The sequence below is a fragment of the Lutra lutra genome, chromosome 7 (genome assembly GCF_902655055.1).
Source record: "Lutra lutra chromosome 7, mLutLut1.2, whole genome shotgun sequence".
Classification (NCBI taxonomy): domain Eukaryota; kingdom Metazoa; phylum Chordata; class Mammalia; order Carnivora; family Mustelidae; genus Lutra; species Lutra lutra.
This window is the reverse complement of record NC_062284.1, coordinates 32574864-33151579: the sequence shown is the minus strand read 5'-3', so window position 1 is coordinate 33151579 and position 576716 is coordinate 32574864. Positions and strand designations below refer to the sequence as shown.

Sequence of the window (576716 nt, the reverse complement as noted above, 5' to 3'; positions counted from 1 at the left end):
TCAAGTAAGTAAATAAAAATCTTTTAAAAAAAGAAAAGAAAAACATGAAAGCAGCAACAAAGTGGGGTGCCTCTTGGCTGTCACTGGCCTCAAGAGAGGCCAGATTCCTATGTGAGGCAACTGCTTGTGACTGTCCATATTAAATTACGGGGTGACCAAGAAGCTGACCTTGAAGCATTTGCCAATCTCAAGTGATTGTTTCTTGAATATAGAAGCATTGTACCATATTTTACAGTTAGATCTAGGATGTTGGTTGGGATTGGGGTTGACAGGTACGAATAAAATGTTCCCCCTTCAAAAATAATAGAAAGAACATAAACAGAAGGAAAGGAGAGGAAAAGAAAGATGTTCCCAGAAGCATTTTCACGGAACAGCTCATTTTCCGAGATAAATTACTGACATTAACCAGGAGATATTGTGAGCTCTTCCCATTTGCATGGTAGTAGTATGCATGGGGAAACACAGTGTATAGTAAAGCCTTGCAAATATATTTGGTGTTTATTATGTAAATCGGAGTTTAGTTTTTAGCTCAGATAATCATCTCCATCAATGTCTGGAGAGATGTTCTAAAGTCATGTAGAATGCAAGACAATTCTTCATTGTGAGATGGGTTGAGGCACTGCAAAATATCTAGCATCCTGGCTCTTCCCAGGCTCCCCAATGCTGGCAGCACCCCTGTCAAGACTGTGGCGTCCAGAAATACCCATCCCCCAGCACTTTAATCCCCTGGGACTTTCCAACCTTCATGATAAAATGATCTGAAAGAATGCAATAGCCAAATGCACTAGGGTGGGTGAGGACAGGGCATGGGATGGCTTCAGGACCCCTCCGTTCTTTCCAGGAGCATTTTTTTTTTTTTTTCATTGAAATATTCACATACCATAAAATTCACCCTTTGAAAGTGGTTTCTTGTATATCCACAAAGTTGTGCAACTCTCACCACTAACTCCAAAACATCTTTATCAGCCCAAAGAGAAGCCTTAGTACCCATTAGCAGCTCCTCCCCTATTCCCCTCCCCCCACGCCCTGGCAAGCACCAATCCAAGGTCCACCTCTGTGGACCCGCCCACTGTGGACATTCCATACAAATGGAATCACAGAACACAGTGGCCTTTTGGGTCTGGCTTTTTCACTTAAAACAGTGTTTTCAAGATTCACCCACACTGTAGCATGGATTGGTACCTCATTCCGTTGAAAGACTGAATACTATTTCATTATATGGATAGACCACCATTCATGGGTGATTCATCCATTGATAGACAGTTGAATGAGGGCTAACTTTTGACTATTACAAATTGTGGTTCTATGAACATTTGTGTATAACTTTTTGTGTGGTCATACATTTTCAATTTTCTTGGATACATACCAAGTTGTTGTTGGGTCATATGGTAATTCTACACTTAAATTTTTGAGGACCTGCCTTTTTTTTTTTAAGCGATTACACTATTTTAAAATCCCACCAGCAAAGTATGAGGATTCCAATTTCTCCACATCCTCACCAACAGTTGTTCCTGACAGTCTTTTGGATAACAGCCAACCTGATAGGTGTGAGGTAACGTGCCATTGGGGGTTTTGTTTACATTTCCCCAATGACCAATGATGTAACGATCTTTCCAGGGGCTTTGTGGCTATTTGTAGATGTCCTTCAAGAAACATCTGTTCAAGTCTTTTGCTCATTTTTAACTGCGTCACTTGTCCTCTTGTTGAATTGTAAGAGTTCTTTATATATTACTGATACAAGTCTCTTATCAGATGTATGATTTGCAAATTTTTCTCCCATACTGTGAGTTGCCTTTGCACTTTCCTGATGATGCCTTTGGAAATACTGAAGTTTTTAATTTTGATGAAATGCAATGTACTTCTCTTTCTTTAGTTGCATGTGGCATGAACCAGCTGTCCAGCAGCCCCAGCAGCCCCACCTCCCTGTGCAAAGCCAGGGAATGGAGGCTGCTGGGATTTGAATGGGGGGCCTCACCCTTCCCATTTCAAAGCCTCTTGCTGGGATTCCATAAACAGGGTTTAATTCTCCAGATTAAAAAAACCCTCTATCGGGCGCCTGGGTGGCTCAGTGGGTTAAGCCGATGCCTTCGGTTCAGGTCATGATCTCAGGGTCCTGGGATCGAGTCCCGCATCGGGTTCTCTGCTCAGCAGAGATCCTGCTTCCCTCTCTCTCTCTCTCTGTGTGCCTCTCCATCTACTTGTGATCTCTCTCTGTCAAATAAATAAATAAAATCTTTAAAAAAAAAAAAACCCTCTATCTCTGCTTCAATAAACTGTCCCCCAGAACGGGCAGCACCAACCCTACTAGTCATCCAAACCTTAAGAGGCAATGACCCTTCTGGCCCTTTCTTGAAGAGTAAACAAGCTGAGGGTGTGAGGGTCCTGAACCCTGACTGGGCACCACATGGGGCCAGGGACACCAGAGGGGCAAGCTGGACAGTGAAGAAGGCCAAGGTCACCCCTTTGCAGAGGGAAGTCACCCCAAGCTGTGTTCTCCATGAGCCTCAGCTGGGAACCCGTCCCTTTACTACCTCAGGCCACGCCCGGGTTTCCAGCAAAGGGCCGGGCTAAAATGTAAATATGCCCGAAGGTTGGGGACACGTTCCTGGATGGCTGATGCTGAACTATGCGGGGGAAATTGAGGAAATCCTGCAGCTGGGGAAATCAAGGCCCGGTGACAGCAAGACACTCACAGTGAGTCCCTAGCTGGGGAGGAACCACACTCTCCTGCTCCCCTCGCTGACCTCCACTGAGTATGTTGGCTGGAATGAGGTTCATGGGTCTCCAGCAACAGGCAAGGGCCCATGGGACGTGAGCGGCTTGCTTGGAGATCAGGCACAGGGAGGTCCATGTCCCAGCAGGTGAGCCCCCTCACAGAGCACAGCAGGAGGGCCAGAGCAGCACCAGGACATGACCCCTTGGCAGGCAGGCGCCTCGCCTCTTTGGGACAACCCCACGATCTGGTTGTCTTAATAACAGTAACAGCGGCCATTCCCTGGTGCTTCCTTGAGCGCCAGGTACCGAGCTAAGAAATGTACATGCACATCGCATGGATCCTCCAGACAGCCCCATGAGACAGTAAGTGTTTTCCACAAGGACACGTAAAGGTTAAGTGACTTGCCCATGATCATGAACCGTTAAGAGCTGAACAGGCTTTCAAACCCAAGCATGCCAACGCCGAAGTCAGGGCTCATAATGGCCATACTTCCCGGGAAATTTCAGCTCTCCTGAAGGTCCTTGCCGGAGTGGCTGGGTGGACTGCTCCCCTTAGCCAGCTTCATCAGGCTGAGCTTGGCTCTGGAGCAGTCAGATCCCTAGTCTGTTCCCCCAGGGGAGACCTGGGCTCTCTGCCGGTGTCACAGCGCCCCCTGCTGCTCACTCCCACACTCTTCGCCAAGATCTCTTTACTGCCCAAGGGATGCCTGTTAGAAGCTCTGGGGTTCCCCAGACGGGAGCCCCACTCCCTCACTAACATCCTATGCTCTTAAAGGTCCTCCTGGGGCCTGGAGCAAAGCTGAGAGAAAATATGCATGTTTGTTTCTGGGTGCTGAGGTCGGGCTGGGGGCCCCAATTTCCTCTAGTTTGCCAGCCTCCCGTCACGAAGCAGGCAAGAGGAACCTGCACACACTGGAGGCCAGTGACCCCACCCCAGCTCTTCACATCCCTGCAGACGTGTGTAAACCGATCTCGGTTCCCTCAACTGCCAGCGGATGACCAAAGTGCCTACTTCCCTGCTGGGGTACAGCTGGGGTCCAGCACCCCATACTGAGCTCCTCCCGTTCCTGAGCCTCAGCCTCCTCATCTCCTGAGGTTTCTTGGCCACCTGGCCTTCACCTGTATTACCCCACTCAACCATCACAGTAATGCATGAGGTGGAATAAGGAAATCGAGGCTCAGAGGAGTCATGCAAGTTGCCCAAAGTCACATAGCCGGCAATATATGGAACCAGGATTCCAAACCAAGTAGCCTGGCTCCACCTGCCGGGCTCATAGCCACCATGTCACGCTGTCTTCCAGTGGAAGGATACCTTATACACTATGAAATGTGCAGACTTGGCATGGGGCTGGGGAGATCCAGAGGAGGAAGAAATTAGAAGAATTCGTAATTAGAAGAACAATGCCACAGTGGGAAGACTCCTGGGCTTGCATCCATCTTGGCAGACTTCCTGGAGGAGGTGGGGGCTGAGCTAAATCTCTCGGTGTTACAGGGTCCAGTGGTCAAGATGACTGGTGGAAAAGGGCCTGGCTGCCCTCCATTTGCCCGTGTGGAAAGGGGGAGGTTCCCAACTTCACAGGAACTTCGAGACAACAGGCACGAAGGGACTGTCACACTAATGAACACATTTTCTGGGTGTCTCTATGGGCCAGGCTCAGTGCTAAGTGCTTCGTGTGGGTTATCTTTTTTAATCCCCCAAGAGCCCTGTGGGATAGGAACCATTAATACGGCCCCTTTACACTTGAAGAAACTGGGCTTTCCAAGACTTTGAGTGGCTTTCCCGAGTCCTCACAACAACCAAGAGAAGGCAGGGTTTGAACCCAGGTAGCCTGACTCCGTGCCCTGTGCTACCCACCCAAGTCATGGAGCTACACTTTCCCCAGGAAGAAAGCCCCTGGCCTCAATCTTCACTCTCCTGCCATCTCCGTGTGGACAGCCTTTCTAGGTGTTCCTCCTCGAAAATTTGCTTTCAGCTGAAGCAAATCAAGAAGAAGAAAAAAGCCTCCCTTTCTTTCTGTGTCCCAGCATCCAGAAGGTGTCCAACGGAGGGTGATCTCAGAAGCAATGGTTCTTGCTTGGGGAAAGACAGATTATCTGTGTCTCTGGCGCCCCCTGCTGCCCCAACGGAGAATTTCATGGGACTGCACGCGGCGTGGGGGATCACCCCAGTGCAGCCAGGCAAAGGCGGTCAGGAGCAGGGCTTCCCAAGCCATCTGTGAAGAAGGACCAGGCTGTTATTGTTTCTTTTTCTTTTTGTTTCCTAACTTCCAGTCTGTCGCAGCGAAGACTTTTTGTAAGATGTAATACAAATGGAATTAGGGGTAAAAGTGAAACGAAATGAAATGCTTAAATATTACATGCAGCCATGTCAAATTGCTATAAAGGCTTCTCAGTGTGACTCTCAGTTCTCAGTAAGAATTTCCTGAGCCTGTCTTCAGGTGACAATGGGCTGTGAGCCAGCATGGACCAGGGATCTGTCTGAGTAGCACTGGTCCAAAGGGTCACTGAGCAAAAGGCCGGGCAGAGATGGATGGCTTGCTAAGAGGAACCCATCCCCTGAGGCACCGCCTCAGCAGACAGCAAGGATTCCTGTGCCCTTCTGAGTCTCGGGGCCGCTGCTAAGTCGGGGGACAGCTGTGCACCTGCAGCTAGGAAAGAAGGAGTAGCTTCGGTCTGAGACAGTCCCAAGGACAGTGTCGCAAAGAGGGTGCCCAGAAGCCAGGCCCTGGGCTCTGCCCTCCCCACCTGTAAGCAGGAAGGTGAGGCTGTCTGAGCCAATGACGTCTCTGGAAACAACTCTATCCTCTAACAAGCTGGGAGGTTGGGGGATGGAGGTCTGAACCTGATGTGAGACCAGGATGGTGGATGCCTATTTTCTCGTTCTCATCACCTCCCCTCGCTGAGCTTCCTCTTCCACAAATATTAAAAATGAGGGACTCGGATTATCTCTGAGGTCCCTTCTACATCTTGTCCTGGAAGATCTGCCTGTCCTTGGCGGGGGCATTGGGGGGAGCACCGCAAGGCTAAGGCACAGCCAGGAGGAGAAACTGGAGTGGAATGGAAACGCGCTGGTTGTGCACTGCAGACTGTCCCCAAGGCTTCTTGAGGACAAGGAGGGTCCAGGGCCAGGGAGACCAGACCGGGCTTCTGGGAGGGGTGCGCACAGGGTGACCTTGGAGGGCAAAGGTGTGGCAGATCTGCTGGGCAGAGGCATTTGCTGAAACTGAAGAAGCACTGGAAGGAGGCGAAAACAGCTCTTTCCGTGTTAGCTAGCGGCCGGCCACACACAGCCACACTCATCTTGTCCCCTCCCCCGCCAGTCTCAGCTACCCGCCCCCCCAACCACCCCGCCTCTAAGCAAAGTAAACCCAAGCGCTTGAAAGAGAAAGAGCAAACAGCTGCGGACCAAAGAGCCAGCTTCCCACCCATTCCCAGCCAAGGTGAACAGGCTGCGAGTTTGTTGACAGAGAAAAAAAGTCATCAATTTTTCATGACCCAGTGAAGGCAGCAGAATGTCTCGGGATGTCAACAGTTTCCAGGCAACAAAGATGAACCAAATACACAGGCCCCTCACCTAAAAAGATGTTTCCGTTACAAGCATCAGCTTGGATGGAGAGCAGGGGGAAGACGAGAGCCAGAGGCAGGTGAGATCACTCAGCAGCCACAGGGCCGGATCCAGACGCTGGGGGTTTGTGGCCATCTACGGTGACCTTGTTAGCAGAGCTTGTCAGACTATGACTCAAACTGAGCCTGCCTTTTGGAAGCATTCAGACACAAGACGTCAGAGCAAGACCCAAGAGATCAGTTGGCGTGGCTTATTCATCCCTTCATTCAAAACAAACATTTTTGAGCATTCCTAGGGCCTGGCACTCAGGCCTGAAGCCCAGTCTAGCTGCAGAGATGCGTCCATAGACCACCTCTCTTCACCTTACCAATAAGAAAACCAAGAGCCAGAGAGAAGAAATGACTGTCCCAAGATCACGCAACCACGTGGAGGCTGAGCTGTCCTTGAACCCGAAGTTGAAGGTGCTCTGTAGCCGTGCCCTGGTCCCCAGGGTGCTCGGGACTGGACTCTTGGCAGGGGGCCCACCAAGTGGCCGGCCCAGACCAAGTCTTGTCCAGAATCAACACGGGGAACTTTCAAGAGACCTTGAGCAGAAGCGTTCGGATAGTGAAGCTAAAAACTAAAAGGAGAACATTGGAATCTCTTGTGGTGGGGATATTATTGTGATTTTTAACTCTCAAGGTGGTTCTAACCAAAACAGGAAGGGTGGCCCTTTCCGGAGCGCTTTGTCAGGACTGCAGGCTCCCAGGATGTCTCCCTGTGTTTGCGCTGACATTTCCCAGTGAATGTCAATGAAGACTCAAGAATAAGTCAACACAGGTCCTCACAATAAATGCCAAAGCTTGTTAGCAGAGTAAACCGTCTGCTTAGCCTGTCTTAAAAGAATCTTTGCTGAGTAAACAGAAGGAAGGCTTCACTTGAGAGTAAACAGAGCAAGGAGCTGGGCGCGCCCGGAGGGCTGGTAGGTGAGTCTGCCAGCAGAGGCTGTAGAGACATCTTCGAGGGGGGCCATGAGGTCAGAGGGCTTATCTCATGTTCGAGCAGAACAGACCTCTCTCCCCATGAGGATCCCACCTCTCTCAGGAAGGAGGCAGAAACCAAGACAGAAAGGAGAACTTAGAGATGCACCTCATTTGCTCAGAGGTTCCAGGAACTCATGTCTTGACCCTCACAGGACCATTTTTATTTTTAAATACAATTACAATGAAATGTAGCCCTCCTGATGGTTCATCAGATGGCAGTGGGAAAAATGTCTTTGGTCCAGATAGGCCACCAGCTTTCTGTCTCTGTCAACGCTGATTCAGTATTATCCTTGGTGATAGTAGATGAGGAAATGAACCTTAGTAGCTGCTGATCTTTTGCCCACAACTTACACTTCCTTCATGGCCTTATTTACATGAGCGTCTCATTTTCCCAAGTAAAGACACATTACGGTCTGAAATCTTTGACCCGTAAACTTGTTAGTCTCAAAAACCCAAGTGCAACCACTGACTTAAAAGCATCTCAAGTATCTTTTCACCAGAAAAAAAAAAAAACCTCAAATATTCCACTTCTTATTTAATTTATGGATTCCTTGCCTCTTTCTCGAAAAAATATGGGAGTATAGATTGGAGTACCAATATGCAGCAAAATCATTAAAAGAGGCGCACACATACACAAATGTTTTAATTAGTACCAAGAAAACAAGGAGGAAACATTCATTACCCATCTTGGGTCCATTTAACTGCTGAGAATAGGCATTGAGCCTGGCACTGTTTGTCAGTAGCTAAAGCTGAGAGGCAAGCCTGGTAAATCACAGAACTCTTGCTGTGATAAAAGAGGCCTGGCTAGCAATTCCTCAGAGGATACAAACTTTCTCTTGGCCCTAAATTTTAGAAGAATTTTCACTTGAGACCTTGTAACAACAAAACAAAACAAAACGGCCTCCGCAAGTTTTATGGCAAAAGCAGAAGTGGTTTTCATGTGGCTGTTTCTTCCAACAACCTTGGAGGACAGCCAAGGGCACGCCAGATAGCACAGCAGCTCAGTAACGTGCTTTTCTGTTTTTCGACAAGAAATGAACTTGAGCATGTAAAAAGGAAAAGTCAAACGTTCTAAGTAAGTTACTCAGGAGGCATGACCATAATAGATAAATTTAACTTGGTTTCCTCTTGGCAGAGTCACTGGTGGGCATACAAACATGCCTCTCCTTCCTGAAGTGTGGACTGACTTATTCACTCCTGGGCCAACAGCCCACCTGCCCAGCCTGCCTGACTCACACACCCCACCCAGCCCAAGTATGCTCTGGTAAGAAAAGGTCGCCTTAGCTAAGTAGCCATTCCTGCGATTGGCCACAGTGGGGCAGCACTGAGCCAGCATCCGGAAAACAAACCCCCCAAAATTCGCTTTGTAATAAGCAAAGCCATCCCGCATATAAGCAAGTCTACCAATCCACTAAATCCATTCATCCTGAAAATCCCACATTTGGCTGTTTCCATAAATATTTAAAGGTGGAAAAATAAAATAGCCCCTCCAAGAGCAGAAATGTTTTCTGTGATTCTCTTTTCCCTATGATTATAGGGAAGTTCACTGTGCTGAAGAGCCTCTCCTTGAACAACAACAAACTGACTGTTCTTCCTGAGGAGTTATGCCATCTGAAAAAATTAGAGATGCTAAGCCTGAACAACAACCACTTGAGAGAGCTACCATCTACCTTTGGGCAACTGGCAGCCCTCAAGACCCTGAGCCTCTCTGGGAACCAGCTTCAAGCACTACCACCACAACTCTGTAGCCTCCGGCACTTGGATGTGGTGGATCTCTCCAAGAATCAGATTCGGAGCATACCTGACATAGTGGGGGAGCTGCAGGTCATCGAACTCAATCTCAACCAGAACCAGATATCACAGATCTCAGTAAAGATCTCTTGCTGTCCTCGCCTTAAAGTTCTTCGCCTGGAAGAGAACTGTCTTGAGCTCAGCATGCTTCCACAGAGCATTCTCAGTGATTCCCAGATCTGTCTGCTTGCTGTGGAAGGCAACCTTTTTGAAATAAAGAAACTTCGAGAACTGGAAGGATATGATAAGTACATGGAGAGGTTCACGGCCACTAAGAAGAAATTTGCATGATGTTCTCCAGGAGCTCGAGAAACTTACAGGACACTGACATGGAATCTCTTACAATCTGGCTGAATCAGAGGCTCCTGTCGTCAAGGATTATCTGCAGTATGGAGATGATGCTCCCGCAGATAATATTTCAGTGATCTTTTTCCTTTCCAGGGCTCGTCTTAAGCAAGCTAAAAAATCAAGGGACAGTGAGAGTCCTCCATTTTGAGTCATGGATAGGATAAAGGACAGTGTTGATCATCAAAACCATCATTAGTCTGGCTTTAAGAAAATTAGTAGCTCATTACTATTTACACAATGAAGGATGCTGCTTGGTAACAGAACCACTCCATATCACAGCTTGAAATTTCATGTTTAGTTTCAGTGTATGAGCGCTTTCATAAAGTCAGTTGCCATTCCACCTGTGTTAACATTTCATATTTTTATGAAATTTAAATAATTTGTGAGAGGCTACCATGGTTAATCTAAGGGCTTATGATTTTATTTCAGTCCATCAGTTCAATTGCAGTGTTTATACTTGGAAGTTAGAATGTACATAAATATGTTACTGTCTTGATTAAAAGTGTACTGTGTCAGAGAAAGCACCAACACAACACTAAGAGATGTTCCCCAAGGCTGCAGTAGCAAATTTTTTACTATTGCATGTGCCTTATTGGTAGGGGGCTCTGAAGAGCTAAAATCATATATGCAAAACTTGTAAGATACAAACGGTTGTCATAATCAAGATTTTCCTGAAGCTTTGTTAGAAATAATCTTATTTCTGATAATCCTTTTCCCTTTTTGTATTTATAATTCTAATCAAATTACCTATCAAAACTACTGCTACAATATTTTAAAATAACCTATGTTTATAAAGTTTATTCTCTGGATGCAAGAATACACTAAATAAAGAATTTTTAATGAAAAAAAAAATTCTGCAAGAACTTGATGAGGTCGGTGTCATCATTATCCCTATCTTGTAGGTGAAGAAACTGAGACACCCAGAGTTTAGACAACTAGCCTAAAGTCACACAGTGGGATTTGAGTTAATCCAGGCAATGTGACAGAGAGCATTTAACCTACCTCCTTAAAAACCTGTGATATCTCAGTCCGCACTCCTCCCTGAATCAGATATTGTATTCCCTATCCCAGCCTCAGGCTAATAGCCAGCAAAATTTTTCCTTACTTTCTTTATTTTGAGGTAAAACTGTCTCCCAGTTGGTCAGAGTTCTTGCCTCCAAAGCTACATAAAATAAGTTGTTTTTCTTCCTTTTTATTAAAGATGTATTAATTTATTTGGTTGACAGAGAGCACAAATAGGAAGAGCAGCAGGCAGAGGGAGAGGGAGAAGTAGGCTCCCCACTGAGCAGGGAGCCTGATGCAAGGCTTTGGTCCCAGGAACCTGAGCTAAAGGCAGATGCTTAACCCACTGAGATACCCAAGTGCCCCAAGTTCAGTTTTTCTTCTATATTGAAGACACTTCACTTTTAAAAAAATTAACGATAGTGTTAACTATTGCTCCCCAACCGCTATCCTCTCCCCCCAAAAAATCAGCCCTGTGCCTGGAACAAGTCATTATTCCCAGTTTACAAATGTGCCCCATCCCATTCCTGCTGGTTAACAGCACATGCTGGCATCTCCTGATGCAGAGGTTTAACAATAGATTCGTTACTTTAATTGGCTAACCAGTGCCCGAGAGGAAAATGCCATTACCAAACCAGACTTAAAAGCTATTAAAAGTAATACATGGCTGTGGTTTTTAAAAATCCAAGCAATATGGAATGGATAAACTGAAATGGAAAATCTCACTCCCATCCTTTCCAACCCTTCTCAGAAGTAATCTCTTACCTTTTACTTATTTTTTGTTTTTTGGGTTTTTTTTTTCCTTTAACCCTTCCAGAATTTCCTTTACACATACAAACAGATGCATGTGAATCTTTTAGGGTCGTATTACATATACTGGTCTTCAGCGGGCTTGTTTCACTTAACAAGGTCTTCTAGATACCGTTCAATAGCAGCACTCCTGTAAACAGTCACATGAAAGCCTCCTCTCAGGCACTTTTCTTCTCTTACAAAAATGCTTCATTGAAATTATACATGTATTTTTTGGATGGATTTCTGCAAGAGAAATTCCTGGATGAAAGAGCACCTTTAATTCTGAGAGATGGAACCCAATCACGCTCCTTAGAAAGTTGTAGTAAATTACACCCCAATCAACAGTCCATTTTCCGAGCGTGGTCAATGTGGCTTATTATCCAACTGGATATTTGGAGACAGTTATTAATTCATTCTTTCAGACCATGTTTATCATGTACCTTGTACTTGTCGGGCACAGCATGAGCAGCTGGGTTTGCCCTAAACCAGGAGTTTCCAGTGCTAACCCGTAGACTCTTCCTGGGACTGGTGAAAATGCAGCCGCCTCCCGCCTCCCCTCCCCCAGCTTTGGTTCCTCAGCCTGGGCAGCGTGCAGGGGCCCAGGAAACTGGGTAGTTGTTGCTATTTGTTTCATTCGGATGCTTTGCTTTGGTTTGGTCTGGTTTTAACAGCTGCCCAGGTGCCTCAGCTGGATGATGAGAGGCCAAAAGCAGAACAAATCACTTCTTTTTCTGGGCGAAAACGCTTTCCGGAAAGGAAGGTGCTGGGAAGAGGCAGCACCTACTTCCCTAAAGTAAAACAGGGAACTAGTTGGAGTGATATTAACTATCAATACCCAACCGCCCCTTCCCTCGAAAACCAGCTCTGGGGCAGGAATGGGTCATTGTTCCCAGTTTACAAATATGTCCCATCCCATTCCTGCTGATTAGCGAAAGTGCTGGAATTCACAGCAGAGTAGTAGTAGTTTCACAACTAGTTACTAGTTACTTTAGTTCACTAACCAGCGCCCCAGCCTGCAAAACCTCCACCTAAAACAAACTTAAAAGCTCTTGCCAGCGCCGGGGATATTAATGAGCATGCGCAAAATGCTCCGCGGACCCGCGCGCGCCCCTAGTGGTCAATGGGCCTCGGTGCAATTGAGAAGTTCGGCTTCCCTCGGCCACCCGAGGCTTTGAGCCCCGCCTCTCGTCCCGCCCTCCCAGCACGGACTTTGATTGGCGAGCAGCGGGCTATAAAAGCTCGAGCGCGGGGCCCCCGACTCAGGCACCAGTGCGGGTTGAGGACCTAGCTTCTGTGGCGCGTGAAGCCGGGGTGGGCAGAAGACTCTTCATCCCGCCGCCGGCCCTCCGTCTCCAAGCTCGTGCATCTTCTCCATCATCCTAGACGAAGTGGACGTGACAGGGGAGGTGACAGATAGGTCACTGTGTCTGGAAGGCAATTTGCGGGGCTCCGGAGCGCCACACCTTTGCCTCTGTTGCCTCACGGGCTGAGAATTCCTGGTTCAGCACTGAAACCTTGCTGGGGCCTCACCTGGGGATATCTCCAGACGCTCTTGCCTTCGGTTTACGGAGCCGGATCCCCCGGGTTCTCACCTGAGGGCCTGGCCGCCCACACCTGTACCTGGCAACCTGGAAGGTGCGTACTAAGTGGGGACCGAAGGAAAGGAGGGAGGAAGGGAGGAAGCTTGCCGTGGGGGGCAGGCCTGGTTTTGTGCTCCTGTACCGGCTGCTACAATAAGAACATTCACTGGTCCAGAGACTTGGGTTCCAGTTTTGGCTGTCCCATTCCCTGCTGCTGAGCAAGATCCTCCTCCCCTCTGGGCCCCGAATTCCTCGTGTGTAAAAGGAGAAAGTTGGACAATGTGATGAATGCATATTGAACACCAACAATGACCCAGACACTGTGATAAGTAACAAGGATACAGGTGAGCAACGCAGGCAGCCCAATCCCCAAGCTTACTGTACGGAGGAGGAAGATACTGACCAAACTGCCACAAACGCATAATTACACGTCTACTGGAAGAAGCGGTAAGACAGGCAACTTGCAGCAGAGGATTTAATATAGCCTGGGGTGGCCTTCCTAAGGCCTGGAGCACTAGAATTAACTGGGGTAGATGGTCAGTGGCCTGGCTCGAGAGTGGAGAATAGCAAGTGCAAAGATATGGAAGGTGAACACACTTTTTTTTTTTTTCATTGTATTTGGATGTCCCAATAACCCTCAAAGTATACAAGCCAGAAGGGTGGAAGCTGTGGTGAGTTAAACTGGGTAGAAGTTGGAGGGTTCTTTGGAAGCCCATAACTCCTTGAGCGATCCTGTGAAAATACACGATGGCCCTGACCCCTTGTCCTTCTATAAGTGTTCGGGAGGATTGTTTGTTTTGTTTTGTTTTAAAGATTTTATTTATTTATTTGACACAGAGAGATCACAAGTAGGCAGAGAAGCAGGCAGAGAGAGGGAGAAGCAGGCTCCCTGCCGAGCAGAGAGCCTGAGGGGCTCAATCCCAGGACCCTGAGATCATGACCTGAGCCAAAGGCAGAGGCTTAACCCACTGAGCCACCCAGACACCCCAGTTCAGGGAGGATTGTTGAATCAGACCTGAACAGCTCAGGTTTCATGATGCAGGCTGTGGGGTGTCTGCAGTCTGACTCTGAGGGGCCTCTCCTGGCTGCTTCAGAAGAACCAAAAATACCAATGCTCTCTTGAAAGTGGCCCGTCTTTACCTTTAGCAGAATTATCCAGGCTTGTTTGCAAAGATAAGTTGGAGAAGAGGCTTGTACACAGTGACAGGAAAAAAATCAAAGGCCCATCACCGTACCTTACAAAAGCGCACGTGGGGAAGGGACACCATGTCGTGGTAGAACTAGTGGAGACAACGGAGGTGGCAGACCCCGCTTTGCCTGCCATTAGCTGTGCGAACCTGGCAGGCACTCAGACTCTCTGAGCACCAGTCTGCTGTGTGACCAGGGTGAATTCACTGCTTCTGACATGGTCAAGTTCAAAATGGGAAAACCTGTGAAAGTTATTTCTAAACTCTAAAGCATTATGCGACCAAGCTCATAAACACCTCGTTCACTTCGTTCTCTCAGAATTTTACTGTATATGCTCCTTCAAATTATGAGGAGAAAGGATTTGACATATTTTATTTGAATTTGTAGCAATATACCAAGTTGTTTTGTTGCATAAATATTTTGAATTCTTTCATTTTAATTAGATTGTTTCTCTTTTCCAAAAGGTGGTTTTAGAATTTCATGTGTGGTTTGCTCATCATTTTTAGAAGAAAGCGGGGAGAAAAAAAGGAGTAAAACAGTTGACAGGAGCTTTGAATTTTTTTTTATCCCATTGTGCAACACATTCAGTGACAATATGGATTTTTTTTTTTTAAATTGTTGTTCTTAGATTGTTTGTCAGTGAGCAAGTCTGTTCCTAAAATTCTCCCCGACACCTAATCCTGGCTCCTTGCTGATGCAAGATTATAAAAGGGGTGAGTGAGCCAGCCTTGGACCTGGGTATGCTTTCAGTGGCCACAGGAGAGAGTTGAACAGAATCTTGGGAAGAATGGAACTTTTTAAACAAAGTATAGTGTATGTTTGGTGAATAATCAGTAGCATGAAACCAGTCATGAGAAACCAAAGCTGCTGGCTGATTGCAGAGGACTGACGGTGGAGGGGGAGTGTCTGAAGAGCACAAGGCTTAGGCTGGCTGGCCCTAGGGATTCTGAGAACCAGGGATGCCAGCTGTGTTCTTTGTACCTTACACAGAAGGGAAATAGCATCTGCATACCAGTGAGCATTGATGGGCCAGTCCATTCCCCAATATAAACTAGGCATTATTCCCATTTTGCAAAGAAGAAATTAAGGGTCAGGAGAACTAAAAAGGCAGTGGAACTGGGCAGACTTTTTAACTAAGTATCAGATGAATAGAAGGTTGGCATTTCTGCATGTGTTGGTGGGTCTCCTACTTTATCAGATCATTCTTTGGAAAGGTTCTTAGCTCTATTTAGGGTTTTACTACACTAAAAGATTTCTTTTCAAAAGCTGGGCCCTCCGATGAGGCCATGTTTGCACTGGAGTCTTGCTATAGCGCACATTTGTCATTGTATATAGTTTGGGTAACTGAACTTGGTATTTGTGTCCCAATCTACCACTTAATTTATAGCTGTTCTAGATTCTGTTTTCCTTTATCTTCCTGTTAAGTGTTCTCTTTAATCCATTCAAGGTATTTCCTTGGCTAAGGGAAGTGTCCATATTCCCTCCTCACACTTAAGTGCTCACAGAACATACAGAATTTCAGAAGTCTCCAGAACCCAATGAGGCAGGCCCTATCATTATAGATGAGTAAACTGAGGCAGGAGGGGAAAAGGAGCAGGGATATGGGGAAAGATGCTACGAGCAGGCTTTGCAGAGCATCATCTGAATCCTTCTACCCATTTACTAGTCTTTACCTCATGTTAACCTCTGAGCTCCCATTGACCCACCTGTGACATGGGTCTTACCCTGGGCTTGTTATGCAGAATGACGGGACATGCTGGAGATCAGCACAGCACTGGCTGTTAGCTGATGAAGATGAGGAGGAAAAACACTTAAATGTGTGTGTAGATCAATCTTTGGGTAAGCTCTTCACCCATGGGGCTTGAACTCATGACCCCAAGACCAAAGAGTTTCATGCTCTACCAAAGCAGCCAGGCGCCCCACAATCACTTATGACCCATTTCTCATGTGCACAAAATTTTAATGACCGTAACCTCTAAGTACTACTATTCACAATGCACTTCCTCTTTAAGATCTTAAAATAACCATCCCTTACCTTACTTAATCCTTTTTGAGCTTTAAGAAAAGGGCAGTGTGCTGTATGCAGTTTACCAGGACTTGTTCTTAATCTAACCTTAAGAATTCCTCTATGTCCACAGCTCATTTTCATTGCTGATCATTGAGGGTCATTTTATTTTCTAGCTGATGGACTTGAGGTTTTTGCTGTCTCCTAAGTACTGCTTTAAACATTCCCAAAGATGCATCCTGATGTCCTTATGTAGTTTCTCTTGGGTAATAACGCACAGCAGAATTGTGGGGTTGTGTTCAATTCTGTGAAGTACACTAGCCACTTACCCATCTGGTTCTAAACACTAATGGTTTTGGACAGTGGACAGTTGGGGCAATGACATCCTGCTTTTCACCAACTCTTGATCTCTAATAGAGACAGAGGAAAGGGCAAGATGTTCAGGTGCCTGGCACCTAATAGGTGCTCTGAAGACAAAGTAACCACGTTCTATAAATCCAAATCTTCAGGTCCCCTGGCATTTTGAAGTGAACCAGTCTCCACACCAGTGCTCAGCCATCCCCTTCCCCAAAGGTTACTTTGTTAGTGTCAAACACAGATTTGAATTTTGGTTTTAACCTCTTTGTGTAAATGGGGACTCAACCTTGAATTTTCTTTTTTTGAGAAAGAGAGTGAGAAATCAGAGTAGGAGGGAGAAGCAGATTTCCCACTGAGCAGGAAACCCGATGCAGGGCTCAACCCCAGGACCCTGAGATCATGACCTGAGCCCAAGGCAGAAGCTTAACTGACTGAGCCACCTAGGCGCCCCAACAAACCTGAATTCTCACCACTCCTTCAGTATTGCTGAATTATAAGCCCAGGGATATAGCAGTACTCTACCTCTGATGACTCGGCACAGCTCAAAAAATTTGTAGCCAGGATTTTACTTGGGATTTTTTTTTCTTTTTAAAGATTTATTTGACAAAGAGAGAGAGGCTGCACAAGCAGGAGGAGTGGGAGAGGAAGAAGCAGGCTCCCTGTTGAGCAGGGAGCCTGATGTGGGACTCAATCCCAGGACCCTGGATTATGACCTGAGCCGAAGGCAGATGCTTAACCAACTGAGCCACCCAGGTGCCCCTTACTTGGGATTTTTAAGAGGCCTTGATTATACCAGACCCACCAACTCTTACTCCTGTCAAGGAGACAAACCCTGTGGTCATGAACTCACACAGGTGACTCCGACAAGGCATCTGCTCTGATCCCACCTCTCCATGCAGTTCCACACGCAACATTAGGTATTCTTGGCACAGCATCTGGCTGCTGCATTATTTCTCACCAGGAGTTGGTGGTGGCAGGGGGCAAAAACCCAGCTCTGGGGTCATACCAGAAGAGGCCGGCAGCCAGTGCTGCAAAGAGGAGATCGTCTGTACATTGCATATCCCCAAACAATGGGCAAAACCAACAGCAACCAAGAGTTCAGCTTTTTATTGAGCAGCTTACACGAGCAGTTTAGTCAAAAAGACCAAAACCCATGTCATCATCAGATTCCTCAGATTCTTCTTTCTTTGCTTCCACTTTCTTCTCCTCAGCTAAAAAACAGAAAGTCAACACCTGCTGAGTATTTTAAACTCCAAAGAGCTCCAGGCCCCTCAACTTACCTGGTCAAAAATGTCCTAGCCTTGGTTCCAACCATGCCCCTGCTGTAGGGTTTCTATACATCATCTACTCTTAGCAAATTAAGTATTATAGGCATCACTGCCCTTCATCTCCACTCCTCCCTCCAATTTTTTTTTAAAGATTTTATTTATTTATTTAATGACAGACAAAGATCACAAGTAGGCAGAGATGCAGGCAGAGAGAGAGAGGAGGAAGAAGTCTCCCTACTGAGCAGAGAGCCCCATGAGGGGCTCGATCCCAGGACCCTGAGGTCATGACCTGAGCTGAAGGCAGAGGCTTTAACCTACTGAGCCACCCAGATGCCCCTCCTCCCTCCAATTTAAAAAAAAAAAAAAATTGCCTACCTGGGGCAGCAGTGGTGGAAGGAGCAGGACCTCCTGCTGGCCCAGCACCAGCTGCTGGGGCGGGTCCACCAGCTCCTACGTTGCAGATGAGGTTCCCAATGTTGACGTTGGCCAGGGCCTGCAACACACATGCATATGCCTATCACACTCATTCTGGCCTTTTGTTACAGCACTCCCCCCACACACACCTCCAAAGGTACCCCCCCCCTTGAAGAGACAACAACCAATTCCCAACACTATATTGTTCTTCCTTCTCTGGAGTCTCCCAGTGACATCTGGCTGCTACTTAGATTCCCCAAGACTCCCCAAGACTTAGACTAGTTTATGACCACATAGCTGTATTAAAAATTAGTCACACACAAAAAACTAATCAAGCTTTAAATCTTACGATTGTATTGCCATATTTAAGTAGCAAGACAGAATAACTAACTAAATTCCTTCCTTTTATAGGTGAGAAAACTGGCCCCAAAATGCTGGTGTAAGTTGTTGGCAAAAAAACTCATGCCTCCTTAAACACTCAAACCAGGATTCTTTCCACGGTTCCAGATCTCCTCTTAACAGTGAATTCAATTTTTCAGACTGCTAAGTCCAGGGACTTTATTAAAGAAGAGGACCTTTACTAAAGGCACAGTGTTTTCAATCATTCAAAACTCTCCGGACACAACGTGAAGAGATGAAGCTAATAGCCTCTTGCCAGAGATTAAGTAACATAAAATAGGAAAGATAGCCAGTGCCAAGTTCCTTGGGTAGGAATCTTGTCTTCTTTAGTCTTTTTATATCCCCCAAAATAGTAAATGGCCAACGAAAGGTCACTACATCCAATTTCCATGAAACCAGACGATCATGCAGGAATAATGTGCTTGGAACAGCATGGGCGATATTATCCCCTGGGTGGCCATTTTAAGGAGTCATTTGATGTGCACGTGTGTATACCATATATACATTTATGAATGTCATGGTTTCAGAACAGAAGCAAAGAGAAACCAGAATGAAATCAAGAAGTAAAGGACAAACTTTAATTAGGCTCTAGATAAGGAACTATGAGGAAATATCACTTAAAGATCCAGTGGAATATGGCACTTTCCAGCCTTTTTAGTGTTACACAGATACCTGACTTAATCAGTAATGCCCCCAGATTTGCTTCTCCACATCACTTGGCTGCCCTCACCTTACCTTTGCAAACAAGCCGGGCCAGAAGGGCTCAACATTCACACCCGCTGCTTTAAGGAGGGCATTGATCTTATCCTCCTAAAAAAACAGCAAACCAAAGTGTAGTTTTCGTAAACGTCTCCAAAACACTGCAAACGAAAGTCACTGAAAACGTGTGTCCAAAACCGTGTTTAACCGTTTCACAGATTCTACCTATATTTCATGTGCGCTTATTTAAAACTGACCCTTTCTTACGCTCTTACCATCACCAAGAGCAAACGGAACGCACCCGGCTCCCGTGTGCCCGGCCCCTCGCAAGGCGGAGCATCACTGCCATTTCGCAGGCGGGGACTTGCCCAAGCCAAGCCGCTATATTAAGTTGCGAGTCAGGGGCGGAGGTAGAGCAAGCTAACCTGCTCTCCACATCCCGCAGCCTGGCCCAACAAGGCCTAGTAAGAGGAGCGCAGGAATTCAAGGCCACCAAACAGGGAGTGTCCCGGGTGCGGTTAGGATCCCCACACGCCGCGGAAGTTTCGCTGAAGCAAAACCCAAAGCCGCCGCGCGCAGCCGGGCTGTACTCCAGTCCCCCAGGAAGCTGGAGCACGTGGGCCCGCCGGCCGCTGGGCCCCTCTCCCCCGCCTCCGCCGGGGATGTTGCTGGCGCGGGTCTGGCCCGCACTCACCGTGACCGTCACCTCATCGTCGTGCAAGATGAGGGCCGAGTAGATGCAGGCGAGCTCCGAGACCGAGGCCATGGTGCTGGCGAGTGCTGAGCGGACGTTGCCGGCGCGGTGCTAGTCGCCGGGAGAAGTGAGGGCCTCACCCCAACACGGCCTTAGCTTGCTCGGAAGGACCGAGCATCTTAGCGGCAGCTGAGGAAAAGGACATTCTGCGCTTGCGCAGCCTTTTTTTTTTTTTTTCTTTTTTTTAAAGATTTTTATTTATTTGACAGGGATCACAAGTAGGCGGAGAGGCAGGCAGAGAGAGAGGGCCGGGAAGCAGGCTCCCCGCTGAGCAGAGAGCGCGACGAGGGTCTCGATACCGGGACCTCGAGATCATGGCCCGAGCAGGAAATGCTTTAACCCACCGAGCCAACCAGGTGCTGCCAATGCGCCTCTTATATGGATCACGGGCCAATCGGTGCCTGGGCCTGGCGGAAGAGGCGGGGCGAGAACAGCCCGCCCGGAGCACTGTTGGTGCCCGAGCATAAAGCGCGACTCGTTCGTTAGCGAGTTCAAAAAATTGGTGGTTCCTGAAACTGTAAATTCTTTGGGTTCGGCTAAAACTCAGGGCTCGTGAACAGTAAAAATACGTTTAGGAAAAAGATATCTAGGTAAATGGATTTCACCCCCCTCTACCGTGTGACACTATTTGGACATGTAATGACGTCGCCAGCCTCCTAGAGCTGTGCCTACCTGGAGCGCAGGAGCTAAACGTCAGCTTGGAGGCTTCTGGTGCGTAGCGCGGCGTCTCCGGTGGATTAAGCGGTGGGGGAGGAAACGAGAAGCTTGCCGCGCGACGGTAGCAGTGCCGTTGGAGCGCCCACTGTGTCCCGGGCGCTGAGTCACACTACAAGGATTCGTTTAATCCTCACACAGCAGAAGGGGTAAGCACTGTTACTCCACGTATAAAAGATCTATTGGGAATGGAGGGGAACTTTCCAAATCCGTTTCAGTTGTTGTAACTAAGGCACTCCGTGTTTGGGTGGAAGTGTCCTGAAACTGCCCTTAAGATGTTCAAGACTTTGTGAAGCAACTGCTGTCTAGGGGCTGCATTGCCATTTTGTATCTTTTGAAGCTTAATAAAAATTGGTATTGGATTCATATTGAGAGTTGGGCTTTTTTTTTTTTTTTTTTTTTTTTTGAGGTATAATTGACATGACATTTTTGTTCCTGGTGTATAGCATAATGATTCGATATTTGTGTATATCGCAAAACGTACATCAACCATTTTTTCTTTTCTTTTTTAAAAGACTCTACTTATTTATTTGACAGAGATCACAAGTAGGCAGAGAGGCAGGCAGAGAGAGAGGAGGAAGCAGGCTCCCCGCCAAGCAGAGAGCCCAATGCTGCGCTTGATCCCAGGACGCTGGGATCATGACCTGAGCCAAACGCAGAGGCTTAACCCACTGAGCCACCCAGGCGCCCCACATCAACCATTTTTAAGGTCTACTCTCAGCAACTTTTAAATATGAAACACAGTATTATTAACTATAGTCACCATGTTGTACATAACATCCAGTGACTTATAACTGCAGGTTTGTAACTTTTGAGCCCCCTCACCCTCCCACCCCTCCCTCTGGCAACCACCAGTCTGTTCTCCGCATCTATGAGTTTGGTTTATTTATTTTTGTTGTTTGGATTCCACCTGTAAGTGAGATCATACAGTATTTGTCTTTCTTTGACTTGTTTTGCTTAGTATAATGCCCTCACGGTCCATCCATGTTGTCTCATATGGCAAAGTGTTATATTTTTTTACACCTGAATAATATTCCTGTGTGTGTGTGTGTGTGTGTGTGTGTGTGTGTCACATTTTCTTCATTCAATCACTGATGGACACTTCGGTTGTTTCCGTGTCCTGGCCATTGTAAATAATGCTGCAGTGAACATGGGAATGAATATATCTTTTCAAATTAGTGTTTTCTTCTGATAAATACCTGCGGGTGGAATGGCTTGATCATATGGTAGTTCTCTTTTTAATCTGGGGGGGGGGGACCTCTGTACTATTTTCCACAGCGTTTGCATCAATTTATATTCCTACCAGTAGTAGACAGATGTTTCTTTTCTTCACATCCTTGCCCCTACATGTTATTCTTGTCTTCTTGATGACAGCTATTCTAACAGGTGTGAAGCAGTATCTCCCTGTGGTCTTCATTTGATTTCCCTGATGGTTAGTAATGTTGAGCATCTTTTTCATGGGTCTGTTGGCCATCTGTATGTCTTTGGAAAAATGTCTATTCAGATCTTTTGCCCATTTTTATTTTATTTTTTTTTTAAGATTTTATTTATTTATTTGAGAGAGAGGCAGAGAGAGCATGAGCAAGGAGAAGATCAGAGAGAGAAGCAGACTCCCCGTGGAGCTGGGAGCCCCATGCGGGACTCAATCCCAGGACTCCGGGATCATGACCTGAGCCGAAGGCAGTTGTCCAACCAACTGAGCCACCCAGGCGTCCCTCTTTTGCCCATTTTTAATGGAATTTTTGTTGATACTGAGTTGTAGGAGCTCTTTATTCATTTTGGATATGAACCCCTTTCAGATATATGATTTACAAAAAATTTCTCCTATTCAGTAGGTTGCCTTTTCATTTTGTTGATGATTTCCTTTGCTGTGCAAAAGTTTTCAGTTTGATATAGTCCCACTTGCTTACTTTTGTTTTTGTTGCCTTTACCTTTGGAGTCAGATCAAAAAATCTTTGCCAAGACCACTGTCAAGGAGCTTACCACCTTTGTTTTCTTCTAGGAGTTTTATGATCCAGGTCTTACATTCAAGTCTTTATTCCATTTTGAATTAATTTTTGTGAATGGTGTAAGATGGTGGTCCATTTTCATTCTTTTGTGTGTTGCTGTCCAGTTTTCCCAGCACCATTCATAGAGGAGACTGTCCTTTCCTGATTATATATTCTTTTTTTTTTTTTTAAGATTTTATTTATTTATTTGACAGACAGAGATCATAAGTAGGCAGAGAAGCAGGCAGAGAGAGAGAGGGAAGCAGGCTCCCCGCTGAGCAGAGAGCCCGATGTGGGGCTCGATCCCAGGACTCTGGGACCATGACCTGAGCCGAAGGCAGAGGCTTCAACCCACTGAGCCACCCAGGCGCCCCTTGATTATATATTCTTGATTCTTATGTCATAAATTAATTGACCATATATGAATCGGTTTATGTCTGTGTCATTGTTGTGTCTGTGTGTGTGTGTGTTTAAGATTTATTTCAGAGATAGAGGGAGACAAGCAGACTCCCCACTGAGTGGGGAGCCTGACACAGGGCTCAGTCCCAGGACCCTAAAATCATGACCTGAGCTGAAGCCAAGAGTCAGATGCTTAACTGACTGCACCACCCAGGCACCCCTTAATATCCCAAACTTCTAAACAATTTTTTTAAACTATCAAGCTTTCTAAAAATAAAACTTGTTTTGAGTTTTCATCCAACTCCAGAAGCAATTATAGTGGAATTTGGGTGGAAAAAGGTAAAGCTACTGAAAAATTTGAACATTTCCAAAGCCAAAATGAATCCATCTAAAACATAGTCATCCCCTTTCCCTGCCCCCAGTGTACTTCAAAATAAAACAAAGCAAAAAACTGATCTGGCAAATATGATACATCAACACAAAACAAAATATTGCCTGTCTTAAACTATACTAATAAGAAATCTTTGTAAATCAGTGTTTTGTCCCCCAAATTGTTTTCTAACTGTAGTAGCAAAACCTGAACCTTAGAGTATAAGAAAGGTAAATTATAAGTTCTTTTCATTTATAAATGTAAACACAAAAATCTAAAATGTGAATGTCAGTTACATCAGTAAAACTGGCAAAACTAAAAGATCAATAAAATGAATGCAGTACTGTATATCAAAATATGGTATACCATGACTAAGGATAGTTCAGTGTAACATCTATTAAAAGTAATCCATTAATAAAGAGGAAAACTAGATGAAATTCTTATAGATTCAGAAAAACGACTTGATAAAATTAAATAACCATTAACATAGACTCTTAGAAAATTGGAAGAAAAGATAACTTTCATATCCTGATAAGATATCTCCTAAAAATCTACAGCAAACACCATACATACCGGTGAAACTTAAAACCTACTCTTTAAAATCAGGAACAAACAGGGCGCCTGGGTGGCTCAGTGGGTTAAGCCGCTGCCTTCGGCTCAGGTCATGATCTCGGGGTCCTGGGATCGAGTCCCGCATCGGGCTCTCTGCTCAGCAAGAAGCCTGCTTCTCTCTCTGCCTGCCTCTCCGTCTGCTTGTGATCTCTCTCTGTCAAATAAATTAAAAAAAAAAAAAAAAAAAAAAGAGGCCAGAGGGTCTTTAAAATCAGGAACAAACAAAGATATGTCCTTTCCCTGCTTTACTTCAGTTACTATTTTACAGTTTAGCCATCTCCATAAGACAAAAAGAAAAGGTATTAAATTGGAAAGTTGTGAACTCCACTATTCATAAATAATATGATTATCTATTTACCCAGAAGTTCCAAGAGAATCCATAGGCAAACAAATCAACCTAGATTCAAGATTAATACACAAAAGCCAGCAGCATTTCTGTGTTCAGCAAAAGTCAGTTATAAAATGTAGTATTAAAAATTATACTTCATACAATAGCAACAAAAATCATATAGTTTCTAGGAGTAAATCTAACAGTTTATGCATGATCATTATTTTTAAAATTATAAAATTTTAAGGAACAACATCAGAGGCAATTTAAATAGAATGATATACCATATTCACAGATGAAAGGATCTTAAAATGGGTAATTCTCTTCAAATTATGTCATTTCAGCCAATATTCCATTAGGGTTTTTGATGAAATTTGACCAGTTGTCCTTAAAATTTTCATGGAAGGATCAAGGACCAGTAAAAATGAAGACAGTGCTTTATTTATTTATTTATTTAAAGATTTTTATTATTTGTATTTATTTGTCGGAGAGAGAGAGACCACACAAGCAGGCAGAGTCAGAGGCAGAAGCAGAGAGAGAAGCAGGCTCCCTGCATGGAGCCCCATGCAAGACTCGATCCCAAGACCCTGGGATCATGACCTGAGCCAAAGGCAGCAGCTTAACCAACTGAGCCACCCAGGCATCCCTATTTATTGATTTTTTAAGATTTTACTAATTTATTTGACAGAGAGCTAAGCAGGGGGAGTGGCAGACAAAGGGAGAGGGAGAGGCAGGCCGCTCCCAGCTGAGCATCAGGCTTGAACCCAGGTGGTCCATTTTCCTGGTCCCATTCTCTGGGATCATGACCTGAGCAGAAGGCAAATGCTTAACCAGCTGAGCCATCCAGGCGCCCCGAAGATGGTGTTTTAAAGTAATAATAGAGGTTCACCTTAAATGTCAGTTCCATGGAGGGCATACACTTTGGTTTGCCCCTGCATTAATTGTGCCTAAAACAGTGCCTGGCACATAGGGGGCACTCAAATAAATACATGCTGAATGAATTAAAGATGTGTCATTGACATGCAAGTAGATAAACAGACCAAGAAAACAGAGAACCTAGAAATCCACTGTCATACATACAGGAACTTAGTAAGTCAGATGTATGACTTTATAAATGGGGAAGTAGAGTGGTTGGTTAGGGGAAGAGTGCCTTTTCAAAAAAACCCACAAAACTACTGGGACAATTGATTTTCTATCCTTCTGGAAATGTGGAAAGAATGGTTTTAACTCCTTCCTCATCATATATAATGTGGAAAGGAAAACTAAAAATTTTAGAGGATTATTATTATTAAGAGTATGCGAAAAAATTTCTTAAGGCACAAAACAAAGGAAAAGATTCATAGGTTTGATTATATTAAAATTGAAAACTACAAGCAAAAAAAACCATAAACAACATCTGAGAAACTCTGACAGCCCGGAGCCTAAGAAAACACAATGACTAAATGTGATACGGTTTCCTAGATGGGATCCTGGGAAGGACAAAAGACATTAGTTCAAAACTCAGGAATTCCAAATAAAACATGGACTCTAGTTAATAACAATATATTAATATTGGTTTATTAATTGTAACATATTGATATGTTAATAATGGGGAAACTGGCTCTGAATATGAGGGAACTCTCTATCCTCACAATTTTTTGGTAAAGCTAAAATAATTCTAAAAATTAAGTTTATTTTAAAAACACTATAACCAAAGCTAAAAAAAAAAAATGTCAGATTGGGAAAAGACATGAGGTCCAAAGTACCCAAAAGCTATGTAAAGTCCCACAAACCCATGAGAGAGACACAGCTGTCCTGTTTTGCAGAACATCAAAATTATCAAGTAAGGGGCACCTGGCTGGCTTAGTCCATAGAAAATGTGACATTTGATCTTGGGGTCCTGAGTTTAAGCCCCATAGTGGGCATAAAACTTATTTAAAAAAACAAAATTATCAACTAAAAGTAACTAGGGCTAAGAAATTTTTACTTAAACTGTAAAAATGAGACCCAGTCATTAGCAAAGTGGTTAAAAATTTGGATGTCAGGCTCAGACTTGGGCTTCAATGTCAGCTGTACCACTTGTGGTTTTGGGGGGCCTTGAGCAAGTCATCAGTCCTCTCATCTGTTTCTTCACCTGTAAATTGTAGCTAACACCTGGACAGGTGTCAGACACCGAGCATCCAGTTAACCACAGCTGTTCCTCATGAATGTTCAGAACTCTCTAAGCAAAACGTCAGTCGCCCGTTCATTTCCCTTTGTTATGTGTGGTTCATGGGCTCAGTGGATTCAACATCATACTTTTACTTTGGACGAATTCTCCTACCCTTCATTCCCCTGTCATAGTACAGTTGTCCTTTTAAGGTGTATTTTCAACAGACTAAGCAACGTGATATTTAAAACATTAAGAAACGGAGAGATTAAATCTAGTAACATCTACTGACATAGGATTAAACTTCAGTGGTCTGGAGCATTTTAGAAACACAACTGTGGGGCGCCTGGGTGGCTCAGTGGGTTAAGCCGCTGCCTTCGGCCCAGGTCATGATCTCAGGGTCCTGGGATCGAGTCCCGCATCGGGCTCTCTGCTCGGCAGGGAGCCTGCTTCCCTCTCTCTCTCTCTCTCTGCCTGCCTCTCTGTCTACTTGTGATCTCTCTCTGTCAAATAAATAAATAAAATCTTTAAAAGAAACACAACTGTGACATTGCTTACTACTATACTATTAGTGACAAGTGGATTTTGTGGACAAGTGTCACACCTTCACTGTTAATATAACAGATTACCATTTAGTTAAAAAAAAAATCAGCCACCAAAGAAACTCTAATTTAATCAGAGAAAAAGTTGTGTCTCCCCAGGTAAAAATGTCTGTTTCGCCATGTTTTCCGGTAGTACTTTTTCTAATTTATGTTTTTACCCGAACCATGTTTTTTGATTAAATGTCTAGAAGAGCATACTTAATACATACATATAACCATTGTTACACAAAAAAAGACATCATCAATTTAATGTCAAATTACTTTATTTTGGGGTGCCTGGGTGACTCAGTCGTTAAGCGTCTGCCTACAGCTCAGGGCATGATCCCAGGGTCCTGGGATCGACCCCCGCATCGGGCTCCCTGTGCATGGTGGGGTGGGGGGGGTGGGGTCCCTGCCCAGCGGGGAGCCTGCTTCTCCCTTTCCCACTCCCCCTGCTTGTGTTCCTCTCTTGCTCTTTCTTTGTCAAATAAATAAATAAAATCTTTTTAAAAAATTACTTTCTATTTTCTACTGCTTTTTTTTTACAATTGCAAAAATTCTACTTTTCATTTCTTCCTATTGAAATGGGTTTGACATAATATTTTATAAATTTACAGTGTGCAACACCTTATAGTATAGGATTTGATGCATTTGTGTATCATAATATGATTATCACTGTAGCAGTTAATTAGCATCTCTCACATTACATAATTATCCTTTCTTTATAGTACTTACAATAATTAAGTTCTAGTTTCTTAGTAAGTTTGATGTTTGTAATACAGTATTATTGTCTGTAGTCCGTGTACTGTGCATTAGATCTCTAGGACTTACTTATTACTTGTTTTAAGTTTGTACCATTAGGGGCGCCTGGGTGGCTCAGTGGGTTAACCCTCTGCCTTCGGCTCAGGTCATGATCTCAGGGTCCTGGGATCGAGCCCCGCATCGGGCTCTCTGCTCAGTGGGGAGCCTGCTTCCCCCTCTCTCTCTGCCTGCCTGTGATCTCTCTCCCTGTCAAATAAATAAATAAGATCTTAAAAAAAAAGTTTGTACCCTTAAAAACATCTGCCTTGTCTCCCCACCCCCTGCCCATTGATAACCACCATTTTATTCTCTGTTTTTACAGTTTGGCTTTTTAAAATTCCACTTATGTAAATGATGTCATATAGTACTTGTCTTTGTCGGGCTTACCTCACTTAGTATTCTGTGTTCAGGGTCTCTCCACGTTGTGACAAATGGCAGGACATCCTCCTTTCTCACAGCTGAATAACACTCCTGTGTGTACGTGCACGCGCGCCACATTTTTTTATCCTTTCATCTAGTGACGGTTGTTTCTGTATCTCAGCTGTTGTAAGTAGTGCTGAGTGAACATGGAAGTGCTGGTATCTTTTCAAGATAGTGTTTTGACTTTCTTCAAGTAAATACCCAGAAGTAGAATCATGTTGTAGTTCTAATTTTAATTTTTTGAGGCACCTGTGTACACTGTTTTCCTCAATGGCTGTGCCAGTTTACATTCCCAGCAACAGTGCCCGAGGGTTTACTCTCTCCACATTCACTGCCAACACTTGTTACTCTTGTCTTCTTGATGATAGGCGTTCTAACACCTGTGGTTTCCTTTGCATTTCCCTGATGATGTGCAATGTTGAGCATCTTTTCACGTCCCTGATGGCCTTCTGGATGTCCTCTTTGGAAAAATGTCTGTTTAGTTCTTCTCCCCATTTTTTTTTAAAGATTTTATTTATTTATTTGACAGAGAGAGATCACAAGCAGGCAGAGAGGCAGGCAGAGAGAGAGGAGGAAGCAGGCTCCCTGCCGAGCAGAGAGCCCGATGCGGGGCTCGATCCCAGGACCCTGGGATCATGACCTGAGCCGAAGGCAGAGGCCTTAACCCACTGAGCCACCCAGGTGCCCCTCTTCTCCCCATTTTTAAATCAGATTGCTTCTTTCTTACTGAGTTGTATGAATTCTTTTTATATTTTGAATATTAACCCCTTATCTAACATATGGTTTGCAAAAACTCTCCCATTTTGTAGGTTGCCTTTCAATTTTGTTAATTCTTTTGTACAAAAGCTTTTAAGTTTGATGTAATCCCTTCTGTTGATTTTTACCTTTGCTGTTTGATGTCATATCCCAAAATCATTGCCAAAACCAGTCTCAGGGAGCTTCTTCCCTGTGTTTTCTTCTAGGAGTCGTATAGTATGAGTCCGTGTGTTTAAGTGTGTAATCCATTTCACGTGAATGTTTGTGAGTGGTGTAAGATGTCCAGTTTCAGTGTTCTGCGTGTGTTCATTCAGTTTTCTCAACATAATTTGTTGAAGTCTGTCTTTTTCCCCTTCGGTGCTGTTGGCCCCCTTGTCGAATATAGTTTAATGTATAAGCAGAGGTTAATGTTGGGCTGTCTGTTCTGTTCTGTTTGTCAGTGTTTCTGTTTCCTTGCCAGCACCGTACTGTTTTTAATGCTACAGCTTCGTGGTATAATTTGAAGTCAGGAAAACCTGTAGTTTTGTTCTTTTTCCTCAGGATTGCTTTAGCTCTTTGGAGTCCTTTGTGGTTCCATACAGACTTTACAGTTTTTCTGTTTCTGCAAAGAATGCCATTACTCTTTGATGGGCATTGTGTTGACTCTGTAGATTGCTTTGAGTAGTATATACATTTTAACAATATTAACTCTTTGAATCCATGAACACAGGCTGTCTTTCCCTTTGTGTGTTTTTCTATTTTTTTCAGCAGTCTTGTAGATTTTGCTGTACAAGACTTTCACCCCCGGAGTGCCTGGGAGGCTCAGTCAGTTGGGCATCTGTCTTTGGCTCAGGTCATGATCTCAGGGTCCTGGGATCGAGCCTCGTGTCAGGCTCCCTGCTCAGCGGGGAGTCTGCTTGTCCATCTACCCAGCTCCCCCCCCTCCCACTTGTGCTCTCTCTCTCTCTCTCCAATAAATAGATAAAACCTTAAAAAAAAAAAACTTCCTACATTAAATTTATTCCTATTTTGTTTTTTGATGCTACTATGACTGACAAAGCCTTCTTTTTTGTGTGGGTGTGACCATTATTATCTTTTTCTTAGACTTGACAATCCTTTCATTGAAACATAGTTGACATACAATGTTTTGTTAGCTTCAAGTGTTTGTTAGTTTCAGTGTTTGTTAGTTTCAAGCAGATTGATTCCACAGTTCTGCATCTTACTCTTTGCTCACCATGATAAGTGGAGTCACTGTCACTACACAACTTTATTATGACATCACTGACTATATTCTCTACGCTGTACTCTCATCTCTGTGACTTACTTATTTCACAACTGGAAGTTTATACCTCCAGTCCCCTTTATTGTGCCCATCCCTCCACCCATCTCCCTTCTGGCAACCGCTAGTTTGTTCTCTGTACTTGAGTCTGTTTTTAGATTCCACATGTAAGTGAAATCATAGGTATTTGTCTTTCTCTAACTTATTTCACTTAGCATTATACACTCTCAGTCCATCCGGGTTGTTGCAAATGGCAAGATCTAGTTCTTTTTTATAGCCAAGTAACATTTCCTCTGTGTGTGTGTGTGTGTGTGTGTGTGTGTGTGTGTGCGTGCGCATGCGCACCACATCTTTATTCATCCACTGATGGACACTTGGGTGGCTTCCGTATCTTGGCTATTGTACACGATGCTGTAGTGAACATACAAGGGAATATGTCTTTTCAAATTAGTGTTCGTTTGGGGGGTGGTAATATCCAGTAGTGGAATTACTTGATCATATGGTAGTCCTATTTTTAATTTTTTGAGGGACCTCCATACTGTTTTCCACAGTGGCTGCACCAGTTTGCATTCCCACCAGGAGTGCATGAGGGTTCTCTTTCCCCCACATCCTCACCAAAACTTGTTATTTCTTGTCTTTTTGATACTAGGCATTCCGACAGGTGTAAGGCGATACATCATTGTGGTTTTGATTTGCATTTCTCTGATGATGAGTGATGTCAAGCATCTTTTCATGTGTCTGTTGGCGATCTGTATGTGTTCTTTGGAAAAATGTCTACTCAGGTCCTCTGCTTATCTTTAAATCAGATTATTTGTATCTTTTTTGGTGTTGAGCTGCATGAGTTTTATACATACTTTGGATATGAACCCCTTATTGGATATATCATTTGTAAATATCTTCTCCCATTCACTGGGTTGCCTTTTTGTTTTGCTGATGTTTTCTTTTGCTGGGCAAGAGCTTTTTATTTTAGATTTTATTTATTTGTTTGACAGAAGGAGAGTGCACAAGCAGGGGGAGCAGCAGAGAGAGAGGGAGAAGCAGCCTCCCGACTGAGCAGGGAGCCCAACGTGGGGCTCAATCCCAGGACCCTGGGATCATGACCTGAGCCAAAGGCAGATGCTTAATAACTGAGCCACCCAGGCACTCCAAAAGCTTTTTATTTTAATGTGGTCCCAGTAGTTTACTTCTGTTTTTGTTTCCTTTGCCTGAGTAGACAGATCCATATATATGTTGCTAAGGACAAATTCCGTGAGATTAATGCTTATGTTTTCTTTTAGATTTTTATGGTTTTAGGTCTCTCATTTAGGTCTTTAATCCATTCTGAGTTTATTTGTGTGTATGGTGTAAGGAAGTGGTCCAGTTTCATTTTTTTTGCATGTAGCTGTCCAGTTTTCCCAATACCCATTTATCAAAAAATTGTCTTGGAGGTGGGGCAAAAAAAAAAAAATTGTCTTTTCCTCATTGTATATTCTCACTTCCTTTGTCGTAGATTGATTGACCACCTAAGTGTGGCTTTATTTCTGGGCTCCCTGTCGTGTTCCACTGTTCTATGCGTCTACTCTTGTACCAGTACTTAATTACCATAGCTTTGTAGTAAGTCTTAAAATCTGAAATTGTGATACCTCTGGCTTTGTTCTTCTTTCTCAAGATTGCTTTGGCTGTTTGAGGTCTTTTGTGATTTCATAGAAATTTTAGGATTACTCATTTCAGTTCTGGGGAAAATGCTGTTGGTATTTTGATAGGGATTACATTGAATCTACAGTTTGCTTTGGGTAGTATGGACATTTTAACAATATTTATTCTTCTAATTTAAGAGCATGGTATATCTTCTCGTTTGTGTCATCATCAATTTCTTTCCTCAGTGCTTTTATAGTTTTCAGAGGACAAGTTCTTCACCTCTTTGGTTAAGTTTATTCCTAGTAATTTGTTGTTTAAAGCCATTGTTCCCTTATGGATTTTCTGTCTGGATGATCTAGCTATTGATGTAAGTGGGGTGCAAAATCCCCTACTATTATCGTACTACTGTTAATTTCTCCCCTTATATCTATTAATATTTGCTTTTATGTATTTAGGTTTTGCATGTTGGGTGCATAGATATTTACAATTGTCATACCCTTTTGTAGGATTGATCCCTTTATCATTTTGTAGTGTTCTTTTTGTCCTTTGCTACATTGTGTTAAAATCCATTTTGTCTAGGGGCACCTGGATTGTGCAGTCAGTTGAGTGTGAGACTCAGATTCCGCTCAGGTTGTGATCTCAGGTTCATGAATGAGCCCCATGTTGGGCTCTACATGGAGTCTGCTTGAGGTTCCCTCTCCCTCTGCCCCTCCCCACACACATGTGCATGCACTCTCCCTCTCTTTCTCTCTCTCAAATAAGTAAATCTTGAAAAAAATAATAGTGAAATTTGTTTTGTCTTGTATGACTATGGCTTTTTTTTTTCCTTTTAGCTTCCATTTGCATGGTATATGCTTTTCCATCCCTTCACTTTCAGTCTGTACATGTCTTTTAGTCTGAAGTGAGCCTCTTGTAAGCAGCACATAAATGGGTCTTGTTTCTTTTTTTAACCCACTGAGTTACTCTGTGTATTTAGATTAGAGCATTTTGTCCATTTACATTTAAAATAATTGTTGATAGGTATGTACCTATTGCCATTTTGTTCATTATTTTCTGGTTGTTTTGTGGCTTTTCTCTGCTTTTTTCTACGTCTTTTCCTCTTTTCCCTTGTGGTCTGATGGTTTTGTTTGTTGTTATGCTTGGAATCTTTTCTCTTTTTATTTTTGTGCATCTGTTACAGGTTTTTTGTTTTTTTAAGATTTTATTTATTTATTTGAGAAAGAGAGAGGACAAGTAAGAAAGCACAAGCAAGGGGAGCAACAGAGGGAGGGAGAAGTAGGCCGCCTTACTGAGCAGGGAGCCAGACCCGGGACTCCATCGCAGGACCCCCCTGGGACTATGACCTGAGCTGAAAGCAGCTGTTTAACTGACTGAGCCACACAGGGCACCCCTCTGTTACAGGTTTTTGATTTGTGATTACCATTGGGTTCATGTACAACATCTTATGTATATGGTAGTCTATATTAAGGTGATGGTCTGTTAAGTTTGAACACATTCTAAAACCTCTAAATTTTTACTCCCCTCTCCATGTTTTATGTATATGATGGCATATTTTACATTCTTTTGTATATGCTTTGCTTAGTTTTGTGGAGATAATTGTGTTTTAACTTCCATATTGGCTTTATAAGTGATTAACATACTACCTTTATTGTATTTTTTTTCTTTTAAAGATTTTATTTATTTGAAAAGAGAGACACAGCAAGAGAGGGAACACAAGCAGGGCGAGTGGGAAAGGGAGAAGCAGGCTTCCCTCTGAGCAGGGAGCCCGATGTAGGGCTCGATCCAAGGACTCTGGGATCATGACCTGAGCCAGAGGCAGAGGTTTAACGACTGAGCCACCCAGGTGCCCCATAGGTTTCTTTTTATCTGTGAAGTTTTTACCTTTCATTATTTTCTTCTAGTTATGGCCTTTTTTTTTTTTTTTCAATTAAAGAAAACCCTTTATAATTTCTTACAAGGCCAGTTTAACTTTTGTTTGTTTGGGAAACTTTATCTCTCCTTCATTTCTGAGTGATAACCTTGCTGGCTAAATTATTCTTGGTGTAAGTATTTCCCTTTTAGACCTTTGAATATATCATGCCATGTTCTTCTGGCTTGTGTAGTTTCTATTGAAAAATCAGCTGATAGCTTTATGAAGTTTTCCCTTGTATCTTGTTTTGTTTTGTTTTGCTGCTTTTAAAATTGTGTCTTTATCATTACTTTTTGCCATTTTAATTCTTATGTGTTTTGGTCTGGACCTCCGTGGGTTCACCTTGTTAGGCGCTGTCTTGGCTTCCTGGACTCGGATGTTTGTTTCCTTCTCCAGAGTGGGGAAATTCTCAGCTCTTATTTCTTCAAATGATTTTCTGCCCTCTCTCTCTCTCCCCTTCCGGCACTCTATAATGTGAAATGTTGTCATACTTGATGATGCCTTTTCTCGGGTCCATTGAGCATCTTTATGACCATTAATTTAAATTTTTTATCAAGCATATTATCTGTTTCATTTAGCTCTTTTACTGTGATTTTGTCTTGTTCTTTGATTTGGGACATATTCCTTTGTCTCCTCATTTTGTCTGTTTTTATGTATTAGGTAGATCACTGTATCTCCTGGTCTTGAAAATAGTGGCCTTGTGTAGAAGAGGTCCTGTGGTGCCCTATAGTGCGTTTCTCCTCATGGTCACCAGAACCAGGTGCTCCAGAGGTGTCCCCTTTGTGGGCTGTGTGTACCCTCTTGTGGCTGAGTCATGATTGCCTTCAGCCCCACTGGATGCACTTACCTGCCTTGCCTGCTGTGGCATCCTGGGAGTTGAGAGGCCTCTGCAGCAGCAGTGGCTTTCACTAGTGGACGGGGCTGTGGAAGGTCTGTTCTCTCAGTCTTCAGGTCATTTTTGGAGTTAGTCATATAGATGTAGCTGTTGTCTCAGTGTGTCCATGGGACAAGGTAAGCTCAGGATTCTCCTTCTTTGCCATCTTCCAAAAATCCCCTCAGAAAAAGTTTGTTTCTTTTTCAGGTGTTTCAAACCTAGTGTATAGAAATGCAACTGATGTCAGTGTGTTGGTTTTGTATCCTGCAGCTTTACTGAAATCATTGGCTAGCTCCAACAGTTTCTTGGTTGAGCCTTGGGATTTTCAATGTACAGAATCCTATCATCTGAAAATAGTGACAGTTTTACTTCATCCTTCTCAATTTGGATGGATTTTAGTTCTTTGTCTTGCCTAATCCATCAGGCAAGGACTTCCAGTACTATGTTGAATCAGAGTGCTGAGAGTAGAAATGCTAGTCTTATTCTTGATCTTGGAGGGAAGGCTTTCATTTTTTTTTTTTTCCTCCACTGAGTATGATGTTACTTGCGGGTTTGTTGTATTTGGCCTTTTTATGTTCCATTTATATCCCATTTATAAGGGTTTTTACCATGAAAGTATGTTGTATTTTGTCAGTTGCTTTTTTATGTCTATAAAAATTGATCATGTGATTTTTTTTGATCATGTGATTTTTATCTTTCATTGTATTAATGTGATATATTACGTTTATTGATTCACTTATGTTGAACCATCCTTGCTTCCCAGAGATAAATCCCACTTGGTCATGGTGTTTAATTCTTTTTACGTGTTCTTGAATTCAGTTTGCTAATATTTTGTTTAGGATTTCTGCATTTATATTAATCAGGGATACTGATCTAGTTTTCTTGTGGTTCCTCATCTCTCTTTGGTATTTGGCCTTATCGAATGAGTTTGGAACTATCCCTACCTCAATTTTTTGCAAGAGTTTGAGAAGACTGCTGTTAATTCTTCTTTGAAGGTTTGGTAGAATTTGCCTGTGAAGACATCTGGTCCTGGGGTTTTCTGTGTTGGGAGGGTTTTGATTACTGATTCAATCCCTTTATTCATTATTTATCCTTTCAGATATTCCATTTCTTCCTGACTTAGCTTAGTGAATTGTGTGTTTCTAGAAATTTATTCATTTCTTCCAGGTTGTCTAATTTGTTGACATACAATTGTTCATAGTATTCTCTTATGGTCCTATGTATTTCTCTAGTATCAATTGTACTGTGTCCTTTGTCATTTATTTGAGTCTTTCTTTTTTCCTTAGTCTGGCTAAAGATTTTGTTTACCATTTCAAAGGACCAACCTTTAGTTTTATTGATCCTTTGCATTTTTCTGGTCCCTATTTCATTTATTTCTACTCTGATCTTTATTAATTTCCTTCCTTTTGCTAATTTTGGGCTTGTTTTCCCTATTCTTTGATGGAAAGGTAATTTGCGATTTTTCTAATTCCTTAACATGTGTTTATTGCTATAAACTTTCCTCTCAGAACTGCTTTTACTGCATCCTGCAAGATTTGATATGCTGTGTTTCCATTTGCATTTGTTTCAAGATAAATTTTTTATTTCCCTTTTCTTCTTTGACACATTTGTTTTTCAAAATTATGGTGTGTAGTTTCCACATGTTCGTAAATTTTCCAGTGTCCCTCTTAATGATTCCTACTTTCATACCTTTATGGTCAGAAAAGATAGTTGATGTGGTTTCAGTCTTCATAAGTTTGCTGAAATTTGTTTTATGCCTTATCAGTCATCTGTCCTGGAAAATTTTTCGTGTGCACTGAAGAAGAATGTGTATTTTGCCTCTGTTACATAGAATGCTCTAATAGGTCTGTTAAGTTCTTTGGTTCTATAGTTCAATTTAGTTTGTTGACTTTCTGCCTGGATGATTTATTGCTGACAGTGGGGTACTGAAGTCCCCACTATTACTGTATTGCTGTCTGTTTCTCCCTTTAGATCTGTATTTGCTTAATAAATTTTAGTGATCCAATGTTGGATGCATATATGTTTATTATTGTTATATCTTCCTGATGTATTGACTGTTTTATTATTATTTAATGACCTTCTTTGTCTCTTTGTTTTTAGGCTTGACCTCTATTTTGTCTGATGTAAGTAAAGCTATGCCTGCTTTCATTTGGTTTCCACTTGCCTGGAACATTCTCTTAATTCCTTCACCTTGAGCCTGTGCGTATCTTAAAAAGTTGAGATGAGTTTCTTATAGGCTGCATATGGTTGGGTCTTGTTTTTATCCATAAAGCTACACTGTGCCTTTTGATTAATGAATTCAGTCCATTTATATTGAGTGATTATTGATTTGTATTTTTTTGTATTGAATTTGTATTTTGTATTTATATTTTGGACATAATAGTACTGCCTCTTATATTTAGTCTTCTGGTTGTTTCTTTTTCCCTATGTTTCTGTCTGCCTTTATAACATGGTGGTTTTCCATGATTTGCTCAGTCTCCCCTTTTTTATGTTTTGTGACTTTTTTCTAGACTTTTGCTTTGTGATTGCCATGTGACTTACATAAAACATCTAAAGAGTCCTTTTTATTCTGATAGCACTTTCTCTTCACCCTTTTACTCCTCCCCTTTTATATTTCTGATGTCAGAGTTTACCTTTCTTTGCAGTGAATTCATTGAGGAATTACAGTGGTGATAGGTTTTTTGTTGCTCTTTTTCTTAAGTTTTTATAATTAAGTGGTTAACACATCATTTTAATATAATTTTTTAAATGTTTTTCACCTTTGTCTGTAATAGGTTATTTCATGTGCTTTTATGTCACTAATTAGCATCTTTCCATTTCAGCTTGGAGAACTCCTTTTAGTACTTCTTGCAAGGCAGGTCTAGTAGTGAGCTCCCTCAGTTTTAGTAGGGAAAGCCTTTATTTCTCCTTCATACCTGGAGCATATCTTTTTCAGATAAAGTATTCTGGGTTACCAGTTTTTATTTTTCAGCACCTTGAATGGGCCATTCCACTTCCTCCTGGTGTAATAGAATTTGAGAAACCCATCAATAAGCTAATGGAGATTCCTTTGTAGGTTACATTCTTTGTTCCCTGGGTACCTTTTTAAATTTTTTTTTAAAAGATTTTATTTATTTATTTGAGAGAGAGAGAGAGATCACAAGTAGGCAGAGAGGCAGGCAGAGAGAGAGAGGAGGAAGCAGGTTCCCCGCAAAGCAGAAAGCCCTGATGCAGGACTCAATCCCAGGACCCTGAGATCATGACCCGAGCCGAAGGCAGAGGCTTAACCCACTGAGCCACCCAGGCGCCCTCTGGGTACCTTTTTTTAAAAACAGATTCATTATAATGTGTCTCGAAGATCATTTTTTTGCATTGAGATAATAGTGTTCTGTTCTGTTAGCTTAGACTTCTCCAGTTCCTTCCCCAGGCAGGTTGGGAAGTTTTGTTCTCTTTCTCTAAATATACTCTTTTCCCCTTCTCCTTCTGGTAGACTATTCTGTTTTTCTCATCATACATGATAGCTCTTGCAGGGTTTCTTTTTTTTTTTTTTTTTTTTTTTTTTTTTTTTAATCTTAGTTCTTCTCTCCTGGATCATTTCTAAATTTCCTATCCTCTAAGTCATTAATTCCTTCTTCAATCTGATCTGCCCTATTTCCTAAGCTCTCTAATGCATTTCTTCATCTCATTCACTGAATTTGTCAGTTCCAGAATTTGGTTATTTTTTAAAATTTCAAACTCCTTGGTTAAAGAAAAAAAAAAAAAAAACCTCCTGTTCAATCATTTTATTCCTAAATTGAATCACATGTGTTTTCTTATAAGCTCATCAGATTCTTTATAATCACTATTTTGAATTATCAGTTAAATCACAGTAGTTTACACCTTCGGTTCAACTGGGGAATGTTTGGTGATTCCATATCACTGTAGATTTTATAGTGCCCTCGCACTGAAAAAGCACACTGTTCTCAGTTGTCTACTTTGGTATAGTTCAACAGAGTGGCCATTGCAGACCTTTCTTTTGTTTCCCAGAAGGTGGTACAATAGCTCAGGTTTTGGCTTCTCCCCACTTGAGCTGGTTCTGGAGCAGCACTCAGGGCTGCCTATTAAAAAAGCCAATCCAGAAGCTGGCAACAGAGGTAGGGGGTGAGGGGAGGTGTAGGCTTAGCACCATGCTTTGGAGTTGCCTACAGGCTGGTAGGCGGAAGAACCTGGAAGAGGGTACTCCCAGAGGCCCTTGTGCGGACCTCCTACTGAAATCCTAAAGCAGACAGCAGGGAATGTTCCTTCAGTGCCCTCTGATAATTTTGTCTGTGTATCCCCCTTTCCTCTCCCACTCCCCCAGTCAAGGAGGTCCCTCCTCAGAGCTGCGTTGCTGAGGAGAAATGGGTCCCTGGGCAGAAGTACCCAGTTTTGAAACTGTTCCTTTAAAACAGGTAGCCCCAATATGAGAGAGCAAGTGAGCTCAATGCAAAGCATGACGCTAGGTGCTAGGAGTATGTGTTAAATGACTGTCACACAGCTTTGTATTTCTTAGTGTTTATTTCAGTTCTTTTTGCATATCTAAAGGTCAAAAAGTAGAAATATACATACAAAATTCAGAACAAGTTCCTAAAATGGCTTAGGTATTGGCCCATTCCTGAGCACCCTTATTTTGAAAGTTTGAATTGTCAAATATGTCTAAAGTGCATTCTTGCAAGCTATTCTGTAGCAGCATTTGTTTTGTTTATAAAACCTTAAGATGTATTCAGACAAGAGCAGGAAAAGTCACCAAAAAAGTGTGATTTACATACATTTTTCCTTAATCACCCAGGACAAAACACTTGTGTGAATTAGTTATTAAGTATACAAGAAATATACAAAACAATAGCATTATAAAAAAGTTCATATGGCAGGGCATAGAATAGAAACAGTGTGCTGAAGCCTAGGTATCTTTGGGACCATAGGGGGAATCTCTGATCTGCACCAGTGTATGATGTATCTGAGGTCTGTGACACTCAACAAAGCTGCGAGGTGACTTCGAAGACTCCTGGCATGGCTTTGGAGAAATCACCAACACAAAGGAAAATGCTCTTTTGTTACTGAGACTGTCAGGTCATGGTTTCTTGCGCCTAAAATATGAAAACCAACATTCAGTATTGACTTTTGCAATCAGTGACACATTCATAGCAATTTGATCTCCTAGAAAAGGCTTTACAAGAACTCAGGTTTTATCGTGGGAAATTTCAATCCTGAGAAAGCAAGTAACGGTTATAAAATATGTGTATCCACTATTAAATTTAAAAAGCAGGATCCCTACCTGCCTCCTACTGCAGAAACTTTGCAACTTGCCTAAGGAATATATGTGTTAAAAATGGACACAAAGACTTGTATAGGTAAACATTTGACGGGGCGTTTTAATATGAAAAAAGAATCAACCAGACTCTTGGGTACGTGCTTAATAGAAGGAAAAGTGAGATTCCTTCCCCTACCATAAATTCCACCATTCTGTTTTATTTTAGTGAACATTTAGCACTATAACGAGACCAAGAGGCAAGTTTGGAGAAATGAATTACACAAAGAGCTGTCTTCCCTGACTAAAGCCTTCGGCCTCCCTACTTACAAGTGATCTCAGTCCGCCTCTGAGAGCTTTAGGAGCCTAGCCAAGTATGAATAAGCCTGAGCAATCCTCCTTTACCTCTAGTTACTGCTCTTACCAAGCCTTCTGACAATCTCAGCCCCACTGCTGCAGTCTGCTAGAGGGCCCAGCTGTTCCAAGGGGTAAACAAAAACCATGTATGTCCTCTTAAAAGTGGATAGTAGGGAGACAGGGTGATAGTGGAAATACTGGAGGAGGGAGCATACACATAGGCCCGGTTAGTCGGGACTCACTTGGGTTGTGCATGATGCTGATATCCAGGTCCCAGCTGAGATCCGGCTCTCATCTCCACAGCCACAGAACACTGGTAAGAAAATTACAGAAGAGGCAAAGATCAGCTCCACTCTCTATAGTCTGTAAATATAGGTAAGAAAATTATAGAAGAGGCAAAGATCAGCTCCACTCTCTATAGTCTGTAAATATAGGTAAGAAAATTATAGAAGAGGCAAAGATCAGCTCCACTCTCTATAGTCTGTAAATATAGGTGTGCTCAGATGGGTTCAACCACGGTGGAATCCCATATTGCTTTCCAGTGCAGCAGACACCTATGTTAAAATACCAGATATGTGCAGTTTGACATAGGCCATAAAGATGGTGAGCTGGAAGGGTCTCTAGAAATCACGCAGGTAATTTCCTTGAGAAGGTTAGTGGCCAGGACCAGAGCATGGCCTCATAACACCACCTACCCTTCCTACGCTGGTTCTTTCTAGAAGAACCTCCCTTTAGGAGTAACAGTGAGTAACAGTTCCACAGGGAACTTGTGCTTCAGTGAAGATCCCCACCAATCGGATGTGAATTGTTGTTCTACAGTGATGCCCTCTGACTTGATTCTCAGGCCCTGTCCCTCTATACTGACCAGGGACCTTGAACCAGAGAGTTCCTGTATGAGCAGACCTAAACAAACAGGAGAACCGTGGCAGGTTTGCGGAGAACAGGCCTACAGGCTGCACTGGCAATGTGAGATCTGCTTCCGAGAGCAGGAAAGCTGGAGCCAGGAGGGTTAAAATAGGTTGCCCCTAACTTTTATGAAGCAGACAGATATTTAATTTTCACCCCTACCCTTGTTTCTACATCAGTCCATTCAGACTCTGTACCATCTGGTGGGGCAGGTGCTGCTGTGGAAGATCTTCGTTTTCGACTGTGGAAAAAGGGGAAACACGATGCAACAATTATTTTTGCATCTAAGAATAGGAAAAAATACTAGAAATAGGACATCACTACATTCCTTCAGTTAATTAATGCTACATCTTATAGGATAATGTGTTCTGCAAGCAGCAGCAGCTAAGAAATCTGTAGCCCTGTGAAGAGATGCATCTGATGATCACTCACCCAGTTGGCGATTCTTGTTTTAGAGTCTCAATATCCGTAAACTGAACAGATTGTCCACCGCCTCTTGTTTTATAAACATCACCCTGAAGCAGACAGGAAAGGTCAGCATTATACTTTGATATAACTGAATGATACACATGTAATTCAAGCTGAACTTAAGATTCTCCATGAAACAGTAAAGAAAGTCCTATTCACAAGTGCTTCAGACTGTGCTATGAAAGTATTTCAGAAATTATCTCCAGTAAACAAAAGAAGTCCAGTGCAATATAATCAGTAACATTCTTAAATTGCAAAAAATAGATATTCCTTTTCATTCAATCTATAATTTAAAAACAACACCAAGGATCAAGAACTCTACCAGAAATTTCTAAATGTTCTAAGGCATTATACTTTCCTCTGGATATACCACCCCACTCACTTTACAGTCTTATTTGTAACTCTGGTTATAATTAAGAAGCATCCTCTAAATTTTTTTCTAGTTGGCTTTTACTTCCGTGATTATTCACTGACTCTCTGATCAAAGGATATTTTTTCTAGAGGCTAGGGAAGGGAAAGGGATCGGGGTAGCTCAGTGATAAGAAATGTTGACAGGTCACATTTTAACGTGGGCTTTTTATCGGGAACTGACAAATGGTAGGTCTTTCTTTGGGTCTACTTCTAAAGTAGTGGTTGAAACTAGCTCTACAAGGACATAATAGATCTGGAGTTCCTCGAACAGAATCCCAGGGACCTGAGCCTCGTTCACTAGAGAGCAGATGATTTAGTCCGAGTTCAGCAGATTTACAGCCTCAGCAGTTCCTTTAGTTTTCTAACGAACAAACAAAAAGGTTGTATCAATACCCATTTATCTTTGTTGACACTGCCTGTGTGTCATCAGAGGAACAGAAGAGTAAGTGGTTTTTTGCAAAGTTGACTTTCTGTATGTTTTTCGTCCTGTGTCAATTTGTTTTTACCTTGATTAGTTTAGTTTCAATCTCCCCATCGGAGGCTAGTTCCTGGTGGGTCAGCATGTACTTCTCACACTTAGCTAGTGCCTTTTCATTTGCAACAGATACTGTGATGGCATGAGGGACATGTGGCTGCATGACTGTCTCAGTTTGCACGTTAGAGGCAGGCTTATGATCTACCCATCTGTCTCCTGCAGAGCGAGATCGTCTGTGGCGGAGACGAATTGGTGGTGCGTTCTGATCAGGTTGAAAGAGGAATCAAGAAACAAGCATAACCCAGAATTAATTTAAGGGTATTATTAGAAGTGCAGCAGGTTTGGCTACATTAGTTGATGACAGTATCAAAACAAATGCACAAACCTTTTCAAAAGCTAAATATGTTATTCAGATAATTTAAATGTTCTCTTTGTATTTAACCACACAACCAACAAACATCTTTTAATACCACTTGTCTAGTATACATTCTACCAGGGAGCTCCCCTTTCAACAAAACAATATAAGAAAAAGTTCTGGCTATGCTGCAAGCTTTCCCACATAGGTGGTATTCGAGACAATTCACTTTACATTCTCTATCAAAACCATTATTTATGCCTCCTATTGTAAGATAACCTGTTAGGTCCACAGCTATGTTAAAAACTTCAAATGAGGTCAATAAAAGCCCTAAACTTGCCACAGGCCTCTAAACAAAAGAGAAAACACTCCGTATACAAAGACAATAAATAAGTAAAAACTAATGGACTTCATGGTACAAAATGTTAAAGAACATAAGGTATAATAAGAAACCTAGGTATAAAATGATTAAGAGACTATAAATGAAGTACTTCTGACTACTTTGAGATCTTAAAATCTCAAGTAGAACTTCTTGACAAGTTCAAACACAATAATGGCTAAAACATACCAACATTTTTTTTCTCCAATATTTCATAAAGATTCCAAGAACCAAACTAAAAATATAGTATCAAATCAGTCTGTATCAATCATACAGTTAAAAACTAGTTGCTTCCAGTCAACTATCATGTAAATCTGGGAAAGTTAAATTTAGCACGTTCAGTCTAAGAAAAAGCATTTCACAATACAGGACATAGTTCCAAAGACAGCTCACTGGTTCAGACGTCTCCTATTTGTGTAACTGAAAGCAAATTAAACAGTCTGTCATGTGCCAAATCCTTCCAACCTGGTCACAGACAAAGATCCTAACTTTAGGATGCCTGTCTGGAGAACTGAAGCATTTCCCCTATGTAATCACAAGCAACAGCTGCTGGTCCTAAGTCATTGCTACTATAGAACCTGGGCAATAGAGTTGGCCACAAAAGATGCCCACACTGCCAGCAACCCAGGAAATTCTCCCTTCTTAAAAAGTGACCTGATGTTGAATAAGAAAGTCAGGCTCTCATGACCTACCATTTAGCAAAGGTGATATTTTCCTGAACACATTTAGCAATAAATACATTATGAAACTGGCTTCAGAAAGATAATTGTTACAATCTGCTATCATTTACGGACTCAGAGATATTTTCATCTTCTTCACTGAAGTATAAATTCAGCCCACCTGACATAATTTTTGGCCAAAAAACTTGGATAAATAGATACTAGCCTAAACTTTGCTGCACTTCTAAAGAGATTTGATTTCAAGTGAGTAGTTGGATCACTAGTAAATCCTTTTAAATATCCGAGAGCCGAATTAGTTAACCAAGCATAAGCAAGCCTTGAATAGTGTTCACTCTCTAAACTTTCATGAAAAATAAAGGGGATTTATTAGAGTTGATCAGAAAGACCGGTCACCATAATTTGCTCCCTAAAAAGGTTTCAGGCAAAATTTGCAAAGTAGAGAACGTAGGCTTTAGAATCATCTGTTGTTGGTAAATACTTTGCAGTTCATCACTGTCCCTTAATAAGCAGAAGTGCAGGCCATCTAAATGAAACTTATCTGTACCCTAAATTATACAAGAAAACTAAAGCAAAATACTATTAGATTAATTTGTTAAAAGACAAATTCTAAAAGAGCTATAGTAAGATTTTACTAAATATAAATCCACATTAACTTGGTCCATTTATTTATAGTCAAAGGAAAAACTTTTTACCTTAATCCTTAGGAAGAAAATTTAAACACAAATTTCTTTAAACACCCTTGACTGAGGCCAAGCCCTTATAAGAGGTAAAGCTCTTGAGATTAAAAGCAATTTACTGGACATGCAAACCTTCAGTAGTTATAAAACAACAGGCCTGGAGTATTGCAAAACAGTCAATGTCATGAAAATCAAAAAACGTTTGTGGCAGGGGGACTATTTTATATTAAGAGATTGAAGACACAGAATAACCACATGCAGGGCATTCACTTTGTTAGGATCACAGATTAAAAATAGAGGCTATTAATGTTAACTTTTTTAGGTTTGATAAAAACTGTTTATACAGGACAGTGTCCTTAGTAGGATTAAAAGTCACAAAGTGTAGGGACTTCCTTTCAGAAGTTCAAAGAAAAAATGACATATCTATATAAATGACAAGTGGTAAGTCTAGGTAAGGGGAAAGAAGGATACTGTACCATTCTTTCAACTTTTGAGTTTGAAACTATTCAAAAAGTTTGAGAGAACAATTTAAATAAGTTCAGAAGCAGCAAAAAAAAAAAAAAAAAAAAAAAAAACCTGAGGAAGGAAAACAAAAAAAAATGGAAAATGTGCTCTGAGACACTGGAAAATGTGCTCTGAGACACAGTTCGCTGATTTTGTGGCTGCCCACCAGCTTATGCAAATGAAAAGCCCAGATTACTCTGGGGCACACCCCACTGACTTGTGTTCACTGGCGATCCCGATTGGCCAGGTGTTATGGCTTTTTCAGATGAAGAGCTAGGCCTCAATCTCAGGGTGATTGTCAAAGTAAATAACAGAAAAATCAGCCCTTGTTTATATTTGGAGCTTGCCCATCTTTCCATTGAACTTTCTGAATGAATCAAGTCACAAAACCCCCCAGCAAACCGCGATTCGCTACGGCCACCAGGCTTTAGGATAACACCGGCACTGACCCTGCAGCAGTGGTCCTCTTCTAGCTCTACCTCATTTCTGAATGTGGGAACCACCTCCCTGCCTTCCGTCCAGTACATCCCTCGCCTTCTGTCTGACACGACACAAGTTTTACTTTGTCCTGGCTCCTGCTGCCTACGCCTTGCAATAGAGGTGACATGGACAGGTGTGTTGTACGGAGGAATTTTCTGCTCCCATTCCGAAATACAGGAAGCTACAGAAATGCTGCTGCAAGAATTAGAGCGCCTATGTAGCTGTGGCTGGCTCAGGAGCTGCTGGCCGGTGGGAAGCTGAGCAATATAGTTACTAGAAAGCTAAAAAAATGGAAGAGAAATTAATGAGCAAGACTGAAACACCAAGAGAAACAATTCACTGCTTTTCTATCATTTCAGCCTATGTTAGAATCATTTTTACTGAGTTACTCCATGTTTTATTCTGAATTTGCAATAAATTTGTTTATGCTAAATTTAGAAATATTACATAGAGAAGTTAGAGAAATACAATAATATCAAACAACAAATGGAGCATCCTAGAAAGTTACCTAATCTGAACACATTTTCTCTAGTGCAAGTGACTACCCCACCACGAAAAACTTACAGGAAATGGTGACGGAGAGACCGCTCTTTGAGTGACTTTTTCCCGGTCCCGCTCCCGGGAGGGTCTCTCTGGCTTTTCGGCTTTGGGTTCAGTAACAATAGCCTTCAGTTGTTTCAGTTTTTCATCTTTGACCCAGAGTTTATTTTGCATCTCCAGCTGCTTGGCTGCCACCCGGCGCTCCTAGGTTAGCAAGAGGGACACACGTCTAACTCAGTCACGCCAAAGGAGCATCCTGGACCACCCAGCCACCTCGTTTCCTAAGAATGGCGGCCCTCCCGGAGTCCAGCACCCCTCTTCATGCCAGCTCACTGGTTAGCCGTTTTAAGGGCAGAGAAAGGAGACAGAATGGACTGAATGGTGGCTCCTGCTGCCACCACCACTGAAGCCCTAAGCCTGGGAACATGGATTCGGAACACCTCAGGTGGAAGCCCGCCACCATCCCGGAGGTAAGCACCACAGGAGCGACACTCACACATTCTTTCTCCCACTTCATGGTTGTTTCTGTCACCATGCCTTGTAGCCTGGCTTCCAGTCTGCGCTTGTCAGAAAACTGCCGCTGAAGTTTCTGGTTCTGAGTCTCGAGTTCCTGTTGCAGAGTACGTTTGTCTTCCTCATAGATCGTAGTTGTCTTCTCCAGAATCTCAATCTGGGAAGGCAGACCACTCTGTTCAGGATCCGGCTTATAAGCACCGCACACTGCTCTGGCGGTTTGCTCATGCAGGCATAGTTGTGGAAAGAAAAATCATGGAGAAAGCAGTTCCCTCTTCTACGTTATCTGAATTCCAACCTCCATGCCTAGAAGTGAGAACTTCTAAACAAGGGCCTCACAGAAAAAGACAAAGCTTTAACTGATTTCAGGTAAAAATGATTTTCCCCTAAAATTCACCTGAATTTTGTTTTTTAGGCTGCTTTCAGAAGAGAGAACACTGTATTGGTTGCAATAAGCTTCTGTCTAGAAGGAATGGATACCCTTTAAAGATCTAGAGAGAACAAACCTATTGTCCTAAGTCAAAAAGCAAGCATTAACCAGAGCTAAACTTACGAAAGCCCTCTAAAAACTCACTTGTTTGGCCCAAGAACATTCTCTCCAACGGCTAAAGTCTAACTCAGAAAATTAAAGAGTACATTACCCCTCTAAAGCTCTTCGCTCACATCCCCTCTCTTCCAGGGTGAGGTGCAGATTAGTAGGGAGCCAGGTGCTGCCTCTCCCCAAGTAAGCAGTGGTGAAAGGCCCGGAGGGCGAGCAGCTAGGTCAGAGAGCAGTGCTTAACCAGCCAGCACGTACATCCACTAAATCATGCCCAAACAAACCTTATACTCTAAAGTTTTGTTTTTCTTCTCCAGTCGTTCTATTTCCAATTTCTGTCCTGAGATCACCTTTTCTTTTTCATTTAGTTTTCCTTGAATGCAGTTTTCTTTATTTACAACAGCACTGTCGAACTCTTGCAACAACGCTTTAAACGTCATAGCTGAAACAAAAGCATGCAGGCCATGTTTACTCCAATTCCAAAATAACCAGTGAAATCAACTTTTATTAACCAGTATGTAGCTATTCAGCAAATCATGACAGCCTGGAGCAGAAAACAAGTCAAGAAGGAAATCAAGAGTTTGGTTTCTAAATCTATGAGAGATATTCCTAGAAAAGCTGATTTTGACTGAAAAACACAGAGTCTTGTTCGGCACTACAGCATTGCCTTGTCAGCCCTTACAGGTAAGTAATTTGGTTCAAAACAACTGCAAAAACAGAAACAACAGTAGATTTAAGATCAGGGGGATCCAACCTGAAATCCCTGCAACATCAACTACGAGTTATGTGACTTAGTTTTTCTGAGCACATTTCTTCCTTTTTTTTTTTTTTTTCCAATTTACTTGACAGGCAGAGATCACAAGCAGGCAGAGAGGCAGGCAGAGAGAGAGGGGGGAAGCAGGCTTCCTGTGGAGCAAAGAGCCTGACACGGGCGATCCCAGGACCCTGGGATCATGACCTGAGCCGAAGGCAGAGGCTTTAACCCACTGAACCACCCAGGCGCCCCACATTTCTTCCTTTCAAAACAGGAATACAGATTCCACTTACCTCACACCTTTCCTCTAAAGATCCAAATGAATTAATGATAATAAAAATCGTAGACCTACTCACTGAGCATTTCTAAGTACCAGGCTGTTCACTGTTCTACATGATTCTCACATATCTCATTGCCACAACACCCTCTGAGGTAAGAACAGTTAAAATCCTCATTTTGCAGATAGGGAGACCAAGAAATGGAAGAGGAAGTCATTTGCCCAAAGACATTATTAAGATGTAATATTTATGAAGTGCCTTGCAAGTAACTAGTAGGAACTAAAAGCAACGTAGCTATTATTCCTTTGTGTCTTTTTCTGTAGATTGAAAAAAGGGAGAGAATACACACCTACCTGTTTCTTCTGTTTTACAAGCTGTGGGAAAGTTCCTGGTCAGTCTAATTTAACAATGCCTTGAGCACTACAAAGTGCAGAAACAGATGACCCTTCCTTAAGATCTGCCCCACCAAAGAACTCAAATTTGTTAAAATTTCTGGAGTTGAAATGATCGCAGACCGCTTCTGGCCCTTACATTGTTTGTGAAACTCATCGATCATCATCTGCCGTAGGTGATGTCGCTTCTCTAATGCCTCGATCAGCCTGGGAAGAGTCTGCTCATCATTGATATCCAAAAGTTCACAGGACGGCAGAGGTGAAAAACTCTGTAAAACCACTTCTGTAACGAGTGGTTCTGCGTTGAATTATAAAAAAAATATATTATTAAAAACAAGAAGTTACACAGGAGAGAAAGCTTATTTAAACAAGTTGAACACCTGTGATTAGAACCCCCAGTCCAGTGTGCTTTGCGTTGTCACAATCATACTTCCTTAAAAATGAGTTATAAAAAAGAAAAAGCGGGGAAAATAAGTTATAGTATGTAACAAAAGAAAATTCATTTATACTTTGGCTCTTTTTTCTTTTCTTTGCACTTGGTTCTTTAGAGAAAGGGAAGTAAGTAGTTCTCTACTGTGAAATCAACCTTAAGGAGAGAGAGACTGAGAGACATCAGCATGTGCATGATGTGACACACATCATACCATCTCCAACTGGACCTCCCCGAGCCTGGTTTCTGTATCTCCTTCCAGGTGTCAAACCACATATTGCCTTGTCCACTGGTCTTGCCACTTCAACTTCTTGAGTCACTTCTGCAAATCTCATGACTTGCTAAGATACAAAACACATTGGAGGGGGTTTTTGGTTTTATAAATCAGCATATTCAAGTCCTTCAGAAATTACTCAATGAAACAATAATAAATTGGTCATTAGTTCACTTCTATAACTAATGGTTCTGTATCAGTTTTAAAAATATTTAAAATATCATTCTTCACATCCAAATTGTTGTTTTCTCCATAGAAATGCAGAGACTTTATAAGATAAATAGATCAAAATTACCAAGCTCTCTTCATAATCTTCAGCCTTTGGATTCACACACACGATCATGCGTACTTTACCTTCCCCATCAAAGTAGTTCTTGAACAGATGGGTTAACTTTGAATCTCGGTATGGAACCATCTGTAAATACATTCAAACCCAAATATATAAGGCACAAGAACGCACACAAACAAAGCTCTGCAAATGATGGCCGGCTGTCGCTTACTTTGTTCGTTCCGTACATTTGGTTCTCTCTCAGGACTTCCATACACGTTCTTAGCGTCATTAACGACTGATTAATGTTACCTGACAGGAAAATATAGACAGAAGACATTTGAAAACAATATAGTAGCTACAATGTGGTCTGTCTGCCTATAAAATCCCCACTTCATAGAAATACTATATGGAAATTACAACTAATGGGTTTTAATGGCCCAATCTAAGGAATTGTCCCCACATGGCCTTGCTGTATTTCAGGAGTATTTTAATAGCAGTGTTTCAGGAGGGGGTTAACACCACCCTTCAAGGATTCTATCAAAAGGACTGTCCGTGAAGTGCAACATTATATACTTTATGGCCCATAAAGTTTCTTCCAAATCTTAAATTCTGTGAAAGAGTATATTAAATGCAGCTGTTTAATATCCTCATATTAAAATATTATCTCAAAAGCATTCAGGCTTCATCAGCACTGAAGTCCCACCCCACCCCTGCCCCAGGTACCCAGAGGGGCTCCTGTCTCCAACAGTCATGTGTGTTAGGACCAACTCTGTCCCCTCCACATCCAAACAAGGATTTCAGTTTTGGGTTTTGGTTTTGGTTTTTTTTTTTTAAGATTTTAGTATATCTGGGACGCCTGGGTGGCTCAGTGGGTTAAGCCTCTGCCTTTGGCTCAGGTTGTGATCTCAGGGTCCTGGGATTGAGCCCCATATTGGGCTCTCTGCTCAGCAGGGAGCCTACTTCCTCCTCTCTCTTTGCCTACTTGTGATCTCTCTGAATGAATGAATGAATGAATGAATGAATAAGATTTTAGTATATCTAAGTAATCTCTACACCCAATGTGGGGCTCAAACTCACAACCCTGAGGTCAAGAGTCACATGCTCTACTGAGCCAGCCAGGTGTCCCCAAAAAAGGATTACTAAGGTGACACAGCTGTTACTTCTGACCACTCCTGTTTGGATTTCTGAGTCAAGGCAAGTCTGACCGATTCATCAAGCCTCCAGTGAGGCAGGAGAGCTCACTTGCAGAGACCCCCAAATAACATCGGCTAACTCCCACTGTGTTCTCATCCTTGGTCACTTCTCAAAACACAGAGCTCATCTGTGCCTCCATAATGTCCCATGATGCAGGATTCTTCTTCCTTGACCCCAACTCCCAATGTCCTTTCTGTTTCCACTGTGCTCTCTGGAGCCCAAATTCCTGTTACCAGACTTCCCTACGTCCTCACACTCTCACAGAGAGCTCCACCCATCTCTCTCTAATTACCATGATTTCTTAACCTGAGGTCCATATTGTCCATGGGTACATTTCAGGAAGTCTGTATACTTGGATGGGAAATAAATTATACCTTTAGTTTTTCCAGACTTCTGAAATAGCACGTCTTTTCAATTATGAATGTAGGCCAAAACGTAATATTAGTGGTATCTGTGATTTTTGTCAGCACAAATCATAGGTAATTTTATAGCACCTTATAGTTTATTGCTGATCAAGATATTTATGTTCAATTTTCTTGTAGAATTTTACAGATGTTATTTATTGAATAACAAAGTATTCCTTTATTTCTGATTAGTAGTTTCTTGATAAATATGTATGGATCATTTGGAATTTCTTTTTCTCAGTTTATTGAGAATATAATTTTTTCTTCCTTTTTAAAAATATGGTAACGAACAATGGTTTAATTTCCAATGTTAAACCAATTCTAAAATCCTAGCTTAAACATATTTCATTGTGATTATTAACTTTTTCATATACTGTCAAATTTGGGATTTTATTCTTTGTGTTCCTAAGAGAGGTCTAGTTGTAATTTTTGTTTCCTGGTAGTATCCTACTTTGGTTTTGTTGTTAAGAAAGAATAGCCCAATAAAAACAAGATTGGATTAAAAAAAAAAAAAAAAAAAAAAAAAAAGATATTTATGTTCATCACTACTTTGAAATTACATAGTTATAAGACTTACTGATACATCTTTAAGGCATTGATAAAGAAACATGTAAACTATTATAATGACAAATGCCTTAAGAATACTTTTAGTGGGGGACGCCCAGGTGATTCAGTCAGTCAGCCATCAGACTGATTTATTTATTTTAGAGAGAGCCCAGGTTGGGTGAGGGGCAAAGGGAGAGGGAAGAGAATCTCAAGCAGACTCCCTGCTGAGTGTGGAACCTGACGTGAGACTCGATCTCAGGACCAGGAGATCATGACCTGAGCTGAAACCAAGAGTCAACACTCAACCAACTGAACCACCTAGGTACCCCAGGCATCCACCTCTTGATAGCAGCTCAGGTCTTGATCTCAGGGTTGAGTTCAAGCCCTGCCTTGGGCTCCACGCTGGGCATGAAGCTTATTTTAAAAAGGGAAGGGGTGGGTTGTACCTGGGTGGCTCAGTCAGTTAAGCATCTGCCTTTAGCTCACGTCATGATCTCTGGGTCCTAGGATCGAGCTTCACATCAGGCTCCCTGCTCAGTGGAAGTCTGCTTCTACTTCTCCCTCTGCCCCTCCCTCTGTTCGTGCTCTCTTTCTCCCTCAAATAAATAACTAAAAACTTCTAAAAAACATTTCCATCTAATCAGTTAACTTTGTAATCCTACATACCTTATGTCATTCACTCAGGGATATTCTGTGAAGTGTCCATGGGCTTTACACTGCAGTCAAGGTGCAAAGCCCCACAGGATTATCCTCTGTCAGAAGGATAGTGCTTTCCCCTGCAGCCCAAGCAAAAGTTGCTTGTTTTCTGAAACCTGACATTTATAAGGATGGTGAGCAGAGGAGGCCAGCAACACTCTCCTAGTCCCTTGCTGCTGCCCTTCCATGTTCCCCAACTCGCCTGCCCCTGGGTCATTCTGGTGTCTGTGAGGACTGCTCCAACATGTGCCAAAGGACTCCCGCTCCCTCAGCTCCAGTCAGTCTGTCTTCACCATGGGAGCCGCACAGCTGTGTCCACACCCCGAACCTTTATCACTCAGAACTGTACCTCCTCTAGAATTCTGTGTCCCAGCCACGGTCTCCTCTTCTTCCCATGCTCATGCCCTCATTTTTATCTCAGCTGTTCCCCCATCTGTATCAACACTGCTAGTCCTTTCTGGTTTTCTCCCAAAGCATCAGAACCCTCAAGTTTCTACTTTCTTCCACTGAGATAAGCCTTCTTCCAGCAAGGTGAATCCTTCCTCTTGTGATCTGGAGCCCAGATTCTCTATCTTAAATACACATATATAGTGTGGAGGTTTTGTCATCTCACGTGGCTACCACTTTCTTTCTCCTTCCCAGGCTCTTTTGATCTGTCACCTCAAGCATCTGTTCCTCAAGGCTCTGCCTCAGCCTGTTCCCATGTGTCCTCCATGAATAATCTCATCTCCCCTGCTGCTTCCATAATATTGGCAAAACCTAAACCCATATGCCTCCAGTCAAATCTCTCTCCTTCCAAATTCGTGTACATCCAGTGACTAGGCAGTTCCCCTGGACTAAGCTGAACACATCCAACACAGACTCTTCAACGGCCCACACCTGCACCTCAGACTGCTTTCTCCTCAGCTACGATCTTGGACCTGCCCTCCCCCTCTTGCTTCCTCTCCACATGCAGGTCGACTTCCCAACTAGCTCTCCCTTTTCTCCCACCCTTGCCTCCAGGGCACATGATTGCTCCTCTGACCTACTGCAAAAGGCTCCCAGCTGCTTTTCCCATCTCTAGACCTGCCTCAGTACCTTAATTCTCTATATGGGAAAACATTCTTTCTGAAAGACTAATTCTTCATTTCCTTTCAAAGGAGGCTGCATAATAGTAAAAAGACAAAAGCGTTGAAAATCCAGCCAACCTGGGTTTAAAATCAGGCTCGAGTCTTGGGAAGATTACCTAACTTCTCCCAACCCATTTCCTCATCTGAAAATGGGTATGACACAATCCTGAAAGGTCAAAATCAAGAAATCGAGCCCATGCATAGTAAATACTGTGATACTTACTAGTCCTTTAATTGGCAACCACCATTATTCCTTTAGAACAAAAATTCAGACTTTTTAATATGATAGACAAGAGTCCTCATGGCCTTGCCTTGCCACCTCAGTTGTCATGGGTCACCAGCCTATACCCTCCCACTTCAGTGACCTTGACCCTGCCATATTCTCTCAGTTTACAAGTGGCTGTCTCCTCTGTCAAGTATGACTTTAACCCTGTCTTCCATATAGCTCACTCAACTGAAGTGTCAACTACATTAATTTCCTCCTAAACTTTCCCTCACATGCACCCCCAGACTAAATGAATGTTCAAGTACTGGCACACAGTACGCACTCCATACATGCTACTAGGTAAACCGTAACATGAACAGCTACACTCATGAAAGATTAAAAAAAACAAAAAAATACAGTATTCCTTCCAATTTGCTTTTGTGTTCAAAGATTTTTTTTCCCACTTCCAGAAGCCAATTTTCACCAGTATGAATGTTGGAATACCTGTTAAATCACTTAAATTTAAGGATCTGGTGCTTTACTGGCAATAGATACAATATGAATATAACTTGCTTTATATTTATTTTAATCACTTACCCCCCCCCGTTCTTCAAGCAGCCAGTGTATTATAACATATAGAATATACATATTATATGTTTTATATATATATATATATATATAAAACATATGTAACACACTGATACCAAACCAACATTACTAAAGAAACAGCAATGACCACTAAACTTAGCCTCCAAATTATCAAAATTGAAGACAATTATGCTTAAACCACCTATCAATAAGCAGATGACAGACTTGGCATTGCAAGTTTTTGGAAGTTGTAGCAATAAACCAGTACTATGCTGTGCTCACCAGCTTCACGTAATCTGTTCCCTTCTGCTTTTGTCCGGTTCGTTCTTTCACTTCCAGCAAGATCTACCAGGGACAACTGGCTTATAGTGATTTGTTCCTTTTCCTGAAGAGAAGATCGTAATTCCAATAACATGAGGTACAACTGGTTTACAGTGTTCTTCAAATATATTCCAGTCAACAAATTATTAAGTCTTATAAATATCACATTTGCACAGTACAAAACGGTAGGGCTAGATGATAGAGGTTTTGGTGGAAGAGTCTGCTAAGAGCATAAGCTTAGTTATATTCATGGTAGTCTCGATGACTTACCTGTTGTCTGGTCTTCCACATTATACTCTAAGCCCCATGAAAGAAAGGATCAATGTTCTCATCTCTAGCAACCTGCACAGCGCCTGAGTGCAGGATCTCAATCCATGTCTGCTAAGTAGTGACTCTAGAACAGGCCTATCCTAAAATTTTCTATAACCGATACTTAACAATTTTATAATTGAAAAATTTCATAATACTCTAATTGTATAAAAAATGAAGAGGTACATAACTGATTTGTAATATTAGATGTGTTCAAAGGACAGCAAATATATATGGAGGCTTGACTTAAAAGCGTTTTCTAGCTAGTATGCGTACCTACTCTATATAAAGTCAGGCACTGGCCTAAGAATTCTACATGCATTGCCTGCTTTAATCCTCACAGAGGATTATCAAGAGTTTATAACAGGTCAGACAGCCAGCAAATTAATAGGACTCAGAATTCGAATCCTGGTGGTCTCCAGTATGCTGCCATACCATCTCCTCATGCCATGCGGAAACCTTCATGATGAGGTTCAAATGGAATTACACTTTAATAGCTCAAAGTTATTAAATGATTCCTATTCAGGCTCAAATGCTTTTACTAATTTAAGCCTTGTAGTGTGACAGGCCTAGCAGTAAAGGTGATCAGCTGATGGGAGGTCTACTTGGCCTATCAGCTGAGAGAAGAACAATTTAGAATTGTCATCTCCTAAACTGCATCTACCCTGGAAAGTTAACCGCTGACATTTGAAAGCCATTAACTGAATTCCCACATACAAAATGAGTCTTCAGAGATAAAATAATGACCCATACATACTCATCTTATCTCCTCTATTACAGAGATTTATAAAGATTTGTAAACCTTTTTTACAGCACCATTCCATGTTCTCAGATTCAACAGCCAGCTTCCCAAAACTACACTCTTTAATGGAATAATTTTTAAATGTCATCACCCACATTTAATAATTCTAGAATGGTCTTCACTGCAGTCAAGCTTCCCTGATTTAACTCTAGTTCTAAAAACTAAGGGTTCAGTTAAAACAAGAAAAACTCGGGACGCCTGGGTGGCTCAGTTGGTTAAGCAGCTGCCTTCGGCTCAGGTCATGATCCCAGTGTCCTGGGATCGAGTCCCGCATCGGGCTCCTTGCTCAGCAGGGAGCCTGCTTCTCCCTCTGCCTCTGCCTGCCATTCTGTCTGCCTGTGCTCGCTCTCTCTCCCTCTCTCTCTGACAAATAAATAAAATCTTTAAAAAAAAAAAAAAAAACAAGAAAAACTCCACACAGTACAAGTTTACCTGTAAGACATTGTCTCCATCCGCATCCAGGGGAGCCTGAACTAATTTAATGTTGAACACACTATGGGAACGGCTGGACTCACGATTCAAATGTGTGTTAGCAATACGTCTCTTTTTCTGGCCTGTGATGACAGAGACATCATTGATCAAATCTGAACTCAGTCATTACAGTATACATGCTTTCTACTAAATAGTACTGCCATCAAATTATAGTAGCAACTCTTGGGATTTTATGTATTGTTTCAGATTTTCCTAACTTTAGCTTGGATTCTAACCTCTCCAGAAAACTTCAAAAGCCTCCTCGGTAGATTTCACTTCTACTTCTGTACATCCTGCAACATACATGTTATGGTTCTTATCTTCACGAAGCAATTTAGACTGTGGTGGTCTGTGAGAAAGAAAAAGACATCAGTCTCCTAAATAATGAGATCCTAATATCTCAGCTTAAAGACTAGGACTAAACTGCTGGACCACAGACATCGAATCTTACAATGGGAATAGGCCTAGGCAAGAGCTCCAAAAAAAAAAAAACCCAGGGAACTCAGGTAAGCATAAGGGTACACAGTCAGCGTTAGTTACATAACAGGGTCATAGGAACCTATGTTGTTCTAGAAGCTAATTTGTTCTAATAAAGCACACAAAACACTTACGAAACAAGTAGAGAACAAAACAGTATTATGTATAGCAACATCACATGCACAGGTTAAGCAACAAAGTCTAGCATTTCCCTAATTTTAAAAGTTCAACAGAGAGCTGGTTCTCACATCAGAGTCGGCAAAAGACAAATTCAGAAAGAGTTTGGTATATACCAGGAGTGGCAATCTTTTCAAAGTGGCTGGTCAAGTGTTGATCTGCACAGTAGGATAAGAATGGAAAGGGTGCCACTTGTTCAGCCTGTCTTGTCAGCGGTGGGGGTGGAAATGTGTGCCAGCCACCATCATTCAGTACAGGGCAGATCCCCAAGCAGCAGGCAGGGGCTCAGAGGTAGCAGCCCGCCCAGGGCCAACAAAAAACCACCTACATGCAAACATGCCACAGATGCCAACCGCTAGTATAACTGCACCCTTTCTCCTTAAGAAAAGAGTCAACGTCATCACATACACAAAATCTGTGTTCCTCATGGGCGTGCTGCAACTGTTCCACCTACCAAAGGAATAAGGTGAAAGTTACTGTTTCTACAGCAGCCAGGCTCAGTCCACAGTAGTGACAGTCACAATGAGTCAGTGCTTAAAAACCCTCTACTTATAGTATTTCTTCATTGTACTTAAAAAACTTAAAAAAAAAAAAAGGTTAAAAACTACCCTAACCAATTAAATCTGAATTCGATGCCAAATACGCACCCCATGAGTTCATTCAAGGAGTTACCAGAAAGGTTACAAGGCATTGTATCAGTCTTCCTTTTTATCAGTCTTCCTTTTGTAAAACTAAAACCAAGATAGACTTCTTTGAAAATAATCTCTTTTAGAACCAAATAGAAACGTGGCACATGCGCAAAAAAGTGAAATGGATTGGTAGCAACGAATGACATCACAAAAGTTGAGGAAAATGGGTACACACAACAGACACTCTGAAACAAATGGGAAAGGAAGTAATCTATAAATTGCTTAATGTAATTTATTAAACCTGTTCTCAGTCTAATGGTTTTCTAAATATCCAGCTGTTTCTCCAATAATGTTCAGTTAATCTTCATATCATTTATGTTCTGAGAGGCCCTAACAAAGACAGCGTTGAAGATAAGCATTTGGCTTAAGAACAAAACCATCAACTCAAGAACAAGATACTAATACTACATGAGACTCCAGAGTCCGCTCTGGCACAAACATGGATTGTGAGGCCAGGCTATTCTTCAGTCTGAGCCAGCCAAGACCCAAGGAAATCTAAGGAGTTGTCTTTTAACTCTGGTGGAATGATGTTACAGATGTCCCTTCACGTTAATCAGTGATGAAAGATCTGTAGCAGTTGTACAGACAACAGCTTTGCGCTCCACTCTGTAGAGATCACCAACCGCAGATGGTTAACATGGCTACAAACTCCCAACACAAAGCTATAGGTTCTTGAAAGGTAACCCCAGGGAACCCACGTGCATAGGACACTTCCTTACACAATTATAGTGTTTCTCAAAATACAGCCCCAAAGCCAAGAGTTCTCAAAAGTAATGTCTAAGATGAGGATTCAGGACTCTCTTCTCCTTAGATGCCTTAACCCACTGATTCCTTAATACAGCTGTATATCTGGTTAAGAATAAAACTATGCATCGAACACCAACTGCATGATATATTATGCACATTAATATGTGCATGAAATATATGCACATTATATTTCATTGGGAAAACAAAAGCATTATCACCATTTATCACTGAGAAAACTAAGGCTCCCTGAGGTAAAGTGGCTTCCCAAGGTTAAGCAGCTGACATGGGACTCTCTTTGCTACTTACTTAGGCTTTATGGGATCAAACGGCACCTCTTCCAATAGATCGTAAATGTAATTATTATATATTTCAATATACGAGACAAATACACCATAGACACTATCTTCATCAACCTCTTCTGCTTTGCAGAATTCTTGTACATTTATCATATCTGCAAACTCTGGGTCTACTTGTCGTCTGAAAAAAGAAAAAAAGCCAAAAAGTCTGTTCTGACAGAGTCAGCATCAGAAGTAAATGATCCCAAGGGGAATCTAAAGATTTACGTTAAATGACCTGTCACTGCATGCAATCTATTCATACTCGTGGTCAGCCAACAGTACCTGCCGTGTCCTCACTCTCCCACCCGAAGTGGCACCTTCTCTAAGTAGTATTTCAAGGACTTTGTGCTCAAAACCAAACAGAACTGAGCAAATAAATTTAATGAAGAACATTCCTCAACTTTGATCTCACTACAGTCAACTGTCAGACCAACTCCCCTTCATGTTAGTCATTCCCTGTGCCTGAGAAAGCCACCAGGCAGGGTTCCCCTTAGGCTAGTGTCGCACTGAATGTGACTACTTACTTGCTAGAGGGAGTCTTTGGATTGGGCATGGCTTCTCTCTTCTGCCGTTCTAACAAGGCATCAACTTCACACTGTATATCCATGCTATTCCTGTCATTAGATTTAAAAACCTGAAGTGGAGATAAAAATCAGACCGTGATTTTTTAAGAATTTAATTTAAATAGTTTTTTTAAACATATTTAAGACGTAAGAAACATTTTTATTACTTTTAAGACATACTGAAGACATAAGAATATTTATGACATAAGACATATTTAAGACATAAGAAACATTTATTACTTAAGGTTTCAAAATGTATCCAGTGTATTAGTTTTCCTTTAACACTACTGTAACCACCGGTCTATTGGTCCCTATGCCCTCAAGTGAAATAGTCACAACTCAAAAAAAAAAAATTACACTTACGTATCGTTTAGCTTGAAATGACCCTATACTGTTAAAGATCATGTCCAAACAACGAGGAAGCAGACCTCCTTCCCCTGGAGAACCAGTCATTGTGTGAGTTTTTCCGCTTCCTGTCACACCATACGTGAAAAGGAGACCTACAATGCAGCAAGTCAACATGGAGTTATATGTTGAAAGTCACACTGGGTTATATTTTGAAAGTCCTCCACTTTTAATATTTCTTCATTGTATTAAGAAACACTTAAAATTAACCAGCTCAAAAAGCAGTCTCTAGGGGCACCTGGGTGACTCAGTTGGTAAAGCTTCCAAGTTTTGATCTCAGCTCAGGTCTTCATCTCAGGGTGGTGAGTTCAAGCCCCTTGCTGGGCTCCATGCCCAGGATGGAGCCTACTTAAATAAAAATAAAGTATATTTTTTAAAGATTTTATTTATTTATTTGACAAACAGAGATCACAAATAGGCAGAGAGGCAGGCAGAGAGAGAGAAAGAGAGGGAAACAGGCTCCCTGCTGAGCAGAGAGCCTGATATGGGGCTCAATCCCAGGACCCTGAGATCATGACCTAAGCCGAAGGCAGAGGCTTAACCCACTGAGCCACCCAGGGGCCCCAAAAATAACATATTTTAAAAAGCAGGTTTTATACCACCCTAACAGATTAAATCTGAATTCAAGGCCAAACATAACCAAATATATAAGTATCAAAAAAGTTTTTTCAGAAGGGGACAAAAAAGAAAATGTAACAAAAGCTCCAATAATCATACCATTTTTGCCATGAATGAGGTCCTCTACCAAGGGGTTAGCCACAACATCAAAGAGTTCCTTCTGGGTGGTATGAATGCCAAATACTTGTTTAAATGAATATTGAGTCTGGGAAGAAGGAAAAAATAAAAAGCATATGAATGGAATTTCACTCTAAGCTAGAAATACATCCGTTTAAATATATTCAGATGTTTCTTAGTGAACATTTAAGATCTAGACACCCCCCCCCAAAAATTAAGTCTTTAAACTTGGAACCCTTAAAGTCATGACATAACTCAAGTTATAACCCTTACACAGAGAATGTAGAAGTCTTAATTAAGTCCACTAATGCTTCACAGACCAAGGATGATTTTGGACAACAAAGATCAAAATCATCATGACTCAGTCACAGACTTGTGAAAATCATCAAGCATTACCCCATACACTAATTTACCACTTGCTCTTTTAAAAGGCCATAGCAGCATAAAATCAAGTGATTTGGTGTACCATCTTAAAATCAGAAATGAACTGTAAATATAATCTCATCTGAGTTTTTCTATGAAATAAATTGTGACCTTTAAAAAAATCAGTACTTCAATTATCTATATGATTATTATAACACTATATTACCAAAAATATTACCAAAAATATTACCAAACTCCTACTTGGAAAATTTGATTGGGGACTGAGATATATATGAATATATTTCCATGTAAACTAAATTGTCCTATTTGTCCAGAGGCTGGAGTTCTATTATTTCTGTTTTGTTATTTTTAGTTTTTCTGTATTGCAGACACTGCAATTATTTCTGTAACCTTCCTGAATTTCGCAGTTTTTATTTCACGAATGTCAGTACTAAGTTGTTACGTGAGCATTCACTAGAATTTATTATGGATTATAGCTTTTGTCAAGCAGTACCCTCTTTCCTGTTTTATACCCTTGTCCTTAAATTCAACCTGTACAGGTATCACTATCATGACCCTTATATTTTTAAAATTAACAGTTTTGTCCCCCCCAAAAGGGGACATGTATAGATTAGTACTCAAACTTACACTAATACAACATGTGCCAAGCACTGCCTTAGCCTAGCAGTGGATCATTTCACTCTTACCTTTGATTACATACTATTAATTATTATACTCATTTTATAACTTGTTAAAGATCACACACCTACTTGAGCTAGAGTAACTCTTACTTCATGGAAGGTACTACCCCAACCGTATAAACCAGCTATAGAGTTCACAAGAAGAATGAAGAATCTTAGGGCGGAAAGGATACACATAAAATAGTGCTGACAGATCAGTCAGATGACCTCCAAGTTCTTTGTGAACAAATCCCTTCTTACCTGTAAAGAAAACCAAGGCCCAGAGGAGGAACTTCCCCAATCCTCTGGTGCTGACTGGTATCCCAGCCATTTCTAGGCCAGCAGTGCCTTCTGTGACAAGGCAGTTGAGAACTGCTAATCCCCGCCAAGCTTTCTGTCTACTTATACATAGGAAATTAATCTAATAGAGAAATGAAGTTCTTCACAGTAAGGCAGTTCTCAATTATTTGACATCTTTGAAGGCCCACTCCCCCATGAAACCTTCCAAGACTATGCATTCATGCTTCATCCATATTCATTGAAAGGGGAACAGGAGAGATAAGGTGCATATCCCCATGAAGCTTAATTATAGCAGGGGAAAGAGACAATAAAAAAATCTCTTGCTGTGCTAAGTGCTATCAAGGAAGCACTGAAAGGGCAGACCGGGATAGAAGCAGGGAAGGGTGCCACTTCTGTTACGGTAGTCTGGACACTCTCTCTGAGGAGGTGACGTTTAAGCTAAAATCCACAGATGAGGAGCCATCTGTGCTAAGAGCCAGGAGGAAGAAAAGTCCACACTGGGAGAACCGCCCTGAGGCACGATCCTGAGGCTTATCCAAGCAACTCAAAGAACTAGATGGCAATAGATGACCATGGACAAATAGACAAATTAAGCAAGATTCTGCCCGTTTAAAGACTTTATGCCTTGAAAATTTTTAAACAGGAAAAGGGTCAAATCAGATTTACACTTTAAAGATCTCTCTGGGGTGCCTGGGTGGCTCAATGGGTTAAAGCATCTACCTTTGGCTCAGGTCATGATCCCAGGGTCCTGGGATCGAGCCCCACATCGGGCTCTCTGCTCAGGAGGGAGCCTGCTTCCCCCTCTCTCTATGCCTCCCTCTCTGCCTACTTGTGATCTCTGTCTGTCAAATAAATAAATAAAATCTTAAAAGATCTCTCTGGTAGCTCTGTGGAAAATGGGAAGTAAGATTCAGAGCGGAAGCAAGCAGTCCAGTTAGATTTCAAGTATGGTCAACAAACCAGTGCCCCTCTGAGAACTGTTTGTTTCCTGTCTAGCAGGAGAGAATTAGAGAAATCCGGAGAAAGTTTAGAAACTTGTGTAGCCATTTGACATGGCTGCCGCATCCCAGTATGACATCACTAGGCTCATCTCACTGAACAGATTATCAGATCACTTCTCTGTGGTCTAATTCAGATGGCAAAGCTGCAGCACGAAATTATCGGTCACGATGCACTGAAAATTTTAAAAAGCTGTTCTTCACTACAGATCATTTGAGAAGCTCTAGTCTTGGTAATTAATAGCAAGGCTAAGATGGGTGGGGCCAGAAGAGATAGAAACAAAAGGACAGTTTCATGTTGGAGCAGAACTGATAGAATGTACTGAATGGCAGACAAGCAGGGACACATGGTGCTACCATTTATTGAGAGAAGCCAAGGGAGGAAATGATTTAGAGGGGGGAAGAATCAAGAGTTCTTTTGGGCACGTAGGATTTGAGATGCCTATATGACATCCAGTGCATGTTCAAGTTTAGAAGTGAGTAAAGGGTTAGGCTGACAACAAAACCCCAACAAATCCAGAATTATCGTATAACCAACATTTAAAGCCGTGGAAAAGTGTAAAGAGAGCCCTGGGTATAGCCCACCCAGTACTGAGAAGTTGGAAAAGGAAGAGGAGCCCACAAAGGGTGGCCTGTGAGAACCAAGAACATGAAGACTTGGACAGGAAATAGGAGAGGGCTTCAGGAAGGACGGTCCTGCTGACAAACAGATTATGAGGACAAGAAATGTCCATCCAATCTGAGCAGTCCAGAGCCCACTGGTAGGCTTCTGACAAGCTCGCAAGAGCAGGGTGCACAAGAGTGAAAGGCTGCGTGAAAGTAGAGACAAGAAGAATCATTGCTTCCTCCTGCATTCCCATAGTCCATCTCTTTCAGCTCAGCGGTCTGTCTTCCATCTGTGCCCTCAACTCAGCTGTAAAGGCAAGGATTGTGCCTTACTCATTTTTTAAAATCTCCTTCTGCCCTGCAGCTTTCGTGTAATGTTTGTTGAACTGAACTGAACTCACTTTGCTCAAGATTTTACTAAAAATAACACTTCCGGGGCACCTGGGTGGCTCAGGGGGTTAAAGCCTCTGCCTTCGGCTCAGGTCATGATCCCAGGGTCCTGGGATTGAGCCCCGCATCGGGCTCTCTGCTCGGCAGGGAGCCTGCTTCCTCCTCTCTCTCTGCCTGCCTCTCTGCCTACTTGTGATCTCTGCCAAATAAATTCTAAAAATCTTCAAATAAATAAATTAAAAAATATAAAGATAACACTTCAAATACACAATGCCTATTGCTATTTTAAACTGCACATTAAATTGTATCTATGTGTATGTGTCTGTGTGTATAGTCACCCAGCACAATCATTCATTAAATAATCCCTAATCTAAAATAAATAATCTAGTATAAGAAATTAATTCATAAAAGCAATCCTCTAAACTCAAGTATACCAAACGTAGGCCTAGTCACACTTTATATATGGTGGTTATAGGGAAGTAAACAAGTTTTTCAAAAAAGTGGAAATGTCAATTGTGTTATATGTAAAAAATGTTAAAGCCCTTCAGGAGAGAACATCTCAAGTAAAAACAGCTTGGTTCCAGTGGGAATTACCTCCTTATAGTCTCCATTTCGGTTGAGTCTGTAACCCTCAGGAGTATGAAGCTGAACAGTTGTGTTATTGATCACTTCTACGCAGCACTCTTGATCAGGAAGGCTCAGTGGGCGCACCCTACAGTACACCTGAAATTACAGGAATGGACTTCCAGAACAAAGGTTGACTACTTTTCATTTAAGCTTCCCATTCATTCATCCAACACTTGGTCTCAACATAAGAGATTTATATGAACTTAGTGCTATGAAAACAAAACTTGCTTCCAGAAAGTGTCAGATGTAAACAGATATAACAGTTACAAGGGACTTTAAATACACATACAATTAAAACAAATTTGGATAACAAAGCATCAAATCACACAGCTTCTCTTCACTATTATATTGGCACCAACTGAATAAAGCCATATACAACCACTAATACAAAAATCTCTAAAATTAACAGCATCATAAAATGAGAATTATTTGAAAAGCTGTCAGAATTCTTTGAAATTCGATGTCAAATAAAATTTGACAGCTTAACACTTAATATACAAATAAATGTATACATATATACCAATAAGAATATACAAATATACAAATAAATAACCACAACATCCAAAAGACAGCTTCTTAATCAGTGATAGGGTTAAGGGAAAACTGTTCAGCTGTATGTGCAAAGTATCTAGTTCCCTTAACTTAGAACAAGAAACACATTCCAGTGCCAGTGGAGAGAAAAATACCCCAGAGCAAACCAACCTTCTTTCATTTGCCATCTGCCTCTAAAACCAAGTTCCTAAGCCTGAAACTTGAGAAATACATACAATTATGATTAATTACTGGACTGAATTAACCTGTTCTACACCAACATCTTTATGAAGCACGTCATCAGTTACTGTTTAACAGCCCTGAAGTTGGGAGAGGATGCTCATCCAAGCAGAAAGTTCCCTGCCTTCTGAGAAAGCAGGAAGAATTCTCCCAGACAGGTGAAGAATATTTTTCATTATCTAACTTTACAGATTATAATTAGTTACAGGAGTTATACAGTTGACAACCAAAGACTTCATTTTACTGGACTAATGAACCCACATAGAAACAAAAATGTTAAAGCTGGAACCAGCCTTACCTAAATTTTTCACTAAATGTTGTCTATTTCACTAAATGTTCTCTGACTATGCTTCTACATCTCCATCCCTTCCAAAGTATACACAGAAGACAGAAAAGGACTGAAGAAAACACACACACACACACAAATTTAAAGGGAGACCTTACCCCAACTGGGTCTTTAAGACTTGTTTGGGATCCTTTCTTCACTAGAAGTTTCCTGGGTGTCTTAGTCCTCCTGGTCATAGGTTAAAAAACATTAAGTTCAAAATAACATACAATAACCTCACCTATAATTCATACAGAGACAACCTTCCTAGGATTTATAAAGGTCTCCCTTAGCAGTTCTAAAACATTACACCCCAAATAACATAATAAGCCACATTAGAACAAAGTCTGCGGCACACAGTGCAAAAGTAAGCAAGACTGGGTTCAGGAGATGGTGTCAGTACTAGATAATAGTTCTATATTTAAAATAGCTTGCATTTTTTCTGGAAGGACTATACAGAAAGTAAAGCACTAGAAGTTTGAAAAATTTACAGATAATTGACCACCCTTATCTTGAAAGCACTTACATATGGCACAAACACACACACTGCTCCAACAGCCATTGCCAAGGCGGACTGACAAGGATTAACTTCACCAAATGACAAAAAAGCAGGTGGGGAAAATCCCACTTGATGCTTTCATCAAGATCTGTCTATGCTTTTAAGGAACAATTGTTTATTGAGTTCTCCGAGTTTATCATCCTTCGTCCCCAAACAAAATTTAGTCTCCAACCTGCAATTTCTTGCTCTCTTGGAATCAAAAGAAAAAGATATTTTGACTTCACCAATTTCACCAAAGCATGCGGCTTACCTCCAAGGCAACCCCCACATTTATCTATAGTGAAGATGAACATTTAACAATAAAATTAAGTGTAATTATTGGCATGGGCTTAAGATTATTAAAATATTTTCACAACACGGCCCGAAATGAAACAAGAAAATTAGTGTTTTTAGTACAAAATATCATGGTGGCTTTCCTTAAGCTTATATATATATATATATTTTTTTTTTAATTTATTTATTTTTTTTTAAGATAAAAGATTTTGACTTTGGCCCCTTCAGAAAACCAGCTGCCTTTGGCAAAGTATTGTTTTACGCAGGAGCCGTTCGGACCCAGCGCAGCGCGGACGCCAGGTCTGGGGCGGGAATGCCGGCTTGAGCGCTCGGGGGCGGGCCGGGACTGTTAGCCTGCCCGGACTCCCGCCCCAGTACCCGATCTCGGCCTCCAGGCCGCGGGGCTGGGCTCGGAAGGGCACCCTGCGCTCGCGGGGGGCCAGGGCCCTCCAGGGCGGAGGCCGCCCGGCGCCCGCAGCACCAGGGCACAGCCCACGGGGCGACCCCCTCCCGCACCACCCGCGGCAGAGTGCAACCTGGAAACGCCGGTGGCCGGGCGGGAAAGGGCCACTTCGTTAAGGGCTGGCGGCGACGGCGTCGGAGCCAGGCGAGTGGAACCCGGGTTGACTGCAGCCCACCAGGCCCCAGGCTCCCCGTTCCCCGCGACGTGGGCCGGCCTCTTCTGCCCTCTGGAGGCCCGGGGCGGGACGCCGGACTCCGGCGTGAGGGGAGGTGGGGACGTGGAGGACGCGTCGCGGACCGGTCCCCGCCAGTCGGGCTCCCCTCAGCGGCCCACGCGGGGGCTCCCTCTTTGGGGGCCGCGGCCTGGACAGCACAGGACTCGGTGCAGACGGAGGAGAGGCCGGCCCCCGCCCCGCGGCCCGGTACTCACGCTGGCTTCATGGCAGCGGGCTCCGTGCTGCCGGGACGCGCGCGCGGGGCGCCGGGCTCGATCCGGCGGGCTGGTGAGGGCGGCGGGCCACAGGGACGCGCCTCGGGAAGCAGTACTCGGCGACTAAGGCGCGGCGCTCCAGAAAGCCGGCAAACTTCGCGGCGAGCCCAGGTGAGCTCGCGCCCGGCGCATTTTAAACGGGCCAATCAGCGCCCGCCCGCGGGAAAAAGGGCGGGGCCTCAGAGGAAGTGACGGCTCTGCCGGAAACGGTGCTGGTCTCCTAGGCGACCGCCTGGAGCGCGCAGCGTCCAGGATGCCGGGCTGCAGGCTGAAACCGGGACCTCAGACGTAATAAAATCCAACCCGTTCCACTTTCCCAGGAGGAAACTGAGGGTTTCTTTTCCTACAGCACAAGAAGGCCAATGGAAGGACAAGTCCAGGGTCGACGCCGAGGTCAAAGGTGTTCCCGGACGGGAGTGTCGTATTGTCCTGTGCCCTGCATCTCTCCCTCCCTCCTTGGCTTCCACATCACCACATCATATTGGATTTCGTTCTCTCCTTCACCCTTCCTGGGTTCTCCCTCTCAGGTTCCTCCAGCTCTTTCGTACATATACACTGTGTTATGAAATTCTTAACAATGTTTGATCCTAGGGGCTGTTCAAAAGAAAACAGCAGGCCCAAAATGGAGTCCCTCATGCTAGGTCGAGTCACCAAACTGGGCCCTGCTCTCTAACCTAGGTGCAGTTTCTACCTACCCGCAAAACGTAGTCTGAACCGGTCAGTCAGGAACTTTCCCCGCTCAGCGGGGGTGACGTCATCTCCATCTCCCCTCTCCCCCTATCGCCCCCCACCACCACCAAAAGCAGATGAGATGATCCTTGAAGACCCCCTGACCTTCTCCCTGATGGAAGGTGACCTGGCCTGAAACAATTCTCTCTCTCCTTTCAGTAATGATTTCCTTTTCCCACCCTCCTTCCTACAAAAACTTTTAATTCTGTACAGCTCCGGGGAGCATCTCTCTGTTTGCTAGACGGGATGCTGCCGTTCACTTTAAAAACCCAAGCTGATCTTTTAAATTACTCAGTTGAATTTCTGTTTGACAGCATACAGAATGAATAACGTTTGGTCCTTGCCAAGACCAAAGTCCAGAACCACCCTTTAATCTGATGAACAGATTCTATCCCACATCAATGTTTGCCCCTAAACGCACGGCAATCAAATATGCCTCTAATCTGTGCTCTCAGGGGGCTCCACTCCCCTCTGCTCAACCAAGCACCAGTTAAATGGACACAATTTCATATCCCTGGCCTATTTTGTTCTACATAAAGGTGTTTTTTCCTAATGACTTTATTGCTTTGTTTTTTATATATGAGTCTTTGAGCCATCAGAACTGTTATTAAATGGCAGTTGGGATTTGTGTTATTTAGGACTTAGGCGTGGCTGGCTACTTCCCTCTTAGTTACCCTGCAGTCTGGCTTGGCCTCAGTCTCTCCATTAGAACTCTTCTCACTAAGACCATCACCTCCTTGATGCTAAACCAAATTGACCCTCCGCACCCCTATCTTACTGGACCTCTGGACAGCACTAAAAATATTTCTTCTTCCTCTTTTCCTATGCCTTTTTTTTTTTCCCTTCTAGTCTCAAAGCCCCTCTTTCTCAGAATTCATTTATGAAATGTATTATTCATTTTTGGCGTTTCTTGTTTTGCTTCTTGTCCCTTCAATGTTGTAGCTTAGGGTTTTGACTTGGTTGCTAGCTGAGGCTTCTCCTCGGGCACTCCCAGTCACTCCCGTGGCTTCACATACCATTCGAATTTGTTCTTCTCAGCTGCAGACCCAGCTGCCATCTGGATTCTCCACTTCATTGTCCCACAGGCCCTCATACCTACCCAATCTCTTCCCCTGAACCTGCAACCCCTCAGTGGATGGAATCAACACCATCTACCCAGTCACCCAAGCCGGGGTCCCTGGTACCATCTTTGACTTTTGCCTCTCCTTCCGTTCCAACATCCACTCACCCCATCTTGACAGCTCTGCCTATTAAATAGCCTTCGAACCTCTCCATCCACTTCTATCCGTCCCCTTGGCTCCTACCATGTCTTGTCTGGATGACTGCAACAGTAACTGAAAAGGCTTCTCTGCGGCTACCCTCCCAGTCCGCTTGTAAACCACAGATCTGGTCACATCACCCTCCTACCTGTAACACCGCAGTAGCTCCCCAGGGCTGGGCAACCCCCAAGGGGCCCCGATGCTCTTCCTCTCCAAGCACATCACTTATCATTGCCCCCTGCCACCACCCCCAGGCACGTGGCCCTTCAGTGCCCCCGACTCATGTAGCTGTCCTGCTTTCCTCCGACACTGCCTTCTTACTCTCAGTTCTCAGCAGATCCTCGTCAATGACCTGGCACTGGATGCTGGACCTCTACTGTATACCCACCAGTCCCCTGCACCCTGCACCCTGCCAACACCTGTTGCTTTGCTTCAGAGCTCCCATCCCAGTTTGGTCACTGTTCCTTATGGCATCCTCTACCGGCTTATCCCCAAAGCCCCGCTAGGTGGCGCTATTGCACCCCAGCGCCCAGCAATGGAGGCCCTCTTGTAAATGTTTGGAAGAAATGGATGAATCCATCCCAGGTGAGGACCCAGTTACATGGAGCCCCCTCCCCAGCTTTTATTCTGGCCAGTTTCTCCGTCCTCACCTCTATCCATACTAAAGCTTATTTTCTTAAAAAAAAAAAAAAAAGTAAAAACAAAAACAAAAAACTAGGCATCTCACACCTAACACATTCTTATCCCTACCCCAAAGTGTTCCCCATAGCCAGTAAAAGATTTGCTCTTTTCCCTAGAATTAGAGATCCATACCAGGGATAACGATAGTAGACAGGGAGGTAGCAGAACAGGGAGGCTTCTACTAAAGTCAGGTTATGGAGTATAATTTATGTCCAGTAAAATCTACTCTTTTCGGTTGCACTGTGTATGTTATGTATTTGACAAACAGCACCCTATACCCATCACCACTGTCAGATGTATAATACTTCCAGTACCCCACAACTTTCTTTGTGCTGCCCCTTTGTGGCCAATCACCTTCCTCTACCCCCAGCCCTTGGCAACCACTTTTCTGACTTCCTCCTTAGAGTTTCCTCTTCCGCAGAAGGCCTCCTCTCTAGCTGGGCAAAATGCTTTTGAGATTCACGCATGCATCGCACGTATCGGTAACATGTTCCCTTTTTACTGCTGAGTAGTAATCCCTTGTATGGACGCATGACAGTTTATCCATCCACCAGCTGATGGACAATTAAGTTCTTCCCCCTCTTTGGCAATTATGGCCTAATTATCTATGTAACGGTCTTTAAGTAGGTAGGGATTTTCATTTATTTGGTGGGATTGCTGGTTTCATCATAAGTGTAAGTTTGACTTTATAAGAAACTGACAGACTGGTAGAGTCCTATGCAAATCACAGGGGAGAGGCTGACACTTCAGCCGATGGGAACCGTAATTAACTCAAATACCCAGCTACGCGCATCCAGCCCTGGGAACCGTATAACCACTAGTGACCAGAAACTGCCAAAGCCTAGAGTGTTTGAGAGAAGGTGGTACAACGAAGACAGGACGCCTGTGGCACTTCCAACACACAACTCTGGGCACTCTCTTTGGGGCCCAGTTGTTCACTCCCATCAGCTGTAGCAACAGCATCTCCCATCCAGTGGCCCCGGGACTCTTCCCAGGCCATTTGAAAATGAATGACTGGATGTTAATGTTTTATAGACTCAAAAGACGATAAAATCAGCAAGCTTGGGGGTGGAGGCTTGTAAAATTGATACAAAAAGAAACAAATGATCTAAACCATATTTCAAATGAATAACATACACATAAATGGGCCATAACTAACCCAAGTGATTTAGACTATTGAGACCATATGCCCTCAGGCTCAAGACAAAAAGAGCCTAAAACATATATCGAATTCTAATTAGTAAGCTTTTTTGCAGACATGGGTTGGTAATTCTGAAATGACATTCTGTACATTCAAAGATTGAGCAAATAATACATTGCGGATAATGGGAGCCATGTTTCTCACTGCTGGAGAAGAGAGTTATATAAATTGCAAAAGGGGGAAGGATGAAAAGTACCTGAGAAGTCTCTTTTCCTTTTTTTTAAGATTTTATTTTTAAGTAATCTCTACCCCCAACATGGGGCTCGAACCTACAACCCCGACATCAAGAACTGTGCTCTACCCACTGAGCCAGCCAGACGCCCCAATACCTGGGAATTCTTCATACTATTTGGGAACATTTTTCCAAATGTGAACCAAAGAAATGGTTGGAATAGACCAGTGTTTCTTAAACTCCCTTATATTAAAAATCACCTGGGGCTTTTGGTTAAAATTTAAAACTCCAGGACTGCTTTTCCCTCCCAAGGTTTTCTGCATCTGTCCATTCGGGCCTGAAAATGTTCATTTTACAACATCAAACACATTTTCGAGAGGCTGGATTAAATTATCTATATTTAAATTATCCATTGTTCCATGCTCTACAGGAGGCCAGAATTAAGCCAATTCTAGAAATCTGTTGCCCCAAGTGAAGAGAATGGGTGTGGCAACTCTCTCTTTGTCTAAAATCCACATATTATAGAGTCGAAGGATTCATACAAATACCAAGAAGCCAGAGGAAAACCCCTTGCACAATCTCCTGGGGAGAACATCCAGGAGAAATTCCAGAATTCTTCAAAAGTCAAGTGATCCATACATTTTCTAATACGTTTCAGGGATGAGTGGCTTGATTTCCATCCTTCCAACAGGACAAGTGCCTCCTGGTCTTGGGGCCTTTGCACATAATCCACATCAACCCAAAACACCGGCCCCACAACATGCTGGCAAAGTGGGCCCTTTTTTACCCATAAAAGCTCTCCTCAGATGTCAGCTTCTCTGAGTGGCCATCCAATCTCCCCTGCCCTGTGCCTCCCACCTCCATTTCTCCACCAGGCTTATTTTCTTTAGCGTACTCACCACTATCTGAACTCATCCCTTTTCCCACTGACCATCAGCACATTTCCTCCACACAAGTGAGCAAGTGAGGTGGGTTTTCCTCACGTCTCTTATCCCCAGCCCCTAAAACATTGAGATATATATATATATATATATATATATATATATATATATATATGTCAGGCACAAAAGAAATATCCATAGAATGATTTAACAACACACATGTGTGTAGCAATCTCTTTTTTTTTTTTTTAAAGATTTTATTTATTTATTTGACAGAGAGAGATCACAAGTAGACGGAGAGGCAGGCAGAGAGAGAGAGGGAAACAGGCTTCTTGCTGAGCAGAGAGCCCGATGTGGGACTCGATCCCAGGACCCTGAGATCATGACCTGAGCCGAAGGCAGCGGCCTAACCCACTGAGCCACCCAGGCGCCCCTGTAGCAATCTCTTTCTTACAACGAACACGTTTGCTGTGAGATAGGTGAAATGTAACAAAATCAAGGGGGAAATAGACCTTTATGGTAACAAATTTTATTTTCTTTCTCCCACACAGTTTAAGAAAACTAGACATTGCTGTAAGTTGGAAGAACATCTGAGTTTAGAAATGGGTCTTAGCCTTTTCGTCCATGATGGATTTGTTGGCTAGAAAATCAGAGGCTGGCATTCAACTAATAAGTTATAAAGTGTCATCATACAGTGTTAATAGGTGTTTCATATAGTGCCGTGGCCAAAACAAATTTGGGACACAATAGAGCCACAGGAAGGGTTTATCCAGCACATGTGACCATTCCGTTCTCCTTGGCCTTGCCTTCCTTAGAACTTCTCACGTGAGCTGGGTTCCACAACAAGCACTTTGAGAAAGACTGCAGCAGACCAGATATTCGGACCACTTTGTACTCAAATGATTTCTAAAACCTCCCACTTCTCATTCTAATCCACAGTGACAAATTCGCTTCTCTCTAAAAACTAACAATGGGAAGTGAAAGTCTTAAGATGAGCAGAGGAAGGTGAAGTTGACTACGTGGCCTCATTCACACACATTCAGGTTTTATCGCAACTGTGGCCTCTGGGAAATTTTGGGGTAGCGTTTCTCAAGCAGGGGGAGGAAGAAGAGGGACATCCCACTGGGAGTCTGTCACCCCTTTTGAGGCAGTGCCATGGCGAGCTGTTGCCACCAATGAAATGTGGTGGTGTATCTCAGGGGCGAATTGAGACACTCAAAAAACTCAAAAAAGCGCCACTGAGAGGCGCTACATGAAAAGACACCTTCCCAGTGAGGGCTTCAGCTCACCCAACGCCAGCCTTTTTGACTTTCTGGGATGGCTTAAGCAAAACTCTAGCCCTAGTACTCTTAATACCTAAGGATAATTAATATATGTGAACACAGTTCCCACATCTAGAAGCTTCCAAATCAGTATATTGGAAACTGTTCTCAAATTTTAACTTGTAACACTGTCCAAAATTATACCATGGGACTAAGTTTACCAAACATCTAAAAACATTATGAATCACGGCTCCTATTTTGTGGATCTAACATTTCTTTTTCCATTGTGAAGTGTGGTGGAAAAGCCACTTAACCAAAAATTAAATAATTTAAACATCCTTCAAATGAATCACCTGTTGTCTTTCAAACAAAGAACATTATTTTACGTTCTTTAAATAAGAGATATTAAAAAGCTTCATGTCTTTGGCATTACTAGAATAGGGTATTTAAACTTTGCACTTCTCAGCATAAAATCGCAGTCACAGCAAGTTGAAATGGGAGCCCACAGACCCTGCTGGGGTAAAATTCCACTAACTAATGTTGCCAAAAACTAAATTTTGTCATGAAGCTGGCAATTAATGTACCAAAAACTTACCAGCCCATATAATGCTATCAGTCTACCTTCCCCAGAGGAAATAAACAGATAATAAAACTGATGAAATATTTCTTGACCACTCTCATCCAATATAAATTTCTACTTGTCCTTAGAGGATTGGACAATGAACTATTCACAAGGCCGTTTGAGTTTCTGGGCCTGTTAACCATAGAGGAGTATTCTAAGATAGGGGGGTGTTCCTAAGTCAGCAAAGAAGATCCTGCTTTGTGATGGACAGCCCCTTAAGTCATTAGCAAGTGCAGACCAGGGTTTGATGGGCCTCTGTTAAAAACTGGTTTGCATCAGCATTTCTGTACTCTCCAAAAACACCATGAAATACTAAAATTTAACTCCCGATGCAAAAGATGAGAAATTGCTCAGTCTCATGCAGAGTAGAAAGCAAGGGGCTACATCCTAAAGTGGTAGGTCATTGAAAATTCGGTCAATCACAGCAAGCTGATAGGCCCAGTGCCTTCTGGAATTCATGAGGAAATCATCTCTTCAAGTTTGGCCTGGGCCCCTTCTGCATTAGAATCACCTGGGTACTTGCTCAGATTCAGGGCAAATCTCCTCTAAAAGACCTACATTTTATACACAAATGCAGAATCTCCTGACTTTGCCTGGAAATCTGCATTTGTCACAAACCTGCCAAGTGTTTCTGATTCACGGTAAAGCTTGAGAATCACTACAGTTGACCAACCCTTTAACAAGGTCTTAGCATCCCCTGCACATGAACTCTAACATCTGCAACATGCTTAAAAAGTTGATGTGACATCAAATGTACAACATCCCCAAATATCGTGATGCCATTGGTTTAAAAGGTGACAGATGAACCCAGCCAACTGGGCTTAAGTCAGCCAACTCCTGCACACAACACATTTGACCCATACCACACAATACAGTGCAGCATCAAACTGGCAACAAAAAAAAAACAGAAAAAAAAAAAAAAACACAACATGGACACCCAGCCATGTGGGTGTTCCCATGACATAGGAATTGGCACTATAAGGCAGAACGGACTTATGGGGAAAAGGACTCTTTTCTATTCATTCCCTTCACTAGGTGGGGAAAGGAAGAAGACCCTTCCCCAAATTAGGTCTCTCCCTTCTGGAATGCTTCGCCTGTCTCCAGAGCTCCCACAGACGCAACTTCCTCTGACTCCGGTTCCTTACACTGATCTTTCTGGCTCATTCTCCCACTGTGGAGCTCTTGGGAGAGGCTGTGCTATGTGGAACTCATCAAATAAAGCCAGTTCCATTTGCAAAGGGTAATACTACAAGGGTCGTGAAGCTTCATTCAAGTGTTTAACAGTCGAACTACAAGGGCAGCACGTTTCATCCAACTGTTTAAATAGGATTGAAAAACCCATTTTAAATAAATTTAAAACTTAATGAAATATTAAGAATCTGCCCAAACAAGGACTTACTTGAACCCTTCTTCCCCTTTTAAAATAATATAAAATCAGTGCACATCTAGAGAAATGTCCCAAGTTCAATATCTTATTGACAAGAACCCACTCAAAAATGCCAAGACATTAGCCACTGTAGCTATTTCAGACCCCTGAAAACTGGTTCCCTGTGGCTGGCTTAGGGGCTAGGATGGGGTAGCTTAAGGCTGACATCTGGCACGAAAAGTTTACGGTCTGAATCATGTTTCTTTTTTATGTAATTCTGGTTTGGGAATCCAATACAGAGCAGCTGAGAAATAAATTATGTTGCTGAGGCTGAAGACGAGGCACAGAAGGATGGCTCCAGCTATCTGAGGGAAATACAGGGGCCTGGCGTGTGCCAGGAGCCATTCCTTCCTCAGAGTCTTGTCCAGAAGGATGGCTTCCATCTGCATGTGAGTGGCCAGGATCACACACACGGAACAGCTGGTGACTGTGACCTATGGCAAACACAGAAAAGGCCACCAAGATCAGCAATGAAAAAGGAATGGCCTGTTGATTCTATACTGTGACCTGTAGGCTCAACACATTATCCTGGGTGAAGGAAGCCAGGCACAAGAGACCATGTACTGTCGGATTCCATCTATATCAAATATCCAGAAAAGGCAAATGTATAGACACGAGGTAGATTCGTGGTTGCTTCAGACCGGAGGTAGGAATTGGGACTAACAGGACACAGGTAGGTGTGAGGGATCTTACTGAGGCGAAGGTCATGTTCTAAAACTCATGTTTGTGGATGGTTGTACAATTAGGTAAGTCTGCTAAAAGTATCACGGAATTGTATACTTGAAATTAGGGAATTCTTTGGTATGGAAAGTATGCCTCAATACATTTATTTTTAAAATGCAGTGTGAGGAAAAATAAAGGCCACTGAGCAAAGCAAGTCCATGTTTCAAACACCTTATCCACCAGTCCTGTGTTTCACAGGAAGAGGTCTGGCCTCACATTCTGCCAAAGTTCACCTCTGCAGGACCAGCACTTCTCAGCTCCGATTCTGACTTCAGTGCCAAAGGAGAGGCCAACCAGACTTACAAGGTGGGTCCCCTACAGCCGGTTAATTCCACACATGACAGGGGGTTCTTCCTCCCCATGACCTGCAGGACCCTGGCTGGCCGGCAGAGGGGGTAGGGATGGGGGTGGGCAGGGACACACTGAGTTGGTACTGGTGAGAAAAGGAGTCCACTGCCCAGGGCCCAACGACTGTGTGTGGGACAACCCTCCGAAACCAGAAGATGAGAAGACAGCACGTGTCATGGACTGACTTGCATCTCCCTCTCCCCAGTTCTGAAGGTCAAGGTCCCAACCTCAGGTATCTCAGAATGTGGCCGTATTTGGGGATAGGATCTTTTAAGAGACAATTACATTAAAATGAGGTCACTAGATTGGATCCACAGCGATCTTCGAAGAAGAGGAGGTGGGGGCCTGGGCAGGCACATACACAGAGGAAAGACCATGTGAGGCAAGACCGAGAAGAAGGTCATCTGCAAGCCCGGGAGAGAAGCCTCGGGGGAGCCCAACCCCACCCCAACCTTGGTCTCAGCCTCCCGGCCAAATCGTGAGAAAATGCATTTCTGTGGTATGAGCCCCAAGGTCTGTGACTCTTTGTTATGGCCATCCTAGCACCCAGATACAACACAAGAGTTCAAAAAGGATTCTTTCAGTAAAAAGAGAGAGAGAGAGAGAGAGATGTCATACCCCCAGGTCTTACCCCAGAGTAAGTATTCAATAACTGTGTCCTGAGAAGGGAGCGGCCTGGGCACCTGCAGTCCGGAGCAGAAGCAGAGTCAGGAATGGGAGTGTGGGAGCAAGAGCCCTCTCCGGTGGGTGGCCTGTGAGCCCCTTAAGGCAGGAGCTGCTGGCCCCTTGGGCTGCATCCCCTGGGGAAGAAGGTGTGTCCGGTGAGCTGCCCCTGCCTTGCTTAGGCTATACTAAGGGGCTGGTAGGATTGCCAAATGCATTTGGGATGCAGCAAAGTGCTTCTTGTCCCGCAGAGAGCCCTGCTCTCCAAGGATACACATCCAAGCAATGAAAGGTGACAACTGAGCTCCCAGAGGCACAGACCTGTCTCCGCCAGAGCAGGAGATCCAAAGACAGAAAACGCCATGGGCACAGGAAGTATCTGAGGTGTGACTGTGGCAAGAAAAGTGATCTCAGCCCTCCGGCCCACCAGGAATGTGCAAGACCTTTCTCTGAGCTGGCCCTTACCAGTCAGCACCTTGGCCCACACAGGAGAGGGAGGCCCACGTCTGGCAGACTCCATGAGTGCAAGACAGAGAACTTTCCAAACCCCTTGTTGGTGATCTGTCATTAACAATTGTCTGGCAAACGATCCTTCATAGGGGTGTCTTTCTGCTCTGCACCCCAAGGCCCAAGAGGATAGGACTAAAGGTGAATGAATGAAACATTATTAAGAAACCAGGGCATTGGCAAAAAAAGGCCAAGGACAACCTTGCCCGCAGCCCCCAGACTTCAGATACAACCCCTGCTTCATCTAGGTGGGGCTGGGAGGTAGACATGGCTCCTGCAGGCAGGTTCCAGTCCCCTGGCCCTGTCTCTCTCCTTTTTGGGGGGAACCTGCCCTCCCAGCCTTACGATCTTTGCAATGCCTCCTGGTAGGAGAGAGTAAGTCAAAGAGATGAAGGTCTTCTCAGAATCAATGAAGCAAATGTGGCCATGTCTCAGGTGGGAGGAGATGGAAAATCACTGGGCAAAATGTGCTTGGGGAGAACCAAGGTCCCTGCCCACCATTCAAAGACAGGGACTGACCCTTGGATGCCCATGACAGATTATCTAAGGAACACTGGTCCCCAGGACCCATCAACCTCACCAGAAGTGGCACTCAAGGGTGCCTCGTCCAGCCAGTGCCCACCCCGCTTCCCTAGACAGGGAGGGAAGGCCCCTCCCCCACCACATTAGTTCTCTCACTGTAGTGAGCTCAGGTTCCCCTGGAGAGTCCCACAGCCTGACACAGTGCTGGGCCCCCAGCCCCAAGCTTCTGGTGTTGGATGTCTGGGCGGGGACCTGAGAATTTGCATGTTCCCAGATGATGCAGAAAATGACAGTCGGGGGGCCATACCTGAGAACCACTGCTCTACCGGGCCTCCTGGCCCCACTGCGCCCACCCGAACGAGACAGACACTCTCCCCTCCTTAGCACGGTTCCCGCCATCTGGTTGCCTCAGAGCCAACTGCACTGTCTGTCCCGTTCTTCTCCAGGGCTGCCCTCAGAGTCTGTTCAACAATGTGATTTCATGTTCTGGGTAAGGATGGCACTCCTGGGGCCCCACAGCCCATAGGAGTGGCTCAGAATCCTAGACCCACCTGCTCTACCCCACCCTCCCCTGCCATCTGCTGGCTGCATAAAACCCAGCCTCAGGCCTCCAGTTCGGCTCCCCTGGTCTGCTCCTAAACAAGCTCCTGAGGAATGCTGCTCTCCCTGCCCCTGCTTCCCCTTCACACCGCACACACTGGCCTGTCTCTGGGTTGGAGGACCCCAGGTCACAGCCCCCCCCCCAACACACACACACTCACTGATGTAGTCGAAGTGACCGGGTGCCAGGCGCTCTGGCAAGTGGGAGGAGTAGAAGAAAGAGGCCAGGAGGGTCACGGCCCTGTGCGTCTGGTGGCTCAAGATGGCTTTGTTCTGCGCCCCTCCCCAGGCAGCAGGAACAGCTTCGGGCAGTTAAGGAAGCAGGAGGTCTTGTGGGAGGCCCTCTCCCTTCTCATGGGCTCAAGGCATTTCTGTGCACATTGTGTGGATGCTACAGGCCAAGGCCCTCATGCCTCAGGTCTGTGGCTTGGAAAGGGAAGTCTCGGGGACTGGGGGAGCAGAATTCCCATCCCGACTGTGATCATCCGAGACCCAGGGCAACTGTATTTTAATCCTCCAAATGCTCATAAAGACTTTTGGGTTATTTAGGTACAAACAAAAAGGAAAGAAATGAAGGAAAAGAAAAACCCTAGCAGACCTATTGCTACTCTACTGTCTGGGGTTAAAGGTAAGTATAGTAAAAAGTGGTCTATTCACCCTTGAACTCACCTCCCACCAGCGCGTCGCCTGCTTTCATGTTCCTAATTACGGCTTTAAGACCCAGAAATCCCTGGAAGGCCTTCTGAGTCATCAAAATGTACTAATTACGGCCATGATGCTGTGTAAGAGTTAAGCATCGTTTTTGTATTATCTTTGTGAAGAGCGACAGCAGCGGCCACTAACCTGGGGCACGGGGCCAGCCCCTTTCTTGCGTGATTTCATCAGCCCCACCTCAACAATTACCATGAGGTGGACTCTAGCTTCCCATTTTGCAGATGAGGAAGCCAGGCCAGAGGGTGATGTGCAAACCGCGAATGAGCAGGGACGTCAGGATCCGGATCCAGGCAGGATGATTCCAGAACCTGTGTCCTCATCACTGTGATTCAGGATGAGAACTCCCCGCCCCACTGCCCACAGTCTGCCGGAGCCGGGCACCAGGAGCACACCGTGTCCATAACGTGGACCTCTGTGGTGTGATTTGGTGGGGTGTGGGACCGGCGTGTTCTCTGCTCTGGTTTCCTGTACGTGTTCTCTGTCCTCCGGGAGGGATCAGGGGAATCTCCCCTGGGCCCACACAGGTGGAGCCTGCTCTGACCCTCCCTGTTCTGTCCCTGCTTCATGCATCAAACCTCAGGCTGCCCTGGGAAAGGAAATCCACTCACTGGGTGCAGGCCATGTTTCAGGCACTGCTGAGCCCTTCAGATCTGCGGATTAAATGAACCCTCTCCACCCCGCTGTGCAAGAGGGGATGTTGGCCTCATTTATAAATGAGGAAACCGAGGCCCAGAGAGGTTATGTGGATTGCCTAAGGTCACACAGCCAGTGAGGAGTGGGACTCAGATTTGAAATCAGGTCCGTCTAATTTGAGAGTGTCTGGACTCTCCCCACTTCTTGTGTCCCTGCCACACCCTCTTCCTGTTCTCTTACCTGTTCTCTGTCTAATCCCCATCTATCCTTAAGACCCCCATTCGTACTTTTTCCTTTGCTACTAGTATGTTAATTGATGATAATACATAATGGGTTTATTGGACACTTGTGACTGGCTAGCATTTTATATGTTCTCTCAAGAAATCGTTCCCACAGGCTGATGGACCGAGGTGTTACTACCATGCGTATTTTACAGCTGTAAGAAATTGAGGCACAGAGACGGTACATAACTTGTCAAAGTCCTACAGTGAGTAGATATTAGAGATCTGCCTCCAGAGCCAGCTCTCCTGGTCCCTCCACTAAACCCCAGGCTGCCTCCCCTTTGCAGCCCTCCATGATTACTTCTGAGCCCTGAGTCAGTGCTGGCCACTGATGCATCGCCTGTGGTCTGTCACAACGTCTATGTTCCTTCTGTCTCCTAACTACTCTGTACCCACTAGTAAAGAAGTTCTCGACTCCCGTGTGCCTTGCAGTGACTAGCATGGCGCTCTGACCCCCAGGAGCTCAGGAAATGGCAGGGTCCCAGCAATGCCAACAGGCAGGGAAAAGACGGAGCCTGGCTCTTACCCTGTAGAAGATGGGAAGGTAGCCCCAGGTGTAGGGATAAGCAAAGGTGAGGACACGAAGCATCTTACAGAGCCCGGGCTTCTGGATTTCAAGAAACCTAGATCGGGAAAGGAAAAGGGGGAAGAAACGGGAATGAAAATAGCTTCAGTAAATGACACACACGCATGCACATTATGCATAACTGAGGGCAAATCATCAACAGAAAGAAGGCAGGTATCTTGGGCAACCTTCCTCCTGAGGCCAGCAGCTTCTCCAATGACCTCGTCTACTTCTCCTGCCACGATGGCTGCATGTGGAAAGGCCTCAGGGGAAACCATCTCCTGGGGCTGTGTCATGAGAAGCAATGGTGTCCAAAGAAGCCAGGAAGGAGGTACTGGGCTAGGAAGGCCCTTCAAGAGGCAAGTTATCTAAATGCCAAAGAGTCTTTTCGAAGTCCAATAACAACAGGACAGGGAGACATGTGGGGTGTGGGCGGCCCCCAGGCACAGGCCCCTGGGGCGAGCACATCTGGGAAAGACGAGATGTCTAACTATTCAGAGCTGCCCAGGTGACCTCTGTGCAGAAGCCCTTACTTCAGGGAAGTATTGAATGACTTGGAGATGTTCTGGAATCCTTAGTGCCACACCCAGGGACACTGGCCTAGGGAAACTGAGTAAATGTGGCCTTTCTTCCTCCATGTCATCAACCCCCCTCCAGTCCAAAGATGAAGCAAACCTTAAAATGAGTGGTGCTGACTGTGGTAGAGAGGGCCAGGCCTCCCAGATGGAGGCTGACAGGGCCTCAGCTGGCTTGGGCCCAGCCGGGGTAGGGCTGGCAGCCCAGGGTGAGGGGAGTGGGGCAGCCCAGATGGCAGGCTGGATACCAGGAGGACAGGAGAGGAGCAGGGAGATCTCCGCATAGCCCTGCACTGGGCTCAGGTTAAGGGTGCTCAGGCCCCAGGACATGAGACAGGGCAGGTCCCTGCTTCAATACCACAGTGTAGCTGGGTCCTCTCTCTGTGCCCACAGGGGTCCCCACAAAGGTGGTGTACAGAGTCAGGGTGCCAAGACTGGTGGGATGGCTGCCCTGGGGCAGTGAGTCAGACAAGGGAGGCCCTTTCTGACAGTCCTGCCCCTCAGCACACTCTCTAGCGTGGATGGAATCTGTGTCCCACCACCGCTCCACACCCCTGTTCTCCAGACACCCTGTCCCAGCCCACAGCCTGCCCTTTTCCCCACCAAACAGGCTCCACCCAGCCCAGGCCCTTGGTCCCTGGCCAGGTCACTCCTGTCCCCACTGCCAGTGTAGTCACCTGACTACAAAGCCCTCTGCTCCCCATGTCCTTTGGTGTGGGGCAGTGCAGACTCCCACATCCGCCCCCTGAGCCATCAGGAGACGCTCATGTGCCCCAGGCTGATATGTTTGTCCAGCCCTCGGGGAAGCCAAGCCTGAGGATCCCTGCTCCAGAGTAAGAGGCAGCTGCCGTGGGCCCCGGGGAAGCCCCACAGACTCCAGGGATAAGCTCCAACTTTCAAGCATATGTGTGTGTGTCTCTCCTTTCCTGACCCCGTCCTAAGTCAGAGAAACACACACAGGAATGGGGTAGAGAAGCAAGAGAAGCTGAAGAAAAAGGAGGAAGAGAAATAAGGGACCTCAATTTATCACCCTCCCAAAGGAGACCCCCCAGCCTTGGAGTAAACCACCAGCCCTGGGAGAGATGAGGCCACACCAGGCCTTGATGCACAGGCAGTGTCTGACCTGGACAGCCCGGGTTTGAGCCCTGTCTCAGTCCTCCGTGATCATGCGACCCCCAGCAGGTTAGGTAACCTCTGTGCACCCCAAAGTCCTCACATGTAACACAGGGACCACAACTGTCCCGCCTCATGGGCTTGTTGTAAGGATCTGATAATCCATACTTGCAAGGAGGTGCTCACGTCACAGAGGAACGCTCCATAAATGGCAGCTTTTAATAAAAGGTGTGTAATGGGATTCATTCTCTCCCCATTCCCACCTTAGAGCTCTGCTGTGCCAGGGAACAGGAACAGGAGGGAACAGACTGGTTCTGGGAGACTTGCCTAAAGTCAGATGCGCTGATAAGAGACAGAGCTAGGATTTACACCCAGCATGGTCTGGTTTCCAAGTTTCACACTCCCACCCCTCCTGCAGGCAGAGCCAGCCTCGGACCACTACCCAGCCTTCATCCTTGCCCATACCCGTGCTGCCCCAGGGAGCAAATGGGACATGCTCCCGTTGCCCCCCACAGCCAGAGTCTGTCTCAACAGCCTTCACAGCCTACCCTGGCCAACCCACTCCAACCACAATCCCGCTCCCCCCTTTCCCAGGCACGGTCACCGTCTATCCTTTCTGGGTTCTAAGAGGCTCACCACGAAAGCACACTCTTTCTGTGACCACTTACACAGGAAAAAAGCTGGCGAGGGCTGGCGAGGGCCATCCCCCAAACCATGGATTTCCTGTGGCTTGAGACAACATTTCTCCCGGCCTGGTAAAGTGCTTCCCCAGGGGCAAACAAACCAGCTTCTCCATCTGCAGAGCCGAGTCTACAGGGGGAAAAAAAAAAAAAGGAGAAAAAGCAGAACAGAAAAGAGACAGCAAGAGAGAGTAAAAGGCAGAAGGGCCCGGCGGCCACAGAGGAGCCTCCCACTACCAAGGTGCAATCCACAGTTAGCCACAGGGTGTCGCCCCAGCCAGAGATTCCGGGAAGGAGAGGCAGGAGCCACAGAATCCTCCAAAGAAAGCACTGATTGCCCCCCTCCCCTCCAGTCTCCAAAGCCCCGCCTGGTAAGCCCGTCGGTGCACAGCCCAGTGGAGATTCCAGTTTACAGGAAGTCAGGCCTCATCTGCCGAGAGCCAGGTTGGCAGGAAGCACTGGATTTTGGCAGAAGCCTTCACCATCCACCAGGAGAGGGTCTGTTCTAGAAGCTGATAAATCTTGTTGCAACAAAGCTGGCAGGAGGTGCAAGCAAATTCTGGAACCAGTGCTTGACCAGTGGGCCTTTGGAAACATTCTATTGCAGAGGGGGGTGTGTGTGTGCACGTGTGTGTGGTGCGTTTATGGCTGTTTTATTGTGTGGGTGACATCGCAGGAACACAGACATTTCCACGTGCTGGCCCCTGGGTCTAGTAGCAGGTTGTCATCTGGCTGAGCCCTCAGAACCCCTGACCACCTGTGAGCCTCCTGCCTCCAGCTCTGACCTCCGAAGCCCCTCCCTGGTCTGCCGGGGGCCACAGCTCCACCCACTGCCCAGGCATGGCTCACATGGCACAGCCCACTTTCCACCAGGGATGAAAAGTCACCTCTCTCCCTCACAGCACTGATCACAGGGCATTTCACTGGGCAACTATTTGTCAAAACAAAACAACCTCTGGACACCTTGGATGAGTGAATAAAGAGCCTACAGGGACTTGTGATGAACAGCAAACTCTGGGTGACTGACGTCCCTAAGGAAGTGAGAATGCCTTGCTGGGCTTCTGGGTGTCCAGCAGGATGAGCAGGCCAGGTCTCTGTCACCCCATCTTGCTCTGAGAGCTACAGAGAGGTCATGCGTTCCCTCATCTCCCTTCTCAAATGCTACAGAAGCAGCAGGCGGGTTTCTGGAACATTCATTTGAACTAGATTCAAGGGAGTCCATAGTGCTCTATGTGGAGACTGACCTCAAGGACAGGTAGTATAATGGAAAGAATGCCACTTAGACCGTGATATTCTAGTAAGCAAGTGAATAACTAAAACCCACCCAGGACGTCTGTGGTCTGCTTCTTGCTCAGGGAAGGAGATGGCGGTTCTCTGGCACTCCTGGCCACACCATGGACTGATGGAGTCCGGGGCGGAGGGAGGGTGGGCTTAGGGGAGGAGGAAGATGAGGAGAGAAATCTTGTAAAAGACTCTGAAGCCCTAGCATGATAAGACACCCAGAGACATCTCAGATGTCCTTGTTTAAGGTGAAGCCAGAAGTCCATGAAATCCGGGACCCCATGGGGCCCTGGCCCTTCTCTCCACCTGCTTCTCCTCAAGTGAATAGGCGCTGAGTCTGTCTTGGTCCAGGAGCCAGCTTTCTCGCTCCTCCAACACTGTAGACGAAAAAGGGAATGAAAACAGAAAGGGAAGAGGACCAGGCGAGAAGGGACACCAAAGCGCCCTCTGATGGGACATCCCACTCTGCCTCTCGCTTCCTTCCTCATCATCTGTTCCAGCACAGGCCTCCACGCCAGCAGCCACGGACACACCTGGAAGCACCTCGTGGCATGGCCCTCCTGCAGAGATCACTGTCCTTTGCCAGCACAGGACCAGGCCACGGCAGGGCACACGAGGCACATAAAATCCCAGCCACTGTCAGAGACCCTCTCTAGCCACTCTTCTCCTTCCAGCTGTGCAGCTCCAGCAACTCTGAAGCCCCCTACCACCGCCCAGGGCCATCTTCTCTGGCCCCCTCTCCCTGTGCAGGCTGTGTGTTCTGTCCCAATGGCCCTTCCCTCCTCTCCAGCTCGGGTGTTCAACCTCCCTCAATATTCTGTCCCAGTACTGCTCTGCAGAACTTTGTGTATCAAAGCAGGTGTCATTTTGTATTATCATTATTTGCATATATTACATTCTGTACCACTATACTCTATATGCCATTTAGTTTGGCCCTTAGAGAAAATGATGACTCCATCTGGGCTTTTGGGGGTGTGCAGTTGGCTTTAACTACCACACTGGGTGCTCTCTCATGACAAGGGCTGTGCCTCACTCCTCCTGCTATTCCCAGGTCTTAATATGATGCCTGGAGTATGGTAGGCATTTAAGGAATGTTGAGTGAGTGGTTGGTTAGTTGGTTGGCTGGCTGGTTGTTTGGTTGGTTGGATGGATGGATGGATGGATGGATGGGTGGATGGGTGGATGGATGGATGGATGGATGGATGGATGGATGGATGGAGTGGGTGGGTGGTTGAGTAGATGGATGGATGAGTGGATAGGGAGGTGGATGAATGGATGGATGGCAGGGTTGGGTGGGTAGATGGTGGATAGATGGCTGGTTGGGTAGAAAGATGGGTGAATGGGTGGGTAGGTGGATGGATAGGTGGTGGTTAGGAAGGGGGATGGTGAACAAGAAGGTGGGTGGATGAATGGTTGGATAATAGAATAGCAACAGATGTGTCCCATAAGTAAACCGAAATAATCCATTTCATTGACAAGGGAGAACCCTCCAAACACAGGCATCAAGAGATTCCTGGCCAGCCTACTCTGCCAAATAAATGTGTCCAAAGGTAACAGGCATGCCACATCCAGAAGACCTATTTTTTATTAACAACGAGGATGGACTTCTGGTCAGAAGAAATCCATCCACCCAGGTGGCTTATAGATGATTCAGGAAGCTTTAAGGGGAAAACAATAATAATAATAATAAGGCAGCTAAGCTAACTTGCACTGGGGATTCCTAGGAAAACAGTCCTGGATTATGAACCCTGGGACTATTTCTTCAACACTCATGGAGCCTTCCATGCCCCCTCAACCCACAGTGCTCACCTCTCTCCAATCCCAAATTCCAAAGAGCTCAGCTACACAGCCAACAGGAGCTAACCAGACAGGATCATGACTCCACCAGGGACCAGAGCTAGGTGTGTCCACACATCTGGGCCCCACACCTCCAGGTCATGCTTCATCTCTCCTGGGCTGTTGCTGACATCCAGGTTACTTTTCTATGTGTGTCATGCCTTGTCTCACCCCAGGCAGGGCCCAATCCCCTCCTCCCCATCACCCGTGCACCCGTTGAAGCTCCAGCCTGGCACAGAGGCTGCACTCCAGAAAAAGTTTCTAATCGATAGGCGTCCTTGAGGAAGTGGGGAGAAGGCAAGAGTAACCCGGTCCAGAGGGGCAGACCCCTTGTCCTCACAGCTGTAGGGGGGCTCTGCATTTCCAGGGACAAAGAAGAGAGTTCAGCTCCCACTCCCTCCCCAGGCTTGTTTTCGTGGGAGAATAAACCTTCATGTTGACCCTGGGTCTAGAAATGAGATGCCCTCCATGCAAAGCAACTCCATGCTCCCAACCGGTCTCAAGACAGGCAAGTGGAGACCAGCTGGGTCAAGTGTTCTTGATGCTCTTTAAGAATCTCTATTCTTGGGGCGCCTGGGTGGCTCAGTGGGTTAAGCCGCTGCCTTCGGCTCAGGTCATGATCCCAGGTCCTGGGTTTGAGCCCCACATCGGGCTTTCTGCTCAGCGGGGAGCCTGCTTCCTCCTCTCTCTCTGCCTGCCTCTCTGCTTACTTGTGATTTCTCTCTGTCAAATAAATAAATAAATAAATAAATAAAAAAGAATCTCTATTCTTCCATTTTTTTTACAGAAAACCAGCTTGTCCAGTTTGTGAAACCTGCCTGCCTTCAGTCTCAAGACACCCAAGTGTCACCGGAGGAAAGGGAGAGCCACAGTCATTGCAGACAAGGTACAGAAGCTTTCCTCCCCCTCCTTTTCCTCCTGGGGCAGGGGGACAGTGGTTCAATGGGGAGCCTCCGCCCGGCTCCCTGGAACCGAGAATGGGGTTAGAGGATTGGGTGCAACCTGTCAGCCTCCCATGAACCCTTTCCTAAGCCACCCCCGAGAGCCCCCAGCCCGGGCAGCACCCAGCATCCCGGCCCCATCCAGACAGGACTGTCCCCCCAACACTACCATTGGAAGAGGTTCCCTAAATCATTTAGGGAAGCAGAAATGTGGGCAGCTGGCTTTTACAAAGCTTAGTAAACTAGAGTCATTAGCCCCCAAGCAACGTCTCTGGTATTCACACTCCAATGAGCTTTCTTGAGTGGAAGGAGAAACCAGAGGGAATGAGAGCCAGCCATGTGCATGAGCCTCACAGCCACGGGGCTTTCCCGGGGACACGATGGACACCTGAATGTCATCAGCCAGCGAGTGCATGCGTCTAGACATGGGCCCGCTCAGTCACCGCCAGCAGACTGCCCACTGATGGGGCGCCGCCTCTAGGCCAGGCGTGTGGGGCACGTTCTCTGCAACCCTTACATCCGTCTCACAAGGTAGGTAGGTGTGTGGGCCCCATTTTACAGATGAGCAAACTGAGGTCCAAGAAAGCTAAACAAGTGACCCACCCTGCAACTGGTTCAGCTTCATCATTCATAGTGCCCAGGTCAGAAGGAAAGTATGGGACCTCTTGTTCAAAAATCATTATGCATTTCAAGACAGTGACAGCAGAGCGTTAAGCCAAGTGTGGAGTCCCCTCAGACGCCCTGGATGGCTGCCTGGAAAGCAGGGCTGGAGCCGAGCCCCAGGTTTCTGAGCGTCCCTTCCCTGGAGCATCCCCCACCGCCCGTCCGAGGCCCAGCGGCCGGGTACCTGGAGTAGCAGGAGAGGCCGGTGCGGAGGACGGTGTTCAGCACGGCCAAGGGCACATAGTAGTCATGGAAGGTGGTGCACACCATCACGTCTGGGAGGGAATAGGCCGAGTACGTGATGGCTGAGCCTGGGCAGCGAGGCCGCAGCATGGCTTCCTCTGGGAAGCCTGACCCCAGCCTGTGGCTGAGCCCAGCCACCACACCTGGTTTGTGCCTTGTCCCCCTACCCCCCAACACACTCCCTCTCTTCTCTGCCTACCCCAACCCTCCCCTCAGAATGAGCCCAGCATCGCCCCAGGGCTTTACACTGGGTAACTCACATAATCCTGACAATCACCCCCTACCATAAACCCTGCCCTTGTCCTCATTTACAGAGGACGGCGCAAGGGCACAGAGAGGGTTAGCAACCCACCTGGGGGGGCACGCAGCTAGAAAGCGGCAAAGCCAAGCTTCCACCTGAGGCAGTTCAGGGACAGTCCCCTCTCTGATCCCCAAGCTCTGGTCCATGATGACCCCTGAGGGTGCCCAGCTTTTCTGAGTGCGCCCATGACACAGGGCGCCCCTCGTGGAAAGATGGACGTTGCAGGGAGCGAGGGGCCTGGCCAAGGCGAGGAGGCATATGGTATCAGTGGGCTGGGGACAGGCCAGCTGAGAGGCGAGTGTGAAAGGCTAGCCTTTGGCATTTCATTGCTTTAGGTTTGGGAATCTGGGACAGGAGGGTTCCCAAAGGGCCCTTGGGAGACCTGTCTGCCGCAGCTTTCCTTTGAAAGAAGGGACATCACCGTCCTTTTCAAAGGGACCACGTGTGTCCAGGGACCTGGCCCAGAAGGCCTCCCCAGCTACCCTCACCAGGTCTCCTCTGGGAAAGACAGCCCTAGGCCTGTCTGCCCAGGGCCTCGTGGGTCCAACCTATGGTCACCTGTTATTCCAAAGACCCAGAGAACACCGGAATCCTAGCTCAGGGCTGACCGGGGCCTCGACCGCACCAAGTTCAAGCTCTCCCTCTGAACCCATTTGACAGATGGGGTCGGGTCCCAGCCAGGTGGTGTTCCCCAGGTGACAAAGGCAGAAAGAGCAGGGAATCAGCAGGCTGCCTGTGGGACATCCACTGGGAAGTGCCTCCTGGGGGATAGACTCTTCCCCAGACTGATCTGGAGTGGGAGAGTCTCCTCTGGCCAAGGATGCATTCGCTCTGTGTATGCTGATGGGGGCTGAGCAGCATGCCAAGCTCCGCAGGCAACACAGGAGCAGAGGAGCCTCAGACCCTGCCCAAAATAGCAGTGGGAAGCCAAATGACTTCTAGTAAGAAATAGACATTTGGTCTTTTCCACTGTTCCAGGCACAGAGCGCGAAAACCCGTGGAACTTCCGAAGCCAGGAGACCAAGGAAGTTGTCTTTAGTTATGTTAATGAGGTGACTTGGAAAGTACCTGAAACTTGAGACCTGGTTGTCAAGAGAACCAACCCTGTTACTTGAGGGTTGGAACTTCCAGCCCCACAGCCCTGACCTCTGGGAGGGGAAGGCGGATGGCCAACGATTTCATCAATCCTGACGAATGAAGTCTCCATAAAAACCCAAACGGAAGGGGGCGCCTGGTGGCTCAGTGGGTTAAAGCCTCTGCCTTCGGCTCAGGTCATGATCCCAGGGTCCTGGGATGGAGCCTCACATCCAGCCTCACATCAGGCTCTCTGCTCAGCGGGGAGCCTGCTTCCTCCTCTCTCCCTCTGCCTACTTCTCTGACTACTTGTGATCTCCGTATGTCAAATAAATAAAAAAAAATCTTAAAAAAAAAACAAACAGAGGTTCAGAGAGTTTCCGGTTTGGTGACCATGTGGTGATTCAGGGAGGGGGGAGTGCTCAGAAGACACCCTTGCTGGAGCCCTTCCCCACACCCTGCCCTGCGCATCTCTTCCAGCTGGCTGTTCCTGACTTCGATCCCTTGTAATCAGCTGGTAATCGAGTGTGTAAAATGTTTCTCTGAGCTCTGGGAGCCAGGGTCATGGAGCCTTGGGTGTATATTCAGTCTGTAACAACCTGGATTTGTGTCTGGCATTGGCGGGGTCGGGGGCAGTCTTGGGGGATCGAATTCTTCACCTGTGGAAACGGATGCGGTCACCAGGAGGACAGTGTCAGAAATGAGCGGAATTGTAGGACACCTAGCTGCTGTCGGAGAAATGCTTGAGGTGGTGTGGGGACCCGCCCCACACACCCCTCCACACACATTGTACTGATGCTCAGATCCCTTTAGAGGGCATTCCGGGGTGCAGGAAAAGAGGCAGCTTTGGATTCCAGACTAAGGAAAGTAAACATCCTCTTGAGGCCATAGGCAGTCATGCAAGGTTTCTGAGTGAGGGATTAAGACAGCCAAACCTAGCAAAAATGCATAGGATGGCCTAGAGGGAGGAATAGCTGGAAAGCAGGGAGGAAGCAGAAGCAAACACCACCCCCAGGGGACTGCAGGTTTCCACAGGATAGAAGCGAGAAGAGGAAGGAGAGGTGGCTGTGGACAAAGGGGCAGGGAGTCTGAGGTGGAAGCCAGAGGTCCCAGTCTAGGGGCTCGGAAGAAGCCACGGGTGGGGGCCCAGTGTTGAAGGGCCTGCAGGGACGGAAAGGGGAAATTCCCAGGTAAGACCTATGGGACTGTACCAGACCCCGAGAAAATAACAAATCCAGAAAGCCAGTGATAGGAAGTGAGACGGTTCAGGGTGGTGGCTGACCCCAGTGGCTATGGTTTGAACCCGGGCTCTGCCATTTACACGCCACGTGACCTGATCACTTCCCTTCATGGTGCCTCATTATTCTCACCTGTAGTGCGGGTATCATGAGAGCCGCCATCCCAGGGACTGATGTCAAGGTCAAGAACACAGTTGTGGTAATGGATCCCCTCGGAGGCTAAGAGCCAGGCACTGTGCTGTGCACCTCACCTGCAACACTCAGCTCATCTTCGTGTCCGAAGAGGATACAATGCCGAGTTTGTAGATGAGAGGACTGGGGTTTAGTGAGGCTAAGAAACTCACCCAAGACTGAGGGGCTGGAGGCAGCTGGGCCACAAACAGGCATTGCAGGATGCCATCCCCCCCCCCCACCCCATGATGTTTCTTGGATGCCGTCTAGTGGGGGTTCCCAAATGCCTGCTCTTAGCATGAGTCTGGGCAGGTGATCAAGGGCTCTGGAAGCCTCTGGACTAAGGAGTTTGAACTTCATCTGGGGTAACTGAGTCTTAAGTGGGAGGGGAGTCATAGTCAGAAGGTTTAGAGAACCCTGGGTGGGGGAGGGGAGTGGGCAGGAGTCGGGGAGGGGCAGGAGACAGAGAAGAGGCTGTGGTCAGGTGTAGGGGAGAGGTGGGAAGGTCGAAGCAAAGCCTAGGTCTGGGAGCCATCCGAGAAATATGGGGAAGAGACTCACCTGAACTAACAAATGGACAGGATGGCAGGGGCATGGGAGGGAGGGGAACCTGAGGGTCATTTACAGATTCTGACTTGAGAGACCAGGTCAGGGTGGAACCAGGAGCCAGGTGAGGCACCGCGGGAGGGGGAGTGGATGTGTGTGCTGGGGGTGGTGGGGAGAGATAAGAGGGACAGTCTCAGTCACAGGTCTGGACCCAGCGTGGAGCCTGGGTTAGTGGTAGACTAGGATGGGCTTGGGAGAGCCTGGTCCAGAGGTGTTGGGGCATGGTGTGCAGTCACCCTGATGCCAGCCTGCACGACAACAGAGGCCTGAGGCCAGATTCTGAGCTTGCCTGCTGCCAGACGACCAGCAGAGCGGGGAGCCGGCAGAAGAGAAGGAGAACGTGCCCACTAGGCAGGAGGAGAAGCAGGAGTGATGTGATGGCGACCAGAGAAAGGGAGGTGGTTCGGGGAGCACGGAGGGGTGGGAGGTGACACGGTAAGCCTGTGTGTGTGTGTGTGTGTGTGTGTGTGTGTGTGTGTGTGTGTGTGTGCGTGCACATGTGTGCATATCTGTGTGTGCACGTGTGTGTGTGTGTGTGTGCGTTGTGAAGGGAGGGAGGGAGGAAACAGGATGGAGACGTGATCCACACGGACACCCTCTTGGACAAGGGAAGACAAGGCCTTTGCTTTCGGACCTAAACAGGAGCAGGAGCAGGAGGGAGAAGAGACCAGAGCAGGGATACTTGGGGACAGAAGGATGCCACCAGATGGGGAGAGAAGCAGAGCCAGAAGGAAGGGGCCCCATAGTCGTCAGAAAAACATGGGGAGGCTCAAGGGTCAACACCCAACCTCACCTGTTTTGGGTTCACCCCTCGGTTCCCGTGGCACTTTGAGCACAAGGCTAACTCACCGAAACCTCTCGACAAGCTGGGTTCATGATGCCCCCTTCTCTGCCAGGCAGGAGAGAGACCCGCCCTGACGTGCAAGCTGCTCCCCCGGCCTATGACGGCAAATGGTTAAGGTTTTGGAGATCCCACAAAGTGACTGTTAAACCCCGCCAGCACAGCTCTGGACAAGTTTCCCACAAAACACTCGTCAGGAACCTGGAGGAGGCACAGACATTCCCGTGACTCTTCTGCAAGCCCATCGAGGCCTTCTGGTGGGCTCCGCTCAGGACTCCGCCTGCCACCCAGGAGGAAACTGTGCCATTGGGAGCTGCGGGAAACACTCAGAGCAGAGAAACCTGCACACCCACCTCAGGCCACCCTCACATTTAGCACCCCCTTCTGCCAAAAGAAGCCGGAGCCTGAGGCTCAGGCTCACACCCTAACTCAGCTCTGCCCAACCCCCCCACCCCCGCCAAGCTTGCTCTGCGGGGGGCCACCCCGGAGCCTGTGGGTGGCTCGCTGCCTCCCATGCCCGCAACACGCACCTAGCGAGAAAGCGATCTCAGCACGAGGTCGACGCGGGGCCTGAATCGCTTGCCCAACACGGCCAATTCTCACGAGCTTTCTGCCCAAATCCATGTCAATTTGGGCAGAAAGCTCGTGAGAATTGTCCAGAAAGCCCTGGCGAACTCGATTCCGGCAGCGGGGATCTCAGTAGGAGTCGCCTGGGCCCAGCCTGGGGTCCCAAGTGATGTCGCCCGAAGCCCACAGGAAAGCCCTCGAAACACTGGTTGCTCACACGGCCCCTGTCTCCTCTGAACGCTGGCCAACCCCGCCCTCTACTCAGCCCCCCAGGGAGCCTGCTTGAGCAGGGACAGGTAGGTCCTCCCATGCCCCTAGGCCTGCACCCTAACCCTGGGTTGAGTTTTCATACTTCCATCCATAGAGTCTTGGCCCTGAAGCCCCCCAGATTGAGAACCCCGAGCCATACCCCAGGGGACTGCCTGCCCCCCAAGAGGAAACCGTGCCATTCGGAGCTGTGCCAAACCCACAGAATGGGAGAAACTCCTTAACCCCCTGAGGCCACCATCAACACTGGCGGCCCACCTGCACAAACCCAGAACCTGAAGCCCTATCTGACTTTTGCCCTCCCCTCAGCCCCCTGTGATCTCCCTCAGCACCCGCAGATCTTTCCTGTACTCCCAGACTCTCCTGGGACTCTTCCTGGGGCATATTCTGGGAACAAAGTTCATGTCAGGGCCCCAGAAACCTCTGACACTGGTTATAACAAGACTCTGGGATGTTAATGGAGTCCCAAGCCATGGGCCATCTCAGAGTTTGTCTGCAAAGACATGGTTGGTGGGAAACCCATGTGCTGACAGAGGGTGGAGGAAGATGGAAAACACTAGGCTTCTCCATCATGACGGCACAAGTGGCCTAGGCCAGGCCTGTGCCAGTGCCACAGAGGGTCCAGGAAGCCAGGTGCTCCATAACATTGCTGAGGGCTGAATCACACTCGTCCTGAAGCCCACGCATGCCACATCCTCCGCTAACTCAGGAGAAGCCCAAATGTGCTCATGGTCTTGGCCTGAACAAGATGAGCACCTGTGTGGTATAGAACCCGCAAGATATACCCACCAGGCAGTGGGGACTGACTCAGCCAAACAATACCTACGTGGGATTCAACCACAGACAAACGTGTTGTGGGAAGCTCGAGGCTGACAGAGAAATGGGGTGGGGGAGGGAACTCCTGAGGCCTTCATTGTTGGCCAGTCTCACTATCACCTTTTTGTCCTTTCATGGGCAGGGCCCAGGGTCAGGCAGTGTCTTCCCAGTCTGCCACTGGAAAAGAAGAGCCCCCTCTGCCATCATCCATCGTGTGGCAGATCTGGGGTGGGGGAACTACCACCCATGGGCCAAATGGACCTCCCCCCATATTCTCCCAATCCAGTGTGTCTGGAACATTAGTTATGGATGTTCTGTGGCTGCTCTCAAGCCACAAGGCAAGAGTGGAGTCATTGCCGGAGACACCACATGGACTGCAATGCCTCACAGAAGATCTTCACAGAAGACTTTCCAGAAAAGTCTGTGTCAGTCCCCAGTCTCAGAGATCCTCAGATCATGTCCCTTCTATGAGTAGAACGTAGCACCTTCTGGGTCAAATCTAATGTCTTTACCCCCAGAGGCAAGGACTTCCATCCTTTTAGCCAGAACGCCATCTCCTTCCTCCTCTATGAACACCTTGAATGGCACGTCTAAAGGTCTGCAGCCCAACGGGAATTCACTGTTGTTTCCGTGGTAGTGATGCTCAGAAACGGAGGTGTATGTGTGGACGTGTGAGGGTGAGCGTGCGTTTCCTCTTTGGTAGCCACAGTGTGCAAGGAGAATACAATACAGTAGCGTGCTTTCTGTCCCACAGGAGTGGCCACACCATGTGTTTGCAGAGTGATCTCAGAAGGTGATCTTCAGAAGTGAAGTGATCTTCAGAAGGAAGCCACCTTCATAGAACAAACTTCATCTGGGAGGACTCCCAAGTCCCTTGTCCTGGACACTAGGCTCCACCGAGGCTGGGGGCACACAGAGGGACAGAGACTCCTCCTGTCCATCAGGGTTTTGGGGGACGCCTGCTGTTCCAGGACCAAAGATCCCAAAACCATTCATCTGCCTGTCATCCAGCCAGGCATCTGTGAGAGAGATCGACTCCACGCAGAAAGGACAGACCGAGAGACAACAAATGACAGTCTTGTGTGACAAGTGCCACGACAGGGGACACTCAGGATGATTGGGGTGCTAGGGAGACCAGGAATCCTCCAGGATCACCTCTGAATGCGGACCAACTCTCTCTTCTACACAGTCCTCTGTGCAGCCCACCTCGGCCCCAGCAGATGGGCCTACCTGCCCCTAGGCCCTAACCCTAAGCCTGGGTTTGGTTCTCGGCCATCCTGATAGGGGACCCCTGTACCACACCCCAAGAGTTCACCTGCCACCCAGGAGGAAAACATGCCCTTTGGAGCTGCAGAGAACCCTCAGAGCAGGAGAAACCTGCATGTACCCCAGAGGCCACCCCCATACTCAGAGGCCCCCTGGGCCACAAACCCAGATTTGATGCCCGCTTTGAACCATGCCCTCTAACCAGATCCCCAGCGATCCCGCCTCAGCGCCGGCAAATAGGGCCTGCTATGCACCAAGGCCCGAACCCTAACTCTAGTTTGGGTTGTCAGTCTTCCGTCCCCAGAGGCCTGGCCCCTCAATCCCTCCAGATTAGGGACCAATGAGCCATACCACAGGACTCTGCCTGTCACCCAGAAGGAAACCATGCTGTTGGGAGCTGAGGGAAACACTCAGAGTGGGAGAAATCTGCTCGCCCACCTCAGGCCACCCTCACCTTTGGTGCCCCCTTTTGCCAAAAAATCCGGAGCCTGAGGCTCAGGCTCACACCCTAACTTAACTTTGCCCCTGGGGAACTTGCCTTTGAGGGGGGCTCTGGGACCCACGTGGCCCCAGTTCGTGGTCTCCAATGGAGGCAACATGCACCTAACAAGAAAGTACTCAGCACAGGGCCACGCGCAGCCCAAATCCTCACCCAATTCCCGCCCATTGTCAGGAGCTTTCTGCCCAAATCAATGTCAATTTGTGAGAATCAGCCGGAAAGCCCCAGCGAACTCGCTTCCGGCTGTCCAGAACTTCAGGGGAGCCCCCTGTGCCTGGCCCATGGTCTCAAGTGGTCGCCGCACGAACCCTGTGAGGAGGTGCTCTAAAAGCCACACGCACACGTGGCCAAACACTTCGTCTACTCAACCCCTTGGAGTGCCCGTCTCAGCGCTGGCAGATCAGGCCTGATATGCCCCTATGCCCTATCCAAACCCTAGGCTGGGTATTCAGGCTTCCGTCCCCAGGGGCCTGTCCCCCAGGGTCCCAGACCAACACCTCAGGTGTCCACCTGCCACCCAGATGGAAACTGCCATTTGCAGCTGCACAGAACTCTGAGACCCGGAGAAACCTGCATGCCTCCCCGAAGCCACCCTAACCTTTGGCGGCCCCCCTGGTCACAATCCCAGAGGCTGACATGCCCCATGATGCCTGTCCTCAACTCTGCCCCCTGGGGATCCCGCCTAAGCGCAGGCAGATTGGTCCTGCCATGCCCCTAGTCCCTAACCCTAATTCTACGTTGGGTTTTCAGGCTTCTGCCCCAAGAGGCCCGGCCCCCAAGCCCTCCAGACTGGGGACCCCTGAGCCACAACCTAGGACTCCGTCTGCCACCCAGGAGGATACTGTGCCGTTTGGAGCTGCACAGACCCTCAGAGAGGGAGAAACCAGCATATATCCTCCCCCACCCCCGAGGTCACCCCCCACTACGGCGCCCCACTGGGCCACAGACACGGAGCCCTAGCCCCTCCCTCAACTCTGGCCCTGGAAAGCTCCCCTCAGCGGTGGGCCTCAGGGGAGTGGAATCCTGCTCGGGTTCCCACATGGCCACAACACGCACGTAGAGAGGAAGTGCTCTGAACAGCAGGCTCGAGCGCGGCCCGCATCACCGCACAACGCCGGCCAATTCTCATGAGCTTTCTACCTAAAGCAATATCAATTTGGGCAAAATGCTCATAAGATTTGGCCAAAAACCTCTGGCAGAACTTGCTTCCAGCTGCCAGGCCTTCAGGGAAGCCACCTGGGCCTGGCCCGAGGTCCCAAGTGGTCGCGGCCCGAACCCTGCGAGAAAGCGCTCTAGAAGCCAGGAGCATGGGTGGCCAAACCCTCCCTCTACTCAGCCCCCTGGGGTTTCGTTTTCAGCGCTGGCAGATCGGGCCTGCCATGACCCTAGACCCTTTCCTGAACCCTAGGTTGGGTTTTCAGGCTTCTGTCCCCAGGGGCCTGTCCCCCAAGCCCTCCAGATTTGGGACCCCAGAGCCATACCCCAGGAGTCCGCTTGCCATCCAGATGGAAACTGTGCCGTTTGGAGCTGTGAAGAACCCTTCAGAGAGGGCGAAACCTGCATGACCCCCGAGAACACCCCCAACTCTGCAGCCCCCTGGCTACAAACCCGAAGCCTGACACGCCAACTGACCCCGCCCTCAACTCAGCACCCCAGGGAACCCGTCTCAGCAAAGCTCTGGGATCCCCTCCTTCTTCCAAAATTACACTGGCGCAAGTCGTTCGTGAGAAAGGCAAAAGGCTGCCTCCTGAATGCTCAACGCCTCCTCTCCTCTTCTGTCCTATTTCTCTCCATTTCCCTTTGTACCTGGGCAAACTGTAAGGAACATGTGAATGGAACGTGTACGTGCTCTGAGATCTGAATCTTTCACGGCAGCTTTCTGAGGACTCCTTATGCAACAAGAAACTAGCATATCCTACCACAGAATGTTTGAAAACGATCATCTGCAGAACAGGAGAGCGAAAATCACTCCATTTTTACCTCACTCTTCATGAAGCAGAACATGGTCTTCTTTCCTTCATTGACTTTAATTCCAATTCGTTTCCATGCAGTAGTAATCCCTTTGCTTCAGGGGTAGGATTTCATGATTCCTCACCTGCGTAGAACAGCCAGAGCTCATCACAACAGCCTCCCTAATAGCCATTACCCATTGAACCCTTCCCCCACACCCCTGCCCTCTAGCAACCTCAGTGTGTGCTCTAAGATGGAGTCTGTTTCCTCCTTGGCCTTTTCTTCCCTCGCTATGTTCATCTGTTTTCTTTCTGAAAGTTTCATAGGAGTCAAGTCATAGGGTATTGATCTTGTCCTACTGATTTTGCTGAGCTTAATCTACTCTAGATTCATCCACATCCTTGTAGATAGTAAGATTTAATTCTTTTTGACGCTGGGTCCTATTCCATTGTGTATAGATATAGATATGGATATAGGTATATGCCTCCCACATCTTCTCTCTCCTTTCTTCAGTGAATGGACATTGGGACTCCCTCCATAGTTTCGCTGTTGTTGGTAACGCTGCTATAAACATCACTGTGCTTGTGCCCCATTGAATGTGCATTTTTGTGTCCTTTGGGTAAATACCTAGGAGTGCATTTGCTGGATCCGAGGGTTGTTCAGTTTTTAGCTTTTGGAGGAACCACCATATTCTTTTTTCTTTTTTTTTTAACCACCATACTCTTTTCCAGAGTCACTGCAACAGCCCGCATGCCCAGCGACAGTGCAGCTGGGCTCTGCTTTAAGCAGAACATTTCCTGCCAGCAATTTCCTAAGGAGGAAACGGGAAACCTGTGACCTGTGGGATAACCTGACTCCCCCAGCATCAGGCAGGAAATTCACCCCAGGGTTCCTGACGCCAAGCCCTTTGAAGCCACCAGCATGCCTCTATCCAGGAGAATTCCCAAACACTCTCCTTCTGACTTCACCACCCATGAAACTGGGTGTCTCCGGGCCAAGTTCCCGGATGTTTGCCACACACACCTAGCCAGAAAGCGCTCTCAACAGCGGGTGCCAATGTGGCCTGAATCACACTGCACAACGCCGGCCAATTCTCACGAGCTTTGTGCCCCAGTCAATATGGATTTGGGCAGAAAGCTCATGAGAATTGGCGAGAAACCCCAAGCGAACTCCCTTACGGTTTCGTGGGCCTTCAGAGGAGCCGCCTGGGCCTGGCCCAAGATCCTGAGCAGTCATGGCCCAACCCTGCGAGAAAGCACTCTAAAAGCCAGGCACACGCGTGGCCAAATCCTCCCTCCCCTCAGCCCCCTGGGGTGCCGGTCTCAGGGCGGGCAGATCGGCCCTGCCATGCCCCTAGGCCCTGAGCCGAACCCTAGGTTGGGTTCTCAGGCTTCTGTCCACAGAGGCCAGTCCCCCAAGCCCTCCAGACTGGGGACCCCTGAGCCATACCACAGGACTCCGCCTGCCACCCAGGAGGAAACCGAGCCGTTGGGAACTGTGGTAAACAGAGCAGGAGAAAGCTCCTTGCCCACCTCAGGCCACCCTCACCTTCGGCACCCCATTCTGCCAAAAGTAGCCAGAGCCTGAGGCTCAGGCTCACACCCTAACTCAACTCTTGTCTCCAGGAGCTCGCCTCTGTGGGGGGCCTCCGGGAGCGGCGTGGGCTGGTGTGCAGTCTCCCATGCCCGCAACTCGCACCTAGGGAAAGCGCTCTCAGCACAGGGCCGGGGCACGGCTGGAATAGCCACTCAATGTCGGCCAGTTCTCACAAGCTTTCTGCCCAAATCCATGTCGATTTGGGTGGAAAGCTCGTGAGAATTGGCCGGAAAGCCCCCAGCGAACTCGCTTCTGGCAGTGGGGGGCTTCGGGGGAGCCTTCTGTCCCTGCCCCGGGTCCCGCGTGGTGTCGCCCAAAGCCTACGGTAAAGCGCTCTAAAGGGTGGGCACACACGCGGCCCTGGTCTTCTCTGAATGCCAGCCACACCTGCCCTCCACTCAGCCCCCACCCCCCCTTTCCCCGTAGGCCACCTCAGCCCCGGCAGGTGGGGCCTGGCATGCCCCAGGCCCAAACCCTAACCCTGGGTTGGGTTCTTAAGCTTCTATCCCCAGAGGCCTGGCCCTCAAGTCCTCCAGATTGGGAACCCCTGAGCCATACTGCAGGACTCCTCCTGCCACCCAGGAGGAAACCGTGCCGTTGGCAGCTTCGGGAAACACTCAGAGCGGGAGAAACCTGCTCGCCCACCTCAGGCCACGCTCAGGCCCATGGGCAGCCCGCTTCTCTGACACTTACCCACAAAGACACGCGCGCACCGCTGCCTCCAGGGAAAACGCTTCAAGGAGCCACGTGTGTGTGCCTTGTTGCCTCCCCAGTCACGATGATCTTTCACTCATTCCACAGGGATTTACTCTGCCGGATGCTCTGCTAGGCGCCGAATATGTAGCAGTCTACCAAGCAGAATAAGACTGCCCTCAGAGAGCTCACATGCTAATGGGGGTGGCCGAAATTAAAAACATGAACAGGTGACTTCTGCATGGCATGGCAGGTGTGATATGTGTTGTGGGAAACAGCAAAGCTGGTAAGATGGATGAGGTGTGGTGGGAATGGGCAGGAGGTGACATGGTTTTGGAATATTGGTGAGATTCAGAGCCAATGGCCAAGAAAGAATTCTGGAGACATCATCTTTGGTGCAAAAAAGTTGACTTTGTTAAAGCACAGGGACAGGACCCCTGGGCAGAAAGAGGAGAATCAGGTGATTCCAAATAGCTTTCTGGGTGCTGCCTCGCTGGTCACCCCTCAGGGGGTGACACCCCTCACCCCCACCTGCTGTAAGAGGTGGGAGAGCAGTCAAGGCAGCAAAGGGCTGGTCATCACCCACCCATGCAGGTCTTCATGAAGGTCACCAGGGCACCTCCCTGACCGAGGCCCCCGACAGGTGGGTCCAGCATGGATTTGGGAATGTTCAGCTCATTTATTCTGGTGATGACCAAACTCTGGGGATAACGACAGGCAGGTCTATGTCCAGAAAGTTCTCTGGCTGCCAGGCTCAGGGCATCTGCTCTCCATCGTCACTCGGACTCTCTACCGGGTGATCTCAGTTATCCCCTTCTGCACAAGCTACTCAGAACCCCTCTCCAGCTTCCCTGTCTCCATGGCGCCAAGCAGTCAACACCCTCATCCCCTCTGTGTCTTCCAACCTCTGCCCCTAATGTCTGAGTGAGATGGGATCTCTTGGACCAACCTGTGTTTTTGCCGAATCCCGTTGTTTCATCCTCCCCCCACCAATACAGTATGACAGGACAAAGGTACCTGCCCAAGTCCTAACACAGAAAATGTCCTTTGTGCTCAATGCACCCCCCGAACCCCTGGTAACCTGGCCCTGGAGGCAATCGCCTCTAAAATACAGAAAAACCAAATTCCTGGTAATTGCTCCATCACATAAGCTCTTCTTTGATGCTCTGTTAGGAAAACGCGGCTTGCATCACACACCGGGTGACTTTGCCGGGATTCATCACTAAAAAAGATTTTCAATCCTCTGCCTGATGTTGAGAGCACTGAAGACTTTTCTTTTCCTTTTCTGTAATTTCAAAGAAGACATTTCCCAATCTCTCACACTAGAGACGGAAACAGTCCGCGGAGCAAAGCTTTTCTCATGGAGTAACACCTACCCCTTGCGGCCTTTCTGGTGATTGCACGTAGATGGCGCTATACCTCTACTACTCTGACTAACGCTACTGTCACTGTCCTCAGGGATCTTCTATCCCCAAGAGAACTTGAGAAGCCCTCTAACTCCATTTCCTGTCTTCAAACAGGTGAGGTTTCTTAGCTCCACTATTTCTTTATTGTACCAGCCCAGAGAGGTTAAGAGGCTTCTCCGAGGTCACACAGGGAATACGTGGAGTATCTTACCTCAGGCTCCTGCAATCCTCTGACTGCTTTTTAGGAAGAGGAAATCCTTCTTCAAACTAAATTCTACCAATTATAAAAAACACAAATGCGAAGGTGTTCTGGGTAGAGTGTAAGCCCCTTTGCTCAGCGCACCTTGAAAACCGTGGTCCCACACCAGGGGCTGCTCCCCCAGTGAATCGATGTGGAAACATCGTTGGAATCAAGGGAGGATCCCTAGGAAAATACCCTTCCATTCTGAGGTAGTTTATCTGACCAGTTTTCTGTTCTGGCCAGACAAGTCCCTTTTATTAAAACACATTCTCTTCTTATCTCGATTATTAGCAACTCTTCATTTTTACATCTCTCTTCCCAAGAGAATATCTAAGTCGATTGGTTTGCAATTTCAAGTAAATGTTTTAAACCTCCAGTGATGGAAACAAGGGCAGCATTAGCCTTGGGTAAGGGGGTGACAGCAGCAGGAAGGAAGAGCGTCCCCCGCTCCAGGCTGTGGCCCGGGAGCAGCTGGGTCTGAGGTGGTGAGAGGATTCTAGCAGAGGAAGGAGCAGAGAGTCAGAGAAAGGAACAGCAAACTGTGGGGAGGTGGGGGAAGCTTTTAGTTACGCAGTCAGTCAGCCGTTGAACGATCAGGCTGATTCCACACCTCAAACCCTTAAACTAGATCGACGAGATCTCTGACCTCATAAAGTTTACATTCTAGCTGGAGAAGACAGACACTAACAACAAAACACACAGATGAGTAGGATAGTTTCTGATCGTGGTTCTGGAATGTGGGGAGCAACGTTAGAGAGTCTGGCCTGAGGAGAGGCACTGAGCCACGTCTTCAAGTGTGAGAGAGAGTGAGCTAGCTGGAGGAAGAGGGAAAACAGGCATGTCCGTCAAAGGGTATACACTTCCAGTTATAAGAGGAGTATGTCCTGGGGATGGAAGGCACAGCATGGTGTCTATAGTGACAAGGACCACTCTATATACTTGGAAGATGCTAAGAGATCTCAAATGTTCTCATGTGAGGCAGTAGCTAACGCTTCTGTGGTAATCATTCCACAATACCTATGTGTATCAAATCAAATCGGCACATTGTACACTTACACAATATTATAGGTCGGTTGTACCTTAATGAAGCTGGAAAATTTTAATAATAAGTAAATAAATAAGTCACCAAAATAGCACCATAATTTTCTTTTCTTTTTTTTTTTTTTTTTAAGCCAGGCACTCAACTCAGTTAGAAAGCCAAGGGCCCTGCTGCCTTTCCCTCCTTCCAGGAGGGGGCGCTGATGTTTGTACTAGCCAAACCCATCCACAGCCAGCAACACCTGGAATTTTCCACTGTGGCATCACCCTCTTCAACTTAGCTCTTCAAAAACTACATAGCAAGATCAAAATGGTCAGTGAAGACAGATTTAGGGCAGAGGTGGTGGAAGAAAAGGGAGAAAAAGAGAAGATTTAGACCAGAGAGTATGTCCAAAATCATCGACCACCTTTTTTTTTTTGTTTCAGTTATTCATGTTGAAAATATACGTATGTGTTTTTAAAAAAATGTTTTATTATATAAAACTTCAATCACAAGCAAAATCATAGAGATAATCGTTCAGTGAAATACCATGGACCCATCTCCCACATCGACAACCACCAACTTTAGTCTTTCTGTCTTCATATACCTCCTTCATCCCCTCACTTATTTATTAAACAAAATTTTTGTGCTGTCATTTTATTTTATTTTATTTTTTTTTAAAGATTATTATTTATTTATTTGACAGACAGAGATCACAAGTAGGCAGAGAGGCAGGCAGAGACAGAGAGAGGAGGAAGCAGGCTTCCTGTGGAGCAGAGAGCCAGATGTGGGTCTCGATCCCAGGACCCTGGGATCATGACCTGAGCCGAAGGCAGAGGCTTTAACCCACTGAGCCACCCAGGCGCCCCATTGTGCTGTCATTTTAAAAAAGTGAATCCAAGACATTGAATCACTTCACCAGTAAATACTTTAGGATATGTCTCTAACGGACCAGGATTCTTTTTCATTACGCAGAGCACAATGCCATTGTTATAACAAGCTAAATTTAATACAATTCCTTAACATGTTTGTTTTTTAATATTCTATTTTTGAAATAAGTTCAGACTTCCAGAAAAGTTATTTTATTTGTTTTTTTTTTAACTTTTTAAAGAAGGTTTTATTTATTTATTTGAGAGGGAGGAAGCACAAGCAGGGGGACAGCAGCTAGCAGAGGGAGAGGGAGAAGCAGACTCCCCACTGAGCAGGGACCCTGACTCAGGACTCCATCCCAGGACGCTGGGGATCATGACCTGAGTCAGAGGCAGACACTTAACTGACTGAACTACCCAGGTGACCCCGGAAAATTACTTTAAATTTCAATGTCCTTAGTCAAGAATCTCACCTTAAACTCGTATCTGAGAATAAAATGATAGATCACAGCCCTAATTAGAAATTACCTTTTGGTAGGGTGCCTGGGTGGCTCAGTGGGTTAAGCATCTGCCTTCCGCTCAGGTCATGATCTCAGGGTCCTGGGATCGAGTCCTGCATAGGGCTCTCTGCTCTCTGCTCAGCAGGGAACCTGCTTCCTCCTCTCTCTGTCTGCCTTTCTGCCTACTTGTGATCTTTCTCTCTGTGTCAAGTAAATAAATAAAATCTTAAAAAATTTTTTTAAATTAAAAAAAAGAAATTACCTTTTGGAAACAGACTGTCAAATAAATAAATACAGATGCTGAAGAAACAGTATGACAACATAAAAGATCAGTAAAATAATGCTAATTTCTATTCTGCAGTATGTTACACTAAAGGTAATAATAAATGTAAATAGGTTAAATTTGTTATCGACCAGAGTGCCCCTGACTTAGCAGAACCACTTTGCTTTTGCATACAAGTGTCAGAGTGTCTGCAGTACATTGCCCCTTACTCTTTCATCATGACATTTTCCATATGACCCCTTCCAGTGGCAGAAGAATAGCCGTCTTGGAAATGTGCCGTAATTTATCGCATTAAAATATATACTTAGCTATTCTGAACGCATGCTGACTGAAAGCAACATCTTGATCTATCAGTGTGGTGTCTGTGTAAAAAAATCCTACTAAAAAGCAGGTCTTTCAGACCCCTTGGAAGGTAACTGGGGAGCCAGAACAGCATATGCAAAGTCCCTGTTCTTGTGGGAGTGTATTGTGACTTTGCACACCGGCTGACAGGATGGGCCCCCTCCCATACCATTCCATCTTAGGGAGAACTGCTTGGAGCCTATGCATTTTCTTTTTTTTTTAAGATTTTATTTATTTATTTGACAGAGAGAGATCACAAGTAAGCAGAGAGGCAGGCAGAGAGAGAGAAGGAAGCAGCCTCCCCGCCGAGCAAAGAGCCCGACTCGGGGCCCGATCCCAGGATCCAGAGATCATGACCCGAGCCGAAAGGCAGAGGCTCAACCCACTGAGCCACCCAGGGGCCCCGAGCCTATGCATTTTCTAAAATGTTTTAAAGAATACATCCCTCATTTCTGTGGGGAGGCACTGGGTATCTGTTACCTCAGTTGAACATTTTCACCAAATTAATAAATATAGCTAATAAGTAAGGTCAGAAAATACAGTTACGTCAATATCAAAAGTCAGGAAGGCAAATGTGCCAGTTTTACATTTGAATACTGATCATCTAAACAGTTCTTTCTGGGCAAATTCTAGAAGACTGTGGAGCTGTCACAACGTTGTCTGGGATCTCAAGATTAAACCACAACTGACATAGGCAGAGACGGCATCTTTGTGCCAATATAGCAAATCTCAGCCTACCTTCGTCACAGGATGGCCTGGTTCTCGCCACACACACACTCACACCTTCATACATGCACACTACAAGTCCTCCCCACCCAGTCATTTTATTAAAAACTTTAAAAAAAAAGATTTTATTTACTTATTTGACAGAGAGACACACAGAGAGAAGGAACACAAACAGGGGGAGTAGGAGAGGGAGAATCAGGCTTCCCACCAAGCAGGGAGCCTGATGCTCCCAGGGATCCCTAGTCATTCCTGGTGCAGCCCCAGAGCCATCCCATTAAAAGCAAACACAGAAAACCAAGATGTTTTCTGGAAAATAATCCAGGCTATAAATTTTATTGCAGTTTGAATCTAACAATCTGCATCTCCTAGAAAAGCTAAGAAGAGAAATGTAGTTCAAAATGGCTTTCCATCCAAAATATCTTCTGTTTTCTTTCAACTTACCTGGAGACAGAATGTGTCTGGAGGAGATTTTCTTTACTAAATGTATGAAGGTGGTTTTTGTCAATATGATATCCTCATTTTTGTTCCCTTACCTTTGGGCAGATGCATTCTCCTAAAATAACCACTTTACCTGCCTGGGTTTGAGTCCCAGATCTGTCACCTACTAACTCTGTGTCACTAAACCTCTCTGTCATTCTTGTTTGTAAAGGGAGGATAATAGGGATAATGCCTGTTTGATGCTGGTGGTATGAAGATTAAATGAGTTCTCACAGACCAGCATCCAGAACCATGGCTGCTACATAACAATTTCTTTCTTTTTTTTTTTTTTAAAGATTTTATGTATTTATTTGACAGACAGAGATCACAAGTAGGCAGAGAGGCAGGTGGAGAGAGAGGAAGGGGAGTAGGCTCCCCACTAAGCAGAGAGCCCGATGCAGGGCTCGATCCCAGGACCCTGGGATCATGACCTGAGCCGAAGGCAGAGGCTTTAACCCACTGAGCCACCTAGACGGCCCATACATAACAATTTCTTAATAAATATTTGCCATTGTTATTATTATTACTATAGGTCATATTTACTTCAAATTAGCCAGCCTCTTTCAAAAACATGAAAAAGCCTTATCTTGATTACAGTTATAATACATGTCCATTATTAAACATCCAAACAACATAGAAAAATATAAAGGAGAAAAGAAGAGTAAAATTCGCCTTCGGAGAAACCTCTGTCAACACTTTGAGCATCCTTCCAGAGAGTTCCAGTGTCTGCATACCGAAGATAGTATTACATGCCTGATGGCCAGAGGCTCCCTGTGGACATTTGTCTTGGGCAGTGCTTCCGGCATCTGTGAAAACAGACTTGGTGAACTGTGTCCAAGAGGGCAGGAAATAACACAGCTTAGACCAGTGGTTCTCAATCAAGAACAATTCTGCCCCTCGGGGGACATTTTTGGCAATGTTGGGAGACGTTTTTGGTTGTCACCACTGGGGACAGATCCCTGGCATCTAGCAGGGAGAAGTCGGGGATGTTGCTAAACATCCTACAAAGCACAGGACAGCCCCCACAACAGAGAATATTCTGGCTCAAAATGTCAATAGGGCCCAAGTTGAAAAACCCTGCCTGAGGTTGTTTCATTTCTAAGAGATGATAAATATTAGAACCAAGAGGGTCGGTCAGCTAGAATACACTGGCCTGGTTATCCCTGTTGTTAAACTTCCAAAACACTTCTGTACTGGTTTTCAAAGAGCTCCCCGCAACCGGGGTTCCCCCTGCCAGGACCCTTCCCCAGCCTCCAGCGCAGGCCTCAGCACAGCGTAGAAGGGTCTAGAGCTGGTGCAGGGAAGGGGCGCCTCCAAGACCAGGCTTCCCCCAACTGCAACCGCTCTGATGAGGCAGGACTCAGGCCTGCCTCGCTCTTCTGTTCGAGATTCTAGCCCTCCCCTCGGTTAATGAGGGAACGAAATCGAAACTTCTCATTTTCACATAGAAATGCTTAACGATTTCTTCACAAATATTTCCTATTTTTTAAAAAGATTTTATTTATTTACTTAACACACAAAGAGAGAGAGAGATCACAAGTAGGCAGAGAGGCAGGCAGACAGAGAGGGAGAAGCAGGCTCCCCACTGAGCAGACAGCCCGATGCAGGGCTCGATCCCAGGACCCTGAGATCATGACCCGAGCCAAAGGCAGAGGCTTAACCCACTGAGCCACCCAGGTGCCCTAATATTTCCTATTTTTATGGTTAATAGTAGTAGTAGTGGGATGCCTGAGTGGCTCAGTCGTTAAGCCTCTGCCTTCAGCTCAGGTCATGATCCCAAGGTCCTGGGATTGAGCCGTGCATCAGGCTCCCTGCTCAGCGGAAAGCCTTCTTCCTCTCTCACTCCCCCTGCTTGTGTTCCCTCTCTTGCTGTGTGTCTGTCAAATAAATAAAATAAATCTTTTTAAAAAAATAGTAGTAGTAGTAATATTTATTTCAAATTAGCCATTCTCTTTTTTAAATGAAAAAAAGCTTTGGGGGCGCGTGGGTGGCTCAGTGGGTTAAAGCCTCTGCCTTCAGCTCAGGTCATGATCCCAGGGTCCTGGGATCGAGCCCCCCCATCTGGCTCTCTACTCAGCGGGGAGCCTGCTTCCTCCTCTCTCTCTCTCTCTGCCTGCCTCTCTGCCTACTTGTGATCACTGTCTGTCAAATAAATAAATTAAATCTTTAAAAAAAAAAGCTTTATTTTATCCTGCTTACAATTATAATACGTGTTGACTATTAAACATCCAAACACAATAGCAACATTTCTGTTTGTGGTGACTACTTCTGCTTGTCTTATCTTTATACTAGACACGGGAGAAGCCCACCTCTGGGGGCACGGGGGTGGGGGACAAAGTCAAACAGATATCCTTCATGCCAGTCACCTAGGACAAAGGAGGAAGGGGGTCAGTCCCAGTGTGGGGCTGCAGATCAGATGCCGGTGTCTGAGACAGACTGCCTTTTGTCTGCTCCCCTCTCTGACGGAAGGAGGAGCCTCTCCAGCTCAGCTCAGACCTTTAAAATGATTCTGGAGGAAGGACTTCACAAGCCAAGGGCTGGGAAAACTATGCCAGGGAAGATCTGATTATTTCTAAATGTTATCTTGAAAAGAAAAGAAAGAGGCTTTGTTGAGAAACTCTGCTGCTGGTATCTGCCTCTGGGAGTCCTGAACCTTCCACTTACCGTTCTAGAGAAAGAAACTATTGATGAACTGAGGTCCTACCAAGGAGAAAGGAGTCCCGTGATCTTTGGCCAGCAGTTCCCTTTGCTGAGATGCATGAAATCAAGCATGCTGTTTTGTAGCCGGCTTTCCAGTTGAAACACTGTGGGCGTGTTTCCCTGTAAATGAATATAGAAAGGAGACCATTTGCAATGACTGCCTAGCATTCCGCTGTCGGGATGGAGCTTCCGGGGTGTAGCCCGTTGTCTACAGATGGGTGTTTTACTAAAATTGCTGCAGGGACCAGCCCTATAATTAAATCTTTGTGAGATTTTCCATGGGATAGTTTCATGGAAGAGGAACTGGTATCCTGAGGTCCAGAGCCCACACACACATCACTGGCTATCTCTTCTCCCAGATCTCAAAGATCCATGGGTGGGGAATAAAGAGACTTTTTAAGAAACCCCAGAAAATATGTCACCAGGACCAAATGCCACAAATAAGGCTTGCCCCAAACGGGAAGCCCGAGGCTCCTGAACTGTGGTGTTGAGTCCAGCCAACCCGACCTCATCCCAGAACCATTCCTCCTCACTCTGACAACACCAAGGGCAATTCTCTAGGCCTGGGACCCAGTGACACAGGATATGACAGGCCCCTGACAGTCTGGGGCAAGGGGCTTTACTGGCCGAAGGAAAGTCAGACCTACAGCCTTTTCCCTCCATCCCCCACTGCCTGCCCTACCTGCCCCAGACCTCCAGGGAGTCAGGGAAGTTGCTGACCCGTCCTCTGGGGGAATAATTGTATTAGTGATAAGGTGGCCTCTGGTGGCTTCGTCAGCAGATTCAAGGCTTTGGGCTGGGTAATCCTCTGGCGTCTGCCCCAGCAGCTGGTATCACAAATCGGGAGAGAGCCACTACCCCCAGCTCTGCTGGGCTGTCTGTCATCCGGCACCATCCAGGCTCTGGCTGGGCCTAACTTGCCCAAGAACAGAGGGTCAGGATGACAGAGGACCCGGGCTGAAATCAACATAATAAAGTCCAAACTGCATACAAACAGGGATGTCAAACAACACTAGTGTTTTTATTCTGATGGATTTATTTTTCGCCATTCTAAGTAACACATACCCACTACTGATTGTCAGGAAAATAAAAACAAGTTAAAAATGGGCTACTGTGGGGCTCCTGGGTGGCTCAGTTGTTAAGCATCTGCCTTCAGCTCAGGTCATGTTCTCAGGGTCCTGGGATCGAGCCCCACATCGGGCTCCCTGCTCAGTGGGAGCCTGCTTCCTCCTCTCCCACTCTCCTTGCTGTGTTCTCTCTCTCACTGTCTCTCTGTCAAATAAATAAATAAAATCTTTAAAAAAAATAAAATAAAAGGGCTACCATATATTAAGTGCCTTCTCATCTACATGCTCTGAACCCAGTCCCTGGAACCTTCCATTGGCTGAGGAGAGGAAGGTGACCTGGGCTGAGATCCAACCCTGAGGACAAGATCCGGCCCTGGGCCCTGGAATTTCTGCCCACCCCCTTTCTGCTGCTAAAGCCAAAGAAATGGCCAGCCTTGTGTGGAAAGTGCCCAGCGGGGAAGCAGGAGCTTGGGAACCAGACACCAGGTTGAAACTCCTGGCTCCACCCCCAGGCTCCTCTCCCCTCTCTGCCGCTGCGTGACCAGAAGCTATTTGCCTCACCTCTCGGAGACTCCCGTTTCCTCATCTGTGGGTTGAGGTTTGCTGTGAGGTTTGGGTATCATGTCGGGAGCGTTTGCGTAAGCACTCTTCTTGCTTGCTTTGTCCTTCCGACTCTTGGCAATGCAAAGGCATCCGAGGACACTTGACCTGCACGATGGCGCCATCCTCGAATCCTCCCCTTCCCTTTCTCCCAGGACCCACGCTGCCCTGATTTTCCCAGCGGCTGTTCCTTGGCCCAGACCTCCAGGTTCAAGGCCCTCAGCTCAGCCTTGGGCACCTTCCTCCCTGATGCCCCTGTATGCTCAGAGCTGCCCCTCGATCCAGGGGCTTCAGTGACCATCTCCGTGGACAAGGTGGGGACAGGCTGGTTGAGGCGTGTGGAGTTGGTCTCCACACCTGAACTCTGGGTGGGTCTGTGGGGAGAAGCTCCAGCCCAGACCCAGGAAGGTGTGAAGGGGTCATGGAAGCCAGGCGTGTGTGCGAGATCGCCCAAGGAGAGGTGTAAAAGTCCTCTGGGGCCTGCTCTGGGGCACCTTGAGGTGATGACCATTCAGAGTGGGGACAAAGAAGGTGAAGACATGCTCCAGAAGTGAGAGAGAAAAGCTTTGGGAAGGAGGCACCCGTCCATCAAGTTCAAGGGATATGCCTGTGGCTGCGGAGGTGAGGGGGAGCTAGAAACTGTGCAGAGGAGGACCCTGAGGGCTGCCTGTCAGGAGGGGTGCAGGTGAGCACAGAGGCAGGGGAGGTCAGGTGTGGGACCTCCACCTGGTGGCCTCGATCTTCTGAGGCCCCAGAAAGCTGATTACCCCACAAAGTCCCTCGAGCTGACTTCCCAAATCCCCAGTAGTGCTTCTCTGTCACAGTGAGGGTTAACCCCACTTACAAAAAGGCCCTGCCCCTCCCCCTCTGTCCCCTTCACTCCATGATCCTTCCAGAAACTTCTCACTGTTCCCCTCCCCCTTGGGCTCTAAGCCTGGGCCAAGCGCTGCCCCTCACCCCCAGAAGTGAGCAGGTCTGCTGAGGGTAGGTGGTGCCCTCCAGACCAACCCCCCGCCCCGGGGCTGCTCTGTCCTGGGGGGAGAGGGGTGGGGGTGACCACGGGGGTAGGGACAGAGAAGCAGGGAAGGGAAAGGCAAATTTCCTGAGGCTTGCTCTGTGACCTTCTCAGAGAAATCATCATCATAACAGCCCCTATCGTGTATTATGCTCTTACTGAGTACTGGACTCTGAAACTTTCGATACCCCTTTTCACAGACATGGAAGCTGAAGCTCAGAAAGGCTCAATCACTTGCTCAGGGCTGGGCCGTGTGACTGGCCTGTAGTGGGAGCAGGGATTGAAATTTGGCGCTGTCTGGGCTCTCTCCACGCTCCATCTTGGATTGGTCCAAGGAGGCCCAGGCTCCTCCTTTGGCCTCCTCATCTCACAATCACACTGGGCTTGAGCTGGGAAGATGGGGTTTGGGGACAGCCGAGAGGTCAGTCTGCCTGGGAAGGTGAGGCAGGGCCGGGGAAAGGAGGGGAGGCCACCCAATTGCCTGGAGCCAGGCTCAGAGGCTGTGTTCTCATGCCCTCCCCTGTCCTGTGGGCCCCACTCCCCAGGAAACTACAGCTTCTTCCGCTCCTCATAGACCTGAAGGAGACTCTCCATCTTGGGCCCCAGGCCCTCCTGCCTCCAGGCCAGCCCCAGACCCTACAGGAGACCCTTTCTCAGTGTGATGGGAGCCACCTCCATGCTGGATATGTGGGGAGCCCCTTCCAGGATCTGAGGGTCCTGGGCCCTAAGTGGTTCCTTATCAAGGGCTCAGGTGGGAACCTAAGGGTGGAAAGCTGAAGCCACAGAGAACACTGAGCCTCACACGCACCGACTTGACACACAGCTCCCAGACACACACTTGCTCCCAGACACATGCCAAGGAGCTCCAAAAGACTTAAAGTCCTGGGGAACCCGGAGTCCACACCTCCCTTCAAGATTTGGCATTGGAGGGCCAGTAGGCTGAGAGCACAGAGCAGAGGGGACCGGGGACACTGGGCAGCTCGGGGGTGGTGGTGAGGGGGAGCAGCGGGACCAACGGGCCCCGGGGGCACCTTGGTAACACTGCAGGTGTGGCTGGTTGATCCCCTGTGGAGACAGTAAAGATTAAGAGGATCATAAGCTGCGTCCAGCACTGCCCTGGGAGAAATCTCCTAGAGCCAGAGCCGCTGCTGTGAGGGGAAGTTGGGGCAGCTCTCAGTTCGGACAGACGGAGAGACAGGAGACAGGGAGACAGACAGGAGAGGCTTGGGAGGGAGGGAGACCACCAGGGCCATGGAGGGGGAGAAGGAGAAGTAGGAGACAGAAGCATCAAGAGAGGGACAGAGGTCCAAAGAGAAAGGCTGAGGCTGGGCCCACGCGGGAGGCCTCCCTCCGGAAGGAAGGTGAAAGCTGCCCTGGGACGCGCTAGCTCTGGGCCCACTGCCCTAGCACGAGCTCCGGCATGGCTGCGGCTGGGCCAGCCACTGTGGCTGCTACCAGGAAGGAGTCTCCGGGCAGATGGGGCCTGGGAGACCAGCCAGCAGGTAGGGCTTTCCTGGAGGTAGGGTCTGGGCCCTCGGGGAGTGCAGTGTGGACCCAAGTTTGGCAGGGACCGTTTAAGGAGCTCCGAGGGCTGTGGCCAAGAGTGAGGGACCAGGCCAGCATACTCAGAATCCTAGAAACGCAGGGGTCAGCAGAGCCAGGATGGGACAGCTGAATTGATGGGAAAAGAAAGAGAGAAGCATTCTTCCTGGTCTGGCCTCAGAGCTCCCCAGGGGTGTGTGGTCCTGGAGGTTTCTGTGGGATGAGGAGCCTGAGGTCACCTGCAGCCAGGAAGGGGGCATGGGAGAGCAGGCAGGCGTAGAGAGTGGACCTGGGTTGCAAAGTGGAGGGAGGGCAGAAGCTGACTGGGGGAGGGTGGCAGGGTGGGGTGTCTGGATGAGAGGCCAGGGTGTGTGTACTGTATGTGGGGATTGGGAAAGGGACTGGGTGGGGGGAAGGGCTCGCTGCAAAGGGGGAGTGACCCAGCCCGGCACCTGCCCCTTAGGCGTGGGCCCGTCGCTGCAGTGTCGTGTGTGTGGAGACAGCAGCAGCGGGAAGCACTACGGCATCTACGCCTGCAACGGTTGCAGCGGCTTCTTCAAGCGGAGTGTGCGGCGGAGGCTCATCTACCGGTGGGGGGAGGGCAGGATCCCCGCCCGCAATGGCCCCGCCCCCCCCCCCCCCCGGCCCCCGCGGGACCCCGGGAGGGGTGCAGGATGCTCAGGGAAGAAGGGGTTGGGCCAAACATGTCCAAACCCCACGGTCCTGGGCCTGGATGGGTGGGACGCTGACAACAGGGTGGGCACCCTTCTGCCGGCAGGTGCCAGGTGGGGGCAGGGATGTGCCCGGTGGACAAGGCCCACAGGAACCAGTGCCAGGCCTGCCGGCTGAAGAAGTGCTTGCAGGAGGGCATGAACCAGGACGGTGAGTCGGGGCCCCCGACCCAGAGAGGAGTGACCGAAGAGACAGGGGTCCAAGACCGAGGAGGGGTGGTCCTGACCGTTCCTGCCTCCCCAGCTGTGCAGAATGAACGCCAGCCACGAAGCACGGCCCAGGTCCGCCTGGCCGGCATGGAGTCAGACGCGGAGCCCCGGCTGGAGCCCCTGGTGCCCCTCCTGGCCCCGGCAGGGCCCAGCCCGCGGGACCCCACGCCTGTTTCTGCAGCCAGAGCCCTGGGCCCTGGGGCCCTCACCCCGCCCGGGCACCACCACTTCTTGACCAGCCTTATCACAGCTGAAACATGTGCTAAGCTGGAGCCAGAGGACGGTAAGTAGGAGGGCAACTGGGGCCCTGAGCAGCCCCTGTCCCTGCCACAGACTAGGGGTTGATGTCCTCATCCCCTTCTCCAACAGCCGATGAGAATATTGATGTCACCAGCAATGATCCCGAGTTTCCCTCGTCCCCATACTCCTCCTCATCACCCTGTGGCCTGGACAGCATCCATGAGACATCGGCTCGCCTTCTCTTTATGGCTGTCAAGTGGGCCAAGAACCTGCCTGTGTTCTCCAACCTGCCCTTCCGCGATCAGGTATGTGTGTATTGGGGGATGCACTTGATTCAGCTGGGTTGGGAGTGCATACACCCCCATGCAGGCGATGATAGGAGGTGTCCGGAGCTCGGGGCTGGCGACAGTTGGGAGGCGCATGTCTCTGAGTCAGTGTTGGTCAGGGATCCATGTCTCAGGGATGTGACCACTGGGGGCGCGCCCATCTCTGGGCAGAGGGGAGATTGGTCTCTTGGGGATGATGTTGGCTAGGGCCACACAGGGATTTGAAGGTAGTGCCTGTGACCCCCTGGGTCTTCTCTCCTCCTGGAGTACCTCTGCTCCAGGTGTGACAGGGCAGTCTGCACTCCCTCAGTTGTGCACATGGGAGACTCTGGTGCTCTCTAGGAGCTCAGATGACTGTGACTTCAGGGCTCGAGTTCCCACCTAGCCTCTTCACCTGTAGGACTTCCCTCTGAGCTTATCTGTCATGATAAACCCAGGAAGAGAGGCGCACGGACGGTCTCAACCCTTGGCCAGTGCCTTGGATAGAGCAGCTCAGAGGTCAGGCTGAGTCTCCTGAGCACGCTCAGCTTCGGACGCCCGTGGGGACTGTCCCTGTGGCTGCCGAACTTCCACGGCTCTAGGCTTTCCTAAACGTTCCAGTTGAGGCTCGGGAGGGAATGCATAGAGTGTCTTGGAGCCTAGGCATTTGGACCAGATCATACCAAATCTCAGAGCCCCGGGGCCCCTGGGTCAATGTCAGACGGAGGTCAGGAGATGGTCTGGGCATCCAGGACCAGCCCTTCCTTTCCTAGGGCCCCGGAGAAGGTAGTGGAGGCTCAGCCTGAGCCACAGATGTTGCATCTCAGCCATCATGCTCACTCTTTCTTTGAGCACAGGTGATTCTGCTGGAGGAGGCATGGAGTGAACTTTTCCTTCTCGGGGCCATACAATGGTCTCTGCCTCTGGACAGCTGCCCTCTGCTGGCGCCGCCTCAGGCCCCCACTGCCGGCAGCTCACAGGGCCGGTTGGCACTGGTCGGCGCCGAGAGTCGCATCCTGCTGGAGACAATCTCAAGGTTCCGAGCGCTGGCGGTGGACCCCACAGAGTTCGCCTGCATGAAGGCCCTGGTCCTCTTCAAACCAGGTTGCTGAGTCTTTGCCCAAGCCTTACGGAAATGTGGTTGGGGGTTAAAGAATGGGAATTCCAGTGATTTCCTTCTGCCTCTCCTTCTGCCTCTACTACCCCACATAGGCCCGGGGCATGCAGACTTCTTCCTTGGGGAGCAGGAGGAGCGAGGTGCAGGGCTGGCCTCACCCCTCCTGAGGGCGCTGGCTGACTGCGATGGGGGCGGGCAGGGCGCGCTGGGAGAAGAGCTCACTGCCCGTGCATCTCTCCAGAAACTCGGGGCCTGAAGGATCCTGAGCACGTGGAGGCCTTGCAGGACCAGTCCCAAGTGATGCTGAGCCAGCACAGCAAGGCGCACCACCCCAGCCAGCCCGTGAGGTGACCTGAGCACGAGCCTTCCTGTCCGTCTGTCCCTTCGCCTCTTTACCCTCCCCTAACCCCCACCTCTTTGACACTGTCTCTGGTGTCACTGATTAGATGGCCCGAAGGTCTGACTTCAACCAAGCATGAATCCAGCATCCCCTGTGTGCCAGGTTCCAGGAGTAGGTTCCAGGAGTGGGGACCAAAATGAGCAGAAGACAAAGTTGCTGCCTCCCCTGGATGCCCAGCACGGTGACCCCACTCCAGCTGAGGACCACCCCATCAGATAGTGAGGGCTCAGACACCTATGTCTCTATGTATTTCTACAGATACCTAGGACAGGAGGCCAGTCTGGAAGGTGTAACAGATTGCTGCCAGTGAGAAAGTGGGAGACTAAGCTAGGACAGTGTTCGTGGGCCGGCCTGTCCAGGACTTTGAATGCCAGCTGAAGGCCATATGTGATTTGGTAGGCAGAGGGGAGCCACTGTGGGTTTTTGAGCAGGAGGGTGTTGTACAGAGAGCCGGAGTGAGTCCAGAGTACACGATCAGGGAGGGAAGCACACACTGCCACCCTCCAGGGGAGTCCCTGGGGTCCTGCTCTCTGGGAGTGGCTATAGGGAATGGAAGGGAGAGGACAGTTGCAGGGGCCTCCAGGAGTTAGAATGCGTCTGACTTGGCCCTTGGATGGATGTAAGGAGCAAAAGAGGATGTGCTATTTGGGAGAAGCGGGAGTCAAGAAATAAAAAGGAAAGTCAGGAGGAAGATGTGGTTTTGAGGGAACATGATCAGGTCTGTTGGAGCTGCAGGGGAGCATCTCCTAGGGGTGCACTTGCCTAAGCCACACGCATGGATGAGAGCCCGCCCATGGCTGGGTTTGGGGGCGGTAGCCACAGAGAGGTTGAGAGCGTGGCCTGTGGTTACTCACTAAATTTAATTTCACACTCACTAGGGGATGAATTCCTGCAGTTTGAAAAACAGTTTCTCTACTTGACTTTCTAGTTACTTCTTTCTGAAACTCCTCTAGCTCAGAAAAACAAGCAGGAAGGAACAAGTGAGAGGTGCACAACTTCTCTGTCCCACCCACTTGGCACTTGCAAAAGAAATAAAGCCCTTGGGTTGGAAAAAAAAAAAAAAAAGTCCTGCAAATAACTGGGAGATGAGGGAAGGCCTCCCACACACCTCCACGGTGGTAGTTGAGTGTGGAGCTGGCCCACTTTGAAGTGGCCTCCTTGAAGTTGAGCACTGACCTCTGCTGATCCCTCCCATCTCTCTTTTGGGGTTTCACCTACTTTCTCTGCACTGGGGACCCTTGATTAGCAAATGGTTTGATTGATTGATTGATTGATTGATTAATTCATTCATTCATTCACTCATTTGGCTCCACACCTAGTGTGGATTGCAAGGTGGGGCTTGAACTCATGACCTTGAGATCAAGACCTGAGCTGAGATCAAGAGTCGACTTGAGCCCTTTTTAAAAAATTTTTTTTATATCTCTCTCATCCACAAAAATTACACTTCCACTTCAGAACACTTTCACTAATGGCTACTCTAGGGGGCTCACGGAGCAGAATTTAGATTCTTATTCAATTATACATCTCATAATTATCCTAATAATCATATATATGATTAGCACATTTTATATAACATTAATATAACTTATAATCTTTGCACATAATAAACAGTATTTATTTTCTATTTTTATCCCACTGACTACATGATTTATGCTCAGAAGCTGGTAATAAAACTGATGGTAGACGCCTGGGTGGCTCAGTGGTTTAAGCCTCTGCCTTCGGCTCAGGTCATGATCTCAGGGTCCTGAGATGGAGCCCCACATCGGGCTCTCTGCTCAGCAGGGAGCCTGCTTCTCTGCCTACCTCTCTGCCTGCCTCTCTGCCTACTTGTGATGTCATTCTCTGTCAAATAAATTAAAACAAAACAAAACAAAACAAAACAAAACATACACACAAAACTGATGGTGTCCTCTCTCCTGTTCAGGTTTGGGAAGTTGCTCCTGCTTCTCCCGTCTTTGAGGTTTATCACTTCTGAACGAGTTGAGCTCCTCTTTTTCCGCAAGACCATAGGGAATACTCCAATGGAAAAGCTCCTTTGTGATATGTTCAAAAACTGAGGGAGGTGGCTGTAAAATGGGTGCAACTACTCTGGAAAACAGCCTACTGAAGCCACTCATTCACCTGTCCTGTGACCCAGCAATTCCCCCTGTAGGTATGTGTACCAAGCAGAAATGTCCACCAAAAGATATGATTAAAAATGTTCACAGCAGGGGGTGCCTGGGTGGCTCAGTCGTTAAGCATCTGCCTTCGGCTCAGGTCATGATCCCGGGGTCCTGGGATTGAGCCCTGCTTCGGGCTCCCTGCTCAGTGGGGAGCCTGCTTCTCCCTCTCCCACTCCTTCTGCTTGTGTTCCCTTTCTCACTGTGTCTCTATCAAGTAAATAAATAAAATCTTAAAAAAAAATTCACAGCAGCTTTATTCAGAAGAGCCCCTAACTATACATGGGCGGTAGGATGAATTAATAAGTTGTGGTAGATTCATTTAATGGAAAGCAGCAATCAAGAATGAATGGCCAATACATGTGACAACGTGGATGAATGTCACAGACATAAAGGTGGAATGAAAGAACTTTGCCAAGCACAGCTTCTGCTTATACAAAATTCGTGGACAGGCCAGACAAACCAGGTGGCAGAAGCTGGAATCGTGTTTGCCTCCGGGGTTGGGAGGTGGGGTGGTTGGGAAGGGGCCCAGAGGAGCCCTCTGGTGGCTAGAAATGTTCTTGATGTTAACCTAGGTGGTGGTTTCAAATTTACTCATTCCTAAAAATTGAGCCGCGCACTCTCTGTGAGCTGGGAGAATTCATACATTTTACTGTATTATACTCAATAAAGTTGTGCATTTTACTGTATTATACTCAATAAAGTGGGGAAAAAATAAAACCAAAAAACAAATGTGTTAAAGGCTCTCCATTGAGGGGCGCCTGGATTAAATCCTCTGCCTTCAGCTCAGGTCATGATCCCAGGGTGCTGGGATCGAGCCCCACATCGGGCTCTCTGCTCAGTGGGGAGCCTGCTTCCTCCTCTCTCTCTCTGCCTACCTCTCTGCCTACTTGTGATCTCTGTCTGTCAAATAAATAAATAAAATCTTTAAAAAAAAAAAAAAAAGGCTCTCCATTGAAAGACACTGAAGGAATGAGCACGGGCTCTTGTGTTCTACCTGGTTTCCATGTCATGGCAAAGTCCAGGGGCAACGAGTCAAGCCCAGCTTCAAAATCTCCCACAGGAGTCAAAACCCGCCTCTCTCCAGACGGGGTCCGGCCCCCTGGAAAACCCACAGGCTGTCTCAGTGTTTCCCTTCCTGTCCTTCCTTACCCTTCTATAAACACATCCAACTCAATGCCAGGCAGCTACAGGCACTTTTCTTAGAAGGGGAATCTCTATTACTTCTTAAGTCCTTATGGAGAGAATCTCAGACAAACCTCCTCCTTTGCAAAGGCAGACCCAAAAGACCTAGGAGATAATAGTAAAGCAAGAAAGTGAACGTGTGTGGGACCTGAGGATAACCCAGGCAGTGAATGGAGTGCTGAATGGGTATTGTTATTCAATACTTGGATTAGCTCTGGGACTGGACCAGTCACCCCCAATGATAAGTGAAAAAAACTGAGGCTTGGAGAGAACCTGAACCCTGGTGTGACTCTACTTAACTCCCCCTAACTCTGGCACTGCCATCCCCCACCCCGCAGAGTCCCCCGCCCCTGGAATGGCTGAACGATTCTGTTGCATTTCCTGTCCTCCAAGAAGAAATGCTTGAAATCAAAAGTAGAAGGTCATGTGAGGAATCTGAAATCCTAGGGGTGTCTTGCCCTTTGGCCTATGTATGAATTCTCCCAGCTCACAGAGATATCGGGCCTTGATGGAAGGATGTGGTTCAGGACACTCTGCTCTAGAAATGACACTAGCTGGGTTGGTGCCTGAGGAGGAAAGAGTATGGCAAGTATGGTCCAGCTTGAGCCCTTTCCACTTGAGCACTTAAACTATTCTTTATCTTCTTTATATACAGATATAGGTATATAGATACAGATAGAGCGGGGATGGGTGGCAGAGGAAGAGGGAGAGAGAGGGAGAATCCTAAGCAGTCTCCATGCCCAGCAGAGAGCCTGATGCAGGGCTCGATCCCATGACCTTGAGACCACGACTGGAGCCAAAATCAAGAGTCGGACCCCCAACCGACTGTGTCACCCAGGTGCCCCATATTCTTGATCTTCTAAAAGCACTAGATTTGCCCGTTATTCGAGCCATCTAATGTCTATAATGCCATTATACTATCCAGTTCCCTATCAAGAGTTTTCATCCATAAGGTTGAAAGGCCTGCATATAGAAAGCCTGAGCAAAGGCACTGTAGCAAGAAAGAAGGCTGCAATAGGGCCAGATAGGCCCTGGACATCTATCTCCTCTATAGTCATGCATCTCAGGACACAGGTGTGCAGAGTGGCCCACTGAAGTTCATGTGCTGGTACTGGTCTGGGATGTGTGAGCACAGCAATTCTGTACCAGGGGAGATTGTTTAGGATCTCCAGGAGAAAGTCTTGGAGAAATAGACAAGGTACACAGGCAAGATGGCACATTTCTGGCCTGGATTAGCTGCTGTCAACCAGGCATCGATACCACCCCCTTCTAAGGTCTTGTCCTCACTGCAGAGATGCCGGGAACTACATTTCCTGTGATCCTCTTCCCCCTGTGGCTCCTTCATGGAAGGCAGGCACTCACACTCGAGCCTTGGAAGGTCAACGAGGAAGTCATTGCTGTCTGGAGGCAGTTGCAATCAGCTGTGTGGGAAGGTAGAGATTTCAGGCAGCCTTCTTTGAATTGCAGTAGCTTCCAGAAAGCTCTTTGGATCTTTTGGCTTAGTTCTCTGTTGGCTTTCTCGACCTTCTGTGGGAGCTTCCCGGATCTGGGTTTCTCCAGTTCTTCCAGTGTGTATTATTAATCCCCTACTTCCTGTATTATGTCCTCCTCACCTGAAATACACTGAGTGGCTCTTGTTTTCCTAATATGATACAGAGTCAGTTGATCTCAGGATTTATTCAATATTTTGCTGTAAATTGGTCCCGTTGACATTTAAATGGGTAACATTGCATTTGGGGTTGTTGCTAGGAGAGGGGATACTGTGAAAGTTTTTTTGCCCTTAAAGCCAGAAATGTCTTTGCTTATAAAGCACACAGAGACAGTCTCTGTGGACCTATCTGGGCCTTTCTTTTCAACTGCAATTTTCAGATTTGTGAGACAGTCGTCCTCTTCCACCCTAAGGGACTATTTGATGGTAGGAAATGCAGACAAAGACCCAAAGATGCCAAGAAGCATTGGGAAGGTTTGTTGATTTGGTTACCACAGGCATTTCTGTGTTTTACTTGGCCAATTTAGGAAACCTGAAGAAATAATTCACTACCCTTATCGCTTTGACATTAATTTAATGCAAAAATGTAAACAATGCAAAAAAAAAAAATGGGAAGATGATCTCGGGATTTTAAAAACTGAGTAACTTTCCATTTCACCTGAGACCTAGTTTGGCATTTGGGAACCTCCGATCTCATTCAACCTTCTCATTCAATATTTAAGCAAGGGCACCTTTCATTAGGTGCTGGAGATCTAAGAGTCAGCAAGATAGCGCATTTCTTGCCTCAGAAAGCTTTTATCAAACAGTTGTTATTTATGTGACACAGAGAGTGTGAGTGAGTGCACAATCCTATGGGGGGGGAGCAGCAGAGGGAGAGGGAGAAGCAGGTTTCCTGCTGAGCAGGGAGCTCAGACATGGGGCTCAATCTCAGGACCCTCTGATCATGACCTGAGCCAGAGGCAGATGCTCAACAGAGTCACCCAGATGCCCCCCAAACAGTTTTTTGATGCCATGAATACTGGGCACTGTTGAGAACACATCTAATCCAGCTGAAGGGGGAAGAGGAAATAACTGCCTTTTATGCTGAGACCCAAGAGTCAGTGGGAGTTATACAGAGAAGTAAACCTGAGGAAGAGAGCTCATTTCCAGATGGGAAAACTAACACCCAGAAATGGCTATTGACTTTCCCAAAGTCAATCAGCATAGTGGCAGAAAGAAAATGACAACCTAGGGATGAATTAATTCCTGGGCCTCTACTAGCACATGTTGCTACTTCTTCAGTCTCTTTGGTGAGGATCCTAACCGTAGACTTACTGTCTTCACTGTCCACCTAGCTCTAGGCTGATTAAAGAAAGTCTTAACACCTGGCAGTTAGCATCTATTACATAAAACGAGTATCTCGAATCTCACTTTCACTTGAATTCAGCTGAGTTCCCATAATTACTGCTTCTGCACTTTGTAAACTTTGGGGCTCAGCCCTTTCCTTAAAAGAAAAATCAGCTTAACAAAAATCACTGCTATTCCTTGGAGTGGGATTGGAGTGAGTTGGGGTGGGAGCCAGGATGGTCAGAAAACAAACCACACATATTGCTGCTTCTGGAAGCTTTGTTCTTTAATGAGCCATGGAGTGATTTGTTCATCAAGCTGCTTTTGTGTAGCTGTACAGTGCATATTCGGAGTGACACAAACTGCACTTTCTACAGATGATGTTTTGCTCCCCCCGCTCCAACAACAACAGAAAACAAAAACAAAAACAAAAAAACAACAACCAAAAAACCAACCCAAAAGGAAATTACAAAGTGCCTGTTGATTGCATCAGGAATGTAATCAGTTCTGTGGGTGAGATAAATCATTCTTTTTATAGAATTATTCTGTTAAACAGTAAAATGATATTATATTTCACAGGATATGTCCTTTTACAATACATAGTCTTTTAAAAATTTACACTCAGCATACTTATAAATTACTTTGAATCTATTAAAATAATACAATACTAATTTGTAATCCACACATTTCCTCTAGTAAATGCAATTACTTGGTTCAAAAGGTGCCAACTTTTATATGACCTAAGAGGGTTGATAATAGGTATTAATTATAAATGAATAGCAAGGGGATAGGTGCCTTCGTGTGGCTTTTTTGAAAACACTTTTAACCAAGAGACCGATAAGACCTAATAGATCCACCTCCACAATCATTATTTTGCTGTTACCTTTTAACACCAAATCAAATGTGGGAGTGGTTCCAGAAAAAAAGTGGTAAAAATTATATGAGGGGCACAGAAAGACTGAGGACTCCCTCAAATGCCAAGGACTTACTACCAAGGCCGGCATTGTGTTACTGGGGGGACAGTGCTGGGGAACTGTCACAAAATTATGGATAGACATAATGCATTTGTCAACACAGAACGATGCATGCCCATTGCCTAGCTCCCCCACCAAGGAGGAAAAAAGAGGAGAGGACGATGAGGAAAACCATCTGAACTATGTTTCTTTTTAAAATTAAAACTCTCTTAGCTTTGAACACATCCTGAGAATTTCTTCTCTAGCTCACCAAAGTGCTTGTGAAAGGTACACATTCGTTAGTTATAGTTTAAAAATACAAAAACAAAAAAACCCAACATGGCCCAGAGTCACTGAAGTGGGCCTGCAGAACCTTGCTGGGCTTCCTCTTTTCAGCATGCTTCTGGGACCCCCTCTTCTCTCCTCTGTCTTTGACAGTGAAAACCACCCTCTGTCAAGAACACAGAAGTCTCCACTAACCTCCCAGCAGCAGAGTAAGAGCTGCAGCTGGTTTCCAAAGTGTGAGAAGGTAGGGGCTCTGGTATCCCATTCCCTGACTTCAGGTCCCTCTGTCTCTTCAAGGCCCGTACTGAGAACTCTGTATCTCCCCTTTGTGTTTCTAGAAGCCCAGAGTAGCAAAGGAATTAAAATGGCAGGAAGTGCGTTACAAACTAAGTACGTCACCTCCCTGATCCTTGCTGTTTAAACAAATTTGCTTCACTTATGATACACAATGTAACCTTAAAATGATACTTCTCTGCTTCTATTTCATTTTCCATGATAAGGGATAGCTGGCTTTAATGTGGAGAAGTGCAAATCCAGGCTTTGTTTGGGGTGGAATGTGTGATACGAACAGAATACCTCCGTATTTTGGAGTATGGGCTCCAAATGTGGGGCTGCCCCATTGCTGCCACACAGGGATTTTTGTCTGTAGCATGTGAGATCAAAGAAAAGCAAAGCAGAAGCAATGGGCAGCGCAGCTGCGATGTATATGAAGGTTACACATCTTCATTGTAAATGATTATAATACATCATCACTTTGTGGTGACATAACTTTAACCACAGAGAGGACCAGTTAAGACCATATGGAAGAAGATACAGCACTTGGTTCTGACAGTTTTTAGGAGTTATGGCTTCATCTCTTTGTTAGGCCAACAGTATTTGTTATCCTATGAGAAGCAAAGCTTTCTTTCCTTCAAAGGGAGGGTCCCACACTTGCTCTTCATTCTTAGGATTGTGCGGATCTCTCCCCGCCCCCACAACCCTCCATTCTGGCACTTTGTTAAATGACTAGAAATCCACAAATCTAGCAACCAAAAAACAAGTATTTTTTATTTAATTTTATCCAAATTCAGGTTTCAGGTCCCTGAGAAATATAAAGTCTCTTAACATCCATTGCCTAGTTCTTATAAAGTGGCCTATAGGAGTAATTTTTTTTTTCCAACTGCCAAAAACTTATTTTGCAAACAAACAAAGAAAATCTGCAAAAATTTAGAAGGGAGAACATATGCCAAGATGTGTTCTCTAAGCCGTTCCTTGGAGCCAAAGGAAACTATCCAACAAGGGTCATCTCTTTCTCATATGGTATTTAATCAATGTTCTGGAGCAAGTAAAGAGTAGTAGTCCATGCCCAGCAGGACACTACTCCCCCAGGAATACTGAAACAGCCTGCGTAGCCTGGCTTGGGGCCCTGGGGCCCCAGAAGTCCCACTGGGACCTGACCATGCTGAGGGGTTGGGCTTTCCTCTAAGAGATTCTCCAAAGTTCGATTTTTAAAAGGCTTTAACATTTATTATTCCTCAGCATGAATAAGGTGGCAGATGTTTGCGGGATATAAAATCTAACACTTACTCACAACCATCATCATTCTGGAGATTTAAAAAGATTCCTTTCCCTAGCTCATTTCTGAAACCAAACCAGGGAGAGGTAAGACTCCTGCTACCTTTAGCTGCCACTCAGAATGATGTTCTAAGCCTGACCTCTGGGGCTTGACAATAACCACTGAGGCAGTGACATGAGGTTCAGTGTTGTGTAACAGGAGAGAATCTGCCCTAACAAAGTCTTAACATTTCCACAACTTCAAATCGAAGTATGAAAAGAAAGAATAACCAAAATTCAGGTTACAGATGGTAAAGGCTCTTTTTCAGAACAGTGCACGTGGTAGTTAGACAAGATGCGTTTAGTAACTTTAAAAATAAACATTTTCACATACTTATCTCAAGAAAGAGTATCATGTTTCATCTTCCATATATTATAAATAGCAAAAACAGATTTCTAATCCCACAAATGCTAAGAAGCTTAAAATGCTATTATAGCTCAGGTGTAGGGAGACACCCAGTGGTGAAAAAGATGGTCTGGTTTTTCCCTCAACCCTGGGATAGTGGCTCTCACCCCTACCCAATGGCCCTTAATCTGTGGGAAGAAATTCCACCAGGAGGAGGGAAGCATAAGGTTAAAAAGAAATATGCATACTATACATATATATTTACAGTAAACTTCAGTAACCAGAATATTAACAAAAATAGCTTCAAGTAGTCCTTGATTTATTTTTTCATCTATTTAATACTGATGGTCTGAGGAAAAGAAGGTAATCGTTAGATGGTTATATTGAAAACTTTTTTATTTTTTTTGGCAGCTTTCTGTTAACACTTATTCATGCAGTGTTGTGTATGAATGTTTTAGGAGAAGTGATTAGACGGTCACATTACTTGTCTGAGTTTGTGGTGGAAATCCACCAGCAGATGAACAGGTTCGTACGTGATCTTCAGCTTATTAATCTATACAAAGAGGAAAGCCTGGGTGGATTAGGATGAGACCCTCTTATTTAGGGATCACCACGTCTCTGAGATACTTTAAAAAAATTAGAGGAACCTAATCCTAGGACCAGGAAGTCTGAGTACAGTAGGAAAACTGAAACTTCAGCCCATGCAATATATTTGGCAGAAACTAACCAGGAGTGAAACCGGCATTATTATGACACTGAACATCATCAAAAAACAAAACATGTACTCTCTTCTTCATCATGTAACCAGATGTCTGAGACATGCTCTGATGGCTTCATGGAAACAATTACATTTTTACTTTCCCCAGAATATAACATGGAGTATTTCTCAAAAATCTTAAAATAGAGGGCTTAAGCTTTTTGTTTATAAATCCTTGGAAAAAAATTATATTCTACCCCAGCTCCTAACTATCCCAAAATAAACCCAAAGGCTTTTGCTTTCACGGTTAAGAAAGATTTATATGTTTTCTTCAAATGTCAAAAATCAGTGGTTCCCTCAGGCCCACCATGTTCCCCCCAGTTCAACACCCACCTCTGGGAAGGAAAAGAGGATGGAGGAGAGGCAACTAGGAAGATCTCCACAACTGACCCAAATCCCCAGGCCCCCGGTGGCTCTGTTTAGTGAACTCCCCAGTCAAATACAGCAGCCAAGGCACAGCTGGCACCATCCCCAGCAGGCTTCACAGAGGCCTTTCTGTTTCTGCAGGAGGCCCAGGAAATTAGCACACAAGTTCTTGGTTGTATGCTTGGGCAAGAGGCAGGACCACAATTAGGTTGGACTATTGTGGACGAGGGGATGAGAAGAGGCCCCAAAGCTGAGATGTGTTTACCACTCTGTAGCCATGAAGGGACACACAGCTGCCAGTTCAGACCATAAACTCATTATTTCCAAAGAGAGCTAGCTGTTGGGTGGAGCTGGAGTCTGGGTCCACAGCTTTCCTGCGGCCAGTCACAACTGTCCCCTCTGGGGTCTCTTTGGTTTTCTGAGGTGAGTTTTTCACATTCTTTAATTTCTGTTTGCCCTTTTCAGGGTTGAAGGTTCCTCTGCTGATGAACTGAGGCCTGTCTTCCAGGGATTTGGTCTGACCGAATGGCCCTTCCACTCCCAGGGCCTCGCCAGCTGAGGCAGCTCGGTAGAAAGGAGATTTAGAATAAATCTGAAATCGTTTTCTGGTCCCATGAGATGATGCAGTGTTAGATGAACATAAAGTAGAGAATGAAGAGTCTACTGAATCCAAAGAGTCTTGCTGCCTTTTTAGCTGCTTTCGTAACTTGCTTGAAGGTTCAGATTTGCCAGCTGCCTTCAGGGAGCTAAGGACCAAGCTTCTCTCTAATTCAAAAGAAGAGATCAAAGCTCTAAGTGACAATTTCCTCTAAAGCAAATCATCCCATAATAATAGGTTTCACCATTCCCGTGTGATGGGTGGGCTGAGGTCTGAAGCGTCCAGGCTGACCTACTCTGTTCACAGCCATAACCTGAGAAGTTTCCCATTTCTAAACATATCATTTAAGAACCCCAAGAAGTCTGGAGTTCGACTACGCCATTAGGAAAGGCCAACAACTGTCACTATCATTTAAAATACTGCCAGGAAGTCATCCATTTCCTCCAGGTTGCTTAATTTGTTGGCATGTGGTTGCTGGTAATAATTTCTAATAAACGTTTCTATTTCCTTGGTGTTAGTCGTGATCTCTCCCCTTTCATTCATGATTTTATTAATGTGGGAGACTCAGCCATCAGAAAGGATGAATACCCACCATTTGCATCAACATGGATGGAACCGGAGGGGATTATGCTAAGTGAAATAAGTCAAGCAGAGAAAGACAATTACCGTATGGTTTCACTCATATGTGGAACATAAGGAATAGCATGGAGGACATTAGGAGAAGGAAGAGAAAAATGAAGGGGAGGAAATCAGAGGGGGAGATGAACCATGAGAGACTATGGACTCTGGGGGAAAAAACGAAGGGTTTCAGAGGGGAGGCGGGGTGGGGGATGGTTTAGCGCAGTGATGGGTATTAAGTAGGGCATGTATTGCATGGAGCACTGGGTGTTGTATGCAAACAATGAATCATGGAACACTATATCAAAAACTAATGATGGGGACGCCTGGGTGGCTCAGTTGGTTAAGCCGCTGCCTTCGGCTCAGGTCATGATCCCGGGGTTCTGGGATCAAGTCCCACATCCGGCTCCTTGCTTGGCGGGGAGCCTGCTTCTCTTGCTGCCTCTGCCTGCCTCTCTGCCTGCTTGTGTGTGCGCTCTCTCTCTCTCTCTGGCAAATAAATATAAAAACAAAACAAAACAAAAACAAAACAAAAAACCAACGATGGTAACTAATACAACATAATAAAATTAAAAAATAAAATACTGCCAGTATATGTAGTAATTCTATGTCTCCCTGAGACATGCCACGTAGTTAAATACCTCTTTTGGTATAAGCCCATCTCTCAGCAGGGCCCAACTCCTATCAATCACCCTTAGAACATGGATCATGGATCAGTAAGACAACATGTGTTGTAATTGTTGGGTTTTCTCTGTGGTAAACAGAGAAGAAAACATTAAGTTGACAAAAAACTGCATTACATTAAATGTTGGGTCTGATGAACAATATATAATGGAAGCTTCACAAAGATCAGTATATTTGAATTCCTTAGGACTTTGTCACCTTCTCCCATAAGGTCAGGCATTCTTGAAAGGAATTTTGTTTTAGCCTGGGAATCCTTATTCCTCCCTTGCAAAACAAATCTGGATTCTTTGGTCTAATATGTTCATTTACCTGATTTCTCAGAGATGGCACCTTCAGACTCAATATTCAAATTTTCTGAGCTATCAGCAGTCCCAATGGAGGCCTCAGACTCAAGGGTTTCATCATCAGAAGCACGGGGTTCCAGTACAAGCATCTCAAATGTTAGCTCCTCCCTGTAAGATATAATCAAGAAATCCACCAGTGTTTGATAAGAGGAGGAAGGAAGACAACAGGAAAAAAAGACTTACGATGAAAGAAATTCAAGTAGCAAAACAGTCACATTTCCTACTGTTCCCATCCAAAATGGTGATAAAGACCCGTAAGCCACAGTAATGATGGAGGATACAAACATAGTCTAGGACCTATAACAGAGCAAAGAGTGAGTGGGGGGAAAAGATGCTGCAGCTGTAAGATATTTTGGTAAAATGAACTCTGTGCTGATAACCAGGAAATCAGGGTTCTAAACTCACTCTACACTCATATGAATGCACTGGCAAAGTACTTTCCTCTCCCTGGACCTCAGCCCCCTCATCCACAAAACAAAGAGATGACATGAGATAATCTCTGAAATTCCTTCTAGCTCTTTAACTGTTTTCCATCAACTGGCACTAACGATGAAGTAAAACATCATTGGTCTTTTCTGTCCTTTGCCTCTTATGCCACCTCCACTCAAGCATTCTCTACTCCTCTTCATCAGGCATCCAACCTACCTTTCAGTTGTGCCCCTTGTTCCCTCAAGTCTTGGACTTGGTTCCTAATCTTGCTTTCTCGCTACTACTTGATGTCACCTGATCTGTCAATAAACATCTTCGTAAAAGCTCACCTCAGTACTCTCACACTAAAGTGTCCTTGTGTCTGCTACTTCTAACAATCTTTCCTTCACATTACGTGGGCAATTTCTCCAATGTGCAGATCTTAGAGTTTGTCACTACCTGGAAATATACTAGCTCTGAGTCCCAAACTTCCACAATTTCCTTATCCTTCCAATTCTTACTCCCTTTCTCATCAAATCTCCTTTCTTTCAGAGCCTTCTTAGCTCTGCTTCCACTCTACCTAGCTCAAACTATATTCTCCAGTGACATTTTCATCAAAGCTGAGTGAGGTCTTCTTTTCAAATTAGATAGCTAGCCCCTGGTCAAGGTGCACAACCTCTGCCTTATCGTGTCCTGTACAGCTGAGTCCCAGCTGCTTTTTTTTAGCTTACCAAAATTCTAGAGTCACTCCTGACAGGCAAAACCTATTTTAACAGACTCAGATGTCTCCTAATGGATCAATCTCTTAGACCTGAGATCCTGGAACTCAGAAACAAAAATCCCCTTAAAACTTTCGAGCCTTTTTTGTCAACAAGAACCGATACACAGTACCCTCAAAAAGAACCATAGCATGTCTGTACTATCCCCAAGATGTAGTGTTATTGTTACTTAACCTTGCTCTAGTGATGGTAGAGGGCAGAGAGTTGACTATCTGCCTCTCTCCTAAATTGCCACCAATTTCCCCACCTAGTATCCCAGCACGCACTAGAATTGCTGCCTTACCCTGACCATCCAGTTGGTGGCCCCATGGCTATACTGATCTTCAGATAATAACCTTTAGTTCTCTTTTTTGTTTTGTTTTTAAGATTTCATTTATTTATTTGTCAGACAGAGAAAGCAAACACAAGGAGGGAGAGCATCTGGCATAGGGAGAAGCAGGCTCCCCACCCAGCAAGGAGCCCTATACAGGACTCAAGCTGAAGTCAGACACTTAACTGACTGAGCCACCAAGGTGTCCCACTTTAGGGAGTTCTGAATGACGCCCATTCTTGAAAGGCACTTTTGTCTTAGCCTAGGAATCCTTACTCCTCCTTTTAAAGACCAACCTGTTCAATGAGGCTGATCTCAGACCTGTTCAGAAACCTGGCTAAGACTGACACACCTTATCACAGTCACCAGCACTGTCACTCAAGAAGCTTCAGGTACACCCTGCTCATGGAGCTTCCCTCACTGAGGTGACAACTCTTCACGCTCTTACCTGAGTCCAGGCAACATGTCTTTTTCATCTTTGCATCTCCTGTATTACCGGATACAGTGCTTGGTACATAGGGGAGATTTAATAAAAAAGGAAAAACCAAGAGAGCACAGAATGCAGAAAATGAGAACAGGTAACGACTGGTGGCTCCCTTTCCTCCTGGAAACTTACTTCTCTTTCTGTAGGTTCTCAATCTGCTCAGTCAGTACCCTCTCCTCTTGCTGCATGGCTGCTTGCTGTTGTTCTGTGATGTCAGTCTCCACTGTGGCTTCACTAGTCAAGGTCTCTTCTGGGACATCAGACATGGAGGGCAACCGGACCACAACAGGAGAGGATGGACTTGGATAGTTTCCTCGACGAAGTCGCCCCTTTCCCTGCAAAGAAAAATATGTGTTAGCAGTAAATTGAGTGACTACATTAGGTGTATGCAGCCTGTTCAGAAGAGCAAGTGTACTTCCATCAAACCAGGTAAATGGTAGGAATAAATGGAAACATTCTGCAAGCCCTCAGATATTTAGAAGATACTGTCCATCAAACAAATTTAGATTAAGTATTTCTTGCAGGAGAACTAGAAAATGGATACTTTGGTAGGTGGCACTGTGGGAACACATTATGCCCTGAGAGGAGAGATTCTTCACTTAATATAAGCTTTGTCCACTCCAAACAAGTATCCATACCTGGCTATTTGAATTTAGTTAAAATTAAATAAATGTAAATTTTAGTGCTGTATTCATACTAGTCACATTTCAAGTGCTCAATTGTCACGGGAGGCTAGTGGCTACCATACTGTATAGTGCAAGATACAGAACATTTCCATCCACAAAGGTCTGAAAGACAATGCTGCTCTGTAACTTTAACCTTGGAATGCACAATCTCTCTAGGAAGGCTAAAGAAACATGTCCTGAAAAGTCAGTTTCATTTAAAAAAAAAAAGTCATTTATATATTACGGGATGCTTGTGAGAGAGATTCTCTGACAGCAGCTCAAGAAATTCCCTTTTTGAGATTAGGGCGGGGGGGGGGGGGAATCTCATTGCTTTTAATTTAGTTACCTTGTATATGACTTTAGCTTCTGATAATAGCAGACTAGGTATTTCAGATTAAACCTCCTTCTGAGAGCACCTGGACCAAACATAAAAAACCCCAAATAGGGGCGCCTGGGTGGTTTAGTGGGTTAAGCCTCTGCCTTCAGCTCAGGTCATCATCTCAGGGTCCTGGGATTGAGCCCTGCATCAGGCTCTCTGCTTGGCAGGGAGCCTGCTTCCCTCTCTCTTTCTGCCTGCTGCTCTGCCTACTTGTGATCTCTCTTTCTCTGTCAAATAAATAAATAAATAAAATCTTAAAAAACCAAAACCAAAACCAAAATATTCTTGAAGGCACCAGAGAGCTAGTTAACAAAAGCAAACAAAAGAGAGGCTAGTTCGGCATTCAGGGCTAATCTAAATTTAAGAAGATGTAGCTGAGAATCTGAGCAGAGTTTCTGACAGACTACAGCAGGGGTTAGCAAACTATGGCTTTGGGCCATATCTGGCCTTGTGCCTGATTTTGAAAATAAATCTTTACAGAAATACATTCATGCTCATTAATTCACACATTGTCTAGCTCTTCCGAAAAACAGCTGCAGCACTGATTGTTGCATCAAAGACCGTATGGTTACACAAAGCCTAAAATATTTACTCTCTGGTCCTTTATAGAAAAAAGTTTGCCAATCCTGGGGGAGAAATAAAAACGAGTCCAGATGCACAAAGGGTAGGACTGTTGCCTGGTAAAACTCCATGCCTGACACCTGAGATTCCCTAGGTTTGCATCCTAAACAAGGTAAGCTGAAATAAAAGTCTTTGTGGACACTGTAGCCTAGCTTCAAGTCATTTGAATGGTTCTGAAAATTTAAGTCCTAAAACCGGATTAAAGTAACCCCAGATGGCAAGGTGGGGGGCGGGGGGGGGGGGCCTAAGAACCTGACAAAAAAAAAAAAAAGAAAACACACTTTGGAGGAAAATCATGTCCTCTCAGTCCTCAAAATACTTCTACAAATAGTTTTTCAAATACTATGTATGACACATAATCAAAGGTAACTAAGCACAAAAGGAGACAAGACAATGTAAATGAAAACTAGTGAAAACAACAAAACCCAGAAACTTTCAATGACTCCAGATACTGTGGCTATCAGACAGACTTAAAATAACCATGCTGAAGGAGATAGAAAGACAGAGTTGAAATGGTAGACTGGAAGTTAAGGCAGAAGAAAACAAAGAATCAAGCAGAAAATAATTTTCTTCCTGAAAAAATTAGGAAAAGAAGGTAAAAAGTTAGAAAGGACAAAATAAAAAGATCAACCATACGTAGAAAGAATACCAGAAGAGGAGAGAGATCCTATAGAATACTAAAGAGATAATGACAGAGCATTTTTCAAAACCAATTAAATATATCAACCTACTGACTGAAGAAAGCATTCAAACTCTAAGGAAGATAACAGAAAGAAGTCCACACATAGAAACAACTGCTAAAATAACAGTGCACGAGATAATCTTAAGATTTATTTATGACAGACTGAGAAAGTAAGAGCATGAGCTGTGGGGAGGAGCAAAGGGAGACAGACAAGCGACTCTGTCTGTGATGAGCATGGAGTCTGAGATAGGGCTTGACCCTGAGATCATGAAATCCAGAGTCAGGATGCCTAACCAAGCCACCCAGGCACTCCAAGGTAAGAGATAATCTTAAAAGTAGTCAGAAAAAAAGTATACCTGCAACAAGGATACAAAATTAATATTCAAAAATATTCAGTTAAAATTCTAGATACTAATAATGAAGTAGCAGAAAGAGAAATTAAGAACACAATTCCATTTTCAATAGCACCTAAAAGAATAAACTACCTGTGAATAAACTTAACCAAAGAGGTGAAAGACCTGTACTCCAAAAACTACATAATACTGATGAAAGAAACTGAAGATGACACAAACAACTGGAAAATATATTCATGCTCATGGATTGGAAGAATTAATATTGCTAAATGTCCATATTACCCAAAGCAATCTACAGATTCAATGCAATCTCTCTCAAAATAGCAACAGCATTTTTCAAATAACTAAAACAAATACTAAAATTTGGGAATCATTAAAGACCCTGAATAGCCAAAGCTATCTTGAGAAAGAAGAACAAAATTGGAGGTATCAGAATTCCAGATTTCAAGATACTACAAAGCTGTAGTAATAAAAAACAGTATGGTACTTGTACAAAAACAGACACAAAGATCAATGGAACATAACAGAGTCCAGAAATAGACCCATGCTTATATGGTCAATTAATTTACAACAAAGGAAGCAAAAATATATGACAGGGGAAAGACTGTCTCTTCAGCAAATGGTGCTGGGGTAACTAGACAGTTATATGCAAAAGAATGACCTGACCACTTTCTCACATCAGACACAAAAAATTAACTCAAAATGTATTAAAGACCTAAATGTGAGATCTGAAACCATAAAAACTCCTAGAACAGAACACAGATAATAATTTCTCTGACACTGGCCATGGCAACATTTTCCTAGATATATCTCCTAAGGTAAGGAAAACAAAAGCAAAAATAAATAAATACTAGGACTACATCAAAATAAAAAGCCTCTGTATAGTAAAGGAAACCAGCAACAATACAAAAAAGGCAATCTACTGACTGTGAGAAGATATTTTCAAATCATCTATCCAACAATAAGGGGTTAATATGCAAAGTATATAAGGAGCTTATACAACTCAAAACCAAAAAAACCACAAACACCCCAATTAAAAAATGGACAGAGGACCTGAATGGACATTTTTCTAAAGAAGATCTACAGATGGCCTACAGACACGTGAAAAAATACTCAAGATCACGCATCATCAGGAAAATGCAAATCGAAACCACAATGAGATATTTTGCTTCTGTCAGAATGGTTAGAATCAAAAAGACAAGAAATAACAAGTATTGGCAAGGCTATGGAGAAAAAGGAACCTTCTTACACCAATGGTGGGAATGCAGACTGGTCCAGCCACTTTGGAAAACAGTATGGAGGCTCCTCAAAAACATAAAAGTAGGACAACCATATGATCCAGTCATTCCTCTACTGGATATTCATTCAAAGAAAATGAAAACACTAATTTGAAAAGATATATGCAACCTCATGTTAATTGCAACATTAATTCACAAATTACGTAGGCAGCCCAAGTGTCCACTGATTGATAAATGGATAAAAAAGTAATGGAATATATTCAGTCATAAAAAAAAGGATGAGATCTTGCCATTTGTGACAACATGGATGGAACCAGAAGGTATCCTGCTAAGTGAAGAAGTCAGATAAAGACAAATTCATGATTTCACTTATATGTGGAATCTAAAAAATAAAGCAAATGAATCAACAAAAAGAATCAGATCTTTTATTTTTTTATTTTTTTTTAAAGATTTTATTTATTTATTTGACAGAGAGAAATCACAAGTAAGCAGAGAGGCAGGCAGAGAGAGAGGAGGAAGCAGGCTCCCTGCTGAGCAGAAAGCCCGATGTGGGGCTCGAACCCAGACCCTGGGATCATGACCTGAGCCGAAGGCAGCGGCTTAACCCACTGAGCCACCCAGGCGCCCCAGAATCAGATCTTTTCAATGTAGAGAACAGGGCACCTGGGTGGCTCAGTGGGTTGGGCCGCTGCCTTCGGCTCGGGTCATGATCTCAGGGTCCTGGGATCGAGTCCCGCATCGGGCTCTCTGCTTGGCAGAGAACCTGCTTCCTCCTCTCTCTCTCTCTGCCTGCCTCTCTGCCTACTTGTGATCTCTCTCTGTGAAATAAATAAATAAAATCTTTAAAAAAAAAAATAAATAAAGTGTTAAATGTAGAGAACAAACCAATGGTTGCCAGAGGGAAGGGGGCAAAGGGATGAGTTAAGGGAAGTAGGAGATCCAGGCTTCCAGTTATGGCATGTATAAGTCACAGGGCTGGAAAGTACAGCACAGGGTACCTAGTCAGCGGCACTGTAACTACCCGCAATAGCACTGCATAACATATATTTGTTGAATTACTATGTTGTACACATGAAACTAATGTAATATTGTGTGTGTTAACTATACTCAAAAAAAAATGTTAACTGAGTTATGAAATGGAAAACTATATATACACATGCAACAAAAATAAACTATTTGGTTCAAAGATTACTTTTTCCACAGAATAATGGAAAGCAAAATATAATAGATGCTATTTTTATAGTGGTGCAAGGAAAGAAACTGCCAATCTAGAATTTTACACCAAGCAAAACTACCTTCAAGAATGAAGCTGAAATAAAGATACTTTTACACAGACTAAGATACAATTACAAATACAATCACCAATACAATTGCACTAAGGGACATAAAAAATGAAGAGAAGTCAGGGTGATAAATGAAGAACAAGGAAAAGAAATATATGAGTAATTTTGAATGAATACTGACCCACATAAAAACATAAGAATAATGTGCGGATTTAAAGTATACAGATAATTAAAAATAACAAGAGCAACTACATCATATATAATATATAATATAATAACAGCTGAAGCATATGTAAGTCCTTATATCATCGAAGATAAAAGTACAAATTAATAGACTTTGATAGTCATAGATTTATGTTGTAATCTTTAGGTTAACTATTTAAAAAAGAGTAAAAAAGTATAAAACTTGCAACTAACAAAAGAAAAAATGGAATAAAAAGTAATCAAAAGAAAAAGGCAAAACAAAACACAACAAAAACAAAAACAAACCCCAAAAAGGTAATAAAGAAAAGGAACATGTTATCAGGTAGGAATAATAAAACACACAAAATAAAATAGTAGATTTAAATCCCAATATATTAGGGATTACATTAAATGTAAATAGATTAAATGCACTTGTTAAAATCTGAAGACTGTCAGAGTGTCTTAATAAAGAAAACCCAAGTATATGAAATTTATTAGGGGCACATATAAAACCTTAGAATTTCAAAAGCTGAAAGTAAAAAGATGGGAATAAAAGACCCAGCATGTTTAATCAAAAGAAAACTGGTATAGCTAAATAAGTTCCAGGCAAAGTAAATTTTAACGTAAGAAGTGTTAATTTGTGATGAAGAGGGATATTTCACAATGACAAAAGCTCAAATTATGAAGAAGGTAGGTTTCCAAATTTGGAAGGACCTAAGAAATGGCTTCTGAAAGTTTAAAGTAACATATTGACAGAAATACTCAAAGAAACAGACAATGCTATAACTACCACAGAAAAAAATAAATGTGTATACACAAACCAGTAAAGCAACTTGATATACATTAAGTGACATAATAGACATATAAAAACTCAGTATCTAACAACTTCAGAATATATTTTTTAAAGATTTTATTTATTTGACAGACAGAGATCACAAGTAGGTGGGGGGGGGGGAAGCAGGCTCCCTGCTGAGCAGAGAGCCCGATGTGGGGTCTTGATCCCAAGACCCTGGGACCATGACCTAAACCGATGGCAGAGGCTTTAACCCACGGAGCCACCCAGGTGCCCAGAATATTCTTTATTTTAAAACATATACAGTACGCAGGGCCTTTGGCTCAGGTCATGATCTCATGATCTCATGATCTCAGGGTCCTGGGATCGAGCCCTGCATCTGGCTCTCTGCTCAGCAGGGAGCCTGCTTCCCTTCCTCTTTCTCTGTCTACTTGTGATCTCAGTCTGTCAAATAAATAAATAAAAATCTTTAAAACATATACAGTAAGAAAATAAATTTCCAAGGGGTTAAAAAAATTTACCTGACCTTTAAAGTAACTTAAAATAAGTTTCCTGGTAGTGTCATCACAAAGAGAAAACTAAAAATTCCTATACATTCAAAAATTAAGAAATAGACTTTAAAATATCCATGGACAGGGACGCCTGGGTGGCTCAGTTGGTTAAGCCACTGCCTTTGGCTCAGGTCATGATCCCAGGGTCCTGGGATTGAGTCCCAGATTGAGTCCCGCATCCGGCTCCTTACTCGGCAGGAGCCTGCTTCTCTCTCTGCCACTGCCTGCCACTTTGCCTGCTTATGCATGCACACGCGCTCTCACTTGCTCTCTCTCTCTGACAAATAAATAAATAAAATCTTAAAAAATAATAAAATATCCATGGACAAAGACGAAATCACAATGGAAATTAGAAATTATTTTGAACAACAGTATCAAAATATATGATACACTTTAACACTGCCTACCCTAAAGTTACAGCCCTACATGCATACATTAGAAAAGAAGAAAGGCTAAAAATTAAAGAGATAAGCACCAATTTCAGGAAACTAGGTAAAGAGTAACAAAGTAGACCAAAGGAGAAAAAAGTAAACAAAGATAAGAGTAAGTGAACATTAGAAAAAAAGAGGATCAAAGCCAATATGTAACTTTTTAAAAAGACTAATAAAAAGTTTAAAACCCTGGCAAGACTATGAAGAAAAATTAAGAATTCAGATAACCAAAGGCAGGAATGAAAAGAGGGACACTACTATAAATCTTGTAGATAAAAAAGTTAAGAAGCGGGACGCCTGGGTGGCTCAGTTGGTTAAGCAGCTGCCTTCGGCTCAGGTCATGATCCCAGCGTCCTGGGATCGAGTCCCACATCGGGCTCCTTGCTCATCAGGGAGCCTGCTTCTCCCTCTGCCTCTGCCTTCCATTCTGTCTGCCTATGCTTGCTCTCTCTCCCTCTCTCTCTCTGACAAATAAATAAATAAAATCTTTAAAAAAAAAAAAAAGTTAAGAAGCTACTATGAACAACTTTATGTCAGTAAATCTGAAAGTTTATATGAATTGGAGAATTTCTATAAAAATCCAAGTAATTAATACTGTCAAAGAATAAATTTAAAAATGTGAAAAATCTTATAAATTCAATCTATAATTTAAAACTTTTCCAGAAAGAAAACTACAGGCCCAGATGATTTTACTAGCAAACAAGAAGACAAATTCTTCCACAAAAGTTTTTTTTTTAAAAAGAATGCTTACCCAACTCATTTTCAGAGGCCAGCATTCCCTTGATATCAAGACATAACAAGGATATTAAAAGCACTATTATAATTTTAGTCATTACCACAGGTGTAAAAATCCTAAAAACATACTATAAACCTATTCAAGCAATATATAAGAAGGATATTACTGTAAGACTAGTTGATTTATTGCGGTAATATGTAAATTATGGTTTAACATTAGAAATGCACTGTGTGGTGTGTGTCAATAAAATACATACAGTAACAGCAATTTATACAATTCAACATAATAATCTAGTAACAACTCTTAAAAAAAAACAGGAATAAAAGGGAACCCCACTTAGAAGCATCTACAAAAATTCTATAGCAAACATCACTAACTTTGTGGTAGAAGACTGAAGCTTGCCCACTGAGACTGGAAACATGCCAAGAATGATCCCTATCAGCACTTCCTTTCTATAGGATACTGGAGGTTCTAGCTGATGTAGAAAGAGAAATAAAAAGCAAAAAGACTGTAAAAGACAAAGGAAGCTATCATTATTCATGAAAACATATTGCCTGTAGAGGTAGAAAATCTAAAGAAAGTGAGTTGAAAAAGGTCCGACAAGGAGAAAAAATGTGTAACGTCACTACAAACAAAACTTTAAAACGTTTTTGAGAGGAACTGGTCTAGATGGAGAGAGAAATCATGTTCATGGATGGGAACGATATTGTAACATGTCAATTCTCCCTAAAGCAATCTATTAGTTCAAAGGAATCTCAATAAAAATCCCCAGAGACTTTTTGTGAAGCCGATTCATAAAGAGCCAAGAATAATCAAACACGATTGAAGAAGAGGGTAGGATGATTTGTTCCAGCAGATTATTTTTAGAATGTTGTATTAATTAAAAAACCTGGTATTGGTACAAAGTCAAAACAGCATAGAAACAGATCAATGCACATATAGACTCTTGATTTATAATAAAAGGGGAACTTCATGACACTATGGAAAGAATTTTTTAGTTATATTATTATTTTATTTTTATATTTTTAAAGGTTTTATTTATTTATTTGAGAGAGAGAGAGAGAGAGATCACAAGTGGCCAGAGAGGCAGGCAGAGAGAGAGGGGGAAGCAGGCTCCCTGCTGAGCAAGGACCCCGATGCGGGGCTCGATCCTAGGACCCTGGGATCATGACCTAAGCCGAAGGCAGAAGCTTACCCCATTGAGCCACCCAGGCGCCCCTATTATTATTATTTTAGAGCAAGATAGCAAGCAAGCGGGGGTGGGGAGGCAGTTTGAGGGTGAGAGAGGGAGATAATCTTAAGCAGCCTCCTGACAAGGTGCAGAGCCCAATGTGGGGCTAGATCTGACGACCCTGTGCTGAAATCAAGGAGTCAGATGGTTAATTGACTGAGCCACCCAGGCACTCCAAGAGTATTTTTTAAATAAATGGTTCTGGAAAAACTGGATATCCATGTGAAAATATAAAGATTACTGCCTAAAAGGTGAGGGAAGCATTCAAGAGTAAAGGGAAGAGACTACACACCTGACAGCCAAAAGCAATGCATGGTCCTTGACGGACATTGGTTTAAAGAAAATCGCTATAGAGGACACTTGCTGAAACTTTAATATAGACTGTGTATTATATAACAGTCTTGTGTCAATGTCACACTTCCTGATCGTCAACTACACTGGGTGTGGTTAAATAAAATGCCTTTGATCTTATGATATACATGCTGAGGTATTTAGGGGTAAACTGTCATAAACTCTGAAGTGGTTCAGAAAAAAAAAAGCGAGAGAAAGGCAAACATGACAAAATATTAACATTTGTTGTATCTAGGTGAAGGTACATGGGTACTCATTGTATTAGTCTTGCAACTTTTCTAAATGTTTTAGTTGTTAAAAATAATAAACTGTGGGCGCCTGGGTGGCTCGGTGGGTTAAAGCCTCTGCCTTTGGCTCAGGTCATGATCCCAGGGTCCTGGGATCGAGCCCCGCATCGGGCTCTCTGCTCTCTGCTCAGCAGGGAGCCTGTTTCCCCCTTTCTCTCTGCCTGCCTCTCTGCCTACTTGTGATCTCTATCAAATGAATAAATAAAATCTTTAAAAAAATAATAATAATAAACTGGAGGGGCACCTGGGTGGCTCAGTCAGTTAAGCGTCTGCCTTCAGCTCAGGACGTGATCTCCAGGTCCTGGGATTGAGCCCTGCTTTGAGCTCCCTGCTCAGTAGGGAGTCTGCTTCTCACTCTCCCCGTGCCCCTCCCCCTGCTTGTGTTCTCTCTTTCTCAAATAAATAAAATCTTAAAAAACAAAAAAAACCAAAGATCACTGCCTTCATTTTATCACATACAAAAACTGTCTCCAGGTGTACTGGATACCTAAATATCAAAGACAAAGCAATAAAGCTTTTAAAAGATAATAAAGATGATCTTTATAACCTTGGGTAGTAAAAAAAATTCTTATACATGACCCTAAAAATAAAGAGTGATAAATTAGACTATATTAAAATTAAGAACCTCTGCTAATCAAAAGATACCTTTAAAACAGGGTGATGGGTATTGAGGAAGGCACATGTTGTGTTGAGCACTGGGTGTTATAAATAACTAATGAATCACTGAACACTACATCAAAAACTAATGACATACAGTGGCTAACTGAACATAAAAAAAGATACATTTAAGAGTGGAAGAAAAAAATCTGAAACAGGAGTAACCAGAATTCATAAGAACTTCAAATCAAACAAAAACAGGCAACCCAATTAGAAAAATGGGCCAGGGATGTGAACAGGTCCTTCACAAAAGAGGACAGCCAAACGGCCAATACACTTATGGAATAAGCACATTAGAGTCACAGCATAAAAATGCAAAGTAAACCACTCTGACACACCCATTAAAATGGCTAAAATGAAGGAATCTGGCAACATATGTAGTGGAGTAGAACAACTGGGAACCCTCCCTCATACACTGCTAGTATGTACAACCATGTTGGAAAAAAGTTCACTATTATGTAACTAACGTTGATGATATATGTATCTATGACCCAGTAATTCCACTCCTATGTATTGTCAACAAAAATATGTGCATGTGTCCATCAAAAATCCATGTATCAGAATGTTCACAGAAGCATTATTAATAATTCCCCAAAACATAAGCCAAAAGTCCTTCAACACTAGAATGGATACATTGTGGTATATGTGTATACTGCGATACTACGTTAATGACAATGAGCTACAACTAACCACAAGAATATGGATAAGTCTTACACACGTAACACTGAGTAAATTAAGTCAAATAGAAAACAAGTTACATGATTATTCCATTTTTAAAGTCCCAAAACAGGTAAAACAAAACTCTAGTGTTCAGAGATACATACATACATACATACAACAAATAAAACAGACTAAGTGATTAACATAAAACTCAGGTTATTGCTTATGCTGGGAGGGAAAAGGGATTGTGTTTGGAAAGAGAAAGAGGAGAGCCTCTGGGGGTGCTAGCAATGTTCTATTTCTTGACCCAAGGGTGGTATTTAGATAGTTCCTTTATAATTCATTAAGATATGTATGTATGCTGCTGTGCTTTTTCTATATGTACTTCACAGTAAAAAAGATATTTTAAGAGTTCCTTTCCAAAGTTAGCTATTTATGCCAGTATGCCGATATCTTTCGAACAGCATGGAAAAATAAACTGACAGATTTCTGAGTTGATTTTGGGAAGAAAGAAGGAAGATATGCTATCTCAGAAACAGAAACCTGAAAGGTTTCACCTGAAAAAGGTTTCACCTGAAAAAAAAAAAAAAAGAAAAGGCTTCACCTGAAAAAGGTGGAAGTGGAGGGCAGCTCCAAGGGCATTCAGGCTAACCCTTCCAAATTCATGCATTCTAAAACACACAGCAGGATGAAAATCAAGAGAATTACAAGATTGCTATTCCACTTTCAGTTCTGAGTTCAGAAAGCAGACGATATATTAAGAAAAAGGCCTTTGAAATAGAAGATCAGTCTGCAAAAGATGCCTCAGAAGAAGATGGCACTGTGGAACTGAGGAAGGGAACAGGATTTGGAGTTAGTATCAACACAGAATGTCCATTATGACGGATCACAATCACATAAATTTCAGGACATCTTGATATTGACTATTTTAATGAAGCCAAATAAATGACTAAAACATTATGTAATATATGTAATATAAAAACCTCAGGGAGCTGGAAAAATCTGAACTGATTCCACTACACACTAACCAGTATTCAATAGAAGAGTTGCCTTTGTTCAGCATTCATAATCATCATCTAGCCAACTAAGTAGTTCAGCATGGGTTAGCTCGGAATTATGTAAGAGAGTGAAGAAAATCAAACAGGCTATTCAGGCCCGAGTTCTAATCAGCATTAAACAAAGATGAGGGAAAAGGTGAACCCCCTACATCTCAGTTCTCTTACAAGGTCGAAGGAAGTACTTTTTAAAGTTGATTACATAGAGCTTTTAGATACATGGAAATGGAAAATTGCTAATGTTGTGTTAAAAACTGGACATAAATTTGTATATTGTAGGGTTTTTTTTTTAAATCTGCAAACACACCAAATTATTAACACTAGTTTGAGTGGAATAATATCCTTTATTCTCTACGCTTCTCTGTACTTTCAAGCTTCCCCAAAGTCAGCATGACTTTTTTTTTTTAATGTAACTTTTTCTTTTCCAGACCAATGTTCATTTACATATTCTCTTTTAGTGGTTTTATCCATAATTGGTTTTCTATGCAAAAGTCAACAGAGTGAAAAGGGCAAATATTTTCTTGGCATTATAATAAAAATACATTTGACCTCATGGACTCTCTGAAGAGTCAAGAGTTAACATGTTGAGCAGTGGTTGGTGAATCCTTTGTTCATTTTCACTAGGTAGGAGGTCTCTCCCTACTTATTTAAAGGAGTTTCTCCTATTAATTTAGGGAAAATTAGACCTTGTGATACGAGTTGTAGATATTTTCATAGGATGTAACATTTTCCTTTTGCCTTGCTTATGGTCATTTCTATCATACAGTAATACTTTGTATCTATGGTGATGAACTTACCAACTTTTCTTTTTAATGGTTTTGTATAATAGAAAAACCTTCTCTACTCCATGATTACAGTATATTTTTCTATTATAATAGGGATTTTATTGGTTTGGATTGATCACACACTTTATGAATGATTTATACCTAATTCTTCAGGCAAATACCAAATATAAAGTCAAATTCTAGTCCTTTCTGAGAATATAATTCAATGATTTTCCAGCTTAAACTTCAGAGATAAATTATTCCTAAAATCAAGATATCAACTCTAATTATCTGCAAATGTTGGTAAGTGCAGACATGAAGTCTGACTAATCCAGGTTTCAATATCATACATAATATTCAGATTTCCAATCCAAGTTACTAGGAAAAGCTGGACTATGACTACCAAAGATGTCACAGATAACACACAATTCTCATAGATCAGGGAGCAGTTTAAGACATTATGGAGAGTTGGCGCCTGGGTGGCTCAGAGGGTTAAGCCTCTGCCTTCGGCTCAGGTCATGATCTCAGGGTCTTGGGATCGAGCCCACATCGGGCTCTCTGCTCAGCAGGGAGCCTGCTTCCTCCTCTCTCTCTGCCTGTCTCTCTGCCTACTTGTGATCTCTGTCTGTCAAATAAATAAATAAAATCTTTAAAAAAAAAAAGACATTATGGAGAGTTAACTATCTTCAATTTTTTAAAAAAACATATATTTTATTTTTTCCCCAAGTTTTTATTCATATCCCAATTAACATACAGTGTAATATAGTTTCAGGTGTAGAATTTAGTGATTCATCTCTTACATTCAAACACCTGGTGCTCATGACAAGTACCCTCCTTAACACCCATCACCTATTCAGTCCCCCCCGCCCCTCCCTGCCACCTCCTCTCCAGTATGTATCAATTGTGTTATAGAGTCTGTTTCTTGGTTTGTTTGCCTCTCTCACCCCTAAGATCATTTGCTTTGTTTCTTAAAATCCACATATGAGTGAAATCATATGGTACTTGTCTTTCTCTGACTTATTTTACTTAGCATAATACTCTCTAGCTCCACCTATGTATTGCAAATAGCAAGACTGCATTCTTTTTTATGGCGGAGTAATATTCCATTGTGTGTGTATATGACACACCACATGCTTTTTTTTTTTTTTTTTTTTAAAGATTTTATTTATTTATTTGACAGAGAGATCACAAGCAGGCAGAGAGGCAGGCAGAGAGAGAGGAGGAAGCAGGCTCCCTGATGAGCAGAGAGCCCGATGCGGGGCTCGATCCCAGGACTCTGAGATCATGACCTGAGCTGAAGGCAGCGGCTTAACCCACTGAGCCACCCAGGCGCCCCCTTTTTTTTTTTTTTTTTAAAGACTTCATTTATTTATTTGACAGACAGAAATCACAAGTAGGCAGAGAGGCAGGCAGAGAGAGAGGGAGAAGCAGGCTCCCTGCTGAGCAGAGAGCCCGATGCGGGGCTCGATCCCAGGACCCTGGGATCATGACCTGAGCTGAAGGCAGAGGCTTTAACCCACTCAGCCACCCAGGTGCCCCACACCACATGCTCTTTATCCATTCATTAGCTGATAAACATTTGGGCTCTTTCAGTAATTTGGCTATCGTAGATAATGCTGCTATAAATATCAAGGTGTATGTGTCCCTTTGAATTAATATTTTTGTATCCTTTGGGTAAATACTTAGTACTACAATTATTGGATCATTGGGTACCCCTATTCTCGACTTTTTGAGGAACCTCCATATTGTTTCCCAGAATGGCTACACCAGTTTGCACTCCCACCAACAGTATAAAACACTAATGAAAGAAACTGAAGGTGACACATAGAAATGGAAAAACATTTGATGTGCGTGGATTCTAAGAATATTGTTAAAATGTTTATATTACCCAAAGCAATCTACACATTTAATTCAATCCCTACCAAAATACCAACAGAATTTTTCACAGAGCTAGAACAAACAGTCCTAAAATTTGTACAGAACCACAAAGGACCCCAAATAGCCAAAGCAATCTTGAAAAAGAAAAGCAAAGCTGGAGGCATCACAATTCCAGACTTCAAGTCATATTACAAAGCTGCAGTGACCAAGACAATATGGTACTGGTACAAAACAGACACATAGATCAACAGAATAGAACAGAAAATCCAGAAATGAACCCACACCTATATGGTCTACTAATATTTGACAAAGCAGGAAAAAATATCTGATGGAAAAGAGAGTGTTTCCTCAACAAATGGTGTTGGGAAAACTGGACAGAAACATACAAAAGAATGAAAATGAAACTAGACTACTTTCTTACACCATATGCAAAAATAAATTCAAAATGGGTAAAAGACCTAGATGACACAGGCAGCAACCTCTTTAACATCAGCCATAGCAACTTCTTACTAGACATGTCTCCTGAGGCAAGGGAAACAAAAGCAAAAATGAACTACTGGACTTCATCAAAATAAAATGCTTTTGTATAGCGAAGGAAACAATCAACAAAACTAAAAGGCAACCCATGGAATGGGAGAAGATATCTGCAAATGACTATCTGATAAAGGGTTAATAACCAAAATGTACGAGGAACTTTTTCTAAAAAACTCAACACCCAAAACCCAAATAATCTTGTTAAAAAATGGGCAGGAGACATAGACATTTTCCCAAAGAAGACATACAGATGGCTAACAGACACATGAAAAGATGCTTAACATCACTCATCATCAGGGAAACGCAAATCAAAACCACAATGATATATCACCTCACACCTTTCAGAACGCTAGAACTAACAACACAGGAAACAACAGGTGTTGGCAAGGTTGTGGAGAAAGGGAAACCCTCTTACACGATATATTTTTTATTTTTGAAGTATAACTGACATACAATTTTGTATTAGTTTCAAGTGTATTGAAAGTGTATCAAGTGTATTGATTCAATAATCTATGCATTACTCAATGTTCACCATGACTCGTTTGTACAGAAAAATCAAAGTAGCACTTGATTTCACACTTTCAAAATGGAAATGGGATTCCCCTCTTCTTTTCATACATCTGCTGTGTTTGTGTTCTTAGTGGTCTTTATGTGGATGTATGTTTTTCACATCAGTTGGGTAAATGCACCGAGGGCACAGATGCTATAGCATATGGTGACACTATGCTTAGCTTCAAAAGAATCTGGAAAGATGTCTTCTTAAGAGGTTGTACCATTTGTAATCTCATCAGTAATGAATGAGATTTTTTGTCCCACATCCTCAACAGCAACTGGTATTGTCAGTTTTGGTATTTAGCCTTCTAATGGATGGAGAGAGTATGTCCCTGGTGTTTGACTTTGCTTTTCCTTAATGCACAGTGCATATCATTTTCCACTAATTCCTCAAATTGAGCAATTTACACATGCTTATTTCCCATTTATGTATATTATTTGGTAAGGTATCTACTCATATTGCTCTATTTATCTTAATTTGGAGAGCTTGTTTTCTTATTGTGGAATTTTCCTAGTTATTTGAATATTTTGCATGCAAATCCTTCTTCAGATTCGTGTTTTGAAAATACACAGCCCTAGTCAGACGCTTGGCTTCTTAAAAATGTAATTTTCACCAAACTCACAGAAACAGAGTAGACTGATTGATGGTTGCGGGGGCTGGGGTGGGGATATAGGGGAAATGGATGATAGTGGTCAAAGGGTAAAAATTTCCAGTTATAAGATGAATAAATTATGGGGATATAATGTACAACATGCTGACTATAGTTACTATATCGTATATTTGAAAGTTGCTAAGGGAGTAGATATTAAATGTTCTCACCATCAAAAAAGTAAAAGTAACTATGTAGGGTGATGGATGTGCTAACTAATTGTATTGTGGTAATCGTTTTGTGATATATACATATATCATCAGCGCATCACATTGTAATCTTAAATTTATACAATGTTATATGTCAATTATAGCTCAATAAAGCTGGGGGAATAAAAGGAAAAAAAAAAACAAGACACATGTTTTTTAGAGCTTTAAAATAAGTCACATATACAGGACAGTGATAAAAAAAAAAATTCTTCCAGATTAAACAGGAAGTGTAATACAGGGATCACTGATCTGGTAAGTGGTATCAATTTAATCACACTTAGTCCCAGTTTCTCTGTTTTCCAAAAGATAGTAGTTTCTTGGTTAGTAGACAGTTCAAGCTATTTACCTTTTGCTCCTCCTTTCTCTTTTGTTTCCTTTTTTTCCCCTAAAGACTGATCCTTTATTGCCACTTTTCATAGCTTGGTTTCAACTTGTGTAGAAAAAGGTTTTAGTTGACCACCTTGCTGATTTCCTCTTGGGCTCTTCCATAACTGCCCTTTCAGCTAACCTAAGCTTCCTCTTGGATATTTTGGCACTGTGCCGGTGAAGACAGGGATGCTTGAGTGACTGCAGGATGCAGGGCAATGAGAGCTCTGAAAAGCTAGAATGCCTGGACTATATACTTCTAATACTTTCATTTTGTATTTTTAGTTTTTTTTTTTTTTAACATTTTATTTATTTATTTGTCAGAGAGAGAGAGAGAGAGGGAGAACGCAAGCAGGCAGAGCAGCAGGCAGAGGCAGAGAGAGAAGCAGGCTCCCCGCTGAGCAAGGAACCCACCCCCCACTCCCCCACCGATGCGGGACTCAGACCCAGGATCCCGGGAAAAAATAGGGACGCCTGAGTGGCTCAGTTGGTTGAGCTGCTGCCTTTGGCTAGGGTCATTCCCTAGCCAAAGGCAGCAGCTCAACCAACTGAGCCACTCAGGCGTCCCTATTTTTTAGTGTTTGATTCACCTGGATCTTAATTCTTGTTTTTTCTCTACATGGCTATCCATTTTTCCTTCACCATTTATTGGATAATATACTTTTAAATGCCACTCACTTAAATGTTTTATAATCCTTTCTTTTTCTTTTAAAGGATTTTCCAAATTTTCATTTTCTTCATAATGAATTCTAGTATCAACTTGCCAAGAGTCCCCCCATGTGTTACTTTGCTATTTTTTTTTAAGATTTTATTTATTTATTTGACAGACAGAGACCACAAGTAAGCAGAGTGGCAGTCAGAGAGAGAGAGAGGAGGAAGCAGGTTCCCTGCTGAGCAGAGAGCCCGATGCGGGGCTCGATCCCAGGACCCTGAGATCATGACCTGAGCGGAAGGCAGAGGCTTTAACCCACTGAGCCACCCAGGCGCCCCTTATTTTGCTATTTTTACTGAGATCACATTTGTAGGTAAAGGGCTACAAAACTTTCCTTGACATTGGGGGAAAATGGCAGCAGAGTAGAAGGACCCTAGGCTTGCTTCATCCCACAAATACAACTAGACAACTACCAAATCATCCTAAATACCCCAGAAGATGACCTAAAGACTGCAAGAACAAATTTCACAGGAAGAGAAGAGGCCACACTGCAGGAGTTAGGAAGTGTGGGAAACACAGCTAGGGAGAGAAGCAGATTGTGGCTACCACAGTGGGGAGGATCGGAGGTCGTGAAGAAGGCTGAGACAGACTAACACACAAGAGAGTGCATAGAAAAAGAAGGCCTAGAAAGAGAAAGCACTGAGTTCTGAGAGTTCACACTTGCCTGTGGAACAGCACTGGGGGTATACGTGGAGGAAAGGCAGGGCAAACAGCCCATGAACACGAAGTGGGGAGAGCAATCTGAAGAGTGCCTAGGGTATACAGTGGGGAGGTTAGTTGTTCATTTCTGATCATGTCTTACAGGAGCAATGATCTCACAGAGACTCCTCTAGGAACAAAGGGACTGGCAGATGACATTTGCCTCCTCTACCCCTCAGCATAAGCATAGGGCAACTTGCAGGAACCAGCACGGCACGGACACTTGCTATCTAACTTGTTTACACCAAATTCCCTCTACCCTGTCCCCGCATTCCATGCTCTAGAGGGACTACCCTTCCTAGTCACATCTGCCTCAGTCCCAGCACAGCAGGCCTCTTCCCCCAGAACATTGACCCAAACCCCTAAAAATACTGCATCTCCTGACCCGGGAGTTTTGCAACACTTTGGTTCCAGTGGTGGTGGCTACACATCTCATTTCATAAGCAGACCAGAACACACCTAGTTAAAACATACCATATTCAGGTCATGGACCACATAAGAAGAGTACATGCAGCAAACACTGGTGATGCTCCTGGAGGTACCAGGTCCTGGGGAACACAGTACACTATACTGCAGGGCACTAAAGGACCTCTTCCTTATAAAGCCATTACCCACCCTTAAGACTAGGAGATATAGCTGATCTTCCTAATGCACGGAAACAGCCACAGAAACTTAGACAAATGAGAAGACAGAAGAATTTGTCCAAACGAAAAAACAGGACAAGGCCACTGCCAGAGATCTAAGTGAAGCAGATGTAAGTAACATGCTTGATGGAGAATTTATTTTTATTTTTTTTAGGTAGGCTCCACACTGGGCTCAAACACCGACACAGGGCTTGAGCTCACAACTGTGAGATCAAGAGAAGGGTTCTTAACTTGCTGACCTACCCAGGTACCCCTTGGGAGAATTTAAAGCAATGATCATAAGGACACTCACCGGACTTGAGAAAAGAATGGAGAACATCAGTGAGACCATTAACCCAGAGATAAGGAACAATATACAGAGATATAGGGCTCAAGAAGTGAAATGAGAAATACACTTGTTGGAGTGAACAGAAGACTGGAAGAAGCAGAGAAACAAATTAATGACCCAGAAAAAGAGAGTAATGTAAAGCAATCAAGCTGATCAAAAGAGGAAAAAAAATTACACAGAAGAATAGACTTATGGAAATCAGCGACTCTATCAAATGTAATAATTTCAGGAGTCCCAGAAAAAGAGAGAGAAAAGGGGGTGCACAATTTATTTGAAGAAATAACAGCTGAAAAGTTCACTAATTTGGGGGAGAAAACTGATATACAGATCCAGGAGGCACAGAGAACCCCCTACAAAATCAATTAAAGCAGATCTACACCAAGATATATTGTAATTAAAATGGCAAAATATAATGATAAAGAAAAAATATAAAAGAAGTAGCAAGACAAAAGAGCTAGTCACATTCAAAGGAAACCCTTCTAAGGCTATTATTGACTTTTTCACCAGAAACTCCAAGCCAGAAAGGAGTGGCATAATATATTCAAAGTGCTGAATGGGAAAAACCTGCAGCCAAGAATACTTTATCCAGCAAGGCTGTCATTGAGAATAGAAGGAGAAATAAAGAGTTTCCCAGACAAACAAAAACTAAAGGAGTTCATGGCCACTAAACCAGCCCCACAAGAAATATTAAAGGGGATGCTGTGAGTGGAAAGGAAAGACAAAAAAGACAGTATGAAGGCAAGAAACACAAAAGTAGTAAAAATGAACATTTCTTTAAAAAAATCAGTCAAGGATCTCATAAAACAAAAGGATGTAAAATATGACACCATATGCCTAAAACATGGAGAAGAGTAAAGAATGGGTTCAAACTTTAACAACCATCAACTTATATGCAGAAGAGGTTATATACAAACCGAACAGTAATGACAAATCAAAAACAACTAATAAACATGCAAAGAATAAAGAGAAATAAATCCAAATATATTACTAAAAATCAGCAAATCATGAGAAAGAGAGAGACAGACAGACAGACACAAGGATCAGAAGACTAAGGAAAGACTTCAGAAATAACCACTAAACAATTAATAAGATGACAATATATACACACCTATTAATAATTACTTTGAATGTAAATGGACTAAATGCTCCATTCAAAAGACATAGGGTGAGGGAATGTACAAAAAACCACAAAGCTCATCTCTATACTGCCTACAAGAAACTCATTCTAGACCTAAAGATACAAGCAGATTGAAAGTGAGGGGATGGAGAAACATCTATTGTGCAAATGGATGTCAAAAGTAGCAGCAATACTTATAACAGGCAAACAGACTTTAAAACAAAGACAGTAACAAGAGACAAAGAAGGACACTATATAATAATAAAGGGGACAATCCAAAGAGAAGATAAAACAACTGTAAATATTTATGCACCAAACAGAGGAGCACCCAAATACATAAAGCAGAGAATAATAAACCTAAAGGAATTTTTTTGATTTATTTTATAAACATAAAGGAATTAATAGATACTAATACAGTAATAGTAGGGGACTTTAACACCCCACTTACATCAATGGACAGATCACCTAAAATAGAAAAACAAGGAAATAAAGGCTTTGAATGACACACCAGAACAAATGGATTTAACATATATTCAGAATACTCCATTCAAAAACAGAAGAATATACATTCTTTTTAAGTACACATGGTACATTCTTCAGAATAGATTACATATTAGCCACACAAAACAAGCCTCATCAAGTGTACTTACTGTGATTAGCACTAGTTTAAATGGAAGTGCTGAAATGTTATATCATACACCTGAAACTAATATCGCACCATCCTGTTAGCTAACAGGATTAATTTAAATAAAAACCTAAAAAAAAAAAATCCTCAACAAATTAAGAAAGACTTAAGTCATACCATGCATCTTTTCTGAACACAAATAAAACTGAAATTAATCATAAGAAAAAACCTGGGAAGACCAACTATGTGGAGGTTAAATAACATACTACTAAACAATGAATTGGTCCACAAGGAAATAAAAGAAAATTAGAATAAAAAATAAATTAAAAAGTACATGGCAACAGATGGAAGTGAAAACAAAATAGTTCAAAACCTTTGGGATAAAAAAAATAAAATGTCTGGAGATGGGGGAAAAATAAAGAAAACCTTTGGGATGCATCAAAAGTGGTTTTTTTTTTTTTTTAAAGATTTTATTTATTTATTTGACAGACAGAGATCACAAGTAGGCAGAGAGGCAGGCAGAGAGAGAGAGGAAGGGAAACAGGCTCCCTGCTGAGCAGAGAGCCCGATGCGGGGTTTGATCCCAGGACCTGAGACCATGACCTGAGCCGAAGGCAGAGGCTTAACCCACTGAGCCACCCGGGCGCCCCACCAAAAGTGGTTTTAAGGGGGACATTTTATTTTTATTTATTTATTTATTTTTAAAGATTTTATTTATTTATTTGTCATAGAGAGAGAAGCGAGAGTGAGCACAGGCAGACAGAGTGGCAGGCAGAGGCAGAGGGAGAAGCAGGCTCGCTGCCAAGCAAGGAGCCCGATGTGGGACTCGATCCCAGGACGCTGGGATCATGACCTGAGCCGAAGGCAGCTGCTCAACCAACTGAGCCACCCAGGGGTCCCAAGGGGGACATTTTATAGCAAAACAGGCCTATCTCAAGAAGCAAGAAAAAGAAAAATCTCAAACAACCTAACCTATACCTAAAGGAACTAGAAAAAGAACAAACAAAACCTAAAATAAGCAACAGGAAGGAAATAATAAAGATTAGAGCAGAAATAACTGATAAAGAAACTAAAAAAATAGGATGGATGAAACCAGGAGTTGGTTCTTTGGGGAAAAAAAAAAATCAATAAACCTGATAAAACTCTAGCTAGACTTACCAAGAAAAAAAAAGAGAAAGGACTCAAATAAATAAATCACAAATGAGAGAGGAGAAATAACAACCAACACCAGAGAAATACAAAGGATTGTAAGAAAAAATTATGAAAAACTATATGCCAACAAATTGGGCAACCTAAAAGAAATGGATAAGTTCCTAGAAACACGTAACCTACAAAAACTGAAACAGCAAGAAACAGAAAATTTGAACACACCAATTACCAGCAAAGAAACCGAATCAGTAATACAAAAAAAAACTCTTGACAAAGCAAGTCTGGGACCAGATGGCTTCACAGAATTCACAGGCAAATTCTACCAAACATTTAAATAATAGTTCGTATCTATTCTTCTCAAACCATTCCAAAAAACAGAAAAGGGAAAGAAAAATTCTAAATTTATTCTATGAGACCAGCATTACCCTGATACCAAAACCAGATAAAGACACCACTAAAAAAAAAAGAACTACAGGCCAATTTCTCTGATGAACACAGATGCAAAAATCCTCAACAAGATACTGGCAAACAAAATCCAACAATACATCAAGAAAATCACTCACCACAATCACATGGGATTTATTCCTGGGTTCCAAGGGTGGTTCAATATTCACAAATCAATCAATATGACAAATCATATCACTGAGAGAAGGATAAGAACTGTATGACCATTTCAATAGATGCAGAAAGAGCATCTGACAAAGTACAACATCCACTAATGAGAAAAACCCTCAACAAAGTAGGTTTAGTGGGTATAAACCTCAACTCAAGAAAGGCCATATATGAAAAACCCACAGCTAACATTATACTTAATGGGGAAAAACGGAGAGCATTTCCCCTATGATCAGAAACAAGGGAAGGATGTCCACTGTTCACCACTTTTATTCAAAAAAAGTAATGGAAGTCCTAGCTAGCCACAGCAATCAGACAACAAAAATATATAAAAGGTATCCAAATTGGTAAAGAAGAAGTAACTGTCACTATTTGCAGATGACATAATACTAAATAAAGAAAACCCTAAATATGCCACCAAAAAACTGCTAGAACTGATAAAGTCAAGTAAAGTCACAGGATACAAAAATCAATGTACAGAAATCTGTTGCATTTCCATAAACCAATAATAGAGCAGAAAGAGACATTAAGAAAACAATCCCATTAACAACTGCACCAAAAATAGTAAGATACCTAAGAATAAACCTAACCAAAGATGTAAAAGATCCTGTACTATGAAAATTATAAAACACTGATGAAAGAAATGGAAAGATATTCCATGCTCATGGATTTTAAGAATATTGTTAAAATGTCTACAATACCCAAAGCAACCTACACATTTAATGCAATCCCTACCAAAATACCAACAGCATTTTTCACAGAACTACAACAAACAATCCTACAATTTGTATGGAAGCAAAAAGACTCTGAATAGCCAAAGCAATCCTGAAAAAGAAAAGAAAAGCAGAAGGCATCACAAGTCTGATTTCAAGTCATAGTACAGAGCTATAGTAATCAAAAAGTATGTTACTATTACAAAAACAGACACATAAATCAATAGAACAGAACAGAAAATCCAGAAAAAAGCCATAATTATATGGTCAATTAATGTTCAATGAAATAGGAAATAATATAAAGTGGGAAAAAGATAGTCTCTTCAACAAATGGTGTTGGGAAAACTAGGCAGCAACATGCAAAATAATGAAACTGGACCACTTTCCTACACCATACACAAAAATAAATTCAAAATGGTCTGAAAACCTAAATGTGAGACCTGAAACCATAAAAATCCTGGAAGAGAGCACGGACAATAAACCTCTCTGACATTAGCCATAGTAACTTCTTTCTGGGTATGTCTCCTGTGGCAAGGGAAACAAAAGCAAATATAAACTATTGGAACTTCATCAAAATAAAAAGCTTCTGCATGGTGGAGTAAACAATAAAACTAAAAGGCAACCTATGAAATGGGAGGAAATACTTGCAAATGATATATGTGATAAAGGGTTAGTATCCAATATATATATATATATATATATATATATCCTACACAAATAAAAAAAAGAACTTAGTACAACTCAACACCTAAAAAACAAAGAATCCAATTAAGAAATGGGAAGAAGACATGAAGAGACATTTCTTCAAAGAAGAACTAGATGGCCAACAGACTAATGAGAAGATGCTCATCATCACTTATCATCAGGGAAATGGAAATCAAAACTACAAATGAGATATCACCTCAAACCTGTCAGTATAGCTAAACTCAAAAACACAAGAAACAATGGGTGCTAGCAAGGATTGGAGTGGTCCAGTGTTGGTGGGATTACAAACTGGTGCAGTACAGCCACTGCGGAAAATAGTATGGAGGTTCTTTAAGAACTTACAAATAGAACTCCCCTATGATCCAGCAACTGCATTACTGGGTATTTACCCAAAGAATACAGAAATACGAATTCAAAGGGAAACATGGGTCCCTATGTTTATAGCAGCGTTATTTATAATAGCCCAGATATGGAAGCAGTCCAAGTATCCACTGACTGATGAACAGATAAGGAAGATGTGGTATATAAATACAATGGACTATTTAGCCATAAAAAAGAATGAAGTCTAGCCATTTGCAACGACTCGGATGGAGCTAGAGAATATAATGCTACGTGAAATAAGTCAGAGAAAGACAAATACCAACTGATCTCATTTGTATGTGGAATTTAAGAAACAAAATAAACTAGCAAAGGGGAAACAAGAAACACATACACACACTCTCTCTCCAAGAAACAGACTCTTAACTGTAGAGAACAAACTGATGGTTAGTTACCAGAGGGGAGGTGGGGAGAATGGGTGAAATAGGCGATGGGGGTTAAGGAGTGCACTTATCATGATAAGCACTGGATGATTAAAATAAAAACTTAAAAAAGATAAGACTCCTCCTTTGTTTATGAAAATTTGATCTTTGGTCAATGTTACAGCTGCGGGATCCCTGTAAACCTGATAAAGGTAGCACAAAAACGATGTTATTAAATACAGTGCCTCTGGCAAAAATTACCTTGATTGGTAAATTACATCTAAAGAAGCAATGAGTAGTGGCCTTGTTCTCCTTTTTTCTCCCCACGTTCTGGAGGCCGCTGTGTTTTTATCAGCCTCCGACCCGCAGTCGGCCTGAGACCGAGCACCATGCCTTCAATTAAGTTGCAGAGTTCCGATGGAGAGATATTTGAAGTTGATGTTGAAATCGCCAAACAGTCTGTGACTATCAAGACCATGTTGGAAGATTTGGGAATGGACGATGAAGGAGATGATGATCCAGTTCCTCTACCAAATGTTAATGCAGCAATATTAAAAAAGGTCATTCAGTGGTGCACCCACCACAAGGATGACCCCCCTCCTCCTGAGGATGATGAGAACAAAGAAAAGCGGACAGATGATATCCCTGTTTGGGACCAAGAATTCCTGAAAGTTGACCAAGGAACACTGTTTGAACTTATTCTGGCTGCGAACTACTTAGACATCAAAGGTTTGCTTGATGTAACATGCAAGACTGTTGCCAATATGATCAAGGGGAAAACTCCTGAGGAGATCCGCAAGACCTTCAATATCAAAAATGACTTTACTGAAGAAGAGGAAGCCCAGGTACGCAAAGAGAACCAGTGGTGTGAAGAGAAGTGAAATGTTATGCCTGACACTGTAACACTGTAAGGACTGTTCCAAATACTAGTTGCACTGCTCTGTTTATAATTGTTAATATTAGACAAACAGTAGACAAATGGCAGCAGCAAATCAGTTGTTTAAGTAGAATATTGTCCTCCTCGCATGTGTAGTTTGAGTACAGATTCCAAACTTATGGCTGAGTTTCTTCTAGTACGATCAAAAGTTTTTTTTCTTTGCTCTAAATAAACCTGAATTGTGAGTTCTCTGTAGAAGGTGGCATTTTGGGCTTTCCCTCTCTTTGTAAAGCGATTTCTGCCTAGTTTATTGTCTAGTTAACTTTAGTTTAATGACCTTTTAAAAGTTGGCATTGTAAATAAAACAAGTTGAAAAAAAGTTTTCTGAAATAGAATTAACAACGTATTATCTTTATTCATGAGTTGGAAACTGGAAAAAGGCTACTTGAGGTAAATGTTTTGAGTGGGATTATTAGGGTGTTTTCCAGCTTCCTGGAGTCAAGGAGTACCACTGGTATTGATTAGCCTGTATGTAGCAGGGCTCCCTTAATTGGATCTAAGGACTTGTTTTTGCATTTTTAATTCTCAGCTTTGAATATGTTGGTTAGAAACCGAGTTACTACTAAATTTGTGGTTCGGGGGGAAATGTAACTAGCCAGTCTGTCAGCTTTTCGATTAAAAAAGACAAATAACCCCCCCCAAAAAAAAAAAAAAAGAAGCAATGATTAATAAATTATAAATATCTGGTCAAAAGCCATATATCTGGACTTCCCTGAGTGTGCAGTCTGTTATAATTTAGACACATTCCTTACAGGGACCTTGGAAACCACGTCTATGGAATTCTATAAAAGACACTGATTCCCATGGAGGCATGAAACTTCTAAGGAAGAATGGATCTGCATTCACAAAATCTGGATCTCTTTTTTTGCGCCTGAGCTGCAACTTGGGAGGCTAAAGATAACTAAGTCCTTGATGGTTGTATGGCAGGATGGACTGCTACAAGGACTCTGGCAGAAGAGGAAGACCTTAAGCTGTCTGCTGGCATGCTGTGCTTACTGTCTGACATCATTTTAAGTGATTCTGATCCCAAGTGCAGCCCATGGTAGCCTTATAAGTCTGAATTTAAGTCTAAGAAGATGCCCCTTTCTCACGCTGTTGGGTATTAGAACAATAACAGAACTGGAATAGAATAGGTAGAACTGACACCCCTATAAAATTCAGTCTTCCTTTCCAAATGCAATTGTTAAAGCCCGCTTTTGTCATTCTTGGGTTTTAAGGCTTTCTTTTTATCTTCCATATTTCTTCTTCCATGTTTCTTTGTTAACTATATTTCTTGGTATTTTATGTTGGTTTTATGAACCCTGTATATACTATATTTTTTCCCACACATACATTACAAAAATAAAGTTTAATTTATAAATTATGCACATGGGTATGTAAACACAAATACAAATGGGCATTTTTTTCCCATTATATTACCCAAATGGTTGTATATATTGAAGTTATTAACTATTAAATGTACCCAGACACCCTACTGAATTCTCTTAAAATCTATAAATTTTTTAGTTTTTTTGAGTCTTAAATAAAATCAGAATAGAAATAGTGATAATTTTAACAAGTTTTGTAACTCTGATTCTTTTTTATCATCTAATTGCATTAGCTGGTACCTCTAATCAATGTCAAATAACATACCTCCAATCAATGTCAAGTAACAGTGGGGATAATGGACATCCTTGCCTTTTCCTGATTTTAATCAGAATGCTTCCAGTGTTTCTCCATTAAGTAATATACTGGCTTTGGAGTTGAGACAGATATATTTTACCATGCTAAGGAATTACAGGTATACCCCTATTTTAATAAGAATTAAAAAAAATAATACCTATATAATTATATCAAATGCCTTTTAAATATCTATGAGGATCAATTAACATGATGAATTATGTTAACAGTTACTCCAATATAGAATCACCCTTTTGGGGCGCCCAGGTGGCTCAGTGGGTTAAAGCCTCTGCCTTCAGTTCGGGTCATGATCTCAGGGTCCTGGGATCGAGCCCCACATCAGGCTCTCTGCTCAGCCGGGAGCCTGCTTCCCTCTCTCTCTCTGCCTGCCTCTCTGCCTACTTGTGATCTCTCTCTGTCAAATAAATAAAATCTTAAAAAAAAAAATAGCATCCCCCTTTCATTCCCAGGTTATATCCCACTTGCTCAAGGTTTATGTTTATGGGTTACTGAATTATGTTTGCTACTATTTCAACTTGTAATTAACTTGTAATAGATGAGACAGTTCTAAATGTATATATCAAGTATTTTACTGATACATATATACATACACATATACATATAAATCAATGTGTCAAGTGCTGTTCTTATGAACTTTATGAACATTAACTCACTTAACTCTGAGTTTGGTACTATTAACCCCAATTTATAGATGAGAAAACTGAAGCATGGAGATTAAATGACTTGCCCATTACAAAATAGCTAGTAAACTGGCACTGGGATTTACATACAAAAGTCTAGTCCAGAGCCCATTATATACTCTGTTGCCTTTAAATTTTTTTGTGTGCAAAAGATTAGCTAGATTAGCTAATGATCTGTCAGAGAATCAACTTTATTGTTTCACCATTTTTTGTTGTTTCTAATGTACTTCCTGCTATTACTTTCATCAATTTCTTCTTTCTCCTTTCCTCAGGTTTATTTTGTTGTTCTATTTCTAACTTGATTTAGATGTTTATTTTTTCTTGTTAAGTTTCAAAGGCAAAAAAATTTCCTTTGAGCACTGCTTTAACTACATATCCCAGGAACTCAAGATAGTGTTTTTATAGTGATTTTTAAATTACTCAATAATTTCCTCTTTGCTTTTGAGGTTTTTCTTGTGGCCTGATGTTTTCCCACAGATTATTTTATTTAAAAATTTTTATGGAAATATTTTATACTTAAAGATAATACAAAATTTACAAGTACAGTTTCAAAGATAATGAAACAAATACCTGTGTGGCCACTACCCAGATACTGAAATGTTGTGGCCTCATTTTGAGAATATTTCATGGGCAGATAAAAAAGTGTACATTTTCTCTTTGCAGGTATATAATTATACCTATCGTAGTCCCCCCTTCTCTGTGGGGGATACATTCCAATGTTACCAGTGGAGGCCTGAAACCAAGGTAATACTGAACTTTCTCTATATTTTTTCCCATACACAATTACAATAATGAAGTTTAATTAATAAATTAGGTACAATAAGTAATCAAAAACAATTATAACAATATGCTGTAATAAAATTGTGTGAATGTGGTCTTTCTCTCAAAATATCTTATTATACTGTACTTATCCTTTTTCTTGTGATGACAGGAGACGATAAAATGTCTACATGATTGAGATAAAGTGAGATGAATGATGTAAGCCCTGTAGCATTAGGCTACTACCACCTTCCGATGCATGTGAGAAGGAAAACACCTGCTTCTGGACCATAGTTGACCATGGGTAACAACCAAAGAAAACGCAAACCATAGATAAGCATGAACTATTGCATATACACATCAGACCAGTCATTAATTATGTTATTTGAACACATTCACTTCAAACAATCTTTTCTTGGTACCAATTATTCCCTAAAAAGGAGGATACTCTGTGGCTAAAAATAAAATTTCCATTCCACCCCAATAGATTGCCCTGAAATCTTAGGGTACTCTTTAATAACACTTACTGAGAAACGTGAATGGGATCCAGGAGGAAATTTTAAGATAATGGTTGAAAAATAAAACTAACATTACCTCTCATTCCCACAAATATGAAAGTAAGATATAAAGCACCAAAACTTATGTTAAGTACTAAACTATCTACAGTATGAGACCATGTGAGTCCTAGCTTACCCACATGGCCCCACAGTGCTAATGTCTCAGTATGCTACAGAACAAAGCCTATTTTGGTTTTAACTTAAGGCTTCCCTTCTGTGTAATTACATATCCAATTTCTAGCAATTCTAGTTAGTTTTCTCCAGAATTAAACCATGTATGTTTTGTACCAACATGTGTTTCATCTGGTTAGTTCAGACTCCTCAAGATCTAGCTCATGTGTCACCTCTTCTACAGGCCTTCCCAGACGCCAAGGTAGAATTAAGTACTTCTTCCTGAGTATTCTTACCATGCAGTACACAGTACTATCTGATCCCTCCTTCCCTTCCTTTTAGAACATTCTAATACCCACAAATTTAGTCATCTAATCATATAAATTTGCCATATTTTATCTGAGAAAAGTCTTTATGATTCTACTATCTACTTTTTCTAAGAATGATATTCTAAAACAAAGATCCTTAATTATCTTATTTGGGTCAGAATTCTGTGACTCTGTATTAGGCTTCTCTATTCCGTGAGACCAGTCTGTAAAAACGTTTCTTACTGTAACAAAAATATTGGGAACCAAATGCTTTATTATGGAGGATCTAAATGAAGATACCCTCTTTGAGGTAATCTTCAGTTGGGCGCAGCATTTCCATTTTCTCCTAAGGCTTGAAGAGAAAAGTGTTAAAATGAATAAGGCTTATGAGAGAGTTTTGATTTCTTCTGAAAATGCTTTAAGGATAACGATGAAGGAAGGATGTGAGAAGGAATGGCAAGGCACAATTGATGGGACACAAAGAAATTCAATACTATGAGTCAAAGTAAGCCCAAAGGGTTAAAGACAGAAGAAGATAAGAGATATATGCGGTGGCTATAAAGGACTGGATTGCATCGCCCTTAAAAAACCTGATGGCTAGGTAGGGAAAAACATGTACTACCCTCACCAGGGAGTCATGATACCTTATGAAGTAATACTTTATGAAGATCCAAGAAAAGTACTACATTGCTCATCGGTTGAATACATAAGGAGAAGAAAATATGCATCACCTAGACAGGACTGTATATAACTAGCAAAAACAAAAATTTCAGATTCCTCACAAAGCAATTTTACCCAGAATAGTACTTTGGGCCAAGATGGAAGATCACTATTGTGTCTTTTGTTAAGTCACAAAAATAGGAAGCAAGGAATTGGATTATCAGACCTCTTCCTGAAGAGCCTACTTTCCTGGTAAGGACAGGTCCTACATCCAAGGCTTTCTAGAATACGGGTTGTTTTACATGATGTTATAATTAGGTTACCAGGCTTCATTAAAAAAAATTCTAATGCTTGTAATTATGACTCATCAAATAATGAGAATTAGTAAGTACTAATCATTCAGCTCACTTTATCACAATACACAACAGTATGTGTTTGTGTGTATTTATGTCTTGCACATGAAAAGGAGTTATCCACATCAAATATACAATGCAGTGAACCAGTAGTATCATAGTACTGTAGAGTAGTGGTTCCCCAAATGTAGCAGACTATGGATTCCTGACATAGGTTATATCATATCTCCAAGCCCATTTAAAAAGAGTCTGCAAAGGGACACCTGGGTGGCTCCGTTGGTCATGTGTCTGCCTTCAGCCCTGGTAATGATTCTATGGACCAAGGATCGGGTCCTGCATCGGGCTCCTTGCTCTGCAGGGAGCTTGCTTCTAAGCCTGCCGCTTCTCCTGCTCACACTCTCTCTTTCTCTCTCTGATAAATAAATAAAATCTTAAAAAAAAAAAGGGGAGGGGATTCTGCAATGTCAAAATCATGATATCTCCTAGCAGCAAAAATTACACAGGAAGCCAAGAGCAATCATTTTTTCTAGTATTCTATATTTCTTATTCTCTAAACACACAACCTTCCAAGATCACTCTACCATTTGTAAACTCTTCACCTTCTCATCTCTGACATATAATCTTATCATCCCCAAACCACAGTAGTCCTTAATATTTTCTTACTTCCTACATTCTGCCTTTTTTTCTTTAAACCTAACTGTTAGGTTTCCTGAAAAGGGTAATGTTCCTTTCCCAGATATTACTGTACTTCTTCCATTCCTATGTAATTCTATCTACAAGAATTCTCTACTAATTTTTCTTTTTATTTGTCCCCATCTGAGAGAATAAGACCAAGGCTTTGAAAGAGGTGTTTCTTTTACAAATACACACAGAACACAAATACGGTTTCCCTTTTGTTTACTCTCCCCCAAAAAAGGTCCTGTGCCTAATTCTCCTTGCCACTGGCCTTGCACACATACTGCATGCAGATGTAAGTAACACTTCTTGCATACTATAATGACCTCTGGAAAGGGGTTAGGGAGAAATAGAAAGAGCAGGGTTCTTCAACAGAGATAACACTACACGTTCTCACCACAAGAAAAAACAATTATAACTCCGTGTGGCGATGTTACCTAAACTTAACTGTGGTAGCCATTTTGCAATATAAACATAAAGCAAACCACTATGTTGTATGCTTAAAGTTAACATAACATTAGATGTCAATTGTATCTTAAAAAAAAAAAAAAAGATAACTACAAAAATACCTGCTAGTGGGGTACCTGGGTGGTTCAGTGGGTTAAAGCCGCTGCCTTCGGCTCAGGTCATGATCCCAGGGTCCTGGGATAGAGCCCCGCAGCAGGCTCTCTGCTCAGCGGGGAGCCTGCTTCCCCTCCCCCCCACCCCCACCACCCCCGCTCTCTCTGCTTCCTTCTCTGTCTACTTGTGATCTCTGTCAAATAAATAAATAAAATCTTAAAAAAAAACCATGCTAGCTAGTACCAGAAATAAGAATGTTTCTGTAATGAGAAAATCATCACTCCCTGAACCTGATTCTTATGTCAAGTTACCTGAATGTCAATGGTAGACTTAGATACCATACATTAACATAAGGAAATGATGAAACCATTTGCTAGAGTCAAGTAAATCCACAATTCTAATACTACTCTTTCCTTCAGAGCTATTTAGAGGGTTTTTTTTTGGGGGGGGGGGGAGTTGTAGATTTTCTTCCCACTTTCTTGATGGTGTCCTTTATTATTTATTTATTTTTGCAGGCTATTTTTTTATGTTCAGTAGCCGACATATAGTGCATCATTAGCTACATCAAAAACTAATGATAAGCTGCCACTTTTCAACTGATTCTTGGTTTTCCAATTATTAATACTTACCATTTGGAGGGACATTTCTAGCATCTTTTTAGTAGTCAATTGCAAAGCTTAACCGCACAGATCTACTTATCCACGTTAATACAGAATTAAAAGTATGCTCATTTCTAACAGAGGTATGCAAATAAGTTCTTTAGTAAGCCTACAATATGCAAAATTCACAAGCATTGCTACTTTAAGCCCAGCAGTAAAATCTTGAAAAGAGAGCAATTTATAAATTCCAAACTAAGTAAATAAAGTAACAACTGATTCTGTTTAAAAAATTAGAATGTTTTTTTTTTTAAAGATTTTTATTTATTTATTTGACAGAGAGAGATCACAAGTAGATGGAGAGGCAGGCAGAGAGAGAGAGAGGGAAGCAGGATCTCTGCCGAGCAGAGAACCCGATGAGGAACTCGATCCCAGGACCCTGAGATCATGACCTGAGCCGAAGGCAGCGGCTTAACCCACTGAGCCACCCAGGCACCCAGAATGTTGTTTTTTTTTTTAAATGCCTTTCTTAGAAAGCTTGTTCAACTAGGTATATTACGAAGAAAAGCATTACATGGTCAAAGTTTTGGAAGTTATGGAAACCTCTGTGTATAACATTTTTCAAGAGAATAATTTGTGAAGGTTTTACAGATTACTAAAATTTATTTCAAATGATATTCTTCATATTATATTAGCTTAAGTAGTTCTAAATCAACATTTATGCCTTGAATTATACCATAAATAAATTAAAAAAAACATTTGTTACAGGAAAGACATAACTGGATGAGACAATGAGCATATCATATTCCGAAATCCTAGTCTGGGAGTATCCTAGTCAAAGATTATGCTCCATAAACCTAATGACCTTCTTTCTGCATGGTGGCAGAACAGATATTTTCAAAATTCATTTCAAAATCAATTGATCAGGATTCAACCTACTTCAGTGATTTATGAGTCAAGAGCCTCCTACCTAATATATGACTGCCAGTCTGGCCTATCTCAAATCCATTCTTCTTCAGAATGCTACCAGTCATCTTCTAAAAGACACACTGATGGTAACACTCCCCTACTTAAAAATCTTTCCATAGCTCCCAAATTTTCTTTCAAAGCAGCAAATTCAAAATTCTTAATGTTGCACTTTTGGTTCCCATCTACTTTTCCAAATTATTCTGCTGCTTTCACACTACCTGTTGTCCCAGTGCTAGCTACAGAAGGTAGTTACTATTCACAGATTGTTATTTCATGTTTCCTTCCCTCTGGAAGTCTCTTTCCCCTCTTTCTTTTCTCCATTTGTTAGATTACGACTCATCTTTCAACCAAACCAAAGACTATTCACATTGGCAATAATACAACATACTTTTCATATATGCATTTAACTGTACATTTCAGAAAAGTCAATACTATAATTATGGAATAGAATTATGAATACATGAACACTATTGACTTTGATTAGTCTTTTTGTAGTGGATATGCTATAAACTCACTGCTATCTCTCATAGATTAATTCTTTTAATTCTTAGAGTCAATTTCATAGATGCTTACTAAATACTAAATATGTGCTAGACACAGTCTTGTTCTTAAGACTGATTTACAGGGGCGCCTGGGTGGCTCAGTGGGTTAAGCCTCTGCCTTCGGCTCGGGTCATGATCCCGGGGTCCTGGGATCGAGCCCCACATCAGGCTCTCTGCTTGGTGGGGAGCCTACTTCCCCCACCCCACCGACCTCTCTCTCTCTGCCTGCCTCTCTGCCTACTTGTGATCTCTGTCTGTCAAATAAATAAAATCTTAAAAAAAAAAAACAAACTGAGCTTACAGCCTTTACTACAGCTAAATGCAAAAGCAACAGTACGTTAAGTGGGATTTTTCCTCCTGTTCCAAAATTGTGGCTAAGGCCAAAAGCCGAGGATAATTAAGTACCCCTTCTTTTAGCTTAAGAAGCCAAATGTAGTTGGTACCAACTTATTCTCTCAGGATTTAGTGAGAAGTACTAGCTTACTGAACCAGCTCCTATCATAACAATGATCATAACACTTTCCCCTCAATGTGAATACAATGTGAATCTAAAAAGGTTAAAAAGAAAGTGGAGGTTACTGGACTTTAAGGGGAACAAAGAGTTTGTGAAATCCTATGAAAATATGATATTCCCTATTGTCATTCCTGAATCCAGAGAATCAAAGTGTGAGATTATCTAAAAGAAAGACAGACCCATTTTTCATTTCCTATTTGGTTATCTGTATAGGCAAAGGAATTACTGATTTGCCCCTCTTATATATAAGGGAAAAGAGAAAGAGGGAGAAAGTATGGTAGGGATGTGTCAGGTAGAGACATAGGCAAGACTATGTCCTGGTTCCTGGGGCCTTGTTCCAAGAGGTATGAAAAATGTAACCTTTCCCCCAATGTGCCTACAGGCCCTACTGGGAGGTAGGTTTCATTGTAAAGTCTTGAGGCAAAAAAAAAGACATACACATCAGAGTCCCATGGTGTGAATGCCATCAACAGGTTTAGTCCATAGATGTAATCAAATCTTCCAAGGGATTGCCAATGCCTATAAAAATGGGACAGGACTGACCTCGCTTTTAGCAGGGTAAATGGAAGCTACCACTCACCTACATTTAGACTACTGACAATGAGCTAGAACAGCAGTGTTGAACAACCAAGAAAGAGGACTGCCACCTCAACAATGGGATAGCATGTAGAATTCTGCCTCCACTATTACTCCTCCTAGTTTCAACACCAGGAAGAAAAACAACAAGAAAAGGGGAGGGCAGACGTGTGTGATAAAAAGAGTCCACTCACTCACCCATAAGTTTTCAGCCCCAGATTAAGGTCTATACTGTCCTAGGAAAAACTGGTAAGAGTACTGAATCAACTCTGTGACTCAAGTTATAATACAAAGACAACTAATTCTTAAATACTGGCATGAAACTGGAGTGTTTATACACTGCATAATAGTGACAAGATGCTGCAAAGGCGATTGACATCCAATGAGAAAGGGGAGTCAGACATGGTAGAATCGGCAGGCAGTTACTAGGTAAAAAGCAAAACTGGCCAGTGTTTATATCCCAGCAAAATGAGATCCTTAATGAACTGGTTACCAACAGATGGATAGCCTCTGAAATTAGTTTCCATATATACTGGTGTTCTTAAATCTGGGTATGAGCTCTATTATACTATGAAATATAAGTCTAGAACCAGTCTTATTAATTTTCCACTACCATTTGCTATTCTTTCAGTAATTCTAACAGTAAGCAGGTAAGAGCCATACTTCTATGTTTGTTTGGGAACTCACCATCAAAGTCACAGATAGGAATGGACAAATAAGCATTACTAACGATGGAGGATGCTACAAGTAGCAATAGGCATTTCAAGTAATAAAGAGAAGGAGACGGATAAGAATAAAGTTCCTGAGCAGAAATTAATTTGATATCTCAATGCTTTCAATGTTCACCTTTTAATGATCCAACCAAAGAAGAAATCCACAAAGTGGCTTATCTGACAAAGAGCAAAAACTAGTATATTGTAAATGGACACTGTTCAACTGCATGATACAGAGGAAGACAAGTGAAGATTCTAAAGAAAGAGAGTAGGAGAAAAACAAGTGAAGGCCGGTCAGGAAGTGGGACCTAACGGGGGCTGTACATGGAGGGTGGACAGGCATGGATGATAGACAGAGCAGAACAACTCCTAGATGGATGAGAGACAATAATGTAAAGCGTCTGTGACACATTGCAATATTAATACATACCGAGACTGAACTGCGGGTAATGCTCATAAATCTAACTGCAATTAGTACAGGTTTCTGGATTAGGAAGGACATGAAAAGGAAAGCAGAAGGTTAGAATGTACATGTCATTGCCCCATTAAAAGAGAAGGTTTAATCTTTCAGATGACCAAATATATCCACTTTCTGAAGCACCAGTTTAAAAATTTAAAAAAAAAAAAAAAAAAAAAAAAAAGCACCGTATGTCTAGCTGCTTTGAAAAGTAGCATTAGAGTAAAAGGCCTCTTCCCTTTCTTCTTCTAAATTGGGCCTCATAGAACTGAGCTCCTGAAAATTCAGACTACCAGACAGGGTTTCACTTTTAAATGGGGTCTCTGTTTTCATTTTCTAAGGAAAAGATTTTCAAATAATGTCCTACAATTAACTTCATTTAATACCTTTACTGCCTGAAAAACTCAATGTTTATGCTTGTTTTTAAAGAAGACCCTTCACTAATTTAATCAACTGACATATTTGTTAGGATTTATTCTGTGCCAGGCAGTTTAAGTACTAAACAAAGAAACAGAGTATTTTAATCTAAGTATAAATCATGATGATATGGATGAAGCATCGCTGGGTCCCTGCAAAAGCATGCACATGATGACAGGGAAGATTTACTGGGGATCGGACTGGGTCTTCATTACCACAGTTTTGTTTTACAGTTGAGGGGAGGGAAAGCAAATGATTAAACTTTAAGGCAGCAGTTTTCCAGTTATCCAGGCCCTACTGATGGTTGGTCATTAAGAACTGAAGTTGTCTATATATGGGTCACTGGTTACAAAGGAAGATGTTAAATGGGAAAGTGGGCAAATGGAGAAAATAAATGATCATTTTTGCAAGGTTTTCCCCAAAACCTAACAATCTAACAATAAACCCTTAAAAATGTTTATGTGATAACAATCTACTCATAGATGGAATTCCATTTCCTTATGAATCACATTTTTGGATATGATTAAGTTCTTTACATCACAGAAGTACTGGCAGGAACATCAAAGGTGAAATGGTTGAGGGTGGGAACAGATGGTGGAAGGAAGTAGAGGAAAAGTCAGGATAGGTTAAATTTTCACAGGAAGGACAGAAAAAGAAAACGGGACAGATTATTAAACCACAACATTTTATCCAAATACTTGATTTTAAAAATTCTACACATTTAACTGCATATATTCTGTATATATACAAGGACTAAAAGATCAAACATAAGGCATCCATAGTACCTTGGAATAGAGTGTTTCTTTTTACTGTTCCATGTGAAAAAGATCTGGAGAATAACCTCTCTTTACACCATAAATGCACACTTAAAATCCTCAGGAAGACTCCCACTTTCCCCTGAATTCCACATCTTACATCTTACCATTGATCTACGAATCAGTGACAGCCTGGTCTTTGCCTTATTCTCAGCAAATTCCAGGCTACTGATGTCTTTGAGACGGGCCTTGTATTTATTCATCTGTTCTACAACAATCAGCTCCACACAGCTGGAATAGGAGGAAAAAGAAAAAAACTGTTAAGAGCTGAAGCAAGTCAAATAAAGTATAGCCCTCCCAGACTGCTTTTCAGTTAAATGTGGCAGACGTTTGGAGGATGAAAGAAAAATCAACATTCCTTATTTTATGAGCTCTAATACAAGGTTTATATAATGGTGGTTCACAACTTTGGCTGCACTTCAGTATCCATCTGAGAAGCAATTATGAGTTGCAATGTCCAGGCTACACCCCAGATCAATTAAATTAGACTCTCTAGGAATAGGACACAAAGACTGGGATTTTTTAAAGCTCCTTTTGCAGCCAAGGTTGAGAATCATTACTCTAAAAGGAAAGCAGAGGCCCACAAAAAAAAAAAAAAAAAAAAAAAAAAAAAAAAAACTAAAGTGAAATACAGAAATACTGAAGTACTAAGGCCAAAGGGATTCAGAGCCAGTTAGACTAAATTATAGGAAGAGACAAAGTATATGTAATTTGGTAAAATGGAATTTGAAAATATTTTTAGAGACTATAAGCATTCCTAAAGAAAAGCTAAATTTAAAAAGACCCTTCAAACCAAATGATGTCCAGCTGAAGAGAATTTAAAGCAATTTTTCATCCTCAGCATAAGAAAACCCAACAGTGCCTAGTAACCTTCTTAAAAACATCTGAACTTATGAAATCATTCACTATGTTTGATATCTGGATAAAGTGGCTACACTGACTCAGAAGTCCCTGGGGTCTTGTGGAGGTAAGAGTAACTGGCCTTACGTGGTAGTCTTACTGATGTCCTGCACGCTTTGTAGTGGGTCAATGGTATCAGGGCATCGAAGAATGCAGGGGGCAAATACAATGGCCAAAGCATTAGCAGACATTCGATTAGTTTCTTCCTGTAGAGCAATCCTAAGGAATTAAAAAAATCACGAAAGTGGGGATTAAAAGAGAAAGCAGTAAGGATGTAGGCAAAGGACATGACAGAAAGAAGATGTACGACATCTGCCGCAGAGTACTGGAAAGATATTCATATCAGCTGAAAGGAGACATTTGTAGACTTTCCCAAAGCTGTTCTTTGCCTCTGGAAAATGCAATATAGGCCAGCAGAAAAATCCCAAGGGAAAAATCCCAAGGAAAATTTCTGACCCACTGCCATACACCTGAGGAACGTATCTGAAGAATCCAGAGTAGAGACTATAAGGCATTCTCAGACAGTCATATCAGATATTCACCTAACATTTATGTAATATTTACCAGAGATTTATCTAATCAAAATAAGGATGGCTCTCTTCCCAACCACTGCAGATATTTATACTCAGAGTAGAGAGATCATCCTGAAGTCTCTTTGGTCAGTTAATTCTCTAAACCCCACCTCCTATGAATTACGTTATATCAAGACATATACCTCTTTTCTAATTTCTAGTTCAAGAATGAGAACAGGCTAGGCTACACAGTGTCACCATGAGGTTGAAGTTGTGACATGGCTCAAATAGGGCAGAGAAGTCCCTGACCAACAGTCCAACTCAGCTGAGGATTTCTGCTCCAAGGAATTGTAAGCTGTAAGCACTTGTTTGAGGCATTAACTTTATAAACAGGAAAAGAAGATCTGTCAGTTTTCCAAATGAGGGGCTTCTTCACTTACTGGAAAGAATCCAAGAAAAACAATTATACATTCCCTTGCTCCTTGAAATTACCTGACTAGATGAAAGATGAGGCGTTCCAGTGTATTTAGATGAGTTCGGGAGAGCTGGTCAATCACAGAGTATACACCACGGATTGTTTCTTTCCTCTCCTGAAGGCCTAAAAAGATTAAGGACAGCCAGTAAGATTGAATATCCCTTCCCTTATGCTACATCTTCCTCCTGAACAGATTAGGTAGCAGGGAAGCCTGATTCTAAATTTTAAAGTTTTAGGAGAGGCAGGTGTACGTGTATGGCAGGAAAAGAGCAGCTCCGTTACCACTAATCTTCCTTTGCTTGAGTTCTATATTCATTAAGCAGTCTCATGAGTTTTAATCTATATCCCAGTAATCCTTATTACAGCAAAGGGAAAGAGATGTTCTAGTTCTTTTAGACATTTTGTGGCAGACTGATTCCCTAATAATTAATTGCCAGGCAATTTATAAATTGTTCTTATGGGAATTTGGGAAGTCATGCCTCAGGGCCTAAACACTTTGAGGCAGGCCTCCAGCAACATTCTACATATCTGCAGCACTGAAAAACTAAACTCCATCACCTGGTAGGGTTGGCATAAAATAGCAGACTTCTTGCCTAGATTCGCAATGTAAGTGAACATAAGCCAGCCCTTTTTAGTTGAAACCTCTTTGTGAGAAGCAATGAAGTGACTTACTCAGAAAACTTTTAGAGAGACTGGCATTTTAATGAATCTCTCAAAACTCAGTATTTGACTAGATGAGAATACACCATAAGTTCTGTATTGACTGTCAAAAGCTTACTTTTGAACCAAATGGACTAAACCATTAGAGAATGGCTAAATAATTTATAATAAAGACAGCGTTCCTTTCCCAAGTGTAGGCCTTCCCTCGAATCCAGGAGGCCTGTGCTTACCCATAGCTCGAAGAAATTCCTCATAGAGCTCAAAGGTCATGAGTGGATTGGGCAAATCACGAAGCCATTGTTTGAATACACTTGCAATGACATGTATGTTATAGTCATCCAGGTTTACACTCTCAGCATCTATTTAGAGACATGAGTTAAACAACAAAGCCCAAACATACAAAGAGTTTCAAATAATTCACTTTCAAAACTATCAGCACCAAAAGAAGCCTTCATGTTCTTAATCAAACTAGTATCTTCTACGATCTAATTCCATGCTTTGTAACAGCACCTCTAACTGTGGTCAAGGAACAGGTTTTTGTTTTCCAAATCTCTTGTAGACTGACAGGTATGTAAAATAAAAAATCACATGCATTCATGTTAAATAACTGTTAAATACCACTATAAATGTTCCTAAAGGCTTGCTCTTAGTTTCTGTACTTACACTGTGGATTGATCTGTGAGCCACGCTTTGAGTAGCAATGTTTTGGACAGCAGCTGGGAAAAAGGCCCAGAAGACATTTTCTAAAAGTAACGCCAATTTTAAGTCATTTTTAAAGGTGAAAGGACAGTAATAAGTGAACATAGGAAATGTAATGAACATACTTTTACTCTCTTACTCTGTTTTCACTTATAAACTCCCCAAGGTTATACAAAAGAAATGATTGGGAGGATACAGGATGAATGATTTTTTACTTGTGCTGAGTACAAGATGCAAGAGAGACGAGTTGTTGTCAACTGCCTTTAACCTAGAGTAGATGGAATCTCTGGTAGGCAGGATGTCCTGCTTGAGTTTTACCAGGCATTTTGTGTTGTTATTTTCATACTGACTAATCTCTCCCTGGTTTGTTCATTAAAAAACAAAAGAAAACGGGTGCCTGGGTGGCTCAGTTTAAAGCCTCTGCCTTCGGCTTAGGTCGTGATCCCAGGGTCCTGGGATTGAGCCCGCATCCCATCGGGCTTTCTGCTCAGCAGGGAGCCTGTTTCCTCCTCTCTCTCTGCCTGCCTCTTTGCTTACTTGTGATCTCTCTCTGCCAAATAAATAAATAAAATCTTTAAAAAAAAAAACAAACAAAACAAAAAACTATAAGGAAAAAGCACGTGGGTAGCTTTTGGAGACACAGAGACCAACTTTGTATCTAAGTGTGATTCAAAACAATCTATTCCAGGGTGCCGGTGGCTCAATAGGTTAAGCGTCTGCCTTTGGCTCAGGTCATGATCCCAGAGTTCTATTCAGCAGGGAGTCTGCTTCTCCCTCTGCCCCTCCCCTGCTCCCTCTTGCTCTCTCGCTCTCAAAGAAATAAAATCTTAAAAAAAAACAAACCAAAAAACACAACAACAAAATCTATTCCTTCCTTATAGTAATAAAGAGTAGAAGTTGACAATGACACCATAGTCCCAACTCCTGCATATACATTCGAGGGCTGAGGCTATAGCTCTACACAGGTAAATGTTCAATCCACTAACTAACAGTTTAAATAACTATGTCATGAATGCAGGAAGGTGAGAACATGCATCAGAAAGACACTTGAAGTCAGAGTAATAAAGATTAATAGGCAAGAGTTTAGATTATGAATTCAGAACATCTGGGGTTAAATCCCAGCTTCATCACTTATTGGTGGTGAGTCTTCGGGCAAGAAACTCTGTAAGCCTCAGTTTCTTTCTCTGTAAACAGGGATAATAATCCCTAATTCACAGGACTGTTGTGAAGATTAGCATAAAAATATCAGTACATTACATTATCATCAACAGATCATTTAATTTCCCTGAAGCTAAAATTTCTCCTTTTTAAATTACAGATACCATGATCTTACCAAATTGTTAAGAATTTAAATGAGAGCTATGTCAAGTACCTAATAGTGCCTTGTACAAATGATACACTCAATATATATTTGCCAAATTAACCACACAAAAACAAAGACTTTTAGAAAGCCACAAAATGATTAATAAGCACCACAGAAAAGATGGCATTCTTCCGGATGCAAAAAAATAACATGTAATGAAAACTTGAAAAGCATGATAAGATTTAAATAAAAGCATTTGGTCTTGATTTGAAGAGCGCCATCTTACCTGTATCTAGACCTTGTCGAAGCTCCTTGATTTTATTAGTTGAACCAGACTTTCGATAAATCCCTTCTGTGTACAGTCCATGCATTTCAATGTAGTTTATGAGCTTTTCCACCACTAAAGGAACAGTTCGTTCTTCACTGGTCAAACGGGACAATTCAACCCCGAATTGTCGAGATGACAGCTCTGGATCATACTAAATGGAAGATAAATTTTTGTTTCCAAATACATTCAAACATCTTTAAATGTGTTTAACCAGTTATTTATGAGGAACTACTTTTTATTTCCCTGAAGTTTCATGAGCATCGTTTTAAGAGTTGGAGCTAAAGGGAATTATGGTTAATACTGACAATATATATCAAGTCAAAGGTTAGCTTCAATCCTTTCCCATCAGGAATCCACTCAAAATATAATGGGATAGAGAATGAAGGCAGTGGCAAAGGCTACTGTTTCCCTTCCTCTTAAAAAGCTCTTCATGTAAAGTTGGGATTTGGACAAGGGAGAAAGGGGATAGACTGTGTATGCTAAACATGCTAAACATACTGCTAGAAAGTCTGGTTTGATATGAATTAGAACTGTAAGTAATTTCTGATGCTTAAGAAGGCTTCAATGTTCATGTAAACTTTAGGGACATTTAACTGAACAACGATATCATAGCTAAAGGCAGAGGCACACAGATTGGCCCACAATTCGTGTTCGAGCCTTTTCTTATTTACTTCAATAATGTATCTGATATCATACATAACCTTACTAATTATAGCTTATGCAACTGCTAAAGACTTATCCTGAAGATTATTTGAAGTAATTCACAAAAAAGAAAAACGCCAGGTATTACCTCTGAGACTGAAACCTTCTTTGTAAATCTTTTTTGTCTCTTCCTTCTCCTGCATCATTCTCCTTCTCTACACAACACACATTCTCTCCTTTAGTCCTCAATCAATCAGTGCCAAGTTCTTGTGGTCAGTCAGCACACCCTATTTTTTCTTTTCTATTCTATTGCCACCACCCTATTTCAAACTTATATGACCACCCACTTGGACGATTTCCAACAGCTTCTTGGTGAATTTCCCCACATCCATTTTCTCCCCTTTTAATATACTGCATAGTATATATAATCTAGTTTCCTAAAAACTAGTGATTAACTAGTATATATCAAAATAAGGTGTAAATATTCTTGAGTCTAACATTCAAGATATTGCTTGAATTGATCCTAATCTCCCCTTCCAGTCTTATGTTAGTACATTTGTCATTTATGTGCTACGTAACAGGAAAACAAAATCAAGTAAGAGAAGATAGTCTTCACCTTAAGACTAGTGTTAAGTCTAGTAGTGTTAATGCATGGTGATAATAGTAACAACAGATTTATTAGGTAATATGGAACCATGGAAGTAAAACAACTGGATTGGGAAGGACTGGGCTGGCTAACTACTGATGACCTTGAGAAGACCTGATGCCTGCCTAACCTAACTGTTAGAAAGCAAACAGTACATAAGAAGAAAGGGCAAGAACTTTTTGGGCACAGAAAACACAGAACAAAGTTGGGCAAAACAAACTATAAGTAATCTGATATGGCTGAACTAAAAATAAGAAAACACTAGACAGAGAGATTACAAAAGGCTTCAAGTACTAAGGCACAGACTTTGGGTCTTGCCCTGACAGCTAAAGAAAGGCAGCAGGGACTTTCAAGTAGGGAAGACATAAGTTTTTTTTTTTTTTTAAAGATTTTATTTATTTATTTGACAGAGAGAGATCACAAGCAGGCAGAGAGGCAGGCAGAGAGAGAGGAGGAAGCAGGCTCCCTGCTGAGCAGAGAGCCCGACGGGGGGCTTGATCCCAGGACCCTGAGATCATGACCTGAGCCGAAGGCAGCGGCTTAACCCACTGAGCCACCCAGGCGCCCCGCATAAGTTTTATATTATTTTGCAATTTCACCTATATATACTCTGCATTCCAGAGCTTAATTCTTAAGAGAATGAATAGCATATCTACTTTGAAGCATGTTAAGTTATCTTAATATAAAGCAGTATCTCTGAAAAGCTTCTCCAGGTCTGAAGTAGAAGAGAAAGGACACTTAGATATTTAGAGGATGCAAATTAAAGGTTTGTCTTGTCACTATATTAGGTTATTTATATAATTTCGTATTTGGAATAGAATTATCATTTTTCTACCTCACAGCGTTCTTATAAAGATTAAGTAACAGATGAAGACACATAGTACAGTATCTGATATATGGCAAATGTCAAATAAACTGTTAAAGAAATACCGCTCGCTGTAATGATTAAAACAAACTTCAAACTTCTTGCTATTACTGTGACATAAACATGCATACATATACACATACATAATCTATTTATTTAAATGTTATGGCTATCCCCAGAGAATTAGGGATGTCAATTAAGACCTGTGAAAGCAAAAAGAACCCAAAATACTAGAGGGTATTAAAAATTTTTTTAAATCATTTGATTTGAAACCAACTAATTTAAGGCAAACATTAAAAAATTCTATTTCTTAAAATTAAGAGAAATTAATTTCACTATTTTCAACTGAAAAAAAATTTAATTGAGTCTTCTTTGTAAAAACAATATACGTGGGGCGCTTGGGTGGCTCAAGTCAGTTAAGCAGCTGACTTTGGCTCAGGTCATGATCCCAGAGTCCTGGGATCGAGCTCCATGTTGGGCTCCCTGCTCAGTGGAAAGCCTGCTTCTCCCTTTACTTCCGCCCACTGCTCTGCCTACTTGTGCTCTCTCCCTATTTCTCTGTCAAATAAATAAATAAATCTTTAAAAAAAAAAAAACCACAAAAAAGCCCAACATATGTTTTTAAAGTTATTTTCCCTCCAAACTACCTTATATATTTTAAATAAAAATTCATTGAAGTATGACATACAAACTGTAAGTGTACAGCTTGATAGACTTTGACAAAGTTGATGTACACTTGTTATCAGGACCCAAGTTAGGAAACAGAATACAACCAGCAGTATGAAATTCTCAAAACCATCCCAGCCACTATGTATTTTCACAAATAACCAGCATATGTACTCCTATCAGTAGAAATTAGTTTTACCTACTTTTGAACATTATATTAATGGTATCATATAATATGTATACCATGAGTTACCTTCATCCATTCTTGAACTTTATATAAATAAAATAATACGGTATATGCTCTTTAATTTCTGGCTTCAACATCATGTCTGTGAGTAAAAATAGTTAAAGCTCATATAGTATTCCATTATATAAACAGTTGACCCTTGAACGAGGGTTGAACCATACATGTCCAATTATATGTAGATTTTTTTCAGTAAATACAGTATGGGGCATCTGGGTACCTCAAACTGGTTATGCTTCTGCCTTTTGCTGGTCATGATCTCAGTGTCCTGGGATGGAGCCCCACGTCAGGCTCCCTGCTCAGCGGGAGTCTGATTGTCCCTCTCCTTCTGCTCTTCCCCATCCTACTTGAACTCCCTCCCTCTCAAGTAAATAAATATAAGTTTTAAAAACAAATAAATACAGCCCTGCAAATGTATTTTCTTTCCTTATAACTCTTTTTTATATTTTCTTTGCTCTAACTTACTTTATGGTGAGAATACAGTATATAATACATATAACTTACAAAATAGGTGTTAATCAACAATAGTAGGCTATATAAGTAATTAAGTTTTGGGGGAGTCAAAAGTTATAGACAGATTTTCCACTGTGTGGGGCATGTCATTCAAGAGTCAACTATATACCATAATTTTTTTATACCATAATTTACTTATACATTCTACTGCTGATGGACATTTAGTTTTCTTCTGGTTTGGGGATAGGTTGGTATTGATATGAACGCTCTTTTGTCTTTTGGCACAAACATCTATGTATATTTGTTGGGTATGTATCTGGGAGTGGTACTCCTGAGCCATCAGAAATCCTTACGTTCAGATTTGATAAGGCCTGCCAAGTAACTTCAAGATTACTTATGCCAACTTATACTCTTGCCAGTAATGTATTAAAGTCCAAGCTGCTCTACAACCTTGTTAGGACCTTTTTCATTTTAGCCGTTCAAGTGGGTATATATCTCACTATAGTTTCAATTTGTATATCCCTGATGATTAAAACCTTTTCATGTTTATTGGTCTTTTGTCAAGTGCTTGCTTAAGCCATGTGCTCATTTTTCTACACAGCTAACTACCTTTTTTTATTGATTTTTAGGTGCGTTTTAGGTACTGTAGATCCAAGATGGATGTATGAATTGCAAATGCATTCTCCCATTCTGTGGTAGATTATTTTTTGTTGGTTTGTTTGAATGAGTGAGTTTTGAATTTTATCTAGTGTTTTTCCTCTTTAATATTTCTTATTTGTCCAATGTGAATTCTTATCACTTCATGTTTTTTTTCAGGGAGAACATTTTTCTTATTAATCTTAATTATAGTACAGTTAACATACATTGCTACATTACTTTTAGGTGTACAGTATAGTGATTCAACAATTCTATACATTACTTAATGCTCATCATGGTAAGTGTACACTTAAACCTCTTCACCTATCTCACCATACCCCAACCAAGCTCCCCTCTGGTAGCCATCAGTTTGTTCTGTATATTTAAGAGTCTGTTTTTTGGTTTGTCTATTTTTTTCTTTCCTTGTTTTGTTTCTGAAATTCTACATCATATGGTACTTGTCTTTTTCTTACTTCAGTTAGGATTATACCTTCTAGACCCACCCATTCTTGTTGCAAATGGCAAGATTTCATTTTTTATGGCTGAGTAATATTCCATTGTGTATATATACCACATCTTCTTTATCTGTTCATCTATCAATGGGCACTTGGGTAGCTTCCATAATTTGGCTATTGTAAATAATACTGCAATAAACACAGGGGTGCATATATCTTTTTGAATTAATGTTTTAATATTCATAGGGAATATAAAGTAGGGGAATTACAGGATCATGCGATAATTTTATTTTTAGCTTTTTGAGGAAACACTATACTGTTTTCCAAGGTGGCTGCACCACTTTGCATTCCCACCAACACTGCACAAGGGTTCCTTCTTATCCATATCCTTGGCAACACTCGTTATTTCTTGTGTTTTTTTCAGTTTTAGCCATTCTGATGGGAATGAGGTGGTATCTCACGTGCTTTTGATTTGCATTTCCCATGTCACATCAGAAGGTTGCGTAATTTGCATTTCCCTAATGGTGAGTGATGTTGAGCATCTTTTCCTATGTCTGATGGCCATCTGCATGTATTGTTTGGAAAAATGCCCTTCATTTTTTTGTCTGATTGCTGTGACAAGGAATTCCAATATCATGTCAAATACAAGTGGTGAATGTGGACATTCTTGTCTTGTTCCTGACCTTAGAGGAAAAGCTCTCAGTTTTCCCCCATTAAGTATAGGTTAAATGTGGGTTTTTCATATATGGCCTTTATTACATTGAGGTATGTGCCCTCTAAACCTACTTTATTGAAGGTTTTTATCATGATTGTCAAATTTCTTCTGCATCTATTGCAATGATCATATGGTTTTTATACTTTCTTTTACAGATGTGATATATCAAATTGATTTGCAAATACTGAGCCACCCCTGTATCCCAGGAATAAGTCCAACTTGATCGTGGTGAATGACTTTTTTAATGCATTGTTGAATTCACCTTGCTAATATTTTGTTGAGGATGTTTGCATCTATATATACCAGGGATATTTATTTGCCTATAGTTCTCTTTTTCTGTACTATCTTTACCTGGTTTTGATATCAGGGTAATGCTGGCCTCACAGAATGAATATGAAAGCTTTCCTGTTTGTTGTTTAGAATAGTTTAAGAAGAATAGGTATTAATTATTCTTTAGATGTTTAGTATATTTCACCTGTGAGGCTGTCTGGTCCTGGACTTCTTTTTGTTTGTTTTTGATTACTGATTCAATTTCATTGCTAACAATTGGTCTGTTCAAATTTTCTATTTCTTCCTGATTCAGTTTTGGGAGGCTATATTTCTAGGAATATATTCATTTCTCTAGGTTGCCCAATTTGTTGGCATACAATTTTTCACAATGTTCTCTTATAATCCTTTATATTTCTATGCTGTCAGTGGTTATTTCTGCTTTTATTTCCAATTGAGTCCTTTTTTACATTTTATGAGTCTGGTTAAAGGTTTATCAATTTTGTTGATCTTTTCAAGGAACCAGCTCCTGGCTTCATTGATCTATTCTATTGGTGGGTTTTTTTGTTTTGTTTTGTTTTTTAGTTTCTATTCATTTATTTCTGCTCTAATCTTTCTTTCTTCCTTTCTTTCTACTAGTTTGGGGTTTTGTTTGTTCTTTTTTAGTTCTTTTAGGTATAAGGGTAGGTTGTTTATCTGACATGTTTCTTGCTTCTTGCCTATATTGCTCTAAACTTTCTTCTCAGAACAATTTTGCTGCATCCTAGAGATTTTGGACTGTTTGGTTTTTCATTTTCATTTATCTCCATGTAATTTTTTAAATCAATCTCTTTGATTTCTTGGTTGACCCATTCATCATCTTTAGTACCAGGTTATTTAACCTCCATGTATTTGTGTTCTTTCCAGATTTTTTCTTGTTGATTGCTAGTTTCATATTATTGTGGTCAGAAAAGATACATAGTAGGACTTCAATCTTTGTGAATTTGTTGAGACTTATTTTGTGGTCTAATATGTGATCTATTCTGCAGAATGTTCCATGTGCACTTGAAAGGAATATGTATTTTGCTGTTTTAGGGATAGAATATTCTGAATATATCTTTTACATCCATCTGGTCCAATGTGTCATTCAAAGTCACTGTTTTCTCGTTGATTTTCTGTGTGTATGATCTATCCATTAATGTAATGGGGTATTAAAGTCCCTTACTATTATTGTATTACTACTGATTATGTTTGTTACTAGGTGCTTTGTATATTGGGGGTGCTCCCATGTTGGGTGCATAAATATTTGCAATTGTTACATCTTCTTGTTGGATTGTTCCCTTTATGATTATATAGTCTTCTTGTCTCTTAACAGTCTTTTTAAAAATATTTTTTAAAAGTTTTAATTAATTTTTTTAGTAATCTCTACACCCAACATGGGGGTTGAACTCATGACCTGAGATTAGGAGTTGCATGCTTCTCCAACTAAGTCAGCCAGATGCCCCTAACAGTCTGTTTTAAAATCTTTTTTGTCCAATGTAAGTATTGCTACCCTCGCTTTCTTTTCACTTCGATTTGCATGGTAAATGCTGTTCTATCCTTCCACTTTCAATCTGCAAGTGTCTTTAAGTTGGAAATGAGTCTATTGTAGGGAGCATACACATGGGACTTGTTTGTTGTTGTTGTTTTAATCATTCCAACACTCCATGCTTTTTGATTGGAGCATTTAGTCCACTTGCATTCTAAGTAAATACTGATAGGTAATGTATTTACTGTCATCTTGTTAATTGTTTCATGGTAGCTTTTATAGTTCTTTTCTGTTCCTTTCTTCTCTTGCTCTCCTCTCATGGTTTGCTAGCTTTTTTTTAGTGATATACTTATATTTGTTTTTCTTTACTTTTTGTATATCTGTTACCAGTTTGTAATTTGTGGTTACTATTAGGTTTATATATAACATCTTATGCACTCAGCAGTCTATATTAAGTTGGTGGTCACTGAAATTTGACCTCATTCTTTACTCCTCACCACTCCTCATGTTTTAGGTATATGGTATTACATTTTATATCTTTTGTTAGTCCCCTGGCTGATTTTTATAGGTACACTTATTTTTACTGCTTTTATGCTTATTTTTCTTACTACTCCTACTTATGGTTGATCTTTCCTTTCCACTCAGAGTCCCCTTTAACATTTCTTGTAGGGCTAGCGTAGTGGTGATAAATTCTTTTAATTAGGGAATTTTTTATCTCTCCTTCTGATTCATAGCCCTGCTGGATATAGTATTCTTTTTTTTTTTTTTAAAGATTTTATTTATTTATTTGACAGACAGAGATCACAAGTAAGCAGAGAGGCAGGCAGAGAGAGAGGAAGGGAAGCAGCCTCCCTGCTGAGCAGAGAGCCTGAAGTGGGGCTCGACCCCAGGACCCTGGGATCATGACCTGAGCCGAAGGCAGAGGCTCCAACCCACTGAGCCACCCAAGCACCCCTACAAATATTATTTACTCTTTGCATTTCTCTTCACTCTTTTCTACATTTCTGTTTCCGTCCAAGATAATGCCCCTTCTGCCTGGAGTACTTCCTTTAGTATGGCTTTTAGTGCAGGTCAGCTGGTGACAAATTTTGCATCTCTGTTTGGAAATGTCTTCACATCATTTTCACTTTTGAAGGCTATTGTCACTGGGTACAGAATTCTGAGCTTTATTTTCTTAAAACACTTAAAATATACCAGGCCACTATCTTTTGGCTTCCATCACTTCTGTCAAGAAGTCAGTTGTCAGTCTTTGTCACTGCTCCTTTAGCACTGTTTCTTCCCCCCTTTGACTATTTTTAAGAAGTTTCTTTTTCTTTCATTTGGAGCATTGTTTATCTGGTGTGGCTTTCTTTGTATATAGCCCATTTTAGGTTAAAAATGGTTCATGAACCTATGACTTGATGTGTTGGCCCTTATCTCTTAAAATGCTGCTTTTCCCTCATTGTCCTTCCTTTCTTCTTAAACTTCTATTACACACATTTAAGAACCTTTCATCCTTTCCTGTATGTCATGTTTATTTCTGTATTTCCCCATTTTTTTTTTTTTTTTTTTTTGCTCTCTGTGTTGGATATTTCTACTAACTTATCTTTCAGTTTACCAATCTTCTCTTCTCCTATGACCAATATGCTGTTAAGCCCATTTTTTGAACTTATAATTCCAACTGCATTTTTTATTTCTAGAATCTCCATTTGCCTCAGTTTTAAATGTGTATTTTCCATTTTTTGATAAAAAAGACATTTTCTTTTTATCTATTATTTCAACATATTAGTTAAAAATATTTTAAGTACATGACTGATAATTCAGCAACTGGGTCATCTAGGAGTCTATTGATATTGTCTATTTGTTCTTTTCTCAGTCTCATTTCTTAATATCTGAAATTATATATAAACAAATTATAAAACTTTGGATGATGTTTTCTCTCTTAGGAGAGGATTCACCCGATCCTCTCTTAGTAGCCAAATTAAGGAATGAATTGTTTTAATCTAATCATGGACTGCCTCAAAGCTAGTTTTCAGGTTTTATAAAGTCCTGCCTATCAATAATTCACTCCCTTTCCTAGAGTATAGATCTTAAGAGGTCTCATTGAGAGTGTAGGGTATTCATTAGGGTCCCTGTTTAAAGGTGGATCATTACAACTCCAATTTTTCTTTCCTTGGTAATGTGAAACTACAGAAAAATCTAATCTTTTTTTCCTATTTAGCTTCTTAGCATTTTACCCCATGCAGCTTAAGAACTCAGAAAATGTCTTGAGAGAATGCCCTCTAAATTTCAGGGTTATGTCTGGATCATGATCCCTCAAGTCCTGGCAATCCCAAACTCCAACTTTTGTCTCCATAGCTCTATGAGATTCCTGAAAGTTTTGCTGACTTCTTTAATTCTTGAATGTGGCCCTCTACCCAGAACCTTGGTTTCTTGTCCTACAGCAAATATTGACAAATTCCCACTAGGACAAAAAAAACATCTCACAGACATAGATTCACCACTCTGCAATTATCTTCTCTCCTAGATCTACACCCCAAGAGCCCAATCTGCCTGGGCAGCTCTCTGATATGCAGCAACATTTTCTTCAGATGTTCTCAGCATAGATATTAGTCTCTCACAAGCTATTCTAACTTAGCTGGAAGCAAACATCCCACCTTCATTGTATTTTAAGCCTTGAATAAAATTTCTCGATGTACCTTGTCATAATTTGTCTACTAATTTGGAACAGATACAAATTCTGTACATGGACTATAAACAACACACACACATTTATATTATAGTTCAGATTTGCATAACATTGTCATAACTGTCAGTATATGACTAATAAGTAAAAAAATATGATTATATATCAATATAAGCCTGAAATCTTTCGAAAATCATTGCTTCCTTGAACATAAAGTATTAGAGTACATGTTTAGTATCTTTTAGATCTCTGTCTGTGTATCCAAGTAGAAATATGTAAAAACACCAATGGGCTGGTGGATTTTGCTATCCATGTTAAACTCTTTAGTTACAGCCTACCACTTTCAAAACAATTCCTAGGAAGACTTATGAGTATTTAATGAAGTAGGAAATCTTTAAAAGCAGTGTTTTAATAAACTGTCAGCAGTGAAACCAGTTTAGTAGCTCTCCCAAGTAGTAAAGGTAAATATAGTTCCAGAAAAATCAACTCAATTATACAAATATATATATATATATATATATATATATATATATATATATATGCATGCTGGATCATGATATAAACTATTTCTGTAATTTGTGGTCAAAAAAATTTGAAAATCACTACTCTACAAAACCATCAATGAGGACTTGATTTCTTTCACAAGGCAGAAAAGATCAACAGATCTGTTATTTATTACTAATAGGTGATAATTTCTTACCTTTTTAGAGCACTTGGCTGTGGTTTTCAGACAGCATTTCTTATGGCAAGCATATTTGCATACTGAAAAACATGGTAAGAATGCAGCACTTTAGGAAGTCTGTACATGAAAGACAAGAACTTAGAAAGTTTACAACTTTATTTTGGACATAAATTTTTTTAAACATCTGATACTACTGTAATATATACATACTTGGTAGGGCATTAGAATAAAAAAGGACTTAACCCATTTTATTTAGAAAAATGAAGTTGAAAAACATGCCTAAAATTTCTAACTACTGTCTATGAAAAAAATTTGAATCTTTCAAGACTGCCTGCTCTTCCCCTTGCTCCCACTATATTCCTACAGAATACTTTCTTTCTGGCTTGACTTACAAATTAGTCTTTATGCTCCCCTAATGTGCCTGTTCTACAATCTGTTAATGTGCAAGAAATACCTATTAAGAATTATTCCAATGGGTAAGAAAGGCATTACTGCCAAAGACCCTTACTGAAATGAAAACAAGGTACACATTAAAATAGAAGAGCTCTAAGAAACCAGAACATAAACACTATCAGTTGTGACTAGGAAGACAAAATAAAGAAAATGTTCAGAAGAAAAATTATTCCTTGGAGCAGCAGAGAACATGGTGGCTAGGCAGTTGATAGGTGGGAAGAAGCAGTGAGAGGAGAATACTGAAATATATTTGAACTAAGTCATTTTGCTATACCAGCTCTAGCTCCTGGATATCAACACCTTAATATCCTTCTTGAGCTTCTAAAGTATAACTCGGGTTTTCAAGGCTGAGAGGAAGGGCCTTATCATTCTGCTGATGAAATCACCAGTATAATCACAAAGAAAGTTAGTTAATTCTATTACAAAATCAAACCAAGTCCACCCAAGTCATAAAAAAACAGATTTTTTACATCTTCAGTTTCAAAACACAGAGAAAGTTATGCCAAACCTACAAGATTCAAACTAACATTGAACAGTCAAGTTAATGGCAAACTACTTCCTATTTTGCTCTCACTATAATTTGTTAGACTACTGGTAATAAAACAAAAAAAGAAACCATTGTTGAATGATAGAACAAGTAAACATATCTAGCAATAGTGGTGATTTCACTATGGCAAACATGACATTCATTCTTGTCCTACTGGGCAAACCCTTCCTAATACTTCATTCATTCAATTCTGTCCCACTAGTAAGGAAAACCTCACAGAATTACTGAAAGCACCAGAGTAGATGTATGGCATAGTAGAAGCTAAAGGTCCTCTGTAAGCCGGAACCAAGGTGACCTAAAAAAAAAGTCTCAACTCACATTCTAGGACTTATACATTCTAATGAAAAGATTATAATAGAAAAAAGTATCCTTTTGGTTATAATTTAATAATTTTTTCATTAATTCATCCACTCATCTACCCAGTAAAAACTTATCAAAACTTGTAATACCAAAACTGTTCTAGGCACTGGTGATAGAGAAGAAACAATTATTCAGCTTCCTGACCTTATACAGTATACATTCTAGTGGACAGACTGACAACAAGAAAACAAACAAATACTTAATATAGTTTTGGGTAGTGATAGTGCTATGAAGACTATTAAGTTGAGTAAGGGGACAGAGAATTAGGGGACCAAATGGCATTTTAGATAGGAGAGTAAGGAAAGAGTTCTCTAAGAGGTAACATTTGAGAGGAGACATAGATTAACTAAATAGTCAAACTAATATCTGGGAGAAGGGCATTTCTGATAAAGTAAGCTGCAAGCACAATGATCAAATACCACCAAAATACCTGATTTGGCTACAGAGAGTAGGTGAAAGAATACAGTGAGAGGAGGCTAAAGAATCAGGAAGTGTAATTACTCCTTTATGTTAAAAAAGATATGAGCAAACTTAGAAAATAAAAATGTCAAGTGGTTAAAACAACTCCTCAAAGATCACTCATACTGGCTAATAAATACAGTAACAGTATGGTGAGAGGGTAGGTGTCTTCCCTCAGAGCGGCTCTTCCTCTGGCTTCAGAGAAGCTCAAATTGAGTCCTCAGGTTATCAGATGTGGATAAAAAGCTTCTAGAAGAGTTGCTTAGCTGTAAGTCCAGAGAGCAGAGACAGGATCCTTCTTAGTCACAAGCTTAAAGTGGGACCCTTGGGAACCTGGGGAAGTCAGTTCAGGTCTCTGGACTTTATTTTGTGCTTCAAAAAATGGATATATGGGGATCTCACAAACTTCATGGGTTCGGCCAGATGTGACAAGATTTTATAGCAAAAAGAAGGCTCATGGTGAAATGTCTGCAATTGCTACAATGAATTCCTTAAAAAAAAAAAAAAATCACTCATACTTACATTTGCAAACAGAGGCTCGGTCCATTATCCATATCAAAGAAGAACAGTATTCACAATATGTAGGGATGCTATACTGGGTAGCCTTAAAGATGTGACCATTGTGCTCTTCCACCTGAATGAAAAAATATAGCTATTTATGTTAAAGCCAACAGAGTAAATGCTGTCCTTAACGTGGCCAGCCAATGGGAAATCCTTCAATCCCTTGTTAAGTCTTCAATGGACACTTATTCCAGGAATAAACATGATCTTCTAAGAAAATAAATAAAAGCAATACATTTGGTCCCTGCTTTCAAAAAGCTAAAATCTTGTAGAGAAACAAGAACAACATATATAAACATAAGAGAGCAGCCTTATGTGACTCTGAATCAGCATGTAAAATAATAAAAGAAATGGTCCTCAAATAACTTCAGTTTATATGAGTCATATCTATTGATATATACTGTATTAGAAATAAAAACTGAAATTAATTTTAAGTATTTATCCAATTCATTTCACATTAACATTAAACACATTACATGATAACATAAGTAACATTTTCATGAAAAAAAAAAACTATATGTTTAAATCAAAGTGGTGACGGTATTTATTTATACTTCTGTCATCTCTTTTATGTCTGGCTCAATGAAAGAAACCTAGATTCTCATAGCCACTTCTGCATTCAATCTGTTGGCACTATGTAATTTAGTTTGAAATACATGAAGAAAATCTACCTTCAGACAGACATAAAATTGGAAAATGGACAATTTAATAATAATTTAATAATATAACATCAAAACTCTACAAATGCTAACTTTAAGGTTAACTGAAATATAGAATATAGCATCTAAAACCACACCAAGGAACTCTTCATAAAGTAAATTTAAATATAAAATATACTTAAATATAAAATATAAAATCCATTGTTCTCCCAGCTTTATTAAAATGTACAACTTTTTTTTTTAAGATTTTATTTATTTGCCAGAAAGAGAGAGAGAGCACACACAAGCAGGCAGAGAGGCAGGCAGAGGCAGCGAGAGAAGCAGGTTCCCTGCTGAGCGAGGAGCCTGATGTGGACTAGATTCCAGGACCCTGGGATCATGACCTGAGCCTAAGGCAGTGGCTTAACCAACTGAGCCACCCAGGTGTCCCAAAATGTACAACTTTTACGTTGAAGTAGCATTAAAAAAATAAAGATAAGCTACAGACTCAGAGAATATCTTTACAAATTGTTTCTCTGATAAAGGACTTCTACCTAGAATATATAAAGAAGTGTTGTAACTCATTAACAAGAAGATAAACTGATTTAAAAATGGACAAAACAGAGGCACCCGGGTGGCTCGGTAGGTTAAGTGGCTGCCTTCACCTCAGATCATGATCTCAGGGTCCTAGAACTGAATCCCGCATTGACCTCCTTCTGCCCCTCCTCCTGCTTGTGGTCTCTCTTTTTCTCTCTCTCAAATAAACAAAAAAATCTTTTTTTAAAAAATGGACAAAATAGCTAACAGTTTATCAAAGAAGTATAAATGGCCAACAAACACACAAAAAGATGCTCAAAATTATTAGTCATCTGAGAAATGCATGATGAGATAATACTGCATGCCCACTAGAATGTGTATAATGAAAAAGACAACAACATCTATTGGTAAGAATGTGGAGAGACTAGACCCCTCAGATACTGCAGATGGAATTGTAAAATGGTGCACTCACTTGGAAAACAAGTAGTTTCCGAAAATGTTAAACACAGAGTTATCATATGACCAGGAGTTCCACTCTTAGGTTTATAACTAAGAGAACTAACTGAAAACATACATCTATACAAAATCCTGTACAAGAATGTTTACAGCAGCATTATTCATAATTGTCAAAAAATAGAAATGACCCTAATACCCCAACAAATGATAAAAGGATAAATAAAATGTGGTATATCCATACAATGGGATAGTATTTAAGTGCTAAAAAAAAAACCAAACTACTGACACACACACAACATGGATGAGCCTCAAAAAAATTATACTAAGAAGCCATTAGCAAAAGACTACACATTCTATGATTCCATTGATAGGATTCCATTCTACATTAAAACTATAGAAACAGGTAGTACATTAGCATTTGCCTAGAACTGGGTGTGGATGGTAAAGGGCAATGACTGCAAACTGGTACCAAAAAATCCTTTTATAATGATGCAAATGTTCTAAAATTGGAATTGGATGATGGTTATGACTGTATAAACTTACTAAAAATCATTGAATTGTATACTCAGAAGGGATAAATTACCCTTGAACATTTACCTTGTAATGTAATGTAATGTAAATGTAAGTATACATTTACCTTGAACTGTTTAAAGAAACCTTTTCATCTATCCTGTACTTCAAATGGACATTTTACCTATACATGATTTTATGGTGTTAGGCATTGATGATCTGGAAAATACTGGTTCACTGAGTTATGGAACTGTTTTAAATGTTGACACACTTCATTATATGCTATCAAAAGGTCACATTCTTCCATATTACCACCAATCTCATCAGAAAATTCTTTACTGGGGGGCGCCTGAGTGGCTCAGTTGGTTAAGTGGCTGCCTTCGGCTCAGGTCATGATCCCAGGGTCCTGGGATCGAGCCCTGCATTGGGCTCTCTGCTCAGCAGGGAACCCGCTTCCCTCTCTCTCTGCCTGCCTCTCTATTTGTAATCTCTGTCTGTTAAATAAATAAATAAAATCTTAAAAAAAAAAAAAAGAAAATTCTTTACTGGAAAATTGTTACATTCACAAGTTTTTACAATTCTGATTTTTGCTTGCAAGCTTAAACTTTACCACTGTTAACAAATACTGTTAGGTATTTTCCTTGAAGTGACAAGTCACTTAATTCACTTTCAAAAACATTTGCCAAGTACCAAAGTCTGAATGAGTATAGCCTTTTCAATAAAGTAAAAGTGATATTCTATGAAAAAAGTTGCTAGACACACAGATTGATATAAAAATTTGTACACAAATGTTCATAGCAGCATTACTCCAAATAGTCAAAAAGTGGAAAAACCCCAAAGTCCATAAACTAACCAATGGGTAAATAAAATGAAGTATATCTATACAGTGGAATAGTACTTGGTTATAAAAAGGAATGAAATTCTACATATGCTACAACATGAGTGAATCCTGAGAACAGTATGCTAAGTGAAAGAAGACACATACAAAGGCCAATATTTTATTATTTTTTTTTAACCAATATGAAATGTCCATAAAAGGCAAATCCATTGAGACAGAAAGTGATTGGTGGTTTTCAGGATTGGAGGAAAAGAGAATGGGAATGACGCTTAATGAATACGGACTTTCTTCTGCAGGTGATGAACATGTTCTAGAATTATATAGTGGTGGTAGTTGCCCAATATAGTCAATATACTAAAACCCACCCAAGTATATACTTAAAATGGTTGAAATGATGAATTTTAGGTCATATGAATTTTGTCACAGTTTTTAAAAATTTTAGAAGTTTTAAACTAGATCAGTTTACAGTTCCATTGTACAAGTGTGTTTTTGTTTTGTTTTTTCTTCTTTAGAAAACCATTACATACAGCTATACCATACTTCCCATTCCCATATGGAGAAACTACCTTGATTTGTTCAACTCAGTGAAAAAGGAAAATAATGTCATTATTACTATGAAAATAGCCTTAATTTTGCAAAATTCTTGAAAGTATCCCAGAAACTCCTGCATATCACCTTGAAAACTACTAGACTGAATAGTTTATATAAGTACAGAAAAAGCAGAGAAGGATATATACCATACTGTCAACTACAATAATTATCTCTGCTGAGATAAAACACCCAGTAATAAATACAGCATGAAATAATGTATGAAAAGCTTTAAAGCCCTTTTAATGGACACAAAAATAGACTTGCACAGATGAAAAGATACAAGATCATAAAGAAGTCAGTTCTCTTTATGTTAATTTATAAATATAAGGTAATCTAAGTACTACTAGATTTCTTCTCATCAAACCAGACAACTGAATTCAAAGTTAATATGGAAAAACAAGTAAAAAATAGCTAGAAAAGATCTGAAAAGAATATTAGTGGAGGCTGGGGGAGGGCACTTGAGTGGCTTGGTTGGTTAAGCATCTGCCTTTGGCTCAGGTCATGGTCTTTGGTTCCTGGGATGGAGCCCTGCATGGGACTCCCTGCTCAGGGGAGAGTCTGCTTCTCCCTCTCCTGCTACCCCTCCCCGCTTGAGAGAGAGAAAATCTTTTAAAAAAGGGGACTGGGGAGAAAACTAGGGAGGACCTAGCCAGATAATAAAAGCTCAATAGTTAAAGTAGTGTGGAACTGGCTCATGAATACTCACATCAATCAACGGAATACGATAAAAAGATCCAAGATAAAGGAGACATCAGAATGCAAAAAGGGTGACATCTCAAAGTAGATAGGTACAGCTGGACTTCTAAATAAATGCTGATGGGTTTGGTAAGAGGTAAAATTAGATTTGTAATTCATATAATACATTAGGATTAACTCCATAAAGATCAGAATTTAAATGTAAAAAATGTGACCATTAAAGTATTGGAAGAAAAAACTGAAAATGTCTTTATAACTTTTAGATGAGGGGAAAGAAAATTTTGAGTCTATGACTCAAAATTCAGAGGCTATGAAAGAAAAGATCGGTTAAGTCTAAATTCATAAAAGAAAAAATTTTCTATATAGCAAATAATATTAAAAGGTAGCATCGGGAGACAACTGACAAACTGGGGAAACATTTACAACTCCTATCACAGACAAAAAGTAATCTCCCTCATACATGAAGTCCCCAGAAATTGAGAAAGACCAAACCCCAACGAAAAACAAGCGATGCACATAAATATATATGCTACAAGAAAAGAAAATGTAAATGGTACTGAAGCATAACTCAAACTCAAGGATAATAAGAGAAAAGCAAACTACAACTACAGGGAGATACTGTAAGGGCCTATTTAGCCAGAGCGGCCCCACCTCGGTTGAACAGCCATTTTGTTGTTCATGCAGTAAAACTTAAATTGATCCTGCCCTCCCCCGCACCCACCCAAGGGGAACTTACTTAAAAGCAAGTCGGGGAAACCAGTCCCAGGTAACAAAGCCCAAATACAAGGGTGGGTCAGGTCAGGTAGAGATGACAGCCCGAATGCGGGGATGAGTCGGGTCAGGTGGAGACATCCAATCAGCAAAGTGCGCATACTGTCTCCCTAGCTACCAAGGAGTGTGGGCCCTGCCTTTTGGGCACCAATTCTCACCAAGGTGATAGGCTAGTTCAAATGTCTACTATAGGGTAAATTGTAATTCAATTGGTCACTTATGTGTGACATAGCATGACTGTGCAGCTTTCTCTGTGTGCTACAATCTCATTCGCCACCTGTGTGTGGCCAGGCCCAACCACATGGCCTTTGCTCTATAAAACTTAGTCTGTGAGGCAGGGAGGGGTCGCCCTCTCTGTAAGGGGCAGCCCCGACCAGTCTGTTTGACAGTCAGTTTGATTCTTGATGCTTGGCGTGAAATAAAGCTTTGCTTGACCTTCGCTTTGTATCAGTCTCACTCCTTTGACCATGGACCCATTACTGGGGGACCCAACATTGGGCACCCAACAATACAATATTTCTCATCTATCAAACTGGCAAATCTAAAAGTCTAACAACCCACTTTCATAGCTGAAACTGAGAAATGCAATTCCTCATTCAGGTAGTAAAGGCAGGACCCTCTATTATCTATGACCAGAATTCCAATCCTAGGATTCCCTGACCATTCTCTCTCATACACACGAGTTATTCTTCATGCCACTATTGTTTGTAATGGAAGAGAAACAACCCAGGGTCCAGAAAGGAGTAGCAGACAGATTTCTAGGCACAACTATCACATTAGTTTTCAATTGTTGTTGTAACAATTTACCATGCACTTGGCAGTTTAAAACAACACCATTCATAACCTCCCAGTTTTGGAGGCTAGAAGTCAGACACAACTCTCACCAAGCTAAAATCGGTATTGTCAGGGCTATGTGCCTTTCAGGAAGCTATGGAGAATACTCTATTTCATTCATATTGTTGACAAAATTCAGTTCCATGCAGTTGCAAAATGGAAGTCCCGTTTCCTTGCTGGCTGTTAGCTGGCTGTTGCTGTTCTCAGCCTCTAATAGGCCATTCACATTCCATTGCTAACAGTTCCCTTTTCTCCAACTTCAAAGCTACCAACAGCGGACTGCATCCTTCTCATCCTTCTCATCCTTCTCATGCTTCTACTTTCCCTGACTTCTTCTACCTGTGTCTACTGCATCTTTCTTCAACTACATCTCTCTGACTCTTCTGAATTCGTCCTCTGATTTTATTAGGCTCATCTGCACAATCCAGGATAAACTTATGTTAAAAACAGTGAGGTGATTAACAATCTTAATTCCAGCTGCAGTGCCTAGATTAGTGTTTGGTTGGATAACTAGGGACAAGAACCTTAAGCAGGACTTCTTAAAGATTGTCTACTAGAGACACAGAGTGATTTCCTAAATATATTGCTCAATGATAAAAACAACAAACAAAAGAGTATTATATTATTATATAATACGCTAAATATTGTGTGAGAAAGAATAGAAAATATGCATACTCCTTATTTCTTATACTGAATAAAGAAACATTGGGAAGACAAATAAGAAACAAACAACAATATGTATCTGTAGAGGACAAAGAGGAGAAAAGGCCCATTAGACTTCTTATATACTTTTCAAAAGATGTTTTAATAATATAAATGTATTATCTATTAGAAAAAAACTCTTCAAAAAGAAATTACTTATATCAGTATAGACTCACAGATTTTTATTTTATTCAATGAATTATAACCTTTTCCTGTCCTTTATTTCGAAGCTCCAACTGTCACAAATTTGTTCAGTGAGAGTCTCTTGCGGCTATAAATTAGAAAGAAAAACTAATCTTTATGGCAAAAATTCAACTAATGAATGAATATAGGATGAATGATGGAATTTTAAAAAACACTATTTGACAACCATCACAGTAATAACTGATTTACTCAAGAATCATCAAGGGATATTAAAACTAGTGGGTGAGAGTTTGAAGGAATATAAGAATATTTGCACAGTCTTGAGTATCTTCCCACAAGATACTCATCAATTACAAAGAAAAATAACAGTAAATTAGCAGGTTTTTTGGTTTTTTTTTTTGAAACACCTTTATGGACATCAAATGTAATGGGACAGATAAATATCACATCTCCTGGTATCAAACACTGAAAAAACACATCTCTTCTGTGGTATTCCATGCCCAAAATGCATAACCTGAATCTAATCATGAATAAATATAGGACAAACTCAAACTGAGGAACAATTTCGAATAACTGGTACATGTTCCTCAACAATGTCAATGCAATGAAACCTAAGACTGAGGAATTGTTCTAGATTAAAATAGCTTAAGAAGGCATGACAACTGAATACAAAAAAGAATATTGGGACAATTGGTGAAATCTGAATAAATCTGAGTGAAGACACATAGGGTTCTTTTACTTCTCCTGCAAATTTTCTGTAACTATAATTATGTCAGAATGAAATGCGGGTGGGGTAGATGAGAAGGATGGGAGGGGTACTGGAGAGAAGGGAGAGGAATGGGAAAGAAATGAAAATGAAACAAGAAGAACTGGTCTAGGTCAGTGAGAAGACAAGCAGAGAATAGTGAGAAATAATGCTGGACAAGAGCACAGGGGAGACCATGCAGCACTTTCCAATCACTCATGCATGCATTCATTCATTCAATTAAATATTTATAGAACTAGAGTATTATTGTTAGGAACTAGAGTAAGTACTTGCTTGTAGAAAAGAATGCTAACAATATCCATTAGATAGAATTTATTTTAATATAGAGTTGCAAAGCTCTAGCTAGTCACATGCCTGTCTATCTAAAGTTTACATGTTGCAGCTTCTTTCGCATCTATGAACAGCCACATGAGTGGTTCTGGACAATGAAACGTGAATATAAGTGGTGTGTGCCATTTGTAGCTCATGCCTAGAGTTATGGGCTCTGTTGCCTTTTCCCTATCCCTGCTGGCTGAGATGCAGACCAAGAGATTGAGACCTGGGGGGCTTGGGTGGCTCAGTGGGTTGAGCCTCTGCCTTCAGCTCAGGTCATGATCTCAGGGTCCTTGGATCGGGCCCCGCATCAGGCTCTCTGCTTGGCAGAGAGCCTGCTTCCTCCTCTCTCTCTGCCTACTTGTGATCTCTGTCAAATAAATAAATAAATAAAATCTTTAAAAAAAAAAGATTAGTGTTGAAAATACATAAAGAACTTACTAAAACTGAACACCTGAAAAACAAATAATCCGGTTAAAAAATGGGTAGAAGATATAAATAGATATTTTTCCAAAGAAGACATGTAGATGGCTAACAGACACATGAAAAGGCGCTCATCATCACTGATTATCAGAGAAATAGAAATCAAAGCTACAAGGAGATATTACCTCACACTGTTAAGAATGGCTAAAATGAACAATGCAGGAAATAAGAGGTGCTGGCAAGAATGCACAGAGAGGGGAACCCTCTTATACTGTTGGTGGCAATGGAAACTGGTGCAATCACTCTGGAAAACAGTATGGAGGTTTCTCAAAAAGTTAAAAACAGAGCTACCCAGTGATCCAGCAATTGCACTATACAAAAATAATAATCCATAAGGATACATGCACACCGATGTTATAGGAATCAACCAACAGCCAAATTATGGAAAGAGCCCAAATGTCCATCCATTGATGAACAGGTAAAGAAGATGCAGTTTTTACTCAGCCATAAAAAAGAATGAAATGTTGCCATTTGCAACAATATGGACAGAGCTAGAGGGTATTATGCCAAGCAAAGTAGGTCAGTCAGAGGAAGACAAATATCATATGATTTCACCCACATGCTGAATTTAAGATAAAACAAATGAGCAAAGGAAAAACAAAGAGTAAGAGGAAAACCAAGAAAAAGACTCCTAACTATAGAGAACAAACTGGTAGTTACTGGAGGAGAGGGTGGTGGCAGTTGGACTAAATAGGTGATGGGGATTAAAAAGTGCATTGTGATGAGCACATGGTATTGTATGGGTGTTGAACCACTATACTGTACACCTGAAATTAATGTAATACTGTATGTTAACTAATTGGAATTAAAATATAAACTTAAGTACACAAAAAGAAAAGCCTTCAAGACTTTTTAGAGCCATGTGTCTATGGGGGTATACATGTACATGTATTTGATAAAAGTAATTTAAGAGATTTGATGTATACATAGATCAATGAATAAAAATAGGAAAGTCAAAGTTAAATCCAAATACATGTGGAATCAAGTATATTATAAAAGCAGTATTTCAGTGAAAAAGAAATGTATCCATCAACAGTGTTCAGACAACAGACATGCTTTTAAAAATAAATCAGACTTTGATCCTTTTCTTACTTGAGACTAAAATAGATTCCAGATGATTACTATTTTTAAAGGAAACAAATCAAACAATAAATGTAAGAGTAAAAGACATGGAAAAAGTACAAGTATTGTAATAATAATATAATTATTTGTCTAAGAAAGATAAAAACCTCAAACATAAAAAAAGCAACTGACAAATTTACATTTCTATAGAATGTCAACTATAAACAAAATAAAAAAACAATTCCACTCAGAATATCCTAAAAAAGGAAGGAGAATATATATACACTTAAACGCTTATAAAGGCACCAGTTATTTCTGGAATTAAAAAAAAAAAACTGGTTGCAGTGGTTATCTCTAGGAAGAAGGGCTGGGAAAAGAGGTTTACTTTATAATGAATATCATTATGTTTATATGAATTCCTGAATTAAAAATAAAAACTAGTTAAAAATTTAAGAGATTATGCTGACAAAAGAGAACAGGACCAAGAATAGTATTGATGAATACTAGCAACATCGCCTGTTATTAAAATATACTGTAGGGGTGCCTGGGTGGCTCAGTGGGTTAAAGCCTCTGCCTTCGGCTCAGGTCATGATCCCAGGGTCCTGGGATAGAGCCCCACATCAGGTTCTCTGCTCAGCAGGGAGCCTGCTTCCCCTTCTCTCTCTGCCTGCCTCTCTGCCTACTTGTGACCTCTGTCAGGTAGGTAAATAAAATCTTTAAAAAAAAAAAAATGTGTATATATATATATATATATATATATATATATATATGCGCGCCTGGGTGGCTCAGTGGGTTAAGCCTCTGCCTCAGCTCAGGTCATCTCAGGGTCCTGGGATCGAGCCCCTCTTCGGGCTCTCTGCTCAGTAGGGAGCCTGCTTTGCCCCGCTTTCTCTGCCTGCCTCTCTGCCTATTTGTGATCTCTCTTGGTCAAATAAAGCTGAATCAGGAAGAAATTGACAACTGGAATAGACCAATATCTAGTAACAAGATTGAAGCAGCGATCAAAAACCTCCCAAAAAACAAGAGCCCAGGACCTGATGGATTCCCTAGGGAATTCCACGAAACTTTCAAAGAAGAAACAATACCTATTCTCCTGAAGCTGTTTCAAAAATTGAATCATAAAGAAAACTTCCAGACTCTTTTTATGAAGCCAGCATTACCCTGATCCCCAAACCAGGCAAAGACCCCACCAAAAAGCAGAACTTCAGACCACTATCCCTGATGAATCTGGATGCTAAGATTCTCAACAAGATCCTATGCTAATAGGATCCAAGAGTACATTAAAAAGATTATCCACCATGACCAGGTGAGATTTATCCATGGGATGCAAGGGTGGTTCAACATTTGCAAATCAATCAATGTGATAGAACAAATCAATAAGAGAAGAGAGAACCACATGGTCCTCTCAATTAATGCAGAAAAAGCATTTGACAAGATACAGCATCTGTTCCTGATTAAAACAATTAATATATAGGGATAGAGGGGACATTCCTCAACTTTATAAAATCTATCTATGAAAAACCCACAGTGGTTATCATCCTCAATGAGGAAAAGCTGACAGCCTTCCCTTTGAAATCAGGAGTATGACAAAGATGTCCACTCCCACCACTGTTGTTCAACATAGTACTAGAAGTCCTAGCAACAGTAATCAGACAACAAAAAGAAATAAAATGTATTCAAATTGGCAATGAAGACATCAAACTCTCTCTCTTTGCAGATGACATGATACTTTACATGGAAAATCCAAAAGAGTCCACCCCCAAACTACTAGAACTCATACAGCAATTCAGTAAGGTGGTAGGATACAAAATCAATGTACAGAAATCAGTTGCTTTCTTATACACTAACAATGAAAATATAGAAAAGGGAAATGAGAGAATCGATTCCATTTACTATAGCACCAAGAACGGTAAGATACCTGGGAATAAACCTAACCAAAGAGGTAAAGGATCTGTACTCGAACTACAAAACACTCATGAAAGAAATTGAAGAAGACACAAAAGGATGGAAAAGCATTCCATGCTCATGGATTGGAAGAATAAACATTGTTAAAATATCTATACTGCCTAGAGCAATCTATACTTTCAATGCCATCCTGACCAAAATTCCACCGGCATTTTTAAAAGAACTGGAACAAACAATCCTAAAACTTGTTTGGAACCAGAAGAGACCCCAAATTGCTAAGGAAATTTTGAAAAACAAAAAACAAAAAACAAAACCAAAAAAACCCAAAACTGGGGGCATCACGTTGCCTGATTTCAAGCTTTACTACAAAGTTGTGATCACCAAGACAGCATGGTACTGGCACAAAACCAGACACATAGACCAGGGGAACAGTGTAGAGAGCCCAGATAAGGACCCTCAACTCTGTAGTCAAATAATCTTTGACAAAGCAGGAAAAAATATACAGTGGGAAAAAGTCTCTTCAATAAATGGTGCTGGGAAAATTGGACAGCTATGTGTAGAAGAATGAAACTCAACCATTCTCTTATACCATACACAAAGATAAACTCGAAATGGATAAAAGACCTCAACATAAGGCAGGAAATCTATCAAAATCCTAGAGGAGAACATAGGCAGTAACCTTTCTGACATCGGCCACAGCAACTTCTTTCAAGATGTATCTCCAGAAGCAAAGGAAACAAAAGCAAAAATGAACTTTTGGGACTTTATCAAGATCAAAAGCTTCTGCACAGCAAAGGAAACAGTCAACAAAACAAAGAGGCAACCCCAGAATGGGAGAAGATATTCACAAATGACACTACAAAGGGCTGATATCCAAGATCTATAAAGAACTCCACAACTCAGTACACACAAAACAGATAATCATGTCAAAAAATGGGCAGAAGATACAACAGATACTTCTCCAAAGAAGACATACAAATGGCTAACAGACCCATGAAAAAATGTTCATCACCATTAGCAATCAGGGAGATTCAAATAAAAACCACATTGAGGGGTGCCTGGGTGGCTCAATGAGTTAAAGCCTCTGTCTTTGGCTCAGGTCATGATCTCAGAGTCCTGAAATCAAGCCCCACATCAGGCTCTCTGCTCAGCAGGGAGCCTGCTTCCCCCTCTTTCTCTGCCTGCCTCTCTGCCTACTTGTGATCTCTGTCAAATAAATAAATAAAATCTTAAAAAAACAACAACACATTGAGATACCACCTTACACCAGTTAAAATGGCCAAAATTAACAAGACCATAAACAACATGTGTTGGAGAGGATGTGGAGAAAGGGGAACCCTCTTACACTGTTGGTGGGAATGCAAGTTGGTGCAGCCACTTTGGAAAACAGTATGGAGATTCCTTAAGAAATTGAAAACAGAGCTACCCTCTGACCCTGCAATTGTACTACTGGGTATTTACCCCAAAGATAAAGATGTAGTGAAAAGAAGGGCCATCTGTACCCCCATGTTCATAGCAGCAATGGCCACAGTTGCCAAATTGTGGAAAGAATCAAGATGCCCTTCAACGGATGAATGGATAAAGAAGATATGGTCCATATATACAATGCAGTATTATGCCTCCATCAAAAAGGATGAATACCCAACTTTTTTATCAACATGGACGGGACTAAAAGAGATCATGCTGAGTGAAATAAGTCAAGCAGAGAGATTCAATTATTATATGGTTTCCTTACTTGTGGAGCATAAGGAATAACATGGAGGACACTGGGAGATGGAGAGGAGAAGTGAGTTGGGGGAAATCGGAGGGGAAGACAAACCATGAGAGACTGTGGACTCTGAGAAACAAACTAAGCGTTCTGGAGGGGAGAGGGGTGGGGGTTGGGTGAGCCTGGTGGTGGGTTATTATGGAGGCACATATTGCATGGAGCACTAGGTGTGGTACATAAACAAGGAATTTTAGAACACTGAAAAGAAACAAAATAAAATAAAGTAAAATAAAATGAAATGAAAAAAAAATCAGGAGGATATAATGTAGAATATGGTGGCTATAGTTAATAATACCATATCACATATTTGAAAGTTGCTAAGAGAGTAGATCTTAAAAGTCCTTATCAGAAGAAAATAATTTTTTATAACTATCTATAGTGATAGATGTTAAATGAACTTATTGTGATCATTTCACAACATATACAAATACTAAATGATCATGCTGTATACCTGAAAGTAATGTTTCATGTCAATTATGCCTCAAATTTAAAAAAGTTAAATAGGGGCGCCTGGGTGGCTCAGTCAGTTAAGCATCTGATTCTTGGTTTTGGCTCAGATCATGACCTCAGGGTCATGAGATAAAGCCCCACATCAGGTTCTGTGTTAAATGCAGAGTCTGCTTGAGATTCTGTCTCTCCTTTCCCTCAGGCCCTCCCCCATCTCTCACAACGGCGCATGCATGCGGTCTCTCTCTCTCTCTCTCAAATAAATAAATACATCTTTAAAAGAAAAGGTTATATAAAGTGCCTGGTAGTGGAGTGTTAGTAGTCCTTTTTGTCTTAACAAATTAATCAAATAACCAACTAACTAAATTAAAAAAATCAACTCACAGTTCATGCCAGTTTCATAATATGGCCTTGTTCTGTGATGCCTCAATTGTTCGCAGATACTAACATTTTACCTCACAGATATTCCTCTATTCAAAAGATTGTAAATCACACACATGCACATTATTTTCTTTTCTTGGAACTCTAATATTAAAGCTGTTTTTATTTAAAGTTGTTTTATTCTGAATGGATCAACAAGTACAAAACAGCTCTTACATTTTTTCCCCAAATGCTTCACTTGCACCTTTGGCAAGAGGGTTTCACCTCCTATCACCAGCCCAGCCCTCTGACGCTGTGTTTTACAGTATCTCCCCTTCTAAGTTGTTTGGGATACACAATGTCCACTACTGCCACTGAAGTTCTTATTCCAAACCACAATATCCATTCACCTAATATTAGAAATGTTTGATTTGCTATTTGAGAGTTGTCGGATCTCTACAATAAAAATACAGCATTGCTTTAAAAATTATCTTTAGGGACGCCTGGGTGGCTCAGTTGGTTAAGCAGCTGCCTTCGGCTCAGGTCATGATCCCAGCGTCCTGGGATCGAGTCCCGCATTGGGCTCCTTGCTCAGCAGGGAGCCTGCTTCTCCCTCTGCCTCTGCCTGCCATTCTGTCTGCCTGCACTCGCTCTCTCTCCCTCTCTCTCTGACAAATAAATAAAATCTTTAAAAAAAAAAAGTACAAAACAGAATCAACAAAAGATAAGTTTTTCCTTACCTTTGGATTCTGTCTAGTTCCTGTTTATAGAAAATAATCATTGATACTAGTTTTATGTGTCTGAGATATTTTGTGTGTATGAGTACAGATATAAAAATGTTTATTTTTTAAAAATTTACAAATAGTAGCTTTCTATATAGTGATTAGCTCCTTAACAAAACATCTTGGAGAATGGCTTCTTTTACTTTAGTGTTAAAAGCAGCATCCTATTTCATGAGTGTAATCTAGTTTATTTAACCATTTCCTTGTAAATTTAGGTTGTTTTCAGTGTCTCGCCATTACAAACTCCTCTTCAATTAAAAAGCCTTGTACATTGCAGCATGAACACGTGTGATACATCTACTGGAAAAATTCCTAGATGTAGAATTGCTAGGTCAACATTTTTTGGTTTTGTTTTTAAATATTTCTAAAACTTAAAAATGCATGATTGTTAAAGTGCCTTCTCCAAGAAGATTATACAAATAAGCCAATTCACAATATTGAGAAAAATCTATATTTATATATCCTTCTAAATTAGGTAACTAATTCATTTTAGGTTTTGCCCATTGATGAGCAAAATAGGAAATCACTGTTCTTTCATTTTAATTTGGCTAACAAGTATAAACATTTATTTGTATATTTCCTAACATTTCTATGATTTATCTAGTCCCTGAAATAAAATAGCTGTTGAATAAATGAATTGTCCTTACTGTCCTTTTATAAATGTCAGATGCTTTGCTCATTCTTATCTTGAGGTATTGTTCTTTTCTGCACAGATATGAAAAAGACTATTCTTGCAAGGCTTAAAGTGTATAAAGTGCCCAAACACTACCTGTTAATAACAGGCCCTCTAACTTCTCTACCCTTTCCTTAGTATATATATCATCTCATTTAACCGTCATAAAAATCCTCAGTGGTGGGTGGTATTATTCCTATTTTATACATGAGTACACTGAAACTCAGAGACTAAGCTGTCTTCGGTTACTCAATTGGAAAATCCTACTTCAGAGAACAAAAGTAAACAAGGCTAAGGGCTTAGACACAGTTGCACTGTGCTATACTGCATTTCACAGATAGAGGGTGTGTGGCAACTCTGAAATGACCAAGTCTGTCAGCACCATTTTTCCAACAGCATTTGCTCACTTTGTGTCTCTGTGTCATATTTCAGTAACTCTCACAATATTTCAAGGTTTTAATTATTACTATACTTCTTAGGGTGATCTGTAATTAGTGATCTCTGATGTTACTATTTTAATTGTTTTGGCGCATCACAAACTGCACCCATCTAAGAGAGCAAAGGCAATCAATAAATGGGTATGTCCTGACTACTCCACTGACCAGTCAGTCTCCTATTTCTCTCTCACTCCTCAGGCCTCCCTGTTTCCCGAGATATAGTAATATGGAAACTGGCTAATTAATAGCCCTAAGCGTTCACATGAAAGAAAGACTCACATGCCTCTAACTTCATTTTTTTTTTTTAACATGTCTCTTGCTTTAAATCAAAAGCCAGAAATGATTAAGTTTGGTCAGGAAGGCATGTCAAAAGCTGAGAGAGGCTAAAAGCTAGGCCTTCTGCACCAAACAGTTAGCTAAGCTGTGAATGCAAAGGAAAAATTCTTGAAGGAAACTAAAAGCACTATTCCAGTGAACAAGTAGATGATAAGACAGCGATACAGCTTTATTGCTGTTACGGAGAAAGTTTCAGTGGTCTGGACAGAAGATCAGACCAGTCATAACATTCCCTTAAGCCAAAACCTAATCCAGAATATGGCCCTAACTCTCTTCAATTTTATGAAGGCCGCGAGAGGTGAGGAAACTGCAGAAGAAAAGTTTGACACTAGGAGAGGTTGGTTCATGAAGTTTAAGGAAAGAAGCCATCTCCATAACATAAAGGAGCAACGTAAAGCAGAAAAGGCTGATGTAGAAGGAAGATCATGTGCTTCTAGACTGACCACAGGTAAGTAAAAGTGCAGTTAAGTAAAATGGTGGAGAAGGGCGACTACGTATATATACTCTTTCCCCTTGGCTAGATACTATCTGTCTAAGCTACTCCTCCTTTGTCAAGAATGAGAAAAAATGTATTTTCTTTTGTAAAGCTTCATTTTCCCTTTCCATAATTCAACAGACTTTGTACTATTTTCTTCTAATGACTTTTTAAAATGTCTGCCTTCACTGGTAAATTATGAGCTTCTCTAGGGAGTAAGTCATCTTCGTAATTAGAGATTATTGTAAAATACACAATAAAGATACATAATACAACAGATAAGAACATGGTATAATATTCTAGAATGTCTTTTGAATTAGAAGTAGTTATATTTGGGGGCGCCTGGGTGGCTCAGTGCGTTAAAGCCTCTGCCTTCGGCTCAGGTCATGATCCCAGAGTCCTGGGATCAAGCCCCACATCGGGCTCTCTGCTCTGCAGGAAGCCTGCTTCCTCCTCTCTCTCTCTGCCTGCCTCTCTGCCTACTTGTGATCTCTGTCAAATAAATAAATAAAATCTTTAAAAAAAAAAAGAAGTAGTGGGGCGCCTGGGTGGCTCAGTGGGTTAAGCCTCTGCCTTCGGCTCAGGTCACGATCTCAGCGTCCTGGGATCGAGCCCCACATCGGACTCTCTGCTCAGCGGGGAGCCTGCTTCTCCCTCTCCCTCTGCCTGCCTCTCTGCTTACCTGTGATCTCTCTGTCAAATAAATAAATAAAATCTTAAAAAAAAAAAAAAGTAGTTATATTTGTAAAATCTTAGCCTTAATTTTTTTTTTTAAAGAAAGGAGGGAAAGTTAAAAAGCTCCTATGTCTGAAAAGAGATATTTGTACCTTTAATGAGTAAACATTTTCATGTCTCTACCATTTTAGGAAGCCACCACTGATAACAAGTGACAGAATTCAAGATATTTCTGCCATTGCAAATTTCTGTAAAGACATAAATGATAACCCCTTGGGCATCTGATAAATATTCCTTAAATATATCCACAGAAATATTTTAAAATATACTTCACACTGCTAAAAATTACTTCACGCTAACATAAGAAATGGATTATAACTTACTAAATCAGTTTCTTTTTTCCTTCTTTTCTTTCTTTCTGTTTTTGGTACCTGATGGGAGAGAAATACAGAAACTGTGATATAGCAAAGACAAACATACTTTCTTACTTCTTTGTGAATGCTTAGATTTTTGCTCAACAGGTAATAGTATAAACTGTTTTTTATTGTTCAGAAGAAAATGTCAGTGCTGGCAAGCAAATGTAAGAACATTTTTGAATTCAGTGAAACATAGTACTCATAAAAGTGATAGAATAAAAGGATACTTTAGGGATTCTTATCTTTTTAAAACATCATTTCTGTTCAGAAGCCGTTCCATATTAATTTAAATGATTATTTTATTTTAGTCATTAACTGAATGATTACTAACTTTTAAGACTGGACTTTCCATATTTTAGCTCTAAAATACTCGCCATCCCAGAGCTAAATATACAAAGGTATCACATGGGACACAGAAGGCTCTTTTATACATGACATTTCCTAATAACCACAGTATAGAACAATCCAAACCTAACCTTTAAGATTATAAACAAAGGCAATATATGCCTTCTAAAAAATCTTCTGTATAACCTAGATCTAGAACAGAAGAACTTTCGAGAATTAATTTATATCTATTTCAAATGTGAGTTAAAATGGCTTATAAATTTAAACACATATAAATTAAAATAACTGAAAATAAAACAGGACCCAATCAATAAAAAGGATTAATAGTATTCCTGATACCTAATAATTAGATACCTAATTATTTCAACTGGAGTACTGAAAGGAAACATATAACACAGAACTGTGTCTTCTGTAATATGGATTTCATAATAGTTATTTAATAGGGCTGAAGCAAGAATTAACTAAAATATGCAACACCTAGTATAATTTCTGGTACTCAATAAGTAAATATTATTACTGTTATACAGATTTCCAAAAACACACATTTTCCTAAAACCTAATTCAAGAGGAAATATAATTTGTGTTTCCTTACAAAAAGGCCATCAAAAGATAAAATGAATTACATCTTTTTTTTTTTTTTAAGATTTTATTCATTTATTTGACAGATAGAGATCACAAGTAGGCAGAGAGGCAGGCAGCGGGGGAAACAGGCTCCCAGCTGAGCAGAGAGCCCAAAGTGGGGCTTGATCCCAGGACTCTGGGATCATGACCTGAGCTGAAGGCAGAGGCTTTAACCCACTGAGCCACCCCCAGGAGCCCAATGAATTACATCTTTAACCACAGTTTTTCAAAAGGAAATTCATGTAGTGACCTCTATCAAAGTGGAGGATATAACGCTGAGGACACAATGTTATATTTTAACTCAGCAAAGAATATATTAATTGCAGAAGGTTTAGATAATATGGTCTGATAAACTTTTAAGAAAGACTCTTAAAATGAATTCTTAACTGAATCCTTTTAAAAATCAAACATATCATATTTACCTTTGTGGGTATACAATCCAAAGTTTTGAATTCATTCATATATTCGTCCAAAAACACTTTAAAAGTGTTGACCCAAACTCTGACTGGAGATTCACTCCAATCACGCTGCTCAAGCCTCATGGTCTTTTCCAGAATCTGTTCGAATAGTGCGTAGAGGTCTTTATATCGTATGCTTTTCCCATCATCTACCTAATAAGCAATAAGAGAAGACATGTAAGGTATAAAGAATTTCTCTAAACACAGAGGATTGATTCAACTTGTACTGTGTAGTGTTAAGAACAAAGATTAGGATCCTTTCTAATGGGCGAGCCCATGAGGTCACACTGTATCTGTAAATGGTCACATTGTATCTGTAAATGCCCTCTCTACTGTGGAATGAATGTCTGCAGAATAAAAACTATTAAATTTTAGCAAAATACCTAAGAGTTTAAACAATGTAACAACTTCAGAAAATCCTGGGAACTTCTCCACAAGCCTGGCTTTTAAACTATATTTAGCTATAAAGATTATTTGCATCCCACTTAATTACCTATCACCTCAGAAATGAAACTTTAGATAGTTCCACTCTAAAATTGAAAGAATAAATATTTGAATTCTTGCCTAATAATACATTAGGTAACCATTATTTTATTTTTCCAAAGAAGAATGACATGTTCTGAATAACACTGTACTACTTATAAAGGACTACATGAGATTAATTTTAACTTATTTAAATAAGGTCTGGAATTTTTGTGAGAGAAAAAAGGGGGGGGGTTTAACATGACCCAAAAGTGTTATATATGTTTAGAATTTGTTTCTCCTTCACTTCCTCAAATAAGTTGAACATTTTTGATTTAGGTAGGGTTAGAAAACCACTATTAAGCTCTATTTCATAATTTTGGCTCTTCTTATGTCATTTAAGCGTACTGGAGCACCCAACAACCTGAAGTCCCTAATCTAGGAAATACAGGTATGAAGCAGAGAAAGACATGAACATAATAAGCAGTTGCACAGTATTAGAAAAATACGGCCGACATTATCTCTATGCAAAATTAGTCATTTGCTATATAGTCTGATCACTACTCTTATTAGGGTCTTGAAATTCCTATTCTCTCAGACTGCATGGTTTATGTTTTAAAAAAAACAAAAATTCTTATACTGAGAAAGAAAAAGTAGAGGATACACAATAAAGTTCTCCTGATTTCTCTTTCCACAATGAATTATAGACTGAACAAAGAAAAACGAATACAAATTATTTTATAGAGTATGAAAATTCATAGATTCTAGAGAGCAAAGCATTAATTATTATCTACTTTAGCATGAAAATAAACTTTCTAAAACATGACCAATGTCATATAAAATTGTAAGGTAAATCTGAAAGTGAAATAAACTGATATATAAATCAGTGAACATAAACTGCTCTAATTCCACTGGGGAAAAATGTACAATTCCACACATATGAAAATTAGAAGCTAAAGTCAGAGCTAAAAGGATTATGAGAAGTCAAAATAGTAGAAAGCCATAGAATCACTTTTATAATATGTGAATTTATCACCTTATAAGAAGATTCAACATCGTTAAGAGAGGGAAAAAAAAACTACTCAAGGAAACTGAAGGAAGGTATTAATCTGAGACTAGTCAGTATGCTTTTCCCTACCTTTTCCTAAAACAAAAGAAGGAATTTGAGAAATTTCTCATTGAACACAGCCTCCATACTATCTTCTACAGCACAGCCAAATTTTTCATATGTTAATTAGTGAATATCTTCTAACGCATTCCAACTTACCGCCAAGGCAGACGAATAAAAGCTGAAGATATTCTGCCGAAATTCTTTCAAGGCTTTTTTAAATACAACATCCACTAATGTGTCTTTCTTGCTGTCTTCATTATCTAGATCATTCATCTGGGGGCCACAAAAAGAGTTTTTGTACACAATTAAAAAGAGGTGAATACAACAGTGATACTGATTGGTTCTTCAACAATGATGGTCCTGATGGTCCTGAAAGTGCAAGCCCCTGTTATTACGGGACTGAGGTAAAAGCTCGACTAGAGAGTCAACATTTTATTACTACCAGATGATTTCTAAGGTCCTTCTAACACTGGATTATTCTATCATTCTGTTACCAGAGCAAAAACTCCCAAGTATGCAATGACAAGCCTCACCTTAGCACATGGAATATAATGTGACAATTATGGTAACATGCAAGTCAACAGTAAAGAGTAAAACCTTAACTCCTGCCCTCCCAGACCGAGTAATGCATATCCTATTAGTTACACCTTTTCCATGAAGAACAGACCATCAAACTTACTGAAGCATATGTAAACTTGATCTATAGGGGCCATATTCTGATAAAAACAAGTATTCCATAGTCAAAGCCACTTATGGGTCTAACTCAGCATGCAGAGTGTACCTTTTTCAGAAGAAATTCATCCATACTTTTTAAATCACTGACACTTGCTATGATCTGGACAGAGTCATTTTGCCAGTGCATAGACTCCAAAGCCACATTGCTGATCTTCACACTTCGCTTCCGCTTTGCCTTTGGAGAAGGTTCTTTGTTCTCTTTAAACTCCTTCCGGCAACTACCAGGCAATTCTGGGCTCAAAGGAGGTGTCGGATGATACTGAACTAATTCTGTAATTCAAGATAAAGTATCCAAAGAAAAATTTTTAGTGAAAATATTGAAATCTCCACATTCTTCTTTTTAAGTTTAAGTTCCTTTATTAAGTCACTGAAGGAAAAATATGTAACCAAAAAGCAAAGTAACACTAATGTTTGTGGTCAGGCAGTTAAACAATAAATATAGACCGCACAGTTGTACAGAAAATGTATTTTTAAATTACCACTTTTCAATGGAAAATGCTATTATGTCTTCTGCGGGGCTAAGGTCTGATACTGAAAAACTGGGTGGAGCTATCTTAAAGAACTGAAGCCTGCATCTCAAATACCTCAGTCCCAAAGGAAAAAAAGGAAGAATATACGTAACCACCCTAGCACATTAAATGCTGACCATTAAGCCAGTCATAGCTTTACTATATTTGTTTGAAAGAATATTCAACTATATATGAATCCAGCAAACCAGTGAAATTTGATAATTATTATTTCATTACTAGGGTCTAAAGCCATAAATCCTTCAGTGATATTATCTATAGTTATCGTGGCAACCTGTCTAGGGAGCTAGGAAAGTCAACCAGCTCACTTATGGTTCTCTTTGGTATTTAGGATTTTCTTATACATCTCCCAATAACTGTCCGAATTTCTCAAAGCATTCCTGGAATGCATTACATCTTTGTGTGTAACACTGGAAAGCACAACAAATCATCTCTGTTTACAACAGGGAAATAGATGCATGTAAGTCCATCACAATCTAGAACTACATTGGGCTTGCCAAAGCCCTACCTGGGGCTTGATAAACATGTTGGCCTCTTCTCACTTCACATAGCTATTTGTTTCCCCACATGTATTCACCTGTCTAATGCTATGTCCTCATTCCTTCTAAAAGCTAATTCTGATAATGAAGAAGAAAAGCAGCCTCCTACATGCTAAATGCTACCTCAGGCAGAAAGAAGACAAGCCCAATCTCAGAGGTTGCACCAGAATAAAAATTATAAAGATACAAAATATACATATGTGCAAGTTAGTATCAATTGATTTTAATTCCATTATATAACAAAGGCATAGAAGTATCTAATAATTTAATTTAGCAAAGTAAATATCATTGTTATAATAAAATAATGGTTACTAAAGAAATTATAACACAGTTTCAGTATTAAAAACAAGGGATAACAATAAATTACTACCCAAAGATGAATAAGAAGCTACAATCTCTCTCTCTCTCTTTCTCTCTATATATATATCTCCTTATGAAGCAACACACAATGAAGTCTACTAATAATACGAGCTTCAACTAAAGAGCTTCATGCTTCCTTCTTAAAAATAACCATGGAGAATAGAACTGTGAAAAATGAAAAATTTAGAATGATTACTATAAACCAGATTAGATATAGGAAATTGATCCTCTTAGTAATGCAATGGTAAGGATTTCCCAAATTTCCAAACTGAACTTGTAGTATTCACTTAATTTACTATTGATTTTTAACCCTATCAGTTTGCCAACTCATAGATGCAAAGCCACAAAAGACACAAAAACAGGGCTCTAACTATAGGTCTACCATTTTTTTCTCTGACACATGGGTGCCTCTGCTTTGGCTCATTCATTCCTATGTGAAACTTGTTAATCTTATTCTCCTTGCCCCTTTGTGTTATCCTAGGTATGAGAAGTTTTGTTTATTTATTGTAACTGGACCTGTTCTATCTTTCCTTTAGAGATAACTTTCTTCCTAGATCTACTTTTTATCTTATTCACCTACCCACTGGTATTTCGCCCACTCATTACCACACACCCACCTCTGGTATTTATCCACCCCATTACTGTTGAAGATAGCTGGCATCTTTGCATAACGATTAAAAACTCTCATACATGCTTGTGCAAAGGGTTGAGGAAAATGGCATAATCACCTAATGCTGGAATTACTGGAATCCTTAGAGCATTAGTAATTCTAGCATTGAGAAAGGCCAGTTTTCTCAATAGATGAACTACTGGGTATGTTCAAGTGCGTTATGATTGATGCCCCCCAAATTAAAATGACAGCTACAATTATAAAGTCAGTATAGTATAGCAAATACTTGATACATAGTAGGTACTTAAAATATAGCACAGTGGTTAAGAATGTGGCCTCTGGAGCTAGGTTACCTAACTTCACATCTCAGCTCTGCCAACTACTGTGTGTAAGGAGATAACTTCTCTATGCTTCAGCTTTCTCATCTATAAACTGGGAATAATAATCATACCAACCCCCCAAAATTGTAATGAAAAATTAATACATACAACATGCTTAGTACAGAGTCTTGCACATGCTAAGCACTTAGCTGCTATTATCTTAATTTTTACTAATAATACATATTTGTTAAGTGAATGAATGACAGCTAAATTTTTACACATTAGAAAACTGAGACTAACTGAAGATTCACTATCATTCTTTAAGTTGTTGCTTCACCATTTTGCACCACACTTCCTTGGAACTTCTACAAAATGTAATTTTATAATTATCTTTTATTTAAGGAGAGATTTTACAACTCTGGTTCTATTTCATTACACTACCTGGCCAACAGGATTGCCACTGCAAACACTAGAGGAATAAGAAAGAGTGAACAGAAAGAGTGAACAAATTATAAAGACAATCTCCATTCTTTGTCCATTTTTACCATCTGGAAACTGATGAGATAGAATCGTATCTGAGCCAGCAAGGAATCCCAAAACCTCTGACTGGGTGGCAGCTTTCACTCGGGTAGTCTTCTTCTCCCCTTGTTTCCCTTTGGCCCAGAATCTCATCTTAGCTCTCTGAGGTCTATTTTTAAAAATAAAGGTAAAAATGGAAATTAGTATGTTGCAGTGACAATATTTGTACATCACTTTGAGCTATATAAAGACCTTTCATATGTGTTACTTCATTTAACCTTCACACTTAAGTTTATCATATTTAATCTTCAAATTCACGTTTAAATTTCAATCTGGAAGGGAGACGGTTTTCTCATCTTGAATACAAGAAATAGTAAGTCCCAGAGATGGTAAATAATTCCCCAAAATAAAATGGCTAAAAACCAGTGAAACTAGAATTCCAACTCAGGTTTTCTGATTCCTAAACTGCTATCTTTTCACTCTTGCCCTCTTTCCAGCTTGGACTTTGCATATAAACAAGTTAATAACAAAGAAAATACTTTTTAAAACATCACTGATAGCCTATCACTCTAATACATATTTGTTTACCTTTTGGGGGAGGAGTAATTTCCTTCCATTCTTTATCCTTAAGTGTGCCCATTCTTATATCACTGTAATCACGATGAAGATATAATTTTAAATCTTCCCACTTACAATTCTAACGGTTTTAATTTGACTATTTTATATTTAGAGGTTATCAATATTATTTATTAACAAAGGCCACCATTTATTTGAGTCGTTATTTTGCTCCAGACACAAGGGCTTACATTGGCTTACCTTAATTTATTTATAAAAACAAGTTTACTTTCAAACTACTATAACCATTATATACCTGGAAGCTTAAACATTAGGTAACTTTCCCAAAATTACAGAGTGAGTGACAAAGCTGAAAATGCCTAACTACTTTGCTATACGGCCTCATTTTTAGTGTTTATATACTCTGTCCCAATAAATAAACCAAAAAACCACCTTAAGATAATAATGACAGTTCACATAACTGACCATATATCATGTATCCTAACCCTATACTAGGAGCTTATTTGTCCATTTGTTTTTTTCTTTGTATATGCACTCAGTCAAATCAAAGAAAACATGAGCATCTACCAGGAGCCAGGCACTATCCCTTTATACCTTATTTTCATGCCTACTATGGTAAATAGCTTTTATTATTCTTATTTTTACACATGAGCAAACTGAAGCTTGGATGGCTGATAAAGCTGGAAGGTAAAATCAGGTCTGATTTTGAAACCCACATCCTTTTTTCCGTCATTCTTTTTAAGCCTATTACTTACACTTACACAGTATAAAGAAAAGTTATTCTACAAGGGTTACTACAAATGACAGCATCCTTCTGCCATTCTCATTCCTTTTCTTTTTTTTTTTTTAAGATTTTGTTTATTTATTTGACAGAGAGACACAGCGAGAGAGGGAGAGAACACAAGCAGGGGAGAGTGGGAGAGGGAGAAGCAGGCTTCCTGCTGAGCAGGGAGCCCAACGTGATCCCAGGACCCTGGGATCACAACCTGAGCCAAAGGCAGACACTTAACCACTGAGCCACCCAGACGCCCGTCATTCCTTTTCTGCTCCCTGGAGGCAAGCCTGTTGCATTGATTTAACTGACTTTTAAATATTTACCATACTTACATTGCTGTCATACTTGCAAATACAAGTAATGATTAAGCATGTTCCAAGACTTCTGTTCTCCACCCTCCAAAAAAATGGGTGTACCCCCAAAAGAATCAAATGGTAATTTGAGTTATCTCAATATATAGTATTTTCTTACAGTTACAGTCACTATTTTTATTATGCAAATAATAATCACAACTGAGGCATGCAGTTCCCTGCATCATGTGTTTTTTTCTAGAGTTAATAAGTGTTTTGCTTTACATTTGCTCATTTATCTACATACAATTCACCTTGAAATGTTTCCCTACTTGTGTGCATCTCCTTTCAACATGTTCAAACAAAATAGGGACTCCATTTCTTTAACAAATCTCTCCCAGAGCTTTCCAGCCTGCTCCAACAGGCATGGTTTCCCTCAGTGCTGGTTATACAACCATCACTTGAAAAGCTACTTTCCATCATCATGGGAATTCCTTTTGTCTCTATTGTTTTATAATAAAATGTCTTTTAGTATGGGTCTGTCTCCATCCATTATATTGGGCAATCATTGGGCCCTTTGAATCTGGAAACTCATGTCCTTCAGTTCTATAAAACTTATTTGAATTACCTTATTAATGATCTGTCCTCCTTGTTTTCTCTGTTCTTTCTGGATCTCCTGAACTGCTACTCTTATCTTTTTGTATTTAAATTCCAGTTAACATACAGTGTAATACTAGTTTCAGGTGTACAATATGGTGATTCAACACTTCCATACAACACCTGTTGCTCATCACAAGTGCACGCCTTCATCCCCATCACCTATTTCAACCATCCCCTACCCACCTCCCCTCTGGGACCCAACAGTTTTCTATAATTAAGAGTCTGTTTCTTAATTTGTCTCCCTTCCTCTCTTTCTCCCCTTTGCTCATTTGTTTTCTTTCTTAAATTCAATATATGAGTCACATTTGTCTTTCTTGGACTCATTTTGCTTATTAGCACAGTATCTACTAGCTCCATCCACGTCATTGCAAATGGCAGGATTTCATTCTTTTTTGATGGCTGAGTAATATTCCACTATAAACACACACACATACATACACATCACATCTTCTTTATCCATTTGTCAGTCTATGGACACTTAGGCTGTTTCCATAATTTGGCTATTGTAGATAATGCTGCTGTAAACATCAGGGTGTATGTATCCCTTCAAATCAATATTTTAGTAACCTTTGGGTAAATACCCAGTAGTGCAAAGCTGGGTTGTAGGGTAGTTCTATTTTTAACTTTTTTGATACTGTTTTCCAGAGTAGTTCCACCAGTCTCCATTTTCACTAGCAGTGTAAGAGGGTTCCCCCTTCTCTACATTCTCGGCAATACCTGTTGCTTCCTATGTTGTTGATTTTAGCCTTTCTGACAGGTGTTAAGATATCTCACTGTAGCTTGATTTATATTTCCCTGTGATGAGTGATGTTGAGTATCTTTTCATGTATCTGTTGGCCATCTGTATGTCTTCTTTGGAAAAATGTCTATTCATGTCTCCTGCCCATTTTTCAACTGGATTATTCATTTTTTGAGTGTTGAGTTTTATAAGTTCTTTATATATTTTAGATACTAACTCTTCATCAGATATGTAATTTTCAAGTACCTTATCTCAGAGAGAACTAACAAATTCAGTGAAGTCAAGGGATATAAGATGTATAGAAATCTGTTGCATTTCTATATACCAGTAATGAAGCAGCAGAAAGAGAAATTAAGGAATCAATCCCATTTCCAGTTGCACCTAAAACAATAAGCTACCTAGGAATAAACTTAATCAAAGAGGTGAAAGATCTCTATTCTGAAACTATAAAAAGAACTTATGAAAAAAAAACTGAAGATGACACAAAGACATTCCATGCTCATGGATGGGAAGATCAAATATTATTAAATGTCTATACTACCTAAATCAATTTTCGTATCTTTTCTTGTCTCTTCCATCTCTTTATCTTTTTGCTCAACCTTCTAAGGTATGTCCTCAACTTTCTTTTCAATTATTCTAGTTGTTTCTTCATGCTATCATACTTTTAATTAAGACCCTTTAATTAAGATTCTTTTTTATAATGAATGTTTTTCTTTCATGCAGTTATATTTATTTATGCAGAAGGTCTGTTGATTAGTTTCACTTGTCTGTCTGGAAGTTTTCTTTCCCCTGCATAGTTCATTTCTTCCAAATTGTAATATATCCATTAGTTTTAGTTTCTTTTGTAAGGTGTTTCTTCAAATGTGGTAAAAAGTAGGGTTAAAAAACAAAACAAAACACTGTTTGGAAATTCAAGTATGCATTGGTGGAGCTTCCAAACTCGTTTTCCTTGTATGATTTTCTGGCTAGTCCATTTTGTAGGGAGAACCCTTGATACAAATATCTCTAGGTCTTCCCTTGGGGGTTGTACAAAGTCCCAAAGACTTTTTGAACCAACTGCCTAGGGAAACATGAAATGTGGAAACTGAGTGGAAGAAAAAATTAGGGAAATCTTAACATTCAGTATGTAAACATTAATTAAATCTCCTTATTTCAAATATGTACCCAAATCCTCGAATGTATCAGAGAACCTCCAAGAACCGAGATCTTCTATTTTATCCTTTTCAGAGAATAAATCTCTAGGTTTCTGCTAGGATTGGGGAAGATCAGTCAGCCAGATGTTTCTTACTCAGGTTTACCCAGTTGGTTTAGGATTCAGCTTTCTTCTACCTATTAAGACATTTAAAATTTGTCTATTTACTTTTTGGAGTCCACAGTTTTATTACAGTTGTCTCCAATTGTCTGTTTGTTGTTTGCTCTACATAAGTTTTGTCATTTTAGCAATTCTGGAGGAAGAAGTAGAAATTAAATTCATATATTTAATCTGCTATCTCCAGACATTTATCTTTTGTGCTATGGTGTATCTTTCTCCCAAAAGTTGATCTCTAGCATAATCTGGCCTGGATTTGCATTATCATGGATTATGCCTCTACAGACATTGAGGAAATGGCCTTTAATAGGTCCAGAAAGATTTCAGCTTCATCTTCAAGTGTTCAGTGAGGGTTCAACTGCCTTATATAACACAATAACAGACAGAGATATTTACCTGACAAATAATAACTCCATATAGTCTCTTAAAGGGAACAGTATTATTTCCTGAAAGTCTTTTTTCCAGTTCCATTTGTAAAACATTTAACTCAGAACAGAATACAAATCCAAAGCTGGGAAATATTTTCACTCTCATTTGATTCAATCTCCATTCTCTTACAACAAAAAACCACAAGTGATACAATGATTTAAAGACTTTACCCAAATCACACTGCTAAATACATAGAAAGATAAAGCTCATCATGTAAATCTGAATTATCATGTGCCTGTCATATAGTAGGTACTTAATATTTGTTGAAAAATGAATTTCAAATGATACCTTATATCCGAATCTGAAGCTTTCTGCCTCACTGCCAATTTTGTAATCTCTCCTTGAGACATAGTCTTATGAAGCTTTGCTTCTTCATCAACTGAAGAAAATCGCTGTGACGTCTGTAATAATTACATATATGAAAGACTTTAAAGCCAAGTAACCATATAATACTCTAATTAAAACTCAAGTTACAGAATGAAAATTACATCTATTAAAAATACATAAAACTACGTTCATATTGTTCAGCCACAATAAAATAAAAGAACCTACTAAAAATTTTATTAACTTCCTAGAATAACCTGATATAAAGAGAACTTGGGTCAATGAAATGCTGAACAGGACCTACCAGAGTTCACGTTTTCTTACAACTTAACAATATCAAGTGGAAAGGTAAGAAAAAAGGTCAAAGCCAACTAAACATACAGACAAAAGATCCAGAATCTGATAAATCTAGAATATGAAGTATAGTCTTTCATGCGTCCTTTTATGTGTCCCTACAGGTAGTAATTACTTTTATGATCTAACTTGCTACTATAGACTTTTATTATACCTAGTCAAGGATTTAAGAAAGGAAAAAAAAAAACACAAAGGATCAAACATTATCATCACTAATAGTCTAAACTATAAACAACTTACATGGCTTTATCAAACTGGGAACTGAATTTCAATGGGCAATTCTTGTTCCATTTATTTACAATGTGCCCCTTTAAGGAAAATCCCATTCAGAAGAGAAAATTTCTTGTTACCTATTCAAATCCTTTCCTAGTATTTCATCTTTCTATAATTATAGTATCTTTTCTTTAGCCTTTTAATCTGCTGCAACAGGGACCAGTTTTATCCTCATGCCTGAAACAACCAAAACCAAAACCAAAACAGAAACCCGGACAAAATAGTAAGAACTAACAGTTATCAAGATGATGGACAATTATTCTCAGGAGATGGGAAACAAAAGAAGTGAGTCCTTCATCTGCCCCAGCTTAGTACCTTGAGACAGTTTCCAAACTGTGACACAGAGAGAGGGCTCCAGGAGAACCCTGGCAGACTCTCTGAGCTGAACACATCAAGTTGAAAGTCCAGAGAGACTAGAGACTGAGAGAGAGAGAGAGAGAGAGAGAACAGAAGAGGAAAGAGATACACAAATAAAAAGCTGTGGAGATCTTCAGAGGGTATTTAGCTGAGTACTAATCAACACTTCTATGTCAGAAAACTACCCAACACCAGGCAAAGGACCACCTGAAAGGATTAAAGGTAACAGTGCCCAGCACTTACCAAAAACCAGTAACGGTGCCTGTGCCCAAGTCAGAACATATAACTTTATGATTCCCAGGGTACTGGGCGAAGTATATAGCAGGATCTTGCCTCAGTAGTCAAGAATAAGTGATAGTAAAAAATAAGCCCTAGGTGAAAAACTGCTCTGTTTGGACCTAACAAATCTTAAGTTTAATTCAATAAAAACTGTATATAAAGTATAAAAAATGATTTTATTTACATATAAATATTAAAATGATTACTACAGACTGATTAACAGATCTCTTCCCATTGTTTCTTTCTTTCTCCCCACCCTACCCTCCCACCTTTCTTCTTCTTCGGTGGTGAGAGCACCTGAAATCTACTCTCTTAGAAAATTTCCAGCATTCAATACAATGAGACTAACAAATCCTTAGGAGCAAACTCCTTCCATAATCAAGCTCTGAAATATTACTGGAACGTAACAGTCTCAAGAATATTAATCAGATACAAATGTATCCACAGTACCCAACAAGACAAAATCTACAATGTCAGGCATCCAATAATAAATAAGGAGGCATGCAAAGAAATAACAATATATTACTGACAAGGAGGAGAAAAAGTCAATCCATCTATAGTGACTCAAAACTGACACAAATATTGAGCACTAGGAGATCAGAGAACTAACTAAAGGGAAAGAACTTAAAATTGCATGTGATTCAAGGTGACATATTTTTAAAGGCACTGCTTCTGAGGAAAATGAAGGTAAAAAGGAATGAAGGGGTGCCTTTTACAGATTGAGTAGTGAAGAAAAGAAGCAGAAGAGGAATATTTAGAATCTAACAAGGCAAAACAGAAGCAAAAAATGGAGGACACAACATTGCCTCCAACACACATGCACACATATAACTAACAGACTCCAAACAGGATGCCTGCAAAAAACCTTTTCATTTTTACACTGACAAAAGAGGAAGCTCTTGAAATCAAGTTACTTATAAACTATCCCAAATGCACAACATGAATAAAGACAAAATCTACACAAGCTGCAATAAGAAAACAAAGAAAATTAGAACCAAAACAACTTAGATGATAACCCATCTCCCACCAAACATACAGAAACCAAGCATGAAGCAGGAAACTGTAAAGTAAAAATGAATTAAATAACCTCATATACATGAAACACCACAATGAATCAAAAATTCAAAAATTAAAAATAGAAATGAGCTCCCCCCACCTCAATAAAAACCAGGAAGCAATGAAGGGAGTTGAATGAACTCACGAAAGAAATAAAAAAATAGTGAAGAATAACTTAGAAGATGCCCAAGGGAGAAAAAATGCAAATGCAGATTTAAAAGGCAGAAAGATAATAAACAAATAAAGATAATAAAGAATAGAAAGTATAAAGAAATGAGTAAAAAAGAATCAGAAAGAACATGGTTGAGATGGAAGACAGAAAAAGAAGAAAAAAACTTATTTACAATTGGATTCCCTAAACAAGAAAAACAAAATAATGGGACACAGTATTTAAAACTGCAATCTATGAAAGTGTTTCAAACATAAGGCAAAACCAGAATTTATATATATGAGAATATGCAAAAGAATATGTAAAATTATATGTGCTGACAAATTATAAATAAAAGCCTAAAAAAAGAAGGGAGAGGGAAAGTAAAGACAAGAATAATTCATCAATAGTTGTGTCAAAATAGGTGAGAATTTAAAAATATTATTATAAATGACTAACTTGAGAATAATTGGTTAAATTAAAATACAGTAAATTAAGGCATTTTTAAAAGTCATCTACAAACCAACAGAAAAAGAAACCCCCATATCAAAAGAAATTTTAAAAAGTGAAACAGCAAAAAAGTAACATAAACATAGCAAATTTAACATAACACAAAATAATAACATAAGATTACTAAGAAAGATAATTGAGACTGCATCTATCAGTTATATAAATAAATAGGAATAGGTTTAACTCATCTATAAGGCATCTGTAAGGCAAAAAATTTGGCTCACAAAGTAGGAACCAACTATACTGCATACAAACACACATCTAAAACAAAAGGATCCAGAAAGGCTAAAAAAAAAAAAAAAAAAAGGACGAGAAAAAGTATTCCAGGCAAATGGAAATAATTGAGAAAGCAGAGACTGTGATATTACGATTTAAGTAGAATTCAAGCAAAAGCACTTAATGTAACAAAGCCACAATTCAGAAAGAAGAGGAAACTATAAAACATTCTCTATACAATACTGATCAAATGGTACAAAAAATAGTAAGGATACAGAAGACAACATAATCAGTAAGGAAGAGATTATGGTTATATACTGAAATTTTACATTCTGAATACTTAAAAAATGCACATGGTACTTTTTCAGAAACTGACCACATATTATTAACAAAGAAAATGATGAGGAAATTTGATCATTATAAATCATTATAAATACTCTTTCATCATAACACAGTTAAACCAGAAATTTTAAAAAGTTAAAAAATAAAAATGTCCTTCCTCTGAAAACAAAAAGATTTTTATTGAACAAGGTTTGGGCAAAAAATAATATAAACTGAAATTACCGATTTTCTCAAAAAATAATTAAAAACTTAATACACATTGGAATAAACAAGATACAACTAAAGTATAGGTCAGTAGAAAATTCAGCCTTAAAAACCTGTATCAACAAAAATAACTTAAATAAATGAATTAAATTCCCCCACTTAAAAGGTAGAAAAATAAGAAATTTAGAAATAAGAATTTAGAAAAATAAGAAATTAAAAATAAGGAAATTTTTTAAAAATAAGGAAATAAATAACAAAGGTAAAAGCAGAATTCAGTGGAGAATGGGGGTAGGGGAAACTAGGGATAATAAATAAATCAAAATCCTATTATTTTGGAAAAAAGTAAAAACAGAGACAAGTGATTAGCTAACCTAAAGAAAAAAAGGAAAAAAACACAAATTTACAAAATATGAAATGACAGAAGGGAAATAACCACTGAAACAGAATTTTTAAAGAACATAAGACTAATTTCCAGACTTCAAATAAATCTGAAATTTAGATGAAATTAATAATTCCATAAGAAAAAACTATCTACCAAAATTGGCTCTATTAGATAGAAAGCTTACAAGACTAATTTCTCTATAAGAAATACAGTTAATTATCAAGGAATTATGCCACCAAAAAAGTCCCAGATGGTTTCACGGGGAAATTCTACCAAAGCTTTAAGTGCAGAGAGTTGTGATGCTATAAACCAACCCTAACCTTTGGGGAACAATAAAACACATATAAATATCAAGTGTAGGGACACCTGGGTGGCTCTGTCAGTTAAGCACCTGACTTCAGCTCAGGTCATAATCTCAGAGTTCCGGTTCAAGCCCTATGTTGAACTCCCCGCTCAGCAGAGTCTGCTTGTCTCTCTCCTTCTGCCTCTCCCCCTGCTTGTGCTCTCTCTCCCTCTCTCAAATAAATAAATAAAATCTTTTTAAAAGAAATTAATTAATAATAAATAAATAGATAGATAAATACTAAGTGTATGCAACAGTATAGCTGCTACATTGGGACTACCAATCCAAACCTTTTATGTCATAAACTCTGTTCAATATCAACCAGATTTCCAATTTGCAAGAACCATCTCAAAATTACCGGTACAGGTTCTAAAATTCTATAAACATCCTCTTCTGGCTTCCCCTTCCTGAGAAATTCCTAAAACCGAGTCAAAGTAGATTTTCCTTTACTTTATGTAAAACAAGCTAAAAAACTTAAGTCTTGCTCAATGAACAGGTTTTTCTGGCAGTTTTTTGTGGAGTGAGCAGTGGAGAGAAGGAAAATTCAACACTGATAAGGATTGGAGAATATTTCAGATAATAACAAACACAAACAGGAACATAAGAAGTGACAGCAGTTTGGGAATAAAATGAGAAATTTTTCATACTGGAGATAAAGAAGACAAATTTTGGAGAGCTACTTGGGAGTCATGCCCATGGAGATGATTGTCCAGGGATAAAAGAGGAAACTATAATGTTACCTATACCAGTTCTACTAATAAGGAAAAGAAATGATGTGACTAACTCACTTACCATCCAAAATACTGAGAGACTAAAAAACTATATGAAAACCACCTTAAAAGTATTACGTGGCAGAACATGTCATTATTCTTGAGTAAAAGCGAACAGAGTGGATGGAGGAACTGAGTGAGAGCAGCATTTGGAGACTGAAGTTATTCAAATGGCAGAATTAAAGGCAGAAAGTTAAAACAAAACACCAAAGTCATAAGGAAGGAAGCTACTACTCTTGTCTCTACTCCTCCTATCAGGTAACAACCAATTAATGACTGATGAATCCAGGAAGTAATGCTTAGGGAATCCTCTTCAGGTAATTCATATAGGACTGTCTTTATCCCATTAGATCAGTTATTTCACAAATGGAAAGGTCAGATGGCTTCTTCCAAAACTGAGTAACACTCTTTTTAGCAAATGTCAGAGTGACAGGATCACTTTGTCCAGAAAAAAACAGAAACAAAAATAAAAACAAACACACACACACACACACACACACACACACACAAAACTAAGTTTTTAAAAATCCATGTGCCTAGAAAATCAAGTGCATTTAAAATTCTAGAGATATTTGGATTTTTTGACAATTCAGTAAATCCCATTTACAATCAATCAGTCTTTATCTTTACAATATCAGAGAACATTAGAACATGGCAAATTTTCAAGATAAACAAATAGAAACACTTTAAACTGTTCCTACCCTTTCCACCCCCATCCCCAATAAGTATCTATCAGCATATTCTAGAAAGCAAAGCTTCTTCATGCAAGTGTCCACCAGAAACAAACACCACCACCTGTTCCTAAAATAGCTAGTGACGAAACAGAAGGACAGCAAGAGAGCTGGAGAAGAGACTATATTCACTGTGCAGGGAGGCAGAGTGCTCTACAACTACGGGCATGCGGTGACCGTCAAGCAGGTGAACAGAATCATAGGCAGAGGCTACCAGCTAGAACCCTTAAAGGGGCAGAATGCTCCAAGCAGAAAGCCCAACTTCCGGTTCATCTCATTAAGAGTTTTCACAGTGAGGAAGAATTCTACCACCAAAAGGACTAAGGTTTGTAACAAAGAAAACTCTCAGGAACAAAACAGCAATTATAAATGTTAAGTTCTTCCATGAATGAAAAATCTATGTATACTTTAGAGAATAATTTAAGTATGCTCCCTATCTACACTAAAAAAGCAATACTTTTCATTAAATTAGTTGTTCCATAATATAATTTCATCTTTAACTACTAATCCTATGGTAGAATATGTTTCATTATTTATAACTCAAAAACAGGGCACTTCCAAAATGGAGTTATTTTAACCTACACTGAAAAGAGGGCTTTGGTTCTAATTACATATCTTAATGGATATACAGATTATTTCCAATCTTTACAGTCCTAAGTTTAGCTCAAATAACTCATTTATCTAATTAGAGAATCTGTCATACATTTTCTGTTTTTATTTTTTCTTTTTCTTAGAATATCAATATTATCATTTAAAAACGGTATTTTTAACAGAAGATAAAGACAATAAAGATATTCTAGAAATTGGCAGAAAATTTAATTCTTTGGTCCTATTTAAACTGTTTAACAAACAGTTTAAAACAGTTCAAAGATAATATGCTTAATGACAAAAGAAGACAAACAGAGAACTTTCCTACCATAATGAACAGATACTAAAGAAGAACGTTAGAAATCCAACTTCAGGATATGAATGGAAATAAAATGCATATATCACTCTACTTGATCAATGATAATGTTTGTATATGTAGTATAAATTAGACATACAGAGTCCTTATATTGTGTATTTTTCAGGACAATTCCAAAAATCAAACATTTTATATCCATAAATACATTCACACTTGCCAAACTATATATTCCTAATTTTGGTTGCAATATAATCATAAAGTTATATTCTTAGTCAAATATTATGACTAAGTGCAGCTTTATTCAAATATAACTCCAATGTTGTAATTTTTGATCAATATAAATTCATAATACATACAGCCTTCTACCTGGGTAGGTTGGTCCAAGAAAACATTTTTGGCATGGCTCATTAAAATTTTTTTAAATTCATGTTTATTTTCTAGTACTAAAAATGGGGGAGACAAAGCAAGCTTAAAGGCAAAAACAAAAAAACAAAAAAAGGAAAAGATATTACCATTTCAGTTAAAAGCAACTAGATTATTTAACATGTAGCCTATTCACTAGGCAAAGGATCAATGAGCAAACTATGGCCAAAATATCAAATACAGCCCGCTGCCTGTTTCTGTAAATAGTTTTATTGGAACAAAGCCTTCCCCATTTGTTTTCTTATGTCTATGGCTGTTTTCGCTCTAAAGTGGCAAGTTAAATAGTTGCAACAGAAACTAAAGGACCCACAAAATCTAAAACATTTACTATCTGGTCCTTTACAGAAAAAAGTGTGAGGGCCCCTACTCTAGACCTTTTAAGATAGAACAGAAAATCTCTACCTTAGTGCTAAATTAAATAACCTTAATTTTCCCTAATTTATGATTTGACATACACTGTTAAAGTGCCCTTTATCTGAGTCCTAATAAATTAAAGTTTAGCTTTGTTGCTGTGTTCACTGAGGTTTCCCATGTACAAACCACTATACGAGGAAGAAGCTGTGAAGGTTAGCTTTAGATTAGCAAAGGCTATTCACTATTCCCATCAGATTTGTTTGGTGGCTATTTTTCTTATATTGCTGTTAAAATTACCATTTCGGAGTCACTGTGAGAGGCCTGACCCAGGCTGGGTGCAAGCCCTAGCTCAGAGTGAGAAGCTTGGTCAAGGGAGAGAAGGGGCTCAATAATGTCATCGTAATCATCTTCCTCTGTATCCCCCTCCCCATCGGCAAAAGTACCTCTAGTCAAGAAATCGGAGCGCGTCCGCGCCATTCGAGCTTTCTTTTTATGGGCCGGTCTGGCAACCTGCTTGACCAAATGATAAAACAAATAACATAACAATGTTTTGTTTTGGTTTTTTGGGAGATGATGCCAATGAAAGACAGAGAGGTCATGAATTTCTTGAAACATCCCTCCACCCCGCTTGCAGTGTCCTTTCTACAAGAAGTGACAGAGATAACCAAAAGCAATCTATATACATTACTCTGGACAAAGGACAAAAATGGAAGCCAAATCTACACTGTTCTCTATAGCCAAGGAAATCAGCTTTCACTGCCGTGATGTGTCACCAAAGCCACTTGCATAAATTGCCTTCTTTTTGTAAGCAACATCTATTTTGTAAACATAATCTGGGATTTTAGTCAACATTCCTTCCCTGAAGTACACCTCCCTAAGTTTATAACAGACTTAACTCATGGCTTCTTTCGAATAAACACTTGGGAGTAACTGCATAAATGAGGTGTTTTACCTAGAATAATAATTTCCAAAACAGGTGCATCTATTTTGCATAAAAGATAGATAAAGTTAAATACTTACCTCTCCTTTGCCCGGCCCAGTTAACTTCACAGGTTTCCAATTTGGTTCATCTTGTTTACGGAGTTGAGGATTTCCACTGTTTAAGGCTTCCTTGTTGACACTAAGGATAATAAATAACAGGATTATAATTCAATTCTTAGCAGACATCCCATGGCAGCAGTCTTAAAGTACAACATGAAATATAGCCTAGCAAGACAAATCAAAGAATTCTAGCAAATTACATTAAATACTTCCAGACTTTATTCAATTCCCAAAACAACATATCCGTTTTTTTCTGCTTACCTTATTAATAGTATTATCAAGAACTGACATATGTGACTGGATTACTAGAGGCCTGTTCCTGATAATCACTGGGTATATTCCACTATGACCTATGTTTAAGACTAGTAGCAGCAGAATTAGCTCAGGAAAACAAATGGATTTGATGATAAGGGAAAACGTCACATCCCCAAATCTTATAGTCTTAGAAGGGACCTTTTATTCTAATCATTATAAAATACCTGATAAGTAGCTATCAAGTGATATAGGTCCCATTACTTTGTTTTATACTGAGATGGTTCCATTTGGCTAGCAAATCTTCCGACACCTCTCTTCAGCTTTCATCTACTATATTAGTTTTAAAACTTTGTTATACAGAACAAAATCAAAACTAGCAAGATAACAAATTGTTATCAAGTTAAAGGAGGTATGCCATACAGAGATATTACCTAGTGGAAACTTAATTTTGCTTGAATAACCACACAATGTGACTATTTTATCATTAAATTCTATGTAGAAATGGATATCTGATGAAAATGTGAATCGAAACCAAAACTTTCATGGTCCCAATTACCTATGTTAACTCAGTTGCATAAGTTTTAAAATTTATCAAAAACATACTGCTAATCTCTCCTTAGCAGAACTATAAGCTCACTAAGAATCATACCTTACCTTTTAGCATACTGCTGGGTTTAAAGTAGACACTAACTTGTTATACAAGTTAGCAGACTAATGGCTCTGTCATTCAAAATCTTCCACTTAATTTTTACAAATGAAGACCTAGGGGCTGTAAGAGGTTATCCTGTCCTTCGCTCTATGCAACGACTCCTAAAACAAACCTAAATAGATGGCGGTCTTTGCTAGCTAACGTCTTCTCAGAGATCTCCCTTTTTGACCAACGTATGATTAAGCCTAGCAATCCCAGGCTATCCTAAAAGATTCCCTTTTATTAAAATCTCTTACCCAGCTGAGCCTATCTGCTTTATTCTAAAGAGAAGGAAATAACAGGACCTTTGATGGTACCTGACAACCCTCGCCAAATTTTAAACTCACAGCATTTTCTTTAGATTTCTCCATGATTTCTTTTTTGTTCTCCTTCATTAAACAGATGAAGACCACTATACACTTATCTGTGGCATAGAAAGAACACTAACACTAACATTACTTCCTAATCATGAAACTCAACAGTGATTCCTAATCATGAAACTCAAGTTCTATTCCCTGCAATTTCTCAGTATGCGACCTTGAACAAGTCATTTCACCTCTGCAGGCTTCAGTGATCTCATCTATAATATGTGCGAACTGGAAAAAATAACTGAGAAACACCAACATTTACGATTCTATAAAATGCAACAAGAAGATTTTAAGTATGAATGTTACATAAGCTTTGACATAAACAACCTAATATATAATAATTTTGAAGATAAGTAGATCTTAATGGGGTAAAAGCAAACTAGATCAAGTAGCCCTAAGACTGTTTATCTTGGAAAATGATAAAAGACTTTTTTTTTTGTTTTGTTTTGTTTTTTTAAAGATTTTTTATTTATTTATTTGACAGAGAGAGATCACAAGTAGATGGAGAGGCAGGCAGAGAGAGAGAGAGGGAAGCAGGATCTCTGCCGAGCAGAGAACCCGATGCGGGACTCGATCCCAGGACCCTGAGATCATGACCTGAGCCGAAGGCAGTGGCTTAACCCACTGAGCCACCCAGGCGCCCAGAAAATGATAAAAGACGTTTGCAAGAATTCACAAAAATATTAATGTTTTTGAAATCTGTAAGTACGCCTTCTATAGAACACATTCATGGATCCAACAGCTACACATATACATACAACACAAACACACACCTCCCATCACTAAACTTCATCAGAATCATAGGAAATAATACTTTTAACACTCTGATGGGCTTATATATGCTACATAAGGTCTTTGAACTTTGGGGCAATCTCTAGGTTAATGGCAAGCATAGGACCTCAAGCTGTCATTTAGTCCAACTGCATCTCATAATACCATACAAAAACCCTGATGGAAAATATCAATGATCTCTTGCTTGTATTTAAAAGGGTCTATAAACTCTGTACATAATTTTAAAGACTGAAAGATTAAAAGCTCAAACTATAAGAGAGAAAAGGTTATTTTCCACAGTAAATGTGATATTTAATTTTTTATCCCTAAGATATATACCCTCCTTTTACTTAAACATTGACATTTTCCCATAAGAACTGAGAGAATCCACTGTATACAAAGACTTAATACAAATTTCATCATCTTTGCTTTTATGTTCCGCCTAAAAAGTGCTTTTCTCATGGTGACCACTGGTTAAGAAAACTTAAAAGTATAAAGAACTTCCACTTATATAAGCCATCTGTTTAAGTAGTTAAACTCTTAGAAAGTAGAATGGCAGTTGCTAGGAGCTTCGAGTAAGGAGAACGGAGTATAACTGTTTGATGGGTAATAAGAGTTTCTTTTGCAATATGAAAAAGTTCTAGAGATCCACTGCACAACAATATGCATATAGTTAACACTACTGTCTTGTACAATTAAGAACGGTTAAGATGGTAAATTAAATTTTTTGTGTTTTTTTACCACACAAAAATAGTATGAAATACTTAAGACCATAAATAGGCTAAATGCCGGGACAAAGTACATTAACTTTAAAGCCTGATACTAGTAAGATTTGACTTGCCACACCCCAGAGATCTAGAGCAACCAGCATTTGCTAAATGCCTACTGTGTTTACAGGCACTGTACTGCCCTTCACAAATGCTTTCTCACTTAATGAGGAGGAACCAAAAACTCTATCTGTGCTTATTAGTCAAAGATTTCTATGGTATAATTATATCCAATTTCAGGTAGCTGCTAGAGTCAACGATTAGGGAATTTTTTTTTTTTAAACACAGAGAAAATGGCTAATTTCAGTAGCACCCATACAAATAGTTGAAGTAGATTAAGGAGCCTTAATAAAATTCTCCAAAAAGTTTCCCATTTATATACATAAAATAAATAAGCATTTCACTTACAGGGAAATACTCATATTGTCCTTTGGTGTGAAGAAAATAACCCTAGTATTTCCATCTCTGGAGGAGTCATCAGATTTGTGGCTATAAGACTGAGTAGGTCTGTGGTGTTCTCTTTTTGAAATACGATTATTAGAGAGTTTACTGGCTACATTCAGTTGGGTGCACATTCTGTCTGTCTTGGATAATTCCTTGGTAGTAGCAGACTGGCATGGGCCTCCTTTCTTTTCAAAGAACAAGGTGACAGGTCGGTCCTTCTGGGGTGGGTGAGCAGAAGGACTATCTTTTGGAAGAAGAGCTGCATCTTTTACTGTTACTGATGGAGGCCCTACTACATTGGGCTCTTCCTTATTTAGGGTATTCAGAATAAGGAGGGAGGACGGCCTCTCTGCTCTTTGCTCTGATGGATGGAAAGATGGTGTCAGGAAGGACTCCCCAGTTCTTGGCTTTTCAATTGTCTTGAAGGCTTTACGCTCCTTCTCTAAAATGCCTGTCTGCTGACGAATCTGTTGCATCATCTCTCTTTCATTCTGCTGCTGCAACTGCTTTTGCCTTTCTTCCTTCTCAATGTTTAGCTTTTCTAACTTCTTCAGCACAGTATTAGAAGAATCTGTATTCAAAGATGTAACAACTTGATTTTCTCCTGGAAAGTGGTACTTTCTGGCTTCCCTGTTGATATCCGAAGTGAGAGCTGAAAGTGTTTCTTCAGTTTCTAATAGCTTGTTTCTCTGGATACTTGTATCTAGTTGGGAACTTGTTCTCAGTGGGTCTTGTTGAGGGATATAAAAAAACGTAGGCAAACTATTTGAAATAAAGGGGTCTCTCAGCTGTGGCTTACAGGTAATAGATTCAGAACTACAAACCAGTTTTTCCTTCATAGTCCCATTCTTCAAATAGACTGAGTCAGAGGATGCCCCCTTTTCAATCAAAGAATAGTTAGTCTCACCTGAGGCACTGACGGCATTGTTCTGCGAATCAAATTTTGGACTGCTAGATATTTTAGGTGACTGAAGCTGCAAGTCTCCTTCATCTAAAGTTATGGATTCCGGTTTGCTCTTCTGGCTTTCCTCACAACTCAGAAGTTCCAAGCTTCCTTGAGAGCTTTCACTGTCAGGTGTACCATGTAAAGACTGAAGGGCTTCTGGCATCAGTTCTGTAGACCATCTACGTTCCTCAGAGGGAGATACGCCACCAAGAGAACGAACTTTCAACAATTCTAAACTAAATATAGCCTGCTCTAGTTCTCTCATTCTCCGACTTTCTCTTTTGGCCCGACCTACTTTTTTTTGGTGGAGATCCTCCAAGGACTTAGGTCTCTCTCTGACAATCACTTCTTCCTGCAAGTCTGCACCACTGTGGCTTCTGGCTCTCTCCTGTCGCTTGTTTGGGGACTCTTTCAAGCAGTCTGTTGAACTTTCCTGGCTAATTCGATTACTCTCTATCACAGACTTACATTCCTCTATAGCTTTAACTCTGTTATCAAAGGAACAATCCTCCCATTCTGAAGGGTCTGAACCCTGGATTTCCAGAGCTCCAGAAGGCTCAGTATTTGCCAATCCAAGTTCTAGTTTTGTTTCTTTCAGTCTTTGTTCTTTTAAAATTTTAAACCTATAGAAAAACAGGGAAAAATGGGTTAGAGGTTATCTTCTACTTACTACTGGAGAAAATACATTTTACTGAGAATTTAAGAAATATATGGAAAGTTCCAGATTTTTCTTCTTAAGCTAACTTGGATGCACATTTCATAATTCCATTTCTATGAGTGAGATGATATTTTATTAAGATTATTAATTAATTAAAATTATTAAGTGCATTATTTCTAATACAACATTCTAGTCAAAACATAAATTAACACAGAAGTAAAGCTCTCATTAAAAAATATCTTTAAGATAAACCTTAAAATGAAATTAAAGTTTCTAAAGGTAAAAACAACTGAATATTGCCAATTTTTAAATATTCAACTGAATGTAAAAGTTAACTCTTAGCAGTTATAACCATAGACCATGTAGGTTTTCAATCCAATTTAATTCAATAAACATCTACTTGGCTTCTATTACAGACCACACAATGTGGGTTAAAACTGCTAGGAGTATAACAGCCTACTAGAGAAGACAAAATTATACATTACCAATTCTAATACAAGTTAGGCAAGTGTTGGAGCAGAGATATAAAATACTTCAAAAGAAAGAAGGAGTAACTATCATAGCAACAAAGATTACCTTTGTCTTGCTCTCAATCCTCTACAAATTGATTGCAAAAGGATGATTTTGTTTCTTTGTTCTTGATACCTCTTACTTTCCCTGTAGCCTTTCCATCTTGCCTGAATGCAGACAGCAGCCATATGTCTCCGTCTATAATATTCCTTCCATCTCTGCTGGATGATGATAGTTGCAGTCCGGAGCTCCAAATACCTCTGCCTCTCTAAGTGAGCACGCCAGGAGGCCTGGAGCAGAGTGGCTGCACTAGCCATAACTAAAACATCCTTTTGCACAGCTACATTTCTGACTTGCTTCTGATTTAGGTAATTCCTCCAGAATCGCTGCGGGGAAAACAATAAAAACTGCTGTCTTATCTTATGCCATATTTTCACAGAAAAAAAAAATATTACATCACAATTAAAGGTTAAGTGGCTAGAGTTAAGTGGCACATAATTAAAGTGGGGGGAAAAAAGTTTTCCTTTTCCAGATATGCCTGGCTAAAACAACTCTTCTAGAAAATACAACCTCAATGAAGTTAATTACAGAATTTAAAATAATTTAAAAATTTTTGATGCTTTAAAAAATTACATTATCTTCTCATGCTACAGTTTGCCAATATTAATGGATTTAAGGTCAACATGCACATGATTCAAAGATTAAGATTCTAAAGATTTTCTTACATAAAAAAGGCCTATGGAGGAGAACAGTTATATAAATCAATGAGAGAGAAAATAAGATAGAAAAATACGAAATAAGATACCTATCTTCCAAGATGAGTACAGAGCAACAACAATGTATATGTAACTCTCATATTCTCAGGAAACTATCAAACAAAAATAACTATGTCATCAAAAATTAAGGCATATAACTTCTTTGTCCCAACCATACCTTGGTTATCTTATATAAGATATTATAGCTATAAATTCAATTTAAACTCAACTTTATCAGTATTTATCAATAGTCTATTATTATATACCTATTATTATAATACGTAATCTGTTGGGTGAAATGAACATTTCAAAAATGAACAGGAGTGGTGCCTGAGTGGCTCTGTAGGTTAAGCATCAAACTCTTGGTTTCAGTTCAGGTCATGATTTCATGGTCATGTGATCAAGCACTGTGTCAGGCTCTGCACTCAGCAGGGAGTCTGCTTGAGATTCTCTTTCTACCCTCTCCCTCTGCCCCTCCCCTTGTGCAATCTCTCTCTCTCAAATACATAAATAAACATGAATGTTTAAAAAAGATGAATAGGACACATTCTCATCTCTGAAGTTTATATTCTTATTCAAATGTTTCACAGTAAAATTCTGATTACTAAAATAAAGGCCACATTAACTAGCAAATCTCATGGGAGGAATCCTTTGCTTCCAACCTGGATAATGATGGATGCCTGTCTCAGATGGAGAAAATGCTGCCTACACAGCAGAACCCTGAACCATCGCTGCAATAATACGATCCTGCGGAGCACCTCTTGGTGAAGCAGATCTTGTAGGTGCTGTCGTTCCTGTTCCTTTAGGAACACCTACCAAAAAGAAGAAAGATGAGGAATACAGCTTAAGAAGAAATGAGAAATTTATTGCATGAATCATCCTTTCTGTGGTAAGCTTCTTTAGAGAAGAATACAATGGTAGACATGAAAAGCAGTACTAATAAACATTTCTATCCATTTATCTAAAGAAGTCATTCTCAAATTAAAATAGAGACATTAAAATAGAGAAGGGAAAGTGGAAAAATGGACATGATTATAAAATTCCCAGTCTTAGAGATTGTGATATATTATTCCCTTGGGAAATTCACTGCCCTCATGAGACAATGTACCACTGATAACGTCATTTTTCCTATTTTCAAGGATATTAGTTAGGGTGGGGGGAGAAAAGTTGAGAAACACAGATCTTGAAGTTTGATGATAATATGAATAAATCAATAACAATAGTCTTTTTGAAACCCAGTATGCATCAAAAGTTTCTTGCTACCCAAGGCTATTAACCAGTTTATTTACTCTTTCATTCCATTAATAAATCTTTGGGGTATAGGATAAAGCAAATATAACTTAGACATAGACCCTCTGGAAATACGATTTGCACTTTACCCTTAAAAGCAGGTGGACAGAAACAACTGTATATATTTAAGGTATACAGTGGGTTATTTTGATCCACTGTAATTATCACAAACTAATTAACATACCCATCACCTTCCATGTCTGTCAAAAATTTTAAACTATTTTAAAAAAGAAGAGATAGGTATTAGATACACAAAAAGGAAAACCATAAACTGTAAGGGCAAAAGACAGAGGTTTCTACCTGAGCAAAACAAGGAGCCGGAAATAACAAATGTACATGTTCAGGGCAGCATATACAGGGTTCATAAAGAAGATAGTAAATGGTATGAAGTCATGATATGGAGGTTCCTGAAGAGAGAGATGTTTGAATTTAATGGGGAGGTTATCATGGGATTAGTATTAACCAGGAAGCCAACATAAGAGAAAGAGGTATATTAAGATTATGATTTTGATACTATGGATAGAATGAGGTAAATGGAATGACAAAGACTGAAATTGGATGAGGGATCTGTTTACTGTAAGAGAAATATAAGTGAGAGCTAAGGAACAAACTAAAATGCAAGTAGTAGAAATGAAGAAAAAGGGAGAGATACTCTGAGAATCATTTGTGAGGAAAAAAAGAAAAAGAACTTTGTAAAAGGATTAAAGTGAAGGCTAAGCCAAATCTCATAACCTAGAAGAAGGATGACAGAGATAAAAGGCAGTTGATAAATTAATGACAGTGGGAAAATCTGGATAAGGTCACTGAGCAAGTTGAGTTGAAGATTTCAGTAGAATACCTGCCTCTGTATAAACTTTAAAATTTAGCAGGCAGGGTGGAGGTCGTGTTTTTGCCTCTGCACAACACAAACCTCATAAGTTCCAGCTTCATAAAGCTGCTGCCCACCAATATGAAATAGCCTGGTTCTTTCCTTGGTCTCTCCCTGCCTTACACTTGGGACAGGGGGAGGGCAGCTACAACAGCAGAGACCCCAAGGAAGTTGCAAACTAACAGTGGAATCTAAAAAACATATCAAACACATAGAAGTGGTTAGTAGAGGTGATTGCCAGGGGCTGGGGTGGGAGATGGGTGAAATAGGGAGAGGCTGGTAAAATGGCTACAAACTTTCCATTTTAACTGAGGTCTGAGGATATAATGCATAACATGGTGACTATAGTTGATGATACTGTATTGTATAATTGAAGTCTGCTAATAAAGTAAAAACAAGCGTTCTCCTACCAAAAAAAAAAAAAAAAAAAAAAAAGAATACCTGGGAGGAGATTGTTTTTAGGCAGTTAAAACTATGGGCAGAACTGGAGCACTGGCCAGAAGCTCTTTGGTTGATATGAACGATACTAAGTAAAAATCTTGGTCTAATCAATTTCCCATAATGATATCTGGTACACTAACTTTTTCATAAATATTCTCATGGGGAAAGATTGCCATTATTATTTTAATATAAAAATGTACTCAAATTTGAAAAGGACTGTATATATTATATTTACCATGGATTTTCCAACTTGGTAATTATCTGAATTAAGATTTATTTTCCTGAAGAAATCCTGAATGTTAAATTTGGATGGAATAATATTTCGGGGAAGAAGTACATGGAAGTGGCTCACAAAATCCTGAAAAATGAAAAGAAAAATGTTGTAAAATCACAAGAAAATTATATGTAAACATGGTCCTAAAGCAGCTAATTGCCCTTTTATTGATCCTTTACTCATCTTTTAACAGACTAAAACCAAGAAATTACTTCTTAATTTAAAAAATTACAGTTAATTTGTAAAATGGTGGGGGGGGTGGAGAGAAGATAGTGAATTCTACATATTTTGTTATCAAAGGGGAACTGAAGAAGAAAAAAGCAGAAAACTAATGGTCCCTTTTGAGAAAGCTAAATTAATGACCAAAGAAAAAGTTATTTAATAACTGAATTTTTAGCAGAAAAATATGCAAAGGTGTCAGAGTATAACTGAGAACGAAGCTTTCCCTCCCAGAAGCAGCAAAGAACCTGCTCAGCTGCTGAAAATCTTCACCATAATTTCTATATACAACAGCTGATGAGAATAACTGTAAGCCCTGTTGGCAGCTTACCATGAGAAAATTTTGCTGAGGTAACTTTGCAGAAAACTAAATGGAATCTTTTGAATTAGTTCTGATTGAACTATTTCAATTACTGGAGTAATCAGTAGGAAGAACTACTGTGTTATGAGTAAACTGAGTACTGGCAAAATTCAGATAAAATGAGAATAGCCAGGAACTGGATTTTATCACAACACAAGTTTAATAAGATTGCTGCCATTCAATGGAAGTGAGTACTCTCTATCCCTCTTCAATTCTTTATACAAAAGATGGGATGCAAATGAAGAAATAGGAGAAATAAACAAGTAAGTCCCAAATAAAAAATAAGCAAGACACAGGAATAACTTACTTAAGTGTATATAATTTAAATATCACTATAAAAACATAACCTGGAAAGCATATTTGCAGCTGTATCCGGATTGGCGAATTCGAACGGTCTCTAGCATTCCAGTGTACCGAAGCTGTCGAAGCACCAAGGCATCATTGAATCTTAATGGCAGCTAAAACAAAGCAAATGGAAAAAAGATTAACCCAGACGAAGAGAGCTCCAAATTAATGTTTCTCTCATAAGTATGGTTAACTTGCATAAAATTCTTTTTTATGATGGAATTTCATAACATATTTGCTTCTCAGATTTTTAGGAAACACTAAATCAAGCCCATATAAATACCAAAAAGACAGTTAAGTACAGAAATTAGAAGGGCACCTACAGAAAATACAGAACACTGTTTTCATTTAAAAGATTATAGATAGGGGCGCCTGGGTGGCTCAGTGGGTTAAGCCGCTGCCTTCGGCTCAGGTCATGATCTCAGGGTCCTGGGATCGAGCCCCGCATCGGGCTCTCTGCTCAGCAGGGAGCCTGCTTCCTCCTCTCTCTCTGCCTGCCTCTCTGCCTGCTTATGATCTCTGTCTGTCAAATAAATAAATAAATAAAATCTTAAAAAAAAAAAAAGATTATAGATAGCTCTTTCCTCTACTTACTCTCCTTAAAAAATGTAAAACCTGGTTTGAAGTAAGTGGAGCTAGAAGCTCTGATTTACAGGACATTTTTACCTTTTCAGCATTAGAGCGAATGCATTTTACAAAATAGGGTTCTGCTTGACCAAGTGTCTCCATCAGCTTACTTAAGGAGGCCTGCAATACAGAGCAATGTATTAAGCATTTTCTCCCATTTCAAACTGGCAGGAAATAGTTTACAAATACAAACAATAATGTTGGCAATCTATGCTGAAACAATGGTATACACAGAAAGAGCTTTCTTTCTCAAGAGAATTGTGTATACACCCATACTGATTAAATTAAGGAGAAGGATGGTAGTTTAATCATAGAGCTGATATTTTGGCAACAGTATAAACTGCAGATATATTACAGAATAACATAAGTCTGGAATAAATTTTTCACTTTTCTTCACATTTCATGAAACCATTTATTCAAATTCATGTGTTCCTAAAACAACTTTGAAAATCTCCAGTAGGGTATCCACTAGCTAGTAGTCCCCCACTTTCAGTGTTCATGCTAGTGATGTCCCCTCTTTCATTCCTGATACTGATAATTTGTACTTTACCTCTTTTTTTTCCTGATTAATCTAGCTAGAGGTTTATAACTTTTTTTTATCTTATCAAAGAACCAACTTTTTGGTTTTATATTTTTCTCTATTATTTTTGTTTTCAATTTCACTGATTTCTGTTTTTTATCTTTATCATTTCATTCCATCTCCTTGCTTTGGAATTAGTTATATGTTTTTCTTTTGCTAGTTTCCTAAGAGAGAAGCTTATGTTATTGATTTGAGATCTTTTTCCTTTCATTAAAAGCATTTAATGTTATCAATGAACCTTGGAGCACTGCTTTAGCTACACTGCACAAACTTTGATATTTCACTTTCATTTAAAATATTTTAAAAATCTCTTTGACTCATGTATTATTTAGATGTCTGCCTTTTATTTTCCAAATATCTGGGGATTATTATCTTTCCTTTATTGATTTCTGGTTTAAATCCACGTTATGGTCAGATAACATTTTTTTTTTTTAATTTTTTTATTTTTTTCAGCAACATATTTTGTTTTTTAGTATTCTATTTATCTATTGGCTTCTCTGTTATATTTCTTTGTAATATTTTTTAGTGGCTGCTCTACGGATTATAGTATGGAAACTTAACTTGTCACAGTCTACTCATAGTATTTCATGACTTCAAGTAAAACTTAGAAGGCTTATAACCATATAGATTTCTATTATTACTGTCATATATATTATAGCAACATATACTTTTTTTTTTTACTTTTAAGTGCTCTTTTTTTCTCAGAAATGTTTATTGTAGTATAAAATACATAAAATAAAATGCTTAAATCACAAGTATACGGTTTGACAGATTTTCACAAAAGGAACACATTCTTGTATCCAAAGCCCAACTCAATAAACAAAATATTACCAGAACCTTTGAAGCCCCTCTTTACCCTATCCCATTGAATTTAGCAAGTCGCTATCCCTAAGTTACCTACCTCCACACCTGAACCAAGGGTAACCATTACCCTGACTTCTAAGATGGTAAGTTAGTTTTGCCTGTTCTATGACCTCACATAAAACCCAAGACACACTATGTTCTAGTTTGTATTTGTTGCATATAATTATATTTTGCACATTTTCAGTGCTATATAGTAGTGATCCTTTATATGACTATGCCACAACTAAATAACTCACTGAAGATGGAAATTTATTTGTTCCAATTTGGGCTATTATGAATAAAGTTGCTATGGGCATTCTTCTACATATCCTTCAACTATTTTCCAAATACCTGCATCAGTTTATATTTCAATAGCAGTGTATAAAAGTTCTGGTTGCTCCACATCCCTGCGAACACTTTGTATAATCAGTCTTTTCTTATTCCAGCCATGCAAGCTAATGTGTATTAATTTGCATTTCTCTGATGACTAATAATGTTGGGCAGGTATTTAATAGGCTCATTGGCTTTGTGGATTACAACTTTTGAGATCAGACAAGTTTTGGCTATTTAAGACTTTTGCCCATTTCAATTAGGGTATCTGTCTTTTTAAAAAATTGATTTGTGGTTCTTCATATATTCCATATACAAGGTCTTTTTAAGTTGTATTGCTAGTATATTTTCATACCTTGCAGCTTGCCTTTTCATTCTCTTAATAGTGAGATTTTGTTTTTAACAATTTTATTGAAATATAATTTAAATAATATAAAAACATACCCATTATAGTATATATAGCAATGATCTTTAGTAAGCTGATATAACTGTACAAACATCACTACAAGAGAGATGTAAAAATCTTCCATCGGCCCAAAAATTTCCCTCCTGCCCAATGCAACTAATAACTGCTCCTGCTCACAGCCCTAGGAAACCACCAATCAGCCTCCTGCTGCTATAAATGAACTATCTTTGCCTTATAATAAGAGGAAAAGATATCTAAAAAGGATTATTTTATCTTTGAAAAAATAATCCTTTTTAGATATCTTTTCCTCTTATTATAAGGCTAATATATAAGTATTATAGAAAACTTAAGACATAGATATATTTTCAAAGAATAAAAGTCAGCTTGACAATTATATAATTGTTATTTGATTTATTATGATCACATTTATTGCCAAATGCCCAGTCACAATAAAAGGAAATGGATTTCTATGTATATAAAACTAAAATAAAACCAGAAAATATCAGCAATCCCAATTAGTTAAATATAAATGGGAGTAGCATGAAGTTTAAAATGTATATAGAAAAAAGATACACATTATGTTAACAGTGACTGTATCTGGGCAGTAGGGCTTAAAGGCAGGTTTTATTTATAGTATCAGTTTTCTGCTGCCTGTCTCCTCACACTGAAAACAATGAAGTACTCTCTGGGATATCCACCACCCACATATAAAGGGATGAAAAAGAGAGACAGCTGACTTTTCCACCCCTGTTACTTCTCTCCAAAATGACCACTATAATATGGCTTTTAAGTCATATGTATCATCTTCCATTCAGGTATCTTGAAGATGATCTTGACTTTTCAATGTCATTCTGAATGAAATAGAGTCCTCTAAAGAAAGCCCTTTTTTTAATAAAAAGGTAAAATAAGAAATAACCTGAAACTGGGCACTGATACTGGGAGGCTTTTTCTTCTTGTGCAAATGAAGAAGAGACTTGGTGATGCGATCCTGTAGCGTCAGTCTTGTCAGGTGCTTTAAAGAATTTACTTCTAGCAAGTGCTAAAAAGAAGCGAGAAAAATCATATTCCTCACATAAATTAATCAAAGAACAGGAAAAACAAAGTTATAATCCAGTTTTCATTATCACCTATGTATAATGACTATGGTGAATATGAGAGATTGGATATTTAACATCCATCCATCTTCCTCCTGTTTTCCTGCAGAAGCTTTCCAACTAAAAAGAAAACTGCATTTCTCAAATTCTCTTGCATCTGGGCTCCAGATGCAATTTAAGCTTATCATTTAAAATCCCACATGTGAAACTAGAAAGATATAACTGAACCAGACTTTGATTACGAGCTTCTGTTTCTTCTGACAAGCAGGTACATCAAAGTACTTTAGCTTTTTTGTGATCCCAAAGTCCAGGTACTACCTTTATGAGTTGAGAGGCAGAGTACAGAGAATTTGTGTTGTCACTGAAACTCTGGGTAAATGCACCTTAGCCCTGGAGCCAATAGTTGTAGCTGCTCCTTTCTGATTCCTGGATCATACTACAGGTAGTGTGTGTCTGGAAGCAGCAGCTAGAATGGCAGTTTCCTACTTTCCTAGCTGATTACAGCAGGAGTCAGTTCTGCACTACACTTAGAAACTCCAAGACTTCTAATGATTTTGTAAGTGCCTCTTTGAATTAAGTCCTTTTCTACTTAAAAATATCCACAGTTGGGGTGCCTCAGTGGCTCAGTGGGTTAAGCCTCTGCCTTCGGCTCGGGTCATGATCCAGTGTCCTGGGATCGAGCCCCACATTGGGCTCTCTGCTTGGCGGGGAGCCTGCTTCCCCTTCTCTCTCTGCCTGCCTCTCTGCCTACTTGGATCTCTCTTTCTGTGTCAAATAAATAAATAAAATCTTAAAAAAAAAATCCACAGTAACTATTATTATCTGTAACTGAATCCTGATTCACAGAGACAATAAATTAAATTCAATCCAAAGGCTATGCACATAAACCAGAAATATACAGAGAAAAACAAAACATCAACCCTATCAACCATAATCCCGATACACTAATTACTAATCTTTCAATAATAAGATAGGAGTTATACATAAAGCAACTAAAGAATATAAAATAGGATATTAATGAAGTATTTGAGAGCTTTTGTAGCCATTCACAATTTTTAAAATCGTACCATAATTATGGCAGTGAGTCTGGCCATGGAAAGAATGTATCTGTACATATGTACAACTATATAAGGTTATTCAAAAAGTACTAAAAATTTTATTGTATGAGAAGCACAGAACTTAGTTAAAAACATGACAAAAAAGTCTAAAAATATTAATTTTGACAATATAAACACTTAAAGATATAAACCTTCAAGTGGCAACAAGTATAACACATATTTTAACAAATGCAACTAAATAAAATTTTTCCAACAATGACAAATACTTATTATCTATACATAAGAACTATAAAAATTCCTTTAAAAACTCATCCCACAATTATAAATGAACAAAAGACCTGAAACAGCTGATTCTCAAATAAAGCACAAATGACAAATAACATAATGACAATCATTCAACCTGACTTATAATAAAAAAAAAGAACATTTCTTTTGAAGAGATTTTCTGGGACACCTGGGTGGCTCAGTCAGTTAAACATCTGCTTTCAGCTCAGATTCTGATCTCAGAGAGATCAAGGCCTGCCATTGGGGCTCCCTGCTCTGTGGAGAATCTGTGCTTCTCCCTCTCTCCTCACCCCTACCCCCAGCTTATTCTTGCTTTCTCACTTTCAAATAAATAAAACCTTTAAAAAAAATAGATTTTCTGAAAAAAAGAATAGAATTTCTGCATATCAGATTGGCAACATAACAAAGACTAACAAAACCTAGTATTTGCAAAATTGTGAACAAATAAACATAATTATGCACTGTTCTTAGCAATGCAAATCAGTATAACTTTCCCGATAAACAATTTCACTTATAGGTATTTATTTAAGGAGATTATCAAAGAAGATCTGAAAATTATTTCTGACAGTGTGCTTCAAAAAACAGTGAAAAACAAGAGATATACAATTATATAGAATTATTTTCATAAAGTCTGCTTTAGCCATACAACTAAATACTACACAGTTCATAAACATACTGTAACCTGAATTTACTGACACGGAAAAATATTTGCAACTACTCTGACAAAATATAATCAGGAACAAGACAAGGATATCCACTGCTTTCCTCTTGTCATTTTTATTCAACATAGTACTGGAAGTCCTAGCCCCAGCAGTCAGACAACAAAAACAAAAATGTAAGAGGCAGCCATGTTGGTAAAGAGGAAGTTAAACTGATACTGTTAGCGAATGACATAATATTATACATAAGAAACTCTAAAGACTGACACAAAACTATTAGAAATAATAAGTGAATGCAGTGGTTACAGAATACAAAATTAATATCAAAAATCTGTTGTTTCTATACACTAATAATGAATAGCAGAAAGAGAAATTAAGAAAACAGTTCCATTTGCAACTGCACCAAATAGATTAAAATACCTTTGAATAAACTTAATCAAGAAGGTTAAAGGCCTGTACCATGAAAACTAAAATACACTGATGAAAGAAATTAAAGATGACAAATAAATGGAAACAAATTCCATGCTCAAGAACTGGAAGAGTTAATATTTGTTAGAATGCCCATACTACCCAAAGCAATCTATAGATTCAATGCAATCCCTATCAAAATACCAAAAGCATTTTTCACATAAGTAGAAAAATAATCTTACAATTGGTAAGGAACCACAAAAGACCCTGAATAGCCAAAGCAACCTGAAAAATGAAGAACAAAACTGGAGGTATCAAAATCCCAAATTTCAAGATATACTACCAAGCTGTATTAATCAAAACTATGGTACTGGCACCAAAACAGACATAAAGTCAATGAAACAGAATACAGAGCCCAGAAATAAACCCACACTTACATGATCAATCTGTGACAAAGAAGACAAGAATATACAATGCGGAAAGACCTCTTCAATAAAAGGTATTGGGAAAATTGAACAGCTACATGCAGAAGAATGAAACTGGACCACTTTCTCACACCATACTCAAAAGTAAACTCAAATTTGGATTAAAGACCTAAATGTGAGACCCAAAACCATAAAAACCCTAGAAAAAAAACATAAGCAGTAATCCCTCTGAACACCAGCCTTAGCAACATTTTTCTAGGTATGTCTCCTTAGGTAAGGGAAACTAAAGCAAAAATAAATACTAGAACTACATCAAAATAAAAAGGCTTTGCACAGTAAAGGAAACCATCAACCAAATGAAAAGGCAACAAAATAAATGGGAGAAGATATCTGCAAATGATATAACCAAGAAGGGGTTAATAAAAATGAAGCAAGTAAGAAATGGGCAGAGAACCAAAGAGACATTTTCCAAAGAAGACATATAGATGGTCAATAGACACAGGAAGAATGCTCAAAAGCACTCATTATCAAGGAAATACAAATCAAAGCCACAGTGAGATAGCACCTTATACCTATCAGAATGGCTAGCATCAGAAAGACAAGAAATAACAAGTGTTAGTGAGTATGTGGAGAAAAGGAAACCCTCATGCACTATTGGTGGAACCTAAATTGGTACAGCCACTATGAAAAATAGTATGCAGGTTCCTCAAAAAATTAAAAATAGAAATACCGTATGATTCAATAATTCCACTACTCAGTATTTACCCAAAGAAAACGAAAACACTAATTCAGACATATACACACCCCTACGTTTATTGCAACATTATTTACAACAGCCAAGATATGGAAGCAATCCAACAGATACTCAACAAATGAATGGATGAAGAAGAGGTAAGGTATATGTATTCAAACACACACATATACACAATAGGGCTATTACTCAGCCATAAAAAAGAATGAGATCTAGGCATCTGTGACAACATGGATAGATCAAGAGGGTATTATGCTAAGTGAAGTAAGACAGAAAAGACAAATACCATATGATTTCACTTATATGTGAAATCCAGAAAACAAAATGAATGAACAGACTCATACAGAAAAAAAAAAAAGTGATTGTTTCCAGAGGGAAGGGGTGAAATAGAGGGGATTAAGAAATACAAACTTCTAGTTATAAAATAAAAAAGTGACATAGATGAAAAGTACAGCATAGGGAATATAGTCAGTAACATTATAATAACGTTGTTGGTGACAGGTGGTGAGCACTGAGTAACGAAGAGAATCAATGAATCAACATGTTGTAAACTGAAACTAGTACAACACTGTATATAAATTATACGTCAATAAAAATAAATAGAGAAATAGAAGAGATTCCTGTGACTGATAACTGAATAGAATTTTTTATTTCAGATGTAGCCAACATGAATATTTTTAAACCATATGAAGTTTAAAGAGAAGTTATTCATTTGAGGAGAGTAAAAAGAATGGTAGAAATAGCTAGACCCAGTGGTGGCATTCAAAATACTAAAAGGCCAATTTCAGAAAGAGCCCAAATGTCCATCAACTGATGAATGGATAAAGAAAATGCGATATATATATATATATATATATATATATATATATATAGTGTGTGTGTGTGTGTGTGTGTGTGTGTGTATACACACACGCCACCGGATCATGACCCAAGCCAAAGTCAGATGCCTAACCCACTGAGACACCCAGGCACCCCAGAATTTTTGGCTTTTAATGGGAATGAGAAAGAATGACAAAGAACTTTTAGGAAAACACTAACATGATTCAGCATTTTTTAAAATATATATATATACACACACACAATGATATTACTCAGCCATCAAAAAGATTAAAATCTTGCCATATGCAACAACATGGATAGAGCTAGAATGAAATAAGTCAGAGAAAGACAAATACCATACAATTTCACTCATGTGTAATTTAAGAAACAAAACAGTGTAGGGGAAGAAGAAAAAGGAGGGGGGAGGCAAACCATAAGAGACTATTAACTATAGAGAACAAACTGAGGATTGATGGAGGGAGGTGAGTGGGGGATAGGTATTAAGGAGGGCACTTGTGATGAGCGCTGGGTGTTCTATATAAGTGATGAATCCCTAATTTCTACCCCTGAAACCAATATTACACTGCATGTTAACTAACTAGAATTTAAATAAAAACTTGAAACAAAAACAAAAGACTAAAGAGACAGTGAAGGAAAAAGAGACACAAATGAAAAGATAAGATGTTTGATGATAAAGCGGTATCCTTTTTCTTTACATAAAATCTTTTCATGACAAGAGTATAATTATAAACCACGTAACATAAATTTTCTTTGTGCTTCATGGTTTAAAACAGTATCTGCTGGGCACCTGGGTGGCTCAGTTGGTTAAGCGTCTACCTTCAGCTCAGGTCATGGTCCTGGGTCCTGGGATCGAGTCCTGCATTAGGCTACTGATTTTCCCTCTGACCCTCCCCCCTCTCATGCTCTCTTTCATTCTCTCTCTCAAATAAATAAATAAAAATCTTAAAAAAAAAAAAATCTACCACTACCAGAAACCACATAAGCAGTGTATTACATTTTCTTTGGAAACCTAAGAGGCTTTAAGTAGAAGAAATAATAACCTCATATTTTTTTGTTTGTTTTTTAAACTAGAGAATCATGAGAATAAACAGTTCTTTCTCAGTTTTGTTTTTAAATTTCAGAATTTATCAAAAAAGGTGACAAGTGACAGATTGCCTTCTTTGGGATGGTACAAGAGAAAGAAAGAGATTTTTCTTCCTTTAGTAAACTTAATACTTTTGCAGTGCCATCCAAAAATCTACTATGTAGCTTATGGTAGGAAAATTAAAGCCATGGGCCAAATCTTATCCACTGTTTTTATATGGTTGAAAAAAACACTAAAATAATATTTAATGACATGTGATAAATTATGTGAAATTCAAATTTCAATGTCCAAAAATAAAGATTTACTGGAATATAGTCACATTTACTCAGCTACATATTGTTTATAGCTGCATTTGTGCTACAATAGCACAGTTAAGTAGTTAACAAAGACTAGAGTTCTGTGAGCTTATCTGGACCTTTACAGAAAAACTTGGCTGACTAGTGCTAAAGGATAATAAGTTAGATAAGTACTAATTAGAAATTATTTAAAATCAGGTAAAATTCAAAATTTGACCTTAACCTGGCTTAAGGATACAAGAAAAGGTGTAAAGTTACTCAACAAAAATTAATATTTATAATTCAGATGCTTTCAAACACTAGAATATGAGATATATCATAAATATTTACCTGAACCACTAAACCTAGCCATTCCCTAACATCCAGTGTTATTTCTAAAATGGATCTAACTAATTACACAAAATTAATCCCTATCTTGGGTACAAATAAGGTATTGCTTATGTTTGATAAAGACTGTTTGCAGGAGGAATAAAAAATTAAATAGGGTGTAAGGCACAAAGAGAAAAAAGTTTTTCATAATACTCACCTTTGGAAGGCCAGGCCTGGACTTGAAATTTTTGCTTCTCCTATACAGACAAATCATTACATTTGAAAAATAAGAAACTATTAGAAAAAATGACTGTACATATGAATAATTTCCAGTCTCTACTAAAATAATATATTATATATTCATTTCCAAGATATAGATCTTTTATATGAACACACTGACTGATTCAACTAAGCAGCACCTTTGGTAATGAAAAATAAGCAAGGAAAAGAGAATAAGAAAAGAAATGCCTGCTCTGTGATACTGGTATAAACAGATTTAAGCCTGATAATCAGTAATGTAATGTTGTACATTCAAAACTAAAATTCTGTCTTCTTTTGGACATTAATAAAGTTCCATTTTCTTATATCTACAGAAGCAAAGTCTCTATAGATTTTTTTTTGTTTATTTTTTGAAGTCTATAGTTTATTTTTTGAAGAATATATGTATTATTTTTTTATTTGACAGACAGAGATCACAAGTAGGCAGAGGCAGGTAGAGAGAGAGAGGAGGAAGCAGGCTCCCCCTGCTGAGCAGAGAGCCCGATGTGGGGCTCCATCCCAGGACCTTGGGATCATGACTAGAGCTGAAGGCAGAGGCTTTAACCCACTGAGCCACCCAGGAGCCCCCATTTTAAGACTTTAAATAGATGCCTAATTTCATGGATTTTTACAATATACTTATTAAAAAAAACTTATGACTTTCCCCTTTTAGAAATCAAAAATTCTTGGAACGCCTCAGTGGCTCAGCTGGTTAAGTGTCTGCCTTCGGCTCCGGTCATGATTCCAAGGTCCTGGGATCAGGCCCACATCGGGCTCCCTGCTCAGCAGGGAATCTGCTTGCTTCTCTCTCTGCCTGCCACTCCCACTGCTTGCGCAATCTCTCTCTAACAAATAAGTAAAATCTTTTTTAAAAAATTAAAAATTCTTTTTCCTTGTTTATAATTCAATATTATATTTACATCAAGTTTTTTTTTTTAACAGATAAAGAAAAGAAAAGAAATAATGCCCAAGGCTTATGAACATTAACTGGGGAGTCAGAAAGGCCTGAGCTTGAATCTAAACTCTACCTAAATCTAAATCCCACTTGGGTAGAATTTTTAGCTTCTCTAAGTCTCAGTTTCATCAATGTGATAATGGAAAATAATGTAGAATGTAATAATGTAAAATGAGGATGATAATACCACCAACCTCTTAAAATTGTTGTGAGGATTAAATGAGTTAATTTACAGGTCTGTAGTATAGCAAGACTTAAACTGATAGCACTGATAAGCATTAACTTAGGGATTAAAGAATCCAATTTAGTCATACATCTAGCTAGCTAGTGGCCCAAAAAGAGTGTCTGAAATATGTGGATACAGGGAGCTAATAATTTTTTACTGGTCCACCCTGCATAGTTATATTTATGTCTTCAAACCAGTCCTATACTCAGGTAATGAGGAATGGCAGGCTGGATAAAGGTAATGTATCACTATACATGCTCCCAGTCACCATTTTTTTTCATGGTTCTTTCTAGTTTATTGTTTGGTAGAAAGACAGGCTCTTGAATATTACATAAACATCTCACAAAGTGCTTCTTCTAAGTTACAAAAAGTCAAAGCCAATTTGATGGGGCCCTAAATCTGACATTCAAGTCACCATAATAGAAACAGGGGCTGTTGTACCTAACATTCTGGAAGGCCCAGTCACCATTTTATATGTGAATTTACTGCCCAGTTTCTTAGAACTGTCCAAATTAAAGGACATTTGTGGTTCAAGACTGGGAATCCTAAAAGGAGCTAAAAGTTTTTTTCTCTATTTGGAGGTAGAGTCTGTCAAAGAATAATAATCGTCTCTAGGAATATATCCAACCATGATTTTCCTAGTGAGATGAAAACAAACAAACCACCCACCAGCTTCTTAATGCATGAAATTCACGGCTTTAAATACAACTTCTGATCCATTTGTTTTGCTCAAAATTCTACTCATGAAAATGATTCACCATTATCCCTCTTATTTTTCAGCCAGAAATTATAAACTAATCATAAAAAGCAATCCACATTTCTGATCAATACTAACATGAGAATTCCATGGGCTCTCTCCAAGAGTTTGCTGCTAGCTGAATTAGCAAATATCCCATCCTTATCAAGCAAAGAGGTGCTACTCGATAGTCTGCTCTGACGAATCCCAGTTCTGCCATTCCATGCAATATCAAAAGTATCTCTGTAAAAATCAAATAAGTACAATTTGCTTTAGTTAACTGAGACATATCTAACATTCTCCAAATTGCTTAAATAAGTAAAACCTGAAACTTTAAACAACTAAAGACAAAATTTAGGAAAAAGCTAAACCAGCATAAAATTATATTACAACAGAGATTACCAATCAATTTGAACTAACCTTTTCTATGGATTCAGGTACTTCAAATACAAATGTATACGTAGATGAGCATATAATATAGCTAGTATCTTTGAATCTATTAAATTATTTACAATCAGTAAGTAATATAAGGTATTATACATAATGTGATGTTTTTGTCTTTGTTAGATTTTAGAACTTCCAAAAACTACTGAAGGAATCTAAAATCCTAATAGGCTGCTCCATTCTATGGAATATTTAATTTCTTTCTGGGAGGTCACACACTCACTCACTAGTATCTACCAAGGTTACTAAGCATCTTCTATGGGCTGAGCACTATTCTAGCTGCTGGAGATAGAGTGAACAAAACAGATAAAATTATCAGTGATTAAAATATGAAGAATTAATAGGGGCTTTCCAGGTAAAATAGCAAATTGGCCACATATTTGGATTCCTCCAGAAACCTGTGAACATTTAATAAAATAATTTTTAAGGGAATAAACACCTAATAATAAAATATATATATAATAAGGGACAACAGTAACAGAGTTTTGAAATATGGAAAGCAAATATGGAAAGCAACCTTTTTTTTTTTTTTTTTCTTAAGATTTCGTCAGAGAGAGAGCTCAAGTAGAGGGAGAAGCAGGCTTCCAACAAAGCAAGGAGCCCAATTTAGGACTCAATCCCAGCACCATGGGATCATGACCTGAGGGGAAGGCAGACCCTTCACCAACTGAGCCACCCAGAGGTTCCTATAGAAAGCAATCTTAAACTGGCTGTGGAAGAAGACTGAGAAGCCCCCATATTTACAAAACTCCCAAAGACTCCAGGGCTGCTGGCACCAGGTACCTGTGGAAGTGGTGGAAATATGGGTTAAGAACAAGAGCACTAGTTGAAAGTCAGTTTAAAAGCAGTTAGAACTCCATGCAGCCTGATAACCATTCCTCCTTTATCTAAGCAAGAGGATGAAAGAGAAAGTCCAAGGGCTACAGAACACCAGGCACAACTGGGGTAATTATACTTTACAAAAGTCAAAAAAATACTGAAGATAGGGACTCCTGGATGGCTTAGTTGGTTAAGTGTCTGCCTTTGGCTCAGATCATGATCCCAGGGTTCTGGGATCGAGTCCCACATCAGGCTCCCTGCTCAGTGGGGAGTCTGCTTCTGCCTCTTTCTGCTGCTCCCCCTGCTTGTGCTCTGTTTCTGTCTCTCTTTCTCTGACAAATAAATAAATAAAATCTTTTAAAAAAGAAAATACTGAAAATAGATTGCCAGTCCTCTTACCCTACTAGCTCCAGAATGGGGGCAGCTGGGACTATCTGCTCCAACAAGAAAATTAAAATAAACTTTTGTGTGGAATCTGACCAGTCTAAGAGGAAAGACCCAAAGATATACTGGTATGTTCCAGACATTAGACATTAGACACCCAATTAGTCAGATTCCAATTAGTTTAGTGTTTCTGTATGAATATGAACAGTTGACCACGGTTCACTAGACATCAGAGGAAAGCCCCTAGCATGAAACAGAGACAAAAACAATCATAACATAAACAACTTGAAGTATAAAAAGATTTTTTAAAGCTATCAGTAATAATTCTAGAGAAGAAAAAAAATATTACATCTATATATTATGAAAAATTTAAAAATTGAGAAAACAGAGAAATGAAAATCTCCAAAAAATTAAAAATGTAACACCAATGAAAATGCAGAATATATCCCCTCATTCAAAAATATTTATTGAGCACCAACTAGTACCAATTTTTTTCTAGCATCTTCAAATTACTTAAATTCAAATAAAAGAAAAAAACCAACAAACACATAAGAAATAATTGTATGTCGAATAATAGGTGCTAAGGAGCAATTTTAAACACAGAAGAAGAATAATGCCAGGATGCTAGACTTTAATAGGGAAGTCAGGAGAGGCCCCATGGTAAGACTCCATTTAAACAGAGATGCAAAGGAGATAAAAAAGCAAATCAAGCAGTTATCTGGAAAAAGAGCACTCTACTCAGAGAGGAGAGCAAACACACAGTTTAGGAGGCAGGAATCTTGTTGATGAATGAGATATATTAAATAAATCAGTTGGGACTCCTGGGTGGCTCAGTTGGTCAAGCATCTGCTTTCAGCTCAGGTCATGATCCTGGAGTCCTGGGATGGAGTCCCACATCATGCTCCCTACTCAGCAGGGAGTCTGCTTCTTGCTCTGCCTGCTGTTCTTTCTCTTTGACAAATAAATAATAAATCAGGAGGGCTGGAATGGGGTAAACAGAGGAAAAATGGTAGACCAAGTCAGAGACAGAGGAGGAAGTCATGTTACTTACCTACGCCCTCTAGGAAATGATAGAATTTTTTGCCTTTTTTTTTTTTTAAACATTTTATTTATTTATTTGAGAGAGAGAGAGCATGAGCAGCTGGGGGTAGGGGGGAGAGAAGGAGAGGGAGGAGCAGACTCCCTACTGAGCAAGGTGCCAACACACCTGACACAGGGCTCCATCCCAGGATCCCCGGATCATGACCCAAGCCAAAGTCAGATGCCTAACCCACTGAGACACCCAGGCACCCCAGAATTTTTGGCTTTTAATGGGAATGAGAAAGAATGACAAAGAACTTTTAGGAAAACACTAACATGATTCAGCATTTTTTAAAAGATTTTATTTGACAGAGAATGAGAGATCACAAGTAGGCAGAGAGGCAGGCAGAGGGGAAGGGGAAAGCAGGCCACCCGCTGAGCAGAGAGCCTGATGCGGTGCTACATCCCAGGACCCTGAGATCATGACCTGAGCTGAAGGCAGAGGCTTAATCCACTGAGCCACCCAGGTGCCCCTGATTCAGCTTTTTTATATTGAAATATATTTTATATTATACATATTTATGCATTCATTTTATTAAAATAATGATCTGGTTGCTATATTGAATTCTGTTTGAGGGGCCAAGGATAAAAGCAGGTAGAGTATTTTAGGAGGCTATTACAGTAATTCATACCACGGCAATAGCACTGGAAGGAATTCGCAACAGTGAGATTGGGGCACCTGGGTGGCTCAGTTGGTTAAGTGACGGCCTTTGGCTCAGGTCATGATCCCAGGGTCCAGGGATCAAGTCCCATATCGGGCTTTCTGCTCATCAGGGAGTCTGCTTCTCCCTCTGACCTTCTCCATCTCATGCTCTCTCCTTCATTCTCTCTCTCAAATACAAAAGTAAATAAAATCTTTACAAAAACAAAACAAAACAAACAAACAAACAAAAAACAGTGAGATTCTTGGTATCATTTTACAGTACAGCCAATGTAACCTGCTGATGGACCAAATGGGGAATGTATGAGAAAGCAGAAATTAAGGATGACTTCAAGATTTTTCACTAATAACAGATTTAGAGATTTAGGAGAGATTATTTCTTATAAATCAAAACAAAACAAGATGAAAAGTCATAATAAAATAGACACAAGGCCCAACAAAAGAGTTTCTAGACAGATCCTATAAAACTCTGGTACTTAAGTATAGAGAACAGATGTCACAAACAAAGGCTCAAGAATCAGAAAAAGGACATCTATTTAAAAAAAAAACACATTATGCTTAATGATTAAAAAAAAAATCTGCAAGATTTCCCACTAATATCAGGAATAAGACAAGGACGTGACCTCTGGCCACTCTTATTCAACACTACCAAAAAAATTTTTTTTTAATTTTCTTTTATTTTCTCAGTGTCCCAAGATTCATTGTTTATCACCATACCCAGTGCTCCATGCAATACGTGCCTTCCTTAATATCCACCACAAGGCTCATCCATCCCCCCACCCAAACCCTCAGTTTGTTTCTCAGAGTCCACAGTCTCTCATGCTTCGTCTTCCCCTCCAATTTCCCCCAATTCACTTTTCCTTTCCTTCTCATAATGTCCTTCATGTTATTACTTATGCTCCACAAGTAAGTGAAACCATATGATAGTTGACTTTCTCTGCTTGACTTTTTCATTCAGCATTATCTCCTCCAGTACCGTCCATGTTGATACAAAAGTTGGGTATTCATCCTTTCTGATGGAGGCATAATACTCCATTGTATATATGGACCATATCTTCTTTATCCATTCATCTGTTGAAGGGCACCTTGGCTCTTTCCACAATTTGGCGATTGTGGCCGTTGCTACAATGAACACTGGGGTACATATGGCCCTTCTTTTCACTACATCTATATCTTTGGGGTAAATACCCAGTAACACTACTGAAATTTTGAATCAGGACAGTAAGTAAGAAAAAAAAAAAAAGATATCCAAATTGGAAAAAAAGTAAATGTATATTTATTCATATATGACATGATCTTACATATGGAATACTTGAAGGAATCCACTAAGCAACTATCAAAACTAATAGATTAACCTAAGCAAGGTTTAAAAATTCAATTATATTTCTATATTTTGGGAATGAACAATAGATTATAAAAGCAAAAAACTCACAAAACAGCATGAAAATAATGTAATACTTAGGAGTAAATTTAACAAAAGAAGTGTAAGACTTATACACTAAAAGATGTTGTTAAAAGAATAAAATCTCAAATAAGTGAAAAGATATTCTGATAGTACTTTTCAAATTAATCTATAGATTCAACACAACTCTAGTAAAAACCCCAGCTGCCTTTTTGCAGAAAATAACAAGATAATCCTTAAGTGCAAAAGGAAATGCAAAGAACCCAGAACAGCCAAAACAATGTTGAAAAGAACAAAGCTAGAAGAATTACAGTTCCTGATTTGTACATCTATTAAAAAGCTACAGTACTTAAGACAATATGGTACTGGCATAAGGGTAAAGTTGAGAATCCAGAAACTTCTATTTAGGGTCAACTGAGTTCTGATAAGGCATCAAGATTATTTAACAGGAAAAGGGAGTATCTTCAACAAATGGTGCTGAGGTGATTGGATATCCACATGCAAAAGAAGAAAGTTGGAGCTCTCTCAACATATACAAAATCAACTCAAAATCAATCACAGATCTAAATTTAAAACTAAAGCTAGAGGGACGCCTGGGTGGCTCAGTTGGTTGGACGACTGCCTTCGGCTCAGGTCATGATCCCGGAATCCCGGGATCGAGTCCCACATCAGGCTCCCAGCTCCATGGGGAGTCTGCTTCTCCCTCTGACCTTCTCCTAGCTCATGCTCTCTCTCACTGTCTCTCTCTCAAATAAATAAATGAAATCTTTAAAAAAAAAAAAAAAACCTAAAGCTATAAAACTCTTAGAAGATGAAACCATAAGCAGTAAACCTTTGTGATTTGGCCTAATGATTTCTTAAATATAACGAAAGTATAACAAAAAGAAAAATAAGTAAGTTAGACTTCTTTAAAATTAAAAATTTTACACTTCAAGCTACACCATAAGAAAAGCGAAAGGACAGGGGCGCCTGGGTGGCTCAGTGGGTTAAAGCCTCTGCCTTCAGCTCGGGTCATGATCCCAAGGTCCTGGGATCAAGCCCCACATCAGGCTCTCTGCTCAGCAGGGAGCCTGCTTTCTCCTCCTCTCTCTCTTCTCTCTGCCTGCCTCTCTGCCTACTTGTGATCTTGTTCTGTCAAATAAATAAATAAAATTTAAAAAAAAAAGTGAAAGGACAATTAATAGACTAAAAGAAAGTATTTTCAAGTCCTGTATCTGATAAGGGATCTAGATCTAGAATATATAAATAACTCTTTCACCTCAATAATATACTAAAAAAGTAGATTACTCAGAAATAAAATGAAATCAACTATGGATACATTTAATAACCTAACAAATTAAGCACCATGTTCAGTGAAGAGAACTAATCTCAAACTTATGAAGGAGATTAGGACACATCACCCCAAATTACACTACTTTCACATAAGGGAACTAAGAAGAATCAAAGGATACATGAAGAGTCAGTTCTCTCCCTAACCCCTTAACCCCTTAACCCCTTAACCCCCTAAGAACGGAGATAAATTTCCCTTTGTGAAAGTGTTCCCCTCTCCCCCATTAGGAAGCAGAGAGCAACTTTTTAGTCATCTGAGATAAGAGAGCAGGAACTGAGATGAGTTTACTTACATAAACCTTACTAAAAAAAACCTCATCTTTCATCAGTTCCCCCACATATTCCCTAGTTACTTCCCCAAATTTTACCATCCCTTAAAGCCCAAACCCTCTTTCTTTTATGAAAAGGGTATATAAGCCCCCAGGTGTTAGACCACTTTGGAGTTTCACTTCTTTTCTCTGAATACTCATGCACATAAAATATTAATAAAAATTATATGCTTTTTCTCCTGTTAATCTGTCTTTTGTAAGTTTAATTCACAGGCCCCCAGCTACTAAACATAAGAAAAGATTTTTCTCCCTAACAGTTTCATCCTACATGATTATATTTATATAACATTATCAAAATAATAAAACTAGAAAAATGATGAACACACTAGTGGTTGCTACAGGATAGCACAGGGACACAGGTAAATATAAACAGGCATCATGAATGAATTTTTGTGATGATGAGAGAGTTCTGTATCTTGATTGTGGCATTAGTTACACAAATATATACATGGGGATACAACTGCAAAAATCTATTATAAAAACACACCTACAGATTTCTAAAAATGGTGAAAACTGTAGTCTACTTAATATTAATGTGCCAATGTAAATTTCCTGGTTTTGATAATGTACTATCATTACTATGTGAGATGTCACTTAGGGAAGCTAAGTGAAGAGAAGGTCCACGGGACTCTATGAATTTTCTCCTTTGTACTACTTTTGAAATGTCCTGCTTTTGAAAAATGGAGAGTAACCCTAAAATATTTTCCCATTAGTTCTTTTTAAAGCATTTTTTTTTTAAAGATTTTATTTATTTATTTGACAGAGAGAGATCACAAGCAGGCAGAGAGGCAGGCAGAGAGAGAGGAGGAAGCAGGTTCTCTGCTGAGCAGAGAGCCCGATGCGGGGCTCGATCCCAGGACCCTGAGATCATGACCTGAGCCGAAGGCAGCGGCTTAACCCGCTGAGCCACCCAGGCGCCCCCCATTAGTTCTTTTTAAACTATGCTTTTCGGATAGCCAAGACAGTATCTTTAAAATTTTATATTAACTTTACCTAACTACATTCTCCATACTCCCCCACCCCCAGAAACCCCCAGTTTGTTTGGTGAGATTAAGTCTCTTATGGTTTGGCTCCCTCCTGATCCCATCTTGTTTCATTTCTTCCTTCCCTAACCCCCAAACCCCCTGCCCTGACTCTCAAATTCCTCATATCAGAGAGAACATATAATAATTGTCTTTTTCTGATTAACTTATTTCGCTTAGCATAATACCCTCTAGTTCCATCCACATTGTCGCAAATGGCAAGAGTTCATTTCTTTTGATGGCTGCATAGTATTCCATTGTGTATATATACCACATCTTCTTTATCCATTCATCTGTTGGTGGACATCTAGGTTCTTTCCATAGTTTGGCTATTGTGGACATTGCTGTTATAAACATTCGGGTGCACGTGCCCCTTCAGATCACTACATTTATATCTTTTGGGTCAATACCCAGTAGTGTGATTGCTGGGTTGTAGGGTAGCTCTATTTTCAACTTTCTGAGGAACCTCCATGCTGTTTTCCAGAGTGTTTGCACCAGCTTGCATTCCCACCAACAGTGTAGAAGAGTTCCCCATCTCTCCGCATCCTCTCCAACATCTGTCATTTCCTGACTTGTTAATTTTAGCCATTCTGACTGGTTTGAGGTGGTGTCTCATTGTAGGTTTGATCTGTGCTTCCCTGATGCTGAGTGATGTGGAGCACTTTTTCATGTGTCTGTTGGCCATCTGGATGTCTTCTTTGCAGAAATGTCTGTTTATGTCTTCTGCCCATTTCTTGATTGGATCATTTGTTCCTTGGGTGTTGAGTTTAAGGAGTTCTTTATAAATCTTGGATATCAGCCCTTTGTCTGTAGTGTCATTTGCGACTATCTTCTCCCATTCTATCAGTTGTCTTTTGGTTCTGTTGACTGTTTCCTTTGCTGTGCAAAAGCTTTTGATCTTGATGAAATCCCAATAGTTCATTTTTGTCCTTGCTTCCCTTGCCTTTGGCGATGTTTCTAGCTGCGGCTGAGGTCAAAGAGGTTGTGTCACAGCCCCTTTGTAAAATAGTTTGGCAATTTCTCAAAATGTTAAACAAAACACAGAGATTTAGCCCAGAAATTTCATTCCTAAGTATATACTCACCAGAATGGAAAACATATATCCATACAAACACTTGTACATGAATGTTCAGGGCAGCATTATTCTTAATAGCCAAAAGGGGGAAACCTGAGTGTTTGTCAACTGATAAATGTATAAACAAAATAACCACACAATGGAATGTTCTTCTCCTATAAAAAGGAATGAAATACTTGTACATGCTACAATGTGGATTATACTTGAAAATATCATGCTTAACGAAAAAAGTATCACACAAAAGGCCACATATTTTAAGATTCTATTTATGCTAAATTTCCAGAACAGGCATATCTGTAGAGACCAAAAGTATATTAGTATTTCTCTAAAATTGGCAAGAATATGAGGAATGGAGAGAAACTACTGAGTAGGAAGTTTCTTTCTGCAGTGATTAAAATGTTCTAACTTAGATTTGGGAATGATTATCCAACTCTTGAATACACCAAACATCACTCAACTATATATTTTAACTGACTGAAACTTTGTGGTATGTAAATTATATCTCAATAAAGCAATGTAAAACAAGGACTCAGAAATCAGCAAGTTAGAACTAAAATGCAATGTAGCAATTCTTCAAAATTCTGAAGAAAAATTATTTCTGACCAAGAGTTTTATACACAGGCAAATTACCAATCAAGTGTGAGGTTAGAATAAAAGCATGTTTAGTTATGAAGGAACCAAAATATTTTCCTCTCAGCTATCTGTTTAAAATCAGAAGAAATTCAGCCAAATGACAAATTCAGTTTGGGGCTGAAATGGTGATAAATATTAGAAAATTTTAGAGGAAAATCTGGCTAAAGGATTTGGGGCTAGGGAAGAATTTTTAAAAACAAGCTGTAATATGGACAAGTCAGAGACAAAAAATATATTTAACTAATTAAATTTAAGAATTTTTGTTCTCCACGATGCACCATTAAATAAAGTGAAAGATAAGCTACAAACTGAGAGAATACATTTGAAACATACAACTGAAATGGGACCAGTACACAAAACTTATAAAGAATACTTTTTAAAGAAAAGATGTGGGCAAACAAACAGCATTTCAAAATACAGAAATGTCCATAAAATATATAAAAATTGTTCAACATCATTAATAAGCATGGTAAAGCAAATTATAAGATACCATTTCATAACCATCAGATTATCAAAAGTTAAGAAGTCTGACAATCAGTTGTGCTGGCAAGGAATAAAGCAAAGGGAACTTTCGGCTGTCACTATTAGTGTACATTAGTACAACTACCTTGGAAAACAACTGGGGATTATCCTACGAAACTAACATGCACATATCCTACTGAACTAACAGTCCTACTACTAAGTACATATCCCAGAGATGAAATAATAGGTGAACCAGAAGACTGGTATGAGCATGTTTAAAGAAGCACCATTTGTAATTGTGAAAGAACCACCCACATAGCCACTGAGGGACAAATCTATTATGGTACACTAATGCCATGTAATTATCTTATTGTGATTAACACACACATAATGGGGCTCCTGGGTGGTTCAGTTGGTTAAGTGTCTGACTTAGGCTTAGGTCATGATCTCGGGGTCCTGGGATCAAGCCCTGGGTCTGCTCCAGGTTTCATGGGGAGTCTGCTTGTCCCTCTTGCCCTTCCTCTTTCCCCCGCTAGTACTCCTTCTCTCTCTCTCAAAAAAATAAATCTTAAAAAAAAAAAAAAAACACAACCTAAAACTTACCATTTTTCTTTTTATTGAGAAATAATTGACACATAACATTTTATTAGTTTCAGGTATACAAAAGAACGACTATTTATATATACTGCAAAATGATCAACAGAATAAATGTAGTTACTATCTATCACCAAACACAGTTACAAATTTTTGTTCTGTGATGAGAACTTTTAAGATCTACTCCCTTAGCAACTTTCAAATATATAATATTGTATTAGTAACAATGGTAATTATACATTACTTCCCCAGGACTCATTTATTTTAGAACTGGGAATTTGTATCTTTTAACCACCTTCACCCATTTTGCCCATACCCTACCCTAGTCTTGGGCACCACCAATCCGTTCTCTGTCCATTTTATTATTTTTAATATACACCCAGTATACTGGCGTTGAGTACATTCACTGCTCTGCAACCATCACCATTATCCATCTCCAGTGTTAGCCAAAATGAAACTTTGTATTTATTAAACAGTAACTCCTCATTCCCCCATTGCACATAATATTATACAGCAACTAAAAAGAATAAACTACATGCAACAAGATGGATGAATCTTAGATGAATATTGTTGAAGGGGGAAAAAAGTCATAGAAGACAGCAGACTACATACCGATATTTCTATAAAACTCAAGAACTGGAAAAGCCAATTTACTGCTTAGAAAAAAGATACATTTACTGCAAAAGTTTAAGTGCACAGTAATGATAAACATAAAATTCTGGGTAGCAGTTACCTAAGGGTAGAGGGGAGGGAGAAATCAGAAAGTAATATAAAGGTCGTTGCAATAATACTAAAATCTTCTGGTGCTAAACTTCGATAGTAGGTTCATTTTGTTGGTATGCTTCCTAATGTTCATTTGTCTTTTGCATATTCTCTTATATCAAATGCTACATTAATGCATAAAGACTGAATAGGAGCTTCCTGCTAAACATGTTTATCAAGCTTATTATGTGCTATTTCAGATCCTCTCAATCTTACCTCTTACTATAGCTAATGCTCCTGCAAACAGTTGACTAGTTACACACATTTAGTCCAGTTTCAGTGATACTACTTATAAAAGCATCAAGAAACAAAAACTAGGCTTGATTTTCTTCATATTTTTTAGCCCACAAAAGTATTAATGAAAATTCTAATTATTTCTTTTATAATTCCTTGAAAACATAAACCAAACATACTTACTGTTGGTTTTTTTCATTTAGAGTATTCATGCCCTGGAGATCAGAAAGAGGTGTTCTGGGATTTTTCCGGGTTATACCTAACAAATAAAAAGCAGACATTTTCAAATCAATGTTAAAAGAAACTAAACATGAAACAATTTTTCTAAGGACAAATAAAATTAATGTACTTCAATGGTAAATATTTGCTAAACATGTCAGAAATGTCTAAATAACAATATAAACCAAGTCCCGTGACTGTTACTTACAAATCTGACTTAGCCAACAATGAACAAAATTAGGGAATTAAATAATAAATCTTATTTCTTCTCTCATTTAAACATTATCAGAAAATGAAAGGTAACTGGGTTGAAGGTCTAGAAATGTATAAGCTCATTATTTTAATATTTAAAAAATTCCTAATGATTCCTTTGTATCATTTTTCAGCAATAAGTATACTGCTAACAAGAACTATAGATTTCAGAGGCCAATTAATCTTACATATAGACACTGAGAATCAAAAATAACAAATTATTTCCTTATTAAGGATTACCAATATTTTTAAGTTATAATTCACTTTAAATCATATGATAAACATAAGGCCATGAATTTTCATAACATCACATACACACAGACATTTAATATAGGTAAGACACACTGGACAGCGAGTCAAAAAATCTATTCAAGATAATAATCCTGTACGTAGAAAATCCTAAGAAACCCACAAAAAACTATTAGGACTAATAAAAGAATTCAGCACAATTATAAGACAGATCAATATTTAAAAATCAATTATATTTCTATCAATAGTAATAAATAATCATAAAATTAGAAACAATTCCATTACTAATAACATCAAAATAACACAAAAAGAATAAACTTTAAAAAGTATAAAGTGTCTACACTGAAAACTACAAAATATCATTAAAAGAAACCTAAATAAATGGAATGCCATCCATAATCATGGATTGGAAAACTTAATTACTGTTATGTTGGTGATGCCCCCTAAATTTATCTACAGATCTATGCAATCTCTATTAAAATTCCAGCATCATTTTTTTTTTACACAAATGATCCTAAAATTAATATGGAAATGCAAAGGACCCAGAATAGTCAGAACAATGTTATAAAAGAAGAACATGGTTACAGGACTCACACTTCCAAATCCGAAACTTAGTAAGATAGAATAATTGAGACAATACGGTACTGACTTAAAGAAAAACAATGGAAAGGAACTGAGGATACAGAATAGACGTTTACATTTATGATCTAATGAATTCTGACAAAGGTGTCAAGACAGTTCAATGGGAAAAGAATAATCTTTTCAAAAATGGGTGCTAGGAAAACTAAATATCCTCATGTAAAAGAATGAAGTTGGACCAAAAATCAAAGTAAGTGCTGAAAGTATAAAACCCTTCAAAGAAAATATGGGTGTAAATCTTACTGACATTGAATTAGGCAGTAAAATTACTTAGGTATGTCACCAAAAGCAAAGCAACCAAAGAAAAAAATGGATAAACTAGACATCATCAAAATTTAAAACTACTGTGCTTCAAAGGATGACAGATCAAGAAAGCAAAAAGATAAATCACAAAACGATAGAAAGTGTTTATAAATCAAATATCTGATAAGGAACTTGAATCCAAAAAATAAAAAGAACTCTAACAAGTAAATAATAAAAAGACAACCTGATTTTAAAATGAACATAAGGTATGAACAGATATTTTTCCAAAGAAGACTCGGCAAAGGGCAAATAAGTTCATGAAATGATGCTCAACATCACTAGTCATCAGAGAAATGAAAATCAAAGCTACAATGAGATACCACTTCATACCCACCAGGATGACTATAATCAAAAAGACAGATAATAACTGTCGCCAAGGACATGAAAAAATTGGAACCTTTTGTACACTGCTGAAATGTGAAATGATACAGTCACTTTGGAAAGCACTCTAGCAGTTCATCAAAGAAGGAAACATAACATTACCATATGACCCAGCAATTCTACCCCTAATTAAATTCCCAGGAGAATGTCCAGTAAACTGTTACTAAAATATATCTTGTGATCAACAAATTCAGTTAGAACTTTTCTTTTTTTTTAAGATTTTGTTTATTTTGACAGAGATCACAAGTAGGCAGAGAGGCAGGCAGAGAGAGGGGGGAAGCAGGCTCTCCACTGAGCAGAGAGCCTGATGCGGGGCTCAATCCCAGGACTTGAGATCATGACCTGAGCCGAAGGCAGAGGCTTATTAACCCACTGAGCCACCCAGGTGCCCCAACTTTATTTTCTTTTTTTTAATTTTTTTATTTTTTTTATTTTTTTTATTTTATTTATTTATTTATTTGAGAGAGAGAGAAAGTATGAGAAGGGGGAGGGTCAGAGGGAGAAGCAGACTCCCTGCCAAGCAGGGAGCCCGATGCGGGACTCGATCCCAGGACTCCAGGATCATGACCTGAGCCGAAGGCAGTCGCTTAACCAACTGAGCCACCCAGGCGCTCCAACTTTATTTTCTTATATACTGAATTCATTGTTGTTGTTTTATTTAATCAGCTCCTTAGTTATGGGCACCAATTATCCCTATGACAAATTATCATTATCTATCCTCCATATCTATTCTTTTCTTCCATGTACTGAAACGTAATCATCCCAGGACTTTCTTCAATATTACTAGTTCAATTTTCAGCTATTTTCCACTATTTTTTGAGCTCATACAGATGTAGCTTTATGCCTCTGAATGCTTCAGTAGTTCAATACCTCTTTTCAATATCCTTCTGGTACTTTATAGTCTTAAATTTGTACTGCTGCTCTATTCACTGCACATTCTTAAATTCTTCTATACTGTAAAGTACTCACAGGAAATTTTCTTCTCTTTCTTGGAGTATCTTCCCTGCAAACACAACAGGGTGCTTCTTTGAGGGTAATTCTTTTATGAATATTATTTGACTTTCTTATTTCCCTCTGTGTGATGATTTTCAACATCAATTATTAAATACTTTAAACATTAAGAGGGCATTAGGAATAATATACTGAACATTCGTTACTGATTATTCAGAAAATGAAGACCTGTGCACCTCTCTCCTGATCCCATTCCAACAGCTTCAGATCCTATCATCCCCCACTTTAGGATTTGCATAAAAAAATGACTGTTTTTAAAATAGTTACTATAATGTTCAATGACTTAAAGTAGAAGATGGTCTTATGCCATCTTCTGTTATACAGACAGCAAAATTCAAGGGAAAACTGGGAACTGTAAAAAGGAACCAAATGAATATTCTGGTACTAAAAACAAAAAATTCACTCTATGGGTTTAAAAGAAGACTTTAAACAGCACAATGAACTTGAAATCAATAAATAAAAATTATCTAATGTGAAGAATAAAGAACAAAAATAAAAGAAAAATGAGCACTGGATGAGGAATCTCTGAGACAACATCAAATATTCTAAAAACATGTAACTGACATCCAGAAAGAAAAGAAATTGCAGCAGAAAAAATTTTGAAACAATGTTAGCCAAAAATTTCCTAGATCTGATGAAAAACAATTGAAGCACAGGTCCAAGAGGCACAGCAAATCCCAAAGAGGCTAAATACAAATCATATCTAGGAAATAATAAATTACTAAAAACCAAAAAAACAAAGAGAAAATGCCCAGCAGCCAGAGGAAAAAAAGGTACATTGGATATGGGAGAATTATAATAGGATGACATCTGAGTTTATCAAAAACAAATAATGTCAAAAGAAAATGAAGTATCTTGGGGCGCCTGGGTGGCTCAGTGGTTAAGGCCTCTGCCTTCGGCTTGGGTCATGATCCCGGGGTCCTGGGATCGAGCCCCACGGGGGTCCTGGGATCCAGCCCCACGTCGGGCTCTCTGCTCAGCAGGGAGCCTGCTTTCCTCCTCTCTCTCTGCCTGCCTCTCAGCCTACTTGTGATCTCTGTCTGTCAGATAAATAAATTAAATCTTTAAAAAATAAAAATAAAAAAAATAATAATTAAAAAAAAGAAAATGAAGTATCTTTAAAGTACCAAAGTTTGATAGTTTCTAATGCCATTAAAACATGTCTACTTTATGACACAGTAACCAACCATAAGTTTTACCTGAGGAATGAAAATGTATGTACACAAAATGACTTGAACAAGAATGTGTATAGCAGGGCTCCTCCCAAGAGCTCAAAACAGTATATAACCCTTATATCCATCAGGAAACAAATGGATAAACACAAAATTGTATATATAATTTTATATATAATAACCCAGCAACAAATTGTATATGAAACAACACAAATGAATGTGTTTATCATTATATTGCATAAGAGAATCAGAACACAAAAGAATACATACTGTATGATTCCATTTCTGTAAAATTTTTAGAAAAGGCAAAAGTAATTTATAGTAACAGAAATCTTAAGAGTAGCCTAAAGGAGATGGGAAAATGTACCAGAGAGCAGAAATAAAATTTTCTGATACAACTTTATTCAACATTTTATTTTGAATCTGTATTCACAGGATTTAGGTTTTTCTCTTATAAACATCTTACAATTGAGCTTTCTTTTTCTTAATTGGATAACCTGTTTTTTAACTGTTTAGGTTGGTTCATTTTAATTTATTGATACAGTTGTTTCTGTTTTTTTCTGACTTTTTCTTTTATGCCTTGAATCTCCCTAATTATTACATGCTTCTATCCAGACTTCTACTGAATTATTTTCTTTATATTCTGGTTTTGCTTGTTTTGAAAGTTATACTCTCTCCTTTGATTATCCTTGAATTTTTAGCATATCCAAGAATCCTAAACCGAATTCTCTCTTCCCTTTCACTAAAGAGTACAAGAACCTTTCAGTGATTTGATTCTAGTTATCCCATCTCAGAGGTCATTACCCAATACCTATTTCACCTTGTTTTCTTCCCATTAATCAAGCAAATTAAACTTTACTAATAAGTTTTGCAAGGTAACTGTTTATTTAGATTTACACACATATTTATCATTTCTTTATCAGATCTCAAAACTTTCCTGTGAGTTCAGGTTTTGTTGTTCTCACCTAAATCTTTTAATAAAGTTCTATCAGTGTAAATCTGTTCAGATTATTACCTAACTTTATTGCTATTATTCACCTTTGCCTCGTATACCTTTGTAGATCCTTTTATTTTCATCATTTTAAGAATCTTGTAGATATGGGATGCCTGGGTGGCTCAGTCAGTTAAGCATCTACCTTCAGCTCAAGTCCTGATCCCAGGGTCCTGGGATCAAGCCCCACTTCTCCCTCTCTTCCCCGCTCATGTTCTCTCTATCTCTCTCTCTCAATAAATAAAGTCTTTAAAAAAAAAAGAATCTTGTAGATATTATTTAATTGAACTTCTTAAAAAATTCATTTTGAGAATGTAATTGATGAGGTTAATCTATTTTTATTAATTTTAAATAACAGTACTTGTTTCATTGAAAGTAATATTTTAACAACTGATCTATAAAACTATTTGGGTGAACATATGTTTTCATTTCTCTCAGGTAAATATCTGGGATTAGTATTAATGGAATACGAGGAAAGGATATGCTCACATTTATAAAAAAAAGCTGACAAACTGTTTCCCAAAATAATTGTACTATTTTACACTGCAGTAGAGTATAAAAGAATTCCAGTTGCTCCACATCCTCATCATCAGTTAATATTATCAATATTTTTAAGTATTGTCAACTTCTTAAAATTTAGCAATGATACAGGCTTTTAATGTGACCTTATTGTGATTATAATTTGCATTTCCCTAGTGACTAATGAAACTGATCATCTTTCATGAATCTATGGATCATTAGTATATATACTTCTTGAAGCATATGTTTAGGGGCACATGGGTGGCTTAGTCATTAAGTGTCTGCCTTCGGCTCAGCACATGATCCCAGGGTCCTGGGATCGAGCCCCACATCGGGTTCCCTGCACGGCAGGAAGCCTGTTTCTCCTTCTCCCCTTACTTGTGTTCCCTCTCTCGCTGTGTGTCTCTCTCTGCCAAATAAATAAATAAAATATTTTTTTTTCTTTTAAGATTTTATTTATTTATTCAACAGACAGAGATCACAAGTAGGCAGAGAGGCAAGCAGAGAGAGGGAGAAGCAGGCTCCCCGCTGAACAGAGAGCCCGATGTGGGGCTCGATCCCAGGACCCTGAGATCATGACCAGAGCTGAAGGCAGAGGCTTAACCCTCTGAGCCACCCAGGCGCCCCATAAATAAATAAAATCTTTAAAAAAAAAATGAACCACATATTTTAATCTTTAGGCTATTTTTTTTAAGATCTTATTTGAGAGAGAGAGAGTGAGAAAGAGCATGAGAGGGGAGAAAGTCAGAGGAAGAAGCAGACTCCCCATGGAGCTGAGAACCTGATGTGGGACTCCATCCTGGGGCTATGGGATCATGACCTCAGCCAAAGGCAGTGGCTTAACAACTTAGCCACCCAGGCACCCTCTTTAAGCTATTTTTAACTGAACTGCTTATCTTATTAACTATAGGAGTTCTTAAAATATTGTTTTCAAGTCCATTATCAGTTACCGGTATCACACAAGTTTTGTTACCTAGGGTGTGGTATGCTTTTAGTTTTCTTAGCAAGATGTTTTTTAAAGTAGAAATTTTCAATTTTGGTGAACTCCACTTATCCTTTTGTTTTTAAACAGTTCATGCTATTACGTCCCATCTAAGAAATCTTTGCCTGTCCCAAGATTACAAAGATTTTCTCTCAGGTTTTCTTCTACAAATTAAATAGTTTTATTTTTTTTTTATTTTTTAAGTTTTACTTTTTAGGAAGAGCTATTTGATCCACTTCGAGTCCAATCTTATGGATAAAATAAGGTCAAAGTCCTCTTCTTATATAAGGCTACCTAGCTGTTCCAATGTCATTTGTTTAAAAGACTATACTTGGGACGCCTGGGTGGCTCAGTTGGTTAAGCCGCTGCCTTCGGCTCAGGTCATGATCCCAGCGTCCTGGGATCGAGTCGCGCAACGGGACTTGTTCTGTGGGGAGCCTGCTTCTCCCTCTGCCTCTGTCTCTGCCTGCCACTCTGTCTGCCTGTGCTCACTCGTGCGCTCTCTCTCTCTCTGACAAATAAATAAAATCTTTAAAGAAAAAAAAATAAATAAAATAAAAGAAAAGACTATACTCAACCCCAATAGATTATCTCAGCACCTTTGTGGAAAATCAATTGACCAATAAGTACAGATCTTTTCCTGGATTTTTATTTGATTCTATTGCTCTCTTGATCTTTATACTAAGAACAATGTCATGATTTATTTTAGTCTTGAAATCATATAAGCTCTCTTTGTTCTTTTTCAAAATTGTTTTATCCTATTCTGTATTTCTATGTAAATCTTAGTTATTAGCTTGTGAATTTCTACCAAAAAAATCTCCTCATTTATTTAGGTATTCTTCAATTCCTCCTAGTTGTATACAGGTCTAACACGTATTTCATTAAAGTTATCCCTATGTGAGGCATGTAGGTGGCTAGGTCAATTAAGCATATGACTTCTGATTTCGGCTCAGGTCATGATCTCAGGGTTGTGAGATGGAGCCTCCCATCAGACTCTGTGCTGGGCATCGAGCCTGCTTAAGATTCTCTCTCTCTCCCTCTGCCCCCTGCCAAAATTAATAAATAAAATAAAATAAAAATTATCCCTAAGTATTTCCTGTTACAGTATGTTATATTATTACCCACCACATATTAAAGCACTTCAAAACCTAGCACTTAAATATGACAGTTCTCATAATCACAGAGTTTCTACAGAAACAGGTTTCAACTGCTTAGCTGGGTGGTTGAGAAAGGGTCTATCATGAGGTTATAGTCAACCTGTTGGCCAAGGCTGTGGTCATCTCAAGACTAGAATGGAACTGAAGGGTTTGCTTTCGAGGTCACTCACATGGTTAGTGGCAAGAATCAGTTCCTAACTGCTGACTACAGGCTTCAGAGGAATTCTCAGCAGGGCTACTCAAATGGCAGCTTACTTTTCCCAGAAACAGTGATCCAAGAGAGAACTAGCAAGTGAGAAATTATCTAAGATGGAAACTGCAGACTTTCATAACTTAATTTTGGAATTGACAAACTATCACTTCTGCCATGAGAATACCAGAATATGAGGATAACTGGAGAGTATCTAGGAAGCTGACTGCCAAAGATGTATAAATGAAATTCACAAATTTCATTTTCCACATGTTCACGGCTAAAATAACTTAATTTTGTAAATTTACCTGGTATCCTGGGAGATTACTTTCTAGATCAAATAGCATATTTTAAACTCCTTAGCACTTTCTATACAGTTGATCACAATGTCTACATCTTCCTTTTCAATCTATGCACCTTGTATTTCTTTTTGTTGCCTTATAGCACTGTGTCTGACTTTTATTATTATTTTTTTAAAGATTTTTTTTTATTTATTTGACAGACAGAGATGACAAGTAGGCATAGAGGCAGGCAGAGAGGGGGAGGCAGATTCCCTGATGAGCAGAGAGCCCGATGCGGGGCTCGATCCCAGAACCCTGGGATCACGACCTGAGCCGAAGGCAGAGGCTTTAACCCACTGAACCACCCAGGCGCCCCTGTGTCTGACTTTTAGTACAGTGTTAAATCTGAGCAGCAAAAGCAGGTATCTTTGCCTTTTCTCAATGTCAGGGAGTATTCAATTTTTGATCATTAAGTATGAAGTCTGCTGTAGGATTTTTATGCATATTCTCTATAAACAAGGAGGCTGCCTATTCCTAGGATCCTGTAAGTTTTTAAATAGGAATGACTGAAGAATTATGATAAAATCTTTTTATCAAACTACTGAGATATCATAAGCTTTTTCTTTTTTTCTAGATGGATAATAAAATGAATTACAGGGATGCCTGGGTGGCTCAGTAGGTTAAGAGTCTGCCTTCGGCTCAGATCATGATCTCAAGGTCCTGGGATGGAGTCCCACATCAGACTCCCTGCTCAGCAGGGAGCCTGCTTCTCCCTCTACCTGCTGCTCCCTCTGTTTGTGCTCTCTCTATGACAAATAAATAAATAAAATCTTTAAAACAAACATATAGTGGGTTATATTGATTGATTTTCTATTATCAAACAAACCTTTCATTCCTGGAATAAATTCCACTGGTTTTCATGTATTCTCCTTTAATATATTGGTGAATTTAGTTAGCCCTTATTTTGTTAAGGCTTTTTACATCTGTTACTGTGAGGTATGTTGGTCTGTAGTTTTAATGTTTTTGTCTGGTTTTGGTATTAGATTAATAATACTGGCCTCGTGATATGATTTGCATAGGGTTCCTTGCTCCTATATTTTCTGGAGAGAAACTGAAGAGAACTGGTATTATTCTTTCCTTAAATGTCTCTTAAATAAAATTTACCATTGAAGCTATCTGGGCCTGGACTTTTTGGGTTTAGGGGAAGATTTTACTTATGAATCCATCATTGTTATTAGGTATAGGAGTGATCAAATTTTCTATTTTTCCTTGGGTCAATTTAGATCGGCATTCAAGGAATTTGTCCATTTCATCTAAGTTGTTGAATTTATTGACACAAATGTTCATAATCTCTCCTCAATCTTTTGATGGTCTATACCATATGTAACTGTCCACTTGCTCATTCCCGATAACAGGATTTGTGTCTTCTCTCATATTTTGTTTTTAAAGATTTTATTTATTTGACAGACAGAGATCACAAGTAGGCAGAGAGGCAGGCAGAGAGAGAGAGGAGGAAGCAGGATGTCCGCTGAGCAGAGAGCCTGACGGGAGGCTTGATCCCAGGACCCTGGGATCATGACCTGAGCCAAAGGCAGAGGCTTTAACCCACTGAGCCACCCAGGCGCCTCTTCTCTCATATTTCTTGATCACAATGGCTAGAACTGCAGTACCTAATACAGCAGCCACTGGCGACACATGGCTTTCGAATTTTATTTGACTGAACCAGATCAAAATTTGTTTTCAAATTTTCAATAAATTTCAGGTGCTTAATAGCCGTATGTGGTTAATGGCTGCAGTTTTACAGAGTGTAGCTGGAGAACATTTTCATCTTCACAGAAAGTTCTCTTAAACAGAACTGGAGCTTTATCAATTTTATTGCTCTTTTTGAAAAATCAGCTTTTGGTTTTCACTGATTTTCTCTACTGTTGGCCTGCTTTATATTCACAGATTGTAGCTCTTCACTTCTCTCTACTTATTTCGGGTGTAAAGTGCTCTTGCATCTTCATTAGGTAAAAGCATTGATTCTGACTTTTTCTAATATAAAGAATTAAAAGCTATCAATTTTCTTATAAGCACTTCTTTAGCTGCATTATGTAAGTTATGTTATTTCCATTCTCATTCAGATCAAAATAGCTTCAAGTTGCCCATATGAATTCTTTAACTCATGAATTACTTAAACATGGGGTTTACTTTCAAAATATTTTGAATATTTCTCAGGGAGCACCTAGCTGGCTCAGCAGAAGAGCAAGTGACCCTTTATCACAGGGTTGTAAATTCAAGGCCCACGTTGAGTGTAGAGATTACTTCAAAAAAGAAAAATTGGAGGACTTCTCAGATATCTTTCTGTTACTGATTTCTATTTTTAAGTTCCATTTGGGTCAGACTTAAATTCCATTTGGAATTCCACAATGGAATTCTATTAATTGCATTTGGTCAGATTAAATTTTCAATCATTTGTGGGACCATACTGAGGCCTGAGGTCAGGGATATTAAGGCAAACATTGTCAGCAAGGTGAGAGTATTAAGTTTTATCAAGCCCACAATGCTTCTCTGTCAACTGCTAATCCTTCATCATCTTCATAAACATGTTCTGAGTATAGACTGATCAAAAGTATGGGTCAAATTCAAGTGAGATTCTTCTCTTCTACCCTTTCTCTCTCTTTCTCCTACCATCTTACTCCTTTATCATACCAGGGCTCTTGACCTTTGCAGAAGTGTGGCTGAAGGTCATCCTTCCAAGAACCCCAGTTTCTCCCCTCTCCTCTAATTTCCTCCCCTCTCCTCTAATTTCCTCCCGACCAAATCTCAGAGATTAGTCACTAGAGAGAGAAGGTGGGAGCAAAAGAAATGAAAAGGAAGAACCACAATACCTTTTATGTCTTAACTGTGAAGACCGCACACTGTTACTTCTGCCATATTCCATTTATTAGAAGTGAGTCATTAAGTAGAGCACATGCCTTTTGAAAGGAGGAGTATCAAAGAATTTGTGGATACATTTTATACCACCAGAATATGTCATAGTTTTTACTTTAAATAGTCATACATCTTTTTAAAAGAAATTAAGACAAGGAAAGGAAATATGTATAGTCATTTATTTGTAGACAGATTTATTATTTCTGTTTCTCTATTTCTTCCAATAATTAATGAGTCAGCAAACTAAGTCCCTGGGCCAAATCAAACCTACTGCCTGTTTTTGCATGACCTGATGCTAAGAATGGCTTTTACATTTCTTAAATGGTTGAGGGAAAAAAAAAAATCAATGGAAAAATATTTTTGTGACATGCGAAAATCATATGAAATTTAAATTTCAGTGTCCATTACAAAGTTTTATTGAAACACAGCCATGCTTATTTATTTACGTATTCCCTAGGCTCCTTTCACAGTAGAATGGAGATGTTTCAACAGAGACCATAAGACCCACAAAGCCTAAAATATTTACTACCTGGCCTTTTGCAGAAAAGTGTACCAGTACTTATTATTCATCCAAGTTACCATCTGATGGTAATTTTAGCCTTTAGTTTAAAGAACTTCTACTATCAAGGTGCCTGGGTGGCTCATCAGTTAAGCATTCGAATCTTGATTTCGGCTCAGGTCATGATCTCAGGGTCATGTGATGGATGGGCTCAGTGCTAAGTGTGGAGCCTGCTTAAGAGTCACTCTTTCTTGGGTGCCTGGGTGGCTCAGTGGGTTAAGCCTCTGCCTTCGGCTCAGGTCATGATCCCAGGGTGCTGGGATCAAGCCTCGGGCTCTCTGCTCAGCAGGGAGCCTGCTTCCCTCTCTCTCTCTGCCGGACTCTCTGCCTACTTGTGATCTCTGTCAAATAAATAAATAAAATCTTAAAAAAAAAAAAAGAGTCACTCTTTCTCTCTCTCCCTCTGCCCCTCCTCCCACTGCTCAAACACCCTTCTCCCTCTCTAAAAAAAAATTAAATAAAAAAAACAAAGTTGAACTTTCTGATTAAAAAACAAAATTTCCATTATCATTTCTTATAGAATATAAATTATGGTGACAAATTCTCTCAGATTCCTTTCATCTGAGAACATCTTTATTTCAGGTTCATTTTTAAAGAATATTTTTGCTAATAGTTAGACATTGTAGCAACACTAAATTCTGTTACATTTTTCTGGAAACTGTTGATTTTTCTTCTAACAGGTAATTAACTTGTCTGGACCCAAACTAAAAATACAGAAATTTTGCCTGAAAATTGAGTTTTGTTGCGGGGATTGGGGAGGGCAGTGTTTTGTTTGTTTTTGGGGGGGAGATTTTAATTATGATTTTTGGATATTTTTCCATCTCTACAGCTTTAATAAGTCAGGTGTTAATCGAATCATTATTCCCCTGTATTGAATGTGCCATATTTTCTTTTGGCTGCTTTCAAGATTTTCTCTTTCTCTTTGACATTTGGCAAACAATGTGCCTGATAATGGTTTTCTTTTTTATTTATTCTACTTGGAAGTCACAAATCTTCTTGGATCTCTAAGTCAGTTTTGTTTTTTTTTAAATCAAACATGAAATGTTTTTGGCCACTATTTCTTCAAGTATTTCTCTGCCTCTTTCTCTCTCCCCTCTATTTATGGGACAAGATAGCAAGACTTCAGTATTTCTCCCACAGGAGCTATGGAGATACAAAAGGCCCTCTGTCAAAAAAGGAGCAAACTTGCAAATCTCACCTAATGCAGTTTTATCTTTCAAAGGTCATCTCCTATTTGGTTTGCACTGCTTTGTTTACCAGCTTCCCTGAGTACTCACAGCTGTTAGCCAGGTATGGTTGGCAGAATTTATACTCTAACTTTGTGTTTTAGCCCTTTGGCAGCTTACTCAGTTCCAGAATTTTCCTCCTAAATTCCAAGTTGTTTTGCCAATCCTCAACTTTTGTTCTCTGATACCTCAAGTCAGTATGGTTGTGGTCAGTTGTCTCTGGGGCCATGGGAGTTGGGGAGCACCTTGTTTAAAAAGCCACAGATTCACAATTCTTTCCTACTGCTTTACTTACTTCAAAGAATAAACTCTCCTCTGGTTTCTGCTTCTTTTTGGTCTTTTAGTGGGGTTTTTGTTGTTGTTGTTGTTTTGTCTTTTTCCAGTGCTTTCAAATCATTTTGTTATTTTTAAATTTTTTCCAGGTTTTATCATTGTTACCTGTGGAAGGGTTCATTCACCTTGCCAATTATCCATTACCTAAAGCTGGTAGTTCCCTGTATTTTTTAAAAACAGTCTCCTAGACCTGAATTTGTAATTTTATATATTATAAAATTTTAATTACTGGTAGTACTATATAGGAAATGTAATAAACTACCTAAAATAATGGAAAAGCTCCAACTTCCATAAATTTGCATGTAAATGTAGATAAATATATCATTTCCTCATGCAGGGGCGCCTGGGTGGCTCAGTCCTTAAGCATCTGCCTTCAGCTCAGGTCAAGAGCCAATTTGGGATAGAGTCCCCCACTGGGTTCCCTGCTCAGTGGGAAGCCTGCTTTTCCCTCTCCCACTCCCCTTGCTGTGTTCCCTCTCTTGCTGTCTTTCTCTCTGTCAAATAAATAAATAAAAGCTTTAAAAAAAAAATTCCTCATGCAGCCTATGCTGTACATGGTGCCCTCCTATTCTGAACCCATATCTACTAAGCTGGGATGGACTGAGGGTCATGAAAATCAGCAAAACAAATAAACTACCTGCCACGATTTAAAAGTAAAAAACAATTAATTTAAACTCCCCCAAAAGATCTGTAGGCTCTTTTAAATAATGTCCCATGGATTAAAAGATTTAGAAGAGGAAGATAGGTAACTGAAATGAAGACTTACTGTATACTTTTTAGAAACAGCAATAATTAATAGTAACACGATGTTCTTTTTAAAATGAAATACTTACCATTGTTCTTTCTAAAATAAGAAAACATTTTAAATAGTATTTTTCAAAATGCATTACACATTTTCTTATACAACAGTGAAAGCAGAACTGAAGAACCCACAACATTGCTTTTAGAAATTCTACTTACATTCTCCTTTCACTGATAATTGGATCCTAAAATTTCATGGAATTTCAATCACAAAACTGTGAAATTAACAAAGTAAATCTATGGTGATTTGTAAAAAGCTCAGAATAGGTAAGTAATTTAAGTCCATTATTTGCTGAGTTGGGCTTTGAGTATTTTAAAAGCCCTCTTCATCCTCACTATAGCGATTGCCAAGAAACTGTAATCCCACAACAGGCAAAAGAACCCATTTTCATTCAGAATGAGTATAACAAATAGAAAGGAGGAAATGGAGACCAAGGGCATCTTTTCACACTAATTTTATAAAAAAAAAATTTAAAAATTAAAAAAGAATATCCATCGTGATTCTCATTCTTTCTTAAGCCAAAACATTAATGTGATGGCTTTGCTCTAAACCAGAGACAGAAAGGTCTGATAGAACTGCAATCAAATGAAGTGGATTAAACAATGATACACAAAAGCAACACTGCTGATGTTCAAATTCAAGCATAAACAAGCATAAAATCAGCCAAAATTAGAAAGGGGCAGAGGAAACTTTTGGCAGTGTCAGATATGGTAATTAACTAGACTGTGCTAATGATTTCACAAGTGCATATATATGTTAAAACTTATCAAACTCTATGCTTTTGCATGCGATTTTACCTCAATTAGATTTCAATAAAGCTTTTTTAAAAAATTAGCAGGAAAAAAATCATTACTCGATTTGTAACCATCACTCAGCTACTTTAAAGACAAAACCAGAAACCAATTCAGACTCTAAAACCAAGTATAATTAACAACTCAAGGATCACAGGCAAAAAAATAGTCATCCAAGTTCAAAGAAGAGGTATATCAACTTTTTCAAAAGAAAGAAGAAATAAAGTCTCAATCAATGGAAATATCCTGAGACTTGTCAAAGGATTATGGAGGTCACATTGTCAAGGCAATTTATGTCCCACCCTGGTGCAGAATGCTCTTGGTTTCCATTTCCAAACAGATACGTGATGACACAGAGTTTATGAGGATTTGCAGCCTTACTGTACTTCTCTTCCTTGCACCTCTGCAGAATCTCTAAGCTCCTCTGGTGGACTGGGTGCTGGAGAAAGCTAAAACTATCCATACTTTTCAAAATTGCACATGGCGCTGTATCATCATGCCCTTAGGAAGCAAAAGAAAAACAAAAAAATGGAGAAAAGAAAAAAGATATTATATAAGCCCAAACCAATAGAGAATCAAGGACAATGCTGCCAACTATCTTAAGAATATATTTTTAAAAATGTATCAAGTAATATGCATTAAATGTGAATAAATCTTCTAAATTGATTTGAGGAAATCAGACAAAAATAAAAGGAAAATATAAAGGTCTTTTTTAGGTATTCAAAGTATTCCTTTCAGTACTGAAAGTGTTGTGAATTAATATCATACTAAAAATTTCTAATTTAAAAAATTAGGGAAATTTCAAAACAATTTGTTATGTTTATTTTTTTAAACAGGCCCATTTTTATCAGGTCTGAAATATAATTAGCATATAGTTGGCAACAATGCAAGGAACAATGATGGAACCCCAAAGAAAAATACACCCGAAACAATTTACCAAAAGTTAAATAATTCTTTCACAAATCTTGCAATTAACCACACTTGTAGGAATTCCAACAAGTGTGTCAATGTTTAAAGAGCAGGAAGAAAAGCACCATAGAGCAGGGAAACCCAGCAGCACTTTGGTATTTATAAATCTGAAAAGAGAGTTGGAAAATGTACCTCACCACCACTTAGTCAAGTGAGACAAAATCAACTATTTGCGGGAAAGGGAAGAGAGTATGTTCAAGGAAGGACCAAAGCCCCAGATTAGTGCTATTGAAACAGTGAGTCACTCTAACAATAAAGGAGGCTGGGGGGAGGTCAGTACCATTAATATTAGTAATAGATGGATTAAAAGAAAATAGACATCTCCAGGTTTTTTGTGGGTGGGGGGGAAGGTGTTGAGTATCATTTACTCAAAGAACATCGCTAGAGTTAGGACGTTTAATTCAAATTTGTGTAGGTGTTCCTTTAAAAAACAAAAGGGAACAGTTTAACAATAGAGACAAAGTGAGCAACACAATGCATCAAGTTTCATTAGTGCATATTTACTGTATAATTAGGAATGAGATACTATCTATGAATAGTTCTCAATGCAGAATCATTTAAAAAGTTAAATAGAGGCAGAGTAGTTCAAAGAGGTTTGCAAAGCAGGGTTTAGTCTAACTAAAATTCCTTGAACTAGATTACTGGATCCAGAGAACAAGCATCCACATTTTAGCTAAGGAGATGGAATCTTGCATCAGATAATAAGATATTTATAAATAGCAGATTTTTAAAAATAAAGTATATTTGAAAATTATTTTCATATCCAATATTGAAAAACTAATAAACTAAAACTAATAAAACACTATTCTCATTCATCCAATGTGGAGAGCACATAGCTGCAAATGTCCGGTATTTCAAAAAGAGACAAATATCAAGTTATCCATCATTTCTTAGTTGAAGAACATCTCAGTAAAAATATTCTATGCCCATTATCAATGATCCACTCCACCATCTTTGATGGGCTGCTTGAAGAAAGAATGCTTAGTTAGGCTCAGACTAGCCTATACTTGTTAGTTGGTGGTGCCAGGAGGTAGGTATCAGTTGAGGGGGACCATCTGAGGAAAAAAAAAAATGCCTGGAAAGTTCTATTTATACTCTAACCAAACTGTAATTTTAAAAAGTTATCACAAGACTTTCAGGCATCTTGATAATCTGCCAGTCAGAAATAATTTTAAGGAGATTATGGAATTAAAGTGTTCTATGTAAAAGTTTAGGATATTAAATATACTAAATTAGTAAGTAGTTTGAAGAAATCGCTTGACATTACTACAGCCACTGCACTCTTTTGTCTAATAAACTGTGGCAATGACATCTGGATATGGGTAATTTTGTATTTGTGACTATTTTAGGACTTACCATCATACCTATCTTTTTTTTAACGTCTTTCATTCTGCTTTCTACACCTTCTTTTAACTCTCTACTATTTTAGACTATAATACTATTTCCAAACCCGAAACTGATCTTCCTCTCATTTGCTGTTAACAATGCCCTGTTAAGGTGGTTAAGTTTCCTAGGATGGTTTGTAAGTACAGATTCAGGAAGAGTTATTGTCTAAGGAGTCTCATAACTCCTAAAACACTTTCATTTAGTGTTGGTTTATGCTAGTTCCTGGTATAGTTTGTTAATTCCTTACCTTGAGATTATGTACCAAAAATACAAGATAAATTCAGACCCCATATCAATGCATGGTAAAGATATGGGGCACTGATTTTTTTTTTTTTTTAAGTAGTTTAAGAACAATCTAAGGCCTAAGGTTAGATTGCTAAGGTCCTTTTATTTCTCTGCTCAAGGCTAATGGACAGAATTTTTCAATCTTTTCAGTGACAGAAAAGTCTAAGCTCCCTGAAGGTACTACACCACATAATGGAACTCAATCCTAGTTATTCATTCAAACCTGAAGCCATGTCTCTGATCCTAAAGTAGATGCTGTAATGCCAGCTTCCAGGCCACACAGCCATTAAAGGTGTATCTCACACATTGCAAACCACCACAATCTCAAGTAAAAATTTGATAAGCTTAAAAAGTATTTATATCTATGTAATCCTCAATCAAGATACAGAACATTTTCATTATCTCAGCAAGTTATTTCAACCCCTTCCTATCAATACCACCCATGACTTTGCAGAAGCTATCATAACTATATTATTTCGCCTGTTCTTAAACTAAATGAAAGCATACACTATGTACCTTTTCATGCCTGGCTTTTTTGCCCAGTATATTTTGTGACTCACTATGATACTCATGAGAATCAGTAATCTGTTCTTTTTTACTCAGAATAATGTTACATGGTAGGAATGTATCACAACATGGTTATCTTTTCTTCCATTGATAGATTTTTGGGTGTTTCTAACTGGGGACTATTAAGAATAAAGATACTATGAACATTCTTGTGTTTTGTGTAGAATAGTTCCATTGAAATATAAACCACATACTATACAATTCACTTATTTAAAGTGTACAATTCAATGGTTTTTAGTATAACTCCTGAAGCTATTGAACTATCACAATGAATTTTAGAATACCTTCAACATACTAAAAAGAAACCTTTTTTTTTTTTTTTAAAGATTTTATGTATTTATTTGACAGACAGAGATAACAAGTAGACAGAGAGGCAGGCAGAGAGAGAGGAGGAAGCAGGCTCCCGCTGAGCAGAGAGCCCAATGTGGGGCTCGATCCCAGGACCCTGAGATCATGGCCTGAGCCGAAGGCAGAGGCTTTAATCCACTGAGCCACCCAGGCGCCCTAAAAAGAAACCTTTTTAATTATCCTTCCCCTCATCATTTCCCAGCTTGCCTACTCCAGCCCTAGGCAAACACTAATCTACATTCTACCTCTACAGATTTGCCTATTCTAGACATTTCACATAAATGCAATCATACATTTGTGATTTGTGATACATGCAACAGGTGGCCTGTGTTGTTGAGTTTCCATATATGTCTTATTACATATTATTTTTATTCCTCTATTTAATACTGTCTTCTTTTATATTAAACAGATGTTTTCTAGTATATTCTTATTTTTTGTCATTTATATTACCATATTATTTTTTAGTTATTTTCTTTGTAAATACCAAGAGAATTATAATTAACATAACAATCAAGTCTGGATTTAAATTGCTTAAGTCCAACGGTATATAAAAATGTTTCTCTTCATTGGGGAGGGTATGTGCTATGGTCAGTGCTGTGAAGTGTGTAAACCTGGTGATTCACAGACCTGTACCCCTGGGGCTAATAATACATTACATGTTAATAAAAAAAATGTTTCTCTTCTATAGTTCCATTCTCTTCCTCCTCCTTTATACTGTTACTGTCATACAAATTACACCCTTAAAATGTCATGCCCATCAACAAAGATTTATAATTATTGCTTTGTACAGTTGTCTTTTAAATCAGATTAGAGAAAAAAGTTATAAAATGTAAAAAAAATATATTCATACTATATTTTATACTTCACTCTATAGTTGCCTTTAATGGTGCTTCAAGTGCTTTCGAGTTACTATTTAATTTCCTTTCATTTCAGCCAGAACTCACTGAAGTATTTCTTGTGGGGCAGATCTGATAATACTAGCTCAGGATTTGTTTATCCACAAATGTCTTAATTTCACGGTCACTTTGAAGGGTAGTTTTACTGAATACGGAATTAATTAATTATTTAAATTCAATTAATTAACATACAGTATATTATTAGTTTCAGAGGCAGAATTCAGTGATTCATCAGTCTTCCATAATACCCAGTGATCATTACATCACGTGCCTTCTTTAATGTCCATCACCCAGTTTCCCCATCACCCCACCTTCCTCCCTTCTTCAACCTCAGTTTGTTCCCTATGATCTCTTCTGGTTTGTCTCCCTGTCTGATTTTGTCTTGTTTTATTTTTCCCTCCCTTCCCCTATGATCCTGTTTTGTTTCTTAAATTCCACATTATCAGCGAGATAATATGATAATTGTCTTTCTCTGATTGACTTATTTTGCTTAGCATAATACCCTCTAGTTCCATCCACATCATTGCAAATGGCAAGATTTCATTATTTTGATGGTTGAATAGTATTCCATTGTGTATATATACCACATCTTCTTCAACCATTCATCTGTTGACGGACATCTGGGTTCTTTCCACTACTGTGGACATTGCTGCTAAAAACATCAGGGTGCAGGTGCCCCTTCAGATCACTGCATTTTTTATCTTTGGGGTAAAGTACCTAGTAATGCAACTGCTGGGTTGTAGGAGGCTCTATTTTCTTTCTTTCTTTTTTTTTTTAATTTAAGATTTTGTTTATTTGACAGAGAGAGAGAGACAGTGAGAGAGGGAACACAAGCAGGGGGAGTGGGAGAGGGAGAAGCAGGCTTCCTGCTAAGGAGGGAGCCCAATGCAGGGCTCAATCCCAGGACCCTGGGATTATGACCTGAGTTGAAGGCAGATGCTTAACGACTGAGCCACCCAGGCACCACTCTATTTTCAACTTTTTTGAGAGACCTCCATATTGTTTTCCAGAGCAGGTACACCAGCTTGCATTCCCACCAACAGTGTAGGACGGTTCCCCTTTCTCCATGTCCTCACCAACATCTTGTCATTTCCTGACTTGTTAATTTCAGCCATTCTGACTGGTATAAGGTAGATAGCAATCTCACTGTGGTTTTGATTTGTGAATACAGAATTCTTGACTCTCTTTTTTCTTTCAGCACTCTGAATATGTCCAGTATTGCCCTCTGGCCTCAATGGTTCCTGATGATGAATCAACTGTCAATCTTGCTAAGGACCCTTTGTACATGAATTACTTCTCTCCTGATGCTTTCAATATTTTCTATCTCAGGACAATCTAATTATGATGTATCTAAGTTTGGATCCTTTGTGGGTTGTTGATCTTCTTGGGTATATAGTCTTTTCAGAAAATTTGAAGAGATTTTGGCCATTATTTCTTGAAACATTCTTACTACCCCTTTCTCTGTCCTTCTAAACTGCCAGATGCCAGGGTACTTTATTGTGTCCCACAGGTCTAAAAGCTCTGTTCATTCCTATTCATTCTTCTTTCTTTTTTTCTGTTCCTTAGAACAGATAATCTCAACTGATCTATGGTCAAGTTCACTGATTCTGGCCTCGCCTATTCAAATCTGTTGCTGAACTCTTCTAGTGAATTTCTCACCCACATATAAATTAATATTTTATATTTAGTGAGACACTTTTCTCATACTTGCCTTTAGTTCTTCAAATATGGCTGCCTTTGAACATATTTAAAATAGCTTAAAGACTTTTATAAGTTCAAGGTCTGGCTTTCCTCAGCAATAGTTTCTATTGATTCCTTTTTTCACACACACAGGTCATTTTCTTTTCTTTTCTTTGTATGTGTGTGTGTGTGTGTGTTTCAGAATTTTGTGTAGAACACCAGATATTTCAAATAATATAACATGGCAACTCTAGAAATCAGAGTCTCCCTTCTTCCCAGGATTTGCTGTTTCACATAATTGTTGCTACTATCCTGAACTAATTCTGCAAAGTCTGTTTGCTGACCAAACAAATCATTACTATTACTCACTCTAAGTCCCAGCAGGGCCAATATGTAGCTTCACGCACACTGCCTACTTAAATAATTCCACTAAGAACACTGCATGGTTTTCTGATCACCATAATACACATTATGCAATTATAACAAATCAATTCTTGAAAAGAATAAACTGAATTTTTATTTAAAAGTCTTAAATTGGTGGCGCCTGGGTGGCTCAGGGGGTTAAAGCCTCTGCCTTCAGCTCAGGTCATGATCCCAGAGTCCTGGGATCGAGCCCCGCATCAGGCTCTCTGCTCAGCAGGGAGCCTGCTTCCCTCTCTCTCTCTGCCTGCCTCTCTGCCTACCTGTGATCTCTGCTTGTCAAATAAATAAATAAAATCTTAAAAAAAAAAAGTCTTAAATTGTGTTCCTTAATCTGGAAGTCTATGGAAATAACAGTCAAAAAGTAGATTTTAATTTGATATTATTTGTGCTTGGATGGCTTGATGAAGAAAAAGAATGTCAGGGAATTCCATAAGAAAATCCAAGATTTTTTAGTTTAGTATCAGGATATTTATTAGCAATTTAGCTAAGAGACACTAAAATTTTTTGTAAATATACTCTCAAAGGAAGTGAAGATATATTGTGCATCTGTAGTCAACATCTTCTTTCTTCCCTAAAAGATTATCTTTGAACTCTTAGTCTCATTCAAAATCTGAACTTGACTACCTTCCACTTCTACTTAAATAATTCTTCTACTTAAATTCCACTTCTGCTTAAATAATCTCTAATTCCAATATTTCATTTTCACTATGTCTCCATACTATTCATGGTCATTTTAAAAGTTCTGAAACTATTATTTATCCATTTTCACAATTATTCTGTTAGTTTTTGTTTTGTAATGCTATAATGTTCTAAAATTTTATGGCACCCTTTTATCCTAAATCCATGCAGAAGGAGCAAAAATGCTAAATACTGGCACTGATAGTAATATACTGCAATATAATTATTTCCTGTAACAAATCTGCTCAATCAAAATACAAATGAACTATGACTTTTCTTTTTCTTGATAAAAAGTGAAATTTAAAAAGTTTATCCAATGAGACTTCTGGGTTGTTGGTAATATTCTACATCTTAATCTAGGTGATAGTTTCAGGGTGTGTTCACTTTGTGATAATTAACTGAGTTACACATTTTTGGGGGCACAGTTTTCTTCTATATGCAAGTTATAGCCTTAAATAAAAGAGTATTCAAAAAGTTTATTATGTGGATGCTCTGTGCTGGCCAGAAAGAAAAATTAGACTACAAAAGAAGAAGAATCTAGACATGATCAAAGTAGAAATAATACACTATCATTTTGTTGATCATTAATAACATTTTGTATCTTTGTACCAAAGGATAATAATAAACATACAACCAGCTTTCACAAATAAGATTTTAAATACCAAAAGAACACAAAAACAATGTGATTAATCTTTTTAGAAAGCAATATTTTCAATAGTAAATACAAGAAAAGTTTCTTCTCATAGTCAGTTATATCTTAGTAGAATACACCAATTTTTATAATTTTTAAAACTGGTAAATCCACTATGATAAATAATAATGTATCTTAAATTAAAAGAAAAAAACTTTTCCTTAGAGCTTTTTACAAAGAAAGCCTCTTAGAGATTATTTTCTAAAAGGTAAAGTAGGTTTAAGATATTCCTTTTATTTTCCAAAAAAACTGTATTTCTCCCTATTTACAAAGGCCAGTTTGTACATATTATATAATCTGAAATACAGAAACTAAGTTCAATCAGCTTTTCCCTCTCATTTCAGAAATACAATCTCCCAAATATAAGTATTCATTTGGAATATGCAAAAGCTGAACTTAAAAGTTTTACTGCTAGTGCACATGCTGAAAATCCATATAAGTAAATCTGGGAGTCCTGAAAGTACAGATGGGTCCTAGTGCGCTTCTACTGAAGCTTTTCTGGACAGAACACTTTATTTTAAATGGCTACATATATATTAGTAAATCCTCACTATGCAGCAATGGTCTATCTAAGGCTAGAGCTACAGTAAGCAAAGTGTGATTTTTTTTTCTTTTTTTCTTTTTCTTTTTTTTACACTGTGATTTTCATTAGGTAACAAATGCTTATGAAGATAAGATGCCTTCATGCAGATTGTGAACTATGGTATTTCATGATTTAAGGGGAAGAGACACAGAAAAAGTATCCTGCTCCACTCATTTCTAAATTTCAAAGTAAAATCCAATGAACTGAGTTAAGGGTAGGAAGAAAAGAAAATTAACATTCATAAACAGATTCATCTATTATTACCTGGCTTTACCCCCACAATTCTGAAGACAGTGTTTTGGGGGAAAAAAAAAAACTGCTAATAGTCACAAAATCACAAAAATTTCTTCTCTTCAAAAAGAGAAGAAATGACACTTGACTGACTTCTGAAGTAAGGCTATCTCCTGCCCCCTACCTCCATCCAATTTTTTTATCTCCTGATTTATGCTTCCACATTAAATTGTTTCATCTGCATAAAAACTATTGCATAAGAAAGGGACGCCTGGGTGGCTCAGTTGGTTAAGCAGCTGCCTTCGGCTCAGGTCATGATCCCAGCGTCCTGGGATCGAGTCCCGCATCGGGCTCCTTGCTCGTCAGGGAGCCTGCTTCTCCCTCTGCCTCTGCCTGCCATTCTGTCTGCCTGTGCTCGCTCTCTCTCCCTCTCTCTCTGACAAATAAATAAATAAAAAATCTTTTAAAAAAAAACTATTGCATAAGAAAATAAAGGTTATCAGTATTTAATTCTATATAAGTAAATGGTAAAGTATCATTTCATTTTTTTGTTTAAAAATTTACCAATGTCTTACTAAAAGTACCTATTGAATATCAGGTGCTTTACATACATTACTCCTCTCAGTATTTATTAATAAAAATATACCAACACATATATATAAACAAACACCATGTATTCACTTAAGTACCAAGTACACTGGAACTAATCAGATCTGAAAATGATGTTAGGATATGGTTAAGAAAACAAAATTATTATGTCTCTACTCCTTAAGAGAGGTAAAAAATTAAAAGATAAGTATGGTAGAATACTAATATCTACTGCTTACCAGTTTTTGTCTGAATGTGTCTTTTCCCAGCTTCCCTGAAAGCAACCATGGCTCTGAAAAAAGCTCTGAGAACTGCCCATCGGAAAACAGCTACGGGATCAATTCCAATCATCCCAGAGATAAATGCATTCTTGCTACTTCTTAGAAGAGCTACAATGTCAGGGCGCATATGATCTGTATTTTTTTCCCGGAAATCCTACACAAAAAAAGTATCAGTGTTATTTTTGAAAAAATTATTAAACCAAGAAGATAATAGGTGACATGTCTGAAAAGTGGTTTACTAAAGACTATAGAAGTGATTTCTGTTCTAGGTAGCTAATTGGACCAAACACCTTTGATAAAGTCCCAGGCAATCCTAAAACTACTGAATTCTATAATACATTTAGATGACAGTAAATATTCTACAATTTTATTGTAGCTTGTTAAGTAGAGAGCCTCTCTGAAGGGGTATCACATAAAATTACCAGACAGCTGAATAAAAGAAAGGAGCCAGACATGAGAAGACAAGGAACAGTGTTCCAAACAAAGAGAATACAACACCTATTATGTATAGGTGGTAGGACAAGTTAGTAGACAAACAGTAAGATCAGGAGCTGGAATATTCTGGGCAAGGGTGAGAGTGGTGGAAGATTTGGCAAATAAATAGGTATTGCAAGCCTGAGTTAGGAGTTTGTAGATTTTATTCAAATATAAAAGAAAGCCAATGGAGCTAAATGATATTTTATAAATATCACTGGATGCTGCAGAGGGAATGAATTTATACAAGGAATGGAAAACAGGAGACCAGCTATTGAAATAATCCAAACAAAAGGTGATGGTGACTTAAGACTACATTGGTGGTAACAGCATAAAGGGAAAATAGTTACTATATTTGGGATATGTTTTGGAAGTAAGGCAAAGAATTAGCTGGTGTATTATAGCATGGTGAAAGAATGAGGGAATAAGGTTAACACCTATATTTTGGGTTTTAGGAACTAGGTGGAGGTACCATATTGATATGGAGAAGTCTAGAGAAAAGAGAAGATTTAGGGATAGGAAATGAAATCAAAAGATCAGTTTTGTGCAAGTGAAGTTTGAGATGGTGAGGATAACGATAGCGGCAAGTAACATTTATTGAAAGGTAATATGTGTGTGGCACTCTTCTGAGCACTTTACATGTGTTTTCTCATTTAAGCTTATTTCATCCACCTATCAATTGCTTGAGATAGATATTATTATTACTCCTATTTTATACATGAAGAAACTCAGTCATGGAGAAGTTAACTATCCTGGCCCCTATAACACAGTAAGTAGAATAGGGATTCAAAGACAGCCACTCATTATCACTATACCGTATCTGCATACAGACATCAAGAAAGCAGATGAATATATATGCCTAGGAGGCCTACAGAGACTGCAGAAAATATACATATTACCTAAGGACTGTAAATAGACAGTACACACCACTTGCCGATAGGGGATGGAGGGGATTTAACAGAAGAAAATGGGTTAAAATATCCCACAGAAAGACAAGGAGAATAAAAAGTTTACACTCAGTGGAAGAATGTTCCAGACTGATATGTATAGAGTAGGCATTTGGCTGTAATCGCACCCAGATAAGAGGATTAAAAGTTGGTAAGTACATCACTCAGAGTTGGTGCAACTTGACATAACAGCTCTTTAACTCAGAATTCTATGAGGAGCATGTCTAGTATGATGTTTTCCAGAAGGCAGTTTGGACTTCTTTAGGGGTTTCCTTTCCTAGTCTTTGTTCTCCTAAGAAGAGGAGAAAAGGAGAAACAGGCCAGGAATCTTGGTCCTTGGCTTGTCCCTTAACACCCTTTGAGCAAAAGTATATATTATAAAAGTTAGTAAAACTGATAAAAATTTTCAAATCCAAATCACCACCACCACCATCACTGGCTAATACTTACCAAGGGCAAATAAGACGTCAGGCACTAAGTTAAGCACTATACATAACTTATTCAATTCTAACAATTACTTAATAAGGTAGAATAATTACAAACCATAATTTACTGATAAGTAAACAGAAAGATAATTGCCAAAGGTCAAACATAGTAAGTACTACAGGAACTGAAAATTGTCTGTTTTATACCAAAGACCATTCCATCCTATTAATAACTATACTGTACAAAGTAAAATTCTAGAATTTTTTCCCATGATGGGTGTCAAATGTTGATGGAAACCTTTATTTTCCAAACGTAATGGTCTCATCTGTCTTTATAGTTCCAGACTTCTAAGTGTATTTCATAAACTAATCATATCATTCTTCTTGGAAATTTTCTCTTGGTTTCTATTAACAATACATTTTGTGATTTACTACTTACCATATTTGATATTCTTGGGGTTTGGTCTTTTGTACTCTTGGAAAAATTTTCACTCAATCATCTTACATCAGGTGATCTCAACCGTAGTAATGGCTTTAAACACTATCTATATGACGAGGCCCAATCTGTATTTCCAACTCAGATCTTTGTTGTTATGTCCGAGACCCATTTCTACACCTTAAAGGTATCTCAAACTTAAAAGCAAATGCATAAGACTAGTATTACTTCAATGTTTGGAAGCATTTGCCAGGGAAACCATACAGGCCTGGAATTTCCTCTATGGGGAAGTTTAAACTGCTGATTCAAATTATATGACAGAAATAGGCGTCTCAGCTTTTCCTGTATTTCTGGTGTCAGTTTTGATGTGTGATTTTCATGGAATTCTCCATTTTATCTATGATGTCAAATTTATTGGCAAATATGTTGAGACCCTTCTTAACATCTGTTGAGTATATAGTTAAGTCCTCTTTTTCTTTTCTGGCATCTATTTTTAAAATCTTTTTTTCTATTATAGATTATTTCTATTACTTTTTTTCATTTTATTTTATTCTATTATCTTTTATCATTTTCTGTTACCTTTTCAAGGAATAAATATTTGGCTTTGTTAACTTCTCTACTGCATGTCTGTTTTCTATTGCATTAATTTCTAGTCTTCCCTTTATTATTTCCCTCTAATTTGAAGGGGGGGTTAATCTGCTGTTCTTTTTTCAGTCTCTTGAAATGGAAGCTTAGATAATTACTTTCAACCATTCTTCCTAATGCATGCATTTAAAATTATAAATCATTGCTTTAAATGCATCCTACCAATTGCTACAGATTCTGCAAATTTTAGTATGTTGCATTTTTATTAATGCTCACTTTTAAATCAGCACTATAGGAGCACATAGATGACTCAAATGGTTAAGTGTCTGCCTTCAGCTCAGGTCATGAGATCAAGCCCCATGTAGGGCTCCTGCCCAGTGGGGAGCCTGCTTCTCTGCTCTTCCCTGCTGGTGTTCACTCTTGCTATCTCTCTGTCTGTCTGTCTATCTGTCCCTCTCTCTCTCTCAAATAAATAAATAAATATAATCTTTAAATATAAATAAATAAATAATAAAATTAGCATTGTGATTGTGATTTCTTTTTTGACTCATGGGTTACATAGAAGACTTGTGTTTAAACATTCAAAGACTGTCTAGCTATCCTTATGATATGCCAAGTAGGTCAGTTTTTAATAATGCTATTCAATTTTTTAGTTTTTACTCATTTTGCATCTTATTCTGTTAGCTACTAAAGAGATATATATTAAAATCTACAATTAGATGGATTTTTCCAGTTCTTCTTTTATTCTCCCTTTGGTTTTTGTATAATGAATCCAAACAGTAAGTACATACAACTTTTGATGTTGTGTCTTCCTATCAAACAGGTTCCTTTTATTTTTATGAAATGTGCATCTTTAACTTTATTAATACTTCTTGCTGTAAAATCTACCTTGTCTGCTAATAATTTCTTTTACTTAGGGTTTGGGTGATATAATTTTTTTCATCCTTTTACTTTCTATATATACTTTTTCTCTCTATATATTTTTTCCATTCTTTTACTTTCAACCTTTCTAAGGATGATTAATCACAGGCACAAGTGTATATACTGTATGATTCCATTTACCTGAAATGTAATAACAAGTAAAACAGGATAAAAAATGAGGGTAGTGGTTACCTCTGTGTCAGGGAGAATGAGCTAGGAAGGGGCATGACAAATCTGTACACTTAGGATTTATGCACCTCATTGTATGACTTCATAGCTCAAGTTTTCTTGTTTTTGTTTTAAACTACATTTTCAGGGGCGCCTGGGTGGCTCAGTGGGTTAGGCCGCTGCCTTCGGCTCAGGTCATGATCTCAGGGTCCTGGGATCGAGCCCCGCATCGGGCTCTCTGCTCGGCGGGGAGCCTGCTTCCTCCTCTCTCTGCCTGCCTCTCTGCCTGCTTCTGATCTCTCTCTGTGTCAAATAAATAAATAAAATCTTTAAAAATAAATAAATAAAAAATAAATAAACTACATTTTCAAAATATTTTTTAAAAAAATTGAGATATAACTAACATGTAATGTATAAGGTGTATAATGTGCTGATTTGATACATTTATATACTGCAATAGAACTACCACTATAGTATTAGCTAACACCTCCATCAGGTCATATAACTATCATTCCTTTTCTGTGGTAAGAACACCTAAAATCTGTTCTCTTAAGAACTCTGAAGACAATGCTATTATCACAATGTTGTTTTAATCGCAATGCTGTGCATTAGATCTCCAGAATTTACTCATCTTCTAACTGCAAGTTTGTATCCTTTGCCCAACATTTCCTCAATTCTCCCATCCCACAGCCCCTGGGAACTATCATTCCACTCTGTTATTCTTAATGTTTGTTCTAAAATCTGTTCCTTTCTGTCTCTTCCATCTCAGAAATAACACCTCAAATTCACCCATCAGCTATAGCCAGAAGTCACTTAGCTAGGATACATCAATCAGCCTCTACCAATTATACCTCCAAAATATATCTCATAATCATCTACATCTCCTCTATCTATACCGCCACCCGTGGTTCAGTTTACCTTAACATTTCACCTCAACTATTTTAAAAAGCTCCTAATTTATCTGCCAGCTTCTACTCTCATCCTCTGCTGTTCCTTCTCCTCAAAGCAATCAAAGCAATCTCTTAAAAACACAAATCACAGCCTGTTTAAAATCTTTTCGTGGTTCCCCATAATAATTTCAATAAAAACCAGACTCCTTTAACTTGGTCTAAAAGCCATGAAGAATTAATTTGCTATTCATTCTCTAAATTTGTTTCATGCCACTACTTCCCTTGCTCACCATAATCTAGTAACACTGGCCTGTTTTCAATTATTTTAACATACTTATTCTCTATCTCATGGCCTGGAATATTCATCATCCCAGCTCCTCACCAAGGTAACACTTGCTTCAGGTTAACCCTCAAAACTTAAGTTCTCAGAGAGGTATTCATGGATCTCCAAATTCTAATTCCACTATTTCACTACTTTCTTTCCTAGGACTTGTTCATTTATTTGTGGCAATATCCCATTTATCTATATTACACACACACACACACACATATGTATATACGGAGCCAAGAACATGTCTTCCTGGTTCATCACTACATCGTCCCAAACACCAAGCACAGGGTCTGACACATAGTCTGTATTTAACATACAGACTAAGTCAATCAGTGACAAATGAAAGAGTGCTTTTAATTGTGACTTTCACCTCAATACCCAAGAGAAAATATATTGCTCTACTACTCTCCATACCATCACTGCCTTGCCTGGGAAACTACCAAATGACAATCTTAAATATCAAGTGGTTGAAGGGTAACCGGCTCACTAATTACAAAAAAGAAATGGCCACAATTCTGAAGATTCTCCTCCACAAGAGTTAAAAGCTTCAATATATTCATTAGGAGTGCAAGCTCACAAATACCTAATGGTGCATAAAGACATGAAGCCTCTGTTAAGTCTCATGGATGAGAAGTGAAAAAGTAAACTACATAATGAAATACTTGGTTCAAGATATATTATCTCTATTCTTCAGATTAAAAAAAAAGAAGAAGAAACGATTAGAAGGGACTGGGACTGATCCTGAGCTTATCTGTAGGAGGAAACCAACACCAGTCTTATGTGAATAAGACTGTAATATGTTGCAAGGTAGAATCTGAATGTTAGCAGTACCTTTATAAAATGTCTCCGTCTCCAACTGTTACTGATCAAGAGCCTCCATAAACTGCACAGAAGGCACTGTGACTGGGACGATGATATAGTAGAGAACACTTTCACCCCTAAGGCACATCAATGAGAAATTTACTGACCTTGACCCCATACTTCACTTTCCCAGCGTAATGCTTTATGATGAAAGCAGGCTCCATCACGGCTGGAAACTCAATGTAAGAATTCTCTTCATGCTGATGCTTAAATTTATCTAGCAATGTTTGATTTGTGGCCTGTGGAAAGCTGCATTAAAAACAAAAAGCAAAACACTAAAGAAAAATGCAGTTGTTAATACAGTCTCTTTTTTTAATACATTATAATTACACTGCCATCTAACACATTTATAGCAAATTACAATGAGTTTTCACTTATACCATCTAATCTGATTCTCTTAACAAGCTGAAAAGGGAGTGTAAGAAGGACTGGTGTTCTACAGATGAGGGATCAAAAGTCCCAATTTGCCCAAACTCACACTCTCCGAGCAGCAGAACTATGAAAGGAACTCGGGTCTGCAGGTATTTAGCTCAGATCGCACCCTGTGGCACTTCTGTAAAACCAACAGGATAATAAAACTCAAGTGATACTTTGTTTGGGGCCAAGAACTTCCAAACAGAAAATGCTCTCTCAATTTGGACAGGTCTTAAATCCATAGTCATTTTCTGTTTTCCTGTTTCTTCAAACATAAATTAAGTAGCAATTTTCTCACCTGTACCAGTAACTACATAATTTTATATCTATTATTATTTCAAATATGTCTCAATGGTTTATACCCATTGATGAGTATTTCATATCTAGAGATAACTCAAATGATCCTATTAAGAAATAATTACATGATAGCAAATACAGGAATATAAAAGTTTAGGGGCCACCTGGATGGCTCAATTGGGTTAAGCATCTGCCTTCCGCTCAGGTCATGATCCCAGGGGCCTGGGATCGAGACCCTCCTTGGGCTCCCTGTTCAATGTGGAGCCTGCTTCACCCTCTCCTCCCCATTCATGCTCTCTGTCACTATCTCTGTCTCCCTCACTCAAATAAATAAATAAAATCTTTAAAAAATCCAACTCTTGGCTTCAGCTCGGGTCATGATCTCAGGGTTCTGGGATTGAGCCTCACGTCAGCTCTGCGCTCAGTGCAGTCTGCTTGTCCCTCTGTCTCTTCTCCTCCTCCTCCTCTCTCTCAATCTCTCTAATAATAAATAAATATTTTTGTAAAGAAAAGTTCCAAAAAGAAAAAAACCACTAGTGGTTGGGAATAATGGAAAGATTCAAAGAAGGGGGCGCCTGGGTGGCTCAGTGGGTTAGGCCGCTGCCTTCGGCTCAGGTCATGATCCCAGGTCCTGGGTTCGAGCCCCACATCGGGCTTTCTGCTCAGCAGGGAGCCTGCTTCCTCCTCTCTCTCTGCCTGCCTCTCTGCCTACCTGTGATTTCTCTCTGTCAAATAAATAAATAAAATCTTAAAAAAAAAAAGATTCAAAGAAGATATAGGAGGCAATTATGAACTAAATGTTAAAGGCTGGGTAGGAGTTTCAAATAGAGGAAATATCACTGATGGAAAAAGGAGAAAGCAAGTATCTTTTAGAAAATAGTTTCACTTAATCAGAGTTGAAATAATGAGAAATAATGTGACATGAGGTTGCAAAGATGCTGAATACAAAATCTGATGTGTAGAAATGATTCCAAAATCACAACGAAAATAATTGTGTTTTATGTATTAGGATCAGGAAGGAGAATGGCCTTTGGTGTCAGAGAGTCATAGTTCAGATTACCAGTTCTATATGTGACCTACAGCAAGCTTTAAGAACTAGTTTTCCATAAATGAGTACAATGAGGTATTGCAGTGTTAACAGAATTAAATAACACTAGTAAAAACATCTAACACTAGCTGGCATCCTTATAGGGAGGACATAAATGTTACCTACTTTATAACATTGCCAATATTGCCATCTTCCTATTCAACTTCCTATTCAACTAGGTCTGCTTTTGCATTCAAATACTATCCCTTCCTCAAAACATCATCACCATCCAGCTCTCTCTGTCCATTCCAGAACTCTAAAGCCATTCTAGAATGGACTGTTAACTCTTGCAATTTGAAACAAAGAGTACAGCAACAGCCTCCACAGTAGTCTCAGTACTCTAATCTTACCTTGTTTTAAGTCACCAAATCAAAATATCAAAATTTTCCTATAATACTGCTTTAATCATGTGCCTCCCCTACTCAGGAAAATTTATGGTTCACCAAGGCAAAGTGACCAAATCCAAGCTCCTAAGCCTAGACCCAATTCAACCTCTGCAAACTTATGCCTTACCACTTCACAGCAGGACACTTTTCTTCAGGAAGGATACTCATTTCATTGTCTCTAAGTAATCTTCTGAGTAAATGAAGAGCTTGTGATTTATTTTTCTCTTACTTTCAAATGGAGAAAAGAGATTTTCAAAGGAAGACATATATGAGAACAGTTTTTATTCCAAACAAGGGAAGATGGAAAGAAAAGCTCTCCATATGTCCTATATTCAACAAACACTTGTGGATACACACTACAATATCAAGCATAAGAGCTTGGAACAGAGAAATTATTGTGCACTTCAAAGCTCTTCCATCTAGTGTTCCCCAAAGGGTATCTGCCAGGATAGTCTTAGTGTTTCCATGCTTCTTTCTGTGTTTCTTTAGCTTTCAAAAATACCAATACCTAGGGGCGCCTGGGTGGCTCAGTGGGTTAAGCTTCTGCCTTCGGCTCAGGTCATGATCCCAGGGTCCTGGGATGGAGCCCCACGTTGGGCTCTCTGCTCAGCAGGGAGCTTGCTTCCCCCTCTCTCTCTGCCTGCCTCTCTGCCTACTTGTGATTTCTGTCAAATTAAAAAAAAAAAAACTTATAAAAAAAAATACCAGTACCTAGACCCCATTCCTGTGATTCTACTGAAGTGATGCTAGGGTGATGATCAGGACTATCTCCACATTACTCAGGTATTTCTTAGGACCAGACAAGACTAACAAAATGCTGTCCTAAATGAATGCTCTGGTCTTAATTTCATTTTGTTAAAAGAAGACTGGGGTAGATGTCTGAGATTCTGCATTTCTAAGAAGCTTCAAGGTGCTGCCAGCACTCACATTAAGAGATCATACTTTGAATACTGAAGGAAAGACTGGTAACACTCCTAACATCCTGCTCATACCTAACTTTGCTTATTCTACTCCTTCCTAAATTTCATGCTACATCCTTTACAATCAAGCTTAAATAACTTGCCCAAGGTCAAACTTGCCCAAAGCCAAGAGATAACAGAGACAAGATTAAGCAAGACTTCTGATCTCAAACCCATGCACCTAAAGCACGGAATGACATAGGAATCCTGCTAAGGATATATTTCACGTTATATATTCCCTATAGAAAAAAAACAGTTGTTAGAGGAAAACTAGTCTAAGTGGTTCCCAAAATAGCTCTTCCTAAATGTGACTAATTTATTTTCTGTCCAACTTTGGCAGAGAGAAAACATTTCATGCCTTTGTATCTTCTGGGATGTTAAAGCATAGAGCAAAGTGGTCCATTTACCAGAGGAGGTAAAAACAACAGGACTGACACATAAAGTGAAGAAAATAATAATAGAATTTATAAAAAGTCTTCATATAGAATATAGAAGAATATATAGAATATATAAGACTGAATATAGAAGCATAATTGAAGGGACAATTAAGAAGTTACTCAGTCCAGGAGTACCTGGGTGTCTCAGACAGTTAAGTGTCTGCCTGGTACTCAGGTTGTGATCCCAGAGTCCTGGGATCAAGCCCCACATAGGGCTCCCTGTTCACCAGGGAGTCTGCATCTCCCTTTCCCTCTGTCGCTCCCCACCACTCATGCTTGCGCTCTCTCTCAAATAAATAAATAAATAAATAAAATCTTTTAAAAAATGGTTATTCAGTTTAGTCTCCTACCAACAATACCCTGACAAATGATGCAAAAGAATTACTATAATAGGAATTTTTTTTAAATTCTAACTCTGCCATTTATTATCTTTATAATATTGATACATTGCTTAACCTCCCCACACCTGGGCTTCCTCATCTATATTTTTTTTTATTTTCTACTTTTTTATAAACATATAATGTATTTTTATCCCCAGGGGTACAGGTCTGTGAATCACCAGGTTTACACACCTCCTAGCACTCACCATAGCACATACCCTCCCCAATGTCCATAACCCCACCACCCTCTCCCGAACCCCCTCCCCCCAGCAATCCTCAGTTTGTTTGTAAGATTAAGAGTCTCTTATGGTTTGTCTCCCTCCCAATCCCATCTTGTTTCATTTATTCCTTTCCTACCCCCTAAGCCCCCCATGTTGCCTCTCTACTTCCTCATATCAGGGAGATCATATGATAATTGTCTCCCTGATTGACTTATTTAGCTCAGCATAATACCCTCTAGTTCCATCAATGTTGTCGCAAATGGCAAGATTTCATTTCTTTTGATGGCTGCATAGTATTCTATTGTGTGTGTATGTGTGTGTGTGTGTGTGTGTGTGTGTGTGTGTGTATACCACATCTTCTTTATCCATTCTTCTGTTGATGGACATCTAGGTTCTTTCCATAGTTTGGCTATTGTGGACATTGCTGCTATAAATATTCGGGTGCACGTGCCCCTTTGGATCACTACGTTTGTATCTTTAGGGTAAATATTCAGTAGTGCAATTGCTGGGTCATAGGGTAGCGCTATTTTCAACTTTTTGAGGAACCTCCATGCTGTTTTCCAGAGTGGTTGCACCAGCTTGCATTCCCACCAACAGTGTAGGAGGGTTTATAATAGGAAATTTTATTACCTTATAAAATAGCTGCTAATCAGCTCTAATGATTAGAAAGTTCTTTCTTACACTGAGCCCAAAATCTGTCTCACTGTAATTTCTGGCCACATGGCTTCCCCACAAGAACTTCTGGGTAATGACAAAGTTGATATTCTCTTATTGGGCAATATTTATTATGTGAGGTAGCAAATGACCAACGAAATACAGTCTTTGTATAGTAAGATGTGAATTCAAAATATTTTACATAAGGAATGACAGGCCAGATAAGAACCCTTTCCTCTATTCATGTTTTAATTATATACTTAACTATCTCAATTGTTGCTCACAACCACCTTAAGATATATAGCAAACAGAATTATCATTTCTCATAATCATTTCCTTTTTACATGCAAAAAACTAAGAACAAAGAATATTCAGAGATTGGCTAAAGGTAGTTAATAGGGATGGAATGCAACCCTGAACTTCTGACTCCATAGCCTATTACAGAGAAACATTATAGGACAATACTTCAAGCACAAGCTAATTAGTCAGAAATGCCTGGAGTATCTGAATCTCAAATCCATCACTTATTACCTATATGATCTTTATTTAAACTTGCTTAAACTTTGTTCTTTTTGTTATCATAAAATACATGATACATGTTGGAGAAGCCTACCTTCTCCAACTTCTCCAACATGACCCTAAACCATCAAAGAAACAGAACTACTCAATATTTTGACACCAACCATAATAGTTCTCAACACTGAGTATCAAAATCATCTACGAAGCTTTCCAAAATAAAATACACCAGACTTAAGCTATGTAACTAGTTAAGAGCCACTAACCTTACTATTTTATAAAGGATAATACATGTTTTGGGGCATACAGAGCAATATAAAAAAACTTTTACACAACTTAGTACATAAAATATTTTTGTGTTAATTGCACTTTAATTCATTTAGATTAATGGAAATAGACTGGTGATAGAGTCAGTAGATGTAACTGTTAGCATTCTCCTTTTCAATATATTTTGCATTCTACCATATTATTTTATATTTTTAGGTAGCAATTTCTATATGCCTATGGCATATTAATAGGGTGACACACAACTTACCATACAAACCAGAATATCTGGGAATAAAAGTAGGTACCGTTAATAACTAAACTGGACAACAGACACAAACTTTAGACTGTCCCATTCAAAACTGGTGATGTATGGTCATCCCACCTATGATAGCGAATCCCCAGTACTTTCTATCTTACTTCAATGCATATAATATTTATAGTTAAAAATCAAACAATCTAATTCAGTTACTTAGTATTTTACTAAAGAGTGACAGAAAACTCACTCTCCATCACTTCAGTTTCTCCAGTTCTAGACTTGCCATCTTCTAGGATAATTTAACTATAAATAGTACTTTACAGAGCACTAGAAACACTGTAGAGGATGCTCTATGACGTCTCATTTCTAAAGCTTATATACATGTTTGGTATACTACACAGTGCTAACAAAGGATGTCAAATACTTGGCATATGTTGCTACTTTCCACCTGCACATCTGTGGCAGACATCACTAATCTAACATGATACTCTTTTCTGCTAAACATGAAAACTACAAACACATCTCATATAAAACTCAATTCAAAAAGAGAGGAACATGCAACAATAAAAAAATATGCCAACAAATTTAACATCAAAGTAACTCTGTAGAAGAATCTGGAAAAACTCAAGTAAAAATTCAATATTAAGGTTCACCCAATTTTCCTAGAAACATATACACACAATAAAATACACACAAGGGAAACTTTGACTCCTTATTTGAGTATGTAAGAAGAAAATTAAAAGGACATGAAAAGCCCAAATGAAAAGAACCACACTTTTGACTGAAAGGTACTTGCTGAAAGAATCATACTCACTTGCTTTCTTCATCCAAAAGATGGAGCAGACCTGTTGGCTTCTTGCTAATAAGATTTATACAACAGGTATTATCAATATAATCTATATTGTGCCAGCTGATACCTTCAGTTCTATACTCCTCCTAGGAAATAAATTCACAATTTATACATCGTGCAGAAAATAATAGGTATATGATAATAAAGACTGAAAAGCTTTTGCCAGGCTTAAAAGAACAAAACTTTTCCCCTTTAGGTCATTAATCTACACAATGGAAGAATGCATAATTTCGGTTATATAAAACCTTAATACAGTATACGTCTATTTTCATCAAAAAGTACATACAATCAAATTTTTTTGTTACCATGCTATTTGTATGCCACCCAGGTGAAAATTGAGAGCTGGATTTGTTTTAGCCACACTATCTGAGGAACTGCACTAAAGAAAAATATAAAATGAAGAAGCCTAACTTCTCCAACATGACCCTAAACCATCAAAAAGGACTGAGTATTTGTTGGATTATCAATAACGAATTTAATGAAACAGTATCTGGGAAAAGTAAAAGCCATCATCTCCAGTGATCACTGAAATTGGAATATGGAATTCATACATACTGCGTTTGATAAAATAAAACCCTGGGGGGGGGGGAACCCTTAAAATATGTTTTAAAAAAAAGTTTCAAATCCAAGATTTTAAAAAATGAAAGCTAAGGCATTGAACAACTATTCAACAACTATTAAGCCCCTATTACAGTTGTTTATTTTTCTGTGTACTGAGAAATAATCTTATATTTATCCTGGTGATGCTTTTAAACTGTTTTTCAAAACAAGGCCCCTGACAATCTCAAAAAGATGTTTCTACATTGCCAGAATATTTATAGGCACCAAGTAAATACCCCAGTCGGCTGATGTCTTTAGAATGCACTGATAATTTTCATGCACTTCTCTACAAATATGGTGGTTTTGCAAATTAGTGATTTTGTGATTTTTATCATTCTTTGGGTATTATTATTATTATTACTATCATTCTGTAAATAAGACTGGTGCAATATAAACTGTAGTTACTCTAACCGGGAAAAGTGCTCACTTCAGGAGCACATATATTAAAACTGGAAGATTAATTAACATGGCACCTGTGCAAGGATGACATGCAAATTTAGGAAAGGTAAATGATTAATTCTTTCCTTTTAATTAGTAAATTCACAAGAAAATAATTGCTATATAAAGGTCACCCCGTGCAGTAGTAAGAATGTTTTTTTGTCCTGTTTCTTTTTTTTTAAATTTTTTTATTTTATTATTATTTTTTTTTACTAACATATAATGTATTATTTGCCTCAGGGGTACAGGTCTGTGAATCGTCATGTCCTGTTTCTTCTATCTGTAGCATGGTTAACAAGCATATGGATTCTTATAGATGTTAATACAACAGTCCAAAATCCTTCCCTCATTTCCTCTTCTCAATTACAATTCACACACCCTTGCCAAGGTTAACTATTATCCTAACGTCTAATAACACCAGTGAGACTCATCTGTTTATAAATCTAATATAAACAGAGCCATACAACATATGTTCTTTTCTGCCTTTTTTTTAACTCAACATTAGTTTCAGAGACATATGCAGGTTATAGAATGCATCTAAAGTTCATCTATCTTTTTAATCCTTTATTTAAATTCAATTTAGCTCATATGTAGTGTAGTAATACTCTAGAGGTGGAATTCAGTGATTCATCAGTTGCATAGAACACCCAGTGCTCATTACACCCAGTGCCCTCCCTAATGCCCGTGACCCAGTTGCCCCATCCCTGCACTCCCCTCCCCTCCAGCAAACCTCAGTTTGTTTCCTAAAATTAAGCATCTCCTATGGTGTGCCTCCCTCTCATTTTCAACTTCCTCCATTTTTCCTTGCTTACCCTTATGTTCTTCAGTTTTGTTTCTTAAATTCTACATGTAAGTGAAATCACACGGCATTTGTCTTTCTCTGACCCACTTACTTTGCTTAGCATCCCTTTTAATTGTTGTAGGGCAGGGGTTGTAGAACATCATATTCACTCATTTATGCTTTATCTACGACTGCTTTCTCAATGTAATAGCAGCATTGAAACTATATTGCCCAAAAGTCTTAAAAGACTTCTTTGTCTGGTCCTTTACAGAAAAAGTATGCCAAATCTATGAAAGAGCATTAGATCTCAAACTTCAACAGACTCACAAAATCTGTTCAACAGATTCAACAGAATCACATAAAGGACTTAATAAAACACAGACCACTGGGCCCCAGGCCCAGAATTTCTGATTAAGTAGGTACAGAGTGGGGCCCAATATTTGCATTTCTAACAAGTTCCTAGGTGATGCTACCAACAGGAACAGGAGAACAGTATTTTGAAAACCCATGCTGTGCATTTAGATGCAAATTATTCAACCACTACACTATTACAGGATGGTTATTTCTAATTTTTAGCCATTAAAAATGCCACTATTTACATTTGAGCACACAACTTTTAGTCTGCTTTTATATGCATTTTGAAAGTGAAAACACAGGCTTGTAAACTACACACGTATAACCTCAGCAGATACTGCCAAGCAGCTTGCTAAACATAGACCAATTTATGCAACCACCACCCGTGTATGGGACTTTCCCATGAACGGTATCTCTAATATTTGTATTATCAATTTTTTTCATTTTGTCACTCTCATGAATGCGTAGGAATATCTTACTGTGGTTTTAATTTTAATTCTCTGATGACTCCTAAGTGAAAAATTTTTTCCTGTGTTTACCATCCATCTGGATGTCCTCACATGTCTATGTTCATAATAAAAACTCTGAGGAAAAATCCCTGCCTTCGTCACAGGAGGAAAGCATTCAGTCTATTTCCATTAAGCATGATATTTTATAGATTTTCATAAATGCCCTTTAGCAGGAAGTTCCCTTCTATACCTAGTTTGCTGATGATTTTTTTAACATGAATGGTTATGTAGTTTTATCAAATGCTTCTACTGAAGCATAGCATTCCATACTATGCAATCACCATAAGTTTTTTCCCCGTTTTGTTAATAGATTAATTAAATCAATTGATAATTAAATGTTAACACACACCAGAAAAAAACTCCACTTGGTTCTGATATATTATCGTTTTACATATCTTGCTAGATTTAGTTTGCTAATATTTATTTAAAAATTTTTAAATCTATGCTTATGAGTAAATTGACTTTAATTTCCACTTCTAATAATATTCTTAAACAGATTTGGGTATCAGTGTTATCTTAGCCCCCTAAAATGCATTATGAATTGTCCCCTTTTGTTCTATTCCACATTAAGAATATATGTCAAACTGATACTAATTCTTTCAATGTTGGCAGATTCACCAATGGAGCCATCTTGGCTTACAACATACTTTATGAAAAGGCTTTTAATTACACATTCAATATTTTTAATAGTTATAGGAATCAGATTTTGGAATGTCAGGTTTTTTTTTTCATATCATTTCATAAGTGTACTTATGAACATAAAGCTGTTAAGTGAATACTATTATCTTTTTAATAGGATCCACAATGATGTCCTCTGTATAACTGTAATTGATTACTTACATCGCTTTCTTTGTTGCTCACTTGGGTGAATTTCTTGAGAGGTCTTATTAGTCATTTCAAAGCATTACTTTAGCTTTGTTAATCTTCTTCATGGCATATTTGTTTTTACTCGTACTTAATTTCCTCTCTTATCTTCATTATTTCCTTCTTTATACTTTCCTTTGGCTTAGTTTGCAGATCTTTTTCCAATTTGTTCAGCTGGATATTTATATATATCACTGCTACTCTTCAATTTTAAAATCTTCTAATGGCTATAAAATATTCCTCTTAATACACCTATGGTTACATCCCACAAGTTTTAAGATGCAACATGTTCATTCAGTTCAGTGTATTTTCTTCAACCTCTAGACTACGTAGAAGTGTATTAATTAATTTTTACCCATAAAGGTTCTTTCCAGTTATCTTTTGACCATTGGTTTCAGGCATAATTTCTTTATGGTATTTAAGTATGTGTCGTTTCAATCCTTGAAATTTGACCCTTGTGTTATGGTCCAGTATACACACAAATCTCATACATTTTGTAAATTTGCAGTTATCTATGTATGTCAAATAAGTATTTGCTGTCTTTTAGGGATACCTGGGTAGTTCAGTCAGTTAAGGGTCTGTCATTGGCTCAGATCATGATCCCAGGGTCCTGGGATCAAGTCCTGCATCAGGCTCCTTGATCAGCAGGGAGCCTGTTTCTCCTTCTGCCTGCTGCTCCCCCTGTTTGTGTGCTTTCTCTCTCTCTGACAAATAAATAAAATCTTTTAAAAAATAAAATAGGGACACCTGAGTGGCTCAGTGGGTTGAGCTTCTGCCTTCAGCTCAGGTCATGGTCTCAGGGTCCTGGGATCAAGCCCCGCATTGGGCTCTCTGCTCAGCGGGGAGCCTGCTTCCCCCTCCCCTGCCTGCCTCTCTGCCTACTTGTGATCTCTCTCTCTCTCTCTCTGCCAAATAAATAAATAAATAAATAATCTTTTAAAGAAATAAATAAAAATCTTTTATATCCACCCACCAAAAAAATTCTTCTATATCCTTATTTGATACAAGTTTGGGCCTAAGGAAACTGGCATTCTAACCTAAAGGTAGGCAGGACTGGGCACCCACAAAAGCACATTCTATATCATCTGGGTGCTTTAAATTATCTATACCAGGACCGACTTTTTCTTTTGTCTGCTTATTCTGTTAGCTAGTCAGCAAGATTTGTTAAAATATTCCACTATAATTACATGTTTCTTTTTAGTTTTATTTATTTTTGTTTTATATACTTTGAGTCTGTCATCAGGAACCTATAAATTTAGAATTGCATACTTCCTGGTGAATTGACACTTTCATATTACCGAATATTCTTTTTGATCTCTGGCAATGCTATTAATGATATTAATATAGCTATACCAGCTCTTTCTTGGTTCAGGTTTACTAAAGCTTCTTCCATCCTTTTATTTGTAACTTTTTTATATGCTTATATTTAAAGTATCTTTTCTTTTGATGGACATTGCTGCTATAAACATTCAGGTGCACATGCACCTTCAGATGACTACATTTGTATCTTTAGGGTAAATACCCAGTAGTGAGATTGCCTAGGGTAGCTCTATTTTCGACTTTCTGAGGAACCTCCATGCTGTTTTCCAGTGGCTACACAGCTTGCATTCCCACCAATAGTGTAGGAGGGTGTGGCATATATATATGTGTGTATATATATATACATATACACACAATGGAATACTATGCAGCCATCAAAAGAAATGAAATCTTGCCATTTGCAATGACAGGGATGGAACTAAAGGGAATTTTGCTGAGCAAAATAAGTTAATCAGAGAAAGACAATTATCATATGATCTCTCTGATATGAAGAATTTGAGAGGCAGGGCAGGGGTCTGTGGCGGGTAGGGAAGGAAAAAATGAAAAGATGGATCAGGAGGGAGACAAACCACAAGAGACTCTTAATCTCAGGAAACAAACTGAGGGTTGTTGCTGGGGGGTAGGGGAAAAAAAGTATCTTTCTTATAAGTAGTAATTTACTTTTGTTTTATATCCAGCCTAACAATATTTCACTTCTACTTGGAGTAATGAGTCCATATATATTTAACACAATCACTGATATTTTGTGGGATTAAATCAACAATCTTTACTATTTACTATTTGTCCTGCTTTCCTGATACACTTTTATGCTTCTTTCTTGGTTTCTTTTGAACTACTGGAGTTTTTACTTTACTTATTCCCCGTACTAACTTGACAATTTTTATATTCATTTACTATTTGGTGGTTATCTTAAAATCACAACATGTATCTTTACTTATCAATATCTAACAGAAAAAACATCTTCTAGAACTTAACCTTTAATACAAAGATCTTAGAGTATCTTAAATTCCATGTACTATCTTCCTGACTTAAATGCTACTGAACATTCATTTTAGTTCTACATAAACATTAAACCACAAAAGATATTTTTATCTTTGCCTAATTTAGTTAATACTCATTTAGATTCACCACAACCAATGCTCCCTTTTTTTTTTTCTTTAAAATGTTCACTGCTCTTTATTCCTTCCTACATCTCTGAGCTGCTGTAGGGATAATTTAGCTACTGCCCAATAACATACTTCAGTTTTAAGGAAAATATTCAATTGCCTTCTGTCATTCACTGCTTCCCCTAAAAGCCCGAGTTCCAGTCTTACGGTTGCTTCCTTCCTTAAGGGTACTGCTTCCTACTGCCCATCTCCAACCCCCAGATGCTTCTGAGATTTTTTCACTGTCTTTGGTTTACTATATGACTATCTTTGTATTTCAGATGCTTTGAATTCACACAGCCTCTCAAATGTAGGATCTTTTTCTTTTGTGTGTTAATAAGTTTTGGAAAAATTCTCAACCATTATCTTTTCAAATATAGTATCTACCCTATTCTCTCTTTTCTCACATACATCTTTCCAGAATTTCTCTTACACATATGTTAGACATTTTCACTATGCTCCATATGTCTCTTATACTATTTGTATTTTCCTTTTTTCATCAGGCTGGTATTTTCTTGTGGCCTATCTTTCAAATCACTAATCCTCTCTTAAGCTCTATCTAAATGTTTAAAACTATCATTGTGTTCTTAATTTCACTCTACCTTTTAGTTCTAGATTTTCTTAAGCTTGGAATTTCTTTGTAATTCTTTAATAAAAATATTACTTTCAAAAAATTTCTTCAAACCACTAATATTTTAAAGTTCATTTCTGTTAACATCATTTCCTGGATCTCCTATAGTACAGTCCTATTGTCTCACTTCTCTTGGTTTTTATTCATGTTGTTTTCTCTCCATGTTTGTCTTTAAAAAAAAAAAAATTCTCAGTTAAAAAACTGAATGCTGGGGATGCTTGGGCGGCTCAGTCAGTTAAGCATCTGCCTTTGGCTCAGGTCATGATCTCAGGGTCCTGGAATCAAGGCCTGCATCAGGCTCTGCTCAGTGGGGAGCCTGCTTCTCCCTCTGCCTGCTGCTCCCCTACTTGTGCTCTGACAAATAAATAAAATCTTTAAAAAGAAAGAAAGAAACTGAATGCTAGATCCTGTATATGAAAAATCATACAGATAATTTTAGCACTAGGATGATCTCTTCCTCCACTGGACAGTGAATTTGTTCTTGGCAGGTAGCTAAGAACATCAGGAATTCTACACTCTTTTTTTTTTTTTTTTTTTTTTTTTTTTTTAGATTTTTTTATTTATTTATTTGACAGAGAGAAATCACAAGTAGGCAGAGAGGCAGGCAGAGAGAGAGGAGGAAGCAGGCTCCCTGCTGAGCAGAAAGCCCGACGTGGGGCTCGAACCCAGGACCTGGGATCATGACCTGAGCCGAAGGCAGCGGCTTAACCCACTGAGCCACCCAGGCGCCCCAGGAATTCTACACTCTTTTAACCCCATTGGAAATGAGGAGATTTTAAACTGGGCTTCAGTTCCTAAGATGCCTGATCTATTTCTGGTTTATCTTTATTTCTAAGATGTAACCCTTTAAGGTCACAAGCAGAAAGCCTATAGGAATTATCAGCGGGTTCTTCCTTGCTCTTGAATCTGGAAAACCCTCTTCATTCTCTCAGATTCACACGCCTGGCTCTTTCAGAATCAGTACCTCTCTATCAGAACAGAGAAATGTCTTTAGCAACAAAGCAGTCCAAAAATGCTGGGCTCCTCTCCCTGCGTTTCCTTCTTGCAGATATAAGGCCTGCAGAATTTCACTTATTTAGATGTACCTTCAAATATATTTTGTTCATTCTTTTTAGGTGTTCTACAATGTAATTTGGTCAAAATTTCCTAGTCTGACATGTCCCCAAGTGACAGAAACAAATAAACAAACAAAAAAAAAAAAAACCAGACAAAACAAAACAAAAAAACAAAAAACAAAAAAAAACCCTCACTAGATAATAAACATCTCAGATAAGATCCCTTTACTCTAAATTTTCTGTCTTCAAGGCCTAGCACAGTGTGTGACACATGACTGTTATTCAATTTAGTGATAAGCCAATGACTTGAAGGATAATTCTGAGCAAGTAAAGGAAAAAAGACAGCAGTATTATAAATAACAACAGTTATTTAAATCAAGTCACAGAAACTTCTTCCGGTCTGTCTCTTATTCCACATTATCTTTACATATACCTGTGATTCAGGACTCAGAATCACACACTCACACTACTTCAACTGTCTTATGTATTATGTCCTTCTCTCCAGGTATTTTACCCTCTCTTCAGTCCACCTTCCACAGTTCAAATACCCTGCTAAATATATTTCAAATTACTCTTCATTTTCTAAAAGAAATATTCCAATCTCCTCTGCATGACATATAATGCCCACAACTATATGACCCAAGGATATTTCATAAACTTATTTCCCTCCTTGTCTCCATTCTTATATCATGTATTTTAGCTATGCTATTTTCAGTTCCTCAAAAGTACCATGCTGTTTTATGCCTCACAATTTTAAGGATATTGTTACTTTTGTTTAAAAGATTTTCTCCCCATTGACAATCTGTTAAACTCAATCTTCTATTCAAAACTATATTCCAGAATCACACCCGGGAAATCTTGGTAGACTTGTAGGAAGTTCTAATCAACTTCATCCTTTATATCACTACTTTAACCTTCTATGGCACTTATCATCCTGCAGGGCAACTGATGGGGACATTTCTGGACAAAATTTACTTTAGTATTCAAAATTTTCAATTTGAGAAACAAGGCAGAGAATCATGGGAGAAAGGAAAAAATAAAATGGGACAAAACCAGAGAGGGAGACAAACCATAAGAGACTCTTAATCTCAGGAAACAAACTGAGGGTTGCGAGAGTGGAAGGGGTGTGGGAGGGATGGGGTAGCTGGGTAATGGACATTGGGGAGGATATGTGCTATGGTGAGTGCTGTGAATTGCATAAGACTGATGAATCACACACTGGTACCCCTGAAACAAATAATATATTATGTTAATTTTTAAAAATAATAAAAATAAAAATTTTTTTCAAGATGTTTCCTCCAAAGCATATTTGATAACTTTCTATTTCTACCTTCTTTTTTAAAAAGTTTTATCTACTTAAATGATTTTGTATTCAGTTGAATTTAACAAATACTCATTGTAAACCCATCTCATTCTAGGTACCACTGATATACAAATAAAGAAAACAGTTAATATTTAAACTGCCTTAAATCTCTTATTCCCAGCAAATCAATTTTAAGTGAAAAAACATAAGGGAGAGAAAGGAAGAATTAAATAGATGAGATGGCAAAGAGGTGTAAGATCTCCAAACTTTCTATAAATTATAGCAAAAGCATACCCACTACATTAAATTACAGAAGAGAATACTGAAACTTGAAAGGAAAAACAAGGTGTATCTTAGAATCTAAGTCTTCTGATCCATAATTCCAACACACTGCCCAAAATTATGATATTCAGGGTAGCAAATAAAGATCACCCAACCCCCAAGTAGTTCTGAACAGGTTTTCCATAAACTGCAAGGTTTTATTTTTTATACATGTTTTAGGCAAAGTATCTCTTATGGCTTCTCAATGTCTAATCAACACTTCTAGAAAAGGTAAAAATAATTTCAGAAATAGAGAATACCTTTTCTTTGTAAAACACAGCACACAGTCAACAAAATGCATTTCTCCAATCCTCCAGTACATATATTTATATCCATTTGCAAGAGATAAAAAAAAATACCAGTTTAGCATGGTCTAGCTAAAAGAACACCAGAATGAGTCAAGTAGACGAAACCCAGACCAGCTTTTGGGTAAAAGCAAAAATTATGGAGCCAGAGTGTTAAGGTCTGAATACTGACTTTAGGTATCATCTGTAAAACTAGAACAAAAATAGCACCTGCCTAATTAAAAGTAAGTACTACATAAATGTTAGCTAATATTATAACAAATAGTATTGCCTATCTTTTAATAGCTCCATCAGAGGGTCTAGCTAAAAAGTTATGTGTTAAACATTTTAAGCATTATCAAGATGGCCAAAACTAGTGCTGCCTGTGCTACTGTTAACCAGTCCTCATAACCCTTTAAGCGAAACTGATGTACTTAGAGGTAGGACAGAGGGCAACAAGCCCCAGTGATAAGAAAGATTTTTTTGTTTGTTTTGTAGACCTGTTTTGATCCTCCTGTTCATTGCATTTCTTCATTTCCCTTGAGAGAAATGTTTATATCTTCCTATACAAACTGAAATTGTGCGCTACAATCTCAACTTGTTACTAACTTGAAACTTGGCTTGGAGGAGGAGCCCATGTTTTCACTGACCCTGCATTTACCGTAAGCATTCTCATGGAAACTGATGCCTCACTCTTTCGACTCTAAATCAATCTGAGCTTCTCCCAAGAAATATCTAGTTACCATTTTGGTCTCTCCACACCAACCTATTCCCCTATATCTGTACTCTAAACTGATTCAAGATTCTACCTTAAAAACTCCTCTACCCCACAGATACAGAAGACACCAAAGCAATTAACTGGATTAAGAGACCAAAACAATCAAACAAGCATATTTAGCATTATACACAGTGACCAAAAACATGGTAGCAATTAAAAATCACCAACAGAAACCCAAACCAAGCTCATGCATTTTTTCATTCAAAGGTGGACTCAAGCAAGCACGTATTTTTGAATCTACCTGAAGTCTAGGGGGGGGAAAAAAAGGAAACCCCATATCGTACGGCTCAAAAACTATGCTCTGATTTTTCATTTGCTAACATGGACATGAAGACTCTAGTATCTTCACGGAAGTGTAAGATTTAAAATGACTCAAAATTTATATATGTATATATGTGTGTGAAGATAAGTGGGTGAAACAAGGCAGGGGGGAAGCATATATGCATTTAAGTACTCACTTGCTCCAATTTAAAAATATGCTGATTGAAGTAGTGTTGTAAACGTTCATTAGCAAAATTAATACAGAACTGTTCAAAGCTGTTATTTTCATAATCTTCAAACCCAAAAATATCAAGAACACCAATGGACAAAGTCTGTAAAACAGGAAAAAATTTATGATGGTTAAAAAATGATCCTCAAATTTATTTCACAAATAATATCCACAATATAGGTAACAAAATGCTCAAAGTTCTTCTACGACAGTGGACAGGAAATTTTGGGGAGCCAGTGTTCAACCAAAATATTCCACAAAATAAAAACCATTTTAGTTTTATGTTCACCTTTTTCTTTTTATCCCAATTATAAAAACACATCCAAAATTTTAACACATGTAATACACTATTTACAAAAATGTTCAAAGCAGAGGTAGTGGCCTGTTATCTCAATCTCAGAAATCCCTAAATTCCAAGAGACAAAGAAATAGAATCACCTTATGGGGAAGTAAAAAATAACCTAAAGCTAGGTTTTTCTAGGGTATTCCAGGTTATGCAAAGAACACCATGCAAGTTTTCCTATTTTCACTTCTATACCCCAGAAGAATTCTGCTTTACAAACCAAGCTAAACTAGTATGTTTAATCACCCTTGTGCAAGCCAAGTATGAAACCAGATATCAGAATATGTGGGTTTCTCCAATTTTTAAAACAATCTTTTTAACGATTTATTTATTTTCAAGAAAGAGAGAGTGGGGGAGGGGCAGAGGGATTAATCCTCAAGCAGACTCCCTGCTGAGTGTGGAGCCTGACTCAGGGCTTCATCCCAAATCATGAGATCATGACCAGAGCTAAAACCAAGAGTAAGATGCTCAAATGACTGAGCCACCAGGTGCCCCAATTTTTTTTTTTTTTGCCATTTTATTTTATTTATTTTTTTAATCATTTTTTTTTAATTTATTTTCAGCATAACAGTATTCATTGTTTTTGTACCACACCCAGTGCTCCATGCAATCCGTGCCCTCTCTAATACCCACCACCTGGTTCCCCCAACCTTCCACCCCCCCACCTCTTAAAACCCTTCAGATTGTTTTTCAGAGTCCATAGTCTCTCATTGTTCACCTCCCCTTCCAATTTCCCTCAACTCCCTTCTCCTAACTCCCCATGTCCTCCATGCTATTTGTTATGCTCCACAAATAAGTGAAACCATATGATAATCGACTCTCTCTGCTTGACTTATTTCACTCAGCATAATCTCTTCCAGTCCCATCCATGTTGCTACAAAAGTTGGGTATTCATCTTTTCTGATGGAGCCACCAGGTGCCCTAATTTTTATTTTTTATTTTTTTTTAATTGTACAAATAGTTCTAAAAAATTATAAAAAACAACAATCCCTTCTTCTTTGTCAGTTTCTGCTCCCTAAAGCCAACACTCAAATCTTTTATCTATTTGGTATAAAACAATACAATATAGCATACAAATGCTTGTTCTTCTATGTCTTGATATTTTGCCTCTACAAACTATATTCTAACTTCTTACTATAGATAATAAGGATTCAGCTCTAATATCACCAAGCCAGCATTCTTCTCACCACTTCACCTCATTCTTAAAATAGTTACATGACAATTTTAGTTAAATGAAAACAATCTTTCTCCACTATTACTAAGAGAGATACTGGGCAATCTAATATAATGAGTAATAAATACTAGGAGTTTTTTTTTTTTTTTTAAGATTTCTTTATTTGAGAGAGAGAGGGAGAGCACAAGCAGGAAGGAGGTGGAAGGAGAGGGGCAGAGGGAGAGAGAAAGAATCCTCAAGCAGAGGGACTGTGGACCATGGAGCCTCAAACAGGGCTCAATCCCAGGACCCCAAGACCAAGACCCAAGCTGAAACCAAGAGTCGGCTGCCCAACTGACTAAGCCAACCAGGTGCCCCAAGAGAAGATATTTTTTTAACGTCTCCATTAACAGTGTTTTCTTTGGGACACCTGGGTGGCTCAGTCAGTTAAGCCTCTGACTCAGGATTTTGGCTCAGATCATGATCTCATGGATAACAGGATCTAGCCCCATGTGGGGGCTCTGCACTCAGCTGGGAGTCTGCTTGAGACTCTCTCCCTCTGTCCCTCCCCCTGCTTGCACCTGCACTCTTTCTCTCTCTCAAATAAATAAATCTTTAAAAATAAAAAAAGAGCATTTCCTTTAATTGATTCTGCTAATTCTAAGCCCTTATGAAAACAGTACAAGTAATGACCTTCAAAAATAAGTCCATTTGGTAAATTAGATTTCTATTACAATTTTCTAACTGTAGGCTTAATCAAACCATAAAAAAATAATATTAGAACCATTTTACATCTAAGACAGGAGGATTAAGTAATAAAGATGACATATTTTAATCACCCTAAAGATGCAGACTATTCCATAAAAAGTTGCTGGGAGGGGCGCCTGGGTGGCTCAGTGGGTTAAGCCGCTGCCTTCGGCTCAGGTCATGATCTCAGGGTCCTGGGATCGAGCCCCGCATCGGGCTCTCTGCTCAGCAGGGAGCCTGCTTCCTCCTCTCTCTCTGCCTGCCTCTCTGCCTGCTTGTGATCTCTCTGTCAAATAAATAAATAAAATCTTTAAAAAAAAAAAAAGTTGCTGGGAAAAATGGATTTGAAATTATTTAATTATCTAAAATCTGTCTTATTAAGAAATAAATTCCAGAGGCGCCTGGCTGGCACAATAAGTGGAGCATGTGACTCTTGATCTCAGAGTTGTGAATTCAAGCCCCACACTGAATGTAAGAGATTACTTAAAAACAAAATCTTAAATAAATAAATAAATTCTAATGGGGGGAAAAAACCCAAATAGAAAAAAATAAATTCTAAAAGTATGGGAATAAATGTTTTTACAATCTTGGGCTGAAAGAGGGTTCCCAACATAAGAAAAACAAATAAAACCCGAGAAAATAAAGGAAGAAACAAACAGAGGGTTTTAGAAGGGAGGGGTGGTGGGGGGATGGGTGAGTCTGGTGATGGGTATCAAGGAGGGCACAGATTGCAGTGAGTACTGCAGTTATGCTATACGCAAACAATGAATCATGGAACACTGTATCAAAAACTAATGATATACTGTATGGTGATTAACATAACACAATATCAAAAAAAGGAAAAGGAAGGGAAAGAATGGCAGAATTAACCGCACAAAAATTTAAAACATAAGGGCCCTAAAACACAACATAAACAAATCTTAAAAGTCAAGAGAAAATACATGCAATATTTATCAAACTATGAATCTCTGCAATAACCACAGAACTCCAAGAAAGAAGTAACAAAAAGACAAAATAAACAACATAAAAATAGCAGAATATATAATGAAATGATGAAAAAACATGGGAAATATTTGACTTTTATCTATCACTGAAAAAAAGGACAATAAAACGCGATAGTCCTCTTACTCAGATTAGTAGATGAAAAGACTGATAATATCCAATGTGAGTAAAGGTGTAAGGAAATAGGCATTTTCATACACTACCAGTGGAAGTGCAGTCTTTTCTGAAAAGCAATTTAGCAGTAGCTAACAAAATTCTAAAATGTATATATTCTTAAATCCAGCAATTCATTTTGAGGATTTTATCCTAAAGAAATGTACACAAAGAATATTTGTTACATCATCATTTATAACAATAAAACAAATGTAATATATTTTTATGGGGAAATTTATGGTATACAGGCATACTATATACTACAAAGTTATTAAAAATAATGAGGTCCAGACCTATTTCAAGACATATCAGGCAAAAAAAAAAAAAAAAAAGATAAAGGTAGAAACAATACAGATAACATAATTCTATTTTTAATTTTAAAAGCAATTCTGTATATGTACACCCATAGAAATGTACATAAGAAAAAGGTCTAGAAAGACATATAGGACAACAGTTTCCCTAAATATCAGGGTAATAACATACATAAGAAGGGAAACATCCGGGAATACAGATAAAAGTAATTCTTACTTATTACTCTACATAATTCTGTGTTTTTAAATATCATGTATTAATTATTTTATTTAAAAAATTTCCAGGAAAACTATATAATAATCCAACATATGTCTACCTTTGTATTTTGCTCCAAATCTTTACTATTCAGAAGTGCATGATTAATCCGAAAAACTATCCAGTCAAACAGGGCACTATATAAAGATTTAGCCATGGAATTCCTCACTGTCACAGCCTGAAAAAAAAAAGAAAAGGGTTGGAGAACAAATGAAAATGGCACTAACCCAAGATACTATAACAAAGTGTATTTTGCTTTCAACCAATAAAGAGAGCTTACTATCCTGAATTAGAAATTTAATTTTCTCTCAATTTAAATAGCCTATAACTGAAGTTTTCCATACACCCATAATCATTAATCTAGTCTCAACTCTAATCTAGGCTAAAAGTAAGGAAAACAAAATATAGGTCACTCAGTTCAAAACAGTATCTGAAAATTAGGGTATACATTTTACCTAGTAAAGAAGGTGTAATAGGAGATTTACAAACAAATCAAACTTGCCAGCGAAAGTGGGGAAGACTATTCTAGGCAGAGGAATAAATCTGTTGGCAAACAGGAATCAGTTATCTGTGGAATCCTAGCTCGACTCTTAAAAAATAATCATAATACCACCACAGTTACATTCTGGTTGTCTCAAGCTTGTCATCCACCATAACTTCAAGGATTTCTCCATCCCCAGATAGAGTAATAATTCTTTCATTATGGAGTAATAAAATTTCTTTTTTCACCTCACTTCAAGCATTTCCCAGTTTATGGAAACTCTCTATACTATCTGCTTAAAATTTCTATAAATCTGAAATTGTTCTAAAAAATAAAATTTATTAGTTAAAAAAAAAAATCAACATTTAGAAAGTACTACAACCGAAAAAAGGAGGGGGACATATTTTAGAGAATTGAGCCCTACCACTTAGAGAATACGAGTCCTAATGACTTATATATTTACTGTCGAGGGATTTATTTTGAAGCTTTATATTCAGGTACATATTTATATATCTGTCCTAAAGATTAGAGGAAATAGAGAATAATGATTAAAAGCTAGGTTGTCTTCCAATCCTAGTTCTTCTACTTATTCTAGGTATTGTAATCTTGGCCCAAGATACTTAAACTCTTAAGCTACAGCTTTACATTTGTAAAATGTAGATAATACTAGAATCTACCACACGAATGATGAATTTCTGAATTCCAGTGAATAAAAACACAAAAGCTCCAAGTTTCTAAACCAAAAAATAACTACCTAAACCATTACCTACACAGGAAAGAGAAGATGCTATCAAATTCTCTATCTTCAGCACCAGAAACTTGAATTGGAAAATGTTCACAAATTCTGAGAGAAAAAGGAATGTAACCCTAGAATTCTGTATTTAGGCAAGTAATCAACAAAGTATCTTTAAAACTCAAAAAATCAATCATATGAATACAAACTGGTCTAGCTCAGCAAAAGTAAAAGATTTTAAAACTAAATACACAAGCATAAGACAAAGAAAACACAGAAAAAGAAATCATAGTAGCATAAAAAATACAAATGGGCTGAATTTTTTAGTCAAAAGACAGATCTTCATATTAAATTAAAAACTATGAGCCACCTATCTGGTTTACATTAACACTATTTTCATAAAGTACCAGTCAGACAGAATCCAGATATACCAAAATATGCCAATATAATACTCATTTACTTCGTTAACTCCCAATATTATATTTTGGCCTCTTTTCTCTGAAATGTGGTCCTATCACAGCTTAATCTCAGTAAACCCAAATACCAATTAACATTTTCCCACCCAAACAAGATCTCACTGTTTCCTATCTCAATGAATGGTATCAATACTCTTAAAGTTGTAGGAGTCAGAAAATTAGGATTTATCCTTAGTATTTCCTTCTTTCTTCTTGCTTCCCAGTAAGCAAACCATTGCCAGATTCTGTTGATTTTACCATCTAAATGTCTCTCTCTTTTTTTTTAAAGATTTTATTTATTTATTTGACAGAGAGAGATCACGTAGGCAGAGAGGCAGGCAGAGAGAGAGGGGTAAGCAGGCTCCCTGCCGAGCAGAGAGCCTGACACAGGGCTCGATCCCAGGACCCTAAGATCATGACCTGAGCTGAAGGCAGAGGCTTAACCCAATGAGCCACCCAGGCACCCCTAAATGTCTCTCTTTTTAAATACACCCATTTCTCCCTATCAATTTGTCACTATTCTAGACAAAGCAGCCAACCTCCCTCTATTCAGGAGTACTGCCATGGCCTCTAAACTCATCTTTCCACATTCACACTTGTCCTCTATGTTAGAAGCCTAAGAATGGTCACCAAGATTCCCATTCCTTGGTATATATGTTCTGTATAACCCCCCATTAAGTGTGGGCAGGACTATAAATATGATGAATTTCATTCCAGTAACTTCTTATCTTACATGACAAAGGGATTTAAAAGATGTAATTATGGCCCAAAATCAGCTGATTTTTTTTAATTCACCAGAGGAAAATTATCCTGGGCTGACTTAATCAGAGAAATCTCTTAAAAGAGACTGAGCCTTTCCATCAGAGAGTCCCTTGCTGGCCTTTGAAGACGCAAACTGCCATGTTGTGTACTAGACCACAAGCAGACTCTGCTGAGCATGGGCCTTGACAGTCAACAAGAAACTAGGGCTGTCAATCCTATAACTGCAAGGAACTGAATCCTATCAACAACCTGTGAACAAGGAAGAGGATGCTTAGTATCAGATGAGATCAAAGCCTCTTCAGACATCTTGACTTCAGCCTGGTGAAAACCCTGAGCAGAGGACCCAATAAATCTTTGCCCAGACTGATCCATGGAAAGTGTCAGAAAATATTAAGTCACTATGTTTGTTACACATTATAGAAAACCAATACACTCTCCTCTGATTCTTTACACTGATGTGAGAGTGATCTCTTAAAAATAAAAATATAAGACACCTTTTCTGCTTAAAACTTTTTAAGACTCTTCCATTGCTCTTCAGAAAATATTAAAATCCTTAAGGACTGCTCCTTATATTACCTCTAATGCCTAGAACATTTCTGAACACAAAGAAGATTTTCAAATATTTACTACACGAAATAAATAAATACACCAAACAGATGTAAACAAAAATAAATGAGGATCTATAAAAATCATCACAGCAAGTTGAATTTAAAGTTAAAAATGTAAATAAACATAAGGAATTTTTTCTAAAGATTTTATTTATTTGACAGAGAGAGATCACAAGTAGGCAGAGCAGCAAGCAGAGAGAGAGGGGGAAAGCAGGCTCCCTGTGAGCAGAGAGCCTGATGACCCTGAGATCATGACCTAAGCCAAAGGCAGAGGCTTAACCCACTCAGCCACTTACATGCCCTAGGAATTTTTTTGTTTTTTTTTTAAGAGAGAGCGGAAGAGGGAAGGGGCAAAGGGAGAGAATCTCAAGCAGGCTCCACGTTGCCCAGCACAGAGCCTGACACGGGCCTTGATCTCACAATTCTGAGATCATGACCTGAGCCAAAACCAAGAGTCGGATACTTAACCGACTGTGCCACCCAGGCACCCCAGGTATTTTATATTTTATAATATTTTAATATTTTCAATATTTGATATTGAAAAAAGTTATGAGGGCGCCTGGGTGGCTGGGTGGGTTATAGCCTCTGCCTTTGGCCCGGGTCACGGTCCCAGGGTCTGGGATCAAGGCCCACGTCGGGCTCTCTGCTCAGCAGGGAACCTGCTTACCCCCCTCTCTCTGCCTGCCTCTCTGCCTACCTGTGATCTCTGTCTGTCAAATAAATAAATAAAGTCTTTTTAAAAAAAAGTTATGAAAGAAAATATAAAAGTACTGAAAATTTATGTAAAAGAAGGGCAAAACTTTTTAAAAGGTTTGGCTTTTTCTGTTGTTTAGAAAGGAGCGCTCAAATTTGGAGATTATGTCATAAGACTCGGGACATAATGAAGAAATGTAGACTTGATGGCAGTAAGAAGCCAAAAAATAGGATAAATGGATCAGTGTCAACCTAAAAAGCATTCTCTACAGTTCTACACTTTCCCCACCCCTGTTTCTTCTAATCTCACATTCCTGTCCTATTTTTGCAATAACTGTCATAGTTTGATTTCTCATCACTGTCATTAAATTACACTTCAGAACAGTAGGCTTTTCAATAATTTTCCCATTCATATACACCTGAGTAGTATATAATAATAATAATGTCAATGACAGCAATAAATCTCACCTGGAAGCCTCAGTATACAGATGATACTTAAAGCAATGGGACTATGTGAGATAATCTAGCAATCTAGCTAAGGAATACAGAGAAGAAAAGACAAAGACTATGTACCAGAGAACTACATTTTTTAGAGGTCAGGTGGAAAAGAAAGGGCAAACAGAAAGAATTACAAATGAGTATCTAACAATGAGAAAGCGATCCAGATGAGTATGACATTCTGGAATGTAAGAAATTGCCTGAAGAAGAAATAATCAACTCGATCAAACACTGCTCATTTGTAAATCCATCTACTACCTGTTCACCCCATATTAATAATATAAAACAATAATGAACAGATTAAGATCTCAGAAGAAAAATGCATGCCCATTCCTTAAAATCATATTCAACTTTAAGTTTTCAAGTTGATGGAAAATTCATAACTGAATTTCAAGGACCCAGAAAATATTTCAATCAACACTCTGTTGTTGTTATTTTCATTCTGTTAAAAGAGCACAAATTCAAACTTCTAAAACTGTTCAGAGTACTCTGATCTCAAGAAAATCTATTCATACCTCTGCCAGCTTATATGGCAAGATAAGCTTTTCTCCCACTGTCACAGTCTTCCTTGTAACTAATGCTTCAAATAGCATCTCTTCTTTAACCTAAACAACAGAAAAAAAAAATTCAGTATATAAGATTTAGGACAATGAGATGAATTATTTATTGACAATCCAAGTAAAGAAAAAATGTCTAATGAGTTTAGTAAATATATAATAGAAAAAACAAAGACAATACATTTAATCACTTAAATACTGGTCAAGGTGAAAGTCAAACATTCCACTCACCCTATTTCCCACCACCCCCGCCAAAAAAAGAGAGGGTACATAAGACAGACGGGTCTTTTTAAAGTTTTCTTTCTGATCATAATGGAGAAACATGTTTCTTTGTGCGAAATACAGAAAATATAGAATAGTGCAAAAAAACATTTTAAGATGATCAACCATATTCCCACAACTAGCAAAGATTAAAAAGTGACAATACTTCATTCCAGGAACATTACCATGAGTATTTATTTATGTTTCAGATGTTTTATATTTATTTACACATGTTAATTTTAAAATAAAGATGATGCTTCCTTTGTTCTCATTCCCTCTAGAGGTAAATACCATGATGAATTTGATATGTTATCATCTCAGTTTGGGTTTTTATACATATCTTATATATATATATATATATATATATATATATACACACATACATACATATATTAGATATATTTGTAAACACTACATTATACTGTATTATACAGTATACTGCATTATATATATACATATATACATATACATATATATACTGCATTGTAATGTATACATTATACATTATACTGCCAAGTGTATTTAACTTTTATCTGTATGGAATCATATTGCCCATATGTTTTTGAGATTTAACTACATTGATAATTTAGATCAAGCTTATTTTAACTACTATATAACTTCCCAGTATATAAATTACGGCAGTGTGTAATCTATTCTTCTATGTGTAGGCATTTACACCATTTGCCATTGTGCACTATTAGGAAATAAACTGAATATTCTTGCATATGAGTTCAAGAATTTCTCTGAAGTACAAATCTAAAAGTGGAATTACTAGGTTATAGCATATACACTGTCATCTTTAAAGGATATTGCCAAACTACTAAACATAGTTCTCACCAATCTGCTCTCTGATCAGCCCTGAGCATTCCTATTTCTTCAAACCTTGAATATACTTGTTATTATCACACTACTGACTTTTGCCATGCTGAGGGTCATGAAATGGTAAAACAAGGGCATTTTATAAAAGCATCCAAACAAATAAAGATATAACACTGATAAAATTTTAAGTAGATAATATGATATGAAGTATATCAAGCAAAAAAGATTCAATTATAAAGGAGAAATTGAGTTATAAAACAACAGTGAAACATTACCATCACCAGCAATTCATGACAGATCAATCATTTTTAAAAATACAGTGATACCGAAATATACCTTCTCATTCACTACTACATGAGTAGCATTCACTACTCAATCTTCAAATTCAAAACAAATTGGAAAAAATTTGAGGAACGTTACCTTTACAAACTGCGGTAAAACTAAAAATAAATAGCCAAAGTTTAAATTTAAGACCTCAAGCTTTTGCTATATTTTAAAATATTTGGGGGCGCCTGGGTGGCTCACTGGGGTAAAGCCTCTGCCTTTGGCTCAGGTCATGATTCCAGGGTCCTGGGATCGAACCCTGCATCGGGCTCCCTGCTTGGCAGAGAGCCTGCTTCCCTTCCTCTCTCTCTGCCTGCCTCTCTGCCTACTTGTGATCTCTCTCTGTCAAATAAATAGATAAAATCTTAAAAATAAATATATAAATAAATAAATAAATAAATATTTTGAAAAACAAAATTAAATACCAGATTACACAAATATGACAAAACCAAGAAAACTAAGAAAAAACTTACGTGATTAAAAAAAACACTGTTATATTGTTGAGGTTAAGCAATTATTATTAAAAGTGAGTATTTAAAAATAAATGATCTATGCAGTAGACTCAAGACATTTTTTAAAAGGAATAAACAAATACAAGCTGGCAACAACGTGGAGCAAAAGTCACTTCCATACACTTGTATAAACTGGTACAACCACTAGAGAGAGTAATCCGTCAATATCAGTATATTTATGTCTGTGTGTATACCAACCCAAACCTATACTCCTTGGACTATACTCTAGAATAATTTTCACACATGTCCACAAAGAGATATGTACAAAAATGCCTATCATAGTACTACCAATAAATGAGAAATTACAAATGACCTCAATCCCCACTAAGAAAGATAAATTATGTTTTACTCATATAATGAAATTTTAGAAACAACTAAAAAGAATCATGTAGAATATTTAAATCAGTATTGAAAAATCTCAAAAACACAGTACAGAATGAAAAAGTCAAGTTTAGAATGATACAGTAAAACATTTATGAAACAAGTGTGAAAATATATAGAAAGCTATATATTCTTATATAAGCATCTACCTATTTTGAAAATAGAAAAACAAGAATGAGAATGATAAACACCAAATTCATAACAATGTTTACTTCTAGGGTAGCAGAGTACAAAGTGAGCTACAATTACATGCAATATTTTATTACATGAGTGGAGTTGTGAGTACACAGGTGTTTATTGTATTGTTTTCTATATATACTGTATACTGAGAATAATTCATAATTTAACAGAAAAATGAAGAAGGAAATACGTTAAAACAAAAATTAAGACATATTAAGTAAAATGGTAGAACTAATAAATCTAAAAGCCAATTACTTGAATATAAAAAATGAAAGACAATTCTCACTAAATCACAAAAATTAAGAAACACAAACATTAATACAAAGTCAACACCATAGAGAAAAAGATTTTAAATGTTAACACAGTATTTACAAAGAATGCCAAAAAATAAATTGTAAACATTTAATCACATAATTTCCTAGATAAACACAAATCATCAAAATGAACACAAGCCAGACTTGAATCCTTTTTTTTTTTAAGATTTTATTTATTTATTTGACAGAGAGAGACAATGAGAGAGAAACACAAGCAGTGGGGAGCTGGAAAGGGAGAAGCAGGCAGGGATCCCGACACGGAGCTCTATCCCAGGATGCTGGGATCATGACCTGAGCCATGGGCAGACATCTAATGACTCAGCCACCCAGGCGCCCCCAGACTTGAAAATCCAAAAAAAATTAGTTAATACAAAACAAACTTCTGGAAAGACATCAAATATAGTTGATCATAGGGTTGATCTCTCTCAAATCTTTAAGGAACATACTATTCTTTGCTAATGATTCTTCTCTAAATGGCAGAAAAAAATTTGAAAGGATAAAAAACTACCCAACTCCTTTTAAAGAACTGGCTTAATGCTGGCACTAAAACCTAATAATAATCATACACAGATCTACATACAAAACATACTAATCTTGCTTATCTTTGATAAACATCCTGAAGAAAATATTACTGAATTCATGATATTTAATCAACTACCTCTATAATTTCCCAATGTCCTTATTTGTACATATATGACTTTTAAAATAAAAAAAATAAGCTTTATTAACACAAAGTAACGAGGAATGAGTTCAATATCTAAGTCTACAATGTTTCTCATACTCATTTAATTGAGAAAATGATATATGTGTTAAAAACCCATTCTTTATATTGTTTCAACAGATGTTAAAATATATTCAAAATATATAAATCTGTTAAAAACTGAATGATGGTTCAGTTTTTGATAATGATGGTTCTAATAGTTCTAATATACTCCAAAACATGCAACAAAAATATGCTCCACAATTACCCACAATTAATGTACTGGAGCTTGTTCATCTTTCAATAATTTCACAAGTATATATCTCAAATAGAATTCAGTAAACAGAATACTCAAAATATTCACTGCTGCCTGAGGTAACTACAAAATTATAAAAATAATTGGAAAAATAAAATAATTTCAGAAACATTTGTTCTTAAAAACTAAATCTATATTTATCATTGAACTGAATCACTTTGAGAAGGAGAGGAATTAAATCTTAACTAAAGAGTTTACATTTTAGTTAAACCAGTTATTGCTTATATCTTTGAATTCCATCTCAACAAAAGCCTTAAGGTTGCAATTATTATTACCAATTTTAATCAATGACAGGAAATCATTTTTTTAAATTTTTTACTTAAATTCAATTAACATACAATGTATTATTAGTTTCAAAGGTAGAGGTCAGTGATTCATGAGTCTTCTATAATACCCAGTGTTCATTACATCACATGTCCTCCTAAATGTCCATCACCCAGCTACCCTATTCCCCCACCACCCCCTAGAAACCCTGAGTTTGTTTAGGAAATCATTTTAAAAAATAATTTCTGAGAACTAAATACAAGCAGGATACTATTGTATAGGTCCTATCAGTTACTTGTCTAGCTCCTCAACTTTGAAGATAACTTCTTCCTACGTATTATCAAACCTCCATTCCTACTAGTGCAGACTAAACATAACAAGAAGGAACTTAAGAGGTGCCTGGCTAGCTCAATTAGTGAAGCATCCGACTCTTGATTTCAGCTCAGGTCATGATCTCAGGGTTGTGGAATCAAGCCCCACAATGGGCTTCTTGCTCAGCAGGGAATTTGCTTAAGATTCTCTCTCCCTCTGCCCCACCCCCCCACTCATGTGTTCTCTTTCTCTCAAATAAACAAAATGGTTGATTTTTTTTTTAAAGATTTTATTTATTAGACACACAGAGAGAGATCACAAGTAGGCAGAGAGGCAGGCATAGAGAGAGGGGGAAGCAGAGAGCCCGATGCGGAGCTGGATCCCAGGACCCTGAGATCATGACCCGAGCCGAAGGCAGAGGCCCAACCCACTGAACCACCCAGGCGCCCCGGTTTTGTTTTGTTTGTTTGTTTGTTTTAAGAAGGAAGTTAAGAAGCTTAGGTTCAAAAGTAAGATTTGGTATCAAATCTTATTGTTGATATAGTCAAACTTTGACACTGGTAAGCCCATTTCTCAGAACAGGATTTCTCCTTTTTCATCAATACTTGGCTCCTTTTAGAATTACCTGAATTGCTCTTACCAGCTCTAACCAAAGAAGGAATACTGCACCAAGACCAGAAGCCTTGGTACCTGATGAATGCCTGAACTTGTAAGTAAAACCACTAGCTACAAGGCACTATTATTACCACAATACCAAGTGTTTTTGTTGACTAAAATATCACCTAAAATGCCTGACTGAAATACCAACTGTTCCCTGATCCTCATGACCTTCAAAATTACCACCTTCAGATACCACATTCCATCCACATCCTGGTAGAACTTCTTCCCAGCAAGTGAGTCTAGTTTCAATTTAACGTATCCCCTTCTCCTGCCCTGTCTGCCAGACTAACTCATTTCATTAAAGTTAATAAGCAACACCCAGGCATATGCAAAATAATAAGCTCTGTAAGGTTAGATAAATAAAAAAGAAGCATCTATTGCTCTCAAAGAGCACTGTCGCCTTATAAAGGACACAAACTAGTAAACAATTAACTTTGTGCTACAAAATCAAAATTAAATTATGCTAAGTAGACACAAATGTTCTACCCTGATGGGAGTCGGTTTAGATCATTTAATAAGGTTAAACCCTATTAAAGTGGCAAATGAATCAAGATTTGAAAGATAAGTAATACTTTATGGAAAAAAAGCAGGCTACTCATAACTGCAAATAAAATGGAAACAACCAAGATGTCTTTCAATAGGCGAATGAATAAACAAACTATGGTACAGCCACACAATGTCATACTACCCAGCAATAAAGAGAAATGAGCTATCAAGCCACAAAAAGATATGACTGAATCATATATATAATGCATCTAACATACAAAATATGTTTTAATCAACTATTTATGTTATCAATAAGGCGGCTGGTCAACAGTAGCCTATTAAGCTTTTGGGGAGTCAAAAGTTACACCCAGATTTTTGACTGCCCAGGGAGATTGGTACTCCTAGCCCCTGCACTGTTCAAGGGTCAACTGAATACTAAAATTGAATAATTAAGTAAATGAACAGAAAAAAGGAGGTAAAGAGCTAAAGAAAGAGATAGCTTCCTCACTGTTAAAAAGGGAGTTTATAGATAAGGAGAGAAGGCTAGAATGATACATGTGATAATGTATTAGTTAGGAACATCAATAGGACCTCATGTTTATCTTTATATAGCTATAGATGCATATATAAAAACATATGTAGTAAGTGAATATACACAGGTTAGTAAACACACATATATTTTCTTGCTCTGTGAGAGGAGAAGGCCTATCAAAAATGATGCCCCTTTCGAGATGAATCCGACAAGTGAGCTGGGAAAACATTGGAAATCATCACTCCCAGAAGAAAGAATAAGGTAATAAAGATCTTGATTATAGGAAGAAGCATGGGAGGAGATGAAGACCCCGGCTCTTACTTCGACAGGAAGAAACAAGCTAGTACCTTTTTCTCTCCACTCATCCAGATACCCCATCTTCAGATAAATAATCTAACCAAAATCTTAGTATGAGAAGAAATCTCAAATACAGAAGGAGAAAAACTATTAATGTCTTAGACTATCAGTCTAGAGTGAAAAACTGATCCTATCCAGCAAATTGAGGGATTGTGGATATCCAGGCCAAACGGAGGCAGGCAAGAAAAACCAAGCCTTCCAAAGATTCTGGCACAATCGACAGCAAAAATTCCATCTTTTGGAGAAGCACTATTAATAAAAAGCCTTAGCCCATTTACACCTAGTTAAATAATGACACAAAATTAAAAGTGAGAAGTTACCCAGTATTTGAGAAATGACAAGTGAAAATATAATCACTTACTTCTAATAATTCTGAGACAATGGGCAGAACTTCAGGATTACAGATATCTATGGAGTCATCCCGGTATGTCTTCTTTTTATAACAGATATTACCCAAATGTAGTATTGCTGAGAGAAGAGAGAAAATCCTGTGAAAATAAAACCATAAATTATAGCTCATTTATGTGCAGTCTCCAAACTTATTTCACTGCAAAATTCTAATCAAGCAAATTAACCAGTACAAACATATTTAATCTTCATAAAAATAAAAAATATGCTTTTCATTTTTTAAAAAAAGTAAAAATAAAAAATATGGGAATAATAACTATAATAACTAAATTTCATGTGTACTATGTCAGGCACTGTGCAAAGTGCTTTACAGAACCTTACTTTCAGTACTGTACCACTGGACATAGTTGTTTGAAGAGGATTTGCTATTGCCTGAATCTGTACAGTGTTTGAAAGTCCATACATTTCTAAATGCTTTTCATCCTGCCTGGAATGCCCTTTCCCTACATTGTCTATTTCAGATCTACTGAATCAGAATCTTTAAAGGAAAGGCCTTGGAATCTGTATTTTCTTAACCAAGTAGCCAAGATCATTTTTTACGATTAGTTATATTTAAGAATTGGTTTCCTACATCATACTACAGTGCCCTTGATAAATGCTTTGAAAATAAACAGTATGAGGCCACTGGGGTAAATTACCTAATTTTCAGGCCCCTCCCATAAAACATCTACAACTGGACCCTCCCTTCCACTCTTCCCTTCTGTCTTAGAGGAACACATGACCTTCTTCCCGTCAAACTAAACCCCTTCTTGTGCTTTGCATCCCATGAACTCCAGTTTACTCAGGAACTTTATTATGCCTATTTCTTATCTCCTACCTGATCTAGAAGAACTTTCTATCAAAATGATATCTTCATTTTCTCTTAAACAACCCATCCTAGATTCCACGTCTTCTCCTTACCTTCACAAACAAGCTTATTAAACTGTTAACTTATACTCCTTTTCTTCACTTTGTCATTCCCTATTTACTATCATATCCTGACATCTGACCCCATTAAAATATCTCAGAGAAGTTACCAAGGACCACCAGATAAGAAAAGTGTATTATAAAGAGAAATGAGCTATCAAGCCACAAAAAGACATGACTGAATCATATATATAATGCATCTAACATACAAAATATGTTTTAATCAACTATTTATGTTTTGATTATCGGTCAACAGCAGCCTATTAAGTTTTGGGGGAGTCAAAAGTTACACCCAGATTTTTGACTGCCCAGAGGGGTTGGTACTCCTAACTTACCTGACCTCTCCAAAGCATTTAATATAGCTGAACACTCCATCTAAAAGCCCTCTGGGAAACACACACACAAACACACAAACACACACACACACACACACACACACACACACACACACACACACACATGCATCTTTGTGTCTTGTCCAACTATTTCCTTATGATAAACCTGTTCTACCTATAAAATTTTAATTATGTGTTTTCTGAAAATTAGGAAGTGTTCTAAATAAAATAAGGACATTGCTTTAGGAACTAAACAGCCATACTTTCAAAGGTCCTGAATCAATATCTAATTAATCAATCTAATTTTTCAAATAATTTAAAATTTTAATTGTTTGAATCATTAACATGACTCAAACAAAATACAAGTCAATTTTAAAGGAATAATCCATAAAAGTACTCTGGGTAAATTAGAGAGGAAACAGAGTATCAATTGAATCATTACAAAGACTAATGAAAACCAAAGGATATAAAAATGCAAATTCCTGGGCCACTTATTAAACACCATATTTAGTAGGAGTTTATATGGTTGTTAATTATATCCTTTCAGAATCTGGGGTTCAACAAATCAGTACGTTAATGTTTTCTCAAACACAAATATGTGATACTTAGTCTCCAACAATAATAAATGTTAAATAAACATCTAATATACTGTAATAACTCAATACAAAAAAGTTACAAATATGAATAAAAATCCCTATTCACAAAACGTGTAAAATCTTGCATTAAGAAATAAAAACAGTAACAAAAAATCCCTATACTATAAGGCAGGGTACCCTAAAATACTTAAGGTAGACACAATGCACACTTAAGAAAAATTTCATTGGGGCGCCTGGGTGGCTCAGTGGGTTAAGCCGCTGCCTTCGGCTCAGGTCCTGGGATCGAGTCCCGCATCAGGCTCTCTGCTCAGCAAGAAGCCTGCTTCCCTCTCTCTCTCTCTGCCTGCCTCTCTGTCTACTTGTGATCTCTCTCTATCAAATAAATAAATAAAATCTTTAAAAAAAAAAAAAAAAGAAAAATTTCATTAAAAAGGTAGGACATGGGGCCCATGGCTGGCTCAGTAGGAAAAGTGTAAGATTCCTGATTTCGGGGTCACGAGTTCAAACCCCACATTAGGTGTAGAAATTACTTAAATAAATAAATAAGCTTTAAAAAATAAAAAGGGAGGACATGAACAGTACTCAAAGCAAACAGGTTTCCATTCACATACCAAATTTTAGGATGCCTGCAAAGTGTGTTTAGAAGAATTCTGGGTTAGATCTGAGTGCAGTCAAAAAGACTGTTGTGATTTATTAGCACAGTCAATCATGGTCAAAGGAGAGGGGAATAGCAGTATATATGTTATGTTATCAAAAAAAACTGGCATTATTTCAATGAGTAAAAAAGAGATAAAGATGAGTCCTTCAAGGAATGGGGAAAATACTGGACATTCAGAATGCAATATGATGTTTTAGAGGATCCTATCGGTCTAGCTAAAACACAAAACTTGTGTTAGGGAATATCTGATAATATCTAAAAAATACAGAAAGGTCAAATTACAGGCCAGGTTACCAAATATATTACATATATTTTCCAGTGGTTTCCAATATGGGATACACTGGTATCAGAAAGTATAAAGGACACACAAACCCTTGGATGTATGAGAAATACATTTTATTTCCAACTTATTTTATCTAAAAAAATGAAATTATGTTTCACTATTATTTAATATATAGACAATCAGGTGTGTCACATGAGGTATAGGAGGTATGTTGAAGAAAGAATATAAGTAATGTAGCATGGAAGAACTATAGAGTTACTCTCATTTACTCAGTAACTTTTAGTGAATTGAAGTTTATGTGACCAATTAAATGGGCTTGCATATTTACATTTGGTATTAACTTTTCTTTTTTTCTTTTTAAAGATTTTATTTATTTGTCAGAGAGAGAGAGAGCATGCACACACGCCCAAGCAGGGGAAAATGCAGGAAGAAGAAGCAGGCTCCCCACTGAGCAAGGAGCCTGATGTAGAACTCAATCCCAGGACCCTGAAATCATGACCTGAGCCTAAGGCAGTGCTTAACTTAACCAACTGAGCCACCCAGGCCTCCCTTAATTTATCTTTCAAAAAAAGTTTGGTAGGGGCGCCTGGGTGGCTCAATGGGTTAAGCCTCTGCCTTCAGCTCAGGTCATGGTCTCAGGGTCCTGGGATGGATCCCCGCATGGGGCTCTCTGCTCACCAGGGAGCCTGCTCCTGTTCTCACCAGGAGCCCCCTACTCCCGCCCCCGCCTGCAGCTCTGCCTACTTGTGATCTCTCTCTCTGCCAAATAAATTAAAAAAAAAAAGTTTGGCAAATAATCTGAATTCTAGATTCATAGTAATCACAAACAAGAAAATAGCACAGCTGTTATTCTACTTTTAGTATGACATTAAAAGTTGACAATATAATCAGATCTGAAATAACTAATTCCCTTCCCCCAAAAATAGTTCTGTTACTATTTTTTTCTGGTGACAGTCAAGGTTATTTGTGTCTTTAATTTTATTAATTTTTTATTATGTTATGTTATGTTAGTAACCATACAGTACTTCATTAGTTTTTGATATACTGTTCCATGATTGTTTGCATATAACACCCAGTGCTCACTGCAATACATGTGCTCTTTCATACCAATCATCAGGCTTTAATTTTAAACAGCTTGTTTTATTTTAAATATAATTTGCTTCATTTTTATCTCAACCTTTTTACATTTCTATTTTGTTTATAATGAAATATGTTTAGCATCCTAAGAGACTCCTCAGGAAACAAACTGAGGATTGCTGGAGGGGAGGAGGTGGGAGGGATGGGGTGGCTGGATGATGGACATTGGGAAGGGTATGTGCTATGGTGAATGCTGTAAATTGTGTAAGCCTGGTGATTCACAGACCTATACCCCTGGGGCAAATAATACATTATATGTTAATAAAAAATAAGAATAAATTAATTAAAATATATATATGTTTAGCATAGTAATACAGACATTAATTTAGAGAGGGAAAATTATATTTTACTGATAGGTATGCATGCCTTAATAAGATTAGAGATCAATGATACAGAAAATAAGAAGCTATAAAAATAGTGTCATAAAGCAAGTTTCTAAGCAAAGTCTATGGACAGATTTCAGGAGCACCATGAACTCCTGCAACTATATGCAAACATTTATGGACACACAGTTTACAGGAAGAAGAGCTCCAACTTTCAAGAGATTCTCAAAGAATTTATAATTAAAAAAGCAATTCAAAGCAAGTCTTTTAGAAAAATAAATTTTCAAATCCATGCTTAACAAGGAAGAAGTAGGTATTAGACTTGGAATATTTGTTAGAAAATTCTTTCAAAGCACCAAGGAAGAGGAACTTGTGAAACACACATTGTGATTTTGTTCTCTACCAAAGGTATAAGAATACAGTAAACAAACTCACTGTCTTCGTGTCTTGGGAAGAAATCCTACCATTTCCATGGCCAGTTGTAAGCGTTCAAAATCATGCCTCAAATCTTCCCCCTCCACCGAGAAGCAATCCTGCTTATTTAAGAAAAACAGGGAAGAAATCAATTATTACCTATTGAAAAGTAAGGTAAGCCACTCAGAAATATAGTAATTCTAGGTAAATATACCTGCGAATAAAAATTAGAGCTGGTGAAATATTTGGAGAATTCTTGTTACAGGTATGCAAACTAAACACATACCTACCAAAATACCAGTAAGTTACTTTTTTCTCCCTTTCACAATCACCAAGGCAAGGATCACAAAGTAACTTAAGATAAAGAGCTAACAATATTATAAAATATTCTGATACCAACTTTGACTTCGAGTGGTGCTCAAGAGTTCTAAAGATCCAAAGCACTTAAGAGAGCTCAATTTCACAAACAAATGTTATTATTCAACAAATATTTAATAAATGCCTACACTTATTATGCAAGGCACTAGATGCTGAGATACAAAAATAAATTTTAGAAGAGGCAATAATTTAGTTGAGAAATGGAGCCTAGATATATATAATATAAACATGTTTATCTCAATATTAGATATAATAAAAATAGTTCCTAATGAAATTATATAAACAACATGATTATCAGTAAAAGAAAGTATATGTGAAAATTAAAAATCTGCAAAAAACACACATTAGTTGGTAAAGATAGCTATGAACTACCAAATAAAATATTTTTAGAGTAACCTTTGCATTTCAGCTCCCAAAAAAGTCAAACACATATATAATCTTTATCTTTAAAATAATAAGTTTTTAAAGCCTTTTACTATATGTTCTCACAATCCCTTATAGGTACATTTTCAAAAACCTCCTCACATGTATAATTTTTTTAATGTCTGACTGTGGAATGTTGCATCAAGTACTCAATAAATGCATTACCTGTTATCTGTTTTATTCATTGCTGATCTCCAGCATCAAATCAGTGCCAAGAAGACAGTAATATATAATCACTGAATTACTGAATAAGTACTGAATTAAACGAAACATTCCTTTTTGAGAAAGTACTCATTTTTTTTTAAACTATCAAGTATCTAGCATGTAAACCTGCTTTTGACCCTGTAAGAATGAGTTAATGAGTAATGCAGATATATAAGCATAAAATCAGATATTAAACCCAAGGAGATAATAATGTGTATGTATATATAATTATATATTCATTCAGTAGAAAAGAAAACAGGCTCAGAGGTTAAATAATTCACCTAAATGACAGGGGTGGCAAAATGAAAATCTTTCCAGTTCTAAATCCTCTATCCTCTGTCAGGCAACACCAGTTGCTTGAGTTTATTTAATAGGATAACCCTTAACAGGAATTAAATCAATATACAACAGGCAACAAGGAGTCCCTTGTTAAAAGCAATTTTCTCATCACAGTTCTCCTTGGAATCATCTATACAATTCCATTATATATATGATAATATAGGACAAATTACAGAACAGTACCTAACAATCCTCTCTTCTTATAATGCTAAGCCACACAAGTTCTCATCACTCAGAGGGGAAAAAAAGTTTAGTTTGCCCCCAAATATACTCTGAGGAGCTAAGAGGAAAAAACAAACCAAAAGATCCTCAGATTAACTGCTTGCTTTCATTAACTTGTGAGAAAAGGCAACAGAAATTATCCGAAGTTCAAACAATAACAGATTGAAAACACAGTAAATGAGAGGCTAATGAAAGATACAAAGGAAATAAAGGACTATGGCTACAAAATTCTTTAAGGAAAAGATGGATAATGTTGATATCGATGGTGGCAGCAGCTCTGGGAACATGTACTATATACTTTACTAAATACTAAATACTCTATCAAGCTATTTAGATGCATTGTCTAACGAAATTCTCACAAAAGTTAAAGACCATTTTTATCTCATCAAATAGATGGTGGAAACAAAAGAATTACATGACCTGCTCAGGTTCTCAAAAACTAGTAAGTGGATCAGCCAGTATTCAAGTCAGGTCTGTCTGCTTCAGACCCCAAACTCTGAAGCATAACTGAGACTGTCTAAATAACAGCAGATCAGTTCATAATGCCATGACAAGTTCTGTACAGGCAATCAAGTCTTACATTTGCCATATGAGTTTTATCAGTCTCCTACCTACTTCCCAATGAGACTCCGTCACTCGATGTTAACAGGTGAAAGATGGAAGCTTCTCAAGAACAGCAAAACAGTGTAAATTTTTCCTACTAAAATGTATCAAATCTATAAATTTAAATCTCTAAAATTTTCCAAAATGTTAAATCTGAAACCATAAATTACTTGATATATAATGAAAAGGCAATGCAATTAAACCTTGTATGAAGGAAAAAATTTAAGTCCATAATTTCTGATCCTTCTCAACTCTGAAACAGTCTAGTGTTGTAATTAGTGGAGTATGTAATCACACACAGTGAAAATTAAAGTCACAGTTATTTAAACCAAGAACTAAAACATGTTTCCAGAAGGAATAATTAATAAATTAGTTCATTAGTTAATTTATAGATAGAGATGAATGCATGTTTTAAGCCTTTACATCTGACCTCACTACAAAGGGAAGAAAAAACATTTTTTGTGTCCTTTGATTATAAACTTGTCCTTATAAAATATAAAAAGAAAGCTAAATTTACCTGTTCATTTTATATTACATCATATATGCCCTTAAATCACTCAATTAAAACATAAAATAATCTTATTTATAGGAATTTAAATTCTTAATTTTTGGAAAATTATATAAAGACTAGAGCCTCTATTGCCACTAAAAAACTTTCAAAATGTACATGCATTCATCATGTGAAAAGACTGTTACTGTTAACTGACACAAAAACAGGAAGGCTATACCTTTTTTTATGAATTTATTTTTTTATTTGACACACAGAGAGAGATAGTGAGAGAGAGAGCACAATCAGGGAAGAGGGAGAAGCAGGCTCCCTGCTGAGCAAGGAGCCCCAAATGGGGCTCAATCCCAGGATCATATCCTGAGCCAAAGGCAGCTGCTTAAATGACTGAGCCACCCACGTGCCTCAAGGCTATACCTTTTTAAGATAAACATTACATACTACTTGTAACATGTGAGTAATAAAATCACTGAAAAAAAAATACACCTCAAAAAAAAACCTGTAGTTCATAAGAATCCATCAGGAATGCAATCAATTTATTGTCAAAATAAATATAGACTAAACGTTAGCAACAACAGAACAAATTAAAAAAAAAAACAAATTTTTAAAAAAGTGAACTGACTGGTTTTTAAACCACAAACCATACATATACAAAGTCAGTTTAAAGAAATTAAACATTATTTTCTCTTCTTTCCTAGATTCTTTGTATTTCAGCTGATTTTCTTTCTAAGTCATGAAATAAGTACAAATGAGCAAGGTGAGTGAGGGTCCTTTAACAGGAACACAGAATATTTAGGTACTTGTACTGACCGGCTCAGAGTCATAGCAATAATCATCCCAGTTCTGTCTGAGGGGTTTCTTTGTTATCTGAAAGTAAGGCAGATTAGTTAGGTAGAAGTAATGGTTATCATTCTTCTCTAATCATCTCTTAGATGTAGTAGAGCAGCACTGTGCTGCTACCCAAAGAGAGTTATTTTGTACAGCAGCATAAAACAAGAAACAACTAGGTAAACATTCAGATTCTGGGAGATCATATATTATTACAACCAATCCATATTTCCTGTTTTTCAGTGATTCTGAGATTTGTATTAACTGCTCAGTCTCATATTCTATTAATACTGACTACTTTATGGCAACAATATGCATGGTATGGCCACTGATAACAAAAAAAATATCTGGAAGAAGAGTAATAAGCTCGGGACTATCAGCTCATTTATGAGCAATTATTAGTTTTTAAAAAGGAAATATTTAATCATCCAAATATCTCCAAAGCATTTAACAGGGAAAAGAAAAATCTCAGAAGCTAAATCAATGATTTTTTTAAATATACATAATTTTATACAGTAGAAATGCCTAGTATTTTATCAAGAAGTGATATTTTAAATAATTTTAAAATTGATATATAAATACAAAATTTTATTAGTTCATATAAATATGTAGTTTTGAAATTAAGAAATACCAATTACATAGCATCCTCTATCTTGGGAAAACTCTAAGATGCTACTTTCATAATCTTAAATACATACTATAGCCTTTGAACCATCATCAAAATGTCAATTTCCTTACAAAACCGTCATAAGAATTTTTTAAGTTACCATAAAGGCATTTATCTCCATGGATATTACATCTTGCCTCAAAAAAAAAAAAAAAAAAAGACAGTCTGTTATTTAAGTGATCTACTGTCACATCAATTCCATTAATATTGGTTCTAGAATTTTTATTAATGAGAAATAGTAAAATTGGAGAAACCATTGTAATGAAAAACTGCAATTACCCCTTATTATGGAAATTTAGGAGTGAATTTTAGGAGTTTCACAGAAAGATATGATGAATTTCATTTGAACAGGATCATTTGCTAAATTATAAAAACAATCATACTCTAAGTTAGTATCACAATATCATGCAAAGAGGTATATGTATTAGACTTCAAAACATATAAAAGAGGTTTCAAGTAATCCCATGCAAAGGGAAAACATTAATTATTAGTAACACTGAACATGCTCTTGTCTTTAAAAGGTAAACCACTTTGGAAAGACCAATTCATTTTTCTAACAAGCAGGTACATATATAAACAGTTTTTCTCTGAAAGAGTCTCACAAAAAGCAAAGGGTACACATATAACTAAACCCTTCCAACTCTTATGGTTAATAATAATTTTTAAATTTGAGAAGCACATCACATAAATTTTTAGACTGCCTCTATGAAAATGCTAGTTAATATCCATTACTGGGTTTGGAGAACAAAGTATTACGAAAAAAACTTTTCTCAAGAAGTAAAATTTAATAATGCCCTACATTTCAAAACACATTTCATGAACTCTCACCTGATTGAGATAATGATATTCTTCTGGTTGTTTAAGATGGAATGCTAATCTTTCTTCTTCACTTGCTCCTGCCAGGAGGTAATAAAACACATGATAGTTCCTGTTGGAAACAAAGAGTATGGCTTTATAATGAACACGATCTACGGTTATCATTTAACAGAAAAAAGAACAAACATTAACTAGTAAAATGTTTCAATTTTGTTTCATTTTTCAATAAAAAAGTGGTAGTAAGTTCAATATTTTAGGTACTATAAAGTAAAATGATGTTTTGGATGCTAAATTCAAAAGAGAGGGGTGAAGGCTGCTATATGGCAAAGACCTCTGAAAATTCTCTCCTCCATAAGACAAATTAGAAAACAGCAAACTTGTCAGAAACAACTTTTGTCAGAACTCTGAAAATTAACCAAAAGCTTATAGCAATCCAAGGAGTGTTTACATAAGAAAAACAGTTCAATCTCAGTTAAAAATGCAATCTTTGTTGCCTTTTAACTTGCCCCAATCCATCTTCCGTTCACCAAATCCAGGATGGCCTTCAAAACCAATAGGTTACAATCATGATGAACACCAAAAGCCTGGCAGCCATCACAAGAGGGCAGAAGAGGGTTGGAGCTGGTTCAGAACGTCATTCCCTGAGAAACATCACTTGAACTATGTGGTGGGTCCCTGGAAGACGCCATGTTTAAAACTGTCTTTAATGACCTGACTCAGAGTTAAGCCAGTGTGAAAACCTTTTCCCCAGGGGAAGGTATGGAAAATTATTGGCAATTTTTTAATATGTCAGCTACATGAACCAATGGATAAGTGCTGGGGAAACAGTAGGCTAATCAAAAAATTTAAAGGGAAATGTGATCTCCACACAGGGTTTTAAAAGCTCCCAATACATTCCTGGGAATCTAGAAGGCCATGTGGATGCATAAGGCTGTGCATGTGCCCAGGGCTTCACACCTTCAGAGAAGGTACTGAACTCTCATCTCTGGCTGATCTTGAAGTAACCATCCTTGAGGAAGCCCAGGCATTACGTAGTACACAAGATTTTTTTTTTAAAGATTTTATTTATTTATTTGACAAAGAGAGATCACAAGTAGGCAGAGAGGCAGGCAGAGTGTGGGGGAAGCAGGTTCCCCGCTGAGCAGAAAGCTCGATGTAGGGCTCGATCACAGGACCCCGGGATCATGACCCGAGCCAAAGGCAGAGGCTTTAACCCACTGAGCCACCCAGGCGCCCCAGTACACAAAATTTTTAATCAACTGTTTTAAGTATGTTCAAAGAACTAAAGGAAACCACGTTTAAACAACTAAAGTATGAGAATGATGTCTCATCAAAGAGACTATCGATAAACATATAGAACTTATTTAAAAATAATTAAAGAGGAATTAGACAGTTGAAATATATAATAACTAAAATGAAAAACTATCTAGAGGCACTCAGTGACAGATATGAGTGGGCAGAAGGCATCACGGAACCTGAAGACAGCTCTTAAAACAAGTCTGAAGAGAAAGAAAAATGAGGGCACCTAGGTGGTTCAGTGGGTTAAGCCTCTGCCTTCAGCTCAGGTCATAGTCTCAGGGTCCTGGGATCGAGTCCCCTGTTGGGCTCTCTGCTCAGCAGGGAGCCTGCTCCCCCTCTCTCTCTGCCTGCCTCTCTGCTTACCTGTGGTCTGTCAAATAAATAAAATCTTTAAAAAAAAAAAAAGAGAGAGAGAGAAAGAAAGAAAAATGAATGAAGAAAATTGAACAGGCCTCAGGTATCTGTGGCACAAAAGGAGTCCCTAAAGGAGAGGAAAGGAGCAAAAAGAATATCTGAAAAAATAATGACCCAAAACTCCCCAAATCTGACAAAAAAACAACCTGCACATTCAAGAAACTCAACAAACTCCAAGTGAGAAAAACAAAGAGATCCAAGCTTAGAAGACATGCCTTATCAAGGATTCCTAATACAAGATTATCAGCTGGAATTTGAGAAACAAAACAGAGGATCACAGGAGAAAGGAGGGAAAATGAAACAAGATGAAACCAGAAGGGAAACAAACCACAAGAGACTCTTAATCTCAGGAAAAAAACTGAGGGTTGCTGGAGGGGAGGGTATGGGAGGGATAGGGTGGCTGGGTGAGGGACACTGAGGAGGGTATGTGCTATGGTGAGTGCTGTGAATTATGTAAGACTGATGACTCACAGAGCTGTACCCCTGAAACAAACAATACATTATATGTTAATTTTTTTAAAACTGCACTGTGATTTAAAAAAAAATTATACACCCAGCAAAGTCATCCTTCAAAAATAAAGGAGAAATTAGGATAGTCCCAGATAAACAAAAATTAAGAGACTTCACAGCTAGCAGATGGGCCCCACAAGAAAGGCTAAAGGCACTTTTTCTAGCTGAAAACAAAGGAAACTAGACAATTTTCAGTTAAACATGGAAAAATAAACAGCACTAGTACAGATAACTATGTGGCTAAATATATAAGATAATATAAACTCATTTTTTTTGTCTTTAACTTTTTTCTGTCTTATTAGATTTCAAAGACACCAACAAAAAACAATAACGACTAATCTGTATTGATGGGCCTACTGTTAGAAAGATGTAATTTATATGATTTTAATACTACAAAAGAAGAGTAAAGGAACAGAACTACATAGGAGCAAAGTTACTTGTATTATTACCAAAATTAAGTTATTAATCCAAACAAGACTGCTAAAATATTAACTGTGATTGCCAAGGCAACAATTAAGGAAATAACTCAAGAAATATTTAATTAAAGAAATGCCAATGGTACACCAGAAAACATCTATTTATACAAAACAAGGCAGTAATAGAATAGAGGGACTAAAACATCATTAAAAAATACATAAAACAAATAGCAAGATAACATTCATAAATCCTATCTTAGCAATTACATGAAGTATAAATGAGTCCCAAGGTAAGTAACTGGCAGAACGAATTAAGAAAATCCAACTACATGCTATCTACAGTAGACACACTATAGATTCAAAGATACAAATAGGTTGAAACTAAAAGGATGGAAAAAATACCATGCAGACAATAACCAAAAGAAAACTAAAGTGTCTATACTAACATCAAACAAAATAGACAAAAATTGTTGCTAGATGCAAAGGATATTTTATAATGACAAAAGGGCCAATTCAGAAAGATAAAACAATTCTAAATGTAAATGCATATAAAAACAGAGTCCCAAAATACATAAAACAAAAACTGAAAGAATTGAAAAAAAATAAAAAAACAATTCAACAATAGTACTGAGATATTTCAACACTTACTTTCAATAATGAAAAGAACCGTAACAAGATAAAAGATCAATAAGGAAAAAGAGAACTTGAAAAATACTAAAAACCAACTGCACCTAAAACACATCTATAGAATACTCCATCCAACAGCAGGATACATATTTTCTCAACACTGGAGAATGGAACAATCTCCGGATTAAAAAATGTTAAACTCTATGACAAGTCTCAATGTAAGGCAACTGAAATCATACAAACTATATTCTCTGATGATCTTACAATGAAATCAGAAGTCAGTAACAGAAATTTCCAAAATGCACAAATACATGGAAATTCAAAAACACACTCCTAAATAAAAATGGGTTCTAAGAAGAAATCACAAAGGAAATAAGAAAATAGATACATAAAAGCCAAACCACAACTTGCCAAAATATGGGAACCATTAAAGAGTTAAAACAGGTCTTTAGAGCTGCAACCCCATAGTAAAACAGAAGGAACTCGTAGCTAACCATTCACCTTAAGAAACTAAAAAATTTTTTTAAATTTTAAAAAAGAGCAAACTAAACCCAAAGCAAACAGAAGTGATAAGCATGAGAAGAGAAATAAAATAGGGAACAGTTAAGAAAATACAGAAAAATCAACCAAAACTTGGTCCTTTTAAAAGATCAACAAAATTAACACATTCTTATCTAAACTGACAAAAAAGGTGGGGGAGATTGCTATGGTCTGAATTTGTAACCCTCAAAGTCCTATGTTGAAATCCTAACCCCAAAAGGTAATGATATTAGGAGGTGGGGCCTTTGGAGGTTGATTAGATCATGACAGTAGAGTCCTCATGAAGGGGATTAGTGATTTTATAAAAGAGATTCCACAGAGTTCCCTAACCCATTCCACCATATGAGGACCAAGCAAGAAGGTATGAGTTATGAACCAGGAAGAGCTCTAATCAGAATGCAACCATACTGGCACCTTGAACTTGGACTTCCCAACCTCCAGAACTGTGAGAAATAAATTTCTGTTGTTTTTAAAACTACCTAGACTGAGGTATTTTGTTACAGCAGCCCAAAGATAGGAATAGACCTTAAATTCAGGAACAAAAGAGGGAACATTGTTACCTGTCAGAAATAAAAATTGTATTAAGAGAATACTATAAACAATTTTTTCCCCAACAAATTAGATGACCTAGATGAAAAAATTCCCAGAATGATAAAAACTACCAAACCTGGCTAAAGAAGAAACAGAAAATCTATAGAGACATATAATAACTAAAGTGTTTGGATCAGTAATCAAAATTCGCCACAAATAAAAACCCAGAATAAGATGGCTTCACTAGCAAATTCTAGCAAACATTTAAAAAAGAATTAACCCAATCCTTCCCAAACTTTTCCATCTCATTCTATGAACCAGTATTATCCTAATACCAAGACCAAACAAAGACATCAGGAGGGAAAAACAAAATAAAACACCTTGTAGCAATATCCCTTATGACTACAGACACAAAAAATCCTCAACAAAATGCGAGCACCCCACATTCAGCAACACACCATTAAATATTACACATCCATTCAGAAAGAATCCAGCAAAACAATCAGTTTTTAAGTTCTGAATCTTCACCTCCCGTGATTCTTTGAAACCATGCTATATCCCGACCACTCCATTAAAATGTGTTGGAAGAAGTTACTAACAACCTTCTAATAGCAGTATCTGTTAACTCTACAAAACTTTATGAAGTTATTTCCTTTCTAAAACAATCTTACCTTCATTAAAAAAAGAAAAACCACCTCTAATTTAGATTTCCTCATCTGCTAGCCACAAAAAAAAAAAAAAAAAAAAAAAAAAGAACAGGAAAGTCTTGAGTTCTAGTCCTAACCTGGTCGTATTCATTAGATAATGTTAGCTATCAATTATTGAATATAATTATGTATAAGGGCCACAATAAGCACTTTATAAATGTTATTTCATTTATTTCTCTAGACAACTCTAAGACAGTTTTCTATCTGTAAAATGGGAATAAATATCAAAGAAGCAGAAAAGTTAAATGAGATGCCAAAGCCATATTCAAGATTTGAATGTAGGTCTCTTTAACTTCAAACTCTGGCTCTTAATTTTTCTCATTGCAGCATGAAGGAAATCATTTATCTCTCTGACACTTGGGGGTTTTTCCCCCTGACATTAGGTTTCTTAATCTGTAGGAAGTTACATATATAATCTCTGAAGTCCTGTATACCTCATTATAATTATAATGAAAGTAAGTGCTTTATTAAAAATTTTCTCAAATTAGAAACAGAATAATAAGGCATGGGAAAAAGTCTGAAGACACAATGCTCACGAAAAGCAGTCAGATAAAGACCTGAATCACGTTTTCTGTTCCGACAGTTTGCCTAGAATTTAGAAAGGTTAACAGTTCCACATGCAGGCATGCCTCAGAGATCTTGTGGGTTCAGTTCCAGACTACTACAATAAAGCAATCTCAAAGTAACATGAGGCAAATAATTTTCTCGGTTTCCCAGTGCAGGTAAGTTACGTCTACACTACATTTTAGTCTCTTACGTGTGCAATAGCATTATGTCTAAAAAACAACGTACACATCTTAATTTAAAAAGCACAGTACTAAAAAAAAAAAAAAAAAAAAGGGCGCCTGGGTGGCTCAGTGGGTTAAGCCGCTGCCTTCGGCTCAGGTCATGATCTCAGGGTCCTGGGATCGAGTCCCACATCGGGCTCTCTGCTCAGCAAGAGGCCTGCTTCCCTCTCTCTCTGCCTGCCTCTCCGTCTACTTGTGATCTCTCTCTGTCAAATAAATAAATAAAATCTTGAAAAAAAAAAGAAAAAGCACAGTACTGCTAAAAAATACTAACCATCATCTGAGCTTTCAGCCAGTTATAATCACGGACCACAGATCACAATAACAAATATAATAATAATATAAAAGTTTGAAATATTGCAAGAATTACCAAAATATGACAGACAGATACAAAGTGATCAAAGACTGTTGGAAAATGTGCCAAAGACTTGCTCTACACAAACCAATTTGTTAAAAAAACGCAGTATCTGTGCAGTGCAATAAAACAAGGTATGTTTGTACTTATTAAAAAAACCTTCTAGCAGCCTCTGAAAAAGTACAATGTTCTGCTCATGACAGAAATAGCAATTATATGGAAAGCAATGCATAGTGTTAAGCTGAATTAAAGGTCATAATATACAAACATCCTAAAAGATGATCTGATTAATACAAATGTTAACTTGATCTAATAATAGTAAGAAAAATATGTACCGTTCATTATGCTCTTGATAAACGAGTCTGGACTTCTCCAGTAGATATTTTTCAACATAGGCACTAGAAGAAAAATAAAATTGGTCGATATAAATAATAAAGCTTAAGGTAGATAAATATTTTTCCGGAGAAGACGCAAAAGTATAAAGAATACCACCCAGATCATTTTAGTACACTTACAATTACAATTATGTAATATAATTTATAATTATAAATGCTGTTAGTGTTATCTATGTTAAATTTATACACTCGTCTTTTTTGGGGGGGCTTTCAAAATAAATTCAGAAGTTCAAAACATGGCACATAAGACCCATCCATGGCATAGGCTTTACTTTCTTTCCAGGCTTATATGCCACTACACATTTTTTCAGATATTATACTTCAGCCAGGTGACTAAATAAGGCTCAAACACATACTTCCTTAACATATTTATGCTACAGCCACATTCTAGAATCTATTCATTTATTATTTACTGATTTATTCAATAACTTTTCATTAATTGGGCACTGTGCTAAGCACTGTCCAAATATGGAAATAAGTGATACACTATTCTCAAGGGGCTTACAGACTAGTAAAGGAAATATGTAAACAAGGGGCTATCATACTGAGCTGATATAGGATTTATTATAGAACAATAATCAAAAATTATGGCTATATCAAGAGAAACAGGTAAGATTCAATCCAAGAAGGAAAACATTATATAAGGAACAATTCCCAGAAAGGGGAGTACACAGCACATAGTAAACATTCACAAAATCTATTTGGTGACTGACTGAGTAAATGACTTTGAAATCTGAAAGACTGACCAGAAGAAGACCAGGAGAACTGCTTTATGCAAAGGCATAAAAGAAAGAGGGTATTTAACCTCAGGGAAGATAATTACTCAACATGGCTAGAGAATGAGATAGACAAGTGCACTAGATGAAGAAGGACCAATATACTATGTGCCAGAAGAATGGATTTTATACTGAAAGTAATGAGGAACTAAAATATATTTCTGTTATGTCATTCTCTTTATCCAGCCTTTACCTCTTCAAGTCTCCAATACCTCTTACCCAAATTGAATCAATCCAAATTGAATCAACTCCAAAAAGGGGGATCTTACAGTCTGAAATTTAAAAGCTTTACACTACTAAAACCAAATAACACAGCACAAACCTCTGTGGAGTCAAAATCTGACTTTTGAGCTTTTATTCCCATCAGTTCCCTCCTATTGCATGCTCAGTATTTCAGTCACTTGCAAATACAGGTATTCCCTCAAGCATGCCATTCACTCCTAGCTGCATTGTCCGTGCTTTTCCTTCCACTTCTAATTCTACAGGCTATACTCTCTATCCAACAGGCTCCATTCATAAAATGAACCTCAAATATGCCTTTTTTGCAAACTCATTACTACTACTACTACTATCACCAGTAATTAAAATGCATCGCTTCCTCCGAGTTACCACCATCACCTCTAGTCTAGACTACTCAAACAGGTTCTTATCTGTCTAAAATGGGAGACATAAACTAATATGTTAAATTCTTTTGAGTATAGTTGACACATGTCACATTAGTTTCAGGTGTTCAGGTATATAACACAATGATTCAACAAGTTTACACATTATACTATGCTCACCATACCCTAGTAAAATATCATTGACTATATTCCTTACGTGGTGCCTTTTAATCCCATGACTTACTTATCCCGTAACTGGCAGCCTGTATATCATACTCCCCTTCACTCATTTTGCCCATTCCACCACCTTCCTTCCCTCTGGAACCATCATATTTGTTCTATGTATTTATAGGTCTAATTCTGCTTTTTGTTTATTCATTTGTATTTTAGATTCCACATAGTACATTAAATTCTTATACCCACCCTGCATAGCAAATATTACAGCCTATTTCACAAGTGTAGAAACTGATACTCATAGATATTAAGATCATGCAGCTAGTAAACAGCAGAACTATGATTTGAAGCCAGGTCTATTTTAACTACAAAGGCTCCCTCTTTCAACTATATCAACATACTCCTAGACATTTCTCCTTCCTCCTCTCTAATCCTTGAGTTATACTGCTATGAGAGTTATTTACCCTAAAATAAGATCTACTCATGTTATTCCTCTACTTTCACTTGCTACTCATACTAAAGTACATAAGGGTAAACTGGTATTATGTCTACCTGGGATAGTCTCTTTTTATTTATTTTTTTTTAAAAAGATTTTATTTATTTATTTGACAGAGAGACAGAGAGAGAGGTAACACAGGCAGGGGGGAGTGAGAGAAGGAGCAGCAGGCCTCCCACAGACCAGGGAGCCTGATGTGGGGCTAGATCCCAGGACCCTGGGGTCATGACCTGAGCCAAAGGCAGACACTTAACCACTGAGCCACCCAGGCGCCCCAGTTTCTTTTTAATGCATCAGCATAGAAAAAGAAAAAACAGGGGCGCCTGGGTGGCTCAGTGGGTTAAGCCGCTGCCTTCAGCTTGGGTCATGATCTCAGGGTCCTGGGATCGAGCCCCGCATCAGGCTCTCTGCTCGGCAGGGAGCCTGCTTCCTCCTCTCTCTCTCCCTGCCTCTCTGCCTGCTTGTGATCTCTCTGTCAAATAAATAAATAAAATCTTAAAAAAAAAAAAAAAGAAAGAAAGAAAAAACAGATAAAGCAAATATGGCAAAATGTGATAATTGATGAATCTAAATGGGCATTCCTTCTATTCTCTTTACTTCTGTGTCTGACTATTTTTATAATAAAATCTTTAAAATCTGTCCCCAATAAAAAGGATAAATTAGATACATTAGAGGTTTATTCACAATCTGAAATCAACTGAACACTATGTCCATAATCTGAAGCCACTGAACCTACCTCCTCTCAAGTACACCAAGCTCTTATGATTCCACTCATCTGCTAATGCCAATCCCTCAAATGATAATGTGATTTCCCACTTTTTCTGCTTAGCAATTTTTCAAGACCCAAGATAAAAATCATATACTGTTTCCTGTGAACTTCTCCAAACACATGCTTCTATCACTATACTTATCTCATTTACTATAATCCTCTCATGTAAACATATCTTCCCCAAAAGACTATGAGAACTTTAATGGCAGAGAACATGTGTACATTTTTTTGTCCTCAACACTTAGCACAGTGCCTGGTACTCCATAAATGTTTGCCTAATAAATGATAAAAAGATGAAAATGTTTAATATATATTTGCTAAGAGTTAAAAAATTCAATATGAAAATTTTTTCAGTATGTATATGTTGACTTACTAATCAAGATGAAGATTTCTTAAAAAAAAAAGATTTCTGCTCATCACTGTTGTAAGAGAACCTTTAACCTTTTCAGATAAACGCTTAACATCTAAGAGCAAGAATTTCATTCATAAAATGGGAAAATAAATATCTGCTATTCCTAACTCATGAAACTGTCTTAAGAATCAGTGAATATATGTAATGATACTTTGTAAGTTACAAAGCAACATATACAACTGAACCTATTATCAACATTTCTTGTATCACAATCAAATACTAGAAAAGTACAACTTGACAATGTGGCTGCATCCCATTTTTATTAGTAAAAGTTCCCGTTATACTTTTGGAAACATGGTTTTCAAATCAGAAAGGAAATGAGTTATAAAACTCGCCACTAAAGTACTTATCCTTCTTGTTTTGTTTTTCGGGGGGTTGGGGGGCGGGTAGAATACATATAGCTTTGGTCAAAATTTTTAAATTAAAAGCAGAAGTGAAAAGCATAATTAAAATGGCATAAAAAAGAAAAATACTAACCAATCTCACTTATTGATATGGATGCAAAAATCATAAATAAAAGCTAGGAAACAGAATAGAACAACCAATTTATATGTGCGTGCATAAATATATGTACATATATGTATGTGTGTGTGTAAATTGTATCTTTGTATGACCAAGTCAGATTGCTTTCCAAGGAACAAAATGATTCAGTTTTAGGAAAATAATAACATTAACAGATCTCAGAATGAAGATCATGCTGATCGTCGCAGATGCTCAAAATGCATTTGATAAAATGCAATACCATTCTGTTACTCAAAAAACCACTCACAGAAAATTTAAATCAATGTCTAACTCATTAATGTGATAAAAAGCCCTAAAATCAGTATTTTACTTTGTGGGGAAAAGTAGTCATTCACATAAAGGTCGGAAACAATATTATTTGGAATCAGACGAGAAAGAAAATAAAGACATAAGAACAGAAAAAAATATCTATTTTTGCAAATATACCAAGAAAAGGTCAAAGAAACAGTAGTAAAACTAATGCAAACAATAAAACAATTCAGTAAGAATAACAAGATACAGCTTAATATAAAAATTAATAACTTTCATATATGTAAACAACTAGAAGATATAATGCTAGAGAAAATCACATTTTTAGTAACAGTAAAACACTGAAATAAGATGCTTGGGAATAAATTCAGTAAGAAATACAAAAAATTTAAAAGCATTTCTAAATAGCACAAAGATGTCAATTATCCCCAAATTAATATATACATTTAACATCAGCCCAATAAAATCAAGCCATGAAAGGCATGGAGGAAACTTTAATACATGGTGCTAAGGCAAAGAATCCAAACTGTAAAGACTATATATTATATGGTTCCAACTACAGGACATTCCGGAAAAGGCAAAACTGGGGTACTATAAAAAGGTAAGTAGTTGCCAAGGGTTACTGGGTAAGAAGGGATGAAAAGGCAACCACAGAGGATTTCAGAGCAGTAAAACTACTCTACATGATACTGTAATGGTAAATACATGTCTTTATACAATTGTCAAAGCCCAAAGAACATACCACACATATGGAACACAACAATGCAAGATGTTATTAATAGGGGAGACTGGGGGTTAGGGTGAAGAAGTATATGGGAACTCACTGTACTTTCTGCCCATTTTTGTTGTGACACTAAAACTGTTTTAAAAATAAAGTCTATTAGATATTTAAAAGTTAGAAAGAATATTGCTGGAAAAAACAGAAGTACTCTATTTACAGACTGTTTAAGAAACATTATTGTAACAAAATTAAATTTCTTGAATAGAACAGCATCATGTAGGAAAACATGGCTCTGATTCCTGTGGGGAGTCAAATTATATGCCCAACTTATACTCAGAAACAATTTTAAAAAATGAATGTATACATAATACAGAGGAAAAAAGCAAATGCAGCAGATTGTTAACAATTAGCAAATCTAAGTTACAGATAATATGTGTTACACTATTCTTTGAACTTTTCTCAGGCTTCAACTTTCCAAAAAAAAAAAGAAAAAAAGAAAAAAAATTTAGAGGAAAAAAATTGAATGCAGACACCAATGTCAGTCTTCTCATTAAACAGCAAACGAACAATCAATGGATTATGAAGAGAAAATGGTGAAAATATAAACATACTCCAAAGCCTGCTACTGCTACTTACCCAAGTACGGTGCCAGTTTCTTGGTAATTTACTTGAATAAATTTGCCAAAACGACTTGAATTATTATTATGAGCTGTCTTTGCATTTCCAAAGGCCTGTCAAAATAAACAGTTCTCATTAATTTCATTTTTAAAAATGGAAAAACTTGCTTAGGTTGGCTCAAATGTAATTCTCTTTAACTTGAGACTCATATGGTTCAGGAAAAGTAAAAGAGAACAACTAATAGTTGAAATAAAACCAAGCAGAAAGTACTTTATGCTTTTCATTAAAATAAATCTTTATTTTAAAAACTTAACACTCCTTAAAATTAATTTAACTTTTCCCTTTGAGAGCCAAAACTTTCTTAATATATTTCTGTATTTTTAAAATCTTAAAATTAAATAAATAGGAGCTAGAAACAGAAAAATTACATCATAATAATTGCAATTTTAAATAGTATAAATGAAATAAAATCTCACTACAGTGTAATATATCACTTTATCACACCAACTTAAAACAAAGCTACAGTATATTTTAAAAAGAATTAAAATATATAAGCTGCCTAAATTGTAACCAAAGTATACACAATGCAATAAATATTACCCAGCAATAAAGATAAACTGGTACATACATCAATATTGATGAATATCAAAACATTATGACATGTGGAAGAAACCAGACTCAGGAGTACATACTGTACTATGAAATTCTAGAAAAGACAAAACAACAGTAACAGAAAGAAGATCAGAGTTGTCTGGGAATGGGATGGAGTTGGGAAATGTGTAAAAGAGGCACAAGGAGTAATAAAAATATTCTATAGCTTCACCATATGATGGTGGCTATAAAAGTGTATATACATTTATCAAAAATCATTGAACTATAAATCTTAAATGGCTATATTTTATTTTAAGTTATATATCCCAATAAAGTTTCTTAAAATTTAAATTTTAAAAAATCATCCCCTGTTGAACTACATATGCAATAATCTTAATGAATTTCCAAGATAAAATGTTAAATGAGAGAAACTAATCTCAAAACTTAACTTACTATATATGATTCCACTTCTGTGACATTTTGAAAAAACAAAAAACAAAAAACAAAAAAACCACAATGGAAAACAGACCAGCAGTTCCCACGACTTAGTATGGGAGAGAAGTAAGAGGAAATGAAGAATAGTGTGAAGGAGTTTCAAATGAAGTAGTGGAACTTTTCTGTATTTAGACTGTAGAGAGATGGTTACCCAAATTAATGTTTTAAAATTCACAAATTTTACTGAAATTTTAATTCTACTTAAATTTAATTCTTTTAAGAACTTAAATAGCTCCTTTAAAAAAGTAAATCATTAAAAAATTAAGGCCAAAAAAAGACAATTTCTGGTATATAAATCTGAAAATTTTCATCATAAGCCAGCCCACACTAAAAGGAACATTGAAGAAAGTCCTTCATGCAGAAGGAAAATATCATACTCAAATATGGATCAGCGTACAGAATGGAGAACAGCAAAAATGGCAACTACAAAAGTAAATATATAAAGTATTTATTACTTAAATCTCTTGAATAGATCATTGAAATTGAGGTCAGAGAAAATGATAAAGATCTCTGAAAATCCTCTCTTCTTTGTAAGAGAAATAAGACAAAAAAACTATCTAAATAGACTTTTTGACAACTCTAGAAATTTATTAAAAGCTTACAATCCTTTGTAGAGGAACAATTAATAAAGGAAAACGGCTGAAGCTCAGTAAGAAAAACAGGCGTTGAGGCATTTTAACTTATCCAATTACCTAGGGAGATCCCTCTCCCCAGCTCCATGCTGAAGAGAAATGTAATCTGTAATTATACTCTTTTTAAAAGGCAGCCTAGAAGCAAATGAAGGAACAGAACAGGATTACAGCCTAAGCCTGGTCTCACAGGTAACTGTCAGAATTTGAGTTATATGGCATTTTCCTGGAAAACCTCACTCAAAGGATTATCTTTACCTGACTGGACTTGAAGCTCATTCAAAAGAGACAATCTTTTCACCATGTATGTTTGTTAAAAACAATCAGAGGCAATTGTTTAAATACTGAAACTGTCTAAGGTAACAATAGGATAATGAGGCAAAAAATGAGGCAACCAAATAACATAAAAGAAAAAGTTAGTGAATGACTTATACAAAAGGGACATTTAAAGATCTGAAATCGGGGAGCGCCTGGGTGGCTCAGTGGGTTAAAGCCTCTGCCTTCGGCACAGGTCATGATTCCAGGGTCCTGGGATCGAGCCCCGCATCAGGCTCTCTGCTCAGCAGGGAGCCTACTTCCTCTCCCTCTGTCTGCCTCTCTGCCTATTTGTGATCTCTCTCTGTCAAATAAATAAATAAAATCTTTAAAAAAAAAAACATATAAAAAAAAAGGTCAATTTTCTAAAAAAAAAAAAAAAAAAAAAGATCTGAAATCGGAACGCTTGGGTGGCTTAGTCAGTTAAGCATCAGGATCCTGGGATCCAGCCCCCTGTCACTCTCCCTGCTCAGCAAGGAGTGTGCTTCTCCCTCTGGCTTGTGCTCTCTCTCTCTCTCAAATAAATAAATAAATAAATTCTTTAAAAAATAAAGAAAGAAAGAAATGAAATATTCCAGGGAATGTAAAAAGCGTTGTACCTGTGCAGGACTGTGCACATGCCCAGAAATATACACATGCTCAGTAAAGAGCTGAGATCTCTGGTTGATATTTAAGTTCTATGTAAACAGGAAGCAAAAGGTAAGGCAGATTTGACAACTACCTGGTTAAATGTTGACAAGCATCCAAGAAGCACACAGAACTTCACAGAAAAAACCGAGAGCCTAATTGCTTCACGACGTTTAAAAAAATCCTTGTCCAATTATCTGACCACTAAGCTAAACGAAGAAAGAATGTAAAGGCCGCACAGGAAAAAGAACAGAATTCACAAACTTATTCCAGAGAAGTCATGGGACAACCAAATCCTGGGAGGAGGGAAAAATCTCATTCTCAGAACTGCCACACTGTACTAATAAAAATGCCCACTTTTCACCAAAACAATGTAAGACATGCAAAGAGGAGAAAAAGTATGGACCAGGAAAATTTTCTAAATAGCAATAAGCAGCGGGCGCCTGGGTGGCTCAGTGGGTTAAGCCTCTGCCTTCGGCTCGGGTCATGATCTCAGGGTCCTGGAATCGAGTTCCGAATCGGGCTCTCTGCTTGGCAGGGAGCCTGCTTCCTCCTCTCTCTCTCTCTCTCTCTGCCTGCCTCTCTGCCCACCTGTGATCTCTCTCTGCCAAATTGATAATTTTTTTTTAAAAAAAGCAATAAACAGAACCTTCCCTGACAAAGCCCAGATGTTAGACCTACAAAACCAATACTTTGCATCAGCTATTTTAAATATTTTCAAACAACTAAAGGAAAGTATGAAAATATACCTTAACAATAGAGAATATCAGTGAAGGGGTAGAAATTATAAAAATTCCATTATTGAAAAATATATTAATTAAAATGAAAAATTCATTGGAGGGGCTTAGCAAGTAGATATAGTGGAAAACATAAACTGAATATTTCAACAATGAAAGGCCCAATACTTCCCAAATTTCATGAAAAACAATAATCTACATATCCACCAACATTCACAAACTCCAAGCATCAAAAACTAAAAAAAGATCTGCACCTAGACAAATAATGATCAAATGCTAAAAGACAAAGAATAGTTCTTATATAATCACAGGGTCCTGGGATGGAGCCCTGCATCAGGATCTCTCCTCAGCAATGTGCTCTCCCTCTCCATCTACCTCTCACCTCACTTGTGCTCTCTCTCTCAAAAAAATAAAAATCGTAAAAAAAAAAAAAAAAAAGAATAGTTCTTATAAGCAGTAAAAGAGATGCAACACATACCATATAAAAGTTCCTCAATAAGCATAACACCTAATTTCTCCAACTAAAACATTAAGAATTAGAAACAGTAGAGTTATATATTCAAATCACTGAGAAAAGCCTGTCAACCAAGAATTCTGTGTCCAGTAAAACTATTTTTTTAAATTAAAGGAGAAAATAAGAAAATAAGACATTTAAATGAATAAAAATTGAAAGAATACATTCAGCAGATAGGCCTTACAAAAAACACTAAATGAAGTAATTCAAGCTGAAAACACACATGATAATGAAGCAAAGCTATATGAAGAGATAAAGACCACAAGCAAAGGTAAATGTAATGTAAATACAAAACAGTATAAATATTTTGTAACCTTTTTCCTCCTACCTGACCTGAAAGACAATTCCATAAAACAATAAAAAGAAACCTATGTGTATGGATATAACACTGTAGAAAAATAATTTGAAAATAATTTATATGAAAATAAAAGCACAAAGGAGGGGGAAAGGAACAGAGCTATATAGAAGAAAGTTTCTGCATATTATTGAAATTAAGTTGGTAGTAATCCAATGTTATTCCAATGTTAATTGGAATGCTCAGGAATACCACTAAAAAAATAACCAAAAAACCTAAAAAGAGAGACAACAAAACTAAAATGGCATGCTAGAAAACATCTCCTTGACATAATAGAAAGTAGTAATGGAAGAGTACAGGATATAAAAAAACAAATGGCAGGGCACCTGGGTAGCCCAGTTGGTTGAGCATCTGACTGTTGATTTCGGCTCAAGTCATAACCTCAGGGTTGTGAGATCAAGCCCCACATCAGGCTCCATGCTGGGGGAAAGCCTGCATAAGATTCCCTCTCCCCCAAAACTGACAGCTTTTCTGCTAAAGTCAGGAACACAGCAGGGATGTCCATTATCACCACTGCTATTCTACATAGTACTAGAAGTCCTAGCCTCAGCAGACAACAAAAAGAAATTAAAGGCATCCAAATTGAAAAAGAAGAAGTCAACTATCACTCTATGCAGATGATATGATACTATATGGAAAATCCAAAGACTCCACTCCAAATCTGCTAGAACTTGTACAGGAATTCAGTAAAGTGTCAGGATATAAAATCAATGTACAGAAATCAATTGCATTTCTTTACACCAACAACAAGACAGAGAAATTAAGGAGACAATCCCATTTACAATTGCACCCAAAACCATAAGATACCTAGGAATACACCTAACCAAAGAGGCAAAGAATCTATACTCAGTAAACTATAAAGTACTCATGAAAGAAATTGAGGAAGATACAAAGAAATGGAAAAATGTTCCATGCTCATGGATTGGAAGAACAAATATTGTGAAAATGTCTATACTACCTAAAGCAATCTACACATTTCATGCAATCCCTACCAAAATCCCATCCATTTTTTTCAAAGAAATGGAACAAATAATCCTAAAATTTAGATGGAACCAGAAAAGACCTCAAATAGCCAGTGAAATATTGAAGAAGAAAGCCAAAGTTGGTGGCATCACAATTCCAGACTTCAAGCTCTATTACAAAGCTATAATCATCAAGACAGTATGGTACTGGCACAAAAACAGACACATAGATCAATGGAACAGAATAGAGAGCCCAGAAATAGACCCTCAACTCTATGGTCAACTAATCTTCGACAAAGCAGGAAAGAATATCCAATGGAAAAAAGACAGTCTCTTCAACAAATAGTGTTGGGAAAATTGGACAGCCACATGCAAAAGAATGAAACTGGACCATTTCCTTACACCACACATGAAAATAAGACTCAAAATGGATGAAAGATCTCAATGAGAGAAAAGAATCCATCAAAAATCCTTGAGGAACACACAGGCAGCAACCTCTTCAACCTCAGCCATAGCAACTTCTTCCTAAGAACATCGCCAAAGGCAAGGGAAGCAAGGGCAAAAATGAACTATTGGGACTTCATCAAGATCAAAAGCTTTTGCCCAACAAAGGAAACAGTTAACAAAACCAAAAGACAACTGACAGAATGGAAGAAGATATGCAAATGACATATCAGATAAAGGACTAGTATCCAAAATCTATAAAGAGCTTATCAAACTCAACACCCAAAGAACAAATTATCCAATCAAGAAATGGGCAGAGGACACCAACAGACATTTCTGCAAAGAAGACATCCCAATGGCCAACAGACACATGAAAAAGTGCTCCACATCACTCGGCATCAGGGAAATACAAATCAAAACCACAATGAGATACCACCTCGCACCAGTTAGAATGGCTAAAATTAACAAGTCAGGAAATGACAGATGCTGGCGAGGATGTGGAGAAAGGGGAACACTCCTACACTGTTGGTGGGAATGCAAGCTGGTGCAACCACTCTGGAAAACAGCATGCAGGTTCCTCAAGAAGTTGAAAATAGAGCTACCTTACGACCCAGCAATTGCACTACTGGGTATTTACCCTAAAGATATAAACGTAGTGATCCAAAGGGGCACGTGCACCCGAATGTTTATAGCAGCAATGTCCACAATAGCTAAACTGTGGAAAGAACCTAGCTGTCCATCAACAGATGAATGGATAAAGAAGACGTGGTATATATATATACAAAGGAATACTATGCAGCCATCAAAAGAAATGAAATCTTGCCATTTGCGATGACGTGGATGGAACTAGAGGGTATTATGCTGAGCGAAATAAGTCAGTTGGAGAAAGACAACTATCATATGATCTCTCTGATATGAGGAAGTAGAGAGGCAATGTGGGGGGTAGGAAAAGAATAAATGAAACAAGATGGAATTGGGAGGGAGACAAACCATAAGAGACTCTTAATCTCACAAAACAAACTGAGGGTTGCCAGGGGGAGGGGGCTCGGGAGAGGGTGGTAGGGAGGGTTATGGACATTGGGGAGGGTATGTGCTATGGTCAATGCTGTGAAGTGTGTAAACCTGGCGATTCACAGACCTGTACCCCTGGGGCTAATAATACATTATATGTTTATAAAAAAATTTTTTAAATTATAAAAATAAAAAGGGAATGGTCCTCAATCTAACAAAGATCATCTACACAAAATCAACGGCTATCATCATACTTAATGTTTAAAGCTGAATTCTTTCCCCCAAGAAAAAAATGTTGCTTTCACCACTTATATTCATATTGGCATAATCAGTGAAATCTGAAGGAAAAAAGAAATCCCAATTAGAAAAAAAGAAACAAAACTGTCTTTTTAACCACAAATATGATTTCCCATGTGGAAAATCCAAAGAAAACTTTAAAAAAGTCAGAATATTTGTATCTAGCCAGTTTGTATCATACAAGATCAAAGTGCCAATATCACCTATATCTCTATGTATTAGGAACTAACAACTGAAACCTTTTAAATACCACTTATAAAAGCATCCAAAAATACTGACAAATGTAACTTACTATATATGTTAAAGTCCTCTACATTAAAACAACAAAATACTACTGAGAGAAACTAGAGATGATCTTCATAAGTGAGAAAATAAAACTTGTTCATGAGTCACATGACTTACTATTGTTAGCATATATCAGCTCTCTCCAAATTAAACTACAGATTTAACACTATGCCAATCAAAGTCCCAAAAAAAACTTTACGAGGCAACTAACAATTTAGTTCTAAAATTCATATGGAAATGCAAAAGACAGAATATCCAAACAACTAAGCAAAAGAAGGATTAATAAAACTAATTTCAAAAATTATTATAAAGTTACATAATGAAAGTAGCATAGCACTGTCATAAAGACAAATGAATAAGTAGAACAGAATAGAGAATGCAGAAATAAGCCCACATATATATGGACAATTTTTTGACAAAGATACAAAGGCACTAAGGTAAAGAAAAAAATAGTACTTCAACAAAAAATAGTCTTCAGGGGCGCCTGGGTGGCTCAGTGGGTTGGGCCTCTGCCTTCGGCTCAGGTCATGATCTCGGGGTCCTGGGATTGAGCCCCGCATTGGGCTTTCTGCTCAGTGGGGAGCCTGCTTCCTCCTCTCTCTCTCTCTCTCTCTCTGCCTACTTGTGATCTCTATCTGTCAAATAAATAGATAAAATCTTTAAAAAAAATAGTCTTGAGACAAGTAGATATTCATAGGAAAACACTGGATTTATATCTTACACTATATACAAAATAAATTCAAAATGGATCACAGACCTGAATGCAAAACCTGAAATCATAAAACTAAAAAAAAAACATCTTTGCAACCATGGATTAGTCAAAGTTTTCTTAAATATGACACCAAAAGCACAATCCGTAAGAGAAAAAATAAATGGCTAAGTTAGACTTCATCAAAATTTAAAATTCTGCTCTTCAAAAGATACTACTAAAAGAGGGTTAAATCTGAGTGACATTTCACCAAGGAGGTGAAAGATCTGTACAATGAAAACTATAAGACACTCATGACAAAAACTGAAGAAGACACAAAAAATTAGAAAGATATTATGTGCTCATGGATTGGAAGAATTCACATTGTTAAAATGTCCAAACTACCCCAAAGCAATCTACATATTCACTGCAATTCCTATCAAAATCCTAATGGCACTGTTCACTGAAGTAGAAAAGACAATCCTAAAATTTGTATACAACCACAGACGACCCCAAATAACCAAGGTAATCCTGAAAAAGAACAAAGCTAGAGGTATTACACTTTGATTTCAAACTTTATTAAAAGCTATAATAATGAAAACAGCAGAGTACTGTCAAAAAATCCAAACATATATAGATTAAAAAACTGAATAGAGAGCCCAGAAAAAAAAAAAAAAAAAAAAAAAGTCCAGGACCAGAAGGATCAACGAGTGAATTCTATCAAATATTTTAAAAAGAGTTAATACCTATCCTCATCAAAGCTTCCAAATACATTCATGAGGCCAGGATCACGCCATGCCTAACCCAAAAGAAGACATCACCCACACCCAAAAAAAACTACAGGCCAATATCCCTGATGAACATAGAGGCAAACACCATCAACAAAATATGACCAAACCACATACAACAATACATTAAAAAGATCATTCACCATGACCAAGTGAGACTGTCTCCAGGGTTGTAAGAATGATTCAGTATTCACAAACTGATGTGATAACACCACATCAACAAAACCAAGGATCATAATCATTATGATCATCTCAATAGGTGCAGAAAAACCATCTGACAAATTCAAATTCCACTGATGATACAAACTCCCAAAAAAAGTGGGGCTAGAGGGCACATACCTCTACATAATAAACACAATATATAAAAAAACCCACAGCTAACATCACACTCAATGGTGAAAAACTGAGAGCTTTTCCTCTAAGATTAGGAATAAGACAAATATGTACAGTCTTGCTACACAGTATTAAAAGTCCCAGCCACAGCAATCAGACAAGAAAAAGAAGAGGCATCCACATTGGTAAAGAAGTTAAACCATCACTATTTGCAAATGACATGATACCATACACAAAAATCTTAAAGACGCCACCAAAAAGCAACCTTCAGTAAAGCTGAAGGATACAAAATTAACACCCAGAAATCAGTAGCATTTCTATACACTAATAACAAAGCAGCAGATAGAGAAATTAAGAAAATACCATTTACTACTGCACCAAAAAGAAGAAAGGACCCAAGAATAAACTTCACCAAAAAAGTCAAAGATCTGTACTCCAAAACCATAAAACACTGATGAAAGAAATTGAAGATGACACAAGCAAATGGAAAAATAATCCAGGCTCACGGATTGGAAGAATTAATATTATTACAATATCTATATTATCCAAAGCAATCTACAGATTCAATGCAATACCTATCAAAATACCAAAAGCATTTTTTAAAAAAAACCAAGACAAATAACAGGAAAATTGTTATGGAAGCAAAAGAATCCTGGAGTAACAAAAACAATCTTGACAAAACCAAAGCTGGAGGTATCACAATTTCACATTTCAACATATACCTCACCAAGCTGTAGTAATCAAAACAGGATGGCACCAACACAAAAACAGACATGTAAATCAATGGCACAGAACAGAGAGCCCAGAAATAAACCCACACTTATACGTCAATTAATCAATGACGAAGCAAAAATATATAACATGAGACAGTCTCATCAATAATGGTGCTAGGAAAACTGGACAACTACATGCAAAAGAATGTAACTGACCTCTCTGTAACACAAAAATAAACTCAAATTGGATTAAAACACAAATATGAGACCTGAAACCATAAAATCCTAGAATAGAACACAAATAGTAATTTCTCTGACACAGGCCAAAGCAACATTTTTCTAGGTATGTCTCATAAGGCAAGGGAAACAAAAACAAGCTACTGGAACCACACCAAAACAAAACAAAACAAAAACAACAAAAACTTTCACACAGTGAAAGAAACCATCAAACAAAAAGACAACCTACTGGGAGGGGGAAAATATTTGCAAATGATAATCTAACAAGGAGTTCATATCTAAAATATATTTTTAAAAAAACAAACTTCAGAGCGCCTCGGTGGCTCAGTTGGTTAAGCAATAGCCTTCAGCTCAGGTCATGATCTCAGGGTCCTGGGATCGAGTCCCACGTTGGGCTCCCTGCTCAGCGGGAAGCCTGTTTCTCCCTCTTCCACTCTCCCTGCTTGTGTTCTCTCTCTCACTGTCTCTGTCAAATAAATTAAAAAAAAAAAACAACTTTAAAAAATAAAAAATACTCTGCCTGCCTCTCTGCCTACTTGTGATCTCTCTCTCTTTGTCAAATAAATAAATAAAATCTTTAAAAAAAAAAGACTTTAAAAATAAAAATAAAAAATAAAATATATAAAAAACTTGAACTCCATCAAAAAAATAATCCAACTAAATTGGACAGAGGACCTGATTGGATAAAGATGGCCAACAGACATATGTAAAGATGATCTGTATCACTCATTATCAGGGAAATGCAAATCAAAACCACAATCAGATAATAACTTACACCTGCTAGAATGGCCATTATCAAAAACATTAGAAATAACAAGCGTTGGTGAGAATGTGGAGGAAAAGGAACCCTTGTACTATTGGCGGAAATTTAAATTGATACAGCCACTATGAAAAATAGTATGCAGGTTCCTCAAAATATTAAAAATAGAAATGCCATACGATTCAATAATTCCACTACTTGGTATTTGTCCAAAAAAAATAAAAAATAAAAACACTAATTCAAAGAGATATATGCACTCCTTTGTTTACTGTAACATTCTTTTTAATAGCCAAGATATGAAAAAACCTAAGTGTTCATCAACAGATGAATGGATAAGTAAGAGGTGGTGTGTATATATACAAACGGATACTACACAGCCATAAAAGAAGAAGATCATGTCATTTAAGACAACATGGATGGACCCAGAGGATATTACACTAAGTGAAATAAGTCAGACTGAGAAAGAAAAATACATATGATTTCACTCATAAGAATCTAGGGGGGAAAAAAGAAGAAACGAAAAGCAGAACCAAACCTATAACCAGACAACAAACTGATAGTTGCCAGAGAGGTAGGGGTGGAAGGTTGGGCCTAATGGGTGAAGCAAGTGAGAGATACAGGCTTCCACTTACAGAATGAACAAACTATGGTAATAAAAGGAACATAAGGAATATAGTTAATGACTCTCTGCCTGCCTCTCTGCCTACTTGTGATCTCTGTCTGTCAAATAAATAAATAAAATCTTAAAAAAAAAAAAGTGGGGGGGGGCGCCTGGGTGGCTCAGTGGTTTAAGGCCTCTGCCTTCGGCTCAGGTCATGATCCCAGGGTCCTCGGATGGAGCCCCGCATCGGGCTCTCTGCTCAGCGGAGAGCCTGCTTCCTCCTCTCTCTCTGCCTGCCTCTCTGCCTACTTGTGATCTCTCTCTGTCAAATAAATAAATAAAATCTTTAAATAAATAAATAAATAAATAAATAAAAGGAATATAGTTAATGATATTGCAATAACAATGTATCAGGATAGATGGTAGATACACTTATGGTAAACACAGCACAATATTGTAAACATTTGGAATCACTAAGTTGTACACCTGAAACTAAAATAACATATTGTCAACTATATTTAAAAAAAAAAGAGGTAGTTAAATCTGGGAGAAAATGTAGGCAAACACATATGTGATAAAGGACTTGTTACCCACTACACAAAAAACTTTCAAAACATTGAAAGAAAACCCAGTAAAAAATTGGGAGAATAAATTTTGACAAACATTTCACCAAACAAAATACATAGAGGCCAAATAAACACACGAAAATATGCTTAGAGCATTAGTCATTATAAAATGCAAAGTAATACCAATGGCATTTTCCAAAATGCTGGAACAAAAAATCCTAAAATTTGTATGGAACCAGAAAAGACCCCAAATTGCCAAGGAAATGTTAAAAAAGAAAAACAAAGCTGGGGGCATCAAGTTGCAGGATTTCAAGCTATATTACAAACCTGTGATCACCAAGACAGCATGGTACTGGCACAATGGAATAGAATAGAGAGCCCAGATATGGGCCCTCAACTCTATGGTCAACTAATCTTCAACAAAGCAGGAAAGAAATATCCAATGGAAGAAAGACGTCTCTTCAATAAATCGTGCTGGGAAAAATGGACAGCTACATACAGAAGAATGAAACTGGACCATTCTCTTTTACTACACACAAGATAAACTCTAAATGGATGAATGACCTCAATGTGAGACAGGAACCATCAAAATCCTAAAGGAGAACATAGGCAGTAACCTCTTTGACTTCGACCACAGAAACTTTTTTCAAGACACGTCTCCAGAGGCAAGGGAAACAAAAGCGAAAATGAACTTTTGGACTTCATCAAGATAAAAAACTTCTGCACAGCAAAGGAAACAGTCAACAAAACAAAGAGGCAACCCCGAAAGGGAGAAGATATTCGCAAATGACCACACAGACAAAGGGCTGATATCTAAGATCTATAAAGAACTTCTTGGGGCACCTGGGTGGCTCAATGGGTTAAGCCTCTGCCTTTGGCTCAGGTCATGATCTCAGGGTCCTCGGATCGAACCCTGCATCAGGCTCTCTGCTCAGTGGGGAGCCTGCTTCCCCCTCTCTGCCTGCCTCTCTGCCTACTCATGATCTCTGTCAAATAAATAAATAAAATCTTTAGAAAAAAAAAACCTTCCCCAACTCAACACCCAAAAAACAGATAATCAAGTCAAAAAATGGGTAGAAGACATGAGCAGACACTTCTCCAAAGAAAACATACAAATGGCTAACAAACACATGAAAAAGTGCTCTACATCACTCGGCATCAGGGAAATTCAAATCAAAACCACACTGAGATACCACCTTACACCAGTTAGAATGGCAAAACTGACACGGCAACAAACAACAAATGCTGGAGAAGTCGTAGAGAAAGGGGATCCCTCTTACACTGTTGGTGGGAATGCAAATTGGAGTAGCCATTTTAGAAAACAGTGTGGAGGTTCCTCAAAAAGTTAAAAATAGAGCTACCCTATGACCCAGCAATTGCACTACTGGGTATTTACCCCAAAGATACAGATGTAGTTAAAAGAACAGCCATATGCACCCCAGTGTTCATAGCAGCAATGTCCACAATAGCCAAAATGTGGAAAGAGCCAAGAAGCCCTTCAACAAATGAATGGATGAAGAAAATGTGGTTCATATACACAATATTACTCAGCCATCAGAAAGGATGAATACCCAATTTTTGCATCAACTTGGATGGGACTGGAGGACATTATGCTAAGTGAAATAATTCAAACAGAGAAAGCCAATTATCAAATGGTTTCACTTGTTTGTGGAACATAAGGAATAGCATGGAGGACATGAGGAGTAGGGAAAAATAAAGAGGGAGAAATTGGAAGGGGAGACAAACCATGAGAGACTATGGACCCCAGGAAACAAACGAAGAGTTTTAGAAGGGAGTGGGGGTGGGGGTAATGGCTGAGCATGGTGATCGGTATTAAGGAGGGCACAGATTGCATGGAGCACTGGGTGTTATACACAAAGAATGAATCATGGAACACTACATCAAAAACTAACTATGTACCATCGTAACACAATAATAAATAAATAAATAAATAAATAAATAAATAAATCTTCAATGAGATATCACTATATATGTATGTGAATGACTAAAATTTAAAGGAATGACTCTATCAAGGGTTAGCAAGGATGTGAAGTAACTAGAACTGACACACATTGCTGGGTGAGAATATAAAATGGTAGATACAATCACTCTGGAAAAGTTTGGCAGTTTCTTAAAAAGTTAAGCATTAACCTATCATATGAAGTAGTCATTCCACTCCTAGGTATTTACCCAAAAGAAAGTGTATGTCCACACAAAGACATAGAGTTTTATGTTTAACAGCCAAAAACTAGCAACAATCTAAATATCCATTAGCAGGTGATAAATGGATAAACGAAGTGTGGTATACCCAGACAGTGGAATTCTACCTTAGCAAAAGGAATAAATTACTGACACATACAACACGGATGAATCCTGAAATAATTATACCAAGAGAAGTCAAACCTAAAGGAGTACAAAATATATGATTCCATTTATATAAAAATTAGTTTGTAGAAAATACAAACTAATCTATCATGACAAAGTAAGTGGTTTCTTGGGGCACCTGGGTGGTTCAGTCGATTAAGCGGCTGACTTCAGCTCAGGTCATGATTCCAGGGTCCTGGGACCGAGCCCCATGTCTGGCTCCCTGCTCAGCGGGGAGCCTGCTTCTCCCTCTCCCTCTGCCTGCTGCTCTGCCTACTTGTGCTGTCTGTCAAATAAGTAAATAATATCTTAAAAAAAAAAAAAAAGGTAAGTGGTTTCTCGTAGATGACTGAGCTGGTAAAGGTAAGAGAATTACAAAGAGATATGAGGAAACTTTAGGGATAATGGGTATATTCAGTATCTTGATTGTAGTGGTGATGGTTTAATTAGTATACATACATGTCAAATTTTATCAAATTGTACATTTTCAATATGTGCGGTTTAGTGTATCTCAATTAAGCCTTACAAAATCCCTTTTAAAAAATAATCTGAGGCACGTGGGTGGCTCAGTTGGGTAAGCATCTGACTTCAGCTCAGGTCATGATCTCGGGGTCCTGGTATTGAACCCCACTTTAGGCTCCCCGCTTGCCCCTCTCCCTCTGCCTCTCCTCCCATTCACACATGCACTCTCTCCTATAAAATCTTTTTTAAAAATGTAGTATTACCTTTTCCTTTCATCTCTAAAACAAAAATGGTATTTCTTACCCCATATGCACATATGCACAGCCATATGCACCCCAGTGTTCATAGCAGCAATGTCCACAATAGCCAAAATGTGGTAATATTACATCTAAAACATTATAGAACTAAATTTTTTCCCATATTCTTTACATTTTCAAACTGAACCCTTAGAATTCGATATTAGGCACAGATGTTAAAGTTACAAGGATACAAATACACTGATAAGAGTATTTTTCCCAACCACCTAATTCCACAACCCAATTACAGACATAAGTCCTGCCCCTGTTATTTCCCTTTACAGGAGGATACCTATGACTCCAATCATCTCCTTCTTCATCACTATGACCCAAAAACACCTTTGAAAACAATACTGCCACTGTCGCACCCTTTAAACTTCCACACTGCCTTTTTTGCTTTCCATCTCCCATTTTTCCTTGGTAACTAAAAATTATATCTATACTTCTAGTTTCATTTTTTCATATCTACCAAATTTTTATTTATTTTTGAAAGATAAACATGTCAGAGTGTATAAGTTTATATCTTATAAACATGTAAGAGTAAGAAAAGTATTTCTACACACTTACCTCAAGCACTGGTCCAGCTCCAAGAATAATTTGTTCCACTCCACTGGCAAATCCCTTCTGACTGAGAGCAGTAAGGTGGTGAATAAGAAAGTTTGTGCTTTGAGTCTTTCCAGAACCACTCTCTCCTGAAATCACGATGCACTGATTCTTTTTGCGCTGAAGCATGGCATGATAAGCTACATCAGCCACAGCATAAATATGGGGCTCCAGTTTTCCCAATTGGTGGTTATCATACATTTTGACATATTTGGGATTATAAATAGGAAGAAACTTGAATGGGTTAATAACTATTAGAATACTGCCAACATAGGTGTAAATTTTTTCATGCTTAAAGCGATTTCGTAGGTTTTCTAAAAGAGTTTTCTCATTCAAATCAGGTAAGCTACATAAATCATCAAAGTCTTTCTGTTGAGGCTGTGGAAGAAAACCCCGTTCCATCATCCTGCGGCGTTCTTCTGTCACCCGTAGCCATGACTGCAGACTACCATAATGGATTGATCCATCAAGGTTTTTTTCTCTCAGAAGAAAGCGATAGTCCTCTCCACTCAGGCGATTTTCCAGAGCCATCCGAGGCCACAACATCATTCGCTGAACTGGACAGTCTGTTGGATTGAGTATCCATTCTTCTCCACCAAATTCCTTTACTTCTGCAAGAACATAACATTTTGTTTTGTCAAGATGAAGTCTGTTTATAAGAGAGTCGATCACCTCAGCAGCTGTGGAATTTTTTCTAGCAGGAATTGGACAGTAGATAGTCCCTTCTGAAATTGTCCCAGGATATATACGTAATGTATGTTCATTATCCTCAAAGCGTCGTCTTCCTCCATCATTTATATTCATATTGGACTCTGTCCCATCAGCATGGATAGTATGTGTTCAAGACCGTGCAAACCATTTTCGTGGCAAAAGAACTGGAACATAAAAAGTGTGAAACATTTAGAAATCATATTACACAATCTTCACTTTCTGATGCTCAGGAAAGGCTTAAATCATTTCATTACATCATTTAGAACATAAAACCCTAACTCTTAGTCTAGAAACAGTCTTGAAAACAGTCTCATCAAGACCACATAATATTACATTTTATCATCCAAATCTGGACACTTTCTAAAATAGCAACTTGCCAAAGATTTTTTTTCCAAGTTTTATTATACTAATAATTTAAAATCCAGAGTACCAATAAAAAATTATTTTATCCTCTACTATCTCAAATGTTTCTAAAGTACCTGAGATTGGAGTCAAGTTCTTTCTTTATATTTGAAGGAACCTCAACAAAGCTGAATTAAAATGGACAGAAAAATCAGGCAAATATAATCACCCGGCACCCAAAGTTCTTGCGGATAAAGCAAAAACAAGAAAGAATGCCACCAATGAAGCCAAATTTTTGTGAAATTAAAACAGTAAGAAGATGAAATTAACAACACAGGAAACAACAGGTGTTGGCAAGGATGCAGAGAAAGAGGAACCCTATTACACTATTGGTGGGAATGAAAACTGGAGTAGCCACTCTGGAAAAAACAGTATGGAAGTTTCTCAAAAAGTTAAATGGGGAGCCTGCTTCCCCCTCTCTCTCTGCCTACCTTTCTGCCTATTTGTGATCTCTCTCTGTCAAATAAATAAATAAAACCTTTTAAAATTTAAAAAAAAAATAGAACTACCCTATGATCCAGCACTACTAGATATTTACCCAAGGATACAAAAATACTAATCAAGGGGATATGTGCACCCCAATATTTACAGCAGCATTATCAACAAAAGCCAAATTATGTAAAGAGCCCAAATATCCACCAACTGATGAATGGATAAAAAAGGTGGACATTAATATTCCATTATATATATATATTTATATATATATATATATTATATATATATATATAACCGAATATTACTCGGCCATAAAAAAGAATGAAATCTTGGGGCACCTGAGTGGCTCAATAGGTTAAGTGTCCAACTCCTGATTCTGGCTCTGGTCATGATCCCAGGATCCTGAGATCCAGCCCCAAATCTGGCTCCCTGCTCAGCAGGAAGTCTACTTAAGATTCTCTCTATGTCTCTCTGCTCCTCCCCCCACTCATGCATGCTCTCTAAAATAAATAAATCTTTAAGGAAAAAAAAAAGAAATGAAATCTTGCCATTTACAACAACATGAACAGAGCTAGAAAGTAATTTTTTTAAAAGATTTTTTAATTTGTTTGACACAGAGAGAGACAGCAAGAGAAGGAACACAAGCAGGGGGAGTGGGAGAAGGAGAAGCAGGCTTCCCACCAAGCAGGGAACCCAATGCAGAGCTTGATCCCCAGACCCTGGGATCATGACCTGAGCCAAAGGCAGAAGCTTAACAACTGAGCCACGGAGGCACCCCAGAGCCAGGAGTATTATGCTAAGTGAAAGAAGCTAGTCAGAGAAAAACAAATACCATGATTTCACTCATGTGGAATTTAAGAAACTGAAAACAAATGAACATGGAGGCGGGAAAGAGAGGCAAACCAAGAAATACACTCTTTTTTTTTTTTTTTTAAAGATTTTATTTATTTATTTGACAGAGAGAGATCACAAGCAGGCAGAGAGGCAGGCAGAGAGAGAGGAGGAAGCAGGCTCCCTGCCGAGCAGAGAGCCCGATGCGGGGCTCGATCCCAGGACCCTGAGATCATGACCTGAGCCGAAGGCAGCGGCTTAACCCACTGAGCCACCCAGGCGCCCAAGAAATACACTCTTAACTGTAGAGAACAAAATGATGGTTACCAGGGGTGGGGGTGGGGGGGATGGGTTATGCAGTTGATAGGAATTAAGGAGCACACTTGTGATGAACACTGGGTGTGGTATATAAGTGCTGAATCACTAAAATCTACACCTGAAACAAATGTTGCACTGTATGTTAACTATAGTTTTAAATAAAAACTTAAAAAAAAATAAGAAGATCAAATAAACAGAAAAACTAAACTAGATAAAATTATAACACCCTGATATGAGGAAGTTGAGAGGCAACATAGGGGATTTGGAGGGTAGGAAAAGAATAAATGAAACAAGATGGGATCGGGAGGGAGACAAACCATAAGAGACTCTTAATCTCACAAAACAAACTGAGGGTTGCCGGGAGGAGGGGGGTAGGGAGAGGGTGGTTATGTGATGGACATTGGGGAGGGTATGTGCTATGGTGAGTGCTGTGCAGTGTGTAAACCTGGCGATTCACAGACCTGCACTCCTGGGGCTAATAATATATTATATATTAATTAAAAAATTTAAAAATTTAAAAATATATATAAATGGCCAATAAACATATGAAAAAACTGTTAAAAAATTATAACTAAGAGAATAGTAAGAGAAACCTATTTTATGGATAATATTTTCAAGGACTTTTGGGCTCTGACTCTCCACCACCCCTAAGTGGTGAAGTAAGGCAGTCAACAATAAGATCCTGCCACTAGCTTGCCAAACAAAGCTGATAAAATTATACAACAAAATACTACTATAAATTTTATTCAACCTTCCCTTTCCTTCAAGGCTAATTTTTTATCTGACCTTATTTCATTCCTTACAAATATTCTGCATATTCTTCCAATCTTCTCAAACCCCACATACGTAACAACCCGAGAATGATTTCAACTCTGATAACTCGCTGAGAAAATAGTGTCTTTTCCAATTCAAAACTTATTTCTATTTGCATCTCATCTCTGCTTTCCTATTCCAGTTTACATAAAAAATATATTCCACATCTTTTCAGGGCTAATAAAACCTATTTCTTATCATCTCCATCAGTAACTTGCCCCAACAAAAAATCATCCTCATGTGTTATCACTCTTTTCCTTTTTAATTTATTTCACCTTTTGACATATTAAAGATGCCATGTTATTTTCTAAAAGTAACTGCAGTTACTTCTCTCTCATATTACTGCATATTACTGTACCCTCAAATGAAGAAACTTTGTTTACCTTTTTCCTAGATGATCTTTCAAACACAGAATATTACAGAATATATAAAAAGCAGTCACACACATGAAAAAATGCTCAACATCACTTGACATCAAGGAAATACAAATCAAAACCACAATGAGATACCATCTCACACCAATCACAATCAGAATGACTAAAATTAACACTCAGGAAAAATTGTTGGCGAGCATGCGGAAAAAGGAGAGCCCTCATACACTACAGGTGGGAATGCAAACTGGTATAGCCACTCTGGAAAACAGTATGGAGGTTCCTCAAGAAGTTAAAAATAGAGCTATTCTACAATCCAGCAATTGCACTACTAGGTATTTATCCAAAGTATACAAATATAGTGATTTGAAGGGACACATGCACCCCAATGTTTATAGCAGCAATGTCCACTATAGCTAAAATATGGAAGGGCCCCGATATCCATCAACAGATGAATGAATAAAGGAGATGCGTTATCTTCCAATGTGGTGTGTACACACACACACACACACACACACACACACACACACACGGTCCTGGGATGGGGCTGAGTCAGGCTCCCTGCTCAGTGGGGAGTCTACTTGACCTTCTCCCCCAACCCCTCCTCCTGCTTATACCCTCTCTCTCAAATAAATAAAATCTTCTTTTTAAGATTTTATTTACTTATTTGACAGAAAGAGAGTGAGCACAAGCAGGAGGAGTGGCCTGCAGGAGGCAAGCTTACCACTGAACAAGGAGCCCAATGTGGGACTTGAGATCCCAGGACTCGGAGATCATGATCTGAGCTAAAGGCAGCCACTTAACCAAGTGAACCACCCAGGCATCCCTCAAATAAATAAAATCTTAAAAAAAAAAAAAAAAAAAAAAAAAACACTGAAACCTTACCATGGAACTAGAGGGCATTATGCTATGTGAAATAAGACGGAGAAAGACAAATACCATATGATTTCACTCATATGTAGAATTTTAAGAAACAAAAGAGATAAAAAAAGGGGAAGGGAAAGAAAAATAAGATGAAAACTGAGAAAGAGGCAAACCATAGGAGATGCTGAACTCTGGGAAACAAACTGAGGTTTGCTGGAGGGGAGGTGGGTAGAAGGGATGGAGTAATTGGGTGATGAGCATTAAGGAGGGCACTTGAGGGGCGCCTGGGTGGCTCAGTGGTTAAAGCCTCTGCCTTCGGCTTGGGTCATGATCCCAGGGTCCTGGGATAGAGCCTCGCATCGGCAGGGAGCCTGCCTCCTCCTCCTCTCTCTCTCTGCCTGCCTCTCTGCCTACTTGTGATCTGTCTGTCAAATAAATAAAAATCTTTAAAAAAAAAAAAAAAGGGAGGGCACTTGATGTAATAAGCACTGGGTGTTCTAGGCAACTAATGAAACACTAAATTCTACCTCTGAAACTAATTTTTTTAAAAAAGCAGTCAACTATCCACCACCCAATTCAACAAGTTTGAAAACTGCTGTTATTACTCCAGATCAGTTTATAAACAAAGTACCAGAGATATAGTTAAGAGATTACCACTATCCTGAGCTTGATATTATTCCCAAACACATTTCTCTATTTTTACTACATATGTGGATCTCCACAAATTATAGACAATACTGTTTCACTTTTTTAAGTTTAAAAAAAAGGTGTCATATCATACTTATTAGTCTGCATCTCAAGTTGTCTTTTGTTTATAAATGCTGATGCACATAAAAGTTCACTAAATGCCAAATAATATGCCATTGTATGTAGGTTCCTTAATTGTAACAAAGGTAACACAGAGTGGGGGTGATGGGATGTTGATAATGGAGGAGGCTATGCCTATGTGGGGGCAGGCAGAAGGTCTGGATCTTCTGCTCAAATTTGCTGTGACCCTAACCTAAAACTGCTTTAAAAAATTTAAGTTTTTTTTTTTTTAATACCACTGTATGACCATACCACAATTTATCAATCTACTGTCCCTCCAGCAAACTCTTAGAATGTTCCCAGTATTACACATTAAAACAATCCTGCAGTTTTCACATGTCTCTTCCCAAGCCTTCGTTGGGCTATATACCTAAGAGTGAAATTATCAATATTAACAAAATACTCTCCAAAATAGTTGTACTGACTATGTGACAGCCAGCGTAGAAAGTGCTCATGTTTCTCTGCCTCCTTACCAATAAAAGTTGGTATCGTCAAACTTTAGTTTCTGCCAGCATAAGTGCCAAAAGGTATCTCATTACTTTAATTTGCATTTCCCTGATTACTAGTGTGACAAGTGCAACAATTATCCTATCATTTGTCATTTGCACTATGTCGCTTATTCATTTCTGGGCTTTTTTATTTTTTTAAGATTTTATTTATTAATTTGACACAGAGAGATCACAAGTAGGCAGAGAGAGAGGGGGAAGCAGGCTCCCCGCTGAGAAGAGAGCCCTATGCAGGGCTCAATCCCAGGACCCTGAGATCATGACCCAAGCCAAAGGCAGAGGCTTAACCCACTAAGCCACCCAGACGCCCCTTCATTTCTGGTTTTTGAGTTACCTTTTCTTTATCAGTTTGAATGAGTTTTTCATATACCCTGGATATTAATCAGTTTTCAGTTAAATGCATGACAAATATCTCCTACTGATCAGTGCCTTAGCTTTCTATTTTGTTTACAATACCTTTTGTTGCAGGGAACTTTTTATTTTTAACAAATTTATCAATCCTTTACACGTTAAGATTTTTTAGTAAATTATAGTAATAATAACTACAGTTAGCTCTATGTATCTATTTGTACTAGTCATTTTTCTAAGCATTTCACATGTTTAATTTCTTGTAATTCCTCTCTGAGGGCTGTTTTGTTGTTCTGAGAGAGCACGTGCACACAAGAGAGAGAACACAAGTGAGTGGGGTGGGAGGCAGAGAGAGAGAGAGAATTCCAAGAAAGTTCCAAGCCCAGTGCAGAGCCCAACCGGGGGACTTGATTCCACAACCCAAGATCATGACCTGAGTCAAAATCAAGAGTTGGACACCTAACCAACTAAGCCACCCAGGCATTCCTCTGAGGGCTCTTTTTTTTTTTTTAAATCATCATCATCATCCTCAATTACAAATGAGAAAACATAGAAAGATTACATAATTTGCCCGAAGTCATAGCCAAAATCTAAAGCAGGCAGTCTGGATCCAATGCCCACATAGCACTATCTCTTGGTATAGTTTTTAAAAATCCCTCTTCATTCTGAGGACATAAAGTTATCTGCCTGTTATTTTCTTCTAAAAGGCCTAAATTGTTCTTTTCTCATGTACATATTTAATCCATATAGAATTTATTTTCATAGGGTTCTTAATTGTTTTCATGCCAATTCAGATTAACAATTTTATCAGCACCATAATCAAGAGTCCAATCTTTCCCCTCTGATTTATAATGCCACCTTCGTCACGTGGCAAATTCCATATAAATATCTATGTGTTCTGGGTTCCCTATTCTCTTTTACTACTCTATTCGCCCATCCCTGAACCTATCTTAATTACTATAGCTCCATAAGTTTTGGTTTTTTGTTTTTGTTTTTTAATATTTTATTTATTTACTGGACAGAGAGACATCACGAGTAGACAGAGAGGCAGGCAGAGAGAGAGGGAAGCAGGCTCCCCACTGAGCAGAGAGCCCGATGCGGGACTCGATCCCAGGACCCCGAGACCATGACTCAAGCCAAAGGCAGCGGCTTAACCCACTGAGCCACCCAGGCGCCCCCATAAGTTTTTTTTTTTTAAGGTTTTATTTATTTATTTGAGAGAGGGAGAGTGAGAGAGAACATGAGCAAAGCAGAGGAAGAGGGAGAAGCAGACTCCTCACTGAGCAGGGAGCCCCGAGCAGGGCTCAATTCCAGGACCCCAGGACCATGACCCAAGCCAAAGGCAGCTGCTTAACGGACTGAGCTACACAGGCACCCCATAATAAATTCTGATATCTGGAGGGCATATCACTTCAACTTGTTCTTCTTTAATGTTACTTTGACTTTTTACCATAAGAATTTTAAGATCAGCACGTCCACTACCATGAAAAAACCTTCTTACATTTTGATAGACACTACACTAATTTCATAGATTGATACTGGAAAACAGACATCCTGGGGTGCCTAGGTGGCTCAGTGGGTTAAAGCCTCTGCCTTCGGCTCAGGTCATGATCTCGGGGTCCCGGGATCGAGCCCTGCATCGGGCTCTCTGCTCTGCGGGGAGCCTGCTTCCCTCTCTCTCTGCCTGCCTCTCTGCCTACTTGTGATCTCTGTCAAATAAATAAATAAAATCTTTCAAAAAAAAAAAAAAAAAAACAGACATCCTATTGATCTCCCATTTATCAACATCATGCTGTTGTTTTAAATTACACTAGCTTTCACTTATAAAGTTTCTGTCATTTTCATATCTACCTGATCTTTTTTCTACTTTAAATGCCATAACTGTTTTAATTTAAGGGATATTATTCATCTCCTTAAAACTACTAAATATAAAATTTGGTATTTTCAGATTAGTATTTTAATGTCATCCAGAGCAAGCTGCTCTTCAGATTTTATTTCATATCTTCAGCATTAGATGGCTTAATTTGTTTTAAAATATGGATTTACAGGTGTACTTTCTGGAAAATGGAAATTTTATTTTTCATACAAACATTTACTGAGAACCTACTATTTACTTTTTTTTAACATAACCACAATACCATTAATCACACCTTTAAAAATTAACAATTTTTAGTATTACTGGTCAGGAGTCAATATCCCCAGTTATCTCACAGAATTTTTCATACAGTTGGTCTGCTCAAATCACGAGATCTGTCCTGCACTAACATTAAGAATATGCTCTGAAATGGCAGGTTCCTAGCTGAAAAGCTATTTGTGTTCCTCTGAATCCCTAGGTATAAGAGGATAGCAGGGGTCACCAGCAAAGCTACTACTTACACCCAAGCAGGATAGGCCCTGCATTATTCCAGTAGATACACTGCATAATTATAGTCTGATTTCTAAAGATGTACAATAGGGCAGGCCCTAGAACTAAACTCAGAAATATCTTTTTTAACAGAAGAGCCCTATCCATCCTAGCCCATGGTTTCCAACAATGAGCCCAATTCCAACAACACCTCCCCATTACATCAAAGAAACCCAAACCTCAGCTGCTTTACCTTCAGGGTCCCAGCCACAACTGTACTAACTACTTTGTGTTCTACTGCTTTTCTGAAACATAGAAAAGCTTATCGTTTTTGTGCCCCATTTATGTCAATTTGGTTTTCTCTTTTTACATTATCAGTCATTGCTTTGTGTTTGGGAAAGGGGTTGCCTCAAGATATCACAAATAATCTTGACGGCAAACCATTAGTGTTTATTAAAATCATCTGTGCAATGTTTTAAAACTACACATATTCTAAGTCCAATAATGGTTCTGAGGTTGGGAAATCTATGCAGTTCTGTTGCTGCTTGTCCAAAAAATAGTATTTGAGAATCAACGGTTTATCTTTCCACTTTTCACTCCTTTACCACTCTTCCCACACAGCAAGCTCTGCCAATAGTCTCTGAAAATGTCACCCATTACCATAAAGTTGCCAAATCCAAGGCCTCTTCTGAATCCTGATCTTACACGCCACACTATAGCATTTGACCTAGAAAGCCATTTTATCATTCTTGAAACTGCCCTCACATGACAATTATTTTTATTGTAATCTTCCTGATAGGCTCACTGCTTTTCTGACTCACTCTCAGAGCTCCTTTTCCACACCTCATTTTCAAACCAAAAAAAAAAAAAAAAAAAATTTCCCAGTTTCTGGTCTCAACCCAGTGCTCTTCTACATGGATGACTTTACCTAATCCTCTATCTGTAATTTATATCATTACCTATTATCTGTGGAAGCTTCTGCACTACAATTACAGAAACCACATGGCGCACAAGCCAAAATATTTACTAGGTTGCCCTTAAAAGAAAAGGTTGGGGCGCTTGGGTGGCTCAGTGGGTTTAAGCCTCTGCCTTCAGCTCGGGTTATGATCTCAGGGTCCTGGATCAAGTCCGCATCGGGTTCTCTGCTGAGCAGGGAGCCTGCTTCCTCCTCTCTCTCTGCCTGCCTCTCTGCCTACTTGTGATCTATCTGTCAAATAAATAATAAATCCTTATTTTAAAAAAAGGTTGCTGACCCCTATTCTAGGGTAACCACTAAAAAAAAATAGAAGAAAGGGACGCCTGGGTGGCTCAGTTGGTTAAGCAACTGCCCTGGGATCAAGTCCCACATCGGGCTCCTTGCTCAGCGGGGAGCCTGCTTCTCCCTCAGCCTCTGCCTGCCATTCTGTCTGCCTTGCTCATTCTCTCTCTCTCTGACAAATAAATAAAATCTTAAAAAAAAAAAAAATAGAAGAAAGTATAACTCTGCAATTAACAGTGTGAAAAAGATGGAATGATTAAAAAATAATCAATTCAAAAGAAGGCAAGAAAGGAGGGGGAGTCCTAGAGAGAGAACAGATGGAACAAATGGACAGCATACATCAGTAACTATATTAAATGTAAATGCTCCAGTTGAAAGACAAAGATTGCCTACAGATTTTTAAAATCCCACTATATGCTGTATTCAACAGACATATATCTATAATATGAGGATACAAGATCTGAAAGTATAAAAAAAATTATGTATACCATGTAAATGCTGACAAAAAAAAAAAGTTGGTATAAACAAAATCACACCAAGCAAAACTAAAAAAGAAAGTTGAATTAAATATCTTAAATATCTCTTAGGTGCCTTTTAACCCTTTAATACTGTAATTCTAGGTTTCCACCTGAGACAAAAGTCTCTAGATATTATTGGTGACTCTCAAAGTAGGAAGTAAGTAAGAGGTTAAGGAAAGAGTGGCATAAGATAGAATGGCAAGAGAACTAGTGGACAATGGTCAAATCTGCTATGAAGAAAAAAAAAAAAGGAGAAGTATGAGTGAGAGGCACCTGGGTGGTTCAGTCAGTTAAGTGTCTGACTCTTGATTTTGGCTCAGGTCATGATCTCAGGGTCATGAGATCAAGGCCTGCATCAGGCTCCAACCAAGTTCATCAGAGTCTGCAAGTCCCTCCCTGGAGCTCTGTTCTTACCCCTACTTGCTCTCCCTCTCTTTTTCCCTCCTCCCTCTCTCTTTCTCAAATAAATAAAATCTTCAAAAAAAAAAAAAAGTATGAGTGAATCATTTATTAGTTAGAGGGCTTGGGAGCACATCTTTATAGCTATTAATAGAATATAAATACAAATATTTACAAATAGCTATAAATTTTCAAGTAGAAAAGCAGACGTTGAAACTAAAGAAAATGGAAAGTCTATCTGATGAGCAAATGTTCTTTGGTAAGCAAGACTAAATGAGATTTAGGTCAAAGGTGGATAGGTGCCTCTCTCAGAAAGTAAAAAACACTATTTCTATCTCTTCAAGAATTAAAAAAAAAAAAAAAAAAGGTTGAGAAACAGATTTCAGGTAAGATGTGACAAAAGTGTACCTTAGCTGATCTCCATCACTAGATAGTATACAGAAGCCCAATTTTACCTATAGTAGGTCAATGCCAAGTAAAAGTAAAATTGGGTGCTCAGAGAAAATACATTTTGTAGTATTTCAACTAAAGAAAAGGTGTGGAAGAAATTATAACACACGATAACACAGGTACATGGACAGCTAACCAGTTTAGCCTGGCCCTTTTTTCTAGTGAAAGTACAATACTGAGTTTGCCTTTGAAGAACTACCTCCCTTGTCCTCTGACACAGTTAGGGGGGAAGGGTAGTATTAGTTGTGACCCAGGCCCAGCTCATCAGTTTATTCCATTTCCCCTGGCAACAGCAGTTGCTCACTGAAATTCCATCCTGGCCTTTTTCTTCAACTATTAGGAACGAAGCATTTTCTTTTCTACTGGGCTGGTTACCTGGAAAGATGTAAATCTAGAACCTTTCACAACCATCTTTCCTGAATGCAAAGAAGCCTCTGTGCAGTAAAAGAAAATGAACGAATACATAGAGCAGAGCCTCATTAACACTGCTTGGGCTCCTGAATCTAGCTGTGCCTCAAATAAACTCCACCACTAAACTTCCTTGTTAAGTGTAACAATCAATTCTTTATATCCTGAGCAACTCTGAGTTGGGTTTCTGTTCTCTCCAATCAAAGGAACCCACTACAATAGGTAGCATTTCAGTGCAATACCCTTTGACAATACAGTTATCCCCAGTTATTCAAATTCCTGATATCTAAAAATTTCACAGTCTAAACTCAGGAATCAAACATACTTAAATAAACTTTCAGATACTTTCTAATCGATCATGCTATTTGCTTTCCAAACTTGGGGAACCAAAGAGATTCAAACAGAGCAGAACCCTCAACAACCAATTTCACTATCCAAACTGAAGACTGGATAAAACAGATTTGGAATGTGAAGGATACCTGTATTGCCAGGCATGCAGTAATATGGTAAGGGATGTACAATATATTGTCAAATGAAAAAAACTTAAAATAGGGCGACTGGGAGGCTCCGTCGGCGGAGCATCTGGAGCATCGGGCTCCCTGCTCATTGGGGAGTCTGCTTCTCCCTTTTCCTCTGTTTCTCCCCCCTGCTTGTGCTGTCAAATAAATAAAACCTTTAAAAAAAAAAACAAAGAAGAAAAAAACTTAAAATACAAAATTGTATACAAAGGCATACATACGTAAAAAGGACAAAAATATTAGACTTTTGTCTAATCTTCAAAATTTCCATTTATAGTTTTCATCAAAATAATTTTGATGAGCATTACCTCCTTTGAGCTGAATAGGAAATCTGAGACAGGGAACAAACTAATACCTTTCAAATTAGCAAATTAAGGCTAACAGCAAAAGAAGTCTATGAAAATTTACCTTATGATAAAGATGGCATCCAGCAGATAAAAAGATTATGGATAAATGGCTGATTGGGAGAATAAAATAATTTAAACAATCCATATAAAGAATTAAGTCCCTAACTGGCACTTATATAGCAATTACACATTGCTGTATCTGTTATAAAGAAAATTAATACTTTTTTTTCCCTATCCCAAAGTAGTTATTTCAAAAGTATATGCTAACAGAGGGAAACAATGCGGTGAGACAGTTGCTATGGTTGGTGGGGTGTGGTTCAGAATAGGCCAGCTTATGCTGTTATTCACTGGCCTGAGTTAGAAGAGACTAATTATAGAGGGAAACTGTGGTGAAGAAAGAAAACAGAGTTAGGGAATACAGAGCTTACTTTAAATTAGAAGTTCAGTTAAAAAGATTTTAAAAAAAAAAACTAAAGATTTTTTAATGCCATATTTTACATCTGTGTGCTAATCAAATTTAATTTTCAAAAAATGTTTATGATTGCTTTTACTTCTTTACCAAGTTCTCAAGACAATTTCCAAGAAGAAAAAAAGAAGTATCCTTTCTCTTTACACTCACTTTATCAAAGGGATCTACTGATGAACATTGGTAATCATATATTATCATTCAGTAACAAGAAAGTAAAAGAACAAAAGGCAAATTCATGTCTAAAACATAAAAATCTAGTTTCACAGTAGAGAAAATAATTCAAAAAAAAAATCTCACCAGAACATATGAAAGGAAAACATTCTACTATCAAGGCAGGGTCCATTTGAGAAAACAATACTGATTTGTATAGAGCTGTAAATGTCATAAGAGCTATTAAACATTTTGAACTTATTATATAAAAATCATTGAGAAAATGGTGTTCAAGAGCTAATATTCATATTTCTTCATTTTTTAGTACTTACAATTAAATTTACAAATAAATATATAACATTTAGATACATAAATATTTTTATTTTTAAACTTGACAAACTATGTATTTTACAATAACTTTTTTTTTTCCAGGAGTCTCCAAATACTCTTTTTACAAACCCATTTCCTCCACTTCCTGGGCACACAGCTAGACTATATTTCTGAACCTTCCTTGCAGTTAATTATACGGGACCATGCAACTGAATCTTTGGGCAGTGGTATATGGGCAGGGGTGACGTACATCCCTTCAGGAGAACCAATAAAATCCCCTTAAAAGGATGGGGGACCTGCCTTTCCTTGTCTGCTAGGAAATGGAGAGGATCTAGGGAAAAGTTCTAAGATTCTATGGGATACAAAGCCACTAGATGGAAGAATCCTGAGTCTCAAATGACCACACTGAGAAGAGTGCCCATATTCACCCCAACCCCCTACTTTGGACTTTGATATAAATAAGAAAATTTTATTGTGTAGAGTCACTGATATTTGCGGGTCGTTTAGTAATAGCAGTTAGCTTACCCTAATGCATTATTAAAAAATTTTTCCAATCTCAGCATAAGGAAATTCTTCAATATCCAATCCAACAATAAGTACTACTGGTCTGCCTTTAAAATATATCCTGAATCAGGGCACCTGGGTGGCTAGATGGTTAAGCGTCTGCCTTTGGCTCAGGTCAGGATCCCAGGATCCTAGGATCAACCACCTGTGTTTGGCAGGGAGAGGGGGGAGGTTTTTGCTCTGCTCAGTGGGGAGCCTGCTTCTCCTTCCTCTGCCTGACTCTAATAAATAAATAAAATCTTAAAAAATAAAAATAAAATAAAATGTATCCTGAATCTAACCACTTTTTTGCTATTCCCATCTCTACCACCTAGTTCAAGCCCAAATTCATTCTCTCATCTAAATCAGTGAGAGAGTACGATATGCCTGTATGGAACACTGCTCCACTACAGTCTATTTTACACCCAACAGGGGGAGTCAACCCTTTTTAAAGATAGATCATGTCACTCTCTTATCAAAACCTTTAATGGTTCTCCATAACACAATTAAATAAAATTGCAACCTCTTACTGTGGTCTAACTTCATCTTACCCTCACTCCACTCCACTGCAGCCTCACTGCTCTCTTTCTGAATTTAAGCTTATTCCTGCTTTCAGACCTTTACATTTCCTTCCTGCATCATCTACTTGGACCTTCTCTGATTCACTGAGGTCTCTGCTCAAATGCCAACTCCTCAGAGAGGATTTTCTTTACTACCCTATCTAAAATAATCCTCTTTCCCCACGCTATTGTCCTTATCCTGATTTATTTTTAATCAGAGAACTTGATATACTACCTAGAATTATATTACTATTTATTTGGGGTTTTTGCCTATTGGAAGACTTCCCCACTAAAAGTAAAAGATTTGTCTTTTCCATCATAGGTATCCACAGCTCAAAAATATATTTGTTGAAGAAATAAACATTTGTATTAATCCATTTATTTTAGGAATCATTTTTGTTGCTTAAGGCAGTCATTTTATTAATAGCTTTTTTCCTCTTTTTCCAACTTTCTCACCTATTTTCATCTGAACACACTTTATCTGACTTCCTGTAAGGGCTGTTTTCAACAGTAATTTGACAACGTCTGGCTTTAAAAATGAGCAAGTAGGGGCACCTGGCTGGCTCAGCTGATAGAGCATGTGACTCTTGACCTTGGGGTGTAAGTTCAAGCACCATGTTGGGTGTACAGATTATTTAAAAATAAAATCTCTTAAAAAATTAATTAATGAATGAAAATGAGCAAGTAATCAAATTTCTTTCCTAAACAATTAATGAATTTTGCTGCTATAGTAAGTGTGCCTAGCAATATATATGGAAAATGGCTCTTAAGAAAAGAGGATATCCAAATGGCCAATAAGGATATGAAAAATAATTCAACATCTGTGGTGGATTAGACTATTGTTCAAAAATATTCACTATTCACTACCTATCCTTAAGTCCAGTGGAGTACACCTCCTCATCCCTTGAACTGGACTAAGCTCATGACTTAATTTGGAAAGTTGGAGGTCAACAGATATGATATAAACAAGGGCTCAAAGTATACTTGCCCAGTTAGCTAGGTTTTCAATCTTACATTTGTGCCACCGCTATGAGAACATGCATTATCTAGCCTACTAGTCCCAGTAGGAAGATGAGATACACAAAGCAGAGCTTTGCCAGCAGACCCACAAAATCATGACCAACTAATAAATACTTACTGTTGTACACCACTGGCAATTTCCAAGTTGTTTGCTTAGCAGTGTTAGTTGACAAATACAATTTCATTATACACCTGAGAAATGAGAATCAAAATCACAATGGGAAACTATCAAACCTCCACCAAAATGGCCTATGTCCACTAAAAGATATGTATGAGAATGTTCACTGCCACTTCATTCACAAAATAATAGCCAAAAAATAAAAACAGTTAAAACTGCATCAACAATAAAACTAGTAAGTGGAATACAATACAGCATTAAAAAAGAACAAATTGCTGATACACACAACAACATAAAACTTACAGACATAATGCTGAGTGAAAAAAGCCAAATATAGAGAGATATAAACTAAGCTATCCAACTTACATGACATTTACAAACAAAATAAATATGGTTATAAACTTCATAAGCATGGTTCCCTTTAGGAGAGGGAAGCAGAGCACAAAAGGAAGCGTTATGGAGTTTTATAAACAGTCTTTTATCTTAATCTGAGTGGTGGATAAGCAGGTATATACATAATTTTTAAACTGTGAAAACTGAAAACTCGGGGTGCGTGGGTGACTCAGTGGGTTAAGCTTCTGCCTTCGGCTCAGGTCATGATTCTCAGAGTCCTGGGATCGAGCCCCACATCAGGATCCTTGCTCAGGGGGAGCCTGCTTCCCCCTGTCCCTCTGCCTGCCTCTCTGCCCACTTGTGATCTCTCTCTCTCTATGTCAAATAACTAAAATCTTTTAAAAAAAACAAAACTGAAAACTCGTTCATTTTACTGTTTCCACAATTTAAAAAAAAAGGAAAAACTTTAGCATGACTAATAAGATTGGTTATTTGAAGCTAAAGTGGTATTCCAAGTAATTAATATTATCAGGGGCGCCTGGGTGGCTCAGTCATTAAGCATCTGCCTTCAACTCAGGTCATGATCGCAGGGTCCTGGGATGGAGCCCCACATCAGGCTCCCTGCTCAGCAGAAAAGACTGCTTCTCCCTCTCTCACTCCCCCTGCTTGCATTCCCTCTCTCGTTGTGTCTCTGTCAAATAGATAAAATCTTTTTTTTAAGATGTTATTAATTTATTTGACAGAGAGGGAGAGATCACAAGCAGGCAGAGAGGGGAAAGCAGGCTCCCCGCTGAGCGGAGAGCCTAATGTGGGCCTCGATCTTAGGACCCTGAGATCATGACCTGAGCGGAAGGCAGAGGCTTAACCTATTGAGCCACCCAGGCGCCCCAATAAATAAAATCTTAAAAAAAAAATTGATGATCAGTCCAATATAGCAATTATTACTGAATAACTTAAGAATGTCTCAAAATTACACTTTACTAAAATCACAAATAACTGGGTAAAGTATAAAAATTAGCATGTAGTTTAAATGTTAATCCAAAGATTTATTCTTTAATTACATTAACAGTTTCAAAATACACTGAACTTATGCCATTCTACTGTAACACCAAGTGGAGACTAGACTATGACCAAAACATGAATCTTAATTTAACATTTCTCCCTCTACAAGACAGATCTCTAGTGTTTGTAAATAAGATTTTTTCTTAATATATCAATACAAAATGGATGGCATAATTATGACATTTCTGTGCTTTTTATCCACTTAAATTAATAAAATTCCAAATGCATCAAAATGTTTACTCATTCTAATAAAAATCTTTCAAGACTACAAAAAAATTTTTTTATATTGTTTTACTCAGCAAATTTTTTACTCTGTAGAAAACCTCATAAGTTTATTCATAATTACTATACAATGCAAAATTTGACAGAATATAAATCCTACAATTCTTTAGAATTCTTAATGAAAACATAAAAATTCTATTTGTAATTAGAAAAAAGTTCTACATGATTTTTTCTCGATCATTTATCCTGAGATTTCATTTTACTAGCTAAATGATATTTGTCTACAAGACTATCAAATTACCTTTCCACAGTCCTTCTAAGAAGAAAACTGTACTTCAAACAGCTTTTTCCCTAGGCTCCCAATCTCTAAATAATTAATGTATTCAGTGAACATGCATTTAATGGCTCCTATAAAGCTCCAGAATGTGCTACATCTCAGCAGCACTTCACTTCTTTGAATGTCTACAACATTTTCATTCACAGCTTTAAGAAAAATCATTCCTTTTTATGGAGAACATATAAGACACTGTGTTGTATATGTGGCATGCATTACCTCGTTTAATAAGAAATGTATTCTATTAGCATCTTTTACAGATGAAGAAGTGAACTCCACAAAAGTTATATGATGTTCCCAATATGATATAACTAGTATGTGGATGATCTGGGGTTAGAAACCAAGTCCCAATTTCTTAACCAATATGCTACACTTAGTACAAATAAGAAACATGATGACAATAACAATAGCAAAACACTCTTTTAACACTATGTATTTATATCATTTAATCCTCATAACAATCCTAATCAAATGTGATTATCCTCATTTTACAAATCAAGAAACTGGACCACATGGAGATTGGAGACTGCCCACTTGTGTCAGGTTACAGGCCAGTGGCAGAGCCAAGATTTGGACCCCAGTGGTCTAGCCTTAGGATTTTGGTTCCTAAACATTATGCTACTTTGCCTTTCACAAACTGCTTCATGGTATAGTTGATACGGTATATGTCCTATTTCCTCTATGAAATCATAAGCTTTTTTTTTTAAGATTTTATTTATTTGACAGAGAGAGAGATCAGAAGTAGAGAGAGAGAGAGAGGAGAAAGCAGGCTCCCTGCCTAGCAGAGAGCCCGATGTGGGACTCGATCCCAGGACCCTGAGATCATGACCTGAGCTGAAGGCTGAGGCTTAACCCACTGAGCCACCCAGGCAGCCCCATAAGCTTTTATATAAAGCATCAAATCCTCTGACCCGGGGTGCCTGGGTGGCTCAGTGGGTTAAGCCGCTGCCTTCGGCTCAGGTCATGATCTCAGGGTCCTGGGATCGAGGCCCGCATCGGGCTCTCTGCTCAGCAGGGAGCCTGCTTCCCTCTCTCTCTCTCTCTGCCTGCCTCTCCATCTACTTGTGATCTCTCTCTGTCAAATAAATAAAAGTCTTTAAAAAAAAAAAAAAATCCTCTGACCCCACTACAGTTCAACATTAGGTTTTCCTTAGCAAAAAGACTGGTAAATAATAGAAACTAGGAGGTACACTGGAGTCCAAAGGAAAGCTTCTTTGCAACAGTGATGTCTGAGCTCAGCCTAACCACTTAATTCCAAAACTATATATTAATTGCTTAGTCCATATTTGTCAGTCTCCCCTACTTGTCTATATGCTTGTTGAAGCAGAGTGTTTTTGTTTTTATTTTTGTTTTTGTTTTACAGGTCAGGGAGGGACAGAGGGAGAGGGAGAGAGAGAATTTAAACCAGGCTCCCCGCCCAGCATGGAGTCTAATGTGGGGCTCTATCTCACAAACCTGAGACATGACCTGAGCCAAAATCAAAAGTCAGACGCTTAACTGACTAAGCCACCCAGATGCCCCTGAAGCACAGTATTTGTCTTTATACCTGCTACACAACGTTTGGTACCTAGCAGAACTCAAAAAATATTGAATAAATATGTGAAACCCCACTACAAAGGGCTTTACCTCACAACAGCCACTACCAACAGAATCAGTAATATAAAAAAGATTCATAAGCAATTATATAATTTGTGATAAACCACTTATCAGGCTTTTGAAGTGGAAAAGAGAGAAGGGAATAATACTGATAAGACAGTAGAAACAGAGAAGACAATAGGAATACGTATTATTTTACACCTAGCAGCAAATATAAGAACAAAGCAGAGAGACCTTAATTTACACATACATAAATTTTTATTCCTTCATTTCTTTCAAGACAACCTTCTTTTGGACACTCTTCCTTTAACTTTCAATAAGAATCTGAGACAGGGAGTTCACCTATGGAATGAATCACTTACAAACTTCATAAATGTCCACATATTTTTCAGGTCTTATTGACAGACAGATATGCTCAGTGACTATAAAATATAAGATATACATCAAAATGCTGAGATTCAGTATCACTTGCCCCATTCTTAAGCCTGAGCAACAAGAACTCAGCACTTACTTAGAAGCATGGCCTAGGAGTATCTTTCAACTCTCCTTGTTTATTTCTGGCACCCATTTCCATAATATGACATCTTTCAGGTGTTTAATGGCTTTTCAGATAGGCATACTCTTAATCACTTGAACAGTTTTACAGGTATACTTTAAACTCAGATTTGAATCCTCCATTTGAATGATTCTGAAGGACTTTCAGAATCACGTAGGCAGGAGATCCTTCTAACAGATCATCTCTTCTTGCCCACTTTGGGAGATGTCCCACAGACTTTAGCCTTTGTCCCTACTACATTTTTTATTTGTCCTGTTTTTCTACTCTTCAGCAATAATCCCAATGTACCCTTTATTACTACTGCTCAATTTCTCCATTCCAGATAATTTAACCAATGTTCCAAAACTCTTACAATTAAGCATTCTGAGGACAAAACAAAACACCAAGGAAACAAATGAACAAAATAATTTTGGATAGCCATAGGTCTTTTTCTAGAAAGAGCCAGATAATAATTATTTTAGGCTTCGCAGTTCCCATAAAGCCTCTGTCACATGTTCAGGGTTTCTATTTGTTTTGTTTTACTCTTTTAAATGTTTAAAAATGTAAAAACCATTTTTAGTACTCAGAACAAAAACAGGCCACCTGCCAGATTTGGCCTGTGGACAGCATTTGTCTATCATTATACTAGAGGACTTACATATGCTATTTTAGTTATCAGTAGCACACAGTGAAACCTCAGGGAGGTGGTCAGAAAGCTGTATGAGCCAACTATATTAACTATGTGAGAAATACTCTAGGCTAAGAGGAACAGAAAATGCAAAATGCTTAAATCAGAAATAAATCTGGCATGGTTGAGGAACAGAAAGGTTAGAGTGGCTCAAACAAAGTATTCCAAGAGGAAAATGATGAGAGAGATGAGATCAGAGGTAGAAAGGGGTTGGATGTTGGATGGTACCCGGGACTTTATTCTAAATGTAACAGACAATCTCTGAATATTGTTTTATTTTGTTGTATATATGGATGGTACCCGGGACTTTATTCTAAATGTAACAGACAATCTCTGAATATTGTTTTATTTTGTTGTATATATACGAGGAATATTACTGATTTGTTTTTAAAAGGTTACTCCAATTGCTTTAAAGAGAATGGATTAGAGGAGGGAGGGAAGAAGGAGAAGCAGGAAGACCAGTCAGAAGACTGTTATGGCAGTCCACGCGAAAGATAACGGTAGTTGAATAGAGTAGTAACAGTGGGGAAAGAAACAAGTGGACAGATTGGGTATGAATTCTGCACTCACTGTTGGATTAGTTGTGGGAACAAAAACAACACATAGGTTTATTTGACTGAAAGCAACTAGTTAAATAGTGGTTCTATTTACTAAAAGGAGGAATTAGAGAAAAACAGGTTTGTTCATGTCCATTTGTTGGTGGTGGTTTTGTTGTTGTTTGGGGGGGAATGTGACTTAGTATGTCTTTGGCCATGTTAAATCTAGAATGTTTACAGGATATGCAAGTGAAAATATTGTGGATATACTAAATATACAAGTCCAGAAAACAAATGAGGAAAGGGCCAGAGATAAGGCACATCTGGTAACCATCAGCATATAAATGGCATTTTAGGCAATCAGACTAGATGAACTCACATACAAAGAGACTGTAGGTAGAGAAAAAGAACTTGACCAAGCTGTATGGGTCACCATTGTTTAGGAGGCCAGCAGATAAAGAATGGGAGTCAAGAGTAGTAGAGCAGCTAATGACTTAAAAAACACACAGTAAAAACAGCAGTAGTACTAGTAATAATAGTAATAATGGTTAATCCTTAGAATACTTCATATGTGCCAAACTATTCATTCAAGTCATTCAATCTTAGAATAATTTTGTGGAGCTAAGCAGCACTATTTTCACTACTTTCTAACAGAAAAACTTAAGAACAGAGGATAAACACCCTGCTTTAGATAGCACATCTTAGCTAAGGAAAACCACCAGTCAAGTGAAAGCTCATGAAAGAAAAGTATTTCAAGAAGCAGCAAATGAAGTCAGACAAGGATAGAGAAATTTCCCAGGATTTGAAACCATGGAAAACATTTGTGACCATTCTGTATTTGATTTTTCTTTATAACTTGTTAAGTCTGGGCATGTACCCCAATCTCTTCACGGGGTTAGTGTGAGAGATAAATAAGTTATTACTGAATATTCCATTACCTACCTATTAACAGACATCTCATCTTTCTTATTATAAATCATTCATGGTTAATAGCCTATTTTTATAGTATCATTCTCTAATAATATGAATATTTAAGACACTGTGGAGATAGAGCAAACCATTTGTTCCCAGAAGTTAAAGCCACTACTAACCACCCAGTAAGAGTGACCTTCCACTAAATTTGTATTTACCTCTAAAGAGGTACCTATGTCAAGATCAACAATTTGCCACATTTGTCTCAGATACTTAAAAATTATTCCAAGTGGCTCTTATAACCAGGATGAATCAGAAAGTGTACCTACCTCAACCAACTACCACTGCAATAAGGGTCCATGGAATGTGAAAAAAAAATCATAGCCAAGTAAAGCATTTTGGCTACAGCCATTAGATTTAAGTGTACCCCCACTCTAGTAAATTTATTCTATAGAGCCAATATATCACTATTTTCATACCTCAAGGGAATCTAAAGTATCAATGACAGTCTCATAAAAATATAAAAAAAAATTAGGAAGAGCCACAGAAACCATGTGTTTGATTGAAACAAATACACGAACTAGGGCTGGGATTAGCTGTTTAGCAATAGTTCACCAAGGCACTGATTTTAGAGCAAAAGTTCCATAGGGAGCTAAAACAAACAAACAAACAACAACAACAAAGCAGCACTGATATACAATATGCTTCCTCAATTTGGAGAACTTTTACTGATGGAATAGAGGTGCTACTAACAGAATGTAACCAACAGGAAATACCAACGATGACAAGTAATACGTAAATTTGGTACCACAGTTTGCTGAAATTAAAAGGCTCTCCAAAAAGTTATGAAAAACGATAGCCAAAAGCAAAGTAGCTGTGTGACCCAGAACAAGTTATTTAACTTGCATTACTATTCACTGGCATTTAATCGTAGTCTGTCCAGGTCTCTGCAATTTTTTTCTATAAAAGGCCAGACAATAAATATGTTAAACTCTGCAAGTTTTATCGTTTCTTTGCCAACTACTCAACTCTGCCCTTGTAGCACAAGAACAACTACAAACAAACTTTCCCTTACATCACTTGGCCTTTACTCATAAAAGCTGAAATCCAAAATTAACAATGAAAATTTACATATGACCTAACATTCCTGCACTATAATACAAAATTGAGAGGTGCCTGGGTGGCTCAGTTGTTGAGCATCTGCCTTCTGCTCAGGTCATGATCCTGGGGTCCTGGGATTGATCCCCATCCCCATATCCAGCTCCCTGCTTGGCAGGAAGCCTGCTTCTCCCTCCCCCACTCCCCCTGCTTGTGTTCCCTCTACCACTGTGTCTCTCTGTCAAATAGATAAATGAAATCTTTAAAAAATGATAATAAAAGAAAAAGATAAAAATTGAGCATGCTCCATATAGTTTATATCATCTTCACTACAAATGAGAAGGAAAGCAAAGTGTAAGGCACATAGACATACCAACAAATCTGTTAATGCTATTAAGTAATTAATAGAATACCACCTTTTCAAATCTGTACAAATGAAGAAAATATAGTTAACAATTTTTTAATTCAAATTTCAAAACTTCTTCTTCTAAACCTTTAAGAACAAACAGCCTTGGCATAAATTAACATTGGACATAGATCTTTATCTGTAAATATTTCCACATCAATAAAAAATTTTAAATTGCTCAACTGTGATTGGGCAAGGAACAAGCACTATTTGATGATTTCTATTTATCAATAACTCTATCCTTACAATGATTTCAGTATTTCCATTGTACCCTACTCTTTCTCTACTTAGCTGACTCCTAGCTACCCCCCCCCAAAAAACACCCATAAAAAACCCTGATAGATACTCTAATAGTGATGTTATAATACAACATTCAACGGCATCCATTATCTCCAAATATGTGAAGAACTGATCTGAGATATGCTATCGTGACATGAATAAACAATGTACCAATCCATCAAAACTATCCTATGCTTGTCTTTTCTCTTATACTCTTCCACCCTGGCTTTCTCTAGACAAGATTTAGCTTCTATTCTGTTCTGCTGTTTGGATTTACACTATTATTATGGACTGAACTGTATTACCCCAAAATTCATGTGTTGAAGCTATAACCCCCAATGTGGCTATATTTGGAGACAGGATGTTTAAAGAGGGTTAAATGAGATCATCAGACCCTAATCCAGTAAAACTGGTGTCCTTATTGGGTCAAAAAAAAAAAAAAAAAGGAAGAGACACCAGAGATGCACATGCACAGAGAAAGGGCCATGTAAGGAAAAGGTGGCCATCTGCAAGCCTAGGAGAGACAGACCTCAGGAGAAACCAAACCTGCAAACACCTTGACCTTGGACTTTCAACTTCAAAAGCTATGAGAAAATAAATTTCTGTTACTTAAGCCACTTAGTCTATGGTATTTTTTAAAAATATTTTATTTATTTATTTGACAGACAGAGATCATAAGTAGGCAGACAGGCAGGCAGAGAGAGAGAGGAAGGCAAGCAGACTTGATCCCACGACCCTGGGATCATGACCTGAGCCAAAGGCAGAGGCTTTAACCCACTGAGCCACCCAGGTGCCCCAGTCTATGGTATTTTGTTATGACAGCCCTATCAAGCTAACACAGCTATTCAGCAGTATCTGGTACACAATTACTAATACACCTTAACTTGATACTATATTATAATGAACTCTACAGGATACAAACTCTAGTTTTCTGCCATTGCCTGAGAAATACAATGCCCTCCCTCTGTGCCTCATATATGTATGGTTTTCTTTTTCTATCAGAGCTTGAAATATTATACTCAAGTTCCTTTCTCTTCTACCCCTCAACTGTGATCGTTTCTGATTTCTACTCTTAGTTATTTAGGAAAGTCAGACATCTGCTTTCCAACACACTATCAAATATGTAATCTGACATATTTGCCACTTGCCACTCTGACACCTTCCCCTCCCCACCTCCAATCCAGCCCTTTACCATCTGCTTCATATATACTTCTCAGCCTTGGAACTACTAACACTAGGCATTCAGAAGCATCACCAACCAATGAGAGCACTTCTGGTCCATGAACAAAACAACAGCATGCTGCTTTCTATTATTTATCTTATTGCTCATACCAGTAGGCTATCTTTTATAGCTACTCCCTGAGTTGGGAAAATTCAATGTTTGACTCCATGTAGCTACCAAAGTGAAAAACTTTGCTCTTCAAATACTACCTAAAAAGATTCCAGCTTTGTGGATTTCCATCAATAAAACGTATGCTAAGAGTTGACTTTTCTACTTACATTAATAGGTCTGTGCTCATTTATCCAGTTATCCAGTCTCCCTTCTCTGACCAACAATGTGCATTTCTACAAAGCAACATCAATCCCAAAATATGAGTATGTTCAGAGAATAGAGTATCCCTTACCAACTTACTGAAGAATAAAGCCTAAAATTTTGTTCTCATTAGAATAGTACACTGAACAACTAAGTTAATGCTTCAAAATACTCATCAAATATGGCCTTACTGCCTCAGTAAGAAGCAACACATTATGGAAAAATGTATCACTTTTATTCCTTCAAGACCTTGATTTTTATCAACACAATACTGCCAGACCACTTACAAAAAAGTTTAATCTTGAAAGTTTTCTTGGATTTTGGTCCTTTTAAAAAGGTGGCTTCATTCACTATGTGTCAAAAACTGTATTGTGCCAATGACTTTAAGTGGAATTCTTAACAATCTTATCTCTACGTTGTCACACTGTGAGATAACAATGCTAAATTAATAATTTATGAAGAATAAGTATTCACGATAAGAAGCTATTAGTTTTATGTCAAAGTGCAAGTTCACCATTATTTTACTGCACAGCAATTTCAATTTATAAATTACTTATTGATATACCAGTAAAATCGCAGCTATTATGAATTTTTGAGAAGTCATTCTAGAAATCCAACTTTTCCAATGCACTGGAAGTTCAGCTCTTTAAGGATTAGAAGTTGTTTTCAAATACTCTGGATGAAATTATTTCCACAAGATATTTCTTTTTTTTTTTTTAAGATTTTATTAATTTACTTGACAAAGATCACAAGTAGGCAGAGAGGCAGGCAGAGAGAGAAGAAGGGAAGCAGGCTCCTTGCTAAGCAGAGAGCCCGATGTGGGGCTCAATCCCAGGACCCTGGGATCATGACCTGAGCTGAGGGCAAAGGCTTTAACCTTACTGAGCCACCCGGGTGCCCCTCCACAAGATATTTCTAACTTTATTTCTTTTTAAGCAGAGTATATACTAAATATAACTTACATATTTCTGAAGAATCTGGAAATCTCGTAGTGAATGTCAATTTTTACATGATAGTCGTATTCATAGAAACTACAGATATACATAAGCATGGTTCTCCGTCCCTATCTCAGTATCCTCAAATTGGCTTACTTTTAGTTCATAGAAAAGCTTTCCATGCTGTCAGCCTAACAACCTACAAATGTCCCTCTGTTCTCATTGCTGCCTAATCCATGTGACCTTAGAAACCAAATACTTATCTGAATTGTCTAAAATAAGTCTAACCTCTAAATGAAAGTCTAAGGGATTCTCATACAAGTACAGAAATGTTAACCATACATTTTCATAAAATCTCCATTAATCATCTAGAGACTTTTTTCCCTTTTTTGCAACATAACTTTATGGAGAAAATATGGGATTTATAGTCACACAGGGGTTCAGATCCTACTTTTAGCATTTATTAACTGTATAGTCCTGGGTAAATAATAAACCACATTCCCTAAAAGTTTGTATACTTGTTAAAAGAAATCACCATCATCATCACCTCACAGTTGCTATGAAGATAAATGTGATACTGAATATTAAAAAACAGTGACTTTTACAAAGTAGGTGCACAATTAAAAGGTCTACTTTCAACTTTGATTCACTTGTTAATGTGGAAAAATTTGCTCAATTTTAGCACCATTTATATAGCCAACAAAAATTCCATTTCTTTTTCAACATTTCTAAGTTCTCTAGTATCCAAATATGGTGTCAGTTTCTCTCACCAAATAGCTTTTGAGTATTTTATGCCTTTCCTGTCCTCTGTAACTGAGACTTCTCCTGCATGGCCCAAGCAGCTGAAATCCTTAAGACTGTACTGGGAACAATGGAGGGGAGGGGGACTGTATTGGGAGCATGGGAAAGAATGTGCAATCCTAAGTGCTCACACTCTAGATGATGAATAAATTTTCCAAAGTCAAAGTCTCTGTCTGCTACTTACTAGTAACTACTATGTTACTAGTAACATAACTTAGGGGCAAGCTAGTCTATCTCTCTGAGACTTAATTTCTTCATAATGAAAAATAATATCCAAAAATATGGTCAATTATTTGAAAGAAAAGAGATTTTAAAAACTAAATAAATTAGAAAAAATACATATTCTTAAAAGTATCAAAAAGCTGACAAGATAGCAGGGAATCATAAGCCAAAACATAAGAAAGGGCAGGGAATTCAGAGAGGAAAACAGAGTGCTGAAGCCAAGTTTGCCCCTAACCAAAGCCAAACTTGGGCTTTGATTATTCCAGTCTCATAAAGATAGAAGCCAAGCCAAGGGCCCACCCTAGGTAGGTAAGTCTGATAGGAGACCCTATACCATACAACTGGAACCCATATAAAATTAACCAAAGAAAAGCTCTTCCATTCTAACCCATGCCCTAAGAACTATAATGAAAGTTGCTTTGGCACTGAACTGTAAAGGAAAAGGAGAAAGGAGAGTTCCTATCAAATTAAAACTTCTTCAGTACAGGGACAGCTATAAGTACTTTAGGATCTGGTAGTCAGAGATCTCTGCTGCAACCATTCAACTCTTTGTTGTAGCTGGAACAGCCACAGTCTATAAACAAATGAGCATGCTGCATTCCAATAAAACTTTATTTATGGACACTGAAAGTTAAGTTTCATATAATTTTTACATGTCACGAAATATTTTTTTCTAATCATCTAAAATCTAAAAACCATTCTTAGCTTGCAACCTTACAAAACCAGGTAGCACAGAGCAGTTTGCCTTAAGTTGTAATAGTAAGACACACCACCACTTAAGCTACCACTATCCTACATACACAGATTTGTGACCCTAATTCACATCACCTGGATGGCAACACAAAACAAAACAGGTCAGGCACCTGGCTCAGTCCATTAAGCGTCTGCCTTCAGAAGGTCATGATTTCAGGGTCCTGGGAATGAGTCCCACATCAGACTCTCTGCTCAGTGGATAAACTGCTTCTCCCTCTCATTCTCTGTGCTCTCCCTCTCTCCGTCTCAAATAAATAAATAAAATCTTTACAAAAAACAGAAACAGGTTACAGGCATTTAGGACATGCCTGTGCAAATGTCACAAATAATGTCTCAAGGAAATTCATTATTTAGACGAAGCACAAAGAAAACAAAACATCATGAATGAGAGCAAGTAAATAAAGGTTAGAAACAGATCTACAAAAATGTCAGATATTGGAAATGTTCATACACAAAACATAAAATAGCTGGCTTACTAATATTTAAAGCAAAAAAGGAAACTGAAAATATTAGAATGGAACAAGAACCATAAAAATGACTTGGAAGATAGGGAAAACAACTTCTAAAATTGTGAAAAACAACAATTAAAACTAAAATAAAATGGAACAGTGAAGAAATTACCCATAATGAAACAGGAAAAACATAAGAAAAACAAGTGAAGAAACACATAAAAAGAGAAAAATTAATAGACATATAAATTGGAGATCCAGAAAAGAAAGAGTACTGAAATCATAACACCGTGTTCTTTGAAAGCAACCAAAAATCAGTAATAAAATGATGACTAGGAGTTAACAAATGGTATCTTTAACACCAACATACATCCCATCCCACATACCCCTACACAAGGTAATGTTCACACTCTTCCCCACCTTCTCTCCCCATTGAACTTGGATGGACCATTTTTAACTGTCTCCACCAACAAAGTGCAGTAAAGTGAGGCTGTATGACTTCTAAAGTTAGGTCATAAACAGTAACATGGCTTCCACCTAGCACTTTCTTCCTCAGGAATTCCAATGGTCATAACAGAACAACACTTTAAAAGCTCCACGGAGGGGCGCCTGGGTGGCTCAGTTGTTAAGCATCTGCCTTCAGCTCAGGTCATGATCCCAGGGTCCTGGAATGGAGCCCCGCATCGGGTTCCCCACTCAGCAGGAAGCCTGCTTCTCCCTCTCCCATCCTCCTGCTTGTGTTCCCTCTCTTGCTGTGTCTCTCTCTCTGTCAAATAAATAAAGTCTTTAAAAAATAAAAATGAGGGACGCCTGGGTGGCTCAGTTGTTTAAGCAGCTGCCTTCAGCTCAGGTCATGATCCCAGCTTCCTGGGATCGAGTCCCGCATCGGGCTCCTTGTTCTGTGGGGAGCCTGCTTCTCCCTCTGCCTCTGCCTGCCACTCTGTCTGCCTGTGCTCGCTCTCTCTCTCTCTCTGACAAATAAATAAATTTAAAAAAAAAATCTAAAAATAAATAAATAAATAAAATAAAAAATAAAAATGAGATATAAATAAATAAATAAATAACGAAAGCTCCATGGAGAGCACCTGAGTGGCTCAGTCGGGGGTTAAACATCTGCTTTCAGCTCAGGTCATGATCCCAGGGTCCTGGGATCAAGGTCCACATCAAGCTCCCTGCTTCTCCCCCTCCCTCTGCTGCTCCTCCTGCTCATACTCACACACATGCTCTCTCTCTCTCTCAATAAATAAATAAAACCGTATTAAAAAAAAAAAGGGTCCAAGGAAAAATCCACATGGAAAGGAACTGAGACAGAATTGACAAGCTGAAATGCTCCTGAATTCCTGACCCACAAAAACTGTAAATGATAATAAGCCACTACATTTTGGGCTTAATTTGTCATGTCACAAAAGATAACTAACTGCTTCTCCCCCTGCTTGTGCTCAAATAAATAAATAAATAAATAAAATCTTTTTTAAAAATAAAAATAAATAAAATACAGTCCTAAATAATCCATGTGACAAATAAGTAAATAGAAAATATTTTCAACTAGACTATACAAAAATACTTGTGAGATGCAGCTAAAGCAATACTTGACAGGGAAACTTATAACTCTAAATAGGTATAACAGAAAAAACAAATATCAGGGAATCATCTATTCAAGAAGATAGGAAAAGAATAGCAAAATAAGCCCAGGACAAGTAAAAGGAAGTAACAGAAATGAGAAATAAAAGAAAATGTATATTAGAAAGGTCCAGGGTGCCTGGGTGGCTCAGTTGGTTAAATGTCTGCTCAGGTCATGATCTCAAGCTCCTGGGATGGAGCCCCACATCAGGCTCCCTGATTAAATGGGTCTACTTCTCTTTCTCCCTCTGCCCCTGTCCCTCCCCCCTCCCCAACCTGCTGATGCTTTCTCCCTCTCAAATAGGTAAAATCTTTAAGAAAAGAGAGAAAGGCCCAACAAAGCCAGAAGTTGGCCCCCTAAAAAATAATAAACTGGCAAACTTATGGCAAGAATGATGAGGAAAAGAAAAAACGAAAGGGATCAGGAATGACAAGGGGGCAAAAACTACTACAAATGCTGCACATGTTATAATACTAAGTAAATTTGGGGGTGCCTGGGTGGCTCAGTGGGTTAAGCCACTGCCTTCGGCTCAGGTCACGATCTCAGGGTCCTGGGATCGAGTCCCGCATCGGGCTCTCTGCTCAGCAGGGAGCCTGCTTCCCTCTCTCTCTGCCTGCCTCTCTGTCTACTTGTGATCTCTCTCTGTCAAATAAATAAATAAAATCTTTAAAAAAAAAAAATACTAAGTAAATTTTTTAATAAAGATGAAACTGAAAAAAAATCCTAAAAATATATGTAACTTAGCAAAACTTTCTCAAGACACAGAAAACTTAAGTGGCCCCATTAAAATAAAATACAATGACTCTAATATAAAAAAATCTTCCCATAAAGAAAAGTCTAGAGCCATATTGCTTTACAAGTTCTCCCAAACACTCAAGGAATAAATTCAATCTTAAATAAATTCTTCCCAATTCTTTTTATGAAGCTGGCATAACTCTCAAATCAAAAATTCTGGCAAGGACCAGATTAGAAAGAGAAATCATAAGCCAATCTTAGCCCTGAACTTGTATGCAAAAATTCCAAACAAATATTAGCAAACAAAAACCAGGATTATAAGTATAATATACTATAACAAAGTGAAGCATATCCCAGGAAAGCAAAGATAAAACCAATATTACTATCAGATGGCCAATTAATATAATCAACCATATTTTAAGAAATCCCTAAAAATTCAGTATTTAGTCATGTCTCAAAAGGAGTCTTCACAAACTAGGAATTGAAAAGAACGTCCTCAATTTGATAAAAAGGTACCTACAAAAACCTACAGCATAGTTAATGGGGAAAGCCTAAACACTTTTTCTTTGGTATCAGGAACAAGATAAAGATGACCCCTATATACTTCTATCAATATTATACCAGTGATCCTAAGCGCATAGGAAGCCAAGAAAAAAATAAATAAACGGCATAAGGATTAGAACAAGAAATAAAACTGTTTTTATTTGCATATGACATAATTGTGTATATGGAAAATTTGAAAGAATCTATAAACTCTTGTTAATTTATAATTTGCTACAAATTGAGGATGTAAACAGACATTTTTCCAAAGAAGACATACAGATGGCCAACAGACACATGAAGAGGTGCTCAAATCACTAATCATCAGGGAAATGCAAATTAAAACTACAATGAGGTACCATGTTGTACTTGTCAGAATGACCAGAATCAAAAAGACAAGAAATAACTGTTGGAGAGGATACAGAGAAAAAGGAATCCTCACACCCTCTGTGGGAATGCAAACTGGTTCAGCCACTGTGGAAAACAGTATGGAGGTTTCTCAAAAAATTAAAAATTGGGGGCGGCTGGGTGGCTCAGTGGGTTAAGCCTCTGCCTTTGGCTCAGGTCATGATCTCAGGGTCCTGGGATCGAGCCCTGCATCAGACTCTCTGCTCAGTGGGGAGCCGCTTCCCCTCTCTCTCTGCCTGTCTCTGCCTATATGTGACCTCTGTCAAATAAATAAATAAATCTTTTAAAAAAATTAAAATTGAAATACCATATAATCCAGTAATTCTACTACTTGGTATTTACCAGAAAGAAAGAAAACAAAACCCTAATTTGAAAAGATATATGCAACCCAATGTTTAGGGCATCACTGTTTACAAGTGGCCAGGATATGGAAAAAACCTAAGTGTCCATCAATAAATGAATGAATAAAGAAGATGTGGTATATATGTGTGTGTATATACCTGTGTGTATACATATATATGTACATACATATAATGGAATATTACTCAGCCATAAAAAAGAATGAGAGCTTGCCATTTGCAATAACATGGATGGGCTTAGAGAGTATTATGCAAGTGTAATAAATCAGACAGAGAAAGACAAATATATCATATCACTTTTATGTGGAATGTAAAAAAAAAAAAATGGACAAACAAAAAAGGCAGAAACAGACCATAAATACAGAGAACTGGTGGTTGCCAGAGGGAGGAGGTTTAGGGGTTGGGCAAAATGAATGAAGGGAGTGGGAGGTACAGTCTTCTAGTTATTGGAATGAATAAGGCACTGGGAGGAAAGGTATGGCAAGGGAATAAAAAGAAAAAAAAGAAACAGATATAAATTGATATTAGTTTCATATATCTATATGCAAGCAACAATTAGAAAATAATCTTTAAAGATATCACTACTTAAAATTGCATCAGAAAATATGAAGTGCTCAAGAATCTAACAAATAATGGACAAAGCATCTACTGAAAAAATGAGACTTAGTTATGAATCATTACCAAAATGGGAAGATATCCATGTTCATAGACTATAAGACTCAATGTTGGAAAAATAACAGTTCTCCCCCAAATTAATCTACAGAATCAATTAAGTCTCACTAAAAATCCCAAATGTTGTTTTTACACTGGATTATTTAGTGAGTATGTCTGTGTGCAGAATATGACACAGTGATTCTAAAATATATATGAAAGTGCAATGGGCCAAAAACAGCCGAGACTCTCTTGATGAACAAGCACAATGTGGGAAAACTTGCCTCACCAGATATCAAAACCTATAAAGCTAGAAGTAGTTAAGAGTGTGTTACACATTCAGGAATAGACCAATACAGCAGAGGGCCAAGTCCAGAAACACACCTACATAAAGATGGATACTTAATATATGTCAGATGTGGCACTGAGATCAGCTTAGAAAAGATAAACTTTTCAAAATCAATGTTAGGATAATCAAGTATCCATTTGGGGTGGGAATAAAATGAAACTAGACCTCCCATTATACACAAAATCTATTCCAGATAAAGAGCAAATTTTTGAAAAGTTAAAACTTAAAAGCTCTTAGATAATAATGAAGGAACATCTACTGTAATGTAGCCTAGGAAAGGGTTTCTTTAAAAGGGTTCAAAAGCACTAGCCAAAGTTGATAAATGCAACTACATTAAAACTGAAAAATTTCTGTTGATCAACAGGCACCACAGAGAGTAAAATAACAAGCCAAAAAACATAAGATACTTGTAAAAGGTATAACTGAAGGACCGCATCCAAAACAACTACAGAATTACTAAAAATCAGTAAGAAAAAGCTGAAACCATCTAAAAGAAAAATATTGGGCAAACAGGCACATCATATGAAGAAACTATGAAAGATGTACAACTTCATTAGCAATCATAGAAATTCAAGTTAAAATCAAGAGATACACCCTTCAGATTGGCAATACCAAGCATTAAGAATGTAGAGCAATGGAGTGGTACTTGGCTGACTCAGTCAGTGGAGCCTGCCACTCTTGATCTTGGGGTTGTGGATTCAAGACCCCTGCTGGGTGGGTACAGAGATTACTTAAAAATAAAATCTTAAAAAAAAAAAAGAATGTAAAGCAATGGGAACTCAAATACTGTGTTATTGAAGTATAAACTAACATAATAATTCTGAAAAACACTTTGCCATTATCAAAGTTGGACATACACATACCTCACAACCTGACAAATCCATTCCTACAAATTCTAGAGAAACATCTGCACACTTGGAAATATGAAACAGAAGACCACTCACCACCAAATTGTATAATAGCAAGGAAATGAAATAAACTTAAATGTCCATTAAAACTAGAATAAAAAAAAAATAGAATGAATAAATAGTAGTGTAATCGTAAAACAAAATACTTGACCACAGTGAAATCTAATGAACTATGGCTAATTACAACAACCTACAACAAATTTCACAAACGCTGAACTAAACATTTCATTTCATTTTATTTTATTTTATTTTATTTACTGAGACAGCAGGGGTAGGGAGCAGAGGGAGAAGGAGAGAGAACCTTAAGCAGGCTCCATGCCCAGCACAGAGCACAACACCATGCTGCATCTCATGACTCACGTCCTCAGCAGAAATCAAGAGTTGGATGCTTAACTTAACCAACTGAGCCACTCAGATCACCCTGAACTCAATTTTTTCGATCACATAATATACTATATGAAGTTCAGAAACAAGAAAAACTTATTGTTTATGAATAGGTAACCTGAGATTCAAAATTATGAACCAAAGCACGAAAATGATAGTCAAAAAATTAGGGTACAGGGGCACCTCATTGGCTCAGTCATTTAAGTGTCTGCCTTCAGCTCTGGTCATGATCCCAGGCTTCCTGCTCAGCAGGGAGTCTGCTTCTCCCTCTCCCTTTGCCCCTCCCCCACTTAATCTCTCTGGTTCTCTCCCTGGTTCTCTCTCCAAAAAATAAACAAAATCTTTTAAAAAATAAGTTAGGGTATTAACTACTTCCACAAAGGGGGATGTATATCAACAAGAGCAAGGGAAGAGAGAGGTATGGGGGAGGCAATCCTGTTTTGTTGGTCTGAATGATAACAACACAAATATTGACTTCACAATTTTCTTTAAACTGCAAGTTTTATTCTATTTTCCTGTATATATGAATAAAGAGGAAAAGTAACTGCATACAACTGCTATGGTAATTTAATACAATAAAGCAACTTATGTAAGTATGGTACCTAGTTTGCATTAAAAAAAAAAACTACTACAATTACGTAATTTTTGTATCCTCCAAAGTTGCTTACGGTAGATACTCAAATATATTGTCCAGTAAATGAAACAAATTCAAATGGTAAATACATTTACCATGGTGAACACTGCCTAATGGGTCATGTACAGAACATACTATGGAGTCCCAACGTTGTACACCTGAAACTAATACAACATTGTAGGTCAACTACACTTCAATTAAAGAAAACCCAATAAGTGAAAAAATTACTTAGAATCACTGGAGTAAAAGGCAATTTAATGAATGGCTAGGCTGCCTAACTTCCAATTTCTACTTCACAAGCCCCAGAGCTTGAATTCCTGCTATCCTAAGAGGTACCCTTCGCTCTACCTTTGATATTCCCAATCTCTTAGTCTCTATACTCATAGTATACACCTTACTACACATCAGACTATCAGCAACTGTCACTGAACGCTTGGAATCTAAAATCTGAGAGGTTTAAGGCAAGAAAGAGGAACAGGAAAAGCTAAAATTAGGGAGAGGGAAATTGTGGGGGAAAAAAACAGTGGGGAGAGAACTTGAGTTATCCTTACATGAAAACACCCAGAACATCAGTTCTTTAGTTCTAATGCTTTAAGAAGCCAAGAAGCAGAGGTAGAAAAAAAAAAGTAAATCATCTATTGTCTGACACAGGTTTCATACAACAATTAAACAAGAATTACACTGATACCAGTTACCTAATATTTAGGGGCAAGAAAGTGTATCTATGTCCCAAGATATATCTACTTCTGAAAGTCTCTTAACAAATAAATAAATAAATAAAGCTCCCTAAAAATATAGGCTCTCCGGAAGAAACCAATTCCTTCTCAATTACTTGAGGGAAGAAACTTTATTTTTTAATGAATTTATTCCATATGTATTACTTATTAATCCAAAAGATTAAACACATATCAGATCTAGACTCATTCATAAAATCACTACATCAGCACAACAGAATATTATGAATCCATGAGAAAGATCTGAATGCGCCACTATGGAGTGCTCTCCAAAATATATTAAGTGGAGGGAAAAAAAAGAGGTACAGAACAGTGTATGTAGCTAGATACACACACACACACACACACACCCCTACCTTTGTCATACGAAGGGTGAATACATACACACATCTTACTTTTGAAAGAAAAAAAAATTCTGGAATGACAATCAAAAACTCACAAAAAATGGTTACCTCTATGGAGAGCAAAAACTAAGAGTTTTAATGTAAGAGATTAAAACAACTTTTAAAAAAAAAGACTGAGGAGCGCCTGGGTGGCTCAGTGGGTTAAAGCCTCTGCCTTCGGCTCAGGTCATGATCCCAGAGTCCTGGGATCGAGCCCCGCATAGGGCTCTCTGCTCCACAGGGAGCCTGCTTCCTCCCCTCTCTTTCTCTGCCAGCCTCGCTGCCTACCTGTGATCTCTGTCAAAAAAAAAAAAAAAAATCTTAAAAAATTATCAATATGGGGGTGCCTGGGTGGCTCAGCTGGTTAAGCAACTGCCTTTGGCTCAGGTCATGGTCCCGGAGTCCTGGGATCGAGTCCCAATTAGGTTCCCAGCTCCATAGGGAGTCTGCTTCTCCCTCTGACCTCCCCTCTCATGCTCTCTCACTCTGTCTCTCTCTCTCTCTCTTAAATAAATAAAATCTTTAAAAAAAATTATCAATATGACCTCATGCTTTTTTTTCTCCTCCAGACAAGACCCAGAAGCAATGATAGTCCCATCATCCTCCGCTATAAGGAGACAGAGCTCCTTAGAGAAATCGCTGATTGCAGTCTAAAACAGGAAAGTCCATGGTGAGCCAAGACATCTTGGAAAAAAGTAAGGACTCACTCAAAGACTAATAATGCATTTATGCAAAAAGAACTGATGGGGGCACCTGGGTGACTCAGCAGGCTAAGCATCTGACTCTTGATTCCAGCTCAGGTCATGATCTGTGTTGTAAGATCACTGGAGTCAGGCTCCACGGCTCAGCATGGAGTCTGCTTGAGATTCTCTCTTTCCCTCTCCTTCTGCCCCTCCCCCTGCTCATGCTCTCTTGCACATGCATGCACACACAATTTCTCTTTAAAATAAATACATAAAATCTTAAAAAAAAAAAAAAAGGAAGAAGAATGGAGGAGTATGCTTGGAGGGGCTCCCAATGTCCTTATTTGAGACGATTTCATCATCGAAAAAACAATGTAACTCACTATAACACAACAAATAAAAACCAGAGAGAATATAAAACCATTCACTGTCACCATTGTAGATAACCATTAGGCCAAGGGCTCACTCTGAAAATTAGATGAGAAAGAATTAAGCATTTATTTACTCCGCCCTTTAGGAGGAACTAGAGTTTACTCCCAGCTGATGGAAGATTCTAAAGTTTTGTTAACTGAAGAATGATAGCTAATAAGTGTAAAAGAATTACAGAATTAGAAAAATCACCAATTCTCAACCTTCAATTCAGTAATTAATTTGCCTAAGGCTCAATAAAGGATGCTAAAATTATTAGATAAAACATACTTTAAGAATGGAATTTTATATGGTACCAAAGTATTACGTCCACAGATTATTGTATTTGATGATCATAGCAGGAAAAATACATTTCTACAATCAATGGAGGGACAGCAAACACCAACCTTAAATTTCATAAAATTTTTATCACTAATGGTGATAGTATGTACCTCCCATAATATGTAACATGAAATATAACATCACCTATGATGCATTCTTGCCAAAACTTTTTTAACAAGCATCTAATCAACCCTTTAAAATATAACTTCCAGTTTATAAGATACACAATGAGCAAAGGAACAAGTAAAACAAGAGCACAAAGAAACAGATAACTGTAGAAAACAAGCCATTCTACAAAGAAATGATCTGATCTTCTCAAAGAAATACCAGTAACATAAGAAAGAAGAGGAGAGAAAGGAGCTTTTCTAGATTAAAAGAGACTTAAAAGATAATCAACTGCAATGCAAAAATCTTGACTGAATTCTGGTTTGAAAAAATCATTTTATGGAACAAATGGATAAATCTAATAGACTGAATCTTAAATGCTATTAGGAAATTACTCAGGGCACCTAGGTGGCTCAGTGGGTCAAGCCTCTGCCTTCGGCTCAGGTCATGATCCCGGGGTCCTGGGATCGAGCCCCACATGGGGCTCTCTCTCTCTCTCTGCTCAGCAGGGAGCCTGCTTCCCTTCCTCTCTCTCTGCCTGCCTCTCCGCCTGCTTGGATCTCTCTCTCTGTCAAATAAATAAATAAAAATCTTAAAAAAAAAAAAAAAGGAAATTACTGTTATTTTTCTTAAATGTTGGTAATGGTGACTGTGGAAAATACCTATTTTCTTCTTTTTTTTTTTTTAAGCTTTATTTACTTAAATAATCTCTATACCCAAGGTTGGGCTCATGACCCTGAGGATCAAGAATCTCTAGCTCTTCTGAATGAACCAGACAGGTACCCCAAAAATATCTATTTTCTTAGAAGATAAATACTGAAGTATTTTGAGGTAAACATCATAATATTTACAGCTTTCAAAGGTTAAGTAAAAGTATACAAGTACACAAACATATGAAAAGCAAATATGGATGGCTATTGGTAACTTGAATCTAGGTGGCAGACCTATCAATGACCTTTGTTCTAATTGTTCAACTTTTCAATATTTTTCTAAGTTTTTTTATAAAAAAAAAAAGAGGGGAGGGGCAGGGAAGAGAACTAAAAGAAGACAAAGTTGCAAAAGCAAGTAAGGAAAAAGTACAATCTAAAAGTCATTTATAGGGGCGCCTGGGTGGCTCAGCGGGTTAAAGCCTCTGCCTTCGGCTCAGGTCATGATCTCAGGGTCCTGGGATGGAGCCCCACGTCGGGCTCTCTGCTCAGCAGGGAGCCTGCTTCCCTTCCTCTCTCTGCCTGCCTGTGATCTCTGTCAAATAAATAAATAAAATCTTTAAAAAATAAAAAAAATAAAAGTCATTTATAAACACATATCTAGGGGCGCCTGGGTGGCTCAGTGGGTTAAAGCCTCTGCCTTCAGCTCAGGTCATGATCCCAGAGTCCTGGGACAGAGCCCCGTATCGCCTGCTTCCCCCACCCCCTCTCTCTCTGCCTGCCTCTCTGCATACTTGTGATCTCTGTCTGTCAAATAAATAAAATAAAAAAAAAAAACCACACATATCTACACAGTCACCTGAAGAACTTTCTCTGTTACATTTTAAAAAGAAAAAAATTCAGAGATTACTCATCCCACTATCATCTAATCAATGTAAGTAAACAGATTTCAAACAAATACTTACACACTACAAACAGCAATAGTACTACAATCTGTCAATGATTTAAGGAATGTTTGTCATTGGCAAACAGAACGCTTTCTTATGATACCTCACAGTGAATCAAAATACATTCTAACACATCTATTAATCAAGAAAAGCATTTCTTTGAAATTTCTTTACTTCAAAAGTATGATCACACTTGAAAGACAGCTAGCCAACTATCTTTCTAAGATTTACTTCTATTAGCACCTAACTTTGATTAGCCATGTATTTATTCTTAACGTCCCACAATGAAATTCTTTAAATTTCTGATCTCCTATTTAAATATAAACATGGGGGGGGGGACTTGTTGAATATCAACTAAGTGCCTACTCTTTTAAATAAAGTGTTTAATGATAACCTTGTCTCAGGTAAATATTTCTAATTTGAGAAATGAACATTCTTGAAGCTCAGAAACGTTAAGTGACTTGCCTATAAATGACAGCTTATTAAGTGAGGAGGCTGGAAACTGAACTGAGGTCACTGGAAACCCAGGTTTGAAAGTCCATATTCTTTCCATTTAACTGGCCTTAATGGATTTAATATTTACAGACAGAAAAGCCCATCTAAGGAAAAAGTATGTTTAAAAAAAAACTTTCATATTCAAAAAAACTACATAATGATAAAGAAAAATCAAAACTGAGAAAAAGAAAAAATACACTCTAAAATTATTGCTGGTTGTAAAAAAGAACCAATTCGTAGCAAGCCAGCTGTCTATGACATAGGACAGCTAGTACTTTCCTAACTGTACATGTAAAATTACACTCCAGTTGCCCGTTGGATGACCCCTCTGCCAAAATATGCTAGCAACATAATTCACATTAAAACTCAGAGGCCAAACACCATTTGGAAAGAGCTTTACGTGTTTACACATCTCCAGCAAGTTCACCATTCAAAATTAATAGGCAATTTTCAACAAATATTCTTTGATCTATGATATCCTTTTTTGACACTCTAAAATATTAAACTTATAAACAAGAAAATAAAAAAAAATAAATAAATAAATAAACAAGAAAATCTACCTAAATACAAACATCCCACAACTGAATATTAGAATATTAATACAATGCAATTTTAAATTTGTCTGTTACATATTGGTATGCAAAACTGAACTACAACATAACTTATGTTTGTTCTTTCTATAGGATCAAAATCCCAGTATCTTTGTCTCCTTTATTTTTAAAGATCCACACAAAATACATAGAAAAATCTGTACATTGAAGAGTTTTTCCTATTTAAAATTAAATCCCTCTTTGAACTGGATAAGTAACTAGAAGAGCGCATGAGGTGGCTTATGGAGTCGAGATATTCTGCATCTTACTATGAGTGTTGATTACACTGATGTGTTTACTTGGTGAAAATTCATTTAGGATCTGTGTACTTTTCTGTATACTTTGTAATTTATAAAAAGCTTATTTAAATTCCCAATCTAAAAACCTTTCTTCCTATATTATAGGGATATCAAAGAAGCTAAAGCCTAGTGAAGAAAATAGACAAGTAATTAGGAATTTCACTAGGGAGCTATGACAGAAGCAAATACTACGTAGGAGCACCCAGGAGTGGCATCTAACTCAACCTAGAGGTTAAAAAAAAAAAAAAGCTTCCTGAAGATATAACTGACCTGCGTTCTCAATGGGAGAAGGGAAAGACAAGAAAGGAACAGAGATGCTAAGACCAGAGAAAAAGTGCCTTATCTGAGCAGAAACCCCAGTTCAATAAGGGTGAATCAAAGAATTTAAGGAAGAAAGCAAGGAAGGAAAGCCCAGAGAAGTAACAGGTCATGAAGAATCTCACATACAGGCCATGCTACAGTTAAGCTTTATCCTGAAAGCAGTGAGAGAGCACTAAAGATCTTTCAATAGGAAAGGACGTGATCAGATTTGCTTGTGTACTACAAACGTCATTTATAGTGTGTGCCATACTTGCAATCCCATCTTGTGAGAGATTAGCCTACACACTGCCCCATGCTTTTCACCATTATGATCCTGCCCCACACCCACAGGCACAAATAAACACAGGCCAACACTAAATGGCCCGGAGTGATCACATGACCCAGGTATACAGACTTGTAGCAGCCCATGAGAAAAAGACCTGAGCCAAAGAGACTGTTTCTTAGAAATTCAAACCAGAAGATTCCAGGGAGAAGGAAGAAGTCAGTAAACAGGAGCTCAAGTTAAAACGAGAGCATCCAGGAGGCAAAATGTTGGCACAAGAGTGACAGAGTAGTTATAAGGAAGCAGAAGTTAGGAATAAATGGAAGTTGGGAGATAGCAAAGGAAAAACTGGAGTAGAGAGAAAAAGTAAACCAAAGAGAAATAGTAAAAGTAGTTAAGACAAGTTAACCAAAGAGCTCTAGAGTGAAATCTGTCTTTTCCTGCTTCTAGCTTTATTTATTAAACTCCTATTCTTCTTGAGACCAAGTTGTTTAGCTTTTCCTAGGTTCCTTTATGCATGTTTCCTTTCAAAAAGCACTCTACTACTTACTGTAACTTGAGTCTCCTCTTTGCAAATGAAACAGCCTAACGAAAAGAGCATTTTAGAACACCTAATCTGGCAGCAGTGCAGAGAATGAATGGGAGGCAAAACAAGAGACAGAAAAGAGAAAGCAACAAGACCACTTAGAAAGCATTACAGGAGCAGCACAACAGACATCTGGGGTTAAGATAAAATAGAAACAGGGCACCTGAGTGGCTCAGTCAGTTAAGCATCTGCCTTTAGCTTAGGTCATGATCCCAGAGTCCTGGGATAGAGTCCCACTTAGCGCTCTCCACTCAGCAGGGTGTCTGCTTCTCTCTCTGACCCTCCCCCATCTTGTGCTCGCTCACGCGCGTGCACTCTCTCTCTGTCTCTCACTTGCTTTCTCTCAAATAAATAATAAAATCTTTTAAAAAATAAAGTAGAAACAACCAAAATAGCAATAAGAAATTATCTGAAATATCATGAGGGAGAATGTGCAGGATTTAATGATACTGGTAGTAAGATACAGAGTGGAGGATGATTCACAGGTTCCTGAAGACTTCTGGAGATGAAGATCATCTGGAGATGAAGATCATCATCAAGATAGGAAATCAAAAACAAAATTTTTTGTCGCAGTTTGTCTCCCTCTTTTTGGAAGAAAGAGAAGCAGAGAAAGAGTTTTATTTTAGGGGCACCTGAAAGGCTCAGTGGGTTAAAGCCTCTGCCTTCCAGTCAGGTCATGATCTCAGGGTCCTGGGATCCAGCCCCGCACTGGGCTCACTGCTCAGCAGGGAACCTGCTTCCCTTCCTCTCTCTCTCTGCCTGCCTCTCTGCCTACTTGTGATCTCTGTCAAATAAATAAAATCTTAAAAAAAAAAAAAAAGTTTTATTTTGTACAAGGCTGAAGTGCTTGTGAAATGTGAATCCAAGTGGAGATGTCCATTAGCAGTAATCACAGAGGTCTAGAATTAAAGAGAGGGATCTATGTACACAGCAACTCTAGATTTATGAATACATAAAGTCGATGTTAGATTTTAAAACATGACCCAAAATTCCCTAATATTTATTTCAAACTAAGTTAATAGAACGTGAAAAATCATGCAAACTAAGAAAATTAGTATTTGGGGCAACCATAGTTTCAAACATCCTGCACTTCTCCACAAATGAACACTGAACCAACTTCTACAAGAGCAAAACCCAAATGATTAGAAAAGATGGGTTTATGGTACTAATTTCTACTGAGGTTTTACTTTTTTTTTTTAAAGAAAATCTAAGTTAAAAAAAAAAATCTAAGTTTATTCCACTTCCCTCACAAACTATCCACCACTGATGTTAACTAAGGGAAAAAACTTAATCACATATTAGACTGTGTACTTCACTATTGATACTTACAGTAAAATTTTTAAAATAATTTAATCACTTAATTTACTAGCTTTAGACATTCAACTCTACCCTCGCTGTAAATGTTGGATCTCTGTCCTATAATCTTTTCTACTCTCATTTATACATTTTGCCCCAAAAATCTACTACAACCCAGAGGTTGATAATAAACTTAAGCCACAAATCCAGCTGCCTCTTGAACATCAAGATGTGACAGAAGTGTAATCACCCAAATGCAACTTGTCACAAATTAAATTCTTCTTTCTTGACAAAAATAAAAATAAAAAATCCCATTCCTCCTTCGTATCAATTCCCACTTCAGTGAAAGGTACAAGCTTGAAACCTAAATCTTGTATGAACCTTCTCCCTAATCTCAAATCCAATGAAATCACCAAGTCCTGTCTACTTCCAATACCCAAATACAGACCCGCTACCATCATTTGCCTGATATTCCTGCCTTTAGTCTTAGACTACTCTTTAATCCACTCTACCCACTGCAGCCACAGTGACCTTTTAAAAATGACAATCTGATCATTTCAGTGCCATAGTTTATATCCTTCAACAACTTATTTGATAAATATTATAATCACCATTAAAGCTAGTCACTCCACGGAAGCTCAGAAATTCAATGAGAACTTCAGTTATATCCTTTTTTGTAAAATCAATAAAAAGAGTCACTAGGGGGGCACCTGGGTGGCTCAGTGGGTTAGCCTCTGCCTTCAGCTCAGGTCATGATCTCAGGGTCCTGGGATGGAGCCCCGAATCGGGCTCTCTGCTCAGCGGGGAGCCTGCTTCTCCCCCTCTCTCTCTGCCTGCCTCTCTGCCTACTTGTGTTCTCTCTCTCTCTGTGAAATAAATAAATAAAATATTTTTAAAAAAAAAGAGTCACTAGGAAATTTGAAATCCTGATAATTACTTAGGACATAAACAGCTAATACATTTCAAAGAAAAGCACGTAGTGTTGGTTGTAAAAGCAAAGACTAAAAATAATCTCAACATCATAAAAGCAATACTATCCAGCCCATAAATGAGGCATTTCCATATGTACTGTTGTTATATGATTTCTAGGATCTACTATGAGGTAGGGGGTGAAGGGGCGAAAGCTGTAAAGTGTACAGGAAGCTACAGAGTGTAAAGTATTTGTGGTGCTTTTTAAGAGTATAATTTAATAATATAAATCTGAGAATGTATAGGCTTGTGTATGCCAAAAACATCACAGGAGGAACCCACATAAAGATGGAATAAAAGTTGCCTCTAAAGAGTGAAAATGGGTGATTGGAGAATACAGGGGGAAGAAAAACTCTTTACTGCATATTCTTTTGAATTTCTTGACTTTTACACTATGTCTAATTATTACCTATAATTTCAGTATGATGTTCTCCCTCCTCAGCTTCACACACAAATAAAAATTTTAAAAGTTCTAACTACAAAAACCTCACTATACTTCATCCCTATACCAACGTTTAAAATTAGATACTGGTCATTTAGTGTAACACTACATTTCCTTCTTGACAACTCAGAAGTTCAACTTCCACAAACAAAATTTTATCCACTATTTCACTATTGCTGAGAAGGCTGCTGGTAATGACATCAGTCAACACTGCATGGTAACTGTACTTGCTTCAAGGAGCAGAAATGTATTATTAAATTGACATCAAAATCTTCAAAGATCAAGAAAAACCACAAAACTTTTTTTCTAGAAAATTCAAAACAACACATTAAAAAAAGAATCCCCCGGTATCATTCAAAAACAAAGGAAAAATGCGTAAAAATCTACAGGAAGGTGAAGCGAATGATATTACATGGAGACACTGTCACATCCCTTAGTGTAATGTGACTTAATCCTTATAGAGGTCCCTTAAAGTCACACGTTCCACAGAAGACACGAGATGAGAAGCAGGCTGTGTGACCTATCAACACACACACCCTCTGCTCTGGGCTTCCACACTCTTCCCAGTCCCTCCCTTCTCAGCCACCAGATTAAACCCTCCAAACATGGGTGTCAGTTGGTCCCCTTAAACCCCACGGGCGAGGGGGGGCGGGGAGACACTAGATTAAGCAAACATCCCTCCAGGATTTAATGGAAAACCCTTTCAACCAAAGAAAAGAGAAAGATAACAAGGTCTGCCGGAGAGAAGGGCTGGGGAAAGGCTACTGTCTGATGATGTCTAAGAGGCGCTGAACAGATCCCCTGGGAGGTGAGAGCATCACCAGACTACCCCAAAGCCGAGGTGGTGGGTAGGGCTGATGGAGAGGGAGCTGGGAGGGAAGGGGTCAGCAGGAACGGGGTGGCTGCGATGGACGGGCCGTGGAGCTGGGGGGTCGCTATCGGTTAGGGGGCGGCCGTGACTGGGTTTCGGAGGATCGGTGACCAGATCAGCTTACGGGAGGCCGTAACAGTGTCTGAAGGCTCCATTAAGAGTCCTAAGAGAGTCCGAGGGGGCTTCTAATGGGCTGTGTTGGGGTGGGGGCCCCAGAACGGCCGGGGCTGGCGGGCCGGGATGGTGTCCGGCCAATGGAAGATACGCTGGGTGGGGTCTACAAGGGACCCGGCGCCGCGATCGCGTGTCTGGGAGGCTCCCGGGCAGACCCGCTCGCGGGCGTCTCCGCTGGGGCGGGGCGGCCCCGCAAGGAGCCAAAGAGCGAGACCGAGACGTGGGCCGGGCCGGGCGGCAGGGCCGCTCGGCGGCTTGGGCGGGTCTTACCTCGGGCTCCGCCGCGGTGGCCACCACAGCCCCCTCCTCTTCGCCAGAAGCCACTTCCCACCCGCGGCCCCAGGGTCAGGCCGCCGGAGACAGCAGAGGCTAAGGCCACCGAGGGTCGGACGGTTCCGGGAGGGTGGGCCCAGCAGCCTCAGGGTCCGAGAGAGCGGCCCCCGCGCATCCCCCGCCCTGTCAGAGAGACTCCGCCCGGCCGGGGCAGGCACATACCCCGCCGCACCCCGCCCAGAGAGCACGCGTCGGACCGCCGCCTCAGCCGCTGCCGCTGTCTCTGCGGGTGCCGCGGGTACCTCCGCAGCCTCCTCTCACAATCCTTGCGGTACTCTGAGCAGCCACCGCCAACCGCCGCCGCGTCCCTCGTCTGCTCAGGCCCGCGCGCCCCCGACCCCGCGCACGCGGCCCCGCCCCGCGCGACTCCCCGGCTGCAGACGAGCAGGAGCGCGCGCACTTACCCACGCCCCCTACCGCCCGCCAGAGCCGGCCAGCTTGCCGGCCTGGCCCCCGCACGTGACGCCCCCAGAGAGTACCTCAGGCGCCTGCGCGGGCACGCCCCATTCGTCCGCCCCAGGCGGCCCCGCCCAGACTTTTCTTCCTCACCTTACGGCAGAGCTCGGAACCGTGCCTCAGATTCTCACTCTAGTAGAGAGGAAATGTCGCAAGGTTGGGCGTAAAAAACTCTGGGTTTGCGACCGTAGCTTTCCGCTTTCCGGCCAACACAGAGGTGCCTGAAGGCTGGTTGGGGTGGTGAGGCCCGAGGCAGGTAAGAAGTCGCCTCCCCCACTTTGGTTGGTCGGGCGGTCTGTTCCCGGCAGGAGCCGCTTTTCAGCCCTCGCAGATTTGGCATATCCTTGCCCCCTCTCCAGTTCTGGTGCTGGATTCTCAGCGCCGCCCCTCTTAGCCCCCGCCCCTTCCACGCACACGCCCTCTCCCCCGCATTTCCCCGCCCCCGACCTCAGTTTCCTAGTCTGACTTTCCATTCATTTTTCAGGCTTTTCACGGAGTGCTTTCTCGTGCTTCAGACTCTAGGAAGTCAGAAGTAAATGAAACAGTCTTAGCTTTCTCAAGTGTGGTGTTATGTGGGAGACGTTGAGAGAATCCGCAGTAATAAAGTAAAACTATGGGGGCGCCTGGATGGCTCAGTCCTTAAGCGTCTGCCTTCCGCTGAGGTCATGATTCCAGGGTTCTGGGATCGAGTCCTGCCTCGGGCTCCTTGCTCCCGGCGGGGAGCCTGCTTCTGTCTCTGCCTCTGCCTGCCACACTGCCTACTTGCGCGCACGCTCTCCCTCTCTCTCTGACAAATAAATAAAATCTTTTTTTTTTTTTAATGTATGACAGAAAAAAAGCAGAGAACCCTCTGAGCATGGAAGAGGAGCCCCTGATTGTGTGGAAGGAGTGGGGGAAACTCTTTCCAAGGTGACTTTTGAGTCACTCCTAAGTTGTGTTAAAAGACTAGTGAGTGCGGGGTGCCTGGGTGGCTCAGTGGGTTAAAGCCTCTGCCTTCGGCTCAGGTCATGATCTCAGGGTCCTGGGATCGAGCCCCACATCGGGCTCTCTGCTCAGCGGGAGCCTGCTTCCTCCTCTCTCTCTGCCTGCTTCTCTGCCTACTTGTGATCCCTGTCAAATGAATAAATAAAATCTTAAAAAAAAAAAAAAAAAAGACTAGTGAGTGTGGCTGGCCAAGAAATAGGAGATAGAAGCAGAGAGAACGATGGGTGCAGAAACAGGACAGTATTGATTGTAAGAGTAAAACGTTGGAGGAGTAGAGTTGGTGGAGGCCATAGGCGTAGATTACCCTTTAAAAAAGCATCGTTGTAAAGGGTGAAGAGAGATGAGGGGCGAGAATATGGGCAGAAAGAATCTTTTTTTTAAAGATGGGAGACTTAGGCGTAAAAGTGTACCATGGAACCCACAAGTGGACAATTCATGGATGAAGGTGGCTGATTTATAGCATCAAGGACACTAGTGGAACTCAACCTTATGTGCACGTTAGAATAACCTGAGAAGCTTTTTTGTGTGTTTTGTTGGGGGGGGGGGCGTTGGTGGTGGTGGTTTTTTGTTGTTTTTTTTTAATAAAACCAATGCTCCTGTTCTAACAAACTCTGGGGTTAGGGGCTCAGGCATCAGTATTTCTTAAAGGCTCCTGAAGTGCATTGAGGGTTGAGAGGAAAAGAAAGGATGGAAAGTTAGGAAGGGAAGGAAGTTGATGTCATTGGCTCTGTAACATTAAGATGGAAGTCATTGGATGAGAGAGTTGGGGATGGAATGCAAAGCTTGAGCACAGTGATGGCAGTTTTGGATAAATACTCTGGGTGATGGGAAAAGCGTCATTTCTGCCTTTCCCTTCAGCACAGTTCCATCCCTCAATCTTATGAAGTCCACCTTAAGGCTCTCTTCCCTTTCCCTACCATCCAGCAGCATCTATCAGCTGGGGATCCAACCTTAGAGCTCAATCAAGGGCATCTTCATTTCTGTCCCCAAAAAGAGCTAAGTCAACTTGAGATTCGAAGATTAACTTTACTCCCCTAGAGATTACTGCAGTGTGTTGCCAATTTAGAATCTGTCTTCTGTTATTCAGCAATCATTTAAGTTAGAGAGATATAAAGACAGTTAAAATATAACCCTATTTAGATCTCATAGTATTAGTGAAAACAAACCTTTTAAAAGAACAATTCACTTGGCAGGCAGAGAGGTCTCTATAAGGCAAAGCCAAAGCAGTGCATGGCTACTGTCTATTAACTAGGGCTAATCCAAAAACTTGTCTATCTGCCTGCAGATAAGACAGCATTACTGTTGTCTGGTATGACTAGGAATTAATATGAAGGGTAGGGGTGGGGCAGAGATAAAGATGATAAAGTGGGTGTGAACAGATGATGAGGAGCCTTGAATTCCAGGCTAAAGTATTTAGATTATCTACTATAAGCAATTAATAGATATAAAAAACAAAGATAAAAATAAACTAACCTTTTTTTTTTAAGATTTTATTTATTTATTTGACAGAGAGAAATCACAAGTAGGCAGAGAGGCAGGCAGAGAGAGAGGAGGAAGCAGGCTCCCCGCTGAGCAGAAAGCCCGATGTGGGGCTTGAACCCAGGACCTGGGATCATGACCTGAGCCGAAGGCAGCGGCTTAACCCACTGAGCCACCCAGGCGCCCCTAAAATAACCTTTTTTTACACCATGGACTTCTTTGGCAGCCTGGCCTGTGGCCCCTATCTCAGAATGTTTTTAAATGTGAAAATAAAATAATAGAAACAAAATCAATTTTATTGAAAATTTTAAAAATATTTAAAAAACAGGTGTTTGATGTGGTCATATGTGTGTTTCTTTATGCTTTAAATAACATCTGGCAGCAAGTAATTTCAAAATAGTGATGAGTATAAATTGTATTTTGAAATACTTCTGAAATTTTGAAATATTTTGGAAAACTTCAGTGTGATATGAAAATATATTTCTGTTGGTGAAAAGATATAGGGACTGCTAATACTACTGTGGATTATCCTATACTTATTGAAGATAATGTTAAATTTCAGTTAGATATTATCAAAAATCAAGATGCAGTTTTTTTCCCAGTCCAAGTTCATGGAACCTTTAATTCTTACTGCATCCTGGCCCATGGAGCATAGATTTATAAAAAGCTGACCATAATAGTTTTAAGCAAGAACATGACAGATCAGATCTGTTTCAGAAGGTACTGGCATAGTGTTCATTTCCCAGCCTCTCTCTGGTAGTAGGGAACTGGCTGTTTTCTTTTCCTCTTGTACCTAAGGGCAGCAACCAGTACTAATTCACTATTGCCTAATAATTTGGGCCTATAGGAATACTGAGCTTGTACTTATATATGCAGGAGCAGTACTAGGAAATAAATTGGGAAAGATACATTGGGGTTCTTTTTGTGGAAATCATTGAATGCCAGGGTATAATTAGTACTAAATTTGGTAGATAATGAAGAGATTTTAAATTTTTTTGAGTAGAATAATTAATTAGAGTTCTGTTTAAAAAACTAATCTAGGGCACCTGGGTGGCTCAGTGGGTTAAGCCACTGCCTCCGGCTCAGGTCATGATCTCAGGGTCCTGGGATCGAGTCCCGCATAGGGCTCTCTGCTCAGCGGGGAGCCTGCTTACCCCTCTCTCTCTGCCTCCTTCTCTGCCTACTTGTGATCTCTCTCTCTCTGTGTCAAATAAATAAATAAATAAATATCTTAAAAAAAAGAAGAAGACAGGAATGAAGAGTCTGGAGCAGTAAATAATTTTTTTTTAAATTTAACTAAATTTTACTATAATGTGATCTCTAAAGGGTCTGCTATGTTATTTTTGTTTCCCCAGTGTGACTTGTCTAGTCTAAAGGCATATAAATTGGACTAAATCACATACCTTTCAATAGAGATGCCCATTTTTTTGTATTATAAGTGATAATGTTAGTACTTCTGATGGGTAATGGCTTTTACAATATATATAGATTCCCAGGTGTTGCTAAGGCCTTCCTTGATTAAATTCCATCTACACCTGTAAGTCCTATATTTCTGACTTTTTAAGGTCAAGATTGCTCTCTCTTTGTCAATCTCTTAAACCTCTTAGATGAGTAGAATGCATTAGCAAACAAAAAGGAAGTCCTCAAAGCCCAGATAACCCATCTCTTTAGAAACTGATCAATAATAAAAAAAAAGAAAGAAAGAAACTGATCAATACCAGACTATGCAAAACTTACAAATTCCAGCTAGTCCCCAACTTGTATGTTTTTTTAAACATATTCAAAAAAAGTAATTATGGGGTCCAAGTATTACTAATCCAAATAAGTAATGTAAAATTAACTTTCTGAATCAGTTTCTCTGAGAGACTACCTTCTTCAGCATGACTAGTCTATATTGATCTTGTACATCTAACTATTGGAGACCATTTGAGTATTGATACGGTTCAATACAGACTGAGAATCAAGTTCATATAGAGGTTGAGGTTCATCTGTTTTCTCCTTTTTAGGGGAATGGGGAACAGGTCTATCTGCAGCAAGAATACGTGAAACTTACAAAGCTTTTTAAGAATCTTCATTACTTACAAAAGATCTCTGAAATTTCTTTTCTCTGGCTTCCAGTTAAATGGCTACCCCTTCCACACCTTCATCTGTTAGAAAAGCACTAAAACACAGTCTTGAAACTGAAAAAAAAATGTTCCAATTACAATTAGTATTTTTGAGCATCTAGATTATAGGTTTAAAAACTTGAGGCCTTCTGGGGTGCCTGGGTGGCTCAGTCAGTTAAGCGTCTGCCTTTGGCTCAGGTCATGATTCCAGGGTCCTGGGATTGAGCCCCACCCACATCGTGCTCCCTGCTCAGGGGGAGAGTCTGTTTCTCCCTCTCCTCCCCACTTGTGCTCTCTCCCACTATCTCTGTTACTATCGCTGTCTCTTTCTCTCTCTCAAATAAATGAATAAAATCTTAAAAAAAAAAAACTTGAGGGGCGCCTGGGTGGCTCAGTGGGTTAAGGCCTCTGCCTTCGGCTCAGGTCATGATCCCAGGGTCTTGGGATCGAGCCCATCGGGCTCTCTGCTTGGCGGGGAGCCTGCTTCCTCCTCTCTCTCTGTCTGCCTCTCTGCCTACTTGTGATCTCTGTCTGTCGAATAAATAAATAAAAATCTAAAAAAAAAAAAAAAAAAAAAAAACCTTGAGGCTCTCCTTCCCTTATGGCCAACGAATAAATACTCAGAGTACTGTAGAGGGTTCAATTCCTTCAAAACAAAAGCTTGGGATTTTTGGCCTTAGTTGGCTTTAATATTCTCACTACTATTTGTTGTAGCAACTTGGAATTTTACATTAGCAGCTAAAATAAATAGTTGCTAGAAATATTTAGCCCTGCTTAATAATATATAAGTCAAGCTTGGTCAGATAACTCACAAATATTTGTGTTAATTAACATTTAAAGACAAATTGCTACAACAGAAAATTCCTTGTGTATAATTGGGACACTTCAGATCTTGTTTTCCTATGAGCACAATACAGTAAAACATATATTCATTATTTCTTTCATTAATTTATTAAATATTCATTGAGCCCCTACTATGTGCCAACCACATTTTTGAAATCCATTAAGTAGGAGTTTGTAATAACAATTTACCTCTTAACTATTTATGAAATAAATATTTACCAGGCTTTGAAATCTATAGGAAAAATAAGATTAAAAGATGATGGGTTTTCATACTCTTTAAAACTATGTTTGGATCTATCTACTGTGTGCTGAACACAGTGGTTATTTAAGAAATCAGTCAGATTACAACTTTAGCTTGATCACACCTTATGAGCTTTAATGTGTTGATGCATATGATAAAATCTGTCCACTCCTTTATAAAATAGTATCTTACTCAGACCTCTCATTGAACCTATTGGCCTTCCTGCACACTGTCTTAACAACCCCAGGTATTTTAAATTTTGCAGTTGTATAAAGTCATTTCTCAGAAAATTCTCAGCAAAGCACAGTTTAAGAAAAGGCTGGTGTTGGGGCGCCTGGGTGGCTCAGTGGGTTGAGCCACTGCCTTCGGCTCAGGTCATGATCTCGGAGTCCTGGGATCGAGTCCCACATCCGGCTCTCTGCTCAGCGGGGAGCCTGCTTCCTCCTGTCTCTCTGCCTGCCTCTCTGCCTGCTTGTGATCTCTCTCTGTCAAATAAATAAATAAAATCTTTAAAAAAAAAAAAAAAAGAAAGAAAAGGCTGGTGTTTACATCAGGTTTAGAGGAAGGAAAAAAATGTGGTACAATTATAAATGGAACCTTTGAGTTAGAAATGAGACTGAGAATAAAATTCTTTTCATAGTCAACGACACCTTAGCCCTTGATAGCCATATGTAGTAACAGAGCAGTAAATAGAGAACCTTAGTTCTAGAAGAAATCCTAAAAAGTCACCTAGTTTATCTCCCTGGCCCAAGGCAGGACCAAATGGGATTTATGGTAGTAGAGTTAATAGGCACAATCATCATACCAAGTAGTTTTTCTACTTTGAGATCTGAATTCCTCTACTTATAAAATACTGACGTCAGAGGAATATTGTTCAAATTTGTAAGCAATTTATGAAATTAAGAGATCTTCCTATGTTTATAACAATTTTGTTTTTAGGAGTTTTTCAAAATGTATTTTACTTCGGTATTTTGTTCAGGAAAAACATTTATTAAAATTTCTCCAGTTTGTCAATCACTAAAGAAAACAAGGATGAGTAAAATCTAATAATCTCTGCCTTCAAGAGGGATATATAAATCTTGATGGTAATTTTGACATTCCACTTTATACAAATCTTTGGATGGTTTAAGCTAGCTTTAAAAGGAAATGTTTAATGGGGAAATTGAAACCAAAAAAAAAAAAAAAAAAATTGAACTTCCTTCCTGAAAATATTTCTGCTTATGCTGCCATGAAAAGCACATTTGGTCTTGGGATTTTATTCTTTTTGTGAAATCGCAAATGGAATCATATATTAGAAGTTGAACATAATCCAATTTTGGTAAACAGATTAATTTTACATCTTTGTGTTTGAAGGTTTGTAGAAGAGAGATTAGACTTCCTCTGTTTTTTTCCCAGAGGACAGAAGTGAGACCAGTGAGCTGAAGAAACAGACATATTTTAGGTCAGTGTAAGAGTGGGAGGTGGTACATCTTTTTTCTTCCTGAATGGAAATAGCTGTATTTACTGGTTATGTGCTCACTATAAAAAGAAAGGGTAAAAAAATAAAGCAGACAGTATCAAAAGGTAGAAGGAAAAAAGCTAAGTACTAATAATTCTCTTTTTAAAATGATATTTAAACTTTGGCTATCATTCTTGATTATTCTTGTGTATATTTTATACAAATTTTTTTTAAATATTTTATTTATTTGACAGAGATCATGAGTAGGCAGAGAGGAGGGGGGAAGCAGGCTCCCTGCCGAGCAGAGAGCCTGACATGGAGCTCGATCCCAGGACCCTGATATTATGACCCAGGCGAAAGGCAGAGGCTTAACCCATTGAGCCACCCAGGTGCCCCTATTTTGTAGAAATTTTGTATAAACTTCCTTTTCATAGCATATCATGAATATCTATGTCAATAAATTTGTATCTACAATTTTGTTTTTCAATGGCTGAAATATTTCCTTGTATAAAGCCTGTTATTTAAATTTACCAGTCTTCTTTTGAACTTTCAGATTCTTTTAGTTTTTCTCTTATAAACATTGCTGTGATGAACATTCTTGTTAAATTTTTGCACACATCCTTAATGTTTCCCTTAAGATAAATTTCTGAAAGTGTAATAGTTGCATGTAGACATTTCTTAAGAATTAAAATATAACGGCAAACTACCCTTCAAAAAGCTTGCATTTGTTTATATTCCGATAAACAAGGAGAATGCCTGTTTTCCCATGGTCTCTCAGCATTGCGACTTACCAGTTTTCCCTCATCGTTGCTGATTTGATAGCTAAAGATGAAATCTTGCTTTAACTTGACTTCTTTTGATTACTAGTGAAGTGTTGAGTTTCTTTACGTGTGTTTATTGGCCAGTCACATAAGTGTATTAAGCTCTATTTTCTTCCAATATTTTTGTTTCCTTTCTTAACATTTAAATTTTACTCCATCTAAAATATAATTTAATAAAAGGTATGAGGTAGAGATCTAACTTCTTTTTTTATCGAATGTTTAACAGTTTGTTCAGTGCCATTTGTTAAATAGCTCAGCAAGCATATCCCAAACTTCACTGCACAGACAATAAGGTATTGATAGATATTCTGTTTTAAAAAAAAAAAAAAGTGTCTCATGGTCAAGTGAGTTTGGGGGAAGAAAAAAAAGACCAAGAAAAGTTACCTTTCTTTATTGCAGAACTTCTTCTAGCCTCTAATATGCTTATGTGCCTTATGAATCTCCAGTAAGGAGTTTTAGGATGCAGCATTTCCCTATCTTATTTAACTATATAATATTATTTCTTTTCTTTCGAAAAATACCTATGAAATCTGTGAAACTGTGCTGCCTAAAACAGTAGCAAGGAGCCACATGTAGATATTTAAATTTAAGTTTAAGTTAATTAAAATTAAATATTCAGTTCATACTAGCCACATTTCAAGTGCTTAGTAGCTACATGTGGCAAGTGACTACTATTTTGGACATTACCAATAAGGAACATTTCCATAATCACCAAAAGTACTATTAGACAGCACTCCTTTGGAACACAGTTCATTGAAACTGACTCCCAACCTAGTGTTTTTTTCTACTGAGCCAGCAGTTTCTTCCCTTAATTATATCAGCAGGTAATCAGGTTGGTAACTGTTGAATTATAAATTTTCCCTTTTAAGGTTGTTCTTATTAGCTTTTATGTAATTACCTTATTTTTCATAATAAATATTCAAGTAATATGCTTGGGTTTAAGGATTTTAAGATTAATATGAAAAAGTAGGCTCCTTTTAAAAAAAATTAAGCCTTTGTTTATAACTGTTCTATGCTCTGGTTTCAATATTAGCTTCATTTAGCTACAGAAGTTGGAAGATACAATAAACTGTAATTGCAGGGGTTGTATATACTGACAACATATTAACGTCATTGCTTCACTCAGGTGGAGAGAACAATTTTCTCTGGAGTTAGCATTCACTCATCTTTTTTTTTTTTTTAAGATTTTATTTATTTGACAGAGATCACAAGTAAGCAGAGAGGCAGGCAGAGAGAGAGGGAGGGAAGCAGGCTCCCTGCTGAGCAGAGAGCCCGATGCGGGACTCGATCCCAGGACCCTGAGATCATGACCTGAGCCGAAGGCAGCGGCTTAACCCACTGAGCCACCCAGGCGCCCCAGCATTCACTCATCTTATGCCAAAGGTAAAGCACAGAGCACGGAGTCATGTCCTAGCTAGGTCTGTCCTTTATGACTTTGTGGTTTTATAAAAAAAGACAAACATGCTTTATTTTCAAGAAGTTTCTGGGGCGCCTGGGTGGTTCAGTCTGTTAAGCATCTGCCTTCAGCTCAGATCATGATCCCAGGGTCCTGGGATGGAGCCCTGTGTCAGGCTCCCTGCTCCCCAGGGAGCATTCTTCGCCCTTTCCCTCTGCCTGTCACTCCCCTTGCTTGTTCTCTCTCTCTCTCTATCCCTCTTTTTCTCTCTTTCTCTCAAATAAATAGATAAAATATTAAAAAAAAAAAAAAAGAAATTCCCAAGTCCCATTATTACCACCTGAAATATAGGGAGCAAGGAAGAAAACTTTCTGAGAGCCTGCTGTATGTCAGATGAGCTGAGTTGGTTTTTTGGTTTTGTTTTGTTTTGGGGTTTTGGTTTTTTTTTAAGATTTTATTCATTTATTTGTCAGAGAAAGAGGGGACAAGCAGGGGGAGCCGCAGGCAGAGGGAGAAGCAGGCTCCCCACTGAACAGGAAGCCCAATGTGAGGCTCAATCCCAGGACCCTGCTATCATGACCTAAGCCAAAGGCAGACATCTCACTGACTGAGCCACCCAGCCATCCCCATGCCGAATATTTTTACTCATATTTTATTTTGTGTAACAACCCTGTGAGGCAGGTGTTTTTATTACCTCATTTTACAGATGAGGAGAATGAGGCCCAGAAAAAGAATAAATAACTTGCCCGGAGTCACATAGATAGGCAAGTGGCAAAGTCAGAGCCTGGACCCAAAGCCTCCTAACTCCAAAACATAGAACTATAATATGATTTATGGGACTTTACAAATAGAATTGGGAGATTACTGCCTCTTTAGTTCACTCCCCAATCTTCCTTACCATCCACCAAGACCAAGTACATAGGTCTTATTTCTGAAGGAATTTACTATTAATTAACAGAGGAGAACAGAAAAAACACAAAACCAAAGCAAAAATGGGGTTGTGAAAGGCAATACAAACATCTTAAGAGGCCTTATTTATCTTGTTTTCCTTAATCCATATGTTCTGACTCCTTTCTTTGAAATACTTCAGTCCTCTGGCAAACATTTATTGTACCTCAGATACACCAACCACAGTGCTCACTATATAGAAAGGAAATATCCCTAGGATGGTTCTAGATGGCTCTTGGTTCTTTTGGTAGGTCCCTTTCTGTCTCCCTTTCCCTACCCCATTAATAACGGGATCATCATCCTTTCAGTCACCCCAACTAAAACCTACAGACCATTTCCCAATTCTTCTCTCTTATCCACTATTCTCTGATCACTTACTGAGTCTCTGTCTACAGTACCTTTTCCTCCTTGCCTCCCCATTTCTACTACCATTTCCCCTGATTTAGGTCATTTCCTCCTATATCTTCACTTTCACTCTCAATAAAATTCTACTTGATCTCTTTTTCCATATTCTTTTTTTTTTTTAAGATTTATTTATTTATTTGACAGAGATCACAAGTAGGCAGGGAGGCAGGCAGAGAGAGGAGGAAGCAGACTCTCTGCGGAGCGGAGAACCGATTCGGGGCTCGATCCCAGGACCCTGAGATCATGACCCGAGCTGAAGGCAGAGGCGTTAACCCACTGAGCCACCCAGGAGCCCGTCTTTTTCCATATTCTCTCCCTACCAATTAATCCTGTATACTACAGCTGAATTAGTAAACTTAATAAAGCACCAGCCTTGCCATAATGGCTTCCCATTTCCTCCAGTATAAATTTCAAACTCTTTCACCTGGACTTCAGTCCATTACCATTTAGCTTTTGATAATCTTCATCTACCCTCACCTGCACCCTGACTCTAACTTCATTCCAGCCAGACTGGACCACTCTTCTTAAGGCACTTCCCTTGTGTCTCTTACCTTCCTAATGCCCTCCTCCATACATCCAACTCTACCTGCCTTTCAAGAGCCCACTTTTACATCACTTTCTCCGTGAAATTGTTCCTGATCTCAGCTCTCCTTCCCTTTCACCCTCTTAGCCAGGGGTCATTGTTCCCTATTCTGAATTCCCATACATTTTATTTCTGCCCCTTGTGGGTTTCTTATCTCATTGACTATAAGCTACCTTGTACATCTTGGTATCTCCCACAATAGCTAATATTGGGTATTCAGGAGTGCCTGGGTGGCTCAGTCAGTTAAACGTCTGCCTTCGATTCAGTCACAATCCCAGAGTCCTGAGATCAAGTCCCACATCAGGTTCCTTGCACAGCAGGGAAGGGGGGGGTCTGCTTCTCCCTCTTCCTCTCCCCCTGCTCATGATCTCTCACATGCTCTCTCTCTCGCAAATAATCTTAAAAAAAAAAATCGGGTTCTCAGTAGGTGTTTATTGACTAAAAGAATTGTATATTTATGATGTCTTCATTATGTATGTAGTATATATATAATATATACATAAATATATGTATATTTATGATGTCTTCATTATAACCACAGTATAACTTCACTGAGCTTAAGCTCAGTGAGGGTAAGAATTATGACTATTTCATTCCCATTCTGTGTTTCCAGCCCCTAGCACAGAGGAAACACTCAATAAACATTTATTGAATGAAATACAGTTACCTGTTGTTGGGATATAAATTTCTCCATGACACAATGGATGTCTGGAAATACTACTTTATGTTACATTTTTTAAAAAATCTTAGTTATCAGTGTTTCTTCATTTTATATTGACAAATACTCTGTGAGAAAGGTCATGTATTATTCTCACTTTACAGAAGAGGATATTGAGGCTTAAAGAAATTAAGTAGTTTATTTATGATCACACGGCCAATGAGTGACAGAACTGAGTCTAAAATTTAAGTCTTCAGATGTGAAGTTTAGAGTTTTTCTTTGCTAATGATGGTTTGGCCAAAGGCTAGTTTGGTTCCATTTGCTTTAGGATTGTTGTGGTTAAACTATTGCAGTCATGCAGTCCTTCCATCCAGTGGGATAGAGCAGATCCTTGATTGACCCATTGTCTGTCTTTTGGGTATTTTCAAAATCAAAACACTAAAACTTTTTTTGAAAGAAATCTTGGCCTTTTTGGTCACTCCCTCCAAGATGAGATGCCTGTCTTTTCAGGTCTCCTTGTAGATTTCTGTCCCTAGTTGGTTTGGCTATTAAGATATGGGTTTGAGTTCAGCTGATAGCATAGAGAGTAGGTCTCCGATATTTGCCAGACAGTACAATATGGCATTTACCACCCCATGAAAGCATGGGGGGGGCAGATTGAGGGAAACTTGATTGATGCACAAGAAGTCATTCCCTTTTCATATTCATTTACTCTTAAGTCAGATCAGCAGCAAGCTGAGTATCTAGCCTCCATAGACTTGCTTTTTACTAGAATGCTGTTTATTCATTTGCCATCAGGCTGGATATGAAGGATTCTTTTAAGAAACAATCCTCTGAAATGACTTCATCTATTATAAAAAATATCGTGGCATATTATTCATTATGATACACTGTGTCTTTTATGAAAATTTCTTGAACAAAAACTGTCTAAGCTTAATACAAGGAATGCTTTTACCTCTTCTGACCAGTTGCTTTGTTTTTACCTTATGGACATTGTGAATGTTTAACTTAATGCTCTCTGGTTAGCTGCCAAAAAGCTTACAGCCAGATTTGTGGCCCACCCATAGCAAATGTGCTCTATGCCTCGTTAACTTTGTTCCTGGCTCTAGTTTGTGTCTCTGCTGAAGTTATTCTCTCTTCCTAAGAAAATTTTAATTCATGCCATCTTATTTTGTATATCTGTATTAAGACATATATTTTTTTCCTCATAAACAGCTTTATATTGTTTCTGAAATAGTTCAATTATGATATACTCTATGCACCTAAAACCATCTTTGGTGCTTCTTAGTTACCTCACGTACTTTAGGCTTTTTCTCTTGAGGGGTATGTTTATTTTTCTGTGTAGGTTTTTGCGGGGTTTTAATTACAGGGAAATGGTTGTGCCACAAAATTTTATTATTTTAGTAGTGTGATCAAGTGGTAGAAACTTGGTCTAACGGCCAGAATTGATTAAATTGATTATTCTAGCCCAGCCTTTCACAGAGATGGTTACATTTTCTTACAGTATGCTTTGTTTTTTACTCTCTTTCTTCATGTGACCGTTGATTGCTTTGTGATTTGTAGTGATGTTGTAATGCTGCCAGGTCATGAATAGCAGTTAGCTCTCTTTTGCTCAGATATTATGTTACCCTCCACTCTGATCAGACTTCCTGTCTTTGTTAGCACCTTACCTTGGGTGATCATGACTATATTAATCTTAAAACTCATATAATTTGTCCTGCTCTACTCTAAATTAGTCATGCTTCTGTTTGGACAAGATAAGAGGAATAGATGTTTGTTTCCAAACCTCATTTGCTTTCATTGGTATGGAGTGCTATCTAGATTTTCTAATCACCTTACTAATAGCAATTAATGATATAAATACTGTTGGTACAACATTTTATATTCTTTCCATACCTTTGAGTAAAACTGTGTGGCCTCTTCTACAATTCACTGAGGGATGTAAAGCAGATCTATATCCTTTTCACAGACAACAAAAGCAAGGACAAAAGCATATAAAGTTTGTGATAGGACTGGGGCTAGATCCGGGTCTCTTGATTCCTGTGCCTAACTACCTTTCAGTTTACAAAAAAATTCTAACTTATATATATTTTTTAAAGATTTATTTATTTATTTATTTGAGAGAGAGAGAGAGCACAAGCAGGAGGAGAGGCAGAGTGAGAAGGAGGAGCAGACTCCCTGCTGAGCTGGGAGCCCAACTTGGGGCTCAGTCCCAGGACCTAGAATCATGACCCAAGCCCAGAGCAGATGCTTAACCACCTGAGCCACGCCGGTGCCCCCTAGCTTATATTATAAAATTACATAGTCTTTATCTTACCACTTGAGGTTAAAGATGGGAAGTGAACTAGGACATATTATATCACTCATGCTCGCAACTCAGGCAGAACCAGGAATGGTTTTCATTTGTGTTACCCTCACAATTTTCTGTTCTTGAAATTTTAGTTCCTTTTAACTACAACTCTAATCACTGTCACTTTCCATTATGGAATGAGGAAGCAATATTTTTATCTTTTCTCTTTAAAATTCATGTTGAAATGAAAACTGTTTCCTTTGTTAATGAGCAACATTTTTCTTTAGACTCTTTGAAAATTCACTTTAATATAAAAATAATTTGCCATTATTATCATGCATAAAGGGACAAATAAGTATATGGTTAATGCTAGGAAGTTTCATAAATATTTGTTATAATTTTAACAAAACTCTGCCTCTAAAGAGGAAATTAAAAATTCATGCTTATTGGGGCACCTGGGTGGCTCAGTCATTGGGCAGCTGGGCGAAGACCCAGACCCTTAGGCTTGGGTCATGATCCCAGGGTCCTGGGATCGAGGCCTGCATCAGCCTCCCTGCTCAGCAGGAAGCCTGCTTCTCCCTCTCCCTGCTTGTGTTCCTCTCTTGCTGTGTCTCTCTCTGTCAAATAAATAAATAAAATCTTTTTTTTTTAATCATGTTTATTGTTCAGCATGAAAAATTTCCAAAGTTTTCATTCTAACTAATTGTTAACATATAGCACGTAAGTTAGGGTCTCTTAAATGTTTACTCTTAGTCAGGCATTGTTGCTGAACACTTTGCAATTATATTTAATCTTTACCAAAACCCTGTAAGAGTAGCTCCTATTTATGACCCTCATTTTACACCCAGGTATCATATTCAACAGTAAATATTATCTTCTGCCTCTCCTTCAGCTTCTGGAATTTCTCATCAACCCTGGTCAGTACAAGATGGACCCTGTAGTCTTGAGTTACATGGACAGTCTACTGCGGCAATCAGATGTCTCACTATTGGATCCTCCAAGCTGGCTCAATGACCATATCATTGGATTTGCCTTTGAGTACTTTGCCAACAGTCAGTTTCATGACTGTTCTGACCGTGTCTGCTTCATCAGCCCCGAAGTTACCCAGTTCATCAAGTGCACTAGCAACCAAGCAGAGATTGCCATGTTCCTTGAACCCCTGGACCTCCCCAACAAAAGAGTTTTATTTTTAGCCATCAATGATAATTCCAACGAGGCAGCTGGGGGAACCCATTGGAGTTTGTTGGTTTTTGTCCAAGATAAAAATAGCTTTTTTCACTATGATTCTCATAGCAGAAGTAACTCAGTCCATGCAAAGCAGGTAGCAGAGAAACTGGAAGCTTTCTTGGGCAGAAAAGGAGACAAACTGGCCTTTGTGGAAGAAAAAGCCCCTGCTCAACAAAACAGCTATGACTGTGGGATGTATGTGATTTGTAACACTGAGGCCTTGTGTCAAAACTTCTTTAGGCAACAGCCAGAATCACTATTGCAGCTACTCACTCCTACATACATCACAAAGAAAAGAGGAGAATGGAAAGATCTCATTGCCAGACTTGCCAAAAATTAGCTATCAAAGTATATCTGTGACTTTTGAAGTCTTTTCTCTCTGCCCATCCCCATTTATTGGATGGCTGCAGTCTCAGTGCCTGAAGGAAGATGCCCAGTGGAGGGAAGTTTAATGTTCTTATTTTTCCCTGGAAGAATGTCCTCCTCTGCATTATCCAGATGGAAAGTTTCACTTTAACCCTAACTTGAGAGCAGTGTGCTCTGTGAAAATGTCTTGAAGTTATGTATCAAAACCTTCAAACCACGCTATCTTAACATTTATTAATTCCCTTTTTGTCTCCCTTATCCACATTGGCTTATTCCTAAGGAAAAGCAGTGATCTTTAAAGAAATCAAGTATATGTGAAATCTAAAGGAATGCAAGAAGAACATTCTAGAAGAATCAAGCTTCGGGTAGAAGCAGGTCAAGATCTAACCTAATTCAAGATCTAAATATTGGATCTGTGGTATCTCTTCTATTCGCCATGTGAGGCTTTTCTGGCTATCTTTGTAACCTTTGCAGATATTTGATAAAGATGATGTTAGCCCATCTTCCCCCATCTGATTCCTGGACTGCTTTAAGAGAGGGGGAATCTTGAGTAACTTCATTAAAATATATGGCTGCTGGACCTTTTAGTTTGCTCATTGGATGGGTTGACGTGCTGCTCTGCATCGATAACAGCTTTTCTACACTTTGTCTGTTAGCCATGCATACACTCCTTCCTTAACATCCAAAGTTCTGTGGCTTTAAAACTCATAGCTGATAACTTCCTAAGGTTACCTGTTATTTCTAATAAGTATTGCTGCTTTCTGATAGTCAATTTTTCCTTTCCTCTCTATCTGTAATCTGGCAGAATTGGTTTGTTATGTCATGGTGATATCAGGGGTATTATTGTATCTAAAACTTGCAGACTTAAAGTTGGTTTGTTTTTGCAATTATAAAGCAGAAAAAGTGACCTTTCTCAACCCTTCCACTTAATTCAAAACGGAAACGATGTTATTTTTAAAATATGGAACCAAGAATAAAAAATGCTATCCCTCCTAAATCATTGATGTGTTTTTTCTGAGTTTCAAGTAATTAACATCCAGATGATACGTACACAGATTAATGTACACACATTAATTCTACTCCTAACAAGAATTAGATTGCGGTGCATATGAGGCTTGAAAACCAAAGATTAGTTTCAGCTGTGAATTTATTTCACCTCCCTCCCCCAGCCTACCTTTGCCCCCAGCCCTCATGGCCCAAAATAACCTCACCACTCAGTAACCGCAAAGGCAATAACTCAGTTCCTTTTAGTCAGGGAAAACACAGTGTAAGTAATACAGATTACATAGCAAGCTGAGTGAACGTGAATTGAAACTGAAAGTCTGAGAAAGCTACAAAAAAAATGTCCATTTCAAGTCAGTGTGTTTTGGATAAAAAAGAGACCTAATAAAAATGGGAGCAGGAAAATAAAAGATCAGAAACTGGCAATCAGCCATAGAGGTGAAATAGGGAGGGAAGGACAGCAAGAGGAGTGACATAGATGGCTGAGGCCGTAGTGTGAATAAAGATAAGGCAATATCATTTCAGTAACTGTTGGCTTAGGTATCTAGACTATGAAAGACTCAGAGTCTCTCTGGGAAAAGTTGTTCTGATAACACAGAGTATGTCTTTAAATGTCAGATTGTCTTCCTCTTACAAGTCAATACATATGAGAGCAATCTTTCCTGACTCCCTAAAAGTCATCCCAGAAATAAATTATTTTTTTGAACTAAACTAGTAGTCTTTAAAAAAAAAAAAAAGATAAAATCTGAGGTCCTCTTTTCTGAATACATAACATGGTTGGACTGTGCCGCAGGTTAGTCTTCTATAAAACTTTTGAGTATGCCATTTGTAAGTGTTAGCATTATAAATAACAGAAGATTTTAAGAGTTTACTTGTAGTATGTCCCTAGGTACTCTAATAGCCATAGGTTATGCCCTTGCTAGACCATATACTTTTGATGCTTTGTGATACAAGATTGGAAAAAGCTCTTTTGTGGTACTGTGTTTCCTTTTCTCTTAGAGTCATAAGAATCCAGTCTGCAAAACTCAGTTTCAGAATATTCAAAAGGCAAGCAGGTTTTTTTTTTTTAGATTTTTTTTTTAAATTTATTTATTTGATAGAGACCACAAGTAGTCAGGCAGAGAGAGAGGAGGAAGCAGGTTCCCCGCTGAGCAGAGAGCCCCATGCAGGGCTCGATTCCAGGACCCTGAGACCATGACCCGAGCCGAAGGCAGAGGCTTTAACCCACTGAGCCACCCAGGCACCCTGGCAAGCAGGTTTTTTAGAATTGGAGTGAGCAATTACTATACTGAACCTCCCTGGTTTCAAATACCCTGAAGTATTGCTCCATACTATATTCAGACTTATCCAACCTGTGTCTCATGGAATCTGGAAAAGTCGCCATTTGTAAACCCAGCTATCAATAGTGGTCAAAAATAAAAATAAGTCCGAGGGGGCTTGCTCTTTTTTTTGTAAATTTGAGTATAACTGACAATGTTACATTAGTTTTAGATACACTGTGAGCTTTCTGTTTAATACTGTTCAAATCATAAATATTTCTCCCCTTTGGCTAGATAGCTATTAAAGTTTATATTCCCTAGTCCTAATTGGATCCAAATAATTTAAAAATCACAAGTGGATTATATTTCTGATACATACCTTATTATTTTTTACTATAATTTTTACTATTTCCTTATTGACCATATGTTTTATTTAATATATATTTCATTGAAACGACAAAGTAGAATTTCTTTTTTTTTTAAAGATTTTATTTATTTATTTGACAGAGATCACAAGTAGGCAGAGAGGCAGGCAGAGAGAGAGGGAAGCAGGCTCCCCGCAGAGCAGAGAGCCTGATGCGGGGCTCGATCCCAGGACCCTGAGATCATGACCTGAGCCGAAGGCAGAGGCTTTAACCCACTGAGCCACCCAGCCGCCCCCAAAGTAGAATTTCTCAGTCGTGTGGTTGTTTAAGTTTTTTCTTCCATCACTTAAAACAGAAAAGGGGAAAATAAAGAAATTTACATGTCGTGCTTGTGAGAAGGAGCATGAATATGTTCATCAAATTCAGGCCCTAGCTGTTGTAAGTGTGCAGCCCTAGGCAGGTCTAAGATTGAGTAGCCTCATCTGCAAAATCAAAGGAGTAGTCTGTTTAAGCAGGTACTATAAGGATTAAATATCATATGTAAAGCATACACTAAAACCTATTCCCATTCTGTCTCACTACCCAGTTCCATTTTAAATCTAGCAACAAGTCTGAAAACTTAGTTCTTTTTTTTTTAAGATTTATTTATTTATTTGACAGAGACCACAAGTAGGCAGAGGCAGACAGAGAGAGAGAGGGGTGAAGGAGGCTTTCCACGGAGCAGAGAGCCCAATGTGGGGCTTGATCCCAGGACTCTGGGATCATGACCTGAGCCGAAGGCAGAGGCTTTAACCCACTGAGCCACCCAGGTGCCCCTGAAAACTTAGTTCTATATTGCAACTAAATAGCTGTGTAAAAAATGTTGTGATATTATGTACAAAAGAGAAAACTATTCAAGGATTGCAAATGGCAACACTAATCTTTGTATCACTTTATAATGTGCAAGTTACTTTATATATGTTACTACATATTATATTTATATAACCTCATGTAATTATGTGTTGCCAGCTATCATTATTCTCTTCATAGATAAGAAACCAACTCAGAAGTTCAGTCACATGATCGAGAGTGACAGAGCCAAGACTCACACTCAGGGCCTCCATCTCCCTCCTCACACTCTCTACTTATTCCTTTCTCCCTCTGCCAGAAATGGTGGCCAGAACTCCTTGCTTGAATAGTTTCAATAATCTCACCTCACTTTATAAATTTCATAAATTCAGCCAGCATACCACAGAAAGCAACAGTGAGAAATTCTCATCTCAATTAACTACTAGGTAGCAGAACCTCTAGAATAACGGGCTTCGTTTTATGTATTAGGTCATTTTTGGATCAGCTCCCGACATTGATCTACTGATCTAATGTATTTTAAAAGCCCTACATTGTACTTCCTTTCGGATTCCTCGTATATGAAAGATGGAAGCTGAACAAGAGCAGTAGCCTGGGGAATCTCATAAAAGAGAGGACTTAAAGGAATTTCATTTCATGTAAATGAAATCAAGCACAGAAGAAGCACTTGGTACAAAAGCAGGGAAAAACGAGACAAAATCCTCTATGGAAGGATCAGGTGCTAAATGCTTGTAAAGGAAGTTTTCTTAGGCAGGGAGAAACGATCGTGTCAGATTGTCAGAAGAAATGGTAGCCAACTTCGATATCAGTAGTAGGGAGGAGTTACCAGTAACCTGGACAAAATTAATCTTAGCTCCTGCAGTTTGTGTTGAAAGACAAAAGAAGAATTACTTCACGGCTCTTTCCCCTCTGTGTCCCCAAATGAAGCATCCTGTATTTGGAAGAAAGCCCTTTCCCCATGAAGCAAGCTGGATCAAGGTTTTCTGCAGTGGGTTGTGCTTTGCTAGCTGGCTCATACACCCGCTCTCCAGTGCGACTACCTCAGTCTTCATTCCTCAAACCTGCTAAGCCCTTACCTCCTCCTGCGCTCTGCGACTTCAGAGAGAAAATAGGAAGTGCTGTGAACTCCTTCGGCTTTCCTGACACCAAATCTACAAACCTACCTGTACCTATGGCTTTTTAAAAAAAAAAAATTTTTTTTAAGATTTTACTTATTTATTTGACAGAGAGAGATCACAAGCAGGCAGAGAGGCAGGCAGAGAGAGAGGAAGGGAAGCAGGCTTCCCGCTGAGCAGAGAGCCCGATGTGGTCTTCGATCCCAGGACCCTGAGATCATGCCCTGAGCTGAAGGCAGGGGCTTTAGCCCACTAAGCCACCTAGGCGCCCCCCCATAGCCTTTTTTTGAGCATTTTTCACTCCTACTGCAATGACCATCACAGCGAAAGGCTAATCCCTTAACCTATGCGAACAGCACACACAAATACATACACACACACCATCATTATCATTATCATCCTCCACTTTCTCTGCTGGCTCCTTTCCATCAGCATCTAAATGTACAAATGTATTAAATCTCTCCATCTTTAAAAATAAATAGAAGCATGATCTCATTCATGTCTTCCTCTAGATACTGACCTTTTGCCTTCCTCCTCTTTAACAGCCAAATCTAAAGTGTCACAATTTCTCACCTCCCTCCCACTTCTCAACCCACTTTAATCTAGATTCTGTTCCCACCACTGTACAAAAAATGCTCAATAAGATTGCTTATGGTTCTTATTTTACTACTCTTCCTAGCAAAGTTAAACCTTCCTTTTCAAATCATTCTTCCTTTAATTGATGTCATACCTAATTTTCCTAGTACTCTGACCACTCTTTCTTATTACCAAGTTTCTTCTCAACTTGATAGAGATTCTCAAGGTCTTGTCCCAAAAGCCCTCTACTCATTCTGTACATACTTCCTAGGCTCTCCCAGCCAAGCCCCAGGTCAGTGATAAATTTAGGCAGGGCATTTCTGACCTGTACTTCTCTCCTGAACTCTTCTAAAATTCTACCTGTATATCCTTTTACTGGACAACTTTCCTTGTCTATTTCATAAGCAACTCAAACCCAACAAATCCTAAAGCTCAACTCATCTTCCCCCATCATCAAACCGTCGTTATCAGCATACCCTACCTCAAGAAATGACACCACTGCCCACCAAGTTCTAGCTAGAAATCTAGGAATCATCCTTGACTTGTCTCTTTCTCACACATTCCATATCTATCAATCTCCTAATCATGTTTATTGCACATCTTAAATATCCTTTAAATTTGTGTATTTCTGTCATCAATGCCACCACCATAGTCCAAACATCCAGACTCATCTGGACTGCCCCAATAGCTTCTAGGGTAGTCTTCCAGTATTCATACATACTCTCCATCCCTTAGTCCATTTTATGTCCTGCCAGTATCTTAAAGCTCAGCATAATCTGGCTCCTTCCTGCTTTTTCTACATCTTTATAAGCTAGACCACCCTTACCCTAGTTTACTGTGCTCCAACTCTGCAGAATTTCTTGTAGTTCCTCCAACATAACCCATTCTTTTCTTCCCTTAAAGCCTTCCCACCTAATGATCTCTCCCCCTCTAATTCCCCCATGCTCTTCATCAGGGAAACTTCTATATCATCTCTTCTTCAGGGAAATCTTCCCTGATGCACCAGACTAATTTGCTTTCAGTGTGCCCAAATCATGTATAATTTTGGTATTAAATCGCTCTTCCACTAAACTGTAAATGATCTGGAGGCTAGGGACCATGTCTGATTTGTTCATCATTGAATCCCTGCTGCTTAATATAGTGCCTGGCACATAGACACTGGTTGTTATTTGTTGAATGAAAAGATGCAAAGACAGAAGCAGTTTATCAGAAAGAGCCCATCATCGTGCCATGACATTGCAGCAAGAATCAAAATGCTATGTTATCAGGGTGCCTGGGTGGCTCAGTGGGTTAAAGCCTCAGCCTTTGGCTCAGGTTATGATCCCGGAATCCTGGGATCCAGCCCCCGCATCGGGCTCTCTGCTCAGTGGGAACCTGCTTCCCCCGCCCCCTCTGCCTGCCTCTCTGCCTACTTGTGATCTCTCTCTGTCAAATAAATAATAAAATATTTTTTAAAAAATGCCTTGTTATCAGCATAACATTTCATGCTTGCATAAGAGCAAGCATGGGGGAAGGGAGGTTGATGAACTTAAGCAACCTGACAGAAAATAAGAAGCTCACAAAACATGTAACTCTAATGTGGCCATCTCTTCAGTTTATCTGCTGACTTGAGATTTTCACATTTTACATAGCTGTAATCCCTGTGTAAGCACTTATTTCCTTTTTTTTTTTTTTTCCCGTTAGTAAACTCTACATCCAACATTGGGCTTAAACTCACGACCCCAAGAACAAAAGTTGCATGCCCTACCAGCTGAGCCAGCCAGGCGCCCTTTGTGTAAGCAGTTTTAATTCTGCTTTTTCGCAAATTTCCACCCTAAATCATTTTCTATTTGTTATATTTAAAGGCAACACAGGATTACCTCAAGTTAATAGGTCATGATTTTCTTAGCCATTTCCCCACTGCTAGGCTTTTTGGTTAGTTCTGATGTTGCTATGAATAGCAGTGCCACAAACACTATTCATAAATAACTTCTTCATTTCAGATTATCTCCTTGAGGAATATAAGAGTGGAATTAGGACATCAAAGCATATGAGCAGTTTCTATCCCTTCATGTAGATAGCCAGAGAGTTCTCAAAAGAATCAACATATAGTACCATGAAAAATATATAATACATTATATGTTAATAAAAAATAATTTAAAAATATATAATATATATAGTTATTATTATTATTATTTATTATATTATGTAATATATTACATATTATAATGTATGTTTTTACATATATTTTATATTTTATATTTTTATTTTTTGTTATTTTTATTATTTATTATATTATGTAATATATTACATATTATATTTTTACATTTATTTTATATTTATAATTTATATAAATTATAATTATAATATAATTTATATATTATATAATTGTTTTATATATATATATGTATATATATATATATGTGTGTGTGTGTGTATATATATATAATATAGAAGCATCTGTGTTGCTCAGTAATGCATCCAACTTGGTTTTGGCCCAGGTCCTGATCTTAGGGTTGTCATGAGATTGAGCCCTGAGTGATTTTCTCTCTCTTGAGATTCCCTCCACTCTTCCCCTGCTTGTGCTCTTTTTCTCTCTAAAATAAGTAAATAAAATCTTTAAGTATATATATATGCTATGTATTGTATGTATTATATACAATATATAATACAAAACCTAAATCTAATTCCACGTAGCCCTACCAACATTGGGTTTTATACTTGTTAAAATTTATTTCATGAAGTTTTAAAGATAAGAACTTTTATTGAGCTCTTTCTATGTGCAAGGGACTTAAAAGGATTTGATACGATTTTTCCATTTAATAATCACCATAAAACTGTACAGTAGATACTATCTCCATTTTAGAAATAAGAAAACTAAAGTTAAGTACTTAGTAAGGTTTAAATGTAGATGTACTGATTCCAGAACTGTACTCTTAACCACCATAATGTTTGTTAGTGATAGTGGTTTTTCCTGTTTTCTTTTCCTTTTTTCTTTTTTAAGATTTTATTTATTCATTTGACAGACAGAGATCACAAGTAGGCAGAGAGGCAGGCAGAGAGAGAGGAAGGGAAGCAGGCTCCCCACTGAGCAGAGAGCCCAACTCGGGGCTCGATCCCAGGACCCTGAGATCATTACCTGAGCCAAAGGCAGAGGCTTAGCCCCCTGAGCCACTGAGGTACCCCTCTGTTTTATTTTCTCAAAAGGAATAACCTCTCTGATTTCAGGAGTATGGCATAATATACTTCTAGAAAGCTTGTTGTTTGTTGAGGTAAATATCTACATGGACCTTTTGGTTGAGAAGTTAACTCCCTGGTTTGGCTTGAGTGGGTCAGGGGGATACAAAGAAAGATCAGTTACTCCAAACAATAAAATGAATCAAATTTTCATTGGATGCCCTAGAAAAAGAGAATGAGGCCAAAGTAAGAAAGAAGTGGAGGGAGAATTGATGAGAAGAATTGAGACAGGATGCACACCAGAAACAGCAGGAGGCAGGGACCTGCTGAAGATGGCCAGTGAGAAGTTTCCCAAGATGGTAGAGAGTGGCTTTCCATTTCTGTGAGCAGTCCTGTATACACTGACTTTGAAGTTGTTTTCTGCTTTGTGCTGTAGCCTTCCATTAACTCTAAACCTTGTGTGCAATTTGGATACACCCAACAATCTTGGTGGTGGGTCATTTGAAGGAATGAAGGAAGAGGACAGGCACATCACGGACAAGAGGGCAATAGCCAAAGGACAAGCAGGCTGCATCATGGTCTGACCCAGGAGACAGAGAATCAACCTGGAAACGCTTGGGAATTGAAGTCTCAGGACTTTCCACAGTAGGTGGAAATGGGGCTGGGGCCATTTTTATATTGAGAGAATGACCCTTAAACATTAGATTATTTGGAGTTGCCAGGTTGGAAACTTTGGAGTTGCAGTCAAGTGAAAAAATACTTTTGCTGAGACAGAGAAAAAAAAAATATATATATATATATATATATGCACACACATATATGTGTGTGTATATATATATATGATTTATTAGCAGCATTTGTCAGTCCTTGATATATGGTAATTAGCTTCCTGATCTTTCATATCTTTCATTAACAGTGTCCCACAGGGCTCAGACCTCCATCCTCTCCTCTGTGGACAGGTTCAGTCCCTTAGTGATATCTCAACCAGTTTCATGCTTCTAGATACCATACCTATGTCAACAGTTCCCAGATTTATAATTCCCAGACTTCCCTTTGGAACTCCAAACCCATATAGCGTATTGCCCATTTAACATTCCCTACCTGGATGTTTAAAGCTCATCTGAAACTTAGCATATTCCTTCCTCAAACTGCACCATTCATGGCTTTCTCCATCTCAGTTGATGGCAACTCTATCCATCCTTTCAACCTAAAACAGAGAGTCATCCTTTATGACTGTCTGTTATACTCCATCTCTAGTTTGACAGGAAAGTCTCTTGTTTTTACCTTCACAATATATCCAGAATCTGCCTGTTCCCACCATCTCTACTTCTACCACTCTGGTAAGAGGCACCATCATCTCTCACCTGGATTGCCACAAAAATCTTAGACTGATGCCCCTGCTTCCACCTTTCCCCACCCCAGAAGCCAAGGGTGATCCTCTTAAAAGCCGTATAGTAAAGCTCATTACTCCTCTGCTTCCCATTTCATTCACAGTAAAATCCTTCGTTCTTCCAGTGGTCTTCTGTGATCTCCCTGTCCCCTGCCACCCTGCCACCCTGCCCTGTCCTACCATTACCTCTTTGACCTCACTTCCTCATCCTGCCCCCTTGTTATCTCTCTTCAGCTCCACCTGTTCAGCTGTTACTGAACAAAGCCAGGCACCTTAGAACTCTTGCATTGGCTGTTCTGCCTGAAATGCCCCACAAAGTGTATTCTCTCACTTCTTTTACATCTTTGCTTAAATATCAACTTTTCAGTCAGATCTTCCCTTAACCATCATCCTCTTTTATTTTTTTAATCCCAGTATAGTTAAGGTACAGTGTTGTATGTTTCAGGTATGCAATATAGTGTTTCAACAATTCTGTACACTACTCAGTGCTCATCAGGATAAGTGTAGTCTTAACCCCAACACCTATTTCACACATTCCCCTATCCACTTCCCCTCTGGTGACCATCTGTTCTCTAGAGTTTAGAGTCTGTTTTTGTTTTTGGTTTGTCTCCTTTTTTCTTTGTTCATTTGTTTCTTAAATTCCACGTATGAATGACACCATATGGTGTTTGTCTTTCTCTGATTTCACTTAGCATCATACCCTCTAGATTCATCTATGTTGTTGCAAATGGTAAGATTTCATTCTTTTTTATGGCTGAGTAATATCCCACAAATATATGGAATCTTATGAATCTTATATATAATGGTGTGTATATATATATATATATATATATATACACACACATATATATAGTGGTATATATATGTATATAATACACACACCATCTCTTCTTTATCCTATTCATCTATGGATGGACACTTGGGCTGCTTCCACAACTTGGCTATTGTAAATAGTGCTGCTATAAACGTAGGGGTACATACATCTTTTCAAAGTAGTGTTTTCATATTCTTTGGGTAAATACCCAGTAGTGGAATTACTGGATCATATGGTAATTCCTTTTAATTGTTTGAGGAAACTCCATACTATTTTCTACAGTGGCTGTACCAGTCTGCATTCCCACCAGCAGTGCATGACCATCATCCTCTTTTAATTGCAGGATCTCAACAGCATTTCCGATCCCAATTCTCTTGCTTTACACTTTTTCCTTTAGCACTTAATCACCTTGTAGCATACTATGTAATTTATTGTTATAATTAACTATTATAGTTTATTATCTTTGTTGCTTATTGTCTTATCTTCCTTCACTCACCACTACAATATACAAACTCCATGAAGCTAAAGATCTCTTTGTACCTTGTTCACTAATATATCCCAGGCATTCAGCATCATGCCTAAGTCATTCAATGCTTAACTCACTCAATAAAAATTATCTGAGTGAAAATACAAATGAAAATCTGTCATCCCCCGCAACAAAATGAGAATCTAAGTTCACAATTTCATACAACACACACTTTTTCCTTTAGACCAGGGACCAGCAAACTTTTTCTTAGACATTAGTAAATATTACCGGCTTATAGTTCATTTGGTCTCTGTTGTAACTACACAACCTCCACCTTGGGAGCTCTAGGGTGGCCAGAGACTGTATATAAACAAATGGGCATGACTGTATTCCAGTAAAACTATTTACAAAAATAAGCAGCCAACCAGTGGGCTGTACTTCACTGATTCCTCCTTTAGACAAAGATATATCTCAGTAAACCATAACTCTTCATTGGCAGGCTACGCTCTACCCATCGACTTTATTAATGGCCAAAAACAAAATTTTGGAAAAGTGAATGCAAACCTAGCGAAAATACAGATGAGTAGCTTCTCTGCCTGCAGACAGATTGGGCATTCCTTACGCAAAATGGCTGTTGAGCAATATAGGATTTGGGGGCGGGAGGTGGGGAGAAAAATCTTGGTATCAGCCACTTTCGGGCTAATGAGTGTAGAACACATTATCTGTAGCTTTGGAGTATCCTCTAGAGGCTTCTAATATGCAAAATGATCTACTTCTGAGACCTCTTTTCTCCAGGCCATTAAGGTCTTTGGCACTGATGATGAATTTCCTGTGGCAAAGAAACCACTTTTATTTTTGTCATCTACTGACACAATGGTTGTGAAACTACCTACCAGTATTCTGAGGCCCAAGCCCTAATCTGCCATCTAAACCAGTGATTCCCAATCAGGGGCAGTTTTGCCTCACAGGGGACATTTGGAAACATCTGAAGATGTCTTTGGTTGTCACACAAAGGGGCAGGGGCTGTTAACTGGCTTGAGGTGGGCAGAGGCCGAGGAGGTGGCTAAGGATCCTACAAGGCACAGAATAACCCTATAACAAAGAACTCAGCGGCCCAAAATATTAGTAGTGCTGAAGTTGAGAAACCATGATCTAGACTATTCTGCCAGACTTATAATTTGCTCTGTACTTCACTGCCAAGCCAGTATTCCTAAACCACCAGATTTATCTAAACCTTACTCCCAAGCTTCAGTAGCTCCAGTAGCTTCTCATTGCCTGAAAGTTCAGATCTTTCCTTCTCGCCCAGACATTTAAATCCCTCTTGCCCACTTATGTGTTCCTTCCCCAGCAGGAGCTCTACTCCTCACAAGCTTTCGTCTTCACCAGCCTCCACACTGTCATCCTTTTACCGATGTTATCCCTCCCTCACACATGTACCTTGCGAGGATCCTCCCCACGTCTCTTCTCTGATCCAAAACTTACTCATTCTTTGAAGCCCACACATGCTGCACGCCCCTCTGCCAATGAGTCGGTCTCTTTTTGTAGCACTCCCTTCTGGACTTCTCATGGGTTCACACGTCTTACACTGTCATATAGCTCTTCCCTCCATCTTCTTTCCTCAGTGAACTCGCTGAAGGGCGCCATATTGCATTTCCGGCCTTTCAGTCTCAGTTTGCACAGCATAAGGTGTGAAAACTATATTGTTGTATTGAGAGATTTTTGTATTGAGAGTCAAATGAGACGAGTATAAAGAGCACCTTGTACAGGGCCTGGTACCTAGTTAAGTGCTCAGAAAATTATCGTATCATAGTATCTATAGAAGATTACAATCGGGAGCCCTCAGAATGTGCTTAATAAATCTTTTAATAGTAGTTACGTACTGGAGAGAGCATGCATTCAGACTAGACTGGTCTTTGGAACTAACAGCAGAGAAAAACTTGCATCAGAAATTCTACACCAATTAACATGCCTTCATGCTAGAGCGAATCCAGGAGCAGTGGGTGTCACATTTTCTCAAAGTGGTGCCTAAGCCAACCTTTCTGCCTTTAACAAGTTAATGAATAGCTTATGAGTAACACTTTGCCCACTCTGGCCCAATTTAGAAGGCTGCCGATAGGATGGGATGTCAGTACGGCACCCTCGGCTTTGCTGGGGTCCCAGCTGCATCCTCCCTAAGTGATTCTGCTCTCAGCAGCTGGAGGCTCCAGTATCACTAACGAAGTGGGCACCAGCGTGATGAGGCTGCAGAGAGGTCCTGGCCTTTCCCCAAGTGGAAGAGAGGCTTGTCTCAGATCCTGTGAGAGAAGGGAGTGGGGCCTGGTATTCCGAGCAGCCCAGGTTTGGCTTTGGGCCAGGCACTGAGTGGCAAACAAGAAGGAACACATTCCGGGAAGGCAAGGAGCCCTGCCAACGCAAAGGCGGCCCGGCAAGCTGGGCCTGCTGGGCGCCAGGTGCTCCTTGGCTCTGTGGAGGTCAGGCACGTGGGGAAATGCACTCGGGTTTCTCTGGATTATCATTTCAGAGGCTTATATAGCTCCCTCCCTCTCACTTTCGGTGGACAAAGCAGCATTAAACCTCTAAACCTCTGTCCTCTGGTCTAGCCCCTCATCTCTGAATAAAGGTAGGAGAGGAAGCAATGTTGTGGCCTCCTAAGATCACACTTCGCTGGAGCCGGGTGTCTATAATTCTGTGCCCTGAGTAAGAGAAGGTGCTGTCTACAGCAAGGGCAGGCCAAGGGGAAAACTGGGATTTCTATGCTCTTGTTGGAAGAAAAGCTGATCTCACCACCCTCCTCCTCCTGCACCCACCCCCACACGTAAACAAAACATGCTGGTTCTTCACACCTGCCAGTTCTGCCTCCTTACTGGCCTGACCTTCAGGTCCCAAGAGCCCTCGGGATGGTGTTTTTCCTTCTGCTTGCCACCAACCGCGCCCCCCACCATGAAAGAAGAGGGAAAGGAAAAGGGAAAGAACGGAAGGAAACCATGGAGAAATGGCCACGGGAGCTTGCCAGAACTTCCCTTCTGCTGCTGGATAGGCAATGCACTGGACTTGGACTAGGCCTGGCTTGTTTTCACCCCACAAGTGGGCAGCAGGGGCCCTTCTTTGACCAAGGGGAATGAAGTCTCGTCCTCGCTGCGGCTCCAGCTACTGCTGGACTTTGCTGCCACCTAGTGGCCAAATGGCATCTCTTCCCCCTCAAAGAGACCAGCCTGGAGATCTGGCTTCAGTCCCCACCTAAGGCAAACTTAAGAGCCTTCTCTGCAAAGCTTCTCTACCCTAGGAGGCCCTGCTTCTGCAGCCCAGCGAGAGGAGCAGCCCAGGTTCATGACCTCACCCAGCTCAACAGGCGTCCCAATGCCATGGCCACCAGGTAGGAGGGCCAAGGCTGGCTGGGTGGGGGCCAGGGATGGCAGCAGTCTTTTACTCACAGAGCCCCCTGTGGGGTATGGTTCTGCCACAGCTCCCCTCATTTCTGAATGCCCTTTTCAGCAGAGCTCCTGCTCCTCTCATGATTCTGCCTTGTCTGGCTACACCCATGTTGTTAAACCCAGGCTCCTGCAATGTATATATCTATATATCCGTATATCTGTATCTATATATCTCCCATTTCTTCAAATTTAAGGCAGTTGTTTCTTCCTTATGAAGTTAGCTCATTTCAACTTTAAATTTATAAAGATTATATGCCCTCTCTGTGATGCTGCTGCTATAAGCCAGTCCCTGAGAATAATGGAAAGGAGGTATAGTCTGTAGATCATCCGCCATATTTTCCTGCAGCTTACATTCACCTGTTTACTTCCTCTAGCAAAAGAAAGCATTTGGTTTCAGCAACCACTGAGCCTACAGACCAAACTTTCAGATCTGAGCAGCAGTACCCAGGGATTATATAAAATCCAAACTCCCTTTTCCTGCCTACCTCTCCAGCCTCTTTGTGTGTGTGTGTTAAAATACACATAAAATTTGCCATCTTCATCATTTTTAAGTGTATAGTCCCATAGTGTCAAGTATATTCCCATTATTCCGCAACCATCATCACTGTCTCCAGACTCTGTCTTGTAAAACTGAAACTCCATGCCCATTAAACAATAACTCTCACTTCCCTTCCCCCCAGCCTCTGGCAACCACCATTCTGCTTTCTGTCTCTATGAATGTGACCATTCTAGGGACCTCATGTAAGTGGACTCATACTGTGTTTGTCTTTTTTTTTTCTCCTAAAGATTTATTTAGTTATTTGAGAGAGAGAGCAGGGAGAGGACAGAGAGAGAGGGAGAAGCAGACTCCCCGCTGAGCACAAAGCCCAATGAGGGGCTCGATCCCATGAGAACATGACCTGAGCTGAAATCAAAGAGTCAGTGGCCCAGCTGACTGAGCCACCCAGGCGCCCCCGTGTTTGTTTTTTTGTGGCTGGCTTATTTCACTTGGCAAAATGTCCTTAAAGTTCATCCATGTTACAGCATGTGTCAGAATTTTCCTCCTTTTTAAGGATGAATAACATTCCATGGTATGCATATACCACACTTTGTTTATCCGTTTTTTGGTTACTAGACACCTGACCTGGGTTGCTTCCACCTTTTGGCTATTTGAGTAATGCTGCTCTGACCATGGGTGTGCTGAGAGAGAACTCTTCAAAACCTGGCTTTCAGCTCTTTTGAGGAGACAGCCAGAAGTGGTAGTACTGGACCATATGGCAATTGCCTTTAGTTTTTTGAAAACCTCCCATACCGTTTTGCACAGTGGCGGCGCCATTTTACCTTCCCACCTGCAGTGCATAAGTCCATTTTCCCCACATCCTCACCAACACTTGTGTTCTGCTGGAGAGTAGCCGTCCTAATGCGTGTGAAGTGGTGCCTAACTGTGGTTCTGAATTCCCAGGGCCTAGTGGTGTTGAGCATCTTTTCATGTGCCCGTTGGCCATTTGTGTCTCTTCTTCAGAGAAACGTCCTTTCGGGTTCCTTACACAATTTTTAATTGGTTTTGTGTGTTGTTGGTGTTGACCTCTCCAACGTCTTTCCACATCACTCTCCCACCTGATCAGTTTCCTCAAGTCCTGCTGAGTCTCTCTGTGCAGAAGAGACAAATGCATTCTCTCCTAGGTTTTGCAGTTACTGATCCATTGGCCATGAAATGCCAATGAACGGAACCAAAGAATGGACCCATGGCTGGGTCCTCATACCTTAACACCAATCTCGGTGTCACTTCAAAGAGCCTTTCCTGCCCATCCACCTACAGCCAACTCCCCATTTACTCTCATATCACCATTTCTCCCCTTCATGGAACCGAAGCACAATCTGCATTTCCCTTGCTTGTTTACATGTTTACTCAGAACTTAGTTTACATGGAGCAAAAGTGCCGTGGGGACACAGAGACGGCCTGACATGCTCACTGCTCTATCCCCAGTGCCTGGCATAGTACCTGGCTTGTGGTCTAGGCTCAGTATTTGCTGAATGAATCACTACTAGAAGGGGCATCCTAGGGAAAAAGAAAGGTAATGTGGCCCAAATTGGAACTTAACCTCCCCACTCTAGGCTCGATGTCATACAAAAGGACACAGGGATTTTATACAAAAGGACATAGGGATTTTCTGGCTTGGGGTTCAGGGTTCCAGACTTGAATTCCTGAGTCAGAAACACAGTACCATTTGAATAGGGACATTGCTTTGGAGCTGCCCAAGAGAAATAGGGAAGCCTTCTCGGTGTCCACCCAGCAGAGGCAGAAGGCCACAGAGGTTTACCGTGGCCTCTCTTCCCCTTCCCAATACACCAGAAGCGTGAGGCAGCTTGGCTACAGCCTAATGAGGTTTGCAGAGCACCCGAGATGCTGGGGCTGACTTGGGCTCCATCAGTCTCCTTTGTGCCAAGTTATGTCAGCATGAGTACCTTCCGTGTGTGGTCAAAAGATAAAAATGAACTTTCCATACCACAGGACACTAGAAAAATCAAAGTTTGTATTTGAAAATATTTTCAGTGGCTAATGCCATGCTGGAACAACCCAAGGATAGTTGAACCAATCTCTCGGGGAATCAGAGGAATGTCAGCCTCCACAAGCAGGTCTGTATAGTTTACAAATGCGCACAGGAGAAAGGACACTGGCCCCAGAGGACCAGGCTGAGGAAGAAAAGGGAGAAATGGACAGAGGGCCCTCCAGAGCGATAGGCACACTCCTACCACTGAAACCCCTGGACCCAAGGTGACCTCCAGAGCCGCCTACCCTGCAGCATGGCTCTTGCCCTTTCTGAGCCTGGGGCGTGGCCAGAGACCAGACTCACCAGCATGTGCGCACAGCTGCCCATGACGTGGCACCTCTGGTGGCCTCTCATGAGCCTGGGGCTCAAGCTAGCAGGGCTCAGAGAATGGACTGATTCTCCCTACCCTCCAGCAAGGACCAAGGCAGGGAGACACTGGGGCAAGTAGGGTTATTTCCCTGAAAACATGATATAAAGGTGATAAACGGGGCTCGTTCCAACAAAAGGGTGGGTTTTTCTCCAGAGTGGTGCTGTGGGGAGAAAGGAATATGAGTTTACCTGCCACCTACAGCTGTGCTACAAACCACCCCTCCAGGCAGGCTCTAAGCTTAATCCTAGAACCCGCAGCGGCGGGAGGTTAGAGAGACCACTAGTCTGCACTTAGGGACCTGTCCCCTACAGACACCATCCCTCACATCCTCATTTGGGTTTGTCATAAGCAAGATAGTCACAGTTCCACGATAACTAAATTCCCCTTGGATTTCTCCCTGATTAACCTCTCAGGTGTTTGAAGAAGGAAAAGCAGTGACTGTTTCTGACACACTCACCCCAACACCAGCGACTTTGCCTGATACTTCTGACCTCCTCACTAAGGCCCTTCTGGAACCCCTAAAGGCACTGTTTTAGCATGTTGGAGTCCCAGGGAGAGCTGGCAGAGTTCTGAGGCACAGCAGAGCTGTTTAGAACAGAGGAGGCCTTGGCAGAGATGGAGGACTCTCTAAGGCAAAGCTACCACTGTGTCCACTCTTCCTATCCCCTACCTCTCTTGTCCCCAGAGGTATCAGAGAGAACCCCTTGACCTGGTCCCTGCACTGTACCAGACCCACCTTGGACACCCCCACCTTATTCATGGAGGGCGGGACCTTCCCCCATAGCCTGCAACTCACTGATTACAGGTGACATGAGGGAGCTCTGTGACAGCCCGATACCATCGTGCCCAGGTGCCCAGCCACGCTTCCCCGATGGCTGCTGTTGGTCATGGCCCCTCAGGCAGTCAGGCAGGGAGTACAAAGCTCAAATCAAAGTCCCTGACCTTCTCCTCCCCCCATACCCAGTGGGGGTCACTCCCCATCGTCTACTTCCCACCTGGGACACCTCAGACTGTTGGAACACACAGGGGAAGATGAAGTACCAGGTCTGTGACCACAGTGATCAAGGCCTGTTCCACCTGTCTCACTAGGAAGTGGCAGCGAAGGACCCAGAATGCTGGACCTCTGCCCTCCTTCACAGCCCCTGCCACCATCCTCTGCTGCAAATACTGTCCTCTGGATTCAGCCAATCCTCCTCATAAGGGCCCAGAACAGAGTCTCAGCATAGGGCGTGAATATTTCCCTCTGGCTGGAATCCTAGCTACACACCCTCCTCTTCTCCTTCATAGCTCCCCCCTCACTTTCCCAGGCTGCCCTTGGCCTCAGGGGCCGAAGCGAGAGCATGGTATGTTGGGAGAGAGCGGAGCCCCGCTGGTGGTTTGGGTTTGGGCCTCTGTCCCACTCCTGCAGTGAGCCGCGTGACCGTGCACAGCTGCATTCCAGGTACCAAAACTTGGCCTTTTGTCCCCTGGGTGTCTCCTAGTGCTCTTGCCTCTGTGCCAGACTGTTTCCGAGGAACAAGTTAATTTTCTTTTTCCAAGTGCTTGCTGAAGCTTAGTATACAGAATTTCTTGGCCGGTCCCAAGAATCTGGCTTTGTGTCTGAGTCCCCAAATTGTAGGAGCTTGGTCAACAGGAGGGCTAAGAGCTGGGGGAGGAGGAAGGATCTGGAGTATTCTCCTTCCTACTCAGTCTCAGCACAGCAGCATCAACCACAGGAGTCACTGGTGGAACCTTAGCACCCAGAGCGTTCTTCTTGGAGAAGCCGGGGTGGCCGTTACCTGCACACGAGAGATTCCCAGATCAGAGAAGGGGCTTACAAGGCAGACAGACAGGTCAGTAGAGCCTTTCTCTGCCTCCCCTCGCTACCCCCCCGCCCTGCCACCAAGAGCTGGTCAAGCTGGTCAGGGTGGGATCTATGTACCCTGCATGCTCTGTCCAACCTTGCTTGGCAGATTGAGCTGTCAAGCCAGCTCAAGGGCAAGGCCAAGTCCAGCCAGGATAACACGCAACCTGGCTGTAGGTATTGGCTCCTGTCCTTTACCTTCAGTCCCCGAGGCATTGGGAAGAGACAGGACATCACCTGTGCCCAGGGACCGGGCCATCCCAATTCAGGGAGCATAACTGCTGTTCCAGCCGGGAGATGCGGAATGCCAGATAGGATGAGGACATGACCAAGAAGCAGATCCTGGAGAAAGAGAGATAAGGATATCTTACCTGGAAAAAGGACATTTTTAGAGACTCACCAAAAACAGGAATGGGAACAAAGCTACTTCCCGCAACTGAAAGAATTAAAGAACTCTTTGCCTCTTGGCTATGTTCAGGCCTGGACATCTTTGTGTCTAGGGGCCATGTGGGGGTCTGAGACTCATCCCCATGGAGGTGTCCTCAAAGCCCAGCAGGAATTCTGGGTCCTTAAACTGAGCCCACCTTCCCTCTGACCAGCCACCTTGGTCCTGTGCCTCCTCTTCAAGGCTACCAAGATTATCCCCTAAGGTGGTAGGCCCACTCTCCCAGCAAATGCTGAGGCTGACCATTGGAACTCAGCCAGCAGAAGCAGAGGAAGGTCATGAGGTAAGATGAGGGGACACCAGGAGCTGGCTGTTCACTAAACACCCCACCGTGCTCATCCCTCTGCTGGTCCTTAGGCAGAATTACAGACAAGTCTGGGGTTCCAGAAACTGCTCTAAAGGTGGGTGGCAGGAAGGCCATGGCTCTCCCCTAGTCTATCCGATGGCCCTCTCCAATTTTGTTAGTTGTCCCCCTCCCCAGTCCTGTGCACGTTTTCCTTTTTTCAACAGCTTCTTATCCTGCCCCTCCCTACTGCACAGCCTTACCCCTAAATTACAGGGGTGCATGAATAAAGACGGGAGACACTTAGTCTTGCTGCAGAAGAGCCTGCCAGGTAACCTCCAGACACCACCCAGGAGCTTTCAGTTGACTTAGGACCTTCCCCTCCCTCTGGACGGTGACCTCCCCACACACAGAGGCCCCTACTCCAAACAGCCAGCCACCCAGGTGAGTTTAACCACCCCCATCCCCAATGTAGTCACCTACAGTACAAAGATGACCTTGAGGAGCTGGTAATCCCAGATCCTCAGCTTCCCATCGCTCCTGGGCTCCTCCTCCAGCTTCTCCTCCTCACAGACGTCATTCTCTGTGATAGGAGAGCAATAGGCATCTTTGTGAGGCAGGAGGCAGGAGCCTAGCCCAGCAAGCCCACCTCCCCCCACTCTCTGAAGCTGCTCAGGCTTGTGGCTTGGCCTTCCCTTATGGATTTGGATTAAATAAGAAACAGCTCTCAGAAGCCTTGCTGGCTGTGATTTTTCCTCTTTGGAGTAGTAGGGGCAGGGAAAGCCTGGTCTGTGTAAGCAGTTGTCATAGACAAGCACGCTGAGCTCACCAGACCCAGGAGGCTTCCTGGGAAAGAAGCTGTCCGTGGAGTCCATGGATGCCCGAGGGATACAAGGGATGTTGTCTGGGAGGGACAGGGACCTGGAGGCAGGGCACACTTTTCTCCACTTCATCTCAGGGATGAGGACTTCCTGCGGAGAAGGCAGATGAAACTCTCTATGACCCTTGGGATGTCACGTGTCCTAAGGGGCCCACACTAGGTTTATAAAAAATTTTCCAGATATTGGGGCACCTGGGTGGCTCAGTGGGTTGAAGCCTCTGCCTTCGGCTCAGGTCATGATCCCAGGGTCCTGGAATCGAGCCCCACATCGGGCTCTCTGCTCAGCGGGGAACCTGCTTCCCCACCCCCCCTCCCTGCCTCTCTGCCTACTTGTGATCTCTGTCTGTCAAATAAATAAAAATAAAATCTTAAAAAAAATTTTTCCCCAGATATTACCAATTTGGATACCTAGTAAGCGTGAAGGCAGGTACCCAGAAGGAGGGAAACCATTGCCATAGCAACCTCGTGTCTCTCTTATCAGTTCCCTTGCTGGGACCAGCCATTCTTCCAGGGAACAATGTCTTTGAAGACTGCTGGTACAGCGGGATCTAAGACGTGAGCTAACCCAGGTACGTGCTCAGATCTGTGGAGCCCAAGAAAGCTTGGCACACTGTATCTTAAATGGGATAAGTCCTCCTAATCTGGACTCAAACCCTAAGTACATCACTGACCTTAGCAGGAGTACCTAGGGTCCCCATCAACAAAAATGGGAACAGCACCTTCTATCGCCATCATAGTATTGTGCATACTGTATGCTTGGCTAAATGCTTAATGGTTAGTGAAGAAGACTTCAAACACCCTGGGGTCATTTCCATCTCCATCACTGTTGCAGAAACTCAGCGCTGCCTACCCAGAACTGGGACCTCCGTTGGGATTGCTGGGACCTCGGCAAATCTCAAATGAGTCTGAGTTCTCCAGTGATAGCCTTTGGAGTTCTTCCCTGAGGACCTCTCTATCCCCTGGAAGGCCCTCCTGTCCCTGCTAAACAAAAGAGGATAGGTCACCGGCTCTGCGCTGTCCGGCTGTGGGCTCTGCCCTGCGCAGTGTTCTGGGGGCTAGGCATCTCTTCCGCTCAGGTAGTCAGCAGATCTGCCCAGGACCTAGTGGCTGCTCATGGCGTGGAGTGCGTCAGGTCTAGGGGACCCCCTGGCATAGCACGGCCACTGGCTCTTGAGCCTGGAGCCCCAGTTCTGCATTGTGGGCCGCTACCCAGGAGGCCCTGAAGCCTCAGAGCCATAGACCCCCTCATGCCAGCAGCTTTTGCTTCCAACCTCAGGTCTCACCAGGGACTCGCACTCAGGTTCCTCTGGAAATTCTCTTACACTCAGGCTCTTCTTGCTGGAAGGCTAAGGAAGAAAGGGAGCTGGGATCACTTTTCCATCAGGAACAGCCATGATCAGGAGTGAGGAGGTGTTAGCACTCTCCAAGAGAGCTTTACCTCCAAATAAGCCACCTTGGGTTGGACGAAGCCTAGCTCCCAGAACTTGCAGAAGTCCCAGAGTTAATGCTGGAGCAGAGGGCAAATCCAAGGAAACATACTTCCCCATGCTGCTGCCCCTCCCCACTTCTTCACCGCGGGCCAAAGAGAGCTGCCGGCCTACTAGGAAGCAGCCACGTGCTTCTGTTCACACGCTGCAGGAGCACAATGAGGGAGTACACATGGGGACACACAGCGGCCGCTGGCCTCCAAGAGACATGCTCATAATCATAGAGGCACAGTCCAACAACAAGCTCAGATACACTAGGCCTGAGCCCGTTACTCGCCTCTCCCTGTCCTTGGCGCCTGTGCTGGAGAGACGGGCCAACCACCCCTAACAGCCTTGTCCCAGGACCTCAGCCTAGGCCTGAGCAGCCTCCCTGGCCCAACTCCTGCCCCAGAACTCCATACCTGGAGGTGTGTGCAGACCCTTCTCAGCATGTCATATACACTGTCCCGGGAAAGCAGTGACACAAAGACGTACTGGGACAGAGAAATAAAACAGAAAATGGTGGGGTAAGAACAGACCAGAGAAAGTGCCAGAGTCAGGATCCTGGGGATGGGACAGGAGACTAACCAGGGATGGCTGGCCCAGGGATTCACTGACCTTCTGGCTGGTGTTGGTGGTGATGGCCAGGCCATTAGGAAGAAGCCGCGCCATCTTGTGTTTTTTGATCATTTGGACAGACACCACGGGAATGACCACCTGAGTAAGGAGAGGCATGCTTCTCTCAGGACTCACCCCCAAGGACATGGTCCCTTTGCTTCCTGAACAGAGCCCCAGCCAAGCATGGACACCATGGAAAAGCCTTGCCTTATGTGGGAGAATATGTGAGCCTTCCACTCTCTGACGCAGGCTCCCCTTCCGTTGGTCCCGCCACCCTGCGCCAGCCTTGGCAGCACACACCGCTCAGGGCTCTCACCCTATTATCCAGGATGGATAATCCAAGGATGGTGGCGCTGGTGAATGCCATACTCCGTAATGGAGTTCCCTGACCTACCACCTGGCCACAATTATGGCTCCCCAAAGTGTGACATCCCGCTCTGATCCTGAAGGCATTGCAGGGGCACTCATAGACCAAATGAATTGGCTGTGAACTGTTCTAGGCTCTGTGGAGTCTAGACTGGGGCCCTGCATTGGAAGGAGTCCAGATGGGGGGCCTCACAGTGAGGGGCTTCAGCAGGTGCCCACTGGTTAGGGGACCTGTCTCTTCCCAGTTGGGGCCTCACAGGCCCATTATTACTACCTTTATATCCTTGCCAAAGAGGCTGGCATGGAAGCAGAGCCAGTTGGGGGAGATGTAGAGCCGGCCCTGGAGAAGAAGGTCTCTCTGGAGGGCGCAGGAACACACTGGAAAGTCGCAGGAAAGAAGATTGCCATGAGCAAACCAACCCCGAAGGCCCAGGGCCTGCGTCCTCACACTCGGGAGTCCAGAGCCCAGCGTCAGGGACTGCCTGCCTCAGAATCCCCCTTCCCGACCCCAGGCCCCAAACACCCATTCCACCAGCACCCCGAGTCCTTCTCCAGAGTCCTGACTGCCCCACCTGAGCCCATCAAACTACTAGAGCTTTCCTCCTCCTCCACTCATGCTTCAAAGGGTTCCTTAAGCCTGGATTCTCACTCCCTCAGGCAGAACTCCTTGCCCTGCCCTGGAGAGAGGGCCTTGTTGTGCAAATGCTCCCCCTTGCTTACTGAGAGGTCTGAGCAGGAAAGAACAACCATTGCTAAGAGCAGAACAGAAATAAAATTTGGAAGCCCTGACATGGCCTCAAGAAAACTTTTATAGATTCCATTTCATATCCCCGATCTGCCCACTCTTCTCAGACTTTTGAAGAAAGCGGGCCCAACCACATCCAAAGGGCAGCCAGTTCCCATATCAAAATTGTGCCTTGGAGGCTCTGGAGGAGAGGACCTGGGCCTCAGGCCCTCTAGGCACCTGTCCAGCCACACCTAAGAGATAGCTCACCTTTGAGAACCACCTCCTCCAAGGGGATGTCCTTAAACAGCTTGTGGTATTGTTGGTTGTATTTACTCAGTAGTGTCTGCAAACATACAAGCTGGGGCTGAGAAGTCCTGGGGAGATCAGCCACCAAGGGGGCCCTGCACCAGCTACCAGGAAATAATGCCATTGGGGGGGTGGGTAGGGGCCCCGGGGAGTTAGCACAAAGCAGTCGGTAAAGAGCCAGCAGGGCTGAAAGGCTGAGTTCCAAGTACAGCTTGTCTCTCAGTGACATGGCAACAGAAGGTCCTGCTGGGCAGCCTATGACCTGAGGGTGACGCACCACCCCCACCCGGGAGGGGACACTCACTCAGGTTTCCCTTGGTGACTGGCCGTGGCGGCCAAGGAGCCAACAGCCCCGATTCCGGCAGCCCAGAACCCCTCCCTCGGTGGGCAGTGAAGAGGCGGCCTCCACACACTTACCCCTTCTCGGCCACACTTCTTTATCTCTTCACCCTTCAAGCCCTCTGGCCAGTGCAGACTGCAAAGGAGACATTCCATTCCAGGGACAGGGAACCCTCGAGTCCTGCCCATACATCCGCGGTGCCAGGTCTGCCCTGGCTTTAGGCCAGAAGCGTGGGCGAGAGGCTGAAGACTGAGGCCTTTCTCTGGGAGCCACAGCAAGGTGATAGGCGACAGGGAGTGCGGAGCTCAGCCCTGGGGAAGGGCACTCCTGCCTCCAGCTCCCAGAGATGCTTAGTGGCTGCCCACCCCTGGGTATCAAAAACCCTCTCCCTCTTCTCTGGCCAAAGGATAGGCAGAGGAGTAGACCCGAGGTTAGGTGAGTGGGAGACCAGGGATGGGGACCAGTTTGGGGAGCGGGTGAGGTGGAGATGTCAGACTCACGGCTCCGGGGCCTGGCCGTGGGCCATGATCCCGGCAGGATTGCCCTCCTTGCAGCCTTCTCCCTGCAGCCTGGAGCTCAGCAGACTCACCTGACCCTACCAAGGCTGAGGGAGAGGGGGTAGTGCTGGAACGGCCAGGTTGGCCTGAGGACAGGTGGGCAGGGAGGAGGCTGGTAACCTGAGAAGCCTAGACTCTGCTGGGTCCCCAGTGCTGGGACAGGCCCCGGCCGGGAGGAAGAGGCAAGGGGCAGACTATGCCCAGCCTTACACCTGATGTAAGGGTCCCCTTTCTGCCCCTTCTTTAACCCCTTTGCCCCTTCTTTTATTTAAGTCGTTATTTAAATGCCAGCTAGTTAACATACAGTGCAATATCGTTTCGGGCGTACAATATAGTGATTCAACACTTCCATACGTCACCCTCATCACCAGTGCCCTCCTTCATCCCCACTACCTGCGTCACCCAACCCCCCACCCACCTCCCCGCTGGTGACCATCCGCGTGTTCTCTAGAGTTCAGAGTCTGTTTCTTGGTTCATCCCTTTCTCCTTTTCTCCAGTTTGCTTGTTTGACTTGTTTCTTAAATTTCACCTATGAGTGAAGTCATACGGTATCTATCTTTCTCGGACTTAATTTCACTTAGCTTAATACTCACTAGCTCCAGCCAGGTCATTGCAAATGGCAAGATGTCACTCTTTTTTATTTGCCCCTTTCTTTAAGGTCCTCCTGAGGGCTTCCCACCCCCAATCCATAGGCCTATCTTACTGGGAGGGGCCTCACCTGGAGTCCAAGGGTGCCTGAACCCTGGCTAGTTTCTCTGAGCAGGACACGGGGCTCTTCAGAGAAGCCGTCTTTCCATGCATCTGTTGGTCACTGAGCAGAAACAGGCCCACATCAGGAAGAGCGGCTCTGGGGGAACACCTTTCCCTACCAGCTTCCCCAGGCCCAGGCCAGCTCCTCTCCCCACACCCCAGACCAGCTCTACTATTCAGGCTGAGGCTGAAGACATCACCACCCAGAGGCTGCAAGTCAGGCAGGAGTTCTCTGGTTCCAGACAGAGGGGGCAATCTCATGCCGTCTTTTCTGGAAGCCTGCAGGCCAGTCTATGCCCAGACTGGAAGGGAAATCAGACTACCTTAGTAGGGCACCAAGCAGGTAGGCCCGCCCCACACTTGAGAAAGCACAGTGGGAAGGAGGACTCAAAGACTTGCTCCCGGATGACAGTGTAAGATTCTGAGGTGCCTGGGCAGCATTCCCATAAGCCATCGGGATCTGAGAAAGGATGCTGAGCACAGGAGGCTGAAGCAGAGCTGAGGAGCTGGGGCACAGATGGCAGGGATGGGGGGCAGTGGGGGCTCCAGTCAACCCATAGGTAACCCATAGGTAACCCATGGGCTCGGAGGGGTGGGGCGGCACTGCACCAGGAGATGGCCTGGTGGCCTTCGGACAGTCAGGGTACCTTGGCCTCACAGCCAAACCATCTCAAAAATGTCCTAGGGAGAGGGCCCTGGAGGGAGGAGAGGCCATCCCCCTGGGCAGGTGGGGCTCCCCAGTGGCATTTGAGTTCATGCCTCCCCTAAACAGCTCCAAAGCATAGGGAACCCCCTTCCTGCCCCTGTCAGGGAAGACACAGGCTCAGAATCGATAAAGCCTGAGGAGTCCACCCGAAAAAGTGTGGACCCAGAAGCTGACAGGAAGAGAGGCTGGCCAAGAAGCAGGGCCAGGGCCGGGCACCACAGGGGTCACAAATAGTCTACAAGGTCCTGGGCCAATGAGGAGCTGGAAACTGAGGCCTGCAAACACCTGCCCGTAGTCCCTCTCAGCTCTGTCACCGGGGCAAGTCAAAGATGTCTTCTTTGAGAACAGAGTAGCCCACTCAGCCAAGATCTGCCAAGATCCTCAGAGATGATTTAGTCGGACCCCTACCACGCTGCTACGCAGTAGGAAACTGAGTCCCACCAAGGGAGCAGCTGGACCCAGTATCACACGGTGAAGAGCCAGGTGACCTCATGCCACAAAATCAGCCCATCCGCAGCCCTGTGGCCCCGTGACCTCTGCCCTTGCCTTTATGGAGAATTTCGGTGCACCCATCAACATAGGTTTCCTGAATCTTGCAAAGTGACAAGTTTTGCTAGTGATTTTGACCCTTTTGACCCCCAAAGGTAATTTCTAGATTTGTTTAGTTCCATCATTCGCATTTTAAGCAGATTTTCCCTTCTCCTTGATTTCTACTATGCTCATAATAGAAAATATGAAAGAGATAAAACCTATAAATATGATGATCAAAATCCCCCAGAAGGAAAAAAATTCTTCAAAACTCATCCAAAGGGACGCATGGGTGGCTCAGTTGGTTAAGCCGTTGCCTTCGGCTCAGGTCATGATCCCAGGGTCCTGGGATCGAGTCCCACATCGTGCTCCTTGCTCGGCAGGGAGCCTGCTTCTCTCTCTCTCTCTCTCTCTCTCTCTGCCTGCCTCTCTGTCTGCCTGGGCTCATACGCTCTCTCTCTCTCTCTCTCTGACAAATAAATAAATAAAATCTTAAAAAAAAACCCAACTCATCCAAAGAAAAGGTTTAGGCATAAATATAGAATTTACATGAATGGAATCATGGATTATAATTCACAGGTCTTACTTTGGTTGCTTAACATGATCTCATGAGGAATTCCCGTGTCCCTGTCAATGGCTGAGACAGATTCTCAGAAGTGTGATTTGTGGGTGGAGAATGCATACTTCTCAGGCCCTTTAGACCCTCGCCCAAAGTGCTTCCAGATGCTCTACTTGCAACCACGGCCATCAGCACTATGTGAAGGCCCGTTCCCAACACACCCATGCCCAACCCTGGCTATTCTGTTTTTCTCACTTTTGCAAATTTGGTACATGGAAACATGCTATTTTCATTTCCATTTCTGCTTACAGAGGGGCTAAGTGAGTTTCCCACGTAGACATATGAACTCCTGGAACCCCACCTGTGAATTGTCTATGAGCATCTCCACATTTGTCTTACTGATTTGTATTAAATGTTTTTTCGAGAACATTAGTCCTTAGTTGATCATGTTTGCAAACATCCCCCCAGTGTGTCATTTGCCTTTTAAGTTTTGTCTGAGGTTTTGTTCCTTTTTTGTGTGGTAGATTCCCTCCACGTCTTCCATCTCTCAGTTCCTCACTTGGCTCACGTGCTTTGGTGGGAGAAGCACCTCGGGGTGCCCCGAGGCAGAGCGTGTACAAGTCAAACCACTGAGCCCTTGGAGAGCTCAGACTCTGCAGCCTGTGAGCTTTCCTGGGCCACCAGGAAGGAGAAGGAGGTGGGCCTGCTCGAAGGGACATGCCCTGACCTGGAGGACCAGGGATAGAGCGAAACCCCAAGCAGGACCTTGGCCATGGTCTCAGAGGCTGGGAGACTGTCACTCGGGCACTGGAAAGGGTGACTGGAGGTGTCAGAGCTGCAGGAGCTCGGAGAGCAGACCAAGAGAGTCAAAGACGGGCTCCCAGAGAAAAGGAAGCCGAACCTTACCGTCTGGGTGGAACCATCACCCTGTATAAGTTCCCATAATCTAACTTGGTGTTCATAATCATGCATGCGCAGGGATTCTAAACTGAACTCATCTGTAGGTCCGGTGTGACTTTCTCAGGGAGGGGAGCTGGCCCTCCGCCCTCCCCCAGCCTAGAGAGAAGCTGCCCGCGACAGGCATCCCAATCCAGGCCTCCCTCTTGGTACTTGTCACACTGGGTCGGCACTGGAACGCTCATCCCCTGGGGCTTCGGCCTAGTGGGGACCCTCTGTCTCCCCCACTGAAGGCCCTGAGCTGGGGGCAATGACAACATGTGACAGGCACACATGACACATTGGAGGAATGACTGTGTGGGGACAGGAAGCAAGGCTGGAGGAGGGACAGACCATGAGAAAAACAAAAGGCCGTGTACATTCCCCACAGCATCTCCAGGAAGAGAAAAATGGGGTAAAATGCAGTCACTGGGAGCAAATGACTTTCAAATATCTTTAAACTTAAAAGCAACTCCTTTACGCGTGACGAACAGGATGGTTACGAGCCATTCCGACCTGTCCATCTGTGAAGGCCAGTCCCTCTGGGACGGCCTCATAATGCTCCTGACACAGCCTGCCTGGGGCCCAAATGTACCGCTTTCAAAATGATTGAGTCAAACTTTCTACCAATTAGCTTCTCCCCTACAGTGTTTAGATGAGTAAAAAATAAAGACATGAGAGCAAAGTCAGATGCCCAGGTAGGTCTGGGCGAGAGGGGTCAGCACAGAACCAGTCAGGTGAGGAGCCCCCAAGGATCCACTGAGCCCTGCCGCTGAAGAGACTTCACGAGCAGGAAGTTGGGAGAATGAGGGGACCAGCCTGGGTCCCCCCACTGTGCTGGCAGCCACCTTGACATTCCCACGCAGGCCTCGTCAAGCCAGTTACTCTGTGTGTTGTGAACGACACCCCTGGGCCATCCAGTCCCACCCCACCTCCACACGTGCTCTGTGGGGTAAGATCAGAATTCCTCAAATCCATGTCTGTTTTTTTAATCAAAGCCACTCCCCCAATATCATTATGTACATTAAGTAATTAAGTAATGTCCAACACTTTGGACATTAGAGGGGGTAGAAAAAGATGGGGGAGGCCCCGATGGGGCCCTTTCACCCAGGGCAGGGTGCCTCTCCAGAGGACGGAACAGGTACTTGGCCTGCCCGCAAGCCTTCCTTCGTTCCCTCCACAAATACTCACTGAGCTTATCCCACCAGGAGCCCCAGCGTGGGGCTTGCCATGGGGCTGCTGAAAGGGCAGGGATGGGCAGCTAGCAGATTCGGGGAGATGTCAGAAGAGGAGCCAGGCCAGTCAAGAAAGGGGGGGGGCACAGAGAGAGCAGGAGAGGGAGAGACAATGAGGAGGGACTCCAGAGGAGCCAGAATCGAGCTGCGTCCTGCAGAACTCGTGGACCAGGCTTCACGGGACACCTGCCATGAGCACTCCGGTCTCAAAGTTTCCCCAGGCTCAAGCTACTCCCACCACGTGGGTACTCCCAAACTGAAATCTCTAACCTCGACGCCCTCTCTCCTCCTGAGCTTCAGCCTGCCATTGGGATTCGGCCACCAAGACACGCTTGCTGTCATCCCCCCAGATCTGCTTCCTTCTGAGCACCTGACATCCCTGAGAGGCTCCTCCTGCCACAGTGGCCCAAGCCAGAATCGGAAGCTGTCTTCTCCCCAGCCCCACCACCAATCAATCCCCAAGAACCCAGGACACCATCTCCACTCCAACTGCGCCGGCCAGCCTCATCACCACCATCCCTTCCCCCAACGCTGGTGACAAGCTTGCTCTCCTGCCTGGCCCTGTCCTGCTTCTGCCGGCCAGCAGAGCCACCTGGGGCCCAGATCTGACCCAGCCCCTCTGCTGCTGACATTCCTTCTTGAGGTCCCCCTCGCCTCCTCGGCAGGCCTTCCTAAGCTTCCTGCTTCCCTTCCCAGGCTCCCCCACAAGGCTCCCCTGTGCCCCAGCTTCCTTGCGCCCTCCCCAGCAGTGCATACCCCAAACCCAGAATTCCTCTCCACGCTCATCTGCCTGGGGAATTCCGCTCATCTTTCGAGCCCCAGTTCAAATGGCACCTCTTCTGGCACCTCTTCTGTGAAGCCTTTCCTGGTTTCCCCCAGGACGGAGCTGGTCAGTCCCTCCTCTGTGGTCCCTTGTGACCTCCATCCTGCTGTCGTTCCAGCACCCACCACACCAGACTGTAAGCACACTCTGTTTACACATCTGTCTGCCCCCACTCCACTCTGAGCTCCCCCAGGGGTGTGTTTCATACATCCTTGTATCCCTAGTACACAGTGGGCATGCAGTGTTTGCTACTGTGAGGGAAGGAGACAGAGAAAGAGAGATGGTGACACTCCCAGAGGGAGGAGTGGAGGGAAAAGCACAGAAATAGAGCCCATGGGGGTCCCCTGCAGACGGATGGAACCTCGCCATGGAGCAGGCATCAGGACTGGCCCAGCACCACCAGGTACCCAGTCCATGCTGGCTGACTGATCAGAAGGGGAGCTCGGGGGGAGGCAGAAGACATAAGAAAAAGAAGAAAGTGGCTCAGACAGGATGGGATGCAGTATTTGGGGAAAACACAGGCCGGACCCTCCCGCCTCCATTGCACTGTCCACTCAATGGCATGCCCCTGGGCCACCCTGTGCCCAGGCACAGTCCAGCTTACCCACCCAGCTCGCCCACACTCAAACCTCCGTAGCCCTGGGGCAAACCTCCCCCCCCTCAATCCCAGGCTCCCATAAGCCTCTGGCCGGAGCCGTACCCTGGCCACACTGAAGCAGAAAGCCAGGCCTAGCAGCAGCCTGAACCAGCCGTGCCTTCAGGGTCCCCTGGGGCAACTTGGACGCACCTCCCAAGTTCAATTTTCCTGGACATTCGAGATACTAGAGTCAAGGCCGGGCCCAGTGACACTTTCTCACCTTCAGCTAGGTAATAAAATATTTTCAACTTCTTAGTAAAGAGTAATTTTCACACAGAAGAGTACACATAAAACAAGTGTACAGGGGCACCTGGGTGGCTCAGTGGGGTAAGGCCTCTGCCTTCGGCTCAGGTCTTGGTCCCGGGGTCCTGGGATGGAGCTCCCCATCGGGCTCTCTGCTCAGCAGGGAGCCTGCTTCCTCCTCTCTCTCTGCCTGCTTCTCTGCCTACTTGTGATCTCTGTCTGTCAAATGGATAAATAAAATCTTAAAAAAAAAAAAAAAAACACAAAAAAAACAAGTATAAGATCCAGTGCATTTCACAAATAGAACTACACTTTGGAAACCACCCTCAGAGGCCCCCCTGCTCCTTCCAGTCTCAAGGCATCCCCCCAGACCCCACAAGGATGACCGTCATCCAGGCTTCCGTGGGCTTCCTATGAATGGAATCGTCGCACACGTACTCTTCTCTGTGGCTGTGTAGCTGTAAACTATGCCTTTTCACTAGTGTTTTGTATCACATTACATGGACTTACTGCAACTGATTTATTCATTTGACTCTAGATGGGCATCTGGGCAGTTTTCCAGTTTTTGCCTGTTGCGAAAGTGTGGCCAAGAACATTCCAGTACCTGTCGTGTGGACACAAGTATTCCTTCCTGTAGGGTAAACACTTAGGATTGGAATTGGTGGGTCATAAGATAGGCCCATGTTCAGTTCCAGGCTTTTCAAGGCCCTCAGGTGATCTGAAACATGCAAACCAGTGTATAGAAACCACTGGATGAATCTTGCCCCCACGTCTCTCCTTTCTTTGCAGCTCAGAAGGAGAAGGATGCGTCCTGGAATTCAGAGTGAGTCCCCCTGCCTGGGCTCTGGATCTGGGGCCCTGCCCCTCTGGACTTCCAGGAACGCCCTCAGCAAGACAGGAATCACATGTCCACAGAGATTTCCTTCCTCCGTTAAGGTCACACAACACATTTACTAGGTCAAGCCAAAGAAGCAGGAGCACCTTTCCGTGCGGCACAGCCTGGCTCTGGGTCCTTCCCGAGAGCCTGCCTACGTCTTTCCAGGGTCACAGGCCTGACACACAGCCCAGACACTGGTTAACAAGACCTCTGCCAAAGGGAAACTGGAATAAGGTGGATAGAGTCGGGCTTATCATCAGTACTCTAAAACCTGGAGAGAAAAAGCCATCTTCTTTTGCAAAAACAATCCTAATATTTCCTACACAGAAGCTGCACCTCATTTTATTTTCTAAGCTGATACTCCTTATCTAGGACAGCTGCTTTGCTGTTTCTGCTGACCAGAAAAGGGGAGAGAAGCCCACGGCTGAACCCCATCCTGAGTGTGAAGGGGTGGGGCTTGGGGCACTGAGGCGGGGTGCACATGCTGGGTCCCCATCCAGCTGTCCAGCTCAGCAGCCCTGGCAAAGCACTCAGGAGGGGCAGGCGTTCGACACAGGTATGAACCCTACTTCCCAGGAGCAGGTCTGAGAACACCTCGGCCAGGGATGTACTTAGTTCCCTCTGATGACCTGGGGCAGCTTTGAGATGAATGGGAAGGTGGAAGGCCAGGTGCCCTACTTCCCAAGTCATCACAGTCTGGACCAAATGACCATGGCTGCCACCAGGAGAAGCACAGGTGTTCCAGACCCACACAAAGCCATCTGCGAGCTGACCAGCAGCTTCTTTGGAGGAAGAGATGACCTTGGCCCAACCGACTCCATTTCTAATGAATCCTCACTGGGGCCTAAGAGACGGGAGGTGCACAGCCGCAGCGCTCACAGCCAGACCAGAGTCCCCCACCAGCTTTGGCCAAAGCCCACAAAGCAGAGGAACACCTGTGATGTCATTGCGGCCACTCACGTGGGGCAGGTGCTTCTGCAGACATGTCACAGGTGGGGAACAGAGGCTCGGCGGGCTCCAGTGAAGTCCCCACACACAGTTGTTGGCAGGGCCGGAACCCTCGGAGGCCTGACACCCAGGCCTGAGTTCCACCACACCCCCAGCGAGCCTTCAGGGTCAGGTGGGGGAAGGACTCAGAAGGTTCAAACCAGGTCAAGCCCTGCGAGTGGAGGGAGCCCCTGGGGAGAAGGGTGGGGAACAGGTGTGGCTCATGACCTCCAGCCCGGAGGCCAGCTCCAGCGTCCATCTGTCTGTCTGGTTATACAGATGAGGAGGCAGCCCAAACAGGTAAGGCATGAGCTCCCGACCACTCAACTGGGGAGGAGTGGAGCTGAATTCAAACTCCAGTCCGGCCGAAATCCTGCACTCTGTCTCCTCCAGCATGCTGCGCAGAGGGCTGGGGCCGGGTGTTCTGCCTTCTCCTGTAGCGCTCCCAGTAGACAGGGATTAGGGGACACCAAAGGAGGTCTCTTGGGCTGCGATGGCTATGCAGGGGCCTGTCTGGAATGTGGGGTTCCCTAGATCAGACCCCTTCCCACCCCCTTATCCCTCAGCAAGACTTTATCTTCTTTGCTCAAAGAAGCAAACAAACTGGGAGAGCTAGTTGTTCGGGAGGAGATGTGAGCCGGCTTAGCCCTCTGGGGGTGGCTGCATCCAGCCTGAACAAGGACCCCTTTGAGCTCTGCTGCCAACAAGAACTCCTACCTACAGGGACGTCAGAGACTCCAGGGCCTTTCACCCAGTGGGAGGTGGGCGGGCCAAGGGCAAGGCTGGCTCCATCTCCCACTCTTGGCAGCCAAGAGGCTGCCCACTGCCCAGGTCTCTCTGTGGAGCCCAGAACTGGTCAGCCAAGCCCTTAGCTGGTTGGTTGAATGGCTTCACTCTGGTTAAAGGACCCCAGTTGCCCTCTTCCCTGCTTTTGGACCCACGTACCCTGCCCCTGCCCTCCAGATCTGGGCTCTCGGGACACACTAGAAAGGCCTAGGTCCTCACAGGGATGGAATTCAGGATCAGCGTGCTCAGGCTGACTCCTCTCAGACATTCAGGTGTTCGAGAGGCTTGCTAATGGGCTGCCCTCCCAGCTCTGCCTGGGTCCTGCTTAGCTACCATGCTCCTGCCCACGATGGAGACCCTCCCAGTCTTATCCCCCAACACCTCCGCTCCCCAAAGCCTGGTAAGCCGGAGGCTCCGGGGAGAGCTCACCCCTCTCACCTTGCCTCCACATACGGTCTGCTCAGATATCTTCATTGCTGTACCTCTCATTTAAGTGGCTGTCCCCCACTAAGATCGGCTTCCTTATTCATCTCTTACCCCCGGCCCCCGCACTCAGCTTCAGGCATCCAGTAAGTGCTCAATAACTGCGTACCGAAGAAACAAACACTGCCCACAGAGAAGCTCCTCTGTGTAGTGTGTTCGGCTGCACTGGGACTTTGGGACACAAACAGCAGACCTAGAGCGAGAGCAGTCACTCCGGTTTGCTTCTCGCTGCCCTCATCTCCTCCTCCTCCTCCTCGCCTCCTCCTGGGTGGCCCCCAGTCACCTTCCTCAGGGTCTGCTCCCCTGTAAAATGGGGGGAAATCCCCACTCTGACCTGCAGAGCTTCAGGGCTGCTGTGGGGGTCCGAGAGGTCATGGCCTAGCCCCAGGGAGGGGGCCGGTTCTCACAGCCTTGCCCACTGAGCCTCACCCCTGCTCCCACCCCGCCCCTTGACACTGAGCCCTCCGCATCCCATCATGCCCCTGGAGGGATGCCTAGAAGTGCAGCCGCCCATGGGAAGCGGAGACAGGGGCACCGCCAGGCCCCAAACTGCACCCGCAGAGCTCCACACAGGCCCTGCGTGACTGACTCTTTCTCCTGGGACTGCAGCCAGGGAGCCTCTGCGGGGAGACCCCTCTTTGCACCTGGGCCCCACCCAGTGCCTGCCTCCTGCAGCTCAGGCCCAGCTGCCCCACAGTATCCCTCCACCAGCCAGCAGGGGCTGTCCCCTTGCTGGCCAGAGCTCAAAAGCCTGCGGAGCAAGAACAGTCACCAGGGAGACAGATGGGACAAACAGCCGAAACAGGGAAACTGCTGGGCATGTTCAGGATTTCTCATGAAGCCCAGGCCACCCCGAGGAGCAGGCGGTTGGTCCTGCAGAGAGTGACCTGCCTGTCGCCGACCTCATCCCACATTCCCCCTGCTGTAGCAGCATCTGTCTGAGCTAGCACCCCTGGACCTGGTCACAGACCACTTTTTCTTGGCCAGCCACTTCAGGCCTGGCTGTCTCCAGACAAGAAGCTGGTCATTCAGGTCAAAAAACAGACTTGCATTCATTAAAAAACAGAGCACTCCTGTGCTCCTGGGGGCTGCCCTCTGTTGAGCCTGCTGAGGGAGGGCCCACAGGCCAACCCCAGTGCTCAGATGCCTCCCCATCCCCAGTCAAGGCTGCCAGGAGGTGTGGCTACTCTAGGGACAAGACAGCTCTGTCCATCCGTGGACACCATCCAATGCACCCTGATTCCAACTAGCCCCTGACACCCACCTCAGAATCACACCAGCGTTGTGGACCCTCCAGGATCTTCTCAGGGCACAGGGCAGGTTGGAAGGTGTCTTGGGGTCCTGAAAGAGCCTGGATGTGGTGGCTGGGAGACACAGAGGGAGGCCTGGAAGTACCTCTCACTGCAGAGGACCTTGGAGAAGCCACTTCTCTCTGGGCCTCACTTACTCTCTGCAAAGGGGTGAGAAAGCCTCAGCCCAGGAAGGAAAGCAAGGGCTGTGTGAGGGAAAAACAAAGCAGAGCTAGGAACTGGGTGAACTACAAATGGCCACTGACCCTCCTGTGGTCAGGAGAATCCCTATCCCAGGAGAGGCTGGCAGGGCCACAGACCTCAAAGGGCTGCCAGCCTCTCTGCCTCCCTCCTACAAACACCAATTGAATGTCTGCTGTTTGCTCAGCTCTGTGTAAGTGCTGTGTATACCAAGAAGGATAAGGCGAACTACTATCCCCAAAACGCCTGGTAGGGAGAGGCAGACATGAAACAAATATTTATATAAATCAATACATAATTATAACCGTGTCAGCTATGCTATGAAAGAAGAGCCCAGCGTCCTAGTTGGACCTCTGTCAGGGAGTCCTGACTCAGCTGTGGAAAGCAGGGAGGCTTTCCTTAAGAAGCAGTGGCATTTTGAGTTGATAGCCAGTGGATGTTAATCAGATGGGGGAGGGTATTTGCAGAGAGTTAGAGAGGGGTTCTTGTAGAGGGTTTATGATGGATGTGCAAAGGCCCTGAGGCCGGAGTATGTGGCATGTATGAGGAACATAAACAGAGCCTTTGTCTGGAGGGTGGAAGTAGTGAAGTGGGGAGCAATGAGGCTGGAGGGGTTGGTAGGGCTAGATCATGCAGGGCTTTGTACACTCCAGTAAGGGTTTCTGTCATTTTCTTAGAAGTGATGGGGAATCTATAAAGGGATTTAAACAGGGAAATCCACTACTAAATTTGTATCTTAAGGAGATCACTCTGACACATTGATTTGCTTGAAAGTCATCTAAAGGAGGTGGGGAAGGGGGAGCAGAGATAAGTATCAATGAAATAGGGACAATCTTCTATTGATGGTTATTATAGATGGGTGATGGATGCCTGGATATCCACCCTACAACTCTCTTTTTGTATATGTTTAAAATTTTTCCATGGAGAGAGATCAGTTAGGAGACTATATTCCAATGGAGAGATGATGTCTCACACTTGGTGGCAGTGGTGATGGAGGACCAGTGATGGGTTTAGGATATATATTTCCAAATAAAATCAACATGACTTGTTAATCCGTTGGATGTGGAGTATCAGGGGGAAAATATCAAATATGACTAGATTTCTGGCTTAAGCAAGTAGGATACTGCTCTGTTTCACTGAGATGAAACAGGGAAAAATATATTGGGTAAAGAGCATATTTGAGGGGCGCCTGGGTGGCTCAGTGGGTTAAGCCGCTGCCTTCGGCTCGGGTCATGATCTCGGGGTCCTGGGATCGAGTCCCGCGTCGGGCTCTCTGCTCAGCGGGAGGCCTGCTTCCCTCTCTCTCTCTACCTGCCTCTCTGTCTACTTGTGATCTCTCTCTGTCAGATAAATAAATAAAATCTTTAAAAAAAAAAAAGAGCATATTTGAAGGAAAAATCACGAGTTCAGTCTTGAAGTTGTGTGGGAAATTATTAAGTGGAGATGTCAAGCTATATAGGAATAAGGAGCTCAGAAGAAAGGTCCAGGCCAAAGGGATAAATTTCTGAGTTACTGGCCCATGAATGAGTACAGGAGCTAGGAAAGTGGATACATAAAGAAGAGAAGCTATCAACAAAGGTGCCAAAACCAATTCAATGGGAGAAAGATTAGTCTTTTCAATAAATGGTGCTGGGACTAGATATTCACATGCAAAAGCTTTACGTTGGAGCCCCATCTCACACCATGTATAAAAAAAAGCTCAGGGCGTCTGGGTGGTTCAGACAGTTGGATGTCTGTCTTCGGCTCAGGTCATGATCCCAGGGTCCTGGGATTGAGCCCCGCATCGGGCTCCCCGATCAGCGGGAAGCCTGCTTCTCCCTCTCCTGCTCCCCCTGCTTGTGTTCCCTCCACAAAAATGTCAGAAAACTTTTAGAAGAAAACAGGTGGGAGCGCCTGGGTGGCTCAGTGAGTTAAGCCTCTGTCTTTGGCTCAGATCGTGATCTCAGGGTCCTGGGATCGAGATCCCTGCATCGGGCTCTCTGCTCAGCAGGGAGCCAGCTCCCCCCACTCCCCCCTGCCTGACTCTGCCTACTTGTGATCTCTGTCTGTCAAATAAATAAATAAAATCTTAGGGAAAAAAAAGAAAACAGGTGTAAATCTTTGTGACCTTTGATTAGGCAACAGTCTCTTAAGATATGATACCGAAAGCACAGGAAACAAAAGAAAAGATAAACCGTGCCTTATCAAAATTGGAAAGGTTTGTGCTGATGATATCACCAAGAAAGTGAAGACAAACCACAGAATGGGAGAAAATATTTGCAAATCATATATCTGATATGAGACTAATATCCAAAATACATAAAGAACTCCTACAACCTTGAAAATATTATACCAAGTGAAATAAGCCAGTCCCAAAAGATAAATACTGTATCATTCCACTTATATGAAATATCTAGGGTATCAAATTCAAAGAAACAGAAAGTGGAAAGGTGGTTGCCAGGGGCTGGAGGGAGGAGAAGATGGAGAGGTGTTTAATGGGTACTTCAGTTTTGCAAGATGACAAAGTTCTGGAGATGGTTTGCACAACAACATGCATATGTTTAACACTACCAAAGGATGCAAATGCACTTAGAAATAGTTAAGATGATAAACTTTATGTTATGTGTTTTTCTTGACCACAATTAAAATAAGTTTTTTTTAAAGAACTCTTTTTTTTTTTTTTTTTAAGATTTATTTAGGGACACCTGGATGGCACAATTGGTGGAGCATCTGCCTTTGGCTCAGGTCATAATCCCTGGGTCCTGGATCAAGTCCCCCATTGGGCTCCTTTCTCAGGAGGGAACCTGCTTCTCCTTCTGCCTGCTGCTCCCCCTGCTTGTGCTCTCTTTCTCTCTGACAAATAAATAAATAAAATCTTACAAAAATATTTTTAAAAATAAAAAATAAAAATAAAAAAGATGTATTTATTTATTAAAGAGAGAGAAAGAGAGCATACTTGCAGGAGGTGGGGAGAGGGGCATAGGGAGAGGGAGAGAGAAATCCAAGCAGGCTTCCTGCTGAGAGCAAAATCCCACCCAGGGCTCCAACTCACAACTCAATCTCATGACCCTGAGATCAGCACTGGAGCCAAAACCAAGAGTGTCCACCCAGGCACCCATAAGAAGAAATGGATCTTACAAATGAATGATAAAGACAAGTAATCCTACTAAAAATGGGTACATGTTTGAATAAACATTCTTCCAAAGGCAATGTCAAATGAGCAATTAGTACATGAAAAGATGCTCAACATCATTAGCCATCGAGGAAATGCAAATCAAAACCACAATTAGATATCCTTTCACACCCACTGGGGGACCATGATCAGTATTAGGTGTTGGTGAGGATGCAGAGAAATTGAATGCTTGCACATTGCTGGTGGAATATGAAATGGTACAACTGCTTTGTAAAAGTCTGCTGGTCCGTCAGATGGTTAAACAGAGTCCCTTCAGGACCCAACAGCTGCTCTCCTCAGTATGCACCCCAAGAGAACGGAATACATGTCCACACAAAGTCTTTTTCAAGAATGCTCACAGCATTATGATAATGAGCCCCCAAAATGGAAACATCAACAGCCCCCAACATACCCATCAACTGATGAGCAGAGAAACTGTGGTACATCCACACCGTGGAATATTACTGAGCCCTGAAAAGGAGTGAAGCGTTCATACAAGCTACAATATGAAAGAACATTATGCTAAGTGAAAGAAGCCAGTTACGAGAGACCACAAACCTACCATTCCCTGTACAGGAAATGTCCAGAACTGGCAAATCCTCTGAGACAGAAAGCAGATTAGTGGTTGCCAAGGTGCTGGGGTGAGGGGAAATGGGAAGTGACTAATGTGAGTAGAGTTTCTTTTTGGGGTGATGAAACTGTTCTGGAATTAAACTGTTCTGGAATTGGTGTGCAACTTGGTGAATACATTAAAGCCACCAAATTGTACACTGTAAAGGGTGAATCTTATGGTATGTGGATTATATCTCAAGGAGGCATTGAAGGAGGAGAGAAATCTGGGGCCCGAAGAAGCACAACACTGAAAGACTGTGTGGGGGAGAGAGTCCCACTAGGAGACTAGGAGGGAGAGAGCCAAGAGGTAGAAAGAACACTAGGGGTAGGGGTTGTCATGGAAGCCGAGGGAGCGTGTCAAAAGGAGGAATGGGAATCAGTGGTTTGCTGCGAGGCAGGTAGGAGGAAGACTGAAGGCAGTCGCTTCAGCAGCAAGGACAGAATGGGTGCCTTCAGTGGGGTAGTGGGGTGGTGGGGTAGTGGGGTATGAATCCAGACTCAGATGCTAAAGACCTGCGAGAGCAGGCGGGTGACCGCACCCCAGGGACGGCCGTGAGGACAGGTCTCTGAGTACAAGCGGGGATGTCGTTGAGCACAAGTCATGGGCCGGCTCACACCAACCTAGGATCCTACTGCCTTCCTCTCAGTGAAAGTCGGCGAGATGCTGGAGGACGGGAGAAGGTTCCTTGCGGGGAGGGCGCTGCCATCGCCCGCAGCCTCACTGCCGGGGGCCAAACCCCCACCCCCACAGCGTCCTCACCTGCCGCTCCTCCACCCCTGGCGCGCGAGCTGCAGCCGGAGAGGCACCGTCCATTTTCGGCGCCTGCCGCGGCAGGGGCTGAGAAGCCCGGGGTCACCCGGCGCCAGAGGGCGGCCACACCCAGAATTCCAGCCCCACAAGGAGCGCCAGCTCCCCGAGGCGGCGGCCTGGCGCCAGGGATCCCGCCCACCCGCCCAGCCCAACCTCCCAGTGGGCCGATGGGCCCTGAAGCCTGGACAGAGGGGACGCAGACGGCGCGGGAGATGCTGCCGCGAGTGCAGCGGCCCCGCTGCACCTCCCGGCCTCTCCGAAAAATGATCCAAGCACCCCCTCATCTGAGGTCCCATTTGGGATCGGTGTCCAGCACCCAACCTGGTAGCTGGCCGGTATTTGAGACGGCCCAAAGCAGGGCCTGGCTCTTGCCCTGCGGCAGGCTCTGGACAACGGGGCTCTCCCAGACTGTGCTGCAGTGAAGGGTTCAGATTCCTGAGCCATGACCTAGTCTTATGCGGCTTGCTGGGTTCTGGGACCTCTTCCTCCAGGGAGAATTCCAGATTGTCTGACACCCCTAGGAATGCCTGTTCTCACCCCCATTATTCAATAATGTTCTGGACGTTCTAGCCATTGCACAAAAGCAAGAAAAAGAAAGAAAAGGTTTAGACACTAAAAAGAGAAATTTTCTTATTTATTTATTTTTCAAGTAAGTTCTACATCCAAAGTGGGGCTTGAACTCAGGACCCAGAGGAGAAGAGTGGCATGCTCCAGCGACTCAACAGCCAGGCGCTCCCCCCAGAAGAGAGAATTTTTATTTGAAAGATGATAAACTATCTAGAGGATACATAATCAACTAAAATAAAAAACAACCCAAAAACAAAAACGAAAGTGGCCCAGACATTCTTATATTTAGGCAGTAGACTAGGCAGAGCTTTGGTGGGGTAGACACATACTGAGTTCTTATGGAGTTTATTATTCTAGGGGTTATAAGGTCAGCACAAAAGTCATAAAAGTAGTTTCTCCGTAGACCCACAGTAAAAAAAAAAAAAGTTACATATATATTATATATTTCATATATATGTAATATATAAAATATATATATATTTAACTTTTATATATATATGTATGTATATATATGAACTATTTGGTAAAATGATTCTATTCACATGGAAACAACACATATAAAATACCTAAGAATAAACTTTTAAAATGTTGAAAGTCCATGAGAAGAAAACCACAAACCACAAACCTTTTTTAAAAGACATAAAAGGAGACTTGAATAAATGTTCTTGAGTGGGAAGATTCAAAGTTTTAAAGGAGAGAATTTATCTCAAATTTAATGCAAGGGCTTGCCTTACCAGATATCAGAACAAACTACAAAGCTAGAGCAATCAAAATACCATGGTATTCATGGGAAACAAACTGTTGGAGGGGAGGGGGGTAGGGGGATGGGGTAACTGGGTGATGGGCATTAAGGAGGGCACGTGCTGTAATGAGCACTGGGTGTTATATGTAACTGGTGAATCACTGACCTCTTACCTCTGAAACTAATAATGCACTACATGTTAATTAACTGAATTTAAATAAAATTAAATTTAATTTTAAAAAACCAAAATACTGTGGTATTTACTGGCTTAGGAAAGATGAACAGATACTAACAAGGAGTCCAGAACATGATCTATGGCTATCTGGGAATTTAGTACATGATAAAGAAGGTGGTCCAAATAAGAAAGAGAAGAACGGATTGTCCAATAAATGGTATTGGGGCACCTGTGTAGCTCACACCATTCACAAAAATTAATTCCAAAGAGAGTAAACATCCAAACATTTTCTAAATCAATAAAGAACTAAAACAAAATAGAGGAGAGTATTAAAATATTAGGAAAGATTTTTTTAAAGATTTCATATATTTATTTGACATAGACAGAGGTAGCAAGAGAGGGAACATAAGCAGGGGGAGAAGGAGAGAGGGAGAGGGAGAAGCAGGCTTCCCACTGAGCAGGGAGCCTGACAAGGGGCTCGATCCCAGGACCTTTGGGTCATGATCTGAGCTGAAGGCAGACACTTAACAACTGAGACACACAGGCACCACAGGAAAGATTTTCCTAAGCAAGATATAAAGATTTTTCTAAGCAAGATATAAAACCCAGAACACATAAAACACATAATTGCATAAAAAGTAAAAACTTTGTACATCAAAATTTGAACAAAGAATTGATATTCTTAAACATAAAATGAGCTCATCCAAGTCAGTAAGAGGAAGTAAATGATCTAATAGAAATATGACCAAAGGGGCACCTGGGTATCTCAGATGTTTGAGGGTCTGCCTCCGGCTTGGGTGATGATCCCAGGGTCATGGGATGGAGCCCCATGTCAGACTCCCAGCTCGACAGGGAGCCTGCTTCTCCCTCTCCCTCTGTCTCTCCCTGTGCTCTTGTTCCCTCTGTCTCTCTCTCTCAATAAATAAATAAAATCTTTTTGAAAATAAATATATATAAAATAAAAATAAAATAAAGTGAGCAAAGAATATTGAACAGGCAAGTTATAAGAGAAGAAATAGTTTTCATAACTATATTATTGGCAAACATTTACAAATTTAGAGTGCTCAGTACCACCAAGGGTGTGTTACAAACCTACAGATACTTTGATCCAAGAACTCCATCTCACAGAATTTGTCATAAAGAAATAAATGGACAAGTAGTCAGAAATTTATATTTGTATGTTTAACAATTATGATGAAAAAGTGGAAATATCTAAGTAATATTCTATCAATATCATGATTCCTATGCAGTTGACTAAAATAGTGGGGTATCGCTGCATGGGCTCATAGAGAAAAAGACCCAAAATGTGTTGCTTAGTGAAAAGTAGGTACAGATTAGTAAGTAAGAGATAATGAATCCATTTATAAAATTTAACCTTCTATACCAAAAGGCATATATCAAACAACAGTGATTATATCTTGTCTGAGAATTATAGGGTGATTTTTTGCTCTTTTTAAAAAAGATTTTATTAATTTATCTGACAGAGAGAGCAAGAGCGCCCATGCACACAAGCAGGGGGAGTGGGAGAGGGAGAGGAACAGGGAGAAGCAGGCTCTGGGCTGAGCAGGAGTCCAGTGTGGAGATTTATCTCAGGACCCAGGGACCATGACCTGGGCTGAAGGCAGATGCTTAACCCACTGAACCACCCAGGCGTCCCTGATTTTTTACTCTCTTAATTTCTCTTTTATTTAAACTTATTAGAAGCATGTAATACTTTCAAAATCAGCAAAAAACAAGATTGTTTTTAATATTTAAAATAAAAGGTAGAAATGATATCTTCTTTTATACTTATGAAACATCAAAGGCTTTAAAGTTTAATAATAACTACTGTGGATCAACATGCTGACCAATGGGCAGTCTCACCCACTACTGTGTGGCAGGGGAGTGCGACAATAGGTAGATACATTTCATATGTAGATACCCATCAGACCCATAAATTCCACCCCTAACAATTCATTCTTAGAAAATAACTGGACACAAATTGAAATGTATAAGAATGTTCACAGGACTGTAGTTAGAAGAAAAAAAGAACAATAGGGCAGGAACAAATTGTGGTTTATTCAGGGATGAAAGGCTATGTAACAATTAAAATGATATTTATCGTAGCAAAACTAAATCTATAGGAACGTGGAAGGATAGCATTATATAACATTCATAACACTGGGAAAAGCATTATATAGAAAAGCATGCATAAGAAAATATATGTGGGAAGGATGGTCACCAAAATATCAACAATATTTTTCTCCATGAGTTGGGATTTAGGTGTTATTTATTTTCTTTTCTGTATACTCTGCCTGAATTTTATGATCACAATACACTATTCTCATTTGGTGGAAAGAATAAAAAGGAAGAAAAAGGATACAGCAAGAAAAAGAATTGTTTCAAGAGCACAGCGATATTAATAGATACTTCTGATACTCCAACTTTCTAAAACCTCATTCTTCTTACATGAAGGCGCTTAGAATCCAAGAGAAAAAGAAACCTTGATTTTAAAAATGAACTTTGCCAGTGGAATCTGAGGAAGGTCAACGGGTTATAGCAATATTAACTTTCTGGTTGAGAGACCATGGTGCTCTCCTTATGCAGGATGTTACCACTGGGAGAAACTGAGTGGAAGGTACATGAGATCTTTGTATTATGTCATAATATTGCATGTGAATCTACAATTACCTTCAAAATATAAAGTTTATTTCAGAAAAATAAACTTTGCACCTTCAAAAGGAAAACAGACCAAGATTTCTTAAGGCTGAGTCTGGCTCATCAGAGATCTGGTCTCCGATTCTCAAAGCTGGAAGCATCGCAGGGAAACTAACTTTAGTGAGCACCAACTGTGTCTCAGACCCTTACACGGCCGGCCTGGACAACCTATGAAGCCAGTGGGATGTGACTCTGTTTTACAGATGGAGAGAGGGAGGCTCAGAGCCAGTAGTAACTCGGTAGTAGAGAAAAGACTTGAATCCAGGTCTGTCGCTCAGCCTCTTCCAATTATTCTATCATAGTTCATCCATATCTGAGAATGACTTACAAGAAAAACAAAAACAAAAACTGAAACTCCTGGGTGGCTCAGTCGGTCAAGCACCTGCTTTCAGCTAAAGTCATGATCCCAAGGTCCAGGGATCAAGCCCCCTGTGGGGCTCCTTGCTCAGCAGGGAGCCTACTTCTCCCTCTGCCTCCTGCTCTCCCTGCTTGTGCTCTCTTTCTCTCTTTCTGGCAAATAAATAAAATCTTGGAAGGAAGGGATGGAAGGAAGGAAGGAAGGAAGAAATAAATCTCATTCAGCATTATCCACATCAAGCAACTTGGTATAAGAAAGAAAGAAAGAAAGAAAGAAAGAAAGAAAGAAAGAAAGGCAGGAAGAGAAGAGAAGAGAAGAGAAGAGAAGAGAAGAGAAGAGAAGAGAAGAGAAGAGAAGGGAAGGGAAGGGAAGGGAAGGGAAGGGAAGGGAAGGGAAGGGAAGGGAAGGGAAGGGAAGGGACGGGACAGGAAAAGAAAAGAAAAGAAAAGAAAAGAAAAGAAAAGAAAAGAAAAGAAAAGAAGGAATAAATCTCATTCAGTGTTATCTACATCAAGCAGCTTGGTATAAGGAAATAAATAGTCCAGTAGGTGGTGGGGGGAGGGGGGAAGGTAAAAGTTGCAATCAGGCACATGAAATTTAAAAATGTGTGACTACATGTGAGTATCATCCTTCAGGTGTGTCATGCAGAAAGTTCTGTTAGAACGTTCTTTCCAACACCTAAATGGACCTCGTTGTAACTAGTGATCCTTCACCAAGGAACAAATCTTTGTCATCCTGTTCCTTCCTTGATAAAACTAGATCTCCCCTGATGGTGCTATACCTCAGTGACCAAAGAGCTGAAGAAAGAACATTCTTTATAGAAAGATTCAAGCTAGGGGCGCTTGGGTTGCTTGGTCAGGAGAGCATGCAACTCCTGATCTCAGGGTTAGGGTTAGGGTTAGAGTTAGGGTTAGTTCCAAGGGTCAAGCTCCATGCTGGGTATAGAGATTAGTTAAAAATTGCAAGGAAAAAAAAAAAAAAGAATAAGAGATGGAAGGGGGACCTATAGATTACAAAAGATTATAGAGACATAGATATAGAGATTCAGTATGTTAACCAGTTGCTTAAACCTCATTCAGATCCTTATTAAACTAAACAAATGGTACAAAGACATTTATGAGACAATGGGGGAAATTTAAATGCTAACTTGTTGGTGATTTTAAGGACTTATTGTGTGTGTGTGTGATAACAGGTGTGATAACAGTATTGTAGTTATGCTTTTTATTTATTTTTTTTTAGATTTTATTTATTTATTTGACGGACAGAGATCACAAGTAGGCAGAGAGGCAGGCAGAGAGGGAGGAGGAAGCAGGCTCCCTGCTGAGCAGAGAGCCTGATGCGGGCTCCAGGACCCTGAGATCTGACCCTAGCCGAAGGCAGAGGCTTTAACCCACTGAGCCATCCAGGCGCCCCTGTAGTTATGCTTTTTAAAGGCTTTATCTTTGGGGCACCTGGGTGGCTCAGTTGTTAAGTGTCTGCCTTCGGCTCAGGTCATGATCCCAGGCCCCACATTGGGCTCCCTGAGCAGGGAGCTTTTCCCTCTCCCTCTTCCTCTGTATTCTCTCTCCCTCTATTGGTCTCTTTCAAGTAAATAAATAAAATCTTAAAAAAAATAAAGGCTTTATCTTTTATAGATACACATTGAAATAGTTGTGGATAAAATAATATCTTAGATTTGCTTCAAAATAATCCAGGAGTGGGAGAGGAGGAAGGTACATATGAAACAAGGTTGGCCCATAACTTGGTAATTTTTGAACCTGGGTGATGGGCACATCCTGCTTATTATACTATTCTCTCTCTTTATATATGTTTGACTTTATCTACAATTAAAGGATTTAACGATGAAAAATATATTTTTCAACTTGTTTGGTAGTCAAGGAAGCCCAGTATGAATATCAATTCTGAGGTAATGTCGCTGGGTTGTTTAATTTTGTTTTAAAAAAAAAAAAAAAGATTTGTGGGGCACCTGGGTGGCTCAGTTGTTAAGCATCTACCTTTGGCTCAGGTCATGATCCTGGTGTCCTGGGTTGGAGCCCTGCATTGGGTCCCCTGCTCAGTGGTGGGCCTGCTTCCCCTCTCCCACTCCCCCTGCTTGTGTTCCTTCTCTCACTGTTTCTCTCTCTGTGTCAAATAAATAAATAAAATCTTAAAAAAAAAAAAAAAGATTTCTTTATTGGGCACCTGGGTAGTTCAGTCAGTTAAGTGTCTGCCTTTAGCCCAGGTGGTGATCCCTGGGTCCTGGGATTGAGCCCCACATCGGGCTCTCTGCTCAGTGGAGAGACTGCATCTCCCTCTCCCTGTGCCTGCCACTCCCCCTGCTTGTGCTCTCTCTCTGTGTCAAACAAATAAAGTCTTTTTAAAAAAATTTATTTATTTATTCTAGAGAGAGCAAGTGAGAACTCGTGCATGGGCAGGGGGAGGGGCAGAAGGAGAGAGAGAGAGGAAAAGCAGACTTCCACTGAGCAGGGAGCCCGACATGGGGCTCGATCCCAAGTCCCTGAGATCATGACCTGAGTGGAAACCAGGAGTTGGACGCTTCACCAACAGAGCCACCCAGGCGCCCCTGTTGCTGGGTTGTTTTAAAATAACATTTCTGGACAGTCCTTCAAAATTCAAAAATTATTTTTAAATAGCATTTTGTGTGACCTGGGTTGGTATGGGTAGGTTTTGAGTAATCCAGTAAATGTTGACACCTATTAGAAACATTTAAATTTTTTTCCACAGACAAGAGAGAGAAAATCCTTAGGACTGGTCACGGTTGTTTGCTGAGGCATACCACCCAGGCTGCTCTGACCCTAAGTCAGAGAACAAAAGGGATGCCAAAGAAATGAAATGCCGGTTGGATTTTGGCAATTATTTAATATACCATTGCTGCACCACATCAACCTGCTAGGAGGAAACAGAATTTGTGCTTGATTTAAACTAATTATTATTTTTCTTTTTTAAAGATTTATTTGTTTATTTGAGAGAGAGCGCAAGAGACTGGGGATGGAGTGGGGGAGAGGGAGAGACTTGAGCAGACCCCGCACTGAGTGTGACACGGGGCTCCATCCCAGGACCCTGAGGTCATGTCCTGAGCCCAAACCCAGAGTCAGATGCTTCGCTGACAGGCACCTGGCAGGCTCAGTCAGTAGAGCGTGTGACTCTTGATCTCAGGGTTGTAAGTTCGGGCCCCACTTTGGGTATAGAGATAACTTTTAAGTAAAAAAAGAAAGAAATAGTGGCAGCCAGAAACACGTCAGTTTAAAAAATTCACCTTGTGATTTTCTAAGAGATATTAAACATCAGCTAAGGAAACATGTGGTTATGACTAGGACTCAAAGAGTGGTTCAGTCTCCACAGGTTATTAAAACTCCTATCCAAACTAGGACCAAGCATTTCTTTCTTTTTAAAATATTTTATTTATTCATTGAGAGAGAGAGAGAGAGACAGAGCACAAGCGGGGGAAGAGGCAGAAGGAGAGGGAGAAGCAGGCTCCCCGCTGAGCAAGGAGCTGGATGTGGGGCTGGATCCCAGGACCTGGAGATCGTGACCTGAGCTGGAGGCAGACGTTCAACCATCTGAGCCACCTAGGCGCCCCAGGACCAAGCATTTCTAAGCCAGTAAAAATGTGTAGCTGTGGCAGGGAGAAGGGTAGAAACAGCTTACCCTAGAGAGGTTTACATTCCTAGAGAGGAAAAAAAAACCTTCCTTCTGGAATCTATGCTATAGCACACAGGTACTCCTTAGGGTGGGGTGGGGGGCAGTTACTTCTCATCACACAGAAAGCTCCATTCCCAGGGGTCCCTGCTACCCCCTCCTCCTTCCTTTCCTACATGAGTAAACACCTGGGGGTTTCATCAAAGCTGCAAAGGTTGGTGACGACGGAGAGTGACAGATTGATGCCCTGCAGCCTGGGTGAATAGCAGCACAGTGGCCTAGACCGACTTCATGCCAAACTTAACCTTGACACCAGAGGCAGTGGCAGAAATGTAGGGGCCTATGTTCACTTTTCAGGAAAGGAGAAAAGCAAGTTATTTCCTGGTGTCCAAACTCAGACACTGGACACTGTACCAAGTGGAATGCTGTTTGGTTTTCCATTTCATGGGTGTGTGTGTGTGTGTGTGTGTGTGTGTGTGTGTGTTCATTAAGTGAGTTCTATGCCCACTGTGGGGCTTGAACTCATGACCATGAGATCAAGGGTCATGTTGCTCCACCAACTGAGCCAGCCGGGCACCCCTTGAGTTCATGGACTTTCTATAGGGAGTCATAGCAAAGAAGAAATTATGTGAAGAAATAAAATACCATCAGAAATTGAGGGGAAATTGAGGCAAATAACAGAATCACTGAATGACATCATAGAGAACACCCTTGGGAGCCTACAATCCAATTTCCTTACCTTATGATGATGGCAAAGCAGACCCAGAAAGGGGACCTGACTTTCCCCAAGTCTCAGCAAAATAAGAACAGCGTGAGCCTTAGAACTCACTTCCGATTCCCAGAGCAAGGCTCTTCATGCTGTTTCGATAAATACGGTATGTGGCATTGCTGGGGGGTGGGGGACCGGGCAAAGCCACAGCTTCACCAGGTTAAGGACTGGGCGGAGCCCCCCAAGCAGGCACTTGGAAGAGCTTCAGGGAGGCTGGCTGGCATAAACCCATCCTGAGTCCTGCCAACCCCAACCTCAGGGGGTCATTGTAGGTGGGAGAACTGGCACACAGGTCTTTCTGGTCTGCATTAAGGCTCTTGAGGGAGGACTCACCTAAGTTCAGAAATTTGAAAGCAACCTGGAACATCAAGGCACAGATTGGCCCAAGCTGTCCCCTCTAGGCTAATTCCCAAATTTCTCACTTAGGCAAGTCAGGAAGAACTTCATCTTGGTCCCAGCCCATACTCTGGTGGAGGCTTGGTGGCAGCCTCTATCAGCTTTGCCCTCTAGACCTGTCCGTTTGCCCCAGAGATGCTCACTGCTTACGTGGTCCTGTCAAACTGTAACCTCAAACCATGTCTGTCAGCATGGGCTGGACTCTAGCCAACATAATCAGAGGACTGGGGAGAGGGCATACTGACGCCCTCACTGCAGGACGGGAGGGACACCCTCTCTACGCCAACTCTCCCTGCAACCCTATAGATCTTTTAAAGGAGCTGAACCTTGGAGCCAGCTAGAGGTGTACATGGGGTAAAGACATCACAGATTGTCAGGGCCCTCTCTTATTCCCTAAGATCCTGACACCCGCAAGGATGGGGCACCCTTAAACAACCATGAGGAGTGGGGAGACAAACCAAGTAAGGGCAAATGAGGCTGGGTAGAGACCCACCAGCCTCTGAAAACAGGGCAGAGGGAGCGCCTGAGGATTCAGCCAGTTCCATGAACCTGTATAGAGTGAGCACAGGACTCACACACTCACCCTACCTTCCCCAGTGCTAGCGGGCCAGGGGAGCCAGCCCGACCTCCAGAGCTCACACTGTGGGGCTTGGGACCTGGGCAAGCGTAGGAACTTGTTACAGCTTCATTCACTGTCTCTGTCTTCCCTAAATAATCCAGCCAGCAGCACCCAAGACCTCAAGGTGCAGAGGACACAGTTCTTGCTGTCACGTGAAACGCCACGTCCAGCCTGCCCAACTCCTTGCCCCTTTCCCAGCCGCAGGAACTTTCCTTCCTCCCAAAGAGGCTTTGGATCAGATCTCCAGGCTGAGAGACCGGCCCCAGCCCGCCCGATTAGGACGAGCCTGGAGCACGGGCGCGGCTGCGTCGTGCCGGGACAGCTCCAAGCTGCCTCCTGGGCCGCCGCGGGCCACTCAATTGCAGACCCGGCTGGGAGAAGAAAGTGGCTGACCCCTCCGAGGGCCAGCAGGGAAGCGCCAGACTTTGGGTGAGGGCAGTCAGGACGAGGGAATCGGTTTGGCTGGGGCATGAATGAGTGAGTGAATGAATGAATGAGTACACGAATGAATGAATAGCGATGCTGGCGGAGACGCGGTAAGAGGCGTCCCACGGAGGGTGCCCATCCTGATGCTGCCCGGACTTCTCTCATCCCCCAGCGCCTACAGCGGGGCCATCTGCCCCCTCGCCAACACCTCGCAGCCCCCGGAGGAGCCCGGGCCCGTGCTGCGCAGCTCTGGAGCCGAGCCCAAACTCTGGCGGCCGGGAAGTGTCTGCCCCGCGGTCAGAAGGTACCTAGGCGTAGGGCGCCCCGAGGCCGCCTCGTCCCGCCGGGCAGCGTCCTCCCGCGGCAGCCTCCGATATCCTCCACCCGCCGCCCCGCCGCCGAGCCTAGCCCGCGGGCCTCAGCCCCTTACCTGCCCGCCTCGGTGGCCTCGCCCCGGCTCAGAGCGGTCATCGCCGCGCCTTAAGCAAGCGCCGGGGACCGCGCGGCCAGACCCGGCGCCCGTCGGCCCGCCTCCGCCCAAGCCCGCCCATTGGCTGCTCGCGCGGAACAGGCCCCGCCCACTGGCTGCTCGCGCGGGACGGGCCCCGCCCATTGGCTGCTCGCGCGGGACGGGCCCCGCCCATTGGCCGTTCCTCCGCCGCTTCTCTGTCCGGAGCTCTGCGCAGATTCTACCAGTACCTCCAGACCCGCAAGTCCGGGTGGCCCGGGCCTGGGTCTTCACCTCCTGCCCCTCCCAGCAGATAGCTCGGGTCCCCTCCAGGTTCTTCCTCCTCAGCCCTACCACAGCCAACTGCAGCAAATGGTTCTCCCCCGGCTCCAGGGAGAGCTGCTCCCCCACTATAGCCCCTACCTCCCCCCAGGCTCTCCCACCCCGTATAACCCTCCCCTGTCGGGGCCCCCCCTGCCCCTGACCCACCTCTAACCCCGGTGGACACGGACCTCCCAGGAAGGGCCCCCTCCCCCCCTCCTCTGTCTTCACCCAAAACCTCCCACCCCCACCCCAAGCTGCAAACCCTCCTTTAGAACTCTGTTGGACCCCAGTTCAGAGGAGGCCTGTGCTATGGTCCCCATCTCCGCTGCCACCTCCCCCACGAAACACCTTTTTTGTAGGATTAACACAGTTTTTACAATTAAAAAAATCACTGATCACTGATTCTTGAAATACACTCCCACATCCATGATACACACAAAATGATGGGTTATTAAATCTTGCTAACCCATCAAAAACTAACTTAACATGGTAAAAGTAATCACACACATGTACTTCTCTCTCCATGTAATGTAACTTCCAGTTTGAAGCACACAACGTTGAAGTGCCCTTATGGGTTAAAGGTGCACGCCCAACAGAGAACCATGTAGATGGTCAAGATTTTATTTTTTTAATTTGATGGTAACAAGGAAAGCTGCAGTAAATGGTGACTTTTCTATCCAGGCAGAGTAACTAAAGACAGCTATGAAATCTGCAAAGAAAACTAGAGACCAGGACAAAGCCTCCCGACTCTGAGCTCCAGGGTAGGTTTCAGCTTCTCCCCACAGCACCGATGGGACAGGAGTTAGGGAACACCAGGACATTTTAAACAGGATAGTCGGGAAGTTGGACAGCCCAGGAGGCGGAATGCTTTTGCGCATTTTTCCAAGTTGGGTCCTGAGGAGGGACTGATGGCCAGAAAAAGCTGAGTGACCCAATGAGACAATATGCTGGGCCTTGAGAATGAGGCCAAAGCCCTCTATTCCTGGAGCCCACCCGACCTTCAAGACCAGTGCCTCCTCCCACCAGGTAGGGCTTGATTCTTGAGGGGTCCGGAGAAGTAAGGTGCAAGCCAGATTCCGTTCCCTTCCTACACCTCTCTGAACCCCTTGGCCCTGTTTTGTCATGGAAGGGGGGAGGGTACTGGCAGACAGTGGGGCACAAAGGGAGCCCAGAGTGAAATATTCTGAGCAGAAGCTGGTGTTCTCCTACAGTGCCCTTACTAGGGACATCTGCTGGTGAAGATCTAACCCACCAGAGCAGAAGGGAGGGGACTTGTCGCTTGCCCTCTCCTCTGGTCCAAATAAGCCAGTAAAATGTCCCAGCTGAGGCTCACAGACCCAGCTACTGCCTCCTCAGGGTGCTAAAGGGGTACGTATCTCTAGACAGTCATCTCCTGTTTTCCCAGCACCTCTGCACCCCACAGAGGACAGGAGGGCGGGTGGCCTGGGTCACCACACAGAAGTGACCACCAGGAGGTGCAAGGTTCTTGCCGTTTTCGCTCTACTCGGAGGGTGGGTTTCACCCCTCACCCCACCCCCATCAGAAAAGAGAGGAACCGGGTGCTTCAGCTGTTGTTTATTGACACACAGGTAGGCTCTATAGCAACGGGCCTGGAGGCGGCTGCAGTAGTGGGGAAAATGGAGGGTGGAGTGTGCCTGCAGCGACAGCTCAGCGTAGGAACAGACGCGCACAACAAGGCGGAAGTGGAGGGAGACGGAGGGGCTGGAGAAGCAACTAAGGGCCCGAGCCGGTCTCCTTAAACTGGAACCACTGCCCTATGCTGCTACTCTTGCTGGTGGTCTCTCGACCCCAGGCCAGGATTGGGAGTTCTCTGAGCATCTGTTTTCTACAGGAACAGAATGGAGTATGCAAAGGAGGAGAAGCAGGAGCTGTTGCGCTCCATGTTAAGCTCCAGGGCTTCCAGTCCTGCACCCCTCCTTCGTCCCTTGCTTGGGTGAGATCATACGATGTGCAACCCAGCTCTGGGTCACCTCACCCGAACAGGGTCCTAAAAAACAGTCATGTTTTACAGGGGCATTCAGCTTCCCTGGCATCCCAGCCCACCAGCGCCACGTGACAGACCCCAAGTGAGCACTACAAGCATTGCTGGCCTAATGGATGGGGTGGGGGAAGGGGATGGGACAGGGGCTGGAGGAGGGGCTCTGGGGCCCATCATGGCACAGGCACGACTCGCATGGTGTTGGTGAAACCGGAGCCGGGGCGCCACCCAGTCAGCACAATGACCACATCGCCCTTCTTGAAGAAGCCTCGAGCCTTGCCTGAAGGAAAAGAAGAAAGGTTGGTGAGTGAAAGCCAAGCCAGGCAGGTATGCATGCACCTAGCTGACTGTTCCAACGCAAGCAGGACTGCGGACCATTACTTCTTTCCACCACAAGGTGGCGCGAGCCTCCCAGCCCAGACAAAACAGATGAGGGAGGGCAAGATACTTCCTTATCAATGGAATGGCGGAGTTGCCAGGGACCTTTGGACATCATTCATTTTACACTCTAGAGGGTGGAGTGCTTCCTCTCACATCCACTGACACCTCCTTTTATCAGGGACAAAGGCCATGAGTACATAATCTGTGTATATGACACCCCACAGTGTAGAAGTTGTGGCTTTTTTTTTTTTTTAAACCCTCAGTAATGAGCAAATGCCCAAGAACAGACACCCCTGACTACCCAGGATCCTTTTTGTTTGGGGCCCCCCAGACTGGAAGAGAGAGAGGAGAGGTGGAAGAGAGAGAGGAGAGGAAGTTGGCAGCTCAGCGCAGAACTTCAGGGAATGGGAAGGAGGATTCAGAGAAGACTCCCAGGGGAGAGTGGGGATTCTTGTGCAGCCTAAGGTCTGCCTATTCCCCTTTTTGGAGGACTCTAAGGATATCAGTGCTCAAGCACCCCCCCCACATCCCTCCAGGCTCTAGCCCTTGCTCCCAGCCACGCACCAACATTCATGGCCAAGTTCACCCGAAGGTCCACATCCTCAGCCCAGGCCTCCTGCACCGGGTCCTTACACACCACAGGGAAGATGCCACGGTACAGGTGGGCCTGGCGAGCAGTCTGGTGATTCCGGGTCACAGCAATGATGGGGGCACGGGGGCGGTATCTAGCCACCTGGTGAGCAGACCTGAAATGGGATGATGGATGTGCAGAATAGACCATTAAATGGTGTTCCAGAGCCACCCGGGATGCCCCACAGGGCCTTCAGCACCAGCTCACCCTCTAATCCAACTCACTTTGCCAGCATGAGACCCTGGCCATTTTAGCATATGCTTCCACGGCCAGGGCAGCCCGTCATCCTCTACCTTCCAAGGAATAGAATACGACCCTTCTTCCTATACTATGCTACCCACCTGCCTTCCTCCCCTTCGTACAGCCCAGGGCCCCAGGATCATACCAACCCAGCATGGACAGTCTCACCCATTCACCCGACATGGCCTACAGTTGGCAGAACCCCCTCCTCTGACCTTTTCCACCCTGGCAGATACAGCCCTGCCCAGCCTCACCAGCACCCACTCCTCTTGCTGCCAACAACAGCTACAAGCCAAGCAGCATGTGAATAGCACCTGACTCCTGACATCTGCGAGGAACAGGGTGGAGCCCACCAGTCCCCCTGGGAATGTAGCATAAGCCTTCTCTCCTGCTGTGCCCTCTCCCCGCCCACACGGTCGCCCTGGCCCTGAGGCAGTCCCAGCAACTGGATTTCTGAGCAAGGCTTCGAAATCTGGGTGTTACCCAGGAGGCAAGACCGGGAGATGAGAAGGTTAGTGTGGGAGGCTCTCTGCCTGTGAAGGCTCCTCTGGAGGGTAGGGGGCCCCTTGGAGCCCCAGTGCCAGATGCCTCCTTGCACACAGACACTACCCTCGTGATTGTAGATGTGACTTGGGAGTTGGGGAAACTTGCTTGCAAGATGCCCTGGGCCTCAGAAGGCAAGCTCTAAGGACATTCAACAGGTGTCAGGGAAACTTAAGCCATGGCAGAGCAGAGACTGCCCCTCTAAAGGCCTGGCCCCATACAAGGCTTTCAGAGGGAAGCAACTGCTGAAGTCGGGACTTGTGAGAGTGAAATCCCAGAAGACTGGAGCTAAAAATAGTCGACCAGCAAAGGCTGGACCTTTCCACAAAGGTCAGCCCTGATGGCGGGAGCTGTTTATACCGAGCCCTCTGCTGAGGAATGTGCATAGACCTCATGCCCTAGTTCTACAGGCTGCCCCACCTGCCACTCATTGGTGCACAGCAACCCTGGAGCATGGGGGCAGCCGGCCTGACCCCCTCCACCCTTCCCTTCCAGGAGTCCCTCGTGGCCCTGGGGGCAGGGATGAGGAGCACACTCCCAGACCGGGGCAGTGACAGAGGCTAACTCCATGACCGGACGAGGAAGCGATCCCAGGTCCAAGGCCAAGCACAGGCCTCGGCTTGGCACGGCACCAGAGTGCCAGCGAGACAATGTGGTGACCTTTCCTGGTCCTGAACCCACTTGCCTTTGGGGCCCAAAGACAGACAGGGACAGATGCACCAACCAAACAGCACGTTGGGGAACAGCACGAATTTTCTGAACAGAACTTTTAAAGAACACATGGTAGCTGGAAGGAACAAAACTGGCCACCTTTAACTTTTTTAAAAGATTGGCTTATAAGTGATCAAATAAGCATTGTAGTGGGTCTATCTGTATGTAGTTCTGTAACTAAGTCTCTGGTTTATCTCGAGGCTGTAAACTCGCTTTGGATGCAAATGCTCCAATACCACCGGGGAGTGCTGCCTGGAGTCCTTCGGGCCCAGGTGGCAGGCCAAGGGGTCTTACCTGGGCTCAGGGCCCTCTGAGCCCCATTCAATGCACTGCTTTCAGGACGCCCACGGAAGGTGCCCCGGAGCAGGGCATCCCCTGGGAGCCGCTGCCACCTCCTACCTGCCGGACTTGGTGAGGACGATTATGGCCCCACTGCAGCACTTGAAGGAGGCCTCCACGGCGCCCACGGCGGCGGCTTCTGTGGGGTCGCTGGTAATGGGCGCCAGGCGGCGGAGTTCCTCAAATAATTGCAAGTGGTAGATGGCGGCCTCTGCCTCACGGGCAATCTAGGGGAGCAATATCCGTCCAGAGGGACAAGAGGGGGACAGAGCTTTGTCAGAGCTGCGTCACACGGGAGAGGGAGGGGAAGAGTCGCACAGACAGCTGGTGAGGAACGTGGCCCTGCATGTGAGGCCAAGAGGCCAACCAGTGGAGGGGCTGAGCTGAGCAAGATCAAGGCTCACAGGAACGAGTCCCTCACCAGCGGCCTGTGCCATCCACTGCGCCTACCGAGCTGAGGGCCCTTTTGGTCCTGCCCTGCCCTGACCTCCCTGGCTGGCTTCCTGCAGAGAAGAGGACCGGAGCCCAGGCCCCAGAGGCAGGGCCCTAGCTGTCTTCTAGATCAGCTGGAGCAAGAGGCTGGTATCCTGCGGAGTTACCTGCCCTTGGGGCCCTACCTGCCAGACTCCGTCAGAACTATCAAAGCTGCTGCTAAACACTTATAAGAAGCCTCCACGCTGCCCATGGCCATGGCTTCCATGAGGTCTGTGGAGTGGCTCGAGCCTCGCACAAGTTCTTCAAACAGCTTGCGGTGGAACATGGCTGCCTCAGCCTCACGAGCTATCTGTAAGGTTTAGAGGGGGGAGAGAGGCAAGAAGAGGGAAGGAGGAGGGAGAAAACGAGAGACAACACACGGAAAGACAGAATGGGGAATTAATCAGAGGAAGGTGAACTTGGGTTAATTGGCTAAATCTGTCCTTCATGCAGATGCAAAGAGGCAGCATGATGGAAGCCCCAGGCTCAGGGATGGGTGGAGAATTACCAGCATCGACTGACTGCTGCTGCCCTCCCACAGAGGGAAAACTGGTTCTTCCCTTTGGGAAGCGGTTTTTGGTTGGGGGCAGGGGCACAGGGAGACAACATGGCGGCAAGCTCCAGCACTCGGCACAGAAACATGCCCAGGCTGGGCCCCACACCACTCCCTGGCAGGACCTGACCATGCTGCCTCATGACACAGCTCACAGGAAGGAACAGGCCCTCCCTCCTCACATGGCTGTCTGGTTACCGCAGGGCTGGGCGCCTGGCTTCCAGGCACGGGGCTGCTGCGAGCCCTTCCAGTGGCCGGCCGTGGGAAGGCACTGAGTAGCGCCGGAAAGCTGGGGTCAGACGGAGCCAAAGCCACGCAGCTTCACCGTGGTCCAAGCACAAAGGTGGGGAAAATGGCAGACTGGTGAGGGGCATGCGGAACAGCCATGTGAAGGGACAGATGCCTGTGGAAGCACACAGGTGAGCGCAACAGGACACTGGATTAAAATTTAAGGATTATCACAGTCATAAGAAAGCCATTCAGTTATTCACAGACCACCTGCTCAGAGAGCATCAAGAATCGGAAAGACAATGTAAGTTTCAGAGCACTGTAACGCAATCACCAGCATCTTAGAGAACGAGGGGTATGGGGAGAATCAGAACATCTCATTAACTTGACAGTAGAAGCAAGTACGTGGCAGGATTTACTAGGTTAAAGGTTTTTTTTCTCTAAGAAGGGATGGCATGCAGTCCAAAGGACAAGAGACGTGAACAGGAAACAGAACCATACCTGAGATTACTAGCCCTTAGTTATGGGTGGTTAATGGCCTCAGATACAAGAGAAAGCAGTGGATGGTTAAGAGAAGCTCTCGGCCAGTGTTAACTGGGGGTGTGGAAAGGAGAGGCCTGCACTGCCTAGCCCAGAGCCCATCACTTATCTTCTGAGCAGGGCCATCCAAGCCCTTGGTTCTCTCTAAGGTGTCAAAGACTGGGATATGGAAAAACAACAGGAGCTCAAGAGGCCAGAGCATGATTCTTATTCTCTGAGCCCAGTACAGGTCCCTGCTGGAGACCCGACCTCATCTCCAGCTGGACAAAGCCCTCTGTTACTGGAGAATACTGGCTCTGAAGCCAGCAGATCTGGGTTCAAACTGAGGCTGTATCATCACATAATCCTCCTCTAGAAGTTGGGGTGACATCTATCACACAGGGAATACAAAGATTACATCAATCTACAACCTAGTAACCTGACACACAGAGTGAAGGAGGAAAGGAAAAGGTCTTTTTTGGGAGGAGGGGGGTATTTATATCTGGGGACTGCAGGAGAGGGGCATCACACAAAGGGCATGGGGATCCTTGCTGATGGGAAAGGACTAGGAAGGTCAAAGAAAAACCACTTCAGGATCTGAGGCGAGTTTGCTGAGCTCACATTATAAGCACTGACACTGGACCATTTTAAGAAAGTGAATTTGTAGCACTGTCTCCCAGGCCTCAGGAGCCCTGGTAAGTGAACCCTAGGTTAACACTTCACTACATCTACAGCAGGACCAGACAGGGCTGGGGAGCTGAGAAGGAGCCAGGCAGTGGGATATGGCCAAGCTGAAGCGCCTTGAGAGCCAGCTGCCTGGTGGGGGAAGAAGGGTCGCCTCCAGGACCCTTCTGGGTGCTCTCACACCAGGACCAGCAGGCTCGGTCTCTTTCCACCTGTATCGACTTGTGGACTTGCTGTCAGTCACCAAACCCCACCTTCCAGCCTGAGGCGAGTGCAGTAGCTCAGCAAAGCGGGCCCCGCTGCTGGCGCCATGCATGCAAGGCCAGCTCTGTCACCTGCACGCCAGCTCAGTGCACCCAACAGCCTCCGCTACAGGCCAGGGGCCCCCAGCGGAGGCACCTAATATGGGACAGGTGAGGACCCAAATGGAAGCCGGACAGGTGGGCTGGGAGGAGCCCAGGGCTTTTCCCAGAACAGGACAGAGGCACCTGAGTCCTCTGGGCTGTCCAGAGAAAGGGGCAGATTCACAGCCTTGACACTGGAAGTGAACTGTCTGAGGACAGATGGAGGAGAAGGACGCCTCCAAAACAGGAGGGAACAGGAGAGGGCGTGTGGGCAGGGAAGGCAGAAAAAAAAAAAAAAACCAAGACACCCCTCTCCCCCAGGACACACCTCCTCACTCCTGTTGTGACTCAGAGGATCACAAAAGGTTGTGGGCACAGAAGCCTAAAGCCGCTCTGTACAGGAGCTCTCGACCGCGCCGGCCCAGCTTGGCCCGGAGAACTCACCAGGTGCTGCATGCGCACCGCCTCGAGCGGGTAGTCCCCTTTGGCTGTCTCTCCAGACAGCATGATGCAGTCGGCTCCATCTAAGACCGCATTGGCCACATCACTGCCCTCAGCCCGGGTGGGACGGGGCTTCTTGATCATGCTCTCCAGCATCTGGGAGGACACAGAGCACAGTGAGATGCGGCCGGTGCGGCCTTCAGAGAGGAAGGACTACACACTGACTCCCTGGTGTGTTTGTGTTTGAGGTGGGGGGCGGGATCCTGAGAAGAGATGAGGCAGCACCACCCCGCCCCCCCGGCAAGCGTGTGAGCATGAAGAGAGGTACATGCCTGCGTCGCACAGATGACGGGCTTCCCGGCTCGGTTGCACCGCCCGATCATCATCTTCTGAGCAAGGAAGACCTTCTCTGCAGGAATCTCAATGCCTAGATCACCACGAGCCACCATGATGCCATCGCTGGCTTCCAGGATCTCATCAAACCTGCCAGAGGGGGTAGGAAGGGAGAGAGACTCTATGGAACAAGGCCACAAGTACAGTGAGGCTCAGGAGGTTCTCCTACATTCTTGGGACTCAGCAGCCCTTCACCGGGAAAGCCGTCCATGACCTCACCCTGGGTGTACAGAGGTGACAGAGTGTCCGAGCTACCTTTGTCTCCCAAGGCAGGCTAACTGTTCCTCCGGGGAGAGGACAAGGTTTCTTCCAAAGCCCCATGGGTTTGTTTCCTTTCCACCTGCATCTCCTGAGGCCCCTCTAAGGACATCTCTCTACCACCGGCACTCCAGCCGGCACTTCCCAGGCAGAAAGAAGAACACGAGGCCAGCTGACTACTGACACAAAGGTCCATGGCCTTCCAGCCAAGGATACTTGAGGGCTGCTCCTTGAGGCAGCCCCCTCCCACCTGCTGAAGGCAAGAGGATGTGTGGCTTTGCCTGGCCTGCGGCCAAGGTCAGCTAGCATAACCCACAGTTTATCAGGACAGCAAAGAAGACTCCGTGTTGCCTGGTACAAAGGACATCTACACAGAGCTAAGCACGGCAAGGTCAAACAGTGGGTAGGGCCAGTCCTCTCGCCCTCCCCAAGTACACACCTAATCCACACAAGCAGATCTAGGGTTTTAGCTGTGCTGACTTATATTCCTAGTAGGGAGCCCAAGAGGAACAGATGTCACCAAGCTGGCATACTCACTGGCTCTATCTGGGGATACTGGGGAGGTGGTGACATGGAGCCGAGCCCAGGCACACCGGAGGAGGCTCGCGCTTTCCTCCAGAAAGCAGATGATGTGCCAGAGCCAGCCCACGCATCAGGCCAGCTGCTTCCTATGTGAAGACAAGGACACCAGGAGCTTCCACAGATCTCCCAGGTGAGGGGCCAAAAAAGAGCCCCTTCTTAAGAGCCTGCCATCTTCCTGCCATTGGGAAAAATGGTGGCAGAGGTGGAGGATGAGGGGAAAGGTCCCTTTATTCCAGCAAAGCAGCGCATCTGATCAGAAGGACAGCATGATGGCCTCTAACCTGTGAGCACGGACCCTGTCCCCCTCCAACACTGGTCCCGGAGTCTATGGGAAGATATACAACTTTTTTTCCCCTTAATACCAATGGCTTGGGGCCCCTAGTTGGCTAAGTCAGAAGAACGTGCAACTCTTGATCTCAGGGTTGCGGATTCGAGCCCCACATCGGGTGCAGAGATTATTTAAACAAACTTTAAAACAAAAATAAAACCAAGTAAATAAATAAATACGAATACCAATAACCATCCGCTCCCCTTCTTCAGGTGTTTGGACTGAGTAGGTCTGGCCTCAGCTAGAGAGTCCGTATTCGGATGGGCAGGTTACCAGGTCTAGGACCTGGGTATTCATGGGATATGGTCTGCTTTTTACAAAGCGAGGCTGGGGCTGAGGGAGGCAGGGGACAGAGAGGGGCACTCACCTCCGAACTCCCTCGTGATTCTCAATTTTGCTGATTATCTTGATGTTCTTCCCTTTTTCTCCCAGGACCTTCCTGACTTCGTGGACATCAGATGCCTTGCGGATGAAAGATGCGAACACCATATCTACATCCTGCTCTACCCCAAATTTCAGATCCTGGATGTCCTTTTCCGACACAGCAGGCAGGTCTACAGCGGCCCCAGGGAGGTTCACACCCTTCTTGCTTCCCAAGGAGCCACCGTTCTCCACCTCTGTCACCAGGAAGTCAGCACCTGCACAAAATTGGGGATTGCGCGGGGGGGGGGGGGGGGGGGGTATGTTCAGAATTCAGATCCCAACTCACTACCTGTATAATCTTGGCCAAGTCGACTAACCCGTCTGTGCCTCTTTCCCCATCTGTCTGTCAAATTGGGATAATAACTGCTCAGGAGGGTTGTTTTAAAATTTAAATGAGTTACCATGTAAAATGCTTAGCATAGTACCTGACTCTTAAATATTAGCTGTCATTCCCAGGGAGGAAAGCAGAAAAGCAGAAACAGTGAGGATGGGTAAAAATTTCAGATGCTCCCTGAGCGGGCAGTGAAGTTGGACTGAAGTGTGTTTTAAAGCACAAGGAATTATAAAAGGAATTCCTGAGAACAAACAGAGTGCACCTTGCTGTCAGCCAAACTTCCCACCGTCCTTGGGTCAGGGGACGTTTAAAGATGGTTCCAGAGCATGAGGTGCCGCCTCCTATACCTACCTTTCTGCTTCACCTGCAGAGAGATAAGCCCGTCGTCCACGTAGATCTTGCTGCCCACTTCCACCACCTTGCAGATGTTCTTGTAGTCCAGCCACAGAATGTTCTCGTCGCACTTTTCCATGTAGGCATTGTCCAGGGTGATCTTGAGCGTGGCCCCTTTCTTCAGCTCCACCTCTGCAGTGCCGCTCTACAGACCAGAGAGTAAGCTGCGAGCCCACAGAAAAGCTCTTCCCCCCAGGGAACCATGCTCGCATCTCCGCCAGAAGTGACAAGAAAGCTTCTGGCTCTGGGAATCACTGATGGTGTTCTCAATCTTACCTCAAAGAAGTCACCCAAGGAAAACCTACAATGTTTTAGTCCCACTATGTAAACGATGGGGGGGTGGGGGTGAAGGACAGAGACTTGGAAACAGGTTTTTAGAGTAAAAAGAGCATCTCTCTATGTGTTAAGCCAATACGCCAAATCAGCCTTTCTGACAGTGATGAACAGGACTCTCCCGTCTAGGATCTGAACTCCGAGGAGCGCCTGAGCTGGGCAGACTGCAGAGGCTGGCTCTCTGGAGCCTGCGCCCTCCTGTGCCCTCCCTCTCGCTGCTCCCCACGATACTCACGCCCTTGATGAGCCCCGTTCGGATCTCTGGTCCCTTGGTGTCCAGGGCCACGGCAACCGGCCGGTAGAGAATGGGGTCGGAAGCAAAGCTTTCCGTGGCTGCGCGCACGTTCTTGATGGTCTCTGCGTGGTACTAGGGGGAAAGAAGGAATCTGGAACGGGTGCTCCCACACGAGGACCCAGCGCTAGAGCTGAGGCGGATCACTCAGGAAAGGCCTGTGATGTTCTAGACCACCTTCCGCATCTCGTGTCAGGCTCAGCCATTCCCCCTCTACCTGCTCGTGTCGGTCTCCTAGGCTTCCACCCCCTTCTTCCACAACACTCACTCACTCAAGGGCCAATCTTAGAAACTTCAGAATGCTGCCACCAAAACCCACTACAGGGATGGCATCAACACGGCTCAACATGAAAGAAGCTTGTCCTCCTTATGTTCCCTGGGACCCATTATACTCCCTCGGCAAATACAGTGGACTACTGGAGTAGAGACCTTGCCACTGGGTGTGGGTCACACTGGTCTGACAATCAGGGTCAGACTCATAGATTTGGCAATTCTGAGCTTTTCCTCTATTGATCCCGACGACAATTCAAACTCCAGAGTTATTTACTTAAGCTCACAATGGCCCAAGCTAAACAAGCCACTGCTAAGGTCCCGCAGACCTGGTTTTCACAATCACATTCTGGAGTGGCCCAGGGAGACTAAGGATGGCCTCTCTTCAAACCAACAACCCTGACCTCCATCTTTTTCCTAAGTCGTTGCTCTTTTCTCAGTTGCCACTACGATCTGAATAAAAATGGGACTCAAAGCCAAGATGTTAAGAGTTCTTCGGGGAACCAACAGGACGCTGCTGATCAGAGGCACGGAGGTCAGCACCTGTGAGCCTTGTCCTTCAGCTGGTCCAGGAGACCAGCACCTGTGAGGCAGCTGGAGGGGAGCTGGAACCAGAGTCTGAGCTCCAAGGACGGTGCTGCGTGAAGCTTGGGTCTGAGAATCTTTCTTCTAATTACAGTCTTTAATGAAGACTGCTGGCTTGTTTTCTGGGGGCAGAGGTCCGTACTCTGAGTTACGAATATTTCTTTCTGTTGCTGGCTCACAGAAAGGACAGCATAGAATAAAACATGGAGATAATTTTTTTCTTGAAGGAATGGGTGTTTCATGTTGTCAAATGCCCTTTCCTCAGAGCTGATGGAAGTCCTTAGAAAAGATGTGAGCCTTTAGTGTCACCATCATCTCCTACTGACCACTCAGTTTCATCCCAGTATGGATTTCGTGTTCTTGAATAAAATTTACGTGGGCATAGGGCAGGAAAGTTCTTTCAGTAGATGGCTGGATGTGGGCTGCTGAATTTTACCTTTGCTGTCTGCTTCTCTCTAAGTGAGACAGAGCCTTAATGCTAACCGGCCTGGTTAGGCTACTGTCCTTGTCTCATCTTACTCTCAGGGTGTGTTGGCTTCAAAGAACACACTTGAAAGATTTCTATACACGTGGCTCTGAAACGGCATGACAGAGGATGTAACTGCTCCTTCAAGGGGAGACAGAAGTAAGCCATCCAAGTCCTCAAGGCCGGTGGTCTGAACAGAGCTAGAGCCTACAGTCACCTTTTCAATTTCTTCAAGCTGTTAATCTATTTATACTTTCCACTTCTTAGACATTACCTTTTCTTGGAAGATAGTCAATTTCATCTCAACCTCTAGAAATTAAAGTATAAGTCTTTTTATGACTTTCAAACACTCTTCAAATGTATGGGAAATACTCCCTTTTCCGTCTCTTTATTTTGTGCCTCCTCATTCTTGACCAGGCTTTCCTGGAAGTTTCTGTTTTACAGGGGTTTTTAGTTTGTCAAATTTATTTTCTATTTCATCAAGTTATGCTTTTCCTTCATCCCTTTTAGATTATTTGGTCCCTAGTGTTTGAGTTAAGTATTTCACTTACTTTCATTAAGACTTTTGCTTTCTGCTAAGTACATTTAAGTCTGTAAGTTTTCTTTTTTCCCTTTTCTCTTTTTGGGGCATGAGGCGGGACAGAGGGGAAGGGAGAGAGAGAATCCTAAGCAGACTGCACACTCAGCAGGACCCTGAGATCATGACCAGAGCCAGAATCAAGAGCCAGATGCTTAACCAACTGAGCCGCCCGGATGCCCATGCCCCTCTAAGTCTTCTTGATTACTGTTAAACTTAAAATTTCCATTAAAAAAAAAATTAGAAGAAAAATATATGCCTGAGAATATGAGTGAGTCTTTGTAATTTTCATTTTATGGAACTTGAGGGGTTTTGGTGGCCTAATAAACTGTATAATCATAAGCATGTGTTTTTGTTCTTGGAGGCCATAAAGTCATCTACTGTACACATATTGATGAGAATATTAGGTCTTACACTACTCAAATCCTCTATCCTGGCATCTCTGGGTGCATTTCCAGAAGGTGTGCTGGTGCTACAGTCTCCCACTATGGCGTGGTTCCTCTGGATGCAACCAAGTGGTAAGGAAGCCCATCAATCAATACCGTCCTTGTGGAAAGTTCTCAATCTAGGTTGTCTCAAAGTCAGTATCTCTGGGACCACATGTTCAGGAAGAACACATCGTGCGCATCTGAACTGGCAGATGGGGCTAGGGACACCACGGTGGGCAAAGCCGGCAGGAGAGATCAGATGCAGACAGTACACATCCCTCTGACAGAGTCAGGGAGAGAAAGTAACTTCAATGCTGTTTAGAAGGTATTTAAAAATTGTCAAGACCTGGGAAAACCTGGTGCAGCCACTAGTCCAAGGAGCCTATGAAGAGCCCCAACATGTGGTCAAACTGTTTACGTTACATGATGCAGTATGAGAACTATTTCAGATGTGTTTCCAAAGCCCTGATCCCAGAGACAACTGTATCCTGGTCAAAAACTTCACACCTGCAACAAGGACCTGGGTGTGTGTGTGTGTGTGTGTGTGTGTGTGTGTGTGTGTTTTTAAATCCCAATTCGATTCTGGGAAGAAGAATTGAAGCAGAGATTATTATCTCCAAATGCCTCCTGTAGTCTAAAAACACCCAAATCAATACACTCTATGTTAATAAAAAATATATAGAATAAAGACTAAAAAGGGAAAATAAACAAACACCCAAATCCCTGGGCCAGCCCCCCCCCTCCGGCAAGTGCAGCAGACATCCCATGGCCTGGCCGTTTTGGAGCTGTGGTGGTGTTAATTTACTGGATTGGATGGAAGAGGCCATCAAGCCTAGTTAAAGGTCAACTTCTTAAAATCTATTTCTGCTGCTTCTGCTGCACATAGGAGACCCTGGCACGGTACAGCAGCAGGGATCAATGGTGAACCAATACCCACTGGTATCTTTAGCTCTCTTTGGGCTAAGCTAACACTTGCAAAAATTCCTGGTGACTCCTGACAAGGACCCCGACTTTGGAAAATTACAGAATGTCAGCACAGATGTGTCTTAAGGTGCCTGAAGCACTGGCTGAGCACAGCTCCTTTAAACTTGGTCAGGCCCTCATGACATTTGGAGGCCGGACGCCTGCCAGGACATAGGCTGTTTATGAAACACCAGGTTAGGGAACCCATGAGTCTCACATTTCCAGAAGGAGAAATTCACTTCTTGGACTGTACTTCCTGAGGCTTTATTTTTAGTCTAAACTGAACACCAGTTTCCAAATGCCACAGGGCAACCCCTCACCACTTGTCTTTACAGGGTAGCGTTTTCTTTATTCCAAACAGGAAGTATCAGAAGTCAAGAGAGGGGAAAGTCATGCTCATTCATTTCTTCTGTATCAACGCCAGTATGAAATCCCATCGCTTATGATGCAGCCCAAAGGGTTTTAAAAGGAACTGTCCCTCAGGGAACCTCCATTCCTCCCTCAATATAAGTTTGGAAACAGGAGTGGGGAGAGAGCATGTCCCAGGAGTTGCCACCTGGTCCCTGGACAAGTCCTCCGCCTACAGCGCAAGTCAGGTCCTACACAGCCTCAGCAGACACACTCCTCCCGGGCTGCCGGAGAAGCGTGCGGACTTCACTTCAATGCACCTGGGAACCCCTGGGAAGAGACAGGCCAGCCACACAGCATTGAGCAAACAGGGTATTCTGTGCTGGAGTGTCGGTACGGAGACTCACCACTTAACTCGCAGTGGTAGAAACCCCTCTCCTGGACCTGCTCAGTTATCTTGGGTCTAAACTAGGCCAGAAATCTGTCTGCAGGGTGACCTTTTGGTTCACCTCTGCAACAGGAACTGTTACAGAGACCCAGGGGTAGGTGGTGTTAAGCCCTGTGGCCATGGTACCTAATAGCTTACACGGCGTTCTTGAGAAGACCCTTCCACTCTTTTCTAAGTTTCTTTATTTTCCCAGCAATCTCTACACCCAACGCGGGCCTGAACCCCCACCCGAGATGGAGAGTTGCATGCTCCGCTGCCTGAGCCAGCCAGTGTCGCAACCCTGGCACTTCTGTCACCACAGGTGTGTGGGAAAACCATGGCCAATAACCAAAGAGGTTGTCTCCGTGTAAGGAGACTTGGCCAGGTAGGATGGCAGGAGATGGGGGAAGGACAGCAGGGACAGGCCAGTGAAGATGATCTCTGCACTAGCTCTAAAACCCAGATGCTTTCTTGCCTGATTCCGTGTGGCTAAATGAACAGAGCACTGGCACCCAATTTCCTGCACGCTGCCTCAGGGGCCAAACCGTCTAGCTGAGGCTCACCTCATGGGTTCCATGAGAGAAGTTCAGACGAGCCACATTCATTCCAGACTTAATCATCTCCTTCAGCATCTCAACCGATCGGGAAGCTGGGCCTAGTGAGAAAAAAATTTTAAAGCCAAAGTGTTAATTATTCAAAGGAGAAATAACACCTTTAAGTTTGAAGAGCCCTTGATAGTCTCTTCCCCTGAATTTTCCTCCTACAAACTGCTCAAGGTTCTTTCAAAAGCAGATAAAGGTTGTTACTATATTTTGTTCACTTTCTTGATTTAAGGGGACATTTCTCCTTTTCCAATCAAATCCTACAGGCTCCTATCTAACAAGGAAAGCCTAAATGAGACTCCACCAACCCTCTCTACTCTCCCCCGGAAGCCTAGCCAGTTTTCCCACCACAGAATCTTGGTTGCACAGAGCATGTCGAAAAGCTCTTCCCTAGATTTCTGAGATGCTCCTAGAAGATGTGCTAAGGAAGACACCATCAAAATTCTGCCTTTAGCAGCAAACACAGAGCATGCAAATTCCTTACCACAACTTCCTAGGACCCTAGTCCCCACAAGACCCTGTGCAGCATCTTGCTCAGCACCCAGGTTTACCATCTGTGTCTCTTCCAGAAAGAAAAGATCACGGCCCTATGAAGCCCTTGTTTTGGGGGGGCACAAACCACTCACCGATGGTACAGATGATGCCAGTGTTCCGGGCCGTGATGGGTGGTGAATCGATGTCCAGACGGCACATGTGTTCCAAGAACGTGTCAGCCATGGCCGCGTGCAGCTGCTGGGTCTGGATGAAGGCCGTGCCGACGTCACTGTGAGGCTTCGACATGGCTGCTGAGGTCCTGGATCCAGGGGAGCTGAAGAGGGAGAGTGACCAGTCTGAGAAGCCAGGTGGTTAATACAACCCTTGGCACAGGAGGCGGTTTCCCGTGTACACATTAACTCAGTAAGCACACTTGTGCACAAGCCACACGGAGCCCTGCCACGCTCCAGCCGTGTGGGCACTCCTCAAGTCGGGCTGAGGGTTCACGTGACCACAGCGGACCTCAAAGACAATTTAAAACCTCGTACCCAATGCAGTACTTCCCAAGTATCCACTGTAAGCAGACCTCCCTTACGATGGGCTACTCTCCACCTTGACAGTTTTCCTGTTAATCCTACAAGTAACATTTCACAGCCACTACCTCTAAATCACAGGCACTGCCTCCAAAGAAAGTTGTAACCCATCTTCCAGTGAAATAACCAGTAATATAAAAACAGACTCCTCTTTAGTACCTTGGCAAATACAGATTTTTGTATGATAAGCTATCCCAAAGCTATAAATGTCTGCTATAGGGCGGGGCATCCATATTGGTTTTTAGCAATTCCCACCCAAACTCGGAAGTTACCTTCCTGGTTGCAAAGACAACCACCATCCAGGCAGTCCTTTGAGCTCTGGAAGCTGAGATTTTCACTAACCCGGAACACTACCTACATTCATTCCTCAACTCAGTCTGGTAGGGGAGCAGGTCCCAGGTCCCTGACAGACAGTAAAAACCAGTCCCTGGACAGGAAGCAAAGATGATCCAAAACGCTGTGTGCAGAATCTTTTGCCCCAGGAGTCTGTACCTAAAAACGACAATTACCTTTGGTCCGCAGGACTTCAGGACTTGCAAAGCAATTTGCATAAACCAGAGATAACCCCAATGGCACGGGTCTGGTTCTGAAAACATTACTGCTACTTTCAGAGGATGGTTATAGCATGAGAAAATTAAGACGGCTTGCCAAATCCTCTTCCCAACTGATTTTCTATTTTCTGATACATCATCCCAATTCCCCTTCTGCCCAGTACACTGCAAAGACTATCTGTTTCAGGTAATTAACCAGGCCAGGTCACAATCCTGACAGCTGGTCCTGACCTTTGCCTTCTTCATTACTGACTAACAACTAAACTCACTCAGCCAGCTAGTAAACTGATTACAAAGACCTAAAGCAGCTTCCAGGCAATGTCTGAAGAACCACCAGGTAAGGATGTTACTAACAACTAAACTCACTCAGCCAGTTAGTAAACTGATTACAAAGACCTAAAGCAGCTTCCAGGCAATGTCTGAAGAACCACCAGGTAAGGATGTGAGTGTGAAACCTGACACTCCTTATCACAAGGCCGTCCCTTCCTCCAGCTCTCCTTGACCAAGGGCTACTCCTTAACACCCTTGAGCCTGAAGGCTTCAGCCCAGGCTCCAGAACAAGCCCTCCTCAGCCCTGTCCCAGCTCCTCCTAAATCTCAGGGCTCTAAATCAAGGCACCCCACATATATCACTTTTACTCTTTCTCCTCCTGTCCTTGACTTTGTGGCCTCTTTTTTTTTTTTAAGATTTTATTTATTTATTTGACAGACAGAGATTACAAGTAGGCAGAGTCAGGCAGAGAGAGAGGAGGAAGCAGGCTCCCTGCTGAGCAGAGAGCCCGATGTGCGGCTCGATCCCAGGACTCTGAGACTCTGAGATCATGACCCGAGCCGAAGGCAGAGGCTTTAACCCACTGAGCCACCCAGGCGCCCCAACTTTGTGGCCTCTTGGGGTAGCTCAGGTACAGCAAGCATCTCAACCCGTCTCTGCTACCTTCAAGAATTCTGATTAAAAGCCCAAGAAGCTCTGTGACCAGCTGTGAGCAAACCTTCTGTCAGCTACTGAAAACAGAGGACTACGAGTCCTGAGCTACAAAAGCTAAAATTTAAAAAAAACAGGGACATAAGATCCTGGCCAACTAGTCCACATGCCAAATGCACTGTTCCTTTCAGTGTGCATTTCCTGATTCCCTAATACACACCGGGCACTAAATCGAAAACGTCTGAAGGTCCTCTCCTCTATCACCTATTCGGTTTCATATCTTTTAGCACCTAGTCCTTGGAAGTATTCCAGGGTCTGCTGAATGACCTTTCAGAGTATCTCAATGCCTCGTGGTCAAAATCAAAGCGATACCGCCCTTCTCCCCTTCCACACATCTGAAGCACTCAGCAACTCCTACAGGGACTGCCTCGGTGGCCAGGGTTCGAGCACAGGGTGGGGCTTAGGTGCCTCTGGCTGTTAAGGGAACAGGACAGAAGAGATGGCAGCAGGGGGCACGCCCAGCCAACTGGAACACAAAGGCCTCCTGTGGCCTCCAAGTGGAGTCGTCATCCAGCCTGAGGACTGTTATGAACAAAGTAAGATCTGAATGAGTGGGTTAGAGTAACTAAACCCCAATCTTCTTAAAAATCACCAGCTGCCTAAAACCAAAAACACAAAAACAAAACAAAATCATCCGCTGTCTCTAGACCCGAGCGAGACGTGAGGGTTTCCTTGCAGAGACCTGGCTGGGGCCACAGGTTACTGGGTCATACCTTGTGTTCTCGGGGCTTGGGCTTCCGGTGACATAATGCTCTTGTTTTGGCTCAGGGTGGCTCCTTGGCCCCACTCGCAAAGACCGCTCGGAGCTGAGTAAGGTTTGCTCTGTAGAGCTGTACAAGGATCAAGGTAGAAGCTGAGTGTAACTGAAGTTCTTTGGGGCAATGGAAATATTACTTTATTAACCAGGTAACTGGGTGGTAGCTGCTCCTGGAGATTCAGCTAGGTTAGAGAAAAACACACAGATACTCCCAAGGAAATACCAAGAACCTGGTCACGGATATTTGCAGGTAAGTTCTTACTGTCTTCTCTATGATGCTTATCTCCCCCCCAAATACCCAGATTATCTTCCCTCTAAATTCTCTTTAAGTCTGTGGTTTACTAACATGTCACTATTCTATTTAAGAACCTGGTCATGGGATGCCCGGGTAGCTCAGTCAGTTAAGCGCCTGCCTTAGGATCAGGTCATCATCCCAGGGTCCTGGGATCGAGTCCTGCATTGGGTTCCTTGCTCAGTGGGGAGCCTGCATCCCCCTCTGCCTGCTGCTCCCCCTGCTTGTACACTCTGACAAATAAAATCTTAACAAAACAAAAAAAAAAACCAAAACCTGGTCCCTCCTGGTTTTTGAGAGAAAGGATACTAAATTAAAGATACATAAAAGACTGGAAGTGTATCTATGCAAATAGTAACAGCTTGTCATCCAGAAAGTAGGATTACAGCAAAATTTTTTCTTCCCTTTACTAATAAATTTACTGACATGAAATACTTTCTTATTAAGAAAAATCACAGGGGGCGCCTGAGTGTCTCAGTGGGTTAAGCCTCTGCCTTCGGCTCAGGTCATGATCTCAGGGTCCTGGGATCGAGCCCCACATCGGGCTCTCTGCTCAGTGGGGAGCCTGCTTCCCCTCTCTCTCTGCCTGTCTCTCTGACTACTTGTGATCTCTGTCTGTCTCTCTCTCTCTGCACCAAATAAATAAATAAAATCTTTAAAAAAAAAAAAAAGAAAAAAAGAAAAATCACAGGGCGCCTGGGTGGCTGAGTGGGTTAAAGCCTCTGCCTTCGGCTCAGGTCATGATTCCAGGGTCCTGGAATCAAGTCCCACATCAGGCTTCCTGCTCGGCGGGGAGCCTGCTTCCCCTTCCCCCGCTTTCTCTGCCTACTTGTGATCTCTGTCAAATAAATAAATAAATAATCTTAAAAAAAAAAATCACAAATGCACCTCTTCTGAAAATGAAATATTTGCAAGTTTCCTGGTAAAAGTGTTGGAATTAAAACAAAAGTGAAGCCTCCAGTTTCATTATCAACCATTACTCTACACACTTCAGAAATACTGTTTAAATGTGGCAGAGGTGAGATAACACATCTCAGGCCCTAGATCACAAATGCATTGCCAGACCGTTCCACTGGCTTAAGAAGGCCAACCTTAATGCATTGTGAACCTCAAAGAGAAAAAAAAAGTTAATATAGTCCGCAAGACAATTCTATGCCAAAAGCCTGTTAGTTACACACCCAAATCCAGCAAACTTGTTTTCCTGTTTAGTCTGTCCTCAAGCTTCACAGCAAAATCTTTATGACAAGGATGTTCTGATACAGAAGGGCAGACTCCAAGGACAGGAGATGCCATTAGCAGATATAATTATACTGCACACAAACAATAACCCTATTTTACCACCTCAAATGAAATCTGAAGTTTTGCAAGCTCTGAGTTTTTGCCCACCCAGCCCATGAAATGCAAAAAATAGCACATGAAAAAATTATTTGGCGTGTGAGTGGATTTCCACACCAGCAATTAAAAAGAAAAGAAAAGAAAAAGAAAAAAAAAGCTTGCCTGTCCTGACTCCTACCAGATCTCAATAGGCCCTGAAAGACCTCTACCAACCCGGAGAACTCAGGTCTCATCCCCAGGGACTGACTGGTCTCCTGACTCAGGCTGCACCCTGGAGCCTCCCTTGCTGAAAAGGTTAGCACTCTGCTGCCTGTCTCCCGGGTGTTCCAGAAGCCTCTTCCTCCTGAACACCAGGTGCCCATCCTGCCAACCACCTAACTCTGGTTCTTCCTCAAACACAGTGGGACTCTCCCCTGGCCCCAGGGCAGCAGCCCAAGCCGTGGTTTCTCAGGGCGCGCCTCTGGGAAGAGCTCCCCGCCCTCGTGCTGGTCGTGTGGACAGCAGCCCGCCAGGACATGCAGCCCAGCCTGTGTCCGTCTCGCTACTGCATCCTCCTCGCTACTGCATCCTCCTCCCCGGGAGGCACAGACATGCAGAGCCAACCTCCTGCCAGCAGTGGAGGCCCGGCGTATCCACAGATGCTGGCAAATGCTGGGCCCAGGCACGGGAACCTTATTCTTGAGCCTGAGCCCCTGCAGCAGAATCTTCCTCAGAGCCATTTCTCCTCTGTGAGAAACGAGACACCATGAGAGGCCTTAGCGTAGACCTAGAGAAGGGGGTAGGCACAGTCACGCCTCAGCTCCACGTGTACCTGGTCCCACCTTTCTGTTCTCTAAAACCAGAGCGTCCTCTGTGCCAGACACAATTCTTTGGCCACACTCCAGAAACCAAAGTTTCTGGATCATATAAAAAAGGGATCATATAAAAAAAATACAACATGCTGCTTCTCAGAGCCAGTACTGTTGGCAAGTTGTGCCGGGAAAGATTCACGCTTCACTCCACCGATTATTTCACAAAGGCCCAAATCGTTCTGCCCTAGTAAACCAGCCTGGCCCAGAGCCTGCATGTGCGTTAAGGCAGTTTTTAATCAGACCGCTCTGATGCCGACCTCACCACACACAGCTACCCCATCACGATGGCACCCGATGCCCCCAACTGTGTCCTTGCTCTGTCATCAATATGCTAGCTACACCTCCAAGTCTCCAAGCCAGCACAAGGAAGGCCTTTCAATTCCCTAATCTTTAGAACAGACGAAGTGTTCGGGCCAGCCTGCTCTCTAGAGTTCCGAGATGAGAGAGCAACAGAATTCCCAAGACAGGCCCTCATCTATGACAAGAAGATCAACATGGGTGCTGGGTCACCGACAGAACCTAGTGAGGTCTGCACCGAACAGCTGTCTGTCCTGATCTACAGGAGTAGAGTAATGCTACCGTGCATTTGCAGATGGAGCAGGGTATAGAGGAGAATCCATTTTTAGCTGTGGTCCCTTCTACCCTCAGCAGGCTCGACAACAGACAGCAAAGTCTAGCTTACCTGGTTACATAAAACAAATGAGCCCACGCACAGGTTCAGGTAAAATTCCCTTCCTTTATTTATTCAGGGCTAAACCTAAGGGACTTCAACTTTGTAAGTAGAAACCTCAGGTCCTATTTCAAACTAGAGTATGTCTAGGACACAGAAGTGGATACAAAATGGTCCCACCCCCACAAAGGACCACTCAGCTCCAGGGCAAGAAGTCTCAAGTCAGAGAACCTTCAGATGTCCTTGCTTGACCACAGATGCTCAGAGCAGAGAACTGGTTTCAGTCTGAAGGAGGAAGTTGGGATGAAGCTCTTGTTGTCCTGTGTTATGACGCCTCCTTACAAGGCTTAACATAATGAGGCAGTGTTTTCAGGCAGGATGTTCATACTCTGGAAACAGCAGGGACCAAGGAGTCTGAAGTAGGGCCCTTCAAAGTCAGGTACAACGAGGATCAGTGACAGCCTCTGCAAGGTGAGGCGGTCTCACCCAGCATTTACAGGAGGAGCTGTCCTGCATCCCAACTAGAGGGAGAGGAAGGGGGGATGAGGAAGGAAGGGCCAAGCCAGTTCTCCAAGAACAATGACCTAGTTTGTCTGACTGGTCTTCCCACAGTGACCTTCACAGGTCTGCTTCTATTTTACTTTGAACTAGAGGAAAAAAAAAAAAAGAAATATTAACACCTGCACTTCTACCACCCAGGGGTGACCACTAGCATTCAGCCAGCATTCCTTCAGACTTAAAAAAACCAACCAACCAACCAACCAAGACCATTACAATTTTGTCATTTATCTTCCCTCCATCCCCAGGCCTCTCGAACCCTTTCCACAGCCCATCCCGAACTTTGACACCCAACCACTGTCAGGAATTTTGTATCCTTCTAATCTAAGTTATCTATATCTATACTGGCCCCTAGAATATTGTTTTTCTAAAATGCCCTAAGTAAAAATAAAATAAAATAAAATGCCCTAAGTAGAATACTGTACAAATAAACCTCTTGCTTTCTTCAGCATACTTGAGACCCCTCCGGTGGGTACACAGTCCTAGTTGACTCGTGTGCACTGCTATCCTGGCCTACTGCACAACCACATCATTTTTTTTTTTTAAGAAGATTTTATTTACTTATTTGACAGACAGAGATCACAAGTAGGCAGAGAGGCAGGCAGAGAGAGGAGGAAGCAGGCTCTCCACGGAGCAGAGAGCCCGATGTGGGGCTCGATCCCAGGACCCTGAGATCATGACCTGAGCCGAAGGCAGAGGCTTAACCCACTGAGCCACCCAGGCACCCCACAACCACATCATTTATTTATGTGTTCCCTTACTGGTTGGCCATCCACCCCCCATTAGGTCAATTTTTCCCCTATGAATCCACAGTAACAACTCTCCTAGCACATGGCTCCTTATGCAAGTGTGAGCTTCTATATATATCCAGTAATGGAATTCCTAAGTCACATGTATGTTTATTTTCTATTTTACTAAATGTCGCCAAATTGCTCTCTAAAGTGGTTCTATCCAATTACAACCAACCAGGACCAGTTCTGGCCTTCTCACACCTCTGCCAACATTCAATATTGTCTGAGCTTTAAAATGTTCACCCTCCTGATAGGCGGTATTTAGTCATCTGCTTTCTAGTGTAGTAACAAAAGAGGGATACCAGATTATCAAGTCTCTACTTCCCTACCTCTAACTACATCAAAACTCCCAGGGCTACTGCAAACTGTCCATGGTTTTGTCTACTATACTATGACTGGGTAACCCTTTTGCACTCATCGCTGCAAACATGGAAGACACCCGTTGTCTAAAGTTCAATAAATACTAGCTGTAGGTTGATTTCAAAGGCTTGGAAGGAACAGGTTCCTTTCCAGAGACGTTTCAGACTGGATCAGCTAAGCTGGCACCATCATAGCCAGTCTTGGCATCTGCCCCCATCAGGGCCCCTGCCTAATGTTCCAAACAGCTTGCTAGCGTCAGGAAAGAGAGGCTTAGAGCTCCCCAGGAGCTTTGCCTATGGACAGAAGTCGGGGAGGTCTGTCTCAGAGGCCGCAGGAGGAACTGCAGCCCGGCTCACCCTCCTACGTGCAGACAGGCACAAACCACTGCAGGGGCGGGGCGCCACACTACTTGGCGGCCCCGCCAACCTCCCCTCCGGAGCTCTCCTGGCAGAAGGCTGAAAGGCCCACCAGATGTTGCACACCACCATCCCCTCCACACCCTGGCTCACCTCCCCCGAAACAGCTCCTTTAACAAAAGCCCCAAACAACCACACTATTCATTTATCTAGTCTAAGGCTGGCTCTTGGTGAAAAATCCAAGTCCCCAGAAAGTGTGCTAATATTAACAACAGTCTTCCTTGCGCTCTATTCCTAGCTGTCCCAGAATTGAGGTTTAAAGTGATGACTCACGGTCCTAGAGGACTTTTTAGAAACTTTTTTCTTTTTTAAAGTAATCTCCATGGGGCTCAAACTCACAACCCCAATCAACAGTTGCATGCTTTACTGAATGAGCCAGCCAGGCGCCCCTCCTCGAAGACCTCTTACCAAGGAAATCATTTCTGTATCTCTCAACATCCTCACATGGGCGACTCACCCTTGCAGTGCACCAGCGTTATAACTGAGATTTGACTGTGGACGTTTGGAATGATTCAGAAATAAAATGTCAAATGAGTCATTTTCCCCCTACCTTGAGCTCAGTCTTAGCTCTTGGCCAAAATAACACATCCTGACATGCCTTCATACAAGCTGAAGCAAAGTAAATTAGAACCAGGGTAGTGTGAGTTGATAATGCAAGAGCTGTGTTTTTTGTACTTTCTAGCTTGTAAGGCATTTCCTCATTTCTTCTGCCTCAACATTAAGAAACACGCAGCTTTAAGAAATAAAATGGCTTTTCCTGTGAACCACCCCCCCTTGAAACATTCAAGGCACAGAAGCAACTCCCACGAGGTGCTAGCTGTTTGGAGTCCCAGCTACCAAATCTGCCAAGTCACTGGCAAATTATTAGAGACCCGATAATGCTTTTTGTTAAGCGATGAATTTAACACTAAAATTATTTACTCCTAATGCAGTGCTTAAAATGGGAGCAGCTATACCAAGGCAGGAATAGAGACTCATGTCCACTTATTTCGACTCAAGTCCAATAACTCAAAAAGGAGTTTAAAGACTTTTTTTTCAGTCATTGTTATTCATGACCATGACAGCCCCCCCCAAAGCCCCCTCCCCCCAACACAAACCTCAGGAATGCAGGTGCGTGGACTACACGGCCTGGGCACGGGGTTCTGCCACACTGCATCTAAGCTCAGGACAGTAGAAAGAGCTGGGGCACCTCAACAACGATTTTCACTTAACTGAAACCATTTTTAACTTGGGGAAAATGCATGCTTCACTATTTGACTCACTGAATGGAGAGAAGGGACTTTTTAAACCTGTGAAGACCACAGTGCAGTTTCCCACTCACCCAATGAAGAGAATGCTCTCAAAAGCAGATAAGTCGAAAGGCTGAGTCATCTTCCTCTCAGAGGCGCCCCCCCCCCTTGTCCCCACCTAGTGATGGGTTACATACCCTTCCCCTTAGGATACCTTCCCCACTGCATTTCCCAACAGCATCTTTGGGCAACAGGAGAGTAAATTATTTGCTAACAATGCCACAGAGCAGCAGTCCTCACCTAGGGTATCCTCTATAGCCCAGGGAGTGGCCACACCCTCAGTCCTGCCAACAGGACACTACCGTCCCTGCCTCCAATCCTAACCTCACACTTACAACCTGGCTAAGCAAATCCTTAAACTCCACCTGGAGCAGGTGGGGACAGCGATTACAGATCTGAGTTTGGGAGTTGCAAGTTTGTTTCTACTCTCACAGCCCAACACCCAACTGCTGGCATTCTGCCCCTCTTTGTCTAAGGGCCCTGATGCTCAGGAGACCAAAGTGCCGCTGTAGCAAGCGGAGAGCTGCAAGGCAACATTATCAGTGACTCTGTAAACACTCTACCAGGATCCCTTAAGGGACTGGTTACCAGTAGATGTCTGGTATTTAGAAACCTGACTAAATAGTTAATCCCAAAATTAACTCTTGAGTGTGTCTGGGGATGGCATGGAGAAGATAAGCCCTCATGCTCCATTACAGTTCAAGTAATTGTGCTCAGTGACCAAAGAACACACCTGGAGCCATTTCTTCTGGATATCTCACTAGAGATTCGGCAGTGCAGTGCGGAGAGTTTTCAACATATATACTTGTAGCTAAGTGTATAGTAACCAATCCTTTTAACAATCCGGAAGAAAATGTTACTCCCAGTTCACACGTGGGAAACGGCAGGTCCTGGGGAGGCATTCCCTCCACCATTCCTGTATGTTAATGAGTCAAACCCGATTCTAAAAGCCTGTTCACTTCCCAATGCTTCTGACCATCATGCCTTGACCTTAGCTATCAGACTCACATGTACAGGAGAGGATCAATGTCTGGGTTTGAAGAACACGGATAAAAAGCCAAGGAATGCCTTTCCATGACTGGCCTTTTAAACAACTTTCACATTGGAAGGTACTCTTCTGCTTCAAACCCACTGTGTGATGCCACTTTGTGTGGCCTTTCTCCACCACCTTCCTTCCCTCACCCAACAGGAAGCGGTCCCTGCCTCGAAGCACTTACCACTGGTAACTTTTGTGTTAGTTCTCTAATGACATTGTTGAATGTTGCGGGCTGTGACTTTTCTAGCCAAGCCCTCTCCCCCAAACAGCTTAGCACACAGAGATTTTATGGAGTGAACGCGGTGCGTGGCGCCAAGTTCTGGACATAATTCTGCCTATAACCTGCTCCCACCCACCCGAGACCTCAGTGGTCTGCGATCCCGGAGCCTATGTTCAGGGAGGAGAGGCTGCACTGGTCCTCCGGAGGGCGGGGCAGGGCGGGTCCCGGGCCGGGACACGCAGGCCCGCCGCGCCAGGAAGGAGCCCCGCGACCCCTTCGGGGCCAGCGCAGCGAATCCGGGGAGGCCTCAGGGACAACCCCCCTGTCCTCCGTGCAGCGGGAAGGCCTCGGGTTACGTAATCTTCCAGCTGCGCCCGGGGCCGCCACTACATCCCTCGGCCGCACGGGAACCGGCCCTGCCCATCCGCACACCACTGCGATTCGGGCGATGAACGCGGGATGCGGGCCCGGGGCTCCGGGACCCACATGCTGCAGAGACCCGGGAGGCGGGGGGTGCAGGCGGACGTGACCAGGGCGGAGGGGAGGGGCGAAGACCCGGGCGGAACGAATCAGAGAGCGGAGGAGAGGGATGCGGAGGAGCGGACGTGACCAGAATGGAGGGAGGAGGGGCAGAAGCAGAGCATGAATGGGGGAAGGGGTAGGCATGAGGGGGACAAGGGCGCGTGAAGAGCACACGACGCTGAATACAGGCGGCACGGGGGAAAGGACCTGAGGACCGGATTTCGAGGAGAGTTTACAAGGAAAGCATCAGAATGAGGGGGTCATGGCCAGGGTGAAGACGGGGAGGGGGAATGGTATAGTTGAAGGGGCCAAGGAAGGAGGCGAACAGAGGAATGGCGGGGTGGAGGGAGGAGATGAAGGACCCGATGAGGAGGGAATACTGAAAGGAAGGCGATGATGAAAGGAAGGTGATGATGGAAGCAGATCGAGGAGAAGGAGTCGGGGATGGGGCGGGAATGGGGGTAAGCACTGCGGCAGGAGAGGGCCGGCTTTGGAAGAAACAGGAGCTGGGGGTCTGGGGGCTCTGAAGAGCAGGCCCTAGGCGCGAGCTGCCTTTCTCCTCTCTCCCGACCTCAACCGGGTGCAAGATGCCCGGCAGCCTGCGCCGCACCGGGTGTGGGTGTCCCGAGTGCGCAGGCGGCCGGGATTCCGCACTGGCTGGGCTCACGGAGCCCAGGTGGGGACGGATGGCCCGGCCTCTGCCCCGCTCACCTCCGGCTCGGTCCCGCTCGAGCTGCACTGCCACCGTACACAGAAGTAGAAGCTCGCGACGCCCCTCCGCTGTGCGAGAATCTGCCGCGGAGCCCCAAGGTTATCCCGGCTGCGGCCGCCGCAATCCCTCCGCCGCCCCGCCCCGCACCCAATCCTGGCTCCCGGGCTCGCCGGGCCCCGCCCCTCCGCGTCCCCGCTGGGCGCAGTCACCTTCAGGAGGAAGTGCCGTGGAGCGCAACGCGCTTTCAGGTTGCCCTTTTGGGGAGGACTATATTCCGTGGCGGAAGGACACATTACATAAAAATCGCAGCCTGGACGCTCTGCGCGGGCCAATAGGGAAGTGGCTAGGCGGCAAAGCCCGCCCCGGGAGCCCCGGAGACCTACCTCCCAGTCCCGCAGGCGCCGGGGCCACCACCTGTTGCTGCCAACCTAGGAGTGCTGGATGAGGCCTCTTCTCTTGACCCTCGACCCAGGCAGCCCCAGCTGTCCTGACCTAACCGGGCGGTGCCCAGATTTATGGATCTCCGGCGGCATTCCCCCAACTCCGTCCCGCGACTCCCCATCCCTTCGGGTGCCCGCCCCGGCACACACCTCGGAAATTAGGTCGCACAGGAAGTTAGGGAGCCCGAGTTGGGATCAGAAGGTAGGGAGAGATGGAGACTCGTGCGATGGTTGAAGGTCGCCTTCAAGAAGGGCTCCAGCATTGGAGCGAGGGGAGAATTATGGAGGGCGGAGTGTGCATGGAGTGGGAGCGCGAGGTCTTTTTATTCTTAGGGCTAGAACAAGGAAGGACAAGTTGGGGCCTAGTGTATACTTTAGTTGGGGTTGGAATCCTGCAGAGCATGCCTGAGAGTAGAAAGTGAATAGAAGGTATTAATATAGAAGGTATTAATATTAGCGCAGAACTATCAGGAAATTTATGTCAGAACGTTACAACCGATGATTTGCAGGAATAGGCACTTTTGTTTTCAACCTTATGTATTTAAATCAATATCGATAGAGCTTTTCTTATTTTTCTCCAAAGTATTTTCCGATTCCTAGTGATTGGTAAACAACCAGTGATTACAGCAGTTATCAATGAAGCAGCTGTTAGCTCTTGCCTTCCTTAAGCCAAGTTTTGAGAACAGATACAATGTTGCCTCATTAAAAATCGTTAAGACTGTTCTCTTAGGGTCTTTCCTTTTCCTGGAAGACCAATGGGTGTGACCTGCTACGCAGACAGCAGCCTTGCAGATGAATCACAGGTCTTTCATTCTTTCCTGTTAGTGTAGATAAGATAGCACAGGAAAGTGACAGCCTAAGAGTAAGTTTCTGTTTGCCATAGAATCCTTCCATTTCTTCTGGAAGCCTTTTCTTGTCCCCTTAGTTGTAGATAGGAAATTGGTTGGCCCTGAGCTAAAGATGAACTAAAAAAAAGTGGTGGACAACACTGGGGAGTTGGAGGTGTCAGTGATCTGGCCAGTCCTGGATGATGTTGCATTTAAGTTCTAAGTCTAGATATAGTTGCAAGATTGAAATGCACATGTATTAAACTGGAGTCATAAAAAATGCTGTCCATGAAATTCTAGCAGAGACTAATCCAGTATATCCTTGCTCACATTTAGATGCACAGTGAAAATCTGTTACATGGAGTTTAAGGTGACTGTCATTGTTTTGCTGAAAAGCAGCTTAATACACCAGAAAGTTTGGATTCCATCTTAGTTCCAATTCTACTCACTAGCTCTCTGACCAGTTTCTTAAAAGTAAATTGAAGATTTACTGCTTCACAGAATGGGATTTGATCAGATGATGTACGTGAATGAGTACTGTACGGTGCCAAGCAGGCTTACCCTTTTTTGGGAGATGACTTTGTGGAGGATGGTCCTCTTGACCAGTGCCAGAACATTCTTCTGAATTCAAGTAACTGTTTGCCCTCTCTCAGTCATCCAGAATCTTCACTCCTTTGACCCAGCAACAAGTGACCCCAAGGCTACCTGAACCTGGGCAGAAGCTGAGGCAGAATACAAACCACCCCCCAGGAGGCTCCTCCCCTACAGCCAGTCCTTCAGCTATGCTCTGACCTGCCAGGAGGGGAAGCTGCTAGATTCACCGGACTGGGTAAGAGTTAGGGTATAGATTGCTGTGTTACCTGTTTGGATTCATGGCCACAGAACCACAGAATCTGGCATCAAATGATCTAATTCTTGAAAGTCATTTGGAGTCCCTGATGGGATAAGTGTGTCAGCAAACGGTATTAGAGCAAAATCCCTGGGGTCCAAAGACGAGCTTTGGCCCTGGTGAAGTGGATGAGCTTTACAGGCCTTATCATTACATGACCTCTGGGCCTCTGAAATGGCAGTGTTATTTCTCTTGCAGGCCAATACAGATTTCCAGGGCAGTCCACTGGCTCTGAATGCCAGATTTAAAGCAGAAGTGCTTATCACTTTGGACTTTATATGCCCTTTCCAGAGCCAGACAAGTAGATGTAATTTATTCTGTGCCTTCCTTCAGACTCCCAAGAGCTCTTCAGGCTCACCATGGTGGCACAAAATCTTAATTCCAGAGCTCCTCCACAGAAAAATCCTGGAAGAGAAAGTTGGGCTTTTCAACTTAGGAATAATGAGAGAACAAGCTGTCTGGGAAGGGGAAGGCTTCATGTAGGAAGAGACATGGAAGGTTGGTTAGGATAGAGATGGGTATGGGAAGGCCATTCCAGGGCATAGGAAAGGTAAAGATTGTTTTCTGAATGCAACTGTGTCTAGGTCCCTTCTGAGGAAATGACTCATTAGCACTTAGAAGCAGGAGGGAAGCTTGAGGAGTCCTTGCTCATTCCAGTGGAAGTACTGCCTCAGCCAAAGCAACCCTGTCAGCCTATGTGAGCCACTGCAAGTCTTTCTCTAGCTCTTAACTGTTAGGGCTCACAGGACAAAGTCTCCCTAAAGTACTTTAATCCTATCTACCACGCCAATCCCATGGAGGCCCTGTGCTCTTTTTTCCCTACAAATAGAGCCACAGCTAGACTGACTAAGATGCAAGTGGGATTGTAAGCAGACCCCAAGAAAGGCATCGGTGAAGGATGGATTAAGTGACCCTTCCCCAGGAATTCCTCCTGCTGCAATTCAGTCGAACTTTTTCCTTGGCACCATACCTACAGTCTTCATCTCCATGCTCACCAGCTACTAGATAACCTGACCCACTAAGGAGACTTTGGTCTCTCTCCTAGATAAAATATTTTTGTAGGAAATGCTTTAACTTAAAGGATGGCATCATTGGCTCCACTGCAGTGCGGAGGGTTAGGGAGGATTCTGAAAGCTCTGTGGAAAGTTCTATACTCCAGAGAGAATGATGCCCCTTCAAATGAATTGGAGCTTTTTATTTCAACCCTTCTGGGGAGGGGTGCTCTGGGGGAAACTGTGTGACCCATAAGGCTTCCTCCCCAACACTCTCAAATTGGTGCTCAGAAGCTGAGATGTCTCTCAAACCTCCATGTCAGAATCCATCCTATGAGAAGCTGTTAAGTAACCCAGTTATGACTCAGCACCAGACTCTTTCCTCCCTCTCCCCACTGGCCAGAATGAAAGGCAGAACCAAGCAGAAGGCTCCTCCCCTATGGATGGCCACATCCTCACCACAAACTGAGTCAGGACCACACCCTGCCTGTATGGAAAATTACCACGAGGAGGAAGAGGAAAGTTAAAACTCCAGGGGTTTCCAGAGTTCTCAATCCAGAAATCATAGCCATCTACTCTCCACATGGAACTAACTGAGGAAGATAGTTCTTTCCCTAGCCCTAGCCCTAATTCAGCATCTCCAGATCTAAATTAAATAAGGCTGCTTGAGCCCAGGACCATATGAAAAATAGGAGACCATTGTTAACCTCTGTGTGCCGTATTTGTACCGGCCTTGGCCTCTGTGAAGGATGATCTCTGGTTCAGACCTGGCTTTCACAGGCCCCACCTCCCCGGTAGGCAGGCCTGGGTCAGAGAAAGAGGCAATCCTCCCTCTACTCCTCCAGGCTATGGGAGCATTCCTCCCCAGCAACTCAGGGCCCCACTCTGCAAGTTCCCTGCAGTGAAGGCATCACTGTTAGAGAAGTGCCATAGGCTTTAATTAGGTTTGTTTTATACCAAATAGGTCTTTAAATTTTCAGATATGATTATGTATGGCTTTCAAACTGCTTAGATTCAGAGTCCTGTTGCTTTTATGTGAAACACTATAAAATGGTGTATTTAAGGTCATTACGATTTTATTGGCACAAAAAGACATGTATATCCTGCTTTAAAAAAAAAAAAGTGACACCCATGAGACTAGCTCAGATTTTTTAGTTCTTTCCTGGTCATATAAACTATCTGTGCATTACTTCTCATTCTATCATTTGCTAGTACTTGCTATAGCAGATGCCAGTGAAAAATCGTAAGAAATGCTTAAAACTGAGAAAAATCCGATTTCTGAAAATTAAGCAAAAATGTTGTTAAACCACCGGAGTGGCCAAGAACCTAGGCTGAGTTGCTAGAACACCTGTGGGCACAGTTTGAGAAGCTCTGAGGAATTAAAACAATGGTTAATAGTTCAGGTTCTAGAGTTGGGCAGCTCTGGTTAAAAGTCCAGTACTGCCACTAACCAGCTATGCGACCTTAGACACGTTATTTAAGATCTCTAAAGAAAACCCATCTTCCATTTTTGTTATCAGGACTAAATGAAAAAATGATTTGTGAGGTTTGAGACGCTATCTAGCCTAGAAACAGAACAACAGTTCTGGAGTCAGGTCTCCTATTAATCACTAGCTATGGAATACGAACGAGCACATCACTTATCCTCTGCACCTCTGTTTTCTTACCTACAAAATGGGAATGCTGGCCCCTCCTTCATAGGCTTGTGTGAATTATATTAGTGCATACATGTAAAGTGCTTACAACCATGCCAAGCACACAGTAAGCCAAAGTGTTAGCAAATTATTAAAGTACTCTAGCATAATGCCTGGCACCTACATAGTAAGAACTAAAAAATGTTACCTATCTTTGATACTATACAGATGAGCTCCTCCTAGGAGACAGGAATTTCAGTCAGGGTTGTCTTCCTGATTGGGCCATTTACTTAGTGGAAGGGTATTTCTCTTAGACCTGAAAACAGAATGGACCAGAGAGCCTTGGAGACTTGTAGAGTCAGAGTGTAACAGTCTTAAGAATTGGTGAGGATAAGAAAAAGCTCCTAGGGGGTTGGGCCTTGAGAGTGGTACTTTTAGGGGCACCTGGGTGGCTCAGTCTAAATGTCTGCCTTTGACTCAGGTCATGATCTCTGGGCTCTGGAATCAAGCCCTGTGTCGGGGTCCCTGCTCCACAGGAAGCCTGCTTCTCCCTCTCCCACTCCCCCTGCTTGTGTTCCCTCTCTTGCTGTCTCTCTCTTGGTCAAATAAATAAATAAAATCTTTTAAAAAAAGAAAAAGAAAAAAAAGAAAGGTACTTCTACATAAGGCAGGTCGGTGAGATACTTAGGCAAAGAAGTTTATCTCCAAAGTAGGTTGAAGGTAATGAAAGACAGTAGGTGGTGTGGGGTGGACATTGTAAATCAATAAGCTGTAAGAGACTAAAAAGCCAATACTTGAAAAGCCAGTCTTGTTTAATGTTTTTTGTATCCTCTGTACTTATATTCCTATTTTTTTCACTAATAGTTCATAAAATATTTGGCAATATCCAACCTGTCAGAGAACTTAGGGTTATGTGGGCACATGAAGCACAGCATGAAAAGCCAACAGAAGGTTGGCGTGGGAATTTCAACAGGGAGACGGGCTTCACTGAAACAGTTAGGTCTCCTAGAAATAGCTGTCTTTCCTTGAAGAGTCTGGATTTTGTTTGATTAAGGGAGGCTGCATTTCTCTAGATGGCAAATTAGAAACCAAGCCAACTTCCTGTACCTGTCAGCCATTTCCCCTTCACCTCCCTTTTCCTAAAGAAATAGTTGGGAGGGGTGCTTGGGTGGCCCAATTGGTTAAGCAACTGCCATCAGCTCAGGTCATGATCCTGGAGTCCCAGGATCGAGTTCCATATCAAGTTCCCTGCTCAGCAGGGAGTCTGCTTCTCCCTCTGACCATCTCCCCTCTCATCCTTTTTTTTTTTCTCTCTCTCTCTCAAGTAAATAAATAAAATATTTAAAAGAAAAAAAAAAAAAAAAAGAAATAGTTGGGAGGAAGAGAGTAGGGGCCCAAGCCCTGAGAGAACAAGGGAGAATGGCGAGGTTAAATGCAGAAAGCAGAGAGATCCTAAAGGTAGGAAATCTGAGTTGCTTTGGCCTCAATGGTCCTTTTAAATCTTGAGGAACAGGCATCAATGGTATTCTCTATCCTTCTGAGTTTGTGTCATCTGCACAACTGGAAAGTTCCCCTTCTTTATCCAGCCGACTGAAAAAAATGTTGCCAGATCTGTAGGATGCTACACTAGATGGACTCAGCTTTGACTCCACCCAACATTAGTTCCAACCCTGAGGATATTCCACTCTCCCCACCCAACACCCCACTTGGGGGCTTGGGGCAGGTGCTGGGCCAAGGCTAGTCAGACCACAGTGATCATATCCAGTCCACAGCACCTTCCATTTTATTGTTTTATTTACAAACAGGGTGAAGTCAACTGGGAAAATCAGGAGTAGGGAGTCAGTCTGGGCCATCCAAATGTGGAGTGGTTCCTGGGTCAGTCTCCACCATGAAGGCCGCCTCTTCTATCCTTTTCCTGCCCCTTGGTAATGGCCCCTTGATTCCTCAGGGCAGCCTCGCACGCTGCTCCTGAGCCCTTGTATGAGGGCAGATGGATCCTGGGGGAACAGGGGTGGTACGAGGGCTGGGGCCCCCTCAGTTTGTGTAAACCTGAGTTCCGATCACACGCATGATTTCCTTCTGTATCTTGGGGTCCTGAGTATTAATGTTGGCATCGCCCACCTGACCATCCTCATATCTGCCAAAGATAGGGCAAGTGTGAGCATCAGAGGGAGAACAATACCAGAATAATGTCAACAAGTGGAACTATATCTGGAGGTGTGGTCATCCCATCCCAGAAGTCAAAACCCTTTCTTGCTTCTCTTCTGGGTGGAAAAGATTCAGTGTTATCTGGTTTCCTTTAAACAGACCTTGACCTATACACATCCCCATCTTCCACAGACAAAGTTCTAGTGCCAGCTCCACTCAGGGAGCCAGGGACAAGTCTAGGATGACAGAAACAGACTTTCCCGGTAGTCACACCATCACACCCCCACCCTCATTCCTCAAAGTAAGCCCCAAGACTTACACAAAGTAAACCCTCCTAGACTTACACAAAGAAGAACCGTGTGCAGACATGGTCAGACACAGGGCACACCCAGATGTTCCCATGCTTCTGGAGGTCCTTAGATGTAATCACTGGGAAGAATGGGGCCAGAAGTTATAGATATAATGCTTAAGTCACACAGTCCAGGGAGGGGAGGAAAGACATGATGTGTCAACACCCTTGGCTGGATCATAGGGTTAGGGACACAGAAAAACAGGGACTGGGTGAGCTACCTACCTTCACAAAGTGCTATACAGTTTAGATTCCGACTCTGCAGGAACCTCGACTGAATGGATCGGGTCTGGAAGAGAAGGAGAGCAGAGCCAAGTGGACTGTTACAGCTTTCCCTAGAGAGGACAGTTAGCTGCTGATGGTGAGGGGTATGGATCAGGGATATCTGGGGCTCCCCAGCCATCACCTCCCCCAAATCTGCTTTCCCATAATCAGTTTGGATGAGTCCATAGCTTCCATCTTTACATTTTCATGTAACTCTCTGCTTTCATACTTATGACTGAGGCCACATCTAACTGTGGAAGTGTGTTCATCTTAGAACATACCTGATTCATTCAAATGATCTGCAAACTACCCATCTCCGCTACCATCTGTTTCCCCATCCATCTCTGTAGCCTCAACTTATCCCAGGGAAGGGTTCTGCCTCACTAGAGCAGGGCCAACCAATAATACCTGGGGGATGGTATTCATCCTGTTATATCTCTGGACCAGCTCATCCTTGGAGGGCATCCTGTGCTGTCCTTTTCCCATTCCTGTCACAGAACAACAAATCCAGTTCACTCACCCATTCCTCAATCAAATATTTACTAAAGTGCATACTATGTGCCAGGTACTGAGCTACACATGTAGTGAATAAAACAAACAAGGTATCTGCCCTGACACAATTTAGTCTGATGGAGACTAGAGGCAAAGAACAAGTAATTACAACACAGTATGGTAAGAGGTGTGATGGAGAGAATCTAGAACAATGAGTGAGCTAGAGGAGGAGAACTAGCCTGTTTTAGGGGTTTGAAGGCGGCTTTCCAGCGACAGCTAGGAAGAATTAGTCAAATGGAGAGGAAGAAAGTATTCTGGGAGAGGTAACAGGTCATGGAAGGCCTGGAGGAAGAGAGCAATGTGCCTTAGTTTGTATGGAGCACAGTCAATGGGAGGGGAGTGACAACAGATGATGTGGAAGCTTTAAGCTAGGATCAGATCAGGTAGGCCTTACAGACTATGTTAAGGCAACTGGAGTTTATCCCGAGAACATCAGAAAATCACTAAAAGGCTCTAAGACAGAGGAGGAACATACAAAATGAGCCAGGAACAAGGGGCCCAGGAAAGTGGTATCAACACCTTGGATCAATGCCAGGTTGAGCAAAATGAGTGAGGAGGAAGCAAGCAGAGCAAGCAGATCTGCTCTAGTCTCAGAGTTACACAAAAAACTATTACCAGAGTCACTTAAGAGAAAAGGCAGAAAGCACAGCTGGTAAGTGAAGAATAATTTTCCACAAGTAATCACATGGCAACAACCTTAAGAATCCTGCTTCCTTCCTTAAGTCTTCCCAGACTTGAGGAAGTGGTGTCAATTCCCTCCAATTTCCCCCCTACCTAAATCCATAAAACCTCCACCATCCTTATCTCCCAGTGAATAGCCCTATTTATAACATTTATAGACTCATTCTAGATTTTTCTTATTTAGATACAAAACAGTGCTTGTGTGCCCCTACTCCCAACTGGTTTTGGCCTGTGACTAGGACTTCAATCTTTGTACTAAGCTTTCTCACAGGCCCAGCCTTATCACAGTCATGTGTGTGTGTGTGTGTGTGTGTGTGTGTGTGTGTCTCCCCCGTTCTGTCAGAGAGAGAGATGGATGAATACGGGAAATGATGCTATCATAACAGGCCATAAGCCGGGCCCTATCTCACACCTCCATCCTGGGAACTTTCTATTACTAATCCCACTCTGCTTCAATTCTTGGTTTTGTAACAGCTGTGGTGCAGGAGTGGGGCTGACTGGACTGCCATTCTTCACTGTGCAGGCTGTCAATTCATCATGCACTTACACTGAAGTCCCATGACAGATTTATGGCTTGAACAAGACCTAGGGCAAGACTTAAAACTGTTCATTTCTTCCTCCTATGGGCCACTTACCACCCTTCTATTTCTACTTTCTCCATTAGCCTTAATTAGGTTTAGCTCTGAATCCAAACATCATGACCTTCTTGTCTTGGGTATTTCAATGCAAGATTCTTTTTTTTTTTTTTAAGATCTTAATTATTTATTTGACAGAGAAAGATCACAAGTAGGCAGAGAGGCAGGCAGAGAGAGAGGGGAAAGAAGGCTCCCTGCTGAGCAGAGAGGCCAACACAGGGCTCGATCCCAGGACCCTGAGATCATGACCTGCGCCAAAGGCAGAGGCTTAACCCACTGAGCCACCCAGGCGCCCCTCAATGGAAGATTCTGAGTGAAATTCCCACTCAAGTTCTACCCCAGATAAGAAAGAACAATCTGATTTCTACAACTGGTCTTAGAGATGGCCCTTATGATACAATACAAATCCTGTCCCATCCCAATCCTGTTGTACACTGTCCTGTCCATATTGACCCAATAATCTTCTGTCAGTTTACCAAGATCAGAACCTGAGAACATGGTGGCTAGAATAATCCCCAAATGCTTAGTGTCCAGAGGATACACATGTCAGATGTCTCTAAATAGAACTAAACAGATGTTTACCATCTCCTTTCTTGCTGGCCCTCATTATAACCTGCACACAATGGCCAAGTCATTGGAATGGAGGGTCCACTAGCCAGAGGGATGTTCTCTATTTATACTGGCTCCCAGAGAGCACCAAATGCCACAAAACTAAGGATACCCTGGAGAAAAACAGAGAAAACCAAAACTGAATAGGGTAGATGGAAACATATAAGAAGACAGAGTTGGCTAAATGTTAGAGTAACTACAATAAACTGGACATTTGTACACATCTCACATGATAGAGACCCCCACGTATTGGCAGGGCTTCAAAGACTCAGTCATTCAAGTAAAGCCTGCCTGGTCGATCCAATAAAGTGATAAGAAAACTGGCCTAGAAATTAAGAGGCCTAGATTCCAATCCTAGCTCTGCTACTCACAGTTATGTGACCCCAAGAAGTCATTTAACTTCTCTGTATGAGCTTTCCTAACTGTAAAGTAATAAAGGATTAGGTGTAACTCTAAGAGTAAAATCCTATGCCATTTTGTATCCATAATCAATGGAACTCTGCAAGAGGGAAAAGGATGGTTCATATGATGTTTTTCTGTAATGAAGAGCGTAATGAAGAAAGTTAAGGAGTCAACAGAGATTCCTGGCTCCATATGGTAACTAAAGCAATTCTGGCACTTAGTAGTAAACAAAGCCAGTGAGAGGGGAAAGAGGAAGAGAACAGGCAGGAAGCGAGAATTCTATGGGCATCAAGAACCAGGAGAATCTCACTAACTTAGAAAACAAGAGCTTAATGAGGGAAGCTCAGGCTTTGACAAAGATAAAAATGGAGAAACCTGCACAAAGAAGCCAAAAAGACTATCCCAACACAACCCCTACTCTGCACCCCGGGCATACAGAATAAGATTCATTCACGCATCAATAAATATTTATAGGGCACGTATGCTGTGTGGATTCATCGTCAGGTTTGGTTCATGACACATCATTTATTTATTCATTATCTATTATGCCTATAGACCTAACCTACAAACTAAATTCAAGAACCAAAACAGTACTAGTGACTTACATCTAACTATCTGCCTCTCCTTGGGAGGTAATCACTATCCTGAAGTTCCTTTAGTTTTTTCATACACACACACACACACACACACACACGGAACTAAATGTTTGTTTGCTTTTGAACAATATAAAAAAGACATCACACAGTAGTCTTCTGGGCTTTTTTTTTTTTTTTTTAAGATTTTATTTATCTGAGAAAAAGCACGCACACGGGGATGGAGGGAGGAGCAGAGGGAGAGGGACAAGCAGACTCCATGGTGAGTGCAGAGCCCAACGCGGGGCTCGATCTCACAATCCTGAGCTGAAACCAAGAGTTGGACACTCAACCGACTGAGCCATCTAGATGCCCCTGGGCTTGCCTGCTTTAAAATCAACTAATTACTAAGATTTTTCCACAGTTGAGAGCCACTGTTTATCCATTTTCATTGCTAAATAATAATCTATCCTGAGAATATACTGAAGTGTATTTATCCATCCTCCTGATAATCTGATAAAGAGCATTTGGGTTGTTTCCAAGATCTGCTATTGCAAATGGTACTGCTCTGAACATTCACATACACCTTTGGGTGTATGTATGCAGGAATGAAAATGCTGAGTGGCTAGGATAAAATTTTTCAGCTCTGTGAAATTTAACACCAAATTGTTTTCCAAAGTGATTGTACCAATTTATATTCCCATTAAAAATAAAAGAGATCCTGCTGATCTACAACACCTAGAACCACTAGAGGTATTACCATATTTCTTGATTTTTGCCAATCCAAATAGGTACTACATGTTAAGTCTTTTGGTCTTGACTTTACTTCCTTGATTAATAACAATTGAGCAGCTTTTCATATTTTTTGGTCATTTCTTCAGTGAAATGCCTGTTCATGTCATTTGCCTATTTTTCTATTAGATTGTCTTTTTCTTATTGATTTTTGAGCATTTTATCTTATTATTATTTTTTAAGATTTTATTTATTTGAGAGAGAACACAAGCAGGGGGAGGGGCAGAGAGAGAAGCAGACTCCACATTGAGCAGGAAGCCCGACAGAGGGATCGATTCCAGGACCCTGGGATCATGATCTGAGCTGAAGACAGATGCTTAACTGACTGAGCCATCCAGATGCCCCAATTTTTATAATACATTTTTATTACTAATCTTTTGTAGTTAAATGTGTTGCTAAATGTCTTCTGGTTTGCAGCTTATCACTTTCATAATAAGTATTCTGATGAACACAAGTTTTTAGTTTTAATAAAGTCAAATGTACTGATCCTTTATGATTTATAATTCCATCTTTTTCCATTCTCTGGGTAATTTTGTATAAGACTGTAGTAATTGGTTTGGTTTGGTTAAAGTTTGGTTTAAGACTCACTTATAAAACTGTATGGGCTCGTGAGTTTTGGGGGTTTTTGTTGTTGTTGTTGTTAGAATAGTTTAAAATTTAGAGACTCTTTTAAGTTACACAATTCTGGATCTAAGTTTTCTTATCTTTGTAACAGTTATAATTACTGGAGAATACTAAATAATGACCTATAAAGAATCAAATACTGTCCCCTTTATATGGCACATGTGTAATATATGATGGTTATCCTTTATACAGAGACTATAGAACAAGAACAAAACAAGACTGAAAAGGAACTAAGACATGAGCCTGGAACACTGAGACAGCTTCAAGTCAGATTCATTTTCTGAACAGAACAAAGCTGGACTTATCTCCTGACTAGAGTATGGGCTTTATTCATACCTTATCTTTGGAATAAAAGGCTTTCTCTTCCACTCAATGTGACTATTACAATATTATGCAATTACAGACAGTTTAAAATTTTAAAAGTAGTTGAGAGAGTGAACAATGTCTCCAGACATGTAAGCCAACTGGATACTCAAGCCTTCAAGTGTATTCATATATAAACTCACAGGCACACCATCCATAATAATGACAGGCTATTAACACCAAAAATGTGGTCTACGAAAAGCCTCGTTTCACTCTCCCATTTATTCCCTCTCTTAATCTCAGAGCCAAGCCTCTACAATGAATAAAACCATTCCGATGGAGAAGAGGACTACCTAAGAGAAAGGAAACAACTGGCCTCACTTTGTAAAGAATCTGAATTTCTAATAAGAGGAGGCGGAGAGACAGACTATGTATCTGTGACTGGGGAGAGAGCTGACAGAGACCACGTATCCATGATGAACGAGGAGGAGACAGCATAGATTATGTATTTACAAAATGAATGCAATGTAAATAGAGTCAAGGTGGCCAGAGAGTATTTCTTACCTGAGTATCCAAAGGAAATACTGGAGATGGGGCTCAGGTAGATGCCTTTGCCATAGGCTGCTCCATGCAGCTTGCAGGGAAACACCAGGATGAGCAATATGAGCCTGGGCCCTCCCATGGCTGTATATTAGGCAGCTACAAGGCTTATCCAGCCCTCTGTCCCTCCAATTACTTTCTCACTCATTCAGATAATGCTAGGAACCTACTCTTGAAAAGCTGATTGGCTGAAAAATGGATGCAGGTTAACCCTTTTGCCCTACTAGATACTGATGTCTTGGAAAGTGAGGAGTGGCAGAGCCACTGAGTCAGTCCCTCAGAATCCATGCTTCTGTCCCCACACCTTGGTACATATGCAGATTCCAAAAAAGGAACTACCGAACAGGTAGCCAAGAGGAGGGACAATACGCATTCCTTGGAGGCTCACAAGGCAAAGAAGTAAGACTTTTATAACAATTCTCTGAATGAACAGTCACATAAATTAAAAAGCTTTGTCTAACAGGTTAATTCATCACAGTGGCTGCGGTCAGCAATTCATATTCCTGCCTATTGCTACAATCCCATTCCCGAAACCACCAAAAAACACAGTCTGGAGTCAGTTATACAACAGCCACATTCCTTCTATACAAATAATTCCAACCTCTCTCCTATGGAAGCCCCACAACAGGCTAGATTTGAGGATGCTGAGGCAAAAACAGCTAAGTACTCTAGAGCAGCAGCTTTCCCCAAAACCGAGTGGGGCATGGTGGGGGGTGGAAAGAAAGGGAAAGGGGCAAAGCCTCACCTGCAGTTTGGTGTAGGATGCATTGACCAGCCCATTGCGCAGGATTGAATGCCAGTTCTCAATGTGGGACCCACTGTAAGGCAGGGTAAAATGCATGTTTCCTCACGGTATGAGGTTCCCAGAAGCAGTTCCAAGACTGCCATGCCACTCCCACCCATCCTCACCCACACAGGACATGCTGATAGGCACAGATACACCTAGTGATGGACATGCACATGGATACAGTCACAGGCATGCAAGGTATGTGTGTGGCTAACCTTCCATCTTAATTTCCAGTCCCATCCTTTTTTCTGTGCTTCAGCTAGTCCCATCCTAAACCCCCAAATGCTGGTTCAGTATTTTCATTTGCCTATTCTCCTGATATTTCAAGTTAAGCAGATTCATCTCACACTCAACAAAGACTTATCACTGATCCCAAATATGGCTGCCAGTCCTGACCTGATATCTATTTTAAGAAAAGGGTACCATCATCCCTTCTTAATCTCTCTCTCTCTCTCTTTCTCTTTCCCCTCCACAGTTAGGCATAAAATCACTGATTTCCTTCAAAATAGCTTTCAGATCTATCTCCTCCAATCTGTTCCTTCAAAAACTTTTTATATGTAAATGTCATTTCTCAACTACAACATAAGTAGCTTGAGAGTAAAGACCAAATCATATGTATCTTTTTACTGTCTACAGCACCTACTACAATAATAATAAATATTTGACTGATCAGTTGATGGATATAGGTAACACACATACTCATATACCTCAAATGAAGTTGCCCTCCCATCCCCCTAAACTATTTGTTGTCCTCCCCACCCCCACCCCTAGTCCCCACCCTCCTCACTGGAAGGCAAAGGTGCTGCCATAGAGCTTCTTGGCGGTCCGGAACCGAGCCTCCTTGGCAGGAGGGCTGCTCAGCAGGAGGAACTGGTGTGAGGTGTGCATGAACTTCAGCTGCTGCCCAGGGTGGGGGTCGAGTCAGGAAAACAGAGCAGATATGGAGATCAGGGAGGGAAAGGTTGGGGATAGGGGGCAAATCAGGCTGGCACTGACCCCAAATAAATAGAATATGCTTAGGTCCAAAGGCTGCTGTTGATGGACAGAGCCAATGAGGCAAGTCTAGGACCAATATGGTTAGCTGGTCTGGAGCCCCTCCCTGCCCCTCACCAAATATTTAAAGAGTTTAGAAGAATAGTCACTTACCCTGCTGAGAGGTAGTTTGACAATGTGTGACCTGTTGCTAGAGATGATCCTAGCATAAAACAGAAAAAAAGGGATGGAAAGAATGAGTGTGTGGACAGACCATCCGAAACAAAGCAGCAGCCTTGCTGAACCCTTGGGAGAACAAGCAAGGATTCCAGGGCTATCTGCATTGTGTGAAATGTTGAGATCACTATCTGGGTATTCCTGTGGGTGGTAATGCTAGTGTAGAAAAATGTAAAAGGGAAGCTACTGACCAGAGATCAGCTAGTTACTGGGTAAACAATGGAGGAAAGAAAGAGAGGGATGAAAGGGAGAGTGCTACATCTAAGAGGAGAAAAGGATAACATGAAAGGAAGAGTACATAAGATCAGCTACAAAAAAAAAAAAAAAATCAGAAAGCAGAGATCTGTATTAGCAGGGTGACAACTAGTACTTGGGATTTAGACGCACAACTGGGGCTCAAGAGCCATCCTATCTGAGCTCAGAGAAAGCCTTCAGGGTTCTGGAGGATGGGTAGGAGTGGAAAGAAAGTTACTGTTTGGGCTGGAGAAATAAAAAGAAGACACTACAACAATCTTCCTGAGGATTCAAGGACAGACTGGACTGTGTATAGGCTGAATTCAGAGTGCAGGAGGGAGCAAAGGCATAAAACAGTGAGGGCTCAGCAAGGCAATTTTTTTTTTTAAATACTTTATTTATTTGAGAGAGAGACAGTGAGAGAGAGTATGAGCGAGAAGAAGGTCAGAGAGAGAAGCAGACTCCCCGTGGAGCTGGGAGCCCGATGCAGGTGGGACTCGATCCCGGGACTCCGGGATCATGACCTGAGCTGAAAGCAGTCGCTCAACCAACGGAGCCACCCAGGCGCCCTCAGCAAGGCAATGTTATCTCATGTAGTGGATACAGTTTGGTTCTTTGGGCTTCACCCATTTACTGTGATGACATCCTGATGCCTGGTCACTCCTCGCGCTATGAGGGAGCATGTTGCATAGCTGACTAGGATGTCAACAGCTGACTAGGAAAAGATGGGAAAGCTATGTCAGCGAAACAATAAAAATCAAGATCAGGGAAGAAGGGCAGAAGGTGGAGGCAGTAGAGAATGTTCAGAATCTTTGTTAGAAGAAGAGAATAATAATATTGCCTCAAGGCTGTGGACAGTGTACATCAACAAGGAAGGCCTTGAGAGAGGGAAAGGGAGTAGAAGAGGGAGACAGACCTCTCTGGATGCACAGAGAACTTAGCTGAAACAGTACTAAGGCTTACATACAGAGGATGCTTAAACACCCCCATACTTCCCTTCCATTCTCCAAAGGATGAACCATTCTACCCATACTACTTACCACTGCAAGAGAGGATGGGCCAAGGGATCCAGCTTGTCCATCTGCTTCTTAATTTCTAGGTATGAGCCCTGTAAGACAAAGGCCATAAAATTATCTCCCAGGAGAGGTGGGAGCCCTCCCACTCTGACTATCAGGGCCCGGGGCAAGGTAGGCACTGAAGGCCACACAAAGGCAAGAGGAAATGGGGTTCCCACCCTCAAGGAGCCCAGTTAGATTGGGAAGACTCAGAAATAAATATGAAAATGACTGAAAATGCTTACAAAACAACATGCAGGTGGGTCTCCCTCATTTTATGCAATTCCTACAACCCTAAAAAGTTGACTTTAAATAAAAAATAAATAAAATCAATGTCCCAGAAAGATCAGGCTAAGGAATGCTGCGGTAAAACTTTATATAAAGCAGAGTCCTTCTGACAAATCATCCCTCCTGGGTATATCTAATGTGTTAATCTGAACTGTGATATATAGGATTTGCTGAGAAGAGGCCCACCTGTAAATGTGAGTACAAATGAATGTCTATTCATGCAGAGATTGCAGACGAGGGGTGGGGAAGTCTGGTGAGGGGCAGCCTTGAGTCAAAGGATGGTCACTGCTCCATGTTGTGCCCCACCCCTAGGAAGGACAGAAAATGTAGGCCCCTGGGGCTAGTTCCTTATGTCCAATTCCCCTCCTCACCCTCCCAACCCTGGGCAAAAGTCTTTCCCTCACTTCTCTAATTCCCTAAGAATTATGGGGAAAACATTAAATACAAACAACTTGTGAAGGAAGTGGCAACAAAGGTAAAGGTTGAGAGAGACATCAGGAGTGAGAAAGAGGAGTAACAGAGAACAAGGATTGGGAAGGCTAAAGAGGGAAGACTAAAGTAAATACAGTGAGGAATCTGAGTAGCATTTCTAAATCTTCACTCCACTCCCATGGATTCCAAGCACAACAGGGCACTGAAGAAGGACAGGCAGAGGGCAGAATACCTGGGTCATCTCCCGGATGGACATCACACTATCCAGAGCTTTCTGAAGTCGTTCATAATTCTTCTTCTGTGGGGAATCAATGGGAAGAGAAGACCCAGATGAAGAAAAGTGGCGGAGCATAAGATGTGATGAAAAGGGAGAGCCAGATGTACATAAAAAGTCTAGGCCCCAGGGAAAGAGTATATGTCATGGAAAGAACACAGATTTAATGTCAGACAGTTCTGGAATCACATGCTAGTTCTCTTTTACCAGCTGGAAGTAAAAGGGGAAGAGGGGAAGTTGCTTAACCACTTAGAATCTCAGTATCCCTGTACGTAAATGAAGATAAAAATTCCCACTACACTCACGAAGACGTTCTAAGGACTAAATAACATATGTAAAGAATCTATATAGTGCCTGATACATAGCACAGTAACAAGGGTAACAGTGAGGCACTCTGCTGGGTACTTGTGATGGTTAACTTTGTCAATGGTTAATCGAGTTGATCTGACTGGATCATGGAATGCCTGAACATTTTGTCACACATTACTCCTGGTGTGTCAGTGAGGGTATCTCTAGAGGAGATTAACCACTGAATCAGCAGACTGAATAAAGCAGATTGCCTGCCCTCATTTGGGTGGACCTCACACAATCAGTTGAAGGTCTGAGGAGAACAAAAATGCCAAGGAATTGACATTCCCTGCCTGACAGTCCCTGCCTGACTGCTGAAGCTAGGACACTCACTGGTCTTTTCCTACCTTTGAACTGGAATTGAAAAACCTGCTCTTTCTGGATCTCAAGACTGCCAGCTTTTGAACTGGAATTTACACCATGGGTTCTCCTGGGTCTTCAGCTTGCCAACTGCAGATCCTGGGACTTCTCAACCTTCATAACCACATGAGCCACTTCCGTCTAATAAATCTCTTTCTATATATATCTCCTATTGGTTCTGTTTCTCTGGAGAGCCCTAATACAGTACTTTACATATATTCTCTCTCATTTTTATAACAAGCTGCAAAGTAGATATTAACCCCCTTTTACAGATAACAAAATCGAGGTTCAGAAAGGTTAAGTAACTTTTCTTACACCAGTCAGCTAGGAACAGTAGAACCTCAAATGGAATCCAGGTCTGTCTGGCTCCAAAGTCAATATTCTTCACTAGTAAAACCCAATAATGTTAATTCTTCTCTACTCCTTCTAACAAACTCAGTTATTTATTCACTAAAATAGCTAAAGCTTGGAGTTTAAGAGTTCCCAAGAACCAAGTGTTCCCCTTCTTCTGTCCCACATTCCAAGCTGTTATATACACTAGAATGAGAGCCGTAGACTCCCACCATCTCTTCTCATTTCTATTCCTTAGCCCTTTCTTCCCACGCAACAATACCTTGGGGTTAAAGGCCAGAGTCTTGGGATCAGTGGGGTCCACCACAGAGGGATAAGGCTCAAAGATGATGCTCTTTCTAGGGGATTCCAAAGCTGCCCTACACATGGCCACCAGCAGATCCACCACCTTAGGGGAAAAGAGAGAAAGAGGGCAAAAGCTAAAGGATCTCCCAGAGCTGGGAGTCACAATATCCAGCATAGGTCCACCTTTTGGAGGCTCTCAGCACTTCTCCCTGCTGTTCCTTTTAAAAGCAAACATGCTTATGATTTCTTCATTAGAAAATACAGGCTACTTATAAAAATTCAAATAACAGGGGCACCTGGGTGGCTCGGTCATTAAGCACCCGCCTTCGACGCAGGTCATATCCCAGGAACTCAAATCAACTCCCACGTCAAGCTCCCTGCTCCACAGGAAGCCTGCTTCTCCCTCTCCCACTCCCCCTGCTTATGTTCCCTCTCTCGCTTTCTCTCTGTCAAATAAATAAATAAAATCTTTAAAAAATAAACAATTAAAAAATTCAAATAACGGTGAATTAAAAAGTGACTAAAGAAAAGATAAAAATTATCCTCTGCCCCTAAACAAATCTGATGCATCACAGGTACTACTGTGAAGTCTGATGTCTATCCTTTCAGATTGTCCTTCCTATGGAAATAGCTTATTAAATAGGAAACTGAAAAAGAAAGAACACTACACTTACTGTTGCATTTTCTTTTTTATATATCACGTTCTACCCATAAGTAACAGCCGTGGAGTATTTCCACGGTAAGGACATACCATGGTTTCTTTAACAGAACCCCACAGATGGAACTGTATCCATGTGGGTTTTTTTTTTCACTATTACAAACAAGAGTATCGTGAGCATCTTTACACATGGAAGCATTTCCAGAGGTTAAATTGCAAGGAGTGAAATTGCTAGGTTGCCTGGTCCCCAGTTCCCCAGAAGCTTTTCCCTCTCTCATACCTCTGCTCCAGTGGCGACCTCCTCTGCAGCTCCAGACATGACTCCCAGCGTGTAGAAGGAGAAAACACACAGCTCACGAGTACAGACAGCTGGCTAGATGGACATATTAAACAGACAGTAATGACAGCAGGGTGTGCAGTAAGAAGGTGTTATAGAGAGAAAGACGAATCTGACCTCAGACAACTCTAGAATGAGGTAGGAATTTGGGGCCCTCTACACCAGGAGAAAAACTATAAACTAGTCTTAATTAAAATGCTTTACGCATAAGTTTGAGAGTTAATGCTGTCTCCTCTATGAAGCCTTCCATGACTTCCCTAGGTAGTTAGATGCTCTCTCTTGTGAGTTTCCACAACACTCCTCACGTCTCCTCCCCATAGTTATAGTGTAGAGCCTGTCCACCCACCTAGACTTGGGAGTCCTTGAGAATAGTGTCATATGCAATCATCTTTATCAACACTTAATCCCTCTTTTTAAATGTTGGGTGGGGGTTTACCTTCAAAAACATTCATGTATCCTCACTTTCCAAACAGGATTGCTGAATTTGTTTTCTGAGAAAAATAATTATTTCTAGAGTGTCAGGGAGAATGAACAGAATTCTACCTTTACCACAGACCCGGGAAGAAAGGAAGAAAGGAGAGATGAGGAGCTAAGGGTCCAAGGAAGAGGGTCACAGATTAGGGTATATACCTTGAGCATGGATCCATTCTGGAAGACATGCTGCTCATCACACACCACACAATATTCATTCAACGTTGGAATCCTCTGTTCTGCATACTTCATGATCTGGGGAGAGAAGAGATTGTAGAGATTGTATCAAGTCTCTTGGAAGTACAGGTATAGATAAGGGAAATCATTTGAGTTTCTTTCCAGCTACTCTCCCTACTCTCAGCCCTGTGCCTAAGTCAGAATCTATTTTTGGGCCCTGCGCTTATTTAAATTGATGGCCCAACTCTAGAGCTACAACTATTTATTATAGTAAACACAGGACCAGCCATGGCAGAAGATCTGAGTTAAAATCCTACCCGCCTCTACCACTTAATAACAGATACAACTTTGGGCAAATCAGTTAACCTGAGCCTTAGTTTCCTCATTTATAAACTGGGTATTATTCTCCCCAAAGAAGAATGGATATTAATGAAATAATTTCATATAAACATTAACAAGTACTAACCAAACTATTAACTTCAGTTGTAGTAATTATATATTGTCCCTCAGAGATATGTGAGTATTCAGTCCATGATTACATGGTAGGGGGCCTTAGAAGCCATTTCAACTACCCAGAACAATCAGCCTGTTCACTGGTCAAAAACATAGGCACAATTCCGTTGGGAAGAGAGCACAAATCCAGAGCCATTTTGCAATACCCTAAAAAAAATTTTTTTTAAGTTAACATACAGTGTTTTACTAGTTTCAGGGGTAGAATTTAGTGATTCATCAGTTGCATATAACACCCAGTGCTCATTACTAGAGAATTTTTAAAACACTCTGTCTAGGGGCGCCTGGCTGGCTCAGTCAGTGGACCATACAACTTTTGGTCTCGAGACCATGAGCTCTACCCCACAGTGGCTGTAGAGCTTACTTAAAAACATAAACAAAACCTAAAAACAACAACAATGAAATAAAACCACACTCTGTCTTAACCTGACTCTACCAGGTACCAGGTTTTGTGTGAATCAAGTTGTTCCCATTTCACATACTTTTGGGCTGGTAAAGGGACATGCAAGGGCTTTTATTCACTGAGATGTACTGAATGCCCACTATGTACCTACTATGTACCCAGTTTGGTGAATGGTCTCCTTGACTATGCAATAACATAAAAGATTATTCTTCTCAGACCCTCAACACCGACAAGGGAGATGTGGCCTGTATACAAATTAATTACAACTCAAAGCAGGATAGGGTATGTGACACACAGGTTCGATACAAAACAAAAATCATCTTAAGAGGTCAATGAAAGGGGCGCCTGGGTGGCTCAGTGGGTTAAAGCCGCTGCCTTCGGCTCAGGTCATGATCCCAGGGTCCTGGGATCGAGCCCCACATCGGGCTCTCTGCTCAGCGGGGAGCCTGCTTCCCTTCCTTTCTCTCTGCCTGCCTCTCTGCCTACTTGTGATCTGTCTGTCAAATAAATAAATAAAATCTTTAAAAAAAAAAAAAAAAAAGAAGTCAATGAGAGGAGAGATCACTCCCACTTAATATGGTTGGAGTAACGGAGAAGAATTTTATGGTGCAGGTAGCAACGACCCTTGACTGCAACAGGCAGATTTAGGGAGGAAGGCCAGTGGAGGGAATGATGTGAACAAAGGTAAAAGAGATGCAAAAGTGAAAGAAAGCATGTCCAGGGAATAAAGAGATATGAAAAAGAAATGACCCAGCAGTAGCTGAGCAATGAAAGAGGTATAGGGAAAACTGAAGACCACTTGAGTGAGGATTTGGGGATCACAAGGAAATCAGTGTCAATCCCTCTCATATCTTGACACCTATGCACTTACAATTTGCAGTGCATCATGTGGCACTTGATCAGACATGATCTGTTAGTGTGTTCCCAATAATGCCATCAGCCTCTTGAGGATGGGAACTATGCCTTCTTTTCTCCTATCCACACAATGCGAGTACAGTTCTGGGAGCAGAGCAACTCAGGAAATATTTGTGAACTGAATGAGGAGCTGGGAGATGTTAGGGGATCAGATGGGCCAGACAATAAGGGAAAAGCTTAGGAATGAAGCTTTGTACTCAATTACCTGGACAAGGAATCCATATTCCAGAGTGGGGATGTTCTTGCAGTGACCACTGACCTAACGAGAGTAGACAGACAGACATCATGAACCATGAAGCTGGTGCCGAGCGAGACCTCACACTCATCACCTAGGATTCTCCTGAAGTGCTACACCTAGCTCCGATGAGCCTAAATAATCCCAAAGCTGGAGAGAAGACCTTTAGACATTTTTGCCAAAGGCTCCTAAAAAGGGCTCACCTGTCTTTAACCTTCTTCAAGATAGGTGGATAGGTTAATACAGCAGCTGATGACCAAGTCCTAACCGCAGCCAAATAAAATCATACATGACATCTTGGGATGCCCAAGCTCAGACTCCCTGCTTCACGGTCTACTATCAGAGAAGCCGGCCAAACAGTTAAGAGATGTCTTCAGCCATTAAAACATGTGCTCTATTCTACCCATTCATGGTACATGTCCAAGTTTGACTTAGGATCCCTGAAAAACCATATTCCCACCTCATTTTGGGACGTTATACTCTCACATTTCCATTCCCACCCTTCTGGCACCCAAGTCAAACCCTCCCCAGCCCATGTACCAAAGGAGAGGTCCGTGCTGGGGGAGGGAGGCCCACGTGCTGGGGGCACAGGAGACCTGCCTGGGGGCTGGGAGGGTAGCCAAACACCTCCACTTTGGGGTTCTTCATGGTGCAGGAGATGGAACGGTTCATGAGGCGCCCAACTCGAAGCTCTGGTACACCCAGTTTGCCTTTCAGCATGGAGTCCTGTATGATAGGGAAACTGGGAGACCTGGAGAGAGAGCAAAGAGAAGTGATGAAACTGGGGATTCAGAATGAGCCCTAGAAGAACACTGGAGGTAAGTGAGTACTAGGTCAGGATGGGTGAAGTGACTTAAGCCAAAGAACTCCTACCTGAGGAAAGTTCCATTGGATCTTCAACACATTTAAAACAAGTAGGTCACAAATCTGAACTGATTTTTATGTCATTATTTGTGTTCTTCAGATTGGAACGTGGAGAACAGGCAGAGGCAAAATCTCAGTCAATCTCTATGGCATCTGGGCCAGGTATGGAATGGTCCCTTGGACAGGATGCCTGTTTCACTGTTCCATAGTGAGTGAGTGAGTGAGTGTGTGTGTGTGTGTGTGTGTGTGTGGTGTTTATATACATATGATTAAGTGCTAAATACCATACTAAGCAAGAAGTAGTTGCAGCCCAAAGAGCCTAATGTCTATCTGTCAATAATAGTGCCTGGGAAGCTACAAATCTGGGTTTATATTAGCCTTTGGGAAAGTCAGAGACCCCAGGGGGACAAAATGTAGGCCTGGGGACAGAGAACGAGACAATATTCTAAAACCTAGATAATAAATAGTGCACCCTCTCATAAGAAAAAAGAATTGATGCCTATTCTCAGACTCTACCTTCTTAGGAGAAAGAGTAATGAATGAGGTTCAAAGAAAGAAAAGATAGAAAAAATTAGCATACAATTCTTCAAATACATATCATCAGCTAGGTATTACGTTTTACATAAAGGACAAGGTATGGGGGCGCCTCGGTGGCCCAGTGGGTTAAAGCCTCTGCCTTCGGCTCGGGTCATGATCCCAGGGTCCTGGGATCGAGCCCCACATTGGGCTCTTTGCTCAGCAGGGAGCCTGCTTCCCCCTCTCTCTCTGCCTACTTGTGATCTCTATCAAATAAATAAATAAAATCTTAAAAAAAAAGAATTAAAAAAAAAAGGACAAGGTATGAATACTGGTTATAGAAGTACAAGAATAAAGACACCTAGGGGACAGGACTGGTGGATGGTGTTGTTAAAGGTGCAGAATTTAGAGGACCTCGGGAGAGAGCAAAATAGATAAGTTTAGGTAATCAAGAAAGTGGGGTGTGCGCTCAGACAAGACCACGGGCATCAGAGATGATCTGCTCCTGGAGGAGCACTTACTTGGGGATGGGCGAGAAGATGCTGAGGCCAGCTCGGAACTTCTTGATGGTACCACTTGCCTTGAACCAACTGTGCCTCTTTTCCTGCTGGGTCTTCAAGAAATCATTGCTGAGATGTTTCCATTGTTGGGAAGTGAACATACCCAGGATCCTAAGGAATCAAAGAGAACAGGCTTACAAAAACTCAGGCAGGGGAGTAGGTCAAGGAAAAGAACTATGAAAAGCAATTCATCTAAAATTCAGACCCAGGAGCTGTAAAGCTAGTTGTCATGAGGAAATATGTCTGAAGACCCCCTATAATGACCTTAGCCATGGAAATGTGCTGTCCTAAAGTATCTCTTTACCTTAGAGGGTAAATATCCACTCCCATTACCTGGTCTCATGGACCAGAACAATTCTGAGACGATCTGCCTTTAATGGAAGATCTCAAAGGCGAGCCTTCAATGGCCATGAACCTGGGAATTTATTGCCAAGAATGACTATACTGACAGTAGAACAGAAGTAGTGGGATGACCAGAGTACCAGCAAATAAAAGGAGTAGGGACATGAGGGGTATTGACATTGTTAGGCAAAAAATTATATCCCCAAACTTGCGGCTTCCAACTGGAGCTGGGACCTCAGCTAGTTCCGTCAGTTCTTTCCCTTGTTTTTGATCAGTCCTCTCTGGCATTACTCCAAACTATTGTCATAAATCCTTACCGCCTTCTCTAAGCTTTTAACTTCACTTACAGCTGACAACCTCTTACTTCTTAACGGAGAAACACTGAAGCCATCAGTTACCATCTCCCTTAATTTTCCCTTAAAATCTATTTCCATTTCCATTCTACCTTGATTCCTCCATTCTCTGGAGACAAGGTGACCCTTCTCTTAATTCCTCTATTTGTTCACTAGATCTCAGCTCCTTCTTGGCTCTTAAGGGATCTTGATCCATCAATCATCCCCCTTTCCTGTCAGTTCCTTTCCCAAAGTCCACACAAAGTTTCAAATTTCTGTCCCTCAGTCTAGTTAGATCTCCCCCTGCCCCTTCTATCCTCATCCAAGTATCTCAGTCCACACTTACTGTTTCTACTTCGTTGCTAACCACTCACTTCTCAACTCAACTGCAGTCCAGTTTCTATCTTTGCCACTCCACTACAATTGCTCTTACCTTGATGTTAAATCTAACAAAAACTCTTAAGTTCTCCTCTTATTTATCCTTTATCCTTTCTGGCATCTTGCCCTCCTTGTAGAAACTCTCCCCCTTGCCTTCTGTGACACCATTTGCTTCCTATTCTTCTCCAACTTCTCTGACCTATCTTCAATGTTCTGTCTCTGCCCACTCATTTTCTTGGGTACTTTGTCTGGATGTCAAAGGATTTTTTGTCCTTGATCCTATATTCTTTTCATTTTATCATGTTTTCCCTTAGCAATCTCATACTCTATACCAATTGTAATCTCCACCCATTCACTGAATTTATTTTCAACCTTAACTTCTGTGACATATCTATGTACTAAGTACAACCACTTGAATATCCCAAGGTTACCTTTACTTTTTTTTTTTTTTCCAAGTAGGTTCCATCCCCAGCATGGAGCCCAATGTGGGGCTTAAACTCATGACCCTGAGATCGAGACTTGTGCCAAGACCAAGAACTGGACTTAACTGACTGAGTCACACAGGAAGCCCCCCACCCAAGGTTATCTTTAAACAACATGTTTAAAATGGAACTAACTGGGGTGCCTGGGTGGCTCAGTCGTTAAGAATCTGCCTTCGGCTCAGGTCATGAGCCCAGGGTCCTGGGATCGAGCCCCACATCAGGCTCCCTGCTCTGCAGGAAGCCTCGTTCTCCCTCTCCCACTCCCCCTGCTTGTGTTCCCTCTCTTGCTGTGTCTCTCTCTCTCTGTCAAATAAATAAATAAAATCTTTAAAATGGAACTAATTATCTATAGTCATCCCATAAAACTGTTCCTCTTCTTACATCCCTATTTAATTTGGTGATATTACAATTTACCCAGACATCTAGGCTAGAAACCTAAGAGTAATGTTCCACTATTCTGTGGTTCTTATGACCACATACAACATAGCCAAATCAGTCTTCAAGTCCTATTGATTTTATACTCCACAAATCTCTCTAGTCCACCTTTCATCTCTATTCTCATTATTCTCTCACTTGGCTCAGGCCCCTCATCATCTCATGTCTGGACTTCTTCAAAGGCCTCCTAATAAACTAGTTCTTCTCTTGCCTTACCCCCTCCTACCTATTTTACATAGTGCTACAGGAATCATTTCTCTAAAATGAAGTCTGGCCACGTTCTTTCATTGCTTAAAACCCTTCCAATGCTCCTGCTGCCTATAAGATAAAAGCCCAAGATCCTCTCTGATTTGGACCCCTTCCTACTTCTCTGGCTTCAGTTCCCACCACTCTCCCCCTGTATTTTACTAGCAATATTTAACTACTGGAGCTTCCTACACACAGGCTGTTTCACCTGACTGTGTCCTTGAAAATGTTATTCACTCTCAGAGTCTGTCTGCATGGGAAACTCTTATCCATCCTTGAAAACATGAATCATCTCCCTTTCATTCATTCACTCAAAGTCCTCCACCCACCATCAGACTGAGTCACCCCTTCCTCTATATTCTTTCTAAATCCTACATATTCACTTATATTAGAACATGTATCCACTAGACTCTATTCACAGAGGGTAGAATCTTTAATTCACTTAATTTTCCTTATACACCAAATATTAGCAAGACACTCAACACATTCCACAAACTAAAACTCTCTGAGCTCCTAGAGCCCCACTCTGAGAAAACCACAAGAGAAAACATGAGGAGCATGACCCCATTTCTAGGGTTGTACCTATCCTAAAATGGTAAGTACTGATGAGCACCACCTCACCTCCAGAAAGTCTCAAGGCCAGACACCCCAGAACCAGAGGGTCTCCCACCTAACCATAAATTTGGCCTCCCAAATTTATTTACTCTTTTTCGGGCACATCTCAGAAAAGATATTTTTGGGAGGAAGCATTCCATCCAAAGGTCTGCCTGTCCATCCATATATCCATCTCTGCCCCTCATATGTTCATAACCAGAAAGATCAAAGTTCTTACTTTTTCAACTGAAGACCCAGCCCAAATCCTTCTTTATTCGATGGCTGGAAAACCTCAATTGATGGTTCTGCAAAGAGAAAAAGAAGCTCCTGGTATGTATGTCTCCATTTTCCTGGGAGTCCAAAGCCCTAGTTCAGTGGACGAGCATCCTCAGATTCTAAGATTACTCTAACCAATAGTGATGGAGAAGGCAAGCATCTGAGGCAGAGGGCAGATTCTGGGAGCTTTGTGACTAATTCCAAATCACTTCACTTCCACGAGGAAGGTGAAGGAAACGGAAAGAATAAATAATATCTGGGGACCAGAGAAAACAATTTCATTAACCAAGAAGGCCTTTAGGGGATGGCTATCAGGTGACAGGAAATGAAGGCACCAGTGACAGGAAACTGAAAAGCCCCTACCAATGGCCTGCAAATTATACCCAAGAACCTTATTCCTAGATTTTCTGTGGCTCAGTTAACTTAGGACTTTGGATAGACCACACTCGAAGCACCTTCTTGGCCAAACTCACTGCCTTTACCTGGTCCATCGAGGTACTGGGAGAGAGAAAACCGCAGCCGCAACACAATAGGTTCTGTTCGGAGGACCTTCCAGGCTGTAGAGACTTCCTCCTAGAAGAGTAGGTGAAACAGGTTCCAGTTCAGCAACAGAGAGGAATGGACTTGGTAGTTTTCCCTATATGATACACACATGCACATGACAGTACACACCACTGTCTGCTGATGGTCTAGGAAAGACAGGGATGAAGAATATGTGCTCCAAATGCAGCACTCAGGAACAAGACTCCTGGCCTACATGACAAAATCCACAAGTCCAGCTAGACATGTTGTTGGCAGGTACTAGCACCACTTACATCGAGGAAGCTGATGTTGATGTGGAGGTCAATGTCCACGTCATCGATAGTTCCATATTCTCTACAGAGATACAGGGGAGACTCATTAAGGGGGAAAGAAGGGAACAGAGACTGAGGTGGATGGAGAACTGAGCCTGGGGCCAGGGGAGAGGGAAGAGTGGAAGGTAGCTCCGTATCCAGACTCAGCTACAGCCTCAAGCCACTTAGATGATCAGGGCTTCCTCTAGGCCAGAAGCCCTTCAGACCTCAAAGGTCAAACTATCAGCTTAGAAGGAGTCTAGGATGAGAGGAAACTTCTAAGAAAAATGGCTATACTTCCTTTATCACTGCTGTCAGCTAAGCTTAAGTATTCTGAGCATGACTATATCTGTTTCTCACTATTTATCACTAAGCTCATAATTTATCCATGTCCACAGACCACCCTTCATACCATAAAAAGAAAAAACCTCTAGCCTTTTACAGCTCAGAAAGAAGTGGCTTGCTCCTGAAGTGGAGTCCCACCTGATGGATACAGAGTTCTCACTGTAGATCTCCTTCACGGCTTCAATGTCTGCATCAAGCTGGGGGTGTCGATACAGGTCGGCTGCACAGCTCCCCTGAATCAGCAGCAAAGACAGCGGGGAGGTTTGAGGGGAAGGGAAAGAGAGATGCAAAATAAAAAGAACATGAACAAACACCAGGAACAAGAAATCAAATGGCAACAGTACATGTAAGCAAAAGGCTGCTTCTGTGAAGGGGCTCTTGACGGTGGCCCTAGCCACTCACCACTGGCTCCACTCTATGTCTAGTCTCCCACCGTCTCCACTCTATGAACTTTTAGTGGACCAAATGCAGACCTTGCTCAAGTCTTAAGTCTGCACCTTTTCCTCTGACCCTGACCAGGGATACTTAGCTATCCCTTGTATGAGAACTCAAGACAGGCTGAAGAGCACAGAATTTAACTCAGATGGTGCTGTGTGAAGAGTCCAACATTCCTCCTCAGGACTGTGCCCTGGGTAGAGATAGTATGAAGCAATCACTGGCAGGATAATCTTTTAAAAATTTGACCCTAATGAATGAAATGACACCTACTAGGTAGTAAAGGAAGAGTCAAAAACTAATTATTTCCAACCAAAAACAAACAGGTAGCTTCCACATACAAAGGATGTAGTTTACTCTCGAAAAGGCAGGAGTCCCAGGCAAGAGCAAGGATATGAGATCAGCTCTGACAAGACACTGCTCAGACCACACCAACATTGTACTGCATCCTCCTCTTACCTCTGCTGCAGAATAATCTCTCACTACTTGCTGTATTCAGAGAAGCACACATTTAGACTATTGAGCATGGTTTTTAGGGGCTGTAATCTCACCTGAACTCCATAGAGAAATTCCTCTGATTCATTATCTCCCTCCGAATCATCATCATTCCAGAACTGGCCTTTGATGTCCTAGTGATGAAAAATAAGGATACAACCTTGTTGGATCACTATCATCCCATGGAACAGAGTGGTGACAGGAAACAGATTCCCACAAGGAATGGGAGGTCCCTTGGGACAGAATAACTGAGGCCCTATTTCCTTTACTCCTTTCACCTCACCCTTTAGGAACACATGTCTCTTCCTGGATCTGGTTATATCCATGGCCTACCTCTGATTTGTGAGGGATGAAAGAAAATAGGGAATTTTGGCCTTCTTCTTGAGTGTAAGTATGATGATTGAGGCTCTGGCAGCCAGCGGAGATTGGATGCAGACTTCAACATCAATGGTGATTCCTAGGCGTATCTAGATCCTAGTGTAAGCTGGCCTCTTCTAGGATCATTACTGCAAAACACAGCTACCACACATAGTTAAGCTCACGTCTTATCATTCCCTTTCTATCCCTTATTTAACTCTCTCCTTCCTTCCCAAGAAAATCTACTGTACCCACCCCAAGTAATATGGTCTCCATGCTCCTTCTCCCTTTAACTTCAGATAACCACTCTAGGCTTCAAAAGGGTGGAAGGGAAAATGCCAGGAAAGGGTGAGGTTTGCACTTTGTACCATCTATCCCCTGGATGATCAGCTGGAGAGGTGGGCAGTCAGTTCTCACCATTGGGTCAGTGGGTCACACACACTCCCAGGTCAGTGCTAGGCAGCACCCCTCCATACCACCAGCTGAACCCAGGCCAACGGGATGGGCATTTAGGAGGCCACAGAGGGAGACAAGGGAGGGGGTGATGTCAGGGGCTGACTGGAGATCTGCTGGGGATGTCAGGCTCTGCTGTAGTGGTGGTAACAAGTCACTGTCCTGTGGAAAGTAGACAACAATTGGTTTCATCACCACTTAACAGCTAGATGGTATTTACACAGGCACACAGTTTATGGATACACTTTTATTAGACATATTACAGACACTTGCACATAAAAACATACTTGCATGCATGTACACACACTTGTACACATAGTTCTTTAAAGATAAATGAACCGTGAAAGCACTATACAAACATAAGACACTACTGCTCCATTTGAGCTCAAGAGTTGGGATTAGAGCAAGTCCCTGCTCTAGATCATGATGCTGAATCAACCCCTAAAGCCAAAAGTGATGGTGGCATGACCAGATGATACACTACTCTGTCTAGTCAATTCATTTAGAAACATTCTCCATAGTACCAACCCTCATCAGAATCAGATTATTTTGGGAATTTTCACCCCTAGTTATTTACTCAAATTGAATCGTCATGTCTTATTAAATATCAGTATCACTAGAAGCCTTTATATGACAATCATAGCTAACTTAAAAAGTCCTCAACACCGAACACCCCCAGTAGACAAGGTCCTAGTTGTCGTGAGCAAAATAGTAGCCTGGACTAATCCTAGAACCTACTCCCCAAATGAAAATACAATAATGATGCCGATAAGGTCAGGAACACTAAACCCTAGCCATTTCACAAAATTAAGAACCACTATCTAGGGGGTGCCTGGGTGGCTCAGGAGGTTAAGTCTCTGCCTTCAGCTCAGGTCATGATCTCAGGGTCCTGGGATCAAGCCCCACATCAGGCTCTCTGCTCAGCAGGGAGTCTGCTCCCCACCCCACCCGCCGCCTGTCCCAGCCTACTTGTGACCTCTCTCTCTCTCTCAAATAAACATATAAAATCTTAAAAAAAAGGGGGGGGGCACCTGGGTGGCTCAGTGGGTTAAGCCTCTGCCTTCAGCTCAGATCATGATCTCAGGGTCCTGGGATCAAGTCCCGCATCGGGCTCTCTGCTCAGCGGGGAGCCTGCTTCCCTCTCTCTCTCTGCCTGCCTCTCTGTCTACTTGTGATCTCTGTCTGTCAAATAAATAAATAAAATCTTAAAAAAAAAAAAGAAAAAGAAAAAGAACCACTATCTAGGGGTGTCTGGGTGGTTCAGTGGGTTAAGCCTCTGCCTTTGGCTCAGGTCGTGATCCCAAGGTCCTGGGATCAAGCCCTGCATCAGGCTCTCTGCTGGGCAGGGAGCCTGCTTCCCCCTCTCTCTTTGCCTGCCTCTCTGCTTACTTATGCTCTCTCTCTCTCTCTCTCTCTGTCAAATAAATAAATAAAATCTTTAAAAAAAAAAAAAAGAAAAGAAAAAGAACCACTATCTAGGGGTGTCTGGGTGGCTCAGTGGGTTAAGCCTCTGCCTTTGGCTCAGGTCATGATCCCAAGGTCCTGGGATCAAGTCCTGCATCGGGTTCTCTGCTGGGCAGGGAGCCTGCTTCCCCCTCTCTCTCTGCCTGCCTCTCTGCCTACTTGAGCTCTCTCTCTCTCTCTCTCTGTCAAATAATTAAATAAATAAAATCTTGAAAAAAAAAAGAAAAAAAAGAACCACTATCTAGGCCTTCCTGGCTCTGCCCACCAATTCCAACCTTAAACAGAGGTGTTCTTAGTCTCTAATATGGTCCTACTGAACCTTACATTTATAAATCCAAGTGGTGTCTATGGATCTGTAACATCAGCATCACCTGGGAACTTATTTAAAATTTCAATCATCAGACCCCAGACCTACTGAATTAGAAACTCCAAGATGGGGTCCAGTAATCTGTATTTTAACAAACCTCCACATTAATGCTGATGCATGATAAAATCTGAGAACCCTTGTTCTAAATCCTTGTGTGCTCCAAGGGCCTGTGGTCTGTTCCCCAGTTACCAACTCAAGCCTGGTAACTGACCCAGGATGGGGACATATGGCACAATGCCAGGCCAAACTCCATAGTTGTCCTCAAGCTGATAGCAGTGCCTGACTCATCAAAAACACTATGCAAAGGGAAACTGCAATTCAAGTTCTTAGAGATGAAATGGCCTAATATCTGAGATTTACTTGTAAATACTACTCCAGCCCCAAAAGGGGGTGGGGTGTCGGAGGGGCAATGAAATAAATATGGCAAATATTAAAGATCAGTCTGAGTGATGGGTTCATGAGAGTTTCTTTTATGCTTGTGTACAGCTGGAAAATTCTCTAGCAAGTTAAAAAAAAAAAAAATCATAGGCTACTCTTTTACTTTTTCAGGGGCCCTAAAAAGTCAACTCTAAATGTGAACAGGAAAATCATCCCTGAAATTCCACAAGTGCCTACTTGCTATTCTCCAAACATATCAAGTATATTCCCACCACAAAGCCTTTGTCCCTGCTGTTGTCTCTTCTTGGGATGCCTTTCAGGTATCTATATGGCTTGCTCCTTACCTTCCGATTTCTGCTCAAAGGTCGTCTTTGACCATCCTCTATAAAACAGCAAAACCTCAACACACACATACACACACACACTAGCACTTTCCATCTCCCAACCTGATATATAGTTTCCCACAGCGCCATGCTCTGACATACAAAATGTTTTATTTATCTCCCAGCAGAATATAAGCTCTGTTGTGGCAGAGGCTTTGGCTCGTCACTATGTTGTCGGTCCCTCAACTCATACTTACTGAATGAATAAATGAATGAATGAAAGGTCTGCTAGATACCTAAACCAAAAGGGAGATACATACAAGAACTTCAATGTGTCTGCACATAGACAAAATCATACAAAAATGATTTTAAAAAGCAAGACTCCATTCACCTTCAAGAGCAGCTGAGAACCAAAATTATGAAGATCTGAGGGCTGAGCCGGGTTTGTGAGATTTGAAAATAAACAGTCAGGTGCTGATCTGGATGATCACAGAGGAATAAAGAGGGAGGCACTAATGTCCAGCTTGGGCTGTCTTGGGCTGGGTGGTAGGACGTTGGCAGCGTAGGCCAGAAGTACCAACTTTCTCAAGGTCTTTGTCACCGTAGAAGTCGAGAAAAACTTAGCCTCTCGCCAAGGGCTGTTGCTGCTTGGTTTCTGCTGTTATCACAAAGAGAAAAAGGCAGTTCAGAGGGAATTTTTCTTGTCCAGGGAAGAAACAATTCAGAGACTACCATCTTTTCCAAACCAGGCTGTTTCAGTGAAAGAGACTCTCATCTTCTACTCTCAATGCCCATTCCTCTGGAGGTAGAGGATGGGTTTAAAGAGTGGGAAAAGGGAAGTGGTGGGTCATGAAATTCACGGAAACACAGACATCTGAAAGAGGAGTATCTCAATGCTTTCATGTTATACATAGAATACTCAGGTGTAGGAAGGCCAAGCAAGGTGTAGCATCGGTATAGTGGAATTGGGACTTAAGCACGTTTGACAGGTCCTAATTACATCCTTTTCTTGTAATGTGATTATTACTAATTAAAGGAGTTGTCTAATTAAGCAAGAAAGACCTATCCGATTTATCTAAATGAGGTGAAGGAGGGAACCTTTCGAGAGAAGCTGGGCCAAATATATATACACTGTGTGAAGAGTACCCAAATAAGGGTGTTGCTCAGCTCAGTGTTAGGTCTGGACGACGGCAGCTAACACAGAAGGCTTTAGGGATTGGTATGGGAATAGACCACATGTAAGTAAGTCTGAAGTCTGGATCACAAAGGTCCTTCCCTAGGTCCACAGGCACATCTCAGTGTGACAACTTTTCGTCTAGCCAAAAGAGCCTCCGATCCCAACGTTGAACGCTGGGTTTCACTCCCAGCTTTTTAGTCCCGGGAAAGGGGGTTACTCCGCTCTATACCGAGCGCTCCTTTCTCAGAAAGACTAAGCCACTGAACAAAGAGTGCGGGGGAAAACCCGCGGGGGGTGGGGGGTGGGCAGGGAGATTCTCAAAGGCTGGCGCTATCTGCCGTATACCCGGTGGAGGGAGAAGACGAGATTAACCCCCAAAAGACTGACTGCCACCCGCGCTTCCAGGGCAGGCCCTAAGGCCTCCCTGAGGGGAGCAGTCATAGCTCTTCTCCGGAGACCCCAAAGACACCCAACACCTGCCTCCCGGGGAAGAAGCTCTGTGCCCGATCGGTGTCACCAGCCGCCTGGCCTTGAGCGAAGCCTGTCAAGCCTAGGAGGGCCCCTCAGAGCCACCCGGTCCAAGCCCCTTACTTCATCCACCCCGGCCGAGGCGGGGCGGGCCCCGCACCCTTCCCGCGGCCCGGCCGCCCCGCCCCGTCCCCGTGGCGGCCGCCCCACAGGCCGGCCTCGCGAGTACTCACGGCGACCCCGGGCCGCGTGCGGCCGCCGCTGAGGGGACTAGCGGCCCGGGACGCCCCGCGGGGGCGGAGCGGCAGGCCAAGGGGCGGGGGCCGGGCCGGGCGGGCGAGGTCGCGCACCCCCACGCCTCGTCGTTCCGTCACGGGCGCGCAGAGCTAGTCTGCGCACGCTCGCGCGGCGACACCGTCGTCACGTGACCGGCGTCTGACCAATCGCCAAGCGGCCTGTTTCTGGGCGCGCCACCGCCCCGGACTCCAGGCTTCCGACGCTTGCGCGGTGCTCGCTGGTTGGGAGGGGTGCGGCGCGGAGGGAGGTGGCGCCTGCGCCGCGGGGTGGGGTGGATGAGTGGAAAAATGAGGGACCCTGGGGGTGCGCGGAGAACCTTCTGAAAGAGACTGTCGGCACTTTGCGCCCCGTGTGGTTGGGAGGAATGAGCAGGAAAGACAGTCCCGTCTGCCTCGCAGCGTTGAAGGCTGGGCTGTTGGTAGATTGAGAGAGGCTTCCTGAGACCCTGCGGGTTCCAAAAATCTCTGGTGTGCATGGGGGTCGGCGGGTGTCAGACACCTCGAGGTCTTTTCTTAAGGTTAACTCATTTGCTCCCCTGGTAGCTGTGGCGTGCCGGAAAGCACTCCTTCTATTCAAACAATCTGGGTTCAGAGCTTGGTTTCAGCACTTACTGACTGTTCAGCCTCAAACCACGACTTTCACTTTCTGAGTCTTAGTTTTCTCATCTGTAAAGTGGGGGCAATAATACCTTTTAACGGCGTTGTTGTGGTGAGGATGAAGTAAGATAATAGCTCGAACCTTACGAAATTGCCGTTTTGTAGGCTGTGAAGAGTCAAATACCTGCAATGTCGTGCGGTTCAACGTAATACATATAAGAACCTGCGACTAGAAAGTAGTCCATAAAGGGAAGCCATTATTGTGGCTGTTGCGGTTATTAATCTCAGACATGGGCAGATCTCCCTTCATCCTTAGAATTGGGTGTCAGGGCTTCCATACACCTCTTTTCCATCAGCACTAATGGGGAAAGGCATATGTTAGATCTGCTGTCCTTCCTCGTTCCCTCTTTTTAGCTGGATACAGCACACTCAAGGAAGGCTTTGCCCTGAGTCATATAGGCATGTCATATCTGTCCCTCCTGAGCAGCATTGCAGTCAGGATTTTCCTGGTGACGTTTTTCACATTTGGATATCCTCAGCATCTCCTTTCTATTTCCCTCCTTTTGATGCCTCCCATCCCATCTTTTCACCTTGGTCTCAGCCTGGACCACAACACTGTCTTAGTATCAGTTCGTTACACCCATTGCTCCTAATAACTGAAAAAAGCAAGCAATATAAAATAAGGGGACTTACAGCCTTAGTCTCAATGTAGCTCTTGGGGAAGGAGTTGACTCTGTTCCCTAAAACAATTCCCCAGCAGGGGCCCCATAACAGCTTTTATTTTTTTATTTTTTTAAAGATTTTATTTATTTGACAGAGAGAGATCACAAGTAGGCAGAGAGGCAGGCAGAGAGAGAGGAAGGGAAGCAGGCTTCCTGCTGAGCAGAGAGCCCGATGCGGGTCTCGATCCCAGGACCCTGGGATCATGACCTGAGCCGAAGGCAGAGGCTTAACCCACTGAGCCACCCAGGCGCCCCTCCCATAACAGCTTTTAAAAGCCATGGATGCCAGGCAGTATTTGAACACCAGCACCTTCGTAAGCAGAAGGGGTCTGTCCCCATGAGTAAAATGTCAAAATCCAGTATTTCACAATATTCCAGGATTTCCCCTTTTCATCCCTTCCCATTTCATGCCACCAGATCTTCTACTCATTATGAATTACATTAATCTCAACTGCCTCATGGCTTATCATTATCTTCCTGGCTTCACTTCTTTTCCTATCCAGTCCAGATCCTATTGTCAGTTATATCAAATTTTATTAATATGCTTGCCCTTAAGATTGCAATCTTGGGTCATTCCAGCCATTTACCTCCTCTCCTGTGCCATCCTAAACCAAGATAAGGGAAATCACCCAGTCCTGCAGAACTGCACTTGTGAGTGGACACTGTTTTGAGTTAGTCCAGCCCATGAACCCTATTCTTTGGAAATTAAATTTTCTATATTCGCCCTCCAGATCTGTGGGCCCCAGGGCCATTCCTGTTTTGTGTGACTCCTGGCACTGCGGCTGCAGTTTTTTGAACTGTGAGTGCATTTCTAATCCAAGCTGTACTAAACGAATGTTCTCTCCTGGGAATTTTAGATTAGAGGTGAGAGATTATAATGCTGACTGGTTTGCTGAACAGAAGAGATAAAAACTCAGGAGCTATGGTGCAGCTACCTCCCAGCTACTATGAGGAATGAGAGATGGAGAAAGACTACTGCACGAAGAGAATGAACCATCTAGAGGCAGAGACCAGAAATGGGGGGGATTGGTCTCTGGTTCCTAAAAGTTTCCCAGGCCCTTTGTGAGGCCCTCTGAACTTGTGGTTTCTGAGTGACATTTATCTAGAATAAATCTTTTAATCTAACTTAACTTGTACCCAAGGCAGAGCTGGGTACAAATTCAGTCTCTTCAGTTGGGCCCATAGTGTACTCAGCAATCCTTATACAGGGCAGCTCCCGCCACCATCGCCCATTCTGCTTCACAGAAAAAAATGAAGCCAAGGGGGAAGAAACTGCCTTAGTTTCCAGGCCCCTCCAAGCTTCTGACTCTCCCACCCCTTCTTTCTTGGACAAGAGAGATCTCCCTTCAATCCAAAAATAATCCTTTCACTGTGATGTGTATTTCATTCCCTTTTGTTTCTTCAGGAACTTTGCTCCTTCACTTATGCCTCTCCTTCATGGATATTGAACTTTTTCCTCTCCCCTATTTTTGATTTCAGCACATAAACTTGATCAACTAGCCCAACCTAAAAAAAAATAATCCAATTTTAATCCCACACGCCACTGACTGTTGCACATTTTTTTCTTGCCTTCAACAAGCTTCTAGGGAGTAGTGTGACTCCATTTCCAGTTCCTCACTTCTCATGCACTCTTTTAAATCTAGTGCTTAAATCTAGTGACCTCTTCCCAAAATCTCTACTGAACATACTCTCACTGAAGTTGCAAATGACTTCTGACCTGAAAAATCCACTGGAAATGTTCTGGGTTAGCTTAGTGGACCACTTGATGTCATTTGGCTTCGCTGGTCATCCTGACCCTGTACCCCTTTTCTCTCCTACCTCCTTTGGGCTATAGAATTACAGTTTCTTCCAACACTAACTACATACTGCAGCATCCTTCATGGGCTCCTTTTGTGTCATTCACTATTAAAATCAGAAAACAGGGCACCTGGCTGGTCAGGCAGCAGAGCATGCGACTCTTGATCTCTGGGTTGTAAGTTCAAGCCCCACATTGGCTGTAGAGATTACTTAAAAATAAAAATCTTCCCCCAAAATGAGAAAACAGTTTAACCCACACCAATTTCTCATCTCCTCACTCTTCCCAGTGATCTCCACAGCACCGACCTGAAGCAGACCTTGGTATATGTGCTGCCGAAGCGAGCACTGAAGCAGACCTTGGTAATTTGGAGCTTCTCAGAATCTGATTCTCTTTCTTCTTACAAGTCTTGGAGGTAAGCAGAGCCTATGTTCTATGGCAGACATTGAAAAGGTTGACAGCTAAGACAGAGGCGTGTGACCCAGGCCTGGCCAAGTAGCCCGCAGAAATGGAGATTGTGGAGTTAATAATGCTTCAGAGAAATAGAACTGTGGAGAATTCATCCTGGCAGTGGGCATAGCAGGGTCAGCACTCTCCCATACTTGGAGACTGTGGTGGTATTGGTACTGGTGGTGGTGACATCAAGCACCCACTGATGATGAAATCCACAGTATTCTCACTGTCTGGTTCTGACATCTGACTTTGGCTTTTGTTCTGGTAGCCTGGCCTCCCATTGTTCCCACTCATTTCCCAACCTTGCATGTCCTGCTTGGCAATATTGTGACCCACCCAGTGCCCTTTCAACGAATGGCTTTTCTGTTTAAATCATCCTGTGTGGTACCCTGCCTGAAGGTGACTAGGACTCCCTCCTTCGTGAACTTCAAGTTGCCTTTTAGATAAGTTACCTTTTAGACAACTCCATTTGTACGTCTCACAGGCAAACACATCTTGTTGTCAGTCTACATATCTTCCATATTCCTAACCTCATAAATAGCAACTATGACTTGTTCAGCCTGAACCCTGAGAGAGAAGCATCTTAGACTTCTCCCACCCTCATTTAAACGAAACCAATTTTATCTTGTAAACATCTTACATTTCACCTCTGCTTTTACAGCTTAAATTTTACATTTCACAGACTAAATCAATCTTTCCTTTATACTCCTATCTTCCTCACTGAAACAATTGCACTGTCCTCCTGTCTAGACCCTCTATTCCAGTATCTACTCCTCTGGTCTGTTCTCCACCTGGATGTCCAGTGGAATCTTTTTAAAACACAAATCTGACCATGTCACTCCTCTATTAAAGCCCTTCAATGGCTCCTTCCTGCCCTCATGATAAAACTCTTACCCTTTCTATGGACCTGCTCCCAGCTGACTCTCACTGCTCCTTCATGGGCATCTTAAACTCCAGCCAGGTCAAATCACACATTCTTACAGACCCTGCAGGACATATCTTTATACTCCATAAGTCCTCAATGGGTCTGAGAGTCACAAAGCCACCTCCACCCCCTACCCCTTTCATCCCACAGAGGTGGATACATGACCCATTAGGCCAGGCAGGGGCCTCCATCGCCCTGCCCTAAGTGATTAGTTTAGGCCTGAGTTTGTGATCTTAGTAGAGCCAATCGGTTTTCTCTTCAAAGCTCTCTCGTTTTTAAGGCTATGGTGCTGGGAGCATATGAGATTGAAGCTGCTGGCATCCGACTCTCTCTGTCACATGGAGAAAGTGTGTCTGTGGCAGGAAAGAGAATGGGACAAAGGTACAAAGAGAAACAGAGCCCTGAGAGATGAAGTGAGGGTTAGCTGATAACATTTAATTGAGCCCTTGAATTCAGCTCTGCCTAAAGTCAGTAATACCACTACACCTCTCAGTTCCTTCTTGCGGGTTTGTATTGGTTTCTATCACCTGTCACCCAACCAGTTCTAATACAAAAATGGAATGGGATGTGCAGACTGTAGAATGGTACAACCGACGTGAAATGGGGACAGTGGAGATCTGACAGTCTTTGGCTGAGAAGTTGGAAATCCCTGTTATGTGATATCAGATTAGCTGGTTAAATGGTCTTCTATTTTATCTCAGATTTGGGTCATGTATCCATCCTAGATGGAGATCTCGGGGACACACTGGAAACATGTCTGGATGTTGAAGTGTACTGACCTCTTAACATTTTCATTAAGGTCCTGCAGTTCAGCTCGCTTCCATGCTGGCAGAACCAGAATTATACCCGGCTTTGTTCAGAGTTGCCCTTTCTGCCTGTGGCCAGCAAGCTAGACTGCCAAGGGTCATCACATGTCTTAGATTATAAAAGCCAGATCCTCTTCCTCAAGCGTAAGTAAGTGAAAACAAAGGCATAGATACGGGACATCCAACAGGAGATACTGGAGCTTATGGCCTGAGAAATTCCAGAGAAAAAGTCACACCTGAATGCATCTTTTTATCTCCCAAATTAAAAAAAATATATGTATTTATTTCACTTAGAATTCAGATAGTGCTGGGGATTCTGGTGCCTGGGGATATTGGCTGTGAATGCTGTGGGAAAATGCAGGATATATAGGTCACAAACCTCATGTGCCGTCTTGAACTTAAATCCCCACCTATGCCAGAAAGCCCCTTCACTTCCTCCTCTGTAGTGGAAATGCCACATGGCGGGCCGTAGAATCTAGCTTCCCAAGCAGTCACCTGGAGGCAAATGATGGAACTCTGAAGTACAGTGGAGGTGGCTCTCTGGGGGATGCACCTTGGTCAGTGGGAAGCAGGAAATGAAGGGGAGAACAGATGGCCAAATTCCCTCTCAATTCTCAATTCTCCTCAAGGTGGTTTCTCCTTGCAAGCACCATGTGCTTAGCAAACAACACTGTCACGTGACCTGTTCTCTTCTCATGGCTCACGTGAAGATGTCACCAACACAGTAACGCATTGTCTTGCATCGCTTCACATCTTTCCTGACTCATGTCTCTCCTCCCTGTCACCACCCTGGGCTTCCCTCTCCCCAGGCGGTGCGAGCGCCATAACCCTTGCCTCAGAGGCTGTTTCTGGAGTACTTTGGCTAAGACATGGAACCACAATCAAAGTCTCTGTCCCCACATTGAGTCCCAACAGTGAGAGAGCAAGAAGGTCCTGTGGGCACAGCAGATTGCCTGCTCAAATGCAGAGAATCTAGCCCAGACGGCTGGCTTGCTATCAGGAGCCCAGAGCCAAGGTTGTGGGCAGAGGGGCGGGATGGTGAAGGAAGTCAGGCCATTTCTAACCTACTCCGTACAGGAAGCTGAGACTCATTTCACAGGCTGTCTTCGTGCTTCCCTGCGTTTTCTCCTAGGGACCTAATACTTACTTCCCTTGGGAAAAGTCAGACCCAGGCTTGCAGCCTGCCGTGCCTTCTGGGTCTCTGCTCTTAGGCATCTTGAAGGCAGGGTGCCAGAGCCTGGAAGTTTGAAACCTCCTCTACAGATGGCCAGGCAGTCAAAGGCTCTGATCAGCCCAGGCTGCCGGAGGGTGGTGAACACGGAGAGCAGTGTTTAGAACCAGGGCTAGGGAGAGGAAGGGTGGCTCTCGGCCCTTTCCGAGTTTGTGCTTGGCACAGGTTTGGTCACCCATTTGTGGACCCCACATGGGTCAGCTTGGAAGGGCAGCTACTGTGTTGGCTCTGAACTCCCTGAGCCTATGAAGTTTCTCCCTTCATTGGTTCTCTGAAAAACATAAGGTTGTGTGACATCATTGTATACATGTACGGGCTGTGAGGGGAGGCCCAGAGGCCAAAAACAGCCTGAGTCCCTGCTGGATTTGGCTGTGTCATGATGCGGGCAGTTGTGGTCAGAACAGTAGAGGCCCAAAGATCACAACTGAAGCTGGAAATTATCAAGAGAGATCCTGTGACCTCTGTGTCCTTAGCACTTCACTGGGAAGGCATTCCATGCTCCGCTGAGGCAGAGGCGAGACTGCAGGTCTGGTCAGAGCACACAGCGGATCCAGAACTGCTTCCAGTGTCATAGATCATTCATCCCATCTCAGACTGGGGCTTTTCTTCCTACATCTAAGACACCCAGGCTGCACCCAGGGAGAAAGACATTCCAGAGGCCCTGCCAAAGGCTGAAGTGATACCAGTTCTCAGAGGGCCCACAAATTCAGTGTCCACAGACAGAATCCTCATAAGACTGCTTTAGTGATGTGGCCTCAGGGTAATAATAGACCATGGCCAGGGGGCCGGGAATGGAGCGAGCTGTAGGTTGTCCCAAATAAGTGCTTGTCCGGCTGCCTCACTCCTATCCTAAGCATCTCCTTGGGTCTGAGGCATAGGAGCCAGTACCACTCAGGGATTTTGACTATCTGGTCAGAGCTACTAGAGCATGAGCCAGCCAAGTGCTGAATAATGTTTCTTTGGGGACACACTGAGCAGATTAAGATTGACTTATCACCATAGATAGACCATTGTGGAAGCCATGAAGCTGAAGGGGAGGGGAATAGGCAAAGTGTGTCCTATTGCTAAGAAACAGAAATTACAAGGGCCTGATCCAGGTTCAGAGACAAGGATTCTTGATTCTTGATGATGGTTACTAGCTCACAGAGGGCCCAGGAATAAAATCAATTGGTTTGAAAGGAATTGTATCACCAGAGAATCCTTACCCCGGCATACAGGGCTCTGGGAATGCATAATCTCTAAGGCAATCTTCAGGTCTGAAACCATTCCCAAAGGGAAGAAGAATGTTTCTATTCCAGAAGGAGCATCCTCTGAGGGATTTCCATGAAGGACAATGGATAGTAAGAGATACTTCCCAGGGGAAAGGACTAAAAGCAATCAATTTTGTTAACCAAGAAACTCATTCCACTGCCTAGGACGATATACTATATGCTATAAGTTAGTGACCATTGTTTTTTCTTCTCCCCTATTCCAAATGAAAGATTTCTTTCTTTAAAAAAAAAAAAACAAACAAACTTGGGGCACCTGGGTGGCTCAGTGGGTTAAGCCTCTGCCTTTAGCTCAGGTCATGGTCTCAGGGTCCTGGGCTCGAGCCCCGCATCGGGCTCTCTGCTGAGCAGGGAACCTGCTTCCCCCGCACTCCCCCCCACCTGCCTCTCTGCCTACTTGTGATCTCTCTCTCTCTCTGTCAAATAAATAAAAAATCTTAAAAAAAAAAAAACTTATCCTATTCCCCCTCCCATTTCATATTGGTTATGCAGGTGTAGCTAAATCAATCCTTTAGCAATAGATTATAAAATCATAAATTGCATCCAGACCTGATCAAGAATTGCACATTACAAAGGGACCCTGGACTGAGAGCAGTAATTGAGCAAAAGCAATTGGACATGATTCTGTTTTGTCTCACATTTTTGTTGGGCCTAGGATCATTTCACTGTTGGGCAGGCACATTTTTGAAAATGTATGTTTGTCAAGAAAAATATAGGTAGCTACTGAGCAATAAAGGGGTGGGATACAGTAGATTCATATTGCTTATTTACCCATCATCCCTTTGTTTGGGGACCCATTTCTCCCCTCCACACAGTCCTGGAGAAGTTGTCAATTATGGTGGCCTACTTTTCCACCCTAGGCATAGGCATGTGTCCATTGTGGCCAAAGTCCTCTCTAGGACTTTAGAGCTAGAGCTAGTGAGTCTGACATATAGAAGGATGCAGAGCCAAGAGATGGGAGACATCATCAACTGAACCCCTAGATCCAGCCATGCATGACAGCAGACCCATCCTTTGGTTTATCAGTTGTATAAGCCAATTAATTTCCTACTGGATTAAACATGTTTGAGTTGGGGTTTTGATACTTGCAACTGAAAGAGTTCAGACTAATACATGCATATACAACGGAGACACAAACACTATATTGTTCAAACTCATTGGATATTGTACACGTCCTACATGATCTTATAGGGGTCAGCAAACTTTTTGTCTACAAGACTAGATAAATATTTTAGTTTTGTGGGGGCAGATACGGTCTCTGTGTCATACTCATTGTTTTTTTGTTGTTGTTTTTGGTTTTATTTTCAGATCCCTTTAAGAAAACGTGAAACTGTTCTTAGTTTGTAGGCCATACAAAACAGGTTGCAGGCCAGATTTGCCCACAGGCCACAGTTTGCCAGCCCCTGATCCAGACCCTGCCATGCTCTGCAGCCTTGACACAAAGTCTGTCAGTCCCTAACCATGAAGCAAAATGCGAAGTGCCATTTTGGTTCAAGTGTCTTGATATGACTTGGTAATGAGTTAAGGATCCGGGTGGAGAGGACTTCATCCCCATTTTCTCCCACATAATTGGCATGGAATACATGGTAATCATTATTATTTCTTGGTAATAAAGGTAACTTATCAAAATGGTGCAGCTGTCCAAATAGCTTTGTTCAAAGTCCCAGTGCCTCCTTGAAGACCCTTTTCTCCTTAAACTCCTTTACGAAATCTTTCTCCCACCTCCCTTTCTATTTGAGTCTGAATTAGATACTCTTCTGCTTGTGATCGTAGACCCTGTGAGGCCTTGGGTTATAACTACCTAACTGGTCTGTCTTTCCCACTAACTCTGGGCATGTATAACATGCCTGAGCCCCAGCTCCTAGCAAAGTGCTTAGCACCTAGCAGTGAAAGGCCTCTTTGCCGCCATGTGAGTATCTGTTTGAAGGCGTGGGTATTCCACACGTCCTCCTGTGTCCAGGGTGATCAGTCTAGGTGTCAGCATCGTGCTGGTGGCTGGTGTAATGATGCCCTCAACACTGTTTTCCTCTGGATTGGAAATAATTTGGAAATACATTTCCAAATAATTTGGAAATACATTACACATTACCTGGTGATGTCATTACCATGTCTATTTTCATCCCATTCCCTCCAAAAACGAGTCAAAGACAGAGGAACAGGTGGGAACAAGTTTTCTTAGAAACTGTTATGAAGGAGGAACCCTCCAACCCCACCCCCACATCCTTTCCTTTACTATCTGATGTGATAGCAGATCAGAGGCCACCAGCCTCAGCGACATCTGGGGATCAGAGTGCCCACCACACAGCTGGGGCCCCATACTACTTTGATCCATGTCTGTGAGGTGGAGGAGAAATTAACCTCCTGGGGAAAATATGTGCAAGGCCCTACAGGCCCAGGACAGGCTGACCAAGGCAAGGTGAGTCATGGTGTTCTAAGCTGAATCTTTTGCCCATCTCACAGAAGCAGGCAGGAAGCACCACCATTGATCAGTTTTATATGGCACCCACTGAATACAACAGAGAGACAAAGACAGACAGAGCACACACCACTTCTAAGCTGAACACTGCTCACCATCTAGAAGCACCTTGGATAAGCACATGTGAGACACTCTTGCATAGGAAAGATGTACTTTTTAAAGGAATGAAGAAGTATTTTGGCAAAACATCTACTTCCCTCCCAGGTCCTGGGTAAAGAGGGACCTCTAAATTCTGAAGCTTCTACATATTGAAAATGATCCCCTTCTCAATGGCAGTATATACAGTAGCAAATCTTCCAAGTCTGTTGTCACAGCCCTCTAGGTATATCCTGAATCTACTTTACAGGTGGGCAAACATAGACTTGGAGACAGAAGGTGGCCTGGAGCAAGGGGACACTGGGGCTGGCTCAAGGTGAGGGGAAACAGGAGGTGTCTCGGCTCAGCCAGAGGCAGGGCCTCTGTCTATCCAGATGGGGAAGGGAAATCCTGGGGTGGTTAAAACTCCCTCTTTCTTCCTGTCTGGGGAAGCAGTGGTTCCACAGAAAAGGCTGTCAAGGACACTCCTGCTGGCCGGTGGGCCCCTCAGGATGGCAAAGGCCAGGGCAGGCCAGAGCTCCTCCTGGCTTCAGGGATATTCTCTGAGTTTGGGGATTGTGGGTTCCCTGCTTCCATAACTCTCTTTGTTGCCTGCATGGGAGCCTACCCCTAGACATTAAGTCCTTCATTATTTTAAAAAGGGGGAGGGGCACAATTTAAGAGGGAATGAGACACAGAACACTCTTTCCACAGCCTCCCTCTGCCTAGGCTGGGCTTTTACGAATCTCCTTCACCCTGTCTCCTAGGGATATTTAAAGGCAACTTGTATGAGACTCTATACTGTCTTTTTGTTTCTCTTGTGTTTTTTTTCCTTTTCTTTTGTTTTTATTTTCTGTTTCCTTCTTTTAATTTATATAGATATATTTATATTCTTAAAAAAGCAATAGTCCTTTGGTCCCTAAACTCTAAGGAATGATATGATTTTGAAAGAAGTAAATCTGGGCTTCCCTTGCAGAGAAGCCCTTGGCACCCCCAAGGCCCTCTGCTCATTCCCCTAGACAGTCAGTCCTCAGCCAGCCCCAGCTGCCTTGCCAGCCTGCGCTCTAAGCCACAGGCACGGGACAACCCACTTGATGAAAACGATCCTTAATGTGGCCTGAGCCCCAGGCGCCGGCCTGGGGTCCGATCCACCTCCATCCGTGGCTGCTCCTTCAGGAAGGGCTGCTCAAGCATTTCTGTGCTTTTCCTTTCCTTTCTTCTCACTCTTCAGTTTCTGTTGTTGGGGATTTGTTGATTAGGACAGAGGAAAGAGAAAATTTTAAAAAGGCAAAACTCACTCTGGCAGGCAAGACAAGAAGAGCAGCTTGCCCCAGCAATGACATCGCAGGTGAGTGGCTCAACCTCTCTTCCTGAGGAACAGAGCAGCTTCAGGGTCAAGGCAGCAGCCTGGTCCACTGAAGTGACTTTGGGGCCTCTTGGGAAGATGATCCCAGCCCCTCAGCCTCCCTAAAGGGCTCCCTGGGGTAGCATCAATGAGGCCGGGCCACGTGGACCTCTGGAGATGACAAATCTCTAGAAGGTGCAGGCAGCTGGCCCTGCCAGAAACCTAAGGGAGCTTGTCATCTCTCTCCCCATCACCCCCAGGCCCTGCAGATCCTGCTTCTTTAGCTTGTTTGCTTGTATCCTCATCTCCAGGTTCTCTGCCAATAGCCCAGCCCCTGCATCTTATCCCCTCTTTGCATAAGCTCCCCAAATGGTTCCCTACCATCTTCAGGATAAAGTCTCAACTCATGAGCCTTCACAACTGTTCTGGCCTCATTCCCCACCCCCCTGCCCTTCCCCACACACAGCTTCTCTACTCCCTACTGTGGCCACCTCTGGAGGAGAACTAACTGGTTAGATCTTGCCGTAACTGTCTCTCCCAGATTGTGGGGGCAGGATGGTGTCGAATTTATCTCCATCCTTGGACCAAAGGAGAAACACAAAGTCTCCAACTGAGGATCCCTCCTTAGCTTCTGGCTCTTCTCTCCCAGACTTTTTCAGAGGTGGGTGCTCCTGACATCTCAAAAGGAACATCAAAGCTGACAGGGCCTCCATCACTCGGGCCCCGTCTGCCTAGGGTCCACCCCTGGACTTACCTTTCTGTGGCTGGTCAGTGAGAGAAGATCAGTAAGGCCGATTGGCATCCTTGGGCCTCTTTAGCTGGACCTTGAGCCTCTTCATGCCAATTTGAAAGCCATTCATGGCCTGAATAGCTGTCTGGGCACTGGTTGGATTGTCAAAGCTAACAAACCCTAGGGGGCGTGGGCAGAGAGGTCAGCTGGAAGCTCGGCCTGGCAGGGCCTCCATTCTCTCTGACCAGACCCCTCTGCCCGTGTCCCCTCAGGCCAGTTCCAAACATATACCCCTCCAACCTTCATTGTTTCCACGTGCACCCACACACACACAAACACACAGTCATACATAGGCAAACGGCCTGAGTCTCCTACAGGTGTAATTCTTGCAAGGCAACTCTGAGTGTGTGTGGGAGGGTGAGGAGTGTACTGGTGGAGTGTCTCCCTGTTTTTTCCCTGGTAGCGGTTGTATTCTCTCCCTCTTCAGCACCCATTCTGGTCCTCTAAACTGCAGCTGGGATTGGAGGGGACCTCTCGCCTCAGATTCCTACTCTTCCTGCCCTTCTAGACTCTGAAGCCTGACTTGCTTGAGCGTCTTCCAGACACCTGACTTTTCTGGGTGAACCTGAAATAGACTTGTTCTTGGGCTGGGCTTAGCCTAGTCACTGGTCTGTGAGCCTGCTTTCTGCCATACGCTCAGTCTCTGGGAGCCATTGACTTATGGACAGACAAGCTTAGGGTCTGCAGTGAATCTCAAAGTTAGGAGTGGGAGAGGCCCGTGGATGGGCCTCAGCTCACCGAAGCATTTGCTCTGGTTGGTGGCTCGGTCTACAAAGACTTTGGCAGACACAACAGCTCCAAAGGGTAGGAATGTCTGTATGAGTTCTGCATCACCAAACTCCTGAGGCAGGTGATAGATGAAGAGGTTACAACCTTCTGGGCCTGCAGGAAGGGCAACAGACTGGTTCAGGGGAGAGACCCTGAGCAGAGCCCCACCAGGCCCTGATCTCCAGCCCCCTGCCCCTCACCTTCTCTTTGCTGCTGGGGCAGGGCTGAAGACTGCTGGGGGAAAGCTGTGCTCACTGGGGCATAGGCCGATGGGTAGGCTGCTGGAGACAGAGGTGGGAGTGGGCAGTGAGCAGTGACCCCCAGAAGCCATTCCCCCAACCAAGCATGTCCCCATTTGCCTGGCCACCTTGGACCAATTCAGCCCAGTCCAAGTAAATCCCCTTAGAGAAGTCATCCTGGGCCCAGGGGTGGGGGGATGGGAGGGTCGACTCAAAGAGAGCCTAACCACCCCCCACCCCAAAAATCTCCCTCTTCCTTTCTGGAGCCCTTCAAACCCCCCAGGCCGCGGAGCGCCAAGTGAAACCTGCGTAGTGGTGCATCCCAGCGTAGGCCTGCTGCAGGGGGTCAGCCACGCCAGGGCTCTGGGCTGGGGAGAGAGGGGCGCGGGGCCCACGGTGAAGGCAGGCGGGTGGGGAGGTGGAGCGACCGTTGTGAGAGGCAGCAGGGAAAGAGGAGTCCCTTCCCAAGGCCGTAGCCGCCTCCCCCCGCTCCCCCCGCTCCCCACTCCATTTTGGGGAGATTTGGGCGGAGCGGAGGGCCCACCTGGGTAAGGGGAGAGCCCGTTATTGTAGAGACTGTCAGAGCCCGGCTGCCCGTTGGTCTGGGGAGTCAGGGGGCCAAATCCATTGACCCCGATGGGCGCTGGCAGACCCGGAAGCGAGCCTGGGCCACCGCCAGGCGGGGAGCTGGCTGCTGGAGGCAGAGGAGGTCGGAGAGTCAGGCCACAGCCCTGCTTTGCGGGGTCCCAGCCACCGCCCAGCTCCTGAGCACAGTACCTGCGGCGGGCAACAGCGGCGCAGCCACCAGGCTGAAAGCCGCCACGTGCTGCATCTGGGCCGCCACTGCGGCCACCGGGCCTAGGCCTGGGCCCTGTGCCGCTGCCAGCAGGGCCGCCTGGTGCTGCAGGATCTTTGGGAGGGAAGAAAGACAGGTGTGTAGGACCAGCGGTGGGCAGGTGCCCCGGCTCCCAGCCTCCTCCGGGGCGGGCCCACAGGCGCACACAGGCCCCTGTACCCCGGGAAGCAGGGGGTTGGTGTCAGGCACCTACCGCGGTGGTGTAGGCTCCGCACGCTCCCAGCGGCAGCGGTGCAGGGTGGAAGGCGCCCAGCTGGCCGGCCATCTGCTGCATCCGCCGTAGCGCGCGCTCCCGGTCTGTGTCCGCCAGTTTGACCACGAGGCTGGACGAGGCGCCCTGGGTAGGGCAGGGGAGGCCGCCGTGACCAGTCCAGACCCCAGCCCTGGCCCGAGGCCAAGCGCTTCGCCCATTAGGCTCTTTGCTGGGGCACTGATCGCACGTGGGGAGGAAAAGCCCGTCCCCACCCCACTGGCCTCACCCTGGGCCCCGGGTGCCCGCCCTCACCGCCATGGTCCGGCTGCCATGCAGACTCTGGATAGCTGCCTGAGCTTCCCCCTGACTCCCGAACTTCACAAAGGCACAGCCTGGGGCAGAATAGAAGGATTGGGTGGCTCAGTCCACAGGGGCCAAAGGGTCATGCGGCCCAGAATGAGGCAGGAATTCCCAGGGTCAGCTCAAGTCACCTTTACTGGTGCCATCAGGGCTTCGCAAGACGGTGCACTCCTCGATATGGCCAAAGGGCTGGAACAGGCGTCTGACGTCCTCCTCACCCTGCTGCTTCCCCAGCATCCCCACAAACAGCTTTCGGTCCTCTGGGGACAAATTCAGGAGTGATCTGGAGACCCTAAGTCCTCTTGGACTACCTTCCTAAGATAGCTTACCCCAGCTCTGGGAAGAGGTATAGGGAGTAAGAAGGCCCTGGGGCTATAACGTTGGGTTTCTTTGAGGAGCAGGATGATCTACAGACAGATCTGGAGGAAAAGAACTCAACCCAGATCCACCATGAAAACCTGGGTCTCGGGAAGGAACAAGAAAGACTGATTGCTGCTCTTGTGGAAAGTGATTCAGTGATGTCTTTGGTTGGTACAGCCCTATATGCATCTTTTGTATTTTTGAGCTTTCTGTTCTGAAAGTTTGGGAAAGGCAGTTTTGGACCATTTTAGCCCTATTGGGGGGTGTGTCCTCAGAGAACGTCTTTGTATTCAGATTGGACTAGGAGAAAAAAAGCACAACCTTGCTAGTCAGGCTGATGGCAGCACCATCAATGCCCCTTCCTGCTCAAATCAAGGAGGGCTCTGGGACAAAAAACAGCACAGAAAACAGTTGTCTCATCATACTGCCTCATTCCCAGATGTTGAGCCCTGGGAATGATGAATCTCTAAGCCTAGCACCAAACTCAACTTGGGTGCTCCTCCCAAAGGCCTAAAGAGGGCAGGAAGCTTGGGTTCCTGAGCCTCCAACATTAGAATTCCCCCCCCCCTACAATTGCTAAGCCCTTGACCCCTTTCCTTAACTCCCACTTCCACTGCTTCATTCCCCAACTGAGCTTCCAGGGCCTTCGGTGACCCTTCTGCCCCCTCTCTGCCTTCCCTTGTGCTCTGCCCTGATCCTTCCCCAGGTGTTCACACTGTGGAAGGACAAGTTCTGCCTGTAGACTTGGATGGCCCCTGAGAACAAGTCTGATCCCTCCCTTTGTTCCCTCTTCCTCTGGGAGAGTGTTCCTTGGAGAAAGCTGGAGAGCTGGGGCTGGAAACCAGGGCTTAGCCACACATCTAGCAAGTCAGGCCTCAGGAGACTCTCAGGAACCCAGGATAGAGGGGTCCAGGTCACAGGACCTGGTGTCAAAGTCCTGCTCCTTTCTGCACCAACATAAATCTCTGAAATAGGATGTGGCTTCATGCAGGCAACGGAAGTGGGGAGAGGAGTGGTGAGAATCTGGTTTCAGGCTTCACCTTCAGATCCTGGAGCCCAAGAAAACCCATCCTAAACTCCTTTACTCCTTGACAATTTGGGCTAGGCCAGTGGGGATCCTTGGATCCTGAGTCCAAGGAAGACAAGGCTGGTGAGGGTCATAGACTGAGTGTGGCAAAGAAAAGGAAGAACAGACTGCCTGGAGTTAGCAGTGGACAGACTTTCCAGTAGGGTTATGTATGTGTCCATATTTTATCTGGATGGTGTGGGATTCAGCCTAGGCTGCCCAGGGACCCTAAAGTGTCTGTCAGTGCTGTGTCTGTGAGGAGGGTGGAGGCTGTGGTTAAATGGGATGGGCAGAATATGTTTCAACAGAACCCTGCCTCCTCTCCAGAGGATTACTGCTCAGTGATCTCAAGGGGGAAGGGATATGTAATGTACTTGTGGCTGGAATCTTAGAGGAAGTGCCCGTCTGATGTGGTGAGAGTACAGTCGGTGAGTGTCCTTCACTTCTGGGAATGTTAGCCACAAAATAGTGCTTTTGGAACAGATCACTGGTTTCCGAACCTTTTAAAAAAGCTGTGGAATCTCTTGTTCTAACAAAAATATTAGGATGAAGCTAAAAAATGAGAGACAGAACTGCTCTGACTGAAACCAGAAAGGTGGGGCGTGGGGTTGGGGCTGAAGTTCCTTTTGCTTCATCTTCTCCTAGTACCACCTAGAGGGGGTTGCAAGGAAAGTCCTTTAAAAACCACTGACTGAAAAGATAATGAATAGAGTTCCACATGGTATATGCAGAGGGATCTGAGATCACTCTTTTCAGGAAACCAAAAAGATAAAGAAAAAAATTACTTGATCAGTCTGCTAGTGGCTTTGCCTTGACATTGGAAGACAGGCCCCATTTGGTCAGGGAATCAAATGTCAGAAGACTGTGTCATTGTTCTGAGTGACTCTAAAGCATGTCCATGTGTCTCTCAAAGGCCCAAGAGGGGCTAGAGAAGATTCTATGGCCTCCAGAGTCCCAAGGCTTAAAGAGGGCTTACTAATATCCTGATTTATAGAGCAGCTGTGTCATTGGATAGGGTCTGCAAGATGGTGATGGCTCCTAGGTAAGATATCATGCCACAGGGACCAGCATCCAGGTAGCCCTAGGTAGGAAGTGAAATATCAAGACTGAGATGGAGCCCCCAAGGCAGGAAATAGGTTTGTGTGGATAGCGGTCTGATCCTTTAACTGCCCTTCCTCTTGTTGCTCTTTCCCACTGATGGTGGTTAGTTCAAGCTCATGCCACAGACCATGAAATTCTCTGATCCTTCTTTTCCAGTGCCCAGTCAAGAATTTTAATCTCCATGAAAAGTCACAGACCCTATGGTCCTGGACTACTGAGCTATACAGAATTTTTTTTTAAAAGATTTTATTTATTTATTTATTTGACAGACAGAGATCACAAGCAGGCAGAGAGGCAGGCAGAGAGAGAGAGGAGGAAGCAGGCTCTCTGCTGAGCAGAGAGCCCGATGCAGGGCTCGATCCCAGGACCCTGAGATCATGACCTGAGCCGAAGGCAGCGGCTTAACCCACTGAGCCACCCAGGCGCCCCATGAGCTATACAGAATTTAAAATTGAAATAAGCCTGCGTTATAGGCTGGGCTCTATACTGCCTATTTCACAGGTATCCCTTGAATGCTGGTATTCTCTTTGCCACTTTACAGGGAGCTTGATAATGTTTGGCAACAGGATGATCAAGGTCACAATGACCAGGAGTTTCAGGTGATCCCAAAATGGTGGGATAAGTTTCTTAGGAGACCTAAGAGAAGTACAGTCTTGACCTCCTAGACTAGCCCCCAAATATACAGCCATGAAGGTTCTGAGGGTCAATGCCCCCAGAGAGAGGTAATGATGGGATTTAGCCCAGGTAATTCAATTTCCTCTACTTCAAACTCTACCAGTTAGGTAAAGAGAAGATTCTATAAGAAATGGATCAGAAATCTCTGAATAAAATCATCCCCTGGGTGGGTCCCCGAAAACTGGGAATATCAAATAAGGAGGCTCAGCCTTCCTGGAGTGGAAGGAATTAGAAGATAGCATTAGTGTAGAATTGAGATATAGTTGGATAGAAACACAGACGAATGGTATAACTGCCTTCTTCCTGTTGTCAACTAATGTGTATGCCTTGCTCTTCTACCAAATGCTTTTTAAAACCCAAACCAAGCTGTTTGAGCCCCCGAGGCCCAGCTCCATAAAGCTGCCTTGTGCAGCTGGTCATATAGGTCAGGGATTCTAATGTAGCAAATGATGGGATTGAGAGATCAGAGTCAGAGTCCGTCCATTCCCTCTTCCTCAGGAAAGGCGCCAAGATGCCGTTCAAGAAAAGAGGTTCTACCTCAAGTCGGCTCAAAGGAATTCCTGAGGGTCCCAAGTTTCTAGCTTCTAGGCTTCTCATACTCATTCACCTTCCTGTTGGTGGGATGCCATGATTGTAGGGACTGTGTAGGAATGAAGTTTCAGCATTGGGGTACCAATCACCAAATACATCCTAAAAATACTCATCCACTTTTCAGTCCAAATACCAACCCAGGGGATCCCGCTGGTGGCAGCATATGGAGCAAAGCATCTTTCCCCTGATGTTCTTAGTAATGACTCCAGCATAAGGAGCCAAGAGAGCCTGGGAAAGTCAATGAGGAAATATCCAGGGCAAACGGAGTCTTCTGGCCTGATCTGATAAACATCAAGAAGAGCTTTAATTCCCCCCCCCCCCCAAAAAAAAACCCTGCTGGAAATAATAAACAAATCCAGCAAAATTGTAGAACAGAAAGTCAACAAATAAAATGGGCTGTGTTTCTATACACTAGCAATGAACAATTTGAAAAAGAAATTAAAAAAGCAGTTCCACTTAAAATAGCATAAAAAAATAAAATACTTAGGAATAAACTTTTAAAAGGAGGCAAAAAGATTGGTATCCTGAAAACATTGCTGAGGCATCTGGGTGGCTCAGTGGGTTAAGCCTCTGCCTTCAGCTCAGGTCATGATCTCAGGGTCCTGGGATCAGCCCCACATCGGGCTCTGCTCAGCAGGGAGCCTGCTTCCTCCTCTCCCTCTGCCTGCCTCTCTGCCTACTTGTGACCTCTCTCTGTGTCAAATAAATAAATAAAATCTTTTTAAAAAAACATTGCTGAAGGAAATTAAAGACACAAATAGATGGAAGACATCTTGTGTTCATGGATTGAAAGACTTAATATTGTTAGATATAACTACTGCCCAAAGAAATCTACAGATTTAATGCAATTTCTATTAAAATCCCAATGGCATTTTTTTGCAGAACTAGAGAAATCCATCCTAAAATTCATATCAAATCTCAAGAACCCATTGTCAAGACAATCTTGAAAAAGAAGAAAGTTGGAGATCTCACTTTCAGATTTCAAAACTTACTACAAAGCTACAGTAATCGAGCAGTGTGACAGTGGCAGAAAGACATGCAGAACAATGGAATAGAAGAGAGAGGCCAGAAATAAGCCCTCACATATAGGTCAAATGATTTTTGACAAAAATTTCAGTCTTTTCAGAAAATGGTGTTGAGAAAAGTGGGTGCAAAATGACGATGTTGGACCCTTACTTTGCATCATATACAAAAATGTACAAAATGAGTCAAAGACCTAAGCATGAGTGCTAAAACTATAAAACTCTTAGAAGAAAACAGGGAAAAAGCCTCATGACCTTGCATTTGGCAATGACTTCTTAAATGTGACACCAAACTCACAGTCAACAAAAGTAAACTGAACCTCATCAAAAAAATTTTTAAAGATTTTATTTATTTATTTGACAGAGAAAGAGATCACAAGTAGGCAGAGAGGCAGGCAGAGAGAGAGGGGAAGCAGACTCCCTGCTGAGCAGAGAGCCCAATGTGGGGCTCAATCCCAGGACCCTGAGACCATGGCCGGAGCCAAAGGCCGAGGCTTAGCCCACTGAGCCACCCAGGTGCCCCAGACTACATCAAAATTTCAAACTTCATGCATCAAAAGACACACTCAGTGAAAAGACAACCTACAGAATGGGAGAAAATATTTGCAAATCATCTATCTGATAATATCCAAATAAAATCTGGTAATATCCAAAATGAAGAGTTCCTACAACACAAACAAGAAAACAAATCATCCTGTTAAAAAGTAAGCAAAGGGCTTAAATAAGCATTTCTCCAAAGAAGATATACAAATGGCCAGTAAGCATATGCAAAGATGCTCAATATTACTACTCATTAAGGAAGTACAAATGAAAATCACAATGTAATATCACCTTACACTATAAGGATGACTGTTGAAGAAGGAGAAAAAGAAGGAAGAGGAGAGGAAGGAAGAGGAGGAGGAGGGGAAGATGGAAGAGGAGGAGGGGAAGAAGAAGAAGGAGAAGGAGGAAAAAAAAGAATAAGAAGGAGAAGAAAATGTATAGAAGGAGGAGAAGATGGAAGAGGAGGGGAAGAAGAAAATAGCAAGTATTGGAAAGACTGTGGGGAAACTGAAACCTTTGTGCACTGCTGGTGGGAATGTAAAGCCACTGTGGAAAACAGTATGACAATTCCCTCCAAAATTAAAAATAGGATTATCATGTGATCCAGCAATACCAGTTCTGGGTATTATAACCAAAAGAATTGAAAGCAGAGTCTCAAAGAGATACTTTTTTTTCAAAGAGATATTTGTACACTTATGTTCACAGTAGCATTATCCACAACACTTAAAAGGTGGATGCCACCCAAATGTCTTTCAAACAATGAATGGATAAACAAAATGTGGTAAATACATACCATGGGATATTATTCAGCCTTTAAAAGGAAAATCTGACACAAGCTACAACATGGCTGAACCTTGAGGACATCATGCTAAGTGAAATCAGCCAATGACAAAAAGACAAATACTGTATGATTTCACTTATATGAGGTATCTAGAGAAGTCAAATTCATAGAAACAGAAAGTAGAATGATGGTTACCAGGGGCTGGAGGGGGAAAAGGCAGTTATTTAATGGGTACAGATTTTGAGCCTTGTAAGAGGAAGAAATTCTGGAGATGGTTTGCACAACAGTGTGAATATACTTAACACTACTGGACTGTACACTTAAAAATGGTAAAGGTGATAAGGTTTATGTCATGCCTATTTTACTATAATTTTTGAAAATGAAGGAGATCTTTAAGGAGGGCTGAAAACTAAGTACACAGACCAAGGAAGAACAGAGACTCTATTGTCCCTTCATTCTGATCCAGGAGAACCAGGAAGTTAAGGCAGAAAGGTAGACCAAGCCCGAGATTCCAAGTTCCTCCAAGAGAAAAGAATCTCAGCCTCCAGATTTCATTTTCCTTTTGCAGGCTGTATACCTGGACCCGAAGGGCTTGTGAGGATTAGCCATTGCCATAACCTAAAAGTGTTAACAATAATCTCTGGGTGATTTGCTCTGAGTCAAGCTGACGGGAAGCACCTCCCAGAGGTAGAGTTAATTTCAGGAAGTGAAACCTTAACTTGAGTAGTCTTAAGCAGTACTGTGAAACTTATCCAGTCAGGTCTTCCCTGGAAGAGTACTTCATAGAATTAAGTAAGTATAAGGATCAAAGACAGATAAGCGTGTCCACTGACCGGCAGAACGGTTGTATCCAAGATCCATACTTCATTTAGATCAGAGAATGTGTCCCAGTGTTAATGAAATTCTGAAAATTCTTGCTCAAAATTTAACTTTAACTCAAAGTTTAGTTGTTAAATCCTGAATGAAGTAGAATCCTGGATAAAATTACATAAAAACATGACTCACCTAGTTCAATAATTATATATATTTATTATTCAAAATCTGGGCTAATATTTAAACAAAACCATATAAATTCAGTTAGAAATTACCTAAATCATTCATTATAGGATGGTGATGGGAGGGCTGATGTGGTAACAGATAACTGGTCTCTTCAGTAAAGCCAAACTTCAAGATTGAAAAAGAGATGCTTCACTTCAGAGACTGTTTTTAAAGTTTAAAAAAACTAAAGTGGAAAGAGTGCACGGGTTGATTACTTAGCTGATATCTGTACCTTAGGCATCCTGGGGAAAAAAAATCCTTGGTAAAAAAAAATACTGCCTAGGTTGGAGAATAGAACGAGCAGAGCAGTCACTATTGTGATTTATGAATTTATTGATTTTATGTTATGAAATTTGAAAGAGAGGGAAAAATATACAGGAGTTTCTTTTTTTTCTTTTTTAAAGATTTTATTTATTTGTTTGGCAGAGAGAGAGACAGCGAGAGAGGGAACACAAGCAGGGGGAGTGGGAGAAAGAGAAGCAGACTTTCCGCTGAGTAGGGAGCCTGATGTGGGGCTCAATCCCAGGGCCCTGGGATCATGATCTGAGCCAAAGGCAGACGCTTAACGACTGAGCCACCCAGGCGCCCCCATACAGGAGTTTCAATGATTTTGAATATTTTGCCTTAGGACTAAAAATACTTTTCCTATTAGATTGGTGCCTACCATTAATCTTATTTTTTGTGCTTCCGTAGAAGGGATCATGAAAGTTAGGAAAAATCAACTGCAGCCTCCATGCTGAACAGGAGGTAAAACAGACTTAATGACCAATGCCTGAAGGATTTGGGGGTCCCTGACCTCATAGAATTTGATTTGACATTTTGAAATACATGAATCCAGGCATTTTAATGTTTACATTCAAATAAATCCAGATGCTGAGGAGAAAAGTTTCTGGCACTATGTTCATTTTTGATGTAGAAATGGGTGCCTTTACTCTAATTAGGGTATCAGGTCATTTGGACAGTTAGGTGCATTTTCCTTTTAAGAGTATCGCTCAATGCCACAGGATGTAAAATATAGGCATGGAGTATGAAGTACATAAACAGCATGGAACTTAGCTGCAGAAATTATGGGAACAAGCTGAGATCACGAAAAGGCTGCTATAGGGTGCCTGGGTGGCTCAGATAGTTAAGCGTCTGCCTTTGGCTCAGGTCATGATCCCAGGGTTCTGGGATAGAGCCCCGCATGGAGCCCCACATTAGGCTCCCCGCCCTGTGGGAAGCCTGCTTTCTCTCTCCCACTCCTCCTGCTTGTGTTCCTGCTCTTGCTGTCTCCTTCTCTGTCAAATAAATAAGATCTTTTTAAAAAAAAAAAGCCTGCTATAACATAGTTCATGAAGACCTGGATGGACATCTAACACTCAGAGTATCATTAGGGCTGCAGAGGATGGCCATGGAAGAAGAGGACCCCAGCACCTTCTATCAGGCAGATTCTGTTGTGTTGCTACTATTACTGCATTGTAAGTATCGAATGTACAGGTGTTACCAGTAACTTCTAAAAGTGATACACATACAGTGTGTTTAAAACATAGGTTATTTCAACCACAAACTTCATGTCTATTGATTTAAAATAAGAGGAATACTACTCTGCTGCATTGGCATCAAAATTCAAGAAAGATAATGTAAAGTAGTTGTTTTCATTAAAAGCTCATCTGTGCACAATAGATTCCTCCTATATGCAGATGGGAAGAATGGAAGTCTCTGGGCCAAAGAAGCAAAACTGGTAAGTTTGGTTAAGTTCTGGCAGTGCTGGTCAACTTTTAAAAGTGGAATCATTTGCCAACATTTAATATAATTAAAATGTAAATTGTAATTAAATCAAGACAGTCTCATCTATTTAAAGTTATCTACCTGGCTCCTGTAGCATTTGAGTTGGAAATCCCTGTTTTATTGAGGGAGGGGGATGGAAATCTAATAATCCCTTCCGGAAGGAAATGGTGGAATCTTGGAAGATTATACTGTTTGCCTTGATACCCTTTAGATTACATCTGCATTGATACCAGTATTCTTTTTTTTTTTAAATTTTTTAATTTTTTTATAAACATATAATGTAGATACCAGTATTCTTAAAAGATATAGAAATCATTGTTATTCAATTGTAAACTAAGGGATTTAATTTCAGGAATTAAAAAAACAATGCAAGCTCATAGGGATAAATATATTAGGACAGGTGTGACCATAACTCTGAAGGCTTATTGAATGGGATCACAGAGATAAGACTTGAATAGGGCAAGCTGTCCCACACTGATGTCAAATGTTACATTTCAAAAGCAAAATTCAGTACCATTTTAAAAAGCTGAGTTTCTAAAGCATTAGTTTGTTTTAAAATTCAGCAGGAAGCTGAATTCACTTAAGAAGAAATATATAACATTGAAGAAAAGGAACACATTTTGATTACTAACAAGATTACCTAACACAGATCAGTTGGTAGTTAAATACTTGTAAATTGTAAAGGCCCAACTGTTTTTGCAAGGCTTATTACATATGCCTCCTCTCTCCTGAAGATGTAGCAGGGAACATTTGGTGGCTCTGAGTGGGAGCAGGGAAGAATTGAGAGATCTGGTCATCTAAACCTGCAAGAAGGATTATTCATGGATGCCTTTGGAGTATATACTCATTAAGAGCCATCACTTGTCAAGAAATACCTGTACAAAACGTAACTACTAAAATTATGACTTGTACTACCAGGCAGTCCTCTTTTCAGCTAGATTTGCTTTTCCTGCTCTCTTGAGCTGCTCTGAATCTGAACAGGTGTATATAGGTGGGTACAGAATCTGTCAATTACATGACACCTGAAAACTCTGTGCAAAAAGGGGAGGATAATGATAAAACTCCGGCTGATACCACTGCGTGGGGTCCAGATGATAAGGACATATGGACCAGGCCAAGCAGAAGCCTCATCGGAAGCATGCTTTGTAGAGCTGCCCTCTCCCCAACAAGATGTTTTGGACTCCAGACAGCAAGAGTGCCCCCAGCACTGGGAACTTAGTCCGTGAACCAGAGCCAGGTTGCATCATGTTCTGAACTCTGTGCATGCTATTCCCTTTGCCTAAGCACTTGCTCCCTCTCCCCTCCTTTCTCTATTTGACTACTACTTTTTCATCCTTGAGATCTCAGCTTGAATATTACTACCTCAGGAAGTCCACCTTGACCTTCCAGACTAAGATAGATGCCCCTTGTTATTGTGCCCACAGCCCCTCCAGGACTTGAAAAGCACTGATCACACTGAATAGTAACCTCTTATTTACTATCCCCTCATAGCTCCAGAGCTCAATGAGACCAGATGCCAGGTCACAGATGCTCACAGAGAGATGCTCACATCTCTATTCCTAATGTGGAGTAAGTTAGAAGATGTTGGTTGGATGGTTGAATAAACTACAGGCTCAACTTGCCTGCTTCTTAGCTCACTCGGGTGCTCTAAGCTAGCCTCTGAGCTATGGAGTAGTTAATGTTTGTGGACAAGGCTTAGAAGAGGTCCAACAATGGCCAACAGTGGCCTCGATGCCTAACAGAGCTTCCCAAAAGGCAGAAATTCTCGGGACAAGTGAACCAGAGGTTCCGTAGGGAAGCTGGAACTTTTCAAAATCCTTTCTGGAAAGAATGAAGTGGGAAATGAATGTGTGAAGGGGAGGAGGAAACTTGGCAATATCTCTTCAAGGCAAAGTAGAAGTGGTAACACCTTGGCCTCAAATTGAGAATCAGAGACCAGAGGTCAGATAATCTAAAAGGATAAAGGAGGATTTCATAGAGGATTTAACTCCACAATGGACCCATGAAGCTACCAGAGCCCCTTGTAAGTGCAGACAGTAAGCATGAAGTCTGAGAGGATGTGCACAGTTAGTAGGCGTTAATAAAGGCCTGTCAGTTGGGTTCCGATCTCTCCCTGAGTGTGTGGGCAGCTCGTTCCACCCAACAGTGCCATGACTGATTTTGGGTAAGGCAGGGAGAGAGTCTTATCCAAGGGAGAGAGTCAGCAGACATCAGGGCTATAGGCAGATATCCTGGAATGATATAAGACCCAAGGGTGGGAAAGACACCACAGAACTGACACCAAAAGCTAGCATCACTTTTCCAGTGTGGAAACTGGCTAGAATGTAGCCGGTTGTCAAAAAGCACAGGCTTTCTGCCCCTCCTGTTCTTAAGGAGCACTGGTTCCAGGAAACAGCACTACTAAAAACAAACAAACAAACAAAAAACCTTCAAAGACTTGCCATGGTCCTCATTACAGAGTCAAATTCCTTCATATGACCTATAAAGTCTGTCTTACCAGACCCATCTTTTACCAAAAGTAACCAGGCAATTGCAGTGAGGAAATGAGTGGTCCCAATCCAGAGTGGACTGGGTCCTCTCTGATCAGAAGAACATGAAAAAAAAAAATTCCAGCCTGGTTTTTCAAACAAATCTGGAAGTTACATCTGAAAAAACAGGAATGAAATCTCTCCAGGGCAAGGTGACAAGAGCCCCCCTTCCTTTATCTCCAGCATCTTCTCAGTCTCTTCCTGCTTCTTTGGAGTCTAGGAGCCCTGGGACCCCATCTCTCCTCAGACTGAGCTGGGAAGACTAAGCTGTTTCTGGTGCTGAGCAATTCTGAGACCCACTTTCCCTTCGACCGACCCAAGGGAGCTCTAGTAATAAACCATGGGTAGGACTGACTCGAGGAATAGGCCCACCGTCCCCTACATAGGTGATACCCTGAGGTTTGTCACGTAGGGAAGTTACCTCCTCGGCCCTCACTGGCAGCCGGCTTCACTTGGATCGGACGATTCATCTGAAAGACATTGGACCAACACACCCAGTCAGCATGACTGCCTGGTCCTGGCACCGGGCTTCTCCTCCCCTCGATGCCTCAGGATCCAAGCCCTGGCCCCTTTGAACTCTGTACTCCACCACTCTCATGGTGGTCTATAGATTTTCTCCAAGAGTCTTCCTTAAACTGGGAAATTCAGAAGGTAGGAAACCTGGATGGTGGGGTGATAGGAAGCTTGGTGGCAAGCCAGGATGAACCGTGGCGGCTAAAGAGATTCGGCTCTGGGCTGGGACGACTACGCGAGGCCTGTCCCTCTGACTCCTAGACCTCCTTACAGGCTTTGGGTGAGGAGTTGGGTGGGAGGGTGGAATTGCTACTGAAGATTTGTGTTTTGTACTAAAATAGAATATAATTCTATATGTCATTTAGATTAAACAATCTGGGAATCAGACTTAGTGCTGCTTTCCCCAACTCTGCCTTTTCATGGTTGTATGACTTCAAGTAAGCCACCCTCTCTCAGAGTCAGCGTGTTAAATGGGGGAAAACCTTCCCCAGCTTCTGTGTCGCCACAGTTTCTACACTCACCCCCTCAGTTCCGTCCCTGGGCCCCCCTTCCCTTGAGGATGCTGGCATTCTCCAGCGTACCATCCTTGGCCCTGTTCATCCCGTTGTTCCCATTCTTCCTGGATAGTCTCGCCCACACCCGCAGCTTCAGCTACCATCCCCGCAGGGCTGACTCAGAGCTCTGCATCCCCAGCCCACACCTCCCTCCTGAGCTTCAGACCCATGTACCCAGCTACTTGCTGGACAGTCCCGCTGGCATCTTCCACTCAACACACCCACACCAGAGCTTATCGTTTTGCCCCGACCTGATCCTTCCAGTCATCCAAGCTAGAAACCTGGGAAGCGACTTGACTCTTCCCTTTATCCCCTCCCCCACCAACCAGATTCACCTTCTAATTCAGGGGTTCCCTGATAAGGGTGGATAAGAATCACCTGGGAACCATACAAGACTCTCAAGTTGGGGGATTGTACAATTTTCAAAAGCTCCTAGGTGATTTCAACATACACTCCCACACATTCCCATCCCCCAACCACCCTGAGAGAATTCATGATTGAATCCCCATCTCACCTTCCTCTCATGGGTGTTGTGGGGATCACATGAGATAATGGGGACGCAAAAGGTCTTTGTAAACTGCCAAAAGCTGGGAGCGTAGGAAGTGAGGAATTATTGTTGGGGGCAGACAGCTGAGTGCCGGGAGGAAAGAACAGCGGCCTTCCTGCTCATGGAGGAAGGGGTACTGATGCCCATCTGGCCTGAGAAGGTGATGATCTGACCCCCTCCCTTTCAGGAAATGCACTGTTTCTGCACCAATCAGGGCCATTCCATCCTCTACCAATGTGCTCGTTGCCGAGACAACAGGCAGCTTCCTGTTACCATAGCCACAAGTGCTACCCAGTAACCATGGTAACGCCCTGGCAGTCACAGTTGAGCAATTTCCTTTGCATCAAATCTGGGGGTGGGGGACTGGGGAGGGCTTATTTAAAAAAAAAAAAAAAAAAAAAGGAAAGGAAAGGAAAACAGGCCAGGCCTAAACCAGTGCAATCCCCCTCCCACCCAGGGCTCAGGTTCTTATACGCTCTGACACACCCACCCGCTGGCAGTGGAGCCCCTGCAGTGTACCAGGTTGTGGGTGGGGGCCGAGACACCGACAGGACTCAGGCTGCAGTCTAGAGGGGATGACAGATCAATCCAAGCAGATCAGGGCGAGCTGGACAGGTCTGGATTGGCTGGGACCAGGGACCAGGAGGAACGGGAACCGTCCCTGGGCATGGCCACCTGTGATTGTGGAGGAGAGACCAAGAGACAGAGCCATGGAGAGCAGAGAAACAAGGAGAGATGAAGAGACATAAGAAGACAGAAATTATGAGAGAAAGAGACACACCCAGAAAGGGGCAAGGAAAGAGAGAAATACTGGTGGATATGGGAAGGAAACGAAGGGATAAGGGGTCAGGAAGGAACACAGGAAAGGCAGGGAGGAGTATGGCAGGGAAGAAGGAAAAAGGGCTAGAAGCCTGGGGTGGGGCGCAGTGAGGGTGAGCAAGACCATCATTATTTTATTAGTTCTTAAATAGATCCTGAGAATTTCTCTCTGGAACCTAGAGTGACAAGCACATGTGACAGCAGTGGTTTCCATGGCAGCTGCCTCCCTGGCTGGGTTTCTGGAGAGATGGATCTCATCAGTGCTCTGGGGGACACCCCGTTCCCCCTCCACCCTCCCCAGCTCTTGAATGGACAGTGGGCATTAGGTGATATAATACATGTTCATAGACCTGGCAGAGTCCAAGCCTCAGAGTCTGGCACCTAAGCTTATCACCGTTTGGGCATGCTGCCAGCATTTCCTGAACTCTGTGAAGAGCCCCGCCTGGGCCCTTCATGGAAGACAACGATGACCCTTGAGACCCTGTCCTCGATGACTTATGGAGGGGAAGATAATGCCATCATTTCATAAGAGCCCACTATGTACCAGGCCCTTTCTGGGACACCATAATACATTGTCTCTAAATTCTTTCCAACTGCTCTGCAAGGTAATACCATTGTCCCCATAGTATAGATGGGAAGTCTGAGGCTGAGGGAGGATAAATCACTTGACAGCAAGTCACAGGATGGGTAAGTGGTTGAGCTGGGATTTGTCTCTAAATCTGTCTGATGCTGAAGTCCATGTTTTTGCATTGTGCTGCTCAACTCCATTCTTAAGACATGAACACAAGGAATGAGGCATAGAGTGACCAGGGCCTTAGGAGCAGTGCAAGTTATAATGCTGTAGGAGAGGCTGACTCCAACTGGAGAGGTCGATACAGGGAAAACTTCACAGGGGAGGCAAAGTTTGACCTGGACTTTGCAAACTGGGGTCAATGAGCCATATGGAGATAATGGGAGAGATAAAGCTGGAGGCTTAGCACTCCAGATGGCTGGGGGATAGAAAGGAAGCTGCAAGTCTGAAGGAGCAAGGATTCAGGTAGCCAGGGTAGAGCAAATTGCTTCTGAGTCATATGGATGTGGATTTAAATTGTGGCTCCATCAGTGGCAACTTCTCTAAGGTCTCTGAGCCTCAGTATGCACATTAGTAAAAGGGAGAATTATGATCCTACCGTGCAGTGTTGTGTTTGCTTGTTTGTTTTTAATGGAAGGGTATGAAACTAAAAGGTAGCCAGTGACCACGGTGGGAGGGATTGTGAAAACCACAACAAGGAATTTTGGCTTTGTTGTATTTCCAAGGCAGTAGGGATCCAGGGAAGGATATTAAATGGGGAAAGATCCCATCAGCTGTCACTGTGCAGAAAAAAAGATCGGAAAGGGAAAAATTAGAGGTGGGAAGATCAATGATACAGGAAAGGGGTGAGGGTGACCTGGACTGGGGCAGAAGGAAATGGACAGATTCAAGAGATGTTTAGAATGAATTAACTGGACTAAAGTTCTACTGGAACTGAGGGAGAGAAGGGAGTATTGGCTGACCTTTAGGTTTGTGGCTTAGGTGTTGAGGAATTTGGCAGTTTGGGAGTTTGGAGATGCAGGGGAAGTCCCAGAGGAGGAGCCCAAGAGGATGAGGACAGAGTTGGGGAGAGTGGTTCTTCTTTGGTCCCCACTGGGAAGTGGTTAGAGAGGACATCTGGGATTTAGGTACACTCTGTATGACTGGAGAAAAAAAAGAGCTGTCTGCATGAACTGCCTAAGCAACCCTACCCTGCCTCGTTCTTGCCACAGGCAGCAGAGGGATGTGGAAGTAGGGTGAGGCAATCCCAGTTCCCATTTGAATAAGGGGAATTGCATCCTAGGCCAAGAATTTGTCCTGGGACCTCAGGTGAGCTCCTGCCCTTGGCTGAGTACCTATTCACTTGAAAGTTTCCCAGATAGAGTCCAGGCCCACGTCTGCTTCAGGGCCCAGACCTGGTGGGGAAATCAAGGGAGAGAATGTCAGAAAGCAGAGAGAAGAACCTATTCCAGGCAGTGGAGTGGGAAAGTTTGGAGGCAGTGCAGTCATACATGAGACCCTGGTACTTTGGCCCCCATGAGTAGAAGGGAAGGCAAGGCCCTACCCCTTTTTCCTGTTTGATTTGCCTAAAATTCCTGCTTTGGGGTCAGACTTGAGTCCATCAAGACACTTCTGTGTCTTACACTGAGCACCTGTGCCCTCAACTTCTTAACCACCACATGGGAAGAATATTTATCAGAATTACTGGTGTGTGCAAGAGAGGTGTCATGGATGCAGGGAAGAGAGAGGCAGAGAAAAAACAAACTTCACCATTTTCAGCTCTTTGTTCTACCTACCCCCTCCTCTAATCCAATCCACTGCCAAGTCCCACTAGTTCTAGAATCTATATGGATATCCTAAATAGCTCTCAAGGCTATCCTCTCTTCCCCATTCCTGCCCTATCCCCAGCGCTAGGCCAGCATACTCATTCAGCTGTATTCAAGCAACAGTGTCCTAATGGATCATCTGCTTCCAGTGTTCTTTCCTCTCTAACCCAACCATCATACTATAGCTGAAGTGAGCTTTTAAAACCAGTCCCTCACTCTTCCTTGATTAAAATCCACCTATGGGGGTGCCTGGGTGGTTCAGTGGGTTAAAGCCTCTGCCTTCAGCTCAGGTCATGATCCCAGGGTCCTGGGATCAAGCCCCACGTCGGGCCCTCTGCTCGGCGGGGAGCCTGCTTCCTCCTCTCTCTCTCTCTGCCTGCTTCTCCCTCAACTTGAGATCTCTGTCTGTCAAATAGACAAATAAAATCTTAAAAAAAAAATAAAGTAAAATCCACCTATGGTTCCCTATTGCAAACCTCCCGATAAAGCCCAAGATCCTAAGACTGGCAGTCCAAACTTGTGAGTTTTGCCTCCCTTGCTGCCCCAGAGACACAATACTCTTCATTCACATAGAACCTTGGCTGTCTTCACTGGATACCTTCCCTGCCAGTCCTCACACTGTATCCAGAATTCCCAAAGTCGTCTTATCTTTCAGCTTTCTAGACCCTCAGATGTGATGAAATATGATCATATTTGGGATCAGGTAGCATTCCCTCTGTGAAGCATCTCCTCTTTCTCCACTCCTGATGCTTCTTTTATGTGCCCAAGTATAAACTGCCCTGAGATGCAGTGAGTTATTTCTGGGCTGGAAAAAGCTTCTTGAGGGCAAAGTTCCGATTTGCTCACTAGGCAGCTGCTAGCACATACAGTGCCTTGTGTGAGTTACAAAAAGGCACTCCCCCAACTCTGTGGATGAATTTGAAAAAAAATGTGCCTCTTCCTTTGGGCTGACACAGCCCTGTGATAATGTGCATGGCTTGGTCAGGAGAGCATGGATGAATTTTAGCCCCCACTTGCCCTTTCCGCACAAGCTGTTTTGTGCAGGGCACAACCTGCAAAAGCAAATGCACTCAGTTGTCTGTCTCCTTCACAGCGTTCGAAGGGATGAATACCCAACGGAAAGGAAGTCATGAGCAGGGAGAGAGACAAGGGCCGGGGGCACCTTCTAGGCTAGGGTTGGGCCCACCTTCTTTAGGTGGATTCTGCAGCCTAAAATGAGGCTGCAAAACATAGCTTCAGCTTTATGAAGAAGAAGCTACAGAAGATGGGACAGAGCACTGAGGTTTAAAGGAAGTCCTGAGTGGGGAGTCAAGTTTTGATAGGTAACAGAAATTAGCAGGGGCATGCGAAGGGGAGCAAAAGGGAGATCCCAGTCCAGTAGATACTGTGAAAATTTCCCCAGAGGTTCAGGCTTTCTCTTTGGGGAGCCCCAACCTTTACGGCTCCCAGGGTGACAGTCCTGCCTGTCTCTAGTAGGAGCCCAGATTAAAGTCTTCCCCTGCTTCTCCAGCAGATGGCAGCTGTGCCCAGGACCCAGTGCCTACAGAGAGCTGGACACCCTCCTCCCTTCATGCTGGTGGGCCTGAGGCCAGGTGACTAAAGCTGCTGCTGCCCCTGGCAGGCCCAGAAGAAAGATTGATGGCACGGACATTGCTTGGGCTGGCCAACAGAGCCATCGATTTTCATTTAGGAGAATAATTAAATATTAATTTTCACTTTGTTAAGCTGGAGAGGATGAATAAAGCCAATCCTGGCAGTGCAAAGGCAGGCCATGTTGGAAGCCTGTGGATGAAATGGTGGGAGAGGGCAGATGAACCCAGTCATCATCCCCTTCAGAACCTTAGACCTGTCCGCCACCAGCTTGGCCCAGGTAATAGTGTAGTAGTTAAGTGAATGAGTTCTGGAGCCAGACTACCTGCATCTTCCCAGGTCTTCCTACTAGTAGCTTCATAACCTTGGGTAAGTCACTTGTTTCCTTTAACTGAGTTTCCTCATCTGTAAAATGGGAAGGCCAATAATACCTTCTTGTTAGAGGATTAAATGACTTTGAACGTGCAAAATGCTAGGAAGACTGTCTGGAATCAACAAATGCTAGTTATTATTTTTTCCCTTTTCTCCTTCAGAAATTATTCTGTTAGTCCAGAGCCTCACAGCTCTTATCTCAGGTGCCCTCAGCCTCATTCAGTCCTCCCTTTGTGGAGCCGTGTGGCTGGTTGAAGAGGGTTTTTTGTTTTTGCTTTTGTTTTTCAATTCCAAAGTTCATCTTAATTTTTTCAGTGCTCCCATTTGCTTTCGAGATAAAGTCCCTCTTCCTGGCATCCAAAGTTTCCTCTTCCACCACTGCCCTCTGGTGGATCTTCTCTCTGGCCTGGCCCATGCTCACACAGGCCCTCCTCCACACTCCCAACCCCATTTCACACCCATCTTGTTCCTTCTGTCTCTGCACCTTTACTATGCTGTTTCCCACATGGAATGTTACAGTTTGTCTCAGTGACTTTCAATTTTAGCAGCGGAAGTCATTTGCTCCCATGGCTGGATGAGTAATAACTTCTACTACTACCCCTACAAACACTGCTGTTACTATTACTACTACCATCAACACCACCTAACCCATATTGAGTGCTTGTTGTCTACAAAGAACTATGCTAAGTACTTTATGTGAGTTAGTTCACTTAATTATTATGACTATTCTATGAATTTGTTTTTACATATGAGGATGCTTAGGCTTCGAAGTAAAGACATAAACGTGCCCAAGGTCATACACCGAGTTAGTGAGTGGTAGGGCCTGGATCCATACCCAGGTCTGTCTGACTCCAGAGCCTACACACACAGACTTGGTGAGGATAATACGTTGGTGTTACTTAATGCTGAGTCTTCAAGAGTGAGGCTCAGGGTGCCTGGGTGGCTCAGTGGATTAAGCTGCTGCCTTCGGCTCAGGTCATGATCTCAGGGTCCTGGGATCGAGCTCCACATTGGGCTCTCTGCTCAGCAAGGAGACTGCTTCCTCCTCTCTCTGCCTGCCTCTCTGCCTACTTGTGATCTCTCTCTCTGTCAAATAAATAAATAAAATCTTAAAAAAAAAAAAAGAGTGAGGCTCACGTTGCTTCAGTTACTGGGATTAGTCTTATGAACTGACGGTCCACTAACAGCTTGATCAGCTCTAGGCAAACCTTGTACCATTGCTAGACAGCTCTGATTCAGAAAAGTGATTTCTTTATACTGAGCTGAAATTAGTGTCTGTTCTTTATACCCACTGATCCTGATCCTGATCCTGCCCTTTAGAACCACCCACAGCAAACCAAATCCTCTTAATAATCTGAAGGTGGTTGCCCCCACCTCAACAGTAATATTTATTGAGATCTTACTCTGTGCCAGGTACTTGCTAAGCCTCAGTTAACCCTCATGATAGCCCAGTGAGTTAAGTGTTAGTATAACCCAGTCCTTACAGATGCAGAAATCGAAGCTCATGAGTCTAAATAATGTATCTGGAGACACAGAACTTAAATGACAAATCTGGGATTCAAATCTAGGTCTGCGAGACTCAAAAAGTAGTATTCTTAATCATTATGTTGTGATGCCTCCCTGTTAAAGCCCCCATTAAAGCCTATCTTCTCCAGCTAAATATCTCCAATTTCTTCAAATCATCATTCATGACATAGTTTGTGTCCCCATCCCATCCTGGTCTCTTTCTGATAGGCTAATGGTCCTCTTAAGTCTGAAGCTTAGAACTGGAAATAGTCCCAGCCTTGGCCTGCCCAGGGCATTGGAATGGTGTTTTTGTTGTAGATCCATCACTCCTTTGACAAGAGAAAATGAGGTTCTGTTGTATGATTTGTTTTTGGTGAACCCACACTAGTTCTTAACAATCACCATTCTCTTCCTGCCACATGGTCTGTAGGTCCCACTTTGCTTTTTGTCCAGTGATTAGCCATTAGCTAATGCCATATGAGGTGCCATTGATATATAATGGCTTAACTGTGCACATATAATCGGGTCCTCTTAGCTTTAACCAAGTGTTTGGGGGAAAAGAAGGAAAGCAATCTTGGTGAGACAAGGCACTCAAAAAAACATTACAGGAAGAGGACTTCCCTAGAACTGGGAAAAAGTAGGATACCAGCCCAGCAGAGTCTCTACCCCATGTATCTGCATATGTTCTCACACCAGGGACAAAGGAAACATTAAGCCATGACTTTAGCCAAGACTGGCAAATTCTAGCATAGCGCACAACACTTGTGCCTCTCTGAAAAGGTAAGGTGGAATATTTGGCCCAAGTGTTAAGCTCATTTCTTTGAGCCAGAAGACTAAATATACCAAAGAACCTATAGCTGTTTGGGGCATGGGTAAGCTAACGTCTAGAAAGGTGACTCTGCTTCTAGTTCCTGGTCCCAGCCCAGCCCCTACATGCTACTTTGGCATGCACATAGGGCATGTCCCCAGCCTGAGGTGATCCCCACCCCCCAACCCTGGTGGACTTACCCCTGGCAGGGTCTTCTGCTCGTGCAGTGCACTCTGGGCCTTGAGAGCAGAGTCCCGGGCGCAGTAGGTGAGGAAGGCACAGCCTGGAGAGGAAGAGGCTGGCTCAGGGGGTTTCCTGAAACCCCCAAATACTCTTTGTGGAAAGATCCCATTAAGTGACAAACTTAAGGCCACTCTCCTTTCACAAGGCACTGCTCTGAGAAGCCTTCTCTGCCTCCCGCCTTCTCTGAATGGAGGGCCTTCATGTATCTGAGTCCCAGACTCTGGCTCCCTCTCATTTGCTCCTGGCTTCTTGCCTAGGGAACATGTGTACCCATATCCAGCCACATGCTCATACAATCCCACATCTCCCCTCCCCACTCCAGCCATAACTCCGGTTGGGGTTAAACCTCCCTAAGCGGCTTTTCCTTCAGCTTTAACCCCAGCCTCTCCCTTCCTTTTCGTATTTATACTCACAGAGTCTCCCAGAATCAGCCTCAATTCCTTCCCAACTAAGTTTCAGATGGGAGGAGGCAAAAAGGTGGAGGAGGGTTGGGAGTCAAACCCAAGATGTCCCAACTTCTTCTTAATGCCTCCCTCCTCCAAGTTTGAAGCTGAGGAATGGGTTAATTTGAGCCTTGCAAGATGGGGCTGATTTAAGGACTTTCTGCAGAGAGGAGCTTTCAGGGACCTCCAATCCTATCGAAGAACCTTGATCTGTCAGCTCTCCCAGTACTTCAAGATAGGGCCTGTTAAAGGGTTATTGTGCCCCAAATCTTACTTCTCTGAAAGAACCAGTAGTTATGGGACAGAGACTGGGTTGAGTCTAAGGATCAGTCCTACTCCCCTTTAGGTTCAGCCTCAGAAACTGTAGCCTGCTAGGAAGCACTGAGGCAGGGATCTTTTCCTTTCCAGTAGTCACTGAGCATTCACGCATTCAAAAAATATTTGTTGAGTACGACTTGTTATGGTGGGGCATTATAACAGGCTTGGGGATGAAGTGGTAACGAGGCAGACACATTCCCTATTCTCATGGGGATCATGTAAAGAATCATGAGAGGAATGTAATTTGAGTCCAAATGGTTGAGGAATGCTTCAAAGAACACACTGAATCCTCAATAACAAACAGGGCTTAGCAAGGTGACAAGAAGGGTGGTGATTATTTCAGGCTGAGGAAACAGCACGTATGAAGACTGAGGCAAGAATCTGGTGTCTTGGGGAAATGGATGGAAGACTAGTATGGTTGGAGATTGGTGAAAGGAGGCAGAGTGGATGGTGAGGTGTGTAGGGATCAGGTCATCTATAACCTTGTAGGCCTCAGTCTGGATTTTGAACTTTTCTCTAAGAGCAATGAAGAGCCACTGAAGGATTTGAAGTGGGGATCTGACATGATAAGATCTATGTTTTCAAAAAGAGCCTTCTGAGTGTGGGAAGGAGAAAGACTGAAGGAAGAGAAGGTGGATGTGAGAAGCCATTAGGAGCTTCATGAAGTTTTCCACTTAGACCTCAGCAGACTAGGAAGGCAAATGGGAACATTTTCTCTGTTGTCTTCTATATGGCTGCGCCCTTAAGGTGGGTGACTATCTGCTATTCATTTAATTAAAGAGACCTTAGAGAACACCTGAGACAAACTCTTACTGTATCGATAGGGAAACTGAACCCAGAGAGTGTGTCAGTGGCAGAATAGGGTTTCGAATCTCCTAACTCTTAGGCTGACGTTGTTTTCAAAGCACCGTGGTTGCCTCCCTCAGTACCCAGTCATCAGAAGGAAAATGAGTCACTCTGGCTTTTGGATGTCGCTGTTGCTGGGGAGAAAGAAGGGAAGATGTTGACTTGGAGACCCTCCCTAATCATCCTGCAAGGCAACCCTGCCTTGGAGAACTTCAGGTTGGTTTGGGGATATATCACTAAACACCTGATTTGCTTACATCTCTGCTCCATCTTCTGCCACTCAGCCATATCAGCTGACGTCAGAACTGGGCAGGGCCGGGGCCTGTCTGAAAGGCTCAGGGGCCCAACTGCTGCCCAAAGGAGCCCCATGTGGACTACCTGGGATAGGGGGTGGAAAAAAGAGGGATGAAAAGACAGAGAAGCATGACTTGAGGGAGAGACACACGAAAATAAGAAACAGGAAGAATTAGAGCTAAATGGAGAGGGAGAAAAAGGATGAGGGAACAATTCAGAGACTCTGATGGTATTTGAATGAGAAGAGTGATAATTAAAGGTATCTTATACACTTCCCTTATTGTACAGATGGCCCAGAAAGATTAGCTTGTGCTTACATACTGAAATAAATGTCTAGAAAATAAGAAGATGAATTGCTATGGATGGATGGACAGCCAGGCAGTTGACAGCATTAGAAGGAATCTGGGTGGCATAGTCTTATTCTTTCATGCCCCTTTTAATGTAACCCCACCCCAAAGTGTCAAAGACACATTGTTACCTCGCTGGTCCCAGATCTTCTGCGGGCATTTTTGTGAAGCCCCTGTGTAAGTGTGCCTAGGGACGTTCCAAAACCTCCCAGCTGAAAAGAGGTGGCAGCCTCATTCCAGCTCTCAGCCCTTAGGAAAGTATCTTTAGCTGGTATCCAGGGCCCACCACTTTTCTCCTAGGAAAATCATGGAGGATAGTTGGTGACCCTTCCCCCTCAAATCCTGAAACTGAAGTGTGGTGAACGTGGAGAGAGGTAGAAGTGTTTCTCCTCAAATAATTTCCTTCCCCTACCCCTGTATGACATGTGACTCCAGCTCTTTTACTCCAGCCCAGCCTGGACAGACTTTTCTGCATGTAAACAAGCCTCCTCCCTCTCTCTACAGGAAGAAAGGGGTGTGGCTGGACAGGACTCTGGTGCCTGTCTCTCTAGCAAGGGCAGGGGGGAAAAAAATCCCTTCTGCCTCTTCAACCTGACCCACCCTGAAGCTCTGGTCCACAGGCTTTGCTCCAGGACCAGCCTGTGAAAGAGGGAGAGCAGGAGGCTATAAAGAGGATTGGGGAGGGGTAAAGATGAGGCACCTAGTGGGGAGATTAGAGGATAAAAGAAGGGTGGGTTCAGCTGACAGGAAACATGAGACAAGGGGGCACAAGGTGGTAGATTTTCCCAGCTGAGGTCAGGGTTCTGGAATCAAGTAGGAAGAGGCAGAGTATTGGCATTCTGGCAGGGGGGTGGAGAGATTGGGTTATTGTCCAACATAAGGGTGGAATTTGGAGCTGAGAGCCTCCTTGAGGGGAATTGGATTTTGTGAGTTAACCAGGCCTGGATTCTGAAGAAGGAAGGACCTTGGGTTTGGGGAGGGGGGGGGAGCAATCTGCCTCAAAGGAAGGCTCTGTGGGGGTTGGCTGAGCTTAGAGGCCAGAATGAGGGGTACAACTCCAAGATATATGTGCAGGCGGTTAGGCCTGAGTGGGGTGGTACCAGATTGGGGGAGGAGGCCAGAAATGATTGGGTCCAGGGTTTGGGAGATTGAGGATATCAAAGGTCAAATAACTTTCCGAATTCCAGGATTTGGAATGTCTGATGAGAGGGGTGGAGAAAGGTCCAACTGAAAGGTCGGGACTGTTGGGATGTGAGAGGTGAAAGGTAGGGAGTTAGAGGTTAGAGTGGAGAACATGTCAGGGGATCAGAATGATGATCAGTGGGAGGATATCAGAAAGAAAATTCCAGGTTGGGGGTTCTGTGATCTGGAGAGGAGACTGGGCTGAAGTGGGACTGGTATTGGATTGGTGTTGGACTGACTCTAGGTAGATCTAAGGTTAGGGCTGCGGTTGAGGCTGGGGTTTGGGTCGGGCCCACTCTAATCGGATTGGGGCAGGGCTGGGCTGGGCTGGGCTGGGCTGACCCCGCGCACCTTTGTGGAGGCCGGTGAGCCGGTCCTTCAGCACCGTCAGCTCGTAGATGCGGCCGAATTCCTCGAACAGCGGCTTGAGGTCCTGCTCGTCCAAGCCCCGCGGGATCTGCCCCACGAAGAGCTTGATGGCGTCGTGGTCCTTCATGGGCACGGCAGGACCGGGGTTTAGCCCGCTCATGCCGACGCCGCTGTCCGCGGTGCTGAAACCTAGGCGCGGGCCGGGGCCGGCGGGCGGCGCAGACCCTCCAGGCGCCGCGGCCATATCCCCGCCCGGTCCGCCCTCCCGCCGGTCCCACTAGTCCCGCCTGTCCCGCCGTCCCCTCCCTGGACCGGTGATGAGGGCCCGGGGGGAGGGGGCGGGGTCCGGGCGGCGGGGGCGGGGGGCTGCACAGGGGGCGGGGTCCGGGGGGAGGGGCGTAGAGGGGGTGGGGCGGGCTGGAAAGGGGCGGGGCAGGGGGCGGGGCAGGACGGGGCAGAGGCGGCGGGACGCTGGGGTCTGGGTTGAGGTCCCCGCGCGGCGCTATCCGGGCTCCCGCCCGAGCTCTCCCGGAGCCGAGCCCCGAGCCCCAGCCCCCGTGCTTGGTGACGTCAGGCAGCCGGCTGCCGAGTCTACGCAAATGATTTGCATAATGAGGAAGCAGCGACCAATCAGAGCTGGAGTTGACCAGGCTCGGCTGGGGGCGGGAGGGGCGGCTGGGCTCAC

General features: G+C 41.5%; 11 protein-coding genes, 2 long non-coding RNA genes and 1 pseudogene across 40 annotated transcripts; 7 read left to right on the top strand and 7 right to left on the bottom strand.

The window, feature by feature from the left end:
* Positions 1-8558: 8558 nt before the first annotated feature.
* Positions 8559-9757, top strand: LOC125104382 (leucine-rich repeat-containing protein 57-like). The gene is made up of 2 exons (XM_047737030.1): positions 8559-8566; positions 8787-9757. The coding sequence occupies exons 1-2, from the start codon at positions 8559-8561 to the stop codon at positions 9382-9384; spliced, it is 606 nt and encodes a 201-aa protein (XP_047592986.1). The 3' UTR covers positions 9385-9757.
* A 7696-nt stretch (positions 9758-17453) lies between these two features.
* On the bottom strand, positions 17454-19990 carry RPLP1 (ribosomal protein lateral stalk subunit P1). The gene is made up of 4 exons (XM_047736717.1): positions 19840-19990; positions 19182-19256; positions 18009-18126; positions 17454-17576 (listed from the first exon to the last, which is right to left on the bottom strand). Exons 1-4 carry the CDS (start codon positions 19909-19911, stop codon positions 17497-17499), a joined length of 345 nt encoding a protein of 114 aa, XP_047592673.1. The 5' UTR covers positions 19912-19990; the 3' UTR covers positions 17454-17496.
* Positions 18894-40293, top strand: LOC125104220 (uncharacterized). Of its 3 annotated transcripts, none has more exons than XR_007128618.1 (3): positions 18894-19009; positions 19044-20762; positions 40129-40293. It is a non-coding gene; the product is annotated as an uncharacterized LOC125104220 (long non-coding RNA). The 3 variants fall into 3 exon arrangements; XR_007128620.1 differs by lacking the exon at positions 40129-40293 and adding an exon at positions 21129-21158; XR_007128619.1 differs by lacking the exon at positions 40129-40293 and having other exon boundaries at positions 19044-20981.
* On the bottom strand, positions 39151-67327 carry KIF23 (kinesin family member 23). Of its 3 annotated transcripts, XM_047736714.1 has the most exons (24): positions 67142-67327; positions 65537-65606; positions 64289-64417; positions 60340-60445; positions 59581-59717; positions 59179-59288; positions 58623-58793; positions 57289-57330; positions 56463-56575; positions 56188-56309; positions 54606-54708; positions 49811-49890; positions 49606-49725; positions 49251-49377; positions 48746-48904; positions 47467-47624; positions 46628-46801; positions 46156-46335; positions 45561-45872; positions 42548-42778; positions 41595-41677; positions 41325-41403; positions 40499-40569; positions 39151-39738 (listed from the first exon to the last, which is right to left on the bottom strand). In XM_047736714.1, exons 1-24 carry the CDS (start codon positions 67150-67152, stop codon positions 39723-39725), a joined length of 2904 nt encoding a protein of 967 aa, XP_047592670.1. In that variant the 5' UTR covers positions 67153-67327; the 3' UTR covers positions 39151-39722. The 3 variants fall into 3 exon arrangements, with proteins under 3 accessions (XP_047592670.1, XP_047592672.1, XP_047592671.1); XM_047736716.1 differs by lacking the exon at positions 45561-45872; XM_047736715.1 differs by lacking the exon at positions 57289-57330.
* A 45541-nt stretch (positions 67328-112868) lies between these two features.
* Positions 112869-118053, top strand: NR2E3 (nuclear receptor subfamily 2 group E member 3). The gene is made up of 8 exons (XM_047739168.1): positions 112869-112953; positions 113457-113583; positions 113772-113875; positions 113969-114217; positions 114304-114479; positions 115337-115583; positions 115838-115943; positions 117921-118053. Exons 1-8 carry the CDS (start codon positions 112872-112874, stop codon positions 118051-118053), a joined length of 1224 nt encoding a protein of 407 aa, XP_047595124.1. The 5' UTR covers positions 112869-112871.
* Positions 118054-122426: 4373 nt separating this feature from the next.
* MYO9A (myosin IXA) lies at positions 122427-405494 on the bottom strand. Of its 9 annotated transcripts, none has more exons than XM_047735391.1 (43): positions 405362-405494; positions 358768-359678; positions 343149-343243; positions 337732-337794; positions 331222-331321; positions 329709-329765; positions 326246-326343; positions 321526-321652; positions 314705-314794; positions 310021-310137; positions 305963-306097; positions 295086-295207; positions 288505-288646; positions 282318-282513; positions 273135-273254; positions 257967-258042; positions 246653-246796; positions 244596-244635; positions 238086-238208; positions 235050-235130; positions 234386-234496; positions 233420-233542; positions 231248-231397; positions 229897-230216; positions 227681-229285; positions 224403-224502; positions 223680-223895; positions 215701-215813; positions 210661-210803; positions 207806-208029; positions 207181-207297; positions 205416-205604; positions 203995-204042; positions 186375-186486; positions 184052-184113; positions 173549-173741; positions 171491-171619; positions 170618-170723; positions 169701-169832; positions 168821-168944; positions 130813-131015; positions 128665-128807; positions 122427-127220 (listed from the first exon to the last, which is right to left on the bottom strand). In XM_047735391.1, exons 2-43 carry the CDS (start codon positions 359605-359607, stop codon positions 126757-126759), a joined length of 7893 nt encoding a protein of 2630 aa, XP_047591347.1. In that variant the 5' UTR covers positions 359608-359678; positions 405362-405494; the 3' UTR covers positions 122427-126756. The 9 variants fall into 9 exon arrangements, with proteins under 9 accessions (XP_047591347.1, XP_047591346.1, XP_047591343.1 ...); XM_047735390.1 differs by lacking the exon at positions 405362-405494 and adding an exon at positions 405216-405262 and having other exon boundaries at positions 358768-359680; XM_047735387.1 differs by lacking the exon at positions 405362-405494 and adding an exon at positions 404750-405180.
* Positions 156135-157405, top strand: LOC125103677 (S-phase kinase-associated protein 1). The gene has a single exon (XM_047735398.1). The coding sequence runs from the start codon at positions 156223-156225 to the stop codon at positions 156712-156714; it is 492 nt and encodes a 163-aa protein (XP_047591354.1). The 5' UTR covers positions 156135-156222; the 3' UTR covers positions 156715-157405.
* On the top strand, positions 296141-296239 carry LOC125105804 (uncharacterized; annotated as a pseudogene).
* On the top strand, positions 405370-423275 carry SENP8 (SUMO peptidase family member, NEDD8 specific). Of its 2 annotated transcripts, XR_007128470.1 has the most exons (3): positions 405370-405524; positions 420352-421490; positions 423265-423275. XR_007128470.1 is itself a non-coding variant. In XM_047735397.1 (2 exons), exon 2 carries the CDS (start codon positions 420388-420390, stop codon positions 421024-421026), a length of 639 nt encoding a protein of 212 aa, XP_047591353.1. In that variant the 5' UTR covers positions 405370-405524; positions 420352-420387; the 3' UTR covers positions 421027-422076. The 2 variants fall into 2 exon arrangements, 1 of the variants encoding a protein (XP_047591353.1); XM_047735397.1 differs by lacking the exon at positions 423265-423275 and having other exon boundaries at positions 420352-422076.
* A 17174-nt stretch (positions 423276-440449) lies between these two features.
* Positions 440450-462793, bottom strand: GRAMD2A (GRAM domain containing 2A). The gene is given in 13 exon segments (XM_047737461.1): positions 440450-440558; positions 441428-441527; positions 441774-441915; positions 443108-443170; positions 443713-443784; positions 443909-444007; positions 444549-444652; positions 445269-445344; positions 445725-445782; positions 446923-447015; positions 457019-457118; positions 461768-462076; positions 462079-462793. Coding segments are annotated over 13 exon segments (1509 nt in total). The 5' UTR covers positions 462263-462793.
* An 11745-nt stretch (positions 462794-474538) lies between these two features.
* PKM (pyruvate kinase M1/2) lies at positions 474539-501619 on the bottom strand. 2 transcript variants are annotated; one of them, XM_047738759.1, is made up of 11 exons: positions 501475-501619; positions 489694-489875; positions 489029-489120; positions 484345-484476; positions 483735-483921; positions 482994-483264; positions 481398-481548; positions 481069-481221; positions 478440-478606; positions 475923-476104; positions 474539-475257 (listed from the first exon to the last, which is right to left on the bottom strand). In XM_047738759.1, exons 2-11 carry the CDS (start codon positions 489845-489847, stop codon positions 475151-475153), a joined length of 1596 nt encoding a protein of 531 aa, XP_047594715.1. In that variant the 5' UTR covers positions 489848-489875; positions 501475-501619; the 3' UTR covers positions 474539-475150. The 2 variants fall into 2 exon arrangements, with proteins under 2 accessions (XP_047594715.1, XP_047594714.1); XM_047738758.1 differs by lacking the exons at positions 478440-478606; positions 501475-501619 and adding an exon at positions 477883-478049.
* A 142-nt stretch (positions 501620-501761) lies between these two features.
* On the top strand, positions 501762-514253 carry LOC125105358 (uncharacterized). The gene is made up of 3 exons (XR_007128881.1): positions 501762-502117; positions 503396-503571; positions 514078-514253. It is a non-coding gene; the product is annotated as an uncharacterized LOC125105358 (long non-coding RNA).
* PARP6 (poly(ADP-ribose) polymerase family member 6) lies at positions 508018-536612 on the bottom strand. 9 transcript variants are annotated; one of them, XM_047738752.1, is made up of 24 exons: positions 536361-536612; positions 534984-535250; positions 532025-532222; positions 531307-531384; positions 530459-530553; positions 529958-530018; positions 529625-529715; positions 529105-529171; positions 526019-526168; positions 524658-524868; positions 524088-524141; positions 522037-522132; positions 521350-521442; positions 520389-520514; positions 519026-519091; positions 518059-518126; positions 516722-516770; positions 516363-516475; positions 515534-515606; positions 514753-514822; positions 509427-509506; positions 508980-509043; positions 508750-508834; positions 508018-508394 (listed from the first exon to the last, which is right to left on the bottom strand). In XM_047738752.1, exons 3-24 carry the CDS (start codon positions 532025-532027, stop codon positions 508292-508294), a joined length of 1896 nt encoding a protein of 631 aa, XP_047594708.1. In that variant the 5' UTR covers positions 532028-532222; positions 534984-535250; positions 536361-536612; the 3' UTR covers positions 508018-508291. The 9 variants fall into 9 exon arrangements, 6 of the variants coding, with proteins under 6 accessions (XP_047594708.1, XP_047594707.1, XP_047594710.1 ...); XM_047738751.1 differs by having other exon boundaries at positions 536471-536611; XM_047738754.1 differs by having other exon boundaries at positions 516363-516472; positions 536361-536609.
* A 9834-nt stretch (positions 536613-546446) lies between these two features.
* On the bottom strand, positions 546447-576383 carry CELF6 (CUGBP Elav-like family member 6). Of its 6 annotated transcripts, none has more exons than XM_047738818.1 (13): positions 576014-576383; positions 572190-572272; positions 563326-563374; positions 551564-551692; positions 551385-551464; positions 551073-551216; positions 550801-550933; positions 550568-550717; positions 550329-550391; positions 549985-550065; positions 549755-549898; positions 548981-549136; positions 546447-548115 (listed from the first exon to the last, which is right to left on the bottom strand). In XM_047738818.1, exons 1-12 carry the CDS (start codon positions 576273-576275, stop codon positions 549009-549011), a joined length of 1446 nt encoding a protein of 481 aa, XP_047594774.1. In that variant the 5' UTR covers positions 576276-576383; the 3' UTR covers positions 546447-548115; positions 548981-549008. The 6 variants fall into 6 exon arrangements, with proteins under 6 accessions (XP_047594774.1, XP_047594775.1, XP_047594776.1 ...); XM_047738819.1 differs by having other exon boundaries at positions 549985-550062; XM_047738820.1 differs by having other exon boundaries at positions 550568-550714.
* Positions 576384-576716: the final 333 nt, after the last annotated feature.

Coding starts and splice junctions, on each gene's coding strand:
- PARP6 (XM_047738752.1), bottom strand. Junction 521,443..522,036: donor AGAATGGATCCATGCTCAAG/GTATATACCCTA, acceptor ATGTCCATCTAG/CCAGCTGTCTGTACTCGTGA. Junction 518,127..519,025: donor CCATCCGGGAGATGACCCAG/GTATTCTGCCCT, acceptor TTTGTCTTACAG/GGCTCATACCTAGAAATTAA.
- RPLP1 (XM_047736717.1), bottom strand. CDS start 19,911: ATGGCCTCGGTCTCGGAGCTCGCCTGCATCTACTCGGCCCTCATCTTG. Junction 19,257..19,839: donor ACGATGAGGTGACGGTCACG/GTGAGTGCGGGC, acceptor CTGTTTTTTTAG/GAGGATAAGATCAATGCCCT. Junction 18,127..19,181: donor GGCCCGGCTTGTTTGCAAAG/GTAAGGTGAGGG, acceptor TGTGTGTTGCAG/GCCCTGGCCAACGTCAACAT.
- MYO9A (XM_047735391.1), bottom strand. CDS start 359,607: ATGAATATAAATGATGGAGGAAGACGACGCTTTGAGGATAATGAACAT. Junction 337,795..343,148: donor GAAACTGGCACCGTACTTGG/GTAAGTAGCAGT, acceptor TTTTTCTTCTAG/TGCCTATGTTGAAAAATATC. Junction 314,795..321,525: donor TTGTCTCAGAATTATTAGAA/GTAAGTGATTAT, acceptor TCTGTTGTTTAG/GTTAAAGAAGAGATGCTATT.
- PKM (XM_047738759.1), bottom strand. CDS start 489,847: ATGTCGAAGCCTCACAGTGACGTCGGCACGGCCTTCATCCAGACCCAG. Junction 489,121..489,693: donor TGGCATCATCTGTACCATCG/GTGAGTGGTTTG, acceptor TTTTCTCACTAG/GCCCAGCTTCCCGATCGGTT. Junction 476,105..478,439: donor GTTCTGACGGAGTCTGGCAG/GTAGGGCCCCAA, acceptor ATCCCATTTCAG/GTCTGCTCACCAGGTGGCTA.
- SENP8 (XM_047735397.1), top strand. CDS start 420,388: ATGGACCCTGTAGTCTTGAGTTACATGGACAGTCTACTGCGGCAATCA.
- CELF6 (XM_047738818.1), bottom strand. CDS start 576,275: ATGGCCGCGGCGCCTGGAGGGTCTGCGCCGCCCGCCGGCCCCGGCCCG. Junction 550,718..550,800: donor GCCGCTGTTGCCCGCCGCAG/GTACTGTGCTCA, acceptor CTCTGCCTCCAG/CAGCCAGCTCCCCGCCTGGC. Junction 550,392..550,567: donor CGGGCTCTCCCCTTACCCAG/GTGGGCCCTCCG, acceptor CTCTCTCCCCAG/CCCAGAGCCCTGGCGTGGCT.
- NR2E3 (XM_047739168.1), top strand. CDS start 112,872: ATGGCTGCGGCTGGGCCAGCCACTGTGGCTGCTACCAGGAAGGAGTCT. Junction 112,954..113,456: donor CCTGGGAGACCAGCCAGCAG/GTAGGGCTTTCC, acceptor CCTGCCCCTTAG/GCGTGGGCCCGTCGCTGCAG. Junction 113,876..113,968: donor GGAGGGCATGAACCAGGACG/GTGAGTCGGGGC, acceptor CTGCCTCCCCAG/CTGTGCAGAATGAACGCCAG.
- KIF23 (XM_047736714.1), bottom strand. Junction 56,310..56,462: donor TTTTGAAGTTTTCTGGAGAG/GTTAGAATCCAA, acceptor CTGTCATCACAG/GCCAGAAAAAGAGACGTATT. Junction 45,873..46,155: donor TCTCTCCGTCACCATTTCCT/GTAAGTTTTTCG, acceptor CCATTTTTTTAG/CTTTCTAGTAACTATATTGC.
- LOC125103677 (XM_047735398.1), top strand. CDS start 156,223: ATGCCTTCAATTAAGTTGCAGAGTTCCGATGGAGAGATATTTGAAGTT.